The sequence below is a fragment of the Hydractinia symbiolongicarpus genome, chromosome 9 (genome assembly GCF_029227915.1).
Source record: "Hydractinia symbiolongicarpus strain clone_291-10 chromosome 9, HSymV2.1, whole genome shotgun sequence".
In the NCBI taxonomy this organism is placed as follows: domain Eukaryota; kingdom Metazoa; phylum Cnidaria; class Hydrozoa; order Anthoathecata; family Hydractiniidae; genus Hydractinia; species Hydractinia symbiolongicarpus.
This window is the reverse complement of record NC_079883.1, coordinates 27,813,881-28,359,908: the sequence shown is the minus strand read 5'-3', so window position 1 is coordinate 28,359,908 and position 546,028 is coordinate 27,813,881. Positions and strand designations below refer to the sequence as shown.

General features: G+C 33.4%; 54 protein-coding genes and 1 long non-coding RNA gene across 81 annotated transcripts; 28 read left to right on the top strand and 27 right to left on the bottom strand.

Annotated features, from left to right (window-relative positions):
- Nucleotides 1-1,779: 1,779 nt before the first annotated feature.
- Nucleotides 1,780-24,179, top strand: LOC130657364 (BRISC and BRCA1-A complex member 2-like). Its single transcript, XM_057460347.1, has 12 exons — nt 1,780-1,986; nt 2,289-2,356; nt 11,887-11,978; nt 17,403-17,597; nt 17,674-17,748; nt 18,115-18,215; nt 18,850-18,946; nt 19,053-19,123; nt 19,770-19,852; nt 21,212-21,359; nt 21,841-22,367; nt 23,698-24,179. The coding sequence occupies exons 1-11, from the start codon at nt 1,877-1,879 to the stop codon at nt 21,890-21,892; spliced, it is 1,092 nt and encodes a 363-aa protein (XP_057316330.1). The 5' UTR covers nt 1,780-1,876; the 3' UTR covers nt 21,893-22,367; nt 23,698-24,179.
- Nucleotides 24,180-27,599: 3,420 nt separating this feature from the next.
- LOC130657363 (RNA-binding protein 34-like) lies at nt 27,600-39,090 on the top strand. Its single transcript, XM_057460346.1, has 12 exons — nt 27,600-27,887; nt 30,445-30,472; nt 31,920-31,962; nt 32,248-32,365; nt 32,656-32,715; nt 32,793-32,836; nt 32,907-32,990; nt 33,372-33,429; nt 33,514-33,556; nt 33,769-33,887; nt 37,976-38,078; nt 38,777-39,090. Exons 1-12 carry the CDS (start codon nt 27,648-27,650, stop codon nt 39,004-39,006), a joined length of 1,170 nt encoding a protein of 389 aa, XP_057316329.1. The 5' UTR covers nt 27,600-27,647; the 3' UTR covers nt 39,007-39,090.
- On the bottom strand, nt 33,955-37,660 carry LOC130657360 (uncharacterized). Of its 2 annotated transcripts, XM_057460343.1 has the most exons (6): nt 36,402-37,660; nt 36,030-36,127; nt 35,428-35,753; nt 35,157-35,243; nt 34,681-34,941; nt 33,955-34,300 (listed from the first exon to the last, which is right to left on the bottom strand). In XM_057460343.1, exons 1-6 carry the CDS (start codon nt 37,182-37,184, stop codon nt 34,134-34,136), a joined length of 1,722 nt encoding a protein of 573 aa, XP_057316326.1. In that variant the 5' UTR covers nt 37,185-37,660; the 3' UTR covers nt 33,955-34,133. The 2 variants fall into 2 exon arrangements, with proteins under 2 accessions (XP_057316326.1, XP_057316327.1); XM_057460344.1 differs by lacking the exon at nt 35,157-35,243 and having other exon boundaries at nt 36,402-37,652.
- Nucleotides 39,091-39,749: 659 nt separating the features above from the next.
- Nucleotides 39,750-44,534, bottom strand: LOC130657365 (selenoprotein K-like). Its single transcript, XM_057460348.1, has 7 exons — nt 44,396-44,534; nt 41,641-41,725; nt 41,408-41,426; nt 40,876-40,931; nt 40,755-40,798; nt 40,146-40,200; nt 39,750-40,048 (listed from the first exon to the last, which is right to left on the bottom strand). Exons 1-6 carry the CDS (start codon nt 44,415-44,417, stop codon nt 40,151-40,153), a joined length of 276 nt encoding a protein of 91 aa, XP_057316331.1. The 5' UTR covers nt 44,418-44,534; the 3' UTR covers nt 39,750-40,048; nt 40,146-40,150.
- Nucleotides 44,535-44,703: 169 nt separating this feature from the next.
- LOC130656165 (procollagen-lysine,2-oxoglutarate 5-dioxygenase 1-like) lies at nt 44,704-54,584 on the top strand. Its single transcript, XM_057458992.1, has 19 exons — nt 44,704-44,857; nt 48,088-48,182; nt 48,608-48,744; nt 48,827-48,941; nt 49,028-49,076; nt 49,165-49,271; nt 49,362-49,425; nt 49,511-49,710; nt 49,804-49,935; nt 50,405-50,628; nt 50,865-51,126; nt 51,278-51,391; nt 51,510-51,578; nt 51,663-51,725; nt 52,143-52,184; nt 52,349-52,408; nt 52,497-52,583; nt 53,027-53,152; nt 54,092-54,584. The coding sequence occupies exons 1-19, from the start codon at nt 44,791-44,793 to the stop codon at nt 54,245-54,247; spliced, it is 2,169 nt and encodes a 722-aa protein (XP_057314975.1). The 5' UTR covers nt 44,704-44,790; the 3' UTR covers nt 54,248-54,584.
- Nucleotides 54,585-56,093: 1,509 nt separating this feature from the next.
- On the top strand, nt 56,094-66,218 carry LOC130656162 (procollagen-lysine,2-oxoglutarate 5-dioxygenase 1-like). Its single transcript, XM_057458989.1, has 19 exons — nt 56,094-56,408; nt 56,905-56,999; nt 57,100-57,236; nt 57,317-57,431; nt 57,704-57,752; nt 58,256-58,362; nt 58,637-58,700; nt 58,984-59,183; nt 59,260-59,391; nt 59,619-59,842; nt 60,207-60,468; nt 60,574-60,687; nt 64,151-64,219; nt 64,340-64,402; nt 64,493-64,534; nt 64,608-64,667; nt 64,862-64,948; nt 65,308-65,433; nt 65,767-66,218. Exons 1-19 carry the CDS (start codon nt 56,348-56,350, stop codon nt 65,920-65,922), a joined length of 2,163 nt encoding a protein of 720 aa, XP_057314972.1. The 5' UTR covers nt 56,094-56,347; the 3' UTR covers nt 65,923-66,218.
- Nucleotides 66,219-66,900: 682 nt separating this feature from the next.
- On the bottom strand, nt 66,901-68,460 carry LOC130656163 (ubiA prenyltransferase domain-containing protein 1-like). Its single transcript, XM_057458990.1, has one exon. The coding sequence runs from the start codon at nt 68,238-68,240 to the stop codon at nt 67,257-67,259; it is 984 nt and encodes a 327-aa protein (XP_057314973.1). The 5' UTR covers nt 68,241-68,460; the 3' UTR covers nt 66,901-67,256.
- Nucleotides 68,461-68,609: 149 nt separating this feature from the next.
- LOC130656164 (V-type proton ATPase subunit e-like) lies at nt 68,610-69,130 on the bottom strand. Its single transcript, XM_057458991.1, has one exon. The coding sequence runs from the start codon at nt 69,085-69,087 to the stop codon at nt 68,839-68,841; it is 249 nt and encodes an 82-aa protein (XP_057314974.1). The 5' UTR covers nt 69,088-69,130; the 3' UTR covers nt 68,610-68,838.
- Nucleotides 69,131-74,965: 5,835 nt separating this feature from the next.
- LOC130657044 (lactosylceramide 1,3-N-acetyl-beta-D-glucosaminyltransferase-like) lies at nt 74,966-76,204 on the top strand. The gene has a single exon (XM_057460005.1). The coding sequence runs from the start codon at nt 75,037-75,039 to the stop codon at nt 76,150-76,152; it is 1,116 nt and encodes a 371-aa protein (XP_057315988.1). The 5' UTR covers nt 74,966-75,036; the 3' UTR covers nt 76,153-76,204.
- Nucleotides 76,205-77,521: 1,317 nt separating this feature from the next.
- Nucleotides 77,522-80,874, top strand: LOC130657045 (beta-1,3-galactosyltransferase 1-like). The gene has a single exon (XM_057460006.1). It carries the CDS (start codon nt 78,792-78,794, stop codon nt 79,902-79,904), a length of 1,113 nt encoding a protein of 370 aa, XP_057315989.1. The 5' UTR covers nt 77,522-78,791; the 3' UTR covers nt 79,905-80,874.
- A 16,871-nt stretch (nt 80,875-97,745) lies between these two features.
- LOC130656472 (protein scribble homolog) lies at nt 97,746-101,032 on the bottom strand. The gene is made up of 5 exons (XM_057459333.1): nt 100,879-101,032; nt 100,433-100,529; nt 99,477-99,622; nt 98,641-98,754; nt 97,746-98,330 (listed from the first exon to the last, which is right to left on the bottom strand). The coding sequence occupies exons 1-5, from the start codon at nt 100,933-100,935 to the stop codon at nt 98,124-98,126; spliced, it is 621 nt and encodes a 206-aa protein (XP_057315316.1). The 5' UTR covers nt 100,936-101,032; the 3' UTR covers nt 97,746-98,123.
- Nucleotides 101,033-105,483: 4,451 nt separating this feature from the next.
- On the top strand, nt 105,484-106,797 carry LOC130656471 (uncharacterized). Its single transcript, XM_057459332.1, has 2 exons — nt 105,484-106,564; nt 106,660-106,797. Exons 1-2 carry the CDS (start codon nt 105,921-105,923, stop codon nt 106,661-106,663), a joined length of 648 nt encoding a protein of 215 aa, XP_057315315.1. The 5' UTR covers nt 105,484-105,920; the 3' UTR covers nt 106,664-106,797.
- Nucleotides 106,798-106,835: 38 nt separating this feature from the next.
- Nucleotides 106,836-110,903, top strand: LOC130657908 (uncharacterized). Its single transcript, XM_057460894.1, has 3 exons — nt 106,836-106,864; nt 106,980-107,550; nt 107,628-110,903. The coding sequence occupies exons 1-3, from the start codon at nt 106,836-106,838 to the stop codon at nt 110,901-110,903; spliced, it is 3,876 nt and encodes a 1,291-aa protein (XP_057316877.1).
- Nucleotides 110,904-111,033: 130 nt separating this feature from the next.
- Nucleotides 111,034-112,626, top strand: LOC130656470 (uncharacterized). Of its 2 annotated transcripts, XM_057459331.1 has the most exons (3): nt 111,038-111,347; nt 111,579-111,954; nt 112,087-112,626. In XM_057459331.1, exons 1-3 carry the CDS (start codon nt 111,324-111,326, stop codon nt 112,485-112,487), a joined length of 801 nt encoding a protein of 266 aa, XP_057315314.1. In that variant the 5' UTR covers nt 111,038-111,323; the 3' UTR covers nt 112,488-112,626. The 2 variants fall into 2 exon arrangements, with proteins under 2 accessions (XP_057315313.1, XP_057315314.1); XM_057459330.1 differs by having other exon boundaries at nt 111,034-111,347; nt 111,579-112,626.
- A 10,634-nt stretch (nt 112,627-123,260) lies between these two features.
- On the bottom strand, nt 123,261-123,656 carry LOC130657906 (uncharacterized). The gene has a single exon (XM_057460893.1). The coding sequence runs from the start codon at nt 123,654-123,656 to the stop codon at nt 123,261-123,263; it is 396 nt and encodes a 131-aa protein (XP_057316876.1).
- Nucleotides 123,657-127,868: 4,212 nt separating this feature from the next.
- Nucleotides 127,869-130,104, top strand: LOC130656115 (restin homolog). The gene has a single exon (XM_057458934.1). The coding sequence runs from the start codon at nt 128,193-128,195 to the stop codon at nt 129,633-129,635; it is 1,443 nt and encodes a 480-aa protein (XP_057314917.1). The 5' UTR covers nt 127,869-128,192; the 3' UTR covers nt 129,636-130,104.
- Nucleotides 130,105-130,773: 669 nt separating this feature from the next.
- LOC130656113 (thyroid adenoma-associated protein homolog) lies at nt 130,774-151,239 on the top strand. Of its 2 annotated transcripts, none has more exons than XM_057458933.1 (33): nt 130,774-131,032; nt 131,413-131,512; nt 131,589-131,695; nt 132,606-132,671; nt 136,063-136,135; nt 136,426-136,475; nt 136,562-136,676; nt 136,752-136,903; nt 137,429-137,522; nt 138,026-138,204; nt 139,315-139,413; nt 139,703-139,804; nt 139,900-140,009; nt 140,117-140,138; nt 140,228-140,298; nt 140,766-140,964; nt 141,039-141,132; nt 142,463-142,595; nt 142,673-142,746; nt 142,865-142,939; nt 143,026-143,106; nt 144,434-144,500; nt 144,662-144,704; nt 145,055-145,230; nt 145,373-145,557; nt 145,733-146,324; nt 146,695-147,234; nt 147,557-148,032; nt 148,424-148,940; nt 149,515-149,751; nt 150,371-150,455; nt 150,637-150,930; nt 151,011-151,239. In XM_057458933.1, the coding sequence occupies exons 1-33, from the start codon at nt 130,925-130,927 to the stop codon at nt 151,077-151,079; spliced, it is 5,385 nt and encodes a 1,794-aa protein (XP_057314916.1). In that variant the 5' UTR covers nt 130,774-130,924; the 3' UTR covers nt 151,080-151,239. The 2 variants fall into 2 exon arrangements, with proteins under 2 accessions (XP_057314916.1, XP_057314915.1); XM_057458932.1 differs by having other exon boundaries at nt 139,315-139,419.
- An 823-nt stretch (nt 151,240-152,062) lies between these two features.
- LOC130657168 (uncharacterized) lies at nt 152,063-170,085 on the top strand. Its single transcript, XM_057460133.1, has 37 exons — nt 152,063-152,312; nt 152,514-152,562; nt 153,004-153,095; nt 153,170-153,254; nt 153,526-153,596; nt 157,960-158,011; nt 158,432-158,550; nt 159,012-159,113; nt 159,485-159,542; nt 159,836-159,874; nt 160,394-160,428; nt 160,524-160,559; nt 161,022-161,070; nt 161,363-161,486; nt 161,839-161,885; nt 162,477-162,527; nt 162,692-162,766; nt 163,336-163,428; nt 163,502-163,559; nt 163,680-163,763; nt 163,842-163,904; nt 164,257-164,336; nt 164,520-164,587; nt 164,764-164,836; nt 165,597-165,662; nt 165,862-165,909; nt 166,410-166,493; nt 166,645-166,679; nt 166,762-166,840; nt 166,934-166,989; nt 167,163-167,195; nt 167,379-167,421; nt 167,517-167,572; nt 167,915-167,999; nt 168,800-168,876; nt 168,967-169,170; nt 169,382-170,085. The coding sequence occupies exons 1-37, from the start codon at nt 152,248-152,250 to the stop codon at nt 169,557-169,559; spliced, it is 2,712 nt and encodes a 903-aa protein (XP_057316116.1). The 5' UTR covers nt 152,063-152,247; the 3' UTR covers nt 169,560-170,085.
- Nucleotides 170,086-172,387: 2,302 nt separating this feature from the next.
- Nucleotides 172,388-191,005, bottom strand: LOC130657170 (uncharacterized). Its single transcript, XM_057460135.1, has 5 exons — nt 190,982-191,005; nt 185,958-186,485; nt 185,088-185,847; nt 183,716-184,133; nt 172,388-172,528 (listed from the first exon to the last, which is right to left on the bottom strand). The coding sequence occupies exons 2-4, from the start codon at nt 186,360-186,362 to the stop codon at nt 183,964-183,966; spliced, it is 1,335 nt and encodes a 444-aa protein (XP_057316118.1). The 5' UTR covers nt 186,363-186,485; nt 190,982-191,005; the 3' UTR covers nt 172,388-172,528; nt 183,716-183,963.
- Nucleotides 191,006-192,844: 1,839 nt separating this feature from the next.
- On the bottom strand, nt 192,845-203,990 carry LOC130657169 (ubiquinone biosynthesis monooxygenase COQ6, mitochondrial-like). Its single transcript, XM_057460134.1, has 11 exons — nt 203,790-203,990; nt 203,587-203,724; nt 202,239-202,297; nt 201,096-201,281; nt 200,947-201,021; nt 200,298-200,408; nt 194,920-194,982; nt 194,423-194,609; nt 193,966-194,211; nt 193,364-193,530; nt 192,845-192,965 (listed from the first exon to the last, which is right to left on the bottom strand). Exons 1-11 carry the CDS (start codon nt 203,953-203,955, stop codon nt 192,936-192,938), a joined length of 1,428 nt encoding a protein of 475 aa, XP_057316117.1. The 5' UTR covers nt 203,956-203,990; the 3' UTR covers nt 192,845-192,935.
- A 539-nt stretch (nt 203,991-204,529) lies between these two features.
- LOC130657174 (40S ribosomal protein S16-like) lies at nt 204,530-205,402 on the bottom strand. The gene is made up of 2 exons (XM_057460139.1): nt 205,322-205,402; nt 204,530-205,064 (listed from the first exon to the last, which is right to left on the bottom strand). Exons 1-2 carry the CDS (start codon nt 205,362-205,364, stop codon nt 204,601-204,603), a joined length of 507 nt encoding a protein of 168 aa, XP_057316122.1. The 5' UTR covers nt 205,365-205,402; the 3' UTR covers nt 204,530-204,600.
- A 2,885-nt stretch (nt 205,403-208,287) lies between these two features.
- LOC130657172 (uncharacterized) lies at nt 208,288-214,221 on the top strand. 2 transcript variants are annotated; one of them, XM_057460136.1, is made up of 6 exons: nt 208,288-208,481; nt 210,069-210,096; nt 210,367-210,504; nt 213,127-213,221; nt 213,414-213,561; nt 213,930-214,221. In XM_057460136.1, exons 1-6 carry the CDS (start codon nt 208,344-208,346, stop codon nt 213,986-213,988), a joined length of 606 nt encoding a protein of 201 aa, XP_057316119.1. In that variant the 5' UTR covers nt 208,288-208,343; the 3' UTR covers nt 213,989-214,221. The 2 variants fall into 2 exon arrangements, with proteins under 2 accessions (XP_057316119.1, XP_057316120.1); XM_057460137.1 differs by lacking the exon at nt 208,288-208,481 and adding an exon at nt 209,815-209,995.
- A 1,549-nt stretch (nt 214,222-215,770) lies between these two features.
- On the bottom strand, nt 215,771-217,577 carry LOC130657173 (uncharacterized). Its single transcript, XM_057460138.1, has 3 exons — nt 217,187-217,577; nt 216,931-217,068; nt 215,771-216,154 (listed from the first exon to the last, which is right to left on the bottom strand). Exons 1-3 carry the CDS (start codon nt 217,464-217,466, stop codon nt 215,985-215,987), a joined length of 588 nt encoding a protein of 195 aa, XP_057316121.1. The 5' UTR covers nt 217,467-217,577; the 3' UTR covers nt 215,771-215,984.
- Nucleotides 217,578-221,312: 3,735 nt separating this feature from the next.
- Nucleotides 221,313-228,706, bottom strand: LOC130657166 (uncharacterized). Its single transcript, XM_057460131.1, has 11 exons — nt 228,384-228,706; nt 227,664-227,776; nt 226,527-226,613; nt 226,183-226,257; nt 224,481-225,686; nt 223,421-224,148; nt 223,105-223,150; nt 222,936-222,997; nt 222,782-222,860; nt 222,357-222,551; nt 221,313-221,895 (listed from the first exon to the last, which is right to left on the bottom strand). Exons 2-11 carry the CDS (start codon nt 227,731-227,733, stop codon nt 221,636-221,638), a joined length of 2,808 nt encoding a protein of 935 aa, XP_057316114.1. The 5' UTR covers nt 227,734-227,776; nt 228,384-228,706; the 3' UTR covers nt 221,313-221,635.
- A 1,528-nt stretch (nt 228,707-230,234) lies between these two features.
- Nucleotides 230,235-237,747, bottom strand: LOC130657167 (uncharacterized). The gene is made up of 11 exons (XM_057460132.1): nt 237,410-237,747; nt 236,068-236,101; nt 235,685-235,755; nt 234,098-234,151; nt 233,945-234,016; nt 233,484-233,603; nt 232,780-232,858; nt 232,477-232,703; nt 232,133-232,313; nt 231,508-231,971; nt 230,235-231,397 (listed from the first exon to the last, which is right to left on the bottom strand). Exons 1-11 carry the CDS (start codon nt 237,664-237,666, stop codon nt 230,698-230,700), a joined length of 2,259 nt encoding a protein of 752 aa, XP_057316115.1. The 5' UTR covers nt 237,667-237,747; the 3' UTR covers nt 230,235-230,697.
- Nucleotides 237,748-239,960: 2,213 nt separating this feature from the next.
- On the bottom strand, nt 239,961-252,606 carry LOC130656544 (atos homolog protein A-like). The gene is made up of 13 exons (XM_057459424.1): nt 252,307-252,606; nt 248,301-248,488; nt 248,013-248,215; nt 245,643-245,768; nt 244,262-245,069; nt 244,065-244,181; nt 243,805-243,951; nt 243,642-243,686; nt 243,449-243,562; nt 242,844-242,912; nt 242,345-242,476; nt 241,816-241,853; nt 239,961-241,741 (listed from the first exon to the last, which is right to left on the bottom strand). The coding sequence occupies exons 1-13, from the start codon at nt 252,320-252,322 to the stop codon at nt 241,576-241,578; spliced, it is 2,169 nt and encodes a 722-aa protein (XP_057315407.1). The 5' UTR covers nt 252,323-252,606; the 3' UTR covers nt 239,961-241,575.
- A 101-nt stretch (nt 252,607-252,707) lies between these two features.
- On the top strand, nt 252,708-263,617 carry LOC130656560 (uncharacterized). 2 transcript variants are annotated; one of them, XR_008984955.1, is made up of 4 exons: nt 252,708-253,097; nt 261,918-261,980; nt 262,164-262,228; nt 262,307-263,617. It is a non-coding gene; the product is annotated as an uncharacterized LOC130656560 (long non-coding RNA). The 2 variants fall into 2 exon arrangements; XR_008984954.1 differs by lacking the exon at nt 252,708-253,097 and having other exon boundaries at nt 260,231-261,980.
- On the bottom strand, nt 253,278-271,057 carry LOC130656554 (protein N-terminal glutamine amidohydrolase-like). Its single transcript, XM_057459436.1, has 6 exons — nt 270,865-271,057; nt 270,054-270,153; nt 265,487-265,540; nt 264,993-265,141; nt 254,206-254,330; nt 253,278-254,015 (listed from the first exon to the last, which is right to left on the bottom strand). Exons 1-6 carry the CDS (start codon nt 270,957-270,959, stop codon nt 253,900-253,902), a joined length of 639 nt encoding a protein of 212 aa, XP_057315419.1. The 5' UTR covers nt 270,960-271,057; the 3' UTR covers nt 253,278-253,899.
- Nucleotides 271,058-280,489: 9,432 nt separating this feature from the next.
- Nucleotides 280,490-288,491, top strand: LOC130656548 (tetratricopeptide repeat protein 8-like). The gene is made up of 15 exons (XM_057459430.1): nt 280,490-280,622; nt 281,292-281,412; nt 282,568-282,628; nt 282,940-283,056; nt 283,208-283,250; nt 283,548-283,637; nt 284,054-284,098; nt 284,275-284,360; nt 285,301-285,439; nt 285,900-285,959; nt 286,381-286,520; nt 286,718-286,889; nt 287,131-287,253; nt 287,883-287,966; nt 288,234-288,491. Exons 1-15 carry the CDS (start codon nt 280,521-280,523, stop codon nt 288,348-288,350), a joined length of 1,500 nt encoding a protein of 499 aa, XP_057315413.1. The 5' UTR covers nt 280,490-280,520; the 3' UTR covers nt 288,351-288,491.
- A 1,091-nt stretch (nt 288,492-289,582) lies between these two features.
- Nucleotides 289,583-293,708, bottom strand: LOC130656550 (uncharacterized). The gene is made up of 5 exons (XM_057459432.1): nt 292,849-293,708; nt 292,121-292,227; nt 291,504-291,548; nt 291,027-291,206; nt 289,583-290,936 (listed from the first exon to the last, which is right to left on the bottom strand). The coding sequence occupies exons 1-5, from the start codon at nt 293,282-293,284 to the stop codon at nt 290,751-290,753; spliced, it is 954 nt and encodes a 317-aa protein (XP_057315415.1). The 5' UTR covers nt 293,285-293,708; the 3' UTR covers nt 289,583-290,750.
- Nucleotides 293,709-295,458: 1,750 nt separating this feature from the next.
- LOC130656547 (UTP--glucose-1-phosphate uridylyltransferase-like) lies at nt 295,459-328,118 on the bottom strand. 4 transcript variants are annotated; one of them, XM_057459427.1, is made up of 15 exons: nt 328,097-328,118; nt 322,570-322,624; nt 311,161-311,262; nt 308,881-308,988; nt 308,307-308,489; nt 307,970-308,172; nt 306,659-306,792; nt 306,316-306,404; nt 305,245-305,313; nt 305,013-305,044; nt 303,844-303,940; nt 303,064-303,142; nt 302,485-302,648; nt 301,794-301,898; nt 295,459-295,926 (listed from the first exon to the last, which is right to left on the bottom strand). In XM_057459427.1, exons 2-15 carry the CDS (start codon nt 322,606-322,608, stop codon nt 295,819-295,821), a joined length of 1,512 nt encoding a protein of 503 aa, XP_057315410.1. In that variant the 5' UTR covers nt 322,609-322,624; nt 328,097-328,118; the 3' UTR covers nt 295,459-295,818. The 4 variants fall into 4 exon arrangements, with proteins under 4 accessions (XP_057315410.1, XP_057315409.1, XP_057315411.1 ...); XM_057459426.1 differs by lacking the exon at nt 328,097-328,118 and having other exon boundaries at nt 322,570-322,713; XM_057459428.1 differs by lacking the exons at nt 322,570-322,624; nt 328,097-328,118 and adding an exon at nt 311,363-311,506.
- LOC130656538 (uncharacterized) lies at nt 296,014-301,731 on the top strand. Its single transcript, XM_057459415.1, has 2 exons — nt 296,014-300,750; nt 300,853-301,731. The coding sequence occupies exons 1-2, from the start codon at nt 296,274-296,276 to the stop codon at nt 301,506-301,508; spliced, it is 5,133 nt and encodes a 1,710-aa protein (XP_057315398.1). The 5' UTR covers nt 296,014-296,273; the 3' UTR covers nt 301,509-301,731.
- On the top strand, nt 311,658-314,778 carry LOC130656558 (uncharacterized). Of its 4 annotated transcripts, XR_008984952.1 has the most exons (7): nt 311,658-312,446; nt 312,871-313,140; nt 313,320-313,609; nt 313,689-313,793; nt 313,937-314,105; nt 314,189-314,444; nt 314,547-314,698. XR_008984952.1 is itself a non-coding variant. In XM_057459443.1 (6 exons), the coding sequence occupies exons 4-6, from the start codon at nt 313,700-313,702 to the stop codon at nt 314,256-314,258; spliced, it is 333 nt and encodes a 110-aa protein (XP_057315426.1). In that variant the 5' UTR covers nt 311,658-312,446; nt 312,871-313,140; nt 313,492-313,609; nt 313,689-313,699; the 3' UTR covers nt 314,259-314,696. The 4 variants fall into 4 exon arrangements, 3 of the variants coding, with proteins under 3 accessions (XP_057315426.1, XP_057315424.1, XP_057315425.1); XM_057459443.1 differs by having other exon boundaries at nt 313,492-313,609; nt 314,189-314,696; XM_057459441.1 differs by having other exon boundaries at nt 314,189-314,696.
- Nucleotides 322,919-324,292, top strand: LOC130656549 (ATP-dependent DNA helicase RecQ-like). Its single transcript, XM_057459431.1, has 2 exons — nt 322,919-323,385; nt 323,702-324,292. Exons 1-2 carry the CDS (start codon nt 322,919-322,921, stop codon nt 324,198-324,200), a joined length of 966 nt encoding a protein of 321 aa, XP_057315414.1. The 3' UTR covers nt 324,201-324,292.
- Nucleotides 325,676-327,569, bottom strand: LOC130656552 (uncharacterized). Of its 2 annotated transcripts, XM_057459434.1 has the most exons (3): nt 326,338-327,569; nt 326,142-326,262; nt 325,676-326,043 (listed from the first exon to the last, which is right to left on the bottom strand). In XM_057459434.1, the coding sequence occupies exons 1-3, from the start codon at nt 326,650-326,652 to the stop codon at nt 325,676-325,678; spliced, it is 804 nt and encodes a 267-aa protein (XP_057315417.1). In that variant the 5' UTR covers nt 326,653-327,569. The 2 variants fall into 2 exon arrangements, with proteins under 2 accessions (XP_057315417.1, XP_057315416.1); XM_057459433.1 differs by having other exon boundaries at nt 326,142-327,569.
- Nucleotides 327,536-331,733, top strand: LOC130656555 (uncharacterized). Of its 3 annotated transcripts, none has more exons than XM_057459438.1 (3): nt 327,536-327,662; nt 329,529-330,643; nt 331,288-331,733. In XM_057459438.1, exons 2-3 carry the CDS (start codon nt 330,475-330,477, stop codon nt 331,722-331,724), a joined length of 606 nt encoding a protein of 201 aa, XP_057315421.1. In that variant the 5' UTR covers nt 327,536-327,662; nt 329,529-330,474; the 3' UTR covers nt 331,725-331,733. The 3 variants fall into 3 exon arrangements, with proteins under 3 accessions (XP_057315421.1, XP_057315420.1, XP_057315422.1); XM_057459437.1 differs by having other exon boundaries at nt 327,584-328,367; XM_057459439.1 differs by having other exon boundaries at nt 327,611-327,716.
- A 314-nt stretch (nt 331,734-332,047) lies between these two features.
- Nucleotides 332,048-332,896, top strand: LOC130656553 (uncharacterized). Its single transcript, XM_057459435.1, has 2 exons — nt 332,048-332,179; nt 332,275-332,896. The coding sequence occupies exons 1-2, from the start codon at nt 332,064-332,066 to the stop codon at nt 332,894-332,896; spliced, it is 738 nt and encodes a 245-aa protein (XP_057315418.1). The 5' UTR covers nt 332,048-332,063.
- Nucleotides 332,897-340,564: 7,668 nt separating this feature from the next.
- On the bottom strand, nt 340,565-342,089 carry LOC130657905 (integrase/recombinase xerD homolog). The gene is made up of 4 exons (XM_057460892.1): nt 341,257-342,089; nt 341,033-341,091; nt 340,911-340,951; nt 340,565-340,654 (listed from the first exon to the last, which is right to left on the bottom strand). The coding sequence occupies exons 1-4, from the start codon at nt 342,087-342,089 to the stop codon at nt 340,565-340,567; spliced, it is 1,023 nt and encodes a 340-aa protein (XP_057316875.1).
- An 8,596-nt stretch (nt 342,090-350,685) lies between these two features.
- On the top strand, nt 350,686-357,682 carry LOC130656539 (N-acetylglucosamine-1-phosphotransferase subunits alpha/beta-like). Its single transcript, XM_057459416.1, has 3 exons — nt 350,686-354,285; nt 354,646-355,129; nt 356,514-357,682. The coding sequence occupies exons 1-3, from the start codon at nt 352,075-352,077 to the stop codon at nt 357,203-357,205; spliced, it is 3,387 nt and encodes a 1,128-aa protein (XP_057315399.1). The 5' UTR covers nt 350,686-352,074; the 3' UTR covers nt 357,206-357,682.
- Nucleotides 357,683-358,874: 1,192 nt separating this feature from the next.
- On the bottom strand, nt 358,875-366,197 carry LOC130656540 (uncharacterized). Of its 3 annotated transcripts, XM_057459418.1 has the most exons (15): nt 365,752-366,197; nt 364,870-364,937; nt 364,536-364,788; nt 363,941-363,986; nt 363,821-363,852; nt 362,009-363,413; nt 361,865-361,921; nt 361,442-361,476; nt 361,229-361,312; nt 361,051-361,136; nt 360,398-360,518; nt 359,839-359,890; nt 359,401-359,459; nt 359,243-359,279; nt 358,875-359,062 (listed from the first exon to the last, which is right to left on the bottom strand). In XM_057459418.1, the coding sequence occupies exons 1-15, from the start codon at nt 366,031-366,033 to the stop codon at nt 358,950-358,952; spliced, it is 2,730 nt and encodes a 909-aa protein (XP_057315401.1). In that variant the 5' UTR covers nt 366,034-366,197; the 3' UTR covers nt 358,875-358,949. The 3 variants fall into 3 exon arrangements, with proteins under 3 accessions (XP_057315401.1, XP_057315400.1, XP_057315402.1); XM_057459417.1 differs by having other exon boundaries at nt 361,865-363,413; XM_057459419.1 differs by having other exon boundaries at nt 361,865-363,413; nt 364,536-364,680.
- A 63-nt stretch (nt 366,198-366,260) lies between these two features.
- Nucleotides 366,261-379,354, bottom strand: LOC130656559 (uncharacterized). The gene is made up of 3 exons (XM_057459444.1): nt 379,071-379,354; nt 368,437-368,596; nt 366,261-366,904 (listed from the first exon to the last, which is right to left on the bottom strand). The coding sequence occupies exons 2-3, from the start codon at nt 368,584-368,586 to the stop codon at nt 366,812-366,814; spliced, it is 243 nt and encodes an 80-aa protein (XP_057315427.1). The 5' UTR covers nt 368,587-368,596; nt 379,071-379,354; the 3' UTR covers nt 366,261-366,811.
- A 4,816-nt stretch (nt 379,355-384,170) lies between these two features.
- On the top strand, nt 384,171-390,471 carry LOC130656543 (uncharacterized). 2 transcript variants are annotated; one of them, XM_057459423.1, is made up of 3 exons: nt 384,171-384,310; nt 387,188-388,763; nt 388,839-390,471. In XM_057459423.1, exons 2-3 carry the CDS (start codon nt 387,203-387,205, stop codon nt 389,399-389,401), a joined length of 2,124 nt encoding a protein of 707 aa, XP_057315406.1. In that variant the 5' UTR covers nt 384,171-384,310; nt 387,188-387,202; the 3' UTR covers nt 389,402-390,471. The 2 variants fall into 2 exon arrangements, with proteins under 2 accessions (XP_057315406.1, XP_057315405.1); XM_057459422.1 differs by having other exon boundaries at nt 387,188-390,471.
- A 1,495-nt stretch (nt 390,472-391,966) lies between these two features.
- LOC130656545 (zinc finger protein with KRAB and SCAN domains 3-like) lies at nt 391,967-397,820 on the top strand. Its single transcript, XM_057459425.1, has 4 exons — nt 391,967-392,308; nt 394,447-394,677; nt 395,111-395,153; nt 395,252-397,820. Exons 1-4 carry the CDS (start codon nt 392,111-392,113, stop codon nt 396,931-396,933), a joined length of 2,154 nt encoding a protein of 717 aa, XP_057315408.1. The 5' UTR covers nt 391,967-392,110; the 3' UTR covers nt 396,934-397,820.
- A 1,367-nt stretch (nt 397,821-399,187) lies between these two features.
- Nucleotides 399,188-412,757, bottom strand: LOC130656542 (protein O-mannosyl-transferase TMTC2-like). 2 transcript variants are annotated; one of them, XM_057459421.1, is made up of 17 exons: nt 411,367-412,757; nt 407,571-407,739; nt 405,131-405,438; nt 404,134-404,405; nt 403,283-404,019; nt 403,142-403,170; nt 402,938-403,052; nt 402,697-402,782; nt 402,547-402,608; nt 402,105-402,171; nt 401,915-401,970; nt 401,426-401,504; nt 401,215-401,336; nt 400,500-400,590; nt 400,305-400,419; nt 400,149-400,212; nt 399,188-399,630 (listed from the first exon to the last, which is right to left on the bottom strand). In XM_057459421.1, exons 2-17 carry the CDS (start codon nt 407,714-407,716, stop codon nt 399,460-399,462), a joined length of 2,520 nt encoding a protein of 839 aa, XP_057315404.1. In that variant the 5' UTR covers nt 407,717-407,739; nt 411,367-412,757; the 3' UTR covers nt 399,188-399,459. The 2 variants fall into 2 exon arrangements, with proteins under 2 accessions (XP_057315404.1, XP_057315403.1); XM_057459420.1 differs by lacking the exon at nt 411,367-412,757 and having other exon boundaries at nt 407,571-409,114.
- A 97-nt stretch (nt 412,758-412,854) lies between these two features.
- LOC130656556 (microtubule-associated proteins 1A/1B light chain 3C-like) lies at nt 412,855-416,519 on the top strand. Its single transcript, XM_057459440.1, has 4 exons — nt 412,855-413,020; nt 415,226-415,281; nt 415,650-415,756; nt 416,045-416,519. Exons 1-4 carry the CDS (start codon nt 412,966-412,968, stop codon nt 416,205-416,207), a joined length of 381 nt encoding a protein of 126 aa, XP_057315423.1. The 5' UTR covers nt 412,855-412,965; the 3' UTR covers nt 416,208-416,519.
- A 4,301-nt stretch (nt 416,520-420,820) lies between these two features.
- LOC130657028 (microtubule-associated proteins 1A/1B light chain 3C-like) lies at nt 420,821-425,745 on the top strand. Its single transcript, XM_057459981.1, has 4 exons — nt 420,821-420,979; nt 424,444-424,499; nt 424,613-424,719; nt 425,100-425,745. Exons 1-4 carry the CDS (start codon nt 420,928-420,930, stop codon nt 425,260-425,262), a joined length of 378 nt encoding a protein of 125 aa, XP_057315964.1. The 5' UTR covers nt 420,821-420,927; the 3' UTR covers nt 425,263-425,745.
- A 1,015-nt stretch (nt 425,746-426,760) lies between these two features.
- On the top strand, nt 426,761-438,105 carry LOC130657025 (stomatin-like). 2 transcript variants are annotated; one of them, XM_057459978.1, is made up of 5 exons: nt 426,761-426,995; nt 427,589-427,654; nt 434,886-434,977; nt 435,119-435,613; nt 435,847-438,105. In XM_057459978.1, exons 2-5 carry the CDS (start codon nt 427,603-427,605, stop codon nt 436,030-436,032), a joined length of 825 nt encoding a protein of 274 aa, XP_057315961.1. In that variant the 5' UTR covers nt 426,761-426,995; nt 427,589-427,602; the 3' UTR covers nt 436,033-438,105. The 2 variants fall into 2 exon arrangements, with proteins under 2 accessions (XP_057315961.1, XP_057315962.1); XM_057459979.1 differs by having other exon boundaries at nt 426,825-426,846.
- Nucleotides 438,106-438,498: 393 nt separating this feature from the next.
- Nucleotides 438,499-440,790, top strand: LOC130657024 (mechanosensory protein 2-like). Its single transcript, XM_057459977.1, has 4 exons — nt 438,499-438,624; nt 439,353-439,447; nt 439,676-440,170; nt 440,288-440,790. The coding sequence occupies exons 1-4, from the start codon at nt 438,552-438,554 to the stop codon at nt 440,474-440,476; spliced, it is 852 nt and encodes a 283-aa protein (XP_057315960.1). The 5' UTR covers nt 438,499-438,551; the 3' UTR covers nt 440,477-440,790.
- A 5,312-nt stretch (nt 440,791-446,102) lies between these two features.
- LOC130657023 (putative leucine-rich repeat-containing protein DDB_G0290503) lies at nt 446,103-458,486 on the bottom strand. The gene is made up of 13 exons (XM_057459976.1): nt 458,102-458,486; nt 456,347-457,957; nt 455,641-456,077; nt 451,158-455,156; nt 450,770-450,891; nt 450,352-450,515; nt 450,131-450,234; nt 448,569-448,668; nt 448,298-448,379; nt 448,030-448,144; nt 447,426-447,548; nt 447,097-447,269; nt 446,103-446,528 (listed from the first exon to the last, which is right to left on the bottom strand). The coding sequence occupies exons 1-13, from the start codon at nt 458,235-458,237 to the stop codon at nt 446,438-446,440; spliced, it is 7,257 nt and encodes a 2,418-aa protein (XP_057315959.1). The 5' UTR covers nt 458,238-458,486; the 3' UTR covers nt 446,103-446,437.
- A 139-nt stretch (nt 458,487-458,625) lies between these two features.
- Nucleotides 458,626-465,131, bottom strand: LOC130657026 (LHFPL tetraspan subfamily member 2a protein-like). The gene is made up of 2 exons (XM_057459980.1): nt 462,232-465,131; nt 458,626-461,703 (listed from the first exon to the last, which is right to left on the bottom strand). Exons 1-2 carry the CDS (start codon nt 462,632-462,634, stop codon nt 461,438-461,440), a joined length of 669 nt encoding a protein of 222 aa, XP_057315963.1. The 5' UTR covers nt 462,635-465,131; the 3' UTR covers nt 458,626-461,437.
- Nucleotides 465,132-470,785: 5,654 nt separating this feature from the next.
- Nucleotides 470,786-473,606, bottom strand: LOC130657011 (bifunctional protein GlmU-like). The gene is made up of 2 exons (XM_057459961.1): nt 472,241-473,606; nt 470,786-471,733 (listed from the first exon to the last, which is right to left on the bottom strand). The coding sequence occupies exons 1-2, from the start codon at nt 472,715-472,717 to the stop codon at nt 471,497-471,499; spliced, it is 714 nt and encodes a 237-aa protein (XP_057315944.1). The 5' UTR covers nt 472,718-473,606; the 3' UTR covers nt 470,786-471,496.
- Nucleotides 473,607-485,730: 12,124 nt separating this feature from the next.
- On the bottom strand, nt 485,731-488,226 carry LOC130657422 (uncharacterized). The gene is made up of 3 exons (XM_057460405.1): nt 488,107-488,226; nt 486,930-487,438; nt 485,731-486,369 (listed from the first exon to the last, which is right to left on the bottom strand). Exons 1-3 carry the CDS (start codon nt 488,107-488,109, stop codon nt 486,132-486,134), a joined length of 750 nt encoding a protein of 249 aa, XP_057316388.1. The 5' UTR covers nt 488,110-488,226; the 3' UTR covers nt 485,731-486,131.
- A 3,913-nt stretch (nt 488,227-492,139) lies between these two features.
- LOC130656459 (ral GTPase-activating protein subunit beta-like) lies at nt 492,140-505,877 on the bottom strand. Its single transcript, XM_057459313.1, has 26 exons — nt 504,186-505,877; nt 503,802-504,057; nt 502,164-502,326; nt 501,714-501,862; nt 501,406-501,503; nt 500,672-500,827; nt 500,092-500,334; nt 499,803-499,955; nt 499,317-499,483; nt 499,149-499,208; nt 498,809-498,842; nt 498,649-498,728; nt 498,445-498,540; nt 498,012-498,081; nt 497,662-497,753; nt 496,751-496,875; nt 496,342-496,429; nt 495,459-495,550; nt 495,249-495,321; nt 494,663-494,833; nt 494,094-494,220; nt 493,852-493,934; nt 493,671-493,773; nt 493,254-493,545; nt 493,055-493,171; nt 492,140-492,657 (listed from the first exon to the last, which is right to left on the bottom strand). The coding sequence occupies exons 1-26, from the start codon at nt 505,363-505,365 to the stop codon at nt 492,552-492,554; spliced, it is 4,374 nt and encodes a 1,457-aa protein (XP_057315296.1). The 5' UTR covers nt 505,366-505,877; the 3' UTR covers nt 492,140-492,551.
- A 142-nt stretch (nt 505,878-506,019) lies between these two features.
- On the bottom strand, nt 506,020-508,161 carry LOC130656466 (uncharacterized). Its single transcript, XM_057459327.1, has 3 exons — nt 508,045-508,161; nt 507,653-507,947; nt 506,020-506,139 (listed from the first exon to the last, which is right to left on the bottom strand). The coding sequence occupies exons 1-3, from the start codon at nt 508,059-508,061 to the stop codon at nt 506,071-506,073; spliced, it is 381 nt and encodes a 126-aa protein (XP_057315310.1). The 5' UTR covers nt 508,062-508,161; the 3' UTR covers nt 506,020-506,070.
- A 5,166-nt stretch (nt 508,162-513,327) lies between these two features.
- On the top strand, nt 513,328-545,808 carry LOC130656460 (uncharacterized). 8 transcript variants are annotated; one of them, XM_057459320.1, is made up of 33 exons: nt 513,328-513,421; nt 524,753-524,841; nt 525,720-525,766; nt 525,892-526,306; nt 526,384-526,440; nt 527,188-527,262; nt 527,554-527,598; nt 528,167-528,274; nt 528,706-529,665; nt 529,742-529,855; nt 531,051-531,107; nt 531,445-531,478; nt 531,588-531,667; nt 532,013-532,081; nt 532,195-532,296; nt 532,465-532,540; nt 532,906-533,018; nt 534,072-534,189; nt 534,470-534,498; nt 534,664-534,804; nt 535,102-535,369; nt 535,948-536,156; nt 536,413-536,503; nt 536,894-536,988; nt 537,096-537,206; nt 537,590-537,652; nt 537,830-537,863; nt 538,241-538,320; nt 539,237-539,305; nt 539,440-539,544; nt 544,303-544,378; nt 544,793-544,905; nt 545,375-545,804. In XM_057459320.1, exons 4-33 carry the CDS (start codon nt 525,971-525,973, stop codon nt 545,495-545,497), a joined length of 3,951 nt encoding a protein of 1,316 aa, XP_057315303.1. In that variant the 5' UTR covers nt 513,328-513,421; nt 524,753-524,841; nt 525,720-525,766; nt 525,892-525,970; the 3' UTR covers nt 545,498-545,804. The 8 variants fall into 8 exon arrangements, with proteins under 8 accessions (XP_057315303.1, XP_057315302.1, XP_057315301.1 ...); XM_057459319.1 differs by lacking the exon at nt 513,328-513,421 and adding an exon at nt 517,593-519,077; XM_057459318.1 differs by lacking the exon at nt 513,328-513,421 and adding an exon at nt 517,593-519,077 and having other exon boundaries at nt 524,743-524,841.
- The last annotated feature ends 220 nt before the right edge of the window (nt 545,809-546,028 follow it).

Sequence of the window (546,028 nt, the reverse complement as noted above, 5' to 3'; positions counted from 1 at the left end):
TAAAAAATCCCTGTGTGAACGTTGTTCACATAAGAACTCACATTGTAAATGACATAAGATATCAAAAAAATGTTATGCTTGCGTCATGATTAGTGCTTATAGCTCTCGTACTCTGTGCGGGGGACCGGGGTTTGATTCCTCTTGACGGCTATTCAACATGGTCGAGTGAATGTTACCGCAGCTTCGGGTTAACCCAAGCCATGTGAGGTAAATTGGGGAGATGACACATTGTATGGGCCGTTGGATGTTGCCTGGAGTTGTCTAGTAGAGCGTGGACCCTAATTTGGTCTGCGTAGCTCAAAAAGAGCATTAAATACTCTAGGACTCTCCTTCTAAGCCATGGCCCCTCCTGGAAATAATAGACAGGGTATATCCCTTAATATTTGTGAGGCTAGCCATGTAAAATATGCACATCTATCTATCTATCTATCTATCTATCTGCAGTGGAACCAGATCTGGTTCCCACCACAAAAAAATGTACTGGGGAAGCATGACGTAGAAAAGCATAAGCGTAGCCATTTTTTTCTCACAAAATGATCAAGAACTTTAATATATACATCATAATGATGAAAAAATTATATGCAGAAATTTATCATAAGATCAGAAAGTGATTAAGAAATGCTAAACTAAAAGACTGCCCTTAAAAATAAGATTTGCAATTAGCTAAACGGAACACATAAACTTCAGGAGTATTTGACCGACTAGTGTTTTTCTTTTCCTATTATATACTGCTTTTCTTAAACTTTTTTTGAGTAATAACAATGCCAAAAAAGATTAAAAGTACTCTCATCTCTTGCTAAATGTTATGTGTATGTTATAGGTAAAAAAGCTTTATGTCATTTCACGTATTCATTTACTGCGCATGCATATGTTGCTTATGCCTTTGTTACCAGTAAGAATAGGAGCAGATTATATACAAGCCTTCCCATAAATATTACATATATATATATATATATATATATATATATATATATATATATATATATATATATATATATATATATATATATATATATATATATATATATATATATATATATATATATATATATATATATATATATATATATATATATATATATATATATATATATATATATATATATATATATATATATATATATATATATATATATATATATATATACATATATAATGTATATAAATGGCATATATAAATGGCTAAACTACAAAGCCAACACTAAGAAAAGTACAACTCTCATACATAAACTACTTAGGCAACAATACACCATAATGGCCACAAAAATTGACTTGCACATTTAGTGCAACTTCTTTCTTCTGCTGGCTGTAGTGTTGGCTCCAAGGCCTCCTGGAAAATAATAGACAGGGTATACCCCTTTATCTGAGAGGCTATAGCCATGTTGAATATGCACTATCTATCTATCTATCTATCTATCTATCTATCTATCTATCTATCTATCTATCTATCTATCTATCTATCTATCTATCTATCTATCTATCTATCTATCTATGGGAATAAGAAATTCTGTAATTGTAAATGACATGGAAATTTATAAATATAATTTTTTTGAAAATAATGAACTTTTTCATGCAGATGCTCAAACTGATTTGTAAAAACTGCAATGCAATTTCCCTTGGCCTACGTTTCTATGTTTGGTAAGGACTGAGGCTAAGATTTTGGTTAAAACTTTTTAACACATTCTTTAATGCTAGTATCTGAACTTCTTCTTTTAAATCGTACATTGATAAAAAAAATTGTAAATTTTGTTGAAGTATAAAACTGTATAATAATACATGATTAATAATTAATAATTTTTATATCCTTTTATTTTAGATTACTGAAAGAAGAAAATAATGATGTTGACAAAATTAACTTAATGGTACCTCAAACTAAATGGCTGATGTCTCTTTTCAGAGGCTACTTGTGACACTTACAACAAAACTCAAAAACCACTCCTTAGGCTTACGTGGTGATGTCGTCATTGTCAAGGACGTAAAACACAGGTTAATTTTAATGCTTATGTATGATATTTGTAGTTAAAGTTATTATGTCAGTGATATAAATGTTTTACAAGAGAAAATTGTACTTAATACATGCTATAATTCCATGATTAAGGTATCCTACAATTCCTTATACTCAGGGACTGAATAGTAGTTTGATTATTTTTTTTTGTATAGGTTTTTTTTCACTGAGAATGGGGCTCATCATAATTTCAATTTTCAAAGTGTGTATGAAACTTTTAATTGAAACAGTTTTTTCCCTAAAAATTTTCCTAATGCAGAAGTTTAATCGTATTTTTATTTAGTAAACTATCAGCTTGTTCAAATCATATATTTGATGTGTCATTCTTGGTGGCTGGAATGCCACAAAATTGTAAGTTACTTTTACATGTTGCCTTTCTTTATTATATATCATCTGATCTGAGTTAAGCTAGGAACATATTTATTTTAATGCACCCCAAACTTTGACTTGCATAATTTTTAATCTAGTGACAACAACAGTTATTGCCAATCAAATTACTTCTCTTCAATCTTAATCAAAAGCTTTTTTAAGATTGAAGAAAGCAGGATAGATCTTCTTGACCCACATCTTTTATTTAATGTCATTGGTTTGTGCCATGTCAGCTTCATTTAAAATCTTTTACCATCTAAATATCTCCTTTCTTTAAGGTGACGGTATACCTTTATTGTATCAAAAAATCAATTTTTTTTTATTTGCCATAATATATACTAAAGAAATGATGTTCTTTCCAATGGTAAAACTATTTATTTATTTTTCGAAAGGGAATGTTGACTTTATCTAAATAACTAACCTTTTTTATACCTTCAAATTGAATAGGAGTTACGAGTGAATGTTATTAACACTTATCATCCTATTGAGTATGATTTTTCAAAATACTCAGTCAGTCTTTATTAATAATAAAGTTGAACAACCTTCTGAACATTCATCGCCTCAGAACTGTGAAAGTATCACCCTTATCATGCTTAAGAATACGGTAACCCCCTTCAGGGTCATTTTTTTTTAAAAAAAATCTTTTTTTAAATTTTGATTCTTTGACATAATTTCATGATATTTTCTAAAAAAAGAATTAAAAATATTTATTGTTAAAAGATAAAATGAAGAAAGATAAAATGAAGAAAAATCTTCTTTATCTTTCAGTGTTTTCAATAGTGTGCTCAAAGTTTAAAATTCCTTAAATATATTTAACCTGTATAATAATTAAAGAGAGTTATGTAGAACGAATAAAATATTGTATCTCTACATATAACATAGGAAACATTTACACTTTAATAATCTATACAAATATATTATTATTTATCATCTATACCTTTTTAATTTATTTCTTTATTTTTTTCGTTTTTATCCTTTTATTTTATGTTATCCTGTTGTCTGTTTAACAACAACTAGACCCAAAGTTCTGCGAAAATGCTTTACCTTTAATTTTAAATATAATATTCAGGAGTTATTAATTATTTATAACGTTTAAGTGGGTGTAACCATGATGCAGGTAAAAGCAAAGATCTTTGATTTGCTTTTTCTCGAAATAAAATTTTCAGTCGTAACGGTATATATTTTTGTCGAACACTCCCCTTCATCTTGTCGAAATTGTACGAAAACAAGTTTGTTTCGACAATTATATCTTTGGCTACAAAGCTTTTTCTAACGCAAAAAGTGAGGAAATATCAAGTTATTGATCTATCATGCTTAAAAATAGATAAATCTGTCATAAAACAGCTATTGTAACACAAAATATGCTATATTTTTGGAACCACATGTTGTTTTGAGTAAAAAAAGCAAAGTTTTTTAGACCTGAATAAGAGCTTCGCATTGATGTTTTTTTCAACAAACAAAAATTTTACTGAGGGAGTGTTTGACAAAATGAACTGGAAGGGTGAATTTTTGTATATAATTTTTTTTCTACTTTTTGGATTTTTTTTATGAAAATATTTTATCATCATTCTAGAGATAATTTATTTGGCTTTCAGAATATATATATTTGCTAGGGTTAATATAGCGAGTAGAGGAGAATTTTAAATATACTGAGTGTGTCTCAGGGGGTTACCGTATCCTTAAAAAATGTGATATTTTAAAAAATCTTTAAAACACTTTTACGTAGTTTTGTTTTTTCCTATATCATTTGTTACATTTCAAATTTCTTTTACAAAACTACAGAAGCAGGGTGTGTTTTAAAAATATCTCTGTACTTTTTACAAGGTAAAAAGTTTAACATTATTTTTATACCATTTGATAGATATTTAAAAATGCTTTTTAGTGATGTATGAATGCATAAACTTTGATTTATTATTGCTGAAAAAATCCAGATTTAAAAAACATGCCCAAAAGGCCATTACCTTAAAAGTCTAAAGTTGATCTGGGTGTTACCAGGGCTTGATTGATATGTTATAAGGTGACTGCCTTGCTTCACAAAGAAGTTATTGCCAATAATTAGTTTGTTAGCAACTGCGAAGTCCAGTAATCCTTCACCATCGTTGTTTCTCTCACCAAATTCATGGCTACCATATACACCTTCATAACCACACCTACATGACCATTTCAATCACCACAGGTAATCACAATGTTGTTCTTCTCAATCTGCAAAAATTGATTGCATATTGTCGTGAAATTTGTTTTTTGAATTTTCATCCAGTTTGATGAACATACTCCAAGAAATTGTCAGAACATTTTGGTCTATCACTAGCTTCAGCAGCATTATTCTATCTGACACATACTTCACTTAAAAAACTTTTGTAACTGGCCACTCAGACAACAGAATACCAAACCATTACAACCCACTGTCAATCCAAAAGAACTTACTTGAAGTCTTTTTCAGTAAAAAATGGGACAGAAGCACCTCTCCAGTACACCTTTAGTACACAACAAAAATATCAATACCTCTCCTACTGGCAGTTTCAACTATTTCATCCAATCCCCTCATTATGCAGACATTTAATGTCACTACTTTTAAAAATCAACCTTACCAGTTACAACATTTTCAACAACATTGTCCCTGGTTCACGAGAAATCTTATAAAAACAGATGTTTGGAAATCAATTTATGGCAGGATGCTCTTCTTGTCGTCAGCGTGTTTGCAGCACCAGGGTTGACACCACACTTTTTTATAAACAATGCCAAATTTAAACAATCTGCCCCAAAATTTTAAGCAATTATGAAACAGTTTGCCTGGGCTCAAAAGTAAACAAATTAACAAACTTGACTTTAATCCTTACTATAAACAACCAGTTCTTCCTCCTGGTGCTTTAAGAGTTTCTAAGTGCGTTGCTCTCCTTTGAATTACTATTTTGGAAATTTTAATGTTCTTACTGTAAATACTTGGACTCATTTTAAAATACTTTGGAAAGTGCATCTCTCCATCAACTTTGTGCTAACCCAGTTGTACCAATCCAACAATTAACTGCTTATTCTTGGACAGGGACGAGAAGCACTTTTCCTGCCACCAGAAACCCTGTTTGCCTCTATAGAGTTACTGACGGTCACAACATGATCGTAGGGTTGGCGTGTGTGGGAGAAGCTATGTTTTTCGTTAAGATGCATGTCGTTTCAAAACATGTTATCACCAATAAAACAAACTATACAAATAACAGATGCAATTAAAATTAAAACAAGACGTATGATACACGTGAACAACCTCGCGAAGAAAGTTTATAAAAAGCTGTCTATCAAATTGTGATTTCTGTTACGAGATCTTCTTGAACGAAAAATTTCTCGAAATTTTAATTTTCGTTGGGTCAGCCTGGAGTTAACTGACTGACAGGAAGAAGAAAGACCACAAGCTGCACCTAAAATTTTCGAAATTCAGTAATCCCCCCCCCCCCCTCAAAAAAAAGGACCTGGTATAAGAAAGTCACTCAGTGAGAAAAAGAAAAATAAAGAAAAATAATATACGATGTTAATTGTTTAAAAAAGGAAATGGCTTTAGTTAAAAAATACATATTACCAGAACTGTCACTCTTGTACGCTTATGACGCGGAGACAAATAAGAGGAAGAGAATCGAAAAATTTACGTTTTTCGGAGTGTTTCCGAAATCATATTTCACTATGTGGGCGTGTCATTAGCGTAGCGAAAAGAATTTCGCTCTTGTCTTTAATTATATAAGGTGTAGCGTCTTCGTTTTTCTCTTACATATTTTTGTGGAAATTTTATTTTTTGCAGACAACTTTCCAGGCATTTGGGGAGACCTTAACTCTGCCTACATTCACTTTGGAAAACTTTGGTGGAAACACCTTAACTTTACCAGTTAGTTAAATACATCTTTTCAACACTTATCTTTTTAAACAATATACAAGATGCAGGAGGTGCTTAAGCAATCTCGCTATTAAAAATGCACAACTATGAAACATCGAAAATGCAACCCAATTCTACAATTTCTGCTAACAAAAAATACAGCCTATCATTCACGGTTGAAAGTTGCACGATTGAAACGTTTATGGTCTTAAATGGCATTTAGTTGACAAAAAATTAACATTTTGATGTCACTATCATGTTCAGCATACTTTTTTTGTTAACTGTGCCAAATTTTGTCGAAAATAAAGTCATTTTAATTTTTGGACCAATTTTGGCCTATAATGACATTTAGGTGATAAAAATCGAAATTTTGATGTCACCATCATGTTCAGCATACTTTTTTTGTTAACTGTGCCAAATTTTGTCGAAAATAAAGTAATTTTAATTTTTGGACCAATTTTGGCCTAAAATGACATTTAGGTGACAAAAATCCAAATTAATCATAATTTTTTTGTTAACTGTGCCAAATTTTGTCGAAACTAATACCAATTTTGGCCTGAAATGTCATTTAGATGAATTCCAAGTACTTAGAGAGTTTAGTTAGAAGTTTAAATCTGTGACGTTGCGATTGACCATTTGGTTAGTTAGTTACGAGTTGGAAACACACCCTCGCAGGCAAGATAGTGAAAAGAAAAAAAAAGTAAAAATAGTGACCAAGATGAGATTCGAACACACGACTACTCCCGTGTCGGTGCTCAGAGAGGCAAAAATTTCCATTCTTGTAGAACAAATTTGCGTTTTAATACAAGCTCACGAGCTTGTAATTAAAAGAATTCTCTTATTTTAAATTGATGAATGTGTAGTAATTTAGGAACTTTGAAAATTTTGAGTTGGCACTTAAAATGAGTATTTTGCGTTCTGGTGCAGGCCTCGTTAAAGAAGAGTGTGTTAGGCATTTTTAACATCTCTATAATAATAGCCGTCGTCTGTCTGTCTGTTCAAAAGGGTTACCGATATTCCTTTGATCTTTCCGCGAATTTTTAGAAAACAGGGGGTTGTTTAATGGAAAACTTTATAATTAATTGAACTAAACTCAAGAAATTAATTTATTACCTTAATTAATTTAATTACTTTAATTTATTGCCATAAGTAAGAAAAGTAAATTTAGTGATAAAAATGAATGCATTATTTTAATACGCCATTTTTAATAATAATTACCCCCGTGACCTCAATCGCCGTTTTCGCTCAGAAGCTACAGAAAACAATCTCTATAATAATAGCCGTCGTCTGTCTGTCTGTTCAAAAGGGTTACCGATATTCCTTTGATCTTTCCGCGAATTTTTAGAAAACAGGGGGTTGTTTAATGGAAAACTTTATAATTAATTGAACTAAACTCAAGAAATTAATTTATTACCCTAATTAATTTAATTACTTTAATTTATTGCCATAAGTAAGAAAAGTAAATTTAGTGATAAAAATGAATGCATTATTTTAATACGCCATTTTTAATAATAATTACCCCCGTGACCTCAATCGCCGTTTTCGCTCAGAAGCTACAGAAAACAAATGGGACAGTTTGCTGATAGTTTTACTGACTTTGTTTTGACCGCTCGCACATAATACACCAATCAAAACACTTGATTGTTTAAAAAACCAATCCAAGACTTTCGCGGCTTGGGCATGCCAACGAAGAAACATGAGGACCGAAACATGATGGCCATTTTTGTTTTTAAAGTAATGGTGGGTCAGTGCTGTTTGTAAGTCTGTTTCAATTTTTGTCTACTATAAGCTTTTTATTTTCGTAATATTGTTTTTTTGTATGTTCTAAAATGTTAAGATAAATACATTGTCACGTTTTTAGTCACGTACAGATCTTAAACGCGCCAGTTTTGGATTTTTGGCTAGGAACGAAGATTTTGGAGGCTAGCTAGCTAGAACCTTACTTATTACTATTCTGTATGGTATAACAGCTTTTATCCTACCCAACATTTATTTTTGTGTTGAGACTGTAGCCATTTAGCTAGCTCCTATCTTTGGCTAAAAAGTGAGAGTATAAAAATGCAGTTTGGCTACAACAATATTCTTAAACAAAAAGTGTTATGCTAAGTGCAGTTAGCTAGGTACCTACATCTGTTTTTATTTTTTCCTGAAAACTTTTTGTGCAAATAAAATGACTGACAGATTATTTTTGCTGAACCGGTAATGACAGGCTGTTCCCTGTGTTTTCATTAAAACCGATGTTGCAATGAAGTTTTTTTGGAAAGGGGTATTACGCGTATACGCCTGTTCAACTCTGTTTTACTATACTAAGCGGTTAGCCCAGTGTTAACATACTGTTGTTTTTGGTAAAGGCTGTTACGCCTATACGCATGTACAACATGGTTTTCCTGTACTAAGGGGTCAACCCAATGTGACAATTCATTTTTAAACTTTCTCGGTAATCACGTCTGTACGGATGTGCAACAATGTTTACTTGGACTAACCGCTCAGCCCTGTTGTGTTTTTTTAAACAGAGTCTGTGAAAGTTTTTTCCAAAGGCGTATTATTCCTATACGCCTGTGCAACACGGTTTAACTGTAGTAAGCGCTTAGCCCAGTGTCACGATAAATTTTTTAACTTTCACAAAAACTTATTCCGCAAAATAAAAAAATATTGACTTATTGTTTTTGCTATGATGGGGTACCGACTGTTGTTTGCAAACTGTGTTTTTATTTCAGCTATCGTTGCGGGAAATGTTTTTTGAAAAATATGTTACAGTCGCAAGACTATAATGGTGTATGCGCTTCACTTAATTTACGACATACTGTATACCTGTACTAAAGTGCTCCACCTGGTCGTGTGGCACAGTTTACGGCTCTTATTAAGCGCTCCACAGAGTGTTCAACGTCAGGTCACACCTTGACTTTGGCCTACCCCGGCGTTTTGACACCGGGGTAAGCCAAATGCGAGACGCGTTTAAGTGGTATAAAAAGGATGGGCGGACCCGTGGATTTTTCCACGGGCCATCGACTATCTCTATAATAATAGCCGTCGTCCGTCTGTTCGTGCGACAAAAGCGACTTGTGTTAACCACGCACGAAATACGAAATACAAAATACGCAGGGACGTGAAACCCGTCGGGCCCCCACCGGCACAGGGACAATTGCCGTTAAAAGAAAGGTCCAATCAGGAGCGGAGTTTTATATAATGACCAATCAGAAACTGAAGCTCTTTGTATTTCTTAGCAACGATTTTTACGTTATCGGTCCTCATTGCTGGAGAAAGAAAAGTTTCTTAACTGTTTGCTTTAATTTTTCTTTCTGATACTTCTATTTGTATTCTAACAAGATTGCAGTTTCTTTTACTTTCTGGTATTTTTTTTATTTGTGTACATGTTTTTTCACCTATACTTTATAGTTAGCTAGCTAGCTAGCTACTAGCTAAGCTACCTGTTCAGCCACCTAAAGATTTGTATTAGTTTTATTTGCCTCTTACTCAGGTCCTCTAGCCATATATTAATCTTAAACAAAACCAATTTTAAGACTCTGGCTACCAATGTAGATGTTAGCTAACATTTCTGATTTTTGTGTTAACTTTGCCAATCTGATTTTTACTTGGTTGTGAACTGAGGTTAGCTACCTCTAGCTAAAATGTAAAAGTAACCAAATACAGTTGGCTGCAACAGAATTTTTAAGTTATCTTTTTCATACTAAATGCAATTAAGTAGTTAGCTACCACTTTACTGTAGTATAAAATTTAGCAAAAGTCAAAAGTTTATTAATGAGACACAGAGTACCTGTGCTATGTATCCCCTGTTGTTAAACGACGGTCTGTTTCCTGTGTTTTTATTTAAACTGAAGTATTTTGGAAAAGGCTATTAAGCTTATAGGCATGTGCGACACATTCTACCTGTACTAAATGCTAAGCTCAGTGTTAACAATGGACTGTTTTTTTTTTTGTTACGCCTAGAGTATGTGCGATGTGGTTTACCTGTACTAAGGGGTCAGCCCACTGTTACAATTACTTTTTAAACTTTCTCGAGAATCATGTCTGTACGGGTGTGCAACACTGTTTACCTGGACTAACCGCTCAACCCCGTGTTGGTAATGGACTGTTTCTTGTGTTTTTATTTAAACAGAGTCTGCAAGAAAGTTTTTTTAAAAGGGTATTGTCCCTACACGCCTCTTCAACTCTACTTAACTGTACTAAACGCTTAGCCCGATGTCACGATTAATTTTTTAACGTTTACTGAAACTTATTCCGCAAAATAAAATAAGAGGAGTAAATGCGGTTTGTAAACTATGTTTTTATTTCAGCTTTTGTTGCGGGAAAGTTACTTTTTGAAAAATATGTGACGTTGCAACACTATAATGGTAAATCCGCTTTACTTGATTTACGGCATACTTCATACCTGTACTAAAGCACCCACCTGACCGTGTGGCATAGTTTACGACTCTTATTAAGCACTCCTCAGGGCGTTCAACAACAGTTACTTGTGGCGTTTTGACGCCAGGTCTCCCGGCTAGTTGAATATAACTCTTCAGCACAGGTCAAAGCTCTCTAAAACGACCAAACCTGCCTATATCCAAAGCGACCAATGACCCTAAGGTTTGGCTCCCTAATTGCAGCACAACCTGTACCTAAGAGTTAAATAAAATAAATTTGGTCACTGTTAAACCACATATTTTTTTTTGTAGTGGTAATTTTCTTGTGTGTACTTGCTATTTAAATGTTGCATGATTACATTATTTGTTTCAGTCATGCCATTCTCGTCATACAGAAATTTTATTTTTCATGCACAGTGGTTTACATGCTTCATATTCTTATGTTTGTATTTAGATTAGATATATGTACTTACACAAACAGGAGAAATCGCTGAAGTTGTAGAACATTGTTCATTAAAATGAGAACTATCATATAAACCAACTTCTTAACAGAAACTTTAAAACATTTACTTGGACTTGATAAACAGTTTTTTTGTGTTACTTTTATTCATCTCTTCCATCCTCAAAGAAGGGGATGAGTCTGTTTACATGCTTCATATTCTTATGTTTGTATTTAGATTAGATATATGTACTAACATATTTTTTTTAGCTGGTTGGGTTTGTTTCTTAATATATTTTATTGATAAAACACAGTGACCTGAAAGACTGTGTACATGAATATGCTACCAAGCTTCGTTGAATAAATATGGGCCTCTCATTAGCCCATGTAAGATCTATCGGAGTTCACCTGTCTCAACAAAGTTGTAACATATATCGCATTTGTTTTTTGAAGCCTAACGAATTTTTGTGTGGTTAGCACGACTTGCTGACAAAATACAGCTATTATTAACAGAGAGACAACATAATAATTATCACGAATCCTCTGTAACAGTGATGTGCAGATAATTCTTTTCAATTTTTTTTTCCATTTTTATCTCAGCAACCACAATGTGTATAATAAAACTACCAATGGTTCAGGTTGCCATTACTCAGGACAACAAGTTAATTCTGGACAATGATGTCAGCCATATACTGTATATAGTGATGGAAATAATCTATGTAATATGATTTACGATTTTTTTGTGTATGACGTAAAAGTATAATACAAAATTTGCAGTTGTGCAAAGGTGAACTAAACCCAGGCCTATGCTACTCAGGCCTATGCAAAATTCTTATTATATACAATTTGTTTTTAGGGCAGCTAATATTTAATCCTGAACATCCTTTGCTCGCACCTGATGTTATATTTGACAACAAATCGTTTTTTCCAGATATTCAACTGATTGAGGTAGGGTTTTGGAAATAACTTTAGTGCGCGCATTGCTTTATGAGTACATAAAACATTTAAATGTTAGCTGGTTTTTGGATGTGTGCTTGTTTGTAGAGGATATTGAGGTTGAAATTGTTCATATTATGCTCTTACTCTGATTTAAGCAAAATTAGTGACGTGTAAAAAAAAGATGAAAGAAGAAAATCCAACCCTAAACCTAAATTTTTTTCTGAGGTTGGAAACTTGATAGATGCTCAACACGTTGCTCATTTTTAACTTAATTTTTAACTAATTTTTAAGTTGGTTACAATAAAGAAACAGGTGTATTTATATAGTTTGATAATTTATTTACTTATATTCACAGCAGCTACATAACACAAAGTGTATTTAAATATTTTATGATAAAGGGTTGTCAGCATTGTTATCACTTGTGCATGTATCTGTTACATCGTCAATGGAGCTTTTACTTTCCTTGTTGCATTTCATTAATGTTCCAGTGTCTAAAAAGTGAAATAAATCTCTTGTTTAGTCATACTGTGAAGAGTGTTTGGTTTAAGCAACAAAAAAACAAATGTTTTGGAGCTAAAGTGTCTAATAAGATTTACAATTCTGTTTAAATATTCCCAAATCTTTCAGTGTTTAACGGATAAATTTTTTTTCTGATTTTTTTTTTAGTTTTTACAATAATTTTTTAAAAGTTCGCAATTTGTTTAACATAGTTTTTTTAATGGAACTTTTTTCTAAAAATTTTTTACTAAGAATTTTACCTATCGTGTTTTCGACTGTAGAAATAAGAAACCCTAACAGAAATAATATCTTGTCTGTGATATGACTAACAAAATCACTTCGAACTGAAAATGCACAAAATGTGTAACAAGTAGAAACAGAGGCTTGGGTTAACTACTAGTTTTTATCCGTTTTTTGTAAAATTTTTTAACTAGTCTATAAACAAAAAAACTTAAATCAACACAAAGTTATAATGTTGTTAGGGCTTTGGCTCTAAAACTTTTGTAATAAAAAAATTTATTCTGAATGCTTATTGCCATCTGACCCTACAAAAACTTGATCATTGTATCAAATATTTCTAATTAAAAGAACTGTACAAACTAACCTTCAGGCGGTGCATGCTTTGCTCTGTTGTAGCCATGGTTAATAGCAGTTTTATGTACTTGCAATGGTGGTCCTGTTTCATCTAAACATATAATCACTTCTAAAATATAACAAACTGTCCCGATTATTAAGACAAGTGTTATTATTTTAATTTTGTTTTGTTTCTGAATTTACAATTTACACATAAACAACAAACCTAGGAAAATCGTGTCAACTATTAATTCTTTATCTTGCGATAATAGGTCAATTCTAAATAAAAAGGATTAGTGATGTGATAAGAAAAATATGAGATGAATTTTAACTTCAACAGTCTTTATTTTGTGCTATAAAAGACACACAATATCATGAAATTTATTTCTATTTTTGCACAATATAATTCTTGTGGAGTTTCAGGACTAGCAACTTCGCGTAAATTAGTTCTCGCTAAAATTAATTTTTATTTTCAACAAATTTCTTACAAAAATTAAAGGTATTCACTTACCTAGAAGTAGCCATTATATCAAACCAAATGAAATGAAGTTAGTTTGCTGTGCTTACTTCTATTTCCTATTTCTGCTCACTCTTACAAACATTCTGCCCAAACATCTGTATATATACACACTTTCTCATTGTGGGTAAAAAAATTGTTTATTTTGTTGCTAAAGATTACCATATAAGAATATTGTATTGTATGTTGCAGGGAAGTTCCAGGAAGAAAAATTCACCGAAAATACTTGTTTGTTGTAACAACACAGATTGGTTTACTTATAGGATTTATGATGCTTTTAACTTTTTTTTACTTTCTCTTTGATTTGTTTTATTTTGTGATAGGGATCAGTTACATTAAATGACATCATTTGTTTGTCTTTATAAGTTGTGTTTTTTTGCATAAAAAATTACATTTTTTTGTAAATTGAAACTTTTTTATTATCTCAGTTTCGATTTTAGGAAAATTTCCAAGATAAAATGTTTAAATGAGGATGTAGAATGTTATCATTTCTTTGTTTGCAAGAAAATTCACAATAAGCATACTTGTTTCTTTACTGGGAAATGTTTTCCATTTTTATTAAATTTAGAATTAACATTATTTCTACAGTGTTTATATTTAGCAAATATTGCTCCGTGAAACCTAAAATGAAAAAAAACAAGAAGCCCTGGGGGCTCTAAGAATTTCCGCTCGCTACCAAAATATTTGATGAAAACCTGCTAATTCGTAGTGTTATTGTGCTAAACATTCGAAGAGGTTTGGTGCATGAAGCTCCGAAAATAAAGCACACCAGTGACATTATATCTTACAACAACTGCAAACAAAACGAAACGTGTCGTAATAAAAAATACAGTCTATTATTCATAGTTGAAAGTCTTGCGATTGAAACGTTTATGGTCTTAAACGGTATTTAGTTGACAAAAAATAAAAATTTTGATGTGACCATCATTTCCAGCATACTTTTTTTATTAAATGTGCCAATTTTTGTCAAAAATAATGTAGTTTTAATTTTTGGACCAATTTTGGCCTGAAATGACAATTAGGTAACAAGAAATCAAAATTTTGATGTCACCATCATGTTCAGCATACTTTATTTGTTAACTGTGCCAAATTTTGTTGAAAATAAAGTAGTTCTAATTTTTGGACCAATTATGGCCTAAAATGACATTTAGGTGACAAAAATCAAAATAATTATGTCACCATTATGTTCAGCATACTTTTTTTGTTAACTGTGCCAAATTTTGTCGAAAACAAATACCAATTTTGTCCTGAAACGTCATTTAGATGAATTCCTAATAGTTAAGGAGCTTGGGTACGAAGTTTACATCTGTGACGGAGGAAAGTGAAATCCCAGGGTCGATTTTTTCTCAAAAAATGCTCCGAAAGTAAAAAACGACGGTTTTAAAGAATTTCCTACGCCTTTGGGCGCGGAAATTCAATAAAAGTAATTTTTTTTATTTCCCTTATTACCTAAACATTTTGAGTAAAAACTGCTTTTTTTTTGTTCTTTCCCTTTCCAAAATATATGTCATAAGCATATGGTTAGGAGGGGGATTAAAACTTACCTACTGTGAGAAAACAAGTTCAGAAAGACCTTTAAAGTTATATCTAGGAATCCTATTAAAAAATCTTTATTCGTTCTCCAGTTTAGAATGATGCAAAATTATGACGTCATCGAGTAGCTCTATCGAATTTAATTGTTGTTATCGAGAATAATTATAGTAACTAAATATTAAAATTTATATTAAATGTTCACAACTTTCCAAGCTTTTCATAAAATTAACTTGTTTTTTCTGGTAGTTAGGTTTACTAGTTTTTAAATATGGACCTTGTAAAGCCTTCTTATAGTAGAGAGCATGCCACAACCGACAAGTTGATGTAGCCAAAATGTATTCATAAAGACATTTGTTATGAGACCAAATGATAAACTGTCACATTGTGTCATGTATGAGTAATCGTTGTAACGGCTTCAAAACAGGGAAAAACCCAATTATAAAATTACTATTTTATTATTTTTTATACTATTATATTACTATTTTAGTTACATCGTAAATTTTGCATGTATGAAAGTATGTTGCATGGTTACTACATTCAGAGACTACATACTGTATTTAAAATGTGGATTCAAACACAAACCATGCTAGGAAATATTCATAGTTAGAAAACAAACTTAGAATATTGTTCTCATTGGAATTCAGAACGAAGTTGAATTTTACAATTCTACATAAAAAATAAAAACAAAAACTCACCTAAATTTAATTTATGAAACTTTTTATGCAGGTTTAAATTTTACGCACCTTTTTTTTGCATATTTAAATTTTCGTGTACTCTTTGCATAGGTTGTAATCCTTGAGTATTGCACATCTTTCAAAATTGGAGTTTAATATTTTTTTCTTAGATTGGCGCTAACCAAACCCCATAATATTGTGTTTATTTAACTGTATAATATTTTTTTATTATAAATCGTGAGAATCTCAAACATTTAACGCGCCCTCTAATTTTCCTTGCGTGCTTAAAATCTATTATATTTCATTTTCCCCTAATGATTAACGTGCAGCTTGTAAAAAACAAAAGAACTGTCAACTTTTAGCCTAGCAGCTCTATGGATGTAAAACTTTAGGATGTGTCTGTTATCATGTTTCGAGCTTTTTAAATATAAATTTTTCCCCTAATTATTAACATGCATTCAGGCTCTATAATTTTTATAATTGATTAATTTTTTTTTAAAATCATTATTTCTAACCAGCCCGTCAAATTAGGAAATTTTCTGGTAATAATATATGGCATTTTAGCATCACAAGCAATCCTTGTAACTCAACTGTATTTTCCGTAAAAACATTATGGTAATCAACATTATCACATATAGTGGACCAATAATGTATTTATTTTGTAGACAATATATTTCGAAAATTAAATTGTCATCATCAGGTTTAAAAACAAGATAAAAGAGTTAAAACCGTTGTAAAAAGCTCTATATTACAAACATCCCACACATAATCGTATTATAACCACACTAAAAAAATCTGTAAAAAATTGGGAAATCGTAAAAAGTTAAAACTCCCAAAGGGGCACGAAAAAAAGCATATTAAATTTTTGTTGTTAATGTACGGCTTCTATACTCGTCCTTTGAGTTCAGATTCCGACATAGCACGATGCGCATCGTGAATACGAAATTTGATATACTACATTGCTTTTCAGAATTTTTTCTACGGGTTGTTTCAAGGAAGGTAAACACGCTTTTGTCTTTTTGATGATTGCCACAAATTTGCGCGGAACTTCCAAACGTTTCAACACACCTTTAAATTTGTCTGTCACTCTATACTGTATATACTTTATACTCTATACTCTATACCTCTATACTGGATGAAAATCATTTCTCCGGTACTTCATCATCTTTATTATCTGTTGGTTTATCATTTGTATCGAGAATTTTACTCAATGTTTTTTCTATAAAAGGCTCAAAGAAAGATGGCGGATATTGGTTATTCTCGAGTAACTTCTTGGCTTTTTTCAAGCCAGTATCAAAGATTTTTTAGGAAACACAAGCATAGAAGATTCTCTATATCAATCCAGAATTAGCTTACCTTTTATAAAGTACTGGGGCCAACGCATGGTAGTTCATCGTCAAACCCGTGCCTGTGGATTTGATATACCACGAAGAAGATAAACAGCCATTGTTTCTCGTGATTCTCATGTCTAGAAATTGTAAAATAGCGTCCATTTTATGTTCGATGGTGAATTTGAGATTGGGATGAAATTCGTTTATTTCGTTCAGCTTGTCATCAATCTCCGTTTGCTTCATATCACGTAAAATGTCATCCATGTAACTGTATTTGATTGAAATTTTTTTTAATTTGACTTTTTAGGGGTTTACCGCTTGGAACACGAGATCTGATGAATGTCTTGTCGCTTTAATAACTGACCTTTTTGAAGCTTATTTGAAACATCAACGCTCTGCAATATTAGAATATCCACAAGTAAAAAATTCATTTGAAGAATTCATGAAAACTACCAAATTTGGATCAAGATGTGAAATTGATATCCTTAAGAATGGGCCTGGGGTGAGTAAACCAGATTTAGTTTTCATTCCAATTGGGGTATTTTCTTTTTAATGTTATGGAGTGGAATCTTTTTTAGACCTTTAATGACGTCATTAAATTGATGATATCCCTGGATGTTAATTTTTCAAAACTACCTCCTTATTTACAGCCAGTAAGTTTAATGTTTGACAAAAGCTTTGATAACTTTTTCGTTCTATTGTCTGTGCTTTTAGTTTATTTTTATTGATTTAAATTGATTTGTGTCCTATGTGAACATAACAATAGTAGACTTTGGTCAATGACAAGGTGATACAATTTTCTGGTATATAATTTTTATGATAAGGTATATAATGTCATAAAAACTTTTATTTAGCTCCCCTTTTAAGAAGTCTTTAGCGAAACAAAATGTTATTTAGCACCCTCTCTTTTTGACCCTAAGCCCTCCTTAACAAAACAAATTACAGATGCATTGGTACCGGTTTTAATCAGCTGCAAATTTGACGTAACGTATTAATCTTTTAGTATCAATTGTTTTTAGAAAAATGTTGGTGATAATTGTTGTTGTCTTTCGTTTGTGTTTGAGCCACCAAACTTGTCAACAATTAAACCTGTGTTGGAACTATCTCCAGCAGTTGAAATGTGAGTCATTCTTTGACCCAAAAACAACAATCACATTTTGTGGATATGTGTATAGGTTTTTTAGTGGTTGTTCCTTGTGATGTTGGTTAAATCTCCATGTGAATATTGTAAAGTGATTCGGAGTTACCACGCGTCCTTAAAACTCCTCAATTTTCCTCAATTTTGAAAAAAAGTCCCTAAAGCTCTCTAATGTTAAAAATTCGCCCCAAAACTTCTCCACAAGGAAAACAACTTTCTCCTTGAATCTCAATTTTCCTTAAAAAACTGTTTTTTTGCCACATCTTTGTATTTTCAAATGCAATACTACACGGGTACAGAATTAATTTGTGGCGTTACTTTTAAAATGTCAAGTGTTTTCAACTTCCATTGAAAAATCTGAAAATGTTTTAAAATCTCTTAAATTTTTTTATACAAATACTGTCACCTCAAAAATGCTTGAAAATTCTCAACAAAAGTTCTCAAATCTCTTCAAATTTGACTCTAAAAAAGAATGGCGACCACCATGTTATAGCAAAGTATTATATACATTTTACTGTCAGTTTTTTTTTTGCGTATGCTGTGTTAAATTCCACTGATTGATCTATCTCATCATTTGGATCATGTAAAAGGGAGTTTAGTTGTTTTTCTTTTGTAGTGCGTTGGGTGGGATATCTAACTTGAGAATACCTCCATATGGAACTTCAACGTTGGTATCATATACTAAAAAAATATCTGACCTCCTAGAAAACACAGTATGGTGTTTATATTTTTAGTTTTTATATTTTTAGTTTGTTGGATTTCATCATCTTACTTTCGTTTTTGTTTGTTTATATACATAAGTGTTTTTGTAAAATGCAGGTAAGTGACGTCATTGAGCGGTACGAAAGAAGAAAGTCACTAATCATCTTGCTGCTGTCCGAGTTAAATGGGTAAGTGTATTGTTGACACATCAGTGATTTATAAGGGAATTTAGAAAAGACCCACGAAGGAATTAGGGAATTTCCGTATTGAGTTGACACAGCATTTCTCATTTGTATGCGACTATGACATGATAGTAAATTTTAGACTGTTTCGGATTGGTAAATTGAATATTTAATTCGTGTTATGCTGAAAATTCCTTTTAACGTTATTATATACTTCACTTGAAAATACTGTTATCAATGTGGGTCCTGTGTTCTGAATGTATACATTAGATACCTACCCAATTTCCCTCACATTGCATGAGCTGACCGATAGCTGTGTTAAATGCACTTGCTAAACATGCTCGCGCAGCGAACCAAACGACGGACCTTGTGATTACGAAGCGAACTCCATAACCACTAGGCTTCGCGTTTGATGTGTTTGTTGTTGTTGATGTTATTGTTGTTGTCGTTGTTGTTGTTTGTTTTGTTGTTTGCTGGTGTGTTATATATGTGAGTAATGATAAACTAAAGACTTAATTAAGAAACATAGAGTTGTCCAAAGAATTTTGTCAACATGGGATAATATTTGGTAAAACAATCTAAAGTTTTGTTTACGCTTTAGTAAAATATTTCTTAACCCAATGCGTGCGATTTCATGTTTCTTTTTTTGTAGATCGGTGATTGAATATGACACTGAAACATTTTGTGAAGCTAGTTTTCTGTTAGAAGTAGAAGGCTTTCATTTCATTCTGATTGGTAAATATTTTTTATTCTTCTGCCTACTGTTTTTTGTGTTCAGTTGTTTCGGTATCTAGCGCGAGCATAGCATTGCCATATTAAGTTTGGAGAGTTTAATACAACCTTTAGTTTGTGATGCTGTGTTGCTGTTTTGTTGTTGTTTTTGAGACGTGTATTCAAAATATATTGCGTCTCAAGGGTTAATAAATTTGTTTAAAAAAGAGATAATAACACCCTTTTACCGCCCGTTTTAGCGCCCACTATTACGTTATTTGTAGAATGTTGTTGATGTTATTTTGCATGGAGAAAGCTATAAAAATTCACGGAGTAAACCTAAGCTAAATTTGGAGTAATTTTTTACACTTTAAACACGTGTTGATAGTTTAATTACACCTTTTACATATTAGGGTAATTAAGAGGCGTAACGTTTACAATATTTCTTCATGATTTGATAAGTGCATATTCGTTTTCTCATGAGAATAAACTTATCTAATTAGGGCTAATTTTATATAGTGTTTGTAAAACAGGATGAGTAGCTGTTGTTCATATGTTGTACGGAACCCACACCCTTTAAGCGTGGTAATGTAATGTGAAGTAATATATAACATATATCAAATATAACAAATAAATTCTATACTTACTTTAAAACATTCAATTTGATATGATATTGTTTATGAGGGCATGGGTAAAGATAATGGTTCAAGTTCATGATTTCCTTCTAGCCAGGCGATTGTTGTTAATTTAACATGATCCAAACGTGAAAAATCATATTTACCTAATTTTTTTACCCGTAAAATCAACGTCAAAGGAAAAAAAAACGTCTGAAAATATATACCCTTAGAGAAAAATTGTTTGCGAATGAAAATATTAAAAAAATTTATATTTGCGAATCGGACCTTGAAAATTCGGAATAAGCTATTGTCTTGCTTATATCCAATGTCTAATTAAACTTCATAATTAATTGACAGAAAAAATAGAAACAAGTCAGTTTAAGGTAAAATGTGGAATAAGAAATTACAATTATCCATCCTTGTTTAAAAATTCAGAGTTTAAGTAAACTACTGTATAATATGTACGTTTACTGTACACTTATACAAGGGTTAGGGTTAAGTGAGGCGGCAAATTGATTGCCTTGTTTATTCCATTTCTAAGAATTTACACTTTACCAAACTAATGGAATAAAAAAATATGCTAATACCCCTGACAATGACACTTAACATCACTCTTCAAGATAGTTTATCAACCTTATTCGATATCTTAAACTTTTTTCACCTCGAGCCCTTGAGTCCTTTGAGAGTTCGCGGTGGTGATAGGCAAGTTTAGTTGAGTTTCTTAGTTTGTAACAACATTGTTGATTTTTATTTTTACTTTTTACAGTGATGTTAAGCGAACAATTTCCTCATGAAGAGCCATCCATTGCACTTCAACCAATCTACCAAATGTCAAACCATGTTCACACCATGTCAGTGAAAGATTGTACACATGATCCACACATGTCTAGTGAGCAAATACTCACCTATATCAGGTTAGTGCAACGTTCACAGTTAATGGCTGTTCAAATCGAGGTAGTCAAACTTCATTTCAGCTTGGTGAAACGATTACAATGTTAAGGTGGTAGTAAACCTTTTAAAATATACAACCTTCAGTTGTTTTAATGGGGGCTATCAAACTTCCATATGTCAAAATTCAAAAGAACCAGGAAATATAGAGTCATTAATACTTCACCTTCTAGACGATCGAGAAACAGTCTGAGCATGCTAATAAAATAAGCTTGGTTCGTCAACATGCTTAGTTTACTAGCATATCTGTACTGGCAGGGATTTTAGATAAAAATAGCAGAAAATAAGTTGTTGAAATGATTGACCTCTATTAGACGGATTCATTATCAAATCACAACCACAACCTTGAATCAACAATATTTGAGACAACACCCTTCTAGGTTCCTACCTTCACCAAAAATCGAATTTGTACTTGTGGTTTCTGATTTCAAATGTACTTTTCTTTAGAGAATCGGTGAATAAAAGCTTGCAAGAGTTCAAAAAGAATTCGCTTTCATAACCACGGGAAAATTTACAACAAAGAGAGCAGACGAAAAACACTATATTGTCTCATATGTGAAATACCTTGTTACCAGATTACTGAAGTCATATTGTTAAGTTATCCAAAAGAGCAATTGGAACTATATTGCTTTTATTATATCAAGTTATACAATATATTTTAAATGAAATAAAAAAGTATAAGGCGTTATTGTTTTGTTTTCAATTTTGCAACTGTTTGTTTTGTAAGGAGCATCCGTTCCTTGAGAAATGAAACAAAGAAATAAAAATGAGAGTTTCTCAATCCCACAGAAATAAATTATTTATATAAAAATATGTAAGCAAATTGGTTTGGGTTTTTATATTCGCTATGGAAAAAAAGAAAAACGCTATAAAAGCTGGTTACAGTTCCAGATCCACATTTACATAATACAACATGTTTGCGACACAAGGTACACTCATCGTTGCTTTGCTAGCGTATGTAGCATGGGCACGAGGTAGGTGTTTTGTATATTTGACTCAGCAGTGTATAAAAATGCCTTGTTTAATCTTCTGCGGTGGTGTACGCTATTTTGACTCTAAGATGAAGAACGTAATGTCATGTTTACGTTATTATTTCGTAGGAAATGTATTTGTAGGATTTTTCTTCGAATGCTTCTTCGTAAGTGATGTTGACAGATGTCAGTCACTGAGCGCTAAAAACAATAAAAATCTTAAGTCTGATGTTAGAGATAGTGAGAATTTTAAATTATGAGAATTACTCTTACGTGGTGACCACCACTACTCTTGGAGAAAACCCCTAAAACTCCTGGAAATTGAATACACTCATGAAAAAACCTGGAAATTAGCCAAGAATGGGGAAAATTTTCTAAACCTAATGTTTTCAGTTTTAGTTATCAGGCCATGACAGTTGTATGACGTCTGTTTTTCGTATTTTTGGTCAGCTTATCTTGAGATCTTCAGCAGTAGGGAGAGGATTATAGTATGCATATCGGGATTAACATGAATGCTTTTGTGAAAGAATAAACATTCATTAAAGTAATATGTAAAATATGTTACCTTTTCATGCCCGCAAAAGTTTACCCCTAGGAATTTCATGTTCCTTCGTTTGCAAAAGTTTACCCCTAGAAATTTTCACGTTCCTTCGTTCGCAAAAGTTTACCCCTAGGAATTTTCACGTTCCTTCGTTCGCAAAAGTTTACCCCTAGGAATTTTCACGTTTCTTCGTTCGCAAAAGTTTTGCAATCGCAGATTTTTTTGTGAAAGCATAATTATTGCGAAAGTTTTGCTCTCAAATATATATGATATAAAAGTGATAAAAAATCTAAATACTTACAAATAAGAACCCTAGTCTTGTTTAAAGTTACCCAAAACAAGGCTGGTGTGTTCATTTTTCGCATTTTAGGAGATTATTCAGGGGAATATTTTAAAAACTTTTGCCTAATCTTTAGATTCAATAATAGTAGGTCCTCCTACGTCATAAAAATATATTCCCCTCACTTCTGGTGCTTTTAGAGGAACTAATTTTGTTGCAAAGATCTTTTTATGAATTTTGAGGTTTTTTTACTATTTCGCAAAATTTAATGTGTGTGAAATATTTCAAGGCACTTAATTCTCGAGAATAAAACCCCACTGTGTCAACTACGATCTTGGAAAGCTATTTACAATTTATGTTTTTTGAATTTGAAGTCCCAATTTTGTCAAAAGCACTCCTAAAATATTCCTAGAAAACTCCTTTCTAAAAACGAATGTCCATTCTGCTGCAGGTCAAAGTATTAATCGGTATAGTTATGTAGCTGTATTTTTTTGAATTGTCTTTTTACTTAGATGATCAAGAGTCTTGGATGCAATATAATCGCGACGTTGAACAACCAGTAAAGAGAGCTGACATATACTACGATTATCTACACAAAATGAAACCAGGGAGAAAAAATAAAATTTCTTCCAAAAACTCATTTCTGAGCTATCTGTTGACAACAAAACTTCATGGGGTGGGCGAGAAAAAAGAGATGAACACTGCAACAGTGTATGGTGCAAATGGAATTCCGTGCCAGCATGGTACGAACCAGGATGATACAGCTTGTAGTTGTCGCAAATTGGTGTGTCATCGGCAAGCTGGTTGTTCGCACGAATCAAGAATTTTTAATATGGGCTTAAGATGTTTTGTGAAGCGGCCATTTTATTTAATTGATATGTTAAAAATGACGGTTAACGATTGTCAATGTGATTTTTATTACTTATAACATATATAGAATTGTGTGTAACTGTTGCTTTCGTTGAAGTAAAATAAACCTTATCTTGAACGGTAATTAATGTGTTTTTGTTTGTTTAAATGTAAGAAATATCTGTGCTCTTAGGAATGTAATAAAAATGCGCATTCCCCATGTAGATGCAAGTGCCGAATTCCAACGGCCCGCGACGAAGTTTCTCGCGTTTAAAAAAAAATAGTCAAAAAGATAAGCTTCAAGAGCAGACCTTGGCAATTTCTACATCCGTTGCTCAAGCAATTGTGTCACATTTCTTGAACAACCGACAGTCACCATTCGAAAAGACATTGGTTCGTTCAGTCAGCCGCCTCATTAGGCCGAGAATTGATGAACTAATTCCTCGCATATGTAATGCGTGATACTAGCTGCAGAATAAAAAAGTCGGTCCACCAACCTATAGTCGTTGCTTATTTTAAGATACATTCCTCCTTTCACGCAGATTTCGTGAGTTCGTTTTTGCTATTTTCTCCACTTTCTAACACTACTATCGCTTTACTTAATTCTGCTTCACTGCAACCACATCATGCCACATTTCATTTCAAGTCTCTCTCAAGCCAACAACGCACTTTTCACACCAGAGTATCAATGACCAATGAATAATGTATTATATTACCAGGATTGAAAATACACTAAGTACGCTGTCAACCTAATTTCACTACTATCCGTGTCAGCAACCTCGACTCCAGATCCATCAGCGAAGTAATCAATTCTTTAAATTTTAAATTTTTAAATACCTGCATATTATGAACTAGCATCCCTCTTTTCTTGCTGCCAACGGTCACATTCGCCGTTCGATACCTATAAATTACTGATAAAATTTATTAGCGCATTTGAGCGATAATGTTACTTGCAATCAAGGAACAAAACAGTAGGGTTTAATGTTGCAACCTTAAAATAACAACAAGTGGTATAAAAAAAACAAATGGAAAAATTAAAAGTCTCTTTTTCTCTTTCTGCCATTGGGACCTGGGGAGGAGGTCCTCCTTCTGGTTCTGTTAATATTAGGGCGATTACTTGGGCGGTATTTATGAATGGGCGCTAGCAGTATCAGTTACCATAATGGTACCGCAGCTGTTGCACCACGAGCATCCGAAAATTAAAAAATTACCACTGTCTTGTCGTTTCTTTAGGGTTTGTTTTGTGGCAGGGTCGTTTTCTCCAAGCCGTGTTGTATATACTGGCACCGTCCATTTCAGAATTAACTTACCACAATATTAGACGTTGCAGCCCTTGAAATTAGAATTTTTTTACGTCCGTAATAAAAACTGCCGACGTGAGATACATTTCAACTGATTTGCGCGTCGGCATTGCGTCGGCAATTTTTTTTTGTAGTAAAATTTTTCAGCTGGGAATAACTTTCGTCATTCACCCTTTATTAGAGCTGGACCTCTCATAATTTCAAGCATCGATCTCCTATGACGATGACAAATGGGATTGGATAAATGGGAATTTGGCATTCCTTCCAGATGTGTAATCCATTAGTTAAATAGTTCACTGCCAGCTGGCTTTTTATGTTTCGTAATTAAATCATTAGGTTAGGGCATTGTTAGGCTGTATATCGCAGAAGTCACTGGTGACATGCTTCAAAAATTCTTGTCACCGGCACAGTTCAACATGAAGCAAAACTGAAGAGGAGACTCAATTGTTAGAGAGAACATCTCTTCTCACAAAACCGAGGGCAGGGCTGACTTATTGCCTGCTGTGTCGTGTGGGAGATAGAACTCTGGACTTTGTTTAAATACGATATACAATCTTTTCAATTATTATTACTAGACATATTTGATTTCCTCTTTCCCCTTTAAAAAATTTTTTTAAACTTTTTGTTCAACATGTTTTTTCTTTTGTATTACATAACGAGAACATTCGTCTGAAAGCTGTATTAATGTACAAGACACCTAACCTCTCCCATGTTCTGGTTGCAATTAACTTGCATGGGTGCGCACTCTTCTCCCAGTATTTCTATGACAATGAAGGTCGGACTGACTTGTGGCATGGTTCTAAATGGTCTTCCGTCTTTCGTTCGAGTCTAATGTCTTTCGTTTGAGTGTAATGCACCAGCTGAACATAAGAGTGTCAGCATGAAGGAAAGGGGCAGACTTTAATGTTCTCTATACCTTACGTTCTTCATAATAACACCACTCATTTAAATTTCACAACAAAAATACGCGGGCAATTTTTTTGCCAACTACTATGCTTTAAAAACTCTGCGCTGCTGCTCTCCTGAATGTAATAATTGCACACCAAAATCAAAAGCTAGGCGTGCGATACTGATCACACGTCTGTATTAGTGTAGGCGTACATACCACCGCACGCCGGTGCAAATATTCATGACCAAGATTGTTTTTACGCTATCAAAACTTTAATTCGATCTATTTCTATAAAGACTTCTTTTAACTGAATTAATTGGATACGATTTGGACAACATGTCTGACCCTCCTTTCCAATTAAGTGCAAATGTACTTTATGGATGCCACTCAAACATAAACCAGCAATGTTGTATGAAAATATTTGCTTTATTTACCAAACGAAAAGCCCTAAAAAACTTTCAAAAGAACATGATTGCCAGTGTCTTGATATCTAAAATTTTTTTATTGTGCACTATTTTAACCATGGAAATTGTCCTTTCACAGTAGAGTAGCTTTTCACATTGTAAACCAGTTTCAATCACGTAAAAATTGAATCCCTAAAAACGCACATCGGTTAATTAAATCACTCAGTGAGCATGTCGAAATTATTTTGAGAACATCAAAATCTACAAACACAAAAAAACTTAAAGCCAAAAATAAATTATTATTTAAAATTATTTATTAAGTAAAAATTCTATAAAGCTTTTCAAAACAAATACACACCTTTATGTAAGTACAACTCTCAAAATAAAATCTTTTTATACTTACACTAAAATAATTACATCTAACTGCACGAAATAAGAGCACAAAATCATTTTGCAAACATTAAAATTCGAATGTGCACATGAAAATCAGTTTACAGAAATCAAACTCCATATTTTCATGTTAAAATCATTTTACGAACATAAAGATTAAAATAAGAATCTCTCCAGGTTTGTGTACTATATGTTGTGTATAATCACTTATTAAGGAGACTTAAAATGACTCACATAAATGCGTTGTTAGAGTCGCATGTTAACTCGCTACCTGATTCATTGCAAAATAAATTTCTGTCTGGATCAGTTTATCTAAGCTAAAATTCTGTGTATGTATACAAAAAAATTTATTGTCATTACAAATTAGGCATTGAACTGTTTTGGTTTCACATGTAGAACAAGAAAAAAGGCCACAATATCCAAGCCTTATCTGCGCTGATCACAGATGCCTATAATATAAACATCAGGCCATATCAAACCTATTTCACGGTAATCAAAGAAGCCTTTTAATAAGTGGTTAATTATACAAATCAATGCCTTTTTTTCGGAGTCACCAAGATATCTAATTATATTTATATATATATAAATTTTTTTTAGACCTGTAGATTTTTTATTTTAGTTATAAAAATATGTCTCGTAATTTTGAAATTGGTGGAATATTCAAAGCTCTTCAAGAATCCCATGTTACTACAAAAAGCAAGAAAAAAAAGAAGAAAAAGGCTAAAAATAATGACTCAGATAGTCCAACAGATATAAAGAGCATTGACGAGGAAAATGAGAATGCAATAAAAGAAACTTTAGATAACCTATTTACTGTAAAACCAGATGAAGGGTTTGAAGAAGTTGATGAAGATGATGAAGAATACCAGGTATTTCTTTTAATTAGTTCAAGTTGTATTTATAGAGTTTTCAGAAAAAGTGAACTTCGAAATTATTGATGGTAAGGTATTTTATCTAATAAGGTACAAATGTTGAGATATTTCAAAAATTAAGAGCAAAGTCTAAAAACAGGTACAAGGTACAAGGTGTTCAATTTAAATACACATGAATTCTATTAATATCTAAACCTGTATGACAACATTTAATTGCTTTGGGTTCCAGAATAATAACACAAATTATTTCTATTGGAATGAGTAGATACAACACGTTCAGTATGCATAGACTATTTATAAAAATTTTTGGGAATGGATGAGAATGCAGGTGCCTCCTTTCTGCTTCCTCATATGCACAAATATATATAATGCATATCCTGAGTTCGATTCCTCTTGACAGCGATTCAACATGGGCGAGTGAATGTTACCATAGCCCCGGGTTAACCCAAGCCATGTGAGGGAAATTGGGAAGATGGCACACTGTGTGGGCCGTTGGATGTTGCCGGGAGTTGTCTAGTAGAGCGCGGGCTCTAATTGGGTCTGCGTAGCTCAAAATGAGCATTAAATACTCTAGGACTCTCCATCTACGCCATGGCCCCTCCTGGAAATAATAGACAGGGTATATCCCTCGATATTTGTGAGGCTAGCCATGTAAAATATGCACATCTATCTATCTATCTACCCTAAGCGTCAGGTGTATGAGAGAATTGAGATGCCTTGAGCGTCAAGTGCATCGGCATATCCTGAGCGTCAGGCACATGCTAATTACTAGTGTTTTTATTCATACCCTGAGTGTCAGGTTATGAGAGAATGAGATGCCTTGAGCGTCAAGTGATTCGACATGCCCTGAGCGCGAGGCACATGTTTTCTACTCCAGTAATGATTACAGTACGCATATCTAAAACTACATGTCCTGAGCGTCAGGCACATACAAAGAACTTGTGTTTTATTCTACCCTGAGTGTCAGGTGTATGAGAGATGCCCAGAGTGTCAGGCATATCGACATGTCCTGAGCATCAGGCACATGCTAATTACTAGTGTTTTTATTCATACCCTGAGCGTCAGGTGTATGAGAGATGCCCTGAGTGTCAGGAGCACCAACATGCCCTGAGCGTCAGGCGCTTGTTTTCTATTCAAGTGCTACTGTTTGGGATGCCCTGAGCGTCAGGCGCACATCAATGAGCGTCAGCAAATATGGTGAACACATGTATACACGCCCTGAGCGTCAGGTACATTTTTCAATGACTTGCGTCAACACATTACTTGCCTAAACGGCTGACAACGGAGGCCCAACACACCCACCAATTAAATTAGAGGCTACCTACAGACTCGTTGATTCTACCTCTGGACTAAAACCCTGACATAACATGAGCCAAAAGAAATGCCAGGAAAACCTTGATGCAGAAGCAACTGTCTAGTTGTGTTGTGATGCGTGTTGTCATAACAGTTGTGATGCAGTTGTCTTTAGTTGCATTAGAGACATCCATGATATTTCGATTTCAATTCGATTCCATTGCACCATGTGATAAATTGAATTGCTATCTCCTATCCACCACTCGTAGGTGTGTTGATAACATAAAATAGAGAAAAAATAGGTGAAGAATATCAATATATTGAAAAGGGTGGGAGGGTGGGTAACTGTACGCTGTAAGGTACATCTGAAGAACTAGCACAGTGTAGGGTGTTGGGGTTTTATATGCAGCCATTAATAATTAAGACATGGGTAGGGTCCAGTTCCTTTACATGCAAGTGAGACTACTATCCTGGCATCCTTTAAGATCAGGTCTATAGGTAGAAACCAGCCCCACTGTGCAAGGTTCTACATGACATCCTACATGAGCAAAACTTGCAGTTTAGCTCCATATTAAGAAAAGTAATAAGAGCTAGCTTTTTGTGACACCAATACACTAACTACTTCAAAAACAAAAATTTGTGGAAAAAAGCTACCCTACTCAAATTATTAAAAAATTTAACATCTTATTTTCTCTTTAGCACGGTCCTGTAAAATGTGTGTCTGAAGAGATTGGCAGCATTCCTTTATATATTTTTTCATCCAGCTAACATTTCACAAATACATGTAATAACCAGCTTCTCCTTTTAGTACTCTTACTTATTACTCCTGCAGGTCACGTGATTATCGCTTTCATTTTATAAAAGTCACTTTACACAGTGAATTTTTGTGGTCGAGTGGTGAATACTAGACAATTGTCTATTCTTACCAAGTTATAGCTGTTTATAAAATGATTTCATCTTCAATATATTTGTATTTTGTTATTTAATTATTCCTGTTTGATGTAGAAAAATTTTACTCTTTTTTTTTCGTACCACAAGAATGATGTAAAAAGAGTTGTAAAAGAATGAAAAAGTAATACATAAAATTTTGGCCACAACCCTCTACAAATAAGTGTCCCTAAAACATCTTAATATAAACATATGATAAAAATAGGGCATGTTATTTGTATTTGCACAAGGTCTCCAATATTGCATTTAAACTTGTGTTTGATATATATAACATTAAAAGGTTTTTGTGATATTTTAATCATTTATCTTTTAGGAATACATTAATGCAACAGAGGAAAAAGGTAATGGTATATTATCTTTTTAATGTGTTATACCTTTATAAATAATCAAAAAGATTATTTATTACTTTTTGTCAAGTGGTTTTTTCTTCATATTTTTTTATTTTCCTTTATTTTTAACAAGACATGATTCTCCCAGGGGTTACCACATTTTTGAATTTAGGTGGTGGAGCAAAGCCTTGAAGATTTCAAAATAAGCCTGGCTGAAGGCAAAAAAATGGATAAAATTGAAATGATATAACTTTATATAAAACGCAAGGATAGTATTGCTTTCTAACGCTTAACTATCTAAATAACTACGTCCGAAATGGGTGATTTCTATGTCATCAACGAGCTTTTTTCCCGCAATTTTTTTCTTTAAAAAAAACTGCCTTCGGGTGGATTTGAACCCACATGTGTTCACGCCTCAGCCAACTGAGCTATTACGCCTCAAGTAATAGTTTGACCGCTTTTATAATAATTATTGTAAAAAAGTATTTTTCGCGAAATGATTCCTCCAACAAAATAAGTTGTGTTGTGACTTTTAAGCTCTAAAAATAATTCTAATGAATTTCCCATTTATAAGGATTTCATAAGAATTTTTAAGAGGTACTTTTGAGAAATGGCCAAAGGCTCTCAGAGTTATAGGACAAAAAATTTAACACACAGATGTCTAATAGATAAAAATTAAAAGCCAGTAAGTATCATAGCCATGCATCATATCCCTCACGCCAGGAACAGCTGTAAATCAATTTTTAGGTTTTGTGAAATGACCCTTTAATAATTTAAAATATATTGTTGCAGTATTGTGTAATTGACATTGATATGCGAGATAGTTTATGCAGCTCCTGCATCTTTTTTCTTTTTGCACAATCCCTTACAAAATATTACAATTCTATGTATGTGCCATAAAAACAAACATCTTAAAAGCCAGATTTTAAAAAGAATCTTAAAAAGTGTGAAGATGTTCAAAAAACTTAGTACGCGTCCTGGCGGAAGCTATCTTTAATAAGAATTTAGATGGCTAATTTTATTTATCTGGGTTTTGATATGAAACATGAAAAGGGCATGGATCAGTCATGCAACTAAATTATGTGATTGTTGTGTAAGTTTACCTACTAAATTTTTTAAAAAAAAATCATTGATTTGATTATCTCCTTAATTGTTTGTTGGCAGACTTATGTGAAATCTACCAGCAGTTTTGTCATTCCAGCACGACCACACTTCAGGTCGTAATTGCACATGTGAAACCACTATCACAGGTGCAAAAGTTGATTTCTTCTGGACAGACTAATTGTAAAAGTAAAAATAATAGATCTGGAAAGCATAAAAATAATTTTTAGCACACCTGGCTTTATTGACAAGACTGAACCAGAACTACAAAGTTATGCAAAATTACATTTTGGTGTGTTGGTTATTCTAAATTAAACTGTGTGATAGTATATTTTTTTAACATGATCTTTATTTTTAGAGAAAGAAAATAAAGATAATGTAAGAAATATGAGCACTGAGAGGTAAAAATTATTAAGACTAAGTTTTTTCGAAAACTCATAACGGTTGTTAAAACCCTTTTGGAAATGAAATTTACGAACTACTGCTTTACGATAGTGAAACAGATAAAGTTAGCTAACATATTTTCTTGAATGAAAGAAACAACGTCTCACTTTCAGGAAAAAAAGGCACCTTCTTTTAAAGGTAGCTGATATTCAAGGACACTTCTATTGTGAATAGCGGATATGTTCTTTGTAAACATGCGGTTTCTGTTCATAGTTTGTAGCTATTTTGTTTTAACTTTCCAGCTTGACAAAAACAATCAAAAAAGAGAAACCAAAGAAAAAAACAATCATAAAAGATGATCCCGAAAAACTGTCAAGAACTTTGTTTGTTGGGAATGTTGCTTTAAATGTTTCACGAAAGGTTCATATTTTGAATTATTTATTTATATTCCTCAATTTAAAACGATACCAGAGCAAAGTCTGTGGTTCCATGCTGTTAGAACTTTGAGACATTTCTGCTAAATTATTTTAAAATTTTCAATGTGCAAAATTAACGCTATTAAGTATGTTCTAGGGGATATGGCGTTGTTGTTGTTGTTGTTGTTATCAATAAGTTGATACCAGCTCTAAGCAAGCATTGGGTTTAACATTTTTTTCGAAAGCTTTATCATGTAATGAAAAAAATTGCATGAAATATAATTTGTGTTTTAGAAGTTAAAAAAGTTATTTATGAAATTTGGTGACATTGAGACAATCAGGATTCGTTCTGTGGTAAGCTGTTTTTTCTGTCCCCTGTGCTACATTTGTAACACACATCTTCAAAGACATTTCTCTTATATTCTTTTCAGCCCACAGCAGATCCAAAATTGCCAAAAAAAGTAGCACTTATAAAGTAAGATGCATTTTTATCACTTTCTTAAAACTTCTTAAATGTTTAAGTATATAAGATGTTATTGCTTTAGGAAAAGTTTCCATTCAGAACGCAACAATATGAATGCATATATTGTTTTCAAGTCAAAAGATGACGCAGATAAAGCAATGACATGGTATTTCTTCTGTTAAAGTTATATTTTTCTTTTATGATTTATATCTACGCTATTGTATTGATCGAGAAAGTTTGCCACTATCCAAAATATAATCAAAAATTAGTTTAGACACATCTGTGCTTACTATGCATACCCCTCTAGTAGTGGTGTTGGAGACTGGATATAGACAGACTGCATTGTGTGTCTAATAATAGCCATTGTCAGTCTGTTGAAAAATGACAGGAAAATTCACGTGGATTTTCTAGGGGCTAACGACTAATAAGGCACGAAGCGAAGTGTAGATAGCGCCTCATTGTGTCTATATTACAAGACAGATGTGTCATTTCTTGTGCTGCTAATATCTCTCAGTAGTCTTAGTATAATTTTAATTTTGTTTTTTAGTCATGGTGCATTATTAGAAGGTCTTCACTTAAGAGTCGATAAATGTGAAAATAAACAGGTTAGGTGTAAAATTCACTCAACATCGAATTTTGATAAATTGTTTGAAACAAAAGAAGTAAGTCGTGCTTGTTTCTGTTTTTAGCATGATCACAAGAAGTGCTTGTTTGTTGGAAATCTTCCTTTTAGTAAGAATTTTTGTTGTATTTCTTATACTTAAAGTTGGTTAAAAGCACTAATATTGTATCTGACTAAGTAAGTTCGCTAAAAAATGGCTTTATGTTTATGTATTTTTCCTTGATTTTTAATTGATGTCTGTCATACTGGCACCGCCTACCAAAAAGCTATTTTAGCGGTAGATTTCTAGTATATTTGAGCTTACTGTATATTTTTGTGATAGATGTCTCTGAGGAGGATCTGCGTCAACATTTTACAGACTGTGGTGATATTGAGGATATTAGACTGGTACGAGATAAAGCTACTGGTATTGGTAAAGGATTTGGTTATGTTAGGTTTAAGGTGAGTGTCTATTTTACATTGTAAATTAGTACACTGCCCTTGGCTCAAAGCACAAATAAAAAAGGCGTTTTCGCAGGTGCTTTTTTTGATCAAAATGTACGAAAAATATAATACAAGCACATGAAATACAATATTTACAAGCAGAAAAGTGGTTTTAAATTTCTTGGGAAAGCGTTATCTTTTCTCAAATCTTTTGATTCGACCACAATGATGAGACATCTTATTTATGCCATAATGTTGTTATTTTTAGTTAATCTCATTTCCAAATGCGTCCACAATTTCACGTACATCCACTTGATTATTTGTTGAAACTTTTTCCAAAACATTATCGATTTGTTGTAACGGTATGTTTGTGTCAAAGAGAAGGTTGTAATAGTTCACGATCTGTCGCACTTCTGTGTTTGAGAGAACACCTGTGCAAAGAATGATGGGTTACACAAGACGTAAATTATTTTAGAGATTTCTAAGTTAAATTCATCAAAATTATGCGATCATAAAGGCTTTGAGTCACGTATTGCAAAGCAACGCAAGCCTTTTTAAAATTCGCCCTTACCCTCAAAACTTAAAATTTCTTCCCTTTTAAATTTTTTTTTAGGCTTTAAAATTTATTTAATTTATAATTGCTTGCAGTTTTGAGAATATATGTAATAGGAAACTTAACTTCTTAAGATGGGATCTGTGTGAAGTTTATTTTTCTCCTTAAAAAATTCTTATTTCATTAAGACTTTCTTATTTCATTATGAAAACCAACCCACCTGGACACGAAGTAACTCAGAAGATTACTTCAGCTTACCGTTATTGAATTTCCCTTTATCTTGCAGAGCGTCTGCTACTCTTTTGTACGCTTCTCCTCTTAGTGGCATTGCTGAAAAATCTCTTGTTTTTTCCTCAGTGTTTGTGTCCTTAAAGTATGTATCGTTGAAGTATGTATCATCGAAGTATGTCCTGTTGTTTGTAGTAATTTTCTCGTTTTGTTCGCTTCTCAGTTTTTCTAAGTTGGACGCGAATGTATCTTTGATGTCGTCATCTAACAAGTTGGGTGTCTCCTTGTAGTCTAAATGAATGTACTATAAATTTAAAGATGTAACTAATTCGCTATCAAACAGGCATTGGCGTGTTCTTGAAATTCAAAATTTTTGGTAAATTAAATACTGTTAATCTATATGTATATGTGAACAAATAATCATGCTTTAATGCACGCTATGACGTCATATCACAATGTATACAGACAAAATGGTGGTTTATTTTGTGATTTATTCTTCTACCTACCCGATGCGAGATATGATTTAGAAAGTAATTCCAAATATGGATCGTATGAATTAGTTCGATTATACCTTGGTTGACTTTCTTGCTTTTCTAAACAGGAGTTCAATCTTGATCAGAATGTCAAAAATATCTCTCCTCTTGTTGTGTGTGTCTGTCTCAATACTTCGTTGTGTTTATCACTTGAATGTAACAAAACTTGACCTATCCATATATGGAGTTGTTTACGTTGTAATTGTTAGAGTAAACAAACACACAAAAGCAAATATTTTGTTACCTGGTACTGAGTACAAAGATTCTTGATATTGTTCAGCCATGTTTTGTTCTGACTTGTGTCCATCTTTCTTAGGTCGTGGTTTGTTGTCGTAATAATTGTCCTTTTCATATGGGTCATGTCTTTCATTCTGATAAACTTGTGGTTTTTCTCTGGGAGAACGAGTACTAGACTGTATATTGTGTAATGGCTTTTTGTTTTCCCACGCAGGTTTTTCAGGAACTGCTTCAGGTCTGTAGTTTGAGTGACTTGTTGACATGCGAGACGGAGGGATATTTCGAGGTGATGCCCTGATAGCTCGACGAAAGAATTCAATGAATTTCACATATCTAAACACAACAAGAGAAGACTTAACATCTGAACTAAATATTTCTTTAGCATGAAACCATGATTTTTTAGACACAACAAAGGTTGTATATTTAAATTTAAGTGCAAGATAAGTCTTTTGTATGTTGCTTTGACTTTTTTAATCTAATACTTGATACTTTGTTTTCCTGCATTGCTTGTTTTTTTTACTCACTGGATGATTTTCAAACCGTGATCTCACAAATCGTTCCTTAGGTTAGGAAGATTTAAACCATGTTAAGAATAATAAAGAAACCTACTCTATCTTTCCATTATCAAAAGGATCTAATCTTTCAATACACTTCAATGTAAGTGCAGTGTTGATAGGAAACTGTAGCTTGCCAACTACACTTTTTACCTGAAAGAAAACGGAATGTAATACACAGAAATTATTCTATTGTTTTGCAATTCTATAAAAAATCCGAACATATTTACCGCATCGTGTCATGCTCGCGTGAAATAATGAAATTACCTTGCGGGGAGGGGATAGGTCTGCGATACGAAAACTATTATTAGGGGCTAATGACAGGAGCCCCTTCATTAATGTACAGGAAACGTGATTTCTCCAATCAAAACAATTTAGAATGCACAAAAATAGAAAAGTCAGCCGAGCTGGACCCAGCAAAACTTACATGGAGATTTGGAACCAACCCCTCGTCGTTTCTGCATGATCTACGGAGACTATCTTCCAATTGGTTAATCAAGTCAACTGGGTCTACACTGTGATACGAGAGCAATGCACGCTCAACCTCAAGTAACAAACCTGCGTCACGTCGTTCAGCAAACGCTTGGCGTACGGCTTCGCCCCGTTTTGCTTTAATTAAGTGCTGGTTTTCCATTGGTTCGTTCGAGGGCGTACTATCATAGCGCCCGGTATAACTGTTGTTAAAGGTTTGTTGAGACTGTTTTTGTGTTGCGTCTTGTTGTTTTTCATGTTCAATTCTCTCTACTGCAGCGTTTCTGCTGTTCTGGAAAAACTCAATCACCTCTTTGTGTTTGATTTTTCCAGGTTCGTCGACATTAATAAACAATTCGATGAGTTGTTTCTGAAAATTTTCGTTGGGCGGTACACGATAGGTCTTTAAGATTTCAAGTGCTGCCGACTTTGACATCATTCCAGACTCAAGTGGATCATAAAGTACAAACTCCTTGGAAATCTTTTTTATCTTTTCTTTTGATCGCACTAATATTTTTCCGATTTCTTCGCCGAGAAAGTGATAGAGTTCTTCTGGATTGTTACCAATAGGAGGAAGTTTGTGTACTCTCTGATCGCCCGATGCCTGTGTTGTGTTTACGTCACTGTACATTCGTTTTCCTGTGGTAATGGGCTTCCCTTCCGCTTGCTCTGCATTTCTCATTGCTTGCTCCCATGGCGAAACAAGTTTATAATTATTCGCTTGATACGTTCTAACCATAATTAAAACTCCTTTAATACGTTACGCGCATATATCTGCTTTTACAAACTACTAAAATTACTTTCTCTATTTGTATATATATTTCTTTTTATTTCTTTTTAATTTTTAGTTTAAAATTGAATAATCTTTTTTAGTGATGTTACTGCCACCATTTTTTAACACAAAATGTTCGTTGCTACTCACCATAACAACAAGATTCAACATTCGTTTCTTCTCAGTTGGGATTGTGGAATTGAATCGTTTCATTAACATTTTATGGTTAACCGTTTTCGAATGAATGATGGACTGAATTTGATGATTTTTAATAATTAATATTGCCGCTTCCCTGTGTTTGTTTTAACTAATAAGTAGCAGACGTTTAAATTCTTTTTTTGTTTGTGAAACGATTCCATCTTAGTGATGGGTACACGCTATTTGTGGATCGTTTACATCGCCTTTAAAAACTCGTTTCCAATTTTTTTTAAATATAAAGTGGGCATGATTTTTTTCAAATAAATCGTACAAATGAATAAGCTGGACAGTTAGCAATTTATTTTGTAGCCCACCTTTGCTATCCCTGTCTAATTTGTTGCTAAATCTAAAATTCGTGAAATAGTTTCATTCATTTAAAAACAAATAAAAAAGTTGGGCATTAAGCATCTGAAGGCAAAATCTTGATTTCAGCCTCAAGACTGTTAAGATGCGCAATATTGAAATTTTACAAGATTTTTCTAACAAACATGTTTTTATTAGATTTCACTTCACTTCACTTGTTACTAAATAGAGTTAATTTTTTTTATTTCAAATCTTAGTCTTCCGATGGCGTTACGTTTGGGCTAAAACTGAACGGGTCGACTTTTAAAGAACGCCCATTACGTGTTTATCGATCAAGAGAGCAGCCAACACAACAAACAGGTAGAACATTTTTCACGTCATTTAAGAGGGTGTGCAAACTCACATCTCCTCATTGTTATTAATAACCCACTGGTTAGCTTTCTTTTTTGCCTTCAGAGTGCTTGTAAGTCTAAGAAGTGACTATAATAAACGCTGGAGATATTGACATTTTTATGATACTCGTGTGATTCATCAAGAGCGTGTTTATCACTACACTTATTGTGACAAACTTTGAAATTCGCTTCCGTCCACAGATATCCCGTCCAATATAGTTGACATCAAGTCTGTACCTGAATTTGGTCGATTTCTTTGCTATCACTTTTGCTCTCTTTATGTCTATCGGGCATGTGGTAAATCGGGTAAAAATCCTAGACTAAACCTTAGACGTAATTCTTCAGCGTTGTTTTAGAACTGTCTACCAATATTGTTTAGCAGAGATGGTGCAGTGATAGCACATTCGACTTGTAATCTTAAGGTTTCAGGTTCGAGTCCCCACTTCGGCCCATTTTAAATGCAGTGTTGTCAGCACATTTGGTGCCATCCACTGACCGCTAACCGTTTTGTGCGGCAGGCAAGCAAGTTAGAGCAATGCTATACGTATCTCTGGCGGTAGTGTAACATAGTTACAGTCATAGGGGAGGAAGAGCCAACCGTTAGGATGGAATCCCCAAGGACGTTAAAACTTTTCGTTAATTGTTTTTTTTTTTGTTTTTTTACAGGCCGTGCTCGAGATAAAAATAACTTTTCTGGGCTTCGCGCCACATCGAAAAAAGATCGTGTCAAAGGAAAGAAATTGATTGGGCAAATGCAGTCGTCCACAAAGAAACCCCATAATGCTATGCGAAGGATACAAGGTAAACAGCTTCAACAAAAACATTCGAAAAATAAACAACGCAATATAAACAGGAAAGTCAATAAAAACCCAAAAGAAAAGAAATTTAAGAAATAACTTGCATATTATGTGGAGGAAGGATTGATGTAAAGCTAGATTTTATGTTTTTTAAATAAAAGAAGTATGAAAGATGTAAATATATACCATTGTGCGGATTATTTGTTTGTCCCCCACTATCTTCTCCCCCTCTGTCTTCTCCGTCTGAGATTATCAGAAATAGAAAAAAGCCCCCTTGAAATGCCTAGATTTTGTAAGGTCTCTCAATCAACTCAACTCAATTTTAAATCTAGATTCATCTCTTCTCGTTAAAGGTCTTGATATCTCAAATTTGACAACAACAATTTCATCATATATGTCGTAAAACGCCAGTGTGAAAATTCCATGTTTAGTTTTCTATAAAAAAAATTGTACCGGCAAATAAATATTTCCAAGCATGAGTGTTGATTTCCTTTTAGTCCTAAAAATTTAAATCAGCCTGCTATCGTGAATTATAATGTTTAGTGCGTTTGCTGTATTTTTGCAACAATCCAAAGTTGTTGTTTTTGTTAACATTGACAACAATATCATAGCGCACATGCTATGATAGTAGGGAGAACTTAAAGTGACGATTCCATTTTAACCCAATATTTATTATCTGCGAGAAAGAAACTACGAAAATTAATTAATACCATTTGTTCACCAACTTACTCGAAAACCAAAATTAAATTTTCCGCTTAAAATACTGGCGGTAGAGGCGCATTAACGGAGTTCTGCGCCTGTTCCCCAAAAATATTAATAATGGTTGTAGAAACAGTTAGATCTGTTAGAAACAAAAGTTATATTTCTCGAAATTACAATAATCAATATTTACAATTCTGTTTTTAACCGCATCCCACACTTCCTATTACACAAAATTCAGCCAAAGTCTAGGAAGTCTGGAATAAAGGTTTCTTATAAATACATTCGAAACATTTACAAAGTCATCAGTCACATCAAGTTCCGTCGTGAATTCTCTTGAATGACGTCATCACAGCAAAAAAAATTGCCATTTGCATGTTTCAAATATTTCCGTGAAGTAAGCAAGCTAACGACAAGCAATAAAGTTCATCGAAAGCTTTACCTAAAATTAAAAAAAAATTAAAACCCAAATTTAAAAACTGTTTTTATTAGTTAGAAAAAAACCAAAAAAATATGAAATAACAATATAAAACTTTTACCTTCCTCATCCGCCACCTGGTGGCAGGTTACCTGGAGATGCAGCTCCACCTCCTCCTTAAAAAAAATCAAATTATTAGTAAGCATTAAATTCTTTAAGGGAGAAAATTTAATTTCTTAAACTCGAAAAATTTTGAGTTTTTAATTTTGCGAATAAGTTTTAGATGGCTATCGCACTTTTTCGCGGAAATTAAATTTGCCGAATTTCATAAAAATTGGTTCTTCAAGTAATGTAAAATTTTCGTCTTGTTTCTTGTTTCTGTTTCTAATAAGTTTTTGTTTTGTTTTTTATGTTGTCTTGTAATTGGCGAAGCACTTGAAACTTTTAGCTTGGATGTATGTTTTTTTTTTCTCATAAAAATAAATTTCATCTAAAAATTCAAAATGACCTACTCAAGAAATTCGCGCGAATAAGGACTCGCGAAACACCACCAAGAAATAAGCAGAATACAGCATGGTGAGCCACATTATTGAAGATAACTTCTGATCAATTAAAAAATCACGATGTTTTAGAAACTTAAACGTTAGGCTTACCCAACCCTGCTTTCAAATTTTTACATAAATTTTATATACTTTATATACTTTTTATAAACTTTTAAAAATTACCCTACCATGATTAATTCTCCCAAGTCTTCTTCTTGGACCACCAGATGGCCTGCATGAAAAGAATGCACAGTTTAAGTGAGCAAAAATAAAATTTTAGAAATTGAAATAAAAAAAAAATCAGCATACCCATCTCCGGGTTTATAATTTGAAGAGTAACTATCCCCATATTTCGTCAAATTAGGCTAAAGAAGAAAAATGACAATCTAACATTAAATTTCATTACTAAGATTTAGTAGTTCCATCAACCACACAATGCAGTTTATTTGGTATATTTACTACAATATTCCTGCTTTTCGCGCCTTTTCTAACAATCCTGCGTTTGGTGTGGAATGAAAAATATATTTACGCTTTATAACTTTGCTGTTTTAACACACAAATCTTTCTCATATTCCACCTCTAGTACCTTTATTTTATAATAACTAATCCTGCAGTGGGAATAGTGCAAATATGTGGTACTTATAAAACGGAATCAAAAACATTTCACTTCAAAACTTTATTTTTGTATAAACAGCCTTTACAGTCTTTTGAACAAACAGATCTGTTTAACATTTTTTATAACCTACATATGTATAAGTTTGTTTTAATATGGTACAACTTGTTATAACACAACCACACACAATAACAGACAACTGAAGTTTATAGAAAGAAATTTTCTTACCGAAAACATTGTGTGAAAGCTAAAATAAAAAATTTTAAACATTAAAAATAATAAGAAATCAGTATTTTTATTCGTCATCAGAATTAAGTATTTTAAAAAACAAACAAATTTTAGGACCCAATATTCAAAAATCTATATTTCATATTTTTAATAAGTCGATTCATTTTATCTTGTGAAGCTTAGTATGTTTCTAAAAGTATTGCATAAAGCATGTATACAAGAATGAAACTTACAACAAGACTACAAAGTTTATCAGTGCCCAAAACATGTCTGATACTATAGATATTCTCCATGGAGATTGACCTCCCAAGACTTGACCTAAAAGGTATGTATGTAGAATTAAGTGTGCTATACAGGTAAAGTTAAAAAGGTGTTGAAGTAAGGTTCATGAGTTTTAAAAAAATGTTGTAAATCCCTAATTTTTACCACTGTTAACAAAAATTTCTTGACAAGGACTCACTATATATTTTGCAAAAAGTAGAAGCTGGTGATAAAACTTGTATATTTTTCTTTGAAATATAATTTAAGTTACACTATGGGATAGATGGAATTTGTTAGCACTAGCCCTATATCGCATGCAAATAAAATCACAGATACAGGACCCAGCTCTAACAAAAGTATTTATGTTAAAAGATTTCGCAAATCATCTTTGATTTTTTATAATCCATAGCTAGATGGCTATACAGTCATGATGTTTAGCGTACCATATTAAATGTATAATTACACATGTATTTTCTTATGCCAGGGCCATCGACTAAAAACTATTTCCAGGAGGGGCCATGGCTTAGATAGAGAGTCCTAGAGTATTTAATGCTCATTTTGAGCTACGCAGACCCAGTTAGTAGGGCCCGCGCTCTACTAGACAACTCCCGGCAACATTTAACGGCCCACACAGTGTGCCATCTCCCCAATTTCCTTCACATGACTTGGGTTAACTTGGGGCTATGGTAACATTCACTTGCCCATGTTGAATCGCCGTCAAGAGGAATCGAACCCTGGACTCCCGCATAGAGTACGAGAGCTATAACCACTAATCTACTCCCTCCTCCCATATGTCAAAATCAACCATTAAAAAATACTGACTTGCGTGGCCAAGGGGTCCTAAGAACTAGTTTAAAATAGTGTACAAAAACTTGCACAAGTTATCATTATATATATCAGGGTTTAATGACGCACATTGATGACCAGATTTTTTACAAGATGCAAAAAAATTCTCGAAAATCCATTTTTCCCAATGTTTGGGTAAAACACAAAAAATAGGAAAATCGGAATAATCATGTCCACAACATGGAGAAGGATTCTACTTGATGAAAAAAAGTTGAGTTGTTATTTTCAAGTTCTAAGGATACTTCTATATTAACTAATAGGCAATATCAAAGCTTCTGAAAGGTATGGGACATAAAAAATTGGCATGGAGGTGTCTATTCGACAATTCGGTTTCACGTCATTACAATTTCTTTGGAGGTGAAAAGTTTCTGTATTTTAGGTGAAGAGAGTGCAGATCTAGGCAGATTTTGGAGTTTTAAGAACAATGTTAGAAAGTTTGAGCAAAGATAATTTTTAGGAGCAAAATCCAGATAGCTAAGCATCATTTCCAGACAGATTTTTATTGTGATTACCTTTCGTTAGCTAATTATTCTTCCATTTCCACATTTTTTACCATTCTTCCCCCTACGAACTAGGTTTGTTTTCACCCAGCGAAAATTTAAAAATGGTGGATGTAGCACAAATGCGATTCGTAAATTAAGCCAAATGTCAATCATCACTACGGCAACAAAGCTGAACCGAATCACTGAATAGATTAATGTTAAAACCCAGAAGTATCATAGCCATGCAACATAAAGAAGTTATTAAAAAAACCGTCATCATTGCTTTTGTAAAAGAAATATTAAATATATTATTATATATAATTGAGAATTAAAAAAGGAAGGAAATGTTATTAATTAAGAAGCCTTTGAAAAATTTATAAAAAAAGTTACAATTTTCCTGTCGTGAAACTAATTATTTCTTTAAAAAATAAAAAATATTTATAATGCCTACGGTCAAAGCCTTATTAAATTCACTTTGTTTATGAGTACACAACTGAAACTGTGAAGAGCTGTCTGCTACTTTTTGTTAATGGTGATTATTTTCTCTGGCCAAGATGTTTCTACACACCGAGTTTCTCTATGATTTGATTGATAGAATAGGAAGAGTAAATATGAAAATAAAAAAAACTGCTAAAAGTCATGGCAGGAAGAAAGATGCTGGTGCTAGGTGAAGTGGTCCCCTTTTAGTTTGTTTCTTCACACGAAGGTATTATTAGGACTTATATATGTCTATATTTATGCCATCTGGCGTGATTCAGAAATGGTTGGTGGTTGGGTGGTGCTGTTGTTGTGCTGAGGTGTAGAGAACTTGTAATACACCTTTACGATTATTCAATTGTACATGCGTTCCTACGTCTCTCCATCATTTTACAATATCGGTAAAAAGGAGGTTAAATCGTGTTTTATGAGAGTTTGTTAGCTAGAGACGAAAGCGTGTTTTCTCCAGTTTTTTAACTTCTGTCGTATCAATTTCTTTCAAATTTTCAGGAAACGTTAATAATAATAATAAGATACAACTTATGTGTACTTTTCATTAAATACAAAACACAGCAAGAAAAGTTATCACCAAAAAATGTGTTTTCTCCTTAATAAACTTTTATAATAGTGAGATGTTTACCTCCTTCAATCGCAAAATAAGGTGCGATGGAGTGTTAGTTTTCCCAAATTATCGTAAAGGCGTATTTCACCTTTTAGTTACAAATTTCTAAGCGTTTAAGGGTTAGGGAGGGTTAAAATATAAATGTTGAAAGTCGACGAACCCTAAATCCAAAAAAATTTCAACTGTGAACTTGTTTATTCCCAGCACGTATCAAGTTGTACTTTATAATATCTAATATAGCTAACCTTTATAATAATGATGACCAAAACTAATGAAAAGTAAAAAAATATAAGGCCTAACCTCCCGATGAAACGTAAGGCATCTTTCAAACGAATTGATTGAAGAGTTTTTGTTTTTTCGTTAAAACTGAAGAGTCATACCCAGCTATGTATTTTGAACTCGTGTAATAAAACACAAATAATTTATTTCGCATCTGCTCTCCTTCATCACGTTTTAAAAATAGAAACTGCGACGGAGATCGTAACCCACGTGTTTCCTTTTTAATAATAAACTGGACGCACTTACGTAGAAAGCAGTTTAAAGAGCCTTAAGATTTCTGGTTAAGGATGTTTGCTCGTAGCTAATGTTTCCGGTCAAAATATAAACATTGAGAGTTCTTAAAAGTTCACAGTTTTGGAAGTTTAGGCTGTCAGTCAGTGAACGTTGATTTTCGAGTTGAAAAAAGAACTTGAAAAATGAATGGACACGTGTATTTTATCCACATTATTTTTACGCTATTGGCATTGACAAACTCTAGTGAAGGTATGCATGCATGATTTAATACATTTTAGTTTTGAGCTAGCTAGCTAGCTACCCTTTTTTGTTTATTTACTCGCTAGCTATACATATTTATAATACTAACATAGTAATATATGTAGTAACAGATCTTATAGCCACCCCAGGTGTGTTTTTAACCTCTGTCAGAGATAGTAGGTAAATTTCCGTTATTGTACATTTAGCTATGCACTAGTTGTTTAGCCCATGAAAAAATTTATTCTGTCGAATCCAGGGTTGACATACTTCGAATTTTTTTTGGATCATTTTTAACAAAAAAGACCAACATATTTAAATTAAGCATCAAAATTTATTAAAACATGCAAATTTTTAAGTTTATACACTAAGTGCAACTGCCTCTATTAGTAGCTAAACTTTAAAAGTAAAATAAATGATCACACAAATAAACTGCGGCGAAGATGTTTCACTGCACTTAAATATTACACAAAACTCTTATAAAATTTAAGAACTTTAAGTTACAATAAATCCTCTATTGCCAATCATATGGTATCCCAAATCTCTTTTTTGTATATATAATTTTTGTTGATAAAGCCAAATATGCCACTCGTTTTCCTCAATTTTTTGTTTTCTCTTTCAAGAGTGAGCATGTTAACCAGAATCGGAGAATAGGCATTTACCAGCCATATAGTTACACTTTTTTTGCATAATATTTTGTAAATCTTTCGGTATGAAAACTCCCCTAAAACATTGTGCTGTAAGATGTTGCAAATATTTGAATTCATATCTAAGTCTGGCATTTACTAATTGGACACTGGCGGATATAATAAACAAAAACTCATAAAATATAGCCTTAACCTTTTAGCAATTATTATTATTCTAACATTTTTAAAAATTAAATTAATAGGTGATAATTCATGACTTTTGGAGGGTGATATCCATTGTGTTGCTATCATCATCATAAAAAATACAGACCAGTTTCTGATTTTAAAAATTGTTGTCATACTATAAACATGTAAGCACATGGCTAAATTAACTTTAAAATCACTTAAATTTCATTAATATCCTGTCATGAAACATGTCTTTTCTGTACCTTAATTGTTTGTTTGTAAATTAGAACAGTTTAAATTGTTCATTTGTTCCTACGTGCTAATTAACATAATTATCCCTTAATTGGTGATTATTGTCAGCTGCCCACAAATACCTTGTTTTTCAGGTAAACTGCACTTTTCTTATATGTTTTGTTAGTGACAGTTTTTACATATATTGTTGGTATAACACAGGGTGTAATTTAAAAATCTAAAATAGGGGTCTCAAATATAAAATCCCATAGTTTGGAGTAACTACAGTTAGGTTCTGTAATGAATTAGGAAATTTAAGATAAAGTCCAATTGGGAAGGCTACTGATAATGCTAGATTTCACCCTGAGACAGTGCAAGGAAAGGCTAAAAGTGAAAAATAAAGACAAAGTTCTGTACAAACACATTAAACCTTTTTCTTTCTTTAAAAATTAGAAACTATTTGCTGAAAGAAGCTGGATAAATTAAAAAAGTAAATAAAATTTTCTATGGTTATAACAATCATGATTTTAGTTTGAATATATGATACTATTAAAACTGGAATTACACGTCATGTTTACTTAAGTTATAAAAAAATAAACAAACCTGCCTAATGATAACAAATGTCTGTGATGTTATATTGAACTAACAATTAACTTTTTGTTCTCTGTTGTGCTTTTAGATAAATAAAAAAAGATTGGTAACATTTATTTTAGGAGTTGTGTTAATATCAAGCAATTAGTACTAAAAGTAAAGAAAAATAAGAAAAGTGCTTGATTGATTCAATTTATTTAAAGTCGATTATTCACATATTTACAATAGTTTCCAAAAAAAAAAAAGTAATTAAGAAAACTAATCTAAATCGACTACATTTTTTATGTTTACAATTAAATAAAATCATTTTTTTAATATATATAAACAATAATAACAACAAAGTTCTATAAAGGGACCTTACATTCATCACAGTTACATTTAGATCCGTCCCACATTTTTATCATGCTTTTAAAAACTTTAAGGTTGTCACATCGTTTTAAATGTGATGGTAGGTTATTCCAAATCTTTGGTCCCAGGGCTGATAAGCTATTAGTTCCAAAAGTCGCGGTCCTTTTCCTTGAGTCTACCAAATTATTTGTATTTTGTTCTCTGACTGTCCTACCGTTATCATTTAAACAAAATATATCTTTCATAAAAAGAGGGCTGCTGTTATTTATAGTTTTAGAGATTTCTATACACAATGACCGTAAGCGATTTACATTCATGTGACTCTTGCTGGAATTTTTAAGTAAATTTTCATATGTACTTACCGTATCATTATACAGAAATCTTAATGCTCGTTTTTGTATCATTTCGACTTTAGATAAAGATTTAGAAGAAGAAAAATGTCATATAAGGGAACAATAATTGAAATTTGCGTAGATAAAACTTTGAACTAAAATATATTTTGCTTGAAAGGATAAGAAACTTCTAAATCGAAATAAGGCATTTAGTTGAGCTGATGCTTTGCGACACAAATCACTAACGTGTCTGTCAAAATTTAATTTATTGTCTATAGTCACACCTAGTAATTTCACGTTATTTTCACTTTCAATAGTTTTATTTCCTATGTTAAATTTTAGACCTAAATTATCTGCCTTATTCTTTGTCAGAATTATCGAGTGAAACTTTTCAGGGTTTGCAATCATTTTATTCTCTTTTAACCTGGAGAGGGCAGTTTTAGCTTCGTTTTCTAAAGTATTTATCAAATTAGGAATGGAATTTGAGAAGTTGGATATTGTGTTATCATCAGCGTAATTATGTAGCTTATATTTTTCTATAAAAAGAAACAAATCATTTATAAATATATTAATATATTGCTTCAACTTATTATTTTGTGTAAACGTTAATAGGGTGTCATAATGTAGTTTAGAACTGAAATAAACCAGTAATATAGTAGCATAAAGATTATGATTTTTTTTCCTAAGAGGTTGCCCCATCTAAATGTTTCTTAAGGGCATTTTTTGTTGAGGCTGCACCGCGCAACCTATGGTTGAGGCTGCACCTACGCAACATACGCTATTAACCTATGGTTAATAGCGTATGTAATGCGTCCCTAGCCCTGGGTTTTCAGCATTAAATTGTAACTCTGTTATAACAACAGTATAGAAGATGTTTGAAGATGTCTAAAAAGAATTAGTAACAATCTCAGCGATGCATTTTTTTTAGATGTTCGACTAAAAGTGATAACAGTAGCTACTGATGAAACCGATGGTTACCACAGGTTTTTGAGATCAGCAAAAATATATGGACTTGATGTGGAGGTAAATTCTTAAATTCTTAAATTTTTCATATTGAGTTTATTGAATGCGAGGTAATGATACATCATTTATATTTTACTAAACAAATCACCACATATTCACATATACAAAATTAATATAATTTCAAAAGCAACAATTTTGAAATAAATTAACAGGCTGAACAAACAGAGAAATGCATGCAAGTAATGCAGTCCTTTAAATAGTTAAGAAAATATACATATTTAATTTGGTTCTATAAATATAATCTCTATGAAGCAGTATTTATATTGTTATGAGTTTTTAGGAAATGCATTATCATTTTTAACTTGTTTTGGTACTTTTTTTTCAATAAAATATGAACGAATAGCTTTTCATTTCAATCCTTTGTGCAAATTAATGGCAGCTATTTACTCAACTAGGCCTTAAAAAAATTATGTTAAATTTTATAGGTATTTGGACTTCATCAAGAATGGTTGGGTGGAGATATGGCCAATGGACCTGGAGGTGGTCATAAAATTAACATATTGAGAAATGGTATTAAGAAATATAAAAATGAAAAAGATCTTCTCCTGATGTTTACTGACAGGTGACTATAAAGAATTATAATTTATAATTCTTTAAAAGAGTTTTTTAGTGTTTATCTGCATTTTCTATGTTGTAAAATTTAGTTATGATGTTGTTTTTACTGGTGGTGAAAAAGAAATATTTGAGAAATATAAATCTGCAAATGCTGAAGTTTTGATTTCATCTGAAGATTTTTGCTGGCCTGACAAATCATTAGCAGTGAGTACCTGCATTAAGTTTATTTATTTGTAGAGCCTTTACAAAAGATGTAAGTGATAATAACATTGGTATTCCATTATTTTTAGGCTAAGTACCCACCAGTTTCTACTGGTTACAAATTTCTATGCTCTGGAGGTAAGCAGGATTATATTATGTACAATTACTAACCAGATGCAAAATAAATTGTATTTCCCTGAAAATGCACTATATTTTATATTTTTAGGGATAATTGGTTATGCATCAACAATTTACGAGTTATTGACTTTAAAGCAAGTTGATCACACCGATGATGATCAACTATATTACACACATATATACTTGGAACAACGAGTACGCATTTATTTATCTACTATATAGGTCTAATTTTTCTCATCTCATCAATTATTTTATTTTTGGAAATTAAACTACATTCTTTTTTAGGAAAATTACAACATTAAGTTGGATCACACTGCAAACATTTTTCAAAACCTTAATGGAAATAAAGGTATAAATCTTATGAGAAGCCAGTGGTGTTTCGAATTTCCTCCAGTGCTCCTCAATCACCAACTGCTAAACATTATATTTTTTAGACCATGTGGAACTAAGATTTGATGGTGCAAATGCGAAAGTATTGAACACAAAATTTAATACATTACCCATTGCCATTCATGGTAATGGACCAAGCAAAGATTATCTAAACCATTTGGCTAACTACATCTCTAATTCATGGAGTTTTGAAAAAGGCTGTACAAGTTGCAAAGAAAACACTTACTTACTAAATGATATTAAAGTATAACTTAAATATGTTTTTTTCTTATGTTGAGTTTTCTACTCTATTTTAACAAGTCTGTACCTAGTTAACCCAAATTTCTCTCAAATATAGGTTCAACAATGGCCTAACATACTGATTGGACTTTATATACCAGCACCTACACCATTTGTTTCCTCCTATTTGGAACAAATTTCAAACCTGGAATATCCTAAAGACAAAATAGATATTTTTCTTCACAGTATTGTAAGTATTGTTGAATTAATGTATATTGGAAGTTCGAGCAACATCATTTTATAGTCGTATGGAAGAAGAACTACTTTGCTCATTACTAACATACTGCGTGGCAATGAGCAGGGTTTGATCAGTGGTCCCCAAAACTGGGAACCACAGACGAACCCACTGCACTATATACAGCAATCATTTTATAGCTTTAAACAGAAGTGTCGGGTGCAGCAGATATGTCAATATTTTGCAACAAAACTGAACTTGTTACTTTATTTTTCCCCATCTAGAAGTTGCATTGGCCTTGTTAAGTGGTTTTTAACTTGACTGCTATAACCAAATTGGTTGAAAAGGGAAAATCAATACTATGCAACCAAAACACAACAATATCACTGGCAAAATCCTAAACATGGCTCTTACAATAAACAAACTTTTAAATAAAGATTTCAAGTTTGTAAATGACACTAGATCATGATTTTTACATTCTTAGGATCCCCATCATAACCATGATATTGAAGAATGGATGAAAATTTATGAAGATAAATACAGATCGTTCACTTTTAAAGGACCTCATAGTTTCCTTAGTGAAAAAGAAGGTCGAAATACTGGCATTGGACATTGTAAAAAAGTCAAATGTGACTATTACTTCTCTGTGGACGCTGATGTGTCGCTTACAAACAGAAATACGCTCCAAATTCTCCTTCAGCAAAATAGGTAATGGTTCAGTTCTGATCATTCTCATTGTTGCTGTAACGTTAGTTAATATGATTTTTTATTTCTGTTTTGTTGTTAAATTCTTAATACTGAAAACGTTTGCAACATTGTGTGAAATAATATTGGTGATACAGGATTCCATAAAAATAAAATACAGTCCTATGTAAATCGCCCATTGAATTTACAACTTCATAACTGATTTTAATCATAACTGAACTAAGAAAATTTTGTTTCAGGACCTTTTTAGTTCCCAAACTGTCAAAACCAGGCAAATTGTGGTCCAATTTCTGGGGTGCAGTTGGTTCTGATGGATTCTATGCACGTTCACCTGATTATATCGATATTGTAAAATACGTTCGAAGAGGAGTTTGGAATGTGCCATTTGTGTCCAATATTTATTTGATTAAATCATCAACTATTGATCAAATGGTTGTTAATCCGTTTTTCTCTGTCAATGTTGACCAGGACATGACTTTCAGTGCTAATGCAAGGAAGAGGGTAAATATATAACTTAATTTATACTTTAGTCGTCATTTGCTAAGCGTCCCTTCTATTTGAATACTGCTGATATTCATATAATTTTTTTAAACGGTTCTGTAAGCAATAATAATGCTTATTGTGCTTTGGAATTGTTTAATCCATGTTTTAGGGTATTTTTATGTACGTAACAAACTTGGATTACTTTGGTCATTTGAAAGAAACATCAACCTACACAACAAACTTCAAACACAATGATTTGTATCAGATCTTTGACAACAGATTGGTAAGTTTACTTATTTATATTCTACTTATAGCAGTGGTGTTAAGAATTGTGGTATAACTTATTTACTTTAGTATGTGTGATCATTATGTTGTGAACTAATTCTTAAACTTTGTTGTAGGATTGGGAAGAGCGTTATCTTCATCCAAGATTTCATGAATTTCTTGATTTAAACTCGAAAGAATATCAGGTACTGAAGTCTATACATGTAAAAACATATTCGAAAATCATAGTTGTTATCATAACTGTTTTATTTCTTTTTGTTTTTATCCAGCCTTGTCCAGATGTTTATTGGTTTCCTTTCACCTCAAGAAACTTTACAAAACATCTTGTCGAAGTAAGTGACTGGTTGATGTCTGTTTATATCTCTGTCGCGGTCAAGTAACAGTGTGGTGTTTGCCATAGATTGCAATCCTTTAAACCCTTAAAAACTAGGTGCCCTTGAAAAGCTTGAATTTCTATTGTTGCCTAAAAAAATCTTGAAACTATGTTGCAGTTGTACAATGATACATCCAGTATTAATTCATTATACGTTCGTATGTTTGGATATGCAATTTTTAGAACTTTTTGTATTCAACTTGATCTTAGGCGTCTGTGTTCCTAAATTTATAATGTGATAAGAGCTAGCAAAAAATCTGGTAAACAAGTCAAATATTGTTGACAGTTCTAAAAAAAATTGAAGACGCTCTGAACAAATTATACATGTTGGTATTTATTTACATGTTTATAAACATAATGTTCTTACTTTTTTTAGGAATGTGAATTTTATGGGCAATGGTCAGGTGGCAAAAATAAGGTATTGTTCATATTTTCATTTCCCTGAACATCCCTTTACATACAATGCTATCGCTTTCTGAAACGTGATTATTAGAGCTGTATGAATTACATCTAACCGATTAAATATAAATAATCTCACACGTGCTGTACCCTTTATACTAATTGCCTGCGTTTTTGCTTTAGGATAACAGAATCTCAGGTGGTTATGAAAATGTTCCAACTGTTGATATCCACATGAATCAGGTAACAATTTTTTAGAATGGTTGCATGTGATTATTGGAATTTGTTTGAAAATTATCTTCGAAAATTTACACTTTGCTTTTTTATGCAGATTGGTTTTGAAAAACAATGGCTCACCATGCTTAAAGATTACGTATCCAAGATGGTAACACGTTATTTTAGCGGTTATCACTCGCACGTAAGTTTTTTCTTCGGTACACGGCTGTGTGAATATTATAAGTGAGGTAATCAACCACAATTCGTTGTTGTGTATAATACCATTTTGTAGATTCGAAAAATTTCTAATTCTCTTCACTATTGTTATTACTAAGTTGTAAATATTGACACTCTTTGCAGCGACACAACAGACATTTTTCAATTATATGCTAGGTTGATTGAGCAAGGCTCAAAATTAATATAGGGAACATCTATCTGGTTTATGCTATCCAATGTGAATCAGCATATATGTTTGGCTTTTGATTTGTTGCTGTTAAATCTCGCAATAATTAAACAAATAAATTAATGAAAGAAAACGATGCGCCAGTTACTTCCCGTTAATTTTATTTCGAATCTTTATCAGTTGTGTATCAAAGATTTGTTTTTTTTCATGTTTGATAAACTATGTAATTCTTTGTTTTTTAGAATGAAGCAATTATGAATTTCGTTGTGAAATACACACCTACTGGTCAGTTTTATCTTCGTCCTCATCATGATGCATCAACCTTCACTATAAATATGGCGCTCAATGACAAGGGAATTGACTATGAGGTAACAAAAATTTGTAATTGTTTTTTGTAAGTACGCTTGTTCAGAAGAAAACCTAAAAATAAAATTATTAAATTTTTTCGAAGCTTTCGATATATTTAAGCAATTATGGTATATGCTACCGCACTTTCAGGGAGTCACTTCGTACTTTAAAAGAATAATTTTTGCGAGAAAAAATTTTCGAACAAATCCAAATATTTTGCGACAGTTAAATTTCGCGAATCTTTTTTGTAGGAATAAAAAAGAATGCTGAAATTAGTATGAATCGTTTTTCAAAGAAGGGAAAACAAACAAATTTTGCAGGAGTTAATTTTTACAAATTTTGTGAATAGTGAAATTCCCAATAATTTCCGCGCAAGCTAATTTTTGCAAAATTGACAAAAACTCGCCAAATTCGCGAAAATTAATTTCCTTAAAGTAAGCACAAGGTCCGTGGTTCAGTTAACATCGCGGGCATGTTTAGCAAGTTTGTCACCACAACTACGGCTGGATGTATACGCAATGTATAAATCCAAAACAGAGGACCCGCATTGACAACAATATTTTCAACAATGAAGTAGCTATCCTGCGTAAACATTTCGAAATAAATAAAAAAAATTAAAATGGTAAATTTTTATAAACATCAAATCAAACGTTAGTAAACATGGGTAGTTTTTTAGCAGGATTTTTTAATCATTATTTGCGTTTCTACTTTCTTCAACTCAAGTACCAGCCCAAAAAGCAAGTTGCGTGTAAAAAGCGGGCTAACGTTTTTTAGAATTTTTACTTCCTCTGTGTGAAATTTAATGCACTTTTAATTGCAATTTTTTTTCCCGAATCTTGTTTCAATTGCATTTGTCCTTTGATAACATCTGTTATAGTTTTCAACGCTTTTTGCAGGTCCCTAGTTTTTTATTACCATTCATAGCTGGAAGATAAGTTAAATATAATCCTTGTTTGTAGGGCGGAGGCGCAAGATTCTTGCGGTACAATTGCAGTGTACCAGACACTGAAAATGGCTGGGCGTTAATGCATCCAGGTCGATTAACACATCAACACGAAGGGCTTGAAACAACGAAGGGGACAAGATACATCATGGTTTCCTTCATCGATCCTTGAACAGAATTACAGAGAATTGAGATTTTTTATCCAGATTTTTGAAGCTCGGCGATTATTTCAATATTTAAATTTTGCATTAAAGTTTCATTTATAATTTTCGTGAGATCTTTATGACGTGATAATGATATTGTTTTTTGTTTATTTTATATCATATATACGTCTGTTAATAATTTTTAGAGACGTATAATTATTATTTTTATATTGTTTATTTCTAGATTTATATTTTTACTTCGATTTTTTTTTTAACGCCAACTTTTTAATAATTTTTAAGTGTACAAAAAAAACGTAGTATTTAGTTATACTTTTATTTTTGAATAAATATTTATGTTTTTAAGAAGTTTTGTTGTTGTTTTTTGTCTGTTGCACCCATGTTCCAGGTCTTGTACAACATAGTAACACCGTATATCACCATTGTGTTGCCTAAAAGGGAGGTATATGATTGTGTTGTGTAGAAGGGAGGTCTATGATTGTGTCGTGTAGAAGGGAGTTATATGATTGTGTTGTGTTGAAGGGAGGTATATGATTGTGTTGTGTTGAAGGGAGGTATATGATTGTTTAGTGTTGAAGGGAGTTATATGATTGTGTTGTGTTGAAGGGAGGTATATGATTGTGTTGTGTTGAAGGGAGGTATATGATTGTTTAGTGTTGAAGGGAGGTATATGATTGTGTGGTGTTGAAGGGAGGTATATGATTGTGTGGTGTTGAAGGGAGGTATATGATTCTGTTGTGTTGAAGGGAGGTATATGATTCTGTTGTGTAGAAGGGAGTTATACGATTGTGTTGTGTTGAAGGGAGGTATATGATTGTGTGGTGTTGAAGGGAGGTATATGATTCTGTTGTGTTGAAGGGAGGTATATGATTCTGTTGTGTAGAAGGGAGTTATACGATTGTGTTGTGTTGAAGGGAGGTATACGATTGTGTTGTGTTGAAGGGAGGTATACGATTGTGATGTGTAGAAGGGAGGTATATGATTGTGTTGTGTTGAAGGGAGGTATATGATTGTGTGGTGTTGAAGGGAGGTATATGATTGTGATGTGTTGAAGGGAGTTATATGATTGTGTTGTGTTGAAGGGAGGTATATGATTGTGTTGTGTTGAAGGGAGTTATATATGCAGGCAATTTAAGTTGCAATATTTAACTAACATTATTTTATTTAACATTAATTTAAAAAAATTTCAGGTTCCATAATTAAAATGTTTTTTTTTTTTTTTTGCCAACGTTAAAATAACATGTATTGGAAAATTGTACACATATAAAAATTTCTACAATATAGTACCAAATAATAAGATTTGGAGAAAGGCCAATAGGCAGAATAAGGAATAGGCAAACACGCTCGGAAAGAAAAAGATAAAGACACAAAGTTGGCTAGTGGGACGCTCAAGGAACGTCGGGCTGGACACAGTAAAAGCCAGCGGAATAACCACTCAAAGATATATAAATATGTTAAGCTTATTGATTAGAAAAGTGTGTTTATACATCTACCTTCATGGTTAATATTACAAAGAAAAGGTTAAGGGTCTAGCTAGAGCTTTATTTGTAAAAAAATTTCTTGTTTGCTGTCGTCCTTTTCAACCGGGCTTTTTAGATCTTTTACATAAGACCTGCGCAGGTGAACAACTCTAGGAAGCCCTCGGTACGAGGTTTTCAATTTAAGTGCATTTTGAGTCTTCATATTGGAAAAGTGAAGAACATTTGAAAGCTTCCTTCAAGTTGAGTGTTCTTATAAAAAAGCAAAGAAAGAAAAGTCAACAATTTTAAGGCAAAAATGACACTTTGACAAGGTGACGTTAATCACGTTAAGCACAAATCTTTATGGAATTTATACTTGGTCAATTTCACGCATGATAAAGTTAATTTCGGACGTACTTATTTACGTGCAGAATATCACGAAACTCTGTTTCTTTGCATTAAATAAATGACAATTGTCAATATTACACGTGTTTCCGAAGGATAATGACAACAACACAACCAATAACATTGCGCCAATTGTATGACAATAATTTATTCAAAGTGTGACAAAGTTAGTATTTCCGGTCAGTATATAAACATTGGGTGCGGGAGAAAATTTTATATCTTTTAACAAATTTTCTCAGCGATAAGATGGCTTTGTTTGTTGCGCTTTTATGTCTCATGCTTTTAAAAACTGCTTCTTCTCATAATGGTAAGTTTATTAAAAATTTGATAAGGCTAACTATCAACATAGTCACGGAAAGTCTGGTAACTATGTTGTTACATTACAATAATAATTGTTTTAATGCAACCTCGTTCTCAGTCTTTTAGATAACAGTGGAGATAATAGTGGAGTGGAGATAATAGCGTTTTTTGTTTTAACTTTACCATGCTAGAAATTTTAATAGCTAGCCAACTCCGTCTGACAACCTCGTTCCCAGGGATGGGCAGCGAAACGAAAAATTTGAATATATTTGAAACGCCGTCCAAACGTAAAAAAGTTTCAATATGCGCTTGGAACGAGGTTCCCCCATATTGGAACGAGGCTGCACCGCGCAACCTATGGAGAAGAGGTTGGTTAATAGCATGTGTAATGCGTCCCTAGCCCTGGGTTTTCAGCATTAAATTGTACCTCTGCTATAATAACAGTATAGAAGATGTTTGAGTCTAAAAAGAATTAGTAACAATCTCAACGATGCATTTTTTAGATGTTCGACTGAAAGTGATAACAGTGGCTACCGATGAAACCGATGGTTACCACAGGTTTTTAAGATCAGCAAAAATATATGGACTTGATGTGGAGGTATGTGTGCAACAACTTCGAACTCAGTGATATTCAAAACATTTCCCGAATATGTTCTTCACCACCCTTCTCATGCATTATTTACGTTTTTTTCATGTAGGTATTTGGACTACATCAAGAATGGTTGGGTGGAGATATGGCCAATGGACCTGGAGGTGGTCATAAAATTAACATATTGAGAAATTGTATTAAGAAATATAAAGATGATAAAGATCTTCTCCTGATGTTTACTGACAGGTGACTATAAAGAATTATAATTTATAATTCTTTAAAGGAGTTTTTTAGTTTATCTGCATTTTCTATGTTGTAAAATTTAGTTACGATGTTGTTTTTACTGGTGGTGAAAAAGAAATATTTGAGAAATATAAATCTGCTAATGCTGATGTTTTGATTTCATCTGAAGATTTTTGCTGGCCTGACAAATCATTAGCAGTGAGTTAAAGAATAATCTTATGATACCACAAGCGTCCTAATATAGGTCCACCCGAGTAAAGGCCCATCCCCCTTCCCCCCGTTGATAAGCAGTTTGTTTTTTAGTTTCATATATGTTGATTTCTGAATGAATGGCTATTGTGTCTTATGTAAGCTTCCCTGTATAATACCTCATTGCCCTCCTGTAATAAATTTATGAACTTTTTATGCCTGGTGTTTACGTTATTTGAAAGCTGAAGTTTTAAATCAATTGTCATCCGGAATTTTTTTAGGCCAAATATCCTCCAGTTGCCACTGGTTACAGATTCCTTTGCTCTGGAGGTAAAGTAGTTATTATTTCTTTTATGTCCATCCAACCTCATTCTTGTAAAGTTTTAAACCTTAGGCGTAGAAGAAGCTTTGTCATTAGATTGGATCTATCCAGTCCCCAGGGCCTTTCGCCTATGATGTTCGGACTGGGCAGCTCTATTACGGAGACGTCCAAGTAGAACAGCATAGGCGTAGAAGAGCCCTGGGGACGAAGTTGAGGTTGAATAATCATGAAAAAGAATGATCAAGTATGCGACAGACAGGGCGGTATCCCCTAATGAAGTTCTGAGAAGGGCACGGAAGACTCCGATTTGCAAATAATGGTCTGCTTGATAATGTCTTTCTTTCCTTCCTGAAAATAACAAACATGAACACAAAAACGATAATGAAATAATCAAGGAAATCGTGACAATTTCCCGTTTTAGAAAAATTTTATCAAAATAATAAAAATCTATTTTTGAGGAAGATTGTATATTCACAGGCTAATATAGTTCACAGCTTGGTAATATATTTAGGGATAATTGGTTATGCACCAACAATTTACGAATTATTGACTTTAAAGCAAGTTGATCATACCGATGATGATCAACTGTATTACACACATATATACTTGGAACAACGAGTAGGTTTTTTTCTTTGTAACTTTTATTAATTCATAAGTTTCACTAATCTTGCAAAACTAGCAGACTTTTTTTAACTACTCAGTACAAAGTGCAAAACCATTTAAAGGATTTTGTGTTAAAAAAGCTACCAAAACATGCATTACTAACTTTTTTAAAAAAAATTATACTTTTGTTTTGCTCAAAGATTTCTTTTTAGGTTTTTTCTAACCTTTTTTAATACATAATAATTTTTACATTTTTATGAAATGTTCTGTGTCATTCTTTCTCATTTAGGAAAAATGCAACATCAAATTAGACCATACAGCAAGTCTTTTCCAAAATCTTAACGGAAATGAAGGTATTTCTTTCCTTTCCATCTACATTACTCTCTGCAAAAATGATCACATGTTTGTTAAAAATCAGCTCTTCTGGGTCTCATAGTATTTACCCAACGTCCGTACGGGTGGGATACTAAGCCTGCACCAACTAACCATTAAAAAAAAGCCGTATAACGTGTCTACTGTGAAGGAATTCAAATGCAAAAAGCTTCTCGTATAAAACAACAACTTCTTTAAATTGATGACATGATTATGTCATCTTATGGTAGATTGGAGCGAAATACATTATATTTTTCGTTTTAGAACATGTGGAACTAAGATTTGATGGTGCAACTACCAAAGTATTGAACACGAAGTATAACACATTACCTATTGTCATTCATGGTAATGGACCAAGCAAAGATTATTTAAACTATTTGGCTAACTACATCTCTAATTCATGGAGTTTCGAAGAAGGCTGTACAAGTTGCAAAGAAAATACATACGTATTGAATGATATCAAGGTGAGAATTTTTTTTACTAAGAGCGCAAAGCTATCCTTCATATCCTCTTTAATTATGACATGTATTTTTCTTTAAGGAACAACAATGGCCTAACATACTGATTGGACTTTATATACCAGCTCCAACACCATTTGTTTCCTCCTATTTGGAACAAATTTCAAACCTGGAATATCCTAAAAACAAAATTGATATTTTTCTTCACAGTATTGTAAGTAGTTTTTATTAAAACCCTTTTTGCTAAATACATTTAAAAATGCGCGAGTCAGAGGACCCTACTTTTGGAATTTCGTTGACACCTTGTCATTAGTTTTAAGATTCTGTTTTCTTTGCTATGACAATCTATATATGTTTCAATAACCTCAATTTTATCACAAATAAAAAACAAAATAAAAAATGTCTGTTTGAAAAATAATGTTAATTTCTTTACTTCAAAAGGATCCCCATCATAACAGTGATATTAAAGAATGGATGAAAATTCATGAAGATAAATACAGATCGTTCACTTTCAAAGGACCTCATAGTTTCCTGGGTGAAAAAGAAGGTAGAAATACTGGCATTGGACATTGTAAAAAAGTCAAATGTGATTATTACTTCTCTGTTGATGCTGATGTGTCGCTTACGAACAGGAATACCCTTCAAATTCTTCTTCAGCAAAACAGGTAACATTATTGACCTTTTCTTTATGTTAACGATGATATATAGTGATGAAGGTCTCAGTATGCTAATGTCAGTAATAGAATCCCTAAAAATAGACATAGTCACGTGGTTTGAGGCAATCGTTAGAAATTTAAAAATGACAGCATGCTGTAAACAAACATTAAGAATCAACTTTTGCAGCCACACGAAAAAAAAAGATTACTCACATATTATCAACATAAGGTAACTTAATCGTTTACGACATAAATGCATATTGAATATGGTTCTGATAAACGAGAAATTAACGTAAAAAAATAAATTTCCAGTTCCAACGTAGCTTTAAAAAACTCAAAAGCTCTCACTACAAAAGATTCGTTTTTATTTCAGGACCTTTTTAGTTCCAAAACTGTCAAAACCAGGCAAATTATGGTCCAATTTCTGGGGTGCAGTTGGCTCTGATGGATTTTATGCACGTTCATCTGATTATATCGATATTGTAAAAAACGTTCGAAGAGGAGTTTGGAATGTGCCATTTGTGTCAAATGTTTATTTGATCAAATCATCAATTATTGATCAAATGATTGCAAATCCATTTACCTCTAAGTATCAGGACCAAGATATGTCGTTTTGTTCAAATGCCAGAAGCAAGGTAAGGTTGAAAAGCTTGGATTATAGCTTGTATATTCCAACTTCACTCATTATATAAGTGCTATACGATCTAATGATGTCTACATGTTCATGACTTTTGCTTCAGGGTATTTTTATGTACGTAACAAACTTGGATTACTTTGGTCATTTGAAAGAAACATCAACCTACACAACAAACTTTAAACATAATGATTTGTATCAGATCTTTGACAACAGATTGGTGAGTTTACTTATTTATATTCTATTTATAGCAGTGGTGTTAAGAACTGTGGTACAACTTATTTACTTTAGTATGTGTGATCATTATGTTCACAACAGATTGGTGAGTTTACTGCTTAATTGTATACAGAAAGCATTCTTTATTACAAACACCTTGCAAACGCGGAAAGGAAAATGGTTAAAAAGCGTTTTTTTTTCATTTCATCCAACATTTAAAATCTTAAAAAGTGGATTTTGGCTTACGGGCCAAAAAATATTTAATTCGGACGCAAGACTTTTTAAGCATGATTTATTCGTCAAATTATTCGAAAATATAGATTCCCATCTCCATAACTGTGGAAGAAAAGTTAGCAATTAATATTTGCGAATTTGCATCATCATCATCATCATCATCATCATCATCATCATCATCATCATCATCATCATCATCATCATCATCATCATCATCATCATCATCATCATCATCATCATCATCATCATCATCATCATCATCATCATCATCATCATCATCATCATCATCATCATCATCATCATCATCATCATCATCATCATCATCATCATCATCATCATCATCATCATCATCATCATCATCATCATCATCATCATCATCATCATCATCATCATCATCATCATCATCATCATCATCATCATCATCATCATCATCATCATCATCATCATCATCATCATCATCATCATCATCATCATCATCATCATCATCATCATCATCATCATCATCATCATCATCATCATCATCATCATCATCATCATCATCATCATCATCATCATCATCATCATCATCATCATCATCATCATCATCATCATCATCATCATCATCATCATCATCATCATCATCATCATCATCATCATCATCATCATCATCATCATCATCATCATCATCATCATCATCATCATCATCATCATCATCATCATCATCATCATCATCATCATCATCATCATCATCATCATCATCATCATCATCATCATCATCATCATCATCATCATCATCATCATCATCATCATCATCATCATCATCATCATCATCATCATCATCATCATCATCATCATCATCATCATCATCATCATCATCATCATCATCATCATCATCATCATCATCATCATCATCATCATCATCATCATCATCATCATCATCATCATCATCATCATCATCATCATCATCATCATCATCATCATCATCATCATCATCATCATCATCATCATCATCATCATCATCATCATCATCATCATCATCATCATCATCATCATCATCATCATCATCATCATCATCATCATCATCATCATCATTCTCGGCTTAACGTCCGTTTTCCATGCTAGCATGGGTTGGACGGGGTATATTAATGACCCTCTTCCAATCTGATCTAGACTGTGTTAGATCTAAACTCAACTTCCTCTGTATCAAGTCTGTCCTTATAACCTCCTGCCAAGTCTTTCTCGGTCTGCCTCTGGGCTTTGCCCCAGGAACTATCAAGTCTGTACACTTTCTTACCCAATTATCCTCCTCCATTCCTTCCAAGTGCCCCAGCCAATTCAATCTTCTTATCTGGATAACATCTTTAATTCTACGGAGACTTAGCCTGCTTCTTAGCTCATCTGAACTCTTTCTGTCTCTCAGACTGGCGTTATACATCCACCTAACTATTCTTATATCGTTCCTTTCTAAACGGTCAAGATCTTCCTGCTTCACTGCCCATGTCTCACTACCGTACAACATAACACTTCTTACACAGGCCTCATACAACCTACCTTTTGCCTCAATTGACAGGACTCTGCTAGTCAACAAAGGAAGTAACTCTCTGAACTTTTTCCAAGCAGAACCTATCCTGCAAGTAACACTTCTTCCAACACCCCCTTCACTGCCCAACATATCACCTAAGTAACAGAAGTTCTCAACTATCTCTAACGAGCCACCTTTGCAACGCTTGCATACAAACTGTATGTCAGCTCTTAACCTTCCACTAATACTACTGCACTTCTTATGTACCCAATGCTTGCAAGTCTGACAAAAAATTGAGTTACTACCAACCCCTTTCCTGCAAACTCCACAAGGCCACTTTCCAATTACAAGGTCACACTTGGCTGCAAAGCTACTAATCATGACTTTAGACTTTGCTGTGTTTACCTTTAGCCCTTTCTCTTCTAGTCCTTTCTTCCACTTCTCAAACTTTTTAACTAATTCTTCCATCGACTCTGCTATGAGAACCAAATCATCTGCATACAATAACTCCCATGGACAACCTGTTCTGAACTCCATCGACAGTGCTTCTAAGACTAGAATAAACAACAAAGGACTAAGTACAGAACCCTGATGTACACCAACATTTACACTAAATTCATCACTAAGTGAATCGTTAATCCTGACACGACTTCTAGCATTGCTGTACATAGACTTTACCATCGTAACTAGCCACTCATCCACACCTAATTTTCTCATAGCCCACCAAATAACTTTACGTGGCACTCTATCAAAAGCTTTCTCTAAATCTACAAAGGCAAAATAGAGATTCTTTCTCTTTCCTAAATACTTTTCCTGAAGCTGTCTGAGTAAAAATATTGCATCTGTAGTGCCACGCCCTGGAACAAAACCAAATTGCATCTTATCTATATCAATTCTTTCTCTAAGTAACTTATCAATCACTCTTTCAATAACTTTCATTACTTGATCAACCAACTTCAAACCTCTATAGGTACCCCTTTCTAATGCATCACCCTTGCCCTTGAAACAATTCACTATTACACTCGACTGCCACTCACTCGGAATAGCACCATCCTTTATAACCTGGTTAGCAAGACTTGTAATAAGCTCAACTCCAATATATCCAGATGCTTTTACCATCTCTGCAACAATACCTGATACTCCTGCAGCCTTGCCAATCTTCAATTTTCTAATAACCTCCACTACCCATTCTGTCTTGATCTGCATAGCTGGCCCTTCTACAACATCATCATCAGACAAATTATCCTCGTCCCAATCAAACTCAGTGTTAAGCAACCTCCGATAATGATTCTTCCAAGCTACCCTTGCATTAGCAAAATTAAATTCCGTATTTTTAAACGAGGACAGACATTCATAATTCTTTAATTCGCATCTATCTAGTTTTTTGCTCGTTCGAAATTTTTTGGTAATTTTAAATCCGTTTTAAATGATAAAATAATAGCTTTGAAATTATAAATTCTAAATAATAAATTTTTTTAATTTTGATTTCTCAATTTTATTTTAAACGGTTAAAACAAGTGAGAAGTGACACAGAACTTTATAAAGACAGGCGCCTCTTTCAAATATAGGAGTTACAATTGATGGTCCAATTTTGACTGGACGTATATTTTAAAAGAAGGTTGATTTCTGTACTAGAAAAAATATTGAAAATTTCCTCCCGCGAGCAATCTTCACTCAAATACCTAAATAATAAGCGACACTGACTTTCTTAACACTTAAATAATTATTTTAGGATTGGGAAGAAAAATATTTACATCCTGAATTTCATAATTTTCTCGATCCAAATTCAGAACCAATTCAAGTAAGTAAGCAAACACATTTTTCAATTGTTTTAAAATGAGTATGTGGTCACCAGTTTTAATTTTTACGTTTAGCTACGAAAAAATGAAAATCTATATTTTATAATCTGATATTTATTTAGCCTTGTCCTGATGTGTATTGGTTTCCATTCACTACAAGAAACTTTACAAAAAATCTTATTGAGGTAACATGAACCCCTTCGCACCAAACATTTTTTACATATCGAAATTTATGATACATCTTGTGACACAATTTCTATAATTTCTTAATCCAGGAGTGTGAACACTACGGGAAGTGGTCTGGAGGTAAAAACAAGGTAGGAACCATTGGGAGATAGTAAAGCATTCACTCATTTTGAATGTTTATAACATATCAATTGTCTCTTTTAGGACGATAGAATCTCAGGTGGTTATGAAAATGTTCCAACTGTGGATATCCATATGAATCAGGTAACAATCTCCTGCGTATGAGTAAGATTTAACTCTCACCGACGCTTCCTATTTTAGTGTTCTTGTCTTTCCTATATTGAAAGTGTAAAAAAGCAAAATGCGCCAAAAAACAATGTTACAATGTTTTTGCACTCACCTTTGGACCAGATTATGATTTGACTAAGACATAGTTTACACTTTGCTTTTTTATGTAGATTGGTTTTGAAAAACAATGGCTCACCATGCTTAAAGATTATGTATCCAAGATGGTAACACGTTATTTCGATGGTTATTATCCAGACGTAAGTCAGTGAAAACTGATTTTTCTTTTTCTGATCTTAGATTATCGTAAGGTCACAAATCATTGCAGGTTTTGCTTCAAAATGTAATGTATCGCAAATACAATTTAAATTCGTGAGTCGCAATAACTAATATCGCAAAATTTAAAAAAAGTAATCCATACGAATAAATTTTTATCTTAACTGTCCATTGATTAATGTCAAAAGAAATTCATCAAATCGTAAAATGTATACCGCAAAATCATTTTGTCGTCAAAACGCAATAAATGTTAATTTTTTTTTTTTTTAATTTGCAACAATTTTTGTCCTTAGTTTAGTCTATTTTTGAACAACTTATCAGAATGTTTCTTTCATATTTTTAGTCGAAAGCCATTATGAATTTCGTTGTGAAGTACACACCTACTGGTCAGTTTTACCTTCGTCCTCATCATGATGCGTCAACAGTGACTATCAACATGGCGCTTAATGACAAGGGAGTTGATTTTGAGGTAACTTGTCAAGTGCACATCCCTTAAGAGAATTATTTTAGGAGGAATAATATTTGCGTGACTCATTTTTGAGAATACAGCCTATATAGACATTACTACCTTAAAAAACATTCTTGCACTCAGTTCGCAAACACAAGATTTTATTCATTTATTCCTCGTGTAATTTTCTTCTGAAAACCACTCAATCGCAAGAAATATCGCAAAATATCTGTATCAACTATCAAAATATTTGTCTTATATATAAGTGTTGGATTCGTGTCACTTGGTTGTAAATTGATTTACATCAATTTTCTGCAATAGGGCGGGCATGTTACTTATGCTTTTATTTTTAAGGGCGGTGGTGTGCGTTTCACTCGTTATAATTGCAGTGTGCTGAACACAAGGAACGGTTGGGGGTTGATCAATCCAGGTCGATTAACACATCAGCACGAAGGGTTAGAAACGACAAAGGGGACAAGATATATCATGGTTTCCTTCATCGATCCTTGAAAGCAACTTCGTTTCTTTTCAAAACATTGTCTATTGTGCTAGAATATGGGATGGAATGTCGAGCTTATTCTAATCAAAGCAAAAATGGTAGCATCTACAGCGACCTATATTTTTTACTTATTTGAACATCAGGTTAGAATTTAATTGTAAAGATTTATGTGCAATATGACGGAAGAAGAGGCCATAAAATCAGAAATTTTATTCTTATTTAATTTTTCAAAAATTTAACATGGCATCTTATTTATATTTTTAAGTAATTTTATATTCTAGTTTTTAGATAAAACTCAAAACTGTCATATCTTAATTTTTTGTTGTTGTCTACAACCAAGTCCTTGGAATTTCTTAATTTTGTTCTATATCGAGACGGAACATAAGTAAGTAAGAAACCCCGGGAGCCTCGCTACCGATAAAACATATTGCATCGCGCTTGCAATAATTTTCGTAAAAATACGGTCACGTTCCGCTTGGTCTTGAACTTTCAATGGACCGAACAAAAAGTTATAGATAGCGCGACTTACATCAGAAGAAAATTCTAAATAGTAAGGTTTTATTATATTAAGGTTCTTTATCACAGTATAACTTTAACCCAATATAACTAAGCTGTCGAAAGTGATTGAATTATAAAAGAATACAAGCCATCTTCATTTATCAATTCTTTTAATTTGTTAAATTTGTGTTGCGCACGATAATATGCTGTTTATTACACATGCATCAATACACCGCCGATGGTGCGTATTTTTCGTACGGCTATAGCAAGGTGAGGTGGTGGTATATCTATATAAGAAAATAAAAAAGTTGACTGAGGGGTTACAGATGGCTCTACAGGAGATGAGAAAATGTGTTATATACGGCTAAAGAATCTTTCGGTGCCCACCCCCCCCCCCCCCCCCTGTTGTTGAACATATCAGGTTTTTCTTCGGGTTCCGTGTGTATCAATATACATCACATCAGGAATCGTGACTACAAAATAATTCCAACTTATGTAGCTACTTTATGTTTATTATTATTATTATTATTATTAACAAGAGTAATATATATTAGCCATCTTTATTAATATCATGTGAAAAAAATTCTAGGTATATTGTTGCAACATTATCCAGTTCATCTCCGTATGAACAACCAGGATTATTCGTCCTTATTTTCAGAAAAACGAATAACATGCAGACCTTGGAAACCTACGCATTCTTTCGCATTTTGTAAGAGACATAACATTGAAGAAAATTTCTTGTTCCCTGAGACACTACAACCATGCGAAAACTTTTGTTAATAGTGCTAATGCGAATTAGTACTGTATATATGTAGAAGCACACCAAAATTCAATTTTAGGTGAGTTTTTATGTGAGTGCAAATGCTGAGATGTAAAGAAGTCCAAAAATCAAATTTAACTTTGCAGTTTCTTGCGTTAAATTTGACCAATTCTTCAAACGAAATTTCTTCTCTAAGTCCACAGCAATTTTGACTGATAAAAGAGGTAGTAGAAAATATATGGACCACAAAACAGACAAAACAACAACACACAAATACGGGACAAACAATAACAACGTAAACAAAAAATGACAGTTGTCCTCTCCCATGACAATAGCCAGTGTCATTATTCCTGCACGTCTGTCATCCTCGCGATCACGTGAATTATTCGCGTGAAGGATAGCTTCTGTATGAAAGACCAACGGTAACGAATACAAAACCGCTTGCCATGACATCACACCGGCTTGTACAACGTATGCTGATAAAACACAAAGCGGGCCAAATAACAGAACAATGGTTACATCACCGCAACCGTGGTATTTTAGCGCGATACTTCCCGTGTAAAAGAAAGACCCACTTACACCAATGAGAAACAACGTCACCAAAACACTGTATGTTGCTCGACAAAGTAAAAATATTGAAACAAATGATATACACCCAACCAAGTAAGCCAGTATACTCATTTTATAGATATCGTCAGATTTCAATATTTTTTTAACTAAAGTTTGATCTTCAGATGCGTGTTGATCAACTCCATTGTGGTAATCGAAATAAGTATTGGTCAAGTTACCAGCACAGTGAATAGAAACCACACAAAGCACCGTCAGTAGAAACAGAGTGATATTGATGCTACCAAGCTCTCTATATGTCAATGCATTGCCGAGAATAACAGGAGTCATACTTGCTGAGAATGACCAAGGTCGGACAGCTGTGAAGTATGCGAGCACACTTGGATTAGTGTTGTTATTTAATTCTCCGTTCTCTTTTTGATGTGTTGGTTGTTTTTTGTAAGTTGAATTATGTTCCATTTTCTGGACTGTTGAAAAGACAAAGAATAAAAGAAAAAATGACATAAAACTACAAATAGGACAACTGACGTGGATTTTATTTGTTGATTGACGGAACTGAGAAATTTGACGTTGATTAACTTTTGGCGAATTTGGGTTAATTTGGCGAGAAAAGCGACACGGTATTGGTTTTCCTGAAAATAGAGCTATATATACTTAGCAATAATGTAGTAAAATTAAATACCGTTTTAAAGACTAAACGCAGACACAGATTTAAACTCGTGAGTAAAAAAGGGAATATAATGTTTAGTTTGTGTGACCAAAGATAACATTTTCTCATTTTACTGTGATCATTCTCAAGTTGCAAAAATAAACCTACATACAATATTTCTAGAAAATAAATTCATAATACGAAAAGAATTAACAACAAAAAAGTACGACATTGGGAAAATCTTGATTTAGCAATACGATCTCATACATTAAAATAAAAATAACTACTTAATTATTTAGATGGAATAATAATAAAAAAATCATTTAAATCAATCAATATTTAGCTAAATATTCAGGAGCTGGTCACGTCTTCGATAAGTATACAAAATTAATAAGTAATAATACAGATAAATTGTTAGCGTGCAAAATTTCAATAAACCAAGTTTTCCATCATCTAGTCTGATCTACCTCCCCATTGCTTCAAAACAGCAATAGCTTCTTCTGGTTTTAATTCAGGTCCAATCAAAGGATTTAATTGATGTAAATACGTGCAAAGCCAAAACAACCAACAACAAACAGCGGTTAGGACCAAACTAACTTGAATCACTTGTTTGTTCTGACCACGTACAAAAAATGGTAAAACAATACCAACGGTAGCCCAAATAATCGAGACAACGATAATAGGTATAGCTGGTGAACTCATTTTTAATATTGCCTAAAATACATACAAATTAGCCAAATTATACTTACAACAAAGTACAATAAAGTCAGATCTGAACTTGTTAACAGACTACTTTATATGGGAAAAAAACTTTTACATGCCTACCAAGATTTCGGGTGCGCATGATTAAGATCTTTGTAAGTGGGTAAATTATTTCCACATATGAAGTTTCCATGGAAGGCGAAACAAATAATGTTAATTCAGCAAAATTGTTATAAATAAACAAAACATTCTCATAAAAACGATACACACTTATGGTATTTTCTTACTTCAGTAAAAGTTCTCATCCATGAGATATAAACAGAGACTAAAAAACAGCCCCATAAACATTAATTTTTGTTTGGTAAAAAACATTTCGTGTAAATAAATATATCACACAATAACAATATGTATTCATTTTTCTACAAGTTGACTTACTTCACAAATAACAAGGAAAAAATAGAAAAATCCAGGGCTTTAAGTTGAACATAACTGAGCTTTCTTTGTTTCTTAAAAAATATAGTTTTATATATGTTTTAATTTTTGTGTTAACTAGTTAATTTAGGCCTTTAGTGAAAAAAATCCACTTAGACAGAGGAAAAAAAAGGGGTTTGATTTTAAAATGTTTGATGATGTTATCCACCTGTTAATGCACAAAAACTTTACCAGTGATTTGATAGTATGTTGCTTCTATTGTGTAGGTTGAAACACTGAACAACAAGATGTATAGGATGATGTGCATTTGACAAACGGATACCGAGTTATTAAAGGTTTTTTATGATGTCATTATACGGTCAATTTCAAAATGGACAAGTCCGATGACCCAGTTTAAGAAATTGCACTAATTTATGCATGCGGGAGATGACCCCTAAAGCTACAAGTGCATTGCAATAGCTTCACTAATTTTAATTAAATTATTGAAATCTAATTTATGAAAAAATGTCAAAGTTTATAGACTCTGTTAAAGAAAAAATTTAATCTATTTTTTAAAAGTCACAGACAGACACATCATATAACTCTGTGAGAGATTCAAATAAAAAAATTACATGCAACCATAGTGCAAAATAATTACATAATTATATATGCAGACATAAAAGTTCCAAATCCCCTGTGCCTGAATATATACTACATATGGGGTTTATATTAATATATAAATTTAATCAACTAAAGTATATACAGGCCTGGTCAGGAGTAAAATCACCCACACGCGGTACAACACGTTCCCAAATTAGTAATGAAGTTATGTTATTCTGCCCAGGTTGTGAATGCTATCTAGTTAATCTACGGCAGCTTGCCCCATTTATAAATAGGGTAGAAAACATATAATTGGGACAGGCTGGCTTATGTACAACATTTATATATTATTTCTCACTTATAGAATGGACATAGGGATGACCAGCTTTTATATCCTTTGTGACAAGCAAATAGACCTAGGTGGCAAAGTTGCTGTTGTTCTCACATAAACAAATTTTGTGAAAACTAATTCGCAATTCACGCTAGAACTTTTTTTTCGCTATGCCTAGTTTTCAATAGTGTTTTATTTTCCGGGGAAACCATCATTCTGTGACAATAATTCGTCATTGCTTCATTCACAAAAGTCAAAAGTCAAGAGAAAATCCCAATAACAGCCTGACTAAGCCAGCCATTATACCAACGTTTATAATCTGGTCAAGTTTGTTCAGTAGTTGTAACTTTTTTCGATAAAATAATGTCTTTTATGTTGGCACGTTTTATAACAAGCCATGACACAGCTGAGGCAAGTGAAAGAAGGGAAGGGAAGGAGTTGGGACAGTTTCAGGGTGGCAGCAAAAATTATCAAATTTGCCTAAAATTTTAAATATATCTTTATCACTATTTTCTCCAATAGGATTCATAAAATTATTAAATTATTTAAACTATTAAACAATAAAAAATTGTTTTTCTGCCTTAACTATTTTGTTTTGTCCACATATATGCTTTATTTTCTTCAACGAATAAGAAAATCATAAAATATCTTTGTTTTGATTTTAAATTTGTCAACAACATATTTACAACATATTTTATAGAAGATCAATAGCAGCCTGTGAATCTAGGTTGGCACTCGGCAATGCCTACCTGAAAACCGACCCTCATTATTGTACATGCCAATCCTATATTCTTCCAATAGCGGCATGCCGAGAAAATTAATTTATTACGTTGGCAAAACCGACCTTCTTTCACAAATAAGCATAAAAATGAAAATCTGCCTCAACAGGTTTTATCCACAATTAAATCCATGATATAATGTCTGTTCCGCCTGCAAGTGCAGTTTTGCAGACTTGCTTCATCGATGTTCCCCATGGCTGGATTTCTTGTGTAAGACCTGGTTACCAACGACGAAGGGGCCAGGCAATAGAAATTCATGTCTACGTAGTTCTTTTAACTAAGTCAGGAGTCAGTGAATTGGCTAGGATGGTCAGGTTGGCTATGAATAGACTTCCTTGTGCCAACCTTGCCGACCTGTCAGATCGGTTTGCCGACCTAATTTTTGCTTTAGGTCAGCAAAATTTTGCCAGCCTTCGGCTTCGGATTCACAGGGCTGAATAGGTGCACATAACTTTAATGTTTGCAATTCACATGTTATTTGTGGAAAGTTTTGATATTTATTCGAATGCTAATTCTTTTAAAATTGTACAAATTAAGGACCTTTGAAAAATTTTTGTGCATCACTCACAGGATACTGCGTTAAGAGGTGGGGTCTATAATTTCTTTCTTTAAGTGCTTATATAAAGCACAGGTCTGAGTTTCTCTCACAAATTTGAGATTTCCTTGTTGTATTTTTGTGATTGGTGTTCTCTGGACCATACAAAAATATGTCGGTTTGAGTATATTATTTGGGTAATCGGGCGACCCTTAATATCGTCTTATCAGTGCACAAAAATGCCCCTAACGAGGAACAAATTAACATAAAAATAAGAGGACTGTTGCGAATAAGGTGTGAATTAGCACAGGCCTATCAATAAAAAAACACCAGAGCTATAAATCACTCCTCCAAGGTTGCAATAATTTAAACTGGGTGAGCAATCTAAAAAAATAGAATAAGATTATAAAGGCATATTTTATCACAAAGTCTTTATTTTATCGTTTTTATATATTTTGGTTCTTTTTTACTTTAAATTATAAGAAAGAGAACATTAATTTCCATGTAAATGAATTGATATTGCTCAGTCAGAAAAACTTTTTTGGAATTTGGGGAGCAAATAATGGCTCAGCTAGTTTCTCATTTCTCAGATTTGGGAGAGCCTTTGTGTCAACAAGAGCAATTGCTCTTCCCTTGATAGGCCTGTATTAGAAGAACAGTTATAAGTAAGATCTATCCAGAAAATCAGATCCAGGATTGGTATGATTTTCCATACATATGAACGCATATATACAAACACATCCCAATATCCTGGATTAGAAACTGTGTGGAAGTGTTTCCTTAATTTTTTTATCATCTACTAATAATATTTTTATCTAATTGTGGAAGACTGAAAAAAATACAGGATAGCTACAGAGGTCTGTTTCAAACCGTAGCACACAGCTACTTTTCTTATCTATTTATTAGAAACAATTTGCTTGTCCAGGATTTTAGTTCTTATCTGAATGAAGAACAACATGATTCTTATAGGCTCTTTCGGCTCTGGTACCTGCGTGGGAAAAAAAGGATGTGAATGGTAGGTGTTGCAAAATTATTTCTAGCCTATTTTAGAATATATAGCTGTATACATTGTAGGACTTCAAATGAATTCAAATAAGAAGGCATTAATCTACAGTAGATAGATAGATAGATGTACATATTTTACATGGCTAGCCTCACAAATATCGAGGGATATACCCTGTCTATTATTTCCAGGAGGGGCCATGGCGTAGATGGAGAGTCCTAGAGTATTTAATGCTCATTTTGAGCTACGCAGACCCAATTAGAGCCCGCGCTCTACTAGACAACTCCCGGCAACATCCAACGGCCAACACAGTGTGCCATCTTCCCAATTTCCCTCACATGGCTTGGGTTAACCCGGGGCTATGGTAACATTCACCCGACCATGTTGAATCGCCGTCAAGAGGAATCGAACCCCGGTCTCCCGCACAGAGTACGAGAGCTATAACCACTAATCTACGGCGCCACAATAGTAATAGTTCAAAACCTCAAACAATTAAACAAAAAAATAACAAAACAATAGCGTGAACCTAGCTTTATTGTTGCTGTGTGTACATGCATTTTCTCCTCAAGATTTATATTTGAGGATAAATTATCACCAACTATAGCCATAATTTCAAAAAAATAAACAAACCAAACAAAAAAACTGCAAAAGTTGCTTCCGTCAGAACACACACAGGCAAAAGTTTATAAAAAAAAAACCTTTTGCCAAACTGGCACAACAAAAGAAAATTCCAGACATTTTAAGTGGAAAAATTTATGAGGAGTTTAGAGATAAGGACAAAGGAGAAACGTAGACAAACTTTACCCCAATATTAGCACTTCTTTTTCTTTTTTAACTAATCTAAAATGGCAGCCGAACGCTTACAAGTCTACTTTGGCTAAAAAAGTCGCTATGAAAAAAATTGACGCAAGCTCGGCCCCAGTACCTCTCTGAAAATTTTTGTTGACCCAGCTAATCCTAACCGGATGATTATACCAGAGCCTACCTGTTAACAACCTTTTCGTAGAACCTATTTGTTAGTTGAACGCTAGAGATTTAGGAGAAACAAATGTACTGTACCATTAGGCTCCAAAGAATCTGTAATTGTTATGTAAGAGTTGTTTGTACAGATCGAGAGTAGAAAAATTCTGTGCATACAGCATTTTTAGCACAATCCTCTTGTGTTGCTTTATTGTACATCATATATTATAAATAAAGTAGAAACAGTTAAAATTTGCAACTATTAAGCGACTGCTATGTAATAGTTTTTATATTTTTTATCTTATTTAGACCAAGCCTTGTATACTTTTAATATTGTCTTCCATCGGGACTTATCGTCTGATGTTAAAGTTGCACAAAATAGACTTCCCTCTACTATTTCACCCACTTTTCTAAAAGCTAATTAGCTACGCGCTACGAGAGCCAACAGTACTTAGTGAACACACAAAGTATGTAAATTTTGAGGAAAGTTTGTTGACTGCAGGAGTGCCGGAAAGTTAATGCAAAGATACACGATGAAAGACGCAAGTTCTCTATTAATTTCCTTACATTTTTAATGTTTATAAAAGAAGGTTAAGAGGACTGGAAAGTTTAGAGCTTTACCCAACAAGCTACGATTTTTCAGGCAAACTATGAGAACGCGGGGCTTTTGGCTAGAAAAAAATGCATTAAGAAAGTAACATGCACATTTTTCCCTTCTTCCCTCTACTATTTCACCCACTTTTCTAAAAGCTAATTAGCTACGCGCTACGAGAGCCAACAGTACTTAGTGAACACACAAAGTATGTAAATTTTGAGGAAAGTTTGTTGACTGCAGGAGTGCCGGAAAGTTAATGCACAGATACACGATGAAAGACGCAAGTTCTCTATTAATTTCCTTACATTTTTAATGTTTATAAAAGAAGGTTAAGAGGACTGGAAAGTTTAGAGCTTTACCCAACAAGCTACGATTTTTCAGGCAAACTATGAGAACGCGGGGCTTTTGGCTAGAAAAAAATGCATTAAGAAAGTAACATGCACATTTTTTCTACACTTTCTAAAAATATAGTAGTTTGTGTAAACATCTAATTTTTCTCTCTCTTTGTTTTATTTTAATTGGGAGAAAGATACAGTCAAATATTTAAAAATAAATATATTTACGCTGAAACAATGAAGTGTAGGAGACTTGCTTCTCAAACCTCTAGACTAAATACGACTTAATTTTTACATAAAGACATGGGCACGAGTTTGAACTTTTAATTACTTAATGTTTAATCGTTGTTTGTAAAAAAAGAAGTTAATAAAAAAAGTTTTAAATGATGTTTTTAAAAGCATGGATATGAAGACTGAAGTTATACGAAAAAGTTTTAAAAATATAAAAAAGTTTTGTATTATTTTTATTGGAGTTTTACTTCTCGCGCTTTTTTTTTACTATCGCTTCAAGTATCTTGGTCGTGTCAGCATGAACTATGAGAAAAACAAATCTAACGAAAAAATAATGCGTTACAAAAAAGATAAATTGTTATTCACACCGGAACTTAAAGATAACTTATTCTTGCTTATCTTAGTAAGCAGTAGTCCTCATGATGAAAGACATAGAGAAAAAAGAGAAGCAATTCGTAAAACATGGGGAAGATGTAAACATTTACACACGTTGTATAAAGAATCAAAATATATACCCAAAAATATTACATGTAAATTAGTTTTCTTCATGGGAACAACAAGAAACCCAACTCGTATATCAGATGAAGCGGAAAAATTTCAAGATATTATTGTAGTTGATTATATAGACACTTATGATTTAATAACGAGAAAATTATTAGCAACTTTTAAATGGAGTATGAAATACAAACCAAAGTTTATTTTGAAAGCAGATGATGATGTTTATATCCATCTACCACGGTTGATAATGAAGCTACAACATGTCAAAACGCAAAATTATTATGGTGGTGTTGTTTTCCAAACAACTGTGTCACGTGACAAAAGCCATAAACATTATGTATCACACAGATATTTCAATGAGACTTGGTATCCTCCGTTTTGTTTAGGAGCTTTATTTGTATTCACAGGAAGCATACTTCAATCTCTTTTGCAAGCTACAAGCACTAACCCACCTTTCAGTGTAGATGATGCGTACGTCGGAACTTTAATGAACCATCTAGGTGTCAGACCACAAAGCATCGATGGATTTGTCAAAGTTAGTTTTCAACCGTTACTTAGTGAGATACAAGATTGCTCCCTTCATAAACTTTCTGGATATAGTGACAGTTTAACGCCAAATCAGATCACCCATATGCATGAACGTATACTGTTCCTAAGTAACCAAGCTACGTTTTGTTTACAACTTGAAAAGAAAACTTATTTTGTTAGCCTGATAGGCTTTTTATTTCTTTTCCTGTTCTTATTTCGTGTAGAACTCAAAACAAGATTTGGAGCTGTAAGATTTTAAAAACAAGAACTAAAGATTGCTATTTTTTAAATATGGCTGCTCGTTTTTTTCCTTGTTATGAAGAATAAGACAAAGGAAAGTTGATCTTTTGGTTAGCGTGCCAGCGCGCACATACTTTATTTGCTAGCGCGTGGATGTTTTTCAATTCATTTCTAATGCGTTTTTCTTTTACCTTGTATTACCTGATCTCAGACCAAAACATTAAACAAAAAAACTAGCATTTTGGCTCGCCATTATTTAATTCTAACTACTGCATGTCTTAGTTATTTTAGGAGAGGATGTGAGGTCCTTTGAGTTTCATAGATGTGTTGTTACTCCAGAACTGATAGAAGGAACGTCAAAATAAGTTGTAACGCCCCAAAAAGTAAAAGAAAAAAGGACAAAAGATTTACAATATCAATAGCACTTTGAAAACGTAAACGCATCGACATCTTTTTTCATCAATAAAACGCACACCACATTGATCTACTTTTTGGGTGTGAAACATTAACCAGAAGATTAACTTTCCCTCGCCTAAAGAGTTGGAAACGAAATTGTTCTTACAATGCTGTCTAACACAGATATCATGCTGATTCCCTGGTTTATGAAACTTTTCTGTATCCTGCTACACCATTTAAGAATTCGTTTCTTTAAACACATTCTCCGATCCCTCACGTGTTCGGATTAGCAAGTGTGCACTATATAGTCAATCCTGACCACGGTTTTCACGCAGTCGTCGTTTTAACTCGTAGAAAAATTCTGGAAATGTGGGTGGCTTCGCCTAATCCTAGAGTTCGCTATTTTAATAAACTACACTAATGGAGCCCTGAATCTTAACATAAGAATTTGTTTTCCAAAAAGGAAATGGTATTCTTTTTCCAAATACATTTCTCTATAAACCCCATATCTTTAAAAAATGCAATTGCTCTATTAATGCATCGAATTTCTCAATACATCAAAGTTGTAGTTAATTTTAATTTTTGATATATCTTCACAGAAGTTGTGGCAACAGCGGTCTAGGTAGCGGTGATCCTCTAATTCCGACCTCAGTGTTTCTTTTTCGTTTTATGGTATGTGTGACTGGTGCAAGAAGCAAGCCGTGAAAACAAGATTCAATGACCCTCTCCCTTTTTAACTAACATGTCTTTTTTGTTTTCAGCGGAAGAATTGTGACATTTCGTCTCGTTTACCCCTTGTAAGCCTATGTAAATAAAATGTAAAGTATCCATTTGGAGTTTAAAGTAAAAATATTTTATCATACCCTACCAAATTATGTGCGTCCCCCCTTCACACCCTCCCCTCCTGATTATTAGTTAGATATAGTTAAATAAGTGTGTAATAAATATGGCAGAAGTAGGTGAAAACACACTTTATTTATAGTGTATATTTCAGGAACATGCGGTCTGGAAAATAGAGAATTGACAGGCATACACATGGAAATGCGTAATTCAGTATACCGGGAACGATTTCTATGTTACTTCAACAATTTTGTTGGAACTTTCAAGTTAATAAGTTGGTTTAAACTTCTTACAATGATTATACTATAACAGCGGTATAAATCAGCTGCGCTTTAAAAAGAAAAGTTTCATAAATGCATAAAAGAAAACCATACGGGAACATTGTCGTGGCTAATCGAAATAACGCCCATATCTTTCTTAACTATTGCTTATAATAAGAATTTTTTTTTTTCAACCAAAAGTTCACAGATGTAATAACTTTATTTTAATAAATTTTTACCATTTTATAATAAGTACAGAGCTAAGCCCTGATGGAGGCTGAATTAAAATTACAATCCTAGCACTAGTTGCTGATTGGTTGGCTGATTGTACTACCAGCCAGAAAAAATATAAAAATACAGTAACATATTTGGATATTTAAAAACGTTAAGAAACTTCAGCTGTTATAAACTTTATTTAGATTTCGCAAACAAAAATAGGTCAGTTATAAACCAGAGAAAATTTGTATACAGGAAGAATTTTTAAAAACTTAAAGCTCCCTACTTATTTAATGTAAGATCATGAATAACCGTTACCTTGAAGTTAATGATATTTAAGTAAAACCCATTACACAAAAATATAACATTTTTTTCTTCTGCAATTAAAATTTAAAATTGTCTTTAGTAAACACAAACAGACAAGGTGAGCCCACGAATACAAAAGCATTTTTTTTCTTCAGATCACGCCACAGTACTAAAAATAAACATGTCGTGATTATGACGTCATAACCTAACCGATATCAAAAGACAATAAAAACTTATACGAAAACAATATGGTAGATCTTACAGTGAATATAAACATCGTACTAAAAAGGTGATGATATAGATCTTTTTCTGATCTTGTATTAAAATTAACATTCAAAAAACGTTTTGCTATATTCACACGGGTTTTATTTTATGATTTGAAAATATAGCTGGAAATTAAAAAAAAATTCGATCACGTTATCTAGTGGCACGACATCTTAAAATAGAATATTCTAAAGCTAGCTATAGGAAGTATAATTTTAAAATATATATATTTCGAAAAAAGTGTTGCAAAAACATTTAAGTTACAACGTATGGTTCATACAACATTTGATTTCAATACATGCTAAAGAACGATGCTGCATCCTATCACAAGCTTAGTGATGCGTAACACCTGTGGTTAAAACAAAATGGTAGACATATGTTAAAAATGGTAGCAGTTACAAAAAGATTTATCGCATTAATATTTCGAAAAGTATGCTGTTCGAAGTTTTTCGTAATTTTTGTATTATGCCTGCTCTATATATCTATTTATGTATTGCCTTCACTACCCAATCATAACCGTGCAAAGATACCAACTGATCCAAATGATATAATAAAATATAATCAAGACAAAATAGTTCATTATCCAATAAATGTTTCGTATAACTTATTTTTGCTTATCTTGGTGAGCAGTAGTCCTCATGATGAAAGACATAGAGAAAAAAGAGAAGCAATTCGTAAAACATGGGGAAGATGTAAACATTTGCACACGTTGTATAAAGAATCAAAATATATACCCAAAAATATTACATGTAAATTAGTTTTCTTCATGGGAACAACAAGAAACCCAACTCGTGTATCAGATGAAGCAAAAAAATTTCAAGATATTATTTTAGTTGATTATATAGACACTTATGATTTAATAACGAGAAAATTATTAGCAACTTTTAAATGGAGTATGAAATACAAACCAAAGTTTATTTTGAAAGCAGATGATGATGTTTATGTACATCTACCACGGTTGATAATGAAGTTACAACATGTCGACGCACAGAACTACTATGGAGGGTGGGTGTACAAAACATCTGTACCACGTGATCACAACCATAGACATTATGTTTCTTATAAAACATTTAGCGAACCAACATTTCCATCATTTTGCGTTGGAGCAATGTATGTTTTCTCTGGTAACTTGCTTTCGCCTTTACTTCAAACTGTTGATGTTTGGGCACCATTTGGCGTTGATGACGCATATGTTGGTGTGTTAATGCGACATATTAGTGTTACGCCAAGTAGAATTTTAGGTTTTCTTAAAGTGGAATTAAAGATATTTTTATATGAAATTAGTGACTGCGCGTTGTCTTTACTCATCGGTTACGGTGACGGGTTAAGTGGTCAGCAAATTGTGCATATACACAGACGCATCAAATCTTTAGAACAGCAAAAAAGTATATGCATGCAAGTCAACGCGTCAACATTTTATGGATTGTGTTGTGTATGTTGTCTTATATTATACGCTTTTCGTACAAAAATTTATTCTACATCAGTTTGAGCATTCTTGTTTTATATTTTTTTGCTTTCTTTGAGACAGCAATAATAATGAAAGTCTAAATATTTTAGTTCTTATTGCATATATAAGTTTTGGGTGGGAATTTTATGCATAGCTAAAATATTTTCTGAACAGGGCTTCGTGCTTTTAAACTTAGTTTTTACTTCTTGATTGCTTTTAAAAATGACGCTGGACGTTCACTTACACCATCTTCATGCTTACACCCAAATATCTACGTTATTTTTTATACATTTTAATATTAAATTTTTAATTTGTATATGTTTTAAATTTTTATAAATACAAAAATAGCTTTCGCAATACTAGGAAAGGTAGCTTACTTCAGTTCATAGCTGATGCTGTGCATACCAAGTTGACTATTTGGTATGCACCAGGTTGACAAGTAACATCTTTTCTTTCTGTATTTATATTTATATTTTATTCCTATTCTTCTTAAATTAAATCTACTATTAGTATTTTGAAACGAGGGCGGTGAGTTGGTTCTTTTTTTGTTCTTCTTCATTTTTTCGTTTTCTTCCGCGATATCTGGTCTTTTCTGTTGGAAATGTTTTGAGCAATGGCTTAAAATAAGTAATGTTTCGTGTGACAGTATGGAAATCATCAGTAGTGCTTGCCGTAATCACAAAGTATTTTTATCCACCATGATGTTTGGAGACGAATCAAATGTAGAACTAAGTTTGTATTTGACATATTTAACAAGCCCTCGTTAAATATGCGTTTCGATTTATGGATGTGATCAATAGCTAAATTTTCATTGTGATTTTCACATTCAATTCGTTTTAACTTTACGATTAAACACGGGAGCAGTGGTCTATTTTCGAGGTTTTAATCTCAAAGAATATTTCTGATTGCTTGTTGTTTCTTTTATATTGTGTACATATATATATTTTTTAATTACGTAAAAAATTGTAACGATTCTAAAAAAGAGTAATGAAGGTGTGATATTACGATGAAATTAATGCTAACTGTTAGCTGAGTCAAAGTTGTAGGTTAATAGAGAAGCCACGGAAGCATATTGCTAAGCAGTAGGATAGGTTAAAATTCGATATTGTAAACCCTGATCTTAGTAGAGAAGTCATTGGGCATATTGGTAAGGACAATAGACCTTTCCCGAATTTCCTAATTATGTCAAACTCAAATAAAGAGGTCGATACTAAAAATGATTCTTATCCCTAAGTTCCTTATCAAAAGTTACGGCAAACCCTTCATATAGCCGAGCTTTCCAAGAATGGTCTCGTTTTCAAAATAATTAATTTCTTTAAATCTAAATAAAATCCAAACAGAATATTATATTACTTTGAAAACTTCAGTTTTGTCATGATAATTTGATATTCTATCTGAATATCTCTATTTGAAGAGCATAGAGACATTATAAAATTTTGGATGACGTCATAATTTTTATAATTTATGAAATTCGGGAAAGGTGTATAGGTCAGATATGCCTCACATTTGTATTTTCACTACTAAATACCGCGTTATTATTGTCCCGCATAGAGTTTAGAAAAAAAAAAGGTTATTTTCGGATTAGAAGATACTAACTGGATATTTATATTGCAACGCCACAAAACTAGTCCACAGGTAGGTTACAAAACCTTTACTTTTATAGATGTGTAGGTCAGCTAAAACAACAATTAAAAGTACGCTATTGCCAGCATCTATCACGTTTACATTGCGGAGCAAAACTCGCGACGCCCGCTAAGGCTTGAAAAATATGGAAAATGGGACATGCTGGCGACAGAAAGAATTAGTTGGTTTAAGATTTGGGAACTAATTTGTAAAAAAACGTGCGATATTTTTCAAATGTGAGCACATGCTCAAAAACATACACGTCTAAAATCTAACACAAAAGAAATTAGCTAACCAATTAAATTGACGTAAAAAACATATAAAAACAAAAAACCTATTATTTTACATACACTGTTCTCCACGAAATCAAATAACCTATGATCATCTAAGTCCTAAATTCGTTTTGGATCAATGAGCAAATCAGAGAGCGGATCAGTAAGCGAATAAGCGAGCGGGTCAATGAGAGCGGATCAGTGAGTAAGTAAGCAGGTCACCAATCAGAGAGCGGATCAGTAAGCAAATGAGCAGGTCAGACAAGTGAAGCTTGAAAAGTTCGTACTGTGTATCTTTTTTACAGAAACATTGTGGAACGAACTTCGAAATTCTGTTTTATTGTCCACGTTTGTGTCTAAATGCTAAACAAGAAGACTTGCGTCTATAACCATCTGTGTGCAAATGTTTCGGATAAGTAGGACTTTCGCTAAATGGGACAAATTTTCCAGGTCCCTAGCCTATCCATAGACCACTCTTTGCGTTTTCAGTCTATCAACTTTCGTAGCAAAGCGTGGTACGGGCCGGACTTAACATAAGGAACTGAGAACGACAACAAACGCCGCATTATTCACGCGGAGGCTTTCTAATCTGCGCATGCTCCGTAGTTTTGAGATTTGACAGATCTCGTACGCAAAAATCTACGAAAGTTAATAGACCCAGAGGAATACAGTAAGTTCGGGTTCGATGAAATAGGCTTCCGGTCCTTTGAACCAAAAACTTCTGAGAAAATATTCGCTCTCTTTTGTTGAGCATTACATTCAAAGTCAATTTCAAAGCAACAAATGTCGTCTAATAGTGGGACATTTCAGTTTCCCCATCGTTCCTAGTTTCATACGTGTCGAGCCCGGCTGCATCACGCTATGCTATGAAAGTTGATAGGCCATAAGAACGCAGAGAAATTGTCTATGGAGACTCTGATTTGTAGTATGGTGGTTTACAGGATAAACTTCGGGAACAAATTTTGTCTCGTTTTTGGCGCAGTGCCATACGTCGTTCTCTTGTTCAGAAAGACAAATCGGGACATGAATCGGAAGTTTATCGCGAGATTTTCAATGTTGGCGCTCAAACCCGAAGCTGAATAAGACAACACGCCTTCGAAGGTCAAAAGTTCGGGGGTCTGAAAAGTATTGCCCCGAAATTCTGGCGCGAGTGCTTCAAAATGGTGGAGATAGCCAGGAAAAATGATTATATACTCACTAATCAGGTGGAATACTTTTTTTATTTTAAACACAACATGAGATGCAAATCAATATAGTAAAGATATACTGTAAATTTCACTCCTGTTAAAGAATATTTATTGCTATACTGCAAAATCACAAGAGTGATACAACATGAAAATCTGGAGATGCAAATCAATATAGTAAAGATATACAAACTCTAAACTTCACTCCCGTTGAAGAACACATTTACTGCTATACCGCAAAATCACAAGAGTGATACAACATGAAAATCGTGAGATGCAAATCAATATAGTAAAGATATACTATGTGTATGTGTTCTTTAAAACAGGAGTAAAATAACTCCTGTTTTAAAGAACACATTTATTGCTATACCGCAAAATCACAAGAGTTATAAACTACATCTCAAAAAATCGAACAAAGTAAACAAAAAATAAAAGTATAAAGTATCTGTTTATGCTTGTCTATTCAATGCATTACTTGAACCAACACAGTGGAACTTGCGATCAAATAGTATTTTGAGCCCAACTTTCGACAGCATATCATACACAACTTGATTCTGGTCACCTGGAATCGGCATTGCAACTTTGGTGTAAAAATCTTCAACACTATTCCAAAACAATGTGATTGTTTCAGGCTTGTTTTCAACCAAGAACATTGCTGATAATGTAAAATTTATCTTAGCATTCTTTTTTAATGTAGATAATTGACAATGCTCACATATGAACAAGGTTGAATGGTTATCCTGTGATGTTTTCCGACACTTGGGACACGCCAACTTTCGAGATATGGACTCAATACTCATCGGGGGGAAATCTGCAATTTGAAAATCAATGTTGGCTACGTCATCATTACAAGGGCAAATATTTCATCAGATGCCACAACTTTAGACACACCTTGCGTTGATAATTTGAAGAGTCCTGTTGGCCATTCCTTCAAACGTAAATTTTGCAATACATATGAGCCATTTGTAGTAACATTTGTTGCAAATGATCCCCATAGTTCCACAAACATGTTATCATTTTCATCATTTATAATGGCAGTTTTCATTAGGATTGGCTCAACAGAATACTTTGTTGTAATGAGTGTAAATAACCCTTTACATTAACCAACTGGTTCACATGGTTTCCGCCTTTGATCTCCTTGACTGTGACATCTACAGATTGTACTGGCATTGGCTTTGATTCAAAGGACGCATCTGTCGGTTCTACATTGGAATCTTTCGTAACTTCTAAATCCATGAGTTCATTTGAGAACTTATTCGGCCTGGTTACAACGGTGGTTATTTTTACTGGCGATTTATGTTCCATTGCAGAATCGAATGCCTCCTTCAAATCCATACGATAGGAAATTCCACGGTAATTTTTGTCTTCCGCCTGAAGTTTCATATTGAAATACACCACATTACTGTTCCTTCTTGACGTTTTTACAGGTGATACATCATGTACGTACACATGTACAGCATTTCCTGGAAAAAAAATCCGAACAAAATTTTAAGAAATGTGGTACAGTTTTGGAAAGAATAGTCTTTCTCACAAAATATGCTTCAAATTAAAGGTGATATAAATTAAATTCTAGAAGTTCATTTCTGCAAAATATTTGAAAAGATGAAATTTCTATTAGAAAAGTTTCCGAACAAATGATATCGACATGATGCATTTTCACATAAAATTTTGTTCACAAATACAACTTAGAGCGAGAAATAATTTTCACAAATTACAACAAAAATTTGGATGACCATTGACTGTTTCATTCTTATTATATAGTGGCTAAGTTTTATTGAGGTTTGTTCATTGCTCTGCAGGAAAATATGCAATCATGATTCCCAGTTCAACCTTATATACCAGGGGTTCATAGCAGGTGCAGAGAATTTTTGCCCCCTGACTTATCAGAAAAAAGTGATGTATTTCCCTGACTTTTATGAGAAAAAATATCTAGTCTAGGAAATGTTCGAGTTATAAAACCGGGAAGTTAGGAAGTTGCGAGTTGGTGAGTTAGGGAGTTACAAATTTTTACGGTAAACAGAGTTACATGTTCGGCGAAAACTTGAGGTCAATATTTTACCGTATCTTCGACCGATTTTTTAACCGATTGCCGTAACGTCACGACTTTTAAAGTCCGACCTGACCCCGCGACTTAGTGCTACGCCGGCTTTGTGCGTATCTTGATATTCGTAAAGAATGAAGACTGCGCTACGAATTTGATCACAAATATTGTTGTAGACTGTTATTTTAATTAAATTAATCTTTCAGAATTGTTCGAATTGTTTATATATATACAGAAAATATTCACCATGGAATATTCCAAAGTGTCGATTTGTGAAAATATAAAACCAAAAATTTTGTTTTTCATCTCAAGTATATTTTCCATGAATTATTTACATGTATTTCACAACCGCGCAGAGTACTCCTTATTTAAAAAGTGTAAAAATTGCAAAAGTAAAATAAAATATTATGCAAATATAGGGCTGATCAATCTCATTAAGAAACAAAAAAAATAAAATAAAATATGCATCAAAAATGATAATGAAGGGAATTAAAAAAAAATATTTGAAAAAAGAAACAAAAAAAAAAAGTTCAAAAAGTTGAGGAGAAAATTCCGTGTTGGCATGTATTTCAAATTTTACAAAATTAATTACGCATGTTGCTCTTTTCTTTTTACTTGTCGATTTTCACTATTAGTAAACAACAGGTGAGCACAAAAAATATAAAAAAATACCATAAAAAGACACCTGTTACTTTTCCCTGGTGCTTAATGAATTATATCATACACACTGTGATTGGTAAAATATAAATAAATAAATAAAGAAGGAAAAAAGCAAATCAGAAATGTTCTATCTTCGTCATTACAGACCGCGATGAAATATATTTTCGTTGTATATTAGAAGGTATAAAGTATCTGGTGAATATTATACATCAATGTTTCGGGTTTTCTGTTTTTATAGTGAATTTTATTTTTATTTTTTATTTGACAAAAAATGAGTCAGTCGCGCCCGTACAATGATAGCCGACATAGCTACCCAGGTCAACCGTCCACAACATTTCATTTCCGCGCTCGTTTTTTCGAAATAAGAGTGCTAAGTATACTTGGCTAGTACAATGACTTATCAACTTGGTCTCGCCTAAAATATCATTGTAACCATCTTTTTAGAGAGAAAGTATTCGCAGAAAATTATAAAGTGCTTTGTTTTACTCAAATATAAAGAGTCGATACAAAGGACACTCAATCATAGTGCCGTGTTTTTCCTGCGCGCGCAGAAATGGAGGTAACTTTTCCGCTTAGTTTGTTTACATTTTTACCTCCATTTCGGCGTGCGCATAGGGCATTACGTAATCACTTAGATGCGTGCGCAAGTAAATATCGGGACTGTGATTCCATGTTTTGTTTTTCAATATGACATTTTCCTTGTGTTTATATGGACAAAAATTTTCCTATCTACCGAGACCTCACCTGTGCTCAACATAGATTTAAGCAGGAAAAAATTATAGTAACAGTTTTGCATAAGGCCATGAATGACCTTGCCTCAAATTTTCCTCAGTAAAAAAACGAAGAAATTTTTAGGCTTTTTAACTTGAAGTACAATTTGTCGATACTGTCAAATAAGGTAAAAATGTAGGCAAAAAGGCTACTTTTTTTCAAACTTACATAGCATTTGATTAAGAGTTCGTGATGTTTACTTCAAACTTGGACCAGATTTGTATCATTTCTACTGAGCATACCCGCAGTTACCTCTGATTTTTTTCATTGCAATGTTGATACTATTAGTTAAACTTTGTTGTTGCCAAATTGAATGAACAAAAAATATATAATCTGGCTCTGATGCAAATCTTTGTTTATAGTTCAATAGCCTTTGATTAAAATACTTAGATGGAGATAATTTGATTTTACGATCAACTTTTACTCCAGTAGGATGTGCTAACTCTTCACAGAATTGATCACTCAAAACACCCAATGGATTTTTACCTTCACAAGGAGCGATCGAAACATTCTCAGTTTCAGTAACTGGAATCTCAGATATCAATGTAGTTTCATTACAACCAAGTCTATGTTGATCTAGGGGATTTTCCTCTATTTCTTCTGGTATGTCATGCGTAGAGCTACCTTGCTCATTCTCATCAGTAGAATTTTCATTTTGCATAATCGAACTAGTGTTCAACTGCTCCATGTTTATTGTGATTTCTGCATACAATGGGTTATTAAGCTTCAAATATAACAGAGCAGCCTTAACAACATGTGGTCTTACTGGTTCAAACAGTACGTGGCCACGGAAAACATGCTTTCGTTTCAATTTTAGCATAATTACACCATTGCTATCAGCACCTCTAGGTAAATTATTACAAACATCATCTGCCTCAAGTGGTACATTACATATTGTACCTTTCATTTTCGGAGATTGTCCTTTTGGCATTATTACGACTTTTTTAAAAAGAATCCTCTGTGAAATTATGACTTTTTCGAGTTTTCTCAAATCAATCAACTCTTCTGGTATTTCACATATATATAATTTGTTACATACAGCTTGACATGGGACAACTTTCTTCTTCAATTTCTTATCACATGTCACACATATATATGCCTCATTATCAAAGCTGGTAACATGGGAATAATAGAAATCACTACTTAACTCTGCATATCCATCTTTGAATATTTTAACTGAACGCCGATATAGACATCTGTTGCAAACAAAACAAACATAATATGGGCCTTTTGCAACTTCTTGTCTGAACTTGATCACTTTCTTTGTATATTTTGCTTTCATATTTTTTTGTATGTCACATTCACCTAATTGGGTACACTTCTTTTTATCAGACCGTTGAGCACTGTATGATTTCATTTGTTCCTTTCTTTGATTGTGTTTAGCACTACCAACTAAATTTTGATAATATTTTCTATTCTTAAGTCTCTTGATAGAAGCTGCAATAGTGGATATTTCTAATTCTGTCAGATTAATTTTCACCGGTTGTATCTGGTAGTATTGGGAAGTTAGACTCTGTTTGCGCAAATAAAAGTCTCTAATATAGGCCTCTACATCACAAAGCCTCTTGAACTTCATCAAAAGAGAGTGTCCATCAGCAACAACTGAACCATCAATACTTTGACTGTGAGAATCAAATACAAAGAATTGTGTTTTGTAAAGAAATATTGAAGTGGTGAAGCCTCCTGTCATGAACATTAGTCCGTTCAGGTCACCATCAAAGTTCAGAAATGCTTTTCCAGATAATGTTATTTCTCCTGAGATAAGATTCAAAAACGTAACAATTACTGGTGTGCCTTCAACGGTAATAGAATTTGGGATTTGATCGAAGGAAATGGCACCAAATGTATTCAAAGATTTAAAAATAGTATCACCGTTATCTAGTATATAGTCCAGATCCCAACTAGTTCATAGTGAGACCTTGTGAATTACTGACCAAATAATGCATTAGGAACACATTGCATACCCGAAGTTTCTCCATATTTTGCATCTGCCTGGTTGAGAGTTCCTTGGACAGATTTAACAATCTTGTATGTTGGACCAGGATTAATTTCCACATCGCCATCAGCCAGCAATTGTAATAACTTCAAAAATGACATATTAATATTGAACTCAATAATGACCACTACAGCACTAATCAGAAAATTACAAAGGAAACTCTTCCATGACAATAATTCTTGTATCATTAAAAATGTTTCAAAATCACTAACAAGGGAAGCTAATTGATTTTGTGGTGACTTTCTTGAGAAGCAATGAAAGGAACCAATTGCGGCTTGATAGGCTTCTAATGTGATCACCACTGCTAGTCCTGCTAGCTACCTTCTTAGTGAAAACTGTCTGATGGATGATAATAAAACCTGTGTTGCAAACACGACAAACAATAAAGTCTATGCTACACTACTGATTTCACAGATTATCACAAATGTATACTTTTTCCAACTGTGTAGTTAGTTATAGTTAGCTTTAGCTATATGTTGTTGCATATCAACTGGTGTTGTGCATTCAATATTTTCCTCATGAATTTTTATTGATATTGCAGATGTTTGTATTTTTCAGATTATACACTTTAATATGATGATATTTCAATATGATCTATTCAGTGGTCAGTCTGGGGCAAACTGACAGGAAGAAAGGAAAAATCTAATGCCCCAATTGGATGAGGAAGCAGGAGGGGAGGACGGAAATAAATTCTAGAACCAAATGAAAAAGAGACGTCAAAGACGTTGAATAAAACTAAATACGTACTGTTTGGGTTGTTTCTTTCATGCAATAAAGAACAAACAGCACTTTTCACCTTTATCGAAGCGAACCATTCGCACTGCTCCAAACAGAAGCCAATTTCGTTTCAGGTCTTTCGCGGGGTTACCCACGGTCGACGAAAAATGAAAAATTGGATGATAGCGTTTTTAAGAGACGTGTAGACTAAACTGGATTGACAGTAAACAGTTACACCTTACATCTGCGAAATCCTGATTTATTCTGTTTTCTCTGGCCTGTTTTTTAAACGTAATTTCTTTTTTATATGTCAAATACTGTGTCGATCCGCGACACTTGTAATAAAATTGAGAATAACTTGCTTTGTGCTTCCTTCTTCACAATATTGACCGCACTTCCTTAGTAATCGCGTTTTGAGGTGCGAAAGTGACTTACGTCGAGTGATTTATTCCTGTATTTCTACTGTCGGAATTTGTCACACGAATTTATCGTCTAAACAGTTCATAACAACCCATTAGAAATATTAAAACGCGATATTTAAAATAGAGTATTTTACCAACCTCGCCACGAGAGCTGGGGACGAGGTTGATTGTTATACTACCCATAAAATACAATTTATTACCGTAATGCTTCGAATAATAGCCCGAGGCGTTTATTAAATTTTTTGACATTTTTGGGGGCGTCTATTCGAGGGGGGCGTTTAAAAGAGGAGGGCGTTTATTAAATTTTTTACACTTCGTCTCTTTTGCAGTTTTTAAGGATACCTATAATACATATCTTCACAACAGAAATTAAAAGATATTCACATGTTTTAGAGAATGAACTTCAAAAGCAAAAAACTAAATTTCCAACCATTTTTAAGATTTAGGAAAAAAGGTGTTTATAAAAATTTCCTTATTTTACCGATGTATCAAATATGGGAGATTGTGTTTGGTTGTATTTATGAAATTTCTATATTATAATAGCCATTATTAAACTTGCCTTTTTTAATTAAAGGAGCAAAACAATAACACATATACTTTTACTATCGCCTCGAATAAACGCCCCCTCATGAGACAGGGGCGTCTATTTAAGGGGGCGACTATTCGAGGAGGGCGTTTATTTAAAAAATGACTGAAAAGGGGGGGGCGTCTATTCGAGGGGGCGTTTAATAGAAGGGGGCGTTTATTTGAAGCATTACGGAAAGTAAGATTTCATGCTTCTAACACAATGTGCAGTATAGTGGCACGCTTCAAAAAACATTTATTATTTTTTGAAAGCTGAATCCATGTGAAACTAATCTTAAAGTTTCGTACCTGTACATATACACATTTGCTGTAGTTTCGTACCTGTACATATTTTTCTTGTTTACCTTAAATCACAGATTATTAAAGGTAACCATGAAAGTTGGGTTCAATTTGCAATTTGCTTTGGTCGATAGCAGTAAAGGTAAGAGTCTAGTTACACGCTTATTATTTTATAAGAACCTTTATTAAATCGTCTTTCATTTTTTCGCAACTAATTTCTAATTTCGATGTTAATCATATTAAGTATATACTGCGCGTTGTATCAATGAAGTCTAATTAGCCTTAAAGGGGCTACGGAACGGCTGTTGGTTTTCGACTTTAGTGACTTACACGACAGTCGAGCTGATGGTAGCGAAAAACAAAAATGGCTATTTTTCCGGCATGTATGTAATTTACAGACTCGAACATATAGATATATCTAGAATTTTTATCTTCTCCAGCCTTGATCATGTTTTCATCCAGAATAAGTCTTGCTGAAATATTTCTTTGTAATGTACATTTTAAAAAAAATATTGAACTACCGAGCAAAGTGCGCTGGTCTGTTCATTGCGCAAAACGCGTTTGCTGGATTTTTAATACGAGCGCGGGATATACGGAATGTGAGAATTTTAACCGATTCGTAGCCCCTTTAAAATGCTAACTAGCTATCTAAGCTGTCGCTGTTAAGCATAAAAACTTCACACAAACCTTGTTATGCCACAAGCTTAACTTCTAAAAATATTTTTATATATAATAGTATATTTAAAGGCAATTAATGTAAAAATTGTTAAGAACAACAATACAAAACTTCTCTAAATACCCTTCACTCGATTTCCCAACTACCTCGCCAACAAACATCCACTTTTACTTTTTGCTCGCCAATTCACCATTAAAAAACACGCAAATAAGGGTGATTTTCTTCAGCCTAGATTCGGACTAGATTCGGGAGCCGTCTCGTCAGAATATTATAGCCATAGGAGAACCCTGGGCACGAGGTTGTGACACGGATCGATTTTGTGTTTGAAATACACCAAATAGTTTTTGCTAAAATAGCAAATATATTTTTATTGTTTCCGGTGAATTTCCACGGACTAAGGACTAATCTCTGTAATATCCGTGGCTGCTTGTTTCTGTACGATTTAATAACAACCTCGTCCCTATGGCATCTTGTATCTTTCTGACATTCGGACAGCGAGACTGTCGGAAAAGAAAAATAGTGTTCGGGACGAGGTTGATGTAATAGCGGTTTTACGGACGCAGAAAATAAAAATTGTGATAAATTTTTACTGCCTTTGTTGCTACACTACAATTGCATTTCTTTTTTACAGCAAGATGTCAGTTAAACAAGCGGTTATTGTTTTTCTGATGGTGATGTTTGGACACCAGCATAACGCTTTTGCCCAAATCGAAGAAAAATTTAGTGCTGTTGGCGCTGAAAAGCGATCGCTAAATGGAAAAAAAGGGACTGGAAGAAATCGAATGGTTGTGGTAGAGTTGGAGAAAGATTCCACCTCAGAGGACTTCCTTTCCCTTTATAATCATGTAATTAAGCCAGCAGACAATGCCTCATTACTGATTAGATTTAAAACTAAACGTGCGCTATGCTTCGCTGATAGCAGTGAGAAAGCGTGCAGAACAGCCGCAATACTACCAAGAAGTAGTGCTTTCAAGCATAAAGCCAAAAAACTTTATGAGGTGACGGTGGAAGGAGAGACGGAATATGTCAGTCCATTTGCAATTGAAAGCAGCTGTCCCAGTATAAAATTATTCCGCTTACAAAATTCTCATCTCATCAAGAAATTTGTCGTACCAAGGTCTTCCAAAAACAATTTGAAAATCGAACTCATAAACACTCAGCCGTTAGCACAAGTTGTAGACACCACCACGAATGGAAAACCAATCGGTGAATTCTATTTTGACCAGTCTTTTCAACGCTCGATAACTATCTCATTACTCCAGCTATCAAATCTTGCCGATTTTACTGTGAAAACAAGTGCTCAAAACGTCAACGTGAAAATTCCAAATGTTGAGAATGGTCGACTAAGAAACGTCGAGTTTAAATACATAGGTAACTTATTTGTTTTCTTGCCTGTTTTTAGTTTTGTTTTATTTTTTCTTGTTGTTTGTATTTTATTTATTAATTTATTTTCGTTTGTTCGTTGGCTTTTAGGCAGACATCCACAACATATTAGCTTGGATTACAGCGCAGCGACGCGCGGGATGCAGAGTTTGACTATATCCATCAACAGCTATCTTGAATCTTTTCGATATCTTTTGCCGCCAATTCACATACAAAATAAAATTCCAGTCATCAATCTTGCGTTTAGAAATATAAATCATGCATATGAATTCTTATCAACAAATAGTCTTGAAATGTTCTACCAACTATCAGCGGAACATAAAAAGCAAGCGGAAAGCTCCGATCGAAAGTATTTGGAACAAATATCAACACCCAATCCTCCCGAAGTAACACTACCAAATGGTGAAATAAAGCAACACTATGTTATGGCCAATTTGAAAACGATCATACAGAATGCCAAGAGAGGGAAAGTGAACGTGGTAAACACTTACTGCTTGGTAATTGATGAACCATTTCCAGATGCAGTACCTCTTGCTAAAGGCATTACCATTAACTTCTCCAAGATGGTGTATATTAACTATCGTCATGTTTACTCCTTTGAATTAATAAAGTTTAAGCAAATCGATGACTTGGTAGCACAAACATGGAGTCCGTTGACAATGGTGCAGCTTTATGATTATATTATTGATATCTTAAAACACGTGCGACCTGCAACGTTTTCTATTTCAAATAACTTAAGGAAAATCATAAGAGATATGTCACTTAATTTTTTACACCAGATAAAGCAATTTACGCAACTGAAGAAGCAAAGTATGATCTCTGGTTTGAATGCAGTAAATCGACACTATATGGAGGATCTTATGATTAGAGGAAATGATTTGATTATGTTTGCAAGCAATCAAAAGGCAAACATGAAACGACTTCCAAGACTCTCACAGAAACTGTACAGCAAGAAAACCCTGTTATATCAAGACATGGTAAAACTTCTTATTAGCACAAAACAGATCCAGGGTTTGCAAAAAGGACAAAAATTGTTACTGAGTGCGGCCAAAATAAAAACAGAAACACAGATATCCCTAACTCAGGAAGAGGGAAAACTTTTAGAAGTTATGCGGAAACAGTCATTGATGACGTTAAAGAAGCTACAAGGTAAAAGACAGTCTTTTGAACGTGAGGTTGAGCAAGGAACAGCAGTGTTCAAAGCAGCGGTAAAACGGAGACAGAGGCAAGCCGTGTTGGATGCTGTAGTAAGTTTTTTTAGCGCAATAGCAAGCATCTTTACTGGTGGGATTAGTGGCATTGAAAAAGTGGGGGATGTGTTTCAGAAATTTGAGAAAATGCTTAGTACAATACGAAAAATTGCCAATATGATTAAGAGGATAACCGTACTAATTGAAACATTGGGGGGACTAGCTAGCAACGTAATGAATGCTTACAACAAAGTGAACGTAGCACAGGAGGGATTCGATCCAGGATTTACAATAAAAGAACAAAAAGAAATAAATTGGGACAAGTACGACAAACAAACAAAAGATTACAGTGACCAGAAGTTAAATGAAATACTGAAGCAGACAAGTAAACTGAACGCGTTTGAAGTTCTTGAATGGGATTTGGCAAAAGCACATGTGGAAGGAATGATGGATGCATCTTTGTCTGCTGAAATACCTGAAGCTCTGTCTTACAAAAAAGCTATCTTAAAGTTGATTGCTGCAGGAAAAGCACATACAGAAGCAGCAATTGATTTTGTTCAGTTGAAAGTCGACATCTACATGAATGAATACCGACAAAGAGCTTATGGTAGAGAATTGGGTGCCATTATGGACGTTAAGGGTGAAATGATCAGGGCTTTTGACAATCAAGAGTTTCACGAAAATTTAAAAACTGCAGAGAAACAGTTAAAGGTTGAACTGTTTCTACACATCAACGATTACTGCGACGCTCAATCTTATTACACCTTAAGCTCTTGTTTCATTTTTTCTGAATTTTCATTTAAGTACTCTCTTGAACATACACAGTACATCCTAAGTAAAATGCTGATTGAATCACTGGATAAAATCAATGATTTATACCCACCACCACAAACGATTAAAGAAACGGTCCTAGAATACAAAGAGAAGCCCGAATGTGGAGATTACATGTCATCGCTTAAGCTAATTCTTAAAAGCACCGAATGTCAAAAATTGGGATCGGTAACTTGCGGCAATGCAGTAAAGAAGTTTTTGTTATCAAAGCTACCAAACGATGCTTCTGAGAAATTGATAGACAAGGAAGTCACCCAAAAAACCAAATTGTACATGGATTGCTTGGCCTCCCCTGTGTTCCAGTTAAAGGAGAAAAAAACAGCTACGATTTCGATAACAATGGACGAGCAAGCTTTTAAGGGCTTAGACCGAATCCGCATCGACGATATCAAGGTGCGCTTCAATGGTGTAACAGCGTCGAAGGGATATATTACTGTTTTGATCAGCAATGGAGGTACTTGTGAGGATCGTTTAAGAGGTAAAAAGTTTGCCTTCTCAGGAGATATGTGGCGGCGGATGTATCGATATAAGCTAGGTTCTTCATCAAACAGTGAAGAATTGTCGGGAGATGTGTACAAAGAATTTGATTACTTGTTCAACAAACCGACACCGTTCTCAAGTTGGGTTATCTCGCTTCCTGATTATAAAGAAGAAGGTATAGATCTCGAAGCCGTAACTTCAATCACTTTAATTTTTTCTGGAACCTTTATGATGTCTTCCAGCTTACATGAAGAAGTGATTCTCTTTGAAAAGTCTTAAATGCTGCAAAATTCCAATACATTTTTTCATGACCAACTAAGATTTAACGTAATAATTTCAGCCCGAAAATTAGTAGTTCAGTCAGCTCTGATTTTGATCATTTTTATAAAGCGAGTGTAAGCCCTCTTAAAACTTCTCATTCCTAAGAATTCACAAAAAAATGACAAATGATCTCTTTTTTGAGTTATTTGCAAAAAAACAGGAGCTACTCAATTTACCTCGATCCCAGGACGTTTTGTCATTATAACGGCTCATAAGGCAAGAGAACCTGGGGACGAGGATATTACTTATTTTTGTTCAGCTTACTACGCTTTTAAAAATTTTCTTTTTTTCCTTATTTATTTATTATGGATCTTTAAATTAAAAAATATAATTCACTGTTAAAAAAGAAAACATAGAGAGTGAACTAAAAATATAATAAAAAAAATTGATAAATTTTATTGAGGATTAGCCATTATTTTATTTTTTTAGAATTATTGCTTTAATTTGATCAATTTTTGCCAACTTTATTTGTTCCGCAAAAAATTCGTATTACTAGAAATGAAAATCATGAAAATTTTTAAAAAAGAAAGTTAAGTTGGCAGCTTGGTGAAAGCATTTTAAAGTCAGCGTTTGAATTCTCTCTAATAACTAATTCCTGTCGTTCTTGTAATCCTTAGTCTTTAAGGCCTGAAAAAAGTACTACACCTTCGCAAAAATAACTCCTTGTGAAAAAAAAATGCATAGTCCATTCACAAAATAAAATCTTCAAAATGTTTGACTTTACGAAAATAAGTCTGCAAAAATTGAACACTTAAAGTACTTTATTTATTTATTTATTAATTAGCAATACATAAAGAATTATAAAGCAAGCATTTTAGATTATAATACATTTATCATTGATGTATGTATCGTCACATATTTAATAATACAATGTTGACGAGTAAGAATGTTTTTTTCCCAACCTTGTGTATCCGAAACAAAGTGTAACGCATATAAAGCTCCTATTTTAGCTATGTAAGGCGTGCAACTGCATTAACGCCCAACTAGACAGCCGCCCAAGATGTTGAACTTATTCTTATGCTGAACACTCCAGGTTCACAATGCCAGCACTAAGTCGGTAAAATAAGTGTAAGACCAACCTGTAAGAAACTTAGGAGGAGACAGAGAATTATTTTTTTTATCAAACAGATTTAAAAAAATATGTTTTATGCGAAACCCACTCTAGAGAGATTATCCTAAGCAGAATGAGAGTTACCACTCTTTTCATAGACTTAAATTTAAGGACTTTTGATGAGAATGTTAAGCTTTTTTGACGAGGTGATGTTGCTTTCATAGAAAAGTTTTAAACGCCACGAATGAAGAACAAATATTTCTCAACTTAAAAATAAAAACATGACAAACCATTTAGTTTTGAAACAAATTGAGAAAATTGGAGAAAAAAGTTGTAAAAAAATTACTGAAAAGTTTTCAGGAGACTTCTCAAAATAAAGAAAAAAATGAGGATGCGTAGCAACCCTGGGAAAACTGATTTCGCTAGGCAGCCAAGTGTTATTACTAAAAACGCAAATGCTTTTATTTGTTAGTAGTCAATGCAACGTAGTGTTGTGGCATATTAAAAAATTATGTTGGATCATGTTTTAGTAATGCTAATATTGCTCTTTTGTAATTCATCCTTGACACTTTTGTTGTGTCCCAAAACCGATAGTGTCAATCACGTGTAAAGTTTTACTCTATTTAATTATGATCTTTTTTGTCACGTTTTGAGGACGTGACAGAATTTGTTTCACATTTAGACATGGCTCGAAGATCTTTAACAGTTATGGCCAGTTTTTGTTTCCTATTGTTGTTAGAAAAAACAGGAAGGAGAAAAGACTGTATGGGTTTACTTTTTAAAGCAAGAATTAGACGTATATGCTAATTCTGTTTGTTTCTTGACACGTTGGCTCACGATTATTTCGTGCAATTTCGTATAATTGTCTTTAAAAAAAATCTTATTGCCCTGCTTTAAATGCCTAAATTCTGAAATTCGGAAAGTATAGCTATTACAGAATCATTTTTTATGCTAATCCCATCAGACCAGCCTAAAAGCATCTCATAACAAGTTTTAGCTCAATAACTTTCCTTTTTCATCTTTCTTTTTCATCAGATTGCACTTTTGGTTTTTCACAAAACGGGTCCCTGGAAACTCGTTTACAACTAAATGGCCACTATGGTCAAACCAATTGACTTTTTTCAATAATTTTATGTTTGTTGCTTTACTTTATTTTAAAAACATGAAGATGTGAGATCTAATGGGGTGTGACAACAGACGGTTTAAATCATGTACGTGTGTGGCTCAAATTTTTAACAAAAAAATGCTCTTTTTTGTCATCGCACTAAATCACAAAACACACAAAGTGCTGGTAGTCCAAATCACTAATTAAAAATGATTGTTAAAAAAAAGGAAAAATACCCTTGTAGGTACAAGGGTATTTTATCTTTTGTTTAATAAAAAATATAAAAAACAACACAGTTAAAAGAATCTGAATATTTTAGAAAATCTTTCATTCGAAATATACTGTACAACTATAAACATCTTGCACCTTTATATAAATCTGTTGGTCAAAAGACCTCACTATGAAACACATTACTTAGAAATTATCAAAAGAAACCACAAAACATGTACAACCTTCTAAAAAAATGATAAGGCGGATTAAATACCATAAATTATCGATTAAGCGCTATTCCTCGCTTAAATAAGCATCTTAAGCGTTAATTATGTACACAAAATACCAATAATAAAAAGGGTAAACAAATAAACATATAAATTCTTTAAAATTTCCGTTGGGATAAATGTATAAAAAGGTTTTTACCATCTAACAAATTAGACAACTTGCAGCTCATGCATGCATCAAGTTTTAGTAGGCGTGGCATTTAAATATCGTCGTAATAGAACTACGGTTACACAACCTAAAGCTAATCCAATCACAAAGCCCGATATAGATAAGTTCGTTTCGTATTCTGGAGCTCGTCCATTTCTTCTTGGACTTATACTGCGATCACTATCTGGAGTTATGGAACCAGTAGCAGATGTTGGGGTCGGTGTAAGGGAGGCAGCCTAAAGACACAAGAGCAGATATTAAAGATTTATAATTCTGCATCGCGCTGTCTGTTTGTTTTTTCACTCACACATGCACGTTTTTCTTTAAAGCGAATTGTCTTATTTGTTAATTTTTTGACGTTACATCATACCTTACATTTCAATCAAACATTAAGCAATTTTTCAAAAAAAATTTATACTTAAAGCGGCGATTGCTGACGTAATCAAAATTTTTATAGTCATTGATATTTGCCGTTCTTCTGCTTTACTGGATGTACAATTAGTTTTTAATACATTTTTTCTTTCCATACGCCTATATAGCACTTACTCTTATCAGTTGAGCTGCATTCTTCTGCAAAAAGAGTGTCACCTTACTTCGATCCAATAAAAACAATTCTACAGCTTCTGCATGAGTCACACTAACCACAGGTTTACCATTTACCTATAATAACAACTGCAATGCAAAATCCTTGGCTGTGAAATGTGTTTGGAGGTTAGTAGAAGTCTGAAGCAGGTTTTTACGTAAACAAAGTCAGTAGGCATATCAGTAGGCATTCTATAAAAGGGACACTTAGGAATATTGGTAATAATTTTCAAGCGGAATTAACAACATATATCTTAAAGCTGTGGTTAGAAGCTAAAAAATATGCTAAGTAATTCTTGGTTCTTTTCCACTGTAAAAAATCCCAAATGAAAATACCCTGTCTTTTTAAACATACATATTGCCAGAGACGTGTCTAACAAAAATTTGAATACATCACTCTGTATTGTCCACTCAATTTCCATGCCCAGATGGCAGGAAATATGCTCCATTTAGCTATTTCGTAACTTTATGACTGCTTGGAAGTGCTATGCTTAAAATGGAGTTAGGCATGTTGCCTTGTGGTTATGGATTTTGCTTCGTAATCACAAGGTCCGTGGTTCGGTTCACACCGCTGGCATGTTTAGCAAATGCCTTTACCACAGCTACGGGTCAACCTATGCCATGTGAGGGAAATTGGGTAGGTATTGCCGGTGTATACTTAATGTATACATTCGGAACACAGGACCCACATTGATAACAGTGTTTCCAACAGGGGCTATATCATGCATAAATATTCGGAATAATAGTAATAATAATAATGGGAGTGCATAAAACTGTACATAAAGCATACTCTTACATACTTCAACAATTTTGTCTCCAACATTAATTTTTCCAGATCTTTCAGCCAAACCAGCAGGTTTCACGGCACTGACAAATATTCCAGGATCATCAGAAATGTAAGGTCGATCTTTCCCACCTTTTATATCCAGTCCAAATCCTTGCAATTCTACAAATGATTTACACAGGTAAAATAGTTGATAAAACTAGATCATTATTGGATTTTAGGAAACATGTTTGTATAACAAGACCTTCACAGAAAAGCTCCTTCATTACTGATCTTTTATTATTTTATATATTAACCCAGTTTTTTTTATTATGACCAGGGAGATTTCAGAATCTCTTTATTTCACGCATTTATTTTTGACTCACTAGGTTTCATGTACAATATAATTTTTAAGGAAGACTGTATTGCACAGACTTTAGCTTTTATAAATGGATCGTTTTACAAGGTTGATTGGTGCTTAAAAAATTCAGCACTCTTGAATTTGTGGCAAATAACATTGAATATTGTGTATTTATTGATGTTCTTCAATTTTAAATATGTATAATTAATTTTCAGTGAAAAAAGTTTTCAACTTGAAATTAAAATCTTATTTGTTTTCTTCAGTTTCATGCAATTTAATTTTTTCTCACCTGCTGAAAAGAAATATTCCACACACATTAGCATTTTAACACAAACGACTGTTAATGCAACAGCTCTGTGCATAAATTAAGATACCTTTAGATGCTTGTTTAGTCATAAAAAAAATAGGAAAATGTTTCAAATGAATATAGCATTAAGTTGCAGCTATTTCGTGTTAAAAAAATACACAAATCTGAGTTTGCCTTATAATGATGCTTTTTGTACTTTTTGACTACTGCAAAATAATGTTTGTATATATTTCACATTGATAAAATTCTTGAAAAAGTTTATATTGTTACTGCTACTAAAAAGTCTATGTAAAAGAAAACACTCCATTTCAACTGCTAGACCTACGTGGATATTTGTTAGTGAGAATCACTTCTATGTTATCCAGAGATGGAGACAGGTTACGCAATTCTAAGCAATTGTCCTCTTCATCAGTAGTTTCATGCTAAAAACAGAGGCACGCAATGAATACTAACAATATAAAAGAGAGAAATAATAACAATTTATACAACAGACATGTAACAGCAAGAGTTTTTAAAACTTTAGACCTTAGTTACATCATATCTTTATTTACAAGCTAAAATACTTGTGCAAGCACTTGAACTTTTTGCTATTGTAAATTTGGCTTTATTTAAGAAACCTTTAAAAATATGTAGAAAGGAAAGAAAAGCCATTTTATGTTTGCCCTTTTAACACACAATAGAAAATTTAACAGCTACAAAAATAAATCTCTTTACTGAAGAAATGTTTTTAAAGAACTACCCAACAATACCTTACACAAGAAATATACTAACCTGACTAAGATCTTCCATGTCCAATACCCTTTCACCAACTGTTTCTTCAAAAGGCATACATTTTTAGATGTTCTACAAACATTGTAAAAGACTTGTATGATACAAAACACCAGTGAAGCATGCACACAAACCACGGAGTTAATTAAGAACCCAAAGTATAAAACGATGTTGGATTTACATTACAGAGCTTAAAAAGACTTTTTAAGTCTTTTTAATTTTTTTTCAAGATACCCACATTAATAGAATTTCAGATTTAATTATGCTGCATGAACTATGATGTCATATTTAAGTATATAAGGGCAAACTTTGGCATTTTTTGTCATAAGTAATTTTAGACCTGATAAAAGATGTACATTCAAACTTTGTCAATGCATAGATATTATAAAGGTGAACTGATTAACATAATTTTTTTTGCCAAATGACAATTTTACCAATTATTGGAGTCTATTCTTAAAGAGTGCTTATTTTTTTAAGTACATTATATATAACTAATAAATATTATATTATATATACACACAAGTTGACAGTTTCAGCTAACCATTGTTTAAATAAATCTTTCTTTTGTTACAAAGTCTTATTGAGAATAAAAAAAGGAAGTAAACTGTTATAAATTAAGGTTTTGACCATAAAGAAAAGTGAAAAAGAAAAACACTGTGTCGGGGTTACTGTCAATAACTACTAAATTTCAATGCCACAAGGCTAATTATTTCTTCATAAAATGAGAAATATTCAATATGTCCATGGTAAAAACCTTATTAAATTCACTGTGTTTACTTCCTTTTTTCAATACAGAAAATGAGCAAACAACTTAAACTGTGTAGGAGGTGTATTATATTCAAGATACCATTCACAAAAATTTGTTATGTTGAACTAATTTCCTTGTGCTTTTATTTATATGTTCAAGTTACCAAGAATTACCTATAACTTGTGAAAACCTGTCTCCATCCATTATGTTATTGTGTGATCATACGTTAAACATCACATTTTTATAGGAGTTTATTAAGGAGAACACACGTTCTTTCATGATAACTTTTCTTGCCGTGAGATAAATAGATAGATGTGCATATTTTACATGGCTAGCCTCACAAATATCGAGGGATATACCCTGTCTATTATTTCCAGGAGGGGCCATGGTGTAGATGGAGAGTCCTAGAGTATTTAATGCTCATTTTGAGCTACGCAGACCCAATTAGAGCCTGCGCTCTACTAGACAACTCTGGGCAACATCCACACAGTGTGCCATCTTCCCAATTTCCCTCACATGGCTTGGGTTAACAGAGTACGAGAGCTATAACCACGTTGGATCAGCAAAAAATCTCAATTGCCTCTGTACAGTCTGATGATAACGGTGCTTACATTTCAAAAGGGAGCGTCAGAAAGTATTACGTTTTTAATGACGATATATGTCGAATTGCACATAAAGGTGTTAATGGAGCATGGTATGTTATTGTGAAAGATGCTGGTGGCTATGTGAAAGAAATTATAGATGAAGAAAATATATACGAACTTACCAGGTATTATAGAACAAGCAAGCACAATCCTGATTATAAGCATACAATAACCACAGTACGTGCTTATTTAGAAAAAGAGACTCGTCCATATTACATGGTTAAAGGCGGGCAGAAGGTTCTACCCAGAACTTCATCGAACAGCGCCATGGTAATTCAAAAAAGCCTGAAACATCTGCATATTATAAGAAAGATCTGTTATTGGTATCAAAGATAGAGAAAGGTATAAGTATGGGTTCTCTACTGATAACATATATACAGATTTAATAAAAAATGAAACATCTACTGTCAGCAAAAATTTGGCCAATCCAAAATTTATTGATAATAAAAAGTACAATTTAAAGAAGACAACAAGGTTAAGCAATCCACTGAAAGTGAAGCAGAGACACTTATTTATCAAGTCAAGAATGCAAACTGTATGCTTAATGGTGTTATATATTTTCACCAACAGATTATGTGGCAATAAACTATATCCCTGTTATGATAGGTAATATTCCAAAATTTTGTGTAGGAGGAAACTGTATTCTAAGGGTAGACACAACTTTCGAACTTGTCGATGGGTTGTGGCTCACAGACACTACGTACACAAATGGGTCATTAACTGATAGTTCTGGGAAACACCCTGAGTTTCCTGGGCCAAGTATGTGGCACTTTAAAAAAAACAGGGAAACATACAGAAGGTTTGCCCTTGAAATGGCTATGGTTGAACCAGACTTATTTCTTGTGAAAAAAGTAGGACATGATTTGGATCATGCAATTCCAAATGGTCTAACAGATGTCTTTCGAAATGCTAAAAAATAATGGTGCACGTAACATTTACAAGAACGAGATTCATGGAAGTTGAAGCAATTTGGAGCAAACGAAAAGTCATTGTCTAAAATTATGGCTGACATTTATGGCTCTCAGCAAGACATTTTATATCAGACAGGTTTGGCAGATGCTATTGATAAAACTGACTTTGAAGTAAAGTTAGAGTCTTTAAAAGATATATACCTGGGAAGATCTTATTCCAGGGTTTCATGCATGGTTTGTTAAAAGAAGACCATCAATGTTTACTGAATGCATTACTTTAGAAGCAAGGGAGGAGTTAGGTATTGAAGGACGTTTTTATACAAACGGGTTGGAATTGAAACACAAGTTATAGAAAAAAAGCTAAACGAGGCAGAGATACCAAAAGAAGTAGCTGCTGTGACGAAAGTTCTTCAGAAATGGTCAAGAGATTTTGAATATGAAGAAATTAGGGCTATAAGAGGTGGGAAGTACAGGTTGGCACCCGGATTTGACCAGTTTTTTATTATAAGTTGAAGTGACCACAGCTTTATTCCTGCAATGTATGATACCTACAAAAAGCCAAATAAAATGGGGCTAAAAAGTTCACCTAAGTCAAAATCTGCAAGAACTAGATTGCCAAGTCCTGAATTATTTGAGGAAAGAAACCCTGTTCCGACAAAGAAGGCATGTGTAACACTAACTCGATTAAAAAGACAAGATGCCAATTGGGAGGTAATATTGCCAACTTATATAATTTCATTTCTGTATTACACTATACTCTGGATATCTTGAAGGAAGGAAAACACTTCTTAAAAGCACTTGTTAAGAGCTTGAGAATGTGTATCAAGTATATTATCGAGAATAATTTCAAGCATGAACATTGTAACGTACTTACTAATCATGTTTTGTTTATTTGTTTTCAGATGCTTGTTTACCCTGCAGAAATAGCTAAGAGATATTTTACAATATGCAATATATTTTACAACATATTTACAAAAGTTTCTATCTGATAAGTTTTTAGGTGGATGCAAATGATAGTGAAACACTGTCTAATCTTGATCCATGATTCATACCAACTAGTTGCACAAAATGACCACAAATTATGTCCCAAAAACGTAACTTGTTGTCAGCAGTGCTGTGTATTGTTTCAAAACACAGATATAGTGGTAGTTAAAACCACTGGTGAAAGAGAAAGATATCAAAAAATGGGAAGAAGGTAACCTACAAGGGCAACATCTATTTGCATTTTCTTACATCATGTTTAAAGAAAAACGACCAACGATTTACATTTGCATCAGTTAAAGTTAAACCTAGTACTGTTGATATGCTACTTGATGGAAGTAGGGCATTGTTGATACAAAAGGGCATAAAATTTGTATATGCTTTTTATATATTTGTTATTTTTCTTTTTGTTGAAAGTTGTTTTGTTAAAAGTTGATGTGATAAACGTCATTTCTCTTGTTTCCATTGTACTCTCATACTGCTTTAGGTTTCGAACTATTAAAGATACTTTTCCTCTAAGCTTTAAGCGTAAAATGAACACTTTAAAGAGCCTTTTTTATGAAGAATTTCGATAGGAATATTATTAGTTGGCGCGGTTCTTCTTGTGTTTCGTAATTTTATTATATGCATCTCCTTGTAAAAATGAATTTGTTTTTCTTGTTTTCTGAACATCAGTTCACCATCCACGAGTTTACAAAAACATGCGCTGAACTCTAGACCAAACCAAGCAAGCTGAAGAAAATTCCTTAGTACTGTCAGAGGATATTAAAAACCCAGAACATATATACAGTAGCTAGCCTAAAAAACACAAAGTTGATCATGATGAAAAACAAAACACAAGCCCCCAACAAATGTATATAATGTGTTGGTTCTAGGTGGTGGTAGATGGTTTTAGGTAGTTGTAGACAGTATTTAGTTCGTTGTAGGTCGTTGTAGATCGTTGTAGATGGTTTTTAGGTCATTGTAGGTGGTTCCTCAGTTTAGTAAGTACGGAGGAGACCATCAAATAGTAAAAACTAATTCGATGTGATGGCCACCTAAATAAGATCGTTTTACAAAGTATGCACAGTTTACTACTAATTTTTAAAAAAATAAAATAAAATAATCGAAAAATAAATAAATACATAAATAACTAACTCAAATAACTCAGAGGAAAGTGATCAATGCATACATAGAGGCTTAAAAATGTGTTTTACATAAGCGATCACATAAGTGTATTGAAGTCAAAAGCTAAGCTAGCTAGCTAATCCAATCCAATAATGTTTCTGCTGTATCAAAAAAATAAGTGATAGGACTCCTCTGACTACTGATTGATCCTTCATTACCAGCCTGTTCACGACTGCTGTAGTCAATTCAAGTCATTAACTCAACTATATATTGTTGCTAAATTGATCTTTGGTTAAATCACAAAAGATCCACCCAGTAAGAAATTAATATAGTACCATGGCACTGAAGGGTCACAATTCCATACAAAAAAAATGAGACTTCTATTCAAAAAATTTAGACTGTTTGAAAAAACAAAAACTTCTATACAAATAATTGAAGTAACTATTATTGAAAAAAATGCAAACTTCTATTCATAATAATAAAAACTTTCATTAAAAAATTCAAAAAACTTCTATAAAAAACTTTGGAACTTCTATAACTTTTTTTGAAAGGTTCTATCGGCTACCGTAAAATTAATGATACTAAATTATAAACAAACATGGACGCCGTGCTTGAGCAAATTGTACGCTACGCAGACAGGTAGAATTGTACATAATGAATACTTCAAAGTCAACAGCAAGTAGTTATGGTAATGCAAACAACCCCTATGACGGTTCTTCAAGTTCTTCGAGCACTAATAGTGCTAACAAAAAACGGAAAACAGAAACTCGTCTTGGCAATTTATTGTCAAGAGTTCGTCAAAAGGCCTCATCATCCTCTTTGAAAAGTTACACACCTCGAAAGATCAAAAAAGTACAAGTGAAATGGGAGCGATATAATCCATCGAGAGAAGGATACGAAATAGTAAAACAGAAAGATGGGGGTGGATATCGATTCATCAAGGTGGAAGTTGGAACACCATTGAATTTTGAAGAGCTTAAATACAAAGCTTTGAAGTTGTATTTTGACCAAAATGACTGTAATAGTTACATGGAGGCAGAATCAGAGTGCATGAAGTCGTTATGTGGTCCAAATGGGGAAACATTAGATGAAGATGAAGACCTTTGGGCATACATTGAAAGGAAAGGTCTATTTTTATCGAAGTGTTGGTTTGTTTTATCAACTAAATCTGTAGCATATGACCATGATAACGAGTATGAAGAAGCTGGTCAGGAAACTTTTAATAAACAAAATGATTACGTTGAAACTTTCACTGAGAACTTTTGCCATGCAATAACAGAACCAAAGGAAATTAGCAGGTGACGTATATGTTCTGTTTGTAATTGCAGCTATATCGGAAACCAATGTATTATTTGCATCCAAAATAATGAGTATAGTGCTTCTTGTATTGCAGATAGCAACTTGAACTTGTTTGGCAATTTGTTTGAACCTTCTTGTGTTGATGATGACTTAACTTTCAAATGAAAACGAAGAAGAAAGGCCATCTTTAAATCAATTGAGAGAAAGAAGGATTCAAACTTTAGCTGGAGCGTCAATAGCTATAGCAACCAGTGTGAACGAATTTGGATAATGCAAGCGCAAGTTCTGATGTTACAGACGTAGTACAGCACATTGCTAAAATACACCACATGACGATAAAGAAAGATTTGATGGATTTATTTATTACTAAGCAGGTGAGTATTGTGAGTTAAATCGCCAGATAAATCCATCTAGTGATATAGACGAAGCTAACTATTTTGTAGACATCGATGAGCAAGTATTTGCTTTGAAACACAAGTCAAAAAATTGGATAGCAGAAATTGAAAATCGTTTAGAGAAAAATTCTCAAAAATCCAATAGGAAAAGTTTATCAAAGTACTCATCAGGTTCGAGTAAATCAAGTAGATCGCAATCATCAACCAAAGAAAAGGCAATTCAGGAAAAAATCAGGTTAGCCGAATTAAAGGCAGAAGCGTCGTTGTTAGAAAACCGTCAGAAGGCAGAACACTTAAGCAAGCAGTTGGAATTAGAAGCAGAAATAGCCAAATCCCAAGCGCGGAATAAAGTATATGAAGACTTAGAAAGAGAATCTCAGGCATCTGTCATGTTACCACCCAGTCATGTTAAGTTAAAATCAAAGGATTATATTCATAAAACTATTCATGCTGACAACACTGAGAAATGGTCACTATCAGGTTTCGAAGCTAGACCAGAATTGGCGCATAAATGGGCAAATCCTTTACCCGAAAAAGGAAATATAAGTGACATGTTCTGCAACTTGATACGCCAACAATCTGCTCCAGAAGTAGATATGGAATCTTTTAACGGTAACCCAATAAACTATTCGTATTTTATTTCAATGTTTGAAGAATTGTCGAAAAGAATGTTCTTGATGCCAGGGGAAGATTGATTAGGCTGATTAAATTTACCAGTGGGGATGCTAAAGATCTGATACAGCATTGCATACATCTACCTGCAGACATTGGATACGTTACTGCTAGAGAATTACTTAAAGAAAAATTTGGTGATCAATATGCTATAGTTGCTGCATATCGTAGAGAAATAAGACTATGGCCTGCTGTAAAGTCTGGCGATAAATCCGCTTTCAGAAAGTTCCATAACTTTCTTGTCAAATGCAAAAATCTGTGTTCAATATTATCTTGGAATGCATTGGATAATCCAGACACCATTTGTCTTCTCCTCACCAAATTACCCATGTATTTGAGAGATAAATGGAATAGAAGAGTGTTTGCTTTGAGAAAGTGTGAGAAAGAACCAGTATTTGCAGATTTTGAAAGATTTATAGATGAGGAGGCTACACTAGTTTGTGACCCTATGTTTTCACGTGAAGCAATTGAAATGTATGGAAATGGTTCGAACAACAGAAGAAAGCTAAAATGTAATTTTACTCGTACCAAAGATAAAAATACTTCAGGATATAAATCATCTGATAAGAATCAATGCCAGATATGTGACGGAAACCACGATCCAGACGAATGCAACAAATTCTTATCCAAAACAGTTGATGATCGTAGCAAGTTGTTATCAGAGAAAAGACTTTGTTATGGAGGTTATGAGCCAATTAGTAAAAGTCATTATGCTAGAATTTGTTCTAAGCGCAGAAAATGTAAAACCTGTGATGGCAACCACCCTACTGGACTCCATGGTTTCAAACTGAAGAAGTCAAATAAAGAAAAGGAAGAAGACGAGCAGAAACCTTTAATATCTTCTGCTACTGGCTTCGAAAATAATTACAATGCTACCAGTATGTGTGTCGTACCTGTTATTCTCCGCCATACAAATACTGGAAAAGAAATTCAAACTTTTGCAATGCTGGACTGTTGCAGTCAAGGGACCTTTGTAAAAGAAAGTTTGGTTTGTGCCCTTGATATTGATGCTCCAAAAACTTCAGTGACTGTTAAAACGATGAACGGCGATCGGACGTTTTCATCTTCGGTAGTGACTGGTTTGGAGGTTTGTACAGCAATACCAAAATTGGAAAAATGTTGGATCAAGTTACCAAAGTCGTACACAAAGCACGATCTCCCAATGAATTCTGAGGATATTATTACTTCAAAAAAGATATCAAGTTGGAATTATTTGCATGATATTGAAGACGAAATTTCGAAAACTCCAGGGGACGTTGGTCTCTTAATTGGTGCAAATTGTGTGAAAGCTCTGGAACCACTAGAATTGATCTCTAGTATGATGGGCGGACCATATGCCGTTAGAACTAAGCTTGGTTGGTGTGTTGTTGGACCAATTCAGTCAAATGGTAGCGCCAGAAGTATCAATTGTCATAACATTATTATTAGCAACATTGAAAGCGTATCATCATCAGCAACTAGCTTCGTCGCAAAAGAAAGTATACACGACTCGGGCATTGCAGAAATGCTGCATCAAATTTATCTTCATGATTTTACAGAGCCAAAACTTGCTGACTTGAAGGTGAATGAGCCAGATTCCGAGGAAATTTTGTTTGAAGATCGCAAATTCATGCAGTTAATGGAAAAAGAGACCAAGTATGAAGATGGACACTATATCTTGCCATTACCATTAAAGGACCCAGAAATTATTCTACCAAACAATCGCAAACAAGCAGAACGAAGGTTAGAACAACTTAAAAGGCGTTTCAAAAGAAATGACAAGTTCTTCACAGACTACAAGAAATTCATGGAAGACATGATAACTAGTGGGTTTGCGAAACAATCGGATAATCCACCTCCAGAAGGAAAAACATGGTATATCCCACACCACGGTGTATATAATGAAAATAAACCTGGCATAATCCGAGTTGTGTTTGATTGTGGGGCTGAGTTTGACGGGGTTTCAATCAACAAAATGTTAATGTCTGGACCTGATCTAACCAATCAACTTGTAGGAGTTGTGATGAGGTTTAGAGAAGAATTAATTGCATTCATGGCAGACATAGAAAAAATGTTTTATCAAGTGAGAGTTTCTGAAAAGCATAGAAGTATGTATCGTTATTTGTGGTGGCCACAAAACGATATCAATCAAGATCCAGTAGACCATGAAATGTGTGTTCATGTGTTTGGAGCAGCATCATCGCCTAGTTGCAGTAATTATGCCCTTAAACGAACTGCAACCGACTTTATAGATCTATTTGGAATTGCAGCAGCTGAAATACTAAGAAATAACTTCTATGTAGATGATTTATTAAAGTCTGTGAGGGAAAGAAAAGTGGCGATTGAATTAATAAAGCAGGTAGTAAATATGTGTCAAGCAGGAGGATTTAACCTTGTGAAATTTGTATGTAATGATTCCAACGTTTTAGAGAGTCTTCCAGACGACAAGAAGAAGATTTCATCTTCACCACTCGATATTAACACTTGTAGTGACCCAACTATGGAAAGAGCTCTTAGAATTTCGTGCAATTTGGAGTACGATTGTTTTGAGTTCAAGGTTACATTTCGTGAAAAGCCCATGACACGCAGAGGGATGTTATCGATGCTAAGTTCAATATATGATCCATTAGGATTTATTGGACCGTTCATTCTTCGAGGTAGAAGAATAATCCAACATCTGTGTTATGACAACTTTGGTTGGGATGACAGAGTACCAGTAGACGTTGTGGAGAATTGGCATAAGTGGATAAGTAATGTTAGAAAGTTAGAAAATGTAAAAATAAATCGATGTTTTCATCCAAAAGATTTTGGAGAAATAGTAGAGTCTGAATTACATCATTTTTCTGATGCATGTAGTAGTGGTTATGGTCAGGTGTCTTATTTGAGGATAAAAAATGAAAGAGGGAGGATACATTGTGCCTTTGTATCTGGAAAATCAAGAGTGGCCCCAAAGAAGTTTATATCAATACCACGTTTGGAGTTAACCGCTGCTGTTTTGTCGATCAAGATGTCCAAGGTCATAAAGAAGGAATTAACATATCCCATAAATAATGAATTCTTCAGGACGGATAGTCAGGTCATTCTGAGTTACATTTGTAATTCAGAAAAAAGATTTAAAATTTTTGTGGCAAATCGGATTCAAATCATTAAAGATCACTCAGATGTTAATCAATGGCATTACATAAACACTAAAGACAATCCAGCTGATTATGCTTCTCGAGGAATAAGGGTTAAATCCTCCTGCTTGACACATATTTGTCAAGCAGGAGGATTTAACCTTTCATCTCGGTAGAATTTTGTTGCTGCCAAAGTAAGCGACACAATTTAACAAACTCGTATTTGTTTTCAACGGCTAAAATAATTATACAGAAACTAACTAATATAATTATTTTAGCCGTTGAAAACAAATACGAGTTTGTTAAATTGTGTCGCTTACTTTGGCAGCAACAAAAGTGGTAAAGTTTATGCCTAACTTATGCAGTGCAGCAACAAGAACAATGTGTTTGGTAAACACCAAGAATGACAAATACTTGGTCAACACCAAGAATGAACAAAAAATGACAGAAACAATTTTTTATGTCATGTCTTACTAGTAAGAAGACTAATTTCCAACTGACTGCAAAATGCAAAAAACATCATATATATATGTGTCCCTTGAGACATACCTAAGGCCATTACCATTATGTAAAAGAACAATGGCAGCAAAGATTTGATGGATTTATTTATTACTAAGCAGGTGAGACCATTTTGTATTTTACAATGATTAAGACCCTCTCTGAATACAATAAAACAATAATAAAAACACATGTCTTATTGAATTAGTTATCTTCAAGTCCAGGTATCCTAAGTCATAAAGTCTAAAGTATTCAGTTCATTATTTTATGTTGCTCTTCTATAATAAACAGTTATCTTGTTGCATATATAGAATATAACACAATGACACAATGTATTTTGGTTTTCATCTTAGATCAATGTGACAGATGACATCCGATATATATGGATTGATCCTCGTGGCCAAGAAGATAATGGTGCAGGGTCAGGTGTTTCTCGGGATATTTATTCTTCATTCTGGAATGAAGTATACAATGCATACTTGTATGGCGAGCAAGAAAGAGTGCCACAAGTTCGGCATGATTTGTACAAACAAGAGTGGCGTGCAATTGGCATGATCATTTTAAAGGGGTATGTTGACACTGGTTACTTTCCAATCAGTTTGAGTCGAGCATTTTTATGTTTTTGTTTGTTCGGAGAAGTTCCAGAAGAGCTGCTGATATCTTCATTCCTGAAATACTTGTCATCAGATGAAAGTCAGTTGGTGACAAAAGCCATTGGTAAAAACGAAGGTAAGAATGTTATTCACAGTGATGAATTTGCTGAAATTTTGGAACAATTCAAATGTAAAACTGTAGTAATAGAATCAAATGTGAAATCAGTTATCATTGAATTAGCCTCATGTTGGGAAGTTGCCTTTTCAGAGCTAAAAAAGAAGCCAGAATTTCCATCCATGAAGAATATTGTGAAGTTTTATGAAAGATTGGAACCAACCACAAAAAAGGTTGTAGCCTTGTTCAAAAATGTCCATACGAGTAGCAGTGCTGAACAAGACTCATTCAATTATTTAAAGCGTTATGTGAGAGGTTTGGAAACCATTATGTTGAAAAAATTTATGAAGTTCATAACAGGCTCAGATAACATGGTTGTTGATACAGTAGAAATAATTTTCACGCGACCGGAATCGAATTTTAGTCGTAGACCAGTAGCTCACACATGCACACCAAGGTTAGAACTTCCTTCAACTTATAATAATTATTGCGAACTCCGTGAAGAATTCAGCAATATATTGCAGTCATCTGAATGGGAGCTGGACATCATTTAAACTGATTTTGGATCCTTTTTTGTTTTGTTGTTATGTTTGAACTGACAGACAATAGAGTTACCAGTATTCTGTTTTGTTAACACTTTTTTATACAATTTTTAAGAGGGTTTTTAGGTCCAATAAAAAACTTTCCGATTTATTTTTATTGTGTTTTTTTGTCAATTGTATAAATATCTGGGAAAATTGAAGAATGCCTGAAAATTATAAAGGGGTCTGTTTCATACTTCGATATTAAACACGTAATACTAAATTTGGATTAAAAAAAGAGTTTAAACAGTTAACTATGTTCTATGAATACTGTTCGATCTTTGATAGCAAGTACATGTACAGACGTAACGCATTTGAAACAACATTAGGAAAGTCCCATCCATTTTGCTGCATCAAAGTTTGTGCGAACTCCTTAAACTCGGGGGAAACATCTTCAACTGTGTTGTGGGTAACGCATGGATAAAATTGTTCAATTTCATCAGCATCTACGTTTATTAGGCAATCAGTGGAATGATACAAATGTGGCAAGTAATACATTACATCCGGTCTTCCACGAGGGGCAGAGTTCCTACTCTTAGAAATAATGTGTAAATTCCACTCATCCCGAACAGTCTGTAACTCCTTGCGGATTAACGGCATAAAGCAAAAACGTATGTAATCGACTAACACAGGATCCGAACTCGTAAAAACATTTAGGTCGGTCATATCTCTGAAAAATAATTTCCACCAACCAATGCGATCACGCTGTAAGGTATACCAGTAGGACTCAATTCTTTGATTTTCCGGGGAAGAGATAATACTAAAAGAACCCAAGCTGTTTTGACTGTCAGTTGAACTATGTATATAAACATGAATTGGCTCAATCAAAGAATGTTCGGTACCGTCATCTGCCTTGATCTGACTGGGTATGCCTCCCAATTTCTTGATCGAGTCTAAATAAAATTTTGCTACGATTCCCGGGAGTTTATTGGAGGATCCCACTTCAAGCCAGATTAATTTTCTCGAGAAGCCATCAATACAACCGTGGATCGAAAAACCAAAGGGTTTCAATTTGTCATGACCGTCAATGTGCCATGCGTAATTAGGCCCTCGCGAAACATATTTGCGTCTGTGAAGTCGTCTGTTTTTTCGAAGAATTACTCCTTCGGGGTTTAACGATTTTATTATCAATCTTACGTCTTCGTGACGACAAATAATTGACCTAGACATCATTGCTGCTCGCATTCTACGATAACCTAAGATGAAACCACTATCATTCATCTCCTGCTGGATTGCTTGAACAAGTTCCTGATTTGAATTACGATTTCCCTCTACAGCTCTACGTTTCAAGCCATGCTGTCTGAGTCTTCGTTTAAGAGTCGATAAACTAATTTCAATCCCATGAACATGTTTCAATAACCCAATTATTCCAGAATATGAAAAGCCTTTTACAAAATAGTCTCGGATGACATCCATCCTTCCTCTTCAGCTCTTCCTCAGATCATCTCTATTTGGCTTGATCAAGAATTTTCAAGTTTTAAAAACTGTGGAGAGTTTCAAATATTTATGAAAAAAATAAAATGTGTTATAAAAGTTTCAAAAACAATTTGTAGAAGTTCCAAAAACGTTTCTAAAACCTTGAGAGATTTTATAAAAGTTTCAGTTTTTTGTATGGAAGTTTCAATTTTTTGTATAGAAGTTTCAATTTTTTGTATGGAAGTGTGACCCTTCAGTGACATCGTAATATAGCTGTACACAAACATTCTGAGAGGAGAAGAGTTTATCGAGTTCTAACATTTCGTAACTCAAAAAAAAGAAAAAACAATATTTGATTTCCGCCCTCGCCGCCTACGGGCGGATCTGTATAATTGTCTCTGGGGAGGAAGTGCCTGGGATGCGTGGGATAGGCGTAAAAGAGCACTGGGGACGAGGTTGGGTGAGTTCAAAGGGAGGTTTTTATGGAGCGAATTGTGAATGGCGAAGCGGCAAATTAGCTGTAAAATATCTTTTTGATTTTCACACGGAACGATCATAAGATACAACACTTGTTGGCTCCGTTATTATACCGATAGGCCGCTGGTGTACATTTTTTTTATTTTTTTAATAAATCATTCGTTATATCGTCGACATGACATTTGACAGTTCAATGTCATGGATGTAATGTTCTTTCTTCAGCGAACGAGAACCTCTAAGGCATAACAACATTGACCGTAACAGGAAAAAGGAAATTTTTGTTTTAATTTAATTGACTGCTTGTGATACAGGTATGTCTCTTTTCTCTGCAATCATTTCCGGTAAACGTTTGTAAAACAGCTTACACTCTTGCCCCATTCCACCATTTGTTGAGAAAACCATTGGGTGAAACGACCCGTTATCAAAATCAAGCATACGTTCATTGTACCGGCGTTTCTTCTCATCCTCGTTGCGTTTAAAGCATTTATTGAGTTCCAAACCCTGGTATCTCTGAGCGTTTAGGTCAAAACCCGTGTATCCAAAAATATCCTTTGACCAGGAGTCCAGAACCCAATAGCGCCTATATCAAGACGAGCTTCTTGACTTCTATTGGCGCTTTGTGGTTGAATTTGCTCACCATCCAACTGAATCAACATTGGTTCACGTCGAACGTCCTTACACACTTCGTTTGGAAAACAGAAGTGACATCACGAACTTCATTGTGTCTCATCATGATAAAACCACCTTTCTTGCAGGATAAAGCATGAATCACGTTTAATTTGCTACCACGTGCACAATCTGAAGGGAGTCTAGGTAATGCCGAATTATAACGGATACGTAACGCATCCCTAAATTGTTCTTTGTTTAAGTCATACATCAGTTCTTTTATAGGTAAACTCGTCAGCCAATTCGATGCTCCCACCATCATGTTTACATCATTAATCCTCTTCTGTTCTTCATTCATGTTTGCTCTTAACAGCTCGAGCTTTTCTTTATTTTGTTGATGCCGCTCGCTTTTTATCATTGCAATTGTCTTACTACTGTCATCGTCGATCTTTCCCACGATTTCTTTTTGAAGCAGGCACGTCAATTGTATCGAGTTTTCCAGCTCGACTGGAGCGTATTCGCTTTTTTTTTTCAAACCAAGTCCTCCCAATCTGGGCGGCAGTGACATAAGAATTCGTTCTTCTTCATTTACGACATGACCATCAGTTTCGCTGGAATAAACTGATGATAAATACTGAAAATTGCGTTGATTGGTTAAAAGTGTTGCAGTGGAATATGGTAACTAAAAGTGGTAAAGCTTGGTCCCCACTGTGGTTTAACTTGGGTTTAAATATAAAACCTAAAAGGTTTCAAATGTGTTTTGAAAATTAAAATAAAACCTGGGCACTTCCACTGTGTTTTAAAAGCAAAAACATGTAGCGTTTCTCTCTTGGTAGCCTTTGTGTGATTTATCAAAAATCACTGGATATTGGCGAGTAAGTACGCTAAGATTCTCTTCCTGTACCAAACTTAGTTTTTTTCTGCCATTTTTTATTCTCTTTTTTCTGTCTTAACGTGAAAATACGCCAAATGTGCCCTAAAATCGTTGAAAACTCCTTCGGCATTTGTCGGCGCCTTTAAACTTTAAACCACAATATCAAAATTTTTTGATCTAAGGTTTTATTTTATAGGTTTTATGCCGAAAATTTTAAAACACGAACAAGTTCACATTATGGTTTAACTTTAAAATCTTATTTAAAACACACTTAAAACACACTTAAACCACAGTGGGAACTGAGCCTAACTGTTTCTACTTTTCGGCGAAGCAAATATTTTGAACCAAATCAGAACAAGTGCACATGCTTGATACATTTCGCAGGCAAATTCTCTGTTCAATTCGCTAAAATCCCTCTAAGAGCTTTTGGGAAAATTTTGATACCCGCATCATAACAAATCCCCAATCCACACTCCGCACGTAAATCCGCCTAGTGGTGCGGGAAGTATGTTGGCCTAAACTTGATTTTGCTCTTTGCTCCGGGAAAACATGCACATTACAATAATGGTAGTTGAAGCTGTTGTTGTTATTTGGATGTTTACATTTTTCGTTAAGCCCTAAATATAAAGCCTGGTTGTTACCTGTTTTAATCTTTGTGGTAATTTATATTAGCTAGACTCTAGCTAGCTACCTAAGTGAATTTCATATGAAAAATAATAAAGTTAATTTTGCTATACAAAGTTAGTATCGTGACGTGTGTTGTTTATATAATCCACAGACCTCTTTTTTACGCAAATTGACAGGCAAAATAATGCAGGCCTAAGCCGTGGGGCCATGTGGCGCCATAGTTTAGTGGTTATAACTCTCTTACTAAGTGCAGGAGACCAAGGTTTGATTCCCCCTTGCGGCTATATTTAACATGGGGGAGTGAATGTTATCATCATAGCCCCGGGTTAAAGGGAATTGGGGAGATGGCATACTGTATGGGAAGTTGGATGTTGCTAGGATTTGCTTAGTAGAGTGCGGACTGCAATTGGATCTGCGTAACTCAAAATGAGCATTACTCTTGGGACTCTCTAGGACATCTAAGTCATGGCTTCTCCCTGGAAATAAAAGACAGGGTATATATATCCCTTGATATTTGTGAGGCCATCTAGCCATGCAAAATATGCACATCTATCTATCTACCAGTCCATTCCAAACTTTATTTTCAGTTAGAGGCATGTTTTGATCTTGGAATTAGAATATAGCTTGCATGATGTAGTTTAGACTTATCAATCAGTGAAAGGATGCTAGCTGGGTAGCCACAGTACAAAAGACCATAATTTAACTGTCGACAAACAGTTTTCGTCTCCGTTAATGGCAAATTGGCCGTTAGGGGGGGAGGGGGTAATGCATTGTGGAGACAAATTTCACTTTCTAACCTTTTTTGTTTCTTTTAGGGAAAATAAAAAATTCAACAAATTAGAAAATGTTTCCACAGTAAAAATCTGCCATAATCTAGAATTGGTTATTAAAAAAATGTATCTCGTGTTTGTATAAGTCTCCACAAAGATTGTTCTGTAAAGCGCGGAGGGGGGCAAAATTCTATTTAACGGCAAATTTGCCGTTAACAGAGACAAAAACCAACGTAGGGGAAATGGGCTTGCCGTTAAGGGGCTCCAAATCTAGCAGCCAATTTGCCGTTAACAGAGACGAAAACTGTTCGTCGACGACCCCTAAGGTCTGCATTTTTTGTCTGTCCATTTTTTAAAATTTTTTCGTGCATGGGCAAGAATCCTGTAAAAATATAAACATTGAAAGTCATCCATACCTTTAGGGACCGTCTCCACAATCGTTTCAAATTTTATACAAATTTAAACGATTATGATCGTTTCGAGATTGTATCATCATTTTTTTAAATTGTTTACGGATCGTTTAATGAAATGAAGGTGAAACGATTGAATTTTATTTTAAACTCTAAGCTTAAGAATGATACGAAGTGGAAGCGAATGGGATATGAATGGGAAACGATTACAGAACTACAGTCCAGTCCAGATGTAAGCATACGCGTACGCTTAAGTTTCACACCTTTTTCTCAGAGGCTGTATTTGTTTGTCTTTTGTTCTTATTAATTATCTTGCGAGTCTTGTAAGTCGTTAACTTGCGCGCAATAAACAGAAGATTCTTAAAGAAAAAATAGCTTATTATAACTGCACATAACTATTGTCAATTGCTAATGTTTCCAGAAAAAACACAATATTAGAAAGACAAATGTATTTCATTTAACGACTTTGTGATGTTAATATAAACCGGTATTTGGCGAAAAGGGGTGAGGATGCTGGTCAAGCAAAATGACACAAAACTCTCCTGCGCGTGTAATTTAATAACACTCTCTGTGACACCTATCCTAATCTCGTAAGCGTATTTGGTAACAACTACCTGTTGTACCTTCCTTTCCTTTAACTGTCTCATTGTTTATTACGCTATGTTATAACATACACCTGAGCTTAAATCTGAGCCTGAGCTTAAGAAATCTTTCGTTGTTTTTTGAAGACAATGTTGTCAGCTTAGGTCAGAGGCCAATGTGATGTGAAATTCTTAATTTATAGGCCATTGGTAACAGAGGCTAGACTCATTGGCCTGGTTAATTGAGACAATGCCCATTGTGGGTAAACAAAACATCATGCACCAATTTTGAAGCTCAATATAGTGTTTTTATATTTTAGTTTACCCAACCAACTAGCAACCCAACTGGAAACTGCAATTACATGAGCTAAACTGTGTTTAACTCCATTTAAATAGTGTGAAAATAATTATTCCCAATAGCATAATTGCAAATGTTATCAACTCTATCAATGTGACACGAAGAGCCATTGTTTAATAGTTTTATTATAAATAAAAGTTTTGCATGGAAACTTAATAAACTAGCGAGAAGGCATTGTTGATTGCACGGGTTGAATAAAGCTTTTAAACGATAGAAATAATTATATTTTAACAAAGATTGAAACTTTAATTTTGATAGAATAGCATTTTTACATCGCATTTTAAAAGTTAAAAACGAAAAACGGGGATAGAAAAGCTTTTTCGATCGTGTTTTAAAAATTTAAAAACGAAATACGGCGATAGAAATGTTTTTTTAGATCGCATTTTAAAAGTTTAATAACGAAGAGCGGCGATAGAAATGATTTTTTAGAAAGTTTAAGAACGAATAATTATTATTATTAATCATATTTATACCGGTTTACATCTTCAGTATGATATGATATATCGAGTGACCTGTTAAAACAAAAATAAACAAAGTAGACAAAGAGGGGCGATAGGAAGGCTTCGTTAGATAGTGTTTTAAGTATTTGAAATGTTATCGACTCTAACCAATGTGACACAGCGAGCCATTGTTTGATAGTTTTATTAAATAATAGATTTGTGCGAAAACTAAATAGACAGCGAGAAGCATAGTTTGTTGGAAGCATTGTTTAAATCTTTAAGAGATAGAAGTAATTATGTTTCAAATAATGTTAAAACATTGATTTGTACTAACTCTTTTTCCAAGATTTATTTTTTAGAAAAAACACTTGTTTTTAACTTCTTATCTTTTTATTCTCACCAGAACAAATTGTTCCCAGAACGAGCGTTTTCACCTTTTATGCGCGTCGAAAGTTATATTTTTAGACTCTTTCTTTGGTATTAAAATTTAAAACAAAATGTTCTCACAATGAGTGTTTGATCTTTCTAGAACATTAAAAGTTATATTTCTAGATTTTTTTTTTTTTGGTATTAAAATTTAATTTGTTTTCGAAATCCTATCCCGAACGTAGGGTTTTTCCTATTGCGTTGTTAAACGTTGCTTTTTATAAAAAGAACCTTTAAAAGTTTCGCATTTTTAAAAAATATGTTTCGACGATAAAGAAATATTACTAAAAGTTTTGAAAGTAGAATTAAATTTTTTTAAATATTTAGATCATTGGATTTGTTTTTTAAAGGAGCTTGTGTTTTTTAAATATCTTGAGATTAAAATCATGTTACTATAATTAGTTTCGTTGCTAAAAGAAATAAAAATTCAATGGCCTTCGCATTTAATTTTTTCTCGTGCAGAGTATTGTTTTTAAACAATGTTTCTTGCTATGCTTTTGTTTTTAACACAAAGCAATTATTTTTGCGCAATTTGAAAGGAACTCGCTATCCTATTGTTTTTTTAATGAAAGCAATTTTTTTTGCAAGTTGAGCGTTAGCGTACGCTTACATCTGGACTGTACTGTATTTTGAAACGAGTGCAGAAAAAACTTTTGAAACGAATTTCGAAACGAATTCTGAAGTGAATTGTTCTCCCAAAACAATTAAAAAACAATAAACGTGATAAATTAATTGCTTAAACATCGCCATAGATGGTTTAAAAACCATCAAAACACGATCGTATGAAGCGAAAACATCGCCATAGATTGTTTAAAAACCATAAAAATGAGATGATAAGAAGCTAAAACATCGCTGTAAATCGTTTAAAAATTATCAAAACGCCATCGTATATAGCTAAAACATCGTCATAGATCGTTTAAAAACCATCAAAACACGATTGTATGAAGCTAAAACATCCCCATAGATCGTTTAAAAACCATCAAAACACAATTGTACGAAGCTAAAACATGGCCGTAGATCGTTTACCAATTATAAAAACAGGATCGTATAGGAAGCTAAAACATCGCTGTAGATTGATGTATGTAGATATTTTAAATAATTTGATATTAAAATTTCTTTAGAAATCGGTGCGTGTGATAAACATAATAATAATGGTGTTAAATTTAAAGGGATTTTGAAACGATTTAAATTGAAACGTATTGATGTTGATATTGTGAGACGATTATGAAACGAATGCGAAATGATTGCGAAACGATTTTCGTTTCAACAAAATGATTTTATACTATTTTGAAACGAGTTTGAAACGATTTTTTTGGCAAAAAATATTTTAAAATCGTTTCAAATTCGTATAGAGATCCTTTCAAAAAAAAATCATACGAATTGAAACGATTATTTTTGAAACGATCGTGGAGACGATCCCTTATATTGTATCAAAAAATTGATTTTTTTATTAGCCATTTATACTAAAGAAATGACAACATCTCTAATGGTGAAACTATTTATTTATTTTTGAGAGGGAATGTTGACTTTATCCAAATAACTAACTTTTTTTTCTGATTAGTCTTTCACACTTTTTTAATTGAATAGGAGGTAAAAGTGAATGTTTTTAACACTCTTTGAGTTCTATGGTATACTCAGTCGCCTCTTTATGAATAATAAAATTTAAAAAAACAACCTTCGGAATATTTATCGCTTAGGAAGTGTGAAAGTATCACCCTTATCATAAGTATGCTTGAAAGGCGTGATATTTTAAAAAAAATTTAAAACACTTTTTCGTAGTGTTCTATTACATTACAAATCCCTTTTACAAAACTACAGAAACTTCACAAGGGGTGTGCTACTGTGCTATAACCAACGTGTTTATCTGAAAATATTCTCTAGAAATTACCTCTTAAAGACGAAAGTTTTAGTTAAAAAATGGTTTTTTTGGAAAAAGTAAAATAAATCAAAAACAGGAACTTTGTGGAAAATAATTAAAAAACATCAAATAAGAGTTGGAAAAGAAGTAGTTTTGAAAATGAAGTCACTTTTGGGAAGGCAGGGTGTGTTTCAAAAGTGTCTTTGTAGTTTTTACAAGTTGAAAAGTTTAAAATTATTTTTATACCATTTGATAGGTATTTAAAAATGCGTCTTACTGAAGTAGGAATAAATAAACTTTGATTTACCATGCCAAACCATGCTCAAAAGGTATACCGTTACCTTTAATCACCGAAACCCAATCGTATAACGTAAACATCCCCGCATTTTGTTCTTGTACTGTGCTCACTGGCTTAGGGTTAAAAAAACTGTTTCTTTATTCTATCACTAAAATAGTGAAAAAATAAGACAGACAAATATACTTTTTGTAACACACAATTATTGTTACGACAACTTAGCGTAGCGAGTAAGGGGGTGGGTTACCTGACACAAAGTAGCTTTAATAACATTTATTCCACACGCGACGCTACAAACAAAAACAAAAAAACTAAGTTACAAACTACGTATAAAATAACAGAAAATTAAACCTAACTACAAAATGCGTGATGACGAACGGCCAATACAACATAAAGAAGAAATAACACATACGAAAAACATATACTTACTAAAACACAAAAATCCCAATACTTCACCTTTACAATAGCACACCACACGGCACAGATACTTCACAATAACGAACAAGAAACTTACGCACACAAATTACGACAAATACACTATACCTAAGAGACAAAACATAAAACATATAGCAAAACACTAAGAAGGAGAACCAAGTGTTCCTTCGCAGAGTCTGAGGCCTACTCGCGCTCAATACGGGAACACCTGGTTCCCCTTAAGATATAAGAAGTATCTTGACAAACAAAACTGACTACTATCATATAAATTTCAGCTACATGACGGATTCAGCTTCTGTGGCTCCTCATCGGGGATTCGACCTTTTACTTCCTTTTCACGTGATTCTAGAAGCTATACGATCTTTACAACCGGACGCTCGTATGCGTTTTGTGTTGAAGTTTGAACAAAAACACATTTCACTTGACCGTTGTTGTTTGGACGGACGTCTGCAATTCTTGCAAGACGCCATTTATTTCTTTGATGAGCGTCGTCTTTAATTATCACTATATTGCCAACTACGAAATTGCGTCTTTGAGTTTGCCATTTTCGTCTTTGTTGAAGCGTTTGGAGATATTCTGTACGCCAACTCATTGACCAGATGCTGCACTCTTCTCCATCGTTGTCTACTGTACATGTCGTTTTTATTAAATTCCCCAGGTGGTGCCATGACAATCTTAGACTCCATTGTCAGTAAAAGATTAGGGGTAAAGGGAATAAGACTGTCACTGTCATTAATAGTTTTTACAGACAAAGGTCTGCTATTAACTATCGCTTCCACTTCTGTTAGAACGGTTCGAAAACATTCATCATTCAAACTATGACTGTGGTTGTTAAGTAATGACGATAAAATGGAACGATAAGATCTTATTTGTCGCTCCCAGACACCACCCATGTGGCTTGCAGTAGGAGTGTTAAAGTCCCAGCCGATCCAATCTGTGTTGTTTCTTAGAAGAAATTCAGCAATCTTCGTTGGTCCATTTCTTTAACAGCTTTCTTCAGTTCTACTGAAGCACCAACAAAATTCATCCCATTGTCAGATCGTAATCAACGTACTTCCTCTCTTCTATTAATAAAACGGCGGCGGCCATGATGATAAAATCTGTCTCGAGACTGTTTGTACTTTTCAAATGAATGGCTTGACTAGAGAACCATTAAATAAAATGCCATAGCGTTTAAGTTCCTCTCTTCCTTCTTTGATCAAAAGAAGATTGGAGTAGGAATTTGGGTCCAGATAACCTACGGCCATTTTTTATAAAGTTGAAGACTGTTTGACCACGTGATGCATCGTCAGCAGGATTTTGAGAAGACGAAACGTAACGCCATTGTTCAACACTGGAAGCTTCATGAATAGTCTGTACTCTATTAGCCACAAACAAACGAAACTTCCTTGACTGATTTGTTATATAGCCTAACACAACTTTGCTATCTGTCCAGAAAACTTCAGACAATAGATTAATATTGAGCTCCATTTTAAGCTGCGTAGCTACTTTGGTTGATGTGTTAGCTGCAGATAACTCGAGACGTGGGACAGTAATTGGTTTTAATGGTGTGACTCTTGCCTTGCCCATCATGTAACAACAATGAACTTCACCTTGATCATTGACTAGTCGAAGATACGATACTTGCCCATACCCACTTGTGGAAGCATCAGAGAAATGGTGAAGTGAAATATCACAAACTTACCAAAACATTCCGGAACAATGCAATGTGGTATGCTTATGTCTTTCAGCAGAGGTAAAGAATTCCTCCATTGTTCCCATATTGCTCGTTGTTGTTGAGAGATGTCATCATCCCAATCCTTTCGTTCACTGCAAAATTGTTGTAGGAGTTGCTTGGCTGGTAAAAGAAATGGGGCTCCGAATCCAAGAGAGTCATACACAGAACTAATTGATGATAGAATACCTCTTCGGGTCAGTGGATTGTCCTTCAACACAATTCGGAAGCAAAACGAGTCTGTTTCAACACACCAACTGACGCCAAGGGCTCTTTTGATTGGGAGGGTTTGAGCATCAAATTTAGGTCTTCAACATTTTTCGACCTTTCTTCCGTTGGAATACCTTCTAATACTTCCCTTGAGCTACTTACAAACTTGGTCAAAGGAAAGCCACCAGCAGCATACATTATGTTACTTTCTCAATAAGGCGTAAAGTCGACAAGGCATTTGATGAATATTTCAACATATCGTTGACGTAAAAATTTCTTATCAGGGTTAAAGCAGCTTCTTTACCATATTTATCGATGTTGTCATGAGCAGTTTTCCTTAAAGCATAATTGCAAGTACTTGGAGAATGTGTGCCTCCAAATACATGTACACACATTTGATATTTTTGCAATTCAGCGTCAAGGTTACCTTCCTGCCACCAAACAAAACGTAGCATGTCTCTTTAATTGTCTGGTACTTTGATATGGTAGAACATACTCTCGATGTCACCAGCAACTGCCACTTGCTCTTCTCTAAATACACCACCAATTGTAGCACTACAATCAAATACAACTCTAATTTTATTTGGTTTTCTCGGGTGGTACACCCCATGGTGTGGCAAGTACCAAGTTCTTCCCTTCTCACAAGAACGATCTGCTCTCTGTGCAAATCCTTTATCGAGGATGGTTTTCATAAATGTGCAATAGTCATCATGCATCCGCTGATTCTGTTTAAGCTTTTGTTTGAGGTTATGGGCTCATTTAATGGCTTGACTTTCATTGTTTGGAACTTCACACATAGGATCTTTGAATGGCAATGGAAGTTGATAATGTCCAATTTTACGTTCTCATCCATCAGCTTTAGAAATTTTCGATCTTGCAATAAAAGTTTTTCAGGTTCTCTATCCAATGTATTTTCACTAAAATCCTGATGAATCATCATAAGCATCATTTCTGCCAAACCATGCTCCTTCACATTATCTTGAAGAAGGAATCGAGTTGGCACGTTATCATCAGAAATTGATACATAATTACATCTTTTTGAGCTGTTTCGTGAACCTTTAGAAATTATTGGACCTGTTACACACCATCCTAGCACTGAACGAAAGGCATAAGGTCCATTTCCTTGACTTGGAATGATCTCAATAGGCTCGAGAGCTCAAGGACAATTGGCACCTATCAATATGCCTATATCTGTTTCGTCTTCATCTTGTTGAAGGTTCTTGTAGATCTTGTTTAGATAACTTCATTTTGCTACTTTATTTGGCGTAGGAATTTCTTCTTTATCAACAGGTAGAAATTTCCTGCTAAACACTCTGGGTAAATTAAGCCTTTTGCTCGAATCCTCAACAGCGGATACTTGAAGGTTATTGATCGATTTACATCATTCAGTTGTTTCACCTGTCATTGTTTTAATAGAAATTGCTGTCGGTATTGTTATAACATTCAACTCCTCCAAGGTGTTTTTGTGACGAACGTTCCTTGGCTTCCGTTATCTAGTAGTGCTTTCGTGATTATCTCTACTGATGACGAAGGATGCGTTATCTTTACAGGAACCACATTGAGACTTATCACTTCCATTTTTAGTTTGGAGTAATTAACACCTATCAACTTATTTCCATCAGGAGGCTTGTCTTTGTGTCTGCAACCATGTAGACCTGTATGATGTGGTTCATCGCACACATCGCATTTTTGTTTTTTTTGGACAACTTACAGCAATGTGATTGTCACTAATGGGTTCGTAACACGAAAAGCAAAGTCTGTTCCGAAAAACGAATTTTTGTCTGTCAAAAAGTTCTCTACATTCGTCCAAATCATGAAGTCTGGTACACTTAGGGCATGGTTTTGGCTTTCCTTTTGAGCTCGTTAGCAATGTCTTCATGAATCTTTTCTGATTGGAATGAGATGAATCTTCTTTTAGCTCAAACAATGAATTTTTTGAGAAGTTCATTAACAAGCATTATTTCATCTTCCATGAAGTCTATGAAATTATCAAATCTTGCCTGGACTTGCTGCTTCTTTCTAATGTGATAGCTTTTCCTATTCCATCCTATTGTGAGTTGGATGGTAAGATCAACTGAAGCCTTTGAAGTAGCTCTGGACTATCGTAATGTTGGCAATTCCTAAGGGACATCATTGTTGACTTGTATTTCATCAAAAAACTGTAAAACTTCCGGAATCCCTTTCCATCGTAAACTTCGAGTTTTGGCCAAGACTTTAATTCCTTCCAGTACTCACTGGAAGGAATTAAAGTCTTAAAGAAATTAAATTATTAAAACTTAAATTAAAGACTCAGACTCAGACTGTTAGTATTTATTGACCTTGAAAAAGCATTCGATACGATTGACCACATTATACTTCTTCGTAAACTCTCACAATATAACATTCGTGGACATTCATAAGAACTCTTCGTTTTACCTCTCAAATCGAAAACAAATTGTCTCCCTTTCTGGTATTTCATCTTGCTTCTCCCAACTTAAAATCTTAAGATTTCTTAAATTATGTCCACTTTCACAATGTCCTATTTCTTAAAAAAGTTACTTTAAACACACTTCCATTCTCTGTCATTAAAACTTTTGGTATTTTTTTTATGTTAACTACGGTACTCGTGGATATAGTAATGGTCTCATAAGTGTTCCTTCTATTCAAACGGTATCCTACGGTTTAAATTCAATTCGCTTTCAATCCATTCGATCATGGAACAAGTTTATCCAACATTTCAACTTATCCTTCCTCGATTTATCATCTAATGCTTTAAGGATTAAACTAACTGATTTTTCTTTACAATATTATACCCAACAATAGTTCCTTATTTCTTAAACTGTTTATTTCAAGCCAATTGTTTAAAACTTTTGTCATTACACTAGGGCCATGTGTGCGTGTGTTGTGTGATAATGTGCTGGTTCTTTGTGTGTAAATGTGTGTCCAATTGTTTTCAGTTTTTTTTTTTATTGTTTATTGTTTTTGCTTCATTTATTTATTTATTTATTGTTTTTTCTGGTTATTTAATTGATATATACCCCATTTCATATATCCCTGAATTGTCACTGATCATAGTTCTTTAATCAAAGGTGGCCACACATTTTTTTTAGCCATGCTATAGTGTGGTCTCCTGGATAATTTTTATAGTTATGTGGATATCATTATTTTTATATTCATATTGTATTTCATTTTTGCTGTTATCCTTACAAATGAATAAGTCTTGTAAATTTCTTATTCTGAATAAATGACTACTTACTTACTACTTACTTACTTACTTAGTGAGGATTTAAAGAAAGCTATTTGATGTGATACTAAAAATAGCATGAATAAGTATCTAAACAGATAAAAACAATGGTTTTACAATGGTTTTAATTAAGGGGTCAGTCATATTGATTTCTGGGTTTTTAGCAACATTTGCACGCTAAGAAATTGACCCACCCACCCCTCTCAGCGTCATTAAAAAATAATTAATTTTGATGACAGGATAAGAAAATTGTCACACACTTTCACCATACCAGCCCCTATGTTCAATCATCTGAGTTTCAGAAATAAAATAGCGAACGCGGCACTAAATGTAATTTATTTTATTTTATTTTAATGGATATTTTTTCTTGTTACTACAAGAAATTATCAACATAAATTGTTACAATTATGTTACAAGTTTTTTAAATATAATTTTCAAAAACTACCTAATACACAGAGGACGTATAAAACAATACTTAAAGTATAAAACAATACTTACCAACCAAATGTGTTATATGTTTTGAAAAATTAATCTGAAAATACCAGTTTTAAAGAGATAAAGACATTGTTTTAGTTTTAAGTTTTCCATGCAAAGGTAATTCTAGAAGAACATCAATGTGACAATGAAAAATATACATGTGTTAACTACTAAAATATAACTATCATTTAAGTACAACAACAATGGGCTACCATACGTAACATGTTTTTTTACCTGGAGTACTTTACACCCCATAACATGAAGGCAATACATATATGCTTAAAAATTTGCTACAAATTTGACCATAACATTCCTGTTTTTTCAGATCTAACAATTTTCAGTGCCTGCTTATTTACTTTGTTTTCTTTTTTTCTTTTACAAAACAAAAATCTGTTTTATGTCGATAGAGCTATTAACTAAAATTTGAGAAATTTTATTTTATATATTTCTATATCTTTATCAGGTTAGTTAACATTGAAGAATGCATTCCACTAAATCGTCCAATGTAGTTTTGAGAAGGCCCTCTCAATTTGGAGTAAAAACAAAAGACTTAGATTTAAAATCGCCATCTACATTTTGCATGAAAGAATCTGATAAAAAGCATCATGTTGTCACGCCATCTGATTTTGTTAAGAAGAAGAAAAAGTCGATCAAGGATGTGGGTGTTGAACAATATGTACCGCCTGACCAATATTTAAAACCAGCACATAAAATGGTTTCAAAAATATCACCAAAGATTGCAGCTCCTGAATACCAAAGCTTACCTTTTTCTGAAAATAAAGAATTTTTCAAAGAAAAGTATTTGCAATTAGAAATCAAGTACACAAATGAAGAGAAGAAAGTCAAACAGTTGAATACGAAATTGCAAGAACAGTACAATGTATTTGTGAATGAAAAACTTGAGCTACAAAATCAATATGATAAATTGATTGCAGAACATTGTCAAAAAATAGAAAATCTTGAAGTAAAAAATAGATCATTGGATAATAATTTACAGAAAGTTGAAAGAAACCATTTTAATGAGGTTAAAGTTGTTTATGATAAGTACATTGCATTACAAACTCAATTTGATGAAGAAAAACGTTTTCTTGTTAATAAAATAAAAACTCTTGAGCAGCAGCTCTCCGACTGTAGTAATCAGAAGAGTGTTGTTAAAAGTGAAGTGGACAAGATGCAAGTGAAAATTAAAGAAGCATCAGAGATAAATTCTGCCGAAATTTCCAACCTTGAAAATATAATTAAAAAGTTAAACCTTGAGCTAGATAATACCAATCAAAAGTTGAAGTTGTCAGACACAGAAAGAATGAAATTTTCAACTAATTTAGAAAAAATTAAACTTTCCATACAAGAACAAGAGAAAGAACTTCAGTTAGAAAAAAGTCTGACAAAAGATTTTAACAGTAAAATAGAACAAAAAGATGAGAAAATTTTGCAAATGTTAGAGGAAATTAAACAGAACAAGGAGCTATTTCAGTTAAAGATGGAAAATATTGGAAGAAAATTGGAGGAAGAAAGAAGTCAAAAAGTATTGTTTGAAGCAGACTTGAATGAAAAAAATATGCTAGTAACACAGCTGGAAAGTAAGTTAGCACAAGCAAGTAAATGTATTAAAGATTTAAACAAAAACATTGAAAAGCAGAACATTACCGAAAAGCAGATGAAATTGCAACATGAAGAAATTGAAATGTTGCAATACACATGCAGAACACTACAATCAACAAATGAGTTACTTAATGTTAGACTAAGTTCTGTAAACGATATGTTAAAGCTGCAAGATGTTTCCTCAAAAGGTGTTTTAAGTGGAGAAAAGTATGATAAATTGTTAAAAATGTGGAGAGAGAAAGTTTATAGTTTATTAGTGTTATTAAAAACATATGAGCTGAAAGAAAGAAGATACATTGAAACAACTGAGAGTGAAATATAATATTTTTTTACTTCTCTGGATATTTATAATAAATATGAGCAAAATTGAATTAGTTATTTTTTTATTTTGATTATTTTAAAATTATTAATATATTATTATTGTTTAATTCCCCTATTTTCATATTTTGAGAATTTCCATCTTATTGTTTGTAAATTAACACATTCATCATTTTTTGCATAATTCAGCAAATTTACTGTTGAGATACTGATATCTATCACTTTTTTTTAATCATGCTTGTTGTTAATATTGGTGTGGATTTTATTTCGTGATGTGGCTAATTGTTTGTTTTTTGGTCTGGTTTTAATTTGACAAGGGCGTGAAGAAATTAAACATGGTTTTAATTTGATGGAAGTGAAAAACTTCTGAGGAGCGGATTTAATTTGAAGTTTCTGCTTAAAATTTTATTGGGCAATATGGAAAATGTATCATCTAACTTAAACTTTGAAGAAAAAGTATACAATAATGAGCATTTAGGGAAACTTTCGCCAAATTTTTGTTTTTTGGAAATCTTGGAAAACAAAAAAGTATATATTTTTAACAGGAAAAAGATAAAAAAAGAAAAATATAAAATTTAATTCTTCTTAATCTCAATGTCTTGGAAACAATTTTGATCGATACGCCTCTATATTTTAAGCTAAAAGGTAAAGTGTTTATGAATACGAAACTAAAATGTTATTATTCTGGACAAGCTGAGCAGTGTCTGTTTTTACTCCAAAATGAATTAAAATCTCAACAGGGAAGCATGGAAAAAAACTTTTTTATATTAATTCGAAACTAGATCTTAGAAAGCAAAATATTGCAGTACTCAAGTGGAGTGGATTTAAATGATGTGCACTTTATGCAGTTTCCTTAAATGTCATTACCTTCTAAACTGATAATTTTTTACACCTTCCCAGTTTATTATTTTACGACAAAAAAACACTAAATGATAGGAAATTTATTTGGCTTTATTTTACCATTCAGGAAATATAGCCAGTATTCTCAATATGGGTAATGATAATACTTAAAAAAATGAATGTCAGTGTCGACTAATTATGCGATTTCAGACCAAAATTGACAATTTCAAAATGTCAAAATAGGTATATAATAAGTAAATAAATGTAGAGGTGCAAATTGGCACTTTTAAAGCACACACATGCAATGCAATGGATTTTTAATTTTAAAGGTTGTGTTTTGAATGTTGATGGTAATTTCTGCCTTTTTGTCAGTCTTATGTTTTGCATTTTATTATTGTTTTTTTACAAATAGCGGTATCATATTTTAAGCTTAATAGCCTCTTTAGTTGCAAAATGGATAAAAAATTAGCAACCCTCACAATTTCTCAAGAATCTTCATCAACGTTTGGTGATTTTATAAGTATTGTTGATGATATCAAGAAAAGGAAACAAAAAAATCAGGTATATTTATTTAGAGCATGTTGAAGAACATTGTTATTTTGTACATAATATTAGCTTATCTAACCTACATCAACGCAACATTTCAAGGTGTTACTGCAATCCTTTCACCTCTTGTTCACAACTCTATGACAAACATGTCCACAGAGGGTGCATCACTTTCTTCTTCTTCTTATTCACCTGAACCATGAAAAAAAAAAAAAATAGCATGCGTTACATAAGTGTGTTATAAAACGTTTTTCAGTAATCAATAGTTATGTAAAACCATTGTAGAACAATACTGCTACTTGCAGTACTAAGCCTTATCGGTCGTTGTTGATAAAACAGAAGGAAATGAATTAAGGAAACGAATGTTAAGCTCTCTTGGTTTTATATATTTTTAGATGCTTGATGTCTTGATATCAGACAATCAGTTTGAAAGTCTAGCTAACACCTGGCTGACAAATGTTTATGATGGCAAAGATATGATGATGCTCAAAAAAGGTAAACACCTATAACAATAAAAATCGATTCATCTAAAGTTTTTTTGCTAACTGATGATGTATGTTCTTTATTGCAGTTTCATCGTTTTTGGAGTCCTCTGTAGTAACTCGTAAATCAATTGCAGTTTGTTTTGATGCACATTTAAAATATTTGGATACTATCCTTGAATTGGTTGTCGATCAGGTACATATAATTTATGACATGACATTCTAACTAGGATAATTAATGTTGAATGCTTTTGACAAATTACTACTTAAACATCCCTAATAACTTCATATTTTGCAACTAATAAATAAATAAAAAGTGTTGTATCTGAACCTACGTAGTTAGCCAGATGATGTCTATCATGACAGCCATTACTTTTGTGCTATTTTTCAATTGCCACTGTACAGATTAAGTAGCTTACCTGCTAGTATTCCTCATTCAAAAGCCTGCACAAACAAACCTAAAATTAAATAAACACTTTTGTTTTATTTTCTCTCCTCCATTGCAAAAGTAACTTGACTAATTTAGTCATATCACACCTATCAATAAGGGTAGAGCAATTGCTCTTGCTCACGCGAAGGCTCACCTAATTCTGAGAAATAAGAAGCTAGCTGAGCCATTAATTGCTCCCCCGATTCCAAAAATTTTTTCTTGCTGAGCAATATCAATTCATCTCACATGGAAATCAATGTTATCTTCTTATTATTTACAATAAAAAAGAACCAAAATATATAAAAAAAGATAAAATAGAATAGATAAAGAAGACTTTGTGAAAATATGTGTTTACAATCTTATTCTATTTAGTTAGATTTGCCCAGTTTAAATTATTTTTAACCTTTGGGGAGCGATTTATTGCTCGGGTGTTATTTTCTTTATGATAGGCCTGTACATAATGCTTGTGTGAATCATGAACAGAACGCATATTTTAGAACTTTTTTTTCTGTGACTAAAGTCAAATGGTGATAATAAAACCTACCTAGTGATAATGTGGATTCTACATGAAAATATTATATTGTTGTGAAAAATGGTTTTGAAAGTTTTATTTTTGATTATGATGAAGTTGATTGGTTATAAATTATTGTAAAATCATTTTTCTGACATCTTTCAGGACAATTTTTCTGTTTTGTTTACAAGCATTGAAAGTTTTCAAGAGCAGGCTGTGCTTGCTGTAAAGGTAAGTTTTATTATGTAACCAGGGATGAAATTGAAAATAAGATCTGAAACAGAGCTAAACTTCAGCAGTTATATAGTTGGGGGGGGGGGGGGGTGTTAGCTCATTTATACTTCAGTTTTTGATAAATGCATGAAAATTTTCACAAATACTCTTTATTACACAAGAAAGAGATTTTTTGAGGGAGATATACTCAAAAGTGATTGCTGACATCAGAATTTTTATCTTTGTAGGGAAAAGTTTTTAAACTTAAACATACCAATCAATAGGATATTTATTGGTGATTAATTTTCAAATAAGAAACGTGGGTTGAAAATAGCTCGGAAATGAGTTATATACAATACTAGGCGATAAGGCCCGTGGAGAAGGCAAGAGGAGAATGTAAAAATTGGTTATTTTAGACGTTTTGCTGATGTCAGCAGTGCATATGCATATGCATATTGGAAAGAAAGCCTTTATCATATAGATCTTGAAACGCTGATCAAGAAAATATATAGGATGATGTACTTTAGACAAACGGTTCCAGAGATATTAGGGTTTGAAGGTTTTTTGATGACGTCATCAATCCGTCCATTCCGAAATGGATTCGGAGACCCCGGTTTGGGAAAATTACCCAAATTGGTCCTAGGTTGTCTGTAGTTACCCACGCGGTGAAAAATCATTGACGTCACCACCTCGTTTTCAAGTTATTGGGACTCAAACTTTTAGGTGCACTGTAATGGCTTTATTAATTTAATATAGAATATCAACGTTAAGTAGTGTTATTGACGTTGCGCCGTAATGTCAGAAAATTTAACATATTAGACATGCATTTTTTGCAACATCAAAGGAAAATGAACATATCAACTTTGCCTGTTACAGAGACACAGAACTGGCATATTATTATATAGATAAGTCTACAGATTTAAAAAAAAAAAATTATTTTAGCAACTATAAATCCACATTAATTGTTGCAATCTCCTCCGCAGTAACACAGATATGTGCAGTTCAAATTAGAGCTTTTGCAACAACGTTTGTTGAATTTACATGTCTTCTTCAACACCATTTGATAAGCTCTTTGCAAACTTTTTATACTTCCCCTATAGTGATCCAGATTGGTGTTGTACAGGTTTCTTCTTCTTGCCAACCAAAATCTGAAAGACTTTATGTAGACATTACCCTTTAACAGAGCATAACCATATACTGGAAAAAAATAATAGTAAAGTGAGGTTGTAAACATCATGTATCATATTTTTTTGCAAACTTTCATATTATATTAAAAGTTTAATTTTAAGTAATGCAAAAATGCTGACCTAGCTTGCAACAATCTCAGTCGAACATGTTCCTTCAAAGCATCTTTTGTTGGTAGCATCGCTTCTACTTGCCTTCCTTTTTTGTGAAGAGTTCCTTCCTTCACTTTTTTTGTCGTACATCTGAATAATGAATCTCCCTACTCTGGCAAAATCTTTGTTTGATTTTTGTTCTGAAATTTGTCAAGCTGCAAGAATAAGAAATACAAGTAAAAATAATATGAAGCTATAGTATTGAATTAAAAATTATCTATGTTTCTATCCATTTTATTGAACACTCTTTAAAAAGCGAAGAGAATAAAGAAGAAGATAAAAACAAGCATATAAAACATCATATGTCATTTTAAGAATAACAAGACGTATGATATACGCAAACAACCTCGCGAATAAAGTTTACAAAAAGCTGTCTATCAAATTGGGATTTTTGTTACGAAGTTAGACACGACATATTTTACTATTCAGATACGCAATAATATTTGTTACACACTTATTTTTCAAAATTGATTTGTGAGACCTTCCTGAACGGAAAATTCCTCGAACTTTTAATTTTCGATGGGTCCGTCTTGGGTGAACCGACTGACAGGAAGAAGAAAGACCACAAACCCACAAACCCCAAAATTTGCGAAATTCATTAATTCAGTTAATTCTGCCTACATTCACTTTTAAAAAGTTTGGTGGAAACACCTTTATTTACTAGTTAGTTAAACAAGTGTTTTGAACACTTGTCTTATCTTTTTAAAAAAGAAAAAAAAAGTAAAAATAGTTACCAAGATGAGATTCGAACACACGACGACTCCCGTGTCGGTGCTCAGAGAGGCAAAAATTTCCATTCTTGTAGGACACATTTGCGTTTTAATACAAGCTCACGAGCTTGTAATGAGAATATTCTTTTTATAGAAGACTAATATTTTAAAAAAGCTCATTTACCGTACAAATGCTACCGATACTTCAGTGAAACACTCCAATATTTTTCATGCAGTTTTTTCAATCCATAGCTTTTCAATGTTTAGGCAAAAGAAGTGGAACAAGGCAATGACAACATCATCTGTGTCCACGGTCGTTGTTATTATTTTTCTGTGACCTTGCTTTGAGGCATCATGAACATGAGGTATCACGGTGTATCACTCTCCTTGTGATTACGAGAAGATATCAAGCCTTTATAAATCGTGAGTTGGACAATACCTGCTCCTTTGTTGTCAAAATAACGCTGAAAAGCAATAGCTTCAGCTGTCAAGCCAAACAACTCTGTTTTGGTCATTTCTCATAAAATCCGAAAACTTGCTGCTGATAGATATTTCGATTTCAACAACTACACAACTTTTAGTACCTCAGGATTCTCTTGTTTGTGACTAAACTCTTTTCAAAATACCTAAATCTAATCGACCAAGATTTGTGATACAATTTGGCTAACAGGCTCTTCTTTTTCGTTGATCACATCTTGTTACTCTGACTACATACCACATAACTTACTCTTTCTAAACTGTTTTTATTTATTATAATTAGTAAAATACATGATTTTCGAACACTATACGTTGCTCTATAAACATTTGATTCAGTTTACTCGATGTTTGGATAGGCTGACACTCTTCAATTGAGACTTCTGGAAAGCTGATTGTCTTTAAATTAAATAACTTTTCACCTGTTGTAATGTAGGAATTACTTCTTAATTCAAAAGTCAGAAGCCATAACAACAAAATTCGTTGTAAGCAACATTTATGTCGACTATGTGACTTTAATGCATATAACTTGTTTTCAGGTCATTTTTAATCCATGTTTCCTATTTAAAATTAGTCACCACTAAATTTCCTATTGGTTATTATATCCATATCAATTAGTATATCCATATCAATTAGTATATCCATATCAATTAGTATATGTCCAAATTTCACCTACAAAGATAAAAAAAATGTTTTTGTGGAAAGTTTCATCCTTTTATCAAAAACTAAAGTATTGACACTTTTTATGTGCTGACACCCCCACAACAGTTGACATTACGACGTTATTGGAAATACATTCTCAACAACTGTTGTGCAACAATCACAGACTTTATTTGAAACCAAGTTTAAAATGTATATGAGCTTTGCACTGTGAGTTCTTTCTATTAGGTATGCCTACAAACTATCCAGTTTCTTCCTGAGAAAATTAGAGAAGCAAAAGAAAAAAAAGAAGATATGAAGGGTATGTTTTCTCCATTGTTTCAGTAGCTGTAGCAGTTGGTTACTGTGAGGAAGGAGATTTCCAAAACTGATTACAATTTGTTAGTTTCTGAAAATACTTGCTTGGGAAATATAGCGAATTATTATACTAAGACCTTCTGTGTTATGTTTGATTTTTTTGATTTAGTTAAACAATTTTAAGGGGATCACTAGTGTGTTATTGCATTGTTTCGCCACAGGTGAATTTACCTGAATTTAAAGTACCCTTTTGAAATGTTTTCATTGCATTTTCTTATTTATTTTGTACTTTAGATGTGCTAGAGAGTGTATGCAATAACATAGTTATTGCCATGTGTGATAAAGTAAGGTCATTTCTCTTTATTAACAAATTTATGAGAACGATATCATGCACTTTCTTTACCAACTTCTTTTTTATTTCTTGTTTCAGAGGTTTTCAAAAGATTGTTGTTTGCTAGCAGGGACAGCTTTTGCACTGCTGTTTAACTTATTCAAAGATGATTTCACCATATCAAACAACATTTCTAATTTTGTCCACATGCTTGGTAGGAAATTTATTTTGGTGGAAATGTTTTTTATTTAGCAGGGTAAAATCACTGTTTTTATTTCTTCTTGCATAGCTTATAGATTAGACAAAGAGGAGAAAAGGAATTTAAGAGTTTCCTCACTGGCAATAAATTTCCCAGGGAGTGTTACATCACACTTTGCGCAACTGAGTGTTATCAATGGATTATTGAATACAACATCAGAAATACTCTTCTTGCTCACTGAGGTATACAACTAGTACTTTCTTACCAGGCTTTAGCTGTCCTTTTTTTTGCAGAATTTCTTAGCTTATAAAGATGTCCTTTATTAAATGATGTAATGATTGGAATTAATGTATAACAGCACATTATTTCTAAAACTGTTATATTAAAATGATTTGTATTAACCATTTTTCCCAATTCTTTTCTCAATTGTAAAAAGTTTTCTTAAATTTCTTTTAATCTTGTCTAAAAGTGGTATTATTTCGAAATCTCCTTCAAAAACCTGTTTCAAAATTGCGGGTTTAATCTTTTTGAAAAACTCCTAGCATCCTTGAAGGCAAGGATGCTAGGAGTTTTTATGTAAATAAAGGAAGAATAAACTTTTCTAGTTACAGAATTATCTTTTTTACCCCCCCCCCCCCCCCCCCATAAACAGAGCTCTTTATAATTCTCTACATATCTTCGTTGATGCCGACTTTATAAAAAGGGTGGAAACCCTGTTTTGTGGTTGGACTCTTGTTTTAAAAACTTCTGCTTTATTAATTATACAGAATGGTGATACACTGCTTCATACTTTCTTCAAATTACTGGTGGGCTCAAATTTAACTACAACAGACGCCACTGCAAAGTATTTTTGCTTTCAGAGTAAGCTGTTATTTGCGTATACTTGTTTGTATTATTATATAATTATAATGCACGTGCAAGAACAAGTACGGAAAAAGTCTCACGCAAAGACTCACCCAATTTTGAAAAATAAGAAACTAGCTGAGCCATTAATTGCTAACCCCATTCCCACAAAAAGTTTGACTGGATGAGCAATATCAATTAATCTCACATGGAAATCAATGTTATCTTTCTTATTATTTATGTTAAAAAATACCAAAATGTATAAAAAAAGATCAAATAAAATGATAAAAATGACTTGCGTTTATAAACTTATTTTATTTATTCAGATTGCTCGCCCAGTTTAAATAACCTTGGGCGAGCTATTTATTGGTTGGGTGTTTTTCATATTGATAGGCTTGATAAGGAGTCATTATAATCCTGAGTATTTGCACTGTAAGGTTTTAAAGTTTATCACATTTTCATATCTTTTTCCTTATATGCCTTACTGTGTTTTGTAACTTACTTTTTTTTCTCCATTCTAGGTCTGAACAGCTGGGCAAATTTTCTTTCTAATGGGAAATCAAAAGCATCACCGGACATCAACAGAAATGAACGATTATTGAAATTTTTACATGTTCAGAACATTGCATTGTTTCTAAAGAAGGATTCTTTGTACATGAAGCCATTATTGTCTATTGTTTGGCGTTACGTTGAAGATTTGGTAATTAGATGCTTTTTTAATGTTTATAATTGAATATCTATCCAACACATACAAACACGGAAAATCAGTAAATCAAAAAATCAGTTTCAAGTTAATGTTTGCAACTTGTTGGTAAACATGGTTTAGTTAATATATTTTATTTTTAAAATATGCTGGTCAAATTTCAGTCATGAATAACAAAGACAGAGTAAAATGTCAAAAAGCCAGAACTAAAGACAACAAATCTTGTTTTATGCAATGCTTTTCTAAAGTATCGTACTCTTGGGTTGTTGAAAAAAAGTAAAAACTTATGTACTTGAGCTTGTGGATAAAACAGCAGGTTTCAAAACTAATATTAACCTTTTCCAGAACCATCTGACACATCCAAGTATTTGTCTTTGAAAAAACTAGAAGCAGTACAAAATATGCATACAGGAATTTTGATGTGAATATTTGCATGTTGTAAAAAATATTGATAATTTTCTAGCCTCCTTACCATTATCCCAAAAGTGATTCTATATCTTACTCACTAGTTTCACATATATTTGATTTTTTTTGTGGGAAGGCAATCCTTACTGCTCATGAAGGTACATGATGGAATAACGTTTCTTACTCCTTTACCAGGACTATTGTAACTCATCAAGATTATAACATGTTCTTTTTAAGATGTACACAGAAAAATTTAACTACTGCTACATGAACACCTGTAGTTTTTTAATAGACTCTGTTTTTAAAACAGCTTGTTGAACAAGCTTGTTAATACAAGTATTATGGTGTAGTTGTTGTTATATTGATCTGTTTAACAAAAAGAGAAATTGCTTTCTGGTTAAAAAACATGTTTACATGCAAACAGATTGTGGGGGATTTTATTTATATCTCTACGACACAAGGTTTCTGTGTATAAACAAGTATCTCCACAAAGATACCAGTTTGTATTTTCTATTCCTCATTTTGTCCTCCTTGCTACATCTCGTTTTGGTTTAAAATTTTTTGAAAGGAATAAAGGTTAGGGTTTTTGTATTTCGAGTATTTTGAAAATTTAATTTTATAAAACGTAGACAGAACCTCCTGGGTATACAACCTCCAATGTTTATCATTAAAATAATGAAGAATTTAAATATACTTCTTTAGGTCGATGGAATTCCGCAGTTTGTGCAAAAACTACTTTCAACTATTTTAAAGTTGCATATGGATGAAGTTGTGCTGCACGAAACAAAAATTGTTGACCAGGTGGAGGTATAGTTGGTTCTTCAATCTTATAATTGTATTGAAGACAAAAATAAGGTAGCAATGTTTGGAAGGAAAGTGTAACAAACATCCTAACATAATATATGAATACATATCACTAAAAAATGATTTCTTAAAAAACAAATTTTGTAGTATTTTGGTAAATTATATGTTTTAAACCTGATATTTGCAGATATGGTGTACACTAATTTATCATCTACATGCTGCAGCTATATCCATAAAACCTTAAGTGTGGTATAACTTTTAAACGTTTCTATACATTTCCTTTTAGTTTTATATTGACCTGACAAAGGAAATACTTGCACAAGCTTGGCATGTGAAAGGAAGATGGATACTGCTAGCTGAAATGATACCATATGTTGGTTATGAAAAGGTATTTTTAAATGCGCCAAAGTAGAAACTTTGCGGTACAATTTTTGCAGTGCTCTTGTTTAGTTTCTTATTTTAAATCGACTTTTTACATGCTAGTTATTTCAATCCCATACAATGATTGCTGATGAACTCAGTTGGTGCATGAAAACATGTGGACTTGCAAGCGTTTCAAATGAAGTATATCAAAAAATACTTCAGGATATCAAGTATGTATTGATTTTTATTTAGTTTAAAGTGATTATGTACTTACTTAATTTGTCCCAGTTGAAATTTGAAATACTATCATGATACACAGACATAATTTTGCATTTAGACAGAGATACAGCTCAGATATTGTAAGTTTGTTGATTATTTTAATTTTAATTTCTTTTTTTAGTGTTTATTTTAATTTGACCTGGAATAATTTTTAGCTATTTTTTTTGAGGATCTTGCAACAACAAAATGGTTAAAGATCTTTGGTGAAACAATTTTGAAGCATCTACAATCTGATAATTTGTAAATATGCTATTTTTGTTAAAGTGTTAAATTATTCATTGTCAGGTTAATGCAGATTTTGATAATAATCTGATTTTATTGGCAAAACTAAAGAGTTAGCCAAGAGACATTCTTATGAGTAAATGATGATGCACATTCAGGAGAGCAATTTATTCTAAGTATACTAGAAGGAGAGTGCTCACAGGGTAGCTTTTTCTAAAAGCAACTTTTTGGTAACTTTAGAAAGCTTGTTATTATCCTGTCTAGTCAAAACAGTCATCCACCATATTCGTTTGAGAAAATCAAGTTCTTGTTAAAGTTCTAAAATTAATTTAATTTTAATCTAAACAAAAACACAGAGTACAACTTTTTAATACCCTGAAATTGTTATAAGCATCATCATTTTAATATTACAAAATAAAATAAAACATGAAAAAGATTGCTTTTCCTGATGCTAGAATGTATAGTAATTATTTTATTCGTTTTAGTCTGATGCGACAAAACATTGGTATATATTGGATACCTACTACTTTGCGTATTCTCCCAAGCTGTTTAAATGTAATAGAAAACGAAATAAATTTAAATTTATTGAATAACTTGACCTCTGACAACGTTTTACATGCGTATATGTTAATTTTGAAGTGTGCAAGTAATTTTGGACTGATGACAAGTGACAAAATGATGAAGGTGTGTATATTGTTTGTCTATTTTAAAATCATTTCATAACGCAGGAAAAAGTAAAATTAAATTGCTTTATTTAGCGTCAAGTTTTTCTTGAAGAAGCTCTGTTTCATTCCAGTGATGATATCCGTGCTGACGCTTTGAGTATCTTGTGTAACAATCCCAAAAGAACTGGTACAGTTTTAACAATCTTACAACTTTGCTGTCTGTATATTGTTTACGTAAACAAGCTGTTAGAACATTCACAGATTGTCCATCATACACATCCTAGTCATTTAATATTTCTCCAACATACATATCCCGGGCGTCACTATTTCCTTCATCCCAAACACAAAGTAGTGATTCAGCAACCTTTTTAACACACAGAAAAAATTGGATATTATTATACAGTCTTGGTCATGAATATTTGCACCAGCGTGCGGTGGTACGTACGCCTACACTAATACAGGCGTGCGATCAGTATCGCACGCCTAGCTTTTTGGCGTGAAGAGTTTTTAGAAGTTGGCAAAAAAATTGCCCACGTATTTTTGTTGTGAAATTTAAATGAATGGTGTTATTATGAAGAACGTAAGGTATAGAGAACATTAAAGTCGGCCCTTTCCTTCATGCTGACACTCTTATGCTCAGCTGGTGCATTACACTGAGACTCGAACGAAAGACGGAAGACCAATTGGAACCATGCCACAAGTCAGTCTGACCTTCATCGTCACAGAGAATACTGTGAGAAGAGTGCGCACCCATGCAAGTTTAATATAACCAGAACATGGGAGAAGATAGGTGATATTCAACTTAATGATGCCCTGACTTTCAGTTCGTAAATAGCATGTGTACAACTTAGTTCCTAATCAGTTTATCTTAAAACATAGAGAGCTAGTTGGGACAGAACTATTAACTTAAGAAGTACACCATCAGGAAGGTAGGTCAATGGGACTTGTACTTCATTTCCATTTGTCATCGCCTTAAGGAGAGCAATGCAAGGTTAATGACGAAATTTTTTGCCAGCTGAAAAACAAAAAAAATATTGTCACTCAATGCAGACACAAAACATTTAAAATGTATCTCACGTCAGTAATTTTAATGAAGGTGGGTATTTAATAGAAATACATTTTATAGATACAGTTCTGCTTGGCGTGTGTACGAAGTAGACCAAGTTCTGCTTGGGGTGTGATAAAGAGAATACTCAAATTTCGTGGGCGTGAAGGTGTGCGTTGCGATCGCATGTCATTCATGACCAAGACTGATTATAAAGAAATAAATATATTTGTAATTATTTTTTGCTAGAAAGTGGTGTTCAGTTTTAGTATTCAGTTCAGTAGTTTGTGAAAACACCAGCAAGAAGAATGTACATTTGAATAATTTAATCTTCAATTGTAATTCTTGCTGCATAAAAATTAATACACGCAAATATGCTCCCATTGCCCAAAATTAGACTGTAAATTTGTTGTAACCTGGTTGTGTTGTTTTTGAAAGGTACAAACCTTTATCATGACCTTATTTACTTTAGAACCATTTTCACCAACCTTCCAAAACTTGGTTTTACAATTTATTTTGAACAATTTAAACAGTGATTCATCAAAATTTAGACAGCAAGTGTTCTCTTCTTTGAAGAGATTGTTAATAAATATTCGCGACAGCAGGTATCCATTGATATATCTTTAGTGAATTTTAGATTTGCATATCAATAGGTTTTGAACAATATTTTATTATCTTGTAGTGTTGTTTTACATCGAAAAATGTCAAAGGAAAAGAATGGCAGCAAATCTTTTAATATATTGACAACATTGGTTGGTGAGTATGATATCAACTATACTTTTTAAAGTATATTATGTCAAGGAATATTCCCTGTATTTATATATGATCCTTCTGAGCTAAATATAATCTACTTATGTTTACTGATGTCTTTTAGATTTTGTTGATAATATTTTTAAAATCAGTAGAACATGTCTCATTCCATCTGCATCCTTTCAAAGAAAAAAGACAGGTCAATATGAAAAATATTTTTTACTTTTTTAACTATGCATCTTTAAATTGCCACTGAAAATTTGTATCTTTAATTTGTTGACATAGGGTTACAGCTAATGGAATTATTGTCAGATTTGTTTGTTTACGTACAAGATCTGAAATTTCGAAGAAAAGGTGCTGCTACAGGTAAATTTTAAAAACATAAACAATCAAGAGAAATTTCATCTCAAATATCTCTTTCTGTGCTTCTCCTTTTTTAATAAGAAACATCATTGTTTCTCTCCCATAAGGAATGAACACTTCTGTGTACTCCATTTTTACACTCTTCACATGTTTATTGAACATGTCTTGTTTTTTGTTTGTCCTTTTTGTTTTATAAATAATATATTCTGTATATCTATATAATAATACGCCAGTTCTGTCTGTGACTTTTGCAAAGTGGATAAAATTTCTTTGATAAAGTCTATAAAACATCGCCTATAAATTTGTTCTGTAAATTAGCAAACTTTGACGTTAGAGCAATATTGACGTCAAAGGAAAGTATATTAAGATTAGTGAAGCCATTGCATTGCACTTTTAAATTTAAGGCTAAATAACTTGGAAACGGGTGGAAATAACTGACGTCATCTCCTCCGTGAGTAACTAGGGACTACCTGGGACCAATTTAGGTAAGTTTTCCAAACCTGGGTCCCCGAATCCGTTTCGGAATGGACGGGTTGATGACGTCACCAAAAAACCTTTAAACCTTGATATCTCTGCAACCGTTTGTCAAAAGTACATAATCCTATACATTTTCTTCATCAGTGTTTTAAGATTTATATGATGAAGGCAACAAAAAAAATTTTAAACCCGTCCTTATATCTCATTAACCGGTCATATCAAAAGCACATGATCATATACATTTTCTTGATCAGCGCTTTAAGCTCTACACAATAGATAGGCAACGTGAAAACAAGCTTCTGAATTATTTTTTTTGTGGATGGGTTGCTGACGTCATCAAAATTCAAATTTTATTTTTATACTGCCTCAGTGGATTTTTCCACGGGCCTTATCGACTAATTCATGTAATAAATCTCTTCCAAACCAAGGAACTCGCTTGCTTTTATCAACAAAGCAATAAAGAAAACTAAAAAAAAGCCCTTGAATTGAAATATTTTTTTTAAGAGAAAAAGGAGTAGGGAAGGGTGTGTCAAAAGTTTGCTATTTTTATCCAGCCTTTGAGGGTTTACTATGGTTGCTTTAAACAATGTAGGGGGGGGGGGGGGGGGGCAGGTGAAAAATTTCATACTACTTTGAATCGTCTTAATTTTCTCCTCATCTTGAATTGCAGGTGTTAGAGTACCTCAAATTGCCTCATTTTTGTGAACCAGTTGCTCTTTCAATAAAACCATAATATTTTCTTTTTGTGTTACTTCTTGGACATACCACTTTTTTCTATTTTAACAAGTAAAATACCCTCTATCCTCCCCTGTATAATCAATTTGTGCTTATGTACCTCTTTGCTCTGTTTTAGAAAATGCATTACCACTTTTTGAATTTGTCACCAAAAGTTTTCCCTTAAAGTGGAACATGATGACTGTGTATGTTGTTTTGTCACTACTGTTGTGAATACTTTTTGAATAGTAACTAGTCATAAACCAGAGAAACAAGTAGCGTGTAGCCATTTTGTACAAGTGAATTACGAGGTGGTTTATATTTGGTATTGGACTTCATTTTTCTTTTAATATTTAAATTTATTTAGTGATTTTGAATTATTATCTTGTATAGAGGACCAGCATGATGAGGTATGTTACTACTGTCAAGCTCTATAACTTTGTGTTTTCTTTATATGTGCATCTAATTTTGTTATAAATTCAAATGTTTTGTGGTCACACGCGATAGCTAGTGACCTGTGAATCTGTACGTCTATATGTCACTGCCTTTCTCGAGATTAACTCATTATTTTTTCAGAGTTTTTGCACAAAGTTACTTATCAATAAATGCTATAAAGTGGATCATATAGCAACATGCCTTAACTACCCCAAATTAACCGTAAATAAGGTTCTCTTGTTGACTAAAAATATTATTGTTTTATTGTTTATGCTCATATTTGATAATTGCGTGTGACCATTGATGTAAACTTGTTCCTCTCTAGATTCGAAATTTAGCCTTAAAGGTTTTAACATACCATCACAACGTATCTGCTGAGAAGAACCTACTGGACAAGAAATTTTTTGATAAATTGTTAAAAGTTGGGTTAAACTTATTAAATAGCTCAAAATTTTACGAAACAGAAAGTGGGTCAACAATTATTGCTTTTCTAATGAACAGGTAGAGACAGTTAAAATTTACTGATTTATTTTGAAATATGTCGGCTGGACATAGATTTTCAAAAATAAAGAAAATTTTCTACAGCACTTTATTTCATACCATTACTACAGGTTGTTAAGATGTTGTTGTCATATATTTTTAGACTTATAAACGACGACTATATAAAATCTCATATGAGTGATTTTATGAATGATGCACGCATGGAATTTGACTGTGAACAAAACGCACCAATACTGCTATGCAATTTTATCCTTCAAAGAGCTAAACAAGCCTTTGGTGAAGCAAAAAAAGATTTGCTGAGAGCTGCTTGTTTTCAACCAGTGTATGGTAAGGTATATGCACTTTTAATTGTACATGGTAAAAAAGATATTCGATCTCATTTAGTTTGTTGGCCAAATGTTATCCAAAAAATCAGTAGAGTATCCCCTGGCTTGCCTCTGTGGTTTTTGGTACTATAGTCAACAACTTTCATTGAGGCTTTATGTTTTACTTGAATTTTTAGGTTTATCTCTCGCCTTGTCAGTGTGCCTAAACTCACTTTCCAATGTCCTATTACAGAAAAGCACCTTCCTAAAGTTCATAAAAGAATTATTGCAGTATTCAGATGCGGTGAGTGAAACCATGATTCAACTGTTTTGTGGTGCACATCATATAGAAATGGATGCTGTTTCGCCCTCCTTTGCAGATATTGATGAAGCCTTGGATCAAATAATAAAAACTTGTGATAGTTACAAAGACATAAAGTCGACTGTAGGACATTTGCACTGTCGCGAAGTTTTTGTATCGTTTTGTTGGTTGAATCTTAAAGCGCTTAGCATTGTTATGACTGAGATTGGAAGTTTATTAGCTAAAAAGAAGAATGAGTACTTGATACTTACACCAAATGATTTAGAAATTGTTTTGAATTTTTATGTTCGTACTTTGATAAAATGTCGACATAAAGGAGTAATAGAGAATTGCTATGCAAGTCTCAGTTATTTCGCTAAGTGTATTGCAGATGTTCCGCAATATTGGAAGTTTGTTTCAAAGCGGTGTAGTGATGTGTTGGTTACGGCTACAGATTTAAAAAAGCATGGATCTGTTACCAAAAGAAGGTATTTTATATCTTTTTTTTTACTTTTAGTATCAGTACCAGGGTCTGTTAAAAGATTAGAGTTATGTGAGAATAATGAACAAAGCTCACCAATATGTTCTTCTATTTGTACTTTCCACTAATGCTACAGTACTCTAATCATACTCTAAATGAAAAAAATAGAGATTAGATGAATATATGGCTAAGTTGATTACTAATTTAGAAAGTTCCTAAAATTTAGGAAATTTAGGAATAATTAGCTCATAAAGACACAACCAATAGCAGAATTTTTTTTAGTTGTTAGCCTAATAGATATATTCACGATATGATATTTCATCAAATGTTTGTTGATGTGAATCCCCAAAAATACTTATTCATGAACCCTTTTATAGTGCTGGTATACCATTGTTCATACAAGCTATAATATCTGCAGAGTCAGCATCACATGGATTTGAACTGTTAAATACTTGTATAAAAAATCTGTTTGCAGTTGCACAATTAGAATTACCAAAAGTTATAAACACTACCTATGACTTACCACAGTTTAATGCTATCAACATTTTAAGAGCTATTTTTCGTGATACAAGTCTTGGAAATACTGTGTTACAATTTGTTGAAGAAGGTATAATGTTGACTATTGATGGATTCTCTTCACAGTCATGGTCAATCAGAAATGCATCAACGACATTGCTTGGTACGCTGGTACCGAGAATGCTTGGTCAACGTCTCAGTCAGGAAGAAAGCAGTCAACAAAACGCAAGCACAACTGATGTGTTCTTTTATCGATACCCAAGATTAGAACACTACTTTTTAAATTGTTTAAAAAAACAACTGGTATATATGAAAGAAAGTGGCTGCGTTGCCACTCTCCCACATGTTGTTCCAGTCCTTACATTTTTATCAAAGTTGCGATGTGGAGAAAGTAAAACGAGGTATTCATGTAACTTTAATGTCTTTTTTAATTTATTTCTATTTATCCTATTTTATGTTAGTCAGGCAGCTAGGTTGGATGATGTAATGACAATGTAAAAAGTGTTTTAAAAATAGTTGCAAAGAAATATTTTACTTGTGGGTGTAAATTCAATTTCTATACCTCTCTTCGAACTCTATCCAGTGCGCAAATAGTTTTCTAATAAAATTACATTTGTATAGGGGGTTAACGGATTGGTTTATATTGTTATTTTGATCTCCAATTTAAAGCTATATATACCATAGTAGTAAATTTTTGTTGGTATGAACTTTATTTGGTTATAGCATGTCTGAAATGTACACGTATGTTCTGCGTGCCATGAAAGATTCGGCTGTTTTTGTGGTACGTGATTTGGTGGCAAGCTCTTTATTAGCATTTGTTCCAAAGAAATGTTACGAGTCGTTATGCAAGGATATTGTTAACGAAATGGTTAATGGCATATCTCGAAACGGAATTCATACATATTTTCTGGTACTTTATAAACTGTCAGAGCATATAGAAATTCAGTTGGTTCCGGAGCTTCCAAATCTTTTAGAAAATCAAATTTTTAATACTCATTTATTTGCACAAAGTTTAACGTTAGATATGATGATAAAGCATTACGAAGCTTTCAAAACAGACGAAATATTGGATTTGTTGAAAAATTTCACAAAAAAAACACTAATGTCATTGCAAAAGATGAAAAACATTGCAATTGGTAAAGTATTTCTCGAAAAGTCCTTAACACATGCTGTTGTTACAACTATTTTAAACAGTAACGGTAGGAATTTTTACCTTTTGATTTTTAAAAGCATTGTATAAATAGCTTATATTATAATGGCATTTTTTATTATTGTATTTAGTTTTTGTTAAATGATTAATAGCAGACTAGAAGGTTGGGTGTCATGTCACCACAGTAGGCTATGAAAAAATATAATTCTATTCTTAAGCTGCATGCCACCTGTGGATTAAAATAGTACATAACTAAAAAAGTGGAGGAAATTAGCTTTACTTACATCCTCTTACCATCTTAGTAGACCACTTAATTCATTAGAAATGCACACAGCTGATAAAGGGAATGGAAAAAATCTTGCATTTAGTAGGAAATGTCTTTATGTCTGGATCATCCATAAATCACTAGTATATTATATATTATAAACCATTACCTTTAGATACATCCGTTTTAAATCTTCTGATTGAATTTGGATCCACTGATCTTCATACTTTATTATTTGGTTTTGCACGTCAGTATATTCCTGAAGAGAAAGAGTTGCACATCAACAGCTTGTCATGTTTTGCAATCCATGTCATTTTGACAAGTGGAAATAAGAATTTACTAGAAAGCGCATTAAAGTTTTTGAATTGCTTAAACAATAACAAAGTGTTCTTGGGATCCATTGACTGTGTGTCATTTTACCACAGACTCTTGAATTTATCAACACTCCTTCCTGGTATGTGGCCATCTGTTTTACCAACTATCAGCGTGGTTGTTGTGTTTTTATTAGAAGAAAATGATGAAAAATTCTCATTGGATGTCAATCATGTTTCACAGATGATTCTAAAATTTAGCAGTGCTGAGAATAGTGAAGATTTACGACTTAGTGTAGCCTTATCACTTGCTGTCTTTAAGCCATTATTCAAATTACATGAAGAAGGAGATTGTGAATACTATACCGCGTCTATAGAAAGGTAAATGTTGTATTGCATGTGAATAGCTGACAAAAGAAGTTTTTCATACCTTTCTTTATTTAAAGAATAGGAAATTCACGTTAATTAAATGTGTCTTAATAAAGTGTGAAGTAAATATTCAGGATGTTACTACTTAATTTAAAACATGATAAAGTTTCACAATTTATTTATCGAGTAATTGCAATACAGATCCCACACACATACTTCATTCCGTTTGATAGCATGCATGGTTCACTTCAATGTAATTAAGGCAGGCTGGAGGGCAGCTTTTATTGTAAAAGTTTTGAAGAAAGCAAGAGAAACTGATTGTCAATGAACTCCTTCTTAAAAAAGATCAACATGTCTATCAAATTTTGTCATTTCGGTTTTCTGATTTACAGCCAGTTGAGCTGAATCTCATTAATTAAAAATTTTTTTTTCATAAGTTGTTATAGCATTTACGTTAAATTCTTTCATGTAAGTTCATGTTAGTTTTGTACCTTGTTATTTTCTTGGGATAAGTTCATGTTAGTTTTGTGCCTTGTTATTTTCTTGGGACAAGGTATGCACTAAAATTGTCTATTTTATTTTTAAGTTTATTAACTGCATCACTGCGACTTTTACAAGATGAAGATGAAACAGTTCGACAACAAGCTAATACAAGCTTGAATTTCTTAAACCACTTGGCAGATGTGAACTGCAAAACCAAGATGCAAAGCAATCGAACATTAGAAAGTTTATTTGCAGTAGTTGCAAGTAGGAAAAATAAATGTTATTTGAAATGGTTGACAAGTGTTATCATTTATCAACATAAAGACACAAGTGAAGAAAGGTTGGTACATTTTATAACTGCAATAAAATACATCTTTCAAATTATCAGAGTAAGATTTTTATTTGTATAACCACAGCAAGTATAATACTTGCTTGCTACTCTTTTATATAGCTAAGCACTACGTTTTGTAATAGCTGTCAAAATGTGTAAATGAATTTGGTTTCAAGGAAATGAAATTTTTTATTTAAATGTTTTTAATCCAGAATTTATAGACCCAAGAAAAGTAATAAATACATACATAGAGCAATATTAAAAGGCTAAACTATTCCAAATGTAGAAACAAAAGATTATTATAACAATTTAGTGTGTTTAAATACTACTTCATCTATTTGATAAATTATAGATGATAAATTTGTACATTCAAAAAGCTAAAGAAGCAGTTAAGTACTATAACAAATAGTGTACTGTCTATCAGGACCTTGAAAAAAACCATGAAAAAGTGGTATTTCTTGAAATTAAACCCTGAGATTAAAAATGTGCGATTTTTATTCAAGATTTTATGGAAACAAATACAAAAACAAATACAAAACTGAATTTTTTTTAAAAGTTTTTTACCTTGAAGTAGTATTTTGATTTTATTTGTTATTTGTTATGACACTTTACATTGTTGCTTTTTTAGTGATTTAATCTTATTTGAACAAGAAAGTATGAACTTGTATCAAGAAGAAGTAGTAGTCATTGAACTATCATTCAAATATTGGGAGGTAAGTACAACATTGCAAGACTAATGTCCGACATAAAATAGTTTCATTGTGTTTCTCTGAATATTATTCTCTGAATATTCCATTATATATAACATGAAGATAATAACATCTTTATGCATGCGGCTTTTCTATTTATCGTACAAGCATTCCATCTGGCCTACTGTTGAGATTTATGTTTTAGATTGCAAAACAAATTTCTCTGCAAAGTTGTTCCGATGAAGACTTTTTGGTAATACAAGAAGACATTGTAAAAACATGCAAAAGTATTATATCAAAACTGCTTCAATTTGAAAAATGTTGTACAGCAGCGATAGAAAGAAGCACGTATGGTTTGTTTGGACATCGAAAGAACTTTACAAAATGTTATCGCCTGTTAAAGCTTTTGTTATTATTGTCTGACTTTGGAAATCTTAAAAACACTGCAGCTGTTGAAATCGATGAGTTTTCTAAATTTCTTAAAGAAACAAGTGGCAAGGTATATTTTTGCGATTTTTATTTGTCTATTTGTAGTAAAAATTAGTTCCCTTATTGTTTTTTTATTGTTTTTTATTTTAGTATACACTACCATCAGTGCTTCAATCTTTGATTGGTTCCTACTTTGAAAGAATAAAAGCAAAAGTTTAATTATTTTTATAAAGATAAATGGTGAAAAATTATAACGACAAAAATTAGGAATTTTATTACAAATTTTGTAAGCTGTTTGTCCTTAGTTACCTATTTTAAATTTTCGTCAAACTAATAGGATTTTATCTGTATTTTTTATGAAAGATCATCCTCATCCAAATCATCGTTAATTGTTTTTTGTAGTACCCAGCAGGTTGCATGAAAACGGATTTAGTGTCTAAGTACAATTGAAATCAAACTGAATATGTTTACTTAAGTTCAAAATCATATCTGTATTGCATGAAATCTAGAAAATTGACGACTGCAGTTGATCTTCAGAAATTGCTCTTTTGAACTTGATTTGTAAACATCTCATAGACCTAGGTTCTTCAGTTATATATCACAGAAAACGTCCTCAATAAAACCTCTTTTTGCAAAATCGAAGGCAAGTCTTGTTGCCTGCTATGTCATAGAGGGGAGAGACATCCTGGAACACTTGTTGATACATAGTGGTAGGATTAGTTTATTTTTCTTTTAAGTAATAGTTGGCTAACACACCTATGTATTTCAGGTGATTATCTTTAGACAAATCTAGTGAGTATTCGATTCAATAACATGCATCGCAGAACACTCAGTAAATATTTGTAACATCTTTTTTAACTTCATGTGATTTTTTCTTTTGCTATCTTCACACAAACAAATCAAACAAAACAAAACAATTTATTGGTTAAATTTATATATTAAACGAAACAAACAAATTTATTTGAAAGAAACCTTTACAAATGCTCGTTTAATTTATAAAAATCAACGCCAGCAAAAAATTTACAATCTGTTTTGTAATATGACCTGCCAAGTGGAACTTTGGTAGATGCATTTTCCACAATAAACTGTTTTTACATTTGAATGATTAACTTATTGTGCAAGCAAAATAGAATTTAACCACGATGTTGTGAATTGGGGGGGGGGGGGGGGTGTCATTTTTTTGCGGCTGCTGTGTTAAGCTGGAATGATAATTACAACAACAATTTTTGATTAATCTGTTTAATTTGTTCAATTAGCTAGTGTTGTTACAATCTGCAATTTATACAGACAAGCAATCATTTATCTTTAACTTTATCTTTAGAAAGTCATAGTTGTTTTGTAAGACCACAACTCAAGATTTCTTTCGTTTTCAGTTTTAGACTAGAAAATGAGTTTTTTGATGTTATTTTTTACCATTTCACTTCTGATTCCTCCTCAGCATGCTTATTGGAGGTACGCATCTTTAATTTTTACCTTTTATTCACCGTTTTTGTTTCAACCATTATGGATTTTGCAAGAAATGTTATAAGCAAACAAAAGAATATGCTGAAGCTTACTATATAGCGCTATACTACTGTTTTATTTTTATTTTATTTTTTTTGTATTTTAAGCAAACATATCTCTGTCATTAGTTATTATGTTGTGAAAGTTTAGAGTTCAGTTGTTCGACGAGTTCAGTGTATCACCAGCAGCTAATGTTCCAGTAAGTTTTGTTAATACTTAATTGAAAGGAACTTACACAGAAGATAACTTTTGCATTGTAACGAGTAAATTTGCGTAAGTTTGAAGATTTTCGTACAGAAAATTTTTTTTGTACAAGCAAGTATTCAAGATATTAAACAGTGTTCCTCAAAATTTTGTTGGAGAAAAGTTTTTTAAAAATAAACTTTAAATAGTGATATATATTGAAGACTTTGGTGGAAATTGCTAAAAACTACAAAGTTTCAAAGTTTCTTCCAAAAAAGTAGTTTGTTTAGCTAGTGTTGAACTTAAGAAAGGAGAATTTACTCAGACAGCATTTTTTATCTTTATAGTCTTGGTAAGAATAGACAACTTTTTAACGACCATTTTTGGTATAATGCTATGATTTGACATACATACTTAACTGTGAGGATACACTAGCTTGTCACTTTATGATCTGTAGTTTCAGGTTGTATATAACAACAGAACAACATGGAGTGAAAACGGTCTAAGATGGTATGCTGACGAGACATTATGTGAGATTAGAAATAAGAGGTAAAATACACTACTTATAAAAAATCATATTTTCATGAAGTGGAATGTTATTTTTTCTATTCTTACAAATTTAGTCAGGTTTCCACAGAAGTGGTTTGTTCGAATCCAGGAACCTATCCATTTGGTGTCAAGCAAAAGTATAAAGAATATGTTGTTACGGTAAGCATGAATGAGCTGCACATACAGGTTAATAATGTTCTTTTATGGACTATATATTTATCTATAACTAGACTAACATGGTATTTAAGAGATTTGTACTAAAAAAAACAAAAAATTAAGTTTGCTGCGCAGTAGAATATTATTCAGTCACAATTTATCTATTCATTGTTTGTTTGTTTGTTTGTTTTACCAAAAATTTTCCAAAGTTTTTCTCACATAAATCTTTTGCATTAGAAATATCCGATGTTACCATTATGTTCTATGTTTTCAGGAACATCGTTCACTGTTTATCAAACCTACATATTACTGCTACCAATGGAAGATAGAAACAATACAACTGAGGTACCAAGTTCCACTCCGTTTTGCTAACCCATAGCAAAATGACATAAAAAACTTTTCCATTATAGAGGCGGTTTACCATTTTATGAAAACTGTTTGCATATCAAACATTTTTGCTGTTAGAGCATATGCTCTGTTGTTAAGAGCGTATTATGTGGAGCTCATTTTTTCCATTAAATAAATCTTCTCAAGGAAAATATTACGTTATGTGGCGAATAAAATTATTTACAACTTGCACTTTTTATTATATTTTTTAAATGCTATATCAAAAAATTAAACTTTCTTTTGTGTTGTACATCATAGAGTATAACATGTGAGTTAATTTTCTCACTCAGTTCATAAGTAAAAACTTATATCATGGAGTCGGCTTGGTTAAATTTTAGGAGCATACATAGGTGTGTTAATTTTCATTGTATTTTTGCTTAAAAGCTAGCTATTACTTCACACACCTTGGAGAAGGACATACACAAAACAAATATCACTGAATGTAAAACATCAACAACAAAAGCATGCAGATTTTTATGACGAGACTACGAACATGTGTTTGTGTCGTTTAACAAGTTTGTCATATGGTGGGAAGTAACAACTTTAAAGAATGGCTTTGTTTGCTGAGTTTTGCAACCCTTTTCGTTTTACGTGGCAAAATTTGTTCGAGTGGAAGTCAGTATAAATATTTGTGAAAAAAAGTAATTTATGTGTACAATTTCCATGAGTTCAAAGAATAGTCTAAATAACGAAGCAAAAGTTTAAATAACTTTTAAAAATCTGATCAAGATCAAGATCAAAAATGGTGTGACTTTTTTTATCAAGCTTAAATTGACAAAAATCATTAATTGTAAATAAAATTAGCTGATATAGACAGTTTGCTTAGACGTTCAAACAAGTGCTAATGAAAAAAATAAGTCAAATTTTGTCATATATAATAATTAAAAATTTCTATAATTAAAAATTCTTTGAGGTTGGTAAGTCAAATTTGTTGTTAGATCTTTTCCACCTGGCATAATTTAGGTCCATTTAATGATTTAATTAATCTCTCTTAGAACCAAGATGAAACTTTTATTTATTAAAATTTAACATTTTTCTATATCTAAAAAACATGAAATATAAATTAGTAAAGTAAGTCATAGAAAAAAGAAGTGAAATATTGTCCCTTGATATTTTGTATCCATAGTAATAGTGGATTGTGTTAACCACGCACGAAATATTAAAGCTGTGAATAACAAATGCGAGATATTTTTATCGACTTTGGTACGACTTGATATTTCCCGTAGTTTTTCCACGAGCTAACAACTAGATATCAGATTAAGTAAGTCAATTTTTTTTATTCTTTTTACAATTTTGTTAATTCTTTGTTACTTCTTTACTTAACCATCATAAATTTTTTAAATAATAAATTTATGTCGTTTTTATTAAACAAAATGTAGAAGGCAATGAAAATTTTACATTTCCTACACTACTTTCTAAAAATTGATCTAAAACAAAATATAATTTGTTACATTTTGGTAATAACCAATTAAGTGACATTTGAAAAGTCCGAATTTAATAACGTCCGAAATTTTTTAAACCACTATTTTTCTCCAAACTTTTCAAAACACTTTATTTTTATCAATGGAACTTTTTTTTAAGATTTGTTATTTATACAAAATTTATTTTTCTTTCTCTTCCTCGTCTTGGTCAATGAAAATGACATCGTCAATTTCATGTCTCTCTTCATCAATTTCATCAGGTTCGGATGTTTCAGCATCATTTTCATCATTATATTCAAGTTTCGGTTCATAGTTTTTTCTTATGATTTGCTCCAGATATTTTAGTATTCTAGTGTTTTTTTCATTTGACCTACATGACCTGCTGTTATTTTGTTTTTTCTTTTCAACATCCAAGCCACGGCATAAGAATCTACATCTAAGGCATCTCGTGTTTTTTCTTTTTCTGCTGTTAATTTTTCCCCCTTTCGTCGACTTTGCCGAACAGTTTTCCCATAAACATGCCAACCTCGAGAAGCAATTTCCATTTCCACAGTTACTTCCATTATCCTGTTTTGTTTGTTCGCAGACTCGAGAATCGTACGTGTAGATGATATTTGTATGAATGCGACTCATTTTTTTTATTCTAATCGAATGTTTTGAATCGAATTGGAATTCCAAAATAAAACGACGCTGCGGAATGTGATTGAAACTTGATCTCCAGTTGCAATCATCGTGAAGCAAGAAGAATGGCTCTTTTTCATTACTTAAAAAAAACCAGGAAAAACGGTGGTTGAACATTTTCAGGAAGTTTCAAGCGACAAAAGCTCCAATACAGGAATAAGCAGAGTCGAATCTGAATCAGTGGCTGAGACGCTCAAGAAAATTGATAAGTGAGTAGATGTAATCGCAAAAAAATACATTTAAAGATATCAATTTTAATTGTTCTACGTTAGTCTGTAAAAAAGGTATCTTCTAAATATGGACAATATTTGATTGAACCAATAAATATCGAGTTTTTATCACCCCATGTGGGGTTGCTACATAGATATTGGTGCAATTACAAGACCATATTTTTACAAACTATTTTCTTTTCTTTTAGGTCGCAGCACTAAATATTTGAAATATTCTCCAGAGAAATTGGTTGTTACGCATCAAGTACAAGCATTGCAAGTGCTGTCAGGAAATATCAAGTAGATTTCCCAAATCTCCGTAAACAAGCAGTATACGAATTCAAGCATATTTCAAGAAAAAAACGAGGTCGTCCTAATCTTCTTCCAGAAGAAATTATGAAAAAAGCTATTCAAACTATCAAGGCTTTGCGTCTCAAAGGTGCGCCTATCTGTTACAATGTCATCAATGCTATCGTAAAAGAAATTGTTGTTGCGAATGATAGGACCATGCTCGTTAACCATAGAGGGCATTTGAAATTCACAAGTAATTGGGCTCGGAATGTTTTAAACAAAGTGGAACGTTCGGAGAAGAGAATGGTGAAGAGAATGGCCACAATGTCGAAAAATTAAAAGAAGAGCAGTTGACATTTCAACGTAAAATTCAAGCTTTAATCAAATGGTACGACATCCCAAAAGAACTTGTTCTAAACTTCGATCAGACCCCTTTATCTTATATTACAGTTGAAAATCGTACTTTGGATTTTGAAGGAGCAAAATCTGTGCCAGTAAAGCGTAAAGAAAAAGGAAAATAAATAACTGGCACCTTCACTGTTTCTGCCACTGGCAAATTCTTGCCAATGCGGCTGATTTACACTGGAAAAACAGACCGCTGTCATCAGCAAGTCATTGAGTTTCCACATAGGTTTTATGTAACTCACTCTCTCAATGACTGGAGTAATGAAGACCTTGTCATTCAACATGTCCAAGAAGATTTTATCCCATATGTGAAAGAGTTGAAAGAAAAGTAGGTCTTCCGAACGATCAGAAGTGTTTACTGATCTATGATGTGTTTAAAGGACAGACTACAAAACCTTATGCAGATTTCTTGCTTGCAAACGATCTTGTGCATGTACACGTCCCCTCAAATTTGACTCACAAGTTTCAACCCCTCGACATAAATGTTAACAGAGTAGATAAAGGTTTTCTGAAATATAAGTTTCAGAAGTGGTACACTGACAAAACACAAAAGCAGTTCGACGATGGATATAAAGTTGATGTTGACACTCGACTATACAGAATGAAACTCATCCATGCGCGCTGGCTTATAAGTTTGTACGACAAGTTGCGAAATTCTGAGCAACTTATTGTAAATGGTTTTAAAGCTGCCTCAATCACCGAGGCTTTAGATCCTCAAAAAGATTTCGGAGATGAGGACCCTTTCAAACATCTATTGTAAAATATGTAATCAAAGATGTATGTAATAATAAAACTTTCACTCTCACTTTAACTTTAATGTCTATATTGATTCATAGTTTTCTCAGTTGCTTCAAAATTTTCGTGTCTCTCTCAGTAATTTGGAGCTTTACAAAAATTAAGCAAACGTCTAAAATTAGAACCAAAAAACGTCCGAAAATAAAAAAGTCCAAAAATTTGAAGTCCAATTGTTTTGTACCTAATGTATATGACGTCAGCGAAATTTCTACACACTTGTATCTCCTATACCGTTCGTTATACATTATGTTGATTAGCATTTCAGGTTCTGTACAATAAAAGCAACAATTAAAACCTTATTGTAGAAGAACTACTTTGTTCATCACTAACAAAATGCCTGGCAGTGAGCGGGATTCGATCCTTATCCGCTTAATTCTGCTTATTTTAGATTTGAAATATTAAAGTTGAAACAATATTATAATTGTTTGTTCATTTTATTTATTGTTAAGATATGAATTCTTTAATATGATGTATTGTACACTTTATCGTATGTTAGACCACTACTGTTTATTTTTTTAGTCATGGATTGTTTCAGGTGAATGTGAATATTTCTGCTTACCAACAAGCTTACGTAAGTAGGACTTTAAACAGTTTTTAAATATCTATTTCCTGTTTGTGTTAACTGTATTTTGTTTAAGCAGATCCTGCGTGCAGATTGTTTGAGTTAAAAATTTACCTTAAATTGAAATCAAAAAATTAAAAAATTTTAATTTTTTGATTTTAATTTTCCAATGAGTATATTGATTTTTACCAGATATAAAATTATGCAAAATCTGCATGATAATTCCAAATTGCATGCGTTAATGCAGATAGATTTTGTAGAAACAAGATTCTTCTTCTAACTGTTTCTTCTAGCAGTAACATCTTTATTAGATGATTTACTATAGCTCCTTTTTTAAAAAAAAAAGAAATTTCAATTTTTTGACATCTAAAATATACAAAAATGTCCTCTTTCTATATATACTAACTGTTTCAGTTATTTTTATTGTAGGAGGAAAAAGAGATAACCATTAGAGTTCATAAATTAGGAGAACATCCTCAACTTATTTTGGTTAACAATACATTGAACGAGGAAGATACACAGCTCCAGCTGACTTTTGATAACAAAAGGTAGCTGCATTACTTTGCTTTGTTTAACATAGTCATCATTTGTGTAGATAAATCATCGTTCATCTGTTTCAAGCAAAACTTTTTTTAATTTGTGAGATGTTTACAAATAACTGATTAATCCAAAATTATCTGACCAAGCTGATTTGGTTTTAAAATCTCAAGTTTTTCTCGAGTTTTATCCTCCTTTTTTTAGAACCATGTGTGTAGGGGACTAGGGCTAGGTTTCAGTTTAAATTGGATTATATTTCACAAGTTTCATTGCGTTAAAATGTATATTGGTAGAGATTTTTTTATAGTCACGTGTGTTAGAGTGTTATGTTAGTAACTTCCACTGCTTCTGTTCTTGCTTTTTGCACTGCTATGTAAATTACTAAAATTTTGTGGCCTGTATAAAAGGTAAGAAGTAGAAGAAAGTATAAAGCTAGTAAAAATAGTACCAAGCAGACAAATATTTTTTTTAGTGCTTGGTCAGGTGTTATTTCCTTTCAATCTCCAGGAGATTCTGTGTTATTAGTAGCTGAGTCAGCATTAAATGTACCAATCAACAAGGGTTGTTTTATCAGGTATATTATACTAATATTTATTCTTTTTTCTGTATGTTTCTTCGAGGATCGTTTATTCGAGGTTGTTCTCTACAAAAAATGACTTTTAGTGCAGTTACGATATTGTGTTAGCTATAAGTCAAACAAGTGCTTTTTCATAAAAGTTTTCGTGCGTTTGACCATTTAACAGTTTCCATGTTATTTGCAAGAATTGTGCCAATCAAGAATGTAAATAAAAGATTTTATCAGGACATAAAGATTAATTGTTTGACAAGGTACTCCTTTTTAGTGTTAATAATTTAAAGGGGAAAAAGGGGAGGATATGGTCTTCCCCTACTGATCTCCCAGCATTTATTTTAACTTCATAAAACGAGCTATGGTATCTGTTTTAGGTCGTTTCAGACAAGATTGTCACAGTTCAAATACAATCAAAGTGTGTTGAAAAATTTAGTAGGTTGTATTGTTTTATATGAAAGTGTTAGTGACAAATAATATTTTTTGAATGTTTTGTTTTTGTTTGTGTGAAATCGCATTTCTCGGTATCAAATATCACAATCTCGATGTACGTTTCAATGCACGATAATTCTGAAGACCTATCACTGATTTGGCAATACATACACCTTCAGAAATCCACGCAGTGTTTATCAGAAAACGTTAATTATTTGTATTCAGATATAGTATAAGGCTAGTATAGAAAGAAGCTGTGTTATTTCTCAAAATTTCCGGTTTGATTTTAATGTTAGGGCTACATTAAAAGTGAAGTAAAGGAGTTCTTTAAACAGGTAAACATTAGAACTCTTGTGAATCTATACATGAATCAACTGTAATATATGTGTTTGTTTATTAAACATGCTGGAATGTTTTTGTATGTTTGCAAAGAAGAAGGATATAATTTTAGCTTTGGCAACTGTGTATAACTTCTGACTTGACTGACTTTTTTCGCACACTACTTTCACTTCAGCTAAAGATATAGATACTGTCAAATTTATGCAAAATTGCAAAGAAAAAAAATGTTTTTACCTTTTAATTCACAAAAGAAATTAGATATGCATGTTATTTTTTCCTTATTACCTTTCCATGGAGAATGTTATGTGTGCGACCACTCACTAATTCTGTTCTTGCAACGCATTTGACCAATGCTAGGGATACTTAATCACAATAAAATTGAAATATCTGGAAAGTAATGTATTTAAATACCCTTTTTAAATTTGACTTTTTACTAAGCTTTTATTAAACATGCTACAGTAAAGCAAGCTTTCATTTACATGTGTTTATTGGTCAGTTCGATTATTTCGTTACAGGATCCATACTCATCACATGTTGGCATAGTATTCCTGTACGTCTATTTTTTAATGCTTACTTTTCATACACATCGAAAGCTATTCCAATATTTCTGTGTTATTTTTTCTATTTCTTTTATATATAATATAGAGAAGACAGCTCACAGTGCAAATTAAATGCTAGCTGGTTAGTACCCAATTCAATGTATTATATCCTTTCTAAAGTTTTGTAAATAATCATTTTTAATGTGACTTTTTCTAACTTTTATTCGGACTTGTTTTGAAAAAAAACAACCTTTAAATTCTCTACGTTTTACATTTTTTGCCAGGGGTAATTTTTTGTCATGATTTGAAAAATTATTCTCATAACGTATAACGTATCCTTGAACTATGCTGAAAACCTGATTAGTTGTAACATTAACATTTCTTTTTTTTTCATCAAAATATTTGATGGTAATTTGAACTAAGCGTATGAGCCAGACTTTGCAGCAGCAACAGACAATGCGTTTTGCTTTAAAACCTCTTAACCAAAATCCAATGCTACTTTCGCTGCTCACTCATCGATTCTTTTATGTAATCAGCGTGTGTGTTCATGAATTTGGTTTTGTAAGCAGAAACTACTATTTTTTCATTTTTTATTTCGTGTTAGGCTTAACTTGCTTTGTTTCGTACGCAATGTGGAATCTGGTGAACCATTAGTAATATTTTTTATTTATTTGTTATTATTTGATCACATTTGCATCTGTGCACCACTATCCAGTGTCATTAAATAATGTAATGGTCTCGATGTCTAAAACACTTTACAACGAACACTTCTTTATCTATCTCAACTAATATTTTGGACCTTTGCTCGTTTCATTCCCAGGTTCTTTGGTTATTACGAAAGTCCTTTGTGGGTGTCACTCACAACATTTTTATTAATGAAAGACAAAAATGAATGAAATTTGTATGTCTGAATCAAAGGTTATATCATATGTCTTCTTTGTTCAGAATTATATTGTAGAAGACATTCTCATGTTGAGGAATCACATTGCAGTATATGGTATTAACAGCAGGTTTAAATATAAGTTAGTTCTTATCGATAAAAATGGAGAACAGTACGTTGTACCAGAAGGTAAATATTATCTCATGCGCTTCGTTGTAAGTTTGATGGTATGGGAAAATTATTGTATGAAATTGGATTGAAAAGTGCCACGAAAAATGGCACTGAAAAATCACGAATTTGATCGTTGAAGTGAGAAGTACACAACTTGGAGTAGCAACAGAGGAATTAAAAATTTATTTGATGTGTTGTCGGGATATAAAATGTAGTGACAACGATGAAATTATTTTAACATGTTTTTCCCTCACCGTATTAAGTTTGTGTTTTAGACTTATCTTTTTTTGTTCATTTTCAATTTATTCTAGTCAATCATTCGTCAAATTACAGTGTGTTTTTCTTCAAATAAAGATGCATCTTCTTATAGATGATGAAATGTGGATGAACTTTTACTCATGCAACAACATTCCAAAGGTATGTTGCTAAAATGAAAACAAAGCTAAAATTAAATGTGGTTTTTATGTCATAAACAAAATTTACATGGTACCAAAACTTACTTTTTCATAACACCTTTATTTTTTCTCCTAACATTTGGTAATATATGTAGCACACTACTACATGTAGCTACATTCGAATATATTCGAATGTTTTGTTTTAAGACTAACGATGCAACAAAAAATTGACATTTTGTTATTTAAAACATATTTTGTTTGTCAAGTTCTTCAATATCTTTTATAAAGACAAAATTTTCACTGGATTGGCAAGTACTTACCTATGGTGAAGGGTGCTTCTAATATAGAAGGTTACGAGTTCAAACTTCAACTAAGCCATGATAGCAACAATCTTTTTGTATATTAACCCTCACATGGCATAAAAATACAATTGATATCTTATCAGTTTTCTAGTATTGTTTGTCGTGCTTGCGCAGTTTAAGTTGCTATATTAGAAGCTTAGTGTCTTCATTACAGAACCCTTATTATTATTAATATTTACTGGAACCAGAGATTATCCAGAGAAATATTTATCAAGAAGAAAAACATGTTGATATTTATATGTTACTTTTAGGGCTTGAATATCTCGTGTGATTTTATTCTCACTTTGAATTATTTAAAGTATGTAAGTATATTCATTGTTACTACAACGAACGACAGTGTCAGAACACTACTAAATATTTGTTGATGTAGGTTGTGGTTGTTTTAGTATACGAATGTGTTATATCTGAAGAGACTTTGAAAACGCGGTGAGAGTACCTCAAAAAACTTGTAATGTTCATTATTTAGTCAGGATGGTTTTACATTTATGATATCTCCAACAAAACACTAACAAAATATCAAGTACCGTTGTGTGGAGATATGGTAAGTGAGCTTTTTTTTAAACTGTTTGTGTTTCTGATCTATTATCTACTCCACTCATTAATCCGTAGATGGCTCCACTCCACTGGCGATATTCCACGTGAATTATATCTCACTTTTTAATCCAAAGAGATTACAGTGTTCTTGTTGCATTTTATGCTATTCATCAATCCAAACAGATAACATGTTCCCATTGCATTACATGGCCATTTATTAATTCATACAGATAACAGTGTTCCCATTGCATTACATGCCATTTATTAATTCATAGAGATTTCAGTGTTCTGGTTGCATTACGTTCCACTCATCAATTCATGGTGATTGTTTTGGTTGCATTACGTGTCATTCAACAATTCATGGAGATTGCAATGCTCATTAAATTTCACTCGTCAATCTGTAGAAGTGTAATATTCCTGTTGAATTCAGGAATATTACACATCTACAATTTTTCACAACCTGAGCTACTAATCTTCAAAAGTATGGTGCTTGGGCCAAACCGCGTCCTACCCAAAAACCCGTAGATCTAAGGAGGCTTAGTTTTTGTATTGTTTAAAAAATATTCTTCTTTTAAGTATTGTCACATTCGACATATGGAGATTTCCGTGGCACTTGATCTTGTTCGAATTTTGTATTTGAATTGCAACTTCTCTGAACAGTGCTACAATGTAGGTGTTTTATACTAGTCTTTTTCTCAAAGTATTTCAAATTTTGCTATGTACAAATTTCTTTTCTTTGCAGTATGTTGTTGATTTTTATCTGTCCAACAGCTCATGGCAGTTTGTGTTGTCAACAGCAGGTTTGTGCTCACACGCCCTTAAATTAAAGCTTCAAAACTTTAAGAAGATCAGACTGTCCACGTGAACTTTCTGTTGTCATGTTTGCAGGATAAATTCATTAACCATAAGATTTGTTTTAGTTGACGTTGCAAGCTTTATGTTTTTTCCTGTTTACTCGTATGATATGGTTTTCTTTTCTGAAGATAATATTTACCAACTTCAAGGTTTGTTCGTTTGTTTTGTTTTCATCTAGTTGCGGTATTTTTTGTGGTTTTACTTGATAAAAGTAACTTTCTCTTTAGATGACACTCTCAGGATGAGATATAAATTTACTGAGGCAGATGGTCACTTGATCCAGACTTCAAGTAAGTTAGATTTAAATTACTGCTTTGTCTGTATTGTATTAACTAATACTCGCTTTTTTTTAAAAGGGAAGAACTTAATCAACATAACTCCAAATTGAAGAAATATTAGGGCTTTAAATAAGTAACCAACCAGGCGTAATTTTAACTCCAGCGAAATAACGCATTTTTTGCCACAACTCAAATGTTCTTTTAACTTCAACGAGCACAATGTTTTCTGTAAGATTCTTGTAAGCATGTGTAGGTTATACAAACCTTTAGTTATTTAAAATTTTTGCGATAAGCTCCACATGAAGCAGAACATTATGTTAAAGATAACGTGTAGTTATTGTCTTATACATGTTTATATTTTTAGTATCCGACGGTACATTGATTGTTTTGATGTCAACTGGCTATGCTCTGTATATTCAATATGGTGCAATAAATGTTTATCATGTAAGTTAAAATATTTCTGGTTTATCACTTGGTTGATTAGCAAATTTTATATGAGTTGTCGTTGCTGTTATCGTCGTGGCTGTTCTTTCGATCGCAAAATTTCCATAAATTTGTATGTTCTAGCTGTGTGGCTAAAAGAAATACAATTCTTATTCAAAACTAATATCAGAAACATCTTTATAGATTTTCCTTGGCGTTAACAGTCGTTTATTTTCAGTGGATGGTGTTTTTTACACGATCTGGATGAACAAGTAGGTTCTGGCGTTACTTCATGTTTGCTCGACGTTTCTACTGTGTGAAGTATTGCTTACAAATTACTGTAACGCATTTTTGTGTTATAAGTTATCATGGTGTTTGTTTATAAAGTTCAATATATGCTCTATAGATGATGATATCACTGGCACTTGTTTTTCGTTTTTAACTATAGTTCGTCGCAGTTTGTTGAGCCAACTCCAATCTTAGTAGAACTTCAAGCTGCGACTAACGGTTTGAAAAACTCGGTAAGTTTTTTAGCTCTATTGAATTGAACGTCTAATGCTTTTGTTTATGTTTAAGGTTACCATAGCACCTGAAAATAAGTGTATATGTTTACTATTCTTCAGTAGCATGATTGTCAAAAAAACGAGATTTTCAGTAATAAATCTCATAGCTACCCTTTGTGAAACAACACAGAAGACATATGACTAGCGCAAACCGCCAATGAATAGACATCACTAAATCTCAAAAACTGCTTTTGATGCTTTTCCAAATGGTTATCTACATATGTAAAATTTGCACCCTTTGTTTAAGGACCTCCACCCTACAAGTACTTTTTTTAAACAAATTTGTACAAATATTTTTTAGTACACTTGTTAATTTATCATTCTATTTGTTTTTAATAAGATAGGATAATAAATTTGAACGTTAAGCCTAAAAACATTGCATTGAAAATATTTGAGGCTTACTATAAAACAAGAAACTATGTGAGGCTTTTTGCTTCATCGAAACATTTTTGACCTGCTGCAGATAGAGTAACGTATTAAATCAACGATTTTATAAAGAAAAGCTGCAGATAGACTGTATTTTAAATCCGTAATGAAGTTAAACCTCTTCAGGATTACATATAATTTAACAAGCATAAAAATAAAATTTAAAGTCAGGTTAGGATAAGCTTAGGCGAAAAACACAATCAGGCTGAGAATTTGCTTACGTTACGCCTAAATAAGCTTATAAGCGCTATGTATATAAAAACATGTGTTAACGATATTCTTTTCCGTTTAGATTCTCGCTTTCAACACGTCTATAAAAAATATCTTGTATTATCTTGATACGTGTGACAAGTTAACAGTGAGTGTACCATTTTGTTTTGTATGTATGGCTTTGGTGGTCGTAGACACTTTAAAAATGAATTTTGTAACCATAAGACATTACTGCAGTCAAAATATTTCCAATGTATTGTTATAGTAATAGTATATGTCATGTCACGGACCAAAGAATTTACATTTAGCGATAATTGCTAACAATAATGCTAATAATTTGGTTGTAGGTGACTGCTGAATTGATTGGTGACTCTTTATATAACCATGACATCAAGGTAAGCTCTAAATTGTTGTGTTTAAAATTATGTCAGGAATTTGCGATATGTGGAAGCGTATAGTAGAATTGACCACATCGTGTCATGCAACCTTCTCCAATCTAAAAAACAAACTTTATTTTATTGTGTTGTGATATGCGAGCCATAAAAATATCTTACTCTACTTAAGGTCTAAGCCCTAACATATAATAATAATTTTGTAGTTAAAAAGCACGCAATATATTCGCAATTTTGTGAAAAACTATTTTACGAATAGGTTATTGGTAATACTTTAAGATAATACTTTATGCCTGTCTCCAGGTTTGGCTTAAAAACCCAAAAAGAGAGAAAAAAAGGGTAAAATCAGGAAAATTTTAGAAAAATCCAACCTAAAATTCTGGCAGACACTGTCTCTAATCCTATTAATGCGTTCCATCCAACCTACCCAATGTTTACTTTTAACTGAAATTAACTTGTGAATTGACCATTGACCTACGGTTTTCTTAAAAAATTATGTTTAGGTCATATACGATACTTCAGCTGGGGTTTTAATCAACGTTACAACACGCACGAAAACAAAAAAATCTATTACTGGTATATATAAGGTCAGTTTGACCGTAAACATTTTTTCATATCTGATGGAAAGTTTCAACAATTTCGCACATAAATTAAGACGCAAAGCATTATTGTTGCAAAATATAGTTTTGTATTTTCTTCTTTTCTATTACATTTTACGTATTTTTTATTCTACTTTAGACTTATGAAATTCAACTCGACTCATCTGGTGATAGGTTGGACTATCAACGCCCTTTTTTTTGTATTCCTGTTTTTGTAGTTTGTGTTTTTCCTGTTTTTTATATTACTTTATGTTAGATTGTATCCACGCGCAACGACAGTCTCACTTGCTCCTCTAAACTACGATGGTTATTATACGGAATATCTCAAACCAAAGGTGATTGTTCTTAACAGTAAATTTATTAGCTCTTTTATTTGATGCTGTTTTTTATTGTTTTTACTCTGCCTTAATTCTTGTTCTGTTTTATAGACGATGTTTTTATCGATTGGCTGTTTCCCTGGAAGAAATCTTCAGTTAATCTCAAGGTATTGAGATTTCTGCAGTTGTTTGAATTTTTGAACTTGCGTTTCCAGCAAATGAAATCAAAAGTGTAAAATTGTCTCTAATGATTTAACCTCGTTTTGGATATCTAATTCAGCCTCGTTTTGAATACCAACTTTGTTTTTATTTTAAAATATATTGTGCTTGTACATTCTAGTAAACCTCGATCGTGTAGTGAAGTTAACATCACGTAAGTGTGTGTTTATAGTAACTGAGAAAGTATAGCTTTAGAAATGTGGAAAAAGTTTAGTGTCGTCACTGACGTCAATAAGATGTGTCATTCCTCTTAACAAAAACCTTGTCCGTTTGCAGACTGTACGCACTTGACCAATAAGAAGGGAAAATTATATAATGATCAAGACTTATTGTTTAGAGAATTCTCCAATTCTATTTCATTGCCTGGACTTACTGAAGAGGTGCAGTAATTTTGTTTTTTCTCATCGCTTAGTCAAGTTTAATCAGCTGTCGTGAGTTGAGTTTGTGACATGTTCAAACTTGCTTCTTTTTTCAGCGTACGACTTGTTCAAAGTTGCAGCTTGACGAAGAGTTACACATATATATGAAAATGTACGGATGTTATTCTCACGTAATATGCCATGAAATAGCAAAAAAATTCTTGCCTGAGATATCCTAAGTTTGTCTCGCGTGTCTAATTTTTTTGGAAGCAAAGAAATTTTTGTGTACGTAGAAATTTTGAGTTTTGAGTTTTCTTCTTTCTTTTTTTTGAGCCAATCGAGTTTAGAACAGTTTTTTATTTTATTTTTTGCTACAGTGGAAACGAGACCTTTGCTTGATAAATATTTGACTGGCTGAAATAGCGACTTAAAGTAATATTCTGGACCAACCTAAAGTAACTATGATTTTGTGGAGTATTCACTTGCTCATAAATAGCTGGGTTTTTTATCATAGATTCACTTATGATGTGTTGCATGATCTAGAAGTTAAAGGTCCCCTATCATTGGTCTATGGAGATAATGTTGAGACAAATTTACGGGTAGATATTTTAACCAGCTTCAAACTTTTAGTTTAATATGCATTAAAGGTGCTACGAAACGGCAATTGGTTTTCGATTTTAGTGACTTACACGGAAGTCGAGCTAATGGCGGGGAAAAGTTTATGATCAGTGAGGACAAAAACAACAACTTAAATCATTTTAAATATCACATTGGCATTCAAATATTACTAATCATGACAGAAAATTTCCCTACATAATTGGATATCCATGATTTACTTATCTTGCTTTTAAAGCCAATTTTTCTAATAAAATAACTTTAAACCTTTTAAACTAGCTAGCTATATCCTTCCAAATTTTGCACAGAAACAAACAAGTTTATTGTACATAAAACCAGTCTAAGCAACAATAATTTTTTTTAAATCTTTTTAGGGGTATTGATTACCTTCTTAAAGCTGGTAATATAGCATTTTTTAACAAATACAGCTCTCAGTGTTGTTTCTGTTTCCTCGTCAAAACAAACTTTCGATTTACTGATATTAAATACATTTTACAGACCGTACCTTACTTTACCGCCAAAAAGAATAATAAAGGAAAAATTTTCTTTTGTCGAAAATAAAAATAAAAAAGTGGCAAATTCATCATAAAAAATTATTGTTCAAAAACAGGCTGTCTAAATGTCTATATGGTTCTAAGTGTGTAGAATTTCTTGCACCTGGACCTTTGAGTGGTCCGTTTATTACACGCCATTCTTCAGAAATTGCGGGGATTAGGCTTATTGAATCGTTTCCTAGCCCCTTTAATATAACGATTGAAAAGTTTAAAATCAGTTGTGTTTTTAGAGTGATGGTCACACTGTATTGACTCCTATGGAAACAGGAACCTATGTATTGTATGGAAGCCTTGACAACTCAGTAAGGTATGTGTAACCATTATTTTTCTTCCTTATTTTCTATCAGCGTCATAAAGAATCACTTTTTTTATCTCCAAAAGCTCAATTTTGTTTTAGTTTGTGCGAACTTCAATCTTACATCGTCGTCGAAGTTATAAATGTGCCGGACGATAGCCGTACGTTAATTATTGGGTTGTCGATAACAATTGGGGCTGTTATATGTGCAGTATTCCTGAGTATCACATTTTTCGTTTTTAAAATACGAACAGCGAAAGAACACGAAGCAGAAGCCGAAGTACAAAAGCGCCAACAAGAGTTACGGTAAGAAGGGATTGTGGTCTTTGGTCTTCTTTTTCTGGTTGGGTAATCAAGACAGCTTCAAGTAAGATGTTGACAATATTTTTTACATTTAAACAAAGTAGTTAAAAGCTAACATACTGGCTAACAAATTGAGCGGTTTCTGGCCCCTGTTAGTAATTTAAATACCATCATTAGAAAAATATTTACAATTTTTAATTCGTACGTTTTCTAGCTATCTCGCGTCACTGCAGCATTATCAAGATCAAATGGACATCACTGAACAGCCGACAGCAGCGGGTGTGGCCAAAAGACGCACGTCTTCAATAAGACGTCGCAGCTCGATCTTGCCGCAGTTTATAAAGGATCCCATTGTTAAACGAACTGTGATGACCCCTGTAGCTGAAGAATAAAGTGGAAACCAATGAAAAGAATTATCAGTCTACACAAAACTTTGACTTGGTTCCCGATAAAATCTGTAATTGTGGTGCAACTGTTGCATAGATAGAAATCTCTTCGACACATGTTTGTGCATGAGTTCCCAATAAAGTCCCGTAATGATGACTGTTGTACAGCAGTTGCTCCACGGGTTGCGTTTTATGTTGGAAACCGAGTCTTAGTGTTGGTTGCGTAGCTTCAATTGAGCTAAAGTTGTTAAACATATTTTTCAGTAACAGTTTCTTATCCAATCATGTTTGTGTTTATGTGGCGGTAAAAATATTTCATAACTTCTTTTTCTTTTACTGTTAAGAAAGAGTTCGTATCTGCTGATCGCAAATTTTTGTTTCATGAATATAGTTAGTTTTTTGACCCATCTGTCGCAGAATTAAACTTTGTAATGTGTGTATTCATGTGTTCCATGACTCGTACTCAGACCACCTATTGTTCCAATTATTTCTTATATTTTGTTTTTTCAGAAAAGATGTTCTCCCATTTTTAGTTTTCTAGAATAACTTTTTAGTTCCAATAGTTAGTCAACTAAGGGTTGTATGAAAAATCCCTTAAAATTCAGGGAGTCAGTTAATTTAAGTCTCGTGAAATTAAAATCAGCAGTGAAAACCTACGGTGGACGTAATTGTTCTCACGTAAATTTTTGGAACCTTCTATTAGACAGTGTTGCTTCCCTTCATGATTGAACAAAATGATACCAGAAAGATTATTGCGATTCTAGACTATTATTCTCGATTTTTTCAGTAAAAATATTACAATTTTGTCAGATTGGTTGAAAATAATACCAATTTTATTTCAGAATAGAGCTAACAAGTTCTTGACAAATCTATTGTCTTATCCGAATCCCCCTATCATAGAAGAGATAACATCAAACTGTACATTGCAGAAATTTCCATAAGCTTACATAAAATTATCGTGTAAGAATTTTTATCGTCCCACTCTTCTCTTCTCCAATACACCGTTTTATTGGTTGCTATATAGAATTCTACAAACAGTCAAGCGCATCACACGGAAATCGCAAGTTAGAACCGAGGTTTTGACAACTCCTTCCACAGAGTACAGTGGACTCTACCCTAACTCTCGATCTTCTCCCTTAAACACGCACCTTGACCACTATCTGTCGCTCTCCAGCTCGATTTTCAAATTTTGAAACAATTTCTTGACCGTTGCAACTTCGAAATACAGATATTCCCCTGCATAAAACTTTTTCCAGGCTTTTTTGGCCAATTAGAATACTCAAAATTTGAACATAGTGACATGGCTTCCAGGGTATTTTGCTGTTTAATGAATTTAATAGCGCCCCCGCTGTTGGTAACTTCGTAATAACTGCTTAGAACAAGAACCTAGGGACAAGGTTGAAAACATAGTGCACCCAAAATGAAATGGAGTAGACTCGACAGTGGAAATTTATAAGGAAAAATCTAATGAACTAAATCCGTAACGTGTTATTTTTTTTCGAGGAAGGCATTTAAAGAAAGGGGCGTTTAACAAACTTGTATTTTTTTCATGTCTTGTCAATGAAACTTTTTTTACGTAACATCAATATCGTTATCGTCAATTACGCCATCAGTGTAACACATTAATAAGAGAAGGAGGCGTTTGTTCGAAACATTAGGTTAACCGTTTTTGCGAAGGCGAACTATGTAAAGTGTCTTTGGAATTGAATTACCACAAGTCGATTTGAATTCTGGCGATACGTCCGAACGCGCTTTAATCGCATTTCTTGACATAACGTGAGTAGTATCGGACAATTTGTTATTCCAACTTTCGATGAACGAAATACGATAGCCTATTTGTTGGAATTATCAGAGAACGAAAATGTGAAGCTAATAATCTGGGAACAAAGTTTGTTAGGTGATCAGGGATTGGGTTAAAATAAATCAAAGCGCACGAAACGAACAGCAGTTCTAGCATAAACTTGACAAAACTCAGTAAAAATATGATTTTATATAAATATCAACAATTTAAAAAATGTCACACCAAGAACTAACTGAAAGTAAGGAACAGAGAAAGTATGCACGCCATAGAAGTCGTTAAGTGGGTGAAAATAACTCGCAATAGACTCGGTTGGAAAGGTGAAAGCAAACAACAAGGATATGAAAAAAGTTATAAATTGTAAAAAACAAATATATTAATATATGTGTATATATGTTAAAAGTCAAAAAAAGCCACTGAAAATAAGGAAGCCTAGACAGCTATGGATTAAAAGTGAGTAGAACATGTCGCAAAAGAAAGAAGAGCAAACAAAAACATAGACCGCAAGAAAGTGTGGAAAAAATTAATTACTTAAAATGCTCAGAAAATGTTTCTTTAAAACTAGTCATATTACTATCGTTTGAAATGTCTCTTGGCAAGGTGTTGTATATTCTGCTTGCCATAAACTTAAATGTACGACGGTCATATTCCGTGCGAATTGCAGGAAACAACCTCATCGTATAGTTTAGTCGGCTCCGATCGGAAATAAGTTTGTTTGAGTTTTTCGTAACACATTCCCTTTTTATATTTAAACCTGTGAAAAATACGTTTGGTCGGTTTAAAATCTTTAACGTCTACGTTAAATAGCGTCTAGAATAAACTGATGTGATAATGGCAACAAACCAGACATATTTGGTCCAATGGTGGGTTGAGGTTAGTTGGTATTTTCGTGCAGGACGATGTAAAGATATTTATTGGCACCACCAGTCAATCAAAATACGTAAGGTGTTTCAGCGTTTAGATGTTGTCGGCGTAGAAATGTTGTCGGCGTAGAAATGTAGTCGGCGTAGAAATGTTGTCGGGGTAAAAATGTAGTCGGCGTAGAAATGTTGTCGGCGTAAATGTTTTGACAGTATCACGGTAACCATGGAAGAATAATGCCTTGATATGACATCATAAAGGCATTTTTTTCCGACACAAAAATTGTTTCTAGGGTAAAATGGCTGACCATGATGTTCTAAAAAAAAAATAATGATGTCTTTCAAGTATTATTCGCAAAAATATGTTTTTTAGACACTTTATCGCAAAACTTTATCCATCATTAAATTGTTAAAGCTTGCAAAACCCATCTCGTTTATCTGTTAAAATAATTTATATTTTGAATTTTAGACATGTCATTAAATGAAATCATTGTGTCATTATCGCCGTTAAAAGAATCCAAAAAACATGTCCTATACTTTGACATGGAACTACAATCCGATTCTGGTTCCGAAAGTGCTGTATGTTTTACAAAAAGGAGATCGTAAAATGAGTGAGTTTCCTTAAAACGTTTCAAAAAGTCTAATAGTGATATTCTCGTAACTGACTAAAGTCAGGTTAAAAGAATTGCAATGAAAAAAGAAAGACATGAAGAATCAATTCGGATATCTAAAATTGCAACCTCCTTGGCTGAGCGTGCATTGTTTCAACGAATTAATATAAGAGAAATAATTAGATCACTTTCCGAACTTAAAACTAGTAAAAAAGATAGCAATACTATACAATTCAAAACGGCTAATATATCTGATAGCTCTGGGCATGGTCAGCCATTTTCATCTTTTGGAGATCTTGTGAACCATACACGATATACAAATTACTCGGTTTAGGCAAGAAGGACATACATAAAACAACATATTTAACAAAACTGGAAACAGTCACAATTAAAGAAAATATCAACACTACAATAACAAATCCATGCCAGTCGTTTCAATGTAAAGTTGTTACAATGAAATTGTCATTCTTGGGTACAAGTAAGGGCTTGCTGCGTCCTTCGTGTGCACATGCGTGGTGAAAGTGATTTTTTTATCTGAAGTTGTTCTTTTGGTCAGAAATAAGCAAAAACAAATGGGTGCTAATAATTTTGGTCCTGCAGGACCAAATTAGGTGACGTCATTACTTTTACAGTTCGCAAAAAAATTATGTTATATTGGTTAGAAAGATGAGTTCAAGAAGATCAATAAAAATATGAAAACCACATACTGGAAGTTTGTCGTTCGTGAGATATTAACATTTATAGTTTGTATAAAATACAGACCGTAAATTTACTGACCCAGTATTAGAATGACTATAACTTCGTCATTTGTGCTCTTTTGTGTTGAATTTTGGCAAGGTGTTAGGTCGCCTTGGTAACGTTCTTTTTAATTGAAATTTATCGTTTAAATCACTACAGGGGATAATTTACAAACCAATAATTTACAGACCAAGGTGTGAATTCAATGGGAAACAAAAAGCCAATTTTATTAGACATTTTGTATCTGCTAGTTTTGAAACCGTAATAGCTGGTCATACCTCCTCGCTTGGATGGTCTTCTGAAATTACTTACAGCTGTAAAGGAAGATACACTTACAAACATGTTATGATTACATGACTGCTATCAGAGGCTGGAACATGTTACAGCTGCAGACAATGTTAGAAAGATGTAACAAACATTAATAAGATTCAGAGATTGAAGAAAAGATATCAGGAGATATCATTGAATAGTAATGATAAGGAAATAAAAATGAAGTGTGTATCGAAGAAAAAAGGATACTCCTTTTGAATATTAAAGCTCACGACAAAAGGCTAAGTATTATTATTCAAAAAGACAGGGATAAATTACATCAAGCTCAAATTGATGGAATTGGCAAGCGTATGTTTCAGGTATAGCTCATAAACTTCAGAATCTTCGATTTTTGATTCGAATAAACAATATCCCAAATGCATGCGATGCAGTAGCCAACGATGTTCAGTATCATTTAAAACGTTGGATGACTATTCGACGCCAAGCAGTAAAATAAAATGCCGAACTTGTACAAGAATTAGAAGACGTTAAACAAGTTATTGCAGATATTGAATTAATAGATATGATGAAATTTTTTCTTTTTGATGAAAACGTTGTGTTAGATATGAACGGTATCAAAGCATCATATAACAACTTGCTTGAAGAAAAATACAAGAAAGTAAATTATAAGCGCTTGTTCGATCATCTCGTTAAGGAATTGGGGCTGCACTTCTCTTCTCTTGATAACATCGTGAAGTATTTTTTGCGCACAATCAAATCAACTATGCACGGCTTACTTCTCTGTACCTTGCAACAATGAATGAATTGCAATCGAAAGACACAAGAATTTTACCATCGGTAAAGGTACAATACTTTATAAGTGGGAGGTCGGACGTGTTTGAGGTCGGACGTGTTTTTTACAAGAGCTGGATTTACTTGTGTTCTTTGATACGATATTACTTATTTAATCACTCACGAACTTGCAGCTATTAATATTGATTTAGTTGGTATTTGATATTATTATTCAGTGGGTTTATGATCGTTGGTTGTCTACAGAATTACAGTTTTTGACTCATGGAAAGTAAAATAACGTAAACGAAAAAGTTTGTCATAATTTTCTTCACGCAACAAATCATCTACGATGGAGTTCAAGTGTTTTCAGATTATTTTAGTTCTATTGATATTTAATTATCGCGATGGGTCAGATTTTGCTATCACTGATCAACAGCATACTATATCGCAAACCCCTAATGGCGGAAAAGTGAAAAGATGTAAATCTCGTGTATTGTATTATGCTAACCATTGTGCCATGCAACAACTTGTAATGAGTGGCGATGTTGAAAGCAATCCTGGTCCCGCACTCCAACGCGGATTGAAAGCTCCATCTTGTTCAATCTGTGAGAAATGTGTTAAATGCAATCAAAGACGATTCATTTGTGATACATGCTGGGAAACCACTCACGCTGCTTGTTTGAACCAATCAAATTTAGTACTCAATGGTAGAATTCCGAAATATTGGACCTGTTCAGATTGCCATTTTACTGTGCTTCCCTTTTCGAATGTACGTGATGTTTGCGCATTGTACTCATCTATTCTGAGTGATGGTGGTGAATACGAGGAATTAATAACCATACCAAGCAATCCAAAACATACGAAAATTTGCCATCTAAATACGCAATCCTTACCGAGCACATTTGACGAGTTCTCATACATGCTCGAATGTCATAAATTTGACATAATCACGTTGTCCGAGACATGGTTAAAAAATAATCAGGTATTGATTGATTATGTAAACATTCCAGGATACCAATTTGAATATAAAAACAGAACTGATAAACGAGGAGGTGGTGTTGGAATGTACATCAAGGACGAACTTATTTACAAAACTAGAGACGACATAACCAAACTCGACAATTCTATCGAACATGTCTGGATCGAAGTGAAAGGTAGAAATAAAAATTACTCATATCTAGTTGGAACATTTTATCAGCCATCTTCTATAGAAAGAGAAAAAAAAGATTGGCTAGAACGATTTGATATTCTTTTGCGTCACATCACCGCAAAATGGGACGGTATTATCATAATTACAGGTGACTTCAATATCGACTTATTACAAGGTGATAAATCCACAATCGAATTATATCAAGATACACTTATGACTTATGACCTAAAACAACATATTACAAAACCAACCCGAAAATCGACATCCCTTATTGATCATGTTATTAGTAATATACCGGAAAAGGTAGTTAGTGAGAACGTTTTATTGTGCGATGAAATTTCTGACCATGATGCCCCGCATATCGTTATGAATATCAAAAAGGATAAATTCGAAAAACGATACAAATTTATACGTGACGAGAAGCAGTTGAACATCGATGAATATATTAGTGATATCGAGAAGATTCCTTTTTCCTTGATAGATACTTTTGATGATCCGGAAGATCAACTGTATGTTATGAATGAACTCATACTGTCCTGCATTAATAGCCATGCTCCTTTGAAAAGGTGTAAATTTACACGACCACCAGCTCCCTGGATGAAGGACCCATCCATTGTATCGTCGAAACTGAAACTTGATGAACTTCGTAGTGAATTAAAATCTTGTGATGACAGAGAGGCTAAACATGAGTATGTTGAAACGAGAAATAAATTGAAGAAGGCTATCAAACACTCTAGAAGAACCTTCTATCAAAAGGCTTTATCAAGTAACCGTTCAAAGGAAGTATGGAAAACCATAAGAACTATTATTAAACCACAGTTCAAACAAATCAGGCAGAATCCCGATACCATCAATGATTATTTCAATTCCATTGCAATAAAGTTAAGCAATACAAATGAGTTAAACATTTCTCCCACCATGAATGATGAGGCTGTACCGGCAATGGATTTATTTGACCTTCGTCACGCTACCCAAGAGGATGTTCTCAAACATTTGAATTCATTGAGAAGTGATTGCTCTACTGGTGGTGATAACATACCAGCGAAATTCATAAAACCAGTCGCAGCCCAATTGTCGCCAGTCCTAACAAAGATTTTGAATAACTGCATCGATGCAAACGTATTTCCAACATGCTGGAAGAAATCACGTATCTGTCCGGTACCTAAAGTTCCAGGTGCTTCACAACTAGAAGATTTTCGTCCAATATCAATACTTCCTGTACTGTCGAAAGTATATGAGAAAGTCATTTTATCACAGCTTTGTGACTTCATTGATAGATATAACATTTACGCTTCAACTCAATCTGGTTTTCGCAAAGGTCACTCGTGCATCACGATACTCTTAAAATTAAAGGACGACATTTTGAAGGCTATGCAAAGAGGTGAAGTAACTTTATCAGTGTCAGCAGATTACTCCAAAGCATTTGATACTGTGAAATATGACGTTCTGATTAATAAGTTGAAGAAACTCCAAATGTCTCCTGCATTCATCAATTTGATCTCTAACTATTTGTCAAATCGCCAGCAGTTTGTGCAAATTGATGACAAAAAATCGGACACCTTGCTGATCAAATACGGTGTTCCCCAGGGATCTATTCTTGGTCCGATCTTGTTCAACATCTATGTCTCTGACCTATCGTTGAATTCGTCGTGTAATTCTATCCAGTACGCAGATGACACAAATCTTTACATACACTTCAAACTAAAAGAAATGGATATCGCAACAGCAAAGCTTCAAAGTGACATTAACCAAATAACAACATGGTCAAAGATAAACAATCTGATGTTTAATTCCATAAAGACAAAATCAATTATGTACTCGACAAGCCAGTTAAGCTGTATAAACAATTTAAACTTCAGTAACTTATTCAAATTCCATAGTAATGGTGCTGAGATTGAGCGGGTATCCTCTCTCAAAATACTGGGCATAACATTCGATGAACATATGACGTGGTCTACACATGTGAATAACATCATTAGATCATCATACGCTACGATTTCGACATTAAAGCGATTGAAACGTTTGGCACCTTTTCACGTGAGAAAGAATCTCGCTGAAGCACTGATATTATCAAAGATAGACTACGGAAATCTTGTCTATAATAATATTCCACAATATCAAATGAAAAGGTTACAAAGAGTTCTAAATGTCGCTGCCAGTTTTGTTCTTCAGATGTGTTAGTAATACTGAAATGGCTGCCAGTGCAAGAGCGTGTAAATTTATCGATACTAAAACTGGCACACAAGATGTTGTATGACGAATGCTCACCTGAATACCTTACACTGAAATGGTACAAAAATGGTCGAAGCCTGCGATCTGATGCAGAAAACAAAAATAAACTACAAAGCGACACATTCCGAAAAACGTTTATGGATTGCTCATCAGCGTTGTTTAATGATCTTCCTGGCAATATTCGTTCCGTTGTCAACCATAAAGAATTTATCAAAAAAGTCAAATTATTTTTACACGATAGTGCTTTGTGCAAAGTTTTATCCAAATAATGTGAATAACTCTATGCATGTAGGCTACCTATTTCCCCCCATCTTTTCATTATAGTTCTACCTTTTTTGTGTGTCCTTACATCGTTGTTCAATGTGTCTACTTACTCTACCGGCACCACTTCGTACTCTGTGAGCCCATTTATTTCATTATGCACTTAGATTCAATATATTTTTTTACTGATCTTATAGATTTTATAGATTTTTATAGTTTTTTTGTAGGCAGAAGAACCATTTGTAAATTATGGATGCCAAATATATGTTTAATAATAATAATAATAATAATAATAATAATAGTATTGGTTCCGATCACGCGTTAGAACAAGAAAATAAAGTTATGAAAGTAACTGGTGGTCTAACGCAAAACCCATCCGAGTTACAACGATTTTGTCTTACTGCTCCAATTTTGAATACTAATCAAAAGAATTCTGCAGCAAAAATAACATATCAACCAAAAGTCGACTTCTAACTCACTTCAGAATTTCTAACAATGTCAACAATTGATGCTTATGTAAAATACATTTGTGAGTTTCCAACCCAGTATTGTTGTCATTAACATTATTTAGTGAGGGTTGATTTGTAATCGGATCAACATATTAAAAGCAAATGTTTATGTTTTTCTGAAACCTTTAAGTAAACACTACCAAAAAAAGTATGGTGCTAATTTTTCAATAAAAATTGTGCATTTTACAGACCAGACTACAATGACGTCATAAATCAATTTTTTGCTCCAACTCGAGTCAGAAAAATCTATTTGCATAGAGACTTTGCTCAATTATTGCCCTAAACTAAGGCTAGATATTTACGTATGATTTTACTATATCATGTGACACCTGCATATTTTACAGACCAGATTAAAATTTCATATTTCGGTCTGTGAAATTAATATGAAATGCTGTGAGACGTCAATTCTTTTAAAAATTGATAAAATATCAAAAGATGATTAACTGGTGAAAGTTTCATTAGGATATGTTACATGGTCCAGAAATTATGACTTGGTCAGTAAATTTTAAATCTCCGAATTGAAACAAGGGGAAAGAAATAGCATAAAACTTTATGGATTGCGTAAAGTATTTACTATCAAGAATTTCGAATTTTTAGAATCGAATTTTATGTTTTATTTGATTTAAATAAACATATGTTAACTCTGACACAGTTTTGTTCTTTAGTGATAAATAAACATATATTCAGAAAAATAGATATTGCTCCAGGTTCCAGAAGCTGGGCAAATGTAAGGTGAGTAAAAAATTATTTACTGCTTCGAGTAAGTTTTTTTTCAGATAGTTAACAATTTGACTGATCATTTCTTATTTCATGTTAATAGGCTTTCAATTCAAAGATTGTTTAAAAATTTAACCATAGCTATATAAGATTCAATACCCATCAATCCAAATAAACGAAAAAAAAAGGGACTAACTGAATTTATGTATAATCTGTCAACCAAAGAAAACAAATGAAGAAACTGTAAAAAGCCCAAAAGAGTTGCTTGTTGACAATTTGTTTGCAATCACGAAGGAGCGTCATTTATATGGCGATTTACTTGTATCCGATTTTGCCTTTAGACTTGATAAGCTAACAGTTCAATATGTTATTGAAAATAAGGGCTCATATCACAGAACGTGTTATCAGGAGATGACACATAAAGGAAAATGTGACAGGGCAAAGGAAAGGAATGGAAACGTTTCTGCAACTACTGCTGGTCCAGATTGATTACTTTAATGAAAGAATTAACTTTGAGCAAGGCTTTGTGAATCAAGGAAAATTTCTGCATAACTTTATGAAAATGTTTGAGAATCTTTTGCTGTTTGTTAGGGCTAGTCGACAAAAGCATTGGGATTTATATCTTACAAGTCTTGATCAATTTGTAAAGCATTTTTTTGTTTTTGATCTTTTCAACTACGCTAGATACTCTCCAATTTACATATCTCAGATGTTTCACCTGCACAATAGAGATGCAGAAACTTGGAGATTCTTCAACAATGGTAACTTTTTCAGTGAGTAAAAGCGCTATTCCTTTTTGCTCACTTGGTGTGGATCATGCTTTAGAGCAAGGGAATCGCAGCATGAAAGATCTTGGTGAAATCAAGGGGATAGGAAACAGCATGCCTGCACTCGATCAGCACTTCCTAATTATAACTGAAATGAACAGGATCATCGAAGAATTCCGAAAGAACCTTCATCTTACCTCTGGAAAGCAGGAACGACATGACTAGCAGATGTTGGTGAAAGCAATAACAAAATAACAAGTTATGTTGTAAAACTAACAAATGCATGAAATAACCATGTAATAAATAACGTTTGAAAAATCAGACACCGTCTACAACATTGTTTCAAAGCGAGTTTTACCTGAACAAAAAACTAAAAAATTTCTTGTATTTGATTCCACCTACCTGCCCCCTATTTACATTTCTTCAAGTCAATTAATTTATACAAGGTAATTGTTACAAATGTTTTCTTTAGATTAAGGATGGTGATGTTTTGACGAATGACCATGTCAAAGAGCAATAAAAGTTGACAGGTGATAATTTTAAACATGGATGAAGTTGATGAATTATTTCGATGTTTAAATGAAGAATGAATCCGCTGAACGTTGGAAGAACAGATACATTAGAGTTAAAAGCTTTCTTGTATTTATTCCTTGAAAAAAATTTTGATGATACAATGACTACTGTTTCTTTACCATTCAGCATTTAATTTACTGACTACGCCATAATTTCTGAACCATGTAACATATCTTAATGAATCTTTCACCAGTTAATCATCTTTTGATATTTTATCAATTTTTAAAAGAATTGACCTCTCACGACATTTCATATTAATTTCACAGACCGAAATATGAAATTTTAATCTGATCTGTTAAATATGAAGGTGTCACATGATAAAATCATGCGTAAATATCTAGCCTTAGTTTAGGGCAATAATTGAGCAAATTTTCTATGCAAATAGATTCTTCTGACTCGAGTTAGAGCAAACTAAATGATTTATAACGTCATTTTAGTCTGGTCTGTAAAATGCACAATTTTTATTTAAGAATGTGTTCAAATCTCATCTTGGTAACTATTTTTTTTTTTTTTTTAAAAAAGATAAGATGCTGGATTACTGAATTTAGCAACTTTTAGGTGGGGTTTGGAGTCTTTCTTATTCCTGTTAGTCAGTTTACCCAAGACGTACCCATCGAAAATCGAATTTTCGAGAAATTTTCCGTTCAAAAAGATCTCACAAATTAATTTTGAAAAATAACTGCGTAGTGCGTAATTAATATCGCCTATCTGAATAGCAAAATATGTCGTGTCTAACTTCGTAACAAAAATCACGTTTAGATAGACAGCTTTTTGTGAACTTTATCCGCGAGGTTGTTTGCGTATATCATACGTCTTGTTCTATATACAATCGATTTTGCAAAAAAGTGATTTGTTTTCCAAATGCTGCATTCTGTCGCCAGATACAGATGTGTTTTTATTGCTTCTCTATTATTGTGAGTTGTTTACACTCGCAACATATTTTCGTACTGGAAGAGTGACCATACTTGTGACATCAATATTAAACAGTGCCTCAAAGTTCTAGGTGAAGAGCGAGCAGCTGCTATATTGGATTTCCATGTTTTAACAGGTTGTAGCAAGAATGGACGCTTTTCTGGAAAAATGAAAATGGCATGGTGAAAATCTTTTATGAAAATAATCAGCGATATTTTTCAGGCTTTTTCACGTTTAGGAAACTCTGTATCTATCTACCCTTAAACAAATAAAGCGTTTCGTTGTTAACACACATAGGGATAAAAAATTACTCAAAGAGATGGCAAGCTTGGCAAAGCTACGATGTTTCCTTTACTCAAAGTTCCAAATGGAATTTGACAGATAATCTTCCTGTTCCACAGGGATTGAGTTGAGTGTTTGTGGATGTCGTGGAGATTGCAGTACGAAAAGATGTATATGCTTCAAAAACAAGGTTGTGTGATTTGTGTAATTCAGATTGGTCTGATGAAGATCATTTCAAGAATGTTTGATACCCGAGTCTGTAAATTATTGGTTTGTGTATTATCCCCTGCATTGATTTGATCAATAAATTTTAATTACACGACTAGATAGATAGATATTATTATGCGTTCTAACTCCTCGTTATACAAAAAATTTCATGCTTGAGTATTTTCACACAAACTTAAACCGGGCTTATAATAAGTAACTTCTTATCATAACTTTTGTAAAAAGAACAGCTGGTCCGTCACTCTTCTAGTATATATTTAACACATTCCTTGGAATGTTCCTTGGTACGCATTGTCTTTTCATTTTTTCTTCTGCCAACAAAAAGTAAATGCGCATGCGCCTGTCTAGTGCTTACAATTATTGGTGCCCATGATGAGCGCGGGCCCATCATGGGCAACGGAAATGAGAAAATGATACAGGGCCGTGGTCATATATCTTCACTTCAACTGCAAATCCGAATCTGTAAAAAACATGGCACCTTTGTACCGTATCGTCGAACGAACTTTGTTATGATTGTTAACGTTCACTTTTGACCGTAGAAGTGGACGAATCATTACAGAGTTCCAGACGGTGGGAGCGGACGAATCGTCCTTGGTTACAGACGGAACTTCTACCGTCTATGGAACAAAATGACCTGTCTTAGAACCCATATTGAGTAGCCTCATTAAGGATCAAAAAAGTATATTTCGAATCTCGAACAGCTCTGATAACGAGTATTTAGGATCCTGAAACTTAAAGAACTACCTCACTCTCGTTTCCAGAGCCTTTTGTCTCTTTTTTGTATGATAGTCACGCTATACGCATAAAATATCAAAAAAGAGAAAGACTCTGGGAACGAGGGTGAGGGCTATCGCCATAGTTAGCGTCTGACGTTTCTTCCATCGCGACATTGAAAGAAGTAACATCGTAATATCACCCAGTCTGGTGCAGAGTGGCTTCTTGTTTAACAAACACAAAGGCCTTATTGACACTGTCAAGGCGGCGACCGTAGTACTACTTTGATCTTAAATATCTCGAAAACCAAAGCTCGCAAATTTAAAAAAAATACACAGTTCATAAACAGGCTACTTGTTTTTTTATAAGCATGACATTTATTTTTTAAGCATATGCTGAGCATTATGTGAAGCCTAAGAAAATGTTGTGAAGTTTTTATGTTTTTTGTTTCGTGAGCAGTATTTCTTTTTAAACTTCGTCTGAATTAACCAAAAAAATGCGAAAATTGAGATGCAAATGCTCAAAATTTAAATGCAATATTTTTTTCAAATAAGCATATTTTGAGTCTGATCATGTGTTTTTCATAAGCATATTCCAATAATTCTTTTTTGCCATTAAGCATAACCTAAGCATTTATTACGCCTGAGTACTTTCCACAAGCCTCATTTTGGAATTTCAATTGCTTTAGAGCTTATAAAAGGAACATGTATAATGAACATTTTAAGCACTTGTTATCAATCTTTAGTTTTCCTTAAAAACAAAACTAACTTACATTGATTACCAAGCATATCTTGTTTGCCAGTCCAAAACCTTACTAGCAAAACTCTACCTCCACCTAAAATCTTCACGTCTACGTTAAATTGCGTCAAGAATAAAGTGATTTGACAATGGCATCAAACCAGACGTATTTGGACCAATGATGGCTTAAGGTTAACGCCGTTGCAGTCGCCAGTCAGTATTTTCGTGCGGGACGATATAACTTTAAGATTTTTATTGGCTCCACCAGTCAATCAAAATACGTTAAGATGTTGTCGGCGAAAAGGTGTAGTCGGCGTAAAATTTTGAAATGTTTTCAATGTAAAAATGTTGTCGTCGTAAAAATGTTGTCGGTGTAAAAATGTTGTCGGCGTAAAAATGTTGTCGGCATAGAAGTGCTGTCGGCATAGCAGTGTTGTCGACGTAAAGATTTTCTAAAAAAAAATATCTTTCAACTATTTTGAAGGTAATTCTTTCCGAAAGCTTTGCAGAAAGATAAAAATAAATCGATTATCAAACATGTTTTTTTTCTACGACAATTTCAGAATATCTTAAATCTTCTGTCAAAAATTCCAGGATTTTCAATGTCAATTTTTTGTCATGGATTGTCTATCGTCACCACGAACATGATTTTTATGTAAACATCAAATACGCATTCAGCGCATAATACGGTTGTCGACGTTATTAAGGGTAAAGGATGCAACAGCTCTGTCAACGTCACACTATTTTTAGACGTCTTTACCGGATTCAGCCCCTTTAATTGACGTCAAAAACGCCCGACAGCGAATTTACTACACAATTAGTCTAGAGTTTATTCTTTATTTTTAAATACCTTGACAATCCTTAAAAAATTTAAAATGAACACTTACTTTACTAACTTTACGATGGTGTAATACCCCTTAAATACAATTCAATATATTAAAAAATATTCATTTACAAGCCTGTTTTTAATAATTCACTAAAAAACCGCGTTATATACTGTTAAACTTTGCAAAAAGCCATAATTTTTAAAAAATGAAATTTTGTACACAAATAGAATAAAAAAAATTAAAAAGCAAATTGCTTTGAAAGAAAATGCGAGTGCACTGATGAGAATCTAAAATTTCTTGGAATGGTAGTAATACATCAATTGAGAACTTAAGGGTTTGTTTACCTTTCATCGTCACCATATCAAAATAACGGATGGACTCAGTTTCGTATGGACAGACACCACTTCTACTCGAAACGTTGTCCATCTTTATTTGTGTTCATGTCTTGATGAAATATTTAACTGTATTACCGTTACTTAACCACTCCCTTCCTAACCCCCAACTTGTAATATAACATTCAAATAAATGCAAAAACAAACTTTGATAAACATAATGTGATTAAAAAAACACTTTAACTACCTTGCCTACCAATATAAGTTGTTCCATGCGATCCTCCCCAATCAGGATTTGCTTTACAAAGCTTCGGTTCGGCTCTCCAAAGCGGGTCAAAAATATTCCACTTCATAACAGAAGGAAAATGACATTCGGCTGCATAGTCATCAAATGTCTTCCCTCTTTTACCAACAAATTTACCACGATTTTTCCAAAATAGTCTCATTTGCGGCGGGTAGGCTCCGTGTACACCAATATAATTTTCACAAATATTTTTTTCGTCTTTAAACTTTTTGACATATTGTGCCGGGGGATCGTGATGTAATCTTGGATCATGATGGTAAAACTTAGGTAATTCTAAATCTTCGTTCCAAACCCCTATCATTTGATCTGCCCAACGGTGACATTTCATTTTATCTGGGTTCTGTCCAACAAAATTCTCAACAATATCCCGTGATAATAGAATAATACTTTCTTCTGGTCGCACTATATTTTCAATACAATGTACCCATCCCCAATGGTACAATGATTTAGGTGGCATTGGCACTTCATCAATGAAACGCTTCATGCAAAGAAAGTAATCGTCATCAATCCTCATGAAGTAATCAAATTTAACTTTCTGCATTGCCCAAATTAAATGATATAAAAAACGTCTTCCAAAGTCATGGCCGCCTTCTAGGTTTTGAAAAAACAGGTCCGCGTTTTTTGATTGTTCGTTTAAAAGTCTGATTCCAATATCTGTTTTCTTGTCTTTTTGATCAGTTAAGAAAACACATAAAATGGAGAGCTATAAAATGGAGAGCATGCAGCGATATAAAACATTTTCGTAATAAAATCTATTATGAATTTCCTAGTATATACATTAAAACACAAAGAATACATTATTCGACATTTTACCTTGCCATTAGTTTTACAGTCTTTCCACCAAGTTTCACGGATAGCTTTTCGACGGTCAAATCTTGCTGGTGCGGAGGAAACTATTAGGACTACATTAACTCTCTCTGGTTGAGAAGTTTCTTTAATATTGAATTTGTTATATATCATATTTTCGTTGATCCTGTTCAATTTATCTGAAAGCCAGAACCAGTTTGGATTAGTCCTTGAAGTAAGATCTCGACCATTTTGAAGATTAGCATAAGTTCGCGAAATTAAAAAATCGCTTTTGTTGTAGAATCTTTCACTTGGTTTGTACACAGGATGTTCAAAAAAACTCCAGTTTCCATTCACGACATAGTATATAATGGTTATTTTGATTAATATAATTGTGAAAAATAAAAACGTAGGTTTTAAAACATTGGTCATAGTTTAATTTTACAACTCTGAGATGGAAAATATGTACATCGGAAATACATTTCTTTACATGTCAACAACATTTGGCTTCGAAGTTGTTCATGTTATGTCCGGCTTGTTGGTTTTTTACAATTGCTGAAAAGAAGAAAATATAAGTGACCACAATTAACAGTGTTAGCATCGAACAAAATAGAACACTTGACCCACATTTCTTGATGAACAAACAATTCTTAAAATATGTCACTGCCTGGGCACAAATGAATGCAACATAGATTCTGTATTTTTTAAATCAAATCGCAAGAATAGTTGCAAATTCCGTGTAAATATGGCAAACTTAAAATTTACAGTATTACGTTGCAAAATGCAACATTCCTTTGAATGTTTTCGAATGTTGAGGTTTTAAAATCAAATATATTCATTTCAATCATTACAAATTTTAGCACAAATTTTCGCTGTGGACAAATTGTTTTCGTTTTTTATAGGTATACTTTAATTTTTAAAGATTCCGCCCCGCGTAGTATTGACGGAAATCAACAAAAAGGAAAAAAGCATGATTTACAGCCAAGGTAAAGTAATAAAATTTGGAGACATGATTATAAAAATATATAAGTATTTAGACATTACATTGAAGTTACTAATGTTACTTAGATTGGTTAAATGTTATATTAGTTTCCAAAACGTTCATACAACAACGTAAATTCGATGTTGTTCTGTATCCATAAATAATTCTATCAATGTGAATTAACATTCTAGAGGGATACAATTACATTCCATCAATGCAACAAATGAGAAAAACTAGAAAATTGTCATGACACCGTTGCTCCCATGACGGTTCTGTGATTTTTCTCTCTTTTTATTACTTTTACTTGTAAAAAAATCAGTGCTATATACAAACTACATTTGTATATAGCACTGATGATGATATTATATCGAAAAGCTTTTGGTGATTTTTAAACTTGTTTTTAACTTTTATATGTTATGAAATATATTGATAGACTGGCAAAAATATTTTTAACACATATTTGGTATACTCAATAGATTATTGTTTAATCTTAGTTATGGTTCATAAAATTTTATATTGAACAACTAATAAAGTGATCGCAGAATAATATGTGTGATAACTTGTAATTTAATAACTTGTGTGGTTTATTTCATGATAAATTTCTCAATTTTGAATAATGCAAGTCTCTTCCAATGTGTTTCCCTCTGAAGTCACAGGTATACTAAACATTCTCAGAGGTGGAGAGATATGGCTCCCTCATTACAATTTAATGACTACATGCGAACAAAAAAATAAAAGAACAATGTGAATTTTCAGGAAAACAATAACTCGACTAAACCAATCAGGAAAAAAATATGAAAATATTAGCTTTTTGCACTGTACAATTGAAAATAAGTGAAAAATGCACTCGTTTCTTGGTAAAAAATAAAAATATAGCATGTCTCGTATAGATTAGCCAACCATATTGCAAAAAAAATTTAACCATATGATAATGTGAGATATCCAACAATATCTTTACCCAAAGTTCATTCAAACTATTTTTGCAAAACCCAGATTAACATGACAAAAATAAGCACAATAGCCTTTAATAAGTGGGCAAATTTTTCATGTTTTATGAAGAAATGACAAAGCAAATCAGCTGTAGTGAAAATACTATACTGCAGTTAAATAATATGTGAAACTCTTAGAAATAATAAAAAAAATAAATTGCAATAAATCCAGGTTAATTTAAAACATGGGGTGTACCCCAATTGAGGTAGTGTTTGGGGTGGTAGTTTCATCTACAGACCAGATAATTATGTGCTCTCCTCCCCTGCTGCTGAACATTTTTACAGATAAAACTGTCCCATTGGTTTCTATTAGTGAAAACAGGCTTCCCACATGCAAAGTTCTGAAAGCAAATCTTCAGGTTATAACATTCTTTTGTAAATGACCAAATGACATGTAAACGAGGCTACCAATTAACTTGGAAAAAAGGCTTTTCTTTATCAAGTTTTATCCTATGAAGTTGTCTTTACAATGATTAAATAACATGGAAACAGGACTATAGCTGGGAAGAGTTTTACTACGTGATATATATACAATGTACAGTCATAGATTTGGTGCATTATACATGTGAAAACCACCCTTTAGGAACTGCACCATACAACATTGCCCGCCTTTTTATTGATCAACTTCATACAGCAGCTCAGTTTTGCAAAGGCATCTGGTCTGCAAATCATCATCATTCTCGGCTTAACGTCCGTTTTCCATGCTAACTTGGGTTGGACGGGGTATATTAATGGCCCTCATAAATATGTATTTAAACCGAAAATTCATTGTAAGGATAGGTTCTGCTTGGAAAAAGTTCAGAGAGTTACTTCCTTTGTTGACTGGCAGAGTCTTGTCAATTGAGTTAAAAGGTAGGTTGTATGAGGCCTGTGTAAGAAGTGTTATGTTGTACGTTAGTGATACATGGGCAGTGAAGCAGGAAGATCTTGACCGTTTAGAAAGAAATGATATGAAAATGGTTAGGTGGATGTAAAACGGCAGTCTGAGATACAGAAAGAATTCAGATGAGGTAAGTATCGGTAGAATTAAAAGATGTTATCAAGATAAGAAGATTGAATTGGCCGGGGCACATGGAAAGAATGGAGGGGGATAATTGGGAAAGAAAGTGTAGAGACTTGATAGTTCCTGGGGCAAAGCCCAGAGGCACACCGAGAAAGAATATATATATATATATATATATATATATATATATATATATATATATATATATATATATATATATATATATATATATATATATATATATATATATATATATATATATATATATATATATATATATATATATATATATATATATATATATATATATATATATATATATATATATATATATATATATATATATATATATATATATATATATATATATATATATATATATATATATATATATATATATATATATATATATATATATATATATATATATATATTATGCTCAATTTCAAATATGTACACCTCTTCTAAGGATCGATCTTAAAAAAAAATTTGTTCGGCTAAGTGTGGCAAACTTCTGTGCACCAGTTATTCCACTTCCAAATCCTTAATTTATCAAATGTTTTTTTGAATTTATTATAATAGTTCAGAAATTCTCTTGATTTATGACATCACAATGAAGATTCAGTCACTTTTTCGTCTTCTCAGTGTGATTTAAATTTATCACAAGGTTCGAGTGATGAAAAAGACAAGCTAAATTCTAGTAAAAAACATCCTTGTAGAAAAAATAATTTCCAAGAGTTTGACATGCAAAAACAGGCAAAAAAATAATTAAAATCACTTCCAGTACACTTCGTTGCGTGCAACCAATTGAATTGTTGTTTTCAAAAGAAGCAAATTAACCACCTGTTGTCCTTTAAGGTGTTTTAATACAAAAAATAAACACAAAAAAATTCATAATAAATTCGAATACATGCACATAATATTTATACTTTCCAAGTGATAAAATTATGTCAAAATCTACACTTATGACAGTGAAACATTATTTTATTTTAAAACATGATAAATAAATTACTTTCAGACAATCACAGGAGACACTGTTTTTCCAGTTTAGCATTCCATTGCTTCATTCATTCAGAATGCGTAGGATTACATCACAAAAGTAAGTAATTTAACAATCAGAAAGCCTCATCAACACTGTCATGGTGGAAACCGTAGACTACTTTAACCTTGAATATCTTGAGAACCTAAGCTCACAAATATATAAAAATTTAGACAGTTCATATTACACACTATAATAAACATTTTAGGCTATAATAAACATTTTAGGCACCATTATCAATATCAATCAGCAATTATTCTTTTTTAAAAACAGTGTTGAGCTATAACTGACAATGATTACCTGGCATACCTTGCTTCTTGTTTCCCAGTCTAAAACCTAACTGGTGAAATTCTACCTCCAATATTGTGTCATTGTACGTTACGGTTCAGAAAATACTTATTTATTTCAAGAATGTTTGCAAGGAGAGAAAAAAATTCTAACCTAGGCTGGGGCAAGTTGCCATCAAATCGAACACCTGAGACTGCATAAACCAGCAACTGGGGTAAAGGGGTTTGTTAATAACTCCATTTTATTATTTTTATTGGTCACCCGTTTTAAGCCATCAGATTATAGCTATAGCTAGCTAGCTATGAAATCAAATTTAATCCAAATTCCAGCGACAATTTCATACACACTATACTGTAACAACAATATGAAATAATCCTGAAAAAATTTCAACAACACATAATATAAAAGAACACACATCTAACTGTTGCCTGGTACCAGGAAACCTGGCGCTATTTTAATTCTCATAACAAAAGTAACTTTACAGACCACATTCCGCACGGTCCATGAGCTTGCTGAAGAGAACAACCTCGTCCCCCCCCCCAGGGTTTGTTTTAAAAAAATATTGTTTGTAGGAATATGAGGCTGGGGTTTAAGGTTGAAAACAACAGGTGTAGAGAAAAAAGAATAATGGCCAGTCTGGTTAAAATTTAAACGAAATTTCAATAATTATAATAATTCATAACAACTGAGACTAAGAAGGATAATAAAAAAATGCGACTGCTGGATGAACGATTTTTTTTTATTACTTACATTTTTATTCAGCGGTCTTTAGTGGGGATTTTCACGAAGTGAATTGTGGTAAATGGTGAATTCGGCGGCGAAATAGCTGCGAAAGATTTTTGATTTTCACGTAGAACGATAAACATGTGGCGAATTTAAAATACTGAATGTAAGCACTCTTTTGGGTATTAAAAACAAGAAAGTTATTTTGAATTCTATCCAATTGTGAGTTTTTTCAAGAATAAACACTGAATATTGCATATAGAAGAAGAACTACTTTGCTCAACACCAACACTGCCTGTCAGTGAGCGGAATTCGATCCGTGGTCCCCAGAACTGGGAGTAGCAGACGAACACACGGCAAAAATGATAGTGATGAACTCGATGTGTATATACATGGGTGAAGTTTTTTAATTATTTTTATCATAGCACGTATTTTTCAATCTCAATTCTGTCGAGAATGAAAAATACGGACTTTTTATAGCCGAATTTTATATACCCTGTGAGAGTCTTGCTTTTTTACCTACACAAAAGTGCTCGCATGCCCATTTTTCTCAAAATGAAATCAAAACAACTACGTCACGCGGAAAGTGGTTTAATGTTTTTCTTATTTCACGGTCTACTTTTTTATACCGCTATATTTTTTCTTAATGCACAACGCACCGTCGAAAACGAGTCAGTGATATTTTAATATATCTAATAAGTAACACCAAAACGTTTTTCATAAATTTATCTAGCTTTATAAAGTGCTGTTCGCCATTTAAATCTAGACCTGGAAAAGTGCTGATTAACGGAAAGAACTTTAAAATTATGCGAAAGTGTAAAAGCTAATAACATTTCAATATGCAGAAATACACTCGCAAGTGGCAAGTAAAGCATTTGAATCATCTTCGCTTATGCCATTCACGTGAAATAGCTTGTCCAGCAACGCTTCTCGTGGATTAACATGTGATTCTACTACCAGATTCCTGTTACACTTACGCTATAAAGACCACAAAAGGCAATCGAGTGGGTGTAGAAGGCCGGAGGGCGAGAACTCGAATTAAACAATGATATCAAAAAAGAGGTGTTTAAAACGTTTTTTCGTTAGTTTGTTTCTTACCCTGACCGCTAATTAGAAAGAAATGTTTAAAGTTCATTTTGTGCAAATAAAATTGTCCGCTAAATAGTGTCCGCTACTACTTCACTGTTAGCTTTTCAGAAAGTTTCGTGTGAGGTTTTGATTGTGGTTTTGCCGGTGCGTAGGGATTTGTTAGCTTATTGGAGAGTCAAATGAAAAAATCTAGTAAATCTAGCCTCACAACTTATGTTCAAACACAACAGTGGTTAAAAAACAAGCCGTCAAATCTGTTTATTTTATTACTAATTTTCTCTTTTCTTGTGACTATATGTAATGGCATCGTCTCTACTTCCCATTGTCTGTTTTACCCTTAATAAGCGACCGTCTGACATAGTACTGAACCAAAATTTTACACGAAGTTATAATATACAAATCACGACCATATGGAAAAATTTGAGATCTAAAATAAAGAAAAATGACTCAGGCGGCCGTCACAGTTATCTTCGCAGTCATAACAAGCTATGTCTAGGTGGTAAGTGAGACAGGGGCGTTACTTAAAAATAGAACATTTGAGAGACCACCCATTTAAACGCGACGGTTGACCAAATCACCATAGTCGGTGACACGTAGAGGTTGTTTCGCCTGCAGACTGGGTCACCCACGTTTGCAATATGTAAAAGAATTTACTTGTGGATAAAAAATTCTTTCTAAAATAAACAGAACTGAATTTTGCCAAACGGTCATAGCAGGAAATCTCAGTATTTTGCTAAAGCCCATTTTGGGGGGGATTTCGTGCCGCGCACGAAAGGACATACTGAATTAAGACTCAGTTAATGACACAGACAAAAATATGTATTTAAAATTTAAGTATTTACAAACAGCTCGAGCCTTTTTCTCTGCAGGTAAGAAATTTAATGCTTGATGCTTAATTCATTGCGTACTTCACTATTCGATCCTAAAAAAACCAAGGTCAGTTAGTTGTAAACAAAATAGCGGCAAAAGGATTTTGTTAACTTGCAGTTTTAAACATTACAGATATGCAAAAAATTAGACTTAGAAAAGAAAACACGAAGAAAGCATTGTAAACATATATAAGCACGAGATTATTGAAACATCTTGCACTGTTTTACACAAAACCGAGCAATAAATTTAAATTCCTAGTTTAAAAAGCTGAAATCTTAGTAGATATAATCTTTAAAGGTTATTTCTTAATAAAAACTAAAACACAGCTTTACCTGGTTCAAGTTCATACAGAATTCATATAGTTCTGAAAATTATACCTTTATCAAAATGCTGAAAATATAAGGCTTTGACTTGAGTCTTCTTTGAACATAACACATACAAATTACTTACCTTAATAGGTGACATAACATCGGCAGCTTGCAATCCTAAACCTCTGGCCAATATGACTGGAGTCGACGTTGACGAAAATAAACTATTTAGAGCGTTAATAGCAGAGATGATTGGGATGACACGCCTTTGTCTTTCGGTTTCATAAGGAAGAAGCGTCTCCAAAGCTCCTGAAAGAGATGTTTCAAGATAAAATCCAGTATCGCCACTCATCCATAGAATCAAAAACACTTAACCATTTGTCTATAACGAAGACGTTTGCATTGCCCAGTGGTGGCAAAAGATCTTGACGTTATGTTTTGTTTGTAAGTCCTTCAAAATGTTGGAGAACAGTTTGATCGCTTTCAATTTACTTAAATTTAAAAATTACTGGTTGTTTTCAAAAACTTACAATTGACCAATTTTTAGCTGAGTTTGAAGTCAATTGCAATTGGATTTCAGTAAATTATTTAAATCTCCAAGAGCATCAAGCTACCAAAAATTAAAAGTTTTTCTTTAATCCTTCTGTTTATTCCAGGGTTTTCCTTCCTTTAAAATAAATTAAACGTAACATAAATAAAAACGTAACATAACCTAATCAGCAAAATTAAAAGCAAACATTTCACCTATATCTTCACCATGATCTACAGCAGTTTCTAACAATTGTGTTAAGCACCTAACATCACCAAACCCAAGGTTGACACCTTGTCCTGCCATTGGATGAATTCGATGAGCTGCATCTCCAACAAGAGCTAATCTCGATTTTACGTAATGTGTTGAATGTTTTAAACCCAGTGGAAACATCCCACGACTTTTATCTTGCAATTCAGTAACGATAGGTGGTGAAACAAGAAAATTAGAAGCGTATCGACCTGTGTTTTGAATAAATGAAATTCACTGAAATACATCTCTCTTCTTTTTTTATAGTTTACAGAGCATAAATTAAAAACATTTCAGAAACACAGAGAGGGAGTTGGAACAATATTACTTTATTTTACAAGAATTGTTTACCAAAAACCGCACTTAAAACTGGTATGTAAGAAAATACATAAAAACATGATGATGCCATGAAAACAAGTATACCTGGCTGAATGGTAGTGATTAAATATTTTGCATAACTGGCAACGGTATCAACGAGAGTATTTGTTTCGTGTGAAGATTGAATTACATTGTTTATACTCTCTACAAATTCATCCTCTGAGAGATTCATTAGCAGCTTTGCATGCTCTTTGGAAGTTGACCAAACCAAACTGTTGTAGTTATCATCTATCTGCACAGAAATACAAATAGCTGGAACAAAGATCTATTTTATAATACCCGTACACGTCTGTCGTGCAAAATGGTACCGCAAGTAGTGAGACACAGAAAATGCGGCACCAAAAGGACCATTTCCATGGGCCATTGACTAAAACATTGACATTGATTAAAATATAGCAACAACATAATAATGAAGGATCATTTAAGAACCTGTTTTCATAATTAATGAGGCTTGTACTGTTTTATTTTTAAAGAATAAAACGTTACTTTACAGTTGCTTAAGATATTTGAAACCTTGAACATGCCATTCAAAAACGACTTACTGGTAAAAGAGCAATTGGACCATTTTGAAGAAATCTTTGCCAAGCAGTTTGATTCTTTGTATCCTAGGTCATAACATGAAATAAAATAAATCACTGTTCACATTCATTTATATGTTTTATACTTTTTGATTTCCGCCGGCGAAGGTGGAATCTTTAAAATCGCCTGGGGAGATAGAGAGATACATGAGGACAGACCAGAGCCTGGACGCTGCTAAGTTTGTGTCCAGACAAAAATCTCGAGAAAATTTCTATTTTCGCGAAAGCCAATGAAGATGCTTCATTTTAATCTTTGCCAATTTAATGACCAATTTCAACAGAATTTGTGTACTCTTTGTGTGGCCAGAACATTCTGTGTACGGCCATGACTAAAATTTTGTTGTTTGTCTCTTGTTGGTATGGTTGTTCGTACAATGTAGCTTTATTGATGTAGCTGAGAAGCTAAACCCTAATAGAAGCTATTCTTTAAATTCGTATTTTATCAGGTAAGAATATTTTATATATAGGTAAGTCAAAAAAGTGTGCTGGCTGGCTAATCTCAATTTTTATAGTCGTGAAGTTACTTAGCTTTCCAGCTAGCTACCTAAATAAAATAGTGCTTTGATTAGAGTGCCTTTTTTTCTTAAAGAGCCAGTAACAAAAAATCTTTCTCCTGCTTTGCATAATATTTCCATGTGGACACCCAATTTCTGTTCTTATGGGAAAAAAGAGGCTAACTTCTATCAGATAAAAAGATATATATTCACACAGGATTTTTTTATGCCTTCTGCAGAAAAGTTGTCGAAACGTGACAAAGGTTTATTGTTGCTTCCACCGAACAGTCAGGGTGAACTGATGAGTAGCCAGTAACAGAATGTATAGTTAGGCGATGCAGGATAATTGGATAAATAGAAGTAAAAAAAATATCTATTGTATAAGTAGTTGTATAAGCGGCTAATTATACTATACATACTGTATATACAATTTTTCTGCATAGATAACTAGACGATCTGTATATTTTATATGGCTAGCCTCACAACTATCAAGGGATATACCCTGTCTATTATTTCCAGGAGGGCCATGGCTGAGATGGGGATTCCTAGAGTATTTAATGCTCTTTTAAGCTACGCAGACCCCATTAGGGTCTGTGCTCTACCAGACAACTCCCTGCAACATCTAACAGCCCACATACTGTGCCTTCTCCCCTATTCCCCTGAGAGAAATCGCGCCAAGGGGAATCGAATCCCACAAAATGTTAGAGCTATAACCACTAAGCTATTCTGTTACTGGCTATTTATATACCAGTTCTTCTTGAGTGCCTAGTTCGCTTGAAAATTTTTTTTGAACTCACCCCAAGTATCACAAAATATTTTTCTAAGATTTCTTAGAAAAGACTTGATTTTTAAAAATCTCATAAAAGGACCATCGATTTATCAAATCTGCAAGTTTTTTATTTGTGAGTTTACCTTTTTTGAATTCAATTTGTCAATTTGAAATTTCAGATTAGATATGTTCAACTTTTTGGATTTGTCAAACAAAACATTGGCCATTAAGTTTCCACAAAATAAAAAAATTGCAACTAATCCGACTCCCTGAAAGAAATTCAAATTTAGAATTTGAATCAAAAAAGGAAAAAAAGGGATCAAATTTGTTAAATTCAATAAATCAATTTTAACAAAATAAATCCTGTATTGTCCACAGGTTTCAAAATCACGTATGACCTGCTTAATACACGTTTTTTCTCTAAAGAAACCAGTCTATAAGAAACCTTAGAAAGCCAAAATTTTAAGAAACTTGAGCAGGCTGAGAAAATCTCCAAACCATAGCCCATACTTGAAAAAAGCATTGTAAATAAAAGATTTTTTTAAGAAACTTTTTACGCTCAAATAAGAAAAATTAGAAAAACATTTCAGGTTCAAATTATCGCAAATTTAAAGAACTCCAGGGTCAACCAAATGCTTAGGTTTCTTATAAAAAAAACCGTGTATGTTACTTATTTAACAAAGATCAACAGCCAGCTTGAATAAATTTATATACATATATATGATATACCTTGTGTATCTTGGCATTGATTTGTATCTTAAATTCCCTTTTCAAATCAAACAGGCAAAGAAAAGTTAATAGGATAATAATTAAACAACCTGGTTTTCATGCAGTTTATGATATAATTGTATTCCTGTTTCTCATTTTTAAAGATAATTAACTCCTATATATACGAAGGTGTGGCACTCAAAATATGCTTATGTCAGCAGAAAAAATCATCGTAAGGGAGAACCACATTTTTTCAAAATTACCCAGGGTTCCCCGACGTTGTCCATCATATTGGCTAGCGCTGAAACTTGTGAACGAGACGCAGTTGGAAGCTAAGGAATTGTGGCTTCGAACTGAAGACATGCTAAGAAATGCCATGAGTGGTGCAAGGGAAAGAAGAGGAAGTCTTAAGTAATTTTTTTTCATTGGATTTACAAGAATTTGAGGTACCCCACAATGAGATGTAAAGAACAGAAACGCCTTTCTGATGTCTGATGATGAGAGATGGTCACATCTGGATAATATTTATTTTGTGATTTTAAGCTATATCTAACTAGTACTATGCCAGCACTCCAGGGGCACATTTGTTATTAAATAATTAAGTGATAAAGTACAAGAGCTAAATATATTATTTTTATGTAGCTAGCTACACAAAAGAATTTTCAAGGCATTCTGTTATTTTAAATAAAGATAGCTACCTGCTAGCAATTTGGACCTCCCATAACAGTGCAGTCAAGACTTGAGTATATAGAGCTAGTTATAGGTAATGCAAGGCATTGCATGTTGGTTAAATATGTTGTCACAACAAACTGAAACCTACATTTCATAAATAAATTTCTACAAATGTTCAGGTTTCTTTTATCGAACAGAAACCTATTTTTCATAAATAAATTTTTGTGGATTTTCAGGTTTCTTTTATGAAATAACAAAATTTTAAAAAGTATAGCCAGAAGTAATATTCGCTTTGAGCTAGAAGACTCAAAGTCTCTGTCCAGGTTAAGACTTAAAGGGTAAACTGTGTCACACGGAGGACACTTAGTGTAATGTGTTACAAATCCAGTGGAGCGCTTATAGCATTAAAGGTATAATACATTTTTCATAAATCAACATTCACAGGACTTATGATGAAGCCTATTGTTACTTCTGCAAAGCAAATACAGTTGTTTAGCATTTTTCATTTTACATAAAAGTTCCTGTAGATATTCAAAAATTAATTGTGAGTGGCACCAGGCTGAGCGATTAGTGCAAGTAAACGTGTTGCAGATCAAGGTGGACAAAAAAATAACTTCTAACCACTTTGTATTTATACGGCATAAAATTTAGATTATGTATTTGGCACTGTGCTTTAGAAGCTCATTCCCACTTTCTCTGAGCTGGATAAGGTATTTGGTCCTAAACCTGGGACACATAATATCTGTTTGAATTATTTTAAATCCTGAGAATCACTTTGAATGTTTTCTGTACACATGGCTTGACAAAATGATATGCTGTCAAAAACAGTTTATCGGCGTCTCCAAAAATGGCTAAATTCAAGAACTCAAAAACTATGATAGTAACAAAAAAATTTTTTGGGTTCATTTCATCAAACTGGTCTAAGAACATATAATATTAAGTTTCAAGTCATTATTTCAATTTTTACTGAAGTAATAGGACTTTTACTTGGTATAGTTTTAGCATAGTTTTTCATACCGCTGACACCAAAATGGCTGCAGGGACTAATCAGTTTGAAATTAATTTATAATATTTTTATAACAACCTTTTTCTCTTTATGTGTTTTTATTTTCCTGCAAAAGTTGTTGCATAGCTTATGTATATGACATTATGATAATGACGAAAAAGTTACTGTGCGACATGGGTTTTATACCTTAAAAATTTCCAGCGAGAAAAACTAATAAATGACAAAATCGCAAAAGTTTATCTTAAAAATTTTCAATTTTTGTTAATTTAAAAGTAATCCACTTGAAAAGGTTTCTGAGGTTTTTATGAAGAAATCTTGCATATTACCCATATGGGGTAACTTGATAAACAATGAATTTTCCCGCAGACGCTCTGTAGTATGTGTAATATAATTTTAAAAACTGTGATGTAATTTTCCTCTAAGTTTTGACTTTTAACCCAGCTAAAAATATCAGCCTTGTCCTTTCATACTTAGTCTAGCTAGCTATAGCGAAAAAGTTTAATATTTAAACTTCACCTATTTAACTGAGTATTAAGTAATAAATGCTAGTTTAATCCTTAATCTAGCTATTCAGGGATTCGGTTCAGCTTTGTTGCCGTAGTGATGATTGACATTTGGCTTAATTGACGAATCACTTTTGTGCTACATCTGCCATTTTTAAAATTTTGCAGGGTGGTTTTCACCCTGCAAAATTTTAAAAATGGCCTAACCTAGTTTGTAGTGGGAAGAATGCTAAAAAATGTGGAAATGGAAGAATAATTAGCTAACGAAAGGTAACCACAATAAAAATCTGTCTGGAAATGATGCTTAGCTATCTAGATTTTGCTCCAAAAAATTATCTTTGCTCAAACTTTCTAACATTGTTCTTAAAGCTCCAAAATATGTCTAGCTCTGCACTCTCTTGACCTAAATTTGTTATGAAGTCAAACCGAATCACCGAATAGGGTAGCTAAGCTACCTGTGAGAACAACATCAAACAACGTCGAGGATGTTTTCTTTTGTAAACAAAACCAGTGGTATTTTTGTAATAAGTACCAAACTTTATGTGTGCATTTCTTGCACTTATGAGTGTAACCAAAGTGCCCTGTACGTAAATCCTAAAAATTCATTGGCTCACTCTTTACAAATGTCACCACATAACAAAAAAACCGTGCTTTGCTATTTCCCCTAACCTCTACCAAGATTTGGTTGTGATATATATCAGAATTAATTGTCTTTAAAACATACTTTCTTTTTTAGATCAGCTGTTATCAAACCATGCACCATTGGCATTTTAAAAATAAAATTTAACAAGAGAGTAAATTTTGAAGGCCTAAATACTGAAGGCCTAAATACTGAAATATTCAAATGCTGATATGTATTTATTGCTGAATAAATAAACAATAAACTACTTCATCACTCAAATCGAGTTCGTTCAGAAGTTTATATATTGGAATTGTTAAGTTTATACATAGCAACCTTTGTGTTTTGGAATTTCCAGAATTATACTTTATATACCTATGTAAAAAATTTTATTTATTTATTGAGTTGTATTTAACATTGCAGGTTAGTTACAATAATAATTGAGAATACCCAATGATTTTTGTTTACCCCATGGTTCTCCGTTTTTAAGGTCTACTTCAAATTTTAAAGTGCTTTAGGCTAATGGCGGAAATCTTCAAGCCCCTGGGCTTCTTGTTGTTAAATCACTTACTTTTGATGATATTTTTAATGTTGCAACAACAGCAGACTGATTATAATCATAATCGCAGGTTTGCATCTGAGCAGATCCCCGAACGAATGAATTAAACCCATCTGCACCAATCTAAATAAAAGCAACATTCCCATATATAGGAAAAAACGTTTACAAAACTGCATATTTTTGTACATGCATGCACAAAAGCACACCAAAGGACCACACGGGTTAAAATGACTATTAATTTATTTTTTGGAAGGACAAGATCAAAAGCACTGAAATGTTTCATAACTATATTCTCTTACTTTTTTAAATCTATGATCTGTTGTTTCTATTTTATACCTAAAGAAGTGTGTGTGCGTCCTTTGTTCTCATTCAAGTTTAACAGAAGTCTATGCTTCTTCATTTTAAGGTAATAACAACATGTTGATATTTCGTATGGGGTATAATGAACCCAAAGAACATTATTCATAGTCAATGTGAAGTTGATGCTCATGCTTAATTGGCACTTGACCCATATTAGTTTTGCACATTTTTAGTATCTAAATCATAATAGCCGAATACATCTGTCTGTTACGCCAAATGTTGACCGCAGTAACAGGACACACAAAATGCAGTAAGAACGGACAAGCTTTTTCTTATTTTTATAAATATTCTTAATGCTTACCAGTAACTTGGTCTGAATCTTATCTCCGTTTTCTAGGTGAACAGTTACCAAATCCTCAGTGTATGAATTACCTGCCTGAAGAAAACATAGAATTGTTTTCTTTTAAATAATGTTATAACATTATGCTTTTTTTTCTTGGTATACTTTACCTCTGCTACAGGAAAGTCAACATTGTTGATTCTTGTTTCATATTTGATTTGGACATTGTCTGATTCATGTGTAGCCTCTAACAAACTTTCAACAATGACAGAATTTTCAACTATGTAAGCAATGTTGTCTTCATGAACATCTTTGGAATCAACAGATATACTCCCTGATGAACTGCTGTCCCACACCTACAAGAACATTTCTGACAAGTAATATTGCTGGACAAACAACACCAAAACAAAAATTTCAGTTGGGTCATGGTGTAAAATCAAACTGGTATGAGAGCTGACCAGTTTAAACTAAGTTTTAAACCTGACTGATGACTTAGGTACTAACGTTCATCTTTAAAAATGATGTGTTTTAACTGTCACATTTAACCTATCCATTACTTGAACAAGATGGCATGTTATGTTTAAACAGATGACCTATTTCAATTGTTCAAAGAGATTGTTTTAATATATCATTTTTGGAACAAGATGCAGGTCAGAGTACTAAGTATAAGATTTTGAAGTCACAAGAAGTACCCCAAATTAAATAAAGGGGAGCATAAAATAAAAAATTTAAGACTGTTATATTTTGTACTAAAGGATGGTAGTACTTTGTTAATATTCTCACTTTTACTTTGATTTGCAATAAAATGTAATGGGATGCTATATTTTATTTGTATACAAGGCATATCAATAGCTCCTTTAAAGTATTAGTATATGTGACAGAATTGAATTCCCGTTTCTTTATCTTTTTTTTATCTTTGCCATAATAAACATTCTCAAGGAATAAATACAAATCCAACGTAGGTTGTTTAGAAACCTTTGATCATGTTACCCTATAGGTTATCTGTGTTGCTGCAAGGTTTAAAGTGATTGCGTTCCATACTTGATATTTTAATCCACATTGTAAATATCATTCTTTATTTGTTCCAAAATTTTTTATATATTCATAAAAAAATTTTAAAAACAGAACTTATTGCTCAAATTACAAATACACTTCATGCTGAAATTTAAACTTGCTTAAAAATTTTTCTAAGAAACAATAAATACTTCTACCTGATGTGTGAAAAACCCTAAATTGAGGAAAACATAAAAAAAGCAACACATATAATTCTGTCCCAATACAACTGAAAAAATGTCTTTGCAATATATGCTTACATGCATATGTTGAAATGGATGATATCTTCTAGCAGAGATCTTGTCCCAGACATCAATACCTGAAATTCAAACATTTAAAAATCAAGCATTGGACAGCCAAAACTGTTAGCAACTTTAATCGCTTGAAGAGGAAATTAGCGTTCTATCAGAAAAACAAAATTTTCTTTAAAATTAGGTTCATTTCCTAAACCCAAGTTAAAAAAATTTAAAAAAAATAAAATTTGATATTTTGCCTACAAAATTTGTGTCTTTAATGAGCACACAGTAAGAGACATTTAATCTTCTTAACACCACAGCGGGGTTGTCAGCAAAAAATTTAGATGCCTTGAACAAATAAACGAGTGTCATTTTGGCAAAAAATAATGTTATTGCTAAGTAAGGGGAGAGTGCACCTTAGATCAATTACCATTTTTCTATCGCTGTTCTTTGTTCTTAAGCTTTGAAAATCCAATCTAAAAAAGCATTTTTATCGCCATTTTTTGTTCTTAAACTTTTAAAATGCGACCTAAAACAGCATTTTTATTGGCATTCTTTGTTCTTAAACTTTTAAAATGCGACCTAAAACAGCATTTCTATCGCTGTTCTTTGTTCTTAAGTTCTTAAAATGCGATCTAAAGCAGCATTTCTATAGCCACTTAAAAATATTTGATTTGCAAATTTATTATTTTCTTCGCAAAGTGATTCGCAAAAATGGCATTGCGATTCGCAAATTGCGAATGGTGAACTGCTAATTCGAACCAATAAATTGTCAATAAATTTGTTGTATATTTACATTAATTTAACCTTTTTTGTAAATGCACCTGGTGCAAATTAAATTATCATGGTAAACGCAAAAATCTATCAAATGCTCTTTCAGAGCTGAACATTAATATTTATTGATACTTGTGACCCTAAAAAAAATCCATAGGTTCGCCTGTGACAGACAAACATATACAAGTTTTATAATATAGATACACAATTAATTTTTAATGCATTTATTTTAATATTTTCCTTCAGGTAATTAAGAAAATCATTGACGGTTTAATAGTATTTAAAAAAAATTAAAAAGGCTAATTTACTTTCTTTTTTTTGTTTTGAAATATTCTTTAGTGATAAATTTCTGGCAAAAAATTGCATGTGTGTGGCTGTGTGATTACCAGCTTAGCTTAGGAAATTTTAATGCAAAGATGCCACAATATTTCTTTATAGAACATGTACAAAAATTGGAATGTTGAAGCACCTAGATGCATGAAAATTAAATGCACAAAAATAGATGCACAAGATTCAAAACTGTACAAAAATTTAGAAGTAGGAAATTGACCTTTGGTCAATTTCCTACTTATAAATTTTTTTTTGTTAAACCACTAACCTTCGAAAAAAGATTTTGATCCTGGTGTAATGGCAGAAACACGGTTTTCATATGGGACACTGGTCCAATCTTTTTTTACAGTAACTGGACTAGCTTCAAGAAGACATATGCTTTGATTTTTGAATGCAGCAGAACAACCTATTGTAAAACTCATAAATATACTAAAGGCATGTAAAAACAAATTAAAAATTTGCTGAACATACCTAACGCACAAGCCAGTGATGTTCCAACCATACCACCCCCAGCAATGACAACATCAGCATAATTTGCATTGTAGGCAGATATTTTTACACCTCTTTGTACAAGAGGTGAGAATAAACTTTTAATTCCATTTTTTGATATACATCGAATTGTCGATGCTGTGTTCATTTCTTATATATTGTAGAAATCAAATTTGAAAGTTAAATAACTTGAGTGAAATGACTAGGTGTAATATTGCATTAGTTAATATAAAAACAGACAGCTATTTTCATTTGTCAACAAATAGATTTAGTAATGAGGCCTATTAATTTATATGCAATGCACTGTTTTTCTGTGATGCAAAAAACCAAGTACCCGTGGTGTGGTAGATATTGTGGCTGAGGCTTACATTGTTGTGAAATCCTATGCCAGATTAAAGTTGTGCTTTAATCTCCAAATGGCCTAACCTTACTCTTATTTGCACTGGAACAAAAGTATACATTATGTTACAGCAATAATGACCAGCTCTTTCTTTGAAATTATTATGAAAATCCTTACAACTTTAACCTCATACATTATGAAAATATGATAGTTGGTTAAAACAACCAATGGGCAAGCGCTGCAAAAAAGGCTATCTTGCTAGATTACCCATTTCCCTATCACAAATATTTCCCTTATTTAGCGTATGCATGATTGACACTGTGAAATAGTTAGGGTAAATTTTTACAACTTCTGAGTACATTAGCTACAAAAAACACAAAACTTGGTCATGTGATCTATTTTTTTATGACAATTTGGATACATTTGCTAATGTCCATAATACACCACCATATCTTAACGGTATGATTTTTGGTATCGAGCACGAGCACCAGGGCCACCAAACTTTTTAGCTTCGCATCGTCGTGGATCAGCAACAAGTAATGAACGATCGTAACGAACAAGTAGGTCTTTGATTTCCTTCTTGGATGCTTCGTCTACAAATTTTTGATAATATGCAACAATGCCCTTCGATATTGCTTGACGAATAGCATATAATTGAGCGATTTGCCCTCCGCCTCTAACACGTACTCGGATATCAATACCGGCAAATCGTTCTTTACCCAATAAAAGAACTGGCTCTTGAACTTTCATTCGTAAAGTAACAGGTTCTACTAAGTCTAAGGGTCGTCCGTTGACTTTAATTAAACCATTGCCACGCTTACAAAAAGCAACTGCAGTGGCTGTTTTCTTGCGACCAAATACTTGGACTGATTGTGGTGGGGCTGCTGACATATTGGAAGGTTTCCAATTTCGTGTATCTAAAATTTTGGAAAATAACAATTGACATTATAATGACAGAGAATAGTTCTGCCATACTACGTAGCTAGATGTTTAGTCAACAGATTATATGCGCTTAGGGTAAAAACTATAGTTCCATTTAAAAGATAATACAAAAAAGGGAAAGGATGAGACGACAATAAAGTCAAGGATTCTTTCACGGACAATGAGATCGCAAAGATTTTTGACGATAGATCTGTGTTAAATAAATGTAAAATGTAGCTGGCGGCCATCTTACCAGCGCAAATCGGATAGAAAAGGACTGGGTTATTGAGACACATTCGTATTTGAACAACAAAGACAATTTGTTATAAAATACGGACCGAGTATCTTTTTTCCCTGTTACGGAAGGCCAAATGTACCGGGATTAAGTAGATCGTGTATTGCCCACAAGAGAAATGAGAATGCCTTTGCAACACTCCCCAAGACACCTGGAACAAGGGAGGGGTGCAATTTATAGATAAATAATGAATTATACGTTGAATAGTGACTAAAATAGCCCCCACTTTAAAATGTCGTAGCGCCTGGTGCAACATGAAAAATGAAAAAATACTCGCAAATAAATTTGATTTCAAGATCACATTAAATATCATTCCGACAAACAAGCGATGTCTCAATTTGTATCAATCATATTAAAGAACTACTTTGCTTGACGTTTAGCTTTATTGCAATAGAAACAAAAAGGATGCTGTAGTCGAGTGACACCATGTTTCGTTTATGCCTTAAGGTGGCTTACCACTAAATAACCTATATCGCAGAGGATTGTCTTTCCTAAAGTTAATTGATGAGGATATCATAGTACGCGACAGTACGACAAAATTAAGTCCAAAACTTAGTTGATTGGTTGCTATGGTTACCCGTTGCTAGGTAAAATAGGAGTAAAATATGACATTTTGCTGCTCGACGCTGAACCAAATAACTGAATAACATGCCCTATTTGAAGCGCCTTTTTGGCCGCGTATATGTCTCAAGGGTCACGTGTAATGATTGAGTGAAACGCGTTTTCGTAAGGCTGACTCGTCGCCCGGACAACTGATGCGGTATTTCTTGGACGGAAAAAGGCTAAAACAGAGCGAATCTGGACAAGATAACTGAAAGACAAAACTTCGATTTGAAAATCGGTTTCAGTTCAGCACTAGGTAATATTAATGTCTGCATCCACAGAGGAAATTGTAAAGCATGTGTGCTTCGATCTTGAGAATTCTTGCTTCGCATGGATTTTGAACTAAAACGGCAAAAAACGTGTTTAAAGATTATTTTATGGACATTATTGACTGAAAAAAGGTGTACGGCAGCACTATTTTGACCTAAAACGACAAGTAGACTCTGACGAGTTCATCGTTAAGACAGCTTTCTGACTGCGTGTGGAACACCACATTTAATATTCATAACTGTCATATATTGTCTTAGGAGGCCCTAAAGTATCATCCAGCTTTTGCAAAGCATTAAACATCGACGCAGGGGCAAGAAAGTTGTCTAAAAATACGAAAATGGTTGCTATGGGCGTTGCTATGCACTTATATTTGCGGTTGGTTGGAGAAAGTGCCAGATTGCGCAATAAAAACCGAAATTTTTCATAAGAACTACTTGTCACGGTATTCTAAGATGAATTTGCTGTCAGAAAACAGGTAAAAGACCAACCTCGTCCCCAGGGCATCTTGTATCTTTTCTGACCCCGGGACGGCGATTTGCCCTGGGGACGAGGTTGGTAAAAGACAATTCTTGAATTTTTGACATTATTTGGTGGTAAACCACCTTAAAATAAAAAAGTTCAAAAAAATTACCCATCTTGTTGAACCCTGTTTTCAGTCCGAGAATTGTATTTTTTTGCTTCACACTCTTTTTCGAAAAGTTCGAATCGATGTTTTCTATTACGGAGTTTCATACCGCGCAGGTCTGGCCACTAGCGAAGCGCTTGTAGGGACAAATTTTTATATCCCCTGCAGAGCGTAAGGCATTTGCTAAGAAAAACATGCAGTACGCAGAGAATTATTCACTTTTTCCTTTGTATTTTTACCATAGTGAAAGGGAACCTCTAAAATCAAAAAATAACGAATTTTTCACGCTAGCACAATCCCTTAAGACTGTGGAAGTTGACTGTTCCTCTTCACCACACACTTAAAAAGATGCATTTCTAAAAGTTATGACTAAGTCTAGCGCGTTTCGAGAATTCATGATAATATATATTTGTAAGTGACACTCCGTGTAAATGACTGAGTACTATATTTGGTCAAAGGAGCTTTTATAATGTTTCACTCCTCTCCAGAGTTTGGTGGTTATTTTCTTAGTAATGTAGTATTAACAAAGATCTTTGGTATAAGAAATCAGTACCTTATTCGTCGTTTGTATTCTTGCGTTTTGGATACTATCGGTCAAATTATTGTCTTCACTTAATATGTCATTAGGTCGTTTTTCACCCTTGTCCTCAGGGATTTTTGATTTTGTGATATAAGACATATTGGTCGGCGGAGATGATGTAGTCGTAGCGAATTCGGCTTGCAATCATAAGGTTTCAGGTTCGAGTTTCCACTCCGGCGCACTTTAAATGTAGTGTTGTAAGCCCATTTGGTGCCATCTAGTGACTGCTAACCGGCTTGTGTGACAGGCAAGCAAGTTAGAGCAATGCTATGCGTATCTCTGGCGGTAACGTAACATAGTCGCAGTCAGAGAGGAGAGAATGACAGTTGATAGGATGAAATCCCCAAAGACTTTCTGTTACTTACTTTCTCGTGTCGCTTTGTTGTACAACATGTGTTTCTCTATAATAATAGCCGTGTTTGGTCTGTCTGTCCGAGAGAAAAACGTCGTGATACGGAAACACGAAATGCGGTATATAAGAACGTGCGATCTATGGATTTTTCCACAAGTTAACGACTAGTCTAATAAAATCGTAACAGTGACTGTTGTAAAATATAGATTTTTAACACTTTTTATATTACAAAAGAGTCCTGTGAACAAGGTTGCAACTGCGTAGAACTTTGAATTATTGGTAAACTTTAGTTTTTCGACTGTGAAATAAAAGTTAAAAAGTTGCCAAACATCGATGAAAGCGTCTTTACTTTGTAACCGTGGGAAATAAAAATTAATTTTCCTCGAACTTCATGTGTTAAGATTTAAATACGAGATTGTTTTTATATCCTTGTAATGCTAAATAAACATAAGAATACTTAAATTTTTGTAAACACTCGAAAGTTCTATAAACAACTTTAAAAAACAGAACTCTTCAACACATGAGAAACTTCTTTCCATGAAATATCAAGATGGCGAAAACACAAATAACATTGGAACAACTAGAAACTTTAATTAGCAAGGGAGTACCGCAAAGGAAATATGACAATGACATGTCTAAACTCACTGCAACTCTGTTTGGAATCGCCGGAAGTATGGCGGCTGAAGATGTAAGTTTAGTTTGCTCGTGTCAATCTTTGTAAGATTGTAATTATTCAGGATAAGAAGCAAAATAACTAATTTAACTAATCAAGTTCCTGTTCTCAATGATCTTCATATTGTCAGGTTGTCGATGACAGTCCAACTCTAAGTGAGGGCCCTGTTGTCAATCAAAAATCTCTCATCGAATAAGATTCTGTGGACAGGGTTCTATTGTAGCTACTATTTAAACAGAATTTCTCAACTGTAAATCTCTCTAAGACAACAGTTTTATTCTCAGGATCAAGGTCATTGCTGATTTACTTTTGGTTTCAACATAATCCTTTCCACGCAAAGAGCTACCACTCTATCATCAATCTTTTCCTCCAAGATCTTTTTAACAAAATAAGTCTGATGTCAAATTACATCGTAATGACGTCGAAATGGAAATATTTTGTAAAATAATCAACAGTGTGGATCTTCTTTTATATAAAAACTATTTCTGTTTTTCATATATTAAAATTTTGCTCATATAAACTTTGTCATTAATTTAAAATATCTTTTCTTAGGTTTTATTTGGAATACTTTTTACCCCACAAAATCTAATTGTCTCGGTCTGTCAGTCGCCTTAGAGGTGATTTTTACACTAGTTTACATTCTCATAAGTATCACGATGAATTTTGTCTAAATATTAAAAATGTTCATGTGTTGAAACAGAAAAACACTATTCTTAAAAGAAAATGTGTATTCGAGTTGACATAAAGTCTCTCACAATCTCCCTAGAGTTGAAAAAGCGTGATTAAAAATTCTAAAAGTGGATTACCAGCGAATTATTTTTATCATTATTATTATTACATTTATTTACCCAGGATAGCCTCTTCAGTTCCTAATGGTACTATTATCAACGAAGATCCTGCGAAGGAGGTCCTAGTGCATTTGAAACTCCCATTTGAGTCACGGAAGGTATGCAAGATATCAATCCTATTCTCATGCTAAACGTTTAGCAGAAAAGGATCAATTCCACACTTTTATAGCATGGTTCGGCCGGGGTTGACCACGAAGCCACAAGAACGTCTTAGATGTAGTTTCCATGAGAAATTCAAGTTAGTTGCTATGTGAAATGCATTTCAATGGTGACCAGCATAACCCGGAAATTTTTAGTATTTATTTTTAGTCTTAAAAAACTGAAAATTTTTTATAAAAATGCATGATGGGAAAGTTTTCTTGATGTTTCTCGCTAAATAAGAAATCTTATATCGACTCAGTGATCTAAGTAAGCTTGTTTTCGCGCCATTTTCCAACTAAATAATTAATGAAGAAACAAATAGAAGTAGTAATCAAACAGTTTAATTTTATCAATTACTTTCACCACTTTTCCTAAGTTACAACGTCGCTATAAATAATGAAAAAAAGAAATGAAAAATATAAGTACAATAGAGAATATATAAAATCTTCAAATAAGAATTTATTATTGAAGAAGTAATATACAAAGTACAAATTTTTGTGAAGCTAAAAAAACATGGCTGCATTTTTTGGAAACAGTGGAGTAAGTACTTATATAATTTTAATCTTCATTTAAGTCAGTTTTCATTTAAAGATTGATGTTATGTTTTATTTAGACCGATCATGGAAACGGAGAGCCTTCTGGTGAGTGTAAACACGGCATCATGTTTATTTCGGTGTACGCACTTTCCATGATAAAAAGCTGTGATCTTGAAATACTGTGATCTTAAATAAGTCGCAAACATACCTTTGTTTTCTTTGTTTTGTTTTGTTTTGTTTTTTTGTGATCTTGAAATATAAGTCGCAAACATACCTTTGTTTTGTTTTGTTTTTATCTCCTTTGTTCTTTTCTTTTGTCTGCTTGTTTATTTTGAAGGAAAACCAAAGTTATTTAATTTTTCTCCTCTTCTTTAGCACTAAAAAAGCTTTTGCTTCAGTTCGATAAAGAAGGCGGCGTTGGAAGGCTGGAAATAGAGATGTTTCTGAACGAACTGGGAAATTATCCCACCGATGAAGAACTTAACGCAAAGATCGATAAATATGACGGAGATGGTAAGTATCTCGATTTTTATCGTGTTTTAAAGTTAGAACGTTTTCATTTTGGAACACGTTGCTGACATGTCAATATCGTTTACTAATTAAATTTCATCAGATACTTCAGCATAGTATCTTTTTGCGATAAAAAAATTCAGGATTACAATTTTCTCCATTTCTGTGCAGATTTGAGTGAAAAAGGCCAATTACTTTCCATTTCATTGGTTAAACAAAACTAATTATCGGGGCCATTTATTTTCGCGCTTTTCGCGGATTAGGATAAAATTCACGGATTAAATTACCCGCGAATATTATGCAAGAATTTATTTGCGAAAATTAATACCTGCGAAAAAATTTTAAAAAATGCCACTAATCGCGAAGTTTACATTGGACTGAAAATGAGTCCAAAATGAGAGGATGGGATCACAACGAAGGAACGTCTCTGCACTTGCATGAATAACAGAAGGCTTTTTTTCTAAAGATGTTTAAATACGTTTTAATATAACCGCAAAAATACAATTTTTTTGCTCTGCTAAAGTGAGATGTAATCCCAATAAAACATTTAGCAACTACAATCATGAGTATTTTTGTGTATTGTTTTCTATCTATTTCTCAAACTGGATAAATAGAGTACTTCGCCAAAAATACACATCAGCATGCTGTGAAAGTTATGCTTTTACAAATGTGCAGAACAAGTAAACAATGTTGACGATCTGCTACCAGCCTCTCTGTCATTACAACAAAATGATGCATGTTCGTACGCCTCCCATGCTGTTTATCCGCCCAAGGAGGGTTATTTCCATGGCACTTTGTTTTTTTTCAGCAACCAAAAAGCTTTTAAAATGGCTCTGTTTGGTGACGTCTTTTACACGTCCATAGGATCTGAAATTATTATGAATAAATTTGCGTCACAAAAAGAATCATGAATAGATCTATTCGGTAAAAAAGAGAACTATTGTAGGTTGTGGTCGACATGGGGCAGGTGTTACATAGACCTTCTTTATACTTTATTTTCTCTGATGTTCCCTCATGTTATTACTTTTATTAAAAATAAATGTGAAAGTTGAAGCTATAATAGTAACACATTAAGCATACAACGCGACATCATGAATTGAAATATTGGCTTTGACTTTCATTGCGGCATTTTCTGCCACCCATCCTCGTCCCCAGGGTTTTTTATTTTGTTTTTTCTTACATAGGGATTCCGATTCAAAAACATGAAAAGCCTTGGAGAAGATACTGTCTGCAACAGTAAAATCAATTAAAATTTACAAAAAAAAGCTTTTGAAGGCTGAAACATTTTCCCAAAGCTTTCAGAACCCATGAATTCTAATTCTTAGGCAGATAAGGTTTGAGTAAAGCTAAGTGAATATAAAATATTGATGTTACCATCAGGTATGGCTTGTGTTTAATATCGCCACCATGTGAGACATGTGTCTGGTCGCTGTAAACGACTAAACACAGTGAAACCTCCCTTTAGCGGACATCCTTTATAGAGGGTGCCTCTCTACAATGGACACTTTTCTTGGAAACGCATGAAACGATGGTCAAACTCTCATAATAAAACCTCCATGTAGCGGACATTTTATAGCGAACAGCTCTATATAACATCATTTTAAGGTCCCGATTAACATTACCCAGCGCAATTTGTTTATATTTACTTAAAACAATGTTTTACATTATTATTTAATAATTCTTCAATTTCTTTTGTATGTTATTTTTCTGGGCCACTAAAATTTGCAGGGATTTCCAGGCCTTATTCACCTCCGCGGTTAACGCGTTTCCCAGTCACTATAATTTCAGAAATCATTGAGAAAGTGAAAGATATTAAATTGTCTTCGCAAAGACAAAGCAATATCTCAATGTTTTTTTGTCAAGTCTTGAGCTTGTTTTAGTTTTGAAAGAAAGGTAGAATAACTTCAATATATGGTCTTCACTGTCCTTCTTCTCCCAAAACCGGTCTCTTGATACACCTTACGGTAGACTTCAATACGCTCTAATAGCCTAGGATAGTTTTTGAAGAAATTTCAGCTAATTTTGGGAAGAACCTCCATGTAGCGGACACCTCTTTATAGCGAGCACTTTTTTGAGATCCTGATGGTGTCCGCTATAGAAACGTTTCACTGTAACTATCCTTAGCCGAACAAGTTTTATGTATCATGTATTGAAACAAACGTATGATTTTAGGCTTTTCCCCCATAAATTTCTAATAATCAATCTCTCTGCACTTATAATATTTACCTGAATACCTAAACTCGTTCCTAAGTCTCATTATATCGTCCTGTTAGTTGTCAGGAATTATTATTTTAACAAAGCATTAACAAAAATTACTTTTTGTTGCGTTCATTTTATGAATGTTCGTAGTAAATAAATGTTTTAGCTGGTCACCCTCGATCTGCAGCGTTTTTTGATGTATCAGCCAGTGCGCTTGTAAAGTACTAGACCTGTTCGAATGTTTACATTTGTTGACGTAAGCTCTTTTGGCCTTGACAGTTGCGCAGCAGGCTAAAGAAATGGGAATATTAGGTGATGTGAGATCTTTTTTATTCTAAATCGGATAGTAAAAGACCGCTTTTCAGCAAGCTTTGTCACGCAGTTGTTAGAGTCAAGAATGTCAATGTTCCATTTTTCTTGTTTTAGACAACGGTATTTTGGAATTGAATGAGTTCATGATGTTTTTGTTAAATGAACTCCAAATAAATGATACTGAAGAAGAAATTATCGAAGCGTTCAAGGTAAGTATAAACGGAAGTTAGACTTCGTCTTGAAAAAGAGGGGTAAAAATGACCCTAAGGATGAGCTTGGAGTATGTTTTCTTCAAGAGATGATGTTTGCTAATAGTTTTTCGTTTTGTTATTCCTATTTACATTAAATTTTTCGTATGGTGAAAATAATTCTGTTTAATATTACTGAGTACATTGTTGCAGGTTTTTGATAAAGATGGAAATGGTTTCATTGATGCTGCTGAAATTAGAAGGGTGATGACAAATTTGGGTGACAAACTCTCTGATGATGAAGTGGATATTATGATTCGGAAATCTGATTTGGATGGTGATGGACAAGTTAATTACGAAGGTTAGTTCTTCTTCTTCTTCTTCTTCTTCTTCTTCTTCTTCTTCTTCTTCTTCTTCTTCTTCTTCTTCTTCTTCTTCTTCTTCTTCTTCTTCTTCTTCTTCTTCTTCTTCTTCTTCTTCTTCTTCTTCTTCTTCTTCTTCTTCTTCTTCTTCTTCTTCTTCTTCTTCTTCTTCTTCTTCTTCTTCTTCTTCTTCTTCTTCTTCTTCTTCTTCTTCTTCTTCTTCTTCTTCTTCTTCTTCTTCTTCTTCTTCTTCTTCTTCTTCTTCTTCTTCTTCTTCTTCTTCTTCTTCTTCTTCTTCTTCTTCTTCTTCTTCTTCTTCTTCTTCTTCTTCCTCTTCTTCTTCTTTTATTATTATTATATTTTTTAGAGTTTGTAAAGATCATCATGGCAAAGATCCGAGCACAAGAGCACCTAACCCATCGTTAGATGGAGCCGACGTTAAGAAATAAATAACAAATCCAGTGTTGTTTTAGATTTGACACTCATAAAGTCATTCTGTATTGTTCAGACACATAACTTGGTGTCCGTCCACAATTGATACCACAAAAGCACAAAAGTTGGAAAGTGTATATAGTGTATAAAAATTCTTCTTTTACGGTTTTTATTTCTAGTCTAGTTAGTGAAAAAAAGAAATGTCGTCTTGTAATAAATTTGGTCCATTAACGTTTTCATTTTTCAAGACCCAACATTTATTTTTAACAGGAAGTGATTTCGTTTTGAATTCTTCATCACTGGCAGTTTTCCGGGATTTTAAAACTCTATTCAAGACTTTAATAAAACCATGTTGCGTTTTGGAACCCATAGAGTACGCATGCGCAGATATTTCGTTGGATGAACTGCATTATCTTCCTACTCATTTAAATGACATGTCACTGTTGTGCAACATCGTTCTTGATTGTCTTAAAAGTATAACCATATGTTCCCAGTTGGGCAAGCGAGATTGTAAATCTATGGACTAATTTCAGGTTATTGGTGTAAAATATACAGTATACATAAATTCTGAAGTCATAAATAGTTTTGAGCGTCGTTATTACACGCGACTGTGAATTTGAAACAAAATCATCATCAAAGTACCAGGGGACTTCTCTAAAAGAAGAATAAATAGCGAATCAAAAATTTCACTCTAAAAATTTTCTAAAGATTATATAGACCGGTATTATATTATGGTTATTGAAATTTTTACCCAGGATAGCCTTTTAAGTTTTTTTGGAACTGGTACTGCTATCAACCAGGGTCCTGCGAATGTGGTCCTGCATTTAAAACTACCATTTGTGCCTTTATTAAACCATCTCCATAATATCACTAAAATTTAATTACCCACTGGAACACTATATTAAGAGGAATTATAATTGTTTAGAAAGGATTTTACAAGACATATAATATTTACTAATGTTCGCGATTCCAGCCAAAATTAACGCAAGACCGAAAAAGTGCGAGCTGTGGTTGCAAAAGTTATAAGTTTAAAGAAGTTATGACAGCTTCGTTAAAACAAATCATAAAACTGTTCGTATTAGAGAGATTTCCGTTGTTGGGGATGTCTGTTAGTTAATACCTGATAAGTGATAGTTGTCTATCTGTTTTTCCTTCCTTGTACTCAAGATCCAGTCACAAGCAACTGGCAAAATTAATAAAAGATGGAACTGACGAGTTTAACATCTCAAGCAACGTTTTGATTTCGAAACGCCCGACAAAACGTTGGACTTATTTTTAGTTTTTAGTTGACGCAAACGAGCCCAACATGTAAATATTTGTATCCGCCATGTTGAATTTCCATGTATGTCTAATTATTTCGGTCAATGTTGGATTGGGTGTTCAAATGACTGTCTTACGTCATCAAAGTTGGTCCAATATTTCATTCAACATTTTTTCAAGAAACGTTGAACTTTTTTAAACGCAACATTTTTAACCTCCGTTTCTGAAGGGTAATATTTTTATTTTAACCTAAAAGTTCAGCTTTACACTTTTTTGCACTTTGATATTGTGATTTTATTTTTTGTTCTTTGTGGGTTGTAGATTGCTTGTCATATTATTTAGGTCTAAGCCTTGGTCAACTTAAAGTTCTGTTCAGTTGCTTCAAAGTACTTAAATTATGAACCAGATCGAAGCTCAGCCTCGATTGCTCATAATAAAAACCATGTAATTTTATGATTTTTTACGTCCATCTGAAGAAACAGCAAAGGACGCTGGGTAAAGACGTGTAAACAAAAGTTAAAAAAGCATTTTTAAAGTTCATTTGTTCATTCAATCATAAATTTTTTTGATTACAAATACCAAGTTATTATAAATATTATATACAAAGGTTTCATATCCACCGGACGTTATAAAAAGGAGAAAAATTATACAAAAAACAGATCTTAAAAGCCAGGTAGCCTTCAATTAGCGAAGCTATTTTTAAAATAACTCATGCTGCAGCGACGGCGTATTAGTATTTGTGTTCTGGTTTGTCTGTCATGGCAACACAGAATGCACTTAATGTAAAAAACCATCCAATCAAGTAATAGTAAAACGACCACGCCATATCATAATCTTTGTACATATCATTGTTAAGCATCTTTCCCAAGAAAATTCCCAAAATGATGATTCCAACGATAGCTAAAAGCACAAATGGTAAAGAAATTAAAAACAAATCTAATTTAAACCACTGGTAAAAAATATACACCAGGTGTTGGTTAATTACTTTTAGCGATTTACAATTATATTGTGGTTATTGAGACTGGCTTTTTTCTTGGCACATAATATAAAAAGATAATTTGCAGACCATGTGTTGAGGTTAAAACCGTTAGTATCAAATAAACAACTCGATTACAAAATAAAATTTTCCCTTCCCACATACTTCCCACATACTGATTGATATACAAACAACCTCGTCCCCTAGGCTTTTAGATTTTTTACATTGAGACACAATCTAAAATGTTCTGGGAAGGAGCTTGATTATTTAAATAAACCAATTAGTAAACCAATCTCGTTCCCAGTCCTAAATATATGTGTGACTGTGCAAAAGAACTATCCACATTTCAAAAAGCTGAAAGGAAGCCCTGGGATAAAGATTGTCATAGATAGTACACAATAAAAATCGAAATATCAAAGATACAAAGTTATGTGAGAGCAAGCTTGACCCCAGCACCTTTTACCGTGGCGCAGCGCCATTGAGAAGCAAATAGTCCTGGGGACGAGATTGATGCGAGGGTTTAATTCGTACGTAAAATGCACAGCAAAAATTTCATCACAAAAAAACTTATTTTCTTCTTTCTGAAAGCCAGATAACATTCGTGACCTCTTCTGACGTCATCACAGTTTTACTACATTCTCCATCGTATCTTTCAAAATTTCAATAAGCTGATTAATAAATAAATAATAAAAGGACTTACTGCTCGCCAACGTGATCGGCGTTGAATATAGAAGCAATGGGCGATCGCTCGTGAACATGATGAAACACGTCACCAAACTTGCAAGTCCCATCAAAACAATCATTAATACCAAAAAGCCCCGGGTTAACTTGATAAATCCTAAAAATAATAATAAAAAGTCAATTAGAACACACAACCTCATATGTCTACCTCCATACTCGCATATATTTGAGACTGAGAACGAAGTTGTTTCATATAAAATAGTATGGCTTTTTACCTGGTGTACCGTATATTCCAGTCATCTCACTACTCGTGCCAAAATTCCAGCATTCGCTCATCATCGGTTGTTCCTTGTTGTTTACTGCTGGCGCTCTTGTATCAAGACAGTGTTTCCATAATCCAAAGTAAGTTGTATTCTCGCTCTTTAAACGATAATCCTTGTATGTCTTCATTGCCCAGTTTTCATATTTGCAAGAAAGCGCCAAAAAGAGGGTAGCACATATACATGCACCGAGAATCCATATACGAATTGGCTTAGTACAGTGAGACCTCCCCATTGTTAAAACCGTGTGTGTACGGTCTGAAGTTCTTGTAGTGCGTTTTACTCTAGATTCTCTCACACGTCCACACTTCACGCTGTCAGGTGGTCAATGTGATATTAGGATATGCATAGAGCTATAAACAAATATTTTAAATTAGTTTTGGGGGGTAGCACATGAAGGTTTTTTGTATTCAAAAATTAATTCAAGGAGAGGAGTTTAATTCAATGAAATTAGAATGGTGAAAGATCAGAAAAACATAATCAATTTTGTCTATTTTTACTTCTTATTTTTCTCGCGGTTTTTATTTTTCAAAAGCACTTTCAGATATTTAATTATTAATACTATTGTTACCCCCTGTTTATGGTATTACATTTATAGCATAATAGCATGACACTGCAAAAGTTTGGTTAATTAGACGTCTCTTTTAAAATGCTGATTCATTTTCTGTAATTACCTCATAAATTGTTTTGATGCACTGTATTTGTGCACTACCGTTTATCAATAAAAGTAATTATTCGTGACAAAGGGTCACAAATAAAAGTCACATTTTAAAGTCCCATCTTCTTCCTGTTGTTTTTCGCTTGTACACGTGTTAGCCATCTCATAGCTTTTCATTTAACAATCTTGGACATAAATCAGTGGACTATTATTGTGCGTGCAGTTGACAGAGCCATTTCTTTACTTCCACTTTAACAATAACTTCTTTCTATAAATAAATTTTCCTTATTCCGGGCTCGGCCTGACTCCAGCCGACAGTACCTGGTTTCCGGAGCGGCATTATGACTGTCCATGTCGGGCTTAACGAACTATATTTTCAATCTATTTTTCGTTTGTCCTAGGCATGCTGACGAGCCCTGACATTGGGCGAAACAGTCTAAAAATGATTTATGCTAACGAAATACATTTAAGTTGTCATTCTTTTTCTATTTGAAGTGTTTATGCGGAGCTGCGGCGTTTATGAGAATGTTTCGTTTCTGTTATCAAGGTCTAAAACGTCTGCATACGAGGTTGTTTTTTGTCCCCGTTTAAGCCTATTTCAGGGTTCGCAAATCCCGTTTTAGCGAAGCATCATGACCTACAAAGAAAATTTGCTAGATTCGCCCCTGAACACTGTACTAAAAAAAGTAGTTAGAATTCAAAATTCAGTCTTAGTCCTTTAAGGACGGGTAACGGAAATAGCCAGGCAACAATCAGACGAAAACAACTCCACGGTTGAAGTTGTTTTCGTCGCCAACGGAAACAAAACATAACAGCCTAGGTATTGTGCTTAGCTACCAATCGCAGCTCAAGTTTCGAAAAGCTGATTATTCGTTGACTGAAAAAATTTGTTGACTGAAAAAAGATGTTTTCAAAAACGCGCTGCACCACAAGGGTTAAAATTATGGGCAAAGGGAAACTTTAAAAAAAGTTTATGTATATTTTGTCCAAGATTGCTCTTGATCTTTAAAACTTTCTTAAGGAAACTTATTGGATACCTTAAGATTGTGGTAAGAAGAAAACTTCTGAGATTTTATTAGCGAATAGTTTACATTTCCTGCAGGAAACCAAAAACATTATTTTTTGTCAATTGGGTATTATTTCTGTTGCTGTAAAATATTTTTAGATATTACTTTTCATAACCTTAAGTATGTTTTGATATTTTAGACAGAAAATTTCTCTAAAATACCACTTCGCCTCGATTAAATATTAACTTAACTGGTTTTTAGACATTTAGATTCGCAGTAATACAACCTCATTCCCAGGGTTGGTGGTGTTTCTGTTATCGTGACCGTTTTAATAAAAAGGGAAGAAGGAAATGAAGCTTTTTCCTTTTCCGTGGGAGGGAGTTTCACATCTGCGAAGGAGATGTTTTCACGCATGCTGCAGAAGTTTCTTGTAAAGATTAAAAATGAACTTGTATGAGGACAAAACGGTTGAGAATTGACAGAATGTAAGCGTTTCAGATGTAGAACTTGCGTGCTATCTCCAAATACCAACAAATACCAAACAGATGCTTTTGTTTATTGTGTCTTGTATAAGAAACAGGAAAGAAGAGTGAATTAGTGGGTTACATTTTACATAATTTAGGCCCACAATCAGATATTTGCTTTTAAAAAGGTGCTTGAGTGCTAAAAAGCCCTGTTATAATGAGCTCAGTTTTAACTCCTAGAACTGTAACTTTGAACTAAGCTTTTTTTCTTTGTACTCACAATATCTCGTTTTGTTATGAAAATAATGCCCTTTAAATTCATTTTTCCAGAAAAACTTCATACTCATTATCAGAGTCCTCTTGCCGAATGGTATTGACGCCAGTAAACTGTCCTAAGCAAGAGGTTGTAGAAATTTGTGAAGCTTTTCATGATACACAACAAAGACTATGCTGACAAATACAGCTTGTGCAATCTTAAACCCACAACCTCATTAAGATTTAATTGTTTCATTTGAGTTTAAGATTAGGAGTAGAAAACATTTTATTAACTATGAAAATATTACTACTTATCTGTTCAGTCATTGTCACTGAATAATATAAATATTATCATTTCATGAACAAGCGAATTCATTCTAGGCTACGTTTCGACATCTACAGCTGCATTACTTTCGAAACGTACCAACCTCGTCCCCAGGCCCATTTTTCTCTTTCTGACAATCTCGGACGGCGAGAAGAAATGATTTCGCGCCGTCTCGGATATCAAAAAAGCGAAAAACTGTCCTGGGAACGAGGTTGGAAACGTACCCTAGAATAAACTCGCTTGTTCATAACATGATAATATTTCTATTATTCAAAGTTCAAAACACCTCATTCGGATGAGAGAGACAATCTTGAAGTAAGCATGACAATGATGGAAGTTACGAGAAAATGAGAGAGCACACACTTATCAATATCTGTTTATATTTATTTACGAAATTTATGAAAATACACATGCGTAATAATAATAATAATAATAATAAAAATAATAATAATCACTAGTTTTATTTATTTTCACATACACAAAAAGATGACTTTTTGCCCCCGTTTCTTTATTATGAAACACACAAACACAATCTCAAACGAGTTGTTTTAACCATTGATACAGGGCCAGCGAAACTGGGGACCGGGGGAATAGGAAACATTTTCCTTTTCACTTTCTAACGAAAAACGATTTTGAAACAATATTACTACAACAGCGGATTGGGCGACGTTGTCATAATAAATATAATTGCCACAATTAAAATTTTAAATCTAAAAAACTGAAATTTGCTGTCTAAAGCACACTATACAAAATATTGATGACAAAACAAACTTGGAAGTTGAAAAAGATACAATCATTGATAAAATCTTCTTTTGAGATTGAAAATTGTTGTTGAAATTACTCTCCCACATCTCCTTAACAGTTTATTGAATTTCACTCTCGTTCCAAGGTTTGTTGCATTTTTTGATACAAGAGAAGGCATCTTCTCTTATATCGGCAAAAATCCTTGGGAACGAGGATGATTGGTTGTATTTTTATATAAAGCATGAAGTTTCGTGTACATTATTTTTGATTTGATAAATAAGTAAATAAAATATGAATGATGCTATAACTACAACGTCAACCTTGTACCCAACCTTTTAACATAAATAAGTTGGGACTTGGTTTTAAACAAATTAACAAATAAAAATAAACAATACTCTAATTTTCTACATGAGTAATAAATGAATGAATGAATGAATGGACGAATTGATGAATTAATGAATTAAGGATTTAAGGAATAAATAAATGACTGACTAACTGACTGACTGACTGACTGACTGAATGAATGAATGAATGAATGAATGAATAAATAAATGAATGGATGCATGAATAAATAAATGAATGTATTGATCAACCTTATTCCCAGGCCTTTTTAACGACTTTGCTAACATTTTGGAATTGAGGTTGTGAATGAATGAATGAATGAATGAATGATTGATTAAATTGCCAAATAGATAAAAAAAATTGGCAAATGAACGATTTAATGAAATGATTTAATGAATGAATAATTGAAAGAGTGTATGAATGAATGAATGAATGTGTTGACGAGTAAATGAAATGGTATGTTGATAGCCAGCGAATGAGTATTACTGCCACACATTTGAATAGATTTCAACTATAATGATCAGCCGCTTAATATTGCTATGGTAACTATTATGCAATACGCGATAGCAAAGTCGATACTTCCACTTCGATGTAATCAATAGAAAGATTTCACTTTAAAGCAAAAAGTTCCTCTAAATTGCGTCGGATCTTTTTACGGATATGTGCTTTTCTCTTAGTATGTGTGATCATTTTCACCCAAGCTGATTTACCAATCAATTTAGCTAAATCATCGACATCTTCTTTTTTTAAGGGCAAAGCTTCAATGATTGGTTTGAGCGAGGAAACAGCATGTCTCCGTATTTCTTCTATACTACCACTGTGTTTTAATGCATATTCTTCAGAACTTTCACGAGCATCTTCGATTCTCTCTAAGAAGACAAAAAAATGGAATATTATAATTTTTAATTTCAGTTTTGCTCAATATTTTATTGATTTCAAGTGTTGGTAGAAAAAGCCTATATGATAATGTAGTTTATAGTTAAATAAAAGATACTATGCAAGAAATAGATGCAGTTTTCAAAAGTCTTTTTTTGATATTTCATCCGCATGGAAATAAATCTATAAAAATTTCAAACCGATAAATTTTTAAAAACAAAGTGTGGTATGTAACAGCCTCTTGAAAGTTCAAAACCTTAAGCATGGTGTTGCTCATAAGATGACCACGCCTTCTTTAGCCTCAATCTATTTAAAAAAATCTTTAAAGCGACATTTAAACGAAACAAAATTCAACATGGATTGGTAAAACCAATGGATTGGTAAAACCAATTTAGAACCTCGTGTCTTCTACTTATTGACAGATAATTGATTCTTTAAATAATGTTTGGGATACCTTTAATATGAGTAAGCTCTGTGTCTTTTAGCAACTCATTTTCTTGATTGGCCAGCGTAGAATCGTCTTTTTCTGTGACGCTTAAATGTTCTAGCAAATCTTTTTCAAGCTTTTTAGCGATCGCATCATGTTTAAAAGAGGAAAGATTTTCGGTCTGTGATAATGCCTCAACAAAACCTTCAAAATCTTTTACTTCTAAAGAAACAAAAACATTTGATATTTGAAAATATACATATGGGTACAACAGGTCAACTTCGTTCCTAGAACATTTTTTTATTTTTTGATATTAGAGCTCTGGTATTAAAAAAGCGAAGAAATGCCCCTTGAGAACGGTATTTTACAGCAGTTATGTTTGGGATCATCGAGACAAAACTTTTATTTAATTATCGTTTAAAACATCGGCAAGTCTAATTTGACTTTCCCACCTGTGATAACTTTCTCTTTTGTGTCCTCTTCTGGCTCGAGTGGAGCTTGCTGTACCAACCCAAGTATGTCTCTGTATAACTAAAGCACGAAATATACGAAAATTATGAACAATACCATTTCATTTCAAAATATTCCACTATTTAAGTTTATTACCTTTTCTTCACTTTCGCTCCTTCTTTTTTTCAATTCTTCTATACTTGCTTTAACAGACGGATCTAGGAACACAGTTCAGATTCATGCATGTGCCGTCGACCCAGACTCGGATACATTAATCATAAGAGAAAGAGAATGAAAAGAAAGCACCCATGCTCTCAAGACTTACCATCTTTTAGCACAGATTTGACTAATGTCTTTAACGCTAAATCACGCTGAAAAGGAAGTGATAAAAAATACAAACAGTATGAAAAAAAAGAGAAACTAAAGACAGTCTCGATGTAACAATACACTGGAAGCTCATGAGACACAATGAGTTACGTGACACATCTACTTGCGTGTCACGATAAGTTACGCGACACATCTACTTGCGTGACACAATGTGTTACATGACACATCTTCTTGCGTGTCACGATGTGTGACCCGACCCATCTACTCGCGTGTCACAATAAGTTACTTGGCAAAAAAACTGGCACTTTTGTTACCTCACTATTAACCATTCCTTTCTTTGTTATGTTTTCACTATCATCGGAATTGACATTTGTACTATTTTCAAAAGTTCTATTTTCTATTGTTCTTTTAGCAGTAGCTAAATTGTTTGACTTGGTCGGTGTGACCTCGTCCGGTATGTTTATATTTGATTTTTTGACGACGCTATCTGAATCATCTACTTCAACACTGTCCACTGCTGCTTTAGCCATGTCCGATACAATTTGATGAATTATATTTTTTCTCCTTGCATCACTTCCACTCCCACTTTCGCTTTCGCTTCCACTTGCACCACTTTCACTTTCAGTTCCACTAATTTCATCTGTATCACTTTCGCTTTCGCCTTCATTATCGCTGACGACTTCAGCTTTAGGCTGTTCTTCGGTATTTTTAATGCTGCTTTGGCTTCCATATTTACTTTTGTTACTATCTTCCATAGTTACTAGACTGGCATCATCATTTATGTTTTTGTCTTCGCGTTCCAGCTGTGCAGAAGAGTGTTCGTTCTCCTCATCGGGCTGTAAGTTTTCGTCATCTTCCCCAGACGAATAACCTTCATCTGACTCATTTAACGTGCTATCCATTGTAGATGATGCATCGCCACTTTCACCAGAAGGGTCTTTCTCGGAATTGCCACTACCGCCATCTTCTGTAATACTTTCACTTTCGTTTGCTTTTCGCATTGTGTTATTTACGTTTCCATATTGTTGAGAGAGCGGTGTAGCTGAAAGTTAAAAGTAGAAAATTAATAAAATATGATTCCTTATTATTAGAGATTACAGGCGTATATGGTATTGTAATATAGATAAAAAAAGATTCTAAAAATTCAAACACATCTAAGTCTGGCGCACAATTTAGCCATTCGCTCGATCGACACTATTCATACAGCTTTTTATATTTGTTTAAATAGTCACCAGTAAATTCTTCACATTATCGCTAAAACTGATCCTTTTTAAAAAATTAAAACCGGCAAAAAAAAGTAGCGACTAGATCGATGAAACAATTTATTAACTGGTCTTATAAAAGAGGTAGTTAATAGCACACAATCATTCTTACTTTCGCGCTTCTCAAAGCCGAATCCAGAAGCACTATCCCATGGTGATCCAGAACCATCACTTGATCCCGACCCCGAATCCGAATCAATTCCGGATTCGGATTCTTCTTCGGAATAAGTCTTGGCTGCATAGCGTTCTGCTGTGTATTTATTATCTTCACCTCGAAGTATACTTCTTTTATCAGGTGGTTCAGTAAAAGAATCTGAATTTGTGCTGTCACCCGATTCTGTACTCGACTGACTGCCCGACTCGTTACCCGATGTATCGTCTGATTCATTCTCAGAGTCATTATCAGGCGTATCGGTATTATCATTATCCAGTTCGTTTACTAATTTTCCAAAATTATCTTCTTGAACGATTTGACTACGCTTTTCTAATACAGAGTTTCTTTTCTCTAAACTAAAATCACCCGAACCGCTTTCCGATGTTTCACCCGATCCACTTCCAGATTCATTATCTGAATCATTTTCAGAGTTACTAATTAAAGAGTGGTTTTCTATATTTTGCGTTTTATTTTGTGACTTCGAAAGCTGTGCATTAATGTTAGAAATCAAGTCCTTCTTTTCTTTTTCTTGTCTTGCTTTAGACTCGATTCTGTCTTGTTCATCCAAACCATCTTCATCTCTTTTCATTCTGCCTTCGTTATCTCCAACAGTATTAGTTCTCTTTGAGATATCATCGTCAATAAGTCTTGCGTTTTCATCTCCTACAATTCCAACGATTTCGTTATCTCCAGACCCGCTGTTAAATTCGCCGGAAGTATCAGCATCCTCTCCGGACCCACTACTACCCGATTCTGAATCGCCGGATTGTTCTAAGTCATTTGTTTCAGATACTTCACTCCTTTTTTTAGAAGACTCAGATCCAGATCCAGATTCCAATCCAGACTCTGATTCAGATCCAGATTCTGAGCCAGATCCTGACTCAGCACCAGATTCGGTTTCAGATTCAACATTAAGGTCAGAATCGGAACCAGAACCAGATCCAACATTTTCACCAGATTCAGAAACTGAGTCCAGCTTCAATATTTTTGTTGCATCAGTACTTTCTTCATCTGATTTTTGAAAAATATTTCCTACATATTCCGGATCATCATTCGCTCCCTTGACATCTTTTATATTTTTTGGTACCGATACACGTTCGTAGTCACCGGAGGCTTCTCCACTGCCGGATTCGGACGACATATCAGATGTGACGTCGTCTTCTTCTGAAAAAACAAATGATTATACATTACAAACCAATGGTCATTTTTTCAACCTCGTCTCTAGATTATTCTGAATTTTTAATGAATTTGACAGTCCCAAACACATGGATACAAGAGTGCATTTGTTTGATTTTTATATTGCACAGCGAACAACAAAACAAACTGCAAAATTTCTGTTAAAAAATCTTCGAATTAAATTTGGAAATTTAATACTGTTTTTATATTTGTTCTTATTATTTCCAATTAAGGTGTGGCTTAACAACTCGGCTGTTAAGAATGCAAAACATATACAATCTCACTACAACATGAATATATCAAAGTTTATTTGTTACATAAAACTTTCTTACAAAAAGTGTGTTGGATTAACTTTGAATTAAAAAAGAAGAGAAAGGAAAAAAATCAAACCCACTGAAGTTCACAACAACAGCAACAAAAACCTTCAAAACAGGGAAATGTCAAATGAAGCTTCGAGAGAAAAAATATTTCAACAATGGATTACCTTCTGGAATGTCAGATCTTTTTTTACGATCACCGTCTAATATCGCATCAACTATAGCAGATATGATTGTTCGAACTAAACATAAAAATTACAAAATTCAAACACAGCATTGCGGCAAAAGTCGGCGGACATACAATGACATAAAAAGAAAATAGATCGTTTTGAGAGCCAGCTTTCCTTTATAAACAAATAACAAATCACTGCTGAGCGCCAAACTTAAAAAAGAGATTTATATATATATAGCTAGCCTATAAACGCAGCAATATACTGTGACAAATATATCATTTGCTTGTCTTAACCTGCGTATAGAGCGATAAATAAATCAATACAAGTGATATTTTTACCTTCTCTGTCAGCGATTTCGCTGTGTTCATGATGGTGGTGGTGGTGCTCATGACGTTTACCCCGCGTCAAAGATGCGCGTGTGTTTTCTAAAAAGACAGTACAATGATAGTGTTAAGTTTGGACTTACTCAGTACACCTGTAACCAACAAAAGGCATTAACATCTGCCTTAAAAGTTGCTTAATAAAAAGTAGGTGACCTTTTTTGGAGTTAAAACCCGTTTATTAGGCGCATTGGCAGTACACAATCAAAAAGGGTGGTTATTTAACAATCTCTTTTATGAGGAACATTCATTTGAGAGGAGACTCTAAATCAAATGTTTATGGTAGGCTTTGGATAGTATAGCTATAGATAACAACCTTGTAAGAGTTTATTTTTAAGACTCAAAAAACTATTCGAGATGTTTTTTTATGAGGACTTTCAGTTGTCAATTGGTGACTGATAGTATTCGTTTGAAAAAAAGTGTCAAAGTTGTTGATATTTTGTTGAAATAAAAATGATACATTCAGACCGTGGATGGGATTTCTCAAAAAAAAATACTAAAAACAAAAACATATTTGTACTCGACTTGAATAATTTAAATAGATGTTTAGATCCTTTTACTTCAAATTTTGGTTATGTAGCAAACTTATTGTTTTGCTTTATACATTACCCCCGGGTGAAAGCATTGCATAAAGTGTTTAAAAGTGATAGATAAGTGTAAAATAATATACAGAAGCGATTATAACCACGCGTAATTGTGCAAACGAGGTCAGTTCGTTTAGCATCTGTTTGAAGTCACTGGAATTTTAACACTCACTAAAACAGTGCTTGTAGATTATCTGCAGTGGCGCGTACCATTCTTTAAATCTCAGCAACGTATAGCAAGATTTAATGAGTCATGCTCAATGTGATTGAAATACCAATGCGAGAGACTGGGAACGAGTTGTGAAAAGCATTCAAGCAAGCAGTAACCATAGTTACAGAACAGATGCAATTTAATTAAAACTGTGAATACGAAACAAAGATGGAATGTTTTAATGTTTCGAAAGAAAAAACTGTTTGCAAAAATTCCCTAAATATTTGTTCCCGAGGAATTTAGAGACCTTGTTTTACACTGTTTACATATGGCACCTCTCAAAATGGTAACACTACTCACCGTCCAAGGAGAGAGGCAGTGCTTGTGCAACACATAACAAGCTCAATAACAACACAATTCGTCCTTTCATGTCAGGTCTACATAGAAACGATAAGATTTTAACACGAGCCACACTAAAAAATAAAGAATTTTATTTTATTTAAAAAGTATTCTGGTCATTTATCGAGAAAGTTCTGTAATGTTCTAAAGTTATATTGATGTTTTCTGCAGATCAGAACACTTAAAATCCTTTTTGTTAATCATTGGATTGGCTTAAAATTAGAAACATGATTAAAATAAAAAACATATATTGGAAAAAACAGCCTAATTCTGTGCATATCCGGAAACCTAAAGTTTTGAAAGGCAAATATAAGTAACAAAATTCTGGGATAAGGTTTTGTATTGAAATATGTGGTGGCAAAAATCTAGTAATAGAATTTGTTTTATTTTCTGTTTTTAACATGAGATAAAAATGAACCGGGAGTTAAATTTTTCTAGTCTTTTTTTAATGCATCCATTACTGCCTGGTCTATTACGTTTGGAATAAAACATCGAGGTATGATTAGATAAAAATCTTTTTTTCTTAAGATGATTATATTAGAAAATTTCACACGAACGTGACTAAACCATCACGAAAAAATTACCGTATAAAGGACGCAGAGGTATAATGAACAATATATCTCGTATACAAGTTAGAAAAAAAGTTAAAATGTTAAAAATATCTAAAAAAAATTAGCTTACATTCAGTATATCTTTACAAAGTTTAATCTGAACGATCTTTCTGTATTCTTCGAAACACCCCAGTGATACTAATAATAATTTTTCTCTATATTTTTCTTCCAGTTTTGTATTTATATATTATTATTTTTACTATTTCTATGCAGAGCTTCTTCAGGTCTCTTCAGTTGGCCTGTTTTGAGCACGGGTTGTAATTTCGTTATGCACACGACCGAGTTCGCTCTAGGATCTGCAGGGGGTTATACATTCAATATTAGATTAGTCGGAATGAGCAAGCTACACAAAAATCAAAGCAAGAAGACTGGTAACTAATATTTAAAAGAAAAAAAATAAACAGAATTATAAAATGGTATACTTTTAGGTATGATGTTACACTCAGGTGTAAAAAAGTTACCAGACTTGTTTATGTTTTCTTAAGAATAGACAGACTAAACATTTCGTGGTTGTCTTTCATAAGATGTCAAACAAAGGTTTTTTAACTCGAGCTTAACATTTTTATACATAAACAGCTGACACAAAAAAAGAATATGCTGTAAAAATTCTCGAGTAAACATGTAGGCGCAAAATTTATTTTTTTTAGTAGAAGTGAGCCAGGGCAATATTTAATGCGGGTGTTAATTGAGGGAGGCGGAAGGAATGACAACAATAATATCAGGCGCTTTTGAAAGGAGGGGCTCTCAGAAATAGTTTGTCACTGGTTCTTGACCGAAAAAGAGGTAGAGGTTTGGTTTCACATCGGGTCTGCTATACATATTGAGCAAGTTCGATCTCAGTGCTTTATTAAGCCAATACACGATTTTTTTTTTATAAGCAAACTTTATATAAACAGCTTAGATTTTTGATCAGATTTTGAGCTGCTTATTTTTTTAGTCAATATCTATATCTGAAGTTGCTTAATTTTATTAATTTAATTAACTAATTTTCGTAATTTGTGTATGAAAAGAAAAGAAGAAGAAAAGTCATATATTTTTGGTAAAATAAAGTTAAAAATAAACTAAAGAGTGGAACAAAGAAGTTATTGTATTCTTTTCTGGGAGTTTCATTTCATTTGTTTTGTGCTTATGCTTGTGCAAACTGTATTTGCTTAATAATTTTTTAAATCCAATTCAGTTGCTTATAAAGGAGTTGCCTATAAAAAAGTCGTGCAGGCCGTGCAGATGTGGTTATTTATTGTGAGTTAACCCTTATTGACATTGTGGTTTTACTAAGGACGCTGAGAAAAGTAGTCCCGGGAGTGAAGTTACTTAAATGATGAATCAGGCGCAATAAGAACACAGCTGAATCTCTATTGTCATTTCAGCATTTTTATAAACTAAACGGTACAACAGACATTGATATGTGATGTAACAATTAATTTTCTTATAATTTTCAGCGACACTTTTTTGTTTTGGATAGATAGAAAGAAAAAACATTCCAAATGTTACCGACTATTAATTTTCTAAAGCAATATGCTTACTCCTTCATAAGTACCATGAGCGCAGAAGAGACTTGAGGACGGGGCTGGTACATATCCTTCAAAACCCATTCGAATGCATTGCATCTGCCGAGGAAAACTCTGACAGGCAGAGGGTTTTGAAAAACGGACTGTTTATCGCCTGATGCCAGAGCCGCTATCGCTGCTACCTGATTAAGGCCAAAATAAGGGAAGAGCTCTTGGGAACGAGGTTGCAAACGGCCTAAGAAAATTGATTCAAAACCTTAAAATTTCTTCTAAAGAACCTGACACACACATATTCGCACCCATGTCCTTCAATTTGTTTCCTCACTTTAGTGATATTGCTGCGGCTCTTATTGCGGGTTCTTTTAACTCTCTTGTGGATGCCAACGATTTTACTGGGTAAATAAAACATGATATTGATTGACATTCCAATATGAACAAATAAATATAAATATACAATTAAAGGCTACAATAAAACTTTTCTGGCTTATGTTCCTTAATATTTTTGAAAGACTTTATAACAAGACATCACGCCATTCATGGAAGAATGGCTGTAAGCACCCTCTTGTGAAAAATCTTATTTCCACGACAAATTAGAGATATAAAAACAGAAAAAGTTTACATAAATAATATATAGACGTAATTATAACTTACATAGTATAAATAGTAGTAATAATTATAATATAATAATATGTACGAGAACTTTTTTTATTCGGACACAAGATAGACACAAGATGCGTGATAAAAAATTTGCGATGTACTGCCTTGTGTAAAAACATGTAAGTAGTTAAAATTAAAAGTTAGTTGTTTTAAAAAATGCTAAGTTACCCGTAAAAATGCTCAGTTATCGGTAAAAATGCTCAGTTATCCGTAAAAATGCTAAATTACCGGCAACGATGTATGGTTCCACTCGTTGGCCCAAATATTTTCAGAGCTTTGCAAACTTTGTAAGAGTTCATCACTATCCACATTACCAAAGCCCGCAGGTAAATCAACAAACTCATCAACACTTGGCCAATCGTCCAAAAGTTGACCAAAATCATTTGTCCCAATGCTATCCTGCTGCATTTTAACAGCCGGAAAATGTCGTTGCTGACTTTGTTGCATAGCATATGCCGGATTGGCTGTCGGATTTATAGGGACCACTGCAGCATTAGAACTGTTTATAGGATTGTGTGGATTAATATTCGGCATTATATCAGATCGAGGATTGTGGATACTTCTTAACAAATCAATTGGAAAGTTTTCACTCGGCATCTGCATGCTTTGTCGTTGCATTGCATTATCGTCGTTAAAGAATGACGATAAGTTCCGTTTTGCTTTAAAAGTATTATTTCTCGGACTCGGTAAATTCGAAACGTTACATAGCTGAGGTGTTAGCGGCTGGTAAAGTTCGTTACAATTATTTTGAGGAACTGGAACCGAGTGACATCTCTGCATATTGATTGGTTGATTTACAGGTGTCATGCGACTGTTTAGAAATATGTTATGTATTTCATTGTTTATAGGCGAAACAAGACCAGGATTGAGGATGTTATGTGGAGAGGACTGAGGCGATGCAACAGGCCAGTTGTCAAACCTACAAAAGAAAAATATTTTTTTATTGAAACAAAAAACAACAACAACGGCAAAAAAACAACAACACCAAAAAACAACCAGGTCAACAAACTTATCAAATAAACGACTCACCTGTTAGTTGTCATGTTAACAGCAGTAGCTGGAGACGGGGGTGGCATGTTAATATTATATGACTGCTGCATGTGTCTTGGTGACATCATGGGCGATTGTTTTGAGTAGGGTGATGCTGTTGTATTTGTCTTCTTTGTTGAACGTGGACGACCAACCTTTTTTGGAGTTTTATAACTAACAGGGGAAGAAATCTGGCGTTGTGGTGAAGGCAATACAGAAAGCGGAAGTATTTCTGGAACCTTCTTAGAGCGGTTTAAGTTTACGGATATTTTTTCGTCATTGTTGAGTTGAAATTGGGATTTAGGTCCGTTTTGATTATTATTTGTTAGTAAAACATTCACATCGTTCATCAAGACATTCTGCTGCGAGGAGGTCACAATTTTTGTCGAATCGCTTGAATTGTCCTCCAAGAATACAGGTGCAGACACATCTATACTGTATTCTTCGAGTTTCATGTCACAATCCTGAATAAAATCGCACGGAAATGAACCATAATAAACATTAAACTTAAGTTTGAAAATACATGCCAAATACACAATTGTAAAATCGTAACAACAGGTCAAATAAAAACACTCTCTAATGGATGCTACAGATAAGTAACTCCAAAATAAGAAAAAAAACTTACTCGACTAGTGGAAGAATTTATTGTCTGACTTTTCACAGGTGTGGTTGGTACGACTTGTAGAGGACTTGCAGTGGTGGAGGGTGCACTTTTCACAGTTTTTGATGGAGTAGAAATGCTATGACTTGATTTTGGACGTCCTTCATCTTTCGCAGTAGATTTAATCAAGCCATCCGATGCGAACCTGTAAATATAGCAAATAAATTAAACTTATAATATTCGAATGTTGACAAAACGGGTTGACATTCCGCTTAAACGGTACACAGGCATGGCTGGCCAACATTGAGCATACTGCAAGTATATTTTGAGGTTGAAATAGGATTTTATACTTTATAGCTACAATTTACCTTTTGTTAATTTTATCAATACTCTCCTGACTGGCTGACATTAGGGTCAATGCTGCTATTGACTTTGTTGACACATAACTTCCACTGACTAAAAATTTTGCTAGGTCAATTAGCGTATCAAAAAGTCTTCCCAGGAGTTTGTTTGCCCATTCACAAACTAGCACACATGCAGCTGAAAACGCCTGTTCACCACGGTCTTTCTTTTCTCCTTCAACTTCACTATTAACCTAAAACGGCAACTGTATCGGCAAACGGCAATCAAAACAAAAAATAAAAAAAATAAAAAAATTATACAGGCTCTACCTCTCCTAATTCTTTTATACCAGATGGCATGTTATCCGAAGCAGCTTTGGAAACTTTTCGAAGACCATTATAACAGTACCTGTTAAAAAAATTAACCATATTTTTACATCACTGATAAAGTCTTTTAATTTCAACCGCTGACAATGCCTAATTTGCAGTTTGCTGCTAAAAGTCAAAATTGCCCTTTATATACAATTAGAATCTTTGGAAGATATAAAATACTGTTTAAGGGGAAAAGCCTTTTTTGTGTAATAAGGCTTTATGACAGAAATTGTTGTTTTCGTGGTAAACTCTCAATGTACTTGCGGCAGTATTAATCATTTGTGAATTGTGTGATTTTTTTATAAAATTTGCAAATATTTTTCACAAAAGTTCCCACTCAAAATTACAATAGGCACGCATCATAAAAGTATATTCTTAACATAAATTTTTGACTAGATTGTACTACAATGTACATACTATTCGTTTTTTTTATCTAAATTTTTTTTGTTAAAAACATTGTTCTTACTGCATATGAATCAAGAAAAATTTGACTTTTTGAAAAATTTATATGATACTTATTTGAAAACATTAGGTAACTCATGAAAACATCAAAAGACTATTTTGCCACTGAAAAAATATTTTAAAAATAATGCTGTAACAAGACATGTGTCTATGCTAAAGATTCAAAATAGATAATAAGATATCTAGAATGTAGCACATACTTAGAATTTCCTCTTGTACCCAATCTTCTAGCTTTAACATTTGGAAAAATGCACTTTACAATTTTTCCAAAATCAGGCGCACTAAGAAATCTTTTTGATCCATTTTTTTCACAATAAGCTCTAAATAATAAACATTTTAAACTTTTCAACTTAAGGCTGTTTTCCACTTAAAGAAGATTTTCTGCAAAATGAAACAGACAGGAGCAGAAAAGTAGAATCAAGTTGAAATTTTCTTTGCATTGTGTGCGAAAACGACAGGCAAAAAATTTGATTTTTTTTTTGTTAGAATTACGTAAATTGTGTTTACTTTCTGTATTGAAGGTGTGCAATAATATGAAGTAAAAATTGCCATCCAAAAACTCTTCTGTTCTGTTTTTACCCGCAAAAAATCTTTTTGAAGTGGAAAATAGTTTTACTCATTTCCTTGCAATGGATCAGAAATCTAAAATCTGAAAATATACCTGTACTGCTCATAAACCTCATGCTTTGGAAGATTGACAGTATTATCACATTCTTCCAAATGGCTTCGTATCCTAAAGGTAATTTTGTAAGTTTACACTTTGAATTTGAAGCTACAATACATAACAAACAAACAAGAAAAAAAAACACTTTACCATTGGAAAGCAATTGTTTGTTCCTGCTTTGTGTTGGAAAGTGAGATTGATTGTCTAAGAATTAAACATGTTTATTAAACACATTGATTATAAATTGTGTTGAGGACTTTTGATAAGAATTTTTTTCGTAGATTTTGTCAGCATGTTTATAAAAAATGAGAAAATTTGAGAACATATTCATATTCTCAAAGAAATGGAGAAGATTTGAGGCGTGGAAGAAGAGGTTTTAAGGCGTGGAAACCCTACCATTCAATCCTTGCTAGCATTTATATGATACATTATATAGAAATGATTACCTAGTGCTACCAGAGAATAAAACAGGGAAAAGTGACTAAATTAAATTTTGACGTTCTCTTTTGGTAAGTAGATAATTAGGCTATTTCCTATTTACACTAGTTTTATGCAACTGAAACTTGTTAAAGTTCACTTGTCAATGTCTTCTAGAATGAATCTCAATATGCATCAACATAAAAGGAAATCCATGTAAAGATATCTTGCAAGATTAGATTTAATCATTCTTCTCCCCCTGTCTGCCATTCACTAAGCTACATAAACTTTCATTAAAATGCATATATTTTACACTCATGTAATATTTAAATATTTTTGTAAGGCTTTTTAAGTTTTTTAACTACCCCGTAATTTGTCAATAATTTCCTCTATTACCAGAGAAAACAGAATTTATAACCAATCAAAAATAAAAATAATTTGAGAAAAACAAACACATTAGTACAAATGCCTAAAAATATTAACATTTAATGAGTAATTTAATTTCCCCACAGGTAGTAAAAACGCTACAATATAGCATTTTCTACAATGACTTAATATAGCGTCAAAATAAGAGTAATTGGTTTTCCAATCTTTTATAATCTTTTAATGGTTAAATGCATCGTGCATTGTGGTAAAATAGCTTTTGAAAATCTAGTACCTGATTGTGCCCCTAAGCAACCCTTGGGGTACACAGATAATTTTAACTTTCAAAGCCCTGCTATCCACATGTATTAATTACATGATCTGTGTAATCTACTAGGAAAAATCAAAAGAGCTATATGCATGTGCACACTGACTTTGTCTGTGATGGCAGGTGGCAGCTAATTATGTGACATTATTTGCTATTCTCTTTACTTGAGTGTTATTAACAATATTAATATTCTCAGCTTAATGCCCTATTTCCATGCTAGCATGATCAAAACAACAGCCTATGAATTTCGCTTCAGCACTTGCCGAAGTAATTGCCAAGGTATTAGTAATTATAAGGCTTTTCGCTTCGGCAAAAACATCAGGATTAACTCAGTTGACTTTGTTGATGTTTGATACGCGTTATGGGCTTGGCATCATATTTGTTTTTTATTTTATATAAAAAATGCCAAAGAAAATGCAGAAGCTTTTCAGTGCGACTATTGTCCTCAACATTTTTTCTGCCTAAGTGATTTTGAAAAATTTTGATGTTACTTTGGCAATTATTTGCAGAAGCAAATATATCTTAAATTCGAAGAATAAAAAACCACATAGCAGACTAAATGTGGTGCTAAATATAACATTTATGGTAGCATTTACAAAATGGAAATTTAGGAGCACACTTAAACTTACTCTTGTTCTCTTGTTGGTAATTTCAAGTACAGCAACAACTTTTCATTATCAGACAACCTTTGGACAGAATCCTAAAATGTTAAAAAAACTGAATTTTAAAATATGGATGGCAAATAGAAAGCAAAAAGGCAATTTTAATAACTTTTTACTGTGATCCTATATACGATTACAAAAATTTGCAGTCACTGAAATAAAGTACAACAGATTACAAGTAGTTATAATACTGGAAATACATGGTTAAAGTGGCAACACACTAAAAAAATAATAACAATGAAGAAAAAAGTATTTAGAAATGTTTTTTTATAAAGTATATATATATATGCAAGAATCGACTTTGCAATGGAAAACAAGTATGTACAAATTAACAATAAAATAATACTTACTAATATTTCTTGAATTTTTTCTTTTTGTGCTCCACTAAAAAAGACAACACAACATATATAATTCAGGCATTTTTCAAAGTTGGCAATACTCCACAGAAGCTAAGAAACAAAACTTGCGTTTATATGCTCAGCAGCGTTTAGAATGCACTTGTAATATAATCCATGTTAGGTTCAACAAAGTGCTGAAATATTGTAAAAAAGAGCTATGCTAACATCAGTAACAATTAGCACAGCTTAAGTGTTTTGATTTAAACAAATAACTTAAGAAATTAAATCCAAAGTCAACTCTAAACATTGACAAGTTCAAATTGTGTAAATCTATTTAAGAAACAGCTGTGGTAATTTGCTGTCATCTGCCAACATTAGGCTATATATTTGGTTTTATGAGATAAAAGTAGCGCCAAAGTACAATTAATGCAGTTTGAAAGTGCATTTCATCAGCAATATAACATAAATGGACTCTTGATCACTAACTTCAAGATAGCAAATTCTGAAATTTTTTTATATAAATTAAAAGTATTTTGGTGTGGCGGTCCTGATTAAATTTTCGCAATTTTTGTATTATAATAAAATTGATACAAAAGCTTTGGTTCAAAAACTGAATGTCCTTCACAACATCTGAAATTGCTTTGTCCAGAGCAAATTAAAATTTGTCCCAATGACCATTCTTTATTGACTAATGCAAGATCTTCGTAGGGTTAACATTATTTAAAGCTGCCTGAAACATATTTATCTTTAAATTGCATATGTGCAAAAGTGGAAGCACAATTAGAGAATGACCCTTATAAAAATAAAGTGCATGATAATAGAAAAGGTGATGCTTAAGGGGATAATTATTATATTAATTTAAGTTAATTCAAATAATTTAGTAGTGATAATAATATAATAGTATTTTGTTATTTTGTTATTACAATGAAATGTTGACCTTGTTTTTTTATAAAAATTGTACCTAGCTAGCTATAAATTCTACAGCTATGGGTGAAGTCAAAGCTATCTAGCTATTGCTCATGTTTTTGAGTCACATTTTTATGTACTAGTTAAATAATTACAGTGTGGTAAAACAAATCAACTTCATTGTAAAGGCTTACATTATAATTATTTTCAAGCGTTATCAAACAAAAGAGCACATTTTCAAAGATAAAAGCAACATGTTTTTTTCTTTAACTTTAAATACAAAAACCATTTAAACAATTAAGTATTATAGCACCTGTGTTTTATTTAATGCGCTGATTTCGTAAATAAGAAGGAAAATTGGAAAATTCATGATAGTTATTCTACTATTGTGGTTGGCATATTCCGAAAATAAAAACAGGAATCAAGCGCCAAACAATGAGTTAGCTACCTTAAGTGAAACTCAAGATTTTTCTCCACGATTGAGGAATTGGAGGTTTCACGTTGTCCGGTTACGTGCTTCCTCTCCCGAATATCAGATAAAATTCCGCTATCATTGCTGCTTGAAGCATTTGAACTCATACAGGATTCGTTGCTTGAACAAGAAAGTTTTCTAATGTCTTCTTCTGTTTGATCAAAAACACTGTCACAAGTTGAAGCACATGGACTAATAATTTCTTCCTTTATTGTCAGTGTCGCTTGCATCATTGGTTTTGCTCAATCTTTTTTACGATTACCAGTTTTTGTTTCACCTATGCTCACTTTGAACAACTACAAAGTTTCTTCGGTATGGAAGCACGATATTTTGTTTCAAAAGACGAGTGTAGCGCATGCGTTTCAAAATGAGGCCATCTGATTGGTTCGAAAACTGTAAACACAGAACCGTAGCGAATGTTGATTGGTGGATAATCACACCTTACCGATAATAATAGCGGGAAATTTAATTTTCATTTTTCCATGTGCTTTTTTGTAAACAAACATGGCGGAAACAGTAGCGTGTAAAAACTTTATTACGTGTGTGAAAAGTGGCAAAGCGTTGAAAGCAAGTTTTTTTATTCTTTTTAAAAAAATGTCCAGTTTTAAAACCCCTTAAAATCTAAGTGTTTTAGGAATCACAAATATAAAACCAGCGAGCTAATCATTAAGACTCAAGATTGTTCTTGAAAAAATAGTTTATCTCAAAGAATAAAAAGTTTTAGTCGCAGACTATTTCGTTTAATTGCAACTTATAATTGCTTAACAACCTCGTTCTAGAGCATCTTGCAAGAATTTTAGCTGGGCCCAGTGGTAACGGTTCTAGGCAAAATACCTTGGGGAAGAGGATAAATTGCTTTCAATTTTTGCTGAAAAAACAATACACCCGTAGTCCTAAATCCTTTTGAATCGTATGTATCATGTCAGAGCAACTTAGAAGACTGTTTATATATAAAAAAAATATAATCTAAGCAGTGACCTATTTAAAGAAAAAGAATGAGCAAATTTTTCGACATTAGTTTTGTTCACTAACTCAACTCAACAAGAGCAAACTCATCACCAACCTCGTCCTCAGGGTCTTGTGGCCCCAAAGCCGTTATTACGGAGTGGTCATTCGTCAACAAGGAAAAACATATTGAAGAAGAACTACTTTGTTCATCACTAACATACTGCCAAGCAATGAGTGGGATTCGATCCACGGTCCCAAGAACTGGGAGCCGCAGACGAACCCACTACACTACGTGCGGCAATATGTTAGTGATGAACTCAGATAGTTTATCCGGATGGTGTGTATACATATAGGTGAATACTTATCATAGCACATCCGTATTTCATTCTCAATGATAAATATTCACCTATATAAGGAAAAACATACTGGGAACGAGTTTGACTCATCACCACAAATGCATTCTGGAGAGATAAAGCAACAAACATATGAAACAAATAGTTCGTCTTATATCGAATTGACCCAGAATGCGTATTACATCCGCCCGCTATGATCGAGCAAGGGGTAAAGCAATCTCAATCCCTGGATAAGTTGATTTTTAAGATTTCGGATCGTATCCGAATTCTTATTGAAACCGGCCGATTTTCCTCCTTTTTCTTTTTTTCTTCGTCCGGAAATTTGACCAAAACGACATCGATGCCGTTTTCGTTGCGGGGACAACTTCTTGTAATGACATATAATGCAACCAATCTTGTTCGAGTATTTTTTGTGACAGAAAAGGACCCAGGTAAATCAATGTTCACAATAATGATCTAAAAACATACTTCTTTCCTGCAACATGACGGAACAAATTCCAACATACGAGATCGACAGTTGTCAACACCATTTTGTGTACATACTGGTGTTCGTTTTCATATTATACTTCCGAACACTGATTTACCTGTACGCTGTCGTATCGTGGATGTCACTTGGAAAAATGAACTAAAAATGAACAGCCACTATGAACTCTCAGTATATGTTTAATCAATACTAAATGGATTAACAATCAACTAGTGAATGTTTTGCTTGTTTCAAATGTGTCAGCTAAAGCCTACATTGTCACCCCGATGGCAAATTTAACCCTCTTAGTATCTTTCCCTCTATATGCTGGATAATTGAAAAAAAAAGGTTTATCAAATCTATTTTATACCCTCAGCATGACATAATGTTCTGAAGTTCTCATTACATGTATATATGTCTAAATACATAATGAAAATGTAATTTAGACAGGATCCTCGCGCACTTATTGGCACTTTTCAAGAACATTTTTGACTTTAACTTTAAAATGTACAGAAGGTTCGATGGAAGTGGACGAACGCAAGCTACGAATCCGAAATCTTTAAGCCTGCAAGGGCTTTTTATTGCATATTTCGTTAGACCTATCAAAAAGCACAGCGCCGATGATAGACAAAAACCCCTGGGAGCGAAGTGGAGGGGTAAAGCATTTTCGGAGAACGCACACACAGAAGAGCCGTACTCTTGTTTATGAGCACCATTTTATAAACAACTTGAAAAACAACTTTAGAAACAAAAACAAGTACAATTTTAAAGTCGGCGATTTATTTTCACCTCAACATGTAGTATATTACGTAAAGAATTCTACTTTTTACAAATTTAACATTCCTAAAACGAAAAATAGAAAACACTTTGAGAGGTTAACCTCTCTAAGTATGAATTCGCGTATAACATAGTTGTATACCCAGGAGAATGAGACTAGACCATATGCTACACGTTTTTCTATTACAAGAAAGATTTTTACAAGAAACATTGCTAATTCGCGAAATACTGAAGAAAAAAGTAATTTTATAAACAGACAGCTGTAAAAAGCATACTTGGAGAATAAAGTAGAGATAGATTTTCAGATTCCATAGATTGTCAAGAAAAGATCCTTGTAAATTAGCTAACAAGGCTATTAAGGCTAAACCAATGAGTTTGTTTCTTATAAAAAAACGCGTAATACATGCTAATACATAAAAATAAAACTTATTCCTAATAAAAGCTTGAAAGAGGAAAAATATAAAGAAATTTTAATCCAAGTTGATTGATTCTTTAAAATTTTATTTTTCGTATCTGTAGCTATTGAACCTTTTTAACCACCATTATAAATTAATGAACAAGACCACAACACTCAAACCAAAAATTCCGAAGTGAAACCTTTTAGCCTAAGACAACAATGCAATTAGTATAGGCTCCGGAAGATAACATGAGCCACAATCCACACTAATAAAGAGCTGATATGTTATATTAAAAAAATATGCTTATATAAACATCAATAAATAAGATACTAAAAACAAAAAAATAATTTTTCATTTAACTCTGGTGTAGCCTTTAAGAGAGCACAAAGAATGAACGTTAAAGTCGCTGAACGTTTCAAGGGGGAAGCGTCAACTCTCTTTGGCAAACCTTTGTGCTACTTTAAGTAAAAAAATTTTACGCAAAAGTTTTTCTAAAACTTTTATAACACATACATATAGAAATATACATTTTTAATCGAATAATAAGATAACGCAATAATTTAAATCCAATTCAATTATATACAACTAAACCAACAACGATTTCGGTACCAAGCAAGAACTCGACGTTAAGTAAGCTTCAACATAAACAGAAGAAACCTGCACATAACCAGTAATAATTTCATTTGTCTCGGGTTGCTACAAAAAGTCTTGGAATCGAAGTTGGCAACAAAATAATTCAAGATCTACTATACATACAATAATAAAGATTTAGATATAAAATGCAATGAACTGATAAATAATTTCTAAATTTATGATATCCTACCACCACTCAATGAAGAACGTAGCAGAAAATTTTATTTCAACAAATCTTAAACATTTAATTATCTGCGAGGAAAAGACTAAGTTACTCATCACACCAAAAATGCGAAATAAAAGATTTAGCTAACTAAAACGCGCCAAACTTTGTGTTAAAAGCAAAAATGTAAAATCAATTTATAACGCCAGGACAGTGTAAAACACTAAAATACGCCTAAAATAATATAAAGAATTGACCACCAATGCTGGTCAGTTTTTGTAAGAACGGCAAAAAAGAAGAAACATAAAAGCAATAAAAACCAACGTCAACTCGCGGAATTGTCGAGAAAAATCTTTTTAAATCACGAGACATCGAGACTTATTCACGATCAAAACACGACAACTTTGTCAATTTTCATCGTCACATTTACGATGTCTATGAAGTAACGGCGTATATTTTGGATCGGTCGGACTTTCTGTTACTGTTAATAAAGGACGATCTGGTGTCTGTTGTGGAAATATAATTCGAATATCGGTGTGCAGATATATGTGTGAATGTTTTGATGCTACGAAACTTAAAAAAGAAAACAAGTTAAATAAAAATATTAAAACATATTTTTAAGAAGGAAAGAAAAGTAGTGATGGTACCTTAGATGAACTAAATAATGTGTAAATTGAACATCAGCCTAAAGAGATACATAAAATAATATTGGGTGAATATTCACAACACTTTTACGATTATTATTAAGATTTGTCTTGCAAAAAATAACCCAACAATACTAAAGATTCTTGTCAACTCAACAATAGAAACTCACCGTCGTCAACTCAACAATACTAAAGATTCCTGTCAACTCAACAATAGAAACTCACCGTCGTCAACTCATCAATATATACTCACCGTCGTTAACTTAACAATAGAAACTCACCGTCGTCAACTCAACAATATATACTCACCGTCGTCAACTTAACAATAGAAACTCACCGTCGTCAACTCAACAATAGAAACACACCATCGTCAACTCAACAATACTAAAGATTCCTGTCAACTCAACAATATATACTCACCGTAGTCAACTTAACAATAGAAACTCACCTTCGTCAATTCAACAACAGAAACTCACCGTCGTCAACTCAACAATATATACTCACCGTCGTCAACTCAACAATAGAAACTCACCATCGTCTTAGGGTCCTCCCGAACAGATATCATTCTCTGTCGCAAAAATGTTTTTGATCTGGCTGGCATGTCTTCAAAATTATAAAGGACAACGAATACTTTCACAACCATTCCGTTCGGATTGAAAATTGTCTGTAAAAAAATTTGAAAAGGTAACCCCAATAAACATGTTCCCGGGGTTTTTTATTTACCTAGGGTTGATCAAAAAGGATAAAAAACAGAGCACTGTCCAAAACTAAGGACTTATTAAATAAAACGAATTTTAAATTAAATCATAAGGAATGCAACAAGACTTGACACTCTTACTTACCAACTTCATACATTTAATGTTCAAAAAGCTGTATAAGGTCACAACGAATAAGGCAACATACAGTTTCCGTTAAAGCATATAAAAATTGTCGTTTGGTTAACCAAGGTAAGAAATACAGTGTGTAGTAAAGTCTAGAACGGGATTACATTTTGAAATCGTACAAAAGATTTATTTAAACTACATTCTTACTAGTTGTATTGTTCCTTTTTTTGGCACGTGATATTTCTTCTTCTTTAATTTTCGTAGACTTATATGACCCTGGATAGCAAAAACAAATGTAGATTCAAACAAAAACTAGTTCAAACCCTAGTCGGAATTAAAAATTCTTGCACACAATAATTCACAATGATCTCAGTCTCAAACAAGCATACAATGTCCATAAGGCGTGAGTATACAAAAAGGTGTGATATTTTAAAATGCTAATAATTCACCAAAACTTTATTTTGATATATTAATGCATATATTTTTAGAAAGTTTATATGATTACCTATATAATGGTATAAAAATTATTAAGAAAAAATAAAATTTGAAGGTTTAATAGACACGAAAAAAATGACCCTTCTCCAAATGCGATCTCTTTTACAAAACTACTAATTTCTCAAGTTTGCTGTTTGCTTTTTTGTGATCGCAAGACATTGATCTAAAACGCTGAGATTATCTTTAACTGCTAACTCGCAAAATATTGAGAAAATTGAAAAGTAAATTGGTAGATGAAAAAAAAGATAATCTTAGTGCCATGTGATGTAAAATAAAGTTAGTTCCTGTAAACAATCTAAATCAGATAGATTACTTACTAAATATGGAGAAGGGGCGTTGTCGTCAGATAAATGAAAATAATGGACTTTTACAGGAATGATTACATGCTTTCCACAAAAGCTTCCACTGGCACTTAGCTCTGCTCTGAAACCCTACAAAAGAAAACAATTAAAAAATACAGTGTAAGATGATGGTGAATTTAACTTATAAAAGGTGTGTTAGGTAAAATACCTCTAACGTTCCGTTTACTGGAATTCTCCCTTTTAACACGGATTCCTAAATGAAAATAGAACAATAATCAATATATCTAAAAAAAATATGTAAGCCTATGTAATAACGATTCTTAAGAAGGATGGGTTGATAGGTCATAAAATAAAAAAAGAAACCTGAATACCTCAAAATTACCCAGCAAGCCAGTTGTTGGTGGAGCACTTTTGCTTAATCCAGAACAAGTGGGTTTTAAATCATCATAGGAGCCACTTCTTGATAAGCTGTTTTCAAAACTTGCCTCGCTGATTTTTCTTGGTCTTTTTATAGGTGCCTGCAGATAAAAAAAAATACGGAAAATGTGATTCTAATTTTATTGTACTACCTACTACTTCTTTAGTGAAAAAAAATATGTTTATATATATCTGTAATTAAATAATCTCTTACCGGACTAGATGACATGGGCAATCCAGTTTTTGCATTAAATATTGGCACGGTTCCTGAAACCATTGCTAATCGTCTAGCAGCTACTGGTTTCGATTCCAAGGATGGTTTTGTATCAGCCTAAAAAGTTTTGACGCTTGGTTACCATAGTTACAGGGATTTTTAATGGACAAAAAACAATGCTGCACACAATAACATACTTGTTTTTTAAAAATAAAACTTGGAGAAGCAGATTTACATCTTAAACGTGGACATGCTTTAAGATTATTATCAACCATATCATTTTTAACATTTCTTGGTGGAGTTGTATCCTCTATTGAAAATTGCTGTAGGACATTTTTACACGTATTAGAATCACTCGCGCCATCTTCATCTTCATCGTCAGAAAAATCATCAATCGCATCAGGTTTATTAAGAATAAAATTCTGCAACAAGTCTTCCAAGCCATTATTTATATCTTTGACATCTTGATTTTTTGTTTGTTGTTTTTCTAGAAGAGCAGATAAACTTTCTGCTTTTTCGTCTTGATTTGAAATTAACTTAGAAGGAGCAGTTTTGCCAGGATTAACAAAGTCTTCATATTTTTTATCAAGTTTTATAATTTTCTCTCCAACGTAGGAGGTTGTCTGGCAATTTGAAGAACGCAGATGGTTAGAAAAATACTTATCAATCTCATCATCTTTCCTCTTACTAAATCTTCCACCGCATAAAACTGTTGGATTTTGATTCATATTTGACTCCTTTTCTGATGATGAACTAACCAAGTTACTTCTGATGATTTTTTTTGAAGTTTTAAATTTTAAATTCCACTGATTATTTAAATGTTGACTTTCACTAAGGGTTAATAAATTCTTTTCCTGATTTAAGATGAATGATAGATCCATTATTTCCATCCTTGGTAATGAATATACAGTTATTTGCATTGATTGAGATTTAGAAATTTCAGTCCATGGAAAATAATGCAGATTTGATTTTGTAAGAAACTCTTCATTGGAATCATGTGAAATTCTGAAAACAAACACCAAAATTATATTGCACCTTAGCCTTACTTCATCAGACAATTCTTCACAAAAAACTCTTTTAAAACTTAGGGACTGGCAACAAAAGAGGTTTGTCCAGCTTTTTTGTATGCTAAGGTAGTTGAGGTAAGTTTTTAAAAAATATTCATTCTGTGACAAAAATCTGTTCTTTGTTAAAAAAATATTAGTGAATACAAGCTCCAGAAAAACAACAAGTAATTGCATCCGTTGATGGTTTATTAAAAAATGATTGTGTATTTCAGTGTTAAAGAGTGAAAATGTTTGGCGTTCAGCTTCTGTAGAGTTTCATAAACACAAAATGGTATAGAGTGCACGTGAAAGTAATTGATAAGAAAAAAATCTGCTAAGGGAGTGGTGGACGAATGTGAACAGACAAATTCTGCCAAACGGGATAAACCTCTTGTCTCTGGCTCCTTATTTCTCATTTCTTTTCCATCAGAAAATTTCCTGAGTTTGTGGTCGACTGCACATACCAGTATTGAAATCCTGCAGGACATGCTGTTGGCTTATGGGAATTTTAAGAAGTAAGAAAACACATTACCTATAGTATATTTGTGAAGGAAATCTTCCACAACTAGAATTCCACCATGCACTCAATTGTGAGAAATGAAGGTAGGATCTCACCGCTTGTAGTACCATGTTTACATTTACATAGGTGCTCGATTCCCTAAAACATAAACATAAGCCATGATAAGGTAACTTATTTGAGTGTAAAAATGTAAAGTGATGCGTGTATGTGCTTGGGATACCCTTCCCCATTATAATTCAACAGGAGAATAGAATTGTAAATAACTTGGAAAGATTGTGGTATATTTAATTAGACTGGATATATTTAGACTGGATAGCTCTGCCAATGGAGCACTTGTCTGTAAAACACAAGGTTTCTGATTTAAAATTACTTTCTGCTCCAACTTAGTGCAGGAGTAGCACAGATCAGGTACACTAATAGGAAGACAATATCCATGGTATAGAGCAATATGAAACAGAGATAGACTCCCTTGCAGTTCAGTGGTTACTTACAACAAGACCTATCTACTTACTTAATTATTTACTGTGGTATATAATGAAATTTAAAAACTGTCATTATCACTTTTCATATAATGTTATGGGTTATAGTGATGTTAGAGAAAATTATCAGGGATTAAGAACATTTTATTTAACATTCTAATCTTCTGTTTTGTTAAAATATATATATATAAAAAATATCCACACATTTTGAGCCCTACAATATAGCATGCCATTTTGTAAGATTTTAAGTAGGCATGTGGTGGACCTCGTAATTAAATAAATATGTGTGTGAGCTTTAAATTACTTAACTCCTGCAAACTAGACAGGGGATATTTTGACATGTGAAACAAACAACGGAGGATTTCAAACAAACAAATAAGGATCATGAAAATAATTACCTGAAAGAATATTCAATAAGTTCAATAAATATATAAATAATACAAATAATAATATTCAATAAATTATTGTCAAAGATTTTTTTATCATTTAAGTACTTCAGTTATTAAGCTTAAAAAATGCTGCATTTCTTTGAAATTCATAATTACTACTCTGAGAATACTGATCTACGAAAAGCTCAAAAGTATCACATGACACTTCTCATGGAACCTCATAATGTAAAAGGCATAAAGCTAGAATACCTATTAAAATAATAAAAACCACTGCAGACAGAACCTGTATTCCCATATTTTTTTACAGTAAAAATAACTTGTGAAGTCACAAGTAAAAACAAACTGAGTAAACAGGACTCACAAAAAGGATTTAATTAAAGTCAACAATGGGGGTTACATACAAAAAAAAGATTTGTGTGTGTGATGAATCACACACCTAAATACATGTGTGGGCATGTGCACAAGATTCTAGTGCATGCCTTTAAAGAAATGGGAAGTTCTAATTTCTTTACTGCCTCGGATTCCCTTTAAATCTGCCAGGGTCTTTTAAGATTATTTCCCTGATATTACACTACATTTGGACTTTATTTACTTTTAGTAAGTCTGCTGAGTCAAATCATAAGTCCAGCAACTTTTATTTTATTTTTTTCCTTAAAAGAATCAGGTAGTTAAGTTTACTTAACTTTAGTTAATTGCTAAACGACATGGACTGGCGTTAGTACGGTAGCGCGTAGCTGTGGTTGCCATCTTAGTTTCACAGGCCTGGGCTCCAATCTTCACTTTGTTCGTTCGGCTCTTTTAGTCACGGTCTCGCTCCACGATTCCTCTTTCGCTCGTGCTAGCCAACAGTAGTTGTGGTTTTACCGCCCACCCATCCCGTCAGGGCATTTTTACTGTTTAGTTCATTAGGTTTTATTCAATGTGAATATTTTTAGGACATTTATACACGGGAGATGTATATATTTTGTATACGTTGTATGTATATTTACTTTGCGTTCATGTGGTCTGAAAGACAGGGTCGAGGGGGTGTGTTGTGTATTTTAAACTCATGCTGGTATTCTTAAGTAATATTTTGCTACTCATGAACTATCAATCTTAAGCTGTCCTTGTTGGCAGTTTGTTAGAACCTGTCTTTGTTGACAGTTTGTTTAGAACCTGTCTTTGTTGACAGTTTGTTTTACTTATATTGATTGACAGTTTGTTTATGTGATCCTTGTTGACCACACTACATTTACGAGAAACTGTCTTAGACAGTTTGTTGTGGTCTTTGTTGACCTCTGTTACAATTAGATACAGTACACACATATCCTCCGAGACCCCTCATATCCGCCAAACTTGCAGTTTTTATTGTTGTTTTTCCCTGCGCGTTGTCAGCAATTAAATCAGAGTTAAAGGAAAAAAAACGGAATATGCTATTTTAAAATTTCTAAAATAACTGTTAACATTTAATTTTTTTTGGCAATTCCGTAACTCTATAAAATTGGGAAATTTTGATTATAAATGGCATGAATTACCTTTTTTCCTTGATTGTTATTTTCCATTTTTCCAATAAAATCATATTAGGCTTCTTAGCTTTATCTATGTAAATTCTATTTTGTTTCTTTTGCATGTCATTGTCTTCTAACGGTTCAGGACTACCAAATACATCAATAACTATACTTTGTGTTGGAAGAAACGATAAGATCTTTGAACGCGTGTTTTCAACTAATAAACACAGCTAAATTTAAATTAAGATTGTATGAATATTATCAAATATATTGAAGATAAATTGGAATTAGAATAGATATACATAAAATGGTTACCTCCTCTTGAATATTTGTTTTAAAACAGCAACTCTTTTTTGAGTTGTTGGTTAATGGCCATGAGTGAATGCCAGTTCGTCTTCCACTGGCAGTAAGTTCTGGCACACGACCTTCAATTACCATCACACCAAGATCTTGGAAAAATTCTGATGGCGAAATTTCAACTTCGAAGACACTAGAGGAAGGACCTAAAAATATATTATTATATTTTAGTATTTTGCAATACAAAAAACAATATATATTACAGACAGGTAATAAAGTTTTACAAAAAATATAGGTGCCTCTTGAAGTGGAGTGCTAATGACAACATTATATACTAGTCAATGAAGCCTGTGGAAAAACCCACTGAAGCAGAATAAAATTGAAAAATAAGTGTCATATGAATTTTGATGACGTCAGCAACCCATCTGCAAAAAAAATTAGAACCTTGTTTTTACGTTGCCTTTATTGTGTAGACATTAAATCGCTGATCAAAAAATGTATGTAATCATGTGCTTTTGATGAATGATTAATGAGATTTACGGGTTTAAAAATTTTGGTGACGTCAGCAAAGTCCCTAATAAAAGTACAGAAAATTATTTTTTCGAAATTTGTATACCTGTTGCGTTCATGTTATAGATCTTGAAACGCTGGTTTAAAGGTTTTTTGATGACGTCATAAACCTGTTCATTCCGAAACGGATTTGGGGACGCAGGTTTGGAAAATTATCCAAATTGGTCCCAGGTGGTCCCTAGTTACCCAAGCGGTGAAAAAACATTGCTGTCACCACCTCGTTTCCAAGTTATTTGGCCTCAAAATTTTAGGTGCACTGTAATGGCTTCATTAATTTAATATAGGATATTGACGTTAAAGTAGTGTTTTTTTCGACGCATCATAACGTCAGAAAATTTAACATATTAGACTTTCAATATTCAGCAACATCAAAGGAAAATGAAGACATCCACTTTGCCTGTCACAGACAGACAGACAGACACACGTAGCGTATTATTATATAAATTATAGATTACAAGAAATTTCATAGAAATTTAAGGGATAGTGAGTAAAGGCCATAAGGCTATAAAAATTAAGGCTTAACACACTGGTTCTTATGAAAAAAATTCCTAAACAAGAAAGCCAGACAATATAATGGCCTCTAGACTGTTTAAGCCATTTTCATTCCTGAATTCACTCTTTTTTCCTATTTATAAAAAAACTCTCAAAAAACCATACTAGGATTTTTATTTTTCAAACCCTGTTCTCAAATAGACACTTCGAGCACTTATAGTAGATAGATGTCTAGCCTTCCGTGTCTAGCCTTACAAAATTGGAGGGATATACCCTGTCCATTATTTCCAGGAAAAGCCATGGCTTAGATGGGAAGTCCTAGAGTATTTAACGCTCATTTTCAGCTACGCAGACCCAATTAGAGTCTTTTATCTACCAAATAACCCCCTTTAATATCCAACAGCCCACAGTTTTCTATTTCCCCAATTTCTCTCACATGGCTTGAGTAACCCAAGGCTATTTTAGCATTCACTTGCCCACATTGAATTGAAGCCAAGGGGAATTCAACTTTGTCCTCCTGCACAAAGGGAGAGAGAGAGAGAGAGACCACTAAGCTACATCTAAGCTACAGCTACATCTACTAAGCTACATATTAAAGAGGGGTGTTTTATTTTTCCGGAAAGGGGTGGTTAATAAGGCTGAAATCAGCAAAAAAGATTTCACAACGGCAATATATTAACTTAGCATTATATAGAATTATAGAAGCAATTGTATTGCACTTGTGTGGGTAACAGGTGGAAATACAACTCTTGTGTAGGTAACTAAGTAACACCTGTGATCAAAATGGGGTTAATTACCTAAACCAACCTGTTTAAGAACCAAGGGGTTAATGATGTCATCAAAAGACCTTTAATTCCAATATCTTTTTAACTGTTTCTGGAAAGCACGCATTATTTCGAGAGGCATTTAAAGCTTTACATGAAAACAAATTTCAGAATTTTTTTTTTGTATATATATGTTGTTGGGTCATTGATAGCAGCATCAAAATATGTCTCTATAATTGTTTGTTTCCCTAATCAAGTGGATTTTTCTACAGGCTATTTAACTATCTATATATATAATAATAGGCCAGTTCCATGTGTCTGTAACAGGCAGGTGGATGTCTTCATTTTCCTTTGATGTAGCCGAAAACTTATGTCTCAAATGGTAAATTTCTGATGTTACTACGCCACGTCAATATTACTACTTTAAGGCCAAATAACTTGGAAACGGGGTGGTGACGTCAGTCATTTTTCACCGCCTAAATAACTACGGACCACCCGAGAGCTATTTCGGTAAGTTTCACAAACCTGGGTATCCGAATCCGTTTCAGAATGGATTGGTTGATGACGTCATCAAAAGACATTTAAACCTTAATATCTCTGCAACCTTTTGTCAAAGATACATGATCCTGTACATTTTCTTGATCATTGTTTCGCGATCTACACGATGAAGGCAGAAGGTAAATAAATTCCTAAAAAAACATTTTTTGTGTTTGGCGGATCTCTGCTGACGTCAGCAAAATATTTAAACCCGTAAATCTCATTAACCATTCATCAAAAGCACATGATTACATACATTTTTTTGATCAGTGATTTAATGTCTACACAATAAAGGCAACATCATCAAAATTCTTTTCATTTTTATCCTGCTTCAGTGGATTCTTCAACCGGCTTTATTGACCAGTATAAAATAATATACTAGGTCTGTGTGCTTGTGACTTGCAAAGTGGGTAGGATATTTATAATTTTCTTTTATATAATAAGTTCTATAAAACATTGCCTAGGAAACTGTTCTGTTGTTTATGAAACTTTAACGTTAGTTCATTAGTTTGACATCAACAAAAAATAGTAAAGCCATTGCATATATAACTTGTTATGTGGTTACATGGGTAACTAGAGAACAACTGGGACCAATTCCATGAAGCCCGGTCAACTACAATCATTAATTTAAATGTACATCTCTGAACAATGAGAATGGTGTAAGATTTTGGACATAATTGTGTTCTAATAGAAGTTCAGGACTTATTAGATGCTAAAATTTCGAGTTTATAAAAAATTAATCTTTCATAACTGGAACATACAGGGGTGAATTAAAAACAGTATTTTATAGCCTTATGAGTAATTTAACAGATAACTGATAATTAGCAACTGATAAATATAATCTATAAAAATAATGCTTTTATGTTTGTCAAAATAAGTTATTAAATCACATTGTTTTTAAGACACAGAAAATGTATTTCAGCAAAATATATAAAGTAGGCACAAAACCAGACCCAAACTCTTTAAAAATGATATAATAGTTTCTATATAATTAAATAAATATTGCATAGTTTTAAGTTTTTTAAAGAAAAGGTATAAATAAATAAATTTAACTGCATCGAAAAGATTTATCATATCTTCTATTTTTTATTAGCTGGATTTGTCAAACAAGTAGGGTGCATCTCTTCTCTGTTTGTAGGGGTGTCAAAAAAAACTTGCCACACCAATATTTTATTATCAATTTTCATTCATTTCAGTTGCTAAAATACATTTAACATGGCCATAAAGTTGACAACATACATAATTCAAATATATATGCATTTTTATATAAGAAAGTTTGCTTGTTTTAGAAATTCTGCTTCATAAAGTACATTGAAAATCCACAATAAATTGCTTTTCTGGCCCAGTCCAGTACGAAATTAGACTGAGTTACATTCTAATAAACCAATTTTTTATACAAAAAAAGCATATAAAACATATGCATGCATTTAAATCTCAATTTTTCTCAAATTGACAGTAAACCATTTGCAAAATATCTTTAGATGTTGCGTGGCTAGTTCCTTAGCTAACCAGCTATATAGCTAGCAAGTTACTGAACTTTACAAGGAATGTTCCTCATTCATTACAAGGTTTACACTTTAGTAAACTTTGTGACTCTGTGGCTAGCTAGTTTTTGGAGTATCTAGCTAATAGCAAAATGATTATATAGCTAATATATTTACCTTCGGTTGGTCTCATTGCTACCTTGTGATCTCTTTTCTTAAAATGATATTTTTGGTCGTATATTTTTTATTATATTTGTAAGTTTTTAGCATATCATGTATGTCTTCCTCAGTCGCCATGTTAAATAATTTTTTTGTTTTGAAAGCAACCTGAACACATAACAAAAGTTTTCCCTGAATTATGTTTTTATTCGTGGTTGGCTCGTTTCTCTTTGATTACGTTTCCATGCGCCAATCATGTTCGAGATCTAAATATAGATATAAGGGAAACCCCTTGATTCAAACAAAGTTAACTTGATTTTTGCCTGACTGCTTTTTGCTCGAGTTGTGTACGACATTTCCAAGCTACAACTTCCTGTTTTTAGACTATATTATATTAGCTAGCATTTCACGGTACGCGTCTAAAATCCTATGAATAAGTTTGTCGTTTTTAAAAATATATTTTTGATTTGGTTGTATATCAATGTAGGAGCAACTTTTTTTTGGAGGGTTTTTCGAGATGCGACGGGCATTAAAATTATTTATAGCATCTTTAAAAAGCCCTTATCTCTACCTTAATCTATATCTTTAACAAAAATTCAAATTTAAACTACTAAAAAAACTAAATCAATTTTTAAACTCGCCGGCATTCTGGTCTGCATTTTATTCAGACACGGTTTCATCATTCTCGATAATAACAAAAACATGCTTTTATCAGCTGACTTGTTGCTGGGTAAAACAACGAAAGCAACGGAGAGATAATATGGTTTCAGGATTGTATTTGTGGCGTTAAAACCAACCTAGTATCCAGGGTAACATTTTTTGTATTTTTTTCGTGCAGGAGGTACGAGGTTGTGGGTTCTATGCATTGGATCTCAGCATTGGTCAGCACCAAAGTGATGAAATATCTTTATGTATATTTTGTTATCGTGACTGTTTCTTTCTCTGTCTCAAGGATACGTGATTCAGTGACAATTGAAAACACGTTAGTATTAACATATACTCTGATGTTTTTATCATATAATCATACAAAATTTAAACGTTATTAAATGTTGCTACCCAAACTCGTTCCCACGGCTCTTCGACTTTTTCTTAAATATCGAACAAGGCCCTGGGAGCGAGGATAATGACTACCAATCAATAAACAAGTATAACCTTTTATCAGGTACAAGGGTTCTGGTAAAAGATGGGAAAATCCTTAAAAACTTATTTTTTTATTTGGTAACATTTAAAAAAATGAATATTAACAGAATCATATCGCGTAATCAACTCATAAGCACTCATGCAAGGTCTGTTCTTTGTTTTGCTTTTTAAACTTGAAGAAGAATAAACGACACACGATATATTTTCAAATTATAAAGACAGTAAAATTAACCAAAACATACGAGGTTAACAAATATGATAAATTTACTTCATAAAATTTCAGCAATATAATGGTATCACATAACACTGTTTTGGTGAAAATTATTTTTATACACGTCACAAATGGCAATAGAGATTGGCACCTAACAACCACGCGAGTAACAACAGATTTTTGTATGCATATTTACAATGACAGTAATAAATAAAAATAGCGTCTAGATATAAAATATGTCCTGATTGTTAGTAGATTGTTTACAAGATGTTTTTAGGAAGACCAAAAAACTTTATGAGTCCTTTCAAATCCCTCACTTTTCCAACACCAAGACCGTTTGTCATTTCGATAAAATCATCTAAGTTCATAACTTCGTCTAAAAACAACAACAACAGAGTATTAAAAATCCATTCCTATCGAAACATTCTCGTTTCTGATTTTATAAAAAAATTCCTGAAAACTTGACACCACTTTGAAAAAATCCTGTCATTCATAAAGCTGAAACCGGGTGGACTAGTAGCGAAAAAATTACACGAAGCTGTAATCGTGTAAGAAATATTACATACCTGCAGTTCTGATGGGTGGGTAATCAGGAGGTGGTTTCAAATACTGACCATTCGGCATTAACATATGAGATCTATCTGACGCAAATGTAGTAAGAAATTCTCTCGCTTCAACGATTCGAAATTTTCTAAAGAAAAATGGTGGAATAAACATGGGATAAAAAATGGTAGATTCTTTACCAAAATTAAAATTTCCTACTGAGAGCTACCAATTTGGAGAAATTTTTTTTTTTAGAAAACACATGACGCTCAAAATAATAAAACTTTCAAATCGTTGTTTTTAATAATTTTTTTTTGGCTGTGTAAATTGAACCACCTGTAAAAATCAACACCCTCCTTAAGATATTATTTGAAAAGGGCGTTTATTTAACGTTTAATTTCACACGGTTCATGTATAACTTTCCTGACTTTCTATGGTGGAACACTGCAAAATGCCTATTTGTAAACTTGTGTCCTAAGCAATCTTTGGGATGTATGGCGACGAAAAGCGAAGGAGTTGAAAAAAGAAGGAGTCGAATTATTCGAAACATTCATATCACCAACACCAGGAGGATTATAAAGGGAAAAAGATCTTTTTGCAGAGAATGAATAAGCCAGCCGTTTCGGCAAGGAAGTTCTGCGATCTGCATTTGTTCACGTTAATAATAATTAATTATTAATAACAACTGTGGCAAAACCAACAAACAAAAGAGGAATATAATATTAGTAAGATTGATAGTAGTTGGCATTGGCGAAAACAGATGAATCCAAAGTAACAATACAAAATGATTTGAATACATCAAAGGCTTGTTTGATGTCTCTGGTGGTAAAATTCATTTACAGCCACAAACAACGACAAAGAATTACGCTTAATCAGCCGACTCTAAAAAAACCTTTAGATTTAGGATTTGTTTTGCTTGCCGAGTGACCCGGTGTTAAATACCAGGCGGAGGGCTTAAATACAAAGAAGACCACGTTGCACATGAAGGTCGTACATGCTATATCAAATCCAAGGAAGCGATGTAGCGTGTCGCGTGTAATATTTTTCTAAAAATAAATTTCCCCCAACTTAAGCTGAAATAAAAACACAGGCTATGCAACCTGTTATTATCCCGTCATAGGAAAATCAGTTTTTGGATACCAGACAGACCGGTTAGTAAACCATGTACACCAATTCTGTGTGAAGCGCTTACAACTGTGCACCCTCTTATACGTAATGTTCTTTTTGAAAAAATATTGTTACAAATTTGGTTTAAATAAAAACACAAGTAAGTAATATGTTGTTATCCCGTCGAGCTAAAAAGTTACCAAACAATTTTATTCTTTTCAGATTTTTCAGAAAAATGACTTCATATCTTAGATTTTGGGAGAGTTTTAAAATTAAAAAAAAATGCGTTGCTGGGTACAAAATCAATTGTAGCTAGCTAGCAAGCTAGAAAAATAAAAGTCTTTTTTTTTTTACTTTTTTAACTGATGTGCTATAATTAGGTTAGCGTCCACAACATAGCTAAGTTGCAGATCAGATTGGAGAGGATAACACAAAAACAAAACAATGTTGGCTAGGATAAAAAGCAACGAACTGAATAAAAACCTTAACAGAACAGCATAAATATAGTTAGCAACTTAGATGACTATATTCTGCTCCCGATGTATGTTTGTAGCCAAAATTTTACTATTTGGTTTGTTTAAGATTTATATACGATAAAAAAGCGTGATTTTCTTATAAAACCATATGAAAAGAAATATTACAAAAATAAGCTTTCAGAAGACAAACAGGTCAACAGAAAAATACCTGCAAACACACCAGAACATCCAAAATGGCTGTTGTAACCCTAGTTCTGGTCGTTGCATCTCCTTTGTCACCCGCAAAGATTTGATGATTGGTTATTCATAAAAATCAAGACTTATGATTGGTTTACTACGCGCGAGCGATCACATCGTGCATACAAAAGTATTTCGTACAAGTACAATGTTCTTGTTCCAATTTTTGATTTTTTTTAAAAAAAACCTTAAGAAACGAGTAAGATGTTTGTAGCTCTCACTATACACAAAGATAACAAAATTATCATCATTTCTCTAAAAAAGACAAGAAATTTCTATACCAGAAAAAAATATTAATTAGGCCATTTAGCTAGCTAGGTTCTGTATGTGGTTCTTCTTAATTTTTTTCTCTTTTTTAAACATGAATATGCTATTTAACATAATGCAACTGTGCATCTCCATAATAATACCCGTATACGTCTGTCACGCAAAATGGTACCGCAAGTAGCGAGACGCACGTAACGCGGTAGAAAATGGAATGACAAGCCCGTGGATTTGTCAACAGACTACCGTCTAGCAATGCATAATACATAGCGCAACAAAACGTTTTCTAGCTTTAATTGGTAGAAATACTCAGTCGCTTACTTTTAACACCCACTCCTGTTAAAGGGAACTCCCACTCTCTATAACTAAATTAACTCTTAAAATTCCAAACAATTCAATACTTTTTTCAATTCTTCGTGTAAATAAATGACGTTTCTTTTCAAATATAATAAGCTTTCCAATACTATATTGCGGCTTCTTTTAGATTTTTTGAGTAGAGAAAAAAACATTGATTTTTATAAGCAAGTAAAAATTTAGACTGGGTTATGCTTAGGCGAAAAATTAAATCAGGCTTACGTTATGCTTAATACAGAAATAAATTAAGAGCTTCAACGTTAAACTTAAAGGTATCATTACACAAGGCAAATATAATAGTATAATGTGATTTAGTATAGTGGTATAAAACCAGGGGCGGATCCAGTGTAAGTCAGCGCCATCACGCAACAGACATAAATCTTGCTAGAGGGTGTACAATTGCTTATAAATATTAGAACAATATGTACCTAGGTAACTAGCTAGAAATTTTAATACAGAGAGTTATTTTTTAAAAGTTGTTGTTGTTGACGTGCAAAAACGATTAAAGACAATTTTCGTGATAAAAGTAAAATTCCCTATCTGGAATTATTAAAACTGGTTTAAGCCCAAATTTTTTATCCACACTAAATTACGCAAACTGACGGTGTGGCTATGGGTGGCCCAACATCCTCTGTGGTAGCTGAAATATATATGCAGGCTCATGAGAGCTTTAACAACTGCAGATAACTGCAGATCACGCTCCAAGAGTTTGGAAAAGATTTGTGGATGACATCTTTTTAATAATAAAAAGAGCACATCTAGACGCATTTCATGAACATATCAATAATTTGCACCCGAAGATTCAATTTACAATTGAACACGAGAAGAACGGTACACTTCCTTTCTTAGACACTCTAGTGTCTCGCAACGGTGGTAAATTATCAGTATCAATATACCGCAAACCAACTCATACTGATCAATATCTAAACTACACATCTAATCACCAAATGTCTTGCAAAGAAAGTGTGGTGGAGAGAATGACTGAAAGAAAGAGTTATCTCATATAAACAACGCCTTACTTGCAAATGGGTACTTGAGACAGACCATTAAAAAGGTTGAGAGGAAAATCATGAACAGGACTGATAAGAGCAGTGACGGGGAAGATGCGGGAAATGAACCAGTAGCCTCTGTGTGTATGCCATATATACGAGGGACAATTAACATACTTCGTCGGGTATTGAAAGATCATAAAATAAAGCCAGTGTTTCAATCTAAAAACACACTACGTAGTATACTGTCGCATCCAAAAGACAAAATATGTCTAGAAAGTCAATCTAATATTATCTACGAAATCCCGTGTAAGGATTGTGATGCTGTTTATGTCGGTGAAACAAAAACGAATGTTTAAACAACGTGTACAAGAGCACAAAAAAGCCGAAAGCAACGCAGATACAAACAAAAATGAGATTGCGGACCATAGCTGGAATGATCATGTTATTGACTGGGATCAAAAAAAAGATCATAGACCGATAGTCTGGTTGGACAGCAAGAAAAGTAAAAGAAACCATCAATAATATAGACAGAAATACTCATATCAACAGTTTTTCCTATCAACTTCCAGAAATATGGTTACCCGCACTTCGGAAAGCGAACATTTAGGAAAAAGTGCAAAAAATGGTTCGGGACAAATGCAACAAAAAAGCGAACTTTTAGAAAAAGAAACGTAACATAAAGCGAACTTTTAAAAAAAGGAATATTTTAATCAATTTATTGCTTCTATCTGGGTCCGTAAAAAAGTTAATTACTTTAATTGCTGTGATTTGATTGGTTAATTTCGATCCTCTAATTATCTCTTTAAATAATAAATAGCCAAAGATGATTACGATCATTGCCCGTTGAAGACAGCTGTAGCTGTCGAAACGTAGCCTAGAATAAACTCGCTTGTTCATGACATGTTAATATTTATATTATTTAATAAATAAATAGTACAGCACCGGAATGTTCAACATAAATTATTGGTTCAAATGATAACCTTTTTGTTTGTCTTTTATTTATTACGTTATTTATTGACTTAAATTAAAAGCTAAAAGTCCTCTCTCATCTCCCGCTAAATGTTATTGTCTATGCTATAGACTATTGGTTTTTGGTTGATAAAAAGCATCGACGTTTATGTCTCTAATCCGGCTTTAAAGTTTAATATACGGTGGCAGAAGACTGGTAACTAATGGAGGCAAAAGACTGGTAACTAACTGCAACGTTATCTGTCAGAATTTAAGTTGTGCGAACATTTAATAACCCTGATTGGGCAAAATAACAATCGAAACATTTTTTTTGACATCATTGGATCAGAGTAAACAGTCTAGCTTGGTGAAATTTAAGTTAGGGAATCTCCTAGCAGTACAATAGCATGAATAGCCGTTATGTGTCTTTATCTTATTATATTTCTATAGTTTCCATGATAGCGCCCTAAAAAATGATTAAAAACATAAGTCCTATTTTCTAATAATATGGTGCAGATGAATTTTATGAGCAACACGAAAGAAGTTTAGTGATTTATGATCAATCACATTTTAAATTTTTCAAAGAAAGTTAAATGGTTAGAAACCGGTGAAAATATCAAATTTGTTGGTTACATATATGCTCTATATTGGTTCGTTAAGTGTTGGATTGGTATCTTGCTATTACTGTGTTCCAATAGAAACTTGTTTATGTCGGAATGCTACATATATGTTGTGTAGAAGTCTCACAGCCAAGAAATTGCCAGATATAAGATCTTATAAGGTGGAAATATTGAAAGTGAAATACCCGAAAGTAGAAGGGGTTCCAGATTTTTATTTCCAGCGATTCGGAAAACTCAAGCATCTTACAATTACTGGTGGAAATTTCACACAGCTAACACAGTATTCTTTATTAGGACTTTCAAAACTTACAAGATTAGAGATAAAACATTCACAATTGCGCATAATACATCCAAATGTATTTACGTCATTGACAAAATTGAACGGTTTACATTTGTATGGAAACAAATTGGAAATCATTCCACGTGAAGCATTTTCAACACTTTTCTCTCTTCAAACATTAACTCTTAAAAGTAACTTATTCAAAATGTCGATTTAATCATGCCTAAACATTCTCCCTTAAAGGTTCTTGCTTTAGACAACAATAAAATTCAGAATATATCAAAGTATATATCAATAAATATATCAATATATCAATCTTTGTGAATCTTTCCGAATTATTATTTGTTTATCTGGAATATAACCTGATCGAAAATTTACCAGATGGTATGCTTGAAAAAACACGAGTGTTTATGTTATATCTTAACAACAATAGAATTAAAACGTTGAAAAGTAGTTTTTTTAGAGGAGCAAGACACTTGAAACACCTCCAATTAAATCAGAATCTGATTAAAAGCATAGAACCAATGACTTTCAAAGATACTAAATTGGAGTTCTTATACTTAGACCAAAACAAAATCACAATCCTCAAAAATGACACTTTTTATGGATTAACGAAATTACCATACTTATACCTCCGCGAAAACTGCATTTCACAGTTTGGGAAACTTAAAAACGTTGCATATACAAAACAATTCGATAGAATCAATACATCGTGGCGTACTAAACACATAAGGTCACATAAAAAAAATGTATCTTTCAAATAACAACATTAGTATTTGGGAAAATGGAACTTTTGAAGGATGCAAATCACTCAGATCATTATATTTGAATAAAAATAGTATCTCAAAAATGGAGGCAAATGCATTCACACCTATGCAAGAAAATGAACCAACTTTGTCAAATCTGCAAATTCGTGTCTTTATCGCACAACAAATTAACTTAAATTGATTTTACTGTATTTTACAAAACGTCTACATCAACTCTATCTATCATGGATAATCGTATCGAAAAAGTAGAAAATCCTTCGGCTAGAGGACTGCCGAAATTGCGAAGATTATATTTAGACAATAACAAAATACAACATTTACCAAACACTACTTTTTTTGGATTTTCATCGTTAATAGAATTATCGTTAGATAAGAATGAAATAATTCAACTACAGCCAAGTGTAATTGTCCACTTCGAAAGGTAACGTCTGTCAGTTTAGACCGAAAAAAATACAAACATTGTCACATAGTGCATTCTATGGAGTTACGGTACCTTTCTTTAGACTATAACAGAATATCTACCCTCAAGTGTAACAATAATGTACCTAAGTAATAACATGATAAGGAATATGGAAAATCTTTCTTTAAAAAAGTTTAAATCTTTGAAAAGATTAGACCTTAGCAGTAATCATATCAAAAGTCTTCGATCTGGCATGTTTGCAGGTTTACCACACTTGGACTATTCAAATCTCAGTGACAATAAAGTACAATATATTGACAACACGAACATTTTCGGACTTAAAGTCATTGAAAGACGTTTTTTGAATAACAATAAAATTGTTCATCATAAATTTAAATAATAACAACATCAAACATATATATAATGGAACATTCGATCAGTTGAAAAACCTTCGTTATTTGTATATAAGTAATAATGGGCTAGAGCGTGTGAAAGAACTAGGATTTGCAGGTTTAGTTTCGTTGGACATATTGAATCTTTCTGGTAACAGACTAGAAGACTTACATTTGAAAGTATTTTCAAATTTAATAAACTTGGAATATTTATTTTTAAGCAAAAACCTGCTAAGCAAACTTCCAAATGGAATATTTGCTAACTTTAGACGCTTAAATGGTCTGCATCTCGATCATAACCAGTTTTTTTTTCTAAACAGACTGACAATACTCAACCTATCCAGCAATCAGATTAGCAATGTTTCAGTAAGAGCTTTTCACAACGTGCAGCCATTAACCAAACTTTTATTGGCCAATAATTCTTTACACTCATTGAACCCTGACATAACAGACTACCTTCGTGCTGGTCTACTATTTGACATTCAATACAACAACTTAAGCTGCGATTGTAAATTTGCTAAATTTGTGGAAAATTACCAGGTGGAAGTGTTTTTCTAAGTAGATGTGTCAGTCCTAATCAGACAGCCTATAGTTTAAAAATCCCAAACTTTGACGAGGACAAAGTGTGCAAAAATAACGCAGGTGTGGCTCTCAAGAAAATCAGTACAACTGCGTTTGTACGTCATCATATCATGGGAAGTTTTGTGAAAACCCAAAGCAGTTAGAAGGGAATGAAACAATAAAGTGGATTATCATCGGATTGGTTACAGTGTTTGTCTGTATTTTACTGATTGATCTTCTAATCTATGCATACATAGTCAAAGAAAGTAGACAAAGAAATAGTGTTATGCAAAATATGCTTTCTTCAGACACTGACATTATGTTCTTTTATATATAGAATGAACAATCTGCAGCCAGCTCAGGTAGAAACCATTATCACACAGATTATGGAAAAGAAATGGTAAATTCATAACATCCTTTATTAAAAGATTTTTATTACTAAATTATTTTAGTTCTGCAAAAATGTTTCGTTTACGATTTTTGTTACGCTTCTTGTAGGCAAAACTTTCTTTAATTTTGTAAAGGCTCGGGCACACTAGCGTTTTGGGGCCAAAAAACATATTTTTTATACTTTTTCTCACAGGCAGCAATTCCAAAGATTGGGTAGCTAGAGAAACACAACAGACAAACCAACACACACGGATCAAGGTATAAACACATATTTTGGTTATTAAACAAAAATACTTCACAAAAAAATCTCACCATATTAATTCATTACAATTTTAGAGTGAAGACGGGTCTCAAGATTATGTGTTAATGAGATGACAAATAATGCTTGTGCTGAAGATGAAATTCAAGAGTAATGCACAAAATTAACTTTGATTTATTTAGTAATAATATTTTATTATAATAACTTTAGGGCACAACATATCAATCATACAATATTGGTAATTGGAATTCAAAATAACTTAAGCAGATGTGGCGAAGATCTGTTTTTAGTTCAATGGTCATAAAATAAAAAATGTAAAAATCACATTTGAAGTACTTAGCATTTTGGACAGACCATAGAAATACAAAGATAAAAGACAGAATAACAACTCCTCAGGATCTCTTGTACTTGCAAAATGGCTTTCCTGGTAGTTCCAGGTCTCACAATGAAAACAACAATTGCGGAATAGAGTGTCAACAAAATTAAAAATGATTATTTAGAATTTTATTGCCCACTGTTGTATGCCTCAAATTCTTACCTAACACACGTTCAAAACAAGTGAATTTTTTCTGCATGGTTTTCGTTAATTAAAATATATCACTGCTAACAAAGAAATTAAGAACTATGAAAGGTTAAAGTTTAACAGGCCATGCGTATCAGAAAGTTGAAAGAAGGTGGTGCATTGTCTTCATTTGTACTACCCTTCACGCGCAATTTTGTGTGTAACTTTTAAGTTTTGCCCAAAAGTTTTGTTGCGCAAATTCGTGGAAATTGTTATACGTGAAAATTAGTAAAAATAAGGTAAATAACGATAAACTATTTATAGTTGCCACTATGACTTTATGTGTGTTTATCTCTTTTTTTTAAGATGAGAGTTTCAAACAGGTCAATTATAGAAAATATAATAGAAAATATATTAGACCGTTGTTATTCTGTCATTTTATATTTCTACGGACTGACCAAAATTTATTTTTTAATTATTATTAATTTTTAATATTTTAATTGTTTATTAAACATGCAGTTATTAATCCTTGCCAATGAGATTTATGAGGGTTGCGTCAACCTTGTGCATAAAGGTGCTGGGGTGGAGCTTGGTCTTGGGTGGCATTTTAATATCCCTGTTACTAAAATGTTATGTTTAATGTTGCATCATATGCAATTTTTTTGTAACGCGCCTTCTTGGGCTAACATTGATTTATGTAAAATCAAAATCTTGTGCAATTTTTCGGGTTTATTTTTGTTTATATTTATTTGTTTTTTTTGTTTTGTATTATTATTACAATATTAATGGATTATTTAATATGAAAACAAGTATTTTTGTTTTATTGACGCATGCGCAGATTTGCTAGAACAATGAAGCCTATTCATCCTGAGTTTTTTTGGGGCTTTTTAATGTTGATTTGCCTCCCCCCTCCTTCCCGTCTTTGCTAACAATGTTGTTAAATTTCTAGTTTCAAAAAAATCACAGGAATATAAGCTACCGTTTTGACTAGTCGTTAGCTCATGGAAGAATCCACATGAATTTGCCCATCATACATTTCCTGCATCAGTACTTCGTGCACCTTTGTTTGCCTGTCAAGAAATTACTCTGCTGTAGTCATATGGTGCCTGAAGAACTCTACAATGGCATTAAATTATTAAAAACTACACATTTTTATTAGAACCTAGTTCATCAGTAAATTCAGGCCAACATTTGCCTTACTTTATAAACAACGGAGACCATACCGAGCCCAAACAAAATTTTAAACTTTATAAAAAAAATAGAAGTAGTGTTATGCCTCTTTCTCGCAAAATCCATATACATATATGACAGTTTTACCGCTGCGTCTTAAGAAACAGGAGATGTGAATAGAGATGTAAGAACAAATTTGACATTTTCTCATGCTTTGAAAGATTTAAAAATAAAGAACAATAAAAATAAGAACAATTTAAACAAAAAATAAGCACATCCAGCTTCAGCCAAAATTTAGACGTTTTTAATGTTATTTTTTTAAAAAAAGGTGCGGAAAATGAAACTTTTTTTAGAGAAATAGACAACACAGTGTTAATTGTCTATAAATTCGTCTGTGCACATATGCATGCACCGAGGGAACAATAACTGTTAATTGCCCATGATTTTTGTATAAATTTAAGCAAAGGCTTTTGAAAACTACAAAAAAAAACAAAAAAAGTTTGAAGTAGCATAGTGAAAAGGGGACTTAAAGATTTCGGAAGTGGTTTTGGTCAACAGACATGTACCGCTAATATTATAGAGACACTTTTTCATAACCATCCAAGTTTCTAAGGACTAAGGCTGAGAATTGGGTGAAAACTTTAGCAACTAACTTTAAAAAGTTAAGAAATCAAGACTTAAACCTGGATAATCTAACAAGCAACCTACGAAACTTGTCTTGTAAAATTTGAGAGTTACACTTAACTTTAAAGCTATAATTAAATTTTCACCCTTAACAACCGAGGCTGAAATAAAATAAAACAAAACTTTACCTGACCTGGGATCAATAAGCAATCTTAACATAAACTGGGCTGGATAGGATTCTTAAAATACTGTTTAAGGGGGTTTGTTCTTATAAAAGTAATTTGCAAGTAATAAAAGTAAATTGCTATTTTTATATTTTCATGGCTTTTTACTCAATAATGACCTGTTTTTTTTAAGTACTATTACTATTACAACTATTCAAGTACCATTATAGGTATAGAAAGGTGTTAATTTTTTTCATTTTTTTGATTTAAAGTATAAGAAGCAGTAATTTCTTTTCAACAAACCTGTGATATTCTTTCTTCAATGCGCTTTCTTTTTGTATCGCTTGTACTAAGTATTGTTCTAATAAACAGGGAAATGGCATTACTGCATCTAAGTCATATACAAGTGGCTTGCCCTCAGCTGGTTTTTGCAACAACACGACATGATAATCCTAAAATAAAACAAGTTGACATTACTTAACGAGAGTACAAAGTAAACTGCTAGCAGATAAATACAAAATCTTCACACCATAATGTTTACCATAAAGAATATTATTTATTCCTAAGTAAGTTAGACCCAATTACAGCAATTTTTTTGACACTGCAACGTGAATGCTGACACAGCCTTTGCAGCTCAAGTCCAGTTCATTGATACAAAAAAAACTCCCCTAAGTCTTGCATTTGCACACTGGATTACCAATATTACCAAAATTAAAGTTATGACAGAGTAATATTTTGTGAGATGTAACAGTTAAAAACAAAATGAAAAAGAACAAAAATGAAATCGCCACACTTACCCATATCACTGGAGTCAAAGGATCTTTTCCTTGCTTTTGCATCCATAACGGCACCTATAAAATATCTTAAGTCATTTATTGATTTATTTACTTTATGGAGTTAAAAACTTAGATAGGGCGGTCAACTAATTTGCACTGGGCACCATTAATTTACACTCAGGCAACTGACGGTTAAGTTTTACATAACAAAATTCACTAACTTTTATATTCAATTTTTAAATTCCCTGAGTTTTTCAGGTTTACCAAGTTTTTCAGATAGCTGGTCACTGGCTAGAGAGAATAAAGTCCTAAATGCTTAGAAATGGACACTGGCCAGAGAGAACCTACCGTATTTTCCAGTATATAACCCGCACATCGTATAACCCGAAGCTCAGCTTTTTTAGGGAGTTATAAACTAGACGCTATCAGATAGCCCGTACCTTTTGTATAACCCACATAAAATTTCAATCAATGTGCTTTACTTACCCTCACCTTTGCATAACCTGCATCGTGTTAAGAAAAAAATTCAGCGTATTTTTACTTACCCTAATCATTTTATAAACACGTGTGTATGTTCTGTTTTCTTTTATGCTAGAGTGTCTGAATTAGGGACTCTCTCAGTCTTAACTTCCTTGCCTCCGATTGCCGAAATAATAATGAATTAAAATCAATTTGACAAGTCAAACTTCTGCTAATGCCAACACTACTGAATCAGAAAATGCGTTTTTTTTTGTATTTGTAGACATTGGTTTCAGCCAATAATAACTCTTGCTTGCTGCGATTAAACAAACAAATAAAAAACCCACGCTACCAGGTTATAAACCTAAAGTAAAATCTCTGTTTTTTATGTATATTTAAGTTTTTTTGGCATAAAAACAAACAAACAAACATAATAATTATCACCGATTGTCTGTAACATCAATGTACGGAACGTTCTTTTCTAATGTTTATAGAAATTTGTTATCCATTTTTATCTCAGCAATCACAGTGAGCTTGATAAAATGAATGGCGGCAATGGGAAGGAGATAGTTGCACGTGTCTTATTAATTGTATTTTATATTTTTGATATTTTCAGTGGCCACCAGTTGGTCGAAGGTAGCGAAGATAAAAGAAGAAAATTATTATCTATACTTTAGTTTTAACATTTTTCAATATTTTTAACAGGAATTAATAATTAAGTCCTAGGCACTAGGTTGTAAAATACCTGTCAATGAAACCTAAAAATGATACCTGCTATACTGCTCTATTACCAGAAGCAAATCATTTCAATATGCTCAATGTGATTGCAAAAATATAAATAGATTAGAATTACACTCAACACAAAAGAAAAATAATCTCTGAAATTGTGTTAAGACAGAGCTCGTAATATTAGCGCTGGCAAGCAATAGAAAGTTACAGCAATTTCACTGTGTAAAAAAATTAAATTACGTAGTTGAAGTAAGATTACGTTGATATAGGATAGCGTATGCAATTATATTAATGTACGTATTTTATCCCGTTGGTACTATTTTCTTCATGGAATGTATGAACTTTAAATTTCACAATAAATGACAGAAAATATAAAACTTATCACATAACTCGCACCACATTATAACCCGCACCAATGGTGGAAGTCGTAAAAATCAACTTATAACCCGTGGGTTATATACCGGAAAATACGGTACATGCTTGGTAATGGACCATTTTTGTAAAATCATTCTTATCTCCAAATACATGTTTACTTCAAAATCCTTTTCGGAAAGTAAATTAAAAAAAAAAAAAAAAAAATTAGCTAATTATGATTTGAGCAACTAATCTAGAAAGTTCTTTATTTTTTGACAATGGGATTGGTAGCTGGAAGGAATAGTCAAAATCATAACAATCAAATTATATGTTTTGTCAAAAACAATAGCTTCTGACTTTAATAATCACTGAGAATGGAGCTAAATGAATATTTAGCTCATGTTAATTGTGGTGACTTCAGTAAACCTTCTAGCTGGCCTGTAGAACGATAGGTACCACTCTGGCTCCAGCCTAGTAATGTACCTCAAATAAGGTCTGAGAATAAGGCACTTTTAATCCAGTAAACATGTAGTCATGTTGGATTGTATCAGCTTAGAGTATTGTCTCAGTTGCGCTATGTCAACATACCTTGCTTTGTCTCACTTAATGAAACAAGTCAATAAGTACAGACACATTAATCAGTCTAGTTTTAGCCATAAAGAAATGAGGTTGTTAGGGACTAAAGCTCCTCAGATTTTAAGCTCCCATCCCCCCCTCTCATTATCATCTTTGGCACTGTCTCCAATTTTACTTGAACTAATTATGTGTATTTTCTTTTATGTGAAACCAAACCGGATGACACGCACTGGTCCAGCTCAGCAAACATACGATCTAGCTTTTAGAGTGGCTCACATCACCCAGTCGTCGATGGGTGGTCATGCGATCACTGATCAATGTGGCTGCCCTGTTGCTCTAGCCACACAGTTTCCTTGTACAACCATTTGCCTACAAGAGTTGTGATGGTTTTTGTCCAGCTGTGGGAGCAATGGTTCATTCAATTCCCACTTGCCCTGTCACTGATGGGGATGCCAGGCTTCCTACGTCAGCCATAAAAATGTTGGACAGATGTGTGGTTATCTGTTTATAGTGAAGTGAAAGTGCACCTTCATGATTGAAGAGGAAAGAGAAATTAGTATCCTTCATGCATGACAATAAATAAGTAAATAATTAATAAAGTAAAGAATTAATGAAGTTAATAATTAGTAGTAATAGATAAATGAATGTATTAGTAGTGTAATGTACCTCGTGAATGGAGGAAATAAGAATGTAATTCATGCATGAAAAGATTTGGGTTATGCCTTGGAAACCATTCACAATATATGATCCATGAGGACATAATATTGTGAAGGGCAACCATAGTGTGCATACTCTAGGGGTAATTACCCTCTCTGCCTTAGGCAAGCATTTTGGTGTGATTACCTTGTTATGATTACTAGCAGCATGCATTATCTGTTCTGCCTACTTCGATTATTTTATTACCTGGCATGCCGATCCATTCCTCAAATTTACAAACTGCGTTCCATGAGAATGATGTTGTATGCAAAATAATGTGTCATAATAAAATATTCTCTATTGATGAGTGTGTTTTTACTGAGTTACCAAGACAACAATGGTGCAGTCCGTTTGTCAAAAAGCTTAATTTTAACACAACTTTTATTCCAACTTCAATTGACCGTCAAAAAACAAAAATGAACTAGATGCTTAATCCATGCTCATATGACAAAAAAAGACCTAAACTTTCATTTTCAAATTTGTGTCTGCGTCCGTCAGAGGGGGGAGATGATGAACCCCCTGGCAACCCACTCGGCTGTTGACTTCAGTTTAGCAAAAGAGAGGATTGCAAATGCTTCAGACTTATGATAAGTAGGTGTGCGATGACACAAAACTGTTTTAGGGTGATTTTGTGCTGCACTGGTGGTCAGCAGCATAACTAACAATCTCGGACTTGGGAAAATTTGTGGATAGATTTTTTGAACAAATTATTGACTTTGAAGGGCAAAAATTTCAACAAAAAGCAGTGTTTTGGTCTTACTACTAGATCTGAGCAAAACCAGTTTGTTGAAATTGCTTGTGACGCAGCAGGGCTATCCCGTATATATACAGGTCACAGGTTTGCTAAAGTATGTTTTATACAATATTTTTAAATTTTTTTCCTTACAAGGACAGAAAAAAATCCCAATTTTTGTACATGATCCTCATAATAATAAAATTTATTCAATATATTTTAAGCAGCCCGATTTATATCTAAGATACATAGTTATTGAGGACATTGAATTTAATTTGATAGATGGAGAAAATGACATAGAAAATTTATTTATGTAGTAGAGGATTTATTTGTTATGAATTCATGTCTGTCAAAAATAAATATTCAGATATCTAAGTTTTAAATAAACACCCTCTATTTAACACGCATCTCCAAAAAATCTGGAAAATTAAATAAATGCAGCATTTAGGGTGTATATGGTGACAAAGTCAAATCTGAAAAACTGCTTGGGAAATGTTTAGGTATAAATACAGATTGTAAGCATTGTACAAAAAGAGGAAGACAAATTTATACCAAGGTAATAATGACAAGAGGGGAAACAAACTTAGTGGGTAAACAGGGTTCGTACTCATTTTGCAACTAATTTTTTTAAGGATACTGAGGAGAAATTGAAGTATTTTAGCTATTTTTTTTTAAAGATTTTTTCGATTAGCGGGAAAAACACATACAAAGATTTAGAGAATTTTAATTAGTGAAAGTGTAACAAGAAGGACAAATTGAATTGATCAGATTTTATTTCCACATAAGCTGATGCAGAATATAAATATTTTGGAACTATATTCCACAAAAGAAAATCCATTATAAAAAATTTAGTTCACAAATGTATGTATGACAAATTTATGTGTGCTAAAATTTAGGAAAGTTTTAAAATTTTCACAAAAAAAATCGGAAAAATTTCTTTTCTTAGGGATTATAAGGATTTTTAGGTGTTGGAACCCTGTTTAAGGAGGATAACTGATTTCAAAATATTTCTTTCCCTGATGAGACAACAAATAATATTACCTGTCTGTTGAAATTGGAAATAAATGCAACATAATATTCCTTTAAGTCATCCTCATTTTGCTCCTTGATTTGTTGACACAGCTTCCAAACGTTTTCTTCACTAAAAATATATCCAATTAAAATATAATAGTTGTTACTTACAGAAGTTAGTTTCAATCATTCTATCAGATTATTATTATTATTATTATTACACTACCAATATATGATGTGTGCTATTGTGGACCACGTGTAAAGCTAGTTTATTAATTAGTAACGCATGACTGATTTCCAATTTGCTTAATTGATACTGGATAAGTTTATGAGTGATAATCTTAGTTTTAAGGGGTAGTCCACAACTTCTTTTTTAACTAATGTTTTAAGCTATAATATATTATTTCTTGGAAAATAAGGTAGTTGTGCACACTTTAAAGACGTATGTATGCTGTGTTACGTATGCTGTGGAATACATTGTTATTCAAAAGAACAGATCAGAATCTTCAGAGTATACGTGGACAAAAACAAAGTACAAAGCACAAATTTTTTAATAAAAAACGAATGACGCACTTTTCGAAAAAATGTGATAATGCTAAAGTAATTGATAAATATGACGCCGAAAATTTATGGCTACCTGAAAAAAAATTAAATTTCATATTTATATTATCCTATAGACAATTTAATTTGCTTTAATATTTAATAAATAATTTTGAAGAAAAAAGCATAATTTTAGAAAAAAATGAATATACTGAATATGTGTCTATGCCCTTACAGTATCCTTAAAAAGCAAAATATTACTGAAGAACAAGAAAAAGAGCAAGTGAATACACTTACTTACCAATAACAGCTAGTATAAACGCAATTAGAATCTTGCAAACGTTTTTTAGGTAATGATTTGTCTTGGCTGGGACCTCCTAGTGAGTACTGACTCATCACAGCATACAAAACGGATAAACGAAAGCCCAAGTAGCCACTCGAACACTTGCGGCAACCAGCGCAGAACTGAGAATGAAAGCAGGTTGTTGTTGTAAAGAAATTCCGAGAACAGCCATTATGATTGACACTGGCCTGCCTAAAGTATTAGTGGATCATATGTTATATGTGGTTAATATTGGAGTTCTAGTTGAATGCTGACATATTTTTCAAATTCTATTTAAAAAACTTTTCCATACATGTTTGATATGCAAAAAACAATAATACAAAAATTAGTTGTTGTGGAGTCATTAAATATCCTGTTACAAGAAAAAGTACCACTTTGAACAGGTAGTGACTCAATAGTGGTACTGTTTTGTTTAAAATGGTGGACAAGGCTGCGAAGGAACGAAAAACAAGCGAAAAGCGTTCTCTTTCAGTGAAAACTAACAATAAAGAATTTTACGTTTCGATTTTATGTTTTTTCAATACTGTATATAGCTAGCTATCTAGATGTCATCTGTAAATTTAGTACTTTAAAAAAAAGGTCATGATTTGTGCTTCACGGGAACAACTTTAGCAGAAGAACCTTCCCTTTTTTAAATATGGACAATTTCATTATTGTTGTTTCAGGAACAATAAATTGATAAATAATTAACAAGCCCAGAATTTTGAAATTGATAAAAAATGCTCTAAACTCCTTATTTTTACGAGTTATGTATTTTGCTTTGAATATGATGTTTTTAGGAACTTTCTGAGCAATTTTGCATATTTTTTTTATTTCTAGGACGCAAAATTGATAAAAGTATAACACCTTAAAGCTACAAAATTGTTAGGTTTTATCAGCTTGTGACCCCAAAACAAAAAGAGACAGATAACTATTTTTTTGTAATTATTTTATATGAAAATGCAGTTAACTGGAACAGTACTGAATATATATCCCATGAACAGTACAGTCTGAATATAATCTACCGCGGACACAAAACTCGCATGAATAGTTACACTGAACAATAACATTGCAATAGCTTTTGTTTTTTAAGAAAATAATTGACTCGCTGATAAACAATGACCCCACGCGATCGATTGTTTAATCACAATAGGTTGCAAGATCAATCTTAGCAATCTATTTTGCACGAACACTTTTGAAATTTTTAATTGCAGTAATTAAGTGTTTTTTTAGATTTTTTTAGTTTATAAACGAAAAGCAGCGATAGAAATGTTTTTTAGACGACATTTTAAAAGTTTAAAATCGAAAAGTGTCGATAGAAATGTTTTTTTAGATGGCATTTTAAAAGTTTAAAATCGAAAAGCGGTGATAGAAATGTTTTTTTAAATCGCATTTTAAAAGTTTAAAAAGGAAAAGCAGAGATAGAAATGTTTTTTTTAAATTGCATTTTAAAAGTTTAAAAAGGAAAATCGGCAATAGAAATGTTTTAGAACGAAAAACGGCGATAGAAATGGTTTTTAAGATCACATTTTAAAAGTTTAAAAACGAAAAGCGGCGATAGAAATGTTTTTTATAAATCGCATTTTAAAAGTTTTAAAATAAATAGCGGCGATAGAAATGTTTTTTTAAATGTCATTGTAAAAGTTTAAAAACGAAAAGCGGTGATAGAAATGAGTCTAACATAACAGTCTAAAAAAACTTAAAAGGGCAATAATAAAGTAGGGTTTAGTTATGTAAATTGTTAAGATTTTATCATTTTATTACCCCTAAAATTGTTTTTCGGCATTATTAAATAAGACTTAATATGATTTTAATGCTCTTTACAAAATACAGGACATTTATATCTAATTGAAAATGAGTATTATTCTGACATTTTAATAATTTTCGTTTGTTAAAAATTTATCAGTATATTGTTCAAATACTCTAATAAATTTGTGGCCTGAATTTTTTTTAGTTAATATACCACTAAAGAGTGCTTTAACAGGGATAAGAAGATTAAAAAACACAAGGATAACCAAGAAAATGATAAATTACTAACAATGTTACTTTTTTATCAAAATCATGTACTACAATAGGCACAGAATAGGTGAAGAACAAGCATACGCAACATCCCTCAAAATGTTAGCAAACTTGGCAGATTTATAAAAAATTATAAGGATTATGCTTTTTTTCAATGTCCAAACCAGTGTCTGATATTTATGAACTTGTCCATATATATAAATTACTCTTTTCAACATCTCAATATCCACACAGCTGCTTAAAGAAGGAAAAATTAGTAAGTAAAACCATCATTTTATTAAGTAAAAGGGCATACAATGTTGATGTGTAGTTGGCCAGAAATTTTTGAGATTTTTTTGCCTCAAAAATGGAAATAATTAATTCCTTCTCACAAAAGAAGCTTTGATTAAACAAGAACTTTAAGTATCCGGATTAAAGTAAAGCTAAATTATCAAAAACTTACCTAAAACTATGACAAGTTTAAAGGAAAAGAACAAAGATTCTACAAAAAGTCCGGCCCTAATTTATGAAAAGGTGACTGTGTAAACGACATTTTCTATTAAATGATAGTGATTGCCTGAAAAATACAGATCTGTTAATGGTTTAAAAGTATCACATGGCATTTGCCAACCAGGAGAATACCAAAAAGGGGTAAGCAAGTGTGTATTTGATGTTTAATAAAGTCTAGTAGTCCAGCGTGCCTGAATTGTTTCTTTTTACTTCTTTTACTAATATTCTGCCCCTATTTATGAAGAGGTGACATCGTGATTAACATGTTTACCCTTAAATCATAATGGCTACCCTAGAAAAAAATGGACCTATTTAAAAGTATCACTTGACATTTGCACACCATAGCTGCCATAGTAATCGAATGATGCTTCGGTAATGATATTTTGTAATTCAATACATATATTTTATTATTGGGACATATATTTTATCATTTGGTACATATATTATGTCATTTGGTGCATATATTTTGTCATTCATCATCATCATCATCATCATTCTTGGCTTAACGTCCGTTTTCCATCCTAGCGGGAGTAGAACGGGGTATATTAATGACCCTCTTCCAATCTGATCTAGACTGTGTTAGATTTAAACTTAACTTCCTCTGTATCAAGTCTGTCCTTATAACTTCCTACCAAGTCTTTCTCGGTCTACCTCTGGGCTTTGCTACATATATTATGTCATTTGGTACATATATTATGTCATTCAGTACCGATACTTTATCATTCGCTGGAAAAACACCATTCGCTGGAAAAACTTAATTCACACTTTTTCTATTCCCTGGAAAAACTTCATTCGCAAATTTTTTATTCAGAAAATTAGCATTAATAGATTGTTTATCAATTTACCCACACAGATGAAGAAAAAAAATTATATTGTGCTGATATAGGAGATGAAGACAAGTGTGGCTTTCCAACACCAAAGGGATTTCCACAATTACAGAATTGTGGTGGGTTTGATGTATTGCAATGTCTGCCTAGCTCACGTAATCTAGTTGTAATTAATTACTGGCAGCAAAGGACTTAAAGGGAAAACTTTCAGCAAGTCAAACAAAAATTTTATATACAGCCGATTCAAAGGAGCCTGAGCATCTTCCCTATAGTGGAAGAAAGGATTTCGATGAGAAAGGAAACATGTATCTTTCGTAAACTACAATTCCCGATTAGAGAACTACAAAGAAATTCAGATTTGTGTAATTTGGGAACACAATTAGAATCTTCTGAGGGGGAAATCAATACATTCAATACAGTCAATACATTCACAGCATTAATAGGTGAAGCAAATTTGACGTGTCATTTTTAATGAGTATATACTTATGATAGAGTATGATAACTTTACGTTTGCATGTGTACTTTAGTCATAAGATATAATTATTTTTTATTTGTTGGTTTATTTCAAGCAAGTTCAACTGTTCTGGTCAAGAAAATAAAGTAATTGCTGACGTGGTAAATGGTTCAGAAGAAGAAAATAAGGGGGAATCAAACATAAACGATGAATATGCTAATTCTGCATTTCAATTAGATCAATTAGAATATGTCCCGGGGGATTTGTTAAATTTTCAAACATCAAACCAACCAGATATAGATAACATTACTAAAAATTTATCTCAGAAACTAAGCATGAAATTAATCCTGTAGAGCTACTAAGAAAAATGCAAAAAGTGTTTGTCACTGGCAGGGGCTTAAAAGTTTCAAACCAAGAAATTAATTTGGTTGGAGAAACAAGCTATATTATGGTATGTCGAAACAACTTATTACAGTCTACTTTTGAAGAATTAAGTTGCATATCAAATAAATGTTTTTGAAGTACAGTTTTATGGTGAGTTAAGTAAAAAAATTTTTTGTGATTCAAAATTACTTATCCAATCTCTTATCATCATCATCATCATCATTCTCGGCTTAACGTCCGTTTTCCATGCTAGCATGGGTTGGACGGGGTATATTAATGACCCTCTTCCAATCTGATCTAGACTGTGTTAGATCTAAACTCAACTTCCTCTCTATCAAGTCTGTCCTTATAACCTCCTGCCAAGTCTTTCTCGGTCTGCCTCTGGGCTTTGCCCCAGGAACTATCAAGTCTCTACACTTTCTTACCCAATTATCCTCCTCCATTCTTTCCAAGTGCCCCAGCCAATTCAATCTTCTTATCTGGATAGCATCTTTAATTCTACGGAGACTTAGCCTGCTTCTTAGCTCATCTGAACTCTTTCTGTCTCTCAAACTGGCATTACACATCCACCTAACCATTCTCATATCATTCCTTTCTAAATGGTCAAGATCTTCCTGCTTCACTGCCCATGTCTCACTACCGTACAACATAACACTTCTTACACAGGCCTCATACAACCTACCTTTTACCTCAATTGACAGGACTCTGCTAGTCAATAAAGGAAGTAACTCTCTAAACTTTTTCCAAGCAGAACCTATCCTGCAAGTAACACTTCTTCCAACACCCCCTTCACTGCCCAACATATCACCTAAGTAACAGAAGTTCTTAACTATCTCTAACGAGCCACTGTTGTACATCATTAAAGCTGGAAATACTTCATTCTCTATAATCTCACCTTTGCAACGCTTGCATACAAACTATATGCCAGCTCTTAACCTTCCACTAATACTACTGCACTTCTTATGTACCCAATGCTTGCAAGTCTGACAAAAAATTGAGTTACTACCAACCCCTTTCCTGCAAACTCCACAAGGCCACTTGCCAACTACAAGGTCACACTTGGCTGCAATGCTACTTATCATGACTTTAGACTTTGCTGTGTTTACCTTCAGCCCTTTCTCTTCTAGTCCTTTCTTCCACTTCTCAAACTTTTCAACTAATTCTTCCATCGACTCTGCTATGAGAACCAAATCATCTGCATACAATAACTCCCATGGACAACCTGTTCTGAACTCCATCGACAGCGCTTCTAAGACTAGAATAAACAACAAAGGACTAAGTACAGAACCCTGATGTACACCAACATTTACACTAAATTCATCACTAAGTGAATCGTTAATCCTGACACGACTTCTAGCATTGCTGTACATAGACTGAACCATCGTAACTAGCCACTCATCCACACCTAATTTTCTCATAGCCCACCAAATAACTTTACGTGGCACTCTATCAAAAGCTTTCTCTAAATCTACAAAGGCAAAATAGAGATTCTTTCTCTTTCCTAAATACTTCTCCTGAAGCTGTCTGAGTAAAAATATTGCATCTGTAGTGCCACGCCCTGGAACAAAACCAAATTGCATCTTATCTATATCAATTCTTTCTCTAAGTAACTTATCAATCACTCTTTCAATAACTTTCATTACTTGATCAACCAACTTCAAACCTCTATAGTTACCCCTTTCTAATGCATCACCCTTGCCCTTGAAACAATTCACTATTACACTCGACTGCCACTCACTCGGAATAGCACCATCCTTTATAATCTGGTTAGCAAGACTTGTAATAAGCTCAACTCCAATATATCCAGATGCTTTTACCATTTCTGCAACAATACCTGATACTCCTGCAGCCTTGCCAATCTTCATTTTCCTAATAGCCTCCACTACCCATTCTGTCTTGATCTGCATGGCTGGCCCTTCTACGACATCATCATCAGACAAATTATCCTCGTCCCAATCAAACTCAGTGTTAAGCAACCTCTGATAATGATTCTTCCAAGCTACCCTTTTCTCCTCCTCTGTGCTAGCCAAAACACCTTCATCATTACGTATACACTTCTCACCTACAATATCTTGATTAGTCTTCTTCATTTGCTTTGCTATCTTGAATACCTCATTGCGCTGGTCTTCCCTTCTTAACACATCTGCAAATCTGTTTCTCTCTGCTTCTGATTTTGCCTTATACACTGCTGTACGAGCCCGACGCTTAGCTTCTAAGTAAATATTTTTACTACCACCTGACTTCCACTCTTTCCAAAGTTTCCTCTTTTCCTTTATACACTGGTCAACCTCATTATTCCACCACCAGGTCTGTCTATGTCTAGCTGGTCCTTTCGTCCACCCACAGGTATCATCAGAAGCTTCTAGAAGACAATTCTTCAAAGTAGTCCAAGTACTTTCAACATTGTCACTATTACATTGACTATTGTAGGCTAACTGCTGAACTTTTGCACTAAATTGTCTTGCTACAATCTCTTCCTTCAGCTTCCAGACTTTTCGACGGGGCCTGTACTTTCCCTTGGCTTTTTGACACTCTTCAAGATAATATCACAAACCAGCAACCTATGCTGGGAAACACACTCTTCCCCCGATATAACTTTCACGTCCTTCACCACTTTCTTGTCTGACTTTCTAACCAAAAAGTAATCTATCTGTGTCTTACAACCACCTGACTCATATGTTATCAGCCTACTCTGTCTCTTACTGAATGATGTGTTGCAAACCACCATGTCCGTTGCCATTCCAAACTCAAGCAATCTCTCCCCTTCCTTATTTCTGCTCCCAAATCCATAGCCTCCATGCACTCCTCTATAACCTTCAGATGACTTCCCAACATGACCATTAAAGTCGCCGCCCACCATGACAAGTTCAGTGTCTCCAAACTTTGATGTGACTGCTATTAACTCATCATAAAACTTATCTTTATCTTCTTATGTATAAACAATAAGAAAATGTTTTATACGATTATTCCTTTACACATTTTTTAGATTTCTTTAAACCTTCACTTCTATTACAGAGTTATATCTTCTGGCATTTTATAGAAAGCACAGGATTGATTATCAGATTGAACTCTGCTGGGTATACTGTAATTTTTGGTTGCATTTTTGAAACACTACAAAACCGTCTCTGATTTATTGTTGTCAGAACACAACAGTCCAACTGGCAAACGACTAAATCCATTGATTATTCCTGTTACAATAAGGTACCATCGAACTAATTTGTGATTACCATATATGTGCCACAGATGGTTCGGGCCTTTGATGTGGTATATTCTTCTATGTAGTCGTCTTTTTTCTGCCCTTTTAAACCCGACTGGTCGACCCTGTACAAGGAGTCTCTCAGTCGTTATCGTTGCACAACAATTCCATGATATTTCAGTAATTATTGCAGCATTACTTTGCCACAGTACGGGAATTCCAAAATCACTTTCCTCACTTCGTTATCGAGTTCATTATTAGGAACGTCGCAAAAAGATAGTTTGAAGATCATACTCGTTCATCCGCTGATATCCAGTTTTTTCTGAAACACTTAAAATGTTCAAGGTTTCTGAAATTAAGATTCCATCCTTAGTTAAATTGCCAAGTATATATCTGTGGTATAACAAATTTTGGTGCGCCATCATGTGAGCCAATATTCTTAACAATATCCCCATTACCATAAGAAGAACATGCTATTCTAAGAATCATAATTTTAACTTTATTGCTTAAGACAAGATGATCAAAGTATGCTAAGCTTAATTTTCCAACAATATCAGGCAAAATACGTTCAAGTTTAAATTTTTCGGTCAAAACACTCCAAACCTTTTTTAAAATTTTCACCATTTCTTTCACCATTTTGTTATTTTTTTTTTTTTTTTTGCTTTTTTCCCGCGTAACATTCTTGCCAGCTCTCCTTCTTTTGTTTACATCCATTGTAGAATATTTTTTTGCGAAATTGAAATGTGCAAATGTTAATTTTCCATTTTTGTGAATGATCTTTTTTTATCGAATGACGTTTTTCCCTCAAATAAAAAAGGGTGAATGGAGTTTTTCCGTCGAATGAAAAAAGTGCGAAAGATGTTTCCAGTGAATGAAAAAAGTGTGAATGGTGTTTTTCCATTGATTAAAAAAAGTGTGAATGATGCTTTTCAAGGGAATGAAAAATTTGCAAATGATATTTTTCCAGCTAATGACAAAATATATGTACTGAATGACAACAAGTATTTACCGAAAAACAAAATATTATTACCGAATGACATAATATATGCACCGAATGACAAAATATATGTACCGAATGACAAAATGTTATTGCCGAAGCATGATTCACTTACTTATGGCAGCTATGGCGGTCCATACAAGAGTGTATTTGATGTTGGATATAGTCTAGTATTCTAGCCTGCGTGAGTTATTTCTTTCTACTTCTTTTACTAATAATACACAATGGCACAGAAGACCAAAAGTTAGATATAATGTGCTGCACATGATAAATAAAGATTCAAGAACACTTCATGTGATAAGGGGTACTTGTCTGAACTACCATAAGGTGTCAATTATAAATTATATATAAAGTCAATTTGCAAAACTTCACTGACCGCTAAGAAAAAAACGTCTTTTTGGTTATTTTGTTGCAACAACCAGTATAAAAAAAGTTGATACGAGCAATTGATGAAAAAATAGGATTCACAATTTTAACATTTTCATTATATAGAACGATTCCCAAGGACAGCATTTTGATTTCGAATTACTTGCGAATTACGCAAAATACCTTGCGAATTACGACAAGGTATTTTCAACCAGAAATAATGTTACATATATTTCTGTGTCTTTTAAGGGGTGCCCAAATATACTTAAAAGAATCATTAAAATAGTTTAACATGTCTGATTTATAAATAACAGTAACTGAAAATTATAAATACTTCCATTTATAAATTTCAGTACTGTCCAGCTGAAAGCTCTTGAAAATCATTCACAAAATAAGTATATATTGAATATTATATTTAGCCATATGAGCAAAAAAAAACGGTTTCCGATGTTTACCAAATTTATTAATGTAAGTTTGTCAAAAAAGTTCAACCTTTATTTTTAACATGTAATCTTCTTTACTACCATTATCAAGAAAAGCCAGTGAAACAAAGAAGCCTATGCTGAAACTCTTGTTTGTGTGAATAGTTAGCATGGCTTCTCCAGCATTAAAACTATGTCTTCTTTTATGTTAGGTTACTTTGCAAATATAAAAAGTAGCTATATAAGCCCTTGTTTTCCTATGGGATCCTGCTTTTTCTGCCACCAACATTCCATTTTACTCAGAAAAAGGTCAAAAGATTTACTTTTTTAAAACCAGTTACCACTTTGACCATCCCCTTTTCCTCTAAAATAATTAAACCCCTTAGAGCTTATGAATATTTACAAATAACAGTATTTTGAATTATTTAAACATGTTTTTTTATTTTTCTATTCATTTTAATAATAAAATTAAAGTAAGAAAATGGATCCTATGTACATTGCACTGAGTTATTACAGAAGGCGTAAATTTGATGAATGCATTGAAGTCTGTACAAAACTATTGACTAAAAATCCATATGATCAGGTAAGTCATTTGGAAATAATCACTTGTTGTGTGAATATGAGTGAAAACAAGCTTGCAGTAGTAACTTGGAAACCTTACAGCATAATCAAAGTAATATGTATCTGAATGGAGCTAGTACAAGTGTTTTCTATAAATGGTTTAAAATGTTAGTTTCAGATCATCCTTTACAAATTTCATTTAGTCTAACATACAAGAAAAAGCTGGTTGCCAAGAAACTGACCTAAAATTAGCTAAAAATAGTACATTAGTCACAGCTTATCTCAAGACCACTTCTTAGATTTTTTTGTTACTAAGTTATTAATTAATAAATTCTAGAAGATTTTATATTTCAAAACAATAAGGGTGATCAATTGAATTTGGGTCCAAAATAGTTTTTTCAATTGTTTTTTGTGAAAACACTTGCATTTTTTTATAAATGGACTGAAATGTAAGAAAAGACCATTATCTATAAATCTTAATTGGTTTCACCTGTAAGGAAATTCTGGTTTCTCGGAAACAAGCCTAAAACCACTCAAAATTACCAAGAATAGTTTTTCAGTCACATTCAATAGCTAAGTGATCTAATTAGGATTTTTCTGTATGTCATAGCCTTCGTCCGGATCCTTCTTATAGTTTTTTCTAATTTTTTCCACAAAGTTACTTTTGAATAAATGCAACTTGCCTATTTAGGGAGCGTGGGTATTAAAAACTAGAGCATTAACCGAACAAATTTATGTAGACGAGGTGGAGGTTGATGAGGAAGGAATTGCAGAAATGCTAATGGATGATACAGCAATTGCTCAAGTTGCAAGTAAGAAACATTTAAGAAGAATCTTAAAACTTTATACGAAAAGAAATTGTAACCAATAATGAGGTATTATAATCAACTCATACAGCGAAATCTTTTTATAAAAAGCACAATTTTAAGAAACATGAGAGCAAGATCATCTATATAATAATATGAAAGTTGTGTCCATCTAAGACCACCAAAGTAGATATCTTCATTTTCCTTTTATGTCGCCAAAAAAGTTATGTCTAATTTAATAATCCTGCTGACGTTACAGTGCAACGTCAATCCATTTAGACTGACGTTATGCCTTTAATAAGATTGGTGAAGCCATTGTATTGCAGTTATAACTTTGAGGCCAAATAAATTGGAAACGAGGAGGTGACATCAGTCATTTTTTAATGCATGGGTAACTAGGGCCCACCTTTGACCAAATTGGGTAAGTTTACAGTACACGACCCTATACATTTTCTTGATTAGCATTGAAGCTTTAAAAGATAGAAGGAAACAGCTAAACAAATTTATAAAAAAAAATTTTTGTACATTTGTGAGACTTTGCTGATGCCATTGAAATTCAAGTGACGGTTTTCTTTTCCATTGTTAGGATAACCTAAGTGAAATTTCCACTTATCGACTAGTAATAAGTTATTTCCAACTGAGAGCTCTGAAGGAAAAGTAAATTTTTAAATTGAAATGGGTCTTGTTAAAAAATTTTTGAGATATAAAAACAGGGGTCATGTTCTGTAAACACTTGTGAATTTCATAAAAGTTAAGCAACATTTAAACCTGAACCAAAGAAGTGTTGTTTCTGATAAAGGAAAATGTTTATATGCTTTATTTCTCATGGGAGTGATACACAAATAAGAAAGTGTATTTTAAGCATCAATGTCACGTTTAGATTTTACCCCCTTCTTCTCTGCTCAACATGTCAAAATTAAAATCATAATACTTAAGTATTATCAATTTCTGAAATCAAAACCACTCACACATGTTTCTTTGTGGTGCATTGATTGATGTTTCACAGTAAAATACGGTAACGTTAAAGAATTTACTCCCTCCCTAACGTCAGATTTTCGTAAGCACATTTTTACTTGCGTTCACCCAATGCAATTATGTCCAAAAGCTGTATCACCAGATTTTCAAATTAACATACTAATTAAATTACAATCCTAATAACAGGGCCAGGAACTTCACTGAAGAAACCTGGAACTAGTGCTAATGGACCGAGTCAGTCTGTCAGGTAATAATAATAGTTGACAATATATATAATAATATATTAAAAATAAATCCATACTATCTCTATATGATTTTATTACAATTTGTTTAAGTTGCAACGTTCTACCTTGTTAGAACCATTTCAACCACCAAGGTTCTTATTATTTTATTTTTCACATTTTTTTTCTGCCATTACTACCTTTTACTTGAAGGTTACTCTTAGGGGAAATAATTCCTTACTCAGTACATGTTCAATACTTCAAAAGTCATTTTTTAATGAAACTATAAAAATTTTACTTTTAAATTACCTCAATTATGGTATTATGCTTTTTTCAGACCAATGTCACAATCTGGACGTCCATTATCTGGCTTTATCAGACCAGGAACTCAAGGAGGACGACCTGGAACGATGGAGCAAGCAATGAAAACTCCTAGAACTGCCACTACAGCGAGGTATATACTTAATCAACAGTGTAGCTATGACATTTTTACTATTACAGAGAAAGATGGACCTAATTTACAAAATATTAGTAATTATTGTTATCTTTCAATTAGGTGTCTGTTTTGTAATAAATAAATAAATACATTGTTTGAAAACTTCTAGACCTGTTACAACTGCGTCAGGAAGATTTGTACGCTTAGGAACTGTGAGTAGTTTCTTCAATCATAGAAAATTTAAACCTTATTAACTTTTATAAAATAGTATCTTCAAATACCTATTATTGTTGGTCTGGTGGTTAAAGTGGAATTGTGAAGAGAAAGAGTATTGATAGGATGAGTCAGAATTGTAACTACAAAACACAATTGATTAAACAAACAGTTGAAAAAAAATTGTACTCCTACAGCAAACTATCACTGCTCAATTTGTTTTGACTCTGAAGATTGCAGTTTAGATCAATACTGTGGTAGTATCTTGACTAATGATTTTTTTAATACTTTTCCAGGCCTCCATGTTATCTCAACCAGATGGCCCATTTATTAACTTATCGAAAATAAATTTTGCAAAGTATGCCAAACGGCCAAACTTGTCAAAGGTAAAAATAATAATAACATTTTTGAAATAATATTCTAATAAAGAGATTTTAAAATTTATTTGTTCTGTCTGATAAAACTTATAAATCAGCACACAAGAATTAATTTATAATCTTTCTTACCCAAGAAGTTATTTTTTATGTGCTTATACTTGAAGTTTGATACTTTATGGAATAATGTTATGTCTTATTAAAGTTACTCCACTGTAGCAATTTTGTGCTGTACAGCGTATTAGCTAAAACCAGTCCAATGAGAGGAGGAGTGCAAAACTAGAAAAAAAGTTACAAAAATAAATAACACACTAGTCTTGGTAATATGTGTGCAGACACTAGCCTCTTATGACTCGTTTTTCTTAACTGGCCTCTTATATCTAATGTCTTGGCGCTTATCTTTCACATCCCATTTTTCATAATTTTAGGCATTATTTGAATATATTTTTCTGCATGAGAATGATGTGAGAAACGTAAGTTGATATTTTTTGTTCATCTTTGGTTTTTTAATTCTGAAACTGAGCTTTACTTAGATTAAAACATTATCTTCTCTAGATAAGTTAGTTAATATATGCTGTAAGAAGATTTGAAATAATGTACATTCCGTTGAATATTATCTTTTGTGTACTGAATAATCCTTACGTCATAGGCATTACAACTTGCTGCTATGGCAACAGAAGCTTCTGGGTATAAAGATTGGTGGTGGAAGGTTCAGTTAGCGAAATGTTATTACAGGTTTACCATTTTATATTTCCCGACTTTTAAACAATCATAGGAATCCTGTTACTCAATAAATGCAGTGACAAGCTGTAATGCTAAACACCTGAAACGTTTTTCATCGGGTACAGGAATTTGGGGTACCTTTCGAAAAAATTCAAATGCGGCTAAAAAAGAATATAATCCAGAATATTTAGCAGCAAAAAATTGCACTTCTAATAGGATTTCATTCATAGTGAAGTCTTTTGGGTTCGACTGATCACGGCGTGTAAATTGTTAGCCAGATGTGCAGCACAGTTTGGTCTAGCTATACCTGAATGTAAATAAGACCACGCCCACCTTATGCATGACAGCTGATGTATAAAAGAATTGAATTGTTTATTGTTTTTTTAAATGTTAGAGTATCAACAAATTATTTTTTGTCTATGTTGCCCATGTTTATATTCGTTTATAGATATCAAAGTAAGATACGCTATAAAATAATGTGCGTGTTGTTTTCCAACAAATCCTTAAGTACCTTAAGTTGATAATTTAATAACTTAAGGCTTATTTTCACAAGGTCGAAGAAAAAGTTTATTACGCGATTCAGTCATGTTGAGATATTTCGCGAAAATTTTATTTCGCGAATAAAGTTTTTAGTGTTTTTTTTTTTGAGAAGAATTATTTTCACCAATCTAGTCGTTTATTTCAGGCTTATTTAATAAGATAAGGTAGCCTATTGAAATCGTCATTATTTTTTTTAACTTCCACAATGAACTCAAAAGAAAAACTAGAGAAGAAGAACTAATAAATAGTCATTTCATTAAAAATTCATTTCTAGTAATGATTTATTTAACGAATTGCAGGGAATTGGATAAGATTTACCAACTTAAGGTGTATTTTCCATTACGTTTCTTAATGGTATCTTACTCTCATGTTGATAAACTTTGATATATAAAAACATCTATAAACATTTTAGACTGGGATTATACCGAGATGCAGAAAAACAGTTGAAATCAGCGTTACGTGATGAAGATGTGGTGGATACGTATTTGTATCTATGCAAAGTCTATGTGAAACTGGACCAACCACTAACAGCTATAGAAGTCTTCTTGAAGGTATCGTCGCTATAAAAAATTATTGTTTAGCTATCTTTTTTTAATCGTCGTTATGTTATTTTAACTAGTCCCTTACAACGTTATCAGAATGTTTCACGCTACGCCATAACACTTCTAAAGGTGGTAGCTTTTTTGAAAAAAGTGTGATTTTAATAGGTTTTTTTTTTGTAGGGCGCTGTATAAGCACCTGCTCTTTCCCACAGAAAGTGCTTTTGCATACTTGAAATCTTCCTCGGCAATTTAATTCTATGAATTTTGTCATGTTCAAACTATAGGTATTATTCTACTAAATACTTTTGATAATTTGTTATGGTACTCAAGAAATAACCTGAATATTTAAAAGAAAAAATTAAGCAAAATAGAAATTGCGCCCTACGATGGATTAACGCCCTACAAGAGCTTTAGTGCCTACAAGAGTTTTCGAGTTTATGTTTTCATATGCACACTCATTTTGTTACAGGGCTTGGAACGATTTCCAAAAGAAACAACTTTACTAACTGGTATTGCTAGAATATATGAGGTGAGTTTATTATAAAATTATTTAGTGTGTACTAGAACATTAGCAGGGCTGTACTTCGTTTCGAGCGCCTCTTTGTGTGTACAATACCTTTCATCCGCACTGTTCATTTTAAACGCGTTTTTCGTGCAGGGCGGAGCAATCAAAGATTCTGATTGGCTGACATACCTCACAACGCCTCTAAAAATAAGGAAGCAATTTTGCTTTTTTTAATTAGCGAAAAAAAAATATTCCGCCTCGTGGAATTTCCAGGTTTTAAAAAAATATTTGTATTACGCATCTCAAGTTTGGCTACGACAATTCTACTAAAAAATGAATAATTAAGAAATGTAGGAAAAATAAATAAATAAATAAATAAGAACGGATGAAGTAGCAGTTTTTTTCTTGGATAGAATTATTACATGATGGTAATTTCTCTACCCAGGGTATGAACGATATTGCGAATGCAGTGAAGTACTACAAAGAAGTTCTACAAAGCGATAACACGCATGTAGAAGCTATCTCTTGTATTGCAACCAATCACTTTTATTCTGATCAACCAGAAGTGGCACTCAAATTCTTCAGGTAGAACTTTATCTACAGACGTTTTTTTCGACTTAGAATTTGCCAGACACGACTTGATGACTTGATTTGTCTTGTAAAACACATAACAAGGTTGGGAGTAAACGAGACATAAAATGTATTAAAAACCAATTTGAAGATGTCTCGATGTCAAATAAATTTGTTTTCTTAAGACTTTATTATTTCTTATATTTATTTAGACGTTTATTGCAAATGGGCGTATATAACACAGAGATTTTCAATAATATTGGTCTTTGTTGTTTTTACGCCCAGCAGTATGATATGGCGTTAAGTTGTTTTGAGAGGGCGTTGGCTTTATCATCAGATGAAACGATGGGAGATATTTGGTACAATATCAGTCACATAGCTGTTGTAAGTTTTACGCATTTTTTTATTCATTTTTTACTTCAGCGCAATCGATGTAGAACATGTTTCAATTATTGTTGCGTCCATTTAAAAATTGAGAAAATTCTCAAATAGCTATTTAACAAGAAAAGTGTTTCTTTTTGAACAGTATTAGGCACCTTAACACCATGATACTTCTAGAAGACAAGCTGTTGAGCTTAGCGAACGCCCCTCCCTCACAGATCCTTTTACAGGAGATTTTTTTTAGCGTATCGGAGATTTACGCTTGGCATATCAATGTCTACGACTCGCTCTAGCTTCTGATAACGATCATTCAGAAGCATATAATAATTTGGGAGTGCTTGAACTAAGAAGAGGGAACGTGGAAGAGGTACACCAGTCTTTGTTTACCCATTTTATGTAATGCTGCTAACCCAACCCCATGCAAGTCTTTTATGTACATTCTTTTAAAATAAATAGTTGTTTTGAAGTATAAAATGTTGAAAAGGGAAGATTTATGTAAGTTGATTTAAAGGGAATCTCAAAAATTGCTGCCGTCAATATTTTGAAATTTTATTGAATTTTACAGTTTGTATTTCATAGAATGTTTTCTTTTATTAAAATTTTCAGACATGCTAAACATCATTGTGATGATTTTGATTTTGTCACTTCTTAAATGTGGTTTGTAACCAAAATTGAATTAAAACTGTTTTATTGGTGGCAAATCGAGTACAAAAAAATTTACCGAGCACTATGTTAAAAATTAAATTTAATTTTTTGACATCTGCTATTTTCACTCAAATTTGTCTATTAAAGTAAAACTACTTTGGTCAAATATTGGCACGATGCACAGAAAGGGAAAGTCGTGCATGATAATATAATAAATTCTTTGTAATATATTTTTACAACTAGTGTTATTCTACATTGTACCACGAATAAAAAAAAATATTTCTGGCGGCTATTTAAGAATATGAAAAGGGCTTTTTATGTGTTATATTTTGTATTGTTTTTTCATTTAAGGCGCGTTCTCACTTCCAGTCATCGATTAATCTGGCAGAACATATGTACGAACCACATTATAATCTCGCCCATCTTTCTGATAAGGTAAGCGAGACAATAATATTCTATAATTTAAAAAGCCTTAAAATATCACTCGCTATAAAAAAAAGAAAGTGTAAAAAAAAAGCGATAGTATGTTAATCTCTGTGTGCGCTGAAAATTAAAAAGTTTAATAAATATGTAATTTCATGCAATGACTCACACGTATACTATTTCCCTATGTCGACTTTTATTTACCTTCTTGTGTCCATTTCAAGTTATTTTTGGCGCGTTTTTTGTTGTTTTCATCTAATGTGTTTACGTTTGTTATAGATTGGAGATTTACAAACAGGTTTTCGTTCGATTAAACGTTCAACGGATGCATTTCCTGAACATTCTGAAGGAAAAGATTTATTTGCTTCCCTAAAAATAAAATTGTCAGCTGTGTGAGATTTTATCCAGTCAACCACCTGTTGTGGTTATGACCAATCACATGACGGTATTTAGGACATTCTTTTCTCGCGTGTCTTTTTATGTATATCAACGTTTGTAAATACTTATAAATATATAATATATAAAAGATACTTTCGATTACAACAAGAACCTTTTTTTACAATAAGTTTTAAAAAAAAATTCAACAAGTTTTGGTACATACTGTAAATTACTAATTATTTAATGTTTGAAATATTACGCTGAAGACTCTCGTTACAATCTCCTCACCAAGGCATCTAAGAAACAATTATGACATATGGACGACGATACGATCGCCATCCCATTGTTAAAAAGACACACAATACCCTGAGGACGAGGTTGTCGTTGGTATTCTTTGTGTGATTAAAGCTGAAAATCCTAATACTGTTAGAATTCACTGATGTATATAACTTGCACGGACAGAAATTATAGTTTGACAATACTTGCGAAACGATTTGATAACTTTCTTAGAATACAATAGAGTTTTAGGAAAGATAAATATTTGTGACAATTCTGAGAAACACATTCAAAGTCGCAACAATTTCATGCTAAAAAAGTTTTTTTTCTCTGCGTTGCGTGACGAAAGAGTCTTTTGAAACATAATCTCGGATTTTATAATTTCTTTTACAGGATCATTATCACTCCCAGCTTACATAAAGCATCACGAACATTAGATTATTACTTTGATAGTTTTAGCGGACAAGACTGTTAGTTTTCAATTCATTTTATAATCTAAAATATCTACATCAGACACGCCTCTCGTCTTAATTTGAAAGAAAACATTGGATATTTTGACTAAGATCAGTTTTGTTATATAAAGGCGGTCGATATTGACAAGATGTTGGAACGTTAAACTATAATAAAAGCTCCTCAGAAAGCGATGTAATACCAGAAGTCATAATACTGTATCAGAGTACCCACATAATATTAACCCCTTGTTTACCGATATCTAATATTGCTTGCCTGAAAATCTTCATTTTTTTACAATACACATATTATAATATGCTAAGATGTTATAATACCCAACCTTCTGTCCGTGATTTAATAATGGTAGCTGCCAGTAGCGACAGTCGAATTTTCCGCATGAGCTTACTACATATTTTCATTATTCCAAACCTAAACTACTTAAGGATGTGATCCAAATACGATTTTAAAATCAAAGCTTCAAAAACCTTGATTTCGGGTGAATTATAGAAACGAAGGAAACAATATTCACAATAATTTAAATTGTAAAAAAACAAATATACACGCGTTAACTTAGAGTATTGAACATATTATATAATACAACATTAGTAGCCTCGTTCTAACACAAATATAGCCTCTCTTTCAACGTGGTATTGCTATATTTTGTTATCAGAAGACATTTGGTTGATAATAAAAGATATATATTTATAACCTATTTACAATTTGATAAAAATTTAATTTGATTATGTAACAAAAAATAATATTATTAACAGTCAATCGAGATAGAAATCTCTCTGGCAAAATAATACAGAATTGAAACAAAAAAAGAACATATATCGAGACGATAAAAAACTTTTCTGAGGATAAATTAAAAATTATAAGAGATCTGGAAACTACTATTTAAATCGGAAATGCTGTTCTTCATCAGACCGAATTTTTATTGTAATTTTTCAACACTTAAAAGAATTTTTCTGTAAAAATATCGAACTGAAATTTTGTGCCGCTAAAAGAACCTGGCAAAATTTGCCCCTAAATTTTGCCAGGTTTTATAAGAAAGGCTAAGTATACAATTAAAAGACTTTGCCAATATCGAAATGACATTAGTTAATTTTTTTATAAACAACTTTTACTATATTTTTATTTCAGCTTTCGTTGCTAAAGATAAAAGTTTAATTTCATCTCCAAAGTTGCTAACTGGTCTCTAATCGTAATTTTTTTAAAAAATTCCAAGATTCCAGCTTTACACTTGCTATTTAGTGCTAAAACTTACACTATTTTGCAGCTTTATATTTACTATTATTTAGCGCTTAAGCTTTACTCTGTGTTGCAGGTTGTTTGGTAGTTATCTAGTTTTAAACGTAAATTGTGGAACATTCAAATTCGCTGTTACTTAGTTTAGTTAAATCTTACCCTCAGCCCTTACAGTTTGATGATAAAAAAACGCATAGACAGTTTTTTCATTATCTACCTACGCTGGAGTGTATTGAAATCCTTTTTGACAAAATTTTTCCGTTACTTGGCAAGCAAGAATTCCAATTAAAACCACTTCAGTTTTATAGCTAATCACAATTATAAATACTTATTATATTAATGCCAATTAATGTAAACCAAAAATTTTTAAAAATAAGAGTTCTAACATATACCTCTGTGTATCTAAATATTACAGTCCATATTTTTTCTATAAATTTTACATTTTTAGCTAGTTAGAGGGCATTCCCATAGGTGGATTCGACATCTTAATGACCCAGATCTAAATGCGTTCGTAACAGCTTTTCCAGCACACAAACAAAAATAGCTCTCTTTTCCTTGAACTTTCGTTTGAAACAAGCCGTGTTCAGATCCACCAGTGCTGGTGCATGATGCTCCAAGAATAATTTTTCCCTAAAAATAGAACAAAAAAATATTTTCATTTTTACTTTCGACACAAAGAGATTTCCTTACAGGATGTATGCAACTTTATAAAAAAAATACCGGTTTTGCTTTAACTGTGGCTGTTTGAACACTGGTAGATATTTCAGGATTAACATTTGAATATGATGTAGCTATTGCATCTGTTCTGTAAATACACTGACTTAAGTCTCCAGCACCTGGAGGTCCAGCAGGTCCAACAGGCCCTGGAGGTCCATCATGACCATGGTACGATTCGTTGTTCTACAAATAAATTTTTTTGGAAATTTTGTGAACAATTTTGGTTAAATTGCATATCACTAAAATAAAATTTATCCCCATCTTTTCAAAAAACAGAAATGACTACTTTAGGATCAAAGACAAACATTGATTAATTAAAATGCAATGGTCAAATTTTTACCCATATGTTCACTTTTGGTTTTAAGGCATTCAACATCCAACATTCCAAAAAAAAAATTGGCACAAGAAACAGACAAATAAACATCCATAATTTTTTAAATAGTACAATAATAACAAAAGAAGTTATTGTAAGCTTCTTACCATTCGTAACTGAAGATGAGACACTTGACGCAACAATGACGGAATCTAAGAGGAACAACAACAGATTAAAAAAGGAAGGTAAATATTTACAATTAAAATGTTGAACACTTGCCAATTGACATTTATCAAAAATATCCTATTTTTTTAAAAAAGCTAAATCAACTAGCAATCAATTAAAAGTAAAGTAAGCTCAGGCCATTAGTACAAATTAAAAAAAAGGCACCATTATATACACATTAGCATCTACATTCCTAACTAGAAACACCTAAACAAAACAGTTTTAATTTGTAATAGGAAGAGTGCTGTTAAATGTCTTGCTCTTAACACTGCAAACAACAAAATTATATTTGAACAAACACCTAAATTTGGTGAGAGTTATATATTTTTTTAAATACTGATGGACAAAACTTCAAAACTTGACACTCGAATCATTATTTTATGTCCTGTCAATTATTTTCTGACAAAGTTTGGAGGAAAGGAAAATAATAAGTGGCCATTTACCAATCGTGTGTGTTAGTCTATATGAAGGCTAACATACACATTCAAAAATCATTTCCATAATAATAATAATAATAATAATAATAAAAATAATAATAAAAATAATAGATAAAGTTTACCACAATATTATTCATTCTGCTTATATTCTGTTCCAAATCATACAATTTAGCTACTGTCTCTGATGGACCTTTAGGATTTGCTATTTGTGCATTCTGTGCCACTGTTTCTATGGAATAAAAAATAAGTTTAAAAAAATTAATGATCTTAAAAAATATTATTTATTTTGTGAGGCAAAACTTTTTGAGTATATATATACAAGGGTTGGAATATAAGTACTATGAACAGCCATGTTTGTGTTTAATATTTTATAACATAGGCTGAGTAATTGCTAACTTTTATCCTACGTTTTTATCCCACACTGAAAGATAAAAATGCAAAGAAAACTAATATGATTAAAAATTGAGACTCAGAATGTTTAGTAAAAACAAAGTAATAGAACTATTTTGTTGGTGTCAGCATGGTAGCTTGGTAACATATGGGATTCATTCATATATAGAAATATTTTTTTCTGAATGTGTGTTATTAAATATTAATAACAAAAAACTATTAGTAAAACCATTGAGAAAAGCTAGTTTCTACAAATAAAAAATGATCACAGGTTAATTATTGGTCATAACAACATCATTAAAATATATCCTGAATAGTTTAATGCAAGTTGGCATTTAATTCAGCATAGCAGCATGCAATATGGCATCCACAAAAAGTGCTTTATAAAAAAATCAATAGATTTACGTAGGAACCATTTCAAACTATGACAAATACAAAAAATGGACAGAAGGAAATTTACCTGTATTACATACACAATTTCCTTTTGGGGTGATCACTCCAAAACTTGTCAGTACCGAGAGTATAAACGCACCAAGTGACAACAAAAATATAACAACAAATAAAAATTTATATAATCTGTCATTATGGTGATGTTTTAAAAATACATCGCTGTTCTCTAATGAGCCTTTTCTGTAACTAACATCATGATGACCATTATGCTTATTTGATAAGGGTAACGGTTCATAAAGCAAATTCTTTTTCTTTCTCTTATCTATTTTATCAAGTTCTACTTCAACATCCTGTTTTAACTCCTGTGGGTTAGCATAATGATGTGGTTCTTCATCCATTGCTCCAACCATGCTTATGGGAGATGAATTTCTTTCTATATCTGATGATACACTAGAGCCACTGCTACTAAGCTGTGCAGTCAACAAACTCTTTTTTGACGATGTCATGATTGATAAGTCAGTGACACCTTAACAAATACACCACTGTTTATGTTGTCAAGTAAGTTTTCTTTGAAATTCAAAGCAAAAATGAAACTTCAAAATTATGAGATCTGATTTCTTTTTTGTTAAGACTGATCTGATTAATTATAGTGTTGCTTCTCTTCGATTATTTCTTTTAATAATTTTAAATTACCTTTCTTTAGCTTCAACTTCGTTTAATGTTTCTGTCACTCAAATGATGTAGCTAGCTGTATGTAATACAATATAATATTTGCAAATATCACAGTTCAACAGGTTTTTTGTTTTGTTAGTAAACAAATGACGTTAACAATATTTATAAATAAACAATTTTATAAAACATATTTTTGTCTACAAATGTTTACACATCGTACGACATCCTTCTCTCACTCGTGGTTGATGTTTTGATTTCGATTCCGTCTGGTTACCAACTATAGATTTAAACACTCCTCCGTAGGTCATAGCGGGGAAGAGCCATTCAAATATTTTTCTAGAAAAAATGGCAATCTTGTCTCCAGGGTCTTGAAAGAAAATCGTCTTATTGAAATCGAAAAAGAAAAGTTATTAGCGTTTTGCAAGGTAGAATTTTGCAGGGAAAAAAAATTAATTGCGCCCACTTGCTTTTTTCAAATTTTAATAAAAAACATAAGGCATTTTATTATGAATTTAACGGCGATGAAACTATTGTATTTTGGTTAGGCTTTCTTTCAGCGGGAGTGACGACCTGAAAATTGTTAAGGTATATAGAGCGTACTTTATTTATCTAGGAAACAAAGAATACGCGGAAGAAGGTAAAAAATGTGTTACGTACATAAATTTCTGTAGATTCGTCCAACAAAAATAAACCCACATTAATAAAGTGCATATTTTGCGCGCATTAATTTCGCACTGTTGAGAGCATCATGCACCAGCACTGGTGGATCTGAACACGGCTTGTTCAAACGAAAGTTCAAGAGAGCTATTATTGTTTGTGTGCTGGAAAAGCTGTTACAGACGCATTTAGATCTGGGTCATAAAGATGTGGAATCCACCTATGGGAATGCCCTCTAAGTACTTAAAATGTAAAATTTATAGAAAAAATATGGACTGTAATAGTTAGATACACAGAAGTATATGTTAGTACTCTTTGATGTTTTTTGAAAATTTTTGGTTTACATTAATTGGCATTAATATAATAAGTACTTATAATTATGATTAGCTATAAAACTGAAGTGATTTTAATTGGAATTCTTGCTTGCCAAGTAACGGTAAAATTTTGTCAAAAAGGATTTAACACACTGCAGCGTAGGTAGATAATAAATAAACGACACTTTTTTTTGTATTCAAACTGTAAGTTATGAGGGTAAGGGTTTAACTTGACTAAGTAACAACGAAGCAACTCTATTGGCCAAAAAAATGTTCCGCAATTTACGTTCAAAACTAGATAAACTACCAAGTAGCCTGCAAAATAGTGTAAGTTTTAGCACTAAATAGCAAGTGTAAAGCTGGAATCTTGGAATTTTTTAAAAAAATTACGATTAGAGACCAGTTAGCAACTTTGGAGATGAAATTCAACTTTTATCTTTAGCAACGAAAGTTGAAATAAAAATATAGTAAAAGTTGTTTTACTAATGTCATTCAATAATAATTATATAGATATCGGCAAAATCTTTTAATTGTATACTTAGCCTTTCTTATAAAACCTGGCAAAATTTAGCAGCAAATTTTAGCCAGGTTCTTTTAGTGGCACACTTTTTCAGTTGCATATTTTTTATAGAAATTTGTTAATAAGTGTTGGAAATTTCCGATAAAATTTGGGTTGGTGAAGAACAACATTTTGCAGTGTAGTAGTTTCCAGGTCTTCGATAATATTTAGACGATCTGAACAAATATAAAAAGAAAAACAAATCCTGGAAACGAGGTTGTTTGCACTGCTTTCGTTTGGTACGCTTATTATCATTCCTATAATTCCGCTGTAATTAATTCTCGTTTATAATCCGAAACATAATAGAGCAATCTAGTTAAAGATCTGAAATTTTCAGACATCTCATTTTTGTTTTGGTTGAAAATGTTTTATCTTGGAGGAAGAATAATTTTCTAAATCGAGCCCAGGTGGGCTGTTTGAGTTTCCTACAACTAAATAAATATTTAGGTTTCATGCGATAAAAGTGAAGAAGACGATATTTTAAGACACTATTTCTATTTTCATTGAAAAATTCAAATATCTAACAATAATTCATTCAAATAATAATTATATTAATAAAATAAAAGGACGTAAAGAAAATTAAAGAACAGAAACAGGAAAGTAAATATTTTTCAAAAATAACCTCTGGCAATAACAAAAACGTCAAAATCACTTAATTGTATTTTGCCAATTATTCGATTTCCGTTGATATAAATATTTGTCTTATCTGCGTAAATATATATCATCTAAAATATTGGTATATAATTTAAAAATTTAAATCCACCCATTTTTTCAGAATCAATTTCTCTCACATACTACATGTCACCGGGTGCTCTAAGATGAAGCAACTACAGCTTTTTCAGTGATCCAATATTCTGAGATTTCCCGATACAATCTTATTTTCTAAAATTGCACCGGATGGTATATCGATCCGGTCTCCATGATTAGCTACAATAATAACTGTACCCTGCAAAGAAAAACCAACAAACATGTCAAATTAAACATCGCATGTTGACACGGAACGTATTTGCGTGAGTGACATCTGTGGTTACCATATTTGTTTATATCTTCCCCAGTCCTCTAGCTGCTCTTATTATGTATTTATATTCTCGCACATGTTAGTTTAGATTTCGTTCTTTAAAAATATAGTCACGTTTTAAAATAAAGTTTTATTTGTATCCGAATTTATCTGGAAATTCATTGGAGCCCTCGGAGAGATACTTTGCTTATGTATCTATGGTTTTATTTAGTGGTTTTTAGTTGTCTTATTTTTATTGGTTTGGTTTAAAGTTTGGTGTTGTTTTGATTTTAAAAATGGGTGATTTCGCGAAGTACAACAAAGTTAGAAAGTCTGTTGTTAGAACTGCAAACAAATTAATTACAAGGGGAGAGACAATTATTTCGTCATATACCGATAATGTTGCAGATGTTCGTCAAATTGAGTCGATCCGTGATACTTTGATGGAAAAAATAGCGAAAGTTGCTGAACTAAACGAGTCGATTATGGATTGCTTGACAGAGCAGGATGATATCGACAAGGAAGAAGATTCTAGTACGGAGGAAATGATGATGTTAAAGGATAAACTTCGTCTGTTTGAATCATTTTTAGAAAAACGATCAGCCAAAAAGGATTTTTCAGAAGCAGGAAGCACTTTCAGCCACAGTAAACTAATAAAATTGCCTCGCTTACATTTACAGCCCTTTGATGGGCATCCGGAAAACTGGTCGACTTTCTGGGATAGCTTTGAATGTGCCGTACACACTAATGACGATATTTCCGACGTTCAAAAAATGACCTATTTAAAAAATCTAGTAGAAGGTCCCGCTGCAAGTTGTATCGCTGGGTTTAGACTTAGCAATGAAAATTATAAAACCGTCGTTGATTTACTGAAAGAGAGATATAATAATAAACAGTTACTTATTTCAGCACATATGAAAAAATTACTGAAACTTGAACAGGCGAATAACTTAACTAACATAGAAACATTGCGTAATGTATTTGACAACGTTGAGACACAAGTGAGAAGTCTGGAAAATTTAGATGTCACGTCTGAAAATTATGGTCCGCTATTAATACCGGTACTTATGTCGAAACTTCCAGAAGAGCTTAATTTAATTATTAGTCGTCAATTTAACGACAAAGATTGCTGGGATATGAAGTTAGTTTTAAGAGCGTTAAAATCGGAGATCGAAGTTCGTGAGAAATCTGCATATTCTTTACAACAGCCACACGATAACAACCCGTTTTCATCATCGGCATTACCAGTTCACTATTCACATCAATCGAACCGTGATCTTCCGCACAATCAGTATCAGAACAATCAGCATAATTATCGCAATCATCAGAATAATCAGAATAATTATAGATGCATATTTTGTGACAAATCGCATAAATCACAGCAATGCCGAATAATCACTAATTTCGACGCAAGGAAAAACGTGTTACGTGACAAGAAGAGATGTTTTGTTTGTTTGAAAGGTGGACATTTAGCCAAGTCTTGTTATTCTAAGATTAGTTGTTTAAAGTGTTCGGGTAGACACCATGTTGCTATTTGCGATAAGAAAAGGGACGTTGACCAAGGTCGTAGAGATAAGGATGGAACCGAACAAGAAAAACCAGAAAATGTTGCTGGTGCCACTTCGTTGGTTACAAGTTCAAATTCGCTCGACATTCCGAGTTCCGTTATGTTGCAAACCGCTAAAGTTAAAGTTGTTAATACTACTGATCCTTCAAAAATTGAGAACACGAGAATTTTGTTCGATAACTGTTCCCAATTAAGTTACATATCGCCCGAGTTATGTGAAAAATTGCAATTAAAGGTTGTTGGTAAGCGTGAGATTTGCATCCGTATTTTTGGTAAACATTCGTTCAAAGAAACTTTAGATAGGGTGCAGTTTTCAGTGATCGGTTTAGATGGAGATAAAATCAACGTTGATTGTTATGTGAAAAATATTTGTCATCCTTTAACAGGACAGAATTTTAACGATTGTTTGAAGTATAAACACTTGAAAGACTTACGTTTAGCTGACAGTAACTGTAATAATAGAGATTTGAAGGTGGATGTCTTGTTGGGTGCTGATAATTATTGGAAATTTTTTGATGGTGGTATAGTTCGGGGTGAGGATGGGCCAGTTGCTTTAAATTCAAAGGTTGGATACATTGTAAGTGGACGCATAGGGTCGAGTGAAGGTAGTAGAAGTGCAGTCTTGGTAGCAAACGTATTGAAGATTGGGGCTGAGTTTGTCGAAGATAAGTTGGATAATCAGTTGGAAAAGTTTTGGTCCTTCGAAAACGCTGGTATCGAGGAACAACCAGCTGTTGAAAATTTTTGTGAAAATGTTAAATTCAGCGCGCAGACTAAACGTTACGAGGTGCGGCTGCCTTTTAAGGATGATCACGATGTGCTCCCTGATAATTATTGTGTTTCTTCAAAGAGACTTGAATCATTGAGGCATAAATTGAAAAATAATCCCGAATTATTGCGTAATTATAACAGTATCCTCAAAGAACAGCTTGAACAAGGTATCATTGAAAGAGTTACCAACGACGATTGTACCAAAAGACAAGTTCACTATTTACCACACCGACCAGTCATTCGTGATGATAAACCAAGCACCAAAGTACGCATGGTATTCGATGCAAGTTCAAAATCGGTGGGACTGTCTTCATTAAATGATTGTTTGTATGCTGGACCATCTTTAACGGAGCCTTTATATAACGTTTTATTGCGCTTTCGATCTCACAAAGTAGCCTTCATTGCTGATATCGAGAAGGCATTTTTACAAATTAGTTTACATCCAACCGATCGTGATTTTGTTCGTTTTATTTGGTTTAAAGATTTACATAATTTATCAGAACAAAACATTGAAACTGCAGAAATTGGTATTTATAGATTGAGTAGAGTATTGTTTGGTGTAAGTTCGTCACCATTCCTCCTTAGTGCCACTCTTATTAAGCATGCTGAATCGTTTAATCATGTTGATCCTTTGTTTGTACAGAAGTTATTGAGTTCACTTCACGTTGATGATCTAACTTCCGGTGGCGCTACTGTTAATGCAGCACATGATTTTTACCAGAAATGTAAACAACGTCTCGCTGAAGCAAATTTCAATCTGCATAAATTTCATTCGAATTCCGAAGAGTTGGAACAATTAGTTACCAAACCCCATGTTGCTCATACCGGACATGTTACCAAAGTTCTTGGTGTTTTGTGGGATAAAAAGAAAGATTCGCTCTTATTCACATTCGACGACATTTTATCGTTAGCGAAGGACATACCGACAAAACGACAATTGATTAAATTTACCGCTTCCATTTATGACCCTCTTGGTCTTATTAACCCTATTGTTATGCGATTAAAAACATTGTTTCAAAAAACCTGTGTAGGTAAAATTGGTTGGGACATCGAGTTGAGTGGACAGGTTTTGGACGAGTGGCGAGTTACGTACAATGATTTTAAAAGTTTTTCACATTTGAATGTACCACGATGTTACGATGGCGGGAATATTGTTGATGTACAATTGCATGGTTTTTCTGATGCTTCTTTGAAAGGTTACGGTGCGTGTGTTTATTTGAGGTTCGAACATGCTGATGGTAGTTTTTTTACGAAGTTAGTGACGTCTAAGTCGAGAATCGCGCCAATTAAACCGGTCACGATACCTCGATTGGAGCTGAGTTTGGTTTATGATATTTCTGTGACACGGTGTTGGATTGATTCGTCTATTGTTTTATATTGGATTAAAAATGTTAATAAGAAGTATGAGGTGGTTGTCGAACGGCGAGTTGGTATCATTCGTGATTTAGTTTCACCGGACAGTTGGTTTCATGTGGAGTCAAAGGCAAATCCTGCGGATATTTTGTCGAGAGGTTGTTTGGTATCTGAGTTGGTGAACAATAACTTATGGTTTTCAGGACCTGATTTCTTGCGCGACACTAACATCTCAGCTTCGAGTTTTAATTTCAGTAATTTCAAGGTTGATGATTCGACTTGTTTAATTGTTGGTAACGACGAATCAGAGGAGAGCACCGAAGAAGAAATTGATTTAAATTTTATGAACATTGCACGATATTCTAATTACACACGTTTATTGCGAATTACCGCATTGGTTTTACGATTTGTTGGAAACCTCAGAAAAAAGCGTCGTAAGGAAGAATTGGTTTTACATACATTTGTTACAAAGGACGAGCAGTTGCATGCAGAAAAACTGTGGATTAAATATGCGCAAAAAGATATAATTCAACTTCCGAGTTACAAGCAGTTACAAAAAGATTTACGATTTCAAAATATTGATGGTATTATTCGTTGTAAGGGACGCTTAGAAAACGCTCCTTTAGACTTTGATACTAAGTTTCCGATATTTTTACCGAAAAAAAATCCTTTAACTAGGCTAGTCATTTTGCATTATCATGTTCAAGTTTTGCATAATGGTTTGAAAGAAACACTTAATGCCATCAGATCGAAATTTTGGATTCCAAAAGCACGAAATTACATAAAGCAGTTAATCCGACAGTGCTATTTATGTCGTTATTATGAAGGGAAATCTTATGCGTATCCTGTTTCACCAGCATTACCGAAATCACGACTATCCAATCATCATCCGTTTAAACATACTGGTCTCGACTATGCCGGACCTTTATATGTTCGAAATGTTTATCATGGTGGAAGTATGTATAAAGCTTGGGTGTTCTTATTTACTTGTACCAGTACCAGAGCTTTACATTTGGATTTAGTTCCTGATGCTTCGTCTTCAGGTTGTATTCGTAGTCTTCGCCGATTTTTCAGTGAACGAGGTATTCCCTCTGAAATTATTTCTGATAATGGTAGTCAATTCATTGCCGAAGATACACAACGATTTTCGTCAAATCGAGGAATTAAATGGCATTTTAATTTAGAAGCCGCTCCTTGGTGGGGAGGGATGTTCGAAAGACTTGTAAGATCCGTTAAACGTTGTTTAAAGAAGACTTTACACAATACCAGATTATCGTATGAAGAACTACTGACTGTTCTAGCTGAAATTCAAGCAGTTATTAATAACAGACCGCTGACATTTTTGTATGAAAACATAGGTGAGCAACCATTAACACCTAACCATTTATTATTTGGGAGAAAAATTAATTTGGAAGCCTCACATATTGATAGCGATGAAAATGAAAAAGATTTGTGTCAACGTTATGATCATTTGCAACGTATCATAAACCACTATTGGAATCGATGGAAATGCGAATATTTGACAGAGTTACGCGAATATCACAGAGTTGGCAAATCACGTGGTGAAACTCCTATTCGAATCAACGATGTTGTTTTAATTGAGGAAGCAAAGCAACCGAGACAAAATTGGAAAATGGGAGTCGTTGAAGAGTTCGTACCATCACGTGACGGCAAGAAACGGGGAGCTGTCGTTAGATATGTTCTCAATGGAAACACACATACAATAAGAAGACCGATAAACAAACTTTATCCTGTTGAATTAGCGAAAGACGAAGCTGAAAAGAAAGAAGAAGTAAATATCACATTCATTGACGAAAATGATATCATAACGAACATTTAAATAAGAAACATAAAGACATTATGTTATACATTTGTTGACACTTTTATAGTTTATCACGTATTTGTTATATATAAGATATTTAGGCAGCTAGGGGGGAGGATGTGGTTACCATATTTGTTTATATCTTCCCCAGTCCTCTAGCTGCTCTTATTATGTATTTATATTCTCGCACATGTTAGTTTAGATTTCGTTCTTTAAAAATATAGTCACGTTTTAAAATAAAGTTTTATTTGTATCCGAATTTATCTGGAAATTCAACATCATACATTGTGGCTAAATACAAACCTTTAAAGTGATATTTCTGCCGAATGTGACGTCACCAGCTACAGTCAAATGATCTAATTCGAGAATATCAGGAATGTTGACGAAGCGATGTAAATATTCTTTCACCTAAAAAAACATAGGAAGAAAAAAAATAAACATGAGTAAAAAGTTACTTATTTAAGGTAAAAACCAATGACGCAAATAAAATGACGACTCAGCATTTTTCTTCTACTTCTATTCATACCATTTTGTCCAGCTGTGTTTTTACAAACTCGTGATAAAGGTGACTGAAGGCCTTACTTCGATTGACGTGACATTTTGTCGCGCATCACCGTTTTTAAAGAAGTCGTTATAAATACTCTATAACAATATTTAAGTTGGGATTTAACAAAAAGGTGAAAATAATCAATGAAATATGCTATCTTGAAATTTTGCTTGCATCCTGTGAACGCTTTTGTTTTTTATATTCTTTGTTAACCCTTATAAACCTCATTCAATTCAAAGTGGAGAGTTTTCTACTTCAAAGTTTGATAAATGTTAATTTTCAGATGTAACTGACAGTTGACTTGATGGAGGGGTTTATTATAGTAAGAATTCTTTTCTATATAGACTGCACGTAAAAAAAACTTGCACCGTGTTTTGCTTCATTTTTATGACGTCGGTCAGGAAAATCCTTTAAGTTGTTGTTTTTCTTGTAAATAATAGAACTCACCTTTTTGAAGAAATGACCAAGTTGTATTAAGGGTGTGGTAGAAAATTGTCTGCTTTGATTCATCATGAGGGTCCCATTATCGATTGTGTACAAATTTGACATGATCAGAAACAAATCTGAACATGTTTTTACTGGCAGGAAGCGACTACGAGGAACATTCACACCTAGACACAAATATTATATTAATATCTTGGTCAAGAACAAATATTATTTAAAAAAATACACTGAAACAATCTCTGTTAACGTTTCTCATTTTGTTTTAAGCAGCAAAATACCAAAGAGAATAAAAACACAACCATTTATTGAAATCAATCCTATCCCTAAAATTGACGGTAACAAAAATGTCGCTATAAAACTGTATTTTGGTCAATATCTAAACTAACAAATAAACATTAACAAATAAAAATAAAAAACTACATAATAGTTGAAAATATGCTCAAAAAACGTGTAATTACTTTTAAGAAATTTAACAGTAGGCCACCAAAATACAAAAAAAAGAAAGAATAAAAACAAATTTATTAAAGGTTCCTCCCCAAAAATGTTACTAAACATACATATTTGAACAGAACGTCACGTTACCTATAGACTTGTTAAACGATTTAATGGCTGCTCCGATAGCTGTTTCTAGTTGAATGATTTTCTCACCATTATCAAGTTGCTAAACACAAAACATTTACCATAAAGCATCAACAACTCCAGCTGTAACCACTAACAACTAGTATCAAATGAAATAAGCAAGCCACATTAGACCGTACACTTTACTGAACACAAATTTTATCTAGTTTGCATGGCTCTATGCTTGTATATATTCACCATATAGGCGTGGAAATTTATAGGAAAGTAATCACAAAGTTGCAGCTTTTGTCCACATTACCGCTATGATTTAACTATGATTCTCCCTGACTTTCCGGACGCTATGATCTCTATATATAAAAAGGCTCTGTTGGTTGGTCCACTTAAGTAAATATTTTGGAAAAAAGTTGGAAGAATAAGAAGGTTTAACCACAGAGCAAATTCAATCAAAACTTGATTACAAGCAAGTTATTACGGGGTTTCCACTCTTTTTGTAAATATTTTAGAATATGTCGGAGATTTTTGGAGTATTTGAATTAGGTAAAGTGTAATTTAGAATCACAGGAAGTAAGTATATCAAAGACATTAAACAAGGAAGACAAAATTGGATTGATCAGATTTTATTTTTTTGCATTAGCCGATGCAGTATTGGACATATATTCCACAAAATTCATTAAAAAATTGAGTTTGGTTAATGGATGCCCCTAAAATTAAGAAGATTTTGAAGAGTAACTTTTAGGATTTTTAGGAGGCCTAGGAACCCTAATTAGGATAGCAATGACCAACCTTCTGATTATTGATGATTTCCATATGCAAGTCATTGTTCTCCACAGCGCGCTTTATTGCATCCAGTTTCACCCATAAGTTATTTGTATTGAATATCCTAAAAATAAGTCGCGTATTCTTCGGACCAAGGTTGTTGTTCTATTTCCGTGTGAAAAGAATGCAAAAAAAACAACCTCGCACTCTGCTTTCGAAAAATCTTTTACGGGAATTAAAAAACCAAAATGGCGATTTTGTAGCGATAAGTTTTGTAACTTTAAAATATATATATTTTTTTTAATTCTAGTATTTTTTTTATGAGAATAGCTTTTATTTTTCTGGACTATAATATAAATTAGGGGGTAGTAAAACTATAGCAAGAAAATGAATTCTGTAGCATTAAGGAAAATGTAAAATATTTTATTAAAAAAAATCCTTTGACTAGGTTCTACTAGCTAAAATTAGCATCTATTTTAACACCCCACCATATCACAATGTGGCTGCCACCGAATTTGTGTTTACAAATTTAGAGAACGTGGAAGTTCACACATTTTTTTTCAAACCTGTTCCATAAAAATTTGAAAGTTTTACATCAATATGTTGACCATTTGTGCTAAATTTTATGTTTTACTATGAAATCCACGAAATCATTAAATTTATTCATTTTGTTGTGGTAATTTTTAATTTCTTGGTTTGCATTATGTTTTCAAAATATTTATTCTATCAAAAAAATATTTTCAGTTGTGTGAAGGTATTTTGTTACCAAAACATTTTTTAGGTGCACGAGAAATTTTAAACATAGCATAACTTCTACATAAACTAAGTTTATGTGTTCTCAAAACCATGGTACTATTCAGAAATAAAAATAACGTCCATTTTGTTCTCGTTTCAAAAGTGACATAACTATGCTATCATTTTAGTCGCTCACTTCATAGAGATATAATAAAAGAGATTTACTTATTATATGCTATATGCACTATGCTGACTTCCAGTCTTTAAGGCTGGTTTAAAATTGTCATATATAAACGGTAAAAACTTTAATAACAGTCGATGATTAAAAATACTGCATGATGTTAAAAGGTTATCAGACAAATAGATGTAAGAGATTTTTCATAATCCCAATATAACTATAATTCTGTGGTAGATTAAAAAAAAGAAATAGTCAGCATTTGAATGCAAAAAATAAAAAATACCTGAATTTTGATACTGATTTAAAGGATTGAACCTAAAACAATGGTGATCAGAGATAGTTATAGAATAGAATCACACATTCTAATTGGTTGACAATTCACTCAAAATTCTACCAGCCGATTCATATGCTAATGGACATTTTGCTAGAAATATTCCATCTGGTAGAAAATCAGCGTTTAAATATCTTTCCACCTTCACGACCCCGGGTATCATACCGAAAATGACGTCACTTACATGTTGTTTTGGTACTTGGGCAATTTCCAGAAGTCGTAAGGTGTCTTTGTAGCGAATTAATGTACCTCCCTAAAATTATAAAGGAAATTGAATATTAACAATACAGTCATGCTATTCAAAAAATAACTGATTCAGTATCAGGAAGGCAAAAACAGGCCTGTATAATGCAATAAAATAATGTATGACAATTAACATCTGGTTGGATAAAACATTTGTGCAAGCTTTGTATTTGAAACGACATAAAACACAAGAATATGTGACATAAACCAACAATTAACTAGCCAAGACGAAAAAAGCCTCAGCCAGGTTAAAAAAATTATTCAAGTTAAATAACCAAGGTTTAAACCCAAATAACAAATAATTTGTAAAGTAGTTCTTCAAAAAAACTTAAACTTGAATACAACCCTTAGCAAGGCTATATTTAAAATTTTACCCTTACCAACTAAGGCTAAAATTGAGTTAGTTATAATAAAGTGATATTGGCATAAATATGAGAAATGGTTGTACCAGTAACCTGTGTCTTTAATTTGTTGCTATGGAACATACTCTGTAAGGAATAATCAAAATCCTGAGGATGTGGTATAATTTTTAAAGAGACTTTTCAAAAATTTTCCTATATACATGAAGGAGTACATAAATTGGCTGATGTATAATCTGGTCCTTAAATTATGTGTACGAAAGACATTGGTAAAGATTACAATGTCACCAGTCACAGTAAAAGTCTGTTTACCTCCTATTCCCTAAAATAAGTTTTTTTAATTTCATATTTTATACTTTGTAATAAAGTACTATGACAAAAGTATTGATGGTTTGGAATCTACTGAAGTTATGCACAAATTTGTCAACATCCTGGGTCTTCTTCCCTACTTTCAATAGTCATTTTTCATATGCATACGAAACAAAAATCAGTGGAAGAGGGGTTAATTTGCAATTTATCTTGCATGATCATTCAAGGTTGTTACAGTTAAAAGCATTAAATTAACCCCCATGCTCAAAACGCAGTATTGTTTCCTAAACAATAAAAATAGAATATTAATTTAAAAATGGAACATATTGTATTATTAGTTTTACCTTTACATCAGCTCTTGTTTTATCAGTAACTTCCATCACAAATTCACATTTTTCATCTTCCTTTTGATTTACGAGGAAATTTAAAATTGCTGTATTAATTAATTAAGAAATCTACACAAGCATGCATTCTCAATTAAGAATAATACAAAGTTCACATTTATTTTAAAAAATATACTTAATTTTACTTATATCATTTCTAAGTACTTTTTCCCATTATATATAAGAACGTGAATAGCCAGTCATAAAAATATAAAAATTTTGTATCCAAAGCTAGCTAAAGAACAATCAGGAGCACAGGTATTTGTGGTGCACCCATATAAAATACATTGCAACAAAAAGATACACAAATCCACTGTAGCACCAAGATTGTCAATATTAGATGAAAACACGTACTCCTTTCCTTCTTCGATAAATTGACTGAGTAATCCTGAGTTGTAAAATGATTGATACATATCTCCGTGACCAGGTGGGTACCAACTAAAATATGGTGTTAAAAATTTGTTGAAATAAAATGTAAAGTAGTATGTAAAAAATAAAACTGTATAGATCAACAAAAAATACAGGGTCTTGTTCTTAATCTTCGTTACCCGTGAGGGCACCACATACATACTACATTATTGTTTTGACCAAAGAGAAACTCAAAAATGATAGGCATTTTTTTGGATTGATTGACATCAATAGCATTTCTTTAAGTAAAGCTGCACGTTTGAGAACAACTCAGAAATGGGTAGATATTACAACATGTGGATAATTAGCCTACATGTGAGAACAAAATCGGTGCAACCTCCAAAATCTAATCCACCCATTTTAAAACCGACAGGTTAATAAAATTATCAAAAAAACCTTTAAATTCTAATATTTCCTTAACCATTCATCAAAAGAACATGATACTACACATTATTCTAATCAGTATTTTGAGCTCCACACAATGTAAGCAATAAACAAAGTTTTTAACAGGAAAATTGGAAATTTATCAAAATATCTTTGTTAAAGCTTCCTAATAAAGTGGATTTTCCCATAGCCCATGCAACTAGTCTCTATTTCCTCTGCTTGTACAAAAATAAATGCCACATAACACAGGAAATATGTTGGATTTAAAATTTATTAATAAGGGGATAGTATGATGGGTGATTTCATGTGGATTTTCCACAGCCTAAGAACTTTTAATGTAATAACGCTGATTGTGAGACAATTAAAAAGAAGATGTAACTATTAGGTCCCATTTCCCACCTGGAAAATTAACATTTTGTAACATTACATTATATTAATTAACCCAACAAAACAATTATTGGTGAAGTAACTACCTTGTACTTAAACTTGTAAAAAACGGTAAAAAATAACTGACATTCTTTCGCATTGATAAATAGGGGATACCTAGACCAAAATTGGTCAAATTTCCAAAAGTTAAAACTCTACCCATTTTACAACTGGCAGGTGAATGGCATAATCAGGTACAAAGGTACAAATTGTGATATTACCTTAAGCAAGGAGTTAAGTGCACAATAGAAATTTTTTTGAAACACCTTAAAAGATGGTTAACAGAGCAAATATTCTCCAGCTACCTTCAAAGAAAGAAATATTTTTTTAAAAAATTAATTTGGTAAAAAGCTTGCTACTTGCAATTAAAAGTTAAATAATAATAATTAAATATAACCTTTCGTGATCATCCATGTTTATGGTCTTTGCCACAGTATGGAGAGATTCTTTATATAGCCTTGGATATTGACTTTGTTGGAAACAATATAACTTGACATTGACATGGATGTATTTGCGTAAGACTTTTTGTGTATCTTCATGTGTGTTAAATGAATTCATTAGCACAAGAGGGATACTACACCCATATTTGTTGTTTAAACTCTAAGGAGAATAAATAATATGTACATATAACTTTTTACATAATATTTTATGCTATTGTGTTACTGCCAATAAAGAACATTATAAAATCCGGACTTCAAATCATGCTTTACAGTTAAACCTAAAAAGAAACAAACCTCAATCTGCTGCACTTGCATATCCAAAAATGTTAAATCATTGCGAACAGTAATCACACTTTTTGGACCAGTACAACCCATAGTTGTACCCAAACCTCCATTTAGTTTTAGCACCACAAGCTTGTTAAGCAAGTTTTTGATGTCAGTTGGTGTTTGTGTCTTTAGATCTGCATATGGCTTGATCTAAAAATGTAGGCCACTGTCAAATTACCATGGTTAGGAAAAAATAACACACACCAGTTCTTTCATGTAAAAAAAGATAATGGCAAACAAAAACACAAACTAATGAAACCACTGATCTTAAATACGGGCTTAAAAGTGTAATACAAGAATCTTTATAATAATATTTTGTCTGTGCCTGCAAAAACATGTAGTGAGACACACAGAAAATCCATGTGGTCCTGCAGCTTATTTCGGATCCTGGCAAACCGAGTTTTTTAACAGCTTTGTTTGAGCTGCTTACGGGCAATAGACAAATCATGAGGTTCCATTTTCACCTGTTGATTTTATGGACCGAAGTCTTATATAAAAAATATGAAATACAGATAGCATGCTTTTCTAATTAAGAGCATACCCTATCTTCTGGTGGTGGAGCAATCTTTTCCCATTCAACCTGCTGATCTTGATTGTCAACGAATCGGTTAAATAATCTTTGAAACCCACTGAGATTTTTGGTAAATTCCTAAGAAACAAAATATAATTTAAAATAAAAAGAAAACTTATATAAATGGGGTACAAAACTCTTTCCTGTGAGAACTATAACTGATATTTATCTTCAAGTCATGAACAAGCAAGTTTATTCTAGACTATGTTGCGACAGCTTTTAGTCAGGCCTGGTCATAAATTGCATGCAATCGCACTAGCATGCCTAGTCACATGCCTAAAAGAAACTTGGCAGTGTGATGTCTCACATGCCTCAGGACCTGTGTGGAGAGCGATGCACAAAATAGAAAATCAACAGTTTGATTTTCGATGACTTTTCGAGCCTAAGGTTTCTTATAGACTGGTTTCTTATAAAAAAAAACCATGTGTAAATGATTTACCTGACCGGTAAAATCCCTGTTATCACGTCCCCAAGACAGAAATCCCCCTGCAATAGGTTTTGTCTACAATTAAATCCATGATATAACGTCTGTTCTACCTGTAAGTGCAGTTTTGCAGACTATATCTGCATCCATGCTCCATCGGCGTTTACCTCTGCATAAGTTAAGAACCACATGGCTGGATTTCTTGTGTAATACCTGGTTACCAATGACGAAGGGGACAGGCAATAGAAATTCTAAGTAATTTTTTTTAACTAAGTCAGGAGATGGTGAATTAGCCAGGATGGTCTGGTTGGCTATGAATAGGCTTGTCGTGGATTAAAAGGACCAGAACTATTCAATAAGTCCAAGATTTAAACAAATGCAAGTGTCGGACCAAGTAGGGAAATCTTTCAGACGTTTTGTTCGACGAAAGTTCGAAACGAGCTATGGACATTGCTGACCAAACTGGAAATGTTGGGGAGATTTTGTCTGACGAGTCTCCCAAAATTATTTTACGGGCTGCCTTCTAGGAAGTTTTTCGAAATCGCTACCTTTTATCTTTCATCGCACCCCTAAATAGAATTCAGGGGTGCGATGTTTGTCACATGCAATTGCAACTTTAGGAGTGCGACCTACAGACGCCAATCATTTTACTCATGACTAGTAAAGAAGATAAATAGAGGATCGAAATCATCCAATCAGATCACAGCAACTAAAGTAATCAACTTTTTTACAAACCTGGGTTAAAACAAAAAGTAAGATGAAATCTTCCTTTTTCCTAAAAGTTTGTATTCTGATACGTTTAACACTATCTGATTAAAGCATTTTGCAAATTATAAATATTTTATTTTCAAGGTGCAGGTGTGGGTATATTTCTAGATAGGAATACTTTCTACTATTTATGGTTTCTTTCATCTTTCTTGCTGTCCAACCTGACTCTTGGTCTATGATCTTTTTATAATTCCAGTCAAAAACATAATCATTTTTCAAGCTATGGGTCGCATTCTGATTTTTCTCTGTATCTGCATTGTGTATGGCCTTTTTTATGTTTCAACATTTGTTTCGTTTCATCGACAAAAAAAAACGTTACAATCTTTACACATGATTTGTAGACAATATTACGTTAAATCACGTTAAAATATTTTGTCTTTTGGGTGTGATAGTATACTATGTAGCGTTATTTTAGATTAAAACACTGGCTTTACCTTATGTTACTTGCCCTCGTATATGGCTTTAAACAGTGTAGTTTGTTCATCTTCCGCATTCTCCCTGTCACCCTTTCTATTATTTCTGTTCCTGATTTTTTTCTTTTGGTCTTTTTCTTCACTGACTACATTGACTTAATGTAACAAAAAACCAAACTTTTAGAAAAAAGAAAAGATTTTAATAAATCCAGCCAGGTTTGTAAAAAAGTAATAACTTTAATTGCTGTGATCTCATCATCATCATCATTCACGACTTATGTCCGTTTTCCATGCTAGCATGGGTTGGACGGGGTATATTAATGACCCTCTTCCAATCTGATTTAGACCGTGTTAGATCTAAACTCAACTTCCTCTGTATCAAGTCTGTCCTTAAAACCTCCTGCCAAGTCTTTCTTGGTCTGCCTCTGGGCTTTGCCCCAGGAACTATCAAGTCTCTACACTTTCTTATCCAATTATCCTCTGATCTGATTGGTTGATTTCACTCTTCCAATTATCTCCCTCACTAATAAATAGCCAGAGGTGATTAAATGATTTCCTGCCGATGACTCACTTGTTCATAACATAATAACTTTCAAATTATTTACAAACAAAAAAGATCCTTCACAACAAAGAAAATACGAATACCTCTTTTTTGTCTTCTGGACACGTTTCTAACAACTTTTTAATATCATTAAAATTGCCTTCTTTTGCTTCTTCTTGTGCAAGGTTCATAAAATTGTATGATGCCTAAATTAAATTAGAATTTATATATATACAATTTTTAATAAGAATCAACTAAAAACCATAATAATTTAATCTACATAAGCAACCTAAGTTATTTTTGTACCTTCAGTAAGCTGCTTAACTTGTTCATTGTGACTTTCTTGATGACTGTTCATTTCTACTTTTTTATATATTTCAAGCTATATACAGTTTTTAACTGTGCACAATAACACAACAGTGAAAATAAACTTTTATTTCAATAAAAATAAACTTTTCTTTTTTGTTATTTCCTTTATTCATCAATACAAAATCTTAGAATTATTATATAACATTGTTTTATAAATATAATAAGGAAGAACACCTGGATGGGATTTACACATAACCTTCTTTCTTTTTCTTATTGTTATTATATGTTAATGGATTATTTGAATATTTAGCTCATGTTAATTGCGGTGACTTCAGTAAACCTTCTAGTTGTCCTGTAGAATGATAGGCACCTGGCTCTGGCCTAGTACAGTATCTCAAATAAAGTTAGCCATGTTATATTATACTTGCTTTGAGTATTGTCTTGTTTGCCCCATGTCAACACGCCTCTGCTTTGCTACGATTAATAAACACAGGCACACAACTCAGTCAAAAAATGTTAAAATTTTCTGCTCTGCTGTGAGGTAAACCAACCTGTAAACTTACTCTTTTCTGATGTGATTTTCAATTTTTTTGCGACCCGTTAGCAATTTTTTAATAGCCAAAATAACAGGTGCAAAAATGATGTAAGTTTATTTTAAGTTTTTGTAAAGGAAATACTTACTTGGATATTGTCTAACTGATGTTAAAATGTTATTTTTGTCTCAATCTTTGTCCCCTAGACATTTTTGTAAAGATTAAAATGCAAATTATATACAATTAAATTGTTTTTATAAAAAAAATCTTTCCAAATGTAAGTCCTTTAAAGGGACTGTATGGTGAAAAATATATATACCTTATATCAAATTATTAAAGAAAATCCCCTTCATTCACTTTGTATTTTATTATTATAAAAGTATAACCTTTTTTCTTTATTTACTTTCTTTGTGAAACATGACCTTCGCTCACCATCATGGAGGGTATAAGTCTGCATTGAAAGTCAGGCTGGATAAATATGTTTGCGTATGACATAGTGCAATTCAGAAACAAATCATTAACAAACTCATTGTATGGAATGTGAGGCAGTAAGTTAACGCCGTATTTATTTTTTCATACTTGTGTATAAATTAGACAGTTCCTAGCTAATTTACCCTAGTATCATAATCACATGAATTATTCATATATACAAAAATAATTCATTTTTTTGCACAAGGTAACCGTTTATTCAAAAATGAAAGGCTAGCGATAAACATTATCAACTTAGGTCCCAGGATTTTTTTTATTATTTGTTAATGGAAAAAAAGAAAAGGGATTCTGGACTAAATGAAAAATAGCCTCCAAGTGTTTTAAGCATGAGAAAAGCTTTTAAGAAAACATGTGTAAAAGGTATACTTCTTTTCGTAGCAAGTTAGCGGGTTCAAAGCTTCTTCATATTTTTACAAACATCTCTTGTGCTGCTTATGGCTGTGATAACAAAAAAATAAAAAATAAAGACAAAACTTTTTTCAGCTTCCGGAAAGACTGGCTAGTAAAAAAAGCTTGGATTGCTGCAATAGGGACTAAAGATCTTCTCATTCAAATTTTTGTTTGCTTGGATCATTTTGACGAAAGCTGTTATGATCCAAGTTGGGACTGTCAGGTCAAAGAGTTTTAAAATGATCGTCCTTGTAAACGAAGACTTTTGCCAAAATCCATACCCACTATATTCGCTCAAAAGCGTCCTTCTAAGGAACGCGCAACTTCAAAATCGAGAGCTGAAAAAAAAAACAATCAAAAGAGGTAAGCCCAATATATATTGAAATATTTTTTTTATCGCTGCTCTGTTAATAATTTCCTCATTACTTCACATCTGAAATACTTAGTAAATATACCTCATTCCCAGTGCTCTTTTTTTCAATTGCTACAAAGCAATTGGAAACGAGATTACTGCATCTACACACTTTTATTTTTGTAATTAGTGGAAGCAGCGTTGCCTGAGGAGCTTCCGTAATCCTCCTCTGAGTCTTTCGACAAACTCACTGCGTCATATCCAGACTGTGAATTTGAAGTTGTAAGAAACTTGTCAATTGGTATACAAGCTGTACCTAAAACATATACAAGGTCGACAAAGTATAAGAATGCAACTTTTAGGAATGTATCGACACAAACACCTAGCTGTATAGCAGATGCACAAACACAAAAGTGGTCACTGTTCCAATAGCAATTGATGCTTCCCGCCAAACAGAGTTTGAAATTTGTTTGGACGATGGTACGTTTTCTCTCTACTCGTATATGGGGAAAAAATTTTTTTGGGTATACATAATGACATGATTTGTTTTTTTCTTCAGATTCTGATTGTATGAATGAATCAGTGGATACCGATTTGGATGATGAGCTAATTGGAGACATAGCACCTGCAGTTTTAAATAGTACATTTAACATGTTACATAAAGGTAATTTGCGTAAGACTATTTTAGCAACAAAATTAGACTATTTTAGCAACAAAATTAGACTATTTTAGCAACAAAATGATCCCTAATGAATAATAAAAAAGGTATAGGCACAGGCACTATATAGGCACATTTACTAATGTTAGGTGACATTGGCAATACACTCGAGTTACTTGGGCTACCTAACTTAGTCGACACAAATACATCAGAAGTTCAAAATGCAGGTGTAAACAAGGAGCCTGATGTAGAAGAAGATTGTATTTCGGATGGTGACAATGAAAGTGATGATGAATGCCTCGCAAAATCTGTGGAGAGGTAATAATATTTTTTTATGTCAATGTTTCCTTTGGGAAAGACTAGAAAATGCTAACAATTGTGAATTCACTTTTACATTCCAGAACTGAAAAAAGCGACCCTAACTACTCTCTCACACGATATAGAAAAAGAAGAAGAAGCGGAGGAAGATGAATTAGAGAGTATTGAAAACAAACATGTCCATCCTTCTAAACAAAAAACATAACTTGTATATGAGTCATGTATTAAAGAATTGCTACGATATTGTTTCAAGTGTGGTTTAGTTTGTTGATCAGCAAAACGTCAGCATAATTCAAAACATTTGAAGTCAATTAAGTTACGACATGACATGTTTAAAGGGTAAGACAAATTGTATAATTAAATCATTCAACCTCGTTCCCAGGACGTTTTCATACACCTATTGCAAACAAATACAAATAACTAGTAGCACTCCATCTTTAGGTTGTCATTACGTTTGGTCAAATCAACCAAAAGTTAGTCATACGAAAGGTCTGGTAATCTTCATTTAACTGCAGTAATCGAATTAGCTGGTATTAATAAGATGCTGAAATTTTGTAATATTTTGAAGAAAGTATTCCAAAAAGCGTCCTTGAGTAGGACAACCCAATAAAAATCAGGGTGTTGAGTAATGTGTTCTTGGTCTAAAATGAAAAAAAATCATTTCATGTTTACGTTAGATTATGTCATCAGAGGGTTGGTGAAGAATTGTAAAGCATACAGTACTGTAAAAAGGTATCTTAACATCGAGGATTGCGTATCGTGCGCAACGCGATCGATGCGCGATAGCTTTTTTTGCTCCTAAATTTCTATCGCGTGAAGTCTTATCTCACTTACTCGATAGGCAGTCTCGATACATCGCGAAGTGTTAAAAGTAATTAAATATCTGTTCTTATTAAATTGAAGCGCAAAGAAAAGAAATAAATTAAACGATAATCTCAAAAGAAATAATTTTATTATACTGTTCTCAAATCACAGCGTAAAGAAAAAAATAAGGGATTGTATAACTTAACGAAGTTCGTTTAACAAGTATTATTCACGCTTATTACGAGTCTTATTATAAAAAAACTTTCAAAATAAATTCACTGCGTCTTGTTATAAAAAAACTAAACTTTACTTTATGAAATTAATAAATAAGTTTAAAAAATCTTGTTTGCGCTAGAATTAAATAATAATTTTAATTCTTCAATACAATGTCTACAACGGAGAAGGGTGTCACGACAAGCATTTTTTTCATGTATCATTGCATCACGTACGCAATTAATATTTTTTGTTGCGAAGGGAAAAATAATAATAATTTGTCTCACTAAAATTTTTTTTGGATAAATTTGTTCACTTGTTTTGAATTATTAAAATAACTAGCTGTCAAGGTGAAAAGATAAAAATACTTGCATGCTCAAAAACTTGTTTTTTAAATTTATGCAGCAAGAATACTTCTTTGCTGTTTTGAAAGTTATACAGCATAAATTATTCTTGTGCTGTTTTGAAATTTATACAGCAAGTCATTCTCCTCCCACTTAAAATAAGAGAAAAAACAGGAAAAATAATTTTTATAAAAATTTTTAGCGTTCTTTTAATGTTTTTTGCACAGTCACAGAAAATCAAAATCTAAGTGCAAAACCCTTTTAAAGACTATATATAGTTGACAATATTTAAAGCTTTTCGCAGCATTAAAATTATATATTTGAAATTAATAACGGAGGAGGGTGTTATGACAACCGTATTCTACCTTGTTTTTATTATGTTTCCTAAATGGATCGACGAAGTCATGCAGTATTACATTTTAGCTAGCGTAATTTCTATTTTTAAAAAAAGTAAAGAAATTAAATACTTTTTTGTAAAAGAACATTCTAATTTTATAATTTGTTTTTTATCGTAACATCCACAAATCAAAGAATTACTTGTATAGTTTCGTAATAATTTTCTTAGAAATTAATAACGTTAAATAAAGCCTCTCACAGAAGGCTTGGAGTTCTTTCGAGTTGAAAGATTGCATAAAAGCGACGTTTTTGCAATAAAATTAGATGGCATTTTAAAAGTTTAAGAACGAAGAACGGCAATAGAAAAGCTTTTTTAGATCTCATTTTAAAAGTTTAAGAACGAATAACGGCGATAGAAAAGCTTTTTTAAATCGCATTTTAAAAATCTTAAGAATTATTCAAGGCTCGAAATGTCGATTTACCAAAAAAAAGAATGATTCTTATGAAAATGTGTGTAAACTAACAACGTTTTACACCTCCAGATAAACCCAGCGAAAAAAATATTTATTTTACTTTTTATTACTTTCATTGAAAGTCAGGCAACTTTGTTTAACTTTATTCACACAAGAATTATTATTCCTAACTTATCATAGAAAAAAAAAGAAACTCTTTTAAGCATTGTTTTGTTTCATTTGAAGTTCAGTATTTAATTTAAAATAATTATTATAAAGCAATTTACGTCATCGAGTAATACAAGGCGATAGATCAAGGCTATCGCGACATCCTGATAGACGCGATATGATTCACTTCTATTGAGACAAAAATATGCTCAAAAAGCTACCGCGTATCGTTCGCATCAAGCACAATAGAGGATCACGATGTTAAGATACCTTTTTACAGTACTGTAAATATATATATATTATAGAAAAAAGTGCACTACCGTTGAGATGAAAGTATTTTACCGCATCCACATCAACACAGCATAAACATTCCTAGCCCGTCGGCATCCTCTCAAAATTCCCTCATCGGCACAATGCATTAACCTGTTTATTTATTCTAGAATTTTCTCATGGAAGTACTTGGTCATTGGCGTCGTCGTTATATACAGGCCTTGACTGTGTTGTTATTTTGTACTGAAATCCAATAACAGTAACGTTCAAAGACATTTTATTTACGTTACGAAATACAAAATCGTTTTCTCATGCAATAAAAACTTATTTACTTCCTACTAAAAATCCTACATTACATTGTCGGGGGTGTTCTTTATATTTCGCTCACTCTGTCTTTCTTTCTGAATTGCTTTAATTTAAATTTAATTACGCATAGTGATGTTTTAACCCAGTCTTTTTTGCGCACATTCACACAAAGAGAACGAAGCCCTGCTTCAATATGTGTATTGAAAAAAGTTTGCAGACTTGAATGATATGATAAACTTTTATGGAAAAAGAAATATATTTCTGTGAGTTATTGATTTCCGCCAGTGAAGACAGAATCTTTAAAATCCCCTGAGGAGATAGATAGAGAGATAGATAGAGCCAGCGCAGCTAGGGTGGAGGCCCGAAACTTATCCAGGCTAAAGCCTAAATCCTCGTTTTGACAGATTTTTTTCTGAGAACGAGGCTGAAATGAGTTTTAAGCCACTAAGAATCCTAACAGTGCAACAAATTGTTTTATTATCCAATGAACAATATTTTATTTTAAAGTTTATATGCTATCGAAAGTTAAACCTCTTGCAGTGTAGCATAATGAAGATCGTGTTATAATGCGCCATCTTTGATGATATTAACGTTTCCCTTTTATAATTACGTCATTTCCTTTTGTACAATTTTGCAAGCAGTAGACTAAAGCTATATTCAGCAGAACTTATTAATTATTCATGAATTCTAATTTAAAGAGGAACTGTTAAAGCTGAATATTTTTGGTGAAAAATAATGTATTATAGCTATAAAATCATGACAAGTGTGTTATAAAAGAAAAAATAAGAATAAGTAGTCTGAAAATAACCTTCCAAAAATGATTATGTAAAAAGAATTTGCTGCCACCTTTAAAGATATTTTCCAAGCTGTTTTTCAGAGAAAAAGAGAAAATAAATAAATTTTCAGCCTTGCCGTTGCTCTTATTTTGTTTTTATTGTTCTTCAATTTTCAGGTTTATTATTTTTCTTTTTAAACTGTTCTTATAGAGAAATGAAATTTATGTAAGTTAAGCAGTCCTCAATTTAAAGTGATCTAGTCCTCGATTTAGTCCTCGAAACGAAAAAAACAAACCCTTTGGCAGTAAATTGCCGACGACATAGTCGTTTGCAGCGGTAATTCCTTGGCAATAATTTGCCAACACGAGAGAGTGAATTGCGGCAAATTTAAAAATATTGATTTTTGAAGCTTCATTAGTCTTAAAAACCCTTTAGATATCAGTCTCTTTCGGGAGAGGCGTGCGATCGCACGCGCACGTCTTGCAGACTCCTAAATCGTTTCAGGCGTGTGATTAATCGCACAACTGAAAAATAGAGTTTTTAAAATCAGCCTATAAAATTCATTTTGTAGCGTGCGATGGCCTCGAAATAAATTTTGGAGACTCGTCAAACAAAATTTCCATCACATTTCGTCAGACAAAACGTCCGACAGTTTTACGTCTTGGTCAAAAACGTTTTGTCTTAGAATTATTGAATAGTCCTGGTCCTTTTAATCCACGAGCAAGCCTATTCATAGCTAACCTGAACATCCTAGCTAATTCACCGACTCCTGACTTAGTTAAAAGAACTACGTAGACCTAAATCTCTGTGGCCTGGCCCCTTCGTTGTTGGTAACCAGGTCTTACCACAAGAAATCCAGCCATGCGGTCCTTAACTAATGCAGAGGTGAACGCTGACGGAGCACGGATGAATTAAGTCTGCAAAACTGGACTTAAAGGCGGAACAGACATTTTATCGTGGATTTAATTGTACATAATTTCTTCATTTGACAAAGCAATTGGAAACCATAGCTGGTCCGAATTTAATGGATTTTCTTCATGCCGCAAGTGTTATTTAAAGGGGCACTCCAGTGAAAAAAAATATTTGAAAAAAATGTTATTTTAAGAAGACAATACATAAATATGTCAGAATAAACCTTTTACAATCGTTAAAATCTTTATTTATACCTTAATCAGGTCTGTAAACATCTTCAATTTTAAATAAATTTGGAAGGTCGCGTAAAGTTTGTTCGTTGATAAGATGTCTTGTAGTAATGACGAAATTTTAACTTAGAAAACATAGAATAGGATAATTCTCTTCATGAAAAAGACTTTACAAACCTACAGCCACACGACTTCGAACCTCTTGTGTCTCACAAGGGAGAAATTAATAATGATGCAAAGTGACGAGGTGTCTTTTACTGACTCAAAGTAACGTTCTTAGCATAATATGTTTTAAAGAAATAGAAAATATATTTAATCGCTTTTTTTAACATTCTTTTTGTCAAAAAACTTTATCATTTGCTTCAGTAAAAAAACTTTCACAAGCCAATTTATTTTTATTTCAAAATTCAGCAATATTTGTCCTCCGCACGTGCTTTTTTGCTCACAAATGCGCACAAACTTTATGTAAAGTTGAAAATTTCGCCATGATGGAGGACCATTCAAATGCGTGATCGAAAGATGGAATAATGTTCGGGTCGTGATAAGTTGGAAAACGGGGGTATTAATATTGATAAATAAAAATCATTGTTATGATTATGGTAGGTCATAAATGTGTTGCAGAAGCTACTGATTTATAAGTAGTTGTTTTGACAAAGCCGTTTTAGAAACTGCATTATCAGCATTACATGCAGCCTTAAACAGTTACAAAGATTGAAGAAAATGGGTACATTTACGCCCTGAAAATATTCGGCATGACCTTCCATCAAAAAAGCTTCTTTTTTGAAAAACAAAGAATAGAAACTTGAGCGCTACGAAAGATGTGTAACTAGAAAACTTTTTTTGTCTGTGTTTGTATTGGAAATTGGTATAATGTTCTTTCATTTAATATAAAAATGTACAAAATGTTATTTGGTTGTGTTCTGTGGATATAAGTACAAATAATGAAATGAGAAGAAATGAGAAACTTTGATCGCGTTCACTAGCTGAAATTTTTGCGTTCTTTCTTTTTCACAACAGACGGGATTCTGTGAAAACTTCCTTCTTTACACTTCTCTAATCGATTGGTACATCGAAACGCAAAGCAACTAACCATTTTTTAAAGATTTAAATGTAAATTACATACAAAAAGCAATTTAAATGTAACCTATAGGTCTTAACATGAACGTTCTCTGTGCTCGCTTAAACTTTCTGCACGATGTGATGTCATTATTTATAATCGAGTCCAGTCCTAAATGAAATCGCACCTGTCTGTTTTTTTAAGGAGCGAAGGCTTGTGCAACAATTTTAAATAAGAAAAACAAGTAAAGTAAATTTTTTTTGATTTCTTATGCTTTTCTGAGTACATAAAACAAAAAACAAAAAAGTGTTTTTTACTGGAGTTCCCCTTTAAGCAACTTTAAAAACAAAACCCACATGCGGTTAAAAACATTTGTTTGCATAAGTGTTGTTCAAATGTAGCTGATGGATAAAGATTTTTTGTAATTTGAAAACATTAAGTTTATAAAAATAGTCATGCATACTATCTCGGATATGTAAAAAAGAGATATCTCGGATATGTAAAAGAGAGAGTCGCTATACGTAGATGCTCGATCATCGTATTTGGGGTTCACGACCCCCACTTTTCTACCGCAAAATTAGTGTGCAACAAAGATTAGCCTCGGCAGTTCTTTGCCCTCGCGAAATGAAACCGCGCCAGCAATTGCAACGGCAATTGCCGACTACTGATGCTAATTTCGAGGGCTGTTAAGTTAGCTATGATTTACGGTTTCAATAATAATCAAAAAGTGAATTTCAAAATTTTAGCATATTCAATGATTTTGTTCCCCCATATTACTCAGTCCTCTTCAATGTTCAGTACTTTTTCAGATTATTGCTAATGGCGGAAATCTTTAAGCTGGAGAGCTTCTTGTTTTTATATACAAAAAACTTTATTTTTACCGTACAGTCCCTTTAATTATATTTTTTTGGCTATTTTCTTCATTTTGTTGTTCTAGAAAAACTAAGTAAAAACTACTCTTATATAATAAAATGACTCCTTTAACCAAATCATTTTGCATTATATCAGACCATTTTGTGAGAGGCGTGCGATCGCACGCACACGCCCCCCTCCCCACACACACGCAGATTTATTTAGGCCTACGCAGATTTACTTAGTCTTGCGAAAATTTTGTTTCTTTATGTCTGCGATAGCTTTCTGAAATTATCGAAATTACGAAAAAAGTGAAATATGAAGTCAGAGAATGATTTAGGAAGGCTTTACAACCATTATCGTTAACTTTAATCTTTTTCATGTATGTTGAAAACGGCGTAGTTAAAATGCATAAAGAAACAAATTTTTTTATCCATTTTCATCTTACCTATCATAGTGCGCATAATAAAATGAGTGGCAGTAATGGGAAGAACAAAGTTTTATGTGTCTTATTAATTGTATTTTAAATTTAATTTTTTGTGGCCACTGTTGTTTAAAAATAGCGAATATAAAAAAAGAATAAAAAATATCACTAACTAAATTGTTACATTTTTTACTTTTTTTAACAGCATTTATCAATTTAGTCCTGGGCACTAGCTTGTGATATACATGACAATAACACCCAAAATTATACCTGCCATACTGCTCTATTACAAAAAGCAAATCATTTCAATACGCTCAATGTGATTGCGAGAGTGAGGAAATCGTTATTGAGAGAAAAAAATTAAATTTGTGTGGATTTAAATTCCTGGCTGTAAACATTGTTGGCACTTTTTACTCTTTGCATGTTCCCTACACCAAAACAATAAAGGAATTTTGTTTTCACTTTTGCTTTTTGAAAATTGTGTGGATTTAAATTCCTGGCTGTAAACATTGTTGGCACTTTTTACTCTTTTCATGTTCCCTACACCAAAACAATAAAGGAATTTTGTTTTCACTTTTGCTTTTTGAAAATTTAATTTTTTAAGATCGCATGCGCAGCACACGCACGAAATTATTAAGGCGTGCAATGCAGGAAAAACCATGGCACCATGATTGAGTGTATTACAACAATATTTAATGATAACTTACGTGTCTCGTTTGATTGGAGCTTTCTCATGACATTTTAGACTAGTTTTCAGGACCCTTGAGCACTTACTACCAAATTTATAAAGTGGCTGTTTGGGAACAAGAATCATAGAAATTTTTTTGCTGCTCTAGTTCTTCTGTCCCAGAATGTAAAAAATTGTGATCTGAAAATATCGATCGGTCAGGTGGAATACCCACTGCACACCAAAACTTTGTGATGTCCACCTTATAACTTTTGCAATTTGTGAGGGAGACCAGGTTTTCATTCTTCTAGTTGGTGATTTAATATCGGTGAGGGAAATGTTACCATAGCATTAAGTTAACCAAGCAAGGGAATTAAGCATTAAGTCAAGCCATGCAAGGGAAATTGGGGAGATCCCTGTTGTGGCAGACCATAATTAGGTTTCCGTAGCTCGATTGAGCAGTAAATACACTCCCATCTAAGGAATGGCCCATCCTGGAAATAATATACAGGGTATATCCCTCGATGTTTGTGAGGCTAGCCATGTAAAATATGCACATATCTAATCTATCTCAGTGAAACCTTTTCGTCTCCCTCTATGGTATCTAGTTGAGTTTTTTTTAATTGGCAATATTAATCTCAAAGCAAACTTACATTTCGCTTTCTTTCCCCAACAACAAGTCGTTGTGACATGATGATGAAAATGATCCTATCCTACTTAAGCATAGACAGGATACCTGTCTCTCTTTTCTGCTCTCGCGCTGTCCTGCTTTTTTAACCCTGCTTTTTTTAGCGCGCTATCGCTGAAAAGAGAGACAGGACTAACCTACCGTAGGAATGCAACTGCTACTTTCTGATTGGCTAATTTTTGCAGGGCAGTTGCGCAACAATTTTGTTGATCCGTGGCCGTATCAACTAAACTAATAAAGAAAGCTACACCCTTTTAATTATATTATAGTGAGGCTGATGATTAAAATTATGGATTTAATTTATTTCATTGAACATGGCGACTGTTTCGGATGTTTCAAAAGTCATCTCAAACATTTTAGTTCCACTTTCTTTTTCAATTAAACCCAAACAATTAGAAGCTGTGGTAAATATTTTAAATGGAGTCGATACCTTGTGTATTTTTCCAACGTGTTATGGTAAAAGTTTAATCTACCAACTTTTACCAAGTGTGTGTTTGGAGTTAAATATAGCACCTTCACCACTTGTTTTAGTCGTTTCTCCTCTTAATTCTTTAATCCAAGATCAAGTTTCATCTGCAAATTCGTTAAGTGCGTTAGGATTAAAGGCTTCCAAACTAGATTGCAATGATTATGGGGATATTATATCTGGCAATTTCAATATTTTGATTGGCACACCTGAATCTTGGCTTAATAATGCCAGGTGGAGACAGTTTCTCTCATCCAAATTTGTACTGGACAATGCTGTTTGCCTTGTTGTGGATGAAGTACACAAAGTGTCATGGTATGGTGTTTTTATTATTGGTGCCCCAAAGCTGCAAAGAAAGCATTTTCAGAATGTATGTTTTGTATAATAACATCCTCCATCATAATATGATGCTAGATATAACTAAATCTGACCCCATGATATTCCTCTATGCATCTTTAGTTTTTAGCGAGAGAAAAGAGAGTGTAGTTTAATGCAAAACAGCATGAACTTTACTGTACATGCAGATGCAGGCTCATTTTCTGCCACTCTCTGTAAAAGATGAAAACGTTTTCCATTTTTTGAACCAAGTTTTATTTTATAGCTTTATAATGGTTATATATCCTTATCTTAGGGGTGCCTCACCAATGAGCAATGAGGACAAGCCATTCAGAGAAGCATTTGGTAGAATCAGTGAAATGCGGTCTATCTGTCGTCAAGATTTACCTATTCTTGCCCTCAGTGCCACTGTGGATGTTGATTTGACCCAGCTTGTTATTGGAAGTTGCGGATTATCAAAAAAACTGAGCGTAATATCAGTATGTAGTGACAGACAAAATATACGATTGTGTGTTTTGAATATTTCCAGTAGGGAAAATGTCCAATGTCTGAAGTGGATTGTTGAGACTTTTTTATCAGAGGTTTCTGATACACATAAAGTAATAATTTACTGTCGATCAGTGACTTTGTGTGGTTTTGTTTACTACCACGTTCGTAAGATGATTGAACGAGAAACTTTGGGAAATGGTATGAAATCTACCGACTTAATTGCCTTATTTCACTCTGGAACATTGGAAGCCCAAAAATCGAATGTTTTATCAGCCCTGACATCAGACACAGGTATGCACATATAGCTGTAATATTTTTTACCTTTCATATTTTGTAATGTATACGACACCCTTTCAGCATTTTTTTCATTGATGTTGCTACGTAATGAACGCAGTAATTCCTTTAAAAAATGATTTAAATGTTCCAGGTGAAGATCATTTGATATATTTCTTCCTTTGTATCCCTGTGTATTAATGAACCTTCCCCAGGTCAACTTGAATGCATTTTCCGGTTCCAATCTGATTTGGTATAACAACTTCAGGATGGTGTATGCGTATTTGTGATGCCGAGTTGCCTTGAAGTAAAGCAGAACCAACTTATAACTTTCGATTAATCGTTCACCATCTCCCTGTCTTATTGCATCATTCAAGTTCTTGAGTAGCAGATTGATAGTGAACAAGGCTTTCTGATAACATAGGACGTGGTCCTTTATAATAGGCTGCTGTATTACATCAGGTTCGCGTCTATGAAAATATAAAAGTTTTAACATTTTTATTTTTATTTTAACTGTAAAGGTACGATATATATACTGAACATGGGTTTCACATAATAATTACATTTAAATATACATTATCTGACCTGTCCATGTTATGCTTCAGTTTCTCATGAAGATCCCTCGTACGTGCGGATTTGAAGGGGCAATGATTACATTCTCCAGTAGCATTTTTGGAGCAGATGAATATTTTCAGCTTTCTTATGCCTTCTTGTTTAAGTTTTTCTCTTACATTGCCTATGTTGTCAGCATATGTTACTGTGTATCTAGACATTTGTTATTTAGTATACGATGAAATGTAATTTTATTAGTCACGACATTACTGAACATATATTATCACATAAATCTACCTTTTTATTATATCTTCAACATGCATAGAAATCCATTTTCGTTTCTCTTCCTCACATCCTGTTTTGATATTTGTCGGTACTGGGTCATCTTAATGAAGAAATAAGTTTCAAATTTAGTAAACAATTTATATAAATTTGCATGAATAATTTGTAACATAAAGACCTTCAAATGTTGCCATGTTGAAGTGCTCCATTGTAATAGCGACTATTTGTGCATCTAGTTCTTTATCCGAAAATTCACCGTAGGCATTCATTGCAGCATTTGGACCTTTTTTAGCATTGCTTGTACGTAACACGTTCATCGCCCACTGTGTCGTTCCAAACTCTGCGCCTGATGTCTCTTTACGAAAAAGCGAATCTTTGACCTGTTATAACGAAACACTTTATTATTTAAACTGTCTGATACATCGGGAAAGTAGGTGAAAGTGATATCACTTCCATCAAAATTTCAGGATTTTTCAGTTTAAAAAAAATTGATACCTCGTAAAGAGTCATTTTCAAGTGCCAGTCCTCAAATTTGGGTTGTAGACCTTCAATACGATCGTAGCTGGTATCGCCATCCAGAAAAGCGCGAATGATGTTGATAGAACGTTCCTCAGTCAATTGGTCCCCACCAAAAGGAATCGGTTGAAGTATCTGAAAAAAGAGAGAACATTTTTTATGTCAAAACGGCGAGGCAAACATATAATTTTGTTATGAATTTACTGACCTCCAATTTTCCGTTTCCGTTTATCGTTTGTGGCACATATTCTTTCTGTATATGACGTAAGATCTTGGTAATTCCAGATGCCGTGTTTTCCGACTCCAACAACAGTCCAAGACTAACAACCTCTGATTTTTTCGACATTTCATCGACGAATGGATGTGCTATATGTTTCTGCGTATGTTTCTTGAAAGATTCAAACGCTGGTATGAAGGATACGATAGTTCTTGTTACCAAGTGCTTGAAATTATTTGCCAACATCACGAGCGTGTGGTTATCTGGTAGAACACTTGCACGCCTGTAATCTTCAAAACTTTTAGGATCTAAATCAATCAATCATGATATACCCAAACATATTTATAAAATTTAAGCCAATTCCATTTATGGCATTTGACATAAAAATAAATAATTTGAAAATGACCTTGAGAGGGGTGCACGCGATCTTTAACAGCTATGTAATGAAACCAGTGATGACTCCTATTGGGATTGTTGATTCCTTGGTGTCTGACGTTAACTTCGTAGTCTAGATTATCGCCAATAATCTGCCAACATACAATATATATGCAGCTTATATTTGAAATGCAACGTTTCTGAATTACTAGAGAAAAAAGTATTACCTGGTACCCAACACTCTCCGGATCATTGGATTCTATCATATTTTTCCAACCTTTAACGTCTTGGTCATGATTACAGGCTAATTTCTTGTTTTTGTTCAATGCAGTTTGATAACTATTGGTTACACCAAGGGCATTGAACCATTTAAACGCCCGCTTCTTAGCACCAGCGGCAATGAACAGCTGGTCATTGCGATGCGAGACTATACAGGCTCTGCTTTTATGATATCTTGCTTTGAACAGGATTCCGAAACACGCCACTTGTTGTCCAATATATACCCTGTAAAATATTAAGCGTATAGAACATATTCGTAACATTTTGTTGCTCTCCGTATCTCTTGGACAGTCATCGATCTTACCCTTTCTCTCCAGCTACTGCACCTCTTATGGCAGCCGACAGGATTGGGCAAAGTTCTTCCATCCTCTCTAAGAATTTCGCGTCGTTAAAATTGACTAAAGCATCGACAGAGACGTCTGTCATTAAATTGTCACGCTCAACTCTTGCCATTTCCTGTTTGCACTCGTTTTCAACTACGATATTTAAGGAATCTAGTTCTGAAGCATTCTATGAAAAAAACTAGTGTATATAGTATCAACGATACAAAGAAAAGAATAACACAAAAAAATCGCTCATGAATTACCTGATCGTCAGCAATTTTACATTTTCGTTTAAATCTACAGTTTTTCCACCTCAATCTGAGTTCTTCTGCTTTCTCCAGTACTCCTATTCCTCTATAGCACTTGTCACACACCGATCCATTTACACACTTTTTTTTCCTGTCGTCATTATTAACACTATCAATATCACGATTAAGGAGTTGGAAGCCAATTTTGTGCAGCCTCTGCAACTCCATAGGCCACAAGAGATGTCTACTTTCCTTACAGTTTTTATATTCTTTCAAACAAAGACGACATGAAGTCATACTTCTTGCAACTCCAGACACAAGGGTTTTTTTATATCGTAGTGTTGTTTTTTGTACATGTGCGCTCCATGTGTTTTCTTAAATTTCCCGCTTGAACTTTAAAGACATTAGTCCACTCACTCGCGGTGGTTAAAACCTTATTACAGTATACAGTTGTATATTTTTTTCAAACTTTTAATCACAGAAGGAGAGTGCTGTGAGGGAAAATAATCTATCAAGATTTCGAGATGTGGATGCTTTTTCCATGCTTAACACGAATAAGATACTATTCCTTCTTGTTTAGAAAAGACAACCAAGCAACTGTAAACAACGTTCTATCTAAATGTTATCGCTTAAAAGGTGTTTTAAATGGCGATTGATCAAGCAGGCAGCTGCATGTGCGTTGACTGATATTTTTCAATAAATGTGAGTTTGGTGGGATACTTTTAAATGTTCAAACATATTAAAAATTATTATGCGGTAACTCCATTATTCTTTTTTAGTATTTAAGCCATTTCTAGCGATTTTATTTGACTAAAGCTAGAATTTTTTGTCTTTTAGTCGCAGCTATAGCTAGCTAGCTACCTTAAGCTAATTAATGTTTGTTTTTAATCCGCCATGTTTTAAAGTGACTTCCAAAATAATTATGCGAATATTTAAAAACAATACTGTGAAATTTAAGTGGCTAATATTTTTGATTTTGAAATCAGTTGTCAGTTTGAATGTTAACTGTCAAGGTAGGTTATTCTAAACTCTCTTTTTTCTCTTCTCTATCAAAAATATCAAAAAGGGAAAAATGATGAGTTTAGTTTACTAGACTAACTTAAGCAGTAACTAACGCAGTGAAAGTACTGTTAATCAACGCGTGAAGCACCTCACGACACGACGCACCGAGTGCACATCGAAATGGAAAGTGAGAGTGAATTACGGTCACAGTTTTGTATCTCAAATTTTCAGCCTTCTGATTGGCTAGAGATGCAGTACGGGTTGTGGTGTACGTAACGTCCGTGAAAGTAAAAAGGCAAACAAAGATGGCAGAAAAGATGTAGCGTATCTGCAAAATTCCACTGGCATCAGGCACAAAAAACGCGAAGTAAGCCGTCTATAGCTAACACACCTGAAGATAGGAATGTAAGCCTTTGTTATTATCGCCTTTAGCTATAACTTTCGAAGTTGATGAAGCTAAATGTGTCGAGAACTGACTAGCCCAATCAACTTCCAGCACCTTCAAATGGCCCACATCCTCACATCAGTTAGGTTAACCTATCATCATCATCATCATTCTTGGCTTAACGTCCGTTTTCCATGCTAGCATGGGTTGGACGAGGTATATTAATGACCCTCTTCCAATCTGATCTAGACTGTGTTAGATCTAAACTCAACTTCTGCTGTATCAAGTCTGTCCTTATAACCTCCTGCCAAGTCTTTCTCAGTCTGCCTCTGGGCTTTGCCCCAGGAACTATCAAGTCTCCACACTTTCTTACCCAATTATCCTCCTCCATTCTTTCCAAGAGCCCCAGCCAATTCAATCTTCTTATCTGGATAACATCTTTAATTCTACGGATACTTATCCTGCTTCTTAGCTCATCTGAACTCTTTCTGTCTCTCAGACTGGCGTTACACATCCACCTAACCATTCTTATATCATTCCTTTTTAAAAGGTCAAGATCTTCCTGCTTCACTGCCCATGCCTCACTACCATACAACATAACACTTCTTACACAGGGCAATGGTAATATTTACTTACACATATGGAATCAACGCCAATATATATCTATATCCATCGACAGCAAAAAGTAATACCAACATCTTGTGGATAGTTCATGTGTATGAAATCTGTACAATAAATGAATTTCCAAAATTACTCAAAATTTATGAATTTTTGTACACACGCTATTTAGTAGGTAAAAAAGCGAAACCACAGAGGGCTAAATGAAATGTAAATCGTAGATTTTTTAGAGGCAAGATCTAAAAGGCACTGGAATTAATCTTTTTAGTAAATAGTTTTTTTTTGATTTATTTCTATGATTACTTCAATTTTTTGCTTTTATGTGTTTATTGTGCTTAATGCGAAATCAAAATAATGAGTTGCACAGAAAGTCATTTAAACAATATATACTCTATTTAATTTTTGGACTACTTATTATTATTGAGATACAAAAGGGTAGAATCTGAACCGAATAAAGGAAAAAAAGTTTTTGGAACCTAGGGGTCATGGACCTGATCCTCACATTATATAGGATAACCTCTATTTGCACATCAATAATTTATATTTTGTTATTTTTGTTTTAGTCTAACATCAGGCACCAGTAGGTATGTGTGAATATGCAGTTCATGATGGAATTTATTGATTACAACCCGATTGTAAGAAAAACAACCGATTAATACGTTATGATGGAAGAACAGCAAAATAGCATATTATAAACATGAAAGTCGTTTTTGTTCTATGGTAATAGTTGTTGTGATTGTTATAAATATATATATATAAAAATGAGTAAAATTTGAAAAACCAGAAAAAGACGATTGCTGTAATAATATCTCCTATATAATTTGAAAAAAGTCCGTCTGGGTGTGAGGCAAGGTAAATTATATTTTCTACAATTTTCTTTGCCTAAAGAAACATCTTCTAAAACTATGTTCTGTATTTTGAAACTTCTTTAATTGTCTAAAACAAATCACATGATAAAAGGAAATAATTTCATTAGCTGGGAATTTTGGCAGTTTTACCCTAATTTAAATTTGCTAAAGGTTTTTTAAAATGGACTCTTATTATACGAATTTATGTTTTGCGTTTGAATGACGTTTTTATATGTCGAATATCCCAAATAGAAATTACTATCTGCAAGGAATCTTTTTACTCCTTGATGGTTACTCATGTTTCTAATCAAATATTGGTAGAGCTTAGAGATATTTTATAATTTTGTTGTTTTGTACAACCTATACTCAATTTATTTTGTTTTGTAATTATCTAAAAAATAGAAAGTAACGAGCTGTGACTATTGAAGACTGTTTACTTTTTGTTCTCATTTTCTTGTAATTTGAGTTATTGTCGTGAGTTTTGTGAAAAATAATACCTTAAAATTTTGTTTTATGGTAAAGAAATATTGTACACGAATTCGTTTTTTTATTCTTAACACCAGCAGGTTTAATGTAGTTATGTTTCCGTTTATTAATTCGACCTGTTATCCCCTTTCACAGATATAGTTATTTTTTTAATTTCATAGTTAGTAAGTTAAGTATGGACGCCATAAGTACGGATGAAGTAGAATATAATGCAATGCTGACATCATTAGAAGAAGTTCCAGAGGTGTTAGTTAAAGACATGGAGGTTGCTTCCAATGTTATTATTGACAGTGGTTTAGAAGATACTAATTTCAGTATCACGTCAACAGATCTTGCCAACTCGTGTAGGTGATTAATATACTGTCAACTCCCGAAACTCTAAACAACTCGAAATTTTATGACCTCCAACACTAGCGTCGTTATCATGAGTATTCCTTAAAGATAATACTTACCCGTTAACTCTGACCTCGGGTACCTTGCAAACCGCTCTTAAGCCTACTCTTAGTTATAATGTTCAGTAAATCGAACTGTTCACTGAGGAAGGTAAAATTTACTAAAACGACGAAAAGAAATTATTGTAAACATTTTAAGTGTTAACTTTTCGGTTGGATATAATATATTACATACTTACGCAAAGTTAGTACGCTTTAAGATTATCATGCTAAACTGTATCAAGAATGCATTACCATACATAAAATTGAAGTATGTCCCACTCGACAGTAAAAAGATTAGAGTTAGAGGGAGTTGACTGTAGTTTACATTTTCTTCAAAGGAAGCAATATATATATAAATATTTTTCATATTTTCCCACTTCATATCTTGCGACTAAAAGATGGCAGATTTAAGAATGTTGATACATATTGTCAGTAATGTTAACCCATCGTTCACTACTTTGCTAACGTGATAACAGCTAAACTTTGCGTTGTCACCATATTAAAAGAATTACTGAGTATTGTGTTCTATATCATATTTACCTTGTCATATTTAGCCTATTCAGTGGAGGCAGAGACAGATAAAAAGAAAATCGCATTGGCAAATTTAAATAAATGCCACGAAGCGTTAGATTTGGAGACTTCAATAACAACGGCAATGCTTTCATCTTGTTTTAAAGCGAGCAACGCGATAATAAAAGCAGAGGACACTTGCTTGACAATGACAGCATCTGGTTATTATGATGATGTGTTTTATTGCTCTGTTTTGCAAATAGAAGTACCAGTTCGAAGAGTTTATGTGTGCCGCCTTTTTGAATCTGGTGGATTTCAAGGGTATTTTCATAACGAAGGGCAGTGTTTTATTCAGCAACGCTTAGGTTTAACGAATGACCTGTTACCCTACCATGTCTATACAATGGATGATGTCAACATGGAAAAAATCAGATCTATAAAATTATACCAAACAATGCGCAATTCTGGTAATTCGTATTAAGTAATCGTTATTATAATCTGGTAGAAGAGTGTTTTAAATTTAAGCTAGAATAAAAGAAAGTTGCAAGGCTTTTTTTATTTCCCAATCCATTTTAGAAGTTGATGTATCGCTGCAGTTTCTGCGTATCTTGGACGAATGTGCTTTTCTTAACGCATCATACTTTCCAATAACCAAGTTGCGATTGCTTTGTCAGATTATTGAAATTAGAAACAAACTTTTGCTCTCGTAAATTATAATTTAAAGAGCCGTATCTTTATTTCTTTAGAAAATTGCAACGAAAAAAAGAAGAATGTAACTTCAAGGAATATAAAAGGCAACAAAAATAGTTTTTACAATACTATGAGCTCGATTATGCCAACCATACAATCAGAAAAAGTGAAATGTCTATTTGTTTTTGGTATTACGTTGCACAACAGCCAAAAGTTTGAGGCAAATGAAAATAAAATTGAGAATCGGTACGTATGTAACCTTGCGCGCATGCGATGAAATGATTATACTGAATTATCCTTCTGTTTCCTATTATTTCTGTGTTTTTTTTTTTGTATTTTAGTCACGTTATATGCGATAATAAAGAAATTTGTTCAACACTCCAACCTCAAATTGTCAAATATCGTTCCAAGTCAACATTTTCACAAAGCATACGGAGATGTCTCCTTCAGCAATATCCCTCTGTGATTTCTCTGAACGATCAGTTTTCTATTATTTCATCTTTATCAAACCACCATCGGTGGGACTGGCCTGCTAGTTCCTTACAATTGAAGTATGAACAACGGTTTTCCACATCTATGAAGTACTATCCCGGGTCACCAAGAAACCGGATCATACAAGCATGGTGTTACAGAAATGACCCAGGAAATATAATTGACGCGTGCCTGAACAATTTGTTCGGTTCCAAATGCGAAATTCCGTATTCAAAAAAGAGGTCTGGAGAACCTTATCGGAAACGATATCCTGTTGCAGTAAGGTCAAAACAAGCGGCAACTATAACACCAGCCATTTATCCAAACTTGGCAGATGATTACGGAACAAATCTTTATAAATATTTCTGTGGTGAATTATTCCGTCATAACCGTCTTCACTGGAGATTAAGAAACGAAAATAAACAAGTTGTTGCTATGGGTGGTTACGACATCTACAGTGGAGACTTTATGGTAACCTTTTCTTTCTCTTAACGTTCAAATTAATTTCAATTTGTTTAAATTTAGCTGTTTTCAACTCTCTATGTAATCGCTATGTACATTTTTCAGCTTCTTGCAATCATTACATAACAATATACGCCAGACATAGACGGACGGTAACAACAGACACGGTTACGAGCTATTAATTTTTTTCCAACTTTTATTTATACTGATTTTTTGCCTTAAAATGTTCTCCATCTATAAATAACATTTTAATGTCCGTTATATTTCTCGAATTTTTAGAATTATGAATACGTTCATGTTACTGCGGTAAAAACGGAAACGACACCGATAATTACATGCCAATGTAAAATCTTTAGTACGTTGCAAGCCTCAATCGATGTTGATCATGGACATTATGCAAATGCGAGAGAGAGGGTCACGTGTTGCCATTGTCGCTTAATGAAGGAATTAATGATATTTGTAGATTTTGACGGTTTAAACGAATCAGCGATTATTCCAGAACATATTAACAAACAGGTGTGTTTTGTTATATTCATTTGTAACTACATTTGTAAGAAATACCGGACAAATTATTGGGTAGCATAAGGGGTCAAATTTTGAAAATAATCTCCTTAATTAACTATATGTGTTGTGTCAATAAGAAACTCTGACAGAAAGGGTTGTTATAAATCTGTGTAAGTCTGTTTTAATTTTTTTTATTTTAAATCTTAGATTGTTCTGGAAGCTCTTGAATGTACGAGTCGATCTTTATTGCGTGGTGGTTTGCATGGGCATCGCATATGAAAATCGACTTTCGTATGTCCTGCTCTTGGTGCGGCGGAAAATGCAATTCACTTGCTTGTGATGGAACGAAAATTGGATTAAATTTTAAACAAGCATTTGTTTCACCCATTGAACGCTCCAACGAATCTGAAATTTTGGAAACGAAACTGAGACGATTGGATCGGTGCTTTATTCCCACATCCATGAACAACACTGCAGCATTTTGCAAATTGGCGCGAGACACTTTTCAACAAATGTGTCGATTTATAATTGATGGGGATTATAACCAGATTTCGTCCCTTATGTTCAAAGAATATGTGCAGTTACTTGATGATCGAGTTGTACCTTTTATTTCTCGCGTTTTTAACATACAACAGGAAGGTATAGATCGAAACGAACAACTGACCGCCGCCAAGTTGTTATAGATGCTGTTTACTGATTGTTCCGTTGATGTCATATGTCCTATCGCTTTAGCAAAAAAGCTGAACAGTTTTTTTAGCACTAGCAGTATGGACACTTTGGCGTTTGCCGAAGATGTTAAGACATATTGTCCTGAGATGGCATGGTTAATGATACAATCATTCCTCGTTCATAATGGGACGATTCCCGAGGACACGCTTAGCTTTTTCGTACACGTATGCGAGCGTGTAAAATCTATACATTCTTTTAATACTCCACCTGCACCAACTCGAAATTAGAAGGTACTTATAACCCGGCGAAGTACGGTCGAGCGTACTACTTTACTGAGAATGGAGAGCAAATAAGAAAAATGCGAAGTTTTTCCATGGATAAAAGGGAAATAAAAGACACCGCAAATGATGACACCCCAGATGTTAGATGTCGGAAGGTGTACCCGGACGTGTCAAAAAAAGGGACAACATATCTTTTTTGTGGTTTTGTCCTTATCATGGTCACTGTCTTGGGTTTCACATTATAACAGGAAGTGAAGGAAGAAAAGACGCACTGGCATCATTGTATACCCATTTGGAAAAAGGGCCCAAAACCAGTTTTTACGATTTTGCTTGTGGCTTAAGCGAGTACGCCAAAAATCGAGAATCTGGGTATTTTCAAGACACGCGTTTTTTTCATGACGTGCTCCACGGATTCAGCCATAAATGCTCTCAAGCCTAACAACAGTAGCAGGTTAAGTGGAATGAACTCACCGAACACAAGTAACTGTGAACAATTTAACAGCTTTCTGCAAAGAATTAAAGCCTCGGCAAAATTAATGGGACAAGCGCATTTTACGTTTTACGTTCAATTCTTCATACACCAGTGGAACATTAAAGTTTTTAATAGTAGCCGGACTAGAATGAAGATTGGTTACTACGGTGCGTTTGAGTAGACACTGACTAAGAAGATTGTGCAAAACGATATAAAGTAACATTATCAGGTTACAAAAGTGCTAAGCCTAAAATCTATTATTAAATATGGTGCGTGATTTTATATAGAAGCCTGAATATTTACAAAAGTAAAAAGTATCCACGTATATTATAATACAATCACTGTACTGGGGCTTCTATCATTGTTTGTTTCATAATTTTGTTGACATAATATCTAACTGTCATGAAATTGTTATTGTCACTGATCTTATCGCCTTGTTCACACTAAGGAGCTAACATCGTTACGACTTTACCAAGATATGTAGTGTGTGTAGGTGTAAAAGGTGTTAATAACTTTTTCTATATATAATGTCAAAGTTCAGGTAACAAAGCTCTTGATATTTAACACAGACTTCTTACTGACTTCAATCAAAGCTGTGTTTAAATACTTAATAAATTCTATTTGAAAATCTGCCTTAGGAATAGAAAAGAAGTGCTTTCAATAAAATTATTTTATATACATAAAATAAAGCAAATATGTTTTTGGTTTACATATATACATGCTTGACTGCATTGGAACAAACATTAATTTAAGTTTTTATAAGTTTCATGTCTAGCTTTTTCATATTCAGTGTTCATGCTGCTACCGAGTATAAGATATATAACAAATAAAAAAATATATATAACTAAGGTAACATATTGTCTTCCTCTATGACCATAGAATGTGCTGCTAAATTTGTATGCCAATCTTTTCGTAGATCCATTTCATGTCTCATTATTCACATCGCAAATGTCATTTCTTCCCAAGCTATATAAATAAGGAAAATATATTATCTAATAATAAATACACAGTTTTACATTGTCAATCACCAAATATGTAAATAATTATTGTGGCGCCGTAGGTTAGTGGTTTTAACTCTCACAATTTGTGTGGGAGACTGGGGCTCAATTTCTCTTGGTAGCGATTTAATTTTGGCAAGAAAATGTTATCACAACTCAAGCCATGTGAGGGAAATTGGGGCATGGCTGCTTTTCCTAAAGTAGGAACCAGCAGTAACCAGCAGTATTTTGAAGTAACCAACAGAGAACCAGCAGTTTTTTAATTAACCACAAGAGAACGTTTAGTTAAGTAGATAAAAACGAAATGAATGCAACTACCGCTTCGAATGCGCAACATGTTTACAATGTATACAACAGTTCATGACACGTTTTTTCTGAAATGTTTATGTCTGGTGGGAGTCAGGCTTTATGCAACAGTTGATTAAAAGGGTGAAGGCTTTTTTTAAAAAAGTCTGCGTAACTCAAAATGAGCATTAAATAGATAGATAGATGTGCATATTTTACATGGCTAGCCTCACAAATATCGAGGGATATACCCTGTCTATTATTTCCAGGAGGGGCCATGGCTTAGATGGGGAGTCCTCGAGTATAGTAGTCCTCAAGCCCACGCTCTACCAGACAACTCCTGGCAACATCCAACGGCCCACACAGTGTGCCATCTCTCCAAATTCCCTCGCATGGCTTGGGTTAACCCGGGGCTATGGTAACATTCACTTGCCCATGTTGAATCGCTGTCAAGAGGAATCGAAGCCCGGTCTCCCGCACAGCTATAACCACTAATCTACGGCACCACAAATACTTTAGGACTCCGCATCTATATTACTTCCAGGCCTTTCCTGGAAGTAATAGACAGGGTATATCCCTTAAATTTGTGAGGCAAACCATGTAAAATAAGCGCATTTATCTAGTAGGATTAAGTAACACTCATACTTAATAACACCTATGTGTACAAAGTACATGTCCTTTTGAAGTGCATTAGAAAGGCTTTGGAGTACTCTACACTAGAGTGCGTATCATCAGTGAGTGCTGATATTGTAGCTGCAGAGCTACAATAGCACTGATGGCAACATAGCAGCTACATTTTTATGCAAATTGCCATTAAGCTAGCCAAAAGAAAAAGGAAAGTTGGGTTACTATACCCTGTATTGTGTCATCAGAGGCTAGAGTAAAGCTAGCTAGCTATAGATTTTGTGTTGTAATTACCTCAACAAAAAATGTTTAGCTACCAAAAAAGGTAAAAAGTAAAGGTACATACATCCTGTTGTATATAGTTAGCATTCCTTGTGACTCCCATAATATTCAGTTTTTTCAGCAAGAACGTTTAAAATCCGAGCCAGAACTGCCTTTACATTCTGCTGCAGCTGTCGCGCCATTATTTTTTCCTAGACGAAAACATTTGCCTTATATGGACACAATTTCACCATATATGGGACAAATCTTGAGATACGAAACTGTGACTGTAACGGTGTGGTGATACTAAATCAAAACAATACCAAGAATAAATTACCAAACGGTAGTTGATCAAACAATGAAACATTCACATCGTGTTATGTAAAATAATATACTCATGTGTGTAAAATGGTAACTTTGCTGCACAGACTGGACAAAAGGTTTGAGTTGAAAAATTTCCTAATTCTAATCACTGGAATTTTTACGTATCTTGGAATATGTTTGTCCCTCCAATTCCTTGTCCGATCCAGCCATCCATCTGGAACCTTCTGATTTTACTTTTTCTCCCTGTGGAAAAGTGCCCATAGTTAGTTTACCATTTACCCATGTGCCTTGCCTTTTCTGGTCAGCAATATATATTTTGGTCAGCAGTCTTGCTAGTATTTAAGCTGCAGTTGCTTCATGGTTTTCCTTTTTATGCTATGTATTATATAGCTATATTTTGTTCACTCTTATTAATATTATGTTCTGTTAAAGCAGTGAGACTGTTTCGGGTGCCAACCATGGTCCTTTGTTTATCTTTTCCAGTGGCGATTTTGTGACACGGAATTATATTTCAATAATTTAGACCTGAATATGTTCTGCCCAGATTGTGAAAACAGCCTGTTTACAACCGGGACAGCTGGATTATGTACGCATGATGTACGCATCATGTACGAAAAAAAAGTCTCGACGTAAGTCTTAGTATAAACTACTGTTGTAGTAAATACAATTCAACATAATATACTTTGAAGTAACTAAATTTCACGGAACCTAAATTATTCTTTTCTCGGCAATTAAGTTTGGTGAAGAGTTATTAAACTTGCGAATCCCAAAATTTAGTATTTGCAACGAGATTTCGTTTCATTTGAGAACAACAACAACTTTGCCACCAGGGCTATTTGCTTGTCAGAAGTGATGACGAATAATATAAAAGCGGTCGACCCTGATTATATTTGTTCTATAAGTCTCGAATAATATATGACTGTCATACATAAGCCAGCCTTCCCCGATTATGTGCGTTCTATAATAAGTGAGAAATAATATAAAAATATCGTATATAAGCCAGTCGGCCCCGATTAATTTGTTTCTATAAGTCTCGAATAATATTAGACTGTCGTATATAAACTTGCCTGCCCTGATTATGTTCCTTTTATAAGTACCAAAAAATATTTTTTGAGTAATGAGCCGCCCCGTCCTGATTATGATGCCCTGATTATGTATTTTCTGCACTGTTCTTAATCAGGGCAGCGTTTATTATCTGTTTATTATTAATTTTTGAGATTTTGAGTCTCTGGACGCTTGGAAAATGCATTTCGAGAATCTCTAAGATAAGATAAGACTGACCACCATTTCTACGCAATTTCAGTTAATTGTCTTGGTTACTCAGTAAAAACACACTTATTAATCGAGAATATTGTATTATGGCACATTTTGGTATACAACATCATCCGCATGGAACGCAATTTGTAAATTTGGGGAATGGATTGGGATGCCGGGTAAGAAAATAAATAAGTAAGGCAGGACAGATAACGCATGCTGCTAGTAATCATAACAAGGTAATCACACCAAAATGCTTGCCCAAGGCAAAGAGGGTAATTTCCTAAGAGTATGCACGTTTTGGTTGCCCCTCACAAGCTTATGTCCTCATGGATCATAATATTGTGAACGGTTTCCAAGGCATGACCCAGATCTCTTCATGCATGAATAACATACTCATATCCTCTATTCACGAGGTACATTTCACAACTAATAATACATTTACTTGTCACTTGTAATTAATGATTAATTATTTAGTTTATTAATTATATACTTATTTAATAATTTATTCTCATGCATGAAGGATATTGTTTCTCTTCCACTTCAATCATGAAGGTACACTGCACTTCACTATAAACCGATAATCACATATGGTGTCTTCTGCACCCAATAAACATGTGTTATCAATAATCATGAGCTAAAGGTGGAATGCACAAGCTGGTCCAGTATTGGCCCAGCGTGTGTTACCACATAATAATAATATCAGGATTCATAAAAGGGTGTGCCTCACCGTAATGATAATAAGTGATAATAATATCAAGTAATAATAAGATACACAAGCCTCACACACGCATCTGTCCAAATGTTATATGGCTGACATAGGAAGCCCGACATCCCCATCAGTAAAAGCGCAAGTGGAAATTGGATGAACTGTTGCTCCCACCGCTGGACAAAAACCTTCACAACTCTCGTAGCCAAATGGTTGTGTAAGGAAACCGTGCGGCTAGAGCAACAGTGCAGCCACAGTGATCAGTGTTCGCATGACCACCCATCGACGACTGGGTGATGTGAGCTAATCCAAAAGCTTGATCGTATGCTTGCAGTGCTGGACCAGTGCGTGAAAAGAAGTGCCAGTGATCGGAGGCAAGCATATTCGGCAAGTGTCATCCGGTTTGGCAGCACATAAAAGAAAATAAACATAGTTAGTTCAAGTAAAATTGGAGACATTACCACAGATGATAAGGGGTGGGTGGGTGGGAGCTTCAAATCTGAGGAGCTTTAATCTTCAACAACCTCAGTTCTTTATGGCTAAAATTGGACTGACCCATGTCTCATGTATTTATTGACTTGTATTATTAAGCGAGGCAAAACAAATGCATGTTGACCTGGGGCAACTGAGACAATGCTCTAAGCAGATATAATCCAACATGGCTACCTATTAACAGAATCAGAAGTGCCTTATTCTTAACCTTATTTGAGGTACAGTACTAGGTCAGAGCCAGAGTGGTATCTATCATTATACAGGACAGCTAGAAGGTATACTGAAGTCACCACAATTAACATGAGCTAAATATTCATTTAGCTCCATTTAATTGTCTTGGTTACTCAGTAAAAACACACTTATTAATCGAGAATATTGTATTATGGCACATTTTGGTATACAACATCATCCGCATGGAACGCAATTTGTAAATTTGGGGAATGGATTGGGATGCCGGGTAAGAAAATAAATAAGTAAGGCAGGACAGATAACGCATGCTGCTAGTAATCATAACAAGGTAATCACACCAAAATGCTTGCCCAAGGCAAAGAGGGTAATTTCCTAAGAGTATGCACGTTTTGGTTGCCCCTCACAAGCTTATGTCCTCATGGATCATAATATTGTGAACGGTTTCCAAGGCATGACCCAGATCTCTTCATGCATGAATAACATACTCATATCCTCTATTCACGAGGTACATTTCACAACTAATAATACATTTACTTGTCACTTGTAATTAATGATTAATTATTTAGTTTATTAATTATATACTTATTTAATAATTTATTCTCATGCATGAAGGATATTGTTTCTCTTCCACTTCAATCATGAAGGTACACTGCACTTCACTATAAACCGATAATCACATATGGTGTCTTCTGCACCCAATAAACATGTGTTATCAATAATCATGAGCTAAAGGTGGAATGCACAAGCTGGTCCAGTATTGGCCCAGCGTGTGTTACCACATAATAATAATATCAGGATTCATAAAAGGGTGTGCCTCACCGTAATGATAATAAGTGATAATAATATCAAGTAATAATAAGATACACAAGCCTCACACACGCATCTGTCCAAATGTTATATGGCTGACGTAGGAAGCCCGACATCCCCAAATTTCCCCAAATTAGTGTGGGTATTGGAGGAAAAAGTCAGTCATTAAGAGTACCGGCTTATATGCGTCAACAACATACATACATACAAAGGAGCCTAGATACACGTTAAAACTGTACAATAACCATAAAAAGCAAATAACAGTCTATGGCCAAAATAAACACAAAGTCATAATACTTGACATATATAAAATCCATATTACAACACGAATTGTGTATGTAACCACAGGACCTAGTCTAGTAATTATAATACAATAAATAACAAAGATCACTCTGTAAATTTAAATGGATCGAATGTCCCACAACTTAGGCACGTCATTGAGGTTGGCCATTTTAGAACACCACTGTGTTAACACTTTATTGGGAAGATGGATATATCGACGATAACAGTCGCTGGACCACCTGCCTAAGATCTTAATGGCAGAGTCTGGAATACCGCAAGATGCTGCGGCAGAGGCCCCACCAATCCTGAAGCTATGCGTATTGAGATCGGGCCCATTTACGCTAATTTTTACAAAGGCGGAAACTAACTTCCTAGTAACAAATTCGCCGTTGGAGAGAACAAACCAAGGACCCTGATGAGTACCTCTGTACACAAGAAATTGAGAGAAAGCTTTGACAGGACACAAATCACCCTTAATCCTCCCAAACCTAATTTGAAATGTTTTCCTAAAGGGATCGGTTTTAGAATTTTTGATAGTCATATAAAGAGTATTGTTGCAAGGTGAGAAGCTAAACTCGGATGGGGACAAGTGAATATTGGGATCAAAATAGGTTTTGGAGGGGCAAACATATTCCGAAACTCTTAACAGACCAAAAAAGGCAAACAAAATAAGGCATCGCCACATAGCTTTGTCACAAAATGAAAAACATGAATTGTTGATAAATCTTAGCATTTCGTGTAGGTGGGAGGGCGTGATTGGCAGTCTCTGGCGGCTTACAACATTCTCAGTTCGCCGAATACCCCTCATTACGTAGTACAATTTTCCCATGTCAGATATCTTTTCGGAAAATCCACAGATTAGACTTTGGTACTGTAGCCCACACAAGTACACCTTAATAGTAGCATATTTGACCCGCGTTGACATAAAAGTGACATAGAGCTGAAGGTGGGATTCAATAAGCGGAAACATCCGGATAGAGGCGTGGTGGCAAAACATTCTGTAGGATGAAAGTCCAGAACGGTAGGTAAGTCTGGTGTTTGGTGATAAAGCAGCATCGAAGAGGTAATTCATTGTCACACTAAGCATTCGGAGATTGACGAGGGGATAGGAGTAGGAAGCTCTTCGGCGTATGGGCACTGCTCTTTGAACTTTGCGACCTGTAAACGCGAAAGTAGGTCTGCATAAATATTAGAAGTGCCACAAATGTGGCGCATCAGCAAATTTATGTTGTGATTTGCTGTAAAATAAAACAACAAGCGAACAAGTTTCATGATGTGCTCACATTTGCACGAACCAGTACTCCATATGCGGACAATGGCCTCGTTGTCTGTAAAAATGATAACCTGGGTATCAGACCACTTCTCACCCCACGAATGTACCGCTATAACAACCGCAAGCAACTCAAGAAAGGTAATGCTGTAATTGTTGGTGTTGGAAAAAGGGATGGAAAACCATTTCCCATTGTAAAAACCGCCTAAACCACTCATGGAAGCATCTGTAAACATGTTTAAACTTTCTGATGTGAGGAATGATGTTTGGATGACCGCCATCCCGTTCCAACTGGGTAAAAAATTCAGCCACCACTCAATGTCCTTGCGGGATTCCGATGTAACGGAAATGTGATGGTAAAGGCTACTTACAGTAGTAGAAAGGTCAATTAACCGGCGCAGAAAAATGCGACCACATTTGACAACTTTGCATGCAAAAGACAACAATCCTATGAGTGATAGTAGCTCCTTTTTTGTGCATTTTTTCTTTCCTTTCCACACTCTTAACAAAGACAAAATAGCATCAAATTTGTCCTGAGGTAAACGTATAACGAATTCACTGGTATCAATTTCAATGCCTAAATAGGTCAGGACGCGAGATGGACCAACAATTTTTTCCGGTGCTAAAGGAACTCCTAGGCAGTTAAAGACCTGCTGGATTAAATTGATGATATTTTGGCAGGCGGCTTTTGAGGAATTACCTGTAATAAAGTCATCGAGATAATGAAGTAGCTGCCGAATGGAAGCAAGGTACTGAAGAATCCAGTGAAGTAGGTCCGCAAAGTGATTAAAAGTAAACGGTGACGACCGTCCACCGAAGGGAAGAACAACATCAAAAAAATATCTTCCCTGCCATTTGTAACCAAGGAGGTACCAGTCATCCGGGTGAACTGGGCATAACCGGAAGGCATGTTTGATATCAAGTTTGGCAAGAAAGCAGTCTCTGCCGAGTTCACGTACCATATCAATGGCCTCGTCAAATGATGAATATGTAACTGAATAAGAGTCCTTAGAAATGCCATCGTTAACCGAGAATCCTTGTGGTGATGAGAGGTCTAAAATTACCCGGATGGAACCATCTTTTTTAGGCGCTGCACCCAAAGGGGAGCAATGAAAACTAGGAAGAGGAGGACAATCAAAAGGGCCTACGGTATGCCCTCTATTCAACTCCTTTAAAATAGCTTCATCGACTTTGCTTGCATGTTCCATAGAGGATTTGTTGTTGGAAGTTGATGGGAAAAGTTGTCCATGTTGGTACCCAAGTTTAAACCCATGGCTAAAGCCAGAAAGGATAAAGTTGACTAAGACCCGATTGGGATGTGAAACTAATAAATTGCCCAACAATAAGACATTTACAGGAGTGAAAACAAAGGACTTAATCGGAAAAAAATTATTGGGTACTTGGCTGAGAGGGCCTAAATGAGCAACGGTGCCCTGGGTGGTTTTTAGAGCAATGGGGGCACTTGTGTGGAAAGGGACATGGATTGGAACATGACATGCCTCTATTGAACCGCCAGCACACCCTGGGAGTTGATGGAAATCGAACCTGGTGGAAGCTGCTTGCGGGAAGATGCTGGGAAGCATTCCGAAACGCGGGGCCTAACCCACCTGTACTGGAAGACCGGGGGCAATTCGTAGCAAAATGTCCTTGCTGATCACAACTAAAACATACGTAAGAAGTTCTTGTGGAGGTGGAGGAGGTGTAAGACTTAGTTAACAATGGAGCCCCTCTCAAGTGTTGCGTAACGAGCAAATCGTCAAGTTGGTCCCATCTCCGCAGAGAATCATTAGCTAACTGCAGCCGATGCAGTTTGTCGAAGGCACACACAGCGGAGAAGACGTATTGGTTGGCAAACTGGGTGACTAGAGTTTGATAGGTGACCAGCTGTGTGGCAAGATGGGGATAAAAATAAATAAGGCAACGTAGATAGTTGCTCCATGCAAGGCACCAGGAGGCAAAGTCCTTAATCCGAGACCTACCCGAGACATTCCTGCTTAGCGAGAGTCGGGGGACTCCATCTGCAGTTCTGACATTGAGGTCGTACTCACCCTCGTCATCGGGGACAAACGACGAATTTAAGGATGGTGGGAGGAGTAGTTCCAAATTAACATACTCCAAACGCTTAATTTTCTCCAAAACAGCCTTAGGTACGGCGGGCAGCGAAGGTACAGAACAGTGGGAAGAAAACAAAGGGGCCTCAATGCGCACAGCTTCATCTGTAGGCTGAGGAACCGCAACAGCATCCGCGCCATCTTGATCAAGAATTGGGTCCAAAGAGCCGGCGGGCCGAACACAAGAGCGCGAGGACAACAAAGATGGCGCAGTGTAATGGTGCCCCAAAGACGTGGTTGGTGCAGTTGAATTCAAATGGTTTAATTGGTTAGCCTCTACTTGGCTACGAATTTCCGTGCGGACAAAATCAAATAGGTCCTTTTTTAAATTGTCAAAAGTAGTATTTTTTCGTTTGAACAGGACTCGTTTAGTCGAGGCTTTGTGAACTTTAGACGAAGGTATGGTTTTGTGCAATGGAATTTCCTCACCAGAGGCATTGCTGATGTCGGCATCGTCAGAGGATAATTCAGTGACCACGTGTTGCTGGGGAAGGTCGCTATCTCCAATACGTGTTGCACTGGTAAAATGAGCCATCAAAAGCTCAACAATATTTAGAAGAGATTTCCCTCTGGTGTGGATGTTTAAGGAGTTTGCCAGTAGAAGGAGCGCTTCCTTGCCCATAGAGGCCCACTGTTCAGCTGTGCGCATGTGAGGCTCTGTTTCAAACACAGGAGTGTCAAAAAACTGCTTACCAGACTGGGGTGTGGATGAGCAGCATGGTTGTTCACTGGGCGTGTCGGTTGCTGGTGCTTTAGTGCCTTTTTGAAGAGGTTGTTTATTTTTAGGTGCCATAGTGTTGCAGTCCAGGATATCTGATGAACAAGAGCTTCAAATCTGAGGAGCTTTAATCTTCAACAACCTCAGTTCTTTATGGCTAAAATTGGACTGACCCATGTCTCATGTATTTATTGACTTGTATTATTAAGCGAGGCAAAACAAATGCATGTTGACCTGGGGCAACTGAGACAATGCTCTAAGCAGATATAATCCAACATGGCTACCTATTAACAGAATCAGAAGTGCCTTATTCTTAACCTTATTTGAGGTACAGTACTAGGTCAGAGCCAGAGTGGTATCTATCATTATACAGGACAGCTAGAAGGTATACTGAAGTCACCACAATTAACATGAGCTAAATATTCATTTAGCTCCATTAAAAAATTACGGCAGTGCGAGGTTTAAGGGTGTTTTTCACCAGACAAATTTCATCGCGTAAATGCAAGTTAATAAAATCCTGCTGTAATAATTACTGCTGTGTAGTTTGCAATCACTTTACAACATAAAGCAATGAAATGGTGAACAGAAATATAAAACCAACAAATGATAATGTTATTCCTTAGATGAATGAGCTGGATTGTATTGTCTACATGCACATTTAAATTGTTTTTATAAATCATCGGGTATTTTCCAGCGGTAACAAGGTTGGAGATGTTCTGGAAAAGTACTTGATGCTCTATTTGCTCTACTTGATGCTTTATTTAAAAATTCAATAAGTTTGCTAGCTTTATAAAGAGGATCATCAAGCAGTAACCATTTAACACAGTAGTTGTAAGCTGTCTCATAAAAAGATCTTACTGCGTCATAGAAACAATCTGCTTCACCTTCGTCAATAATACCATCATCTAAAGCTTTATGAATTGTTGTCTTGGTAAGAATACCAATTGTCAACGATGCATCAACTGGTTTGGTTTTGTAAGCAAATGTTTAATTTTGCAAAGGAGAGTTCTTCAGCTTTCAGATTTCGAATTACCTCTGGCTTAGCAAATTTTGAAGCAAGTTTGTCCATAAATTGCTGCATCTCATCATACAAGCATTGAATTAATAGCTCTTCTGTTTGCAAAAATTTGTTGAAATTGGTAAATGTAGGCTCATTGGCTTACTAAATGAGTTGGAAAGATGAAGAAAGCGCTTATCATGCAAACATTCTGATAGAAAATAAGATTTTGAGCCAGCATATTTCTTAACTCCCTGTTAACACACCTTTCTGTCCATAACCATCTGGTGGAAATATACTTTATCACCTCTTGATATTCTTTATCGCAAAAGTCATAATATTTTTTTAAAATAAACTTTTGTTTAGACGACTTGTCTAACCACTAAAACACAGGCCTACACAGTGATCTTCCAGATCGAAACTAGTGATGGTTGAAAAAGCATCTAAACCTTTACTAGCAGCATTGTATAATATGTGGTATGTGAAACTGGCAATCACAATTTCTCAGTTCTTTACGATTTGATTTAATAGAGTTATTAGAGCCAATATTTGCATTAGTATTGTGAACGGAAATTGCGCTAACCATATCCCAGTATTTGCCTTGTTTTACAAGTTGGTTGTCAATGCTGTTAAACATAAACTCTGCGGTACTTGAAAACAGAACTTCTAACATGTTCATGTCAAAAAATGTTGTCATTATTCTGCCAAAAGTGTAAACAAATTTTCTTACGCTTATGGGAAACTTTTCTTCAGCCCTGCATCATTGCTCCTGTCAACCATTAACTAAATACATTCACCCTCATATCACTGACCAATTCGGTTTGAAAATATTTTCCTATGCAGTTTGTAATAGCACCTGTTTTTGTTCTTCCACATGAAAAGCTCTGGGCTGCCCTGTTGCCCTTAAATCCTTGTTTGCCATACTGTGTCACGTGGTCGGAAAGATTAAAGAATGTGTTGTGGTGAACTAACATTCAAGCCATTTTTACCTTGGCAGATATGGATGGATGAATTTCAGTTTCATTTTGTTTTGGAAGGTTTATTTGTGTGTTGCCTGAAAAATTAATGACAAAATTTTCCTGCTTATGCACTTTGCATAATGACGTTGGAAAGTCCTTGCAATCAAACTCTAGAAATGTGGTTTCACTGGGCATTTTTTTTTTAAAAAAAAGTTTGAGTTGTTGTGATAGAAAATAACAAAGAGAATAACTCACCTTTTAAAGAGGTTTTTTATGACTAGGGCTATCTTCATGACGTCTAATGTCATTTGCTTCACCATATGCCAACGAAAGATTCAAATTACAAACTGAACAATGATTGTACTGATGATCTGGAACATGGGGCAAACATTTTCTTATAAATGCGAATTTTTTAACTTGTCTGAATATCTGGTTTTATATTTTTTTACTTTCGAAGCTATGTTGTAATTTTAACAAGTTTGATCTAATTTACTATAATTATTCACATCAGGCTTCAAGATCACACGTGTTTGTTGGAGGAAACAAAAGACATCATTGTGTTAAAGAAGAATGAATATTATATGAATATTGAACATTATTTTAAGAATTTAAATTTTCGCTGGGTTAACTTACATAACATAAATGTATGGGTTTTATATAATTTCATCACGTACACAACTTACCCACGCCAACGAAGACAACATGGTAACCAAATTGCGAGAGAATCGACAAGTTTCTTGGTCTGGCGTAATGCAGGAATCTTTTTTAAAAATTTTCGAAGGCAAATACTGCTTAAACGGGACAATATTCTTTCAAACAGAAGTAGGGAAGGGTATGTTCAAAAACGGGAGTCTCTCGCTTAAAACAGAAGGGTTGGAACATATGATAGTTGCAGCCCTACATAGGTACAATGTCATTGTTATGACATTGTACCTATGTAGGGAAGTTGTACATATTTTTAGGACAGGGTTCTATTTGTGCCCTGGTTGATATTTGCGAAACTGTTTGTCTTCACTCCCATATAAGAAATATTTTTCCCATAAGTACTGTGTTGTGGTAGGACTTAAGAATTTGAGGAAATGTAATGTAATGTGGTAGGATTTAAGAATTTAAGGAGGCTTGAGGATGCTGGGCTGCCTTCATCAGCTTTCGTTTTGGGATGTGTGTGTACTCATAAGATAAAGGCAATTTTAAACAAGTAGTTTTGAAAAAGAGAGAAAGGAAACAACGAAAAGTTATAAAAAAGAGAGAGAAAACGAGCAACGCACATTTGTAAAAAAGAGAGAGAAAGGGAACAACGAACAGTTGTAAAAATTAGAGAAGGAAAAATTGCGAGAAAGTAGCAACGAGAAGTTGTTCGTGACAAATATGCTTTATGAGACTAGCATAAGTGTCACTGGAGGAGAGTGTTTTAAATTGGGTACACACACAGGAGAGTTTTGTGTATTTTTGCTTGCCTAGCACCTCGCCCCTTTTTTACCAAATTACCCTTTATATTAATATCACAACGTTGTTAAATGAAGTACATTTGTCTAATACTGTGTTTTCTTCTAGGAACATTAGCAAGTAATCACTAATTGTCTACTCTAAAAGATAAGCTAAACTAACTTATTTGTTACTTTTATACTAATATTATCTTATTGCCGAATTCATTTCAAAACATGACATTGACAAGAACACAAATTCTAATTTTGCTTTTATTAAAAAAGAAGGAAAAGGTGGAGAGATAATGAGCAATGGAAAAGACAACGCATTTGGGTAAGAAAAAATATCAATTCCTGATTAAATATTTAAAACTTTGTGACCATGCTCTGACCCAACTAACCTTAACACAAATGCCAGAGCCAAAAAGTTTACCACTGAAAAATAACAAATAATGTCACACAGGAATTCATCTGTTCTGACTCAACTATGGACAACGACCCAACTTTGAACGCAGGACTGACCCATCTTTAGGCAGGTTGGTCTGTCAAAAGACGGGTTGGTGCGTTCGCAGTTGGGATGGCCCATCTGTTGGCAGGCCCGGCTCAATTTTGAACATATGTATGCAAATTGTCTTAGTTGGTACAGGCCTAACTATTGACAAAGGTATATATATGCTTTTAAAAAACGTGTCATCAGTTGGTACAAACTCAACTGTACACAAGACTCTTGCAATTTTAGTAAATGTGTCATAAGATGGAACAGGCCTAACTATTGACCAACAAATTCCTTGTTAAGGCGTCACACGAGAGGGAAGTGTTTGTAACAACAAAAATTTTGATTTGAATTGATATCTTGATATACGTTCAAACTAAATAAATACAAAATTACGGTAAATATCCAGTTCAAATTTAAATAAAATATTTGACATAGAATAGCTAATACTTACCAGCTGCCCAGTGTAAAGTACTATGAAAATGTGTGAGAAGTGTAAACTTATGTGAAATTGAAGAACAAGCTATATCACTCATAGAAATATTGTGTAAGTAAGATCATCATCATTGTTGTGCATTGAAATATTGTGCATTGAAACTCAAAAACTTGATGTTGACTAATCAAGAGCTGACTGAAGAATGACAAAAAAGGAGTGGCAAGACTTATATATACATCACACCAGGTAGGCATGGCAACCAAAAACAAATATGGTAGCCTGGATGCTGATGATTACCATGGTGTGTCACTCAAACTAAAATATCACTAAATAATTATAAATATAAATATAAACTTTTTTATAAATTTTGTACTTTTTGAATTTTAACTTTACATTCCTATGCTTCAAAAATACTGTGTCACAAGATGGGACAGGTCCAACTATTGACAAAGGACTTATGCTTTTTTAAAAATCATACCAAAAAAAGGAACAGGCCTAACTATTGACACTTTTTAGAAACAGCCACAACACTAACCAGTCTGAAGACTCCCAGAATAAAGTTAAGCCTTCTACTATGGGCAACACGCTGTTACGAATTTAAAAAATTGAGCACATGCCTAGTGAAACTGTGGACAAATGCAGTGCCTATAGACTAAAAAGAACAAAAATTGTATAATATAATCTATTACAAATATAGCTAAAGTAATAAGCAATACAAATACCATGTCATAAATTCTTTTTTCTTAAAAATTGAACAAACAAATTTGATAAACGGGGATTAGTAGCACAGTTGGTAGAGCATTCGACTCATGTCCAAGTGGTTGTGGGTTTGATCCCTAGATAAGGCTGTCGTCCAGTTGGGCAAGAATTTCAAAAAATGTTTCTGTAGCTCCAATTGGAGCTTTAAAGACTCTGCTTGAAACTGGTGAGACTGATCGCTTAAAATATAAATTAACTCAAAATATTTCTTTAAATCATAGTCATGCTTCTTGAATATATAACAAAATATTTCAATCGCAGCTGCCTCAGCAAAAAAGATTCTGTCTCTCAAGTTGCGTAATAGGTCTAGTAGCAATAATTTTATTGAAGATTATCTTGAAAAGTAACATAAATAGCTTAAACAATAGCTTAGCTAGCTATACCATATATAAACATGACATTACACTGAACTAAATGTTAGATCTTCATATCTGAGTTATAATTATTTAGCTAGTCATTATGCACACAACAACTCAGGTGAAAACATCTTCAATCATGCAACAAGGAAGTCTCTAACTGTTTTAAAAAAATGTATTCACTGATATGGTCTTGCTCGAAGGGTTGGTTAATAGTGTTTTTTTGATACCTACAGCAATCTTAAAAGCATAACTCGATTTAATCTCAGCTAGCCATATACAACAATACACCAGAAAAAAGTTGTAGCAGTTTTTTTTACTTTATTGGAGATAGTTTACGCTAAATACAAGGTCTTGATGTATGCAAACATCTTTTAATGTCGTATCACAAGTTGGTCTTGGCCCGTCAATTGACAGGGCAGTATGTCAAAAGATGGGCCACCTTGTTTAAAGATGGTCCCTCCTGTCTTAAGACGGGCTGTGTTCCAAGTTGGGTTAGAATACATCTATTAAGCATGTTTTGGACAATTTCATTATTCTTTTTATTACTTAACACGATTTGTGTGTTCAGGTCCAGGAAGACATCAAGTAATAAAAATTCATGCAGTGATTTAAATTTTATTATTTCACTTTAAGTCACTTAATTTTAGTGATTTTAAAGGGTTTTAAGTTTGCAAAACAATGCAACATGTGAATTTTATGCAATTTTGTGTGGAGTTTAGCATGCCATGCCTAATTATACAAGTCACATTGTTAAACCACAGGTGGTTACCCAATTAGATATCATGTAGGTTAACTGTGTGAAAGAACTTATTGTTGCAATTACATTTAAATCATTTACGTTACAGAACAGCTTTCACCTGGATTTGTGTTTTTCATAGAAATACCTGACCGAATTTTATTGCATTTGAACAGTAATAACTTATAGTACCAAGCCCTCTGCCGTTGACTTTGTTGTTTTAAATAATGAAAGTCCAACAGATATTTTTATATGCGGTGAAAACTTATTTAAAAAAAAAAATACACAAATCAGGCTCTTTAGCAATAAAAAATGACTGCAAAATGAAATAAAACCTCTTACATCTGTATTTACAGGAAATTTAATGTGTATATATATTGACAGTTACACTATTTTCTTACAGAGAGATGTTGGAAATGGATTGTATGTTCTTGTTTTTATTGACTTTGTACCAACAACAACAACAACAGTGGTATAAGAAACATTATAATGCCAAAACTATTGACACTTAATTCTGCAGTATTGTTAAAATTTTTAACCATAATTTACAAAATTTAAAATCCTAACTAAAATAATTGGAAATTTTGAATTTTAAACATATCAGATTTGACGTTTTATAGTGTTCCATGCAGTATTGTATGATCACTCAACCCAATCTGACTGATGATGATCAACTGAAATCAATGTAAACTTGGAGATTTGGCTAAAATCTAGCATTGTTAATAGATATTGTTATATCTGCTGTGTCTTTTTTAATTGAATTCTATACATATTTATTTACATTTTTATAGCAATATGACATTGAGAATTTGGTTGTCTTTTTGTAAACTTATTCAAAGACAAACATATACATGTTTATCAACTAATTTTGGTATATGGTGTGCGTTGGCTGCGTTCTGTGTCATAATTGTTGCAGCATTTCATTTTGGCGAAGTTGCATTACAATGGAGTATGATTCGCTATGCTGGCAAATTTCAATTTGTTCGCCGTTATGACAACATTGCTGGCAAATCGTTTGAATATCGGCTATGCTTGCCACAGCCAATAGATTTAGTATATACATGGGTAAACGGAAGTGACCCGAAACTAATAATGGCGTTAAACAGTGTCAAGAAAAAATTACGTGAAGAATTAAATGTAACCTCTGGAAAGATGTATGCATCTAGTAAGTGGCGAGAAAAGTTGATCAATTTAGAAAAATATAAGTGGAAGAATTCTGTTATCTGCCCTGTTCCTAACTGTGTTCCTGCATTCAAACTTGCTATATCTGGCTTACCAAAAAGTATATCAATGACTGAATTGATTCTTATAGATTCAACGTTTTCCTCAGCAAAAGACATATATACATGGGATGATGACTTGGATATTATATTTGTGACTTTCAAATCACGTGAAAAAATCCATAAGTTGATGAATACTACTTTAAAGCATAAGAAAACTAAGTTGAAGGTGACAGAAGTTTTTTATACAAGCACAATAAAAAGTGGTCATAAGAGAATACATGATGCTTTAATGATGTATGATGTTACAAAAAATGATACAGAAAATGTAGTTAAGGATTCTATTCATTCAAGACTTCCAAACTCTATAACAAGTGTCTCATTGTATTTAGAGGAGGAAGTTAGTGTTATACATTTCAAAGAAAAGAAATTTGTTACAACGTTAAAAGCTCTGGCTAAGAAAAACTTTATTATAAATAAAAGAAAGGCTAGGTTTTTCCCGGTTACTTATATCTGGAAGCCGATTTCGATTTCTCTTGACACCGAAGATGAAGATGCATCAAGTAACAGATTTGCCGACAATGAAGAGTTGAAGTATTCACTTAGATCAGTTGAAAAATATGCACCATGGATAAGAAAGATATTTATAGTAACTAATGGTCAAATTCCAAGTTGGTTAGATTTAGACCATCCAAGAATATCGATTGTCACACATAAGGAGATATTTGCAAATAAAAGCCACCTGCCAACATTTTCCTCACCAGCTATTGAAACGAACATTCACCGCATACCAGGACTTTCAAAGAAATTTATATACATGAATGATGATGTCTTTTTTGGTGCTGAAGTGTGGCCTGATGATTTTTACACGCATTCTAAAGGTCATAAAATATTTCTATCGTGGTCGGTACCCAACTGTAATGAGGGATGTCCAGCGTCTTGGCTGAGTGACAAGTACTGTGATAAATCCTGCAATGTATCTGCATGCGATTGGGATGGTGGAGATTGTGTAGGACCGAATGCCAAAACAAACTGGCAGTTGCAAGCTATGCAAAGTTCAGGTCTTTATCCAAATAATTTTGGTGAGTATTGCTCAAGTGGGTGTGCACCAAACTGGATAGGTGACAGATACTGTGATGCTAATTGCAATACCCCATTGTGTGGTTTCGATGCTGGCGATTGTAACGCAGCAAATTTAAAGCTTTTACATTCCGTTTCGTTTTCGAAAGATGTATTCAGGGAAGCTAAAAAAGTTGTTGAAGTTCCAAAAAACACCTATGCCATGTTTATAAATCTAACTAATGCGTTTGATGTTGTTATTGAAGGGAATCATAAGGACAGTCCTGTCTTAAGATCAGCAGTTTTTTCGAAGAAGTTAAAAATATTATCGTTAACGTTTTTCAAGAATTATACTTTAACAAGCATTCCATTTCAAGTGTTGGGCTACAAGGGTGCTAATGAAACAGGAAAAGCTGTTCTCTTTTTCAACGTCTCTGTAGACACTCTTACAACTACTGTTAGAAATGAGAACATTGCAACAACCACGACAATGATTACGTATCCAAAAAATGTTTACAACGAAAGCGATTTTATATTATCAAAACGAAACGCTTCGGTGCCTTTGTTAATATTTTATCCTAAGAATTTAGCAAATTTGTCCATGCCTGATTATTTGTTGGAGAGATTAAGTGTGTTGGAAGAAGAGTATACCGATGGTGAGATTACAGAGCTTGGGTACAACAAAAGTAAAAGTCTGATATATCAAGATTACTTGCTTCATGCAAAGGTATGGTTTTTTTGTTCTGTTGAATCTTGGTTGGGTAACGGCTTTCTTGAAATAATGTTAATAAAAGCAACATGACAGACTTGTCGATCTGATTTCTTGGTTTGGAATCGAACAACTTGCAAAAACAAAGTGTGATTACAAACAGATTTCACATCTTTACAGTCTAGTGTGTTCATACAATCAGGAATGTTAGGAAGGAAAACATCTATAGGAAGTTTTATTATTAAAAAAGTTGAGAAGAAAAACTTGATCTTGTCTCCTAATTTCATAAAATATGTTAATGCTGTTAACCAAACCATAACTTCTGTATTTTGACTCATTTACCCGTATATGTATGATTTTCGTCTTGTTTATTCATAGTCTGAACATACCAACCGCAAGTTATTATGGGATGCAGAAAGTTCTCCACCCAATCACGAGCTAACCAACCCTTATACCTCATTTTTTACTTTTTTGCCATGGGAGAAAAATCATTTCTTACACGAAATAAATCAATTATACCAACGAAAAGGTCTAATGGACAAGTATAAAGTTGCACGAGTCAATAGAAGACGTCTCTTCGACGCATTTTCATCATCTTTACTCCACGTTAGTCGGATTTACAATCGGGAATTTGGCTACCATCCGAGAAAAGTTCCCGCGCATATGCCGCACATGGTGGATCGGGACGTCATTTATGAAATGCAAAACCGCTTCTCAAAATATTTCGAGGCGACGTCGTCTCACAAGGTCCGGCATCCACAAGACATGCAGTTTGCGTTCTCATTTAATTATTATTTGATTGGTGTAAAGAAACCTGCAAACTTGTCGTCTGTGTTTGATGAAGTGGACACAGATCATTCAGGTAAGCTGTCATTTAAACTCCGGGTGTAAAAACTGTTTCTATTGAAATAAAACAGGAGAATTCCGCTAGTCTTTCATATTTTTTTACTGTTCATTGAAATTACTTTCAACTTTTTTATATTAGTTTGATTACATTGGATGCAGAAACTTTGCATTTCGCGTTGCGAACGAGATATATTAAAAGATTCCCCGGATCGCTAAATGTTAATTTAAAAATTGCAACAAAAGCATAAATGTCAAACTGAAATGACTATTCTTGACCAGGCTTAAACGAACTGTATGATCAAATTTGGCGCCTAAAATAACAACAAAATGAAAATTTTCGATTTTTATTTTATTCGTAAAGTAAAATCAAAACTTTGTTTTTATAAATTTTAACTGTTGTTAACAAATTTGATGACCTAAAACTTTCGCAAATTTAGCCAGAATTCGCGATATTCGCAAATGTTTCAGGCTACGATACTTTCTCTAGTTAAAGTAAACCTATATGTAAGCGACGTGTTTCACTTGTGTGTTCTCTGCGCTGGTTAGAATCCTAAAGTTGATTAAGTGACCCCCCTACCAACCAGTTAAGTAGCTATGTTCTCATTAAATTTCACAATCCAACTCCCTAACGGGAATTTGGGGAACAAATCGGAGAATTATTTGACATAAAGAATTATGTATAATTTAGTCGCGTACTGGTCGCGTTTCTTTGACTGACTTGGTGAATCATAATGTTTCGCTGTTACATCCGATTTAGTGACTGTCCAAATATGACAATAGGAAATTAAAATTTAGACTGAATATTTTTGCAACTGAACTCGAATTTTGTTAACTTGACGACATTCGAGGACACATCTGAAAACCTCTTTAAAATTTAATTCCTTTTTTGTGATGCACAACTAATTGATAAGAAACAATATCAAAACCCTTTATTTTAGTCTATATTTTAATAGCTACCCGTATACGTCTGTCCGTCCGTCCGTCCGTCTGTCTGTCACGCAAAATGGTAGCTTAGCTCCGCAGGTAGCGAGACGCACGCAATGCGGTATAAAAAAGACGGGCGAATCCGTGGATTTATTCAACGGGCTAACGACTAGTTTTAAAAAATATTTGATACATTGAGTTGTACAACCAGTAGTAGGTACGTGAAAATTAAAGTACGCTGAACTCAGGTGTGCAAAAAATTTCATAGATGCTGTTTCTGTTTAGCAACAACCTATTAAAAATGTGTTGCGAAAAAAAATAGTTCCTTTATTTTGGAATGTTAGGTTTTATTTTGTTTCCAATCAAAAAGTTTATGGCAAGATGTTAAACCATTGCTTGTTGGGCGGAGGTGTTTGTTGCAGAAATACGCTAACTTTTTTCCTTAATAATTACATGACATTTGCTATGTCGTTTAGGCACACTTTCTGATCGTGAGTTACGGAGCTTGGCCGCCATCTTGTACGAATTACCGTTAAATTTAAAAGCTATTCATGACATTGAAGGCAAATTACGGAATTGTTCAAACCGAGTAAAAACAAAACAGAAAGTTCGCGGGAAACAAGAGCATTACTTCAACCCATCGATGCCGCTCGTTACAAAAGCGTTATTTATGAATTGCCACGAGCTGTGGCGAACTGCAAACGTAACGACGAGCGATAAACAAAAATATAAACACGAGATTGTCGGCGAGGACGACGTCACATTCAAAATGATTCGAAATAATGTAAGTTTTGTTTTGTATCAACTCGATTGGGTTCGAAAAAATCGAAGAAAATTCGTGTGTTTAAATGATGATTTGGATCACGCGAAAGAAGAAACGAAAACGATACGAACTATTTTAAAAGATTTCTACGAATCGTTGTTTCCCATTCCGTCTCAATTCGAGCTTCCGTCGAATTATCGAAACTCATTCTTGCATAAGCAAGATTTGGAACTTTTTGTACAAAACGAGAAAAATAAAGAAACAGCCGTGAAATTTATTTTCATATTGTTTCTGTTATTGCTGTTTTTGTATTTATACCGACGTAAATTTCGTTTTATATGCAAAAGAATCGCCCGATTTTTATCGGGTTTTAGACGCACTGCGGAAAGTGTGAGAAATATTTAAGCTTAGATAATTTTTACAAATTTATTTATTGTATGCTCATGCTTTTTTGATGCAAAATATATTTTATTTGTTATTATATATTTTGAACAGAGCAAGCATCTCTTTTTTTATTTTTTTTAAATAATGAGTTACAACGCATAAAATCTTATCAAAATACCAACGCTGTTTTGTGTTAATATGTTTTAATTATTTTTTTGTAGTTTATTTTTTATTTCGCGTATCATCTTGACTTTTACTAGAAAAAGATCTTCAAATTTTAGTTCTGTAATATTTGAATTTGATATGATCGTTAGATTTGGACGTGTGTATTGAATACATTAAAAATAACCTCTTAACAGTAATAACGATGTCGAATATGTTGATTAATTTACATGTTAGTTTTACGTGGCAAATTGTGGAAATTGGTGATAGTGCATTTTGAATTCATGTAAAATAAAAAGAAATAAAATTAAATCTCCATATTTATGATTGAGTTTACATATGACTGATTATTCATTGTATATACAAACATGAACCCTAACCAGCGTGCCACTCTATCAAGAATGTGATAACCGTCAAGAACTTTCAACATACTAGCCGTAAGCTGGAGGGATTTCAAACCCCTTAACCCGTTGGGATAATCCACGGGGATTTGCCCCGCGCTAATCACAGCTGCCATTTTTGGCTCATAGACGGAAAGTCGAGTATAAAGTGGATACAGTATCTTTAATATATCAGGAAAATGTAAGGAATTTTAGGTTAAGTAGGCCAGCCAAAACTATTTTTATGTTGAAATTATTTCAAGGATTCAATTTCGGATCTAGCTACTTTTAAAGAATCAGCATTCATTTTTCACAGTCTGTCTCATAATGTTTATTTATACATGCAAGTTAAACTTCAAAATCAGGCTGGAAACTAGCAATAAAACAATAGGCATCGCACGTGACCTGAGGCGAGTGTTAGAAATTTTAAAATGGCAGCATGAGCGATAAAACGGAAAATAGGAATGCTTTGCATTAATAATTGCATGAAATATATTGTGTTAGGTTGCAAACAAGTTGTTTAAAAATAACGTCCTTTCCAGAAATCTGGTAGGAAATTGTTTAGTAGTTCTTTATTTCTCTGTTTTTCAAATCTTTAATCCAGAAACGGGTGCATTATTATTGCAAAGACACAAACCAGCCCCTCTTTCTTTTTTCTCCACAGACTCACTTTTTCATTTACACATTCATAATCAACATATCTTTGAATTCATTTCTCAGGTAACCATACTGAAGAGATAGCTTCCACACCCTCTCACCTTTTTACATCTAATTAGGCACTAAAGAGTTCCTTTTTGTAGATTTGTTAAAATACAGGATAAAAACATTTTAAAATAACGTTGTAAAGAAATTCGATGTTTTATAGTCATTTATACCTTGGAGGAAGTTTATACTGAGAAAAAATCATTTATTTAGGGACGTTTTAAAAACCCACGACGTTGGGGGAGCAGATTTCAAAAAAAAGGTTACCTATTAAATTTTGCGATTTTTTTATGTTTTCGCGAAATGCTTTAATTACCACTGCCACTGTTTTGCGATTTTTTTTTTTAATTCAGTCATTCGTAAAATAATTCTCATATGGAAAGTCCAATTTTTTGTATGAGAGAAATTTTTTTTTTACTTTTTTGGGAAGAAAAGAAGATTTCGACTTCTCTAAAATAGTTTGTGTATACATGGTACATACAGGAATACATAAAATACATTTTTTAAACATCTTGTCATCATCATGTGTCAGAGTCTGTACTGAAATCCGAAGACCTATCATTATCTTCATTCGCATACACTTTGGATCTTGTTTGACGCGCTGTGTTTTTCAATTCCTTCCATTTGAATGATTCTAAAAATGAGGAAACATAAGTTGACCCTTTTCCGTTTTAAAAATGCTACTAGACAAGTGACGAAGTCCGCGTTTAAAGTTATTCTCTGGCGAAAGACACAGAAAATCCCTTGCAAATATTAAAAACGAAAAGTCCAACTAATTTGTGGAAGAGGATACATGAAAAACTGTTTCACTCACTTGCTCTTTGAACGCCACTCTTCTTAGGTTCACAATCCTTTATGACAAACAAAGAAGACAAATTAATATCATAAAACAACGTGCATAAAAACCCCACAAAAAACTACAGCAATGCAGAAATAAATATTTTCAAGTTTAAAAATGAAGAACGGTTGTACCTTTAATTGATTGTTTTCTTCTAAAGCTTTCACCATCGCCTGTGCTGCTTGTTCGATGGCTACAACGAAGATTGGATGTGTTAAAAAACAACTTGAAATGCTGCCAACATTTTATGATATTCGATAAATACTTCTCATTGGGAGCGTTTCTGATGTGTGACTTCATGTTAACGAAGTAACATAAACATAGAACTACAGTGCAGATTTAACCTAAACGGCTATCGTGCAAGACTTTTTTTAAAACTTACGAACGTCGTAAAAGATGCGTTCAGGAGCAACAGCCGGAGCGCCAGACCAGTTTGTACAAAATGCGTCGTACAGCCATCGTACAAGACTCGTTTAAAAAGAAACGATCGTCATTAACACCCATTGAGCAAATAAATGGATAAATTTTAAAACTTTCCGTAGAGATTTGTCAAAAAAAGAATCTGAACTTACTTTTCAATTTTACTTCCATCTTTCTGAGGTTACGAAATACAACAGCTATACCCTAAAACGAGAAAACAAAACATAACAGAACGCCGTTGAAGTTAAAAGAGACAATTCTCATAAAAACAATGTTTTGCATGATGCGATTACAGACGGCTAAACCTATATAAGAAAGTTCTCAACTTAACGTCGGGTCTCCTCGACGGCGACTTTTGAAAATTACTTTATTGACACATTTAAGACTAACTAGTCAAACAATGTTTTAGTCAAAATATGAATCACTGTAAGTTAAGCGTAACTTACTTCGTCAAAAAAAGCAATGACATGAAAACGAGGCTATACCAATATGTACTATTTGTATTAAAAAATTCTAGTTAGTAGTTTTGCATATCAAAGACAAAATGTTTCAAAAGTGTGGAGGCCAATTTTTTTCAATTTATAAAGGTGGACCGTCATCAGCGTACGATTCCCTGTTAAAAGCACACAAACTGATAATTATCGTAAACGCTGAGGCTTGTTTCCCTTTAATAACAAAAAAAAAACACTATGTAGAAGATTATAAGCAAACCTGTTGCTCTCCCCCTTTTGACTCAAGTTTTGGCGATGCTTTCGGAAATACAGCTTTTGGCGTTTTTATGGCAGACGGTTCCAAACCTTCAAACTTTTGTTGCCAATCTTCATACAAGACCCTGAATTTAGTATAGTAAAAATTAAAAGGACATGATATTAAAACATTCTCAAATTTATAAACCATGCAGCATCGTTATAAACGTAAAATTCCTAGAAGAATTTAATTTGTCAAAAATTAAATTCGCGAAACGTACATTTTCTCTGATGAATTTTGCATAATGGGATGTTATAGCGGATATTTTAGATGAATTATGAAGATTATGAATATTTTAGGAATTTCATTACGTTCGTGGAAATCTTAAGTCAGCTTTGTGTATTTAACCACTTAAGAAGGCTAGCTGGATTTAATCCTAAATGAGCCCAACTATTATAGAAAACAGTAGAAATTTATTATTAATTTAGTAATAAGTTATTTTCGATTAGTGCGCATGCGTTCCTTTAAGATAGAGGTACAACAGTAAAGATGTCACCTACAAGCGAAAAATTGTAGTGTGCTTCTATTCGCATATTTATGCTTTTTTAAATCAATCATTACTTGATAATTTTTTTAGCTTTGTACGAGAATGAGAAAGATTTAACAAAATCACTCACCTGATACGACTCGCCGCGTTTTCTGTTGTGGTTCGAAGCTCAAGTGAAAATGCTTGTAATGACGGAATCAACATGCTATCCATACCCTAAAAAAAAACAGAGTAAGAACAATACTTGGTGGTCAAAAGATTTTGAATTGCATGACAATAAAATATTTACAAATTCGAAAAACTTTCACCTTTATACTAGTTCCCCAATGTTTTCTATGTTTGTCAGGTGTTTTGAGGGTGCTTACTGCCAGGTTTTCATCACGGAGCGGCAACTAAATATTAAAAACATGTTGCTCACAGAACTGTAACAAGTACCTACTCTACAGTATCAAATAAAAGCGAAGGGGAGGAGGGTGAATAACTTCACAGTTCGCTACAACTTGATCATAATCAATACGTACAGTTAAATGGTTATTCTCCGTCTTCCTTGCTGTATCTAAACGTAACAAAAACACTATCACACATAAAAAATGCATAGGACAAATACCCTGCATACGAAAACCTGGAGACTTACAAATACCCTGTATACAACCTTGAAACCTACAAAGGCCCTGCATAAGACAACCTGGAAATTTTTAAACACCCTGAACACCATAACCTGCAAAACTTACTTATAACTTGTTTTACAACCTGGGAGCATGGTTTCTGTGTAAAATTTATGAGCTGTATAGGTATGTACATTATATTTTTAAAAACAATTATTTTTATGTTTCGTGCAACTTTCCACATGGAGACGGAGAAGAGAGCGACACGCAGAAAGACATTGTTACGACATTTCTTCCTTACTGCTTTCATTTGCTAGGATTCAGAAGAAAAAACCCTACCTTGGTTTTCTTTATCCTTTAAAACAAACGTCCGATTATGTTCGTTCTCTTCGTCTCCTACGGTAAATTTTATTCCACGTGAGTTTGACCAGAGAATATTTTCTTCGTTGTTACTTTTCTTACACGTAAAATTTTCAGTCTTACCATTGGATATGGCGGGACTCGTTTCTGTAATCATTTCACTGCATTCACTTTTGTTTAACTTTTCGTCCTTTCTGACGTCACAAATATTATTTTCCTCCAAAGAATCCAAACTTTTAGAAAGACCCTTATCAGACTTATCTTTATATTTCGAATGTTTGTGCAAATTTGGATATAATTCCAAGTTGATATTATCAACGGATTTACTTCTCAAACTTTGGTGTGTATATATTGGGGTAGACGAGGCATGTCTCAGTTTATTTCTTTCAAATAATGGCGAAAACAAGGACTTTACTGGTGATGTTTTTGGACTTAATGATAAATACTCATTAAGAGCATTTTCTATGGAGATGCTCGAGGTGATACTCAAAATTTCTTTAGCTGTATTTTTGACATTCTCATCGGAACTATCTAATTTTGGCTCACTCCGTTCCTCCCCTTCGATCTCGTCTCGATTATCCAAAATGTCGCTTTCGTTTTTATCATCTAGAGACGCTTTGCTCTTGTCGAAAATCACTGCGTCATCGGGGCTGGACTCAACGTCATTTAAAAGTTCTGATGTATATTTCACAGGTGTTAACTTAGCTGCCTCTGCGTTAGAATTATTTTCGGGAGCATTATTGCCTTGCTCAGATAAACAACTTAAATTTTGATTGTCCAATCGATCATGATTTAACTTTGACAACATATCACTCATCGAGACTTCAGATTCTTTGGAAGTAAAATCATCTGATTCGCTTGCAGCTGGTAAACTACTAGAATTAGATTTTTCATACGATTTATCAACGGATTGATTCATGAGCGAGTCAGCACTATAATCTGGCAGACGTTTAATATGGCTATCTATATTCTTCGCTTGGTTTAAAACTTTTGCGATCCCTTTTTTATCTTTTGTGAAGATTTCCACGAAATACTCTGAAGAGGTATCAGAGGATTTCTCATTTCCTTTCGTTTTTGTTGTGATTTTTACCCCCGTTTTTACAAACGTACTATTTACACGACTACCTCTGGTCATGGATGGGCTGGTACTAGTTTTCTTGGCAGATAACTTTGTTTTGGTATTTTCTGGCAGACTTTTCCTGCTTAGACTTTTTCTTATTGGTGGTGTTGTTGAGCTGGGCGAAGCGTTTGATGAAGTGACGTCACGAGTTCGATTACGAGGCTGTGCAAGAACAGACAGTCTGTCGGATATAATAAAATTTGAATGAGCAGTAGGTTTGGCTGTGGAAGGTGATAATGAACATGGCGGAGATGATGGCTTGGTAGATCTTGTCGAGTTCATTTTATTTTTCGCGCTTTCGGTGAGTTTGGTAATAGCTTTTGACTTCCCAGCTATTAGCGTACGCTTTGCTGGAGTTACTTTCTTCGAAGCACGTTCGGACGTTAAGGAAGCATCACTTTTCATTACCTATACAATGTAAAAACAACTTTACGCTATCTCTTATATACTGGTGGGCTGTGGATAAATTCACGGGATCGCCTGTCCTTAATTTAACGCATTTCGTGTGTCTCGCTACTTGCGGTACAATTTTGCAAAGATAATACGGCATTATTAAAGAGACTAGTCGTTAACCCATGGAAAAATCAACGGGGTCGCCCGTCCTTTATATATCGTAATTCGTGTTTCCGCAACAAAAAGACAAATAGACGCACGAACGGACAGACGGAATACGGCTATTATTAAAGAGAAGAGAAGAACGATAAACTACGAAAAGGTTTTTAATGTTCCTACATCACACACAAAAAATGTCACGAGTGAGCATAGCGTACAAGTGTCAAAACATTCTTGTTACTTTATTATCAAAGATCCCCTACCTTCTCCTTTAGATTTGCTTCTTTCGTTTTACCTAAAATTTAGGAGAAAATATTCGAAAAAAAGGAATGTGAATCTATGTGTTTTTCCATGATTAAAAAAATGTTTTATAAAAATCTTACCAGTGCAGCTCCCTTCAATCCATGGCGAAATTTTCGTCTTCGGTAACTAAATAAAATATTTTTTTTAATACGTGTTATATAACTATACAATTCATTGTTTTCTCTTGAAGTACGCCCTATCACCACTACGCCACTGACATCGCAGTTCCTTTTTAACTATTTTGGGGGGAAAATACGTTTTCGCGAATTTCGACTAAATTACGAAAAAATACTACGCAAAATTAGAAATATCTAAACGCTAATTCGTCGAAGTTAACATTCACAAGATGATATGTCAAGGACTTTTTAACATGGCCAAAATTAGTATTCGTAATAATCCACTTAAAGTAGCTAAACTTCAAAATTCCGAGAACACGGTCACAGCCCACTAGATAACCGACTCAACATTAAATGGATTTAATTCCTCAACGGCGGACACGTCCTGCAGGACACTACAATTGAAACCCTGAGTCGATAGACCTTGAAAAGAGCTTTGGAATGCACCCAAACCTGCCCTTCTTGACCATCCAACCTCGAGATATTGCCGCTCAAAGTTTACATGCCGCCGTAAAAGTTTCCCGAAAGCCCTGGTAAAGAGTCTCAAAATAAAGGCTACCTCATTTGACTTGATTCTTTTAATCTCCTCACAAATCTCCTCAACTGTCATATTTTCGAACGAAGGCCTCGTCGTCAAAGTGTGCAATGGAGTTTCCTGTATGTTGAATACTGACCTACGCTGTGACTCTATGCGTGATGAAGAACTAAACGAATTAAAATCGGCTTCCGTAGAATCCTTCCAGTTAATGTATGTGTGTGCATGTGTGTTTTTATCGTTCTGTGTAATGTCTTTGATATTAAATGGTGGTGTACTAGAAGACATAAAAATCAACAACCTAAAGAAAACTGACAAAAAAATTTTGAGCTTTCGAAACGAAATTGTGTACACTTACACTAGATTCTGTTTTGCTTTGAATGTTGTATTAGATTTTCCACGCTGGCCAACAAACACTGACGAATTCTAAAATTTCAAAAGTGACTTTTTTTATACCGAATTACACCCTGATTTTGTTCCAATCAGAATCCTTGTTGTAGCTTAATTCTTCACAAAAGTTGCATTCAAGAGTAGTTAAATTGAAAATGACAATAACTTGGTATCGAAAAAAAAATATTATAAAATTTCGCGAAAAACCATTTTTCCACGAAAAAAACTTTTGTCAAGACGTACAATTTGCGAAATGGAGAAATTTGCGATCATTCACGAATCAATCAAAATCTTTTTTTTTTGTACAATTAAATTTGCGGACTTTTTCTTAAATATTTTAATTTACTTTTGAAACTACACAAAATGTAAACACTAAGGTATTTGACACAATTAACACTGTCACATGAGCACACTGGATTCACATCATCCATTGAATACTAAGATATTAGCGAGAAAAACATTTTAGGCTGGGTACACACGTTTCTTTTTATAAGAACGTCTCTAAATTTTAGCTGGATGTGTGTCGGTAGTTTTACAATTTTTAGTCACAAATGTTCTAAAATATGTCCTTCCAAAATAATGGGGTTTAGGTACCATACCTAGATGAATTTTTTTTTAGAATTGGAAGAAACAACAGATGTTGAAGACCCAAATAAATAAATAAATAAATGCTTCTTAGTAATTCCAAACACACATTACTTGGCTTTTATAATTTATGAAGGAATTCAGTTCGAGTATATTCTTACTATATTCCTAATATTTGGTACAATCTCAACATTGATGTTCTTATACACTAGATTCTTATAAAAAACAAGTACTAACGTTTTTTTTCAACAATATGTATACGTACCTTTACGAAGTGTGCACTGGACTTTAAAATAAACTGAATATAACTTTGTCCTTTCTGAGACAACTGAACCAATGGCGAACACACTTGCACAACTGCTGCTTCTAAAAATGAACGATCTTTCGATACCAAAACTTGAACTTGTTGTCCAATCACTTTTGTTCCACAGACTTGCAAAAAAAGATCTATTAATGTCTTCCCTGGTTCTCCTTCCTTCCATTCTGGACCATACAAGGTATTTTCACCAGCAACTACACTGATACAAAAAAGCAACTTTCCATCCATTGTAAAATGTATTTGAAATTATTTCCAAACAAAATTGATTCTTTTTGTTGCTCGCAATTTTATTTCACTGTACGCGTAAGCTAGTGGACGTAAACAAACTTAATTCGAATAATCAAGGTTGTACTGGGACATTGTAATTGCTTCTCAATACCTCCTCCACATGTTTTTAAAGTGGTACTTTGTTTTGAATTAAAATGTGCTTTAGTGTTCAAGAGATCACAACAAGATTTACATTTCCCTATGATCTTTCACGTAAATTATTTACAAAACATAAATTACGATAATTTATGCGCAAAACTTATGCCTAAATATCAATGAACATTCACAGCATCTGCCGAATAATTAACTCACGTACTGCACCATCAACTAAATAGCTCAAATAAATTATTCTCAAAATGATAAACTTCTTGGGAAAGGTTTTGAGCATTTTTTTTTAAATAAAAAATTAACATAAAATTAAAGTGAAAGAATTACGACTTTTTGGCATCGGTGTTGCTAAATACAATATTATAAAACGCAAAATGAAAAAAAAAAATTCTATGCAGGATACTTCCGCCACATCGGATTTCTGTTAATTCTTGTCCAAAACTTCAGTGTAATAAAGTTTAAGTTGGTCAGTTTGACCATGAACTGTTGCTAAAAAAATTGAGGCTTAATTCTGCTCTCTTCCATGGCCAACGGCGCCAAGACACACCCTTCTAAACTGTTTCTTTCAACAGTCAGAGGTCACACAAGAGTTTCTTTTTTCTCTGTTCGTCCGTACACTGTTTAAATTGCTTCATTTCTTCTTTCTCTGTTCGTCCATACACTGTTTAAATTGCTTCATTTCTTTGGCACACTTCCTCCAATCATGCTTCTCGTAAAAACAATCCTGAGAAGAAGAAAAAACATGGTCAAGTAACACAATAGACTACCTATAACAGAAAACAGCTAGGTCAGATATTTGATAAGTTCATAAGAATTATTGTAAGAATGCAAACAAACTTCATTAGAGCGTCATTCAAAAACGCCACAATTAATTTTAGTGTTCGCAGCTGACATAAGACACATTTGACTAGTCAATTGAACAATTGTGACTCACATACGCACTAAATTGCCTATTTTTGTGTCCTTAGTGTCCTTACCATCCCTAGCATCCCATCCATACTATACTATAATATCCCAAGCGTCCTTACTAACCCTAATGTCAGTAAGGGATGATAGTCATGACACTAAGGACATTTGGTATACAGAGATAGTAAGGACAATTGGATTACAAGGAATGGTAAGGAAACTTGGGTTACAAGGGATGGTATAGACACTTGAAATACAAGGGATGATAAGGACGATGGGGTTACAAGGGAAGGTAAGGACGATTGGGTTAAAAGGAATGGTAAGGACACATGGGTTACAAGGGAAGGTAAGGACACTTGGGTTACAAGGGAAGGTAAGGACAATTGGGTTACAAGGAATGGTAAGGACACATGGGTTAAAAGGGATGGTAAGGACACATGGGTTAAAAGGGATTGTAAAAACACTTGGGCTACAAGGGATGGTAACATAAAACAACAACAAAATTTTTCTCAGTTCGTTTAATAAGGTGTAATTTTTTACAAAGTTCAAATATATATTGGCAATAATGTTTTGCCGATACACCTTTTAGTTGTAGGAACATTTATTAAATATTAATTTTTGGTGTCTGTTTTTTCTTAAAAGTGAATTGTTAAGAATTAGCACAGTGTGAATTTGAAAAAGTACAATGAAGAAGCACGAAAAACAACATTTAGATTTAAATTCGGAACAAGATGGTAAAAAGCAAAACCGAGACATCGTTTTAGTACTAAATTGACTAAATTGAATAGTGTGGTTTTTATGCAATAAGCTTTATACGCCTGCGCTTTTTGGACTTTCAGAAAAAAAATCAAAAAGGTGTTCAATAATTTTTTTTTTACGTCTTCCCAATTTATTATTTTGCAGCAAAAATTACACTAATCAATAGAAAGTCTGTCTGGCTTTCAGAAAATAATTTTTCGCAATTTATGACAGTATTCTCAACATGAGTAATAGGTGTTTCATGTATCCTTAAATCTCGGTTGACATTGGGTGCTAATTCGCATTAACTTGCATTAATTCTTATGCATTAAAATTTATTGCCCATAAGATCTATAATTGGTGAAGATTTATAAAGACATCTTGCTTCATACAATTAAATAGAAAATCCAAATGGGACATAATCAGGAGTCATGAATATTTGACTATTATTTTGTAAATAAATGTATTGATACTATCAAAATTTGCAACTAAAAATCAAAAGAAGGATCGTAACAAGTAATTTTATATGTTGGATAAAATTGCTACATATTATAAAATAATAGTTCTTCATCTTTCACTTTAGTGGTCATGGCATAAATAAAATAACTGTACCTGTAAAGTGAAGTGCTCTTTCCCACATCCTGACTTTTCAATGATTTTGTAGTAAGGATCTTCTTCTTCATCTTCTTCATCTTCCTCTGCTTCCTTTTCATCAAATGTTTTGGCCTGCTGCTCATCTGGTTTATCTTTAGTTTCACTCATTGTATAACAACTAAGGATATACAAATCAAAAATTAACTATCTCAATATGGCAAATTATCAACCCATATTTACTTATACAATACAGTTAATTAGAAATTAACTTCAATCAGGTTAAAAACTGGTGCCTGTTACATGCAAGCACTCTGAGTAAAAATAAAGACTTGTTGATTGTCTCATGGAAAACCTACTTTATCTGAAAAAGGCAAACGTTTAAAGTAATAAGATTTTGGTGATGTCAGAAGTAACCCATGACATGGAAAATTTGTTTTGTTCATTGCCACTATTTCGTAGATCTTGAAGATATAAAAAAATGTAAAGAATCGTTATGTTTTTGACAGGTTTTTGGTCCTGAAACCAGTAGTTTGGCCTTACCATACTAAATTCTCATACTTTTGTTCGCAGGTAGTCTCCACTCACCCATGCAGGGTAAAAACAACAACACCCATTTTCAATATATTTAGCTTCCTGGTTTAGTTTCTTGGTTTATAATTCTCATCGTTCCAACAATTATTTTTTTTATTATATTATATTTTGAAAGGCTTAGGTTGCTAAAAACACTTACAATCACTTAGAACACATACTTACCTGTTACACTATGGTATTAGTTCAACACCATGTCTGACCATATCATTAATACTTAGACTTTGCTTAAACCATCCTCATCCACGGTAGGGACATATAGTACCACAGTATCGTCATAACTTTGATAAAACTGTAGATCAACGTTTATGTCTTTATATATATTATTAAATGTTATTATATATGTTATTAAATATGTTATATATTATATATGTTGAATGTTATATATCTTAAATATGTTAAAACTTTCAGTCGCCACAAACTTTTATATAATTTGACATCATGAAGTATCAAGTTAGTCAAAGTAAATTATATATAACTTTAACTTTGTGCTGACATTTTTCAGTTTTAATGATGTAAAACAATGGCTTGTTAGAGACAGTTCAGAACTTCTGTTAATGATATGTTAAGTAGTAAAGGAGGTGTTGGAAGAAGTGTTACTTGCAGGATAGGTTCTGCTTGGAAAAATTCGTTTGCTGACTAGCAGAGTCTTGTCAACTGAGGTAAAAGGTAGGTTATATGAGGCTTGTGTAAGAAGTGTTGTGTATTCAGATGTACTGAGTGGTGATAAAAGTTTTGCTAAGTAAAGAATAATTCTACCATCCTTGAAAGATCACATGAGCCCATGGAGAAGGTATGTTGACGAAACTATTGCACACATAAAAGAAGGATCGATAGATTTTGTTATGTCGAAATTGAACAATTTCCATAACAACATTAAATCACATATGAAACAGAGCGGAATGGTACTATTGCTTTCTTGGATGTAGTTGTAATAAGGAAAAATTTGGAATTCAAACCACAGTATATCGTAAAAGTACTAATAACAATATATATCTTCATTGGCAGTCGTTTGCGCCAACCACATGGAAAAGAGGTACATTACAAACCTTAGTGTCTAGAGCATTCAAAGTATGATCCAACGAAGAGCATTTACAGAAAGTTCTACACCTTAAGAAAGTGTTTAGAGACATGAATGGCTATCCAAATTGGGTTATTGAACAAACAATTGAAAAAGTTAAACATTTGAACACAGCAGTACAGCCAACTCAACAAACACTATCAAATACTGATACCAAAGAGCATTTTTTGATGTTACCATATAAAGGAAAGTTAGGAGAAACGACTATAAAGTCATTATGTAACACTTTGAAAAATGTTGTACCTGCAAACAATACGTGCAAAATTATCTACACAGGAACAAAACTAAGTTTGAAATTCAATGTTAAAGATAAGATTAAGAAAACAAACAGACATGACTTGATATATAAAGCCACATGTCCTGATCAAAATTGTGAAGCAACGTATATAGGAGAAGTAGGTAGAAGATTTGCCGAACGCATCACGGACCACCATGGACGTGATAAAAAGTCACATTTGGCCACCAGTGTCACCATAGACGATTTCGAAATTCTGTCTGGTGGCTATAGAAACCACAAATTTAAAAGAAAGTTGGCAGAAGCATTACATATTAAGCATGTTAAACCAACCTTGAATGTTCAAGAACAATCAGTGCCATTGGAATTGTTGAATTAGGTCGTTATTTTTTATTACTGTTTTTATAGAATATATATGTATCCATAGAAACGCTTACTTACTGTAACATTTTAACTTTGAATTTGTAAAAAATATACACTCTGATTATGTCTACTGGAATGTGTAGACGAATATATAGTTTTTAAAGAAAATCGTTTTACATCCCTCTGATTTTCACAATGATTAAGCTTCTGGTTATTTTATTTCTAATCAAGTTGTATGCCCAAAATGACATTTTAGTGGTTAAATTGAAATAGAAAAAAATCTACCCAGTCGTGCTTGTACAGCAGTGTATAAGGCAAAATTTGAAGCAGAGAGAAACAGATTTGCAGATGTGTTAAAAAGGGAAGACCACAAAATGAGGTATTCAAGATAGTAAATCAAATGAAGAACACTAATCAAGATGAAAATTGTAGGTGAAAAGTGTATACGTAATGATGAAGGTGTTTTGGCTAGCACAGAGGAGGAGAAAAGGGTAGCTTGGAAGAATTATTATCAGAGGTTGCTTAACACTGAGTTTGATTGGGATGAAGATAATTTGTCTGATGATGATGTTGTAGAAGGGCCAGCTATGCAGATCAAGACAGAATGGGTAGTGGAGGCTATTAGGAAATTGAATAATAATATAATAATAATAATAATGCAGAGATGGTAAAAGCATCTGGATATATTGGAGTTGAGCTTATTACAAGTCTTGCTAATCAGATTATAAAGGATGATTCTATTCCGAGTGAGTGGCAGTCGAGTGTAATAGTGAATTGTTTCAAGGGCAAGGGTGATGGCGCCGTAGATTAGTGGTTATCGCTCTCGTACTCTGTGCGGGAGACCGGGGTTCGATTCCTCTTGACGACGATTCAACATGGGCGAGTGAATGTTACCATAGCCCCGGGTTAACCCAAGCCATGTGAGGGAAATTGGGAAGATGGCACACTGTGTGGGCCGTTGAATGTTGCCGGGAATTGTCTAGTAGAGCGCGGGCCCTAATTGGGTCTGCGTCGCTCAAAATGAGCATTAAATACTCTAGGACTCTCCATCTAAGCCATGGTCCCTCCTGGAAATAATAGACAGGGTATATCCCTCGATATTTGTGAGGCTAGCCATGTAAAATATGCACATCTATCTCATGCATTAGAAAGAGATAACTATAGAGGTTTGAAGTTGGTTGATCAAGTAATGAAAGTTATTGAAAGAGTGATTGATAAGTTACTTATAGAAAGAATTGATATAGATAACATGCAATTTGGTTTTGTTCCGGGGCGTGGCACTACAGATGCAATATTTTTACTCAGACAGCTTCAGGAAAAGTATTTAGGAAAGAGAAAGAATCTCTATTTTGCCTTTGTAGATTTAGAGAAAGCTTTTGATAGAGTGTCACGTAAAGTTATTGTGTGGGCTATGAGAAAATTAGGTGTGGATGAGTGGCTAGTTACGATGGTACAGTCTATGTACAGCAATGCTAGAAGTCGTGTCAGGATTAACGATTCACTTTGTAATTAATTCAGTGTAAATGCTGGTGTACATCAGAGTTCTGTACTTAGTTCTTTGTTGTTTGTTCTAGTCTTAGAAGCACTGTTGATGGAGTTCAGAAAAGGTTGTCCAGTTAGTTATTGTATGTTATTGTATGCAGATGATTTGGTTCTCATAGCAGAGTCAATGAAAGAATTAGTTGAAAAGTTTGAGACGTGGAAGAAAGGACTGGAAGAGAAAGGGCTAAGGGTGAACACAGCAAAGTCTAAAGTCATGATTAGTAGCATTGCAGCCAAGCGTGACCTTGTAGTTGGAAAGTGGCCTTGTGGACTTTGCAGGAAAGGGGTTGGTAGTAACTCAATTTTTTGTCAGACTTGCAAGCATTGGGTACATAAGAAGTGCAGTGGTATTGGTGGAAGGTTAAGAGCTGACATTCAGTTTGTATGCAAGCGTTGCAAAGGTGAGATTATAGAGAATGAAGTATTTCCAGCTTTAATGATGTACAACAGTGGCTCACTAGAGATAGTTGAAAACTTCTGTTACTTAGGTGATATGTTGGGCAGTGAAGGGGGTGTTGGAAGAAGTGTTACTTGCAAGATAGGTTCTGCTTGGAAAAAGTTCAGAGAGTTACTTCCTTTGTTGACTAGCAGAGTCTTGTCAATTGAGGTAAAAGGTAGGTTGTATGAGGCCTGTGTAAGAAGTGTTATGTTGTACGGCAGTGAGACATGGGCAGTGAAGCAGGAAGATCTTGACCGTTTAGAAAAGAATGATATGATAATGGTTAGGTGGATGTGTAACGCCAGTCTGAGAGACAAAAAGAGCTAAGAAGCAGACTAAGTATCCGTAGAATTAAAGATGTTATCCAGATAAGAAGATAGAATTGGCTGGAAAGAATGGAGGAGGATAATTGGGTAAGAAAGTGTCGGGACTTGATAGTTCCTGGAGCAAAGCCCAGAGGCAGGCTGAGAAAGACTTGGCAGGAGGTTATAAGGACAGACTTGATACAGAGGAAGTTGAGTTTAGATCTAACACAGTCCAGATCAGATTGGAAGAGGGTCATTAATATACCCCGTCCAACCTATGCTAGCATGGAAAATGGACGTTAAGCCGAGAATGATGATGATGAGTCAATTTGATGCAACACAAGATCCGGTGGCTGCCACTAATGCAAAATAAAAAGTCTTAAAGGTTAACAAAAAACTGGGGAACTTTTCCATGATTCCACACACTTTCTTTCAGTGCTATTATCATCCAATGGGTTTTTAGCTTCATATCAAGATTGAAGTATTACGGTTGACTTGATAAAGATGTGAATATATATATATATATATATATATATATATATATATATATATATATATATATATATATATATATATATATATATATATATATATATATATATATATATATATATATATATATATATATATATATATATATATATATATATATATATATATATATATATATATATATATATATATATATATATATATATATATATATATATATATATATATATATATATATATATATATATATATATACACATATATATATATATATGTATATATCCATGGCTTCGATGGGGGAGTCCTAGAGTATTTAATGCTCGTTTCAAGCTACACAGACCCAATTAGGTTCCGCGCGCTCTGCCAGACAACTTTCTGTGACAGTTCGGGAGATGACACTAAAAGGGAAACGGTTTCCCATTCTCAGAACCATTTTACGGAATTGCGAAAAAAGGCTACAATAATTTTTTTTCCTTTATTGAAAATTTGCAGGAAAATATTTTCTTTCTATTGGTTTAAAATTTTTAGTGTGCTTCTTAACCAGCTCGTGCGCAGATTCCTTTTTATTTTGGTGGCTTCCCTAATGTGAAACCATTGTCGTATTTCTGGCCTGTTTAGGGTAATGTGAAGTTTCCCAAATTGGAAACCGTTTCATAGATGGGTAGTGGTTTCCCTTTTTGACTCAACTCCTGAACTCTGCAACATCCCAACTGCCCACACAGTGCACCATCTCCCCAATTTCCCTTACATGGTTTGGGTTAACTCAAGCCTGTGGTAATATTCACTCGCCACCACAAATTTTAATGAAAATTAACATTTATTACATACTATAGCTAAAAAGTTTTTATCAAACTGTTTAGATCAAAACGAAGCACACCAGCAGCTAAAATCGAAAGTACGGATTCTCGGATTCCGGTTACTTAGCATCTGCAGCACTTCCCCATGGACCTATTTTTAGTTTTCATCCTTTCCGAGTAACGAATATTGGGAACCCCGTGGGGAGATCGGGATGGGTATGTTGTCGTCGTCCTCTCCTCGGGTCAGGATGGAAAGATGATGAATCTGAGATTTGAAGATGACATTTATTGGACCTAAAAATTCTAATTTCATAATTGTTAACTGTTCATTCTTAGTTTAGGTAAGGCAGCATTTAATCATTTTTTTTAATAACATAACATGTTTGAAACTAAGTCCCCACTCTTTTCTCCTTGTTCATTCTCCTTCCATCCTGCACCCTTGCCTCCTCAGCCACAGCTGTGCTACTCACATCACCAATATAGAAATAGGCAGCTAAAACTGGAAGATTATATGTATTTGAAAGAAAGTGTCAGTCCTCGATGTTTTAGGAAGTCCTTAATCATCTGGCAATGGAAGATGTTCATCTAAGACAATTTTTCTTGTCTTGATAGCCCTTTTTAAAATTTTTACATTTCCCCCGATAATCCCTTTTGGCTTTATCAATTGCGTGGTAGGCAAAAAGATCCAGACGCTAGGTCCCTTTTAGTCTGTTTCTTTGCAAGAAGCTATCATTATGACTTTCTATAATCAGAAGTTATCACTCTATAATAGTTTAAAGCCTAAAAAACACCTTCCTTCACCGTCCACATCCTTCTGCAGTTGTTGGAGCCAGAAGGCTTACTGCGAAAAATGTAAAAATTCAAAAAGGTCTATCTGTCTTACAATGTTTTAAGGTAAAAACTGACAGCTTCACTTTTACAATCACAATCCTATAACCTGCAATATCTTATTTGACCCCTTAATGTTGATTGGTAAAACCCTGTCAGATTTTATTAGGTACTTTTGTATGCATGTGTATAGCTAATTACTGTTTGTTGTGTGTTAATGTTTTGTTGTGTGTTTTTTGTGTGTCTTTATGTGTTTTTATTTGTTTCTAGTTTTGTTTTTTTGTTTTTTCACTTTTTTAATTACCTATAGTTGATCATCATCATTCTCGACCTAACGTCTGTTTTCCATGCTAGCATGGGACAGGATATATTAATGATTCTTTTCCAATTTGATCTATACTGTGTTAGATCTAAACTCAAATTCTTGTGCATCAAGTCTGTCCTTATTACCTCCTGCCAAGTCTTTCTTGTTCTACCTCTGGGCGGTGCCCCAGAAAGTCTCACACTTTCTTACCCTATCTCCATTTTGCCAATTCCTTTGAAATTTTTTGAAAAGTTAGTGCATGAGCAAATGTCTCATTTTATTTCTGAGCACAACTTCCTGAATGACAGACGGTTCGGATTTCGAAAACTCTTTTCCACAGAAACTACAGTAGTCAATGTCTCTGATTTTATTCTTACTGAGCTCGAAAAATGCAATGGGAAAAGCACATTAATGACATATATAGAAAAATACTAATTAAATATTCTAAAATTAGAACCATTGCATCCTGTTTAACACCTCACACAGAAAACCCTTTTAATTAATGCACTTGTCATGCCATAACTACAGCTCCTCGGCATGGGCTTGTGCCACACAAGGTAGATTGGGAAAACTAGAAAAACGATTAAAATGTGTCCATACCTTTCTTGGGAAAGAGAGGGAATATTCAATGAATAATTTACTCATCAAAAACGATACCATATTAGTTTTCAAAGCCATGAATCACATTGCTCCTAATTACATGCGCTCAAAATTCCTTTTGACAAAAAACTGTCATAATCATCAAACAAGTGAAGCCTCAATAAACAGGTTCACACTTTTCTTGGTCAACATGAAATTTGGCAAAAAAGCCTTCCCATTTAGAGCTGCAAATATTTATTATTATTATTATTTACCTAATTTTCCTTCTCCATCCATCAAGTCTCCCAACCAATTTAATATTCTTAGCTGCACATATTTAATGCTATGGATACCTAGCCTGCTTCTGAGCTTATCTGAACTCTTTTTGTCTCTCAGACTAGCGTTACACATCCACCTAAGCATTCTCATATCATTTTTTTCTAAACGATCAAGATCTTCATGCTTCACTGCCCATGTCTCACTACCATGCAACATAACACTTCTTACCAAGGCCTCATACAACCTACCTTTTACCTCAATTGACAAGACTCTTTTAGTCAACAAAAAAATAACTCTCTGAACTTTCTCCTAACAGAAACTATCCTGCAAGTAACACATTTTTAACACCCCCTTTACTGCCCAACATATTACCTAAGTAACAGCTATTCTAACTATCTGTAACAAGCCACTGTTCTACATCATTAAAGCTGGAGATACTTCATTTATGGCACCGTAGTTTAGTGGTTATAACTCTTGCACTTTTTGCAAGAGACCTGGGTTCAATTCCCTTTGGCAGTGATTTAATATGGCTAAGTGAATGTTACCATAGCTACGGGTTAACCCTAGCCATGTGAGGGAAATTGAGGAGATGGCACACTGTGTGGGCCATTAGATGTTGCAGGGAGTTGTCTGGTAGAGCGCAGACCCTAATTGGGTTTGCGTAGCTCAAAATGAGTATTAAATACTTTACGGAAATAATAGACAAGGTATATCCCTTTAGATTTGTGAGGCTAGCCATGTAAAATATGCACATCTATGTAAAAATTGAAAATAAGCAAAGTTGTTGACTTAAAGTTTCATGTTATTTCACAATCATCAGGCAATGAATGTGAAATAACATTAAAATATAACCTTAAGTTGCAAATATGAAATAGTTTTCTCTTGTTTACAACACTAAAACATAGTTAAAATCATATATATGGGTAACTAAATTAAAATAAAATGAAATAATTCATTACATTACGTCTATCGAATCTGGAAGAAATCATGTAAAAATAAGTTACGCTAGTCTAATTTTTCTATTTTTATTATTTTGCATGTGCTAAAAACAAATAACATAAATAACACATTATAAATTTAATCACAACAAAGTTCATTTGAAAAACCAATACTTATTACCTTGGGTGATTTAGGTATTGCCTTAGATATTATTACCTTAGGTGATTTAATTGGGTTTTTTTCATTAACATTTTCACGCTTTTTCTAAAACACAATCCTGAGATCATTTTCCTTTTGTGTTGAATGTTATTTCAATCTATATTTATATCTTTGCAGTCACATTGAGCATATTGAAATGTTTTGCTTCTGGTAATAGAGCATTATAGCAGGTATCGTTAAACGGTGTTAGAAATAGTAAAAAATGTTAAAATTAAATTTGAATGATATTTCAAACAACAGGTGGCCACACAAAATATAAAATAAAATGAAATAAATAACTTAATAAGACACAAAAATTTTTCCTCTCTATTACTGCCACTCATTTTATTTTATAAACTGATTGCTAAGATAAAAATGGAGAAAAAAAATTATAAAAACATGAGTCAGAATCCCCCTATTTTTTAAACAATCCCCCTATTATTAGGAACCACACCCTTCTTGTTTTAAGAGTAACCCCCTATTATTTGGAGGTCAGGCTATTCACCCTGCAACGAATAAGTAACGCAAACACCCTTTATTCAAAGAAATCAAAAAGCACTTTTTTTGTTATTGTTGTTGTTATTGTTGTTGCACTGTATCTACTGATGAGTCATCAGGTGTTTTCGTTTTGTAAAAAGAACAGGTTGCACATAAAGGTAAACATGGAAAAGCTTTCGTTCTGAAATTGCTATTCATTTGCTATACAAAAAACCGAAAAAATATAAATTGAAATAAAAAAATTCTCTCTTTTTTATCATTTTTTTTTAAAATGACAGATAATAATTTTACTATATATATGAAACTTACCAAAAAGGGATGTTAAATAATTACAACAAATTGATACTGAGAAAAGGTTCTAGAAAATTAAATTGTGCTCTTGCTAATTTCAATGTGACTAAAAAACCTGATATATTTAGAATATTCAGTAAGATGTCTAACGCATAGATAGTATCTCTAATTCTCTAATGTTGCCAATTTTGAAAATTGCCACAAGTTAGTTACCGAGTTTATTGAATTTTTTCACAAATGTCAACTTCAAATGTTTTTTTCCAATGGTTGACAGGCCAAAACATGAATTTAGATATATTTATGAATAAATAGGATGTAACATTTAAATGAAGAAATAGAAACTGGCTGCAAACTAAAGCAGTACAAAAAATGAGCAATTGAAAGCTAAATTAAATGATCTGTCTTCTTAAAGTATAACTTAAGAAGCAATATAGTACCCTGGAGCCACCCCCCTCCCCCCCCCCCCCCCCTCCCCCTTCACATTTTGCTCATCTCCACCCTGGGATCTTCCATACATCATTGTTACAGACGATCTGTAATAATTTTTATTTTGTTTATCTTCTGACAGAATCAACCACAAAACTCATTAGAACTCTTTAAAATCCCTTAATATTCTAATAGTTGATTTCTTTCAATTTTATCATGTTCACTCGTTCAGTCAGGAATTGTCCTGAAAATGTCCTGGAACCTCAAACAATTTTGTCATAGGAAAATAAGAAAAAATGTCATGGAAAGTGCTGGAATCTCTTGAGATTTATATATTTTTTTTCTGTGTTCAACATGCAACAAATACAGGACTATCAATATTTAATGACAATAAAGCCTATAATTGCAAAAGATTTCAGGTGATGATATTAATCATACAAAAATAGTAACAAGGTGCAGTATACTTACATTGTATATGCTTAACTGTTCGTTTCCTAGACAACATTTTCAACATCCCTTGTTGGAAAGTCCCTTTTTTTTCTTCTTTTTTTTCATAATCCCACAACATTATTGAAAAATACAGCAAGAAATTCTTCCTATTTCTTACAGGTGATAAAACGCTAACCACTAGTAGTAAAAAACACAAAAGTATTAACTTATCGTATAGATTTCTATAAAAAATTTTAAAGCACACCTTTAACTGTCAATTACTTTCTGTGCTATAAATCCGGCAATAGAAAATACAGAAGTCTTAGATTTGCATTAATTTTTAATATATTTTAATGTGGAATTCTATTCCATCAAGGTAAAAGAAAGATCATATACTGCTATAAAAACTTTAAACAAATAAAATAATAAGAAAAGTTGTCAATTATTTATGAACTATATATAACAGAAAAAGTTATCATGCACTCTTCACTATTTGAGTAATTCCATATCATTTGTCTGTTTCGACTTGTTTTTATAACACCAGTATGCCTATCCTTAGAGCAAATAAAGCCACTGTAAGTAAAAGTATGGGGGTGAAAAAAGTTGCAGAGAAAAATGTATCCAAAGTTTCAGGTATGTCGATTATTTAAAGGACTTTAGAGGCAAAAATCACTAAAGTTAGGCCTGCAATTGTAAAAATTTATTCCCTCAAAAAATATGTTGACATGCGTAAAAGTTACTTCTCTCGCAAAAGTTAATTCTCATTAGATTATTTATTAGGTAAGGCAAGAAAACTTAAACAGTTATTCTATAGGAAAAGTAAAACTAGGTATTTAATAGGTGACCAATTTATTTAATATATATAATGTAAACACAAAATAAGATATTCTTACTACTTTTTCTTCAGACAAGTAAAAACATAGCTAGTAAACGTTCAGTAATCTATCATAATATAATAATATAATAATGATAAGTATAAAACTTTAATGAATGAAAATAACTGTCTACTATAATATCATTTATGAGCACTGGAATATCACTGTTCAAGATTGTTTCCACAAGTCTGGCTCTTTGGCTTTGCCGTACAATGATTGTCCACTTTCCTCTGGTTGTAACCTATTTGAGCCAGCCTGTAACAGGCTTAATGTTTTTCCTCTGTTTCAGTGACCTCAAATAACTCAGGTAGATGTAACTGTGCCTCGCTACTGGTGTTTTCATTGTTTTCTTCTGTGTTTTTATCAGAACCTGTCTCTAACAACAACCATTTCTTGCTTTTCCATCCATCTTAGCACAGTATAGTCAGTTACAAGAATAATACACTTTGCAACATAGGCCCATATTTCGGTCCTTGCTCCTCTTTTTGCTGTTAGAGAGACTTTTGCCTTTTCGATGTTTTCACAAATCTACAACCCTTTTGAATCTTTGTGATTAACCAGAATCTTGAGACAACAGTGTCAGTGGCTAGTTAATAGGTTTGGTTTGCACAGAGGATGTGTATCAAGTTCTCCAACAACAATATGACCACAGCATTCTTCTGAGCTCTGTCTCTCTGTACTGATCTGCGAAGTAGTTGTTTCCCTACATACCGATTATTTCTGTCCATTTGCAGGGCATTTTTTTCTTGCTGACATCTTTCATTTCCACATTGTGTGCATGCTTGTATTAGAAGTTGTGATTTTAAAGCTTTGTTCCCACTTCTTGAGTAATCCTTTCTTTGTTGTTTGAAGTGTTTTTTCCACTAGCTTGTTCAACTAACATCCTTAATGAATTTTTCCCTTGTGATAACTAATTTTATAAGCTCATCAGACAGGACATCTTGTAATGTCCTTTCTATCAGATTAGCATTTGGTGTCTGAAGTATTATAGCATCTACAGCAGTTTGTTCCCAAAAATAATTGTCATAAGATATAAGCTTTGCTGGATTACCTATTTCGTGTGACCATTTTTCAAATGACATAGTTGCATATTTTCCTGAGCAACTATATTTGTCTGTTCACTTAGACCGTCCTTGATCTTTTTTACTGCATCATTAAAATTGTGAGCATAAGTAACTTTTCGTACATGTAAAAAGGTCCTTCATATCATAGCTTCCTTCAGAATCAAGGCTATCTTTTATTTCATCACTTGAAGTGTATGTTGTTCCATAGGCGTTTTGAAATACCAATTGAAAAAACAACTTCACTCCAGGCCTATCAATAAGAAAATAACACCAGAGCAATAAATCACTCCCCCAAGGTTACAATAATTTAAACTGGGAGAGCAATCTGAATAAATAGAATAAACGCATATTTTATCACAGTCTTTTTTATTTATTTTATATTATCTTTTTTATATGTTTTTGTTTTTTTTTACTGTAAATAATAAGAAAGAGAACATTGATTTCCATGTGAGATGAATTAATATTGCTCAGCTAGAAAAACTTTTTTTAGAATTATTAATGGTTTAGCTAGTTTTTCATTTCTCAGAATTGGGCAAGACTTTCCATGGGCGAGAGCAATTGCTCTCCCCCCTATTGATAGGCCTGCACTCATTTACCATAGTCTTGATATTTTTGCAAGATGCCACTAGGATTGGCACCAAAACCTTGAAATGTTTCCAAAATTTAAGGAATTCAGCAATCACTCTTCTTATTTTCTTTTTTTGTTTCTGTGGTCTAGTAATTTGGTTGTTTCTTTCTTGCCAGTAAAACTAGGTATTTTTAGTATGCAACCAATCTGTTTCATTTATATAATCTAAAGATACAAAATAAGATATTGGTACTAGCAGCAAAAGTAACTTTTTCAGGTTGGTCTATTGGAAAAAAAAACAGTTAGAATTTCATATTTTTGTGTATTTTTTACAGGGAAATACCCTAAAATAACCAGCCAGAGGAAAAAGGCTAAAAATTCTTGCATGTATAAAAACTTTTTTTGAAATTTATGCAGCAAAATTTAGTCTTGCCATTTTGAAACTCAATAGCAAGTTATTTTAATATCCGTTGGGTAAAGTGTTTTATTAACATTCAAAAAATCAATCATCACAACAAAGGAGGGCGTTTTGACACGCATATTCCACCTGTTTTTTTTTTTGCATTTATTTTTACATATATTGGACTCTAAATCCACACAAAGATCATAAAATATTTGTGAAAGGAAAATGTTGTAACAAGCATACTTGTTTTACATATGTATTTGTGCTATATGCTAGACAAAAAGAACAATTTTCAGTGTGTCTCATTTTAAATTGACATATTTTTTATTTGTTTTTTGTGATTTTTTTCCAACATCATCGATCAGGCAACAAATTATTTATAGAACAAATAATTAAGTTACTTATGCCCTTTTGGGGGGATAAAAAATATTTTCTTTATATATCACCTCCATTTTTTAAGGTTTTTCTGTAATAACCTTTTTTAATCAATCCAAATTCTTTTGGCCAAAATTTTGCCCCATCATTTGATAGTACCTTCTCTTCCTATCTCAAAACTGCCTTGACCAAAAAAAAAACAATACCTATGTGCCTATTGCAAATATCATTAAAATGCTTGAAAAAAAAAATTTACCTAGCCGATTATTCCATAAAAGTTATTACCTATGAAAATTTTTTAAACGCATGAATGCCACTAAAACCAAATCCCCCTCAATCAAAAGACAGTTTAACTATTATCCCTCCAGGTTTGGTTTATTTATCACACATTTATGAAAGCAAAAGTTTCTTCCTTTAAAGTAATAAATTTATTAAAATCTTTCTAATTCAATTTTTGCACATGTGCAACAGATATTGACAACACGACGACGTTAAAATTGGCAATTACTGAGTGTCTGCACAAGTTAAAAAGGCTGGAAGTCAAGCCAGCAGCATGCACACGGAATATTATTAACTTTTTATGATTTTTGTACATCTTTCATTTTTGTGTTGTGTGCAAAAATTAATGTGTTCACAAAATGTTTCTTTATCCTCTCTCTTATCGGAGAAATGTTGCTTTATTGCCTTGCATTGTTGGAAACCTTCGCTTAAGTCTTTTCGTCCAACTGTCATCCTTTGACAGATCTTGTTTCTATTGTTATTAGAATATTTTAACTCATCAAGCTTTTTCCCTCGCACTGCTTGTCCATGGAATTCTGTGCCATTTACTTGCTTTCCCTTCGAGTATGATCTCCAGGCTGTTAAGTGTAATTTCAATCATCATCTCTATTTGTCTATGTGACTTTCTTTTTTCAACATATAACATCCTGTCTATATTAATGGCTTCAGTCTTGCAGAGAAGAAAAATATCCTAACCCTACACTCACTCAAAAAAACCTGAAATGACATCAGGGAAATAAGATATAAAACAAAGAAAATCAAACCTTGCAGACAGTTTGAATAACTCATATGTATTGATTGCTTTTTGGACAATATATAATATTTTCTAAGCAATAATAAACCATGACCCACAAAAACATAGACAAATGATATCAGTCAGTAATTATTGTATGCTATTTTTAACATGTTTTAATGCTTGTGGAACCCATAAACACATAGCAGCAAGGGAAATCTAACTTTTGAATTTTAAAATCTTTTGCACTCTCAAAGATATTTTAATGCAACAATTAATGGAATTGCTTCCTCGTTTCAATGTTCGACCTAACAACTAATTAAATGTAAACAACTGGTTTTGTGAAAAAAGTTTTAAAAATTACAACAACCGTTTTATTTGAAATGAAGCAAACAGAAAGCTTTATAACTTTCACAGACAAATTGTACTGGTTTTAGAATTAGAATTTGTTTTTACTTCTTGTGCACTTCTTGTGCACTCAAATTTGTTTTTACTTCTTGTGCACTCAAATTTGTTTTTACTTCACTCATCAAAAAATTTCAACTATTAGTATTTTATTTCACTATAATTATTTGCTATTACCCATAAGGTAGTTGTAAATAATTAAATTCTTTTTCAGTGAAATAAAATATTAATAATCTTCACTGCTTCAAACAAGTTTAGTATATTTTGCATTAAGCTTTGATGCTCTATTTTTGTTCTAGTGGCCTTAAGAATTTTTGTATTTTTTTTAATTTATTAAATTTTTTTAATCTTTTTTAGTAAAAAGAAGAATGAGCAGTGTATCCAACAGATCTTCTGCAGCTTCTTATGGTAGCGAGCAAAAATTTAAAGCTTCATTCAAAATAAAAAAGACTTCAGATGGTAGCGCTGTGTTTTTCAAGCAAGATGGTGAACGGTTTCAAACTCAACAAACTCTAAAGTTGCAATCAGCAATTGACTACACTGTTATAATGGAGATCACACCACCCATGGAATTGTTGTAAGTTAAAATACATTACCTAGCAACCTATCCAAAAAAAATTCTTAGTATTAGTTTTCTTTTAATTCAAGTTTTTGTGTTGTTATAAAAGTCATATTTCTGGCTTAAACATATTCAGTCAAAGGTTGTGGGGATACCTGTAACTTTAGAACTTCTATCTTATTTTTAAAGCTACCGGACAAATTTATCACATACTAACATACTAAGTTGCCGGCCACGAGAATAGTAGAAAGCGATCAGAAATTATAAGTCAAAAACTTTAGAGTAGGAGATTTCGGTTCAAAAGCTTTTTGGGGAGTTTATTAATTTTTTCACATTTTCGACTGGTTGCTTACATGAAAGAAAACATGTGAATATTGTTTTGATAAACAAATTGTAAGTTCAGACAGTGTTGACAGCATGAATTTTATGTAATTTTAGATTGGTAAAATTTGCAGGGATTGATTACACATTTGAACTTGTAAATGATCCAGAGAATGATTCAAAATCTGTGTATCAATTCACATGGTCAACTCATGGTATTGAACCAACCCTTAATAGGCATAGAACTGATGTCCCTTGTGTTCTGAAATTTAAAAATTATAAAGAGATAGAATTTAAAGTTCAGGGGAAATTTTATGCAGATGACGATTCCAAACATGTAACATGGGGCCAGGCACTTGCATTTATATCTATCGATTGCACTGCAGGGCGTGGCACGTTTCTTTCTAGTGTAGACAATGTTGCTTTTCATTAGTCCTGCTTTATACTCAAGGGTTTTTCCAGGGGAAAATTATTTTAATAATATAAATATGGCTTTCTGCATGTTGCAAACTTTTATTTTAAATTTAAATTTTGATTATTTTGTATTAAGGCCACATTAAAAGTTATTTTATTGATTTCTTCTTCTTTTAAATTTTTTAATAGAATCCCTCCTAAAACCTCCTAAATAATCCAAAAATTGGACCAAATTTTTGAAATCTTCTGAATTTGATGCTTGTGAAAAAATGGTGCAATCTTACCAAAAGGGGTGTTGGTTTCATATATGGATGGGTAGAAATGAAATTTTGTGTCATCTAAAACTTAAAAAAAAAGACATTTTATACTTTATTTTAGTTATATATCATTTATTTTTAATGTAGCACAAAATACATTATATTTTTTATTATTACTCCTATATGTTATTTAGTTAATCAAAGACTTGGTAACACAGGGAATTTCCCAATCCATAAACATAAGGTCAAAACAAAATTCCCTGACATATCCTTCTAGTTATACTTGTGCAGCCTTTGTTTCAGAAAGATGGATTTAAGTTTAGAAAGCAGATTTAAGCAATTTCTTCTTGTTTTTTTATGTGAAACGTTTTTATAACTGTATGAGATATTATTGTGAGTGCACAAAAAATGATATTTTTTAGTTTCGTTTGTTTATTTTGATATTCTTTTGGTCTAAATAATATGCAGCTTAGCGGGTTTTATTTTTCCTGCTTATACCAGCTAAAGAATTTATTTTTCCAATTTTTTTATTGTAGTATTATATTTTATATTTTGTCAGTTTAGTTTAATTGTTTGTGTATGTTGGTGTTGTTATAATCAAATTTATTTAGCTCAGTGCTGGTCATTTATCCTATCTTTAACTTGTAAGGTTTTTTTAAACAATTATCTCAAGTATGTGAGTCTATTTCAATTATTTTGTTTCACTAAACTTCAGTAGATATCGTGTCTTTATTTTAAAAAATATCTCAGTGACAAGGTCAAATCTAAGTCTTTCAGTGAAATAGTGAAAGAAAGATCTTGTAAATACGAAATGTATAAATTTTATATACAATTATATCAAATTTCAGTGAATTTATTTTTTATATTACTGTTGTGCTTCCAAAATGCAGTCATTAAAGAAGTAATTATGTATTTCAACGTTGATTATACAGCCAAACAGTGGATTTGTAAAATAAAACTCAACAAATCGCTTATGTAACTAGCAGCTATTTTTAAATATGAAAGTTGGCGACTGGATTTACATTAGGTCTGCAGTAAGGGACTGTTTATATAAAGCCAAGCAACTCGGTGATGTGGGTAAAAAATTCTAAACTGTATTCCACTTTTCTATCAAATCTTCAAGTAATTCTACAAAACTCATATCGAACTTACCTGATTTTTTGTGTATCTCTTTATGCTAAAAACTCATATCGAACAGCACGATTTTGTTGTGATAGATGACTCGCTGTCATATAAACAACCCCTGACATGTGTTACCTTATGTGTTGTTACGTGTTATCACAGTTTTGTTTGTCACTGTGAAATGGTTAATTCAGAATAAAAAGAAAAACTGCACACGAAAAAGAAAACATGAAAACTCACAAAATTTTCTTAAGCTTCAAATAATTCTTATGCTTAAAAAAATGACCCAATTTAAGCCTATGGATGCTAGTAAATGTTATGCTTATAAAAAAAACATTTAAATTTAAGGCTGACTCTCTGAAATATCATAAGTGTTCTTAATTTGTCAATATTATACCTATAATATATGTTAAACCAATGGAATAAAATAACTTGTGAGATTGTAATAGAAAGTGTTTAGTAGTTTAATTAAAAATTCTTTATGCTGCTGTCATCTGGTCTTAAAAAAGACGACTGTGAGACTTGTACTTCTACGAAATTGTTCTTATAAAATTTGTGGAAAGAAAGGGAGATTTAAAATAAACGAAACAGAACAATAGAATTGTTCTGTGATTTTGTAACTTTTAGCTGGCATTCATATAGGTTCATTTGTACGTCTTGTTGAATTTCTATGTTTGATATATTGATTGATTTACTGATTTATTGATTGATAGCTCAATGTTTTTTTTCAACATAAAAATAAAAATAAATTAGTGTATATAATATTTTTTCGATTTTTTAGCAGTTAAAAACAACCATGAAAGAACCAACTATAGTTATCTACCAACGAAAAGATGTCGATAAACGTCTCTACAAAATTTTAGAAAATTTTGAAACTCCGGAGATAAAATTGTGGTTATGTCCGGATGAGACTGCTCTCGAGTTCTCCTCCATGCTCACCGTGGCGAAAAAACATTCTAAGACGATTGTTCTGGAAGAATTTGTCCCGCCTATTCATTACAACTGTGTGCTTACCAGCCTCTTGCTAAGCGGACTTAAAAACGTGAAGAGTTTATCGAAAGTGTTTGAAGCTGTTTGCGACACAATCCTTTTGTCGAAGGATTACCAAAGTTACATGTACATAAACCGTCCCTTCTGGGAGGCTATTTTCCGTAAACTGTTTACACTTCCCGATGTGCAATTCTTCGAAGCGATGATGATGTACGCAGCAGTTATTGCTCAGGTCTCTTCACAATCTGAAATAAGCGATAGAGCCCGGGAAGAGCGAGAGAACTTGGTCATTGTAAGTAGCTCGGATTTTAATATGATCTTGCGTTATGTGGAGGCTGAGAAATACGCGGATGTATTTCGTCGCTTACTACAACTACAGGAAAAAAATATATCCTCTCAAAACGGTGCCACCTTTGGACTGGACTACAATCGCGTGATGGAACGCTTCTTTGCGACGGATCTCCACCGTTCTTATTGGCAAAGAGATTCGAGCCATCCTGTTGACGTGATCGCCATTTTGATGTTTACTTTCATCGCTCATCCTGATATCTTAGACGCGTTGGTTAATAAATCAGACGGTGTTAAAGTATTAATGGATGTCTTACGAAGTAAAGCTTGCAAACGCATGCATGTTTTGATTATGTTCAGTTTTGATAATTTAATTGTTAACACTCATATAATGATTCCTCAAATCTTCCGCGGTTTGATGCGGACAATAGACTATTCTTTAATGTTAATATATGCTACGTCGGACAGTGAGCCGTATGCACCGAAAGATAGCTCTCTAAGGAAAATGTCACAAAAGATAGTCATTGATACTTTGAGACATCGAGAGAATGATTCGGTAGGCACGAATCAAAGTTATTTTCAAAAGATCGAAGTTTTGACTGCGGTGGATTTAATCACGCTTGAGCGCCTGCTTTGCAAAGATGACGCGCACACGTCCAAGTTTTGCGTTGTTCTCACCAGTGAAATTGTCGTGAACGGAAGCAAAAGAGATATTGTTGTAGACTCTGAGATACCACGTTGTGCTGCTAAATTTCTATCAAGTTTGGTTGATGCAGACACAAATTCGTCTGACAATGTGTTTGTCATATTGAAGGGTTTAAGTTTATTTTCAAGGTTAGGATTGGAAGATAAAAAAAGACAGGAGAAATTGAGCAAAATAAATGTGGTTGGTGTTGTTGCCAAGTTTCTAACCAATAACAATGAGTTAATAAGAATTGCATGTCGGGAAGCTGTATCTAATCTGACGGAATTTTCCCATGATGCTCGAGTTGAAGTTTTCAAAGTGATCAAGTTTAAAAATGTAGTTACCGAGGCGCATCAGTATTATGTAAAGCGACTGGAAAAGAAACTGACCATGCGTAAGTTTTGTAACATATTGAAGCCTTTGTTCACTATTATTCGGAATGAACTCGATGTGAATTGGTTTCTTGTAGCACAAGACGGCTCTGATAACTCGTACCTCAACATTGATAATGAAACAGCCAACAAAATTATGAGAATATCATCATATTTTATCAACATGCACGATTTAAGGACCTTAGATTTCACTTCGTTATCTGTCTTGATTACCTCGCGACTGTTGGAACTCGATATGATAAACATTGAAAAATTTATCACCGATGACTTTCTCTCGAAAGTTTTAAATCATTTCGCTGATATGAAAGAAGATGAAAAAAGATCGTACAGTTTCGCACAAGTTTATGTTCAAAGGTGTCCTCAACCTGAGAAGGAGTTAAAGTATAATGAAATTGTCTCCTCGAAAGAAGAAGAAGAATCGAAAGAAACGGAAGCAGGGCGTGAAAACAAACAGTTGGGCGTTAAGTGTGCGTGGCCGCCATGTTTGAATTATGGACGAAACAAAGAAACAAAAGAATGCGGTATTGTTTTGAAACCATTGAAGAAGTGTGGGAATTGTTTGATGATAGCGTACTGTGGACGAACATGTCAAAAGTTACATTGGAAAGAACATAAAAGAACTTGCCAAAAAGAGGACTGAGTTCAAGTTGTACAACATCTTTTACTAATATTCGAAGTATTTTAGTCAATATATAGTTTTAAATGCTTTTTTAGGGAAGAAAAACACTGTTTCTTAAAGACCAACAAATTTCTTTGGGTGGGTTTGAAAGTGTTAAGGGAAAAAGTGTCGCCCGTCTCTGCTTTAAACGGTGTGTTTTTTGATTGTCGCGCGATTTTCCTAATTTTTTTATAATTTGTGATAAAAACATAAAGTAATTTAAACCCCCTTGTATTATTAAAATTTTTCAAATTATTGAATATTTGATAAATTATATTTTCAATTTTTGAGCACTAGCATTTAGAACTAGCTTGTAACACATATTTTTTATAAGAACAAATAATGGAAGAACGCGAGGCTTTCATCGATCTGAAATTTAGAACGATCTTTAAACTTTAAATGAGTCTTCAGACAAAAATAACCAAGGAATGGCTGATTTGATCACTTCTTTGTTGGCCCCGAAAAAAAATAAGAACATTTTTTTTAACTTTCAGGTGTTCTTATAAGAAGAGCGTATAGTGTAGGTTCTTATTCTCTGTCACTTGAGTTGAATGTACACTGTATTTGTCTATACAAATACAGTGTACATTTTAACTATATATGCATTTTTTTATTGTAGTTTTTAAACACCTCAGGCAATATATGTTTACGGTGCGCGCAAGCGTGTGCACTCCTTAATCTGCTTTTTTTGATGTCACCAAGATGTTCAGTATCAAAAAACAACCATTAGATTTTATCAAGTTTAAAGATGGTTTTGGTTCAGTTGACTACAAAGTCAGTTCACGGTGCGTTTTAATACTATCTAACTATTAATTAGTTTCATCATCATCATGAAGACAGTTCTTCATATCCTTCTTTTGTATATAAATTTTAAACACGTTGCACACCATAGAAATAAACTCAAATAAGGTCTTTTTCACGATTTTTTTATAACAGAATATGTACTTAAATTTTCGAAAGTAATTTTTTGTAATTAAATGCTTTATATGGCACTTTTTGGATGATCATTTAAATGTAGCTAATGAAGGAGAAATGTACTTGTTATTTGTTTACTCTGTTTTTGTTTTCCCGTCGTACCAAGAGAATAAATAACGAGAAAATGGCTTCCACTTGAGATCGATATGCATATCATTGACAGCCTTATAATAGCAAAAAGTTTGTTTTCAACAGCAATGTTAGGGCCGTAAACAAGCACCCCATTTTTTCTTTCTTTATTTTGTTAGAGAAAGTTTAATAATTTTTAATCGTCCCCAGGGCTTTTATTTCGCTTTCTTATATGCGCGTAAGTTACAAAAAGGGAAAAAAGTCCTCGAAACGAGGTTGATAATTTACCATACGATACCTACCCTTCAATAAACATACTTCGATCTACGCTGAGCCTGTTGTACAAGCGAGTGTTCAATAGGTAGAACGATAAGGTAATGTACTAATTAGTACATTACCAGAAGGTAATGTACTAATTTTTGTGAGTCACAAAAATCGCGTCTGTATTTATTCATTTATTTTATTCAGAGCGCATCATTTTTTGTCAGAAATGGTTTATTTTGTTGTTTATTCACATTGATGTTTATCGTCTATCCAATTCATTTGGTATAGACGTTCGAGGAAGCTCTTAAGTCGTAGTCAATCTCTAAGGACATTCATACGTATTTTTTGTATTTTTTTTATATCGACATTTACTTCTTCTTCTTCTATGCCTTTTCGATTTGTAAAAACAGTGTTTTATTTATCTTAGCCGAGGCAAATGACTTTAAAGTTATTTGCTTCTGTAGACTAATCCCTTTATGTTAAATTGAACAGGGAGACGGGACGTCAGTCCGCCATTTTGTTTACCACTACTTTTTAAAAACAGATTTTACATAAATAACCGATAAATAATCAGCGCAGTGTCATACTTTCTAGGAGTTTTATGATAAGATTTTGCTTCAAATCTTCTTTAGGCACTTGCCATAACAAATACGTACACCCAACATAACAATATCATGTCAATGTTACTAATTTATCAACCTCGTCCCCAGGCCCATTTTTCTCTTTCTAACAATCTCAAAGTTTCAAAAACTCTCGCCATATCGATTTTTTTGTGTCCGGGGAAAAGTAGATGCGAAAGTTTGAGTCGCGAAAATATGCACACCCAAAAAAAGTTATAATGCGAAAATTTGCGATTTTTTTCTGCTTGTAATGAAGCTCGTTGGTACATTTTAGTGACCAATGAATAAAATTAACAGACCAGATTTGAGACACCATGTTTGTTTTAGAGATGAATAAATTTTAATCTTGCATAAGTATGAATGTCCCTCTAATATGAGTAAAATTCCTTGCATATGAATGAATGTTCCTTGGATATGAACCTCATTGAATTTTGCACCATTTGAACAACCATAACCGGTCTTGCAAGCTTGGTCGGCATCTAGATCTCGTGGTAATAACTCGTGATCAGTTATTACCAAACTGGTCCTTTATTTGCCCTGAGTAGTGACTCTTGCGCTGGTGTGTTTTCATTTTCATTTTTTTTTAATGCGCCGCGCGTTTTCGCACAAAAGGGGTCTGGGTATAGTTTGCAGTGGCCTGAGCTCGAATGTTTAATCACACAAGAAATAAATTAATCAACCAAATATCACCACTCCCCACTCCCCCACAAAGAGAAATTTATAGCAGCTTTTGCGCCTGGTGTTTGTGAAGACAACGAAGAAAATGGCGGAGTTTTTTCTACACAAAAGTTCTCCAACGTACTTGCACCCTGAAAATGCAGATGTGATGAGCATTAGCCAGTTTATGGCACAAAATTTAAGACAACCTCCTCCACCAATACCTCCACCTCCAAAGCACACATTTGAAATTTCAGAAGGAGAAAGTGTAGAGATTGAAAAAATTGTTGCAGCGGAGAAGAAGGTATGATTTACTACTCTTGCGCACGTTTTTCGCTCTCCAGCACTTGGTCCAATAATTTGATTACGAGGGAGTACAGTTAGAGAAATCTCCTATTCTAATTAGGCTTTACTCCTTTAATGCAGTAGACCTACTTGATGATATTGTTTCTAATTGCTTCACATAAACAAACAAAAAAACAAAAATTAAAGGATTGTTTTGTATACTGTTAGCTAGTCAACATAACTTTGCAGCTATAGCTACCTCTAGCTGGTCCATCTAGCTAATTACAAACTCTACTTTAAATACATCCCTAGCTAGCTATTTGATAAAAAAAATTTGCACAACTTTTTGATGCAATTGGTAACACAGCTCTGGTAGCTAGAGAAGTTTTCCATGAAACCAACAAATCTTAAAGACATTTGAATAAGTTGAATTTTGGGTGTGTGATTTATTTAGCTAGAGAGCTACTTACTTATCAGTTTATTTGGTAATGTTATTGGTGAGGTTTCCAGGGGGTACCTGGTGTATTTAAAGTTTGCTAGTTAGTTACCACCTCAATTTACTAAAATATTAGAATATGTTTTGACAAACGTTGATTCCCCATTATTCAGACTAAGCAGCCATTATGAAATGGTGTACGCTGTAAGCATTTCTTTCCGTTTCTGTGGTCAAACCTTCATAAATTCAAGAATAGATTTTTCAAGGAATGCTTTTCTTTCTATCTTTAATGTTTTAGATACTGTTTAATCTTTGATATTTTGTTACATTTCAAAGCGTTTTTGCTTTAAGTTTTGTTTAATTAAGATTTTTTCTGTGAAGGTTTGACCCTGAAAAGTCCTTGTTTGTACAACAAAGGAGAGCACAGAAGGAGAGCTACCCATCTGCAAGAATATATACTGGTTCCTTTTTTCATTATTAAGAAATAATCATGAAATTTTAAGCACATACCCAGACGAAAGCTGTGCCAGCACAATATCTGCTTAAGTAGAACGCCTATAGAATGATTCACACTTTTAACATAGCATGTCTCAGTCATCGGGTATTAAACTTTAAAGTAGATGATCTACCACAAGGTTACCGTAGTCAACCAATTCCCTAAAATCAAAAAATATTCATTCAGTGTGATTAGTTTTTTGCGTTGAACTAGGAATAAAGATTTGAGTGAAATGACCAAAAATGATCACAACTTAAATCTCCTTTTTGTATTGAAACTTGGAAAGTATATGCCCTATTACAAAGTTACCAAACCAATTCTCTACTGCTCTTTTCTGCTAAAAAATGCCTTGATTCATACAATTTCCTTACATCTTTTATTTGTGTTTAATTTTAGCACACCTAAAAGCATACCTAAAACACTTGTTGCACATATACTTTATTAGTTGTGGAGGAAGGAGGGGGTGGGTGTGATTCTAGCTATGCAGCATCATGAAGTTTAAATTTTGATTGTACGATTTTCTCAGTTTTTCATTTAGGTTGTCTGAATCTATCCTCAGACCACCAGTACGGATTCAGTTTTAGTAGGTTTACTATTGATGCTCTGTGTCTTGCGTACTGCTGCCACCTCTCGCTGAAGCCTGTTGTCTTTATCTATTTGACCAAATTCCAAAACACATTAGTCAACTTTGTGGTTCTTGATCTCTGCGCCAGTCTTCATCCTCGCTAGCATCAGATATATTTTGCTTTATTGTTTCTCTTCTATAATTACTTCCATGGACACTGCTCAAATTATTTGCATTAACTGGCACCTTCACTTAATCTTTTTTTCGTCTTTTGACTGTTCATGTTCCTATTGTCATAACATTTTTTAGTTATAAGCTTTTTCCCTTGCACTGCTCGTCTGTGGAAATCTTCACCACATTTCTCCCCCTTGAATACGATCTCAAGGCTTAAAGTGTAATGTCAATTGTCATTTTTTTTTTTACTCTGTAATTCTCTTTTTTTCTATTATGGCTCCCTTTTAACTACTAGGCAGGAAACTATATAGAGAAAAAAAAGATTTACAGAGACAAAAAAAGGACGATTGACATTAACTTCAGGAATCAACAATGTAAAAGAAAAAAAGACATTTTTGAATTTCCAATAGTTTCCCTAAAAATATTTTTTGTACCTCACATGTTTTATTAGTATGTAGTAATACATATAAATCTATTATCTCTTAGGATGGACAGTTGTATTACAAAGTAAAATGGGTGAAGTACACTTGGGAAGCTGAAGAGAGCATACAACATCTACCACATTTAATTGATGGTTACTGGAGAGAGCATTTTTATCAAAACATCAACCAAGCTGCCATAGACACAACTGGTATTAGCTTGGTCAGTAATGAGAATGATTATGCACGCAATAAATCAGTTGTTGTTAATCCACATGACAATAGAGAAGTGCAAAAAGTAAGTTCTTCACAATTTGCCTCTCCCAATTAAGTGGTTGTTTCCTGATGTTCTGGAATGCCCATATAATTTCTCTGTACCCATACTACTAGGTTTCCTGTTATACTTCTTTATATTGGGCTATCATTATAATTTGATCATTAATCAATTTTTAAAAAAAATGTAATTGCTAAGAAAGTAGGACAATTTATAAAAAAGTTGATATTTTAGTTTGTGGTTAAATTATATTCTGCTAATTGCACCAAATTTATTTTCAAACCAATTTTTTTTTTTTTTTTTTTTTTGTTAAGATTTCCTTCTTGAAGTAATTAGCAAAAAGGAGGAAAGGGTGTTGTTAGGATTCGATTGTAAAATGTTACAACCACTCAGGATGTAGTATTCTCCTTTGAAAATTATTCTCTTCTTGCACAGTGTGTTGTCTTAATATTTTTAGCACGTTGGTGGAAACATCGTTACAACACCAGCAGAAAACCAAGGTATACTTAAATCTTCTTGGTTTTAAATTTTATTATATACATTATTGTAAATTTTATTTTCCCATTATTTAGTAACCTTTACGATTTTCACAATTTAGATGTCAACAATCCAAATGTCACAACGCCAACAGTTACAGAGGGCAATGACGTCATTCTTGAGTTTACAATGGGACAACAAGGAAAACCAATGGAAACCTTTCAAAACCGTGTTCAGTTAAATGTTGAGAAAAAAGCACGCCGTGCCTATCCATTGGAAAGAAAATACTTGTGCAATGTGTGTAACAAAGCATTCGATCGAAACACATCGTTGACTCGACATATGCTTGTACACACACGTGAAAAGCCATTTAAATGCCAACTGTGTGATAAAGCCTTTAGTCAAAATGCACATTTGAAACGTCACATTTTGATTCATATTGGTCAAAAATCTTACCAGTGCAATAAATGCGGCAAGATGTTTATCGAAAAGGGAGGATTGGCCAGACACGAGGCTACTCATAGCACTGAAAAGCCATGGGTATGCAACCAATGTGGCAAATCTTTTGTCTTAAACGAGTATCTGCAGCGACATTTATTTTTACATACTGGTCAAAAGCCATACCAGTGTAACGAATGTGGACGTCTGTTTGCTGATGGTTCCTCGTGGAGAGCTCACAAACTCACTCATAACAAAGAAAAGAAGTACAAATGTCACATTTGCTCTAAAATGTTGAAATGTAAACGGAACTTTAAAAAGCATGTACAAGCCCATGAAGAGGAAAAAGAGATGAAGCATAACTGTGATGTGTGTGATTTAAGATTTCCAAATAAAAAGCTACTCAAGGATCATCTACGGAAGGCTAGGAAAAACCACAGATGCAAGGTTTGTAACAAACTTTTGCGAACAAGAGATAAATATGTGACTCACATGGCCACCCATGATCCGAATTCCGCCACCTACAACCCTGAAGTAAAAATGGCTGACCCTGAAGAAGACAAAGAGGATGAAAAAGAAGATGGCGAAGATGGAAGTATGAAATCTGATGATGACCAGAAGTCGGACGGAGAAAATCAAGAAAAAGAAGAAGAAGAGGAGGAAGAAGAAGAAGAGGAAGATGATGATGAAAGCAATAATGTGGCACGTGAGGAAGGTGAGGTGCTTTTAGACAAGATTTTAAAATCGAATCCCGATGCAGCCATTAGTCCAGACAATCCTGGTCAAGTGACGTCTCCAACAGACTCGTGTCCGTCAACTTTCACGACCCTAATTTTGAAAGCAGAACATCTTGAAAATGCCTGTTCCTCGACACCGGACACGCCTGATATAAGTATTGAGACACCCACAACTGTGTCCAGTACTACTGAAGCAGCACTTGTAGCTGCCATTAGTGGTTCTACTGGTCTCACATTACCTATTGGTACTGGAAGTGTCGCTCCATCGGTCGACGTTGCTAATTCGCGACAGAACACAATTGCAGCAGCTAATAACGTCATCACAAATATCGTTGTTGCTTCTGCTCAGGCAGCATCCATGGCGTCAGTTCCTATAGAGATGCCGAATACTGACACTTTGAGTGTATCTCAAGAACAAATTTCTGTCGCTGTTGTACCAGGTCATGAAAGCACCATTGGCTTGCCTGTTACGAATGAGGAGCAGTCGATCGCTGTACAAAACGACGCAACTTCCGTTGTCTCTTCTGGCGTAAACATGTTACCGAACACTGCGACAGATGCGGACGTGGCGGAAACAATCATTTTAATAACACAGAATAATGACGTGGATATGCCAGAACAAATGTAATATACCGAGTTAACTGACTTTCTGTTCTTTTCACGAAGCTGCCACTCCTGTAAATTTTAGAACGTAAGTGCTGACAAATGTCGTCATTTGCATGATATGTATTTTGGAATTGATTTAAGCCTTTAAAGTATTTTGACACGCCAAATAAATTTTGTTCATTTGTAGAAATCTTGGGAAATGTGAACACTTGCTTACATTTTCAGTAACAATTACTATTAAGACGAGTTTCACTTTAATACAAATTATATTTATAAAGTTCTATTGTCGTTTATTTCCGCACAACTTCTTTTGTTTGTTCGTTTTTTTGTTTTGCCGACCATTTTAAAATTGAAACTTTTAGTTTTTAACTGAAGAGATCTTTTGTAAATACAAACATGTATTTCTCTGACACTCCTTTGCATAAATTGTAAATTTTCACGTAAAATGTTAATTTACCAACAAAAGTAACGAAGTTGTTAGGTGACGAACATTTTGCCCGACGAATTGTGTATCTGAGTCTCATATACACGACACGCTTTTTTATATAAGAATATGTTGTATAAAATTATCAGGCTGGGATTCAGGTTATAAACAATAGGTCAATTGTTAAGAACAATAGAGAAATAAGGATAAGATTAGCCTGGTTGGAATTTTAATATTCTTATAAAAAGCATGTAGTTGTTTTATGTGTTTTTACTGTCTCCATGGCAAAGGACAACTATTTCGGCCAACAAAGATTTTATCCGATAATTTTCTGTGTCCAAGAGTACGTACATGTGATTGTATAGTTTCTGTAATATATTTTGCTTTCGTATAGTTGACCATAGATGTTATCAAACTGCGATATATACATACTGTAAATAGTTGATATAGTTTTTGGATGAGAAAAAGGTTACTAATTTTATTGACGGGCTTCTTTTTTGACTTTCGTTTACACGTTTATTGCTACCATTTTGGAAGGATTGTGTCTTTTCGTAAGGTTAGTTTCAAAATACGGCATCTGGATTTGCAATATGCTGACACAGATGATTTTCCCATGCGCAGTTTATTTGTTTTGGTCAGCAAAATAAGTCTAAGTGTTGTGGCCAAGTGTGTTGTTTTGAAACTTAACTTGCTTCGTAAATATTTAGCGTAATTGCGCGCATAAAAATTTTCGCAAACAATTAAATATTTGCGCGAGTTATTTCACCAACAGTTTTGCAGCTGGTCGCCATGATTCTCTATTTTTGAATGAGATCTACTGAGGAAATGTGTTATGAAGTTTCTACGTCCGGGGGTATCTTCTGAGTTCCCGAGGGAGATACAACATGACAATGCTTTGGGGACCAATTGTACAAAGCAAAATTCGGGACAATACTGCGCGACACTTATAGCAGGCGCGGCTGCATTTTAGCATTAAAGGTAGTTCTAAATGTCAAAAACAAAAATTTCCTGTTTATTTTAGTTTATTTCTATATTTGTAAACTGTCAACGTCAATTGGAACAAGGCAACCAAAGTAAATCAAATCAATCGAAATCGACCCAAGTGCAAAATTTGGTAACAAATGATAAAAACCCTGCCGCCCAGCGGGTTGGAGAGTGCAATTTTCAGGAATATGCCGCCGAGAAAAAACGTGTTAACCCTTACATACAGGCTTGTTTATATTCGAATGCATTTCCCGCTATAGCACAAAAAGCTTACGAGTTCATTTGTTTGTTTGTACGTCCTTTTTTGAAAATATCCCCTTAGTCTACAAATAACCAGCTTCTCGAAACTTGAAGCAGTGATTGGTGGCTTGGGACAAGACCTAGATGGTTCATGTTTGGTACCAAATTCATTCAATTTCTAAAAAATCGGCAGCACTTTGCATAACAATCTAGTCCTCGGGGGGTATAGCGGTCTATCTTTGCCTGCATATTTACCGGACCCGTGAACTGAAGAAGCTATCCTGGGTAAATAATTGCAACAGTTACAGAGACTACTGTATACCTTTCACGGGATTTCACCACAGGTCACATAAGGTTAATGAAGTAACAAAATAAGTCATTGTATTAAAATTAAAATACAAAGTATAAATACTACTAAAAAATACCGCCATTTTTAAATTAAAAAATTAGTAAAAACTGCGTAAAGTAAACCGCTGTTACTGTAGAGAAAATGTTTTTGCGAGTGCTGAAAGTAGCGAAAACTAGTTAAAAACCCTGATTTTTTGTCAGCTGTTATGATATCCCTTTTTTCGCTTTTAAGAACCGCGTTTTATTTTTAAAATTGAAAAAAATTACGAAACGTTAAATATTTTGCGGATTCCTGAATTATCAGCTAAAGAGAAATGGGTAACTCGTGAAATTTTCTTTTTTTAGGCAACATCGCCAATAATATACGGCGTAGTAAAATTTAAATCTAAAAAAATTAAAAAAACAACATTTAGTATAAAGACAAAAATTTTTGGCTGCTTTTCCATGCAAAAATCCAGTTGTAACAAAACAGAATAATATTATCAACAACATACATAAAATTGGTAAATGAGAAGGAACGATGAATTTGTAAAGTTTTATTTCTTTTCTATACTACGGAGTCTTTTTCTTTGTCAACATTGCTCTCTCCAATCTTTTTATATTACCTAATAAAATTTCATTATTTGGATTGTAGCGCAGTGCTTCTTGGTACTCCACCGCAGCTTCTTCTAATCTACCCATCAGGTGGAATAAGCCACCCAGATTCGTCAAAATTTCAGGTTGCTAAAAATAATAAAAATTTATTGTGTGCGTAAAATCGTAGGGTTATAATGCTCATGTGACAACAAAGATTTTAAACTGACTTCCGAATTTCAAAAACAGCACTGCTAGTAATTATCTTCGCACAGTGACGGTATATTGGAGGGTCAACTGCCTTCTCAAACTTTTGACATGGACTAAAAAATTTCTACGTATGCCACCTAGTTGCTTCACTTACTTTTACTTGTGTTTCTTATACCCTATACACTTATATAGAGGGAAATGTGGGAAAATTTGGTACTAAATTGGTCATCAGGCGAAAACAAAATTTCGGTAATTTTCTTCGATCGCCAACAGCGCAAAGTTTCACATTAATCAAAATTCGAATAGCTATTCCAGATTAATAAAGTAGTACAGATTATGCAGGGGTAAACCCCCTGGGTGTTGTCAGCTTAGAGAAACAAACATAAACGGAAAATCTGTCTTACTAAGTTCCAACTTTTACAGCAAAAAAGTGACCAAAATGTTTTTACGCTGCTTACCTTTGGCGCCAATTTTTTTGCCATAAGTTGATATTTTTCGGCATTTTTATACTCCTTCAACTCCCTACAAAACGTAAATAAATATATACTGAATATAATTAAATATATTTTCTCGATAGAAAGGTATTTTAATATAAATTTGAGGTTATACCCTACCTGTACACTGTACTGATGAATGTTAACACTTGCACGTTTTTACCATCAAAATCTAACACTTTCTTTAAAAGTTCAACTGCTTCCTTGGGACGCTTGCTATTAAGCAAGAAATGTCCTAAAATGCGTCATCACATTTTCTTAATGCTTTACGAACATAAGAGAATCCAGTTTTAGCGAAATATAATGAGAACTCACCATAGATCATGTAACATTCTATTTTATCTGGTGAAATTTGAAGCGCCTTTAAAAAATATTCTTCTGCAGTTTTCAGGTTATTTGGGATGCCCTAAAAATAAAACATTTCAAGATTTTACGACTTACTTAAGGGCAAAAACTTTCGCGTAACAAAAAAAGATTATGGAATAAACTTTCGCGTTTCGTGATTTTTGGAACAAATTTCGGGGGAAAAACTTTCGCAAATTAAGAGAAATAATATTTTTTTAAAATTTATAATTTTTCTGCATTGTAAAAAAGTAAAAAAAAAATAGACAAAAGTTATTGTAATAGATGATAGACTGGAAAAAGGAAAAGGTTGAATACGTATTAATAATGTCCATTCATGTGTCACTTATTTATTTCTAAATGTTTTTAAAAAAAAGAAGATTTTTTTGCGTAAAAAAACTTTCGCGTTTTTTTTAAATTGGCTATGATTTCGCGTGAAAAACTTTTGAGTTTTGCTGTTTTTGAATTTCTGAAGGCAAAACTTTCGCGAAAAAGGACTAAAAACTTTCGCGAAAAAACGCAAAAAGTGTCTGCCTGCAAAAGTATATAAGTTGAATATTACATTAGATATAAATTCGTCCTAGAATTGTTCACAGCCATCGAAACATTTCAAAACAAAAGGAACTGACAGCAAGCTATAGTAAAACAATGAGCACTATCAAATAACATAAATTCTCAGAACACTCACAGTAGATACCAAATGCTTTCCATACGTCAAAAGTGCGGGAACATGATCTGGCTTAAACTTTAACGCTTTCAAGTACCACGTTTCAGCCTCGCTTTCTTTATTCAATTGAGAATATACTTGGCCTATATATAATTAGTGAAGTTAAATAAAATGCACGCAAAAATTGTCATTTTTTAGTATATATATATAAACAAAGTAAACATGAATTTACCAATCATATTATAGATACTGTGCGGTTCATAACCATCCGGCATTCTCTTCAACGCGTCAAAAAATACTTCTACACAATCCTAAAACAATAACACACGTAGATATTATTATAGTGTCGACTTTAGGAGATTAAAACAATTACGTCAGAGCATCAGAATATGTACGAACATCAGAATATGTACGACGGGCGAACGACTAGTCTGTAATAATACCAGTATTTTGTCTGTCTGTTCAAAATGGCCGTGTTACAGCTTTATTTTGGACCTTACACAGCAATTCAGTTCTGCGTGAAAATAGGGAAACAAATAATAACGAAATAACAATGCGAGAAATATTTACGACAGACGAATTATGGTGAATTTTTTTCACAGGCTAACTACCAGTAGTCATGATATAGACTTTGATTATGTTAGTATATGTTATTTGTTAGGATCAAACCAAGAAGAATGGTTAACTTAACTGGCCACCTTAGAAGCGTTAAGGAACTTACTGTATAACGACCAAGTTCAAACAACACGCGACCAGCATTATAACGTATGTTAGTCACTAAAAGATTAGTAGATATATAACATGAATTTTATCCTATTCTATAACAAACCAACACTCTGTGAAAAAGTGCACAGACACACCCTTTATAAAAATGACTGTACAAAAAGTAAGTTAGTAAGTAACAATTTTACATGAGGTAGCATGCATCGCCGGATCCTTTAAGCCATGATCAGAAATATTGTAAGCATTCATCAACACCTAATAAAGTATGAAGCAAAACGTTCTTTAAGCATAGAAATATGTTCGAAGAGAAGAAATTTTGGTGTGGAAAATTATTTTGCGACATTGACAAATTTCGTAAAAATACGACAAATTATCCACGTTAAGCTTAAGATGTTTGACCATTCACCAAATTAAAAATAAAATCTCCTTTAACAACTTTGATCAAGTGTATTTTGAGTGCAATACTTTTGAAGAAGTAAACGGTGTTAAATGAACACGATAAAATATGAAAGCTTTCTTTTTCTGAATATGAATCCATTTTTAAGAAAACGAATAACATTTTAAGTTTTTAAATGTAATATTCTAGTGATAAGAAACATAATACTGTAACACTAAAGACTGAACACATACCTCCAGAGATTCTTGTTTTTTACCCACGGTCAGCAGAGTAACACCCAGATTCAAGTGAGCAGCTTGTGTAAGAAACAGTAAAAAGTAAAACCGGATTGTAAAGTGACACACTACGTTATTGAAAAGGTAAACAAAAGAGATAGGATGTACCTGCTAATCGTGGTCGGTATTGAATTGCATCTTTGTAGCATAGAATTGCTTCTTCAAATCTGTTTTGGTTTTGTAGAAGTATACCTCTAAATAAATTAAATCGCAAAATATGACAAGTTGCTAATTTCATAACAAAGTTTGCAATTTGCATAAAATCCCCCTGATTTTTGTCAATTTTCCAAAATGTTTCCACTATTTTGACACACTATTGTACACTATGATTGCCAAAACATGGCCTTACAAATTATAATGTGTGTCTGCCATGTTGTATCGAAATCGCAGAGCTGAGCGATAAGCATCTTCAGCCTCTTTAAACTTCTTTTGACGCACGAATACATTAGCTAAATTACCATAGGCTAAAAAGAAAATAAGCCAATGAGCCCGAGTAAATTTGAAAAAGGACTTTGTTGCGTAGTGATTTATACCACTTAGAGAAGACACTTACATTTTGCTGGACTTAGGGCAATGCCAGATCTAAAGGAAAAACATAATCAAGTAGAAAGAAAAAACCAAACAAGCTAAACAAAAATGAAAATTTATTGTTATTGACCAAGAATCGTACTATTTAGAAAATATGTAATATTACCTGTACAAAGACTCTTCATCTTTCCAGACAAAGTTCCGATTATATGTTTTCAAGCCGAACATCAATAACACAACAGTCATCAAAACAACAATCTCTCTGTGTCTGTGACTGTACACTCTTGTTAATATGTTTACCCCATTCAATATTAATAAACAAAAACCTATGCTTGGAATATAAAGAATTCTCTCAGCAATAACGAAGCCGACATAGAAAAATAAATTGGTTGCAGGTAAGAATGGTAAAATCATAGCTGCTAATGATAGTATTGAATAATTTAATATATCTGTTGTATCATTTAAATGTTTATGAACTTGTGGTTCTTCTTTATGAGTTTTGTGTGCACCATTTAGTTTTTGACTCTGCACGTTGTCAATTCTGGTTCGATCTGAAATTTCTCGCTGGTATTGTAAGTATAAATAAGCTGCAAGAAGTAAAGTGAAATACAATAAAGAAGAACCTAAATTTTCAATACTAGTTAACGTTTCAACCAACGGTATTGTATTCATTGACCAATCATAACTTAAGTTCCAGGGGTAAACTAACAGCCATAAGTTACAAACTGGAAGATACAAAAAAGTCAGAAATCTTGTCAAAAGGTTTGGATCATTTGCAGCAGGATTATCAGCTGGTGCAAATTCTGGTGGAGAATGTCCCATTATAAGTAATCTTGTATATAAAATTCCCAGTGTATACAAAGATATAAGTATCACTCTCCATAAACCACCACTGGCTTTAAGCTAAAAAATACAAATTGAAATAAAAGAAAAGATACAAATAAAATATAGATATGCCTTTAAAATCACTTTATTATAAAATGACAAATGTTAGTAAGACACCTGAACTTTACTTACAGATCCTAACACAGATGTTGGAACAGCTATATTACACCTTGAAACAATCAAAATTTCGTACACAACGATAACACCCAAGACAGTAACACCTTGTTCTTTTGTGTACATTGAACAAAGTGAGCATAGCAGAGTGAAGAATAACCAGAGTACATTTGTCGATGCTGAATGTCTACACCTCACTTCATTAGTAGCATTCTGATAACATATTAATGCTGTGATAAAAAACAATGCAGAACCAACATCAGCTCGTCCAACAACTCCTGCCACAGCCTCTGATGAAAAAAAAAACAGCCTTATACTTTATTAGAAGAACTTCCCAAAAAAATTTTGTAAGGCCATAACTTTTAAAATTTACCAGCCTACTTAAGAAACTATTACCAGCTGTTATGTTAAAAAGTTTTATTCCTGAATAAACATGCAATATAGATTTTAATATTTTAATTTCACTATTTTTATCTAAGAAATTCGTCCTATTAAAAATGACCACTTTATTATTATATTATATTATATTATTATTATTATTATATTATTATATATAATATATAATATATTTGGTCTATCCTTTTTACTTTGCATAACATTTTTAAAGATATCTTTCACCCTTAAGAAATAGGCTAATTAATTATGTTTGTTTGGGTGAGTGAGACCATTCTCAATCAAAACAATAAAGATGAAAGGATTTCCTGATAATGATCACATGATCAATAAACAATAGAAGTAACCAATAAAAATCGCGGTTGGTATTCTGACCGCAAAAAATTTGTTTGCAACCCAGCGTAATTTCTTTAACCCTCCGACTTCCTTATGGTAAGACAAATTATGCTGGGTGTCGTGGCTAAAAAATTGCTGGATTAATTTTACCAACAATAGATTTGTAAAATTACATGCAAACTAGCTTTTGTGAAAGTGACTTTTTTGTATAACTAACATCAAAAAAAGTTGTGGGCATTAACTTTTAAAGGATATAATGTTCAAGATCAACAAGTTTAACTTTTACCTGTGTGTACAGGATGAAGTGCAAACATCAATCCACCGAAGAATGCCAGCCATTGTTTACAAAAGATTTTATAACAAAGGAACGTAAACAAACAGGATACCAGCGAGTGTAACAAATTGTTAACAAAATGATAACCCCATGGATTCAATTCTCCAAATAGATAATTAAGGCGAAATGTTAGTACACATAGAGGTCTATAGGATTTGTGACTTCCACTGTGTGTTAATGGTGTGCCCCAGAAGTCGTTTAAGAATAGGTTAGCAATTGGCTTGGACGGTAGTAAATCTTTGTTCCTCAAAATGGCACGCCTGAAGATAAAATGTAAATCCATATAAGTTCTTTAATCAATTATAAGTAGTGTTAACTGTGATAATATTTGAACAATTCATCTTCAAGCCAGCAGAGACTGTTGGAGAGCTTAGCATGTTCAGAGTATTATAGTTTTTTTCCCGATATTCATAAATTGTTATACCTTTTAACGTATGGATGTTTTTCCTGATTAAACTTTGATAAATTAAAACATACGGATGTGTAAACAACTTAAATCTTATTCATATAAAAAACAGAAAAGTTTAGAAAAAAAATAATTGTTGCTTTTTCCTTTTCCTGTCAAAAAATTATAGTTCTTATTTAAAGAAGAACTAACAATTGATAACAAGTTGTGGTTAAAGTGTTCATTATAGTGCATATATATTTGGTTTTCAAGATGTTTAAGGTCAAAGTAGTACTACAGTCGCCACCATGACTGTATTGATGAGGACTGTCTGTTCAGTAAATTACTAACTAGTGATGTAAATCTGTGGGGACATAAACAAACGCAGTCTGAATGAAAAAAGCAGAGTGATGCAGATAAACTGTGTCTGTGATTGTCTGGGAGTAATTATATTTCTATTACTAAATCCTGTTGAGCTATGGATACCACATGATGTCAATAATCAACAAAATATCAACAAAATATGTACGAATAAGCTGGCATTTGTTTGATAATGGTGACAATCATTAATGAATTACTATTTTTGAGGGACAAAATCCGAACATAAAAAATAAAAAAAGCCATGTTATTTTGAGATATATGTAAAAATGTTTTTATTTTAAAAAAAAACATTTATATATGTAAGTTTTTCTTCTTAAGTAAATATTCTGGTATCAAAAATTTTAATAACATATTTTGACAAAAATAGCAATTATGCATCCTAACTCAACAAAATAAACTAATCTTAAGGTTGCACAAACAATTTCTTTAAAAGTACAAAGAAATGTGCAAAGACTTTGTAAAATGCCACTCTTGATAACCCCTCCCCCTCCCCCTCAGTTTTGAAAGGCACATGCAGTCTTTTTCAGGAGAGGCGTGCCATTGCATGCGCACACCTTGGCACACGCCTAAATCGTTTCAGGCGTGTGATTAATCGCACGCCTGAAAAATAAATATTGAGTTTTATAAAACAACCTATAAAATTCCTTTTGTAGCGTGTGATGGCAACCCTCGAAATAATTTTTGGAGAGTCGTCAGACAAAACGTCCGATAGATTTCCGTCTTGGTCGAGCACTTAGATCTCAGAAATTATTGAATAGTCCTGGTTTTTTAATCCACAAGCAAGCCTATTCATAGCCAACCTGATTACCCTAGCTAATTCACCGACTACTGACTTAGTTAAATGAACTACGTAGACATAAATCTCTTCCGCCTGTTGGTAACCAGGTCTTACACAACAAATCCAGCCATGCGGTTCTTAACTAATGCGGAGGTGAACGCCGACGGAGCACGGATAAAGCAAGTCTGCACTTACAGGCAGAATAGACATTTTATCATGGATTTAATTGTAGATAATTTCTTCATTTGACAAAATAATTGGAAACAATAGCAGGTCCGAATTTAATGGATTTTTACTTTATGCCTGTAAAAACGAAACCCACGGGCGGTATAAATTTTTCTGTAAAAATTTTGAAGTGTAGCTGAACTTTCTGAATGAATTTTTGAAGTTTTATTTAAGCCACGTGGATAAAGATTTTTTTTAATTTGAAAACAAAGCATATTTTTTGCCTATTTGCTTGTGATGACCTGGAAAATAAACAATAAATATGAAAATGACAGTATAGTCATGCATACTATTCCGGACATGTACAAAAGGAAGTTAAGATTGAGAGAGTCGCTATACTAGTAGACGCTCGATCATCATGTTTGGGGTTCAGGATTTAAAACGTCCCCCACTTTTCTACCGCAAAATAAATGCGCAACAAAAATAACCTTGGAGCCCGTATCGCAGGCGTAATATTCTTTGCACGTGCGTTTTACATCGCACACATTACTTGATTTACACGTGCGAATCAACGCACACCTACTCAAATATTCCTGAAAAAGACTGCACATGTTAATAAAAATTTGTGCACAAAATCATATATTAGCATTTTAAAAATATAAAAATTCAAACAGGTCACTTACGTATCATCATATACAAAACCAGCTTGTAGTGTGTTGCTATAACATGCAAAGGAACATAGTAAAACAACAAAAAAGGAAATTCTTAGGGGTACGCAAAATCTTTTATTAATATTCCATGAGGCGTTTTCATACTTCTTTGATACCATATTTGATAATCATTTATATGCACCTAAAAAAATAAGTCAGTTCAGTACTTCACTGTGTACCTAAGTTTTGTTTTGTTTTTTGTGAATTACACTTGGTTGATTGAATGTTCACCTTGTAAATAGAAAAAACAAAAAACCACAATCAAAACACTAAATCGCCGATAAATCAATTACAAAGCAAAATAAAATGGACAGTCTAAACAAAACATCGCCAGATTTTTTAGATGCAATCTGCCTTCTGAAGGCGGAATTGATGCAAAAGATAGAAGAAAAATTTCAAATTTTCACTGTAAAAACACCCTACCAAAATCCTCCTTGGAGCCAGGAGTCCTTTCCAGCTCAACTATGGCAAACCAAATTATACAATTAACCACTAAACTACCAACCATCAATCTCAACGACTAAATCAAATCTATCACAATCAACCCTAACAACCATTGCAACAAATCACTCAGAGCAAAATGTTTTGAATGCATTCACCTATTTTAATGTGCAAGGTTTATGTCCACAAACAAGACCCTCATAAATCCCATATCTAAGGGATAAAATTCAAATCAAAAATGCACTATTTTTAGGCCGGACAGAAACCTGGTTGAATAATCACAGAAATGCGGAATTGTACATCCAATGTTATACCCTTTACAGAATGGGCTCATCTCGAAAAAAGGCAAAGAAAGGCCGTCAATCTGGTGGTGTAGCAATCTATGTTCGAGATGATCTAGCTGGCTCATGTGAGGAGCTTTTTACCTATTCCTCAGAAGCAATCCAATTGTTATGTCTATTTACGAAAGAAGAAAATCTTGCCCTTGCTGTTTTATACGGCCAACGTGATGACAAAACCCATGGCCACCCATCCACTCCATCTGATTTTAAAGCTGCATTAAATGGACTGGCAACTAGCATTCTTGGTATTCATAATGCGACTATCCCCGAAATAATTTTTGGCAGGGATTTCAATCTACCCCATACTGCCTGGCCCAGTGGAACTCCATCAACAGGGGCCAATACCGAGGAGAAAATCATGATTAAATATCTCAATGAATTTTGTTGTGACTTGATGTTGAATTAAATTATCACGAAACCGATGCACAAAGATGGTAACACTTCTGATCTGCTATTCTTGAACAACATTGATAGGTCTTTTGATTATCAAATTATTCCTACGCTACTCAGTATATCTCATCATAGCTTTGTTGAAGTACTAACTCTCTTCAAGGTAAAACAAAGCTTGCAAACACCCCCCGAAGAGCGCCTAACATCTTTCATGTCACTTAATTATTTTAAAGAAGATATAGACTGGGGAAAACTGAACAACAATCTTTACGAATATGATTGGCATAAGGAATTTCGAAAACAAAATGTGAATGAAATACTATCTATATTTTATGCTATATGTTACGAATGTCTTCAGCAATAGTCCAAAGCAAATTTGCCATAACAACTATCAGATCAAACAAACATTTAAGATACCACTAAGATGCTGCCTTTGACTGGTTCGAGTCCTACTTAACGGACCGAATGCAGCTGACTCTTGGAAACGACACAGGATCAGATCTGCTTCATGAAGACGCTTTTGGGGTGCCGCAGGGATCTGTGTTGGGGCCCCTGCTCTTTCTTTTGTATATTGATGACTTAAAATCTGTCATCAATTCAAACTACCACCATCTATATGCGGATGATACAATAATTATTTCGTCTCATAAAAACTTGGATACCCTTGTCTCCCAGGTCGAGTTAGAACTTTCGCAAGTCGACCTCTGGCTGAATAATAACAAAATGACTATTAATACGGACAAAACTGAAACAATCTTTTTCGGCAACCACAGGCAGTTAAAAAAAGTTGAGAACAAAACTATCAACTATATGGGTATTCCCTTGAAGAGGAGCGAAAAAGTTAAATATCTTGGGGTAACATTTGATCAAAAAATGCAATGGGAAAAGCACATTAATGACATAAATAGAAAAATACTAATTAAATATTCTAAAATTAGAACCATTGCATCCTGTTTAACACCTCACACAAAAAACCTTTTAATTAATGCACTTGTCATGCCATATTTCAACTACTGCTCCTCGGCATGGGCTTGTGCCACCCAAGGTAGATTGGGAAAACTAGAAAAACGATTAAAATGTGTCCGTACCTTTCTTGGGAAAGAGAGGGAATATTCAATGAATAATTTACTCATCAAAAACGATGCCATATTAGTTTTCAAAGCCATGAATCACATTGCTCCTGATTACATGCGCTCAAAATTCCTTTTGACAAAAAACTGTCATAATCATCAAACAAGAGGAGCTTCAAAAAACAGGTTCACACTTCCCTTGGTCAACACGGAATTTGGCAAAAAAGCCTTCCCATTTAGAGCTGCAAAAGTGTGGAATAATCTTCCAGACCAAGTGACCTGTGATGGAAGTCTGCTTTCGTTTAAGACTTCCATCTCTAATGTATTTGGCAAATTCTAATGGAGATCACTTTTTAACTTTTTAATTTTTGTTTTTTATTCTTTTTCTTTTCAATTTTCACAGATTATAAATGTTACTATGTTTGATTGAGCTGAGGCAGTCTAAGGTTTATCATTTTTGTTTTTGTTTCTTTTTTGTTCTAGTGGCCCCCAGTGGAAACAATCCACTAACTATAGGTTTTTGTGATTTTCTGGGCTAGCCACTTTAAATATTTATTATTATTATTATTATTATTATTATTATTATTATTATTATTATTATTATTATTATTATTATTATTATTATTATTATTATTATTATTATTAAATCTCACAAGAAGGAGAAGACAAATTCACAAAATATTGAACAATACCTCTTCACCTGCAAAAAAGGAAAAACTAATCAAGGAACTCCTTGAAGTTGAAAAAATTTTACAAAAATCTTATTTAAATGGAAATCTACAAAAGGAAAAAACAGCTTTAGAAGCTATCAAAAAAAATCCTAAATACTTTTATTCATACACAAAAAATATTTCTAAAATAAAAACAAAATTGGACCGCTTATGGATCACAGCAACAAATTAACACATCAGAGCAGAGATATGGCTGAAATCCTTTCCTGTCAATATCAAAGAGTATTCAGTGAGCCAAAACATGTAGAAGACATAACAATCAACCTACCCCAACACACATCAGAAATTCCAGAACTCCACTTCTCTCAAAAAGACATCATCAATGCAATTGATGAAGTCACTGACAACTCTGCACCAGGCCCAGATGGCTTCCCAGTAATTTTTCTAAAGAAGTGTAAAACATCGCTATCTCTACCACTTCTTCTGTTATGGCAAAAATGTATGGACTGTGGTGAAATTCCCCACACTCACTAATCACCCTTCATTTCAAAGGGGGAAAGAAATCTGATGCATCCAATTAACGCCCAGTAGCCTTGACATCTCATATTATCAAAATTTTCGAAAAAGTCGTCCGGAATCATATTACCTGCTACCTTGAAAAAAATCAACATGGTTTTCATTCTGGTCGGTCATGTCTTAGCCAACTCTTAGACCACTTTGATAATGTGATACACTTTGTTGATGGAAAACTAAATTGTGACATTTTATACCTTGACTTTGCGAAAGCCTTCGACAAAGTGGATTTTACCATTGTCTTAAAAAAACTTGGATTGTTTCAGATTTTGGTGGCACTTACCAAGCTATCAACTATTACATCTCACCACGTAGAGACAGATTAATACACTTCCATGACATCTGCGTGACCATTCTGGTGATGTGAACTCCTTTAAAAACCTTGTTGATGAATTCTTGTCCACTGTTTCTGATGAACCCTCTCTACCCGGTCACCAAAAAAGAAGAGTGGCTGATACTAACAGCCTAGTTGACATGATGCAACACGGCTCTGCTGCAGAAGTCGCCGGCATCATCGGACCTAGACGAAGTCTAGAAGACTGAAAGATTATCAAAGGTATCAAAGGTAAGGTATGTTGCTCACACCGAATTTAGAGAAGTTTGGGGAAGCTGGGCTGTGCCAGCCTTCTTGTGTGTGGTCTTGTGTGCCTCCCAAAGGGAATAGCCAACATGAGAAACTGTGAAAAAGAGAAAAAAGAGAAACAACAAGAAGTTGTGAAAAGAAAAAGAAAACAACGAGATTGCAGCATAGACTGTTTCAAGTCGAAGTTGGATTGCTTTCTTGCTACTGTTCCTGATGAGCCACTGATACCAAATTATGTTCAATTTTAAAAGGCCAACACGAACAGCATCATTGACATGATGAGCATTGGACTCACCGAGTTTCATGCGTGAAGATCTCACAAAATCTACTTCAAAGTATTCAAAGTAAAAGTAAAGTAAGTTGTAAAAATGAGAGGGGAAGTAAACAACAAGAAGTTGTAAAAAGGAGAAAGCTATGACTTGTGTGACACTCAATGGGATGTGTCACTGGAAAAGAGGGTTTTTGTTCCAGGTACATGTGCAGGATTTTTTTTCACTTTACACATATCATTATGTGTTTTAATTGAAATAAATTTAGCTTCCAATACTGTTTTTTTTTTCTGGAAACTTACAACAATTTATTCAAGTTTAAAGCTTGTTGAGATTCGTCCATGGATCAGTGTTTATGGGCAAAGCTGTCACTAGTGGTTCTAGGTATTAGAATAAAATAAGGCGAGCTAGGCACTTTGTGTACAAATAAGGTTTATAAAGCAAGTGTCGAAAAGGAGAGAAAAAAAAATTCGAGACATTTGTAAACAGGTCAGTTGTAAACAACCATCACAGCAGTCAACCCGTACGCGTGGCTTGTTGTTATTTCTTTTAAACCGAAAATTCTCGGTACAGATTCGGTAGTGTACGAATTCTTGGTTGATGTACATACGAATGAAGATATTACATACGAGTTAAAATCTAGGAAAATGAATTGTGTTTTTCACTGCGATGTGCTATTGGTTTTATTTACGTATATACATATTTTCTTTCGTATGCTGAAGCCCTTACATAAAAATAAAAAGAAATTAAACAGAAAGATTAAAAAAACACCACACCCCCTGACTACTCGGTAAGATACGCCTACATCAAAACTTCCTTTAAAGTGCTTTCGGTTTTAACAATTGTGCAGCAGCTACTTTGGTACTGCGTCGTTATAAAATAACTATAGGCCATAACAGCGAAGAACATAACCCTCTAGTCGTTGTTGTTGTTTTGCCTTTCTTTGCCGTGACAGAACAGATAGCAACAGTTAGGCTTGGTCCAGTCTGTCTTGATTTTAACCTTAACATCGATTTTGAAAACTATAAATATGGGAGAAACGGACGCTAAATCAAATAAACCTTTTAAGCAAAGAAAAAGCTATTGTAAGTACAGTGTTATTTCTTGTAATGGATCCAGCCTTTTAACATTTCAAGGGATATCTTGGGCAGAAAGTGGGAGTTTACATCACATTTACTTATACAGCTAGCTATTTAATATTCCGTAAGTTATTGAATAAGATAGCATTATTAGTTGTTTAAATTTTTCAGACTGTTAAGAATTTTTTTTAATTAGAAAGATCTGCGAAAAAAAGATTCTATTATGCGATGAACAACCTCCTATAGACCACTTTCTGCAGGACTTAGTTGTTTTGATTTCATTTTGAGCACAATGGGCATGCGCTCACTTGTGTGGGTAAAAAAGCAGGACTTGCACATGGTAAAATGGTAATTAATGCGGGATTAAATTTTTTTTTGGGTGGCATATGACTAGAGGAACTGGAATTAAATTTTAACTACATTCTTCTAATTCTTCTTAGGGAGCTTTGAAAATTCTCGTAGCTAAGATTCAGACCACCTCCTCCCCTCTTTTAGTGGATTTTCGTCCGTGAATACACACATAAATCTTGGAAGGCTCAGAGGCGTGTTCTGTTGATAAAACTTATCGCAATTGATGACAAGAGGAATTATGCTCGTGAACGTCGAAGAATTTTCAGGCCACAAACAAATTTTTGAAGTTTCTCAATCCTTAGCGGGGTTTTTTTTCAAACTTCAGACCACCCCCCCCCCTTAGTGGCTATATCCCACTAACTTCAATAATTTCACTAATTTTGAGTGAATATATTTCTTTTTTGGTTGGATTTCTTTGATTATTGTGGTCTGTTGTTTATATTTTCTGCCTAGCAGAAATGCTTGCACATGTATAAAAAAACCTGCAAACTTTTTAACTTTTGTAAACATTGTCAATTTATCTATACCACAAGTCCGGGAAGAACACTAAACACATATCTATGTGATAGTAAAAGTTTTTGAATTTATCTTACTTTTAAATTTATTCCTTTAAATATTTTAAGAATTAACTAAAATTTTTTTTTCAAACACTTGTTTTCTTTTGGATAAAATAAACCAGGAAATAAATATCTTAGCAAGCAAGAATGTCTTATTTAAGGATAAATTTGTTCCACAAAGGGACCAGAGCAAACATATTGTGAGACAACACAAAGCACCCACTGAAGGCCCCGTTTCTAATTTTTCACTCCAATCTTGGTATATATACTATGATTTTTTGAAGGTAAGTATCCATCCATTGCTATAATAAACTTTCAGTTAACATAGTGATAGTGTCTATGTACATTGCTAGGAGAAACGCCCAATCTAAGTAGTGGCAGTTTATATGCATTGTGAGGAGAAATGTCCAATTGATGTATGTGTACCTTACAATCTGCCTTGATCGTTTATTCTATGGCAATTTAAATCTCCAACAATAGAATAAAAAATGAAATATGTTAGCTAATTGTTGCAATGCTGTGCCAGTTAATTTGACTCGCCTATCTTGCTATAATTCAATAAACTAGAATGAGTATGTGCAGAAGATAAGTTAAAGGTAATCACTAAAATTGTCTGCCAATAACAAATGTTTCTCATGGTTGGTAAGTGTTTTTATAGAAAAATATCCCATTGATGTTGGCAACATTAATACTTTTTTTTAAAAAAAATTATATTTCACAAACAAAAAACATTTTGATCACGCATTCTGCTTATTATTGATCATTTTACATGATACAGGAAAAATAAATTTATTATTTAAGAGTACATTTTGAGATATTTGTAGGTGTTTAATTATGTAAATCCTGCTAAGTTTTTTTGTGATTAGCTTTGTGAGAATCACGACTTTCTGACCTGTATATAAAATTAATATTGCATATATGGACTATAAGTTTTTTTGATGGTTATAAGTACAGTATTAGTGTATGGTCTTGTATAAACATAGACTCAATAAACAAGTGTAGCTCTGTTTGCTATAGGCACTTATGGAAACGCATGTGTTATTCTATACTCCCAGTTTCCACTTGTGTACAGTTCAATCAGTTCCAAATACTGAAGTGCTGAAAATTAAAGCTGATTTCAAGCTTTTCATACTGCATTGAAATTTATTTATACCATAATAACATGAAACCATTAAAATATTTTAAAGCTAATTTAGCTGTAATTTATAAATGTACACATATGGTAGCCTAAAAAAAGTTTAAAAGTTTTCATATATAAACATATAATAATCTTATTATTATTATCCATTATCTTATGTTATAGCAAGCAGACGAGATGAAGTTGCTGGAATCAGAGCAAAATTTCCTTCAAAAATACCGGTTTGTATATATTTTCTACATATTATTACATTCACAACAGGTAGTAGTGATTTCAAAAATAAAGTTGCTTAGATATTCCCCTTGTGTTTGTTGATCTTGAAGCTTCATATCACTCCCCTTCTCTAGAAAAATAAAAAGACCATGTCATTTTATTATTTTGTTTTTAGAAACCTAACAAAAATAAAACAACCCTTGCCCCTTATTCAGTTTGATTTTTATTTGCCAAAAATTATTGTAATTTGTATTTGAAATTTCAAGATCTGCAAGCATTAAAATTTGTGAAATTTTTTAGACTATTTGCAAGTACTGAATTGAATACCAGTAAAGTGGGATGTAACATTACCTGATGATTGTACTACTTCATTTAGGTTATAGTAGAACGGTATCACAAGGAAAAAGCATTACCATTACTTGATAAAACTAAATTTTTGGTACCACAAGAGTTAACCATGAGTCAGTTTGTTACGATTGTAAGGTGGGTAGAAATTTTAAACTTATTTATTAAGATAATTTTACAATTCCTTCTCATTTATTTTGTATAATTAGTATTTATTTAGTCTGACCAGCCTTTTTGTTTACTTCCACAAAATGACTACCTTTTGCCATGTTATTTTTAATTTTTGCCAATCAAGTTTTGTGGAAATAATACACTTATTAGATGGCAACGTCTACTCCCCCCCCCCCCCCCTTTGCTCTGAGTGATGCGGCTTTATTGTTAACAATATTACATAGGTATAATTTAATGTATTTGTTAATCTTACAGAAATCGGATGTCCCTATCACCAACCCAGTCATTTTATCTCATTGTCAATAATAAAAGTTTGGCTAGTATGTCGACTACTCTTCAAGAAATCTATAAAGACGAGAAAGACGAAGATGGATTTTTATATATGACATATGCTTCACAGGAGATATTTGGACAATGAAAACTAAACTTCTCTTATTAATTTAATATGAAGTTTTACAGTTGTGTAAAACTGACGTCTTCTGTAGTTGCTATACAAATTTGAAACATATGTATGTTTTGGAAAAGGTAAAATAAGTACACATAATAATCCAGCAGTTATTTCCAATATTTTTGTATCCAAATTTATTTATTTTATATTATTTGTTGGCTTTCGTAACATATTTTTTTTTTACTTTTTTACTTTCTTATGCTTTCTTAAAATAAGCATTGGTTGTTTGTGTAGATGTGACATAGAATTGACCTTCAAAATATAAATAAATTGGACTTTACACTTTGCTTGTTTTTATTTACCATAATCTACAAGATATGTGCTTGCATTATTAGCTTTTTTCTTACATTGTGTGTTTTACGTGATGTATTTAAACATAATGTCTAAACTCCTTGTCTTTGTTATGCATTAAAAAACATTGAACTTTTTTTTCAAAAAATATATTTAAAAAACATAGGTTTTTTACTTTTTCTTGGTTTCACTGCATACTTTATTGAGATTCGTAAAAATGTATCTTTCTAAATATATAAAAAATCTTAATACTGCACCGCTTAAGATCAATACAATCCTTGTCCCCAGGGCCTGTTTTACGTCAGTGGTAGGCAGATTAAGGATGGGTGAATGTTTTTTTAGACATAGCATGAACGGAATAAGTATATCACGCAAAATAATATGTTTTGTCGTCAAACAAGTTTGTTATGACGTTGGTAAACAAATTTAAAAAGGGCAAGTGTTTGCATGTTTAGAGTGTCTTTTACAAACACTAGTAATATTTCAAATCAGAAATTTCAAAGACTCAAAGCAAAAAAATAAGAGAGAGACTATAACGCTTCAGTTAAAGTTGTGGAGCGCAAGCGTTTGTGGTTTTAGTTGATCTCTTTACGTGGCTGACGGCATGAATTAAACCAATTTAATTATTTTGTGAGGCTCAAACACATTCTCCAGAGCCCCAGAGCTCTTTGAAATACACTTCAAGGTTTTTTCTCAAGGAGCTCTTGGTACAATGATGACTTAAACAAATACAAGCGTAATCATGTTAAAACAACGAAATAATATAAAATGAATAAACAAAAAACACAGGGTAATTTTGATGTCATTTTCCACTGTGTTTCCGGATTCTGCACTACTATCCAATTTCTGCACTACTATCCAGGTTTCCTGCGCATGTGGTATAAAAAGCGGATAATAAAAATTTCATCCTCAATCGTCAGTTGACCTTGGCATCGCAAACTTTACCTTTATGTGTCTAATGCATTTTTACTTTTCTCTATATTGTACGTAACATCGACCATTGAGTATACAACGGAGACACGGAAGATACGTGCAAAATGTTCGGCATAAAGATATGTTAATATTCATGGTATTCATTTTCCAGAAAAAGGCTAATAATAGCACCAGCATTTGGCACGCCGACAGGTTTTTTAATCCAGTTGCTGATCACATGCCTTTTAATTTATGCAAAAGATGTATGGTTTTTGCTGTATTATAACTGTCTCTTTAATAATAGCCGTATTTTGTCTGTCTGTCCGCGAGAGCCGCGTCCCGTAACGGAATCACGAAATTTTTATAATGCGCACTAATACCAAACGCGATATATTTTTGTCCACTTTGTTGCGACAGGTAAATTTAAAGGACGGGCGAACCCGTGGATTTTTCCACGGGCTAACGACTAGTCTATATTATAATGCCCGTATATGTCTGTCTGTCTGTCTGTCTGTCTGTCTGTCTGTCTGTCTGTCTGTCTGTCTGTCTGTCTGTCTGTCTGTCTGTCTGTCTGTCTGTCTGTCTGTCTGTCTGTCTGTCTGTCTGTCTGTCTGTCTGTCTGTCTGTCTGTCTGTCTGTCTGTCTGTCTGTCTGTCTGTCTGTCTGTCTGTCTGTCTGTCTGTCTGTCTGTCTGTCTGTCTGTCTGTCTGTCTGTCTGTCTGTCTGTCTGTCTGTCTGTCTGTCTGTCTGTCTGTCTGTCTGTCTGTCTGTCTGTCTGTCTGTCTGTCTGTCTGTCTGTCTGTCTGTCTGTCTGTCTGTCTGTCTGTCTGTCTGTCTGTCTGTCTGTCTGTCTGTCTGTCTGTCTGTCTGTCTGTCTGTCTGTCTGTCTGTCTGTCTGTCTGTCTGTCTGTCTGTCTGTCTGTCTGTCTGTCTGTCTGTCACGCAAAATGGTAGCTTAGCTGCGCTATTAGCGAGAAGCATGCAATGCGGTATAAAAAGGACGGGCGAACCCGTGGATTTTCCACGGGCTAACGACTAGTATAATATAGTTGTATAAGTTATATAGTTGTATTGCCAAGCCAACCAGGCGATAATACCCTTATTATATAGTTTTATTGCCAAGCGAACCAGGCGATTGTATTTTTATAGCTGTATTGCCAAGACCACCAGGCGATAATACCAAATATTTCCAATTTTGTGTCAACATTTTTTCTCAATTTCCAATGTTGCCTAATTGTTAGAAAGGTGTAAACTTTTTCATCTATACGAATAAAAAAGTTGGGTATCATTCTCATACTCGGAATATATCAATGACATTTTTTCAATTTGATCAAGACTGTCAGTTCTGAAGTAAAATTCCTCTGACGCAAGTCTGTCCTTATCACTCCTGCCATACAGGATCATTTGACTTACTTCTGAACTTTGCCCCTGGATGTATGAAGTCTCTACACTTTCTTATTTAGTTGGTGATAATGTCTTGAAGAGCGTTAAAACGCTAAGGAGAAGTACAGGTTATCTCGGAAAGTTTGAAAGGTAAAGAAAAATTGAGAAAAATGTAAAATGTACGGAAAGCGTAACGCTAATGTAGTCCGTGAAAATCTTATAAAAATCCTCCAACCTCGTTCCCAGGGCAATTTTTCGCTTTTTTGATATCCGAGACGGCGCGAAGAAATGCCGCCGTCCAAGATCGTCAAAAAGAGAAAATTGGGCCTGGGAACGAGGTTGAAAAATCCTCTTTATTGTCAAAAAACATAACCTCGACTAGCAAACAATAAAAGTAACCAGTAAAAAATGCGGTCAGTGACAAGACTCACATGAAGTCTTCTTCGAGTTGCCCGAACTTTATCTACACTTACACGAGATTATAGAAATTCATATGGCATTGGCGAGAAAACTTTTCCTCGAGTGAGAAAATACCATGTGATAAGTTTCTATTGTTTATTGTGATAAGAATCTATTGTTTATTTTTAGAATTATGCCGAATCGACATAATTATTTCTGGAGTAACTCCAGAAGTAATTTTTGTTACGTGCAAGAAGGTATTTGTTTTCTAACCTTTTTTTCACTTCTCCAGCCATCCATTTGACGGCTAAAATTTGTAACATCAAATCTTTCAGCAATTTAAAGAGTCTTCTCATTTCACATATTGCCATCAAAAGGAACATTTTGGCTCCTTTGTGAAGAGAACCATTTATGAACAGCTTTTTCGAAATTTCTGGCTCTATTACATACCAGTATTCATATTTTGAACATTTATTTTCTACTTAGACACTAAAAAGTTCGAGTTATTCAAAGAAATTAACTTAAGGGGGACTAAAAATGGTTCGAGAAAACGAATGTTCGAGTTATCCGGGGTTCGAGTTAACGAGTAGTTTTTAAAAGGAAGTATTAATAAATGCCCAAGGGACCGTAGAAAACAGTTCGAGCTAATAAAAGTTCGAGCTCGGGTGTTCGAGTTACTGGGAGTCTACTGTAATAATTCCAAAAACAAAATCACTCATCGCATTTCCTTTACGCAGCGAGATTAGCGTTTTACACTTAAAGAGGCAGGAACATTAGAAAAGTGGAATATTTTTTCAAATCTTAATTCAGAAATTTTCTAAAGAAGGTCACATAATTATGATGCGTATAAAATCATAAAACAAAAACAGGTCTACTCTAGCAACAATATGATCCGTGCAATGAAAAACATATTTTTTGAAATTGTCATAAGTTCCTCCTATTGTCAATTACGCATGGAGACGAGGACACTGCAAGTTTCAACATGTTACGAATGAATTATGACACAATTTTGAATCATCATTGAGCCATATATTTCTGCACAAAATCGCACGAAATGTTGTATAACATGTTAAAAGTCTGTGCATGTAAATTTAATTAAAAATGTTTTGGATTGGGAAGACCATCTAGCATTTTTTGAACCCATCGCAAAAGGCGGGTTTACTAGGAAAGTGGGAATATCTAGAGAGGCGCAAATACGGTATATAAAATACAACTTTAGGGTCCGCTACGGTGGCCCGTCTCCCTCCGTAAGAGCCCTGGGAGACGAGATTAATATAAAAATATTTTGTATTTTATGAAGCAATTTTTATCGAAATGTTTATATACGACCAATGCTGCTGTAAAATGTAAAGGATAAAAAAATGTAAAAGTTCGGATTTTCGACAAATAAAAGGTCAAATTTGGGAAATATATTTTATTTCGTGTGTTTAAAACGAGGCTATTTTAAGATGGTCGCGGGTGATTTAACACGTATACTGGTGACTCAGTATAAAGTTGCCTTGCTTATCTACATAGTTCCTGAATTGAATCTCCTTCTAAAAATATGGTTAATGGAGTGGGAAACGTCGTTTCGCTGGATTGACTTAAGTGGGATGTGTTGGGGTCATTCATGCTGCGCAGAGCCACAAACAATATCTTGCGTGTCTGTTATTTTTCATTTCTGCATTTCTCTCATCCCTGATTCTGAAACAGTCAAGTAATTAAAATGGCTGATGACGGGAAATCAAACAAACCTTTTAAACAAAGAAAGAGTTTTGGTATGTAGCTTTTTCTCTCTAGTTTAATTCGTCCAATTGTTGTTTAAATAAACACTTAGCTCTGTAGCTAGCTTGCTAACTACTAGTCTACTACTAATTTATTTCGTAAAGCAGGTTAGAATACAGTGGCAGCTAAAAGTTGATGTGGACCTACGATACAAGAAACATCACATACCAGCTAGCTACTCAAAATATGTTTTCTGGCTTTTGCTTATATCAGCAAAATTCAATTTTGGCGCCGTAGATTAGTGGTTATAGCTCTCGTACTCTGTGCGGGAGACCGGGGTTCGATTCCTCTTGACGGCGATTCAACATGGGCGAGTGAATGTGACCATAGCCCCGGGTTAACCCAAGCCATGTGAGGGATATTGGGAAGATGGCACACTGTGTGGGCCGTTGGATGTTGCCGGGAGTTGTCTAGTAGAGCGCGGGCTCTAATTGGGTTTGCGTAGCTCAAAATGAGCATTAAATACTCTAGGACTCTCCATCTACGCCATGGCCCCTCCTGGAAATAATAGACAGGGTATATCCCTCGATATTTGTGAGGCTAGCCATGTAAAATATGCACATCTATCTATCTATCTATCTTCAATTTTTAAAGAATACTCTAAATAGCTTAATCCATTAATGTGCACAAGACCCAAATGCAGCTGGCATCGTAGAATGGTCACACTTTTTCATACAACCCAAATAGTGGCATTGTAGCTTAGTGGTTATAACTCTCGTACTTTGTGCGGGAAATCGGGGTTCGATCCCCTTTGGCAGTGTTTCAATATGGTCAATTGAATGTTACCATAGCCCCGGGTTAACCCAAGTCATGTGAGGGAAATTGGGGAGATGGGTCCACACTCTACCAGTTGTCTGGTAGAGTGTGGACCCTTGTTGGGTCTGCCTATCTTAAAATGAGCATTAAATACTCTAGGACTCCTCATCTAAGTCATTGCCCCTTCGGGAAATATGGACGGTATATCCCTTGTTATTTGTGAGGCTAGCCATGTAAAATATGCACATCTATTTTTAGAACAGCATTTATTGTAATTTAAAATTAAATTTTTTTGAAAGTTAGACTGTAAAATTTCACTGCTGTGAATTTGCATGATGGTCATTTCTTCTGGGTGTTAATGAAGGCAGTTGTACTGAATGTATAAATTTAATTTGCATGTTTCTATAAATTTTGATGGTGAATCTAAATATGTTAATCTGAATTCGAAAAATAATCCATTTTCTAATAATAATAACCCAGATCGGATTGATGTTTATTTTGTAATCTTTTTGTTGTTGTTTTTTTTTATTTTTTTTAAAAAAACTGATTGGTTTGAAAAGCAATGTATATATAAAAAAAATTATCCATCACTGAGTGAATTAACATTGGCACATGTTTTTTTTCTGCTGTTTTCACATTGCTGCAAGTGTCAAGGAAGTTATTAAGACTTTTATGTAATGCTTGTCAAGAGAAAGTAATAATGTAGCATGTGGGTAGCAAGTGAGGTTGTTTTTGAACATTTTGCAGAGTATAAGAAGTTTTTCAGAATATAAGAAGTGTCAAGAAAAGCGAAAGAAACATATGCAATGTGGCATATTTAATATAATGTATAATAGAATTTATGTGCTAACTTAACTCCAAAAGACCAACAATGATTTTATCTTAATAATCCAGCCATAACGTTATAAACTGCATTTATCCTAGTCTTTTTAGTAAAATTAGAGGGTCAACATTTAAGGTGATAAAGTTACATGAAACTTGTCTAACAGACACCTTGCTGCCATGACCACCTGCTTATAATAACCACTTTAAAATATTACCCTCCAATTTTATTATTAAGCAAACATGCCTATATCAGCCACCTCCTTAACACAATCAACGACTACAAAATTTACTTTTCCAAAAAACTCACCCCATTTGATGTGGATTACCAAGTTTAGGAGTCAAAACTATATGTACTTAGTTTTTTGTGTTTATCAAAGGGTTCACCAATTAGGGGCTGTTCCTATGGGAAATATTTCCTCGGGAACTGGATAAATGTTTCAGCATAATATCAGTTGAGATCTGAGGTTGTTAACAAACTCTTCACAAAATTTAGTTGCGTTTATATGAGAAAAAAACATTTACCTGCCTACCAAGAACTCCGGTGCGCATGATCGAGATCCCATTAAGCTGGTAATGCATTTTCCCATACGATTCTTATCACGATTCTTTTCACAATAAACAATAGAAACTTATCACATGGTATTTTCTCGCCTGAGGAAAAGTTTTCTCACCCATGCCATATGAACAGAAAGTAAAAATTATATCATGCTGAAATATTTCCCCACTAACCGAGGAAATATTTCCCATATGAACAGCCCCTTAGGCTTCTTATTAAAAGTTAAAGCTTTATTTACTTGGTTCTGTGTTTAGATCAAATTCAAGCCTTTTGTTAACACCTGCTGATATTAGGCTGTAAAATCACTTTTTTAATCAAATTTTAGCAATGATCAATTTGTTTTCTGTTTTTTAAATTTAAAATTAAATAGTTATTTTTAACTTAACTGTGAACAAAAATGCAAATATCATTTCCGGTGTGAACTTAGCTAAAAATGACATAGGAATCGTAAGCTAATCAAAACGTATAATTGCTGTAAAGCAGAACATTTTGTAAAAATAAATTATTAAACCGCATAAGTGAAAAGCTCTTGTGTCTAATAGAAATAAAAAATTTAATACTATATATATATAGTTAAACTTCTGCTTCTTTCTGTGTCTTTAGCTTGTGAATATGAAGTAGCCATATTATGTCTGTCTGCAAAATTAGGTTTGGGCTAAAGGGTGCACAAAAAAATCAAATGCCATCCTTAAAAGTAAATCAAAAATATGGCTGACAAATTCCTGTGAATTTTTTACAGGTCAATGACTAGTGAATATTAAATTAGCTGAATTTGCATGACTTGCACGATTCCTTTTTAGAACTATCTGATTCCCCTAAAGTAAATACGGAGAGTGTGGTTAGACTCTTCAAACAGATTTTAACTTGTTACTTTGTTTTGCATCTTCAAAACTTTTTTTCATTTGAAATCACAACACTTAAATTGATTTCTATTGAGTAAAGTTGGTAAATATTCAAAAAAAATAATGTTTTCGTATTTTCAATTTCTTATAAGTTTGCAAGTGTCGTGATTGTATTTGTTATACAAATAAGTTAAGGCATAATTATTATCTATTGAACTTTTAATGCTGATAAATAAGTTCTTATGAAACAAAAGGCGTTGCTAAGATGTTTCATGACAACATATTGAGTTAATTTTTCAAATCATAATTATCTTCGTTGTCTTAATTTTCTGTCACCTAGTGACATTATGATTGAAAATTATATGATTCGCTTTTATCTTAATGGCTAAGAACACAGTTTTAAACACACTTTTTGTGCACTAAAAGTTTACACTCTCTCAACCTTATTTTTATTAAACAAATATTTTTTGTTATTCAGCAAGCAGACGAGATGAAGTGGCTGGAATTCGAGCCAAGTTTCCCTCAAAAATACCTGTAAGTTTACTGTTTTGACATATTGCTCTTTATTTTTCCTTAGCAAGAATGAGAAAAAAATTGGTTTTAGGATTTATGTTTACTTTGTGGTTTATATATACTTTGTGGTTTAGGTTATCGTTGAACGTTATCACAAAGAAAAAGCACTACCCATGTTAGACAAAACTAAATTTCTGGTTCCACAAGAATTAACGATGAGTCAATTTGTTACTATCATCAGGTATGTTGTAACTATTTACCTCGCTCTTGCCCTATGTGGTTCTCTTTAGCCCCCCAAAAACTTAAATTTATTCAGGGAAACAATAAATGCGGAAATGAGAACGTGGATAAAAGAAAGCGGGATTAATGTTTAGGAATATGCCTCGTATTCGCAACTTAATTCCGCATTTTTTTAAACAAGGACGGATGTGCCATCTTTCTATCTGCGTCTTACCTCAATCGGCACTTTCGCAATAACCCTGTAAATAAAATTAATTAAGCAATTTTAACGTATACATTCCGCATTTTGCACAATTTTCGATGTCGTATTCGCAAACTTAAATACCGCCATCTTATCTTTTCTTCGCGCATAATAATAATAACCTCATCTTTTTCATTTAGAAATCGCATGTCATTAGCACCTACGCAATCCTTTTATTTGATCGTCAACAACAAAAGTTTGGCTAGCATGTCAACTACTTTACAGGAAGTATACAAGGACGAAAAAGACGAAGATGGATTTTTGTACATGACATATGCTTCACAAGAAATGTTCGGACACTAAACAAACTTTATTTCTAAGTTATATTATGGACATTTAGCAAGATGTACTGCTTCAAAAATTTTTTATACAAGTAGATAAATTTTTTGCCCAATTTGAACATTAAGAGAAACTCCTGAGAAAGTTTTTCGCCAGGCGTATTTATTTACAAACCAAATGTTTTATCCGCTGATCTTTTTGGATCTTCATTTTCTCTGCCCAACGTGTTTTATTACGTTTGTTGCTCCTAAAAAAGTATGCATGCTTTATTATTTTACAAACAAAACATGCACATCGCTCGTGTTTCGACTTGTTTATAGATATATTTTTCGTGGGATTTTTTTATATATTATTGCATGGAATATGTGTAATGAAATACAATACTTTTTCATCTTTGAAATTAAAAAGTACTCGTTATTTCAATGTGCATTGCTTTCTTTAAGATGGTAAACAAAATTTCGAGATATATGTAATTCTTTTTTTTTAAATAAACTTTTACAATGGGAATTTGTAAAATATTTCTTTGGTATCCATTCCCATTCCCTCTCTGTCTTCACTTTTATCAAATTGATCAGAAATGTGCATTTGTGGTTACAGCTTTCCTTAAATGTTGTACAATTTATTTTTATACAATTTAATTGCGCGAATTTTTGGGGTTTATTTGGAAATATGAATTGTTAGTGCGTATTTACATAAACAACAGACTGAAAATGTACTCAATGACGTCATGGAAATTTAATGAAAATTGAAATCCGTTTAAGCTAACCAATCTAACCTACTACCCATTGTTTCTGCCTATTTTCTATTTTTATTTCTTACTATTTTCTAAGTTTTAATTAAAGCATTTAGTAATAAGTTTCTGGTGATACAAGACCCATTAAAAAATTTTAATGGGTCTTGTATGTGATGAAGAGAGGATAAAAAGGTATTAATCCTAAATTTCTATTTAAATTGCAGAGTTATAGTTTAAGTCCTGTACCAAAAAGGCTCAAATTTGACATTTTTGTCTTGGTTTTTTTCTTAATAAATTTTGTATAAAATCAATGCAATCATTTGACAGAGGAAAGAAAGCTGTTTTGAAAAAATTTTTAATGTTGCGATTTGCCATTAAGCAAATTTTTCATGTTAAACAAGATTGTGTGCCAGAAAATGTACTGGTTAAGCAAAATTTGGCCTTCATGCAAAGTACAACGTTCTAATTAAGCACAAGAACCATCCTGATTCATGGTATAGGTACGTGGGACCTCAAAAAAACCGTAAGTGTTTTTTACCTTTCAAGGTGGTGAAATGCGTCATATGCATGCATTTATTTACGTATTGAAGATATTTCTGTTATTTACTAACATAATCGTACATAATGACCCAGGCCGATTCAGGCCGTAAAATTTTAGTTAAACTAAATTTCGAAAGATGAATAGCGACCGCCATGTTTGTTTACAAATTTACGCTTTCGATTTTTCTTAATTTTTTGTCTTTCTATAAAACTCTCGCATTGGATTATGGTACCTGATAAATAAAGATTTCTCATTGAGAAGCGGAACCAGCAAGAAGAGAAATCAGAAAAACAAAACAATTTGTAGCTATAGCTAGCTAGCTGCCTGGGGCATAGTATGGCTTCATTATTTTTTTGTTAAAATGAAAATAAACGTCCATTCAGTTAACAAGCTACCTATTTTAACTATGAATGCACGAAAGGTAGCGTGTCTGCCCGATCTAAGTTTTTAGCTGGCTGGCTGTCCCTCATTTTGAAAATAAAGGTAAAAAACAAACACGTCATTTCCAATTTGCATTGCTTTGAAATTTATATATAGTTTTGCATTAAAAATTATTGTGCTTTGTTTCCATGTCATGAGTCTAAAGTAGGTAAATGTTGCTAAATATGCTAGATAGCTATAGCTAGCTATATTAGCTACACATTATTTTCTGCAGAGAAAAACACTTGCTGGGCTAAGCATTTTTAAATATAGCTCTAGTACAAGAGTTTTCTAGCTAGCTAGCAAAAATAATACTAATAAAACTATTCCGCGCTCCTTACACTAATTTTTACAGAGTTTTGTGTAATGCATGTGCATCCTGACAGGCAAAAAAAAGAAAAACCACATAGTCTAATTTTATGCTAATTTATATATTTTAAGAAATCGAAGATTAAAAACTTTTAGAATTATTTTTTCTTAACTAATCTTCTCTGTTAAGAACAGACTTAACATATTTTAGTCTCAGTTTTTTTTTACTTAAGATCTTCTATCATTGCAATCTATTGTTGCTTATGTTTATGATCTGTGCCTTTGCATGAGAATTATTCATTACACTGTAAAAATAATACCAATAATTGTATACTATTTGTATATAGTTTCAAAATAACATATGGCTTCTCCAGTCAAGAGCACATATCAGAATATGGAAAATCAATCTGAAGGTAAGCTAAAACGTTTTGAAAATTTTATATAAATAAGTGTGTCTATTTTTAATATAGGCATATATAATGTTTCTATGTTCAGAACGTTATTACACTAGAACTGTTTTAAATCCATACACCTTTACGATAATTCGGGAAAACTAACACTCCATCGCAGCTTATTTAGTGATCGAAGGAGGTAAATATCACACTTTTATAAGAGTTTATTAATGAGAAAACACGTTTTTTCGTGATAACTTTTCTTGCCGCGTTTTGTTTTTAATGAAAAGTACACATAAGTTGTATCTTATTATTATTAACATTTCCTGAAAATTTGAAAGAAATTGATACGATGGAAGTTAAAAAACGGGAGAAAACACGCTTTCGTCTCTAACAAACTCTCTTAAAACACGATTTTTACCTCCTTTTTCCTGATATTGTAAAACAATGGAGGGCCGTAGGAACAAATGTACAATTGAATTATCGTAAAGTTGTATTGCTTATTGCTGTTGAATTTGTCTCTCAAAACTTTAATTCTTCCTACTTTTCCTTGTTCCATCTAAACATATCTTCCTTATCTAAACATTTTAATGATTTAACCTATCTCCTCTCTGACCTTAATTTTAATTTCAGTGCTATTGGTATAACAGAAACGGGTTTTCAAAGTAAATCTCCTTCTCTGAACTGTAATCTAAATGGATATACCTTTATACATACTCCTTCAGAAAGCATTAAAGGTGGCGCTTTGTTATACATTTCTGATAAGCTCTCCTGTTCTAGTCGCCCTGACCTTGATCAACTATGTTATATAAGTCACCAACTTGAATCAGTATTTGTTGAAGTTATTCATCCTAAAGGTAAAAATTATATCATAGGTTGCATCTACAAACATCCTCATATGGACCTACATGACTTTAATATGAACCATCTTACTCCTATATTAAGCAAAACCACCTCTGAGAACAAAAACATTTTTTTAATGGGAGACTTTAATGCAAATCTATTACTCTCTGATTCCAACCCTGATATTTCTGATTTTTTAGACTCTATATTTTCGTTTTCTTTAGCTCCTTCTATACTTCTTCCAACAAGAATTACAGAAAATACTAGTACTTTAATTGACAATATTTTTCATGACCCTTTTGAACTAAACTGCAAGTCTGGTAACATCATATCGTCAATATCGGACCATTTCCCACAGTTTCTTATAATAAACAAACAACACGTCTTGCCGCCTCCTCCCACAAAAAGATCTTCTATTCCAGACTGGAATAAATTTAACCAAGAATTATTTTCTCAAAAAATATCTGCCATTGACTGGAATGAACTTCTTTGCTTAAATGAACTTGACCCATCTAAATCTTTTGATATTTTTCATACCTTTGTCAATAACTGTATAAATGAATGTGTTCCTCTCAAAAAATCTTTTACTAGAAATAACACAAACTCTCATAAAGAATGGATCACTACTGGCATACTCACCTCTATACGCAAACGTGACGCTTTACATAAACAATTCATTAAAGAAAAAGATCCATTCATAAAATCTCTACTGCACACATCCTTTAAAAAATACAGAAACAAACTTGTCACTCTATGTAGAATAAGTAAAAGTAACTTCTACAAACAATTTTTCATCAAAAATAAAAATAATTCAAAAGCTATCTGGGATGGTGTTCGTTCCATCATTTCACTCCGGTCTGCCAAATCTCCTACTCCTTCTTGTTTAAACATTAACAATAATCTCACTACAGACCCATTAACCATATCTAATTCATTCAACAGTTACTTCATCTCAATTGCAGATAATTTAAGGAAATCGATTCCACCAAGCTTTAAACACTTTTCTTCGTATCTAAAAAACCCAACAGCTAATTCAATATTTTTTCGCCCAACTAATGATTTAGAAGTCCTTGATTGTATTTCTCTCTTTGATAAAAAAAAATCAACAGGTCCTTTCAGCATTCCGTACCAAGTCCTTCTTCCTACTAAAAAACTCCTCGCAGTTCCAATTGCTAAATTAATCAATCTTTCCTTTTCAACTGGTATTTATCCATCTTCTCTTAAAATTGCAAAAGTTATCCCTGTTTACAAAAAAGGCTCAAATGTCGAACTTTGCAACTATCGGCCCATATCTTTACTTTCAAACATTGACAAAATTTTCGAAAAGCTTATTTTCAATCGTTTATATAATTTTTTTTCTATGAACAATACTATCTTTCCAGATCAGTTTGGCTTCAGGAAAAAATTTTCTACCTCACACGCCTTACTAAACATTACTCAAAAGATTATGGAAGCTATTGACAATGGTCTTCTTGTTTGTGGTGTCTTCATTGACCTACAAAAAGCTTTCGACACTGTTGACCATGAAATTTTAATTAAAAAACTTTATCACTATGGTATTCGTGGGGTTCCTTTATCTTTGCTGCGCTCTTTCCTAACCAACAGAGAACAATTTGTGTTTATCAATAATTCGTCATCTTCACATAAACCTATTCGTCATGGTGTTCCTCAGGGCTCTGTTCTTGGTCCACTTTTATTTCTACTCTATATTAATGATCTTCATACTGCAATTAAACATTCCATGGTCCACCTCTTTGCAGATGATACCAACCTGCTAAATATTAGTAAGTCCGCTAAACAACTAAATAAACATCTTAACTTGGATCTCAAATTCCTTTGTCAATGGCTCAATGCAAATAAAATCTCATTAAATAAATCTAAAACTGAACTTGTTATTTTTAAAACTCCGTTAAAACCAATTTTATTTAATTTTAAATTTCTAATCAATGGAACTAAAATCGTTCCTAGTGATACTGTCAAATACCTTGGTATAACTCTTGACTCAAACCTCTCCTGGAAATCTCAAATTAACATCACCATTTCCAACCTCAAAAAATCTAATGGAGCACTTGCCAAAGCTCGTCATTTTGTTCCAAAATGTGTTCTTCGTCAAATTTATTTTGCTATTTTCTACTCCCAAATACAATATTGCTCCTTGGTATGGGGCCAAAAATCTTCTCTTACCCGTCGAATAGAAATTTTACAAAACCATGCTATCCGTATCATCTCTTTTAGTACTTTCAATGCTTCTCCTACCCCACTATACGGGAACCTTAACTTAATTAAATTCTCTGACATGATCTGTATACATAATATAATTTTCCTACTGAACCTTTATTATAAAACTCTTCCTATTAGCCTCATCAATACTTTCGCAATCGACTTCGCCCATTCCCACCACACCCGTGCTGCTGACAAAGGCTTTTTGAATCTACCTCTTGTTCATTCAACTGCGTTTGGTAAAAAGTCTGTTAAGTTCTTTGCAATAAACTCATGGAACCGTCTTCAAAATTCCTTACCCTTTAAAATCTTGAGTAAAAATACCTCTGAGCTAAAAATTTTTTACATAGTCACTTTATTAACACATATAAAATCTAATTACAATTTTATTTTATTTTACCCAGTCCAAATTCCTTTTTCCTGCTTGAAGGTTTGTTTTAAGCAGCTTCCAGACATTTCATGCTATTTTTGACTTTGACTCTGTGATATCCTCGTCTGAATGTTCGTCTTGTCCCTGTGTTGTCCTGTGGCTTCGTCCTACCTGTTGTTCTCCCAGGTAGCTAGCACGTTATTTAAGCACATAAAGTGCTTTGTGCTAGTTATCCTTTTATTAGGTAAATGTTCAATATATTTTTCATATTATATATTTTCATTGTAAACTCCTAATAAAAAATAAATCTCTCTCTCTCTCTCTTAGTGAGATGGCTCATGGCTTACCTCTTATGAAACCCACCTTCTTGGATACAATTTTTTTCTTTGTTCAATTGTGTAACGCCTTATGCTCTATTAGCTCAAAAAATTTCCTGAACAAGCCTGTTAAGCATAAAAATGATATTTTTTTCAGTTTCTTGTCAAATTATGATTTTAAAGGGTGTGTGTGTAAAAAGTCGTTACAGTCAATCTTTGTTTAAAATCACCTAAATAAAGACCAAACAGAGACCTAAATTGTCATTTTGTGGCAAAAATATGTATCATAATGTTTTGATTTTGCGTGGAGAACAATGGACATAATGCGTATACACAGGGGCAGAAAATATAAACAACTGACTGTTGTGATCAATAGAATCCAGTGAAACAGAGAAACTTACTCTAAAATTCTTGCAACTTTTTTTTCAAAAGGGAACGATCAGCTAAGAAAACTAATTTCAATGTTTTTTAAATAAAGTTAACTGGCTAACAAGTTAACTGGTTATCATATATGACTCTATTTTTCTGCTTCTACACAAGTAGGTGCATTATGGAATTTTGTAAAAAATGGAATCTTATCTATCTATAGAATTAAGTAAAATGTCATATTAATTGTCTTGGTTCCTCAGTAAAAACACACATATTAATAATATTGTGTTATGAAACATATGCAGCATAAAATTTTTAAGTAATCAAAGTAAGGCAGGACAGATAACGTGTGCTATTAATAATCATAACAAGATAATTGCACCAAAATGCTTGCCCAAGGTAAAGAGGGTAATTACACAAAAGTATGCATGTTTTGATTGTCCCTCACGATAGTATGCTTTAGTGGATCATATATTGTGAGTGGTTTTCAAGGCATGAACCAAATCTCTTCATGCATGAATTTCATTCTCATTTTCTCTATTCACAAGGTACTAATTTTCACTACTAATTTATTTATTAACCTATCACTAATTATCTATTTATTTATTTACTTGTTTATTTTTCTTTTCTGTTCAAACATGAAGTTACTCTTTCACTTCACTATAAACAGATAATTAATAGTGCATTTCTGCACACAATTAACATGTGCTATCAAAGGTTGTCTAGTATTGGCTCAGCGTGTGTTACCACCTAAAAATAATATCAGGATTCATTAAAAGGGTGTGTCATAATGATAATAAGTCATAATAATATCAAATAATAATAAAATACTTAAGCCTCACATACACACATCAGTCAAAATTTTTTGGCTGCGTAAAAAGCTTAACATCCTTATCAGTAAAATGTGCAAGTGAGAATTGGAATGAACCGTTGCTCCCACCACTGGACAAAAACCTTTACAACTCTTGAAGCCAAATGGTTGTACAAGAAAACCATGCAGCTAGAGCAACAGTGCAGCCAACAGTGACCACCAATCAACGACTGGGTATTGTTAGCCCATGCAGAGGCTTGGTCCTTTGCCTGCAGTGCTTGGCCAGTGCATGAAAGTTGTTGCCAGTGGTTTACAGGAGTCAATCATATTCTGAAAGTGTCATCAGGTTTGGCATCACATAAAATAAAATAAACATTATTAGTCCAAGAAAATTGGATACCGTGCTACATATGATAATGGGAGGGTGGGAGGGAGCTTAAAGTCTGAGGAGCTTCAGTCTCCCTCAACCGCAGTTCTTTATGGCTCAAAAATGGGCTGACTTGTGCCTGCATTTTTTGACTTGTTTCATTAAGCAAGGCAAAGCAGAGGCATGTTGATATCGGGCAAACAAGACAATACTCAAGGCAGATGGCAGATATAATCCAACATGGCTACCTTGTGAGTTTACTGGATCAAATGGATAATTCTCAAACTTTATTTAAGGTAAGGTACTAGTCCAGAGTCAGAGGGGTGTCTATCATTCTACAGGACAGCTAAAAGGTTTACTTTGATACTTTTGTGAAATTAAGGTTTGACACTACACAGGCAACATACATATAACCTTTGCTTTTGGTACCTTTGATAATGTTTCAGCTAATCTAAGCTTCATCTTCGTCAATGGCGCCAGCGACTTCATCTGCTACAACATTTGACCTGAAATGAAGGTCAGCGAGAGCAGGAGTATATAAGTATAAGCTCTATTGTTTTGGTTACCTGGCAGTTAGGGTTCGTCAGAAACATGAATTAAGAACTTGTCAAAATGATTTTTAAAAACAGAAACGGGTACTCTAGAGAGGTCCTGCAAATGTTTCTGAAGAGCATTGAAAAACTTGGACCAGGAGGGATTTGGGTATGTTGGTTAGAACTAGAGGTAAGGTGCACAATCGATCACGTCTAGGAGAGGTGTAGCGAGAGTTAACAGTACTATTAATTTCACTGAAGTTTGGTACTTGATCTTCTAGAATCTTCCATATGTATATTATTTGGTAGTGCTCTCTGCAACGCTGAAGCAAATATAGCTTGTTACTGTTTGTGAGCAGTACTCAACTATCAGTAACACCAATGACTTCTCCAATAAGAACAAGGAATAGGATAGGCCTAAGCACACTCCCTTGTGGGACACTGGATTTAACTAATGTTAAATCTAAAGTAGGTTTGGTGTCATGGTGAGCCAAAAGTTGACTTAGGCACAAGCAATCACTCCGGAAGCCATGTTGTGAGTTGTTAACCAAGTTGTTGATGTCCATTGCTGAATTAGTCCATTGCAACTACTGCAGTTCTGCAATACTTTTTGTTCATAATTGTTCTCATTTTAAAAAACAAAGTCAAATTATAGCTTTTTCACAGTTTTAAAATTTCAGTGTAACGACTGTTTAGTTCTGAGGGTGTTACCTATGTTATGATGCTTTTGATGTATAATTAACCATGTGAAAGCACCCACAACTTAGGGTCTTATCATGTGAACCTGGTTAACCAGGCTGAATTAGTGTGCAAGGCTGGAATCAGCTCACTTAGGTTATTCTTCAATATTTTTTCCTATCAGTATGCCAGGCTGGAGCTAATCACATAAAAATTTGTTTAGCCTGTGTCACTGGAATTCCTCATTTCTTATGTTTTAACATGTGATGCAAAGGTGAGACTTAAGAAAATCAAGCTGACTTGGTTAACTCACGTCAGGGAATTACTTAGTAACATGTTTACAGCACATCATAAAAGATCTCCTAAAACAATGTCTAGGGACGCCAACAAATTTATAAATACTTTTTTTGGTAAGATCTAGAGCAAACCTGAACAAAAAGTACACCAGTAAATACCTAGTTCTGCATGCAGAACACAAAATTTACTGTATATTTTGTAATATTCTAATCTTGCTTTTTTCTTTCTTTCTTGATTTACCAAACCTTTATGTCTTATAAATATTACCTTTTTGCATTTGGTTTTATCAAAACCTTTTTGGTTTTTATATAAACAAAAACATAGATGATGCTGAACTGGAAAATTGATTGAAAGGAGGCTAAAAGGCAGTCAAATTGTTGCGTGTTCACATTGCCAGGTATCTGAACAAGTGAACATATTATTAGATGAATTTTTTGTTTTGTTTAGATGGTCTTGGTGTTTGTGGATGGTTTCTTACAATTATATCTTTCTTTTTGGTTGCTATCACGTTTCCATTATCATTATTTTTTTGTTTAAAGGTAGAATAGTTTACTTTACATGTCTCAGTACAATAATGTATGTATTTTGATTTATAGAATTTTGCCCACATCTACCTTTCACGCAGAGCTGTTTTGTTTTGTTTCGTTTTTTGTGTTTTCATTGTTAACCAAACTTTTTAGATTGTTCAAGAGTATGAAAGGGCTGTAATATTTCGTGTTGGTCGATTAGTATCTGGTGGTGCGAAGGGACCCGGTATCTTCTTTATCCTGCCTTGCATTGACAATTACATCAAAGTTGATTTAAGAGTTGTCTCGTTTGAGGTTCCTCCTCAGGAGATCTTGACACGTGATAGTGTTACAGTTTCTGTGGATGCTGTTACATATTTTCGTTTGTACAATCCTGTTGCATCCGTGTGTAATGTTGAAAATGCCCAAAGATCTACAAAACTGTTGGCCCAAACCACTCTTCGCAATGAATTAGGTACAAAAAATTTAAGTGAGGTTCTGTTGGAACGTGAGAAGATTAGTCAGAGCATTCAGAAAATACTTGATGAAGGTACGAGTCCATGGGGAGTAAAAGTGGAAAGAGTAGAAGTGAAAGATGTTAGACTCCCTCCTATGTTGCAGCGTGCCATGGCAGCTGAAGCTGAAGCATCTCGTGAAGCCAGAGCTAAAGTATATAAGATAATTTAACATTTTTTGCCTTGTGTGCTTTAAATGCTTGCATGAATGTAGTTCTCATTTCTAATTTCTAAAGATTCCTTTTTCAATGAAAATGACATTTGTTTGTTTGTTCGTTTTTCTTTTGTTTATCTGTTTGTTTATCTTTTTGATTGATTAAAAAATATTGATTGATGAATAAATATTTAAAACAACATGTAAAAAACAGTATCTTTTTATAATTCTAGGTAATCGCAGCTGAAGGTGAAATGAATTCTGCTCGTGCATTAAAAGAAGCAGCTGAAATCATCAGCGAATCACCACAAGCTCTTCAATTAAGATACCTCCAAACGTTACAAACTATCTCTGCAGAGAAGAACTCGACGATTGTTTTCCCCCTACCCATGAACATCCTGCAAAGATTTAGTAAATAATCTGCATGTTTGAGTTTAACCTGCAATTTTTTCTTTTTGTATGTTTTAAATGAATTATATAATATATTTTTTTTGCATATTAATAAATACACTTATTATTTTGCTGATGCATATAGATGCATATATGCATATAAACTTAATCTTGTCTCAAATGTTATTTTAAATGATACATATAATAAAAAATTATTTGTTTTGAAATTTTGCAGATGCTAAGCACTGATATAAACAGGTTATCCTATGGTTAATTTATAATTGTGTAATTTTTAAATATATATTTCTTTTAGTTTTAATATTGTGCTATGTCTGTTGCAGAGAATTCTAGGAATCTTTCCATGTGATACTAGTTCGTTAATCTTAGGGCAGTGTCATTTTCAAATCCAAAAACAATTAATGCTAAGCATGTAATCAGGTTTTTTTCACCTGTCTCTAGCAACCTTTAATGTCTCATTTCTGTTGCATTGTATTATTTCATAAAAAATACAATCATATGTAATAATACAAAATATAAAAAGCTATTAGATTGAGAAAACTGAATAAAAAGAATTTCACTTTACTCATTAATTAATGACAGCAAATATGGAGAATAAAAGAAAAAAATATATTCTTTAGCTCATGAATAAAATATGAGTGAAAATTTTTGCTTGAAATAGCTTATGGTAAAACTGTTTACGTAGAAAAAAAAACGAAATAGAGGATTTTGTTTTTGCAGAATTGTAAGATCTGTTTGGTGTCATGTTGTAAAGTTTATAGAGAAAATGTCTTTAAGACTTAATGTTGTTGTTTTTAAACAACAATTGGAAAAGTTTTCACTTTTTTTGTTAATATGTGGTAGTAGTAGGTGTATGTTTGTGAGATTTTTTGTTGTTGTTTTTGCATATTTTCTCATCAAAGTATTACAATTTATTGAAAATATTAACTGCAGGATGAGGTTGCTATAGCTGGATTAATTATTATTTTTTCAATCCACTTTATCAATTTTTTTTCGTTAAATATATAACTAAATGAAGAAAAACAAATAGTGGAACGAGAAAAAATAATTTTAAAGATGTATATTTTATACACCACGTCCTGCTTTGTTATTTTCACTTTTTGAGTTGTTCATGTATTTCACCATACTGTTATGTTGTAAATTGTATGTTTTTTTTCCTTTATGTTTTGACCATGTTATACTGAAGTTTGCACCTGTTTCTAAGTTTTTTTTGAAGTTTGTTTGGATTTATCTCTTCTTTTGTTCTTTTTTTTGTTCAATCCTTTTTATTTTCTATACCACCAAGTCAGATTGTAAAGCCAGTGATTTCTATCTTATCTTTGGAACTTCACTTTTCTCATCAACAGTCTATTTTTGTTTTATATCGTGGCATTATATCGTGGCATACCCTTTATACATGGTTTAAAGTACGTATATGTTGTAAGCCGTATTGTTTCACAGTAATAAAAAAAGTAAATTACTAAATTGGTGGAAGCAGGGATTAGCTTTCGTCTGACGTAGCCTTGACTTCTTTCCTTATGCTTAGTTTTAATTCTTTATTACATTACGTTACATAATTGTATTAATTTCATTCTATTTTAAGTACAACTGTCATTCTAATGACATGAAACGGAATTTAATAAACTATCAGCTATGTTGAATACAGGTTTTCTGCTTACATCAAGCAAGTCATAGAAATGTGTTTCCAGCATGTCTTTCGTTTCTTGCAGGCTTGTATTAGACATATCAGACGAAAGCAAAATTTGCATTTGGTTTCTAATCATTATAGTTATTTTATCCGTTTCTTCTGTTCCAACAGCTTGACATTCCACTCAGTCAAAAAAGTTAGAAAAAATTGACAAAAATTACAGAAGGTTGGGAAGGGCGTTTCCGAATTATCTCCTCCCATGAAAAACTCAGAAATATTATGAAACGCCTGTAGTCTAGTACTTTTTTATAAATTGTTGGATATATTTGGATTTTATTGATAATCATGTTTTCATGTGTGTGCACAAGTTATTTTCACACACGTATATAGAAGAGATTTTGCTGCTGGAAAGTTATGAAATTCGAACTTCCTAACAGAGTGAACACACTTAACCTCATTCCATGTTTTTTATACAGGCTTTTCTTTAACTTCCTTTATGCAGGACCACCCTAGTTTTTTCTGAACGTAATGACTTTTTAGTTGATTTTTGTGTTACTAAAACTATTTCAACGGTTAAAACTTGCATCGTGTCAGAACTCTCAACCCAAAAAAACTACTCGACCCAAAAAAACTACATTTAAACTTAATTATTGCAATGTTCTTGAAATTGTCAATAGTATATTTTGATGGTTGCTATAGTTCTAATAGCTATTTAGATTCTATCAAGGGGCTTTTGTGGTTGTTTTGTGTGCGTATCTGAAACATATTTGCTAACAATGCAATGTTTGATTGTGATCATGCTTCTTAGCATGATTAGAAATACATATAACTCTACGTTTGTTGTTTGACTTTCTAGTGTACATATAAAGGTGAAATAGTATTATTAAGATTGAACCCGTACAAATGAGCAATTTGGAAATGTCTGACAAGACTCAACACACATATGGAAACGATGATAATGATCAGTCTGATGCAGGTAACGCATACTTAGTATTACTTCAGAAACAAAAAAAAAGTTTGCTAAATGTTTTTTTTTAGTTTTTAGTCGTATCACCTACTTTACTTTTTCTCCATTTCTTTTTTAAGTGCTTGTGTTGTCTTTTCAAACAAACTTAAACGCGATGACGTGTTGTAATGTGAGTTTTCTGAAATGATTTTTGTTCACAATCTAAATGTATAAAAACATTTTCTCAGATGCGCGATGTGTAAGAGAAACATGACTTAAGTCAAAAACGCTCTCTGTGAACTCTCCTTTATAGAAAAGCTTCCATCGTTCAATTCGTTCGTCGCAGGGGTTAAAATATGTTACTGCAAAATTTGCTCTCTAATCTTGTTGAGCCTTACTATTTTTTTGTTATCTTGTTTTATATTTATTTTTATCTTCGTATTCCAAATAATGAAATAAAGACAAGTTGTACGCAAGACTGTCGTGCAGAAAATGTGACTAAACCTAAAGTTGGATTCTAATTGGCGTGTTAGTCTAACGGACCAAAAAAAAATGAAGTGAGTTTGATCTTCCAGTGTAGACAGTCAACAAACCACACTGAAACACTGACACAAAAATTTGCTTTGCTTATAAAAATAAACGCATGTATAGTTGTCCATTGGGTCATGTTTGTGTTTCACCCAGCACCCCATTAAGGGCGAAGTAAAGTGAAGTAAAATTGTTTGTTTTTTTAAATTAATTTTCTTATGTTTATTTAGAAAGCGGAATTGGTTGTTGTGGTTGGTTTCTGACCATATTATCTCTCATCATTGTAGCCTGCACTTTTCCGCTGTCTCTGTTCTTTTGTTTGAAGGTAAGCAAGTTTAGGTATATGTTTTAAAATGACTCTGACGATTTAAAGTACTTAACTAAGATAAAAAATCTTGTGTTCTCTAATAGAGCTTGAAACTTTCCGTAAGGTATTGTATACAATTTGACAGGATATTTCAGCTTGAATATTGACTTTAGAAACGTTAAATTTCTGTATGTATATAAATAAAATGAAGCAATTGAAATACTTTTCGATTTCTATTTTTTTAAGATTGTTCAAGAGTATGAAAGGGCTGTAATATTTCGTGTTGGTCGATTAGTATCTGGTGGTGCGAAGGGACCCGGAATCTTCTTCATCCTGCCTTGTGTTGACAATTACATCAAAGTTGATTTGAGAGTTGTGTCATTTGACGTTCCTCCTCAGGAGATCTTATCGCGTGACAGTGTAACCATTACTGTTGATGCTGTCACATACTTTCGCGTGTCAAGTCCAATTGCATCCGTGTGTAATGTCGAGGACGCACAGAGATCTACAAAACTACTTGCGCAAACTACACTCCGTAATGAATTGGGTACAAAAAATCTGAGTGAGGTATTGTTGGAGAGGGAACAAATCAGTCACAGCATTCAACGTATTCTGGATGAAGCGACTGACCCATGGGGTGTGAAAGTGGAACGTGTGGAAATCAAAGATGTCAGGCTCCCTCCTATGTTACAACGTGCTATGGCTGCTGAGGCAGAAGCCTCTCGTGAAGCAAAGGCTAAGGTATCTTTTTAATTTACCTTTAAATTTCATGATGTTAGTTTTATGTTGCTGTTTGATTTTATTCCCAGGTAATTTTGTCAGATTACAGTATGCCATATTGTTTTTGTTTCATCTTAGGTAATTGCGGCTGAAGGTGAAATGAATGCTGCGCGTGCATTAAAAGAAGCGGCTGATGTTATAGCGGAATCACCACAAGCTCTTCAATTGAGATACCTTCAAACATTACAAACCATCTCTGCAGAGAAGAACTCGACCATTGTATTCCCCCTACCCATTGATATGTTAAATAGAGCTATGGGTAAATAAAGGAACGGTTCTGTTAGATAAAGTTATTATAACTATATAAGTACTGATCACTTGGGATTTATGTTAGCTTCAAATAGTTTCGAAAATTGTAAAAAATATATGTAGGTTGGTCACGTGTATATATGTGTACAAAATGATGATTCTTCTTCTTTATTTTTACGTTCAATTATATTTATCACAAAATATTTTTTTGCACCATGTTATAATTTTTTGTTGATACAATGTTTTTTTCTTCGCATAGAATATAAAAGATAAATTAGTTTATTGTTAAAAATCTTTTTTAGTTCCATTTCAAAGATGTTTTAAATGTTCAATCAGGATGTCTTGACTGATAGCTCCCAAACCCCAATTTATAGTCACAGTTATGTACTTCATGCGTTGCAGAAGGAGGGGTTGCCATTTCGAGGAAATTCGGAGAATTCTTAGCAGTGTTCTTGATAATCTAAATTGTTCAATGTTCTTCTAACTGTGAGGCAACTTTTCCATGAATTTAAATGCATTTTAAACGCAAACTAAGTTAGAAGGCAAATTGCTTCCCCTATATATAAAAAATAGGAATTATAACTTAAATTTTAAAAAATTAACCAATGATGTATGATGAACCGTCTTCTCTTATGTATCTGCAGTCACCGTTGCGTATCCCACAATTTGAAATCACAATCAATATTTTTTGGAACAAATGTGTGTGGACATATTAATATCGTTATTTGTATTGCCAAGATAACGGGGCGATAAACCTCGCAGGCCGTTATGAGAGGGGGACATGTTTGTAAAAAATTTTTTTATATAGTATATTGTTAAAAACCATTTCCTTGTGACAAGAGTCCGTCATGTATTTCATCATATCCACAGTTAATAAAATACGCGCCTTCTTTTTATATAAGAAACCTTTTTAAAAGAAACTCGTTAGTAGCCTTATAAGATAGAGCTTAAGAAACTTTACTCGATTTGAAAATAAATTTTTTGAAGAAGTCTGTGTTGTGTCAAAAATTGACTTTTTCTAGTAAAATGACCCCAGAAATTAATTGACTGTTTGCTTGGTTTTTTATAAAAAACGTGTATTCTTAATACTGTCGTGTAGCTACAAAATGATTTCTCACAGTAGCTTTACTGATAACAATCAGAATTAAATAAGATTGATGTTAGTAGATAAAGTTTCTACTATCAGATACAGATAAGTTGTGTCAGCACAAATATCAAAATGTTTTATAGATTGCTTCATTACGAGCTTATTTTCTTATTTAAATTTTCTGAAGTGTATCGCTGGTTATCCTCTAATTGTTTGTGTTTTTTTTTGCAACTTCATTCCCAGGGTCTTGTGGCCCCTGGACCCGTTATTAAGGAGTGGACAACGCCGCTATTAACTTCATCAACAAGGCAAAATGACCTGGGAACGAGGTTGCTTTTCTTGTTTGTTTTTGACTTGTTTGTTTTTGACTACATAGATAGGCTACCATTTTAATAATCCGCTTTCCAATAAGTAGAGCGCCATTATAAATCTCTAATAAAATGTAAACCCATAAAGATATAATAAAAGAAAAAAAGACACGAGTGCTAATTAGGCTATTGTACTGAGGTGCGTCCCTAGAGCAGTTGGTGCATTCATAAAAAGTTAAAGTTCCCGAAGCTGGACTGTTCACTCTGATCCAATTATTGGCTTTACTAACATTTATGATTACATTTTGTTTTTAACAAATACAATGATGAAGAATCATCGCGCTAGTCAACCTCGTCCCCAGGACCCTAGTAAATTAACAATAACACCCGTTTCGGGTGTTCACACACCCATTTTCAAGCAATCAAAAACGTACAATGCTCTCCTAAATATATAAAAGTTTAACAGTAACCATAGTTACAGATTAAATACTAATTGTATAAATACAATGGAGCAGATCTAATGTTGTTGAATTCCGCGCCCGAAGGCATAAGGAATTCTTTAAAACCCTCCTTTTTTTCTTTCGGAGCATTTTTTGAGAAAAAATCGACCCTGGGATTTCACGTTCCTCTGAGAGGAGAATAGTATTGGTATAACTGACTAACTAACTAACCCTGTTGGTCAATTGCAATGTCACAGATATAAACTTCGTACCCAAGCTCCGTAAGTACTGGGAAGTCAACTAAATGACGTTTCAGGCCAAAATTGGTATTTGTTTTCGACAAAATTTGGCATAGTTAACAAAAAAAGTATGCAAAACATAATGGTGACATCAAAATTTTGATTTTTGTCACCTAAATGCCATTTTAGGCCAAATTTGTTCCAAAAATTTAAACCACTTCATTTTGGGCCAAATTTGGCACAGTTAACAAATAAAGTATGCTGAAAATAAATGTGATACAAAAGTTTGATTTTTTGTCACCCAAATGTCATTTCAGGCCAAAATTTTTCCAAAATTTAAACTACTGTATTTTCAACAAAAATTGGCACAGTTAATAAAAAAGTATGCTGAACATGATGGTCACATCAAATTTTGATTTTTTGTCAACTAAATGCCGCTTAAGACCATAAACGTTTCAATCGCAAGACTTTCAACCATGAATTATAGGCTGTATTTTTTGTTAGCAATTTCTTGTAAAATGTGAGTTTATTATGACATGTTTCGTTTTGTTTGCCTTTGTTGTAAGATATAATGCCACTTGTGTGCTTTATCTTCAGAGCTTCATGCACCAAACCTCTTCGAATGTTTGGCATGATCACACAACGAATTAGCAGGTTGTCATCAAATATTTTGGTAGCGAGCGGAAATTCTTAGAGCCCCCAGGACTTTTTGTTATATTCTGACATGATCCAATCATGTCAAAGTTTTGATTGTTATTTCGGCTAATCAGTGTCAAGAAATGTTCGCAAAACTTAAATATTTTGTAAAATCCAAATGTCCATGTTTCTTATCCACAAAGTGTATATTAAACCTTGATACAGTATATACTAAGAACCATTTTATAAGAACAAAAAGTTATGTATATTCGTATTGTTGATGGCTAACTTTTAACAACAAAATTCCCCTTGAAAAATTTGATAAATTCTTTGACATTTCTTTTTATTAGCCCAACGCAACTTTTTAACTATTTTAGAAAATTATTTCAGATTTTGTTGTGGCTTTTGTTGTGGCCAGCCAATTTCTCTGGGCTTTCACTTTGTATTACGCAGTAAAAAAAGAAACCTTACACAATTCTCATGCCTTCTCGAAACTTCTCCTTACAAATAACGTACAGCGTTTTTCTTGCGTTTTTTTTTTGCGGGCAGACAGACAGAATTTTACTACTATTAAAGATATATGGACTTCCAGCTATATAAAACGGAATTTATCAATAAACCAGATTCCAGATATGACAATCCGTTTTATTCTTAAGTCGAGATTCAGCTTAATATGGAGTTTGAAATGGTCGGTTTTGCCTACGGGTAAAATACAATACAACTTATGCTTACATTGAACTTCAATGGAACTACCGAAACCCATCGTTCATGGAGCGTTGTGTCATTTATCGCAAATATGGGCTGGTTACAACATATTATTTGAATGAGTAAAATTTATCATAAGGAATTCCAACAAGCGCGTAAAATCAAGATAGGTAATTCGATGTTATTGAAGTTTTGGGCAAAGTTGATGTAAAATTATTGTGAAGTGTAAGAGGAAAATGCGAAGTATACATTTCCATATTGATTATGTTTGTTTCCTCAATTAAAATCTTTTCTCTTTTTGGTCAACCGCGTTAACGATCTCACTCCGCAGATCTTAGGTCTCACAGCACTTCCTATTCTCCAACAACTCATTACTCATTCAACCCCTTTTTCCATCTTCAGCGCGATTCATATCTCCCTTATCAGACGCGATGATTTTCTTCGCTCCTTATTCGGATCGTTTTCCGGATTCCAAGAAACGTGTTCAAAATTTTCATTCTTGCTTCTTTCCTGTGCTCCTAAACAGAAATAAAATATTTTTAGCCTCGTTCCCAGCGATGTGTTTATTTTCATTCACAAGAAGTGGCACTCAAAAGACAATTACGAAACACGAAGCAGGAACTTTGGCGATAATTTAGAATGAGTTACTTACTGTTGTAAAATTCTTCCATCCATTCTTCGCTAAGCATCTCTCCTGGCTGCGGTTGCGGCGGCGCATCTAGCCACAACCATGCTTGACGAATTGCATAAAACGCCAGAGTCAAACAAGCTGGACCAATCATTCTAATTTATGTATTATAAGTTGTTAATAAACGATAAAAAATCCTTTACTTCCCTTTCTATTTATTATTTATATCGGCTTTAAAATTTCCGTCCACCACTAAGTACTTAAAAAGACAACCACTTTAGTCGAAGTTACAAAATTTGTAACGCATTTTTTAAGCTCACACGCATCTTTATTACGCAAGTAATGTGACGTCAAATAAAGCTTATGACGGCTTTCACATACCTTTTAAGAAAGAATACGTTCTTTGTGCGAGATTTTTTTGCAACCTCATCCCCAGGACTTTTTTCTCTTTATGACAATCTATTTTTCTTCTTGTCGGTCGAGATTTTCAGGGGAGAAAAAAGCCCTGAGGACAAAGTTGCATTACTTGATGGGATAAAATTGTTGTGGGGCGTAAGAGGACCGGTAGCTGGGTGTACGCCGCTAAAATCGTTTGACGAGTTATTTCCAATAAATGAAACGCCTTATATTTGACGTCATATATGATGAAACGTTGGTGCTTCCTCACCCTAACGACAAACCGTATACCAGAGAATCACTTTTAAAAACTATATTTTCTCTGACATCAGCATAATAAATTTTAATTTTAGGCCGTATTTAGCGTTTAACGTTAAGTTTACATATCTCAAATATTGACGTACATAAAAATAAAAGTAGCTATTTCTTTAGATGGTCTACATTACTTTTATGCATGCTTTTAAATAGAATTCCACCTGCATTAAAATCTTAAATATACTACCCATGTGACGAGATGTGGCGACCTTTAGCCTTCCATGGACATACCTCCTAAAAATTTCTGCATTTCTATAGCAAAACCAAACTGGCGGCAAATTTCGTTCAACTGTTGTTTCCGTAAAAATGTACGACGAATTGTTTGGAAATATATAACATTGTGTTCTTCAAACTGCTAGTGTAGAATGCATATACACAATGTTAAATTGACGTTTGCTTTTCAGCCTTGAAAATATGCGTACGGTATGCTAGCCTTGAAAATATGCGTACGGTATGCTAGTCTTGAAAATATGCGTACGGTATGCTAGCCTTGAAAATATGCGTACGGTATACTAGTCTTGAAAATATGCGTACGGTATGCTAGTCTTGAAAATATGCGTACGGTATGCTAGCCTTGAAAATATGCGTACGGTATACTAGTCTTGAAAATATGCGTACGGTATGCTAGTCTTGAAAATATGCGTACGGTATGCTAGTCTTGAAAATATGCGTACGGTATGCTCATTATTAAAATACTGATTTTAAAAATTTGTATTTCTTTCACAATCCTATATTTTTTTCATGAAATAAAGTTTTTTGTCAGATGAACTTAACATACACTTATTATGTAGTGGCTATGCTTTATGTGCACAGCAATAAAAATTAAAATGACGTATTTGTCTCCCACACTTTGACATGTGCCTGACAGTATCATGAAAAGAAAAGAAAAGTTTAGTTATTGCAATTTGTGAACCCAAATAATATAAGTTATAAAATACATCAAATCCGCCAAATATATGTAAAAATTGATAATATATACTAAATATTACTGAAAAATATATTTACTTACATGGTTCGTAGTTTTTTTCAAACACCTTAAAAGATTCACTACATTTATTCACGAAAGATTGACCATTCCACATATGAGAAAATCAGAAAATTTATATCACAGGAGAATTTAAAAAACTCTTTTACAGGATGTGCGGATGTAGAGAGTGTTCGAGATAACTGATGTTGTGGCTTATCTCACAAGTCATTAAAAATAGTTCATCTAAGTTAATTTTGACTAGGATAGGAGAGTTTTTAAAGTTGATTGTGCATGATGAGTGTGAACACGAGGGATTTCTTGTCCGGGCGCAGGTATCCGTTGACCAGAACTAAAAAAATAAAATAAAAAATAAACTCTTTTTGCAAGAACTTTCAGTTGCTCAACTTTTTTTCGGAAGAAATTTTTGCAGATTTATTTTGCGATTTTGACTTCAATTCACAAATTTGAATTCCGTCAAGTTTACGATTCAGGCAAAATCGCGAAATTAATTTTATGATTTTAGGTATTGTTAGAACAATATAAAAATGAACAAAAATTATTCTATTTTCTTCTTTATATTTTAACTTCCACGAAACGTTGAAAAATTAGTGAATCGCGAAATTAAATCCTGGAAAACTCGGCAATTTTCCCATGTCAACCGCGAAATGAAAAATCTGGGAAAACTTTTTCCCGCAAAAAATTCTTCGCAAAAGTTACCTTCATGCGGAGACCTTCCAGCTGAATTATTTTAACCAGATTTCATTAGTTAACCTAAGATTTTTACTTATCCCGCTATAGATTTTTTTTTTAATATTCTGAACTATCCTAAAAACTGAGCTTGTAACTGCCATCATTTTTTCGCACGCTGAAAACAATTACAGCTCATCGTGTATTTGAAGAACGGAGTAAAAGTTCACCTGATGTCGTTTTTATTGCTATGAAACGTCAATATATCCGGCGTAGCAGGTGAGAACATTTGAACCGTCGGCGTCACCGCATCATTATTGTACGTCAAAGAAGCTGTATCGACAGTCGCTCCATTCGATTCTGATTCATGTTCAAGAAATTTAACAAACAGTTCCGAGAATGACTAACAGAAACAAAAAAAATAGAAAATAAAAACAGTAAAAAGACATACTAGTGTAATTTCTGCTGGGTATATCTTATATCTGGGTATATATTGCTATCGTAAGTGTTGCTAGATCTATAGCTTGTATTGCTATCATATATGCTGTTAGATATATACCTTATTGCTATCGTATTTTGAAACGGGTGTCTTGGGTGTTGCGGGTGGCTTCTTTGGTGTTGCATAACTCCACACGTTAGATATCCACCCACCAACTTTACTTGGTACAGCACCAGTGCCAATCTAGAGTTAAGCAAAACGGGATACTGTTTACTATCTTTGTAAATGTGAAACGCATATAAGGTGCACATTCAACAGTGGAAGAGACAACCAACTACGAGGTTATAAGTTACGTGTTTTAATACTTAATGTGTCTTAGTGTATTGATACTTTACGCGATTGCACAGAAATAAAAATTGATACTTACAAACTTTTACTATATAAAAGACTTGTTTCTACATAACGCGGTTAGTGCCGTTTAAATAATTTGTAAATATATTATAGGATACTTTTCGTAAAAGGGCGGAAAGCATCCACTACTCATCCATACAACATACAATCAAAATATGAGGCACGTAGACACGTAAGCAATTAATGTATCAGACTGAGGAACAGAAAGTATAAAGTATAAAGTTCGATAAAGCGAGAAAAATACCATTGTTTAAATTAGGCAACGTTTAAATTAAAGTATACACGGTCTAAAGTCTCGTTCCAACAGACATACCCTTTGTATCTCGTCATGAGATAAGCCCAATAATCCACCAATCACTTGCACGATATCGCTTCGTTTGTCTTCCGGTGCTTGGAAATACTTTAGTAGTAGATTCCGAATTAATGACCTGAAAAGAGTTGTTTACAGCTGCACATAAAAACTTTTTCATCTCATTACATTTGTACTTATAACCTAAAGTAACGTAAAAGCCTGTTTGATGAGGACAGTATAAGCTCACATTGAACCTTTTTGGTAAGCAGTAAAAGTTATTTTAACATACTTATCCATTTTATTGTCTGATGCTTCAATCATTTTGTTGCATTGCAGGTCTCGTTCTTTCAACGCTGCAAGTAACTCGTTCACTAAATAATAATACATGCATAGTAATTTTTACTTATCATAAAATACGGCGGTAAAGATCTCCCTGTCGCAAAAATTTAGTCTTCTTGCTATGGAAATGTATTCATCCGGACACCTAACTTTCTAAAAAACTCACTGACTTGTACCGACACATGAGCACTCCGTGAGAAACATACAACACATATTCTTACTTCTTTCTTTGCTCACTTTTAACTCATTCTCTTTCTGTTGCAACTCCAAATTTATTTTACTGATACCTTGTACAGCCAACGACGCCTCAGCCATTGTAGCCTATCGAAAGTAAAACAAATATAACTTAGAAAACCTTTACAAACAAGCACGCAAATAAAGTCGTTTATAAAACATCAATTTGGTCTGCGTGCACACAACATTTTTATTTGCGCGAAAAAAAAAATGCCATATATTTAATATTTTGTTATGATCGCCCCCCTGTGAAGTATACCAATCACTAAGCCGGATATTTATAAATAGCCAATAAGCAAGTGTTTTGCGGCTCTCTACTTGCTTACGAAGGAACACGATACGATCAGGGTGAAGCATTTTGGAAGCTATTGTATTCAGTCTTGAAGGTCCCCTTTATTTTTGTAATATTTGTTTTTTTTTATATATGCTTTTACATCTTAAGAAAGTTTATCATCACGTTTTCTAACCATATATAAATCTAAAATAAATAAATTTTAAGGTTTTAACTACAAACAGACATCAAAAGCCTAGCTACTTAAATAAAATCTTATGCTGTTCTGTTAGCTAAGGTTTTTATTGATTTTAGTATTAACCGGTTTTATGCCTTGCCAACATATGGATTGCAGGTGCAGTTTGGGATATCTTGGCCAACTGGCTAAAAAGTTAAATTATCTGCATAGCTAGCTAAAGTTGACTATTCGAATTCATTGCAAATTTATTTTTGCGAATACGGCTTGACCGTAACTAAAAAAACAACAGAATTTTTAATGAGAACGGATTAAGATGAATTGGCATGTGCTTTGGAATATTAAGATGATGAATTTTAACTTAGAATTACTAAGCACTTGACATTTCAAGCAAAATCAAGCAAAAAACCTTTTTGTCAGAGTTAATTTGGCGAATGAGATGAGAATTCGCGTAAATTACGCAACTTCCTGACATTAAAATAGCTTAAAATAGCTATATCTCTTTAATTACTCATAATATGGCTGTCTGTCCGCAACAGGCACACGAAATAGCGTGTAATATATAGACGGGCGACCCCGTGAATTTTTTCACCGGTTAACGACTAGTTTATTATAATACATATCGTTCCGTCCCTGAGCCAAAGATGCTAGCTGCGAATAGCGACGAGCAAATTTTCGTGGATTTTTCCCCGGCTGACGACTCGTCTAAGGTTAAAAGCGACGACTTAAAAATCCTAAAAACTGACTTAAGCCAACACGTAATATTTGAACCAATACCCAACATTGCTGTTGGTAGTTGTTATATAAATGTGGAGTAACATAGTGGGAGGAGGAAAGATAAATTCTAAATGTTTGTATTTTTTTAAAAGAATTATTAAGAATTGAGAAGGGTTATAAATTTGTAAATGAATGGAGAAGTTTTTTACTGCGTAATATAGTGTAAGCCCAACGAAAATGGATGGCCACTCTGTTTCACCTCAAAGCTTATACGATAACAAAAACCACAACAATATTTAAAATTATTTTCTAAAATTGCTTCCACGTTCTACCTCGTGACGTAACAAATAAAAGTTTACACATACTTGCGCCTGTTGTCTTTCTTCTGTTAATTGATGAATTCTTTCTTCGAACTCTAGTTGTTTTCTCTGTGACACTGATGTTAAATATTCATATTGCTCGGTTTTATCTAAATACAGGGCAAACACAAATAAACAAACGGACAGACAGACAGACAGACAGACAGACGGACGGACGAACGAACGAACGAACAAAACAGAACGGACGAATCACAATGTCGGCATACCTTTCTCTAATTGTTCTAAAGCACTTTGAAGATTATAAATAGCCAGAGCATCAGAATTCATCCTTTCTTTACATTTCGACAGATCAAGTTCTTGGTTATCCCTCTGTGCAGTAATCACGTTCAGTTGTTCTTCCAAATCCACCACATGCTCTTGAAACTGTTTACTAAAAAAAAAAGAAGTTATTATTACTTTTCTTTGACTGACAGGACTGCTATCATTACAGACAATTCTTTACATGGGCTAAATATAAAAAAAGGATTTAAGATCATAAGGCACAGACAAGGGGGCGGGCGGTATTTTTTATCTGTACAACAGAAGGCTATTTTCGAAGTTTTGCGTTAGTTAAGTTGTTTGAACATTTGGCAAATGTTTAAAAGCGAAAAACATGCTTCCAATACGTACACATATCGAACATACCTTGAATCCTGCAATATGATTGCTTTTTTACTTAAATTTTGCTTCAGATCATCTAATTCTTTCTGCAAAGCATCTTCGCGTTGCTGGGCTTCCAAAATGTCTCTGGTGTGGTTTTCCTCGGTCTAATAAAGAAACAAAAAACAAAAGTTTGTCGTTTACAAGTAGATATTAGCAACTTTACGCAGAAATGACTGGACGGTAGAATACGCGAGTTTTTACTTGCGTACGAAATACAGGGGAAAGTAATTTTGAACGCTGTCTTGTTAATGAATTGAACGTGAAAATATTATCATATAATACTATATATATATAACATTATAATCATTCAAATCTATTTTTTTATAATGTAACAAAAATTTTAAAAAATTAAATCAAATCAAGTCCTTACCATCATTAAATGATTTCTCAACCTATCAAGTTCTCTACCAGCTTTCGCCTCGATTTCCCGATAACTAATATCCTTATGTTTCAGCATCACCTCTAGTTCCTGCACACGATTTGCTAATTGGTTTTTTTGGAACGACAACTCCTCTTTTTCAACTTCAAGGTTACCTTTAACTTGCACTAGCTGCTCAAGAAATTGCTTCTCTGTTCTTCCACTTTCAAGTTTGGCTTGCAAGTCTTCCAGAGAAGATTCCAACAAGTTGATTTGTGCTTGCTTATCCACACTTTCTTGCCTCAACAAGTCTACGCTGGAAATATCTACATCTTTTAATTTCTCGTGAGCCAAACGAAGTTCGTGGAGACTCTCTTCCAAATGAAATATGTCGAGTTTCAGTTGGTCACATTCCTTGTTTTTCTCTAAATAGGAATGTGAATTTTTTTCCAATTCTTCTCTCAATCTATCACATTCTGCTACGACAACAGAACTAGCAGTACTTTCGGCTTCTTTAACTCTCCTTTGATTTTCTTCCTGCAAGTGAAGTAAATGGTTCTGTATGTTCTCAATTTCTGTTTGCGCAAGCTGAGATTCATTTGATGCTTTCTGCAACTCCTCTTTTAAACTGCTGATATGGTCTAGTAACGTATTTCGTTCAGATGACATTTCTTGACATCTTTGTTTTAAATCTGCTACCTCTGTTTCAGCTGTCTTACACTTCATAGCACCATCTTCACGCACTTTTACGATCTCATCTTGCAAGGTTTGATTTTCCATGGACATACTTTGATACAAGGTCTCCATTTCTCTCAGTTCGAGTAACTGACTTTGCAAATCTTGTATTTTGAATTCACATTCTTCTGCCACTTTTTCTACATCAGCCTCCTGAATTAACTGTTGTTCGAGGTTTGTTTTCAATTTTTCTTCTTCCTTTTCCAAGTGCATGCATTTCTCTTCAGCTGTATCTACTCGCATTTTTAGAATTTTGATCGATGACTTAAACATTCTTAGATTATCTACAATGTCATTGGAAAGTTCATGATCTGATTGTAAAGATTCGTCAATCTCTTGAATAATAGAAACTATTTCTGTTTTGTCATTTTGGAGCAGCTTGCATTTTTCACAATGAGTGTCTGCACGATTCTTGGATTGAAGAGAATCTAAAATTTCTTCCTGTTTTTCATGAGCTTTCTTCAGACGATGTTCAAGACTTTCTATCATTGCTTCTTTATCTTTGAAATCAGTCAGCAATGCATTTTTTGCTGACTCATGCTCATTGTTTTTATTTTGCTCCAACTGAAGTTCAGCTTTTAGAGCTTCAATTGCACTTTCTTTGTCGTTTATCAAAACTAGGTTTTCAATTTGAGTTTGTTCGAGTTCACCATTCTTTGTTTTCTCTTGTTCTAGTAATTCATGCAGATGTTTTATCTTATCCTCTTTCTCATGAATCAATACAGTCTGATCAGAATGAACAAATGATTCATACTCGACTGCCTTTTCACAATAACCATCCAATTCAACTTTCATACTACCTAACTCCTGCATTAATTCCCTTTCCTTAGAAAGAGCTTCCTCGAGTCGACAATGGCGCTCATTACTAAGCTCTTCCAAAGATTCTTTTTCTTCATTTAAAACCTCAATATGTTTGTAATTTTCACTGAGTTTCGTGTGTAGTTCTGTTATAGTTTCCTTAGATTCATTGTATATATTCTGCAACTCAAATGTCTTTTTCTCTAGCGTTTGGGTGAGTTCATTGATTTGGTTTTCACGTTCATATACAAGTGTTTTTAAGCCATTCAGTTCCTGGTGTAGCAAACCAACTGTTTCACTTTCCAAAATCGATATTTCTGAGGACTGCAACCGGAGGTTACTTAGTTGTTCATCTTTCTCTTTTAAAGTCTCTTTCAGTCCATCGTACTGTTCTTCGTAGACTTTTAATCTCTCACAGTACGTTTCAGCAGCAAACAGTTTTTCCTGCGTCTCTTTTAACTCAGCCTGTTTTGCTTTCAACTGTTCCTCTACATTACGGTATTCCGTTTGTAATATGTGGATATTTTCATCTTGCGCCATATTTTCGTTGAGCTCTTCTTTCAGCATTTCATATTCCTCTTCTTTGAGCGTCAAAGTATTGTTTGCTTCTTGTAGTTTTTCTTCGAAATCCAAACATAGACGAACTCTATTTTTCAATTCTTCGTTTTTCACTTGGATCATATTGTTTGCAGAATCTAAGTCATCTTGCAGTTCAGAAAATGTTTTCTCCTTTTCCATAATGATATCTTTTAATGCTCGACATTCGTTATGCAGCAGGTCCATATCAGATGTTGAATGCTGCATTTCTAAGATAATCTGATTCTTTTGTTGGAGCTCTTGCTCTTTCTGGGCCAGTTCTTCCTCTTTTTCTTTTAAAAATTCTTCCAGTTGTTGCACTTGAACCATGAAACTGTTTTGAAATTCATCTGTACTCGAATTTAGTGAGGTTTGCAGATCCTCATTGTTAGTGGTGTTGTGAGGTGCAGTGATAACAGAACCAGATCCTTTGTTTAGCAGCATTACTTTCAACTGTTTGCATTCTTCTCGCAAAAGATCCATATCCGAATTGGAATTTTCCATTTCTATAAGCTTTGCATTCTTTTGCCGTAATTCTTCATCTCGTTCTTCGAGTGTTGTTTGCAACTGTTGAAAACTTTCCTCCAGACCACTTTTTGGTTGTGAACTATTTCCTTGCATCAACATTTGTTTCAACTGTTTACACTCCTCTTGAAGTAACACCATATCTGATAAATCATTTTCTTTCTCAAGCAACACCTTTTGTAAGTTTTCATATTCAGTATTTCTTTCACTAAGGAGTTGCTTCAACTGTTTACCTTCCGTCTGCAACAGATTGATTGTATCATCAACACGACTTTGATGTTCTTTACCAGCCAACATGGTTTTCAGTTGCTTGCATTCTTCACGTACTAACTCCAAATCAGAAGCATCGTTCTGATACTCAATTAACTTGGAATTCATGTATTCAATTTGCTGCTGCAAGTGTTCACACTCCTCTGACCTTTCTGTTAACAACAACGACAAATTGTGTAATTGGTCCTGATGTTGTGATGACGTATTTTCATGATACCCAAACGTTTGCGGTTGATTATATGATCCATCATATGATTGTTTTTCCTGCAGGATATGTTTAACTTGCTCACATTCTTGCTGGAGGGAACTCATATCATTCTGAACGTCTAATAATTTTGCTTTCATTTGTTCATATTGTTCATAATAATATTGGCATTCCGAGGTTTTTTCAGCTAACTGAGCAGACAGAATATCATATTGCTGCTGATTATTTGAAACCACATTCTCAGTCTTTTGAGGTCCTTGTTTTAATTGTTCATTTTCTTTTGTTAAAAATTCATTTGTAGCCTCAAGCTCCTGCATTTTTCTTTTTAACGCACCAAACTTCATGTTGCCACCTGTAGATGAGGCCTTCATCTTGAGCTCCTGTATCGCTCCTTCTAAATTTGAAATTTCTAATTTTAGTTCATGAACTTCAGATTCGTGAGTTGAATTCGACATATCGTGCAATATTTGCAGATCTTGCAGTTGTTGCTGCAATTCTGATGTCTGTACAGAAAACATGTCTTCTTTTGACGGAGCTTCTGCATTTAACCCTTTAACATTCTGAGCAGTTTGAATTTCTTCGTAAACAATATTTGGCGGAGGTTTTTCATATTCTTGTTGCTCAGGCGAACACCAATGTTGCATTTCATTATTTTGATTAACCTGCAGCAACTTTTCCTGCAACAACCTATTCTCGTCTTGTATTTTCTGCACAGAATCTTTCAGAACTTCCATGTAAGGTACATAACTTGATATGTCAGTTGATTGAAGCTCTCCGTTCTTTAAAAGACGAAAAGCGTCGTTGTTGAAATCTTCTTGTAATTCGTCAAGTTCTGATGAAATGTAAAGAAGTAGATTGTTGATTGTTATAGATATTGTTGCGGTGGATGCAAGCTCTTCTTCCTTAAATAACGAAAAAAGCAATGATCAGAAGTTGTGAACTTTAAATAAATTAAACGACTTTATACATGAAATATTGTATTTTGTAACATTTTTTATATTACTCAATTAAATCAACGGTGTCATGAAACTTCCTTTATTATATATTCTATCATTTAGCCTTCATCACTATAGATTAAAAAACTTTAAAATATTCGCAGATGTTGCAATTATTTTGATCAATACTAGAAATTCTTCAGCTTATTTTCTGATTGACCATTGAATGTTTTTATTAAAACAACAGTATTGGTTGCAGGACACGCGAACACTTCAAAAGACTAAGCTTTAATAACATATATCTAATACCTATATGTATACAGTTATAAGTTTCTTATCATAAAAAGAATTCTTAATGATTCCTGATTAAGGACACATAAAAACTGTTTTGTTTACATGACCAAAATAAAATTTTACATGGCAATATGTCGCTCTTAAAATTTATACACACCTTTAGATTGAATTTTTCCTTGCAATTTTCAATTTCTTTAGTCATTGCATTCCACTTTTCACTATCATTTTCTGCGTCATGTTTTACTTTCTCCTGTAAAACAACACATTTTTCTTTAAGTTCATCAATTTCTGTACTTAAGATTGTACATTTCTTCTCATATTCCTTAACTTTATTGGTCAATATTGAGCACTTCTCCTTGCTTTCATCATTTTGATTAATTAGGGTTGAATAGTTTTCCTTGTATTCGTTAATTTGATTGGTTAATTCTGCCAACTCCATCTTATAGGTCTTGATATCATTTTTCAGACTTGCACATTTTTCTTCACATTCCTTACAATCATTAGTTAACAATGTACATTTCTCCTCATAATGCTCCACTTCATTGCACATTTCTTCACATTTCTCTTTCAGTTCCATAACCTTTCCGGCTACAGCTAAAAAAATTTTAAAATCAAATTAAATAGACTAAGGAAATAAAATGGTCAATAACTTTATTGAAGAACATAATATGTATTCAATAATTTCATTGGCTGTGAAAGATTGCAAAATCAAGGGGATAATACACTCATAGAAATTAAAAGTTTTTGAGAATTGAAAATAGAATTGCATTCACAAACTGCATTCATCGATAATTGGGAAATGCTATCAGAAAATATGGAGAGGGATAGAGGTATAGCAGCAGTTTTAGTTTAAAAAATAATACCTTGCACCAGTTTGAGTAGTACAACACTGTTTTCACTTTTGCAACTCCATGTCCGTTCTAAGTCAACTTCCTTGTTACCCACAACTGCTTCTAATATACTCTCAATTGCCTTTAAGTCTGCACAAAGGTTTTCTAAAGCAACATTATGATCTGATTGGTTGTTAACCTTGCTATTATCGTCTTTGAGATTTTCTATCGTCCCAAGTAATTCCGGATTCGGTATAATTTTAGTTTCGTTTTGTTGACTTGTTGATTCATTAGACCCCTTATTAAGATTTTTCTCAAATGTAGCCTTTTCTTCTTGAACACAGGACAATTCTTTTTCTAAATTGCTGCACTTTAATTGCAACTCATGACATTTTGTTTCGTAGTTATACTTCGCTACTTCACAAGTTTCTATTTCTTCGTTTGAATTTTCCAGCTGATCATGCAGATTGCTATTTTGTCCTTTTAAACTTCGAATTTCATCTTGTAATGCTTCACACCGTGTATTTGTCTCATTCAGTTGCTCTTGAAGTCCTGTTAGCTTCTCCAAATACATGGCTCCATTTATACCAGTTTGTTCTGTTATTTGTGTTGACGATTCCGAATTGGTTATATTATATAGTTCAACTTTAAGAGCAGCTATTTCATTTTGTTTTTCCTTAAAAAGTTCATTGAGTTTTTCACGTTCTACAGCTCTCCTTTCAGCTTCTTTCTCCTTTGTTTCTTGTTCATTTAGAAGTTCTACCTCTAGGTCGTCAATTTGACTTTGAACTTTTTCAAGCCAGTCACGAAAATTAGCTATTTCGAAGTTTTCATACTCTTCATCAAACTCACGTATTTCTTTCTCAATTTGTTTCATTTGTTCTCTACACTTATTTTCTTCAAGATTACCATCTTTTCTTGTGTTGACGAAGTCATTGAGCCAGTCCTGGAACATACTAGCATCGTAAGCTTGCCCAGTCGAACTATGTAGACTCATATTATTCTCTATGACAGATATGATGTTTTCATACGCAGCAATTTTGGATTTTAACTCCTCATTCTCTGTTCTTACATTTTCAATATCGTAATCAGGTTTGTCCACATATTTGTTTGTAAAATGATCAATCCATGAAGAAAAATCAGCCACATCAACACTTGTCTGTGAAATTTCACACATTTTAGCTTCAATTGAATTTAATATGATTTCCTTCATCATCACCTCATTGGACAAGGACTCATTCTCTTGCTTGGTTTTATTTATCTCCTCGTCTATATTCTCGCTCTCCCAGTCTTTACCCCAACCATCATCAGCATCACTGCTGTCACGTTGAGACAATTGCAATTCCAACTGCTCCTTCTCCATGGAGAGATTTTGAATATCCAATTCATACTGAGACTCCTTTTCTCGTAGTCTTGTTTCAACTTCCTGGATTTCATTTTCCTTTCCTAGCAAATGCTGTTGCAAATTTGAAACATGCTTTTCATGCTCTTGTTGTATTTTGTTTCTTTCCGACTGTAACAAATAAATTTCATCATTTTTAGAGCTTAATTCAGAATTTGCTAAATTTAGCTCCTCTTGCAATACTGCCAGTTTGTTTATCATTTCATTCAAGTTTTTGGGCTCATGTTGTGGCTCAATGTCTTCTAAAATAAAAAGAAATGTTACCACATATATCTCGAACAAAGCTCTGATTAAAAAAATCTGTAGTGTTACAAAAATGCAACTTTATAATTAGTTTGGAACATATATTTAATTTTTTTTTTTTTATAGGTAGCACAATAATTTACCAGGTAAGTTGTTGTCATCATCATCACTGAGATGTTGATAGGAGTCGTTTTTTGCCTCTGTAAGCACTTCACGTGTGAAGCTTGTCACATTGGTTGCAAGAGAAGATAAATTACCGCTTATGTTAAGCCAAGACATTATCTTATTGCTGTCTAAAAATGGAACATAATTTTAATTCTCTTTGTTAACATACAACACTTTTACAGGTCTTGATTACTACGAATGTTGTTCTTATTTGGGAAAAGCAGTCTGTTGAATTTTAATGCTTAATAAAAACAGAAGATTTTTAGTCAGAAGACATAGAAGTGGTGATTTATGTCAAAACCTCGTAAATTTTACCTCGTAAACCTAAATGAAAAGCTGGGCATACTTGTTTTATTATTTCGTTTACATAAGCGTTTTATTAACGGCAACTTCTATTCTCCTCAGAATATGTACATTTTGTTCATAATGCACCTTGCTACCTTATAATAATAACACAGGGAGGTTTACAGGAAAAAAACAATGAGACATTTAATAACAAAGCTTTAACACATCATGCATTCCTAATGAAAAGCATAAATCACCTTTTTAACTGTCAAAAAAACACAACACATTGAAATGAACAACACTAACCATAAAGTCTACAAACACATTACGTCACCTACTTGACTTGAAAAAAAACATCATTCAAACGTCAATTGTATAAGTTAATTCTAATTAACAAAAGCGGTTAGTTCTTTAATAATAAAACTGGTATCATCACAAAAATTTATTGGAACAGTATTGTATTTAGGCTAATTGGAAGTTCAGTACTACAGGGTAGTCTTAATCACCTAAAATTGTGAGGAAATTTGTTATGCTTTTACTTTTATCAGCATATTTTTTTGGTTCTTGATTTTGGTGCAATAACAATAACAAACTCCATATGACATTGATAGAAGCCTTTTTTAAAAAACACAAGCATTTCTATTAAAAAAAGCCAAAGGAAGACTTACAACCCCCAAACCCAGCCTGAGTACATTATAAGTCAAAATCTAATTAAATCAAAATTAATTAAAACAAAAACATTAAGACTATTTATTACACCAGATGGGAGAAGTTACTTAAAAACACTTTAAAGTGCCTTGAGCTTTTAAAAACTTAAGAGGCATTTAGACTAATCAATATAATGTGCATGATAGACAACTATTGTTTGCTGAATAGTGAAAAATTAAAAAGCAAGCTACATGCAAAAATAATAAAAACTTTACAAGTAGTAAACAACAGGTTAAAAAATAATTATATTTTCCTATAAAATAAAAATTTCCTTAAAGACTTGGAAGCAAAATAATGTCCAAAAATATTTTTATTCTAAAAATTTTTAACATCTTAGGAAAGTGTACTTTATGTTAAACTGAACACAACTTTAAACAATAGACCTCTTTCACAACTATACATGACACCAATTAAGTGGTTGGAAAAAGTAAACACAGCAAAGGGAGAATGAAATGTTAATACACTTAAAGTGTAGGTTTTATACTTAGATTAAAATATAAAGTCTTTCTTCCCAAAGTTACAAGGTGAGTAATTTTTTTTTCTCTATCTAAAAAAATTATATTTTGTATATAATATAAATGACAAACAAAAAAAAGCAATAAAAATTTAAAAGTTTTTTTATATTTATTCGTACATATATAAGGAAGACCCTTTGAACAAAACTATCCTTTTTTTCACAAAAATAGAACCTTACAACGTAGCATTGATAAAGATTCCAAATTGGGTATGTGTATTAACAAAAATAACACAAAAGTAATTAAAAAATAACACGTAAAATAAAGTAAAAAATGCTGAGTTGCAATATTATGACAGATTGGGTCCAAAGTAGAAAACCCTGGTTGGGGTGAAAATTCTTTCTCACAGGATGATTTTGCCAATTCCCCATTTTATTAGAACCAGAAAATTTGACTTCAGCTGTGTCATCTCTGATGAATTTGCATCATCAAATGAGCATTGCTATAAGAGCCCTGTGGTATAAGAAAGCTCATAAAAATCTCTGTGAATGGCAGCAAATGCAGCCAAGCCAATCTAACCCATATGCCATTTAAACATGGGATCAACTGAGCAGCTCTAATTTTTTCCTTTAAACTGGGTTATTGCAGCCCATTAAATTTATCAGGAATAGAATTATAGTATACAATATAATATAACCAAGCACCTTGCCTGTACTATACAACTAAAAAATATTGTTTAAAGGTACAACAAAAAACAACTTTGAAGTCATGAACAAAGAGAGAAGAAAATCATAATTTACATAATGGACATTCTAAAAATAATATTCACAAAATAAATATTGGAATTTTACATTTCAAAAAGAAAAATTGACTTCTTTTTACAAGTGCATGAGTGTAAGTTTGGAACTCACATTAAAATCATATGAATCACACAAAAACATATTGTACTTTACTATGTAAAAAAAACTACTTTAAACAATAATTCTAAGTTTACATCCATAATATGATTTGCTGTAAAAAACAGTAATTTAAAGGGATAATTTTTTATAAACTTTATAAAATGTGAATGTGAATCTTTCCAACACAATTTGATAACAACATTTAACAGTTAAGGTGCCTTAAGTCAGTCATTCAACTTTCCACATTTGATGTTCTTGGTTTAGTCCTATAATTTCCAATGGTCTTTTTATTAAAATTAATTCTCTACTTATTTTCATGTAGAGTCAACCACACTGAACCATATTTTCCAAACACAAGTTACATGTTTTTCTTGATCAGTGAAAAAAAAATTATTATAAAACCAACATAGATTTGGACAGTTGCTTTTAGATTTTAGAGTAATTTAGAAGTTGTTTTTGACGATAATCTGCAATATAATATTTTCCTGTCACTTTCTCTGTACATAATTAAATATCAAAATGCTAGCTCCTTCTGCACAAATCATTCACATTAAATAGTACCCCAATAATAAGCAATTAAATCCAGTGTTTCATTTATTTAAGAAGTTTTTGTATAAAAAAGTTTTCTCTACAAAAGATAATAATGACAGGAATTACAAGGATCGTCATCCATGTTGGCAAATGAAAACATGAATTAGAAAAGCTGCACAGTAAAATTTTAAATAAAGTGATTACTGCATGTTAAAATTAAAAAAAAATACTCGATATCAACTTTAACCGTGTGAAAGCAACACACAACTACGAAAGTAGATATAGGAAAAAGTAAGGATGAAAGCTAAATCAAATTAAAAACTTGGAACAATAATTTTTTTCGTTATTGGACATGAATCATGCCATCGTTAAAAATCATAGAATTTACTTTCTGTGACAAAAAACATCACAAAATATAAATTGCTACTAAAAAACACTATGGTACACAAATTAAACGTTTTCCTTCTAATATTTCATCTTGAACTGCATCGGAAAAAACAGCTTTATCTGCAACAAATGAAAACATGGAGCAAAAAAATGCAGCTACAGTAGCGCCAATAGCAGCAAAGTATGCCAAACCAACTGAACACGATGCAATCTTAAATTTTCCAGCTTCTTCACCACCACTTTCACAATATCTCTTTACAAGATTGTTATCCCATCCAAGTGGGAAAAGAATTATTGCTACTATAAGAAGTATGCCTAAAATGATACAAAACACATCTGACTTTAGTATGGAACTGTTTTTCTTATGTTTATATCTTACTTTAGGTCACCATGGTAAAAAAAACAAAGTAAAACAATTATTACCAATTAGAGTATTACAGAAAACTGCATTGGTAAACAAATGAAAATAACTGTTTTGGAAGTTAATTTTTAGTTAGAAGTTGCTTAAAAATGTAGTTTAATTAAGACAAATCATAAAAATATAGTGTTTTAAAGTTTTTTAGGTTTTATCTGAAAAGGTATATTAAAAACACCTAGAAGTCTCATTTATAATTCTGATAACAGAGAATGAACCTCTTTTCTTTCTAAAAGTACAAATTTGAACCATTCACAATAAAAACAGTAAAATGTGCAATTAATTAGAATTTTTGTGTCAGCAGATGGTTTGCGAAGAGTGTAGTACAGTAGCTTGTCAATAACTTATTTCAAACACAGCTTTACTAGAAAAGCTGTTTCCTAACTGAAAAATAATTCTACATATTTCAACAACAACAAAAATGTAACCTGCTATTGCTTGCATTATACCAGCCAAGTTCATCAGTGATTTGCGGCGTACAATTTGTTTGCAAAAACTAATAACAGCAAATATGGCAGCAACTGCTAAAAGAATTACTGCAGCCGCAAGGAAAATAATGCAGGCTCTCCACGCAACTCCTGGTATTAACGCGAACTTCGGAACTACAATGCATCTACCTTCCTCTTCAATTTTATCATAAATACATCTATTATAAAGTCCAAGGGTGGGTTTGTATTTTTCGATGATACTGTTATTAAACCCCCTTTTATATTCTTTTTCTTTTGCAATGATCCACTTTGGTGTTGCAAGAGCTGTGAATGTCAACATGAATGTGCCAACTGAACACAGTATCCAAAATAGACTTCTACATGTGACAATTACAAATAGCATTTTGATGTTAACTTCTTCTAAAAGAAGAAAAGAAGAAGCGTCACATATATAACAAAGTTGTATATACTTTTTGTCCAACCTACAGTACTGCTTGAACTCTACATGCACAATATTATATCACCTTCACACAAGCTTTCTGTTGTGCCAGAACTTCTGTTGTTATTGTTAACCTATTGTTAAATACCGGAGCTATTTTTGCATGTTGAAAACAAAGCAGTTCATGTCTTGCACACAAAATTTCATTAGCTCATGTAAATATTCTGTAACTATTGTTGCATTTAGTTATTATAGTGTCAAGGAATCAAATAATAGAAAGGCTATGTTTCAACTGTTTCACACATAAATGCTAACCTTAAAATGCGATAAATTATGTTATATACGTGTAAGTTTTGTATATGCTATGGTACGGAGCTTAAAATTCAACGTATTATAACTCTAAAATGACAAAAACCTGTTCTGCTTAAAAGCTTAAGAATCAAAAAAAGTACAAAAAAGGTCAGTTTGTCTTTTGCATGTAACGTGGTCAAGTGTGCTTGGATCTTTTTGTGTAGGTTGATGACTTTTCCACCACAGTTATCATACTTGGTTTGATAACAAAGTCACCACCTACATGGACCACAAGGCTATTGTGCACATACAATGGACAGGTTAATGCAGGTGTAAGCATATTACAAGGCTTGTATGGTTGTTGTTTTTCTTCATTGCCAACCACTATGGCAAGTTTATGCTTATTTACTCTCCTGCTTACAGGTCAATCAGTGCAAGGAGCAGTGCTCATATGCTGAGCAGCATCCCACCCTCCTGTTTCAATGCTGGATTGCTTAGGTTGACCACGAATTGTTTCTTTGATATCGACCCTTTATTAAATAACAGACTAGCTAGCTATTTTGGACTTAAAACCTACCAAATGTTCTACTATCAATTGTGCTAATGTTGATGTTGATGTTTCCATTAATAGTAATGAACCATGAGTTATACATCACCTTCATGTCCTCCCGGATTAAATATTCCACCATTAAAGTTTACTATGTGGAATACAATACCAAGGCTGAGACTCTGTGCAAATTGTCATGAGAGGAATTTGACAGACTATCAGCCAACATTAGCCAACAGACATTATACCTATTACACCACCCCACTTACAAGATTTGAAAAACCCAGATTCACATTTTTTGATAAATACATGTGAAGATGTTTAGTACATTATACTGTTTGCCTATTTGATCTTTTGAGATCTTTGATCATCAAACACATCATTTGATCCTACTACTCACTTATCTCCATTTAAGTTCTGAATAGCAGTACCTTTAACATGAAAATCAAAAGTTTTATTACAGACTCTTTCAGGAAAATATTTAATGTTCGTTTTGGAGAGACCAGGTTAAAATATGGTTTGTCCTTCCCAATGGGAAATATTATCCTAGATTCAGCTATTAAGATTATAGGAAGGTGGTCCAGTAACTGTTACCAGAGAAATACCCATCTCTCAGATAAGGCACTTATGCAATGGTGTTCTAATAGGTAAATGAATGATGTGCCTTTTTGTGGGACATTCGTTTTGTATAAACTTTGTTTCAAAGGTTTTGAAATAGTCCTACTAAGAATTGTTTTGAGAGTCGTTCAAGGGACTTTATTGTCTAAACAGTTCTATAGGGAATTGCATTTCTTTTTTGGTAAGTAATTTAGTGCTATACCTTATATGTTAATTTGGGGCAATTTGGGGATTTCGAGCTAAGTCAACCAAATCTTGGACAGATACATGAATGTGGCCTGGCTATTATATTATTACATATTCATTATTATTATTTTATGCTATTAATAGTTAATGCTATTATTATCTAACTAGCCGAATTCCCGTGGAAGAATCCACTGAATCTTTCATTAAACCGATGTAAGGGATACCAAACAAAAACATACAACACAGTAATTTGAATTTTCAAAACTCACATTTCAACCTCGACCCCGGGCTCTTTGTTTCTTTTATAACGGGATGGCAAAAAGAGAAAAAGCCCTGGGATTGAGGTTGCTCACAATCTGCATTATTATATATTTATAAACGCTGAAACAAAACATCTAAAAATATAAGCATGTACAACAAAAAAAGTTATAAAAAAAATTATGAATTAAAAATGGAAAATGTCCAAAAAAATCAAAGGCGTCTAACAACCGTTAAGTAAAAAGCGAAATACGCTAAAACTATATACTTGCTTTGCCATTCCAGAAGTACACCGGGGAAAAAAGGATACCAAACATTAAAAAATAATCCAACATTTTTCGTTAAGTCATACAAAATCAGCTATTCAGTCTATTGCATACGGCAAACCTTCCAAAGTTATACTCAAAATATAAGAAATTAATAGTTAAAAACACATAAAAGAGAAATATAAAAACTTGAATCATTTGGTATATTGTATATCTACTGAAATATTTCAATCCAAAATATTAAAAGAACAGTTTGCTTTAACAGACCCAAACTTATAATCAAGAAAATCACGCATAAAATCAAAGAAGATAACAATGCAGTGTTTTCGAATTTAAGAATCGAATAATATTTCAAACGATCGTAACGTGGCAGATGTAAACATTGATTTAACTTTGTTTACATTTAGGTTTATTATAACGACATCAACACTTTAACAATTTAAGTTTAGGTTTTAGGTTTGTTACACAATGGGTAGTGTTAAAAACAGTAACAACGGAAAAATTACTTTTTGCATTTTATGTAAATTCTTCTCTAGGATATACACGCTGTTTTTATAAGAATAGTGGGTTTTAGTTTCAGCCTCGATGTTCTTAACTTTTTTGACAAATGCTATCCTCATTATTCTCAATATGCTCTTAGAATGACTATGGCCTGAAAATACCTTTAATGCCCCAATAAAATAAAGCATGCTGTAAGTTACTATAGCTAGCTAATTGCCATTGCATGGACACAAAAAAGTTCAGTTAGTTTGATATACAATAAAAAAAGTAACCTTCTAATCAATTTTGTGCGTCATACAAATGTTCATATTTAAACTATCAAGCTCAGACATATTCTTAGGACATTCTAAACTTCTGGTCTATTTTTCAGAGTATATTCTTTACAAAATAAGTGCTTCAAGAAAATATTTTCCGGCTCAAGACACAACAACAATCTTAATATTTAAGGAAAAAATTAGCTCTGAAAGAAACGGTTAAAATATCGTTATACACCAAGATTCATTTTGCTATCAAATAATTTAAACAACACACCTACTTTTCGTTCGCTTTCTCAGTTAGGTCGCTAGCTAGGGTTCTTTGAATAAAAGTCCAATCATTTTTTACTTCGATTACTATATTTCGCTTCATCCCAAAGAGAACGAATTGAAAATGTATAGCTACAATTGTCTGATGCATTTCCAATAAATTCTTTTTGTGATATCATATCATCGTATGTCTTTTTTCGTTTTAAAAAATATTTCCACAACACCAGTTTGTTTTTTACATTTAAGATTCAAATTACATTCATATTCGAATGCGATACAACCTCGGTCCCAGACCACAAAAATGGAAAATAGAAAAACATATAAGCTTTAATCTAACCTTACAATGAGTAAACTTTATTTGAAATAACTTTTTTCAGGATAAATTTGAAAAACAGACAACCTTCTTCACATCGGTTTTCTTTTGTCAGTTGATAAACAACTTGTTTCCATGAGATACTGTGCGCACATGGTAAACCGGGGGTAAAATTAGATTATTTTAACCGTAACGGCCGAAAACGGCGCTGTAGCATAAATGACAAATGGATCCCCTGTTTTCTCATTTGGCGGCTTACTTATTTTTTTAGTAAATTATAGCGTACGGCCACGTCATAAGAATGTGACCCGTGATTTCCGTGTCGTGGACTCACAGTTTTACTCACGCAAGGGAATTAATATATAAGATTGCACATGTAGGGCATCACTGCTTGTAATGTGTTACCAATGTTAATTATGATTACATTGTTGTTACACACACCTGTCTATCCTGTATTATTGTGTGGTAACACTTGCCAATACATGGCCCGTCTTGTACTTTCTACTTTTCACATGTTTATTATGTCCAATTATGTACCATGTGATATTTACTTATGATGTGAAGAATATTGAAAAAGAACCAAGGAAGAGAATGAGATTCTAATGCATAAAGAAATTATGTTGTGAAGAATAATGATATTTTCTTGCGTATAAATGGAAAGCTGATGTTGTGCTTTCTTGATTTAAAGTTAAGGAACAAGACCTTCATCTTTTAGCTGCTTTTATTGAAGCATGACCCTTAGTTAAGATGAAGAAGCTGTTGTTGCTAAAATATTTCAAGAAAAAATGAAGTGAAGTAAAAAAATAATTTTAAAACCAACAATTTTATGATGACTTGAAGGGACACATGTCTTAAAGTGTTTTTATGTTACAACATATAATATTTCTTTCTCTTGGCAAAGTTCCTTATAGCTAGCCAGAATTTAGAGACTTATGCAGGGGAATTTTTCTTTCTTCTTTTCAGCGAACAAACCAATTTTTATTATGTGTATTTCGACATGTTTTAAAGAATCATAGCTAAGAATTTGTTTGTAGTATAATTTATTGTGTTTTATCTAGACAATGTTGTATTAACATATAAAGTTTTAACTTTATGTAGGGAAATTATGAAAAATATAAAATTTATGTTTTTTCTTTTATTTTTTCATGTGCACTCTCACAAAATCAAAACTCATATTCAGTTTTGCTTTTTTCTGCATATTCTTTTGAAATAAGCTCTCACACTCAGGGGAAAATTCATTTTTGAAAAGAAACTTTTGTCCACAGTGATCAGAATGATTGATAAAATTTTGAAGTATACAGAAGGTTTGTATGACGACCCCATACACAGGGCATTTTTAAAAATCTTTATCTTAACATGGCTGGATTTATTCTTGGCTATTTTTTTCCCTTTTTTGATCACCATGTTCTTATTAGTTTTATGAACAATTTGGTTTGAGTTTTATTCGGCCCTCCTCAAATACAAAATTTACGATTATGCAAGTGGTGCATTTGGAATTGCGGGCTATTATTTTTTTATTAATATCTGGATCGGTATTATATCGACATATTCTTTGCAGGAACGCGTAGACCGAAATGTTTATTCGTTGTGTGATTTTAAACCAACTGCGGTTTCTTGTTTGATTTTAACAGCAAAAAAATTTCTCCACTCAGATATAGAGTTTGCAATGAACTTATGTACGGTTAAAGCCTGTATATATTTTTTCTGTAGTATGTTGATTTGCATAAGAGATTGTGGAAATATAAACACTACTCCATTATGTTAAAAGTTGTTCATATCCAGACATTTGTAGCTAATCAGCACCCCTTACAGAGTAATGGTCAAGTTATGGTGTTTGACCATATTGAAAAATAGTCAAAAACGGCTAGCTTTTTCCACAGCACCACAGGTATTATGGCCTGGTTGTGGCAAGTTACCTATTTTCTGTAAATTGCACACCCTGTTTTTGTATATTTCATTTGCATTTTAATAGTCTTGTAGCTATAAGTTGTAGGCAGTGGTAAAAGATGTAATACTTTAGCTATATTATTTAGTTTTGAAATCATCTATATTAAATATCTGTACATCAAAAACTATATCATTGCCTTTCAAAAGAGCTGTATACCAAAAAATGATAACAAAATTGACATGTAAGATAACTGCCAGCTTATTTGTAACAGCTAAAGCGGAAAGCAAATTTACTTAATCTGACGTAAAAAGACGTAAACAATCTTCACAGATAACTTTTCTCACAACAGACATATCTACAATATATATCGCACTAAGAACAAATTAGCAAATGCCAACCAGTGGCAGTTTGATGTTGCCATTTTTACTGCGTTCGTGTTTACCTCTGTACCATTCAAACTTTAAAGTAATATAAATAGTAATAGAAGTTCCTAATAAGTAAGACAAAAAAGCCGACCCTGACGTCATGATTACTCGTCGCACCAACACCTCTTTCGATTGATGGTGAATTATTAAAGCGTAAATAGGTAAACATTAGAAAACACTGTAAGATCTTTTAATAAAAGAGTTGACACGTTATTTATTTAAAAAAATATTGACTGTTTACTATAGAAACAAAATAAAATGAGAAAAAGGAAGCAAAAACGCAGCACACAACTGCTCTCGGTTTTCATTCTAAACTAATACCTGCAACAAAACCTAAGACTGCTTGTTGTTAATTAAGTTTCAAAATATAGACTTATTTTGCCTTGCTTCACGGACAACCGGTTAAAAAAACGAATGCTTCACTTATATGACAGCGTTTTTTAAATATTAGTATTTATTGCAGGCAAAGAAAGCGACGACTAAATTCGTTTCGTACGAAATTTCTTTTAAAATCTTATCTCAAAATAGCCAGGAGACCCTGCATAATTTTTCTTACCACCGGGAAATCGGAGTAGTTAAGTTGAGAAAAATTAATTAATTTGTTTGAGAGAAACTCATTTTATGAACTTCGAAGAAGAAAGCTTAGTTAGGGGGGATTTTCACGAAGCGAATTGAACGGCGAATTCGATGGCAAATTCGCTTTTTAATTTTCACGAAAAAATAAATTAGACACCAAATTCATTGTTTACATTGGTTAACCACGTTCTGATTGGTCTAAAACTAGCAGCAAAACCTTTAGCCGCGAAAAAGTAGGAACTGTTTCTACTTTTCAGCGAAGCGAATATTTCGATGCAAATTCATAACAAACAAAACTGCGCATGCTCAGATATCATTCGCCGTCGAATTCGCCATTTAATTCGCTTCGTGAAAATCCCCCTTAAACTAGGCTATTCTCAAAACGGTAGAGACGAAGCATGTACCCAACCTCGTCCCAGGGCTCTTATGCTTATGGGCATAAAAGAACCCTGGGGAAGAGATTGGTGTTTACCTGGGTTGATTTCCGATAATTCTATGCTCCACGAATTTCAATTATGTTTTGATGCTCTTTTTAAATAAATTATACGTTATAAGTTCAAACCTCAATTCTATTATAAGAATATTCATGAAATCTACGTAATAAATAGCCGTTCTGTCTGGTCGGCCAAAACCAGGTCGTGTTAATTTATAATATTGAGCCTACACACGAAAATACATAGTCAAATCGCGTATTCAGATTTGGTTAAAAACATTGGCGCATTGAAAATCATTAATACTCTCTGATTGAAAAAATGTTACAACATTGGTGGTTTTCCTTTATTTTTAAAAAGGTAACATTAGGCACGGTTTCCACTAGGTGCTAATTAAGCTGACTTCCTTCGATTCATGTACCGGCACATTGTCATTGCTGCGATTTAAATAAGTTCTAGAAGTTGTAAAAAAAATTTACCTCTCAAAATATTATAAATTTCTGTTTCAACTTCTAGTGGTTATGTATCTATGGATAACACAATTTGTAAACCGTATTATCGAAAGGCAGAGCACACGTGTGTGTGGACTACTACGGGGGGGATCGCGCTTAAGGGGACACCGTCTAAAGCGGATAGCTGTATAAGACGAATAGTGCTACTTGGAACGGATAGATCTAAGGGTAAACTCTTATAGTAAAGTCTCTAATCTCTAAACCGTCATTCATAAAGCGGATACTCAACACAACTTCTTTGCACAAAACAGAATTTCTCACTACAAACTCTCCCTATAAAGCGGACATTATAAAAAAAGAACGACGACAAAAAATACTCATCCATATTTTTCTATTTCCGACATTGTATAACTTTTTTATTTATCAAATACTTTTTTATATCTTTTTTCTGCACATTCGACAGCCACGATATACTGTCAACAACCCCAGGAAAGATGAAAATCCTTTTAGTTAAAGAATCGAACATAGTCGTCAACCAAAGAATCTTTCATATCTTTTATAATCTATATTTTGTTATGAATAATGTTTTATGCCCAAATACATATTCCTAGCGTCTGCTAGACACTATACTAAAGGATTCCACAGAGGGATTTCACAAGGAAGAACTACCTTCGTTTGCAAGGTTAAGGTTGTTGCTGTGCATTCATCACGAAACAATTTAGGTATGTGAGTTGACTAGCTCAGTTGTAACTCTATAAGCAGGTTTTAAACCAGAGACACAGATCATGTTAACTAAGTAAAACTGAGTGTAATATTTAGGGAAAGTGCATTAGACAAGATTTCGCCGGATGGTTTCTTACATAAATAAAGAAAAAGAAAAATACAATTTTTGTTAAAGGATGTTATAAAATGTTAGGAAAGTTTAAAAATACAATATTCAAAAACACAATATAAATAGTTGGATGAGTAAAATAAATGGGACTAATTTCCCTAAATTTATTTACAACCATCAATATATTTTTATCAAAATCAGTTAAAAAAGAAATCTCATTAATGCATGAAAATAAAAGTTATTCCAATGGGGAAGGAGCATTTTAAAAAACTGATTTTATTTTACTTTAAAACTAAAGGTCTCTTTAACAAAAATAAAAAATATATATGAATATGGGAATGTGGCGTTGAATACAGTAATATGATTTTAAATCATTTCTAAATAAGGATAGAGTTGATAAAATATCATAATGAAATTGGTTAGGGAGTAAGAAAAACTTAGAATCTAGGGTCTTATATTCATTTGGTACTTAATATGTAGGCTATTAATATTAGAAGACCAAAAAATATATACTATTTTCAACAATGAATTCATGGCAAACAAAGTTGATGCACTGATGCTATCCATCATCATGCATAAAAATACAAAAACTTCAACAAATTCTTTATTAAAAGTTTTAAAACCAGTCAAAAGACAATCAATATGTCACTGGGATAATTACAAACCGAACTGTTGGTACAACCACCTTGGATTCACTTCTTGGATCACTTGTGATTCACTATCTCATGGAAATATTAAGTTCATTAAATCCAGTTGTTTGGTCAAAGTTTCTTGAGAATGATAATGCGCTACAGTCACCGATGACGACTTCAGCAGTCGTGTCAACAATTAACTCAATCAAATGACCACCAGACATTTTACCAGTAGCATCTGATAAAGCAACATGCAAGTGACCTCCTCCTGATATTGTTCCTTCAAGAGAAACAATCTCTGTTGGATGAACAATGTCTAACATCTAAAAACAAAATAATATAACTTTAGATATTGCATACTTTATTTGCACAAATATTCATGCAATAGCAATATAAATGTATAGTCGTTAACCCGTGGAAAAATCCACGGGTTCGCCCGTCCTTTTTATACCGCATTGCGTACATATCGCGCAGCTAAGCTACGATTTTGTGTGACAGACATACAGACAGACGTATATGGGTTTTTTAATATAGATTTTGCACATATCAATTTTCGCCCAAGTTTGAATTTCCTCACTTGTGACAAGAAAAAACCAGCAAAATTCCAGGAAAATATAAGTATGCTTCTTTTTGTAATGGGTAAAATATGAACTTTGGATTGCAAGGTTTGCTGTTTAATTCAGACAACAAGCTGTTCACATATAAAGACTTAAGTGCCTTTCCTTAGGTGCATTTCAATATAACACTAATGGAAAATATTGAGCTGAAAGTTAAAAGCAAAAAACAAAATCAAGCAAAAACACGCAATCAAAAACCCATGGTGTACTTACATAATTTGCTTCTGTATTGGCAGTTGCATTAGCTAATCTCAATTTTGCGGACACAGCACTTCCCACACAAGTTAAAACAAATGCAGCTTTCAATGCATTCTTTTTAACAAATGCCTTTAAAGTTTTTCTCAACTCCTCACCATGTTTTAATCTTAAAACATAACACATTAATGGACTAGCGTGTACATTAGTAAGTCTTTCATCTAAGTCATCTGTTGCAGAAACAGATTCGTGAGGTGTACTAGATGCTTCAGATTTGACACTTGACAAGTTGAAATTCGGTGTTGTACTTCTTTGTATGGAATTTGGTGTTACATTGTGAACAGGAAAAGCTGGTGTAAATGACGTTGTGTTTTGTTTTGGTTTGACACTTGTTGGATTAAAATCATCTTCGAAGCTTAAATCAGAATAAAACTTGCTCCTACTTTTCATACTGTCTTTGCTGGAACCTGGTTTTTGAAATGCTAAATCTTCCATGGTTATGTGCTAATGAGTTACTTCCCTTATATGTAATAAGGTTTAATATACTTCAGTTATCCTGTTAAAAAAGATCATAAAATAGATGAGCTCTTAATTTAAATTTATTGTTCCTCAAACCACAATAATTTCCCAAAGAATGTGACATCATAATTTCAGTGCTTACGTCAGAGATATAGCCAAACAGTTGAAGTACCTATACTTTAACTTACTACAGATTTTGATAAAATTAAAAATAAATAAAATTTGATATTGGAACATATATACAAATATAACTAAATTTTACAGAATGAAAATTTTATAGAATAAAACAAATTCCTGAAATTAGAATTGGTGTTTGACCCACTGTCCCAATATACAATTTTTTAGATTATGAATAAACCAATTAAGTTTCAAGCAAATCCAATCCAGTGAGTTCACCATCTTGAAAAACCCTCAATTAATTGTAAGCCTATGGGAATCAACAGTAATTCACAAGTCAAGAAATTTCATGACAATTGACCCGAACTATTTGCAACTGCCAACTTTGGCTCACAGACTAAAAATCAGGTATTATTGTCCATTTTTAAACTTTTGGAGAATAAGTTGTTCATGTTTAAACAACTTTTTATTTAATTATTCTGTATAAATTATATCATGTTAGGCCCACAGAAATTGTTGATGTTTTTGATCTGTACAAAAAAGGATATAGATTCAAAGTTTCCCAACTTTCAAAGGTTACATAAACAAATTGAATTGGATCATAATGTTACTCTTATTTCAGGAACTTAAAGAAAAATTGTTCGCTAAATTGGACTGTTGGCTAAATTGCATAGTTTGGCTTTTCGGTTCTGATGCAATAGTATTTTAAAGTTGCTCCCCTTGAAGCTGGCCTACAAAAACTTTCCTATAAACCAAAAATCAAATTCGAAGTTAAATGAGTATGAACATTAAGGCAAAAATTACTAAGTGATATTTTGATGAAAATAATTTCTTTCTGTTTAGCATGACATAATTTACAGAATAATATAATGTTAAAATCTTCAAACATAAAAATCTTGAGAACAAAAATCCAAAATTTCAAAAGACTTATAATTTACCTTTGTAACACATAAAGGAGCAAAAAAACTGCTTACAACATAAAGCGTTTAGACATTTTAGAAGGATTGGCTTGAAAAAACCTACATGAACAAAAGGTTTGAAAAAAGGTTTAAACAACAGGCCATTACAGAAATACTTTGTCTTTGTCTTTACTGGATCTATGATCCTAAAAATTGCATTTCAGGAGTACATTTGGGAAGTGAATAATTAAGTACTTTTTTGAAATTTTAAATCCTTCAAAAGCATTTGTATATACCTTTTATTCTCCTGGTTGAAAAAATCAGATCAGTATTTTTTAAGGTAGCACATATCGCCCTAATTTCATCATTATCTAAACAAACAGCTCTAGCCACGATCTGGCAACTCCACTCACCACATAACTTTCTGGTTTTGGCTATAAACCATCCAAGAAACATATTTACAAAAATGCTGGTGAACAAGTTGGGCTTTTGCACAGGGTTAAGCGAAAAAGAAACCCTTTAAAATGTCCTATTTCCGTGATTTCTGTTTTAATTCCGTGATGTGAGGTCCACTGGACTTATTTCTAAAGTAGTAGTAGTAAGTAGTAGTAATAATTTATTCATCAATAGACTATTTTATGATTAAAATGGTTGCAGTAGTTGGCGACTTGTAGCTAGTGGCTGGTTTAAACATCGCCATGTACTTTTTCGCTAATGCTTAAAAAAACAGATGTGACATTAGGAAAAGCGAATTAACACACCGTGTCTGCGGAGGATAGCACAGGTGGTAATAACAAATTTTATTAAAAATATTCTCCAACCTGTCTAGTTTCATAATAATAGAGGTTTGTTTGGTATTCAATGAATAATTACAATGATAACAATAGATTAAAATGTCTCCCCCCCTACAGGACAAAAATTTTTTATCTGTGATCTACCTCAGTGATGTTTAGACTGTCTTTCTGTAAGGTGCACAATGGTAATATGGTACATTATAGACATAAAGGCTTGGGATATCATGACATAGCATCTATTGTTGGCAGTGAAGAGAGAAAGTTACAGAGAAAGGTAAGACCTTCAAGTAATTTGGTCAGTATACGCTAACCATTATGGTTTGAGGGTAAACCTGCCATTTATCTTTAGGGATTTTTTGTGAGAATTAATTTTTGCGAGTTATATTTGAAAGGATATAAATTTTAATTTTTGCTGAGTTGGTAAGTCCTTATATACATGAAAATAGAATTTCATTTCTTTTTTTCTCAATTTATACCGTTTTTCAAGGGCTAAACAAAATAAAAACTAGTGAAGTTGAAACATATTATAAAAAAATAGTGTAAATTGAAAGATTAGTGTAAATTGTTTTTCAAAGAGGAAAAATAGCAGGGATTATTTTTTTTGCAAATTACAGGTTTTTTAATAATTTTCCCAAGAATAAATTTCAACCAAAACTCTCAAAAAATCGTAAAAAATTAAATCCAACAACTCTTTATCAATTAGGCCTTTATTTTTTATAAAATCTTCGTTATATATGCTAACTGAAAAACTGTAGTCTGTATTTCCACCAGGAGAATGACGTATAACTAGCTAGGTCTGAACTTTTTTATTCTTTCTATGGCGGTAATCACCTTTTTTGTGCCACACTATTTACAACAAACTTATTTAGCTAGCTATCTTAGGCTCCAGATGATAGCTATAAGCTCTACACAGGGCAAAATATCTAGCTAAATTTTGCAAATTAAAGTTTCAAAATGCCATAAAAAACGTCTAAAACATGTTAAGAAGTAGCCACCCAACTACGTGTATTGGACGTTTTTTGTGGCAAATTGAGTATGAATGCTGCCCTTTCTTAGTAGTTGGCTGATGGTAATATAAAGCTATCTATAGCTAAAACACAGCTTCTCAACATCTCTGTAGCCGTACACATATAAAAATACATCAATAGCCATTTAAAAAGTAATGAGCAATATTTATATCACGATAGGATCATGATTTTCATCCTTGCCTTTGTTGTTTGTTTGTTGTTGCAAGCCCTTTTCATTGTCTTTTTACTTCGTTGTTTGATTCATTCCTTCTCAGTGTTTATTTTTAAACACTAAGCGAGGCAAATTGGACTTGATATTTTTGTGTCTGACGTCATGAATTGATGACGGTGAAGAACGTCACCACAAAGGTTTTTACAACCACGTTCCCAGGGCAATTTTTCGCTTTTATATCAAAAAAGTTTACATGTTTGAAGCAGTTATTTCTGTTGCCTGCCTTCTATGGCCTTGCCTGTGCGTCCCATGCCTTGCCTACCCCTGCCTTGCTGATTCCTCTTCCTCTTTCCTTGGCTGCCTTTGCCGTGCTTAATGCTTTTGCCTTGGCAACCTCTCCGCAACACTTTCTATACTAGTTCATTCCTTCTCAGTGTTTATTTTTAAACACTAAGCGAGGCAAATTGGACTTGATATTTTTGTGTCTGACGTCATGAATTGATGACGGTGAAGAACGTCACCACAAAGGTTTTTACAACAACGTTCCCAGGGCAATTTTTCGCTTTTATATCAAAAAAGTTTACATGTTTGAAGCAGTTATGTCGTCATTGACAAATGGTAGATTGTGGCCTCAAGTTGACGGTAATTGGGCCAAGTTCATCATGCCGACAAGTCGGGGTTTAACATCTGAAGGGTTAACCAAGCTAAGCGAGAGTATCAGGGTTTACGTGATCTTGTTACTGGGGTCCCAGGCAGGGGCCAATGCATCCCTGATTCGATCCAATGCAGTCAATTATACAACAAGTCAAATTTTACTACAGAAATTTGAGGCTATGGTCCAAAGGCAAGAGAACGTAAGTCATAAACATGATCAAAGATAACTACAAGGCTTGACCCTTAAAATACCCGGTAACCTTCCAGTGTGACAATGGTTCTGAGTTCAAATCGGATGTAACCGGGCTGCTAGAAGGCTAAGATGTGGAGATCAAGAGATCCACCACCAAATACCACCATACGTTCACAGCCTTTGTAGAGTCCTATAACAAGGTTCTTGCAGAAAGGCTATTCAAGCCCAGGATGCACAAGAGTTAGCTTCCGATGAGACTAGTAGCACTTGGGTCAAGCACCTATACACTATCGTAAAAAGTCTAAACAATACCAAGACTGCTATGATAAACATGAAACCTAACAAAGTCATTAAGATGGATGATGTCCCACTTGCAAAATGTTAAGAATATCCCGAAGAGAAACCCCTGCCCGAGGATGGTTTTTACTTGTATCTGCTACAACCCGGGGAGGAGCACGGTGATGCGAGACGACGTGCAACCTTTCTGGAGTAAAAAGATGTATAGGTAGGACCATATTGTAGCGAGTAGTCGTGTTCTGTAATATTTAAAGGATGGTCCCGAAAGAAGCTTCGTCTCAGAAGAACTCATGTTGATCCCGGAGGATGTCGAAGTGCCTCCAGAACATGTTAAAGAGTGGTGATAGGGATCGAGCTTTACCAAGGGGTGGGGTGCCACCCCACCCATTTTTGCATACAATTTTCACTACCTGCAAGTAGTAAAAATTGAGGGTGTTTAAGACCTAGTCCCCTGGTTAATTTCAGCAAACACATAGCGATAAATCTTGTTAATGACGTGAAAAATGGAGAAGTTTGGGGCATCAGGGTTATATCGTATAAAGGTGCATCCCAAGGCTTGCTCGATATGTTTCTCCTTACCTCATAGCATGTGTTTCTATTTACCTCATGTCCAAATTCGATAGCCAATCTGTACCTTGGGAAGTACAGGTCGATCCTATATTCATCAATACGATACTGCGTAACCGTACCTTCGCCGTCAAAAGCGGTGAAGATGTTGTAAATAGTGCCCTCCTCCTTGGATAAAAGTTTTATGCTTTTGATTTCCATACCACAACGCCCGGTAATTTTAATTAGCTTTTACATCGAACCAGGATTTCCGTGACGGCTTCGGCGAAAATAAATATATCATGCCCATTTTTCCTTCCTCCTAGCATACCCCGGTGTGTGAGGTCCCCGATTATCCCCAGCATACCCTCTATTTTCGCCCTTGATATTGTCATATTGCGACTAAGCCCATATTGCCTAAAATTTGGAATATGTAAAAACCTCTCCAGGTCAGCGCGCTTGAACCGAGGTTGATTTTGCATGTCGTATATGATTTCTACATGTGGGGCAAGGACCGTAGCAAGCTTTTGAGATGACAGCTTTTATTGTCATTTATTCAGGTAGCTTTATTGTATGCTCACTCCAAAATCTTCCAAATCCTGGGGTGTTCCAATCTAACGTACAAGCAAGCATGTTTGGATTAGTCTCATGTCACTCTTTTTATGTGGAGACCGTAAAAATAGGGCTTTTTTGCCTCCTAAGATTCTTCGGAAGAGCACTGTAACTTTGGGCTAAGAGCCAAAGACTATGCTTGCGATGCCTTCCCGAAATAGCAAGCTCAAGTAGTGACTGTCGACGCTTGTCGAGGCTTTCATCAACTATGACGTCATCAAACACAAACAGCGTGTCCTCAGCCGTGAATAACGACGAAAATTTCTGAATCCATTCAAACAGCTCATTTCCTGGGTCTATCATAAATACATAATCATCCCTCCATAATGAGGCTCTTTCAAGGTAGGTGGCATTCCACCGCAATCTGGGGCATAGGATGACAATATTATAGAAGTGCCTCTTGTATTCATGCTCAAGCAGGTCCAAAACACGTTGCGTCTTACCGCAAGACGTCGGACCTGTATAGATTGCCGTATGAGGGACTCTTACGCCATCCATTTACTAATAGTTGCTCCACTTTCGATCATCTATCCTGGGGTACAAGGCTGCACAGCCTGTACATATTAACACACCCCATGCCTGTTTTCCAGAGATCCCCAACAGGCATGGCAAAGCTTAGTATTTCAAGCCTTGAATTCCATGGGTAGTGGAGTATACATTAATTTGCCTTGTAGGCATCGTAGGGAATTGCGGTACCTTTCAACGAGCCTTGCCTTCTCGGGGCTATCCCCGACGAGTTCGGTATATTAACTTATAATCCAGTATGTGAGTAGGTCATACAAGATGAGGCAATTCTCATTCTGCTGAACATCTCGAATTTCCGCATCAGTGGCAATGGGATCCAACTTGTGTTCAACGATATCTCTATTTGCTACAGCCCGCCTTTCCTTGGCTTTAGTCAGGCAACCTATACAAGTTTTGGTCAGACCATTACTCCTAATTTTAATCTTGTGTGGGGGCAATATATTTTTGCATACCCTACAACATAACACGTCCATTTGTTATGGCATACTGTGCCCGCTGTAATGCCAAGGCGACGTCGGCAAGAGTTGGACTATTAAACGTTTCGTCGTATCTGAAGCGTACTATATTATTCACATGCCTCTCGAAGTTCTCCCAGGTATACCCCTTATTAAATTGTGCTTGAATATGGTCCTGCAGTATAATTATCAACTCGTATAAGGGCTGCATATAATTACAACGTTTGGTATGACCTTTTGAAACCCTGCCGAGTTCAAGGCAGGGAATGCATGTTTTTGTAAGTTTCCCTTTGCCCTTTGCCTTGAATTGGTCCAAGGGGAGAGATTTTGAACACACGACACATTTTTTCTCTTCCATTTTCTATTTGCCCCAGGGGCAAGTAGAAATAATATCAGGCAATCTATTTCAAAGTTATTAATGATTTTTAGTACCACCCTTGTTTTATGACGTATTCGTCAAATAGGCCACCCAGCTAGCTTCAAACCGTCTTCCATATCCATCTTGGCACCGGGCCTGGAAACCCTCAGCGCCTTCTTTCCGCCCATGGCGATTAGTATGGTGTATGAGACGAGTCTGACAGACTTCAATAGGGCATCAATAATCATGGTTTCCTTTGGACCCATGTTTTCATCATGTTTGCTTGCCATTTTATTAGGTGTTATTTTTAGCAAAAATTCATTGCATTTTGAAGATGTCAACTTGGGGCTGGGTTTTTCCTTGTTTGCCCTGTTGGGACTCCGGATTAGCCGCCAGCTTGTTGGGTTCATTCTCACCCCTGCCAAACATATACCAAACCCCGACCCCGACCCCATAGATGTATACACTGTCCATCGACTTGCTAGAACCTGCTGCAGGTTCCTTATCATCCTGTGAAGGTTCTTTGACCACCTTTTTCTTTAAGTCCGCCTTGTTTTTCCTATTCCATTCGGCAAGTCTCTTGCCAAATGCTACACGACCCTCACTCTTCGGTGGCTTTGTAATGACCCTCTCTTCTTGTTTTTGTTCTTCTTCACTCATTTATCTTATAGCACCGTCTCCGCCTCCTCCACCTCCTCCTTCTCCTCCTGTTTCTTCTTGTTGCTCATATCCGAGCCGTGTGAGACAGGACCAGTAGCGGTGCAAGACATCTGCCAATGGTGCAGTACACCAAAATCCCAAGATCTGTCATAGAGTCCCTGATTATTGGGTCCTCTTCGATGTCCCTGCGCAATTCGTCAACACTGTCTATCCACAAAGTTTCCAACCATGTTGGCATTCGGATTGACCACATGGGTTGTTTTCTCCTCTTCTCTTGGAGTTCTCGCTGCACATACTCTGTATGTACCTTTTCAATGGCATCCTCTGGGGCCTTGTCAACAAACCCTTCGGTACATTTTTTGGGTAGAAGGTGTCCTTTACCTTTGCGAAGGGCCTCCTTTAAAATTTGACGTTTATTGGATGGGGTTTTCACATGTTCATATTCTGCAGAGGTGGCTGTGTCAAATACTTGTGCAAGCTGACTCATTCTCTTTATTAATAGTCGATATCGGAAAAGTACACAAGCCATCAGAGCATAGGGTAGGAGTATAGAGATTAGTGTGCACACCTCCATTTATGTGTTCAAGTGTTTGATCAACCACGCTATTCTACTCGGACTTATATCGATTACCTTTCGTTTGATTATCCGTAACCCACGTGGGCTGCATGTTGGTGTAGTGCAGTCTTGCAATTTGCAGCTCTTCGCTAGGATACACCCCGTTCTCCCTATACTTTAGCGGCACCTTGTGATCAAACTGCCACCGCCCACCGCTATATTCCGTGGAGGCAATCTCCGTATCGCAATTTAAGGCATGATGAATCCTAGCTAGAATGAGGTTATACTGACAAGCACGGTGATCGCATATGGGGCAAAATTGTCTATGTTTTTATGCGAGCATTTGCTACGTTCCCTTGATGAATTATTAATGTCGCGGCATTTGATGCATTGCCTTGTTTGTTGTCCGTTACGTTGGGTCACCTTAAAGTTGCATAGTGGTATGGTTTGCTTACATTTTGTACATTTCCTGGTCCCCTCCATATTGTTTTTGTTTTGTAAAGTACTACCCTTACAAAACTTTGCACAGCTTTTAAAAAACCTCGTCATTCAATAATGCTTACAACATAAGCGGGGAGGTATGTAGCTTTTGGAAAACAACACTTCCATTTTATTCACGGGTGGACACTTGGCGTTTATGGCCACGAGCAAGCATTGTAATCTGGTCAGATTATACGATACGTTTGTCATCTGCCCTGTTATGTGCCAACTTGTTAACCTTTTGAGTGAATACCCTGTGGCCCTTGTTTTGAATCAGGATCTTAACGCGCTCTTCCAGGCATCGCTGATAGTCATCAAAGGTGATGGGTTTTTTGGTAACACATCACCTTACACCCTTCGCTTTTCGATCGATGCCTTCCTGCGTGGGGCTCTTATAGGCGTAGAGTTTGGCCCTTAAGGTGATGAATTCGGTTAAGATTTTACCACCCAGCTCATCCTCCATCAAGCCTACAACCTTCTTGTTTTTTTCTTATAGGGAGGGGCCTATTATCGTCTGGATTATAGGCACTTGTATCGAAGCGTGCTTCAACACCTTTAGCGATATCAACATACAAATCATGTGTCCTTATATGATACACAAAGGAGTCTGTGTCCATGCAGCAGAGCTGTAATTTGCTACCGTATTTAGGCTGCATGAAATCGTAGTGAAATTCGTACATCACCATTTTTGACATGTCCAGGATGGCCTGGTTAATACACAGGCTTATTCATCTTAAACTCTGTTTTACCCATTTCTACACCTATCAGATGTTCGCTGAACCGGCTCCCACCCTTGAGATTAGGTTTTATCACAAGCTTCGTGTACTTGTCTTCGTTGGTAACCAGCTGAATATTGCGATGGTTTCTAATGTTCTCCATATCTTACCGAATACCGAGAGGTTCATCAGCTTGTAGAAATATTTCTCAAACTCGTTTTTGGAATCCGTTTTTAGCCTCGTGTTGTGATCAATATATCCCTTCAACCACGCCTTCTGGTTGAATCGTATGACCCTGCTTTAGCCCATCTTTTATAACCTCATTTAATGCCCTGATGTGTACTACATATTTACGCTTGTCCTCTAAATTAGGTACCAATTTTTCAACCTTGTGGACCATCGCGCGCTCGGGTAGGAACGGCAGCTCATTATGTTTATCATGTAGCTCCTTGGGGTAATCTATATTTACCTCTAAGATGTACCCATGCTTATTGTCCCAATGGGCTTCTCCTCATCCGGGTTATACTGCTCTCCCATGTACCTATTGTTAGCTTTTGCATATCGGTGTACGGCCTGGGTTATGTCTCCGCTTAGACCCTTCTCAAACATCAGGAGCATGTCGGGATCAGTGAGAAGCTCTAACTTGATTCCGGTATATTTCAGTGCTGCCTTCCATGCCAAGCCAGGTGCGCTGTAGAAATGGACGGGATCAAAGCTGTATTTGTCCAAGCAAACGTCTCGAAATGTCTTTAAATGTCTCGAAGACGTCGGCCAATAGGAGGACGTCTGTTTCCAGGTACACATCCTGGTAGTCTCTCATGGTAACATCATCACCCTCTGGGCTAATGCAATTCCATATCTTTTTAGCGTATTGATAATCTTCATCACTGATCCCATTCATGTTTAGCCTGCTGTAAAACGCCTCCTTAGAAGGTAACTCCACCTCTTCAAATCACTGCCAGTTATCCATGTACTCATATGGATAGACACCCTTTTTGCGCATAAGCTTAAACGTGTCATCCTCATTGAAAAACTAACGGAGATTTTTACACTGTTCATCGCCGAGGTTGCTTGCCAATTTGTCTATCGATGATGCCATAAATCAACAACTATCGATGAACCGTATCTCTATGGTCTTGTACTTCTCACCATCACCATATCCCATACCTCCAAGTGGTACCTTGATTTTGACATTGAAACTTATATATTTTTTGGTATTCCCAATGTCCTGGGTGTCATACTTCTCGCCCAATTCTCGTATGAAGACATGGGCATCATACCCCGAAAGGTTATGGAAAATCACTGGGACATGGCCGGGTATTTTGTATTTGAGGTTGCATATTGCGTGCGCTGCGCCTCTATAGCCACCTGTATAGTGGCAGTGGGCCCTGACCTTACAGTTATTCTCATAGTTATTAAAGGGTTTTAGACAAATATGGCAGTGCGTGGCCTCGTCATGTTCCCTTTCTAGGACATCTGTTAGTTTGGTCATGGGTTACTGCGGGTAGGTATTATAGAGAAGTTTCACCTCATCCTCTAGGTGGTTCAGGAAGCGGGTGACGCAGTCCTCACCCCTGTAGACTTTTAAAGAAGCCGGTACGTCCCCACAAGCAAAGGTACTATAGGTACACCAGCCGGACTGTGCGTGCTTACTCAGCCTTTTTGTATCCCTTATCCCTCTTCTACCGGAACTAGCAGACTCTCGAAGTCTGCATAGATGGCAAAGGGTACCTTGAATTGCTGCTGTCTATACCATAGTATAGCCATTTTTCGGCCTCATTTGGCGTCGTAATCTTGACTGCCTCATGATCGATGCAGTTACCTGTAATGCTTATTCCTCGATTCGATTGTGGGAAAACCCTGTAGGCAGTTTAGGCAAAAGTGCATTGCGTTCCTATTCTTTGAAGTCTCCTTGCCCAGGAGCCTCGACAGTCTTTTGACTGCCGTATAGTGGGTCTTTTTATCATTAGTGATAAGCAATAGAGTCACCACCTTGGTATGCTCGTTATGTACTGATTGACGCAGAATGTTGATCCTCTTTCCATCTATATAGAGGACGTTCACCGCAATATCGGGATTATTCGCCTCAAATTTGTATATGGATTTTATACTTGTTGGAAACTCCATGCCATCCCAACTGTAGTGGCCTACATAGGGTTTCATCTGAGAAACTCTATTTGGATTTTTCTTTATATCCTCATGATGCAGTGATGCTATAATGGCCCATTTGAAACACTCCTCATCCCCATTCACCGGGTTAATGATGCCCTTTTTGGATGCTACACATTTGGGTAGTTCGAGGTATGATGAGCCTCTTTTTAGTCTCAATTTGTGAAAGTCTACATTGAGGTGTAAGATTTGGGAGATTGTAAAGCCACTCCGGGGTAGTGCCGGGTTTTCCACATGTGTTTTAACCTGGGCAAACATCCTATTCAGCACATCATCCACATCGTTACCCTGGAATACCGGGGCCATATTGCTATGGAATACTTTCTTTACCTCAATGTATTCCTCATTCTCATTAGCCCCCTCTATGGGTTTTTTCCACACGATTCATAGCGACAGCTGTACCTTCGGCGACCCCATATCTTCTACCTAGTCCTGAACTAAGGTTTGCACATTGGGTCGCACCATCCCGATATACCCATCAACGTCGGCACCTCCTATACCAGGAATTCGAAACTCCGGAAGGTTCTGTGAAGGGCATGCTTATGTTCCTGGGGCGTGAAGTCGTGTCCCGGCTGTTCATGGGGATTTTGAATATCTTCCAAATAGTCTTCCCTGGCCTCCTGTTCGACTTCATCATGTAGTGTAGGTATTGTGTTTGCTACCCTACTATAGAATCCCATAACCGTACGTTTAAGGGTCGCATATGCACCCTTGACTCCCTCTTTTATACCTTTGGGGCGGCATCAACTAACCAGTTGTACCATTCCTGCATCTTGGATTTCACAATCAATCGATTTTTCATCATCTCTTGTTTCTCAAAAATATCCATGGCCTCCGGCGTTGGTAGTATGGTTGCTGGCCTTGCGGGCTTTCGTTGTCCAGCCCTTCTTGGTGGCCTCTGTGATACGTCCTCCAATAGATCAACCAATTCAGCTTTACGTAGTCTATAATACCCCTTAAGTCCACGGGTTTTTGCAATATCGCGTAATTGTTTGACAGTGTGTGAATCCATTTCTCTTTTATTATACGTTTTTTTACAAAGTCGGAGGATTTCATTCTGCTCGACTAACACAGGTATTTCCCTTGGGGAATTTCCCCTTACTCATTTTTGTATGATAGGGAATTTCCCTTATGTGCGTAGAATATTATCGGAAAATGTGCTAGAAATTTTAGGGGTCTTTTAATCTACAGATGACGTCATTGAATACTAGGTCCTTGAATGACGTGGATCACTATGGGATGGTGTCGGATGGCGATGGATTAATAGGGACTGTGCTGTGGCTTGCTGTGACTGTGCCAGAAGGAACATTTCTCTATCTCTGATGTATTAAAATGTTCGCTGTTTGTTTGCGAGCGAAATAATCTTTACCACTACCATAGTTTTTCCTTAAATCTTGAAATGATTTTAGATAAAAATAGGTTTATTTAAATTTTAATGTGAACATTCAACTTCAAATTTAAACTTGGGTCAAAAAATTTGAATGGTGGCTTTGTGGCAGAGTGTTCGCTAGTGCAGAAGGTCTTGGTTTCAAACCCCGGCCGAGTCATGACAGAGACTATAAAAGTGTGAATCGATCCTTTCTGCTTAGCTAGCGTTCAACATGAGAATAGGATTGTCTAGTAGAGCTGATGTTGTGATTGCGCACATTCCGCAACTTGAATGGGAGCTTTCAATGCACTAGGGCTCACTTTGCAGGAACTTATTCGCAGGACCGTTATTAATAACAACACCATTAGGATCTGAAGAGGCTATCCTGACTAAATAATAGTAATAATTGCTTTCTTGAATTTAATGATTCTCATAAATTCTTTACAAACTAACTATTAGTAAGCCGTATAATATTATGTAGGATCGTACATACAGAAATAACTCAGGTTAAGGCAACATCGTCCTCAGGGTCTTGTGGCCCCCGAGCCGTTATCACGAACTTGTCCCCTATCAACTTCATCAACAAGGCAAAACGCCCTGGGAATGAGGTTGAGGTTAAAGAGGTTTACAACAAAATGAACACAAAAGCATTACTTTATGTGCTAGTTATTTTAAACATGGTATTATTTTTCCCCCCATTTAATAAAAGCCGTGTAAAATTATTGATGTTGGTGCATGAAACAACAGAAAATTACTCTAAGCGATAAGGTATCCATACTTTATCAGTCTGACAAAAAACTATTATATCCGTTTAATTTTCGTCGTCTATAAAAAGTCTATACGTAATCGATTGTTTATCTACTCGACACTTGCATCCCGTTCGTATAACTTGATCGTAAGTATCCCATTCTCCGAGCCTGTCTATCCCATATTCATTGGTGTCAATTCGAAACTGTACCATGATAAATTGCTGCGCACAGAAACATTTTGGATCCCCTAAACATCTTTCGTTGTTCTTACATATAATTTCATTAATTACTTGAGGATACCTAAAAAGCGAGTTACATATTGAGTTCATTATAAATCTCGATTAACCGGCCGTCGATTAACTGCCCCCCTCGATTACCCATCCTTTGATTAACCACACCCTTGATTAACCGCCCCCTCAATTAACCGCCCCTCGATTACTGCCGGTTTGATTAAATCGCCCACTCGATAAGCGTCTATCCTTTCCGCCTTAAGAAACGCCCGTTTAATGGATTATTTATTCAAAGTAAATTGCAATTTTTATTTCAAAATCTTATTTTTTTTGTAAAGTACGTTTGTCCCCAGAAGGAATTGCGAAATAAACCAGAGTAGAAATAAACTAATGTTCTGTTTCAAACTATTATCCTTTTTAGTTTTTATTTTGATATTGAAATTTGCACTAAATTTAATAAACACCTTACTTGGAATGCCGTCCAGCTTGAATTACCGTCCTGCGCGCATAGACAACTACTCCCTCTTAGAGACTCACAAAGTAAATAAGCGTCCGGGTCCTTAATGGAGAACTTACGGTAGTCGTTTGTCTCTTGATACTTGTTTATAAGTTGTTTATAAGGAAACTTACCTATTTTGCGCAAGAGTTGTTCTTGCGTTTATTTCAGTACACAATCTTACTTTTGTTCCACTGACTATGCTACCTTGATTATCTGTGGAACGGATTCGTGTCTCGCTTCCGTCTGCGTTCTGTCTTTGTCTCTTGACTCGATTTTCATCAGATTTTTCCAACACACAAGTTTGATTTCTTATTATTTCCCTCAGTTCTTGCATTTTGCACGCAGCAAACCTGGGTAAAGTTAAATTGTTTACGCATGAAGGGGCACTCACCTCGTTTTGTATGGAGGTAAAGTTAAGGGATTCCATCTCCGTGAGTGCAAAAAAACCAGGGACAACTTCTCTGGCATTTTCAAATGTTTGACGGACTTGTGCTGCTTTTTTTTTGTTCTGGTTTCTCGTTCGTCGTCTTTGACTTCTTCGTCTTCTCTGGCTTCTTCGTCTAGATCTGGGTTCGGCTTCCGAAAGTGCGAAGACAACAACAACGAGAAGGATTCCAAAGAAACAAATTTTGGTAAGATTCTAAAATTTAATGTTTGAGTTAAGAATTGGTAACAACATATAACGTCTAATTTCTAACATTTTCAACCCTGTTCCCAGGGCTTTTTGTCTGTCATCAGCGCTGCGCTTATTGATAGATTTGACAAAACGTTTGTCTCGCCGCCCGATATGCAAAAAAGAGACGAAAGGTCCTGGGATCGAGGCTGCATTATTTTAGCACTGTACCTGGAGAGTTAAAACGTATTTAATACTATGTGTGGCTAGTATTTGAATACAATTTATATAAAGTTTTTGAAATTATATTTGACAAAAAATATTATTTTTTTAATTAAAAAAATACATGTACATGTAACTAAACCTTATATCGCTCCACATTATATGTTGCTGTGGACCACAAATATTCCAAGTTAACTATCATTACAGAAACAAAGCTAAATAGATGCCAATGTTTACAAACATTTACATGCGCACGCAGTCTTGTAGGAAAAAAAAGCAGGTTCCCATAAGGTTAAATGGCTATTAATAAAATATATACAAATAACTTGAAAGCACAAGATACAAATGACACTAAAATGATTTTTAACTATCTACTCTTTTTAATGTCTGATGCTTACATTTTTATCTATTGCAATGAGTGCGCATGTGTCAACACAAAATCATACATCACGCAGAAAGTGATCTTTACTTACCATTTTCTTAGTTCATGATACCACTCCACTCTTCAGCAAAATAAAATTTTCCTGCCACCGACACTGATATTTATGTGCTAACAAATCAGAAAATGTACCCCCTGATCAAAACATAAACAATTGTTAACATCATAATACCAACAGCATTATTAATATAAAAAAATCACTATTGTTTACGATTGAACCATTTTTCCAATTAGGTACTTTGATTTAAACTACTGCTGATTACAAAAAGTTAAAAAGACGTCCGTCAGCATATAATAAACGCCTAAAAAGTTCTGAAGACAATTTATTATATTTAAAAAATGAAGATAAATTTTTTAAAATGGCCATATATATTTTGAGAATGGCCATGTATATTTTGAAAATTGCCATATACCGTTTTGGTAATAATGTCATTATCGGCGTGTCGAACTTAAAGAGATTCCTTCATTGAAAATGATATTTTTGTATGTTATAGAGGGTGAAAAGTTGTTTATCAAGTTTTTTGGAATTTTAAAAGATCTGTTTTCGTTCTCAAGATATTAAGCTTCAGAGATTTCTTTACTTTACTACCTCAAGATCATATTGAAAACTGACCAGGAACAAACTACAACAAAAAAGCATAAATTAAAGTCGGAAAACTATAAGTTAAAACCAGGAAACATCTTTAAAGTTTCTATCCAGTTTTAGTTGAAAAAAATCAGGTTTTCCTGAGTTATCAGTATATTGTGTTTATTCTCTTTCTTTGTAACCCAAAAAACCAGGGGTTGTAATTGGATTTATTTTTTTAACAAAATGGCCATAATACCTGATTATCGATCAACAGACGCGGAAATGTTTTTGTTACATCGAAACCTACAAAAAACTGTCGTATGGAATTAAAATGAAGTTCGTTAAAAATATGTTGGTTGTAAAAACTTAAATGTGTAACGCAAAAAACCTAAAAGAGTTTTTTAGTTAGCGCATGCGCACATTAAGTGTGATCTTTTTGCGCTATAGCAGAAAATGCGATCAAATGGAAGCGAGCCTTTACAAAAGTATACGAACAGTTTTTATCAACCAAATCCAATATGGCTAACTACTGATTATAAGAACTAATTATGCTGATTATAAGAACTTCTTTATTGTTGTGTCGAAACTTTCGTACGTCATCCTACAGAATGTATTTTTACTGATGTCATTATATTACAAAAATGTGGAGTCATGTTTTGCTACTTCATTTTGAAATAAAAAAACAAAAAAAACTCCCACACGAAACTTTGTCGGAGAAAATTTCGTGTTATCATTTTGTCCGATGAATTTCTTTTTTTTTTTTAATTTTTATGTAGTCAAAAGTCTCTTGAGATATTTTAGATTTGAAGATAACAATTAGAATTAAAGTATTTTAATTCATGTCTCATTTTGGAGTGAAAAAAGTTTTCGGTATTGTCGATGCTGTTTTTCTTGAGAATGGCGTTCTTACTTTTTGGCAATTTAGAGGACAATAACTAGAGTTGCCACACCTGTCAAAAATCTCCTCAAATCCCCTTCAAAAGAGGTTTTTTGACTATTTAAATTTTAAAACCAGCCTAATGTTTTTCAAAAAGCATATGAAACTCTGTATTTGTACAGCTATAATTTTTTATAAGGTGAAATCTTTTAAATCGTCATAACCATAAATATTTGGCCTTAAAAATTGGTCAAAAACTCATTTATGAAAAGCGGCCGAAAAAAAAACGTCAGCTAGAGTCGTTATCGTTTTTAAGTTAGGTCATATCACTCATGAAGAGTTGAACACTTCAAAAAACGGTACAAAGACTTGCTAAACATGCCTACGCTGTGGACCGAACCACGGCCCTTTTGGTTACAACGCGAATTCTATAACCACAAGGCCATGCGCAACGACAACGCCAACGCCGTAAGTTTGTAATTTGATAAATGATTTTTCAGACACGAGATTTTCTGAAACGAATGTAGTCAGATAAAACGACGTCGATCGAATTTGCACAATTCAAAATGAATATTATGAATTGTGCAAACTTTTCGATTATTCGATTTATTGAATGTCAAACTAAAAGGTCGTTATCTCTGAATCAATAGAGATGTAATATAACAGAACATCTTTGTGTAGATGTTTTATCGTTTCTCCTATCAAATCAGTATTAAAAACAATCATTTTTAATTAAAACAAGGTTGCACGAACTATCAAAAAACAGTGAAAAAATTTGATATCCGGCTTAATATGAGGTGATTATAAAAATAAGGAAATAATAAAAAAATGAAAAAAAGACATAAATTCCAAGTTATCTTGTGAGGCTTTTTTATTAAGAAAGGAAATTGTTCCGCTTTACTGCAAAAAACTATCAAACGCTGGAAGGTTGATAAGTACAATTTTTTTTTTAGTTACCATCAGTCTTTTGTATTTCTCAGAGCTATTAACATGAGATCACCCTCGTCCCCAGGGACATTTACTTATTTGATAGGTATCGACAAGGCAAAAACAATCCCTGGTGATGAGAGTGTACATCACTTAAAGCGAACTTAAACTCACTTTATTTTACTTCGGTCAAATTACCTGAAATGAAATATAAATCAAGTCCGAGGAATGAAATGCGTTTTTAGATCAGTGCACTTCCTTTCACTTGATTTTAGTGACCTAAACGAAATTCGAGCTATGGTAAAAGGAAAGATCATAAGCAATAAGGACAATAGCAACATATTAAATCATTCTTGGATATCATTTTGAACACCCAAATATAACTGACAACAACAATGGCTATAAAATCCTTTACAAGTTACTTTAATCCTTTTAAGTTATTAATTACCTTCCTTAGAAGCATTTAGTACAGTATTTTTACAAGTTCATTTCCTCGTTCTGTGTTTACTGGAAATAAATTAGATTTTAATATATCAGTCACCGATGATAGCAAATTAATTATTTTCTCTAGAAACGAATTACCGTATATCCTAGCATTTAGAATTTAGTTACGGTGCTTCCTCTATTAAGCACTAATAATTTGTTTTCAAAAATTGGCGGGGCGCTTATTGAAGGGCGCGTTTAAAAAAAGGGAGTGCTTATAAAATTATTTCAAAATATCCTCACATAAAATTGTATGTACTGCAATGAAGACTGTGTTGCTACCTCTATGGTGTTACTGGCCATTTTAGTTTTAATTTTCACTTTAAATTTTCTTAGCATTTTATACGTAAAATAAAGAACACTTCCAATTATATTCTTTTCCAAAGATGAAAGAAATATTTACGGCTGATTTTGAATAACTTATTTAGGAGTTCTAACATATTATTTAACTCTAATAAGCGAGGCACTTAACAGGGATGGGCGCTTAGAAAATTATTTTTGGATTAAGGGGGCGCTTATTAGAGGAGACGCAAAATAAAGGAAATACTGTATATAAACTCGTGAAAAACTATTCAAAAAATATAAAGTCTGCATAACATTCGTTTTTAAGAAGTTTAATTGTTGTACCATAAAACACGGCAGCCTAGTCAAACATGCTCGTAATAGAATTGTGACGGCTCGCAGTTACATTAAAAATGGCTTCCAAAGTTACGGGTGATGTACGCATAAGCACTAAATTTTCCTACTGTTGGGATAAGGCCTAGATTGATTGCATCGTTGAGACATTCCTGTGAGATACTTTTAAATGGTTGCGTTATGTACGATAATCTACGGAATGTTGCTCAGCTGTGAGATGTCATCGTGGACGGCATTTAGTCGCCGCTATATGTTAAACTTCACCCACATTAATACCCGAATCTGTTTAAAATGGCAGGCATAACATTACAGTGCAAATTTCTTTTATTGCAGTTGTTTACACGCTAGACTTTTTTTCTTTCTGATTTTACGCTTTTCGACTGTTTATTTGAATATGGTATAACGGTGAAAAAGCTTTACACCAAGTCCGGTCGTCCACAAGTGCGATTTTTCGAGCAAGCTACAGAAAAAGGGTACGGATGAGATTGAGTTTTGAGATTGAGTTTTCAGATTATGCATGAGATGCGCAATCTTTTCATTTTCAGGGATGTTTGACACAGAGTAAAAGACACTTCGTTTATCGTATGGCTTTTCATTGTTTCATTGCAGTGAAGTCGGCTATACTTCTATAGTGTTTAAATTTATCTTTATTAAGCTGATATGTACAAAACATTCCAAGATCAAATAATATTCAGTTTATTTATAAAATATCTACATAATTTGATACACAGTTAAGCAATATATACTTTTATTATTGAAGATTTATAAAAACCTTGATATTCATTCTTAAATAATAGTAGTTTTCCGCCAAAAAGGTTTTTAAAGATGACAATTCCACAAGTACTTAACAATTCTCTCAAAAGCGTTATGACTCGTGTAAAAATTCATTCTAAGAAATACTCTAGAGCCAATCATTTAACATCCATTTTAAAGCACGCCATGGAAGCAATGACTTTCATATCTATTAGCATTCGTCCAGAACAACATTTCAACGAAACATGGACGAGTAAAATTCTGGAACATCTGTTTCTTGTGAATGCTTACGAACAATTTCCTGGATTTTTATTTTTCGACAGATGTGGGGAGGCGAATAGCTACAATAAAAAACATCAAAAGATTTATATACATTATAATCATATGATTCCTTTAAGAACAAGTAAAACTTCAATGGACCTCGATTTAAAACAGCAGAAAAAACTAATAATCCAATTCTCAAAAAAGTGTGAACCGTCACAAATCCGCCCTTTTTAGGTTAAAAAAATATATATTCTTAAAAAACTGAATTTGTCGGTCAACTGTTCCCTATCTTTGTGCAAAAATCAAGAAAAACTAATGATCCAGTTCTGAGAAATATTTGATAACAGACTCACACACAAACACAGGTCATTTTATCACCTGTACCCGGTAGATCCAATAAATTAAATAAAACAAACAATCAAACGAAGATAGAAACAAAAGAGTAAACACGCGAATAAAAAATATGTCACATACTTATCTATTTCCAAGCGACGACGTCGACAAATATTAATAACAGTGTTTCTCACAACAGAGCCCAACACACGTCGACTAACCACCATCCCATCCACTAAAGGCCCACTTATTGTTGAGCTACAAGAAAAAAAACTTGCATATTCCTACTTCACGCTTTAGTTAAAACTCGGTAGCTTTTTCAGAATATAAAACAACATACCCGAAAACCGACTTTGCCATAATTCTGAATAACCCGGTCTTTAATGGATGTACGTATATTACTACAACCTCTTTTTCCGGAACACGACTTGTAGCTGAACTCCCAGCCGCGTATGAATGCTCTTGCGGGTCGTTTAACTCAACTAAATCAAGAGCAGGGAATTCGAAGTGATCGCTAAAGTCTTGTAACCAAGCAACCATAACTTTGGTCTCTGATTGACAGTTGTAAGGGCGTTGTTTGACTTCCGCTGAACCTGTTTGTTCAAAATGGGCATGTTTCCTGATAGGCTTACCTATAAAGTGAAATGGATTTTTCGTTATCGTCGGCGCTAAAAACTAAACGAGGTACTGAACTGTGGATATGAAAATAAGAAAAGAACTTAAGCTCTGAACAACAACAAAACAAACGGAATCTTACCATCTCCTTCCGATGTTCTTCGTCCACTTTTACTTATTTCAAACACTGGTATTTGCTCGGTTTTTCTGTTACCCATTTCACTGATTATCTCCACTTTCTTCGGCTACAATAATAACATTTGATGTAATTAAACAGAACAAAAGTTCGTCCACCTCAGAAAATAAACAGTGTTAGTACTTACCAAGTGCAAATTTAACGTTGGTACGTGTATTGCTAACTCGGTCAGCAAATCAGAATAATAAAACATATATTTGCTACAAGTTTCTAAAAATTAAATCATTTTTTATTAGAAAAAAAAATGATGGAGGAAGAAACTTGAGGAAAACAAGCAATGCAAAAAATGCCATAGAATAACATTCTTAAAGTGGACATAAAATTTATGATTTTTAAGCCGCAAGGGGTTAAATAAGCCATCAGTAACACCTTGTTCGGCTTTATGTCTCCAACTTGTGTTTACGTTCCCATTCCAGCCGTTGTGTGTAGCTATATCCACCTTCCATCCCATTGAATGCAAAAATTCCATAAAAAACTGATTGTCCAACGACGGAACCTACAATTAAAACAGGCTTAATAAACATATAATTAAAAAAAAAATACGGAGAGTTTTTTAACAATCTCATGAACGGTTTTCAAATCTAACCTTTTACCTGCACGTTTATACAGGAAGTTATTTTAAAAGTGGCGTTCTCAGAGAGAGCAATAAGTTGCAGAAAAATGTTACTTTTACCACTCGTATATACATATATCATTTAGGGGCTTATCTGGGAGTTTATTTAAAGGAACGCTAATTTACATTTTTACAAAATTAAAATAATACAAATAAAAATAGATAAAGAAAAAGAAAACCTTAAAGTATGCTACGTACTGAACGAATTAGTAGAGTGGGCAAAAATAGATTTGCAAAATTTGCAGTAAGAGGAAAAATAAATAAAAATTCTAATAACTTAATAACATAGTTCAATTGCATCAATTTCTCAATTGCTTTTTCATACTTTGTTAGTCATGATCTCTCTTGCGTTGTGTTGCCCCTTCTTTACAAAAACGACAAACATTGTATCAAACGTTCTTGTTGGAAAACAATCCAACTTTTTCAAGGCTGAAAGCATCGTGGTGTCACTGCATTGTAACAATTTAAGTCCAGCATGTTGATTTGTTGTGGATAACTATGGAAAAAAATAAAACTATAGGAGTTAGCCTATGCATTTTCTGAAAGTTATAAAAAAACAAAACATTTTTTTAGGCATTGCATTGAATCTCACTCAGAGACAAAAAAAACTTTAAAATAATATTTAATGCGTCTGAAAACATTCAGCAAGATAGTTTGCAAATGTTACATGTCTCACTTGTTAATGTTTGACACGTTCAGCAAAATAGTTTTAGCGATGCAAAATTAAATTCACACATAAAAGGAGACTTTAAAAAAGATTTTAATACTGAAAGTTTGAATTATTTTTAAGAACATAGCATCTCCCAAGAGCAAAATTTTCACAGTTCAAAAAAAAAAAGTTTTAGTGGACACAAAAACGGTGAAAATGAAAATATAGAAAATAAAGAATACAGAAAACCAAATTGGTTTACCTGCAAGTTGTTCAATTGCAATATATTCATATGTGATAGAAACAAACGTGATACACGATGATCATCAACAGGACTAAAGTAATATCAAGAAATAATATATTTTACTTGAAATTTAAGGGTAGGTTAGGGTAGCAGACCTAATTCTCACAACCAGGTAGTCAAGACACATGCCTATTCTCATATAAAACGAAAATCAGCCATGAGTAATACCTTGGTTGTTTTTGACAAATGTCTGCGTTGATTCCTCCTAAGCCAAATGAGTTTATTTTTCTTGTTTGTTGTGCCTTTTCTTCTTGTTCTTTCTGAATGAGTGAATCAATAAACGTGTAAATAAAACAAACAAACAAACAAACAAACAAAAAAGAACTTGATAGAGGATAAATATTGATAACATGAAGAAAATAAGGTTATAACTAAAGGGTACAACTTATTTGCGGAGTTTATCTTTACAGATCAGCCATATTAAAATGTCTCATTTTGCAAAATATATTTTTGCAGATGACTACATTTTCCTCTCGATGGTTTGGTTCGTACAACAAAATTGAAGTATGAAGAAATAAAATTTTTTATGGAAAACGTTTACCAGATGACTGATTTTTTACTTTTTTGATCGGAATGTCGGTTCCGGCCAAATTTCGGCAAAAATAAGTTCTGCAATAATCTCTTCCACAAATAATTTGTACCCTTAAGGGACCTAAAAAAGTACAAATTTTATGATTACTGATATTTGAATGTAAAAATTAGTCATTCATCAATTCGTTAAAATTCAATAGGTGCCAAAAACTGATTTTTCTTTTAATTCTCAAATATGATTATTTATTTTATTTATAAAATTAGTTTTACCGGAAGGGTAAACATTTTTTTATTCTCTTAAATCATAAAAATTACTCAATATAGTGTGGTTAATTGTGATTATATAGTTAAGGTTTATATACGAATGTGGTAAATTTCTTTGTTCTTACATGTCAGATTGAAAATAAGGCCACCATTGTATCAGAAGCGATTTAACTTTTCAATTAATTATAACTTGTTTTTGCAAAATGTCAATAGAATACGCATTCCAGGGGCATTAACATTCAAGAAAAGTACTTACCTGAACTGCCATCAGTGCAGCCATATGGTCGTGCGCTTCTTTCTGCTTTTCGTTTAATATACTGTTCAACTGTGGAATGCTTAGGTCTCTACAAATCAGAAGGATAAACAAACACATTTATAGACATAATAACTTAAGCTTTTTGTTCCACTACACAACACCATAATAATTGTTTTTAGACCTGAAAATGGATTCATATATTCGAAACACGTTTTTAAGAAATTAAAAAATAATTTTGATGCAACAATATTATGGTCATGTGAATTTTAAAAATCAAATTTTTTTCATGTTACAATTAATTCTATAATTTTTAGGAAATTTGACTTCTCCCTCACTCCAAAGTATAAATTTAGACCCTAGGGTAACATAATTTATTTAAACATCATATAAAGACAACATTGGTACTCACGCTTGTGTTACTTCTACTCGATTTACTTCTGGTGGATAACATTGTTGGGACACTTGGGGTGGTTGTGGAGTCTCCTGAAGACCTAGTGGTCTTTCAGGCTGCACTTTGTATGCATTTGATAAATGCTATAAAAATATGTTAATAATCAAGGTTACCCTCTCAGTTCGCATGTGGTAGGAAAATTTAGGAAATTTGGGCTAAGAAAAAAAACCCAGCGCCACAGACAGGAAATAATTTTTTTTAACATCCTAAATGCTTGTGCATTATATTTAAGTTGATTTATGTTTCCACAAAATTAAATCTAAAATTAATTTAATCTAAAATCAATTTTTGTGAGATTTTTTGAAAAGCAAAAAGATTTAAACTTAAATGGTTTATTCGCGAAATAGACCCAACAGGACCAATACACCTTTCCCGAGACCATGAGTCATACTTTTTTTAAACTCGTAAAATATGAATACCATATTTGAATTCAGCATATTTTGTTTAATTTACGTGTAACAGTTAAAGTCTTCTTAATGGTCAAGTTACCATGTCTCGCCTCGTTTTCAAAAAGAGGTTGGACATGCCACAAATCTTTAAATTAGAATAGCAGTTTGTTTTCTTGCTGCATTGTTTCGAAATTTTCTTTGTTTATGACATTTTTGATAAGGAATTCAAATCTGTTGTCCGTTTTTCATAAAACTCAACAGAAAAAGTTGCGGCACATCAAAAGAATAAGTCTCGGGAAAGGTGTATTCACGAAAGTGTAAACTCCAAAAGTATAGAAGAATTTTTTGAAATACTTTTTTATTAGTGTTTGACTGCAACAAAACTTCTAATGGCACAAAAAACCTTTAATCATATTTCAGAACAGTATTTTTGTTTTTCAGGTTATATAATTCTTTATGCAAGTTGTGTAACAAACTTACTTCTTTGGCACGGGAGAAGTGTCTCAATTGCATCAAACACACTTTTTTGCCAGCTGGACCTCTCATGATGGCCATCATAGATGGAAGGTTCTCTAAAGGTGTAGAAAATTCAAAATATAAAAAAAGTTGTATGCCACTTGATAAATAATTAGATGCGAGGTTAGGTGGATAAGAAAAGTTTAAAAGTGTTTGGCTAACTGACTTAGTCTTTTAAGGTTTACCTTTTCCTTTAGTGTGTTGTAACCAGACACGGAAACAATGCATGTTGAAAGTTCATAAAGCTTAATAAGGACATGCTACTTGTGTTAAGTGTTCTAAAAAGTGTTTTCTCATTCGTTCTACACACTTACCCATGGCACATTTCATTGAATCGTCATGCAATGCAATAATAACTGTACCATCCAAAGCATAATATCGAAACTAAACATAAGACAACAGTAAACAATACTGTCAGATAGTAGTCCCTTTTTATTAATAAAAGGTATATTTTATTTTACATAAGTCTTGTATATCACCAACAAGCACAACAGATGACAAAAAAATCTATATTTTAATACCTGTATATGTCTGTCTGTCTGACAGTCACGCCAAATGGTAGTAGTAAAACATACGAAACGTAAATAAAGAAAGGGCGGGGCCACTGACTAGTATTTTTAATCCCTTAGAAACTACTGACCTTACACACCAAGATGGCATAAAGAGATGAATGTTCAGACAACTAATCTTTCACTTTTAAAAAACTACTAACAATCTCTCAAAAAATGTGCACTTGTTTTGATATACCTTTCCTTTTTCCTTATCTTCAGAATGATTCAGTAACTGTTCTTCGTCCAATAATGATGACAAAGAGGCTGGTCCACATGGAGTAGGAAAGAATCCCTAAAGGGTGTATATTCTTGCTGCACATGTCAAATATTATTAATTATGCCATGCTGTGGTTACAAACTTTAAAAAAGTTGAATCGGAGAAAACACTATCCATTCTTACCAGATTTTCCATCATAAGTGCCAGCAAGGCCTCAGCAGCTTCTCGAACGCGGAATGATACAGGCATTAACTCTTTGTCTCCTGTATGTTATAAATAAATTTTACAATCAGCATATTTTAAAAACTATAAGAATGTTTTCTTAACACAACATAAAACAAACCTTTCAAAGCTGGAGTATATTCAGGTGAGCGAGGCTAGGTAAGACAAACGTGAAAAAATTACAAAACATTTTGATAAATCAGCCAACAAATAAATAAGAAAAGTTTTAAAAACACATGTTAAAATTTTATTTTAAATTTATTAAGTAGCACGAAGCTTTTCTTAACTGAGTTACATTTTCAAGTGAAAATAATGTAACTCAGTTACGAAAAGCTTCGTGCTACTTTATAAATTAAAAATAAAATTTTAACATGTGTTTTTAAAACTTTTCTTATACAAAACATTTATTTTTAAACTATAATATACAAGTCAACATAAAAACACAGGTCAATTAAGCTTACCCGTGATTTTGAACCTGATATTCCAAGCTCAATAACTTCCAAGACAGCTTGAAGGCAATGCTAAAATGCAGAATTTAAATTTCTGTCTTAAATGCATTTTATTTACTTTGAATCAACATGCATAAAGTATACACTAAAAAAAAAGAAGCAAAAACAAGGTCGGATTACCTGATCATCCATAAGCCAAGGATGATTAACAATCCATGCAGAAATGCATGAAAACGATGCAATAATAATAGAGTGAAGATCTTTTGAGTGAGCAGGGGGTGGTTGTCTGGCTTGAAACTCAATATAATCACATATCCATACCAAAGACTTATGAGCTGCTGCTTCGTCTAAATATTGTCAATGGAGAAATCTGGATTATTAAAATAATTAATTAAAAAGTAATTAAAGTAGAAAGGCTACGTTTTTTTTATGTCAGAACTATAATTAGGGTTTCTTTTTTGGATACAAGGTCGACAACGACTATTATTTTGGATACAAGTTCGACAACCACTATTATTTTGGATACAAGGTCGACAACCACTATTATTTAAAAATAAAAATAATTGTTGCTGCACTCGCCGCAATTCGGCAATATTTTAATTTTTTATAAATGCATACTTTTTTGTAAGCGATAGATTTTTAACAAAAACTTAAAAAACAATTTACCAATAAATTTAGGATCAAGCTGTGCCATGCCAGATATACATTCCAGCGCTGTTAATGTCACATGAAGCTCTCCTCTCCATTTACCAGCAAACATAAGCTTTTGGCACAACAACGTAGTCATGTAAACAAATTGTCCTTTCGTTGTAAGTATATCTACAATGGCAGCAAATACAATTAAAAAATTGATGACTTGAATTGACAAGTTTAAAAGAAGGAATTAAAAAATCCTCTCTTCGCCCTTTAAAGAAAACATCTGACAAACCACTGTCATTCATAAAAATCATGTTACCTTCTTTTTTACCCAGGAGACCGATTTTGCTTTTATCCAATGTCTTTTTCTGACTCGAATTGTTTCCATTGGTTTGTTGTTTGACTGGGTGTGTTGTTTTGGCAATGTGAATTAATTTTGGACTTGATGATCTACCATCAGCGTCATCTAACAAAATACATGGTGCTGATCCAGGGTTTTGTTTGGAAAACTCATAATTCTTGAACTCAACACACATAGTATCTTCCATCAATAGCATAGCACCTGTTATAATATATATAAGCTTTAGTTTAATTCTGAAGTGGCAGATGAAAACAAGGTTATTTTTTTGTGATTACACGCTGTAAAATATGATGCAAGGCTTTTCAGGTTAAGCATGTGCATGCACACATGTAAATACTAAATTATTTAGACAGGTTATTCTGTAAAAAGCCTGTGTTTAAAGAACTGTGCTTAGTTCAAGATTAGTTAAACAAAGTGTGCTCTGTAACAAAACAACAGATTTTTGACTGTGGTTCTGCTTAATAGAATTCCCTTTAATATATATATATCCTGTGAACTAGCAACGTGAAAAAAATCGAATCGATGGGAAGATACAAACCTCCTAGTAACATTTGAGTATTTTGAGGATTAGTTTCAACTTCTATTGAATGCATCAATAACTTTGTTATTCTTTCTTTTAGAGATAAAAATGTGACTTGTGGTAAATATCCAGTGTTCCCTTCAGCACCATAAGGTGCTTTTTCACGACATAAACCTAAGTGTCACAGACGAAATTATAAATGTTAAAGCAATAAACCATGTTGAAAGCTCTATGTTTAAAAGAATTAATCAAAAACTACAAATTCTTTGTGAATCTTTACTAAAAGTTTAAATTTGTAGAGTGTAGTGTGCCACTGAAAAGGCCATCAAATCATAATGAATTAAACCATATTGCTTATCATTTATTTCTCACAAATTAACCATTATTTTCATCCCTAAAGCTCACAATCTCAATAGGCTTATATTTTCAAGGTAGTGTAGTGGTGTGTCTTTTTTCTGTATTCTTTATATACCAAATATCCAATGTTATACATTGGTGCCTTACAGCACAATACAGGTGTTATTAACCTATTCCTGTATGCTAAAAAATTCAAATGCTAGGTATATAAAAGATCAACAAATTCTGTAAATAAGGCTAAATCCTGTATTTTGCTATCCACTCAAGCTTCAATGCTTATTTGTTTACACATCCATACAGAGTGGACTAGCCTTAACACTTCATGTTTTTTTTGTTGATCTTCAGATAATAATCAAGTTAATAATAGAAAAAACAAATTGTTTCAAAACACAAACCTTGTATTGGCAATGACAGGAAGTGCAAAGGTAGACAAATCATGGATAACAAAATTTGAATACAAGATTTTCTTAGTTCAACGAGAGAAACATCATAGCTAAACACAAGAATAATAATCTATTAGAATATTATGCTACATTTTCATCTGTAGAGGAGTTAGAATATTAGGGTTGTAGTCCTTGGATCAAAAGGCAAGTATTGATAGTGACATTGGCAATGAAACACCTGGCCGGAACATACACCATTTCCAACAGTAGTTTTCCAACTCACAATAGTTTTATAAATTTTTAAGTAGTAATCATCTTACCCTAAGACCAACTCTCTATCTTGTGTGGGAAGAATAATTTCCAAGGCTTGTAAAAGATGAGGAACCAGGACTTGAACTCCTTGAAGATCAAGACGAAGAATGTCTTTAGCAGTTAGTAGGATGCTTCCAAGAACTTGGCCTGCACGTGTCTAACGTAAAAAGTATAATATCTTCAGAAAAAAAATCAGCATAATAAATTCAGAATAAGCAGTCATTTAGTTTACATTTTATCTTAGCAAATGTTCATAACATGCAAAAAACTTACCTGAATTAACAATGCTTTATCGACTGACTTACTCACTAAAGTGATTCAATAAAGCATTGACATTTTAATTATCCATACAATAAAAAATAGAGCAAGAAACCTTTGCAAACTTTAAAGCACCTGTTGAACTTCCATTGTATTGGAAAGCTTTAAAATTTATAAAAGTGATAATCATACAAGAATACCTCACAGTAGCACAATCCAACAGCCAAACTCAAATAAAACCTTGATAAGTAAACTGGGAGTATAGCTTGACTAGTTGTACGTTGATGACAGAATATGTGACATAGAGTACTGAATGCTTGAGCACGGCCAGGTTCAAAGTCATTCTTTTTTGGTCCTGGAAAACTGAAATAAGTTAAAACAATATTAATACCATAAAACTAAAAAACCTGTCAGGGGGCGGATTCTGCCCCCTGATGGTTTATTTTTAATAACTTCTTAACGCTATGCTGCATGGCTATGATAATTGCTGAGTTTCAATATTTATCTATTACCTGCATATCAAATTTTTAGGTCTCATGCCTTTCAGAGGCTTTGATATTGGCTCTTACTCGAAACTACCCCTAAAAATCTTTATGAAACCCTTAAATGGGGAAAATATAACAACTCTTGTTAGGATTACCCTTAGAACTTGAAACTTACAACACAACTTTGTTTCATGAAGAAGAATCATTTTCCATGTTTTGGATTCATAATTAAAAATCGAAAAAAAAACAACAACGGATTTTCGGACAATTTTTGGCGACTTTTCATGCGCTCCATGTAAAAACCGGAAAATATCTTAAATGTCTTTTATGTAGCTTTTAGAAACTTTAAACAGAATGTAAAAATTCGCTCTAAAACTAAAGTAATTCAATTATAAGCAAATGGTGGCATTTTAAACAAATTTCAAGCTCAAGTTTGATTCAATTTAAACAAGCTTATGAAAAGTTATTGATGAGGAGGAGGGGGGGGGGGGCGTCCCCACCGTTATAATATGTTTGAAAAACCCCAGACGGAATAGGGTTAAATAGTTTTACAATAGTTAATAAAATAGTTTTATATTTTTCAAATATTGTATGATCTCGTTTTTTAACTAATTTTCTGCACTTTTGATATTCGCATATTCCTGTTTTTATAATTTTGTATAATATGGAGATATCAGAAGTCTATCAACAATAAAAATGCTGCCACATGTCACACTGAATCATAAGAAATGTCAATTATATTTGTATACAATCTTAAAATATTGATATCGCGAGTAAAAATAATTTTAAGAGGCATATTAAGTGAGGTTTTTAAGGTTATAACAGGTCTTCGAAGTTAAGGCACACAGTTAGAACATCCACCACAAGTTTTATGACAGTTTTAATCAATTTTGCTTGTGGTGTGGTTATTCTGTAAAGCATAAGAGTAATTTTGTTATTATTGGAGAGTAAAATAATTTGCTGAATAATTATACCACAAGTATGATCTTCCAGGAGCTTGAAAAGTAGCAGGAATGCCATTATTTGATATATATATATATATTTGATATATATTTAACAACATTATTAGGCAGGAAAAATAAAAATATTCCAGAAATATTTCTTAGAGCAATAACAAAAGTTAACTAATTATAAAGTATTCCTTGACGAACTGATGTATGAAATCAAAAAAGGCAGGGTAGTATGGTAACAGTGTGGGCATCCTCTTAAATTGTTCCACATACTTAGTTGTGAACATGCACATTAATTATAATAGAAAGACAAATTGAAAAAATCTAAATAAAATCTAAATAAATAAAATCTGTTTAAGTTTGTAGAACTAACAAGAGCTACATTGTAAAATAAACATTTTACCTCCCAAACTGTTCTCTTTCTTCCTTTGTAAGATGTAGAGATTTGGGGCGTAAACCACAACTGATCATACCAACCGATTGGAGCACTTGATCAATGTTTACCCCTGATAAACAAACTTCAAACAGCCAAGAACCAAACAAATGTAAAATGCAGTTTGTATCAGCTGATAATTCGTCAAGGGAAACTTTAGATTTTAAATTACTATCATCTCGTACACCTTTTGTCACTCTGGAAGGATCTAAACCTCGTCGTGTCCCTATAAAAAAACAATGACAACATAATACACAAACACGTATACAATCCTATTATGTGATACATATAATAATTGCAAAATATAATCACAAATTATACAAAACAAAGATAATATAATCATCCACATTTTACCTGGTGTTGTAGCAGATTTTTCTGACAAATCTGGATCCATTTGTGGCTTATCCACAATTGTACCTGTGCTCGAAGATTTCCATTCACCACGCGCAAATGACTGTGACGATATTGAGTAACTTCTTTTATCAGCAGACTGTGAACTTCCCAAGAACATACCAACAAGGACAGAGACACCTTTCATTGCCTTGTAAAAGCTAGCTGGCAAAGATTTCAGAGAAGGATGAGAATCCCGCTGCTCTAATGAGTATTGTAAGAAGTACTCAGTGCCACAAATTTCATTTGTTTTAGACAGCGAAACTGGATTACCAATAATATGTAGAAATCGAAACCAACATTGAACCGCTAGTTCATCTGAGAGTTTATTGGGAAGTAAAATGGGTTCAGAAAAGTCGTCTTTATATAATCTTGGTAGTGGGTAATTGGGACCAAACAAAATGTGTAACACTCTGCATGTTAAAACATACATCAGTTTGTTCCACTGCAAGATCAAAATATGGTGATGACGCCATGTCAACATTATTTCTCTTAATGTGCACCATAAGGTGGGTGAAGGAAAATAGTGGCAAGACACATGAAGCCAAACAGTTATTACACAATTTATAAGTTGTTCACAAAGGTGCTCTGCTAAGCCTCCTTGAAGAGGTGGGACCGAAAGTAAATGGCTGGATATGCCCAGATAAAATTTTAGAATCATTTCAGATGTCAACTTTTCAATAGTACCTTCTAACACGATACTTTTGATATGATGCAAAACTTGACTACAAAACTTGGCCTGCAACACAGTTGATGCACTTTCTCGTGGAATAAACAAATTAGTCAAATGCTTTAGCATTCTCCCAAAATAGTATTCTTTTTTTTCAATAATTTGTGTAGGAATACCCGATTTAGGTTTTGCTGACATCACACTTGTCCAATCCAAGTATAGAAACACGCAATTCTTGATCATCTCAACCTCAGCTAATGGCATTGTCAAACCAAAGCATATAACATCCATTGTCCAATCTAAATCTTTTGCAGTCCTAAAAAAATCCTTTTTTTCACTAGGATGATGAACGAGACTTCGAATAACAGAAGATGTTACATCTTTACCAACATTTTGTGGGTAACTGTTTAACACACTCCACGAGCCACAATCGTCCTCAACAGATGTACGATTAGATATCCAACCATTATACATGATCAAAAATTATAGAAACTCACAACCATTAGTTTTTTTACCTCTAAAAAGATATCTATACACATCAATTTAAAATATTCTAAATCAGATGTACTGCTTCACGTATCTTTACTCTTTACTATTTGTAGTAGAAGTGCTTGTAACATTGGGTATTCTATTTGCTTTAAAGCCAAAGGATTATGCTCTTACTATGTAGGCTTGTCAAAATTTACTGTTTTAGTCTTACTAAAGTTTTATACTAGAAATAAACTGAAAATTTGCCATAACATTTCAGACTCTGAAGACACAGGAATTTCTTTTGTGTAAATTCTTAATTTTGGTTAAAAACACCCTTTTACATTTTTTTTATTAAATCGACATCTTCACCTTAAGCATGGTTTTAAAATCTATGGACAAAATAAATTGGCAGTGATAAAAAGAAGAGAGTGTTTCCAAAAAACATTGGATGTACTTGCTTCATAGTCAGGATGCATGTCTGATCTGCTTCTAGTATCAGGATGTTTTTTTGCCTCTTGTCTATGCAATTTTTCTTTAATTTTATCTCAGAATCTGTTGAAAAATGCAATCATCATGAAAAACCTTGTGTAAATTACTTTACCGATTTGTATGTGTTGCATCTAGCCCTGCAAACATGTAAATATACCTATTCAAATATGCAAAAAATAAAAACACTCTATTTGCCAAAATATATACAATGTGTGCGTGTTAAGTCTCCTTTATGGTTTTTCTCTTTATCTTTAGAGTTCCTTTCATTTTTTCTCCAAACTCCTTGGGCTAAAAAAAAAAAGTTTTGCATCTGCAGATATCTTGATACATTATAGGATGTTAGCTAGCTTTTGCCAGTCAGACCCACAATTCACATCTATTTTTTTAATTAATGATTTACTAGTTCCTTAACCTTAATAATTTCTTGAACCTACCTTACAAAGTAACAGTGAGTCCAAAGTACTGAAAAGTGCAAACTGTGGGTGGTCAAAGGCTGGCAAAATTTTACACTTACAATGAAAATGAGTTTGGCAAAACCCATTTAGAGACACTTCACAGGTCGGCACGTTATATTTTCCTCCACTCTTGGGATTTGTACATTAAGGTTCTAATTTATGTTTAGATGTGGAGCGATTCAGAACACATCTCTTCGTAAAGCATATCAATCTCTAACTAGTTCATAAGGGCCACAGTAAGCAACATATATATACAGGATTTAAATTACAAAATTTACCTCAACTAATATCTTTTGCAGACATGTTTTTCTACCTATTCATTGACAACTTTGACTTTGTTTTCTTTAGAGCAGCAAAGTCGATTTTTAAGGTGTGAAATAACTTAAAATGTGAATTCTATATAAGAACTGGCACACATATAGGACGGCATAAAAAATCTGTCCTTGAATCAATGGAGCTCTGCTTTCAAGTTGGCAATGCTGAATGCCAACATGAATTCACAGGGCTGAAGTAAAGGCAAAAATTCATTCATTGCATATAGGCTTATTTATTATTATGGTTTAATTTTTCTTGCAATTTGATTGACATGACATATCTTTTTTTTACTAAGAAGAGTGCAATTTTTACTTATTTTTCAATTCTACAGTGCAAAAAGCTTTTTTCTCTGATTAGATAAAATAGCTGTCTGGACACTAGTAAAGCGTTTGTAGGGACAAACTTTTACTTATTAGCCTGGTCCAGTTTTTTGATGACTTTCTTACAAGGAATTATTCGTGTCATACGAAAAAAGGCAAAAATGTATAACCATATCTGTAGGGTTTTTGCTTCATATAATGCTTTACTTCTAATAACGTGCTGAAATAGTGCTGCTAGCTCTTTCTGTGGTATATTAACTTTCTAACTAAATTCCAAATAAGAACAACTTAAAGTTATTAACTTTGACAAAGTTAAAAATGCTAGAAAAGGGTGAATGGTATGAATGGAAAACAAATTGGTCATTAGTAGCTAACTACTATAATTTTGTTGTTTTAATGCAGACAAAGACATATTGCCAGATAAGGACCCTTTACATATTGGTATGTATTGAAAAATGCTAATGCTAAATTTGTCATACAGATTCATCATTGATCTGTTAGTCTTGGGATGAATAGAATACAATTTTTGGGTTAGCTTCCTTTAGAAAGAATTAAAATGTTGAAGCGAAATAAATTGTGAACTAAAATGTTCTCGAAAATAGAAAGAAAAAAAAAACACAGCAATAAATAAGTTAAAGAAAACAAAAAATGCAAAATTCGCCCAAGTTCTCTATGCAAAACTTTATCAGAAGATTTATTAATACTACTTACGCTTCTTACACCCAGGGCAAGTGCAACTAATAAAACCAATGAACTACATCCGGTAACACTGATAGCTGTTCCATAACCCAGGGCCTTTAAAGCAAGTTTACTGCCATCAGTATGTAGTGTATTCAACTTTGTGGTATATGATCTTTTTGCCCTTGTCAATGTAAATGCAAAGCCTGTGAAGGTGGCTAGTGTGGTAACTCCAAATATAAAGCTTGCAGATTTTGTTTTGCTACTCAAATCAGGTGAATTACCATCATTTTGTTTGTCTTTTATTATAGATTCTTGCATCAGTTCACTATAAGAGAGTCAAAATATAGTCTACAAAATGTTTTCAGTATGCAGATACCTACATAAAGCTAAATCAAGTTTAATGAATTGTTTGTCCTGCTTACCCACTACCTTTTACCATCTTGTAGATGTGACTTTCTCATTTGTGTTTAGTTGGAATATGGATATTCAGCGCACACACTAGCCCATTATTGTTTCTAAAATTTGTTTTAGTAAAAGAAGTACAGTACTGATCGGGAGTAACTTTACACGAGTATACGAGTACGGGTACATTAAATGCCGAGTATATACAGTGCAAGACAAGTAAGAGTAATCGGCGAGTATACTACTCCATACCCTTGAGTATAGCCTCTTGTGCACAAGAGTACATTAAGTGAATGATTTGTGAGTACATGTGTACGGGAATTTGTTGTAGCATAATTTTTATCGATAGCTCACATTTGTCTACTACCTTACACATTGTGAAAACTTTTTTACGTTTTTGAAAGTATCGAATATAAAAAAGAAAAGAAAGAATGAATATCATTCTAACTAAATTGTTGCATTTTTTGTTTTTTAATGTCAATAACTCGTAAACATGATACCTGCTATATTGTTCTATTAACAAAAGCAAATCATTTCAATATGCTTAATGTGATTGCAAAGATATATAGATTAGAATAACATTATACACAAAAGAAAAATCTATCTCCAGAATCGTGTTTTAGAGAGAGTGAGGAGATTGTTTTTAGAGAAAAATCTTTTCTCTCAATAAGCTGACAACTGAATTTTCAATCGGTATTTTTAGACTTGAAAAGCACTTCTCAGAAGTGACACTGGTTTGTTTGTTTGTTCAGAAGAAAGAGAGTTCGCTTGAAAGTTACGACTCTGTCGTAAGGCAATTGAGGTTCTCCCTCGTTCTGGCTATTATATATAGCTTGTGTTTGTGCGCACTTTCTCACAGTTGAGTTGAATATAACGCAAATCAGTTTAGACTCGTCTGGCTGTTCGGAGTGTTAGGTCCCTTTACCATGGTTCCAAATGGGGCTGCTGATTCAATCGTAAATCAACAAAACGACAAGGCTTATAGTGTTAGCATGTAATCTCAATGCCAGTTTCAACTCGCTATTGAACATAGAAAACTAACGAATGAAGAAAATAACACTGTAAAAATAGCGTTTTTCAATAAATCCAACACCAACATAAAAGCTTATTGGCCGCAAGTGCATTTTCCACCAGTTTCTCGTTTAATTATATTATTTGCCTTTCTTGCACGCAACCAATTACTGTGTGAGTACAGTAGCAAAAATGTGCAAGTATTTTTGGCGTACTCATACGCGCACTATACTTGTCGAGTACTCGTGGATTACCCACAGAAGAAATTACTCGTACCCCTAGTTTATTACTTGTGTATAGTTACTCGCGATCGGCACTGTATTTCTTTTGAAAAATCCACCAGTATGCCATCTTAAAATTACACATTGGCATTTTCTATTTCATGCTTCAGAGCACAGCTTTTTTTCTCATGCACAAAACAGAGACAGGATAAGGGTGTCATTAAAAAGATGCAGAGAACATTTTCAACATGAGATGGCTGAAGGAGATGGGTGATTCCCTTCCCATTGTGTCATCAATAAATCTTTGCTTAAGTCTAAATATGCCGTAGATTTGCTGTATAGCAAGAGGCAAAAAACATTTATAGTTTCAAGCCGTAGCTGCAAAAGAAGGTGATGTTTACCCTGAATTCATAAAATGAAAAAATACCTGTTTTTTATCAGAACATTAAAGGTTCAAGTAGCTAAATAAGGAAGGATTTGTCTGGTAGAGCGCTGACTGCTGACCCTGATTAAGTTTGCGTAGCTCAGAGAGAGCATTAAATACTCCAGGACTCCCTATTAAAGCCATGGCCCCTCCTGGAAATAATTAACCAAGGTCTAGCGTTAGTGCACTACCAAAATGGATCCCGTAAAATCTCATCAAAATGCAGCTAATTACAACAACAAAATTAATAAAATAGATTAACAGACACAAAAAAAGTTCTCAACAACTCCAGGAGTTGTTTTGACTTTCGCTTTAAAAAAAATCATCCAACGTAATTTTTATCATTTTTCGATTTTTTTATTTTTCGGGTTTTTTTACTCTCTTGCATACTTTAGTATTCTCTTTTAATATGTAGGATTTATTACATAATTAGTAAAAAATTGTAATGTTTGAACAGAAACAATCAAACTAGTTTACAAAAATACTTTTTGCGGAGAGAAGCGGAGGGCGCGTCAGCGCCCGGAGCGTAGCGGAGCCCATTTCTTCATTAAATAAGCCAAATATAAAAGAAAAAGTAAGCACGGTGGAGAGTATATAGGATTTCTATACGATTTCCGCGCCCCGTCCCCCTATACATCAAAAATATCAAAAATCGGTCGTTTTGGGGCCTAGTCTCCCAGCGATTTCATATGGTCATTCTTAAGTACGTTTTTCTAGTGAGCGAGACAATATGTTTTTAGCACAGCGATGGAGTTTTTGTTGTTTTTTAACCAAGCGTAAATAGTGCTGTTTCCAGTTGAGATTAAGTTTGCCTACAATTTTTAGCCACGTGATACACATATTAATTTGACTAATATCACATGACTTTTTTCTCGGACACATAGCGCCTCAAACTCAAACTTTCATTAGAGAGAGAGAGAGATTTATTTTTTATTAGGAGTTTACAATGAAAATATATAATATGAAAAATATATTGAACATTTACCTAATAAAAGGATAACTAGCACAAAGCACTTTATGTGCTTAAATAACGTGCTAGCTACCTGAGAGAACAACAGGTAGGACGAAGCCACAGGACAACACAGGGACAAGACGAACATTCAGACGAGGATATCACAGAGTCAAAGTCAAAAATAGCATAAAATCTAAGCTATATCGCAACTGACAGAAGGGCTTGTTCAAGAAAACGAAGAAAGGGTATGTTTTTAGCTAGCTAGTATATCACTATTCCTTTACATGTAATGAACTCTTTCTTATTCTCACTCACACTTAAGGCTAGCTAGCATAAAACTACTGACTGAGCTGGCTGGCATAAAATAGAGCAATAGAACAAACATATAACATATACAGCCAGCATAAAACTGGCTACAGAGCTAGCATAAATTTAACTACTTAGCTGGCATGAAATTAGCTAATTAGGCTAGCATAAAATTATCTACATAGCTAGCATAGAAAAATTCTTTTGGACAGATTTTCAATGAGATAGGCCACCTAGCTTATACTTATGACACAGTATATAAGTGATATAATTCTACTCTGATTAGGAATGTCCCATTACATAGCTAGCTTGTTCTAGCGACAATCCACAATCGTCCAATTTTAGACCAAAGTTCAAGGGCAAAAAATGTTTAGCACAATCAGCAAAAGTACATACCTATATATAATTCTACAGATACTTCCCTTCCCACTTACGAGGTCAAGTTGGGAACTTTATAACATTGAATGTTATAGAGGGGGTGAGAGCCATATTTTTGTGAATGATTGTAGCTATAATGTAGGAACATCACAAAAGAAGCGGTGTAGTAGACATTGCCACATTATAGATCAGGAAATTAAGTTTTTTAACCCTGCCGGTGAGCATACACCAGTGTGGATTAAGTGACAAATGGAAATTATTTCTATATTGACATCTATATTTTTTATTAAGCCATTTTAAATTCTGACAAGTGGTTCTTGTGCAATCGTCAACATGTATTGAAAATCTTTAAATATCTATATATATATATCGCATTCATTTTTTGACAGAAATTATTTCTATATCAAATAACCTTTTTTTTACATCAACGTCTACATTTTCTGTTACAGGGAGCGTTCACATATTACGTAATCAAGTAGGGGGGAGGGGGGTCAACTAAAATCAGCCAAAGTGGTTTAATAACATAAGCAAATCAAAAAAAATTAACAGCATATTTTATCAAGAGTGTGAAACATATCAATTATATCTAAAACGTTTGTATTGGCCTTATTCTATATCTTAAATGTAAAATATGAAAGTAAAATATAAAACTGTAAATATTTAAAACTTTTGTAGGGTCTGGTATAAATACTAGCATCTGTTTTAAGACAAACAGTATTTGTTTTCATTCATAAACTAATTCTTTACCGATTTTTTTTAGGGGGGGGTTAAGTAGATGATGACGTAATTTTGGGAGGGAGGTCAACCAAATGATTACGACTGATTACATGGGGGTGGGAGGAGTAGAAAATAGGCAAAAAATTGATTACGTAATATGTGAACGCTCACTTAAAAAGGTTATTTAACTAGACGTTACTGTTAAGTTCTTGTTATGATGTGCAACTGTAAAATTATGCACACATTTATCCCCTGTTGGTCTAATGGTTAAGACACTCTTGCAAATGAGAGATTTAGGTTCGAATCCTAAACAGGGCTAGGAAAAAAACTTGCACCTATAGATATTGAGACAAGTGAATCTTTGGAAAATTTAAAATTACGTACAGCACACAAACCTGGTGATCATTTCGGGTAGAAATAGTCATTATGACAAATTAGAGCATTTGTTAGTCTGTCCTAAAAAACTTATATTCTTTTTAGCAGAAGAGCCTGAACTTTATTATGAATAAAATTATAAATTCAGCCTTTATAATGTTTTTTTACAACTTTGTCCCTAGTATTTCTTTGCTTTTGTCATGAAAATTATGGTGAAAACGAAAGGTTATGTAGAGCTAGTATATCACTATTTTTAATAATTTTTTTTTGCCTTTCTCATGGACTTCTCTGATTATTTCTAATTCTTGACTTTTTAATGTTGTTGTCATTGGAACCAAGTTAATTTTTAATCTCAGATTTATCAAAAAATGATAGTTTTTTCGGTGTTATGACCGATTGTTTAAATGCTTGTATTGGCACATAATTCTACTATCATGCTTCACTGTATATTGACCTGATATAAATTTGAGGCCTTTTTGATGAACTATTGAATTTGAAATATTTGCACCTCAATATGTTCTATACTCCTGGCCTAATATGATACATATCCTAGAGATAATGAGTATACATAATCTTTGAGTTGTGGGTATTTTCTATTAAGATACCCGACCCTGCATTGCCGTTACCTGGCCTTGCCAGTGCTGACCGTTCCTTTGCCTACTCTTCCTATGCCTTTTCTGGTGCCTGCCTACTATGCTCTTGCCTGTGCCTCCGATGCCTTGCCTACCCCTGCCTTGCTGATTCCTCTTCCTGTTTCCTTGCCTGCCTTTTCCGTGCCCTTTCCTTGCCGTGCTTAATGCCTTTGCCTTGGCAACCTCTCCGCAACACTTTCTATATTGATTCATTTAATTTCCAGGTATACAACTATGATACAATTTAAACGCTTGTCGGAACAAATCGGATTTTCATGAGGATTTAATGATCTCGTTACTTCACACCAAAGCAATAGCACGTGTTTTAAATTTGTCGAGAAAACTGCGGGGTGAAATGTAGGTAGCTAAACCTCTAGTCTGGTAAGTAGTAAGGTATTAATAACGTAGCTATAGATAGATCACGTGCATATTTTGCATGGATAGCCTCATAAATATCGAGGGATATATCTATTATTTTAGGTGAGAAAAAATACGAACGTTTCACACACTGTCCCTAAAGGAAGGACTAAAATAGGAAACCGCCTGTTTTCACAGAACGACCAGAGAACTATCAACGTTTTGTCTTTAAAGTAAATAATTTTAGCCTTAAAATTACTGTAATTCTGTATTTTTAAAAAAGCACCTGTTGAAAAAGTCTTGGCAGGGGTATATGAACCAGCTCAGAAAATTGTGTAATGCCAGGCTGCAAACGTGGTTCTTTCCAATGTTCCTAGCAACAAATTAATAATTATATCATAATTTTATATCCAGCGACACATTTAGTGAAATTTTTAGTCTACGTATATAAATATTGTTCCTTATCAAGCCCATGCCAGCTCATATACTTGAAACCTTGAAATTTAGGACGTTTGCAAACACGAATTTACTGCAGTTAAATGTCAGATAAAACTAATGACCACAAGACACAAGGAAAACTATTTAAAAGGTATTTAAAAATGTTTTGGTAACATTGCACTTATCTATTGAAAAAAAAAAACAGAAAAATTTTCACATGCGAATACAATACCAAGGTTAGTGATTGCTCTATCACAAGACCAAAAATTTCTGGACTTCTTGAATTTTTCTGAAGAAGTAATTACATTCATTGCTGATCATTATCAGTAGTAATACATTCAATGATAACTAGTTTATCGCACTCAGCAAGCATTAGTTAAGACTAACCAGAACTGAAAGACGTAAGGGTTTATATAGAGGAAATTAAAAGGTAAAAGGTAAATTATAAATTCGAATAAGATTAGGAGATTTAAATCCTCGCGAAAAAGAACAGGAATTGCTTCACAACTTTGTGAGCAAAAATATAAAGGCAAATATTGTTACACCACTTTTACCTCCTGTGTCTAATTCTACCATGCTTTCTTTTCAAAGTTCATTTTGACTTTGCTGATGCAGATATTCATAACACCAGTACTAGATAGATAGATGTGCATATTTTACATGGCTAGCCTCACAAATATTGAGGGATATACCCTGTCTATTACTTCCAGGAGGGGCCATGCCGTAAATGGAGAGTTCTAGAGTATTTAATGCTTATTTTGAGGTACGCAGACCCAATTAGAGCCAGCGCTCTACTAGACAACTCCCGGCAACATTCAACAGCCCACACAGTGTGCCATCTTCCCAATTTCCCTCACATGGCTTGGGTTAACCCGGGGCTCTGGTAATTCACTCGCCCATGTTGAATCGCCGTCAAGAGGAATCGAACCCCGGTCTCCCGCACAGAGTACGAGAGCTATAACCATAATTTACGGTGCCACAAGTACTAAGGAATGCAAAGGGACACAAACACATTTTGTCATCTGGCTTATAGCAATCCCAATTATTAAATCTATGTCTGATTAACCCAATGGTGAACAAGTAGCTATCTTATTACACGAAAATAGCTATCTTATTACACGAAAGTAGTCAACTTAATAAAGTGGGATTAATTATGATACATGAAATTAATAAGAATTTAGAAATTTCGGTATTTAAGTGTGTGGTAATTTGGCGAATTTAAAAAAGCAAATATTTAAATGGCATTATATTATATATGCTGGCTAGAAACCTCCTGCAGGACAGCAGATAATGTTTAAAAGAGAGCATAATAATCCCGGCGATAAATTCTCAGCTGGAAAGGTTACAATGAAAAAGAAAATGGGGTTAATTGTTGTTGGACACATACTAAAAGAGCTATCCACATCTAGCTAAGTTTGAAGCAGAGGTTTGTCGAACTAGAGCCATGCTGTTTCCATTGGTTCAAGGTGGATTAGAAATCTTAATAAGGGTAGTAACCTGGAGTGATCCTGAAAAACTGTGAATTTTTTATTTTTAATCTTAATTATGGCATAAAGCTGTATATCTAAACCTTAAAGATATTTATGAACATAATGAGAATCTTGCCACTACATTCTCTCTCAATAAAACAAAATCATAAAGTATGTTCAACAAAAGAAACTGCAAGACACAGAAATACAATGTAAAGATGTTTTTAAAGACAATTTTGTCAAGCATTTGGAAGTATCATTTGGCATACTGTTATATTTGCTCCAATTAACCAAAACTCAGCGATATTTCAACTATTCTCTACCAGATAGTATATAAAGGAGGTTTTCAGTTGAAGCAGTGCCTTTTGTAAGGCAGTCATCAATCTGATCACTTGATTTCATAAGAATGAGTTCCCCGATTTCTCCTTTTTCGACCATCTCACGAAGAGCACAGATATCAATATACAATCATTTATCTTCTATGACGTTGGTATTTTTGACTGCTTCCACCATTATGACTTTTCTCAGATATCACCGCGGGTTGTGATTATGTCTTGCCCTTTGTCTTCAACTTTATCATAAACAATGTAAATACTCTATTTAATTAATTCTTTATGTTGAGCTTCACTAACATCACATGACGTTTCTACATTATATACTCACGTTCTGTTTATCTTTTCCCAACCCAAAATGTTTTCAAAGTCAATTGATTTCATTGCTTTGGTTTTAACATCTTTGACATTCAACCAATTCTTACAACTCCAGATTTTCCTACTTTACCAGCACGACTAACAACCATAATTTCAGCAAGTTTATTGGTATCAGGATCAATAAACCTAACCCTGTCTCTGACTTTTGGAAGGATCACTGTCAATGACTGTTCATTGCCAGGTGTGTGGCAACTTTTTTTTCAATGCTTGATTTATGTGTTGTTTCAACCTGAGCATGGGAACTAGCAGGCATCTCATTTGTATTTATGGCATGATCACTAGGAATGTCATCAAGTACAACTTCTGACGATGTCTTGATATCAAAATTGTTTATGCTTTCAAGCAACCCATGCGCTATGCTGTTTGAAATCTCATCAACACAATCTTCTTTTTTGGTTGTAGTTTTCTTCACTTAAGGGTTTCCACTTGTGCTTTCCAGACAACTATGGTGTCCCTTCACTGATTGCAAGTGACAAGGACTTACTCGAACGTAAGTTCCTCCATGTTTAACAAGGACCTGTTTTTCATCAATGCCAAGGGCTACACCAGGTCCTCTCCACTCTTTCTCTCCACGTCGCTTATATAGTATACCAATTCACCATTGTAAAAATCTTTACTTGTAGATGTCCGTGTTTGATGACTGAGTGCTGTTTTAATTCTCCTTGAAGATTTACTTTCAATGAATGCTTTGCAAGCAGCATGCAGGGCATTCAGATAATTTGCAATTAATTGACTGGGTGCAACTGTTTGAAGAGCAGGAGGCTTGGCTGTAAGTTCTGCTACATCTCTTAGGAGCTCATTGTTGAACTCCCCTCCATTGTCTAAAAAAATCAAGTTTGGTGTGCCAAAAATAGCAACCCAGTGTTTGAGAATTGGATCTACGATAATTTCCTTATTCCCGGATTTGATAATTGTTGATGCACTGTATCTAAAGAAAACATCAATCATTTGAAGTAAGTTGTAGATTATAAAAGCAACCCATGAGCTTGCACATATGAAAACCTTACTGAAAACACACATTTTGAAGTATTGCTTGGAATAGTAGATTATTACCTTAATGCTTCGGTTAGCTTGTTTCAGACACTGAATAAAAGGTTTTTCACAATTGAATTAAATAACCAGGGTTAGAATAAGTTACCAAGAAACCCTGAATTTTAAATAAAATGATAAAATTTAGTGTGAAAATACTAAGATAAAATAAATATCAAATTCAAAATCAAAGAGGAAACAAGGTCTACGAAAAGGTAAAAACAATTTATTAATACTCATAAGCATCATCTAGTGCTTTACCAGAAATAAAGGTTTGAAACTGAATTTGATTCAAAATTGAAACGTCTTTTGTTAGGTCTAGTTTGAAGGTTTCATACGATTTCTGTTTTTTATCATCTGCTAGATTTTTCCACAATATAATATAGAGATTTTTGTTAACAGCAACTTGCTTAGGTGTAAGAGGTATACAGTAATGGCCAGTTGACGTGTGTTGTAAAGGAATGTCTCTACCAAACATAGTGACTTTATCATTACCAAAATCAAGTTGGCTATTAGGGACCATCTGAAAATGTTCGTATGTAGTTCGTATAATTCGTATCAAAAACTTTGTATATATCAATTTATTAAATCTTTCGTATCATTTTATTTTTAATACGAACTTTTTCGTATCATCAAAATTACAAGTTCGTATAAAGTTCGAATCATTTAAAATAAACTTTGTATGTAGTTCGTATCTTTTTTAAAGAAGTCCATATAATAGTTTGCTAATACGAAGTTCGTTTATTATAATTGGACTATTATCTATAGTCTTAATATTGAAATTTTTTCAACAATTATAAAGTTCGTTTCGTTATAAGAACTTTGTTTATTTTAATTGGATTTATTATTTAAGATCTTTAGGGATCGTCTCCACGGCATTGTAGAAAGCGAAAAGATCGCCATAGATCGTTTAAAAATCATGAAAACGGCATTGTAGAAGCTTAGAGATCGCCATAGATCAAACATGAAAACGTGATCGTAGAAAACGAAAAGATCGCCGTATATTGTTTAAAAATCATAAAAACAGCATCGTAGAAGCTAAGAGATGGCCGTAGATTGTTTAAAAATCATGAAAACAGGATCGTAGAATACGAAAAGATCACCCTATATTGTTTAAAAATCATAAAAACGGCATCGTAGAAGCTAAGAGACCGCCGTAGATTATTAAAAAATCATGAAAACAGGATCGTAGAAAACGAAAAGATCGCCGTATATCGTTTAAAAAATCATAAAAATGGGATCTTAGAAAACGAAAAGATCGCCATATGTCGTTTAAAAATCATAAAAACAGGATCGTAGAAAATCAAAAGATCGCCGTAGATCGTTTAAAAATCATGAAAACGGGATCGTGGAAAACAGAAAGTTTAAAGTTCGTATATATTATTTCTTTTCGTATTTAAAAAAAATTTGTTTAATTATTTTGTTTCTGGTTTCGTATTGTAATAATTATGTGCAATTACGCCGGTACTTTTGAAGTTTGTTTCAAGATCGTATAGCAATTTACTTTGTTCAAAGTTCGTATCATTTCATTTTGTATGATAAAAAACTTCGTTTAAGTTCGTATCATATATTAAAAAAGATTGTATAAACTTCGTTTACATTTTTTATTTTAAACAAAGCACTTCGTATGACATTCGTTTAACAAAACGAAGTACTTCGTAGCGTTCGTATAATTATACGAAAAAAACATACAAACATTTTGAGACAATCCCTTAGCTGCTTTCAGACTCTGTTTTGATAACAATAACGGTAATTCATAATCGACAGCATCAGTAAGAAAATTGGCTTGCATTCCATTTATATTAACAGGGATATTAAATTGTTTAACTGAGGGGAAGCTTCTGTTGATCTTCTATCTAGGCGATTACTAATAAGAATCATTTGGTGGCGGGGTTTTAATTGTGTTGAACCAGTATCATTGGTAATTCGTTGTGTTTAGTTAAAGTGGTGTGCCATAGTGTTGAGTTGAATCAATCACACTAATTTAGCGTTGCATTATACACAGGAAAGAACTATTGCGAAGATAACCTACAGGTTAGTCTTACATATATATATTCCTAATTAACAGGTTCCACCTGGCCCAAATTTAAAGGACTTGTTACTCTTACTTTCAGCTAAAGCTGTCCCTTCTGGCAAAGTATCTATGTAACAGTCAAGCTAATTTTTACCACAAACTGTCATTGAACATCCTGAGTCTAGTAGAGCACAATTCAAAGACTCAGACACGACTTGCTCCATAAAGCATTGTTCCACACCCTTTGCAAAAAACTGCACATGTACTTCATTCTGTCCTTTGCTTCCTTTATTCTTATCAGAAATGTCATTCATGAAATGCATTATAGATTTGCAATAGTGACATTGCAATGGATGTCCATCAGGACCATTAGGGTTATACTGGCTTCTTTTAGCACTGAAATATTTACCGCCTCTGCCACGTCTACGAGAGTTCAAATTGTTAAAATGTCGTCTGTCAAACACTTGGCCATATAATACTTCTTGCTCAACACCAATATCATTACTGTCTCTACTACTTTCACTTTGAGCATATTGATCATAAATGGCTTTTATCTGTTTTTCATAGAGTCATACGTGAGGAAAGAAGCCATAGCACGTGTTAGTTCACGTGTAGCTTTCGCTAAATCTGCATTTTTTAGTAGTTGATATGCAAGAACTGCAGTTGGTAACTCATTTTTGAAACTCTTAAGTTTTTGATTCAGCTGTTTAAATTCATTTACATAATCACCAATCAACATTGTCTTGGAACGGTGAAAGGTCTAAAATTTTTCGTAAGCATCGAACATTGCCTAATCTTCAGTAATACAATAAAGTTCTTTTAATTTAGTAAAGGGGAACTGCACGCAAAAATTATATTGTTACTACTACCATAAGAAAACGAATTGAACTAGTTTTAATGTTTCATATGACTTCCAAGTGTCAACAATACGAACCTTATCATCCCAAAATACAGCTAGAAATCCGTACCCCCAATTCCGTAAAAAAAAATGAGACAAATGTGATGTGTGACGTTGCAAACTGCGGAAAGCGCAATTCTATGCAGTGGCTGGTTTATTAAAACAACAAATTTTTAAATCGTTTATAGTTTTAATAAAATATATCTTATATACCTACTAGCAATTCCTTCTTATTTTATGCTAAATATGCCAAGTTGCTCAGCTTTCGGTGGAACTAGTCACTACACGTTTAAGAAAGACCTTAGTTTTCATAAGATACCTTTAGAAAATTTGAACAGCACACTTCTTAAAAAATGATTGCAAGCGATTGAAAGAGAAGGGTCTTTACCAAAAGATTCTGGTTTTAAATCTGCTCAAAACACTTCACTGACGATTGTTTCCAGAGGGATATGATAGTAAGACAAAGTTCATGTGGATTTCTTGAATGCAAAAAATAAAGTTTTCTTTGTATTTGCGTATATTCGCTGGTCATTAAATCCACGCCATTGCATAATTTAAGTTCACTTTTATTTTACTAATATTCTTTTACTCGTTTGTTCCCTTTTTCCATTTTTAAATTTATAAATTTAATACTTTAAAGTTAAATTTTCATCCTGCTCGGCAAATTTTTGTTGTTTTTGTTTTGCGCGAATAAAAATCTAATTTCTGACAGGGATTAAACATATTACTTTGCTAGAGTGAGCTAATGGGTGAACCAACATTTCGAACATTACACGAAAGTAAAGCATTTTCTGGAAATAGTGTTCTTGTTCCTGTTGCTGTCCCGACGATTTTTGTATTTACTTCAGAGACTAAAAAAATTGTCCCTTACCTCCTGAATTATTTCTCATTTAATATGCAAACTTTCCAAGGTGAGGTCTATCACACAAAAGAATTAAAAAAAAGAATGGGCTACTGTTCTCCTTTGTCCATACAATTTCATTTTTTAAAATTTCATTTTTTAAAATTATAACGGTTTATCAACAGGAGAGGGACAATGCATCAAAAGTCTTTCAAAGAAGCATCAAAGTTTTTTTATGAAGACTGTTTGTTCGTTTGAGGAAAATTGTTGGTTATCGTTGTTTTTTGACAAACAAGAAAGGTTTATTTTTGGTATATACTTAGTTATTTTGGTTCTTGTTTATTGAAAAATAAGTTACAACAAATCGTAATGTCTCCTCTTCTTTTCAATGTGTTTTCTTGGAGGCCTCTCTGCGGTTTGCTACTTGTCGCACTTTGCAACGTCATTTTTGTTACTATTTCCAGTCTTCTTGTTTTTACGCGGTCCGTTGAAAAAAGGCATATTTCTGGCAAAGAAATTGTTTTTATTGAGGTAAAAACAGACATAATTAAGTTGTACTTTTATTGCCCATTTTTGACAATATATCAAAAAATAATTTTTGCGTGTAGTTCCCCTTTAACAAGTTTATTTAAACCATCTTTAAACAATTCTTCTTTCGTTAAGGCTGAACATGCCTGACGTACGAATTTAAACTTAAATAAACAACTAGCCCTTGTTTCTTCTTTGGAAGTTCTGTAACTACTTCCCATATTTCCAGATCATGTACCCATGGATCAAAATCCTCAACTTCAGAAAATTGGAGCAATCCATACTTTTGTTCCAGTTGCCCTCTTCTTAACTAGCCTTTGCTACCAGAATGTAAACAGATCTTTATTCTTAATTATGGCATAAAGCCGTACATCTAAACTTAAGAGATAATGAACATAATGACAAATTTTAGTGGCGAAAGTGAAAGATTTTAAGTACCCGCTAACTGGGGAATATGTAGATGACTTTGAAAATATCTTTGAAATGTTGGGGATCGAAAAAGACAAGAATGGCGAAGATGAAGATGAAGAGCATGAGATTAAAGATGTGGAATTTTTAGCTTTAATATATATAAAATATTGCTTGTAAGGACTTTTTTTGATTCATTAGAAAGAAGAAAAGAACACTTCATCTCTCTGTTTTATGTTTTGTTGACCGCTTTATAGATTAAAAAGAAGATCTTGAAATCATATAATTATATTTTTGAACAGCATTTTGCAAAATATACATATAAGAAAAGATGCGTTTAAACATACAGATGTTTTTTTCAACGTGAACCATAATTAACGGAAGAGAAATCTATGCAGGTATGAAATTAAGATGGTTTTAATAATGCGAAATTTTCAATTTTGGGCTAATTATTTGACTGGTTATTTTCGTGTAATAAGGTAATATTGATAAAATCAGGACAGTTTGTTGCATTTTGGTAAACCTTGGTGATGGAATTATCTACAATGAAAAAGAAGATCAATAACCAATTGAAAAATGGTAATTAATTAAACGGTTATTTATGTAGCCACAAATACGAAAAAACATTAAAATGAATGGCATATTTTCTGCGAGAATACAATTTCACTAAAAAAAATTATGACAAAACTTGTTAGTGTTAAACTAACCTAGTCAGGGTATGTACCAACAAGTTATTGAAACTGTATTATTTAGCAAGTAAGTAAGAAAAAATAGGTAAAAAATTAATGTATAAAACAAAAATAGTCTTGCTGAAAAATTATTGCCATTTACATGTGACAGCATCACAACCAATCCTAATTCCTGATATACTTACTGAAACAATAACAAAATGAAGTTTTAACAGATAAATAAGTGGAAGACGCAGATTAAATTGCATCTGAATTTTTCAATTTATGTGTAAGAAGTATTCTGGTGAGTGCCATAAAACCCTTTTAAAAAGGTAAGCATAAATGTAATAAATGTGATATCCTTTTTTACCAGCACTTGATGTAACCACTTTTGTGTCCAGATAACAAGGTAAAAACTCTCAGCATCAAAAACGTGCATCTGCAATTGTATTTGTGCATAATAACGATGGTTGGTTTTCAAACAGTCAAGACAGCAGTTGGAATCTGTTAATGTATCTTCCAGCAATAAGGTGTTTTTATGGGAAAATGGCACTTCACCTCAACCGTCACCTTCTCATTGTGGCATTGACAAGTAAACAGACCATCTGCAAAGGCACCAGTTCAAATGCAAATACTATTCCTGATCCATTGTTGGTTTCTGTTAATTGATATTTGATTCTATGCCATACAGCTGGCGTATGAAGTTTGCACATGTGTATATATTTTGAAACATATTCAGGATAGCCACTTCAGTGTTGGAAACACTGTTACCAATGTGTTTCTGAATTTATATATACACCGCATTGCCTACCCAATTTCCCTCACATGGCATGTTGTCTCTTCTTTTAGGAAAATTGTTTATGCTTTATAATATAAGTCCAACATCATTTTATACCTCAGGTTCCCTTTAAATATGGGTCGAGCAAACAAGTGTCACTTTAGCAAAAAAATTATGTTTATCAATCCACCTTTATAATATCTATACATTCATAAAGTTTGAATGAAAATCCCTTACAGGTGTAAAATTAATGATGACAGAAAATGTCAAAATTTGCTATTACTTAAAAATGCAGCATAATTAAATCTGAAATTCTTTAAATGTGAATATTTTGAGAATGAAAAGAGCTTTTTAAATAATTTTAAAAGTCTTGTTTACGAACTTTTTATGCTCTATATTTTAAGTCCAACATTATTTTATACCTCAGGTTCCTTTTTATCTTGAGAACCAAAGCTCACAAATATAAAAAAAATAACACAGTTTATATTCACATTATAACAAACGTTTTAAGTACAACTTATTATCAATTGATACTTCTTCTTTTTGTAGACTGCACAAAAGCAATTTTCTAAGTGTACACCAAACTTTGATATTTGGCATCAAAAAGTATTCTCTAGAACAAGAGTTAAAGTACAAATTACAAGTTTAAAAGGTTTGTATAGTCAAAAATAGTATAGAAAATAGTCAAAATCCATGAGGTCTATAGTGTATCACACCCTATACACACATGCCATGTGTCATAGTAGCAAGGCTTTAATTGGGCAACAACATCAAAGAATTTGCAAGACAAAAATTTTAAATTCATACACATCCATTTTAAGTTCTCCGCAAACATAACATTAGCACCTAGCATTAAATTGCTTTTTTTCGCAAAAATAACATTGAACTATATAGCAGATTTTTATTACAAAACGTTTTTGTTTTAACAAACGCAGTTTACCCTGAATTTTTTTTTTGGTAAAACAAAAGTCATGTTTTTGTAGAACTTTTGGAAATGAACCAACATTAATCAATATATTAAATATATTAAACCACGCCTAAGCAATTTGTTCAATTTTCCTGTCATTGTTGAAGTCCACAGTACCAATCGGCACAGTACTATTTAATGACAATAATTTTTATTTTGCTTTGTCTAAGCATAAACTAAAATCTAAATTGTTTAATTTTTGTAAAATTCCATTAAATTTTCATTTTGGCAACTTTATGCATTCAACCGTTTCTCAAAACCTGTTGTCATAATAGTAATTTCGATGGACATTATTAAGCTATTGTTTATGTCATGTACTAATAAGACTAATTCCAATATTGTCTGATAGGGTTATGGTTATTTGGTATAAAACAACGTTGTGTTATATTTGTGTGTACTGCTAGTTGCATGGTGTTTCAAGAAAATATTAACCTAGATGTTTTCTTCACCTTTTAACAGAGATTTTCATTTCAGTGTTGAAAAATAACTTATCAGCACTAATACAAATACTTTTTATGATTATTATAATCGTTATTTATTTAACAGGTTAAGATGTAATTTGTAAAACATATTCCAAACTTTGATATTGTATTTTAGTGTAATTTAGGTTAGGAGAATCAGCAGATGTGATTGGTCCATAGAGAGAATCACCTAATGTGATTGGTCAGCTAATTTGAGTGACAAATAAGCAAATAAGTGAGTATAATATTAAAGATGTTTTAATTCAGTTTTTTTGTGTTTTCTAATAATTACATAATTAGTACTCTAGAAAATTTGACTTCATGAATATTCTTTAATTATATATTCACATAATGATGAATATGAATATGGATTCATAAAAAATGAATTATTCAAATTTTTCCCTTTTTGTATACAATAAATTTAAATGGAAGTAATCAATTATTTATTGGTTAGAAACTTTTGACAGAAAAAAATAATGATAGGCTGTATCTAGGCTGCAGAGCATGACAGTAAACAGTGTTATTATTTCCAAGTGAAACGTTGAGTAAACCTAATAGTTTTGATATCTATTTTTTTCATCTATTTTGAGTTATATATACAGAATTTCCTTTTCAATTTATTTAATTTGTTGATGGCAATATCTGGACACAAATGATTAAACTGTATTTTTCTGATTGGAATTTTCAAAGTTGTCATTATATATGATATGTTTATGATAGTATGTTACATTGAGCAAATTAGTGTGTGATATTATCGATGGAATAACAAATACTCTAATTAAAATCTAATTAAAATTTTGATTTAAAATAAGCTTTAAATATATATGACGTGTATAACATAACTAAAATAAATATAGATAAAATAAATGGCTTTAAGAACAAAATACACACCCGCACCTCCAAGTAGTATCTTATTGGATAAAAAATGGAAACAACATGATTATCTTCTACATCAATATCGGGTAATTTATTTTCATGGAACTAACTAAACTAACTCATGGTCTAATTCTGTTACTTTATAGCAAATATTGCATCTTCATTTAAAGAAATATATAAAAATTTGTTTTCAAGCAAATAAGTTTTAATAACTTGTATTTATTAATTTTTTTTCAGCTACATGCAATCAATGGGGTTCCAGTTCAAAAACCCATTTTTAATGAGTAAGTAGAAAAGTATCGGTTGTACTAACTTGTTCTCACTGCAATAGTTGTTAAATAGGTCATGAGGCCAAATAGACCATAGCACAAAGCTTTTTAATACATTTGACTAGAAAATCTTTACTTAGGGCTTCTAATAAAATTCGGTCTCCACCCCAACAAAGACATGCATCAGCTAAACAACAAGCCACAAGATCAGCTGTTATTATGCCAAGAGCTCAGACCTCAAGGAAAAGACCTCTTACTTCCAGAGAAAGGTTAAACCCATTAAAAGAAAGTCCGTATACGGTAAAAAAGAATAATTTTATGAAACAGAGGCCAACCACGTCAAAAGAAAAACAATCTCAAATCAAAAATGTGGCTAAGGAAGCAAGACCTGTTACATTAAGACCTGTAACATCAAAACCAAGGGCATTTACTGCAAGACAAAGACCATTAACCACTAACGCCCAACATCAGTTTGGTCAAAACAGTGCAAGGATGAACAGATCTAGACCACACACTTCAAAGGAGTTTCCAAAAAATGATTTAGAGAAGAATCAAGTAAGTTTTTAAATCAAAAATGACTTTCCTTTTTGTTGACAAAATATTATGCTTTTTACATAATCAATTCTTTTTAGCGATTAAAAGTATTGGCATTCAAGCCAAAACTCTCTGAATACAGTAGAGAAAATATGGTAGGTTTCAGCTTCTTTGTAACTTTCTCTCATAATTACTTATTTGATTTAGCGTTTATAGTTGGACCACTCCCCCTTTACAAAGGGGGATTTAACTTTTCAAAATTTTGCAACAATAGAGGGTTGAAAATTTCCCAGTAAGCAGGATTGAGTTAAAAAATTATTATAAACTAAATGTGAAGGAGGCACTGGACTACAGATCAGAAATAAACTTGCTAAGATTGTCATTACAAATCAGCACCTTCAATATATCTTTGAACTTACTGTTGCTGAATATTTGTTTGTTCTTACTAGAACTGAGTGTGCAGTGCTTGCTCTGACTTGGAGAGGCTTTTTTATGCATTAGAGAAATTTCTGACAAGTCTTAATATACCAGATATTTTCAGTCATATATGGCAGCTATGAAGTGCAGACAAAGTTGACAAATGGAATTAGCAAGAGCACAATTTAATTTGCTAGAACTTTCTCTCAGTTTAAAATTGTTGTAAATATTTTTACAACAAGAACAAGAAAATGCTTTCTGATGTGTTTAAATATGAGTTCAAATTAATAGGGGGTTCACATTACATATTCATCACAGCTTGAAGATAATAGCTTGACCTCAAATAATAGGGGGTTACTCTCGAAATAAAAAGGGTGGGGTTCTCAATAATAAGGAGGTTGTTTTAAAAATAGGTGCTTTCTGAGCCCTCTGCCAACTATGGTGTTGCATTCATATTTATCATATTTCACACATTTTTTTTATAGAACAAACACTTTGAGAGGCATCAATATTACAGAAATCATATTCTTAATCGGAATAAAATAGTTCAAAGACCATTGGTATGTATTTATTATAAATTTGAAAAATTATCAGATCTTTCATGATTTTATTAGTTTGTTGTGTAAATAAGTTGCTGATGTTTAATTTGCAAGTGTACAATCCAGGTTTAATTAGAAAATTGCTGATATCACGTGCTAGCAAACGTTTGTTGACTGACATGCAAAGTAATGTCAACACATCAGATATTTAATACATTGAAAGTTGGCACATATTTTTTTTCTCAGTTGATCCTTAAATATACCTCAAATATACAGTTTTTATATTGTTGTTATTTCTTTTGTTTCTTTTAGACTCCTTCTGAAAGTGATTCAGATACCTATTCGGAGTTTTTTGAGGTTTGAAAGTATTTCTTTCTTCTTGGATTGTATTTGTTGTATTTTGTTTGTCCTTTTTAAATCTTTCAAACCTGCAAAACCCTACATTTGTGTATGCATTACAATTTTATGAAATTTCAGAATTTTTAAATAAACTTCAGAAAGTTAGCTCAATTTTCTGTTCAAAACGAGGGGGCAATTGTGCATTAAGCAAATTAAGCATCACAAAGATCTGTAAATTACTACCATTACTTGTACTGAATTTATTCCTTTCCAATAATGGCATTTCCAAAATCGATATTTAGAAAAAGACATGGGATTTTCAAATCTAGCTTGTATCAAGTTGCAAGAAGGAGTTTACCTTGTCTTGTTGAACGCTATTCTTGTTCCAAAATCACATTGTTTCTATAATAATTTAGTACTCCTATTTAATGATGCACCATAGTCTAACAAATACTTGAAAGTAAAAAAAGTTAAAGTATATTCTTTTGTATCTTTTTTTCAGGAGGAATAAACATGTAACTTATTAATTTTTTTCTGTAATTTCTGTGTGAAAAATTTTCATAATCCAAATTTTTTTCTGCTATAGAGTTCATCAGAAAATGGATCATCCAATGTTCCTTCACCAGCTCCTTCTCCAACACCTTCTCCTCCTGCAGAAGAAGAAAGACAAATGACTCCATTATTTATGGAAGAGGTATATTAGGTTAATTCACTAGCTGTTTCTGTTGTTACATTAAAGAGTCATCATTTTGTTTTATGTACACATTTATAAGGGTTTGACCATTAAATTTTTTTTAAAAAAACATGCATAGAAAGGCAGGTGTGAGATGGGTTGGCAGTGAAACTCGGCCAGTAATGTTAATCTTTTTTTCAATGTTTTCATACAATTTACCTTCATGTTAAGTAATAACAGAGCATGTAAATGCAGTCCAATATTTTTCAACTAAGAACCAAATAGCATTTAATACTAAACTAACAGTAAGATCTACTTGAATAATGTAGGTAGAGGCAAGAGTGAGTTATTTGTAATTATGTTTGGAACTAAAAATTGTATTAGTTTTGCTTTCTATATATTGTTCAATTAAATGCAGTAGCAAAATATTTTGACCTATGATTTCTTCTTAGAATAAGAAAGTTGAAGAATCACGTACACCTACTCCTGTGAGAATACTTAACAAAGAACTGCCTCCATTAGAGGATTATATTCCCCCTTCTCATATTTACAAAGTTGCGAAAAATGCAAGTGACAGTAGTGACACAGGTGATGAAGAACCTGTTTGTATACTTAAGGACGGAAAACCTGGAAGGTATAAAAAGAAAAATGGCAAATACGTGCTAGTTGATGAAGAAAAGCAAAAGGAAAGACTTAGGAAAAAGGCAGCTAAACTTAAAATGGAAGCTAAACTTAATAATGATAATGTGGATAATCAGGATTTGGAAAATGAAATTACTTATCGTGAGGTTCGGTATATTGACTATCAGAATGCTGAAAGTTCTGATGATGAAAATAATAACCCCAATGAAGAAAAGTTGTTTATTGTCAATGACTTAGAAAAAAAAGCTCGAGAGAAAAAAGAACAAGATAGTACTAGTGAAGTTAAAGAGGTTGAAGAGAAAACAATTCGTAAGATATATTACAAAATGGGTGAAGGTGATACAGAAAGTGAGGGACAAGAAATGGACACTAAAGCAGATAGTGAATCGGACAAAGATGAAATGAAAGATCCTGTGGAAAAATTCAAGGAAAAGTTTTCTAACTTAAGAAAAGATACTCCAGAAGATTTTGATGCTAAAAAGCACTATGATTCTGGATCTGACTTAGATGAATTTGGTAGACGTAGGGACCGTGCACGGCCATCTTCTTCAATGTACGATTATTTACCCCCTCTCCGTCCAGACCCAGTTATAGATGGAGGAGATGTTAACCGCTGCAAAATAAGGTTGTTACGAGATGCAGTGAACATCAAGGAATCACTTTCCAATAATGAAAGTGTTTGTCTTGAAACAGCTGTTAATATTATCATCTCATACAATTGTGACAATCGTAGATGGCTTCGAAAAATATACAGAGATGAATACCTACAGGCATGTGCTGTTTATGTTGACATAAAGCATTGTTTATTTGTTTATGATTTTAAACATGTTTATTTTATTTTTGCAGAGTTTACTTTTGGATTTGCGTAAAACTCTTCCGGCTGATATTGCTAGTGTTATATCATACATGATGATTCCAATATGTGAATTTGATGCTATGTGTTTGTGGGATGCATTAAAGGTACGAAATCTTGATATTCTACTTTCAATGCAGCGTCCCACCATTACCTATTATTTTTATTGTTTTTTATTATTATTTTTACTATTCTGTATTTATACAGGATATAGCCATTTCAGTGTTAGAAACACTGGTATCAATGTGGGTCCTGAGTTCTAAATGTATATATTAGGTATACACTGGCATTGCCTACCTAATTTCTATCACATTGCATGGATTAACCCGTAGCTGTTGTAAAGACACTTGCTAAACATCCCGTGCTATGTAACCACAGAGCTTGTGATTAGGAAGTAAAAGCCGTAACCACAAGGCTTTGCACCGCAAACAGTCCCAGTCTAGAAAATCTTAATTTTTTTCAAGTGTCTCGATGTGGAATGAATTATTGAACTTACCCACAAAAATATATTTTATAACAAGAAAAGTTAAAAAACCGCTTTATTGCTTTCTCCACCTGATCAAACATTGTCAAACATTTAATAAGCATTCAAGTTTTTACTGTGGCATTGTGGCAGTTTTCATTTATGCTTTTTGTTTGCGTGTGTGTGTTCAAATGTCACCCAAGAATGCCCTTACAGAATAATTGATTACTTTAGCTAATTGGGAAATGAGGATGCAAATGAACTTGATACAAATAAAACATTTTTTTGTCACTTACACAAATACCAAAAGACACTGTCCACACTGCCAAACGACAATGCCTTTTTTATCATTATGAAAGATTTATGCACCCAATAAAAACATTGCATGATTAAGCTAAACACGGAAATTGTAAGCAGATGGTTACGAAAGAATAAAATAAAATTAATGAGGTTGTCATATGAATTGCATAATTATGGAGATGTATGATCAAACTTTAAAAACTAGTAGAAATTACTGTGTGTATCATCTCTTGACCAATATCAAAATTTTCTGAATGTCACTTTCTCAAACTTTTAAAGATAAGGGAATAGTTCTATTTGGCCACTAGTTGATAACATATTTACTCTATTTTTCCTGCATCTTGATTGTTCCTACCTTTGTAATAAAATCTCCTTTTTTAGACAGAATCAAAAAAATATCCCATCTCTTTGATAATCCTGCATGCGGGATTGCAGCAATCTCTAAATCTATCCCACATCTAATTCCACCCATATAAGGTTGAAACACTAATCATTTAGAGTTCCATAAAATTATCTTCTTATCGTTCTTATGATTTTAGGGGCTGCATAAAGATCCAGAAGTGCTGTGTGAAATACTATGTACAAGAAATAACGAGGTTTACATACTTATTGTGTTACACCACCTCCTCCCTCAAACACTAACTGGGTGGGGTGGGGTGGATGATCTCAAAATTGCCCTTTATTAATAATTTTCCCTGTATTGACATCTGTCAGTTTTTCAATATGTTCACCGCGCACATCCCTTTTTATCATTCTGTATTAAATTTTTAACGGCACAACAAATATAAGATTGACATACAACTGAGGGGATATGATCTAAAACTTAATGGGGGATACCCTATGGTACCAAATTAACACATCCATTGGCATGTAATTCTTAATTTAGTTCACCATGTTACTTACAAGACTAAATAATTTGTTACTTCTCATTAGGAATTAGCTGCTATAAGGGAAGCTTATTACTTACGTAAGTTGGATTTTAAAAATAATTTTCCATGTGTTTGTGATGTTCTCATATAACTATGTATATATTTACAACAGGTAAATTATAAGTCTTAATTGATATTTTTATTCAGGTTACAATGAGGAGTTAATCGACCACATTGAAGATGAAACAATTGGTATTTTTCAAAGAATATTAATGAAATTAGCCACAGTAAGATTTTTTTCTTTGGTTTTGGTTTGAAAGCCTTAAGTATTGGCTGGGTCTTTCCTACAAAAGTCAAAGTTTAAAGAAAATAAAATGCCCTTAGCTGTAACACCTTTCCCAATACTTACCAATGTTAAGAGTATGTTATGTATAAAATATAAAAATGTGCTATGTCTTAGATATTTTAAATAATTCCAAAGTGCATAAGCCAGAAATGTAAATTAGAATGGTCGATATAGGTTTATCAAAGATACATGCTGGTTAAGAGAATAATTATTTCAAGAAGAATCTCAATGCCCAATAAGTACCTGAAATCAAATTATGTTGCATTGTTTTCTATTCGCATGTTAGGGTCAGCGATTGGAAGATGCAGCATTTTCAAAAGCAGAAGCAGCTAAAGAAGCCAGAGCCATCTCTGCAGTATGTTCTTTGTTTTTTAAAGCCCAGTCTTGGTATCACTTTTGTAACAGATCATACAAAGCAATCCAATGTTAAATTGAAAACACATATTTAACCCCTGATCTTATTTTTAGTTGCTAGAAGTGAAGGGAGAAAACCTTCATAAGAAGCTCATTGAGATTTTTACTAAATGGCCAGTTGAATCATTGAGACTTGTCTTGACAGAATATAGCAAGGTAATATCTACGGGTTCATTATTGTTACTAAAAACACTGTTAAAAGGTGGTTTTTTGGTCCAATGTTTCACAATTGTTAACAAATATTGGTACACGGAAGATATTTCGGAAGTTTTTTTGCAGAAATTCCCTATAAGTTGATAATAAGCATTATTGTTTATAATTTAGTTCAAAGGATATGATATGGATGTCGACATTGTAAAAGTTTTACAAGGAAATTTTTCTCGATGCATTATTACACTTAGTAAGTGTTTGGTTATTAATTTTTTTAATCTACTAAATTTACTTTTGAGAATCATGTCTATTATAATGTCTGCATTCAACATAGCTGCAGCTCTTACAATTGCAGCGTTTTCAGAATTTTAATTGGTTATTAAAACGATGTTTGTTGCAATCTCTTTTAAAGTTGGCACACGTCAGCAGTCAAAATACAGAACTGCAACCAGCATGATGTTATATTGATGCTGAACCTGTAGAGGCTTTACATAGCCACAACCACTCCTTACGACAAGTATATCACTACAGATTTTTTCACCCAATCATCATTTATGATAGTAATTTTTACATTATTTTTGCAGAACATTTGATTTACACATGATTTCATTTTAGTGCATTACATTCAAAATCCGCCTAACTATTTCGTGCAGAAGCTTCATAACACTCATTTCAAAGGTGTTGATGACGATAAAAGTTTATGTCGTATTTTAATCAGTAGGTCTGAGGTATGTAACTTTTAAACACAGGGTATCCTTGGTGCTTCTTGAATCTTTTATTTTACTTTTTGAATCACTGTGGAATTTAAATTTTATGTACACATTTATACATAATATATTTGTCATCAGATAGTTGTACATCAATTTATTATATTTTAAAGTTGAATTGTTCCTAAGCGCTTTAATGTGTAAAATTTATGTATGAATGTCATTACCTTTTTAATTTGTTGAAACGTCTTCATAACAAGAGTTGTGTTTTGTTCTCCTTTTCTTTTTTACAATCTTCATGATTAAAATAGCTGGCCTGAGAATTACAATTATATCCAGGCCTATCAATAAGGGGGAGTGAATGCTCTTGCTCACACAAAGACTCTTCCAGTTCTAAGAAATTAGAAACTAGCTGTGCCATTAATTATCTGACTGAGCAATATCAATTTATCTCACATGAAAATCAATGTTATCGTTTTTATTATTTTGTAGTAAAAAAACAAACAAAATATATAAAACAGACAAGATAAAATAGATGAAAAAGGATTTTGTAATAAAATATGCGTTTATAAACTTATTCTATTTATTCAAATTGCTTGCCCAGTTTAAATTAATGCAACCTTTGGGTTAGCGATTTATTGCTCGGGTATTATTTTTTATAGATAGGCTTGCAAATCAATTTTAAATCTTTTAAACGTGTAAAAAACTGTGTCTAGGCAATATCAGAGAAGCTGTTGGTATAATACACCTAGACATAGACATTAAGGACTGCTATGTGGTTGCCAGAGTCCTGAAAAATTTATTAATTTGTGAAGGTGTTGAAAATTCATCTTTTGTTCAAGGTTTACTGAGGGATCATATCTATGTGAAAATGATGTTTGATGCTGTTGTAACTTGATCTAAATCTTAAGTTATTAGTATGACTTATCTTAAATGCACTTTGTTTTCTACTCTAACAACTTTTTTTTAAAACAAAATTAGTCTTTAGGTGTCTCTAAACTAAGACACACTGTTTTAATTCTTGTGATCGATCGTCATCACATGATTATAATAAAAACATTTCTTTATTTACAGTCTGATGTTGAGATGATCAAGCAGTTGTTTTTACTTCGTTATGATATGGAGCTTTTTGATTACATAGCACAGATCTGTCATAGTCCTCTAAAAGGCCTAGTACTGAGGTTGATTTCAGGTATGCTTTCTCTCGTTTCAGTTTAAATGACCCACAAAGAATTCTGTTCAGTTGAATGTAATGTGTTTATTGATTGATTACACAGAACAGACTATCGGTTTTATCTTTGTTTTACATGCTTATACCTCTATAATAATAGCTGTTTGTGTGTCGGTCCCTGCGTAAAATGGTAGTGCAGTAGCGAGACACACGAAATACGATTTATAAAGGACAGGAAACCTGCAGATTTGTCAACAGGTCACCGACTAGTCTTATTATATTTATATAAATTTGTTTTTAGGTAATACTGTGAATGGGGAGGTAAACGGGGTAAGTCTTTTATTGCAGCTGATTAATATCTAAAGATTTTCAGATTATCCATCTATTGTTATTATATTTCTGTTATATTTCTTGACAAGACTTCATTTAAGAACACTGCTTCTTAAATAATTAACAAAGGATGGTGTTAATCTGTTTGTATGTGTGTGTATCTAGGTGATGTTGCCTCCCCTTTTCCCTGCTGATGATGACTTCAATCTTATTGAACGACTAACTTTACCAGGAGCTGTTCAAACGGTGTTAAGGAAAACCAAAATTGTTTCGAAATTTGTAAAGCTGCTTTTCATGCGAAGAGAGGTAATAGTTTTTATAATTATTTTTTCATATATATACTTTGTTATAGTAATATTAATAGACACCAAAAGGGTTAAAAGTGTTTGGTGCTTTTTGGAATAAAAAAACTAGTTGTTAGCTCATGAAGAAATCCACAAGAATTCGCCCATTACTGCTTGCAGCTACCATCTTTAGCTGACATGCAAGCAGGCAAGACAAAACAAGCATTATAATATAGATATATGGTTAAAAATTGATTTTTAAAGTAAATACATTAATACAAATATTATGTCTTTTATTACATTTTGATCTGCCTTGTAGAGAGTGCGTCAAGGTAGCGAGTCAAGCGATGACTCACCAGAAGAGTTTGAATTAGACGCCGAGCAAGGTGAAGAAGAAGATGAGGACGAAGATAACGCACCAGCCGTCCTTGACAGTGAAGAAGAAGCAGAAATCGCAGCAAAAGAAGCCCAAAGAGAATTGCGTAATGGGTTGAAAAATATATCTTTTGCAGAGAATGTAGAAGTTGCTGCGGAGGGTGAATTTAGGTCTGTTTTTCAAGATGTGTCATTCGCTGCTGCTTCCAGAGGTATGCCTGTTTATCAGCAAATTTTCACTGTTTCGTATTTTGTGCTATATTGTATTAAGTCTTGATAAAATACATATAAATGACCACTTTTCCATGAGAAGCATATTAGCATGTGGCTAATAGGATGACCTATGCTGAATTTGTCTGTAACTTGAATTTTAGTTGCCTTAGAGTCACAGAAAGTAAGATGTCGGAGAATATAAAACATATTTGTCTCTACGACTTATGTACTAGTTCCTTGGGTTCGATCTTTTGTTTTGTAGCTAATTAATATTCAACAGAACTCCAATTCAATAGAAAACTGTCCTATGCTGTGGTTTTAAAGTCAAGTTCATGGCCGGGTTAGTTCACTCTTGGTCTGGAAATACAGAGCAGTTTTATATATATGTGATAAGTCCTGCAAGGGCTATTGATAGTAACGCAATATTGGAAATGCATTAACTTTTCTGCATTTTCCAAACAGCTATTTTAGCATGGGCTTATGTCCACCCGTGATGTTTGGTTTTTAAAATCGTTGGTTTAGCCAAGCCTTTTTTGGATTTATTATAGTTACTGTAGTGTTTTGTTTTCTGTTTTAGGTATTTTGAAGAACACCGACGCAGAGAGTGAAGATGAAGATGAAAAACAAGAGCAAGCGTTGGATTTAGATGATGAATTAGGCCAACAAAATCAAAATGGACCAAAAATGACCCAATTAAACGGGCCGGTACTTGATCCTACGTTTACTGGTCGTGGTGAGAATAAATTCTCTGCTCGGCTAAAAATTGGAAAGAAAAGCAAAAAGAAGGTATTTTTCTTCTTCATTTATATTCTGTTTGATGAATGACACGCCAGTGGATGTGATGACATATCAGTGGATATAATTATAATTATTTTAGTAGTTGTTGCGTGAGTAACATTCAAAATTATATTTGCAAAAAAGATATCTCTGGTCCAGAATACAAAACTTATAACAAAGATTGGGGACAACTGAATTTTATGAGAAACAAGTAATGTGATTAAAAAGGGTTTTATTTTTTTTTATATTTCATCCCCTATTTCAGTTCTTTCATGGTACTGTTAAAGGAATTCCAATGACTTCTTTCAACGCTCTGAAAGATGCGCAAGCGATTGGAAAAGCTATGTTGCAGAAAAGTAAGTATTCATTTTTCCGATTTGTAGGATCCATAAAATAACAAAAAATAAGTAGCCTAGGGTTTCAATTATGCAATTCGATTTGCGGTTTGAGAAACGCGCATTACACTATAGAGATTCTAATTTACAGATTTTGGCAATAACACGTTGTGATATTGTTGTGAAAATATGCACGTGTACCATTGATATGCTGGTTACTTTAGTGGTTAAAATTTTGAGTCAATAAAGTCTTTAATTTAGAAAAAAAAGGAAGATTTTACTGCAGCAGGAGAAATGTAAAAAAATGTAACAGTAACATTTCTCCCTTTGTCGAAAATTTCAACGATGAGTTGTTGCGTTATCATTTTGTCATAATAACATATTTTTTTCAACTCATTTTAATGTTTTTAGATCGTAATGTTGAAGGCATTCTTCAGTTTATGGCGACACGTAACAACGCTCAAAGACAGCTTATTATTCGAGAATTTTTCAGACGTTACAGAAGAGTAAGAACTACATAAAATTTGAGAATAACACAGCTTCATTGTTTTACCTCTATTTGAATGTATTATTAGCTTTTTTAGAATGTAAAAACCGTTTTTCTTATTTTTAGGATTTAGTGGATGATTTAAGGACGCTCGCCCCTCTGCATGAAGAAGTAACGCTTTCGCTTTTGTTGTCAAGGGAAATATACGACTCCGCATCTCTTTACGCAGCAGTCAGTGTGAGTTGTGTTACTTTAAAATTACCGACATTCAACATGGAAAATATTCCTTGTCTGTGGTTATTACGATAACTGGTTAATTCCATAGTATACCGTTACACGCCAAATCTCTTATTTTCTATGCACGCATAGAGTATTGAAATTTAAAACTGCAATTTTGTGAAAACTATTAGAAACTATTCTACAATAGTAGATTCTACATGATTGGAAATGGAAATTGCATTTCCTACTTCCCTGGAACAGTGATTTCTGCATTATGTCGTAAACTCCAACATTGTTTGGAGCCCCCTTTCTTACCTCTTAAAAACTACCTACCTGTAGTGTCAATTTTATAACTTTTCTCGGAAAAATAAAATTGTATGATGTATGTTTTTTTTCTTTAGAACGCCGACCCACAGCATACGATTGATGTATTTATTGAGATTTTGTGCTCGCGCCAAAATGACGTAAGTTAAACGTGTTAGAATGTGGTTAAGAACATCTCAGATAGCTAGCCTAAGTTGAAAGTGAGAACAGTACTTGTTATTGTGAAAAGAGTGAGAAACAGTTAAGCCTGGGTTACACTGTACTACAGTTATACTTGTTACTTGTTTTGTAACGCAATTTTATTTCTTGTTTTACAGGAAATAGCAATAATAAAGAGAGCGTTCAATGGAAGTACGTTTTTATTTATTTATTCGCAAACAAAAAATAACACGAAAGGGAATAGTGACCTTTATAACTAACCCTAACTGACCTTTATAACTTTATAACTAAAAACCTTCCAGCCTCTGCCCGGGTCTTTTATAATCAGTAAAAATTGATACTCTAACTTAGGAAGACTTTGTGATAACCATAACTGGAAGTTTTTTACTGTGTGGCGTCTATCATGATCACTCGATATCTTTGCGAATTAAATCGTTTTTCTTTCTAAAATTTAACACCAGAAAATTCTGTAAGAACGCACCCCTATTGAAGTTCAGAATGACAACACGAGTTTAAAAATGTAATGTATCACTTTTCTAGCCACGTGTTATTTATCTGTCTTATTTCAGTTTTTAGTATGGATCTGCATGAGGAAATTGCAAAGATTACATATGGTCCTTTTCGTACTTTGTTGTGTGCCATTGCTGATGTAAGTGTCGAAAATTAGTGGTTGATAAGTTTCTTTTCTTTTTAATTTTTTTACTAACTATTTTTTGCAACATTGCTTTACGTCAAAATAGAAGTTAACTCAGCGATGACTTGCGAAGTTTTCTCGCTGTCCTAAACGCCAAGCACTCGGACATACGCTTTCTTGAAGCCTGTCGACGACGAATCAGATAAAGATATTATTACGGCATGAAATATTTAAACGTCAAAGGATTTGACTCCCTCCTTCCCTCTGACGCTTTTCACGTACTTTAATTTGTGAGTCATCCCTTACTTTTATAATTCATCGATAAATCGAATGTGATGGGGAACTTTTTTCTTCGGGACAAAAAATAACAATCATTATGGTAGCTTTAAGAAATGGTATCATTCTGTCATTTTCTCGTTCGATTGTAAATTTTAAAGAAGAGTGTAAACCGTTGATCTCGTTAAGCTTTCTTGTTATTTGATTCTCTTTAATTGATCTCAAAATGTCGTCCATGTAACGAAAAAAGATTTTTGCGTCATCACATATCAACAGCTTCCTGCTTTTTTATTAATTCACTTAAAAAAAGATGGTTTCCGAAAAAGTATTATTTTATTTCAATACTTTTTTATTTTTAGATTGCTACACTTGAATGAATCTGTAACGATATTTTTTTGTTTGAGACTCCAACGATCTTTGAATTCTGTTTTCATGAAAAATCTTTTTATGAATCCCTAGAAAATAATATTTTTAAAGGCGTATTGGTCAGGGGGCTAATAATAGCCTTTAAAGGTAGAATGGTCATGGAATGGGCATGCGTAATTAATATGAACCCGAATAATGTTGTCTAAGATTTCCTTTCTAATTACGACTTCTGTTCTGCTGTTGTAAAATACATAACCAATCTTTGCGAAATGTTCAAAAATTTTTTCAGTGTGAAAGAGATGAAGGGGACATTCTTGATGAAAACTTAGCGAAGAAAGATGCACAAGCATTATACGAGGTAAAATCCATACACGTTACTTTTTTACAGCCTAGCTTATTGAGCAGTCATTATTTGGGTGCTGATGAGGTTAAGGTTTTATGTATTTGATTTCTGTTTAAATTTGTTCGTATGTATGAAACTCATATTTATAGGCGGTGATAAAGAAACGAAATATTCGAGACTTTAACACGTTCATTGAAATATTTGGCACGCGTACATTTCCACACATTGAAGCTGTTTGTGATAACTTTGCTAAGGTAAAAAATATGTAATTTTTTTTTTTTGTCTTTCTTGGCTAATAGTAGGCAGAGAGACGGCGTATTTGACATTTCTGTACATGGCGGCTTTTACAATCCCGGACATAAATTGGGGTCTTAAATCGGGTTCTTACATAATGCAGATATTGTGAGACATGCAGCTAGCAAAGTGCTAGCTGCATTTCTCACAATATCGTTGTTGTTTACTCACTCCTGTTGCGGACTGCCGATTGCAGTGTTTTGACAAATACACGTTTCCCGAATTACATGTTTTTTAAAATTTTGGAATTTTGATGTTTTGACCTTAACATCATTTTCAGCAATAGTAAATTGGTTAATGTATAAATTTTTAACTTAATCCGACATGGGAAAGTGCTGTTTTGGTGCCATCATTGTTACGGTCAAAGCCTTCTTAATTTTCGACTTGTACTGATAAGCCTCATCTTCGAGCAAAGGTTAATTCCCCGTTCCCTCTATACGGCTAATTCGCAATGCATTATGGTAGTTGTATTCCGCGAAAACGTAAACAAACCATTCGTAGTAACAAAAATGGCCGAACAAGTACACTTCATCCTTAATTCTACTCAAAACCAAAGCGATATACAAAATTCTAATCAAGACAACAGTTTTTTTCAAAACTTGGGCTCTCCTGCAAGCATTGGCTCAAACTTTTCATCAAGTTCAAGCTTTTTATTGCAAGCTAAAAGTAAAGGAGGAGGGATAACTTGCTGTGTACCTCTCTGTCAAAACAACTCAAAGAAGAATCCAGACTTATCTTTTTATGTCATTCCTAAAGACTCAGAGCTTCGAAAGAAATGGCTTTTTATGATCAGTAGAAAGGATTTTGTACCTTCTACATCGCATAGAGTTTGCTCTGTTCATTTCACTGGTGGAAAGAAGACATATATGAACAATGTTCCCACAATAGTCCCAAAAACTATCAAACCAACAGCTAGCAAACCAAGAAAAACTCTCAACAGTACAAACTGTAAATTGCAACTATTTTCTCCTGTGAGGGCTACGACAAATGACATTGCTGCAGAATTATCTGTGGAGGAAGAGTTAAAACAAGAGTTGGAAAAATTGAGAGCCGAAATTAGTTGTATGAGAATTCATGAAAAGGAACTTGATCAAACTATTGAAAAACAACAAGCCACTATAAGTGACATAGCATTTTCAATTGACCGGTTTAAACACAATGAAGCACACTTTAAGTTTTATACCGGATTCGAATCTTATAAATTATTCAAAGCAGTTTTAGAATATTTACAACCAGCTGCAAATAAACTAATATATTGGGGTTCAAATACTAACACTGAAAATACAAAAAATATAAACTCTACAAAACGAGGCCGATCACGATCATTGAGCGCAGAAGAAGAATTCTTTATGATACTGGTTCGAATTCGATGTGGACTTTTGTTAGAAGATATGGCTGTTCGATTTAATATGTCGACAAGTCACATAAGCAGAATATTGATTACATGGACAGATTTTTTACATTCACAATTCCGTATGCTTCCAATATGGGCTTCAAAAGAAACAGTACAAAATAGAATGCCGAAATGTTTTCAAAAAAGTTACCCAAATACCCGTGTCATATTAGATTGTACAGAAGTATTTGTGGAAATGCCTACGTCATATCGCACACAGTCCAGTACCTTTTCAAATTACAAACACCATAATACAGCAAAAGGATTAGTCGGAATAGCTCCTGATGGATCAGTGACATTTGTCTCTGATTTGTATGGTGGACGCTTTTCGGATAAACGAATAACAAAAGATAGTGGTATATACGATTTGCTAGAGCCTGGGGATTCTGTGATGGCTGATAGAGGATTTGAGCTCGAGGAAGATTTACCTGATGGAGTAACATTAAATATTCCACCATTTTTAGATGGAAAACCTCAGCTAAGTTTATTAGAGGAAAACGAAACTAGAAGAATAGCATCTGTACGTGTACATGTCGAACGAGCAATCGAACGTATAAAAAATTACCGAATTTTACAAACAGTTTTCAAACTATCAATGGCTGCTGAACTCAATAAGATATGGGTTATTTGTTGTTATTTAGTTAATTTTTTACCACAGTTGGTACCAGATGTAAATACGAATGACTAAAAATTATAAACTTTCGTACACTATATATATATATATACTAGATCATGAAATATAAAGACAAAACAATATTGTGAGGAAACAATTTTATTTACTCACACTGTTGTTCTGTAATGTTGCTGTGCATGAAAGTGAAATAAAAGTGTGTTAGCTCAGGCAAAGTAATTCTGTTCCATTTTTCCTTTTGAAAAACTATTGTTTCCACATGTCGGTCAACTTTTGTATAAACAATAAAATCAATTTCATTGACTTGTGTTACTGCCATCACACCTTGACATTGGTGAAAATAATTATGTCTTTCTTTGAGTTTTGGCTTGCCATTCGATATTTGTAAAAAAAAATTTTTATCTTTGCATGCGTCAGAAATAGAGCAATCCTTTTTTGAATATGGGCACTTCACCTCAATCAATCGAGCATTCCCATTCAAAGTTGTTGCGCCATCAGGACTTGCACCTAACCACGGCCATTTTGGATTAATAACGAAACCACATTTTTCGACTTCAATATTTTTCTCGGTTTGATACCAGTTTAGAGCATTAACTTCATTTTCTAAGCCCCATTTGCAGGCCTCTGATGTAAAGTTTTTATTTTTATTTAGACATTTTTGTAATATGCTTTTTGGATGTATATTTTTTCTTCTATTTATAATAGATCCAAAATTGGATGATGTTATGCGTTTCTTTCTTTCTGTGTACCACATATCACATTTATACTGAGTACATGTGGATTTTTCTATGTCTCGAACTTGTTCGGCATTGACATGAATGAAATTGTTTACAAATGACTTTTGCTCATCTGATAACTCTGCTATTTCTGGTTCAAAGTCAAGAGCCTGCAAAAATAAATTAACTGTCGGACGTAATTCAACTGTTTCACTGTTTGTCTGTTCAAAATTAAATTCTTTTATAGATGTGTCATAAAATGATGATGGTTTATAGTCATTTCCTTGTAATAAATATGCCATTGAAGTTCCTTGCCCTATTTCAAATAAGTCTGTCGCTAATTTTTTGACTTTTTCGGTTGAGGGCTCATGTGCAAACAGTGGTGTAGAACAAAATTTTCTATTTCCTGTGACCAACGGTCTTTTGCGACTTTCATTTGTGTCTTTCGTAAGGTCTGCTTTCTCGAATGCCATTGCAGAAAATTTTATTGGTGCAGAATTTGCACTTTCTCCAGGTACATGCCATTTTTGTAACAAATCTGTGCATGTCTTGTCATCAGGGACAATTTTTAAGTCCAACTGTTTGTATTCAACCAATTGAAATAGAACTGCTGCGACATGCTTACAGCATCCTCCTGCTCCAGCTTTACATAAACATTTCGCATACAAAATATCACCACTTCTTTGACACAGGTGGACATAAACAGAATATTTTTCTCTTTTCATGGAAGCAGCTACAAAACATTTCACAAGAAAAGTTAATTTTTCAGCCATAACATTACTTTTAACTCTCACTTTCTTCACGTAGCTCTCCTTGAATAGTTGGTATCCAAGAATTTTATGCTTTGTAGCACCCTTCGGCTTGCTATCACAGCTATTTCCAAGAACTAAATATTGGTGAATTTTCTCCTGGGTGATCGAAGGCATAGCTGCAAGATCAGTTGACCATTGACTTATATCTTCGTGTGTTCTTTCCTCCACTTCTTCGTCCCTCTCGGCATTTGTTAATTCTTTAAAAACAGGTCTTGGTACCACACAAGAGCTTTGAGAAAAGCTAGGCCCAAGATCTGTAGAGCTTAAAATTATATCTAAATCTGTATCCTTATTTATTACTTCCATTTCGACTTCTTTCACTCCTAAAACCTCACTAACTAACAATATTTAAATGTTTACATCAATAACACGGGTTTTGGATAAGGGAGATAATGATTTTCTTGAGGAGATTTGAAAATTATCACAAACAATAACGGCTTTTTGTTATTATCGCCACAATAAAAAGAATGCTGTTATTTATTTACAAACTCTCGCTTCTGGGAGGGAAAACTGTAGAATACAACTACCATAATGCATTGCGAATTAGCCGTATAGAGGGAACGGGGAATTAGTACAAAATTAAAAAAACTGTTGTAGCAGATTGTTTGTTTGATGTATGAATATGAAAATTTCACGATTTATCAATTTTTATGTGAGGATTTCGAAAATTACATTCGTTTTCTTTAAAAAAGCTGAGAAAGAGCTGCGGTACATCAAAGGAAATAAATTCGGGAAAGGTGTATTGATGCTGTATAGCCTTCTCGAGAAATACGCGATTTCAGAATTTATCGATTTCAATTTCAGGCCCTCCGTTTTAAGTAGCTAAGCACACAAGTGCTAAAAAGAACAGTCTAATTTGAGAGAATTATGACATATCTTGTAACGGTTTTGGGCACCAGTATTAAATCCTGGACCCCTGAACGGATGTCCGAAAACCGCCTTTAATTTGGCATGTTTCAGAACTTAAAAAAATATTGCTACAAAACAAGACCAGAGTTTGTTTGCTTGTAGAAATTTATATTTATATAAAAATGACGTCATTACTTGCTACTACTGAATAAGTACAAATTTATGCATTCGCGAAATTAAATGAATTGACGCGAATGCAATTAAATGAATGAAAAACACAGACATATTTGATGTATATTCTCACTAATTTACCTTAGATATCACAAGTGGATATATTAGAAATATTGGACGAAACGTTGGAAAGAGAATTTTTAGAAGGAGTAACAGCAATTAGTAAGTACAAAAGAAAGTTAGTTAAAAAAAACCTTGAAACTTGATTTGATAAAAAGCCTGTAAAAACAGCGCGTTTTAAGTGTTTTCACAGTTGTCCTTTTTTATGATGAAGTTTTATACACCTTAGTAAAATAAGTTTTTGCAAGACTTAAATTTCGCGAATTTTTATGCTTTTCGCGAATTTTTGTCAACTCCGTCATTCGCGCAATAACTTGTCTCGAAAGTTTATTCCATTAGGGTAGCCGTAAATTGAAAATTCAATATACCGCTACTCAAGTTGTTAAAGAACTTGCTTTGAAATGGCAAATGTTCGAATTAGCATCATTCGAATTAGCGGATTTGTACTGTGTTTATTTCATCCTAAGCAACACATTGATAGAATGATTTAATAGTGTACTCTACGCCTTCTTTTAGTATGCAACGTACGTGATGCATCGATGTATTTCTGCGAAAGAATATATCGTTCAGTATGTTACGAAGAGCCAGATTACAGCATGCTTATTCGATGCATCATATCGCGAGCTGAAGTAAGTGTTCTTTTATATTATCAAGAAAACAAATGGAGTGATGTTTTTCCTTTTTTGTTTTTATTTTTCTAGTAAAAATAATACTAATTATAAGGTGCATCATTTGATCAAAGTCTTTTGCAGGCTGATTTTATGAGCACGAAAGTTATAGACCGGTGTTCTCTCAGCCAAAAAAAAATCATTTCGCCTAGAGGTTCAAGCCGTTCGGCTTCTTCTTTATATCTAAGCGCCTAAATAAGCATTTGTAAAAATTACTTGACAAAAAAAGAAATCTTGAAAGCTTGTCTTGATATGCTGTAGTTTTTTATAGTCGAATATATAGATATGCTTATTATATAGTCTATTATATTTATAGGTTTATTGTTAAGTTATATCCTACTTGGTTTTTTTACTTCCATATCAGAGATTCAAGTATATCGTTTTCTTATTTTTATCTTCAATATATTAGTTATATAATATTACTTTTTAGATTGACCTGCAGCTTATCAAGTCGACATTTCGCCAAACTTACGGTCGAACGGTTTATAATTTAATCGATAAAGATTGTGAATTCAAATCGAAGAAGATACTGCTTAATGTCGTAAAGAAATGATTTGTTGGACTTTTTAATAGTTTGTTGTTATTTAAAACCTTAAAAAGAAAAAAGTAGTTTTGTTGCAACGATTTCATTGAACTAAAACTTCTGCTGAAAATATATTTTTTGAAAAACTTGCATGGAGTGCCTTTTTATGGCCATAGACATTTTCACAAATAGGTAAACTACACATTGTAAAGAATAGCGAAAACTAACAAACTACAAGCCTCTTCTTAAATCAACAAGAATATAAGTTTATATGAATTATACCGTTCTCAAATCTGTAAAGTGTTACATTGTATTATCATTTTTGTGAAATATGTAGATATTTTTACGATGCACAATAATTATTCCTTTTAAAACACTTGTCGTTCTTTGTTTACAACGTACGTAAGAATATTAATTTTCGCGAATTTGTCTTTTAAACTGAAAAAATATATTACTTAAACTTTATTATAATCTACAAAGGCAAACTTTCTTTTTGCCTTTTTTCTAACGCGAGAAGCAAATTAGTATTAGTAGACAGGGTATCCACTATGTTAAGACTTT

What these genes read in the sequence shown, in the direction of transcription:
- LOC130657364 (XM_057460347.1), top strand. Translation starts at nt 1,877, where the DNA reads ATGGCTGATGTCTCTTTTCAGAGGCTACTTGTGACACTTACAACAAAA. An exon ending in CAGATATTCAACTGATTGAG is followed by an intron (nt 11,979 to 17,402) that starts GTAGGGTTTTGG and finishes TTGACTTTTTAG; the next exon opens with GGGTTTACCGCTTGGAACAC. An exon ending in CTGCTGTCCGAGTTAAATGG is followed by an intron (nt 19,124 to 19,769) that starts GTAAGTGTATTG and finishes CTTTTTTTGTAG; the next exon opens with ATCGGTGATTGAATATGACA.
- LOC130657363 (XM_057460346.1), top strand. Translation starts at nt 27,648, where the DNA reads ATGTCTCGTAATTTTGAAATTGGTGGAATATTCAAAGCTCTTCAAGAA. An exon ending in AAAAAAGTAGCACTTATAAA is followed by an intron (nt 32,837 to 32,906) that starts GTAAGATGCATT and finishes TTATTGCTTTAG; the next exon opens with GAAAAGTTTCCATTCAGAAC. An exon ending in ATAAATGTGAAAATAAACAG is followed by an intron (nt 33,430 to 33,513) that starts GTTAGGTGTAAA and finishes TTCTGTTTTTAG; the next exon opens with CATGATCACAAGAAGTGCTT.
- LOC130657360 (XM_057460343.1), bottom strand. Translation starts at nt 37,184, where the DNA reads ATGGTTAGAACGTATCAAGCGAATAATTATAAACTTGTTTCGCCATGG. An exon ending in TTTGATAATGGAAAGATAGA is followed by an intron (nt 35,754 to 36,029) that starts GTAGGTTTCTTT and finishes TGTTGTGTTTAG; the next exon opens with ATATGTGAAATTCATTGAAT. An exon ending in ATCTTTGTACTCAGTACCAG is followed by an intron (nt 35,244 to 35,427) that starts GTAACAAAATAT and finishes ACTCCTGTTTAG; the next exon opens with AAAAGCAAGAAAGTCAACCA.
- LOC130657365 (XM_057460348.1), bottom strand. Translation starts at nt 44,417, where the DNA reads ATGCCTTACGTTTCATCGGGAG. An exon ending in GCCTTACGTTTCATCGGGAG is followed by an intron (nt 41,726 to 44,395) that starts GTTAGGCCTTAT and finishes CATACCTTTTAG; the next exon opens with GTCAAGTCTTGGGAGGTCAA. An exon ending in AATTATAAACCCGGAGATGG is followed by an intron (nt 40,799 to 40,875) that starts GTATGCTGATTT and finishes CTTTTCATGCAG; the next exon opens with GCCATCTGGTGGTCCAAGAA.
- LOC130656165 (XM_057458992.1), top strand. Translation starts at nt 44,791, where the DNA reads ATGAATGGACACGTGTATTTTATCCACATTATTTTTACGCTATTGGCA. An exon ending in TAAACTCGAAAGAATATCAG is followed by an intron (nt 51,579 to 51,662) that starts GTACTGAAGTCT and finishes GTTTTTATCCAG; the next exon opens with CCTTGTCCAGATGTTTATTG. An exon ending in GGTCAGGTGGCAAAAATAAG is followed by an intron (nt 52,185 to 52,348) that starts GTATTGTTCATA and finishes TTTTTGCTTTAG; the next exon opens with GATAACAGAATCTCAGGTGG.
- LOC130656162 (XM_057458989.1), top strand. Translation starts at nt 56,348, where the DNA reads ATGGCTTTGTTTGTTGCGCTTTTATGTCTCATGCTTTTAAAAACTGCT. An exon ending in TGGATATCCATATGAATCAG is followed by an intron (nt 64,668 to 64,861) that starts GTAACAATCTCC and finishes TTTTTTATGTAG; the next exon opens with ATTGGTTTTGAAAAACAATG. An exon ending in TCGATGGTTATTATCCAGAC is followed by an intron (nt 64,949 to 65,307) that starts GTAAGTCAGTGA and finishes TCATATTTTTAG; the next exon opens with TCGAAAGCCATTATGAATTT.
- LOC130656163 (XM_057458990.1), bottom strand. Translation starts at nt 68,240, where the DNA reads ATGTCATTTTTTCTTTTATTCTTTGTCTTTTCAACAGTCCAGAAAATG.
- LOC130656164 (XM_057458991.1), bottom strand. Translation starts at nt 69,087, where the DNA reads ATGAGTTCACCAGCTATACCTATTATCGTTGTCTCGATTATTTGGGCT.
- LOC130657044 (XM_057460005.1), top strand. Translation starts at nt 75,037, where the DNA reads ATGGATATGAAGACTGAAGTTATACGAAAAAGTTTTAAAAATATAAAA.
- LOC130657045 (XM_057460006.1), top strand. Translation starts at nt 78,792, where the DNA reads ATGTTAAAAATGGTAGCAGTTACAAAAAGATTTATCGCATTAATATTT.
- LOC130656472 (XM_057459333.1), bottom strand. Translation starts at nt 100,935, where the DNA reads ATGCCTTTTGAAGAAACAGTTGGTGAAAGGGTATTGGACATGGAAGAT. An exon ending in ACATGGAAGATCTTAGTCAG is followed by an intron (nt 100,530 to 100,878) that starts GTTAGTATATTT and finishes CTCTGTTTTTAG; the next exon opens with CATGAAACTACTGATGAAGA. An exon ending in TCTCACTAACAAATATCCAC is followed by an intron (nt 99,623 to 100,432) that starts GTAGGTCTAGCA and finishes AATCATTTGTAG; the next exon opens with AATTGCAAGGATTTGGACTG.
- LOC130656471 (XM_057459332.1), top strand. Translation starts at nt 105,921, where the DNA reads ATGAATACTTCAAAGTCAACAGCAAGTAGTTATGGTAATGCAAACAAC.
- LOC130657908 (XM_057460894.1), top strand. Translation starts at nt 106,836, where the DNA reads ATGCAAGCGCAAGTTCTGATGTTACAGAC. An exon ending in CAAGTTCTGATGTTACAGAC is followed by an intron (nt 106,865 to 106,979) that starts GTAGTACAGCAC and finishes AAATCCATCTAG; the next exon opens with TGATATAGACGAAGCTAACT. An exon ending in GCCAACAATCTGCTCCAGAA is followed by an intron (nt 107,551 to 107,627) that starts GTAGATATGGAA and finishes ATTGTCGAAAAG; the next exon opens with AATGTTCTTGATGCCAGGGG.
- LOC130656470 (XM_057459330.1), top strand. Translation starts at nt 111,324, where the DNA reads ATGGATTTATTTATTACTAAGCAG. An exon ending in ATTTATTTATTACTAAGCAG is followed by an intron (nt 111,348 to 111,578) that starts GTGAGACCATTT and finishes TTTTCATCTTAG; the next exon opens with ATCAATGTGACAGATGACAT.
- LOC130657906 (XM_057460893.1), bottom strand. Translation starts at nt 123,656, where the DNA reads ATGGGCAAGGCAAGAGTCACACCATTAAAACCAATTACTGTCCCACGT.
- LOC130656115 (XM_057458934.1), top strand. Translation starts at nt 128,193, where the DNA reads ATGCATTCCACTAAATCGTCCAATGTAGTTTTGAGAAGGCCCTCTCAA.
- LOC130656113 (XM_057458932.1), top strand. Translation starts at nt 130,925, where the DNA reads ATGGATAAAAAATTAGCAACCCTCACAATTTCTCAAGAATCTTCATCA. An exon ending in TACTCTTCTTGCTCACTGAG is followed by an intron (nt 136,904 to 137,428) that starts GTATACAACTAG and finishes TTAATTATACAG; the next exon opens with AATGGTGATACACTGCTTCA. An exon ending in TAGAGGACCAGCATGATGAG is followed by an intron (nt 144,705 to 145,054) that starts GTATGTTACTAC and finishes GTTCCTCTCTAG; the next exon opens with ATTCGAAATTTAGCCTTAAA.
- LOC130657168 (XM_057460133.1), top strand. Translation starts at nt 152,248, where the DNA reads ATGAGTTTTTTGATGTTATTTTTTACCATTTCACTTCTGATTCCTCCT. An exon ending in GTGCAATAAATGTTTATCAT is followed by an intron (nt 164,337 to 164,519) that starts GTAAGTTAAAAT and finishes ACATCTTTATAG; the next exon opens with ATTTTCCTTGGCGTTAACAG. An exon ending in CGGAATATCTCAAACCAAAG is followed by an intron (nt 166,841 to 166,933) that starts GTGATTGTTCTT and finishes TCTGTTTTATAG; the next exon opens with ACGATGTTTTTATCGATTGG.
- LOC130657170 (XM_057460135.1), bottom strand. Translation starts at nt 186,362, where the DNA reads ATGACCAATGTTTTAAAACCTACGTTTTTATTTTTCACAATTATATTA. An exon ending in ACTGTAAAACTAATGGCAAG is followed by an intron (nt 185,848 to 185,957) that starts GTAAAATGTCGA and finishes TCCATTTTATAG; the next exon opens with CTCTCCATTTTATGTGTTTT. An exon ending in AACTTATATTGGTAGGCAAG is followed by an intron (nt 184,134 to 185,087) that starts GTAGTTAAAGTG and finishes ATTTTTTTTTAG; the next exon opens with AAAATCTTTACGTCGACAAC.
- LOC130657169 (XM_057460134.1), bottom strand. Translation starts at nt 203,955, where the DNA reads ATGAACACAGCATCGACAATTCGATGTATATCAAAAAATGGAATTAAA. An exon ending in CATTAAAAATATCATCAAAA is followed by an intron (nt 194,983 to 200,297) that starts GTAAGTGATTTA and finishes GTTATGACCTAG; the next exon opens with GATACAAAGAATCAAACTGC. An exon ending in ATGTTATGTCACCTATTAAG is followed by an intron (nt 192,966 to 193,363) that starts GTAAGTAATTTG and finishes TGGTTTTTTTAG; the next exon opens with GATCGAATAGTGAAGTACGC.
- LOC130657174 (XM_057460139.1), bottom strand. Translation starts at nt 205,364, where the DNA reads ATGTGTCTCAATAACCCAGTCCTTTTCTATCCGATTTGCGCTG. An exon ending in TTTCTATCCGATTTGCGCTG is followed by an intron (nt 205,065 to 205,321) that starts GTAAGATGGCCG and finishes CCAAAATTTTAG; the next exon opens with ATACACGAAATTGGAAACCT.
- LOC130657172 (XM_057460136.1), top strand. Translation starts at nt 208,344, where the DNA reads ATGGCGAAAACACAAATAACATTGGAACAACTAGAAACTTTAATTAGC. An exon ending in TGGAAACGGAGAGCCTTCTG is followed by an intron (nt 210,097 to 210,366) that starts GTGAGTGTAAAC and finishes CCTCTTCTTTAG; the next exon opens with CACTAAAAAAGCTTTTGCTT. An exon ending in AAATTATCGAAGCGTTCAAG is followed by an intron (nt 213,222 to 213,413) that starts GTAAGTATAAAC and finishes ACATTGTTGCAG; the next exon opens with GTTTTTGATAAAGATGGAAA.
- LOC130657173 (XM_057460138.1), bottom strand. Translation starts at nt 217,466, where the DNA reads ATGGGGAGGTCTCACTGTACTAAGCCAATTCGTATATGGATTCTCGGT. An exon ending in TGGAATATACGGTACACCAG is followed by an intron (nt 217,069 to 217,186) that starts GTAAAAAGCCAT and finishes TATTATTTTTAG; the next exon opens with GATTTATCAAGTTAACCCGG. An exon ending in GCCGATCACGTTGGCGAGCA is followed by an intron (nt 216,155 to 216,930) that starts GTAAGTCCTTTT and finishes TTGTGCTTTTAG; the next exon opens with CTATCGTTGGAATCATCATT.
- LOC130657166 (XM_057460131.1), bottom strand. Translation starts at nt 227,733, where the DNA reads ATGAAAGGACGAATTGTGTTGTTATTGAGCTTGTTATGTGTTGCACAA. An exon ending in CAAATCTGTGCTAAAAGATG is followed by an intron (nt 222,998 to 223,104) that starts GTAAGTCTTGAG and finishes CTGTGTTCCTAG; the next exon opens with ATCCGTCTGTTAAAGCAAGT. An exon ending in AGAGCTTACTCATATTAAAG is followed by an intron (nt 221,896 to 222,356) that starts GTATCCCAAACA and finishes TTGTCTTCTTAG; the next exon opens with AGAGAATCGAAGATGCTCGT.
- LOC130657167 (XM_057460132.1), bottom strand. Translation starts at nt 237,666, where the DNA reads ATGATGCAAGCGACACTGACAATAAAGGAAGAAATTATTAGTCCATGT. An exon ending in TTACCAACAAGAGAACAAGA is followed by an intron (nt 234,152 to 235,684) that starts GTAAGTTTAAGT and finishes TTTAATTCTTAG; the next exon opens with ACAATCAATCTCACTTTCCA. An exon ending in GTTAACATGACAACTAACAG is followed by an intron (nt 231,398 to 231,507) that starts GTGAGTCGTTTA and finishes TTTCTTTTGTAG; the next exon opens with GTTTGACAACTGGCCTGTTG.
- LOC130656544 (XM_057459424.1), bottom strand. An exon ending in CAGTAAACGGAACGTTAGAG is followed by an intron (nt 243,563 to 243,641) that starts GTATTTTACCTA and finishes TTTCTTTTGTAG; the next exon opens with GGTTTCAGAGCAGAGCTAAG. An exon ending in CATTATTTAGTTCATCTAAG is followed by an intron (nt 241,742 to 241,815) that starts GTACCATCACTA and finishes TTCTTTTTTAAG; the next exon opens with TTTCGTAGCATCAAAACATT.
- LOC130656554 (XM_057459436.1), bottom strand. Translation starts at nt 270,959, where the DNA reads ATGAGTCAGTACTCACTAGGAGGTCCCAGCCAAGACAAATCATTACCT. An exon ending in CTTTGACTCCAGTGATATGG is followed by an intron (nt 265,142 to 265,486) that starts GTAAGTGTGGCG and finishes GTTTTATTTTAG; the next exon opens with GATTATCATGTCGTGTTGTT. An exon ending in CCCACCCATCAGAACTGCAG is followed by an intron (nt 254,016 to 254,205) that starts GTATGTAATATT and finishes TGTTGTTTTTAG; the next exon opens with ACGAAGTTATGAACTTAGAT.
- LOC130656548 (XM_057459430.1), top strand. Translation starts at nt 280,521, where the DNA reads ATGGATCCTATGTACATTGCACTGAGTTATTACAGAAGGCGTAAATTT. An exon ending in AGAACTGCCACTACAGCGAG is followed by an intron (nt 283,057 to 283,207) that starts GTATATACTTAA and finishes GAAAACTTCTAG; the next exon opens with ACCTGTTACAACTGCGTCAG. An exon ending in CTATAGAAGTCTTCTTGAAG is followed by an intron (nt 285,440 to 285,899) that starts GTATCGTCGCTA and finishes ATTTTGTTACAG; the next exon opens with GGCTTGGAACGATTTCCAAA.
- LOC130656550 (XM_057459432.1), bottom strand. Translation starts at nt 293,284, where the DNA reads ATGACATCGTCAAAAAAGAGTTTGTTGACTGCACAGCTTAGTAGCAGT. An exon ending in AAATTGTGTATGTAATACAG is followed by an intron (nt 292,228 to 292,848) that starts GTAAATTTCCTT and finishes TTTATTCCATAG; the next exon opens with AAACAGTGGCACAGAATGCA. An exon ending in CCACAGTTAAAGCAAAACCG is followed by an intron (nt 290,937 to 291,026) that starts GTATTTTTTTTA and finishes TTCTATTTTTAG; the next exon opens with GGAAAAATTATTCTTGGAGC.
- LOC130656538 (XM_057459415.1), top strand. Translation starts at nt 296,274, where the DNA reads ATGGGTGATTTCGCGAAGTACAACAAAGTTAGAAAGTCTGTTGTTAGA. An exon ending in CCGATTTTTCAGTGAACGAG is followed by an intron (nt 300,751 to 300,852) that starts GTATTCCCTCTG and finishes ATTTTAATTTAG; the next exon opens with AAGCCGCTCCTTGGTGGGGA.
- LOC130656558 (XM_057459442.1), top strand. Translation starts at nt 313,700, where the DNA reads ATGAATGAATCAGTGGATACCGATTTGGATGATGAGCTAATTGGAGAC. An exon ending in ATTTAACATGTTACATAAAG is followed by an intron (nt 313,794 to 313,936) that starts GTAATTTGCGTA and finishes TACTAATGTTAG; the next exon opens with GTGACATTGGCAATACACTC. An exon ending in CTCGCAAAATCTGTGGAGAG is followed by an intron (nt 314,106 to 314,188) that starts GTAATAATATTT and finishes TTTACATTCCAG; the next exon opens with AACTGAAAAAAGCGACCCTA.
- LOC130656547 (XM_057459427.1), bottom strand. Translation starts at nt 322,608, where the DNA reads ATGTCACAACGACTTGTTGTTGGGGAAAGAAAGCGAAAT. An exon ending in CTCCACCACCAGAAGATAGG is followed by an intron (nt 308,490 to 308,880) that starts GTATGCTCTTAA and finishes CTACATTTTTAG; the next exon opens with ATCAAGCCATATGCAGATCT. An exon ending in ATCGTTTAACAAGTCTATAG is followed by an intron (nt 302,649 to 303,063) that starts GTAACGTGACGT and finishes ATTTGTGTCTAG; the next exon opens with GTGTGAATGTTCCTCGTAGT.
- LOC130656549 (XM_057459431.1), top strand. Translation starts at nt 322,919, where the DNA reads ATGGCGACTGTTTCGGATGTTTCAAAAGTCATCTCAAACATTTTAGTT. An exon ending in GAAGTACACAAAGTGTCATG is followed by an intron (nt 323,386 to 323,701) that starts GTATGGTGTTTT and finishes TCCTTATCTTAG; the next exon opens with GGGTGCCTCACCAATGAGCA.
- LOC130656552 (XM_057459433.1), bottom strand. Translation starts at nt 326,652, where the DNA reads ATGTTACGAATATGTTCTATACGCTTAATATTTTACAGGGTATATATT. An exon ending in TCGCGTGCACCCCTCTCAAG is followed by an intron (nt 326,044 to 326,141) that starts GTCATTTTCAAA and finishes TGATTGATTTAG; the next exon opens with ATCCTAAAAGTTTTGAAGAT.
- LOC130656555 (XM_057459438.1), top strand. Translation starts at nt 330,475, where the DNA reads ATGGACGCCATAAGTACGGATGAAGTAGAATATAATGCAATGCTGACA. An exon ending in AACAGATCTTGCCAACTCGT is followed by an intron (nt 330,644 to 331,287) that starts GTAGGTGATTAA and finishes TGTCATATTTAG; the next exon opens with CCTATTCAGTGGAGGCAGAG.
- LOC130656553 (XM_057459435.1), top strand. Translation starts at nt 332,064, where the DNA reads ATGAGCTCGATTATGCCAACCATACAATCAGAAAAAGTGAAATGTCTA. An exon ending in GAAAATAAAATTGAGAATCG is followed by an intron (nt 332,180 to 332,274) that starts GTACGTATGTAA and finishes TTTGTATTTTAG; the next exon opens with TCACGTTATATGCGATAATA.
- LOC130657905 (XM_057460892.1), bottom strand. Translation starts at nt 342,089, where the DNA reads ATGAATTACCTCTTCGATGCTGCTTTATCACCAAACACCAGACTTACC. An exon ending in ATGGATTTTATATATGTCAA is followed by an intron (nt 340,952 to 341,032) that starts GTATTATGACTT and finishes ACGTGTATCTAG; the next exon opens with GCTCCTTTGTATGTATGTAT. An exon ending in TTGTTGACGCATATAAGCCG is followed by an intron (nt 340,655 to 340,910) that starts GTACTCTTAATG and finishes TTCCACCTTTAG; the next exon opens with CTCATGATTATTGATAACAC.
- LOC130656539 (XM_057459416.1), top strand. Translation starts at nt 352,075, where the DNA reads ATGACATTGAGAATTTGGTTGTCTTTTTGTAAACTTATTCAAAGACAA. An exon ending in ATTACTTGCTTCATGCAAAG is followed by an intron (nt 354,286 to 354,645) that starts GTATGGTTTTTT and finishes GTTTATTCATAG; the next exon opens with TCTGAACATACCAACCGCAA. An exon ending in AGTGGACACAGATCATTCAG is followed by an intron (nt 355,130 to 356,513) that starts GTAAGCTGTCAT and finishes TATGTCGTTTAG; the next exon opens with GCACACTTTCTGATCGTGAG.
- LOC130656540 (XM_057459417.1), bottom strand. Translation starts at nt 366,033, where the DNA reads ATGGATGGAAAGTTGCTTTTTTGTATCAGTGTAGTTGCTGGTGAAAAT. An exon ending in AACGCGGCGAGTCGTATCAG is followed by an intron (nt 360,519 to 361,050) that starts GTGAGTGATTTT and finishes TACTAAATTCAG; the next exon opens with GGTCTTGTATGAAGATTGGC. An exon ending in CAAAAGGGGGAGAGCAACAG is followed by an intron (nt 359,891 to 360,397) that starts GTTTGCTTATAA and finishes TTCTCGTTTTAG; the next exon opens with GGTATAGCTGTTGTATTTCG.
- LOC130656559 (XM_057459444.1), bottom strand. Translation starts at nt 368,586, where the DNA reads ATGAGTGAAACTAAAGATAAACCAGATGAGCAGCAGGCCAAAACATTT. An exon ending in AAGAGCACTTCACTTTACAG is followed by an intron (nt 366,905 to 368,436) that starts GTACAGTTATTT and finishes TCTTCTTCTCAG; the next exon opens with GATTGTTTTTACGAGAAGCA.
- LOC130656543 (XM_057459422.1), top strand. Translation starts at nt 387,203, where the DNA reads ATGAAAGAACCAACTATAGTTATCTACCAACGAAAAGATGTCGATAAA.
- LOC130656545 (XM_057459425.1), top strand. Translation starts at nt 392,111, where the DNA reads ATGGCGGAGTTTTTTCTACACAAAAGTTCTCCAACGTACTTGCACCCT. An exon ending in TTGTTGCAGCGGAGAAGAAG is followed by an intron (nt 392,309 to 394,446) that starts GTATGATTTACT and finishes ATTATCTCTTAG; the next exon opens with GATGGACAGTTGTATTACAA. An exon ending in ACAATAGAGAAGTGCAAAAA is followed by an intron (nt 394,678 to 395,110) that starts GTAAGTTCTTCA and finishes TAATATTTTTAG; the next exon opens with CACGTTGGTGGAAACATCGT.
- LOC130656542 (XM_057459421.1), bottom strand. Translation starts at nt 407,716, where the DNA reads ATGGTATCAAAGAAGTATGAAAACGCCTCATGGAATATTAATAAAAGA. An exon ending in AGAATGTTACATGATCTATG is followed by an intron (nt 400,420 to 400,499) that starts GTGAGTTCTCAT and finishes GACGCATTTTAG; the next exon opens with GACATTTCTTGCTTAATAGC. An exon ending in CAAAAAAATTGGCGCCAAAG is followed by an intron (nt 399,631 to 400,148) that starts GTAAGCAGCGTA and finishes TATTATTTTTAG; the next exon opens with CAACCTGAAATTTTGACGAA.
- LOC130656556 (XM_057459440.1), top strand. Translation starts at nt 412,966, where the DNA reads ATGGGAGAAACGGACGCTAAATCAAATAAACCTTTTAAGCAAAGAAAA. An exon ending in TAAGCAAAGAAAAAGCTATT is followed by an intron (nt 413,021 to 415,225) that starts GTAAGTACAGTG and finishes CTTATGTTATAG; the next exon opens with CAAGCAGACGAGATGAAGTT. An exon ending in CAGTTTGTTACGATTGTAAG is followed by an intron (nt 415,757 to 416,044) that starts GTGGGTAGAAAT and finishes TTAATCTTACAG; the next exon opens with AAATCGGATGTCCCTATCAC.
- LOC130657028 (XM_057459981.1), top strand. Translation starts at nt 420,928, where the DNA reads ATGGCTGATGACGGGAAATCAAACAAACCTTTTAAACAAAGAAAGAGT. An exon ending in AGTTTCCCTCAAAAATACCT is followed by an intron (nt 424,500 to 424,612) that starts GTAAGTTTACTG and finishes TTTGTGGTTTAG; the next exon opens with GTTATCGTTGAACGTTATCA. An exon ending in CAATTTGTTACTATCATCAG is followed by an intron (nt 424,720 to 425,099) that starts GTATGTTGTAAC and finishes TTTTTCATTTAG; the next exon opens with AAATCGCATGTCATTAGCAC.
- LOC130657025 (XM_057459978.1), top strand. Translation starts at nt 427,603, where the DNA reads ATGGCTTCTCCAGTCAAGAGCACATATCAGAATATGGAAAATCAATCT. An exon ending in CATTATTTTTTTGTTTAAAG is followed by an intron (nt 434,978 to 435,118) that starts GTAGAATAGTTT and finishes CAAACTTTTTAG; the next exon opens with ATTGTTCAAGAGTATGAAAG. An exon ending in CTCGTGAAGCCAGAGCTAAA is followed by an intron (nt 435,614 to 435,846) that starts GTATATAAGATA and finishes TTATAATTCTAG; the next exon opens with GTAATCGCAGCTGAAGGTGA.
- LOC130657024 (XM_057459977.1), top strand. Translation starts at nt 438,552, where the DNA reads ATGAGCAATTTGGAAATGTCTGACAAGACTCAACACACATATGGAAAC. An exon ending in TAATGATCAGTCTGATGCAG is followed by an intron (nt 438,625 to 439,352) that starts GTAACGCATACT and finishes ATGTTTATTTAG; the next exon opens with AAAGCGGAATTGGTTGTTGT. An exon ending in CTCGTGAAGCAAAGGCTAAG is followed by an intron (nt 440,171 to 440,287) that starts GTATCTTTTTAA and finishes GTTTCATCTTAG; the next exon opens with GTAATTGCGGCTGAAGGTGA.
- LOC130657023 (XM_057459976.1), bottom strand. Translation starts at nt 458,237, where the DNA reads ATGTCTTGGCTTAACATAAGCGGTAATTTATCTTCTCTTGCAACCAAT. An exon ending in AAAAGTGAGCAAAGAAAGAA is followed by an intron (nt 448,380 to 448,568) that starts GTAAGAATATGT and finishes ATTATTATTTAG; the next exon opens with TGAACGAGTTACTTGCAGCG. An exon ending in TCAGACAATAAAATGGATAA is followed by an intron (nt 448,145 to 448,297) that starts GTATGTTAAAAT and finishes AACTCTTTTCAG; the next exon opens with GTCATTAATTCGGAATCTAC.
- LOC130657026 (XM_057459980.1), bottom strand. Translation starts at nt 462,634, where the DNA reads ATGCTATTTGTAATTGTCACATGTAGAAGTCTATTTTGGATACTGTGT. An exon ending in TATAATGCAAGCAATAGCAG is followed by an intron (nt 461,704 to 462,231) that starts GTTACATTTTTG and finishes GTATCATTTTAG; the next exon opens with GCATACTTCTTATAGTAGCA.
- LOC130657011 (XM_057459961.1), bottom strand. Translation starts at nt 472,717, where the DNA reads ATGGAAGATTTAGCATTTCAAAAACCAGGTTCCAGCAAAGACAGTATG. An exon ending in CCAATACAGAAGCAAATTAT is followed by an intron (nt 471,734 to 472,240) that starts GTAAGTACACCA and finishes TTTTGTTTTTAG; the next exon opens with ATGTTAGACATTGTTCATCC.
- LOC130657422 (XM_057460405.1), bottom strand. An exon ending in ACAACTCTTGCGCAAAATAG is followed by an intron (nt 486,370 to 486,929) that starts GTAAGTTTCCTT and finishes CTCGCTTTTTAG; the next exon opens with GTATCCTCAAGTAATTAATG.
- LOC130656459 (XM_057459313.1), bottom strand. Translation starts at nt 505,365, where the DNA reads ATGTATAATGGTTGGATATCTAATCGTACATCTGTTGAGGACGATTGT. An exon ending in TTGGATTGTGCTACTGTGAG is followed by an intron (nt 501,863 to 502,163) that starts GTATTCTTGTAT and finishes TTTTTACGTTAG; the next exon opens with ACACGTGCAGGCCAAGTTCT. An exon ending in CTGCACTGATGGCAGTTCAG is followed by an intron (nt 495,551 to 496,341) that starts GTAAGTACTTTT and finishes TCACTCATTCAG; the next exon opens with AAAGAACAAGAAGAAAAGGC.
- LOC130656466 (XM_057459327.1), bottom strand. An exon ending in TTGCCCTGGGTGTAAGAAGC is followed by an intron (nt 506,140 to 507,652) that starts GTAAGTAGTATT and finishes TTTTTTTTTTAG; the next exon opens with CCCAAGGAGTTTGGAGAAAA.
- LOC130656460 (XM_057459314.1), top strand. Translation starts at nt 525,473, where the DNA reads ATGGCTTTAAGAACAAAATACACACCCGCACCTCCAAGTAGTATCTTA. An exon ending in TTTTAATCAGTAGGTCTGAG is followed by an intron (nt 533,019 to 534,071) that starts GTATGTAACTTT and finishes CTTTATTTACAG; the next exon opens with TCTGATGTTGAGATGATCAA. An exon ending in ATGCACAAGCATTATACGAG is followed by an intron (nt 539,306 to 539,439) that starts GTAAAATCCATA and finishes TCATATTTATAG; the next exon opens with GCGGTGATAAAGAAACGAAA.